The sequence below is a fragment of the Bombina bombina genome, chromosome 6 (genome assembly GCF_027579735.1).
Source record: "Bombina bombina isolate aBomBom1 chromosome 6, aBomBom1.pri, whole genome shotgun sequence".
NCBI classification, from domain to species: domain Eukaryota; kingdom Metazoa; phylum Chordata; class Amphibia; order Anura; family Bombinatoridae; genus Bombina; species Bombina bombina.
In genome coordinates this window covers 984,740,461-985,227,960 of record NC_069504.1, presented here as the reverse complement: position 1 = coordinate 985,227,960, position 487,500 = coordinate 984,740,461, and the positions used below count along the sequence as shown (strand labels likewise).

General features: G+C 38.1%; 1 protein-coding gene across 1 annotated transcript; it reads left to right on the top strand.

The window, feature by feature from the left end:
- The first annotated feature begins 70,957 nt into the window (after positions 1–70,957).
- On the top strand, positions 70,958–440,471 carry CAMK2A (calcium/calmodulin dependent protein kinase II alpha). Its single transcript, XM_053718653.1, has 19 exons — positions 70,958–71,019; positions 105,660–105,754; positions 197,708–197,767; positions 318,635–318,689; positions 321,045–321,110; positions 321,334–321,406; positions 324,358–324,460; positions 328,336–328,419; positions 332,322–332,416; positions 348,948–349,070; positions 349,166–349,249; positions 361,971–362,013; positions 372,596–372,636; positions 407,044–407,076; positions 408,990–409,038; positions 410,906–410,981; positions 419,632–419,726; positions 422,515–422,743; positions 437,765–440,471. Exons 1-19 carry the CDS (start codon positions 70,958–70,960, stop codon positions 437,766–437,768), a joined length of 1,470 nt encoding a protein of 489 aa, XP_053574628.1. The 3' UTR covers positions 437,769–440,471.
- The last annotated feature ends 47,029 nt before the right edge of the window (positions 440,472–487,500 follow it).

Genomic DNA, 487,500 nt, shown 5'->3' with positions numbered 1-487,500 from the left:
TGGGTCCGCGGTGGAGGTCTTCAGGATGGAGCCGGTTCTCATCGGATGAAGATAGAAGATGCCGCTTGGAAGATGATGGTTGCCGGTCCGGATCTACTCTTCTTCCCGGATAGGATGAAGACTTTAGAGCCTTTTCTGGACCTCTTCAGCTGCCGGAAGATGGATCGCCAGCCCCCGCTTGGGTTGGATGAAGATTTTGGAGCCAGGACGGATCGGTGAACCTAGTATGGTGAAGACAAGGTAGGATGATCTTCAGGGGCTTAGTGTTAGGTTTATTTAAGGGGGGTTTGGGTTAGATTAGGGGTATGTGGGTGGTGGGTTGTAATGTTGGGGGGGGGTATTGTATGTTTTTTTTTACAGGCAAAAGAGCTGAATTCTTTGGGGCATGCCCCGCAAAGGGCCCTGTTCAGGGCAAGTAAGGTAAAAGAGCTTTGAACTTTAGTAATTTTGAATAGGGTAGGGCATTTTTTTATTTTGGGGGGCTTTGTTATTTTATTAGGGGGCTTAGAGTAGGTGTAATTAGTTTAAAATTGTTGTAATATTTTTCTGATGTTTGTAAATATTTTTTTATTTTTTGTAACTTAGTTCTTTTTTATTTTTTGTACTTTAGTTAGTTTATTTCATTGTAGTTATTTGTAGGTATTGTATTTAATTTATTTATTGATAGTGTAGTGTTAGGTTTAATTGTAGGTAATTGTAGGTATTTTATTTAATTAATTTATTGATAGTGTAGTGTTAGGTTTAATTGTAACTTAGGTTAGGATTTATTTTACAGGTAAATTTGTAATTATTTTAACTATTTTAGCTATTAAATAGTTCTTAACTATTTAATAGCTATTGTACCTGGTTAAAATAAATACAAAGTTACCTGTAAAATAAATATTAATCCTAAAATAGCTACAATATAATTATAATTTATGTTGTAGCTCTATTAGGATTTATTTTACAGGTAAGTATTTAGCTTTAAATAGGAATAATTTATTTAATAAGAGTTAATTAATTTCGTTAGATTAAAATTATATTTAACTTAGGGGGGTGTTAGTGTTAGGGTTAGACTTAGCTTTAGGGGTTAATACATTTATTAGAATAGCGGCGAGATTCGGTCGGCAGATTAGGGGTTAATAATTGAAGTTAGGTGTCGGTGATGTTAGGGAGGGCAGGTTAGGGGTTAATAAATATAATATAGGTGTCAGCGGTGTTAGGGGCAGCAGATTAGGGGTAAATAAGGATAACGTAGGTGGCGGTCGGCAGATTAGGGGTTAAAAAAATGTAATCAGTTGCGGCGATGTGGGGGGACCTCGGTTTAGGGGTACATAGGTAGTTTATGGGTGTTAGTGTACTTTAGAGTACAGTAGTTAAGAGCTTTATGAACCGGCGTTAGCCCAGAAAGCTCTTAACTACTGACTTTTTTCTGCGGCTGGAGTTTTGTCGTTAGATTTCTAACGCTCACTTCAGACACGACTCTAAATACCGGAGTTAGAAAAATCCCATTGAAAAGATAGGATACGCAATTTACGTAAGGGGATCTGCGGTATGGAAAAGTCGCGGCTGAAAAGTGAGCGTTAGACCCTTTTTTGAGTGACTCCAAATACCGGAGGTAGCCTAAAACCAGCGTTAGGAGCCTCTAACGCTGGTTTTCACGGCTACCGCCAAACTCCAAATCTAGGCCTATGTATCTTATCTTATCATTGGCATGCAACAATGGAAAGTATTTCTTCACAATTTTACACATCTCAAAATATTAGATTAAAAATTTGGGGATATAAGTATGTTCTGCAATAGTTTTACATTTTTGTCTTCTAGATCTAAAACAGTTGTTTGTATTCACATCTTTACATCTCTGTAGGCCTGATCAATCATTTCTTTTGTATAACCTTCTTCTAAAAACCTATTCTGAACTGTCTTCACTTCAAAAAAATAAATCATCCTCTGATGAGCAATTGCTTAAAGGGACAGTCAAGTCTATAAAAAAACTTTCATAATTTAAATAGGAAATGTAATTTTAAACAACTTTCCAATTTACTTTTATCACCAATTTTGCCTAATTCTAGGAGGTTCATATGCTAATTTCTTAGACCCTGAAGACTGCCTCTAATCTGAATGCATTTTGACCACTAGAGTGCATTAGTTCATGTGTTTCATATAGATAACATTGAGCTCATGCACGTGAAGTTACCCTGGAGTAACCACTGATTGGCTAAAAAGCAAGTCTGTCAAAAGAACTGAAATAAGGGGGCAGTCTACAAAGGCTTAAATACAAGATAATCACAGAGGTAAAAAGTGTATTTATATAACTGTGTTGGTTATGAAAAACCGGGGAATGGGTAATAAAGGGATTATCTTTATTTTCAAACAACAAAAATTCTGGTGTTGACTGTCCCTTTAAAGGGACACGCAAGTCAAAGTTAAACTTTCCTGATTCAGACAAAGCATGAAATTTTAAACAAATTTCCAATTTACTTCTATTAATAAAATGTGCACAGTCTTTTTATATTTACACTTTTTTAGTCACCAGCTCCTACTGAGCATGTGCAAGAATTCACAGAATATACGTATGTGCATTTGTGATTGGCTGATGGCTGTCACATGGTACAGAAGGAGTGGAAATAGACATAACTGAAATGTTTCAGAAACAAATCTACTAGTCATTTGAAGTTCAGACTAAATGCTATTGCATTCTTTTGATCATGAATTTGTTTATTATGTAAATCTACTGTATTTACTGGCCCTTATTCCTTGACTTGCTCTAGATAACAATACAGATCAGTAAATTTAGTTAAAGGGTCATGAAACCCATGATAACTTTCTAATTTACTTCTAGTATTTAGTTTGCTTCCTTCTCTTGTTATTCTTTGCTGAAAGGTTTATCTAGACAAGCTCAGGAGCACCAAAGAACTTAGGTTCCAGCTGCTGATTGGTGGCTGCATATATTTACCGATTGTCATTAGCTCACTCATGTGTTCAGTTAGAATCCAGTAGTGCATTGCTGCTCCTTCAACACATGATACTAATAGAATGAAACAAAATAGATAATAGAAGTAAATTAGAAAGTTATCATGGGTTTCATGTACATTTAACTGAATTTACTGATCGGTATTGTTATCTAGAGAAGAGACTTCAATTAGTGTGTCCCTCTGTCTCATGGTGTGGCTTGATAAATATGCATAACTGCCAAACGTGTGGAAGTAGGCGTCTGCTCATGGCCTTCTGGTATTTTAAGTGCTGGATTTATTCTTGTGGAAGATCACCACACTAAGATCTGGATTTGCACAGATCTTAAAGGGACATTGTACACTAGATTTTTTTCTTTACATAAATGTTTTGTAGATGATACATTTATACAGCCCATATGTTTTTGTAAAAAAATGTATAGTTTTGCTTATTTTTTTTATAACATTGTGCTTATTTTCAGACTCCTAACAAATCCCAAAGTTTTAGATGTAGACAGATGTCTATGGATTCCCGTGGCTCTTGTTTGTATAATTTGTCTTATCATATGCAGGAAAGGGGGGGGGTGTCTGCTGTTCCTTTTTCCCCAGCCCCTTTCATTGGGTGTCCCAGCCTAACCTTTCCAACAGTGCTAAACTGGGAGCTTCTAAGTGAGTTTTTAAAGTGAAGGTAAACTTGGTGAATGAAAGCCCGTTTTTTAAAAATAATATTAAAATCAGGGGCACTTTCATTCATCAAAGTTTACAAAGCAGCCATTTTGTTAAAAAAAATTACCTTTTTTTTCTTTTCACAGCTAGAGCAGCTTCCCCCACATAGAGATCCTCTCTTCACATGTCATCAAAGACTAATCCTGCTTCCTCCAATCACGGCTTTCCCCCCAGGGTAGTCATTGCCTGAGGCCATGCTGTGATTGGAGGAAGCAGGATTAGTAATAGTCAGTGCTTACGTATGAAGAGAGGATTTCCAGGAGGGGGAAGCTGCTCTTGCTGTGAAAACAAAAAAAGGTACATTTTTAATCAAAACGGCTGCTTTGTAAACTTTGATGAATGAAAGTGCCCCTGTTTTTAATAGTATTTTTAAAAACGGGCTTTCATTCACCAACGTTTACCTTCACTTTAAAAGGTTTTATACTGGAGTTTTAGAACAGACGCTGTGCATATTCTTCTTTATAGTAGTGTCTATTACATGCAGTTATTAAAAAAAAATGGTGTATACTGTCCCTTTAATGTGGTGTGGCTGCTTACTTCCACACATTAAGCAGCTAACGAAGCTGCTAAATGCCTATTAAAAAGCTATGCAAATGGACAAAATACACCTTTGTGAAACAGGTCAAATGAGGTTTCAAGTGGTCAAGGCTATGAAAGGAGTTCAATCAAAAACAGAAGCAAAAGCATATTTCATAAGTGATTTAAATACAGCAAGACAACTGCAATTCTAAGTATCAGTTTACGCAGTGCAAAGGAACATTCTAAAGTAAAATATCATCAGGGAAGTTGATTGCTGTACCTGCTGCATTAAGTGCTGTGCAGGAAGAATCTAATTAAGACTTAATTATAGTAACCTTTATACCCTCTGTTTTCAGTGTTGGTTGCTTGTGTTTGAGTATTATGTATCTTTTTTTTTTTTTTAATAATAATTTTTATTGAGGTGAAAAGTTGGCATACAAACAAAAAATTGCAGCAGTATACAATAGGAAATATAGAATTGCTTATAACACGGTACAATGCGTAAATTCTAGGATAATAAACAGTGCATATGGTCTCAATCGCGCTAAGCAAGACGCAAAACATCTTCATCTGCCACATGGATAAAAGACAAGTAATACAGTAGTTCACGGGAATGCCAAAAAAAAAGTATAGAACCTTCATATTTATCTAAGGGGCTGCTCTTGTGCCACATAACAAACAATATTGAACAGTTATAACGGAAGGTAACTCCAAGGGCAAGAGGCCCCTGTTGGACCTCATCATGAAAACCTCAAATTTTAGTATAGTTGCGCTATAGGATTGGTATAAAACACACTTAAGTAAGTAAATTTAATTTAACAAGGTGGTATAGTATTAGAAAACTGTAAATAAGACTCTGCAAAAAATAGTACTAAACAATCCTGCACAGGTTGGAGGGAAAGGTAGTACCGATAAAAATTTGTAGTGCAAAATATAATTGTAGAAAGAGGGAAATAAGGTGTGGTATTGGCAAGAAAAAACACATAATTTACTCTCCTAGAAATAGGAGGTACATTAAGGGGGGGGTGGTAAGTTACATACAGTGGTCAAATTGCGAAATAGGGGATAAATTATATATACAGAAGTGGAATAGTCAATGTTATATAACACTGTAAATTATGTGTATAGGAGAGGAAGGTAAGATGTGATATAGGCTAGATAGATCGCTCCATTCATCCTCCTAAATTAGGAAGAATATTATAAAAAAGGAATGGGTGGGAGGGGGGGAGGTGGTAGAGTGGGTATAAGAGATGTGTAAGTGTATTCATAGCGTCTGAATTAGGACAATGTCTCGAATAATAAATGGGAATAATACTAATGCAGGAGCTGCCTGCTCTAAAGACCCTATATTAAACTAAGGTACAATATTGGTTAGGAAAACCACACAGCCCACCCCTATGGAACATGAGTTATGACCCGATGGGAGGAGGTGATAGGGAAAGTATAGTAGGTAAGATAGATAAGTGAAGTGCCACAGCTAGACTGGGAGATCCACCAGAACCTGGGCTATAGAAGGCCTTCAAGGAAGGGCTATTTAAGAAATGGGTATTTTTGCCTGGCATTAGGGTTCACATAAATCATTCCCCCAGCAAGGGATTGTTAGCCAGAATGTAATAGAACAGGGCTCAATGCATCAGCAGGATGTGGTAGAATTTAGATTATTAAAGCAAACAGGATATTAGGGTGTTCTTGTCCAAATATGGTGTAACATAGTTAACTCTACTGGCTGGGTATGGGCCCTATACCCAGCACAAGTATGTCTCAACATTAGATAAATGCCCAATAGCCAGAGGGGAAAACATGCATCACTTGCTGTGAGGTTTAAATGCAACATGCTACTCTAAACATTGTGATACTAGTGGTTACTTTTGTGAACCCCAGGGGCGGGATAGTTAGTATGTTCTTAAGTTCAGCCCGACGGCTATAGATATGATTAGGTGAACAATCTATTCTTGGGTTCTGAGGCATCGTTGTCATTATTGTGGTTATCTATTAATTTAAAATATCTCTACTTTCTACAAATTATAATATACTAAATCTCTATGGTGAAACCACTAAAAACCAACACAGATAAATTGTGAAATAAACTCTATGAGGGGTCCTCCATTATTTGTCAAACAGTTTATTTAGGAATCAATATATGTTAATAGTAAGATAAATATTTACAGGTATATATATATAAATCTATTTTACAGATACAGTCCACATTTTAAGATACAGGGCAACTTTACTACACACTAACCCCAATTTGTTCAATACTGCTAAAATAATCATAGGAATGTACTTAGCCATATTTCTTGAGAGTTTCAGCCATCTTTACAGCATGCCCAGGATACAAAAGAGAGAGAGAGGCTCTGGTGTTACAGTATTTTATAACCCAATTCAAAAGGGAGTGGCTTATCAAATGCCACTCAAAAAGACCAATGGGAGTGTCTATAGTTCAGAGAGAAAGGTGTACCTGGGGGAAGGGATCCCAATAACAGCTAAGTGAATATTCCAGTGATAAAATGTCACCACAATTATCATATTGAGGAACATAAAAAAACTGGTGTGGGGCACTAACAGGACAATGTAATAGTTATAGAAAATACATGGAGCTAAACCGAGCAAGACTCCTAAACCACAGATATCTAAGCATAATTATGTTAAGGCATTGCCCTAAATGGGACACTTTGAGAATAAAACCTATTTAAACGCAAGCAGTCAAAAGTTAAACAATGATTTCTCTCCTGTGTATATTAATATAGGACATCTCACTATGTATAGAAACAAACACTCAGTATGTGTACGGTCTGAGCCTCGTGGTCTAATTCACAGAAACACAATATATATGCTAAATTGGACAGCCACTGTATGTTAGTTACGGTAGTATTAGCCCAGTTCAAAAAAAATAAATAAAAACACATTGTTATTATAAGATTTGATATTGACTGTGAAACACTATATTTAAGTAACTAACTAAAGAAAAGTGTAGAACAATGCATACAGTAATGTAGTTTGTCTAAATAACACAATACTGGAGGTTTCAGTAGTGAGCTAGGGTATCAAGACTGAGAGTGGTCTCTCCCCAGACCAACACTTCTAATCAACATAACTATAAGGAGTGTCAGTTGTCTTGTGCAGTCTCACTAGTAGGCCTAATAACCATATACTAAACCCTGCAGATAGGGTATGGGAAAGCAACGAAATCGGCAGCTGCAGCACTTGTACAGCAAGTCAATTCCAACAGTTGTAGGCAGTGCTTTCATTATTGATTACAGCCATGTTCACTAACCCACACCAGACCGACGCTCAGGCAGGTCATAGAAGCCATGTAGATCGACAGTGTTCTTAAAGGTATAGACAAGTGCATGTGGACACTGCAACATTAGGTCCGTTATAATTTCAACATGTGTAGATAGTGTTCTAAGGGTAGACCCGGTCTTTAGTGGGGATCCACTCCATATCCATATCAAAGTAAAGTATTGTATTGTTCAAGTCCATAGAGATGCCCTTGTAACCGTACCAAGTTCTCTTGTTATGGGCACTGAGATTGTGGGTAAACTAACCAATGCCTCTTCTAAGGCCATTAGATGCGCGCTGTACATGCTGCATGGAGCTCAGCACTGGCCACCAACTTGCCACATTGGTCGGGTGGTGAAGGGCCCCACGCAGTTGCGGCACACAGGTTTTAAGACCAACCAGCCCCAACTTATTATTGCAGAGTAAGCCATGCGCTTGAGAGGAGCTGTGAAGGAGGTTCTTGCAAGTGAAAGTCATGAGCGGCTCTCGCACCCAAATCCACCAATTGGTACGCTGTAGCAAATCTGCTGATATCGGATCTCCACTGTGGGGCACAGTCAATGCAAAGACATGCGGCTCATCATTACTGACCTCTTTGTCGCCAACACCCTGCATCTCTGTCTCCTGCATAGCACAAGGTAGTGAGGAGTGCCCTGGGTTAAGCATCCAAGATGGCGACTGTCGTAGATAGATTGCTCCTGCTGCGCACTCCTCCTCATAGTTAGTTAGGGCAATCGAAGCATCAGTATGGGTGGTGTAGGGCTGAATAGGCTCGATCTCTGTGACTAAAAAAACGTTGCTGTAGCGATCCAATAATTCTTTCATTTGGCTGATAAGATGCGTGGCCATGTCTTCCCGCTTTCAATATATTCGCAGTAAATAGAGACCCCAAGTGTGCTTGACACCTAAGCTGCCTCAAAAGTGGCCAAAAGATAGCTCGCCAGCTGAGTTTTCAACTTGGGGTAAAAAAATGGTAAATTAGGTAGTAAATACTTTAAAAATAGTTATATGAGTTAGGAGCTCTTGGGATGTGTGTCTTGTCTCGGTGGTAGTTTTCTCCGCCCCCCTATTATGTATCTTTGATATTTTAGATTGCGATTTCACTCCTGGTACTGACCTTTGTTCACCTGATGGTGATTTATCTTATTCCTCTGTTTTCTCTTACTGATCTAGATGTGTTTCTGTGCCTAAGTTTATGGTTATAGCTTGTTAGAAATATGCTGATAAGGTTTATTCTTGACTTATTTGTTATTATACATCTACTATTCCATTTGTACTTTACTTTTCTGTACTGGTCTGGCCTGTCTGACTACATACCCCTACTTCCCTAGTATATTATTTGTGATATTGTGGTTTTCCTGCCATCACTGTTACTTTTATCCTCACGCTATTGATGTGCTTAGTTCCAGAATTGCTGCAGCTTTCAACTAATACGGATGCCTCCTATTCTATGAGATCTGCTAATGGGGTACATGCTAAACTATTTTGTTTTGCACCACTTTATTTTAAAGTCTTTCAGATACTTATTAAAGGTATATGAAACCCAATAATTTTCTTTCATGATTCAGATAGAGCATGCAATTTTAAGCAACTTTCTAATTTACTGCTATTATCAATTTTCTTTGTTCTCTTGGTATCTTTATTTGAAAAGCAGGAATGTAAGTTAAGAAGCCGTCCCCTGTTTGGTTCAGCACCCTGGGTAGCGCGTGCTGATTGGTGGCTTCATTTAGCAACCAATCATCAAGCACTACCCAGGCGCTGAACCAAAATTGTGGCTTGCATATCTTGATCCGGATTTTCCCTGTGTTTAACCTTTTTTGCATAATCAATCACAAGGCAATTTAGTGTCAGTAATGCAAAAATTGCTAGAGATAGACTAACAGTGCATATCATTTTTGTGTTAGAACATACAAATTAAACTAGTTCACTAATATATGTGATAATGCCACTAAAAAAAAAAAACATTTGATATGAGGTACAGTTTTTATAACATTAGAAATAGATTTCCAAGTAATATAAGAGTATTGAGTAAATTCTGTAACAATCAGTTTAGTAACTGCATTACAAAAGTTTGCACACAAAATACATTTTGCAAGAATTTAAAATATGATTTGTTTTACAGTCCAGTAATACACCAGTTGAAGTATCTTTTATGTTTTTATCTTAACTTGATTGCTGTGCCCAGATTAGGGACTGATATATAAATGGGCTCCTGAACATCACTGTAGAAAATCCAGGAGAGTTGAGATTCAAATTCCCCAGAATGCACTGCAGGCTCTCTATAGTTGTAGAAAGAAAATATTTTTTAATATATAAATTGCAGGAAAAACAGGCAAGATTTATTAAACACATTACAGTTTTTTTTTTTTTACTATGGATAATAAAAGGGATATGAAACCTTACATTTTTCTTTCTAAATTCAGATAGAGCATACCATTTTAAACAACTTTCCAGTTTACTTGTATGATCAATTTTTCTTCAATTTCTTGGTTTCCTTTATTGAATGAGCAATGCACTACGGGGAGCTAGATAAACAAATCTATAAGGCAATGACAACAGGCATACATGAGCAGCCACCAATCAGAAGCTAGCTCCCAGCTCCTGAGCCTACCTAGGTATTGGTCAACAAAGGATACCAATAGAATAAAGCAAATTAGATAATAGAAGTAAATTGGAAAGTTGTTTAAAATTGTATTCTCTATCTGAATCACAAAAGAAAATGTTTTGGTTTCATGTTCCTTTAAACCTTTTATAGGTAGTTACATTTTGAGTTTAACATCCCTTTATGTAAATTATTTTATTCTAGCAGTATACTCCTTACTTCCTCATTTTAACAGTTATTTGTTATTGCAGGTATACTAATGGGTACAGGATATGTGTATATTAAGGGCTAATCAGTGAGTTTAATATACTTGCAAGTCTTCATTAAATGCCTCCGCATGGTACTTAAGCATTAACTTCATTGTGTAATGAAATATTTAAGGAATTAAGGTTCTAGCACTATGCCCATTAGACTTTTAGTAATTTAGTAGCTCTGATGCCTTTGCTATTAGGGCTGTGTTGTGAGATTTAAATGTATTTACAAGAAAAGTAACTGTTTTAATTTAAACTTGGAATGAAACTTGTATTTAATATATAGATTTGGAGATGGAGTGCGACTAATCTGAAAGTTTGTGAGTGATATGCAATTTTCAATAGAAGATAACTGTTATGTCAAGCTTGTGATCCTCAGCCACTTAGGCCATTAGATATGGGGTTCACAGGCTGTTCACTGACTACAGAGTTAAAGGGACAGTTTACTCAAAATGTTCTCCCCTTTAATTTGTTCCCAATGATCCACTTTACCTGCTGGAGTGTATTAAGTTGTTTACAAGTAGCTCCTTTACCCTTATATTGGTATTTGAAATAGTTGATTTAGTATGTGGTATCCCCACCTATTCTGAAAGTTTGTGGCCTCAGGTCCAAGCTATTGATAAGCTTTGTAAACACAGCCAGCATAAGAAATTACACTCCCAGTGGGATATAGCAGAGATAAGGTAATACAATGTTGATTTTCCATTGTTCTCTCCAAGTACTGTTGATTGTTTTTTTATGGACAGACATAAGATAAAGAAAGAGTTATATGTACACAATGTGATACAGTAATGATATCTGATTATACCTACAAGCTCAACCCATTTTATTAGGTTGTGGCTTCTAAACATAAAATCAGAGCTTTAATATACACAAATAAAGCTTAAAAAGCTAATTTTCATACATTTTGTACTCTGCCGTTGGTAAAAAAAAAAAAAGCAATTGCAAACACATTAAGCGAAAAACTATTTTACAGTATACTGTCCCTTTTAAGCTTGGTATAGCACATCATGGTTGCACTTGAAACTACCTAATTGTTGTATGTACTCAGAAAGTTTCAGCGTTGAACACAATCCAATGCATCAAGGTGAACTTTGTTGGAACATTTTTTTCTATGGTTGTTTCCAAAAGAAGTGGTCAGCTGCAGCTATCTGGCTTTTGCATTATTTGTCTGCCCTTTTCATCAAAATAAGAATTTATTTTTATTAAAATAGCTACTAAAGGCTTTTTTATGAACCAAAGATGGTCACATGCATTTTATTAAATGACATAGGATCAATAAAACAAAATAATTAAACGGAAATCAAACCAACCTTGCACTTTTCTGTAATTTGTCATTCTTTTAAAATATGGATATCTAGCGTAGTAGGGAAGCTTTTTTAATTAACCAGTAGCTAGAGACTAGTTTGACAATTATTTATTTATTGTCTATTGCAAAACATTTAGGATGAACATAGATACCATGACGGTTTGGGAATACCCCATAGACTCTTCTTTCTGTGATTTAACAGAAACTGATGGTTTGTATGGGGTGACAATTGGCCTAGATTGACTGACACACTTCATTTGCGTATTGTTTCAGGTTTATTTGATTTTTCATAACAAACATTATAGATACTGTAGCTACCTTTACCTGAGGTAATATTTACAATGGTAGTGTCAAGGGTTTTGTTTATGGTGGTGCACTGCAGAATTCCATAGCTCTGAGTAAATTGGATTAAAAAACAAATGTATCTTGTGAAAAATGTTTTACAGTTGTACAGCACAAATTTACATTGTAATCAATAGCACAGCATCAGCTGATGGGTGAGAGCCGTTTAGTAGCATGGTGTTATTAATCAGCTGATTGTTTCACCTGTGCACTGGTTCAGCTATAATGAAAACCTGGCCTGTTGGGGGTACTTGAGGACAGCAGTTGAGAAACACTGCCCTACGCCTCTTATCTCATACAATGTGTTCCACTGTGAAGGATACCGACACCCCTAAAACACCTTTCAAATATTATGGTCACGCTGAAACAAGTGTTTACTTTTAATAACATGTTTGGTCCAATGCGACCGAGATATTATAAGTAATCACGTTCAGTATAGTGCGAACTTTCTTTAAAGTTGTGAGATTGTAGCTGCTGAATAAATACAAAGTAAAAAAAAAATGTCTTCTTTTTAAGACACGATTTGCAATTTTAATGTAAACAGAAAAACTTGTGGGCTACTAGGGTCTTCAGTGTACATGAAATATTGTACAAAATAAAAAATGAATAACATGATTATTTAAATAATAAACGTAGGCCTCGATCACAATCAATATTTTTTGATTTTACACTTTTACAATGGTGTTTTCTGTTCTTTCCACCAAATATGATTTGGATTCTTGCACCTTCATGCACTCTAAGGGGTGATTTATCAAGCTGAGGCGGAGAGGGGCGTATATACTGTACGTGCCCCTGACCACTGCAGTTTGCCTCTGGCAGTCAGAATTCTCGTGGAAGAATTCAGCATTGCACACGAGCGATATTTTGCGCTCGTGTGCAATCCCACCCCCTGCCCGCGCACAGCCAATCACGCGCGGGCAGGAGCTGTCAATCTCCCTGGTCGGAAAAGACTAGGGAGATTGAATTTTGCCAAACAAGAGGTGGCGTAGAGGTTAGCAAAGCAGCGGTCTGATGACCACTGCTTGTTAAATACGATGTGCAGGTTATCATATGAGAACCTGCAGCCATAGGGGCTCAAAGGCTGGCAAAAGCCTTTGATAAATCAACCTCTTTTGTGTTTCAAAGTGGTTACACCTATATAATTGAAGTCACAAACGTATGTCCCAGTTTACAAGTTCAATAATGGGTAAGAAAGAAGTAAATAATCATGCAGATGCTTAAAGGGACATTAAACCCAAAAAAAAATATTTTGTGATTTACATAGAGCATGTGATTTTAAGCAACTTTTTCTATTTACTTCAATTATGTAATTTGCCTCATTCTCTTGGTAGCTTTTGTTGAAAAGAATACCTAGGTAGACTCAGGAGCAGCAATGCACTACTGGGAGCTAGTGGCTGATTGATGGCTGTGTGTGTATATATATATATACCTCTTGTCATTGGCTCACCAATGCATTCAGCTAGCTCCTAGTAGTACATTGCTGCTCCTTAAACAAATGATGCCAAGAGAATGTTTTTTTGATCCAAATAAGTATTAAGCATATTTTGCCCCACATGAACTGAGAGTTTTTCTGTGTGAAGAATAATTCTAGACTACCAGTTAGGCATTTTTGAGGTGTTGCTTTTCATTATGAAGAGGCAATATTATACTTCACTGGATCACGGAACTAAAAATGTTATATTTCTTTTTTATTTGCCGAGTAAACCTTGAGTAAATTTGAGCTTGACTGTATTAAGTTCCTTCTTTCCTAACCAAGGCCTAAATCACGAGCAAAGTGCAATATTTGTGCTCCACTCAGTAATACCAGCGCACGTAAATGTGCACTAGTATTACAAGATAGGCACAATGCGAATGCGACATCGCGTTCTCATTGCCTTGAAACCTTGCGCTCAGAAGAGCGCACTTCTATAGGCTCCAATGGGAGCCTTATTCTCATGCTGTGAGACACAGCAAACCACCTAGCACAGCGCAGGAGGTAATTCACGTTACGTAGCATTGGGCAGCAAATTAAAAATATATATGTATATGAATGTATACATATATATTTATGTGTTTATATGTGCATATACACATATTAACACATAAATATATATGTATATAAGCATATACATACTGTATATATATTTTGAGTACATCTCTATGTAAAGGCACTTTTCAGTGCCTTTTTTTCCTTTTCTTTAATTTATTTTTTCCAATAAGGTTTTACAAACAACTTATAAACAAAAGGTACATTTCTGGTTATTTGACAAAATTTGGTCCATTGACAAGTACAGAAAGGTATGTCTGACAATACAAGTACATTATTTAAGCAGTTTAAAAAAAAATGACTGCAGAGATTAAATATATAGTTAACGGAACTAAACAGAATAATGGTTTTGAAATATCCCTGTAGGAATTTTATCTAATAAGTAATTAGGTTATGTGTCTTGGGTTAAAGAGAACGTGTATTCCTCCCATAAGTGTTTAACAGAATAATAGAAGTCTAAGCGGTCAGTCTGTTGATAGTGGTAGTATTCGAGTGATAATAAACGTGAGATGTTGCTTTTCCAATATTTAATAGTGGAGATTGTAGGTTTTTTTTCCATAGCCTTGGAATAAGCTGTCTAGCGCTGCAGAACATAAGGTAAGCAAGTGTTTGTCTATATTTACATATTATCTTCAGCGGTTTGTTAAATAAAAAGATCAGATGGTCTAATGGCATGTCTCAAGCTAGTGTGCATTTGATTTGTACATGTAAGGCTTGCCAGAAAGGTATGAGTATTGGGCATTCCCACCATATGTGGGAGAGTGTTCCCTTATGTTGGCAACCTCTTCAACATGTGTTTGGAAATATTTTGGCCAGTTACTTGGGTTAAGGTACCACCTACATAATAGTTTCATATTTGTTTCAGTGATGTTTATAGAAGAAGGCGCTTTACCAATGTGCCTAAAGATATTAGCCCAATCTGATGGTGGGATTGCTATTTGTGTATGCCGGTAGGTTTTTAAAGTAAATTCCAAGTAGTATTTTGTATATCTGAGATAGGCTCCCTTTTGTGGGAGTGCGTATTGAGCAAATCATTTTGAAAGTAGTTAGTGGTCTGACTAAGATAGATCTAGATTTGTTGTGGCTTAGGTAGTGGATAAGTTGGAAATAGGTGTACCAATTCTGGAAAGCTGTGATATTTCTGTCTACTAGATAATTTTTTGTCATGAGTTTCCCATCTTTTAAAACTGTGTAACATGAACTTAGTGTGTGAATATTTGTGGTCAGGCTCATCTTCCTTACAAATCGCTCTTTATCTGCTGCACCTCTCTGCCAATCCCTTCACTGGCTTCCTCTTGTCTCCAGGATTAAACTCAAAATTCTTACTCTGACATACAAAGCCCTCAACTACACTGCTTCCCCCTATATATCAGACCTTGTCTCCAGATACTCTCCCCCCGTCCCGTTCACTCTGCTCATGACCTCCTACTCTCCTCCTCTCTTGTTACCTCCTCACACTCCCGTTTACAGGACTTCTCCAGACTGGCTCCCATCTTGTGGAACTTTTCTGCCTCGCTTCACAAGACTTTCCCCTAGTTTTGAAAGCTTCAAGTGCTCCCTAAAGACTCTACTGTTCAGGGATGCATACAACCTACACTAACCTTTCTTTATACCAGTTCCTCTCATCCATTGCATTCCCCTGATCCCCCTTAGCATGTAAGCCTAAGAGTCCAGCTGTTTGTAGATCACCTTCTTAAGAGCTGACTACAACAGTGCAACTCTTGGTAGGGCCCTCTACCCTATAAATGTTTTGTTGTACTCCGCATTTGTAGCTCTGCGTAATCTGTTGGCGCTCTACAAATAACCAATAATAATAATAATAACCCTCTAGGTTTGGACACTAGGTTGTCCCAGAGTGTTAAGGTGTCTAGGTGTCTTAAACTAGTTGGGGGAGTGGGTGTGCTAATTGTGGCTGTAGTCTATGTAACCAACAGTTGCCTCCTAAATTTATGCATTTTTGCCAAGTCACGCTCAAGAGTTACTCATTCCTTATTGTTTGCACTAGTCTATTATTCTCAATAATTGTGAGGCTTGCCTATAAAATAGGATGTTGGGGGCGCCCAGTCCTCCATTACATCTGTCTCTGTATAATATGTTCTTTGAGACTATGGGAATTTTTATTTCCCCATATAAAGGAGTTAGCTTCTCTTTGCAAGCTGTCTTTTTTTTTTTTTTTTTGAATTATTTTTTATTGAGGTTTGAGAAAAAAAAAAACAAAGAATATCAATCATGATAAATTGCAACAATCATATACCTATGCAAGAAAAACTTAGCAAGCGAGCTGCTACAACATAATAAATCTGTTACATCACAGGTATTCAAGGAAAAAAAAGAAAAAATACAATAGGTATACCTCGTGTTTTCTATTTTAAATTACATAAAGAAAAATTTTGAACCTTACAGTTTCCAAAATAAAATTGTAACATAGTCATTACACAAAAAAAAACTATAACCTAAATAGAGGGGGGGAAAGAAAGGGAAGGGAAGAGAAAAAAAAAGAAAAAGAAAAGAAAAAAAAAAAAAAAGAGGGGGAGGGGAATTGGAAATGCATAAAGCCTAAATAACTCTCTCGATCCCCACCCCACCCACCAGCCCACCCCCACTCCGTCCCCCCCGAGCGTCAATGACTAGTACTCCCTCATAATGCCATCAATCCATGTATGTGGGAAAACATTAAGTAACGTAAGTTCCGCAAAACTCACTGAAGAGAGAAAAGGAGAAAGTATCCTTTTTTGCAAGGAATATGGATAAGACAGAATAACTGGTGTCCATTTCCAAAGAAACTTCTTAATCCTTCTCTCCGAGACATCATGAAAATGAAATGATTCAAAGTCAATTTGATCTTGCAAAAATCTAAAAATCATAGTTAATCCAGGTATCCGCCTAGCTTTCCAATTTTTAAGAATACAATATCTAACAGTGAGAATAATAGTGTTTAAACTATTTATAGTGTACACATTAAAGGAATCTTGTGGAGGACATAAAAAGATGACATCCTCTGCAGATAAAGCGATTGATACTTTATATAATTTATTAAACCAAAATATAATCTTTAACCATAATTGTCTTACCCTAGGACATGTCCAAAACATATGAAGCAGATCAGCCCTATCATGTGAACAACGAGGGCATAAACTAATCAAAGTTGGGTAAAGTCTAGAGATTTTCCAGGGGGAGAGATAAAAATGATTAATCAGTTTCATGTGAGATTCATTCCAAGATATCGGGACTTTACATTTACGTAGAGAGTCAAAACTCTGAGAAATCTTATCATGATTTACTTATGGGATTAGTGGCAGCCAAGACATACAGATGTTATCCCTAAATACGAGACTCTGTTTGGTCAACATAATATCATACATCAGTGATATTGAGGAGTTTCCTGCCACAAATTTCCGTATAAAAAGTTTAATATCCGTCCAATCAGAGAGCGAAGAAGTGGGCCAACTTTGAGATAAAACAAAGTGACGAATTTGGAAGTAAGCAAATAGATTAGATCTAACTAGACCGTATTTATTAAAAATCATATCCGCCGTTAATAAATGGTTATTCTCATCCAGTAACTGTTTGACATAATGTAGTCCTTTATCGGACCAGTCTTTAAAAACTTTTTGATAAAGGCCAGGCAAAAAATTGGGATTATTTACGATAGGTAGCCATTCGGATAACGAATAATCTATATTTAGCATTGCGCAAAACTTTTGCCAGGCAAAAACTATGTTTCTAATAGTAATAAGACATCTGACATTCTGAGGCAGCTTCTGAACATCAATATGTAATATAGCTTTTAACACAAATGGAGCAATCAAATGATTTTCTAGCTCTTCTGATGAGACTAGATTAGTGCCAGCAATCCAATCTATTGCCGTTTTCACCATAGCAGCTAAGTTATACAATTTAATGTTAGGAAGCGCCAATCCCGCCGACCCGGCGTTTTGCATTAATCTAGCCAATGCAATTCGAGGCTTTTTACTGTTCCAAATAAATTTAGAGACTAGGGAATTAAAGAGTTTTAAATCTTTATTCAATAAGAATAGAGGCAAATTCTGGAGCGGATATAACAAACGTGGAAAAATTATTGATTTTATCAAGTTAACTCTAGCTGTGATAGAGAGTGGGAAGGCAGCCCAAACATGTAGATCGGATCCAATTTTTTGAAAGAGAGGCTCAAAATTCGCTTTATACCAAAATTTGGGATTTTTGTGCAAAACCAAACCTAGATATTTAATGGCATCAACTAATTTAAATGGAATATCGAGACCATCTAGCTGGGAAGTATTTATACACATTAGTTCACTCTTTTCCAAATTTATTTTATATCCTGAGAAGTTGCTGAAGACTTTTAATACATGTAAAATCATAGGAATTGATTCCTGGACATTGGTGAGAAAAATCAATACATCGTCTGCATAGAGCAACATTTTGAGATGCTATATACCAAATGGAATTCCTATCAGAGTATCTCTACATCGAATCGCGAGAGGTTCCAAAGCTATATTAAAAAGTAAAGGAGATAGGGGGCATCCTTGCCTAGTGCCTCTCTGTAATATTATTTTAGGGGATAGAGACCCATTGATAAGTAAGAAGGAAATTGGTTTATGATATAATCTAATAATAAATTGTGCAAATTCCCCTTTAAAGCCAAACTTCTCCATTGCCCTAAACAGATACTCCCATACAATAGAATAGAAGGCTTTGATCGCATCCAGGGAGAGTATAGCAGTCCCTTGCCATAATGGCTTCTTCCTCTCCTTGTCCACATTCCAGGCATAATCTAAAAAATTAATCAATTTGCGGGTATTCTTTACTGGATTTCTAGCTACCATAAATCCAGTCTGATCTGGATGGATGATTTTACACAAAGATAGCCTTGAAGCAATAATAGCCATTAAAATCTTATAATCTGTGTTCAAAACCGAGATCGGCCTATATGAGGCCGGATCTTCGGGATTTTTACCTTTCTTCAAGATAAGCAAGATATTGGCTGCAGAGAAATAACTAGAAATCACTTTATTAAACATATAATAGTGATTAAAAAGATTTTCTAAAGTTGGTAAGAGGAGCTCACCAAAACATTTATAAAACTCCGCTGGAAACCCATCTGGTCCAGGGGCCTTATTCATCTTTAAATGATCTATGGCTTCTCTAATTTCATCGATAGATATTAGAGCATTCATCGAAATTAAGTCCTTGCTACTTAATTGAGGCAACTTTATCATGGACCAAAAGGTATCTTGGTTAATAATATCTGTCTCTACTTCAGCGTATAATTGTTGATAATAGGCAAAAAATGCCTCCGTAATCCCCTTAGTCTCCGTGTATCTTCCCTTTTCAGTTTGAATCGCGGAAATAAAATTTTTCTTTTTTCTAACCTTAGTAAGTTTAGCTAGATATTTAGCGGAGGAGCCGTAAAATCCTTTAAATTTGAGATTTATTCTTGCTTCCTCCTCTAAAATTTTTTGTTTTAAGAAGAAATCTCTTTCCTTCCTATTATCTTGATATTTTTTCCAGTTATCCGAATTACGCCTTAAACAATATTTTCGATATGAGTTCCTAATTTTATTCATGATTTGGATTTCCCATGCTTTACTCTTTTTCTTCGCTATACTAACATATGATTGTATTTCTCCCCGCATTACAGCTTTAAAAGCTTCCCAAAAAAAATTCCGGTTTATTAACATAGCTTATATTGTCAGAATAGTATCGAAGCCAAAAAACTAAAAAAATTAACAAATTTGGGATTGGTGTGCAAATGTCGGGGAAAATAAAAACTAGGCGTTTGTATCTTATTCTTTAGCCCAGAGGGGAATGATAAAGAAATAATTGCATGTTCTGTGATAATAATATCTCCAATTCCTGTCCCTAATTTCTGGCTGGCTAGATTCTCTGAGATTAACAGTAGGTCGATTCTCGAAAAAGTGCGATGTGCTTTGGATTCGCAAGAAAATACCAATTTGTCTGGGTTTTTTAGACGCCATATATCCACTAATTTTAATTTTGCACAGAATTGTGATAGATATTTTGCGTTCTTTTCGTTGGCTAATCTATTTTTATTAGAAAGTCTATCTAGTGCCGGACATAAGGTAGCATTAAAGTCACCCCCTAGAATTAAGTTATCAGCACTAAAGGGGAATAATTTAATTTTAATTTTCTCCCAGAATTCTATAGAAAACTTATTTGGGGCATATATATTGCAGATTATAAATTTAGTATTCTTTATAGACACATGAATAATGATGTATCTTGCAGCCGAATCTATTTCTACCTTATCTATTTTATATTCTAGCTCTTTATGAAAAAGAATAGCAACCCCACATTTCCTAGCACGACCAGACGTAGAGATTACTTCCCCTACCCAATTTATCTTCAATTTAGCCGCCTCAAGCTCGTTAAGATGTGTCTCCTGAAGGAGAACAATATCTGGTTTATAGCTAGCTAGAGTTTTAATAATCAATTTGCGTTTAATGGGGGAAGATATCCCACCTATATTCCAAGATAAAATCTTAATTCCTTCCCCCATCAAAAATCCGGCTAATTAGCCATTTTACAAAGAACATACTACTCAGAACAGATCGTGAGCGCAGGACGGGGAAGGCAGGGGAGGGGCAGCGGCGGAGAGGGGCGAGAGAGAGGAAGAAAAGAAGAAGAAAGAAAAAAAAAAGGGGGGGAGATTAAAAATACAATATAACAACTTCACTGTTTCCATCAACATATAATCCTTATTATTTAGAGGGGAAAGAAAAAACTCCATATAGGACATAATTCACTTATATAGAGACTGCCACTTCTACCCTGTCTCTAAATTTTTTTTTACATCTGCCGGTTCATCAAAAGAGTATTTAGTACCTTTGTCCTCAACAATAATACGGGCTGGATATACTAGGTGGGCCTTTATCCCTTTATTTATCAGTTGAGAGCAGTATGGGGCCATTAATTTCCTTTTAGAGGAAGTCTCATACGAAAAGTCCTGGAACAACAGAATCCGATTCTTTCCAAAAATAGGAGGATCGTTTTTTTTAAATAGTTTCAGAATTTCAATTTTATCTTGGAATTTTAATAATTTAAAAATACAGATTCTGTTCCTCATGGCACCATCTGCAAGAGATTTCTTTGGGCCCAGCCTATGTGCACGTTCTACTGCCAAGGGTAACAATTCTAAGGGCATCCCTAAAATTTGTGGTAATGTAGTTGAGGTAAATTTTAATAGATCCTCATACTCTGGTGTTTCTGGGAGACCCACTATCCTAATATTGTTACGCCTAGCGATCCTCAAGGTCCTCCAGGCGTAACTGCATATTTTTGATTTTGGCATCTTGTTTCTGAATTAAGTCTTCATGAATATGAGATATATCCTCTACCTCAGAAATCCTAGTCTCGGCCTCAGTTAATCTATTTGAGAATTGCCTGACTTCAGAGGATAATGTACCTAACTCAGCAGAGATAGACCCTAATTCTTTTTTAATTACTTCAAATTGTGGAGAGAACACTTCTGTTAGCTGAGAAATTAGTGTTTGAGAATCAAAAGCCATTTTATTGGTTTCTATTGTGCTATCCAAACTGGTATCTATCACTTTACTTTTTTTATCTTTTATTTTTACAGGCATTTTGGGTGAACACGGTTTCACCTGAGTGATGAATCTATCCATAAAGGATAGAGGAAAGAAAAAAGAAACAAATCAAGTGCGCCTTTGACGTGAAAACCCACAAACTTAATAAATACAAACAAATAAAAGATTGAACTGTGAAAAGATATGACAATACCCCCTCACCCACCCTAAAGCCCTTATATTATAATTCCACAATTTTAATGTGAACAAACAATAATAGTGTTACTTACAATAATGTTAATAGTGCCTATTGTGCGTATGAGCCTGTAAATCTCTATAAACTTAACCAGTTAGTTTAACTGATCTTGAACGGCTTATCTCACTCTGTATAGCCTAACAGTGCACTCAAATTCTATGTATCACAGTTTAAACTCTGCTTCATGAGAGCCTATACATCACTTTAATACAAACTTGCACACCCTGTTTTAATTGCCTAAAACTTTTTTTTGTTAATTCTCTATCAGGGGAATGAAAGGAACAACATGTTGGTAATTAAAAATTATGCAGGTATCTATGACTACCCTTGCACCCTCTAGCTATTTAAATATAGGCCAACAAATCCACTATATCAATTTTGGTGTCTCTCTTCAAACAATAGAACTAATCAAAAATCTATTTTGACTTAATCAGAACAAAATTAAACAATCTCACATTTCAATTTTACACAGCATGTACATATTGAAAAATTATTTTTTATCCTTATCCAATTATAGTATCTGTCAAAACATCCTAAATTAATGTTTTGTCCTCTGCTTCTGTGCAGCTAAAAGCGAAAGATGAAGTTCTGCGATATGCTCTTAGCTAAGAGGGCTTTCAAAAGTATATATATCTAATAACACAAAATGATCAAGAGTAGTAGCCACAGCAGTGTAACCGGACAGGTTAACTCTAGAAATGCCCCCTTTCTTCTTATTCTTTAACAGACGATAGAGGAAAAAAGAAGAAAAATCACTGGATCTGTAATATAAGAAGGCACGGCCGCCTCTTCTCCACCCAGTGACTTCAGCAAGCTGTCAGACTGTTCAGTCCCCTTTAGCGCAACCAAGCACAGGGAGGTTTACCTTACATAGTTCGCTCAATTCCCTTCCACCTGTGTCAGCTCCGGTCTGCAGGGCCGCTCCTCTGCCCGACTCTGCTCAGTGAATACTCTGTGCAGGCTTGGAGTGTGACGTTGCGTTCTTCACACACCTCCAGATCTTATTGGTAGGTTAGGGAGACTCGAGCAGAAGGGTACTCCTGGATTGGTTCACACTCTTCTTCAGCTGTTCTCACCATTAAAACAACTCTCGAGTGAGGAGATCGGAGGTAGCCCGGAAAAATCCTTTGTACTAGCCGAGCCCTAGGAGGTGTAACTACCCCACAACGGGCTCAGTTTTCCTTCCTTTAACACGGCCCTTGTCACCGTTCAACTCCAGGCACCTTGTAAAGCCTCTGCGCCACTGCAGCGAATCCCCATTCTGGTGAATGCCGCCAATTCCAGCTGGGTTCTTAGCTGTTATTTGATAGGGAAGGTGGTAGATTCAGCGTAACAGTTTTACCAGCGTTCTTTGGGCTTTTTCCCCCCTTCCAGATTTTTATCAATATGCGAAGTTGTGGCTCGGACTAGGAGCCATTAGTAAAGTCTTATTAGGGTTTCCTGCCAGGACCAAGGTCTCTTTGTCCAACTCCCTAGGGTGCTATCGTACACCAGCAACGGGAGAGATGACCACAGGAGAACGGTGTACGCAGCTGCTCACTCTCCATGCACCACGCTAGTCTCAGCATGCGCTCCTGAGCAGCTCCTCCCACCGGAAACCCAGAGCCTGCAAGCTGTCTTTAAATGAGGATGGTAGCTAGATCAGTATTGTTTGGAAAGTGTATAGACTACGTGGCAAAATTACCATTTTTTAAGCATGTATTCTACCAAGCCAGGATAAATGTTTGTGTTTCCAGCGAAGTCCCCCGGGTTTTTAGCTATATGGATACCTACATATTTTAGTGAGGTGTGTTGTATTTCAAATTTATGTTCCTGTTGGATTTGGTTTAGGTCATGGTCTGATAGCCCTATTCCCATTAATTCAGATTTATAGGAGTTGATTTCAAAGTTAGAGAGTTTACTTTGTGTCAATTTCTGTCATTAAAGGGACTCTGAACCCAATTTTTTTTTCTTTCATGATTCAGATAGAGCATGAAATTCTAAGCAATTTTCTAATTTACTCCTATTATCAAATTTTCTTCATTCTCTTGGTATTTTTATTTGAAATGTAAGTTTAGATGCCAGCCCATTTTTGGTGAACAACCTGGGTTGTTCTTGTTGGTTGGTGGATAAATTCATCCACCAATAAAAAAAAGTGCTGTCCGGGGGCGTGTCTCTGGGCAGCACCGCCAATATCGGTAGCTCTAAGTAGATCACGGATAATCTGTCTATTATCAGTGACACAGATGACCATTTATTAGCCTTTTGTGGATATTCAGAGTTGGTAACTCAAGCTGATTCTTATGATATGCTGCACTAAGGAATCCAACCTTTGTTCACCGATCCAGAGCGTTGAGGCCTAAGGCAGACTCTTTACTGAGAGGCACTCAACATCCCACCCCCGGTACCTTGACGCTGGGTATACAGTGTTTTGACACTGCTAACTTCTACTCACCAGGCACAGCAAATGCGGAGATGCAGATCCTTAAAGAGCTGGAGAATTTACTACTATATTATCTTACCCAAATTGACGAAAGCCTTTGTAAATCTACACATGCGGTCACCCACAAGGCCCCATATGCCATATCTGTTACAACAACAAAGACTAGTGATACTGAGGAGACAACAGCTAGTTTATCTCCAAACCGCTTATCACCTGGGTTGTTCTTGTTGGTTGGTGGATAAATTCATCCACCAATAAAAAAAAGTGCTGTCCGGGGGCGTGTCTCTGGGCAGCACCGCCAATATCGGTAGCTCTAAGTAGATCACGGATAATCTGTCTATTATCAGTGACACAGATGACCATTTATTAGCCTTTTGTGGATATTCAGAGTTGGTAACTCAAGCTGATTCTTATGATATGCTGCACTAAGGAATCCAACCTTTGTTCACCGATCCAGAGCGTTGAGGCCTAAGGCAGACTCTTTACTGAGAGGCACTCAACATCCCACCCCCGGTACCTTGACGCTGGGTATACAGTGCTTTGACACTGCTAACTTCTACTCACCAGGCACAGCAAATGCGGAGATGCAGATCCTTAAAGAGCTGGAGAATTTACTACTATATCATCTTACCCAAATTGACGAAAGCCTTTGTAAATCTACACATGCGGTCACCCACAAGGCCCCATATGCCATATCTGTTACAACGACAAAGACTAGTGATACTGAGGAGACAACAGCTAGTTTATCTCCAAACCGCTTATCGCAAGGGTCATCATTAAAAATAAGCTATCCAATCTCAAATCCAATTGAAGAAAATGCGACAGAGGCAATCCTTTATGCCACTCCTGCAACCAATACAACCATAGCAGACCGTAACAGCAAAGTTCTGTCCACTAACTTACCATCAGGTAAAGGGGAAAAACCCTCAGACGTTCATACTCAGCAGGACTCCAAACGCTTCACAGTTAGAGAGAAGGTCCCGACTCCTGCAAGACCGTGAGGGAGATATGTCAGCTTCCAACTAGCGATCATGAATGCCACTAACTCCGCAGATTTTCACTTTCACGCCATTGAGAGCGGCGTTGGCTGCAACACTCCTGAGTTACTAGGAACAGCAACTGGCTTCGTGATGTGCCCCGCATCTGGTATTACGATAACAGCAATTTCTGGAGACTGCTGCCCTACTTCTCAACCCTGCCGTGGACTGGCAGGTTCGTACCGGTCGCAAGGAAAGACTGGTGTGGAGTAATATCTGGTCTCTATACTTACTATAGTCTCCCATACTGTACCCCGGTATATCATTTAACAGCAACTGCTTGGTGATGCCATGAAAACCAACGGTCAGGTTTTTGTTGCATAACACCTATGTTTAAGTTTGGGACACTTTAGCGTATAATGTATATTCATAACCCCTGAAGATGTCAGTCATCATTTTTATATTTTGTTAGAGTTCATTTTACTACGCATGTTTTACATAGACCAATGCAAGCTCTGAATTCTTATTAGCACCATCTTATATTACCTAGAGATATGTCTCATTAGGCTACTGTATGCTTAAATGCTTTTATAATAGATAGATACCACTCAGAATGTAGCCTTTAGTTAAATGTACACTCATAGGTGGGCAATCACTAGTTCCCTCTTCATGGTGAGTATAGTCTATTTGGTAAGATTATCTCTATAAGGATTTCAGGCATGATATGGTCCAATTTTATGTATGTATACACACATTGTGGCACAGATATTACACGTCTCTGGTATTACTATTTTCCTGCCTGAGAGATCCTGAATGTTTCAACTTAAACTCCCTACACACTTAGGCTCTAAAAGCCTAGCCTTGGCCCTTGCTCACTCAATCCCAGTTTACAATCTGACCTCCTCAATCAGCAGTTCTTTCATGGTCGCATTTACGCACACTAAATACTAAGATATAGTTCCCAGGCTCATATGGTTTGTCTCAAACTCTGTTTTACGTGGCTTCGCATATATTAGTAGCTTCATATAGCTCCTACATATATATATATATATATATATATAGATATATATATATATATCTATAAACGGCCTAAAAGTGACTCTTTATACCTATATCCATAAAATATAATCAAAATAGAGGATACCATAGTCGATAGATGCTCAGATGAAATTCCGTTCTGCCACAATTGATATGTATGTCATTTATCTGTCTTTGCACTCCATCTATGGAAACGTGTTAATTTTATCCTCAAGTATCAGTATCTGTAATACTGTCTCAGGCCCAAAAGTGGCTATTTCATAAGCTAGTAATCCTCTATTTTACACCACAAGTGTTACCAGGTTCAAGAGGGTCCTACAATGATTTGCGAGGATTGCATCATAGTAGTAAACACAGACACTGAGGTTCATTTATGTATGCAATATCGATGTCGCCAAATATGGCTCTCTGTATGTTTGATACTTCAATGTTGATTGTTCACTTAGCATGCCCAATCAATAGGTTTAATTTCCTTCATTATGTTGGCAATGGACATATATAAGGACTAGATGAGACATAGTTTCACCGAAATCCCTACTACTAGACCTTTTGCCTTTTTCTTTGATCACTAGATGTCTGCCTAATGTTCACTTAACTATGTTCTTAATTGAGATGACAGTATTAGTCACATGTCTGAGTTTGTTGGGGAGAGATGTATAATTTGTTTGTATGCCCCTTGACAGTTCAGACCCATAACGTTACCATAAGTTAAGTTAAGTGGAGTTTACCACTCATCTGTACTTTAAATGTTCATTCCATAATCTGGGTCCAAAAGTGGCACTGAAGTGTCATTTCCCTTACATTCCCCACCCCAATTCTACCTAGTTATCAGCGACCCAAAAGTGGCAGCCTTATTTCATTAAGGGGATATTGTTTATCAACAAGTTATAAAACCAAAAAATGAGGACTTTAATGTACACCTAACTTTTGTTATATAATATCAAATTCTAAGGATGTTTTTTGTACAATAATTATGTCATGCCTCTTTAACATCTTGCATTTTGTTTAGTTGTATCCGCATGATGCGTGTTGATGTAATTTTTATTCCTCAATAAAAAACTGATATATATAAAAAAAGTGCTGTCCAGGTACTGAACCAAAAAAGCTTAGTTGCCTTCTTTTTCAAATAAAGATAGCAAGAGATCAAAGAAAAATTGATTATAGGAGTAAATTAGAAAGTTGCTTAAAATTGCATGCTCTATCTGAATCACAAAAGAAAAAAAATTGGGTTCAGTGTCCCTTTAATGTTCTGAGGGATTTCTGTGGAGTTGTTAGGAACAGTAAAAGGTTGTCAGCATATAATGCCAGTTTGTAATCTGTCTGTCCAATTAAGAGTCCCTTAATGTCTTTGTTGCATCTGATATTAGCGGCTAATACCTCCATGGCCAATACAAACATGAGAGGGGATAATGGGCAACCCATTGCGTATTGTGAAAGAGTCTGAAAGTGAGTCATTAAGTATGTTTGCCTTTGGATCACTATAGAACGCAAATATTTTGTCTATAAATGGTTAATGGAAGCCAAAGCGTTTTAACGAGTTCTGTAGGAATCGCAAGTCTAACCTGTCAAATGCTTTTTCAGCATCTATGGCTAGGAATATTGATGGGATTTTATGCGTCTGTGCGAATTCCATTAGATTCAGAACTTTAATCAGTGCCTTTTTTTTCTTACACCTCACATCCACTAAATGTAAACCCCTTATAACTGCTTCCTTCATTTTGGGGGGCAACTTTTTTTTTAAACATTTTTTTTTGGAGGTTTTTATAAATTGACAAATAAAATGGGAACACAAGGTATTGACAGGTCAAAGCAGTTCAAGGATTATGCAATAGGCTAATGCCTTGTTTCAACAACAACTGTGCGACAATCGGAACTTGCATGTCAAGTATATACAACATTTCAAGAGATAGCAGGTAAGGGAATGTCTAACAGTAAAGTAAGACAGACACCAATGAAACCTCATTTTTCTTACTAAGTATAGAATTGAGGTAACTATAGCATAGACCACTCATGGACCAGGTAGATAGGGAATGAAATGGAGATTGGTAGTTACGTGGCGGTCACTATTGGACCATGTGTAAGGGGAGATCAGCAGGCGAGAGCTGCTTTAAAATTGGGAGAGGGAGGGGGGAGGGGGATGTGTCCGGAAAAGTTGATGATATGAGAGTTATGATCATAAAGCTTATCATGTAATGAGCCAATTGACATCTAATATGACGTGTAAAATAGATGTGAACATGGGCCAGTATTTTACCTTTCATCTGTGAAAGTATAATGGTGACTTTTATAAAAAGGGGAATGGGCATAAAGAGTTAAATAGCTTGGAGGAGTAGTGTTGTTGCCTTATAATATGAAACGTGAAGATACAGTCTAAGTAAATACCAGTGGTGGTGGCTATAACATTGACCTGGGAGTAAGAACCGCAGAGAAACCGAGGCTACATAGAATTGATATAAACATGTGCTTGTTCATACAAAACTGTTGTGTTGGGAAGACCTGCAAGGAAGATTGTACTGTACATACCTCTAGTATAAACGCAAAAATTTTAGGATAATGAAAAAGATGGTTACTCTTGGACCTCTGGCATTAATAGGATATATAAACTCAATTAGACATATAGGCAAGAGTATACACTTAGTAATCTGCTGAACTAGTTCCACATGTTGAACTGAGGAATGTATGAGGTAGGAGGGGGAACTATAGGGTTATAAAAATGACAACTGATATATAGCTATATAACAGGCTAACACCAGGCACCAAGATCAAGCTACAAGGCCATGTAATTAGATATTCGAACGTGATATCATGACCTTTCCATAAGTAATATAATAATAATAAGGGATTAGCCATATGAGCCCATCAGTAGCCCAAACATATAAACAGGTAGGAGATGCTATGTACCTGTATATTTTCAATAACAGTAGTATCAATTTCAATTTTCCTAAAATTTTAAGAGATAACATAAAATAACAAAACTTAGGGCAGGAAGCTGAATATCCTCAAGAAAATATAAATAGAGAACATTTGGGTATTGTCAGGGTTTCTTCCCTGTTTTGTTTGCCATGTGCTGCTGGCAGCCATTTTACTCACCTCTCTTGCTGACTCTGGTGCATACTGTGTGATGCTGCTCATTTCCTGCACTTCCTTTTATGGCCAGACTGGTGTACATCATCCGCGTGAGACAGGATGCAGTCTCAGAATTGTGATGTCATCACCAATTATTTAAAGGGCATCTGTTCAGTATGCTTTGCCCTTGCATTATCTCAGACCTGTTTGTGAGAGCTCCTGTGTATTACCTGGCTGTCTGACGCCCCTCCTGGTTCCTGATCCCTGGTTTGTTCCTGACTCCTTGTTCCTGATTCCAGCTTGTCTGACTACTTGCTTTGGCTCCTGACTCAGCTCGTCTGACTACCAGCTCTGGTTTTGTTATTTGACTTGTGGACTTTTTATTATTTTTTGCTATTAATAAAGGTGTGATTATTTTTGCACTTCTCATCTCAGTCTGATTCCTGGCATCCTGACATTATGCAAGCATCATGAATCCAGATGGTGCTAATAATCCACCTTTACCTACCATAATTTCCAGGATGGATGAACAGGATCACCGCTTGGATCAATTTGCACTAGCCCTGCAAACCTGACTCGCACTGCACATTTGGACCAAAGTGTCCCGCAAATTATGGCTGCTCCTGTTTCCGCTGCTGCACCTTGTCCTACCAGGAGCTCATTTCCTGCACTTCCTTTTATGGCCAGACTGGTGTATACCGTCCATGTGAGACAGGATGCAGTCTCAAAATTGTGATGTCATCACTTATTATTTAAAGGGCCTCTGTTCAGTATGCTTTGCCCTTGCATTGTCTTAGACCTGTTTGTGAGAGCTCCTGTGTATTACCTGGCTGTCTGACATCCCTCATGGTTCCTGATCCCTGGCTTGTTCCTGACTCTGTTGTTCTCCTTGTTCCTGATTCTGGCTCGTCTGACTACTCGCTTTGGCTCCTGACTCGGCTCGTCTGACTACCAGCTCTGGTTTTGATTCCTGGCTTGTTATTTGACTTGTGGACTTTTTATTATTTTTTTGCTATTAATAAAGGTATGATTATTTTTGCACTTCTCGTCTCAGTCTGATTCCTGGCATCCTGATAGGTATATCCTAACCATGACATTTGTCTCATTTCAGGACTCAGCAGTGGAGCAGTAACTTAATAAACTCCAGCTTATACTCAAAAAATTGTAAGCTAGTTAACTTTCATAACCATCATAGACCTCCAAACATATCATAATAACACTTATGAAATGATTATAGTAACCTAGTATAGCACAGACACAGATTAGCTACAGTTGTGTATTAATTATTATTATTATCGGTTATTTGTAGAGCGCCAACAGATTCCGCAGCGCTATAAACAAAAGGGGAGTACAACAAAACAATTATAGGGTAGAGGGCCCTGCCAAGAGTTGCACTGTTGTAGTCAGCTCTTAAGAAGGTGATTTACAAACAGCTGGACTTTTAGGCTTACATGCTAAGAGGTTTCAGTGGATTGCAGTGGAGGAGAGGAACTGGTATTAGGAAAGGTTAGCATAGGTTGTATGCGTCCCTGAACAGTAGAGTCTTTAGGGAGCACTTGAAGCTTTTAAAACTAGAAGAGAGTCTTGTGGAGCGAGGCAGAGAGTTCCACAAGATGGGAGCCAGTCTGGAGAAGTCCTGTAAACGGGAGTGTGATGAGGTGACAAGAGAGGAGGAGAGTAGGAGGTCATGAGCAGAGCGAAGGGGACGGGAGGGAGAGTATCTGGAGACAAGGTCTGAGATGTAGGGGGGAGCAATGCAGTTGAGGGCTTTGTATGTAAGAGTGAGAGTTTTGTGTTTGATCCTAGAGGAAAGAGGAAGCCAGTGAAGGGATTGGCAGAGAGGTGCAGCAGATGAAGAGCGACGTGTAAGGAAGATGAGTCTGGCAGAGGCATTCATTATGGATTGTAAAGGAGCTAGGCGGCAGGTGGGGAGACCAGAGAGGACAGAGTTGCAGTAATCAAGGCAGGAAAGAATGAGAGAGTGGATTAAAATCTTAGTTGTGTCTTGTGTAAGGAAGTGTCTAATTTTAGAGATGTTTTAAGGTGGAAGCGGCAGGCTGTAGCCAAGAACTGAATGTGAGGAGTGAAGGAAAGATCTGAGTCAAATGTGACCCTGAGACATCGGGCATGCGGGGTAGGGGTAATGATGGAGTTGTCGACAGTTATAGAGATATTGCTGGTGGAGATTTTGGAAGAAGGGGGGAAAATGAGGAGCTCAGTTTTGGAGAGATTTAGCTTGAGGTAGTGAGAGGACATCCAGGAAGAGATGTGAGAAAGACAGTTAGTGACACGGGTTAGCAAGGAAGGAGATAGTTCTGGTGCAGAGAAGTAGATTTGGGTGTCATCGGCATACAAATGATATTGGAAACCGTGGGATTTTATTAGGGAACCTAGTGATGACGTATAGATTGAGAAGAGAAGGGGACTGAGGACAGAGCCTTGCGGTACTCCAACAGAAAGTGGTGACGGGGCAGAGGAGGCCCCAGAGAAGGCTACACTGAAGGTACGGTTTGACAGGTAGGAAGAGAGCCACAATAGGGCTGTGTCACAGATGCCGAAGGATTGGAGGGTTTGGAGTAAAAGAGGGTGGTCGACAGTGTCAAAGGCTGCGGACAGATCAAGGAGGATAAGCAGAGAGAAGTGGCCTTTTGATTTAGCTGTAAGTAGGTCGTTGGTGACCTTAACAATAGCTGTCTCTGTGGAGTGATAGGGACGAAATCCAGATTGCAGCGGGTCAAGAAGGGAGTTTAACGTAAGGAAATGGGATAGGCGTGCATATACTAGTTTTTCGAGAAGCTTTGAAGCAAGAGGGAGGAGGGAAATTGGGCGGTAGTTAGATGGGGAGGTAGGATCAAGGGAAGGTTTTTTGAGGATAGGTGTGACCAGTGCATGTTTCATCGATGAGGGAAATGTACCAGTGCTGAGGGAGAGGTTGAAAATGTGTGTTAGTATAGGGGTAAGGGTAGCAGAGAGAGAGGGGAGCAGCTGTGAGGGGATAGGGTCAAGGGGACAGGTAGTGAGGTTAGAGCACAGTATAAGTGCTGAAACTTCGTCCTCAGTAACAGGGGAGAATGAACTAAGTTTCAGGTTATGAGGGTTGTGGTTGAGTGAGAGTATTTGAGGGGGGGAGAGAATGGAATTGTGTTGAGAGCTGATTTCATGTCTGATGGAGTCAATTTTGTTAATGAAGTGACTGGCAAAGTCTTGAGCTGACAGAGAAGTTGTATTAGGAAGTGGGGGAGGGCGGAGGAGAGTATTGAAAGTGGAGAACAGACGTTTTGAGTTTGAAAAAAGATTAGAGATAAGAGTAGAAAAGTAGTGTTGCTTGTGGAGATTAAGGATAGAGTAGTAGGAGTTCAAGATGAATTTGTAATGAAGAAAATCAGCTGAACTCCGTGATTTTCTCCAATGCCGTTCAGCAGTACGGGAACATCTGCGCAGGTACCGTGTCAGAGGAGTATGCCGGGGCTGGGGATGAGTGTGTGATTTCTTAGCAGTGGTAAGAGGGGCGAGATTGTCAAGGACAGATATAAGGGTGGAATTATAGTGGCAGATAGATTGTTCAGGGCAGGAAAAGGCAGAGAAGAATGAGAGGAGCGGTTGAAGGGAATTAGCAAGTTGTTGCTGATCTAAAGACCTAATGCTTCTGTGAAGTTTGGTGTGAGGAGTAGAAGGTGGGAGAGTTGTAGGAAGGGATGATATGTTGCAGGTAAGGAGATGGTGGTCAGAAAGAGGAAAAGGGGAGTTTGAGAAGTTTGAGAGAGTGCATTGATAGCTAAAGATCAGGTCAAGGGAGTGACCGTCTTTGTGAGTGGGAGAATCAGTCCATTGCGACAGACCGAAAGAGGAAGTGAGTTGCAGAAGTTGTTTAGCAGATGAGGCAGTGGGATTGTTAATGGGGATGTTGAAGTCGCCAAGAATGAGGACAGGGGTGTCCGAGGAAAGGAAGTAGGGTAGCCAGGCAGCCAAATGATCTAGAAATTGAGTTGCAGAGCCAGGGGGTCAGTATATGACTGCAACACGTACAGAGAGAGGGGAGAATAAGTGAATCATGTGGGTTTCGAATGAGGGAAAAGTGAGAGAAGAGAGAGGGTGTATTTGTTGAAAGGTGCAACGAGAGGAAAGTAAAATACCTACACCACCTCCTTGTCTATTACCAGACCTAGGAGTGTGGCTGAAGTGGAGACCCCCATGTCACAGAGCAGCAGTGGATACTGTGTCTAGGGGAGAGAGCCAGGTTTCTGTTAGGGCCAGAAGGTTGAGGGAGCGGGAGATGAAGAGGTCATGTATAGAAGTGAGTTTGTTGCAAACAGAGTGAGAGTTCCAGAGTGCACAGGTGAAAGGGGTAGTGGCTTTAGATGCAAGAGGAATGTGAGAAAGGTGTGCAGAGTTTTGTTTTCTGAGTCTATGGGATGGTACACATGGATGTGCACGGCTTGTCAGTTAAGTCCAAAGGAGCAATCTACTAACCCTCCCGGCTCGATGGATGTTTAGGATCAGTGGCGATCCTTATTTCTGGAGGGAGATAGCTAAAGATGAAGAATTGTTATGTTATTGTAAGTGGTTAACAATAGCCCTTTGGAAGTCAGTCAGCTATATAGTAGCCCAAACGTGTAGTACCAAAAAGTGCCCTACTAGCTTCTTACAACTTACATGTAATTCTTGCTATACACAAATATCATACTCTTATGTATGTCTATGTGACTCTTTCATACTCCTGTTTTATTAGTTGTAAAATGTATTAGAGTTTCAGGACAATTATGGTATACAGATGATAAAAAAGCAGCCATGCTACACAAACTATGATGCTTCAAAGATTATAGGCTAAAGTACCCATATATACAAGTTAACGACCAAGCCTATTTATGTGAGTTAATATATGTAGATAGACAATGGTTTGGTACTATCTGTAGAGTGTTATGCATCATAAGCTTGCAGCTTGCCCATTTAGATCCTGCATAGTGCAACACCCCACGGCTGTAGTAAGAATTAACTAAGTAGTACATCCTCAGTATTTCAAGGATCCCAGAACCCATTAATATTAGTAGGTGAAGGCAGAGAGCCTTACTATGTGCTGTGAATAAACTGCTATTCGGATACTATTAATAGAAGTTAGTAATGCTGTGCAGAGCTTAATGTGGGCGCTCAGGTATATAGCAATGATTAACATCATATTGAAAGAGGATACTGGAGTGTTACAGGAGTTTGGCTTGTGTTGCGACATGTTCAGGAAGTCACAAGAAGGAAAGTCCCAGAAGACAGAGCTGGGTATCAGAAGTGTGGAGGTATCATTATAATCGGCATCAAAGCTAGAATCTGATGCTTGCTTTTCCCTGCGACCTCCGGTAGTAAGTTCCTCTTGAGGCAACATATGACTGCCCTCCCGCCTGGGGGCCGGCTATGTCCCCCGATTTGGGAGAGGGCAAGGCACAGGAGCCCTGCTCTGACCGCTGATGCCCAAGGGTAGAGGCTTTGTGTCCCATAGTTAATCTTAGTGCCGTGGTCGCAGTGCGTTTCTGTAGATCATTGGTTGTATCAGCCTCCTCTACTATCGATGTAATTTTACCCCTACATTTATTTATTTTATTTATTTATAAAATATTTTACCAGGAAGGATACATTGAGATTTCTCTCATTTTCAAGTATGTCCTGGGATCACAAAACATTGCATTGATACAATAGGGTACAATAAAATACAAAAACAACAATAATAATACACAATATAAGCAAACATTTAACATAGAGCAGGTACAAAATATTTAATCAACCATGACAGGAGCATTCTGTTTTGAGATATGTACAGAGGGATCTCTTAAAGGATTTTAGGCTTGGGGAAGTTTTTAAAGTGTGAGGGAGGTCATTCCATAATTGTGGTGCTCTGTAGGAAAAGGAGGATCGAGCTGCTTTCTTTTTGTATTGAGGCAAGCTAAATAATGTGCTGTTATTGGATCGGAGGTTATAGGAGGTGGGAATAGCAGGGCAGAGCATTCTGCTCAGGTAGGGTGGGAGCTTCCCAGAAAGACTCTTAAAGACAAGGCAGGAAAGATGGAGGGTGCGTCTGGATTCCAGCGACAGCCAGTATAGTTCTTTTAGCATGTCACAGTGGTGGGTCCTGTAGTTACATTGTAGCACAAAGCGGCAGAACTAGTTATATAACGTATTTAGTTTATTAAGGTGAGTTTGTGGAGCAGGTGCATATACTATGTCCCCATAATCCAAGATAGGCATCAGCATTTGCTGTACAATCTTTTCCTTTACTGTAGGGCTGAGGCAAGATTTGTTTCTGTACAGGGCACCTAGTTTTGGATAAAGTTTAGAGGCAAGTTTTTCTATGTGGAGTCCAAAAGATAGATTGGGGTCTAACAACATACCTAAGTATTTAAAAGAGTGGACTGCGGTCAGCGTGCAATTGGATTTTGTTTTGATGCGAAGATGGGAATTTTGTAATTTTTGTATTTTAGGTCCCGTTCCAAAGATCATTGTGACCGTTTTGTCAGTGTTTAGGAAGAGTTTGTTTTTCGAGATCCACTTTTCTACCTCTGTGAACTGGTCTTGGAGCACTGCTTCAAGCTGCGGCAGATCTGATTTGTTTGCATAGATTACCGTGTCGTCTGCGTACATGTGTACAGTTGAGGATTTGCAGACATTAGGCAAATCATTTATAAATAATGTGAATATTAGGGGGCCGAGAATGGAACCTTGGGGAACACCACACGTGACTGGGAGAGGGAGGGAGTCACTGTTAGAGACAGAGACATATTGTGATCGATCCGATACATATGATTTAAACCAGGTTAACGGGCGATCAGCAATACCAGAGTTTTTTAGTTTGAGAAGTAGTAGGTCATGGTCCACTGTGTCAAAAGCCTTTGCAAAATCAAGGAAAATAGCTCCAGTTAGGTCTCCTTGTTCCATGCCAGTTTGGATGTCGTTGCAAACTTTTAGGAGGGCAGTTGTAGTGGAGTGATTTGGTCTGAAACCTGATTGATCAGGGGTCAGATAGTTTGAAAGTTGATAATATTCGCATAATTGCGTATGGACGCATTTTTCTAAGATTTTTGATAATACAGGGAGCAATGATATAGGACGATAGTTAGAAACCAAGGTTAACTCCCCACTTTTATGAATAGGCACTACTCTTGCAGTTTTCCAGAGTTTGGGTATGTATCCAGACACCAAGGATTCGTTAATTAGGGTTGCGACAGGCTTAGCAATTGCCGGCGCACTGAGCTTCAACAGCATTGCTGGGATTTGATCAGGTCCTGACTGGTTTTTCATTTTTAGATTATTGAGGTGTTTCTTAATGACATTGAAGGGTACAGGTCTAAAATTTAACTTTTCTATATTGGGTCTTTGCTGTTTTAGTGGGGCCTGATCCACATTTGTAGCTTCAGGACAAGTGCCATTTATTAGTTTGTCAATCAGGGTGGTGGAGCATCCTACAAAATAATTGTTAAAGGTATTTGCTACTTCTAAGGGGAGTTGCAGGTTTTGGTTATCCACAGTGACAGTGGAGGGTTGGGAGTGGATTGGTGGATTTTGTAGGTTATTTATGATTTTCCAAAACTTTCTAGGGTTATATATATTATTGTTCAGATTTTCACAGAAATATTGTGCCTTAGCCAGTTTTGTTTGTTTAGTACATATATTTCGCCATTGTCTATATACACAGTGATCATTCATAGAGCCAGTATGCTTGAACTTTGACCACAATGAATCCCGAAATTGGTACATTTGAATGAGGTCAGCTGTGATCCAATTCAAGTGTGCTCCTTTTACTCTCACCTTACGCAGCGGTGCATGTAAATTCCAAACTTGTAGGAGTTCAGACTGAAAGAATTCAACTGCAGAGTCTAGATCTGGGATTAGGTTTAATCTGTGCCAGGGGAGGTTCTTGATGTCATTTAGAAATGATTGAAGATTAAATTTTTTGAAGGACCTGGTGATTTTAACCTTGGGAGAGGATTTAGTAGCCTTTATTTTGCGCACACAGTACACTAAGCAGTGGTCACTGAAATTGTTAGGGAGAACACCTGCCTCCTGGATTCGGTTGGGAGAAGAGGAGAGAATCCAGTCGAGCAGGGTATGATTATGGCTTTTGATGTTTATGCGAGTTGGGGAGGAGATTAATTGTGTTAGCTGCAAAGATTTAAACAGCGAGCGACAACTGTTATTTTTTGGATTCAGCCAATCGATGTTAAAATCTCCAAAAACCAAAATTTCACTTTTTGGGTTTTGAGTTATGGATTCACTAAGGAGCTGTGCTATGTCCGAAATGGAATGCACAGGGGAGCTTGGTGGGCTGTAGATTCCTGCAACAATGATTAATTTACTGCACGGGATCTCAATTTTGCCAGAAAGGAAATCAAAGGTGGCAGGAGAGCTAGATTTTTGTATGGGGGTGAACTTTGTGGAGTTGTCAACATAGATTACAATGCCGCCTCCTCTCTTTGCTCTGAAAATTCTATGGCATGAATACCCAGGTATTGCAATGGCAGAGTCAGGTATTTTTGCAGTTAGCCATGATTCAGAGATAACAATGATTTTTGGCTTGTATTGTAAACACCAAGCTTGCAGTGCATCGATTTTTGGAAATAAGCTGCGTATATTACAGTGCACAAAGGAGAGGCCTATTTTAGCTGGAAAGCTAGGAATGGAATTTGCTGGGGGACCAGGGTTAGACTCTACATCATTTGCAAGGGCAAGTAGCATAAGGAATAGGAATTTGGACATAGTTTTTTTGCCATATAGTGAATGGCATACTTTATAATTTTGTGAGGTGGGGGTAGGAGTGCTATTTTTTATAACTCTCCACCAGCACTCAGCAGATAAGTTACAGCAACAGAGCAGGCCATGGTGTATGATAGAGTGAGAAAACGGTTGTCACAAATATCAGTATGGTCATATTTTGATACATGTTAGTGCTATGGAGTGTGTAGGTGAAAATAAATCAAAAATAGTAAAATATAAAAAAGAAATATATATATGTATATACACATACACACACATATATATTCACACACTATTGATGTGGGATATATAGCTATTTGTAGGGAGGGAGGGTATGTATTCTAAAGGGTTAAGTGAATGGAAGGATGTGCTGATTAGTGTATGCAGCTGTCAGTTTAGGAGAATGAAAGGTGTGTGGGAGACTATCTATAAATGGGAGAATGAACCTGGGGTGGGTGGGGTGAGGGGCGACACACTGCACTTAACGAGTCAGGCTCTGGAATCTTGCGGTCATCTTTTTTTTCAAATGCCAGTAACGAGACTTGCATTTTGTTATTGTAGTCCTCCATTGTGCAGTTAGTTATCCTTTCCAGGAAGGGTGAGGGATTTTCTGCGTGCCCGGTTACATGGGGGGAGGTGCACTGGCGAGTTGTGTCTTAGTGAACCACTAGCAAGGTCCAGTAATGTGCTTGAGGAGCTCATAAAAATGCGGAAAAGGTATCATCCATTGTAGGAGAATATTCTCTATACGTTGAGGTGGAAATCTACCTTTGGTGGTTTAGGATGGTTTAGATTACCCGGTGGATAGAGAATCTTCATAGAGGAGCTCCTAAAAGAGTGGCCCTCTTAGGCGCTGGTCTGAACACGCCCCTCGGGCAAATTTTTTTTAATAACCAAAGGTCTGAACTTGTGGGAGCATTGACCAGACACTTTTAATGACTGGTTATTTAACGTGCACCCATAAAGGGGCAAATGTGCTCCTTTATGGGCTTACGTTAAAATAGTGTTCCACTTATAATCTATCTGCAAATCTTTTCTGTTATTCTATTGAACTGAAATTGAAACACAAGCAGATATGTATTGCAAAATAGTCAGAAGAATCTAGCAGTCTTGTGTTAGTGTTTACCAGATTTGTTTAATATGAGCAAGCTGTTTACCTGACATTTGTTTTTAAACATAAAAAGCTGTAAAATGAACATATCTTGGAAATTTTGGTTATGTACATCTATAAGATTTGTATTGAGCCACAACTATTTTGTACGATAGATTCTTCTTGCAGATGCATGGCTTGCTGGGCTGGTGGGAGCAAGAAGTGTTTGGATAACTTATGGAAGAGTATACAGACCATATATTATTGTGACTTAGATACATTGATGATGTGTTTGTTATGTTAAAAGGGGAAGTACATCTATTTAGACAGTTGATTAGTAAAATAAATTGTAATTTGAGATTAACTATGAGAAGGTAAGCTTTCTTAATTTATCTATCTCTAAGGATATGTTTAAAAAAAATATCAGCCTTCTTTTGAAAGGAAACGGCTACAAATTATATTCTTAGTTACCATAGTGTGCATCACTAGCCAACTAAACAGACTATACCTTTTGGGGAATTTTTGCAGTTACGCAGAAGCTGCTCTGATATACAGACCTTTAAATTACAAGCTAAGAAACTGAGACAAAGATTGAAGGATATAAATTATCCTAATAGGACTCTTTGTAGAGTGTATCATAGAGCTTTGCATACACCTAGACTTGAATTATTACAACCAAAACAAAGACAATGTCCTAATAGACAAGGGAGATTTATAAGCACTTGTAATGATGCTCATAGCGAAATTGCAAACATTCTAAACAAACAGCTGCACATGCTACATACGTGGTTTGTGAAAGGTTGGGATTTTGGAGCTTAAGTTATTTTGTCAGCAAACTATACTTGGCTGAAGAAACTGTGCAGTGTCTAAATATTCTGGTTTTGCTTTGAATGTTTCAAGAAGTTAAAGTGGCATGTGAACAGATTTATGACATTTATATACACAGAAAGGACGTTTCTCCATTTTTGTTCCAAGAGCCAGAGACTATATATGCCAGATTCCAAATTTGTACCAGACGTTGGGAGGATCTTATGGAATACGTATTACTTACCTCATATCGATTGAGGGGCGAGTGATATTACAGGTAATAAGAAATTAAAAAGGATATTTGAAGCATATTACATCTCCCTAATAACTGTCAGTGCTATCCATTTCTTGCTCATACATACTAAATTCTGATTTTGTTAAACATATCTCTCAAAGGAAAGACAATCTCAAAGGAACTTATTCACGTGGCACCTGCAAATATTGCATGTATATGCACAATGTCACAGAAGTAAATATATTAAAGACCTTTTTAACTCCAGAATGAAAAATATTATATATTGTTTAGAATTGTAAGGATTCCATTTCAGCTTTTCCTTTCTACCTGCTTGTCACGTGACAAGTCTTGTTACTGCCCACTTCTCCTATTTAAGTATCTTCCACACCTTAAACAGGTGCTTAGTTATTTTGCTCACAAGCTGAACTCAGCCTAACAAGTGATCTCTCGTATGAGAATTGCTGCATTAAGAACCTTTCGGATTACAAAACATAAAATCACTTGTTACCTACTCAGAGGTAATATCAGAGGTTCCGCTCTAATCTGCAGCTATCCGCTGAAGGATTTTCTAGAGTTTCTACGTGCAAGATCCGTTTGCCTTAACCTTCCATACCAACTGGCTTATGCAAGACGTGCACGTCAAACAACTATAACAAGATTTACCTGAGCCTGGAACATTGGAAGATCGGTAAAACTGCTCCCATTATGGAGATCAGACACGCCTCCTTTCCTAAGAGGAACCCTAGCTTGGTATTACTACATCACCAGTAGCGTAGATTTGAAACTGTCACGCTCCAGCTAATCACCGAGTCATCTGTTTCTAGGAGCTCCGACACAAGCACAGTTCATTTAAGCTTTAACAGCGAGTCCACGCAGTTTCATTGCAGCTATTAATTCACAGCATCAACACTCTGCATTTCAATTCGGACTGTGATCTCCTAATACTTTCAGAGGTTAAATTCATTTTGGCTTTGTTACTTTGTCTCCACAAGAAAAGTTGCAATAGACTTAACTTATTCGGTAGCAACGCCTTACATATAGAAAGCAAACTATTCACTGAAGCATATTCGATCTATTTAGTGAAATAGCTCATTTGCTAAGTGATACATTTACATTATTTAACAATAGTTTGCAGTTGAGATCCACATAGTAATCTGCCTTACAAGAATGTACGTGTGAAAAAAGATATGTAGGTATTTTCTCTAAAGAGATCAGCGTGAGGTTAGGAGAACATCTTAGTAACATTAAAAATGCCAAAAAGGATCTGGAGAAAGATAAAAAGATTACATCAGTGGCAAGACATTTCTTGTAGTGCCATAATAGTCAACCGGAAATAAAGTGTTGGATACTGCAAAGAGTTATTGGGAATAAGAGCAGAGAGCGAAAATGGATCTTTTGGCTACACACTATGTCCCCCTTTAGTATGAATGAACAAATTGTATATAGTTAATTTCTATGATAATCTCTAAGGGTATGAACTATAGGAGTGTCTGATATACCAATTACTATTGGTGCTAATTTAGCAATCTTTTGGTCAATAATATGTTAAATATGTGTGGCAATTGGATCGATATTGGCTTTTTATAAACTAACGGCTAGATTACGAGTTTCGCGTTATGAGGGGTGCGGCGCTAACTTGCACGTTATTGTCACCACTCACTTCCCTACAGTGCTGGTATTACAGGTTTATAAAAACCTGGCGTTAGCAGGCAAAAAGTGAGCGAAGAGCAAAATTGAGCTTCATACCGCACTCCAATACCAGCGCTGCTGAAAGCTGCGGTGAGCTGGTTTTACGTGCTTGTGCACGATTTCCCCATAGATATCAATATGGAGAGCCGGTTGAGAAAAAGTCTAACACCAGCAAAAAAGCAACACAGCCCCATTGATTCCTATGGGGAAACAAAATTTATGTTTACACCTAACACCCTAACATGAACCCGAGTCTAAACACCTCTAATCTTACACTTATTAACGCCTAATCTGCCGCCCCGACATCGCAGACACCTACATTATACTTATTAACCCCTAATCTGCTGCTCCGGACATCGCCGCCACTATAATAAACATATTAACCGCTAAACCGCTGCACTCCTGCATCACAAACACTAATTAAATATTATTTAACCCCTAATCTGCCGCCCCTAACATCGCCGCCACCTACCTACATTTATTAACCCCTAATCTGCCTCCCCCAACGTCGCTGCCACTATACTAAATTTATTAACCCCTAAACCTAAGTCTAACCCTAACCCTAACACTCCCTAACTTAAATATAATTAAAATAAATCTAAATAAAACCTACTATCATTACCTAAATTATTCCTATTTAAAACTAAATACTAATAGTTACATTGTAGCTAGCTTAGGGTTTATTTTTATTTTACAGGCAAGTTTGTATTTATTTTATCTAGGTAGAATAGTTACTAAATAGTTATTAACTATTTACTAACTATCTAACTAAAATAAATACAAATTTACCTGTAAAATAATGTCTATCCTGAGTTACAATAGCATCTAACCTTACACTACAATTAAATAAATTACATTTCTTAAATACAATTACCTAAATTACAAAAACAAACAAACACTAAATTACACAAAATAAAAAATAAATTATCAGATATTTAAGCTAATTACACCTAATCTAATAGCCCTAGCAAAATAAAAAAGCCCCCCCCAAAATAAAAAAAAAAACCCTAGCCTAAACTTAAACTACCAATAGCCCTTAAAAGGGCCTTTTGCGGGGCATTGCCCCAAAGAAATCAGCTCTTTTTCAACTGCCCAAACCCTAATCTAAAAATAAAACCCACCCAATAAACCCTTAAAAAAACGTAACACTAACCCCCGAAGATCCACTTACAGTTTTGAAGACCGGACATCCATCCTCAACGAAGCCGGGAGAAGTCTTCATCCAAGCGACAAGAAGTCCTCAACAAAGCCGGGGGAAGTCTTCATCCAAGCCGGCAGAAGTGATTGGCTACCATGTGACGCATGGTTCTACTTACTAGGCTATGATTAGCTGTGGGTCTTTTAAAACAGTGCAAAGTTGGGCTGCCAACACCTAGAACAAAGCAGTTTCAAAAGCGTTTTAGGTGTTCACACTGCCTCCATAATGTACACATACATAGCGTTATGTTTGAATCTACATATTAAAATTATTATACAGAATTATGATATAGGATTTTAGTGGCTTGGTACTATTTTCTAGTAGATGAATCACGGGGATATCCAACATAGATAGCCCATCTGGCATAGTCTACTGTGCAATGGGGATAATCACCCAGTTTGTGCTAATCTAATATTTTTTTTATTTTGAGATATTGTCCAGTAAAGATTAAATCAAACTCCTGACATTGATACAATAGGTTCAACAGTGGAGAGCTCAGAAGTGACTAATAAAGCATACTGTTCAGCATACAAAATTATGTCTGTTGTGCACAAATAGAAATGGATATCAAATAGATCAAGCCCTTCCAGGAGAAGGCTTTCTTCTACCTCGTGTTCCAAAGCATCATGTAAAGGCAAGGATTTTATTCTAACCTCAAGATGGAGATCATTGAGACGATTCTTTCTCTTATCCAAAGAGGACAGTTCACGTCCTATATAGATCTGAAGAATGCTTTTCTTTGTATCCCTATTCACAGGGATCACCATCAGTTTCTAAGATTTGCATTCATGAACAAGCATTTTCAGTTTGTTGCTATACCGTTTGATCTGGCGGCCACTCCCAGAATATTTACAAAGGTCCTAGGGACTCTCTTATAGGTAATGAGAGCTCAGGGTGTTGTGGTTACCTGGATGATATCTTGGTACAGGCTCCATCTTTACATTTTGCAATATTTCATACCAACAAACTTTTGTTGTTTCTTGAAGAGCGAGCATGGTTGGAAAGTTCATTTTACTAGGATTACTTTTCTGCATTTGACAATTGATTCAGTCTTCATGAGATTTTCCTTGTCAGAACAGTGAAGGATAAAGTTACTCTCAGTTTGTGTAATCTTTGGTCACTTCCTTTTCTTTCTGTGGAGCTTTGTATGATTTGTCAGTGGTACAGGAATCACTCTCAGTTGGCTCAAAATATTCTTTTGTATGCTAATACAAGAAAAACGTTTTCTTGGTAGATCAACCATTGGTCTATTGTTCTGTGTGCATATTTTGTCTGTCCAAATTGGACTGTGATCTTGACACATGCTAGTCTCTTGAGTTAGGGTTTAGTCAGGGGGTCTCAGAGAGCACAGGAAGTGGTAACTTTGGGAGGTGAAGTTGCCTATAAATGTCTTGGAACTCAATGCAATTTTCAGGGCCCTACAAATGTGGTCTCTCCTGAAAATAGAGACTTATCTGCATTTCCATTCAGACAATATCCCTGCAGTGGCTTACATCAATTTTCAGGGGGAAATTCACAGTTCCCTGGTGATGAGGTAGGTTTCCTGAATTCCAACTTTGGCAGATAGCAATTCCTGTATAATACCTGCAGTTATATATTCCAGGGGTGTGCAATAGAGAAGCAGACTTTCTTAGTCGTCAATCCCTTCACCCTGAGGAATGGTCTCTTCATCTGGAAGTCTTTAGTCAGATTGCAGACCTATGGGTTCTTCCAGAAGTAGATCTGATGGCTTCAAATTTAAACAATGAATGCGGAACTGAGTTTGCAGATCTGGTGCAGATGTCCAGTTGTTCTTCATATCTTCTTCCTCTGCGTCATCACCTTCTGTCTCAAGGTACATTTTTTCATAAGCATTTTAAACTTCTAAACTTGATGGTTTGAAGATTGAACGCCTAGTTTTAAGACAGACAGGTTTTTCTGATTCTACCAGTTTGGTTCTGACCAGTAACCCTGTGACAATGAACATTTATCACAAGTTTTGGAAGATTTCTATTTCCTGGAATGTGAAACATGGGTTCAGCTGGCACTCTTTTGAATTCCTAGAATTATTTAATTTCTTCAAGATGTTTTGGAAAGGGGTTTATCTGCTAGTTATTGTATGGGTCAAATCTCTGCTCTTTCTATCTTGTTTCACAAGAAGGTTGATAAATATTAATAATTTTATCTAGGCCTTATTCATTATTAACATACAGAGAGAAGTGCTCTCACAGGAAAGAACAACCAGCTTAATACCATTATTAGTCTGTTCCTGTCATGGAGCAGGGCTGCCCTGAGTGCCGGAGAAGAACCCTATAGCAAGAAGCACACAATCCAAAGGCAAAGTACAGGCAAGGGAGATCCAAAAGGCGTAGTCAGGGTAATATAAGTTGGTCCAGACAGCAAATATCGTAAACAGAAGTCAGGCCAGGGGTCAAAACCCGGAAATCCAAGATCAGAGGAAGGGAATAAGCAAAATAACTCAGCAACAAGCCAGGGCTCAGACTGGAATTTAAACCTAACAGGGCCCAGGAACGCTCCCCATATCCAAGACAATGATAGCATCAGATACCTTGTACCCAATGAGAAGGCAGAGAGAGGCGTGTCCCAAAGATTCCCCTAGCAGATGGAAAGCACCTGTGATGCCATCCATGTGCATGCAAGCACAAGCCAAGGCGCACCTGCATGCAAACAAAACACTAGGCGCAATCACTGCCGAGGAGAAACTTGCGACGGCACCCTCCACCTTACCCACTTGTGAACAGGTAAGGAGGCATCCCTGGTACCCCTAGTTCCATGACAGAGCCCCCCACCAAGGAGCGGCCTCTGGACGCGAACCTGGGAAGGTCTGTCAGGATGTAATAGATGGAAGGCACGCACCTTGGCCGCAGCATGGAGATTGCCCACAGGTTTCCAGGAACGCTCATCGGAACCATATCCTTTCCCTTTCCAGTGGACAAGATATTCTAGATGACCTTGCCCCCTACGAGAGTCTAGAATGTCCTGGACTTCGTACTCATCATTGTTGTTTACCAGAATAGGAGGAGGAGAAGCTGCCACCCAACCTGGAAAAGGATTAGCAGGAAAGGGTTTCACCAGAGACACATAAAAGACAGGATGTATTCTATAAGAGTCAGAAAGTTTCAACTTAAAGGACCAGTCAACACAGTAGATTTGCATAATCAACAAATGCAAGATAACAAGACAATGCAATAGCACTTATTCTGAACTTCAAATGAGTAGTAGATTTTTTTTCTGACAATTTTAAAAGTTGTGTCTTTTTCCACTCCCCCTGTACCATGTGACAGCTATCAGCCAATCACAAATGCATACACACTTATTCTTGCACATGCTCAGTAGGAGCTGGTGACTGACAACATTTAAATATAAAAAGACTGTGCACATTTTATTAATGGAAGTAAATTGGAAAGTTGTTTAAAATGGCATGCTCAATCTGCATAATGAAAGTTTAATTTTGAACGAGTGTCCCTTTAACAGCGACATCATTGATTATTTGGTCAATGGAAAAAGGACCAATAAAACGAGGTCCAAGTTTCTTGGTAGGACAGGTCAAACGAAGAAGTCTGGTAGCCAACCAAACCTTGTCACTTATTTTGTATATAGGATCAGCCTGAATCTTTTGTTGCTGTTGGACTGTGGTGAGTTGTCGATGAAGGCTGCAAAGCATAGCTCTAAGGTTGCGTAATTGGTGGGAAACATCAGGCACAGGGATAAGAGAAGGAAGGTCAGGAAATTATGGAAAATGGTACCCATAATTTGCATAGAAAGGTTATTGTATGCGTATTCAGCAAGTGGTAGATGATCTACCCAGTTATCCTGCAGATAAGAGGAATAGCAACGAAGATACTGCTCGAGGATCTGATTGGTCCATTCAGTTTGCCCGTTCGTCTGAGGATGATAAGCGGAGGATAGATTACGGGTGATATGTAGACTGCAACAAAAGTGAGTCCAGAAGCGAGAGGTAAACTGAGATCCTCTACCTGAGACTATAGATGTTGGGAACCCATGAAGACAAAATATATTCTGAATGAAATGCAATCCGGTAGGTTTTGAGGTGGATTGTTTATTTTGGGCACAGACAGTACAGGAGTTGACAAAATATTGCACATCAGAAGGTAGAGAAGGCTACCAAAAGTGACGTTGGATAAGTTCAATTGTGTTCTGAATTCCTCTATGACCGCTATAGGGTTATCATGATGGTGTTGCATTATATGTAGACGATGGCTAGCAGGGATATATATACATTGTTGGTGGTAACGAAGGCCATGTGTAATGGGTAGATGAGCTGCTTCAGTAGGTACATTAGTGCTGGCTTGTCGGATCTCCTCGATGAGAGACTGGTGAGAAGCCAGAAAGTATGCTGGAATAAGGATAGTTTCTTGATGATGGTATACAGGTTCTTTTTCAGAGGCATACATACGAGTTAAAGTGTCTGCCTTCCCATTTTGAGATCCAGGACGATATGTGATGAGTAGATCAAATCGGGAAAAGAAGAGGGCCCATCTGGCTTGACAAGGTTTCAACCTTTTGGCAGTGCGGAGGTACTCCAAGTTTTTATGATCAGTATACACCACCACGGGATGTATGGTACCCTCCAATAGGTGTCTCCATTCTTCAAGAGCATTCTTAATGGCCAATAGTTCTCGTTCTCCTACATCATAATTTCTTTCCACACTGTTAAGTTTACGCGAAATGAAGGCTGCAGGATGTAGGAGGTTCTTCTCACCTGTCTTTTGAGAGAGGACCGCACCAATGGCTACCTCAGAGGCATCTGTTTCAAGAAATAATGGAGATGAAGTATTTGGTTGTGCCAGAATTGGAGCTTCAGTAAAAAGAGATTTAAGCTGAAGAAAGGCCTTTTGAGCGGCAGTATTCCAACCAAAGGTGGTGTGATTCTTGGTGAGTGCAGTAATAGAAGCACAGATAGAGAAGTTCATGATAAATTTCCGTTATAAATTGGCTAAGCCGATGAATTGTTGAACCATACGTTTGTTTTGAGGTACAGGCCACTCGAGAATGGCGTTAATCTTCTTTGGATTCATCTTCACGTATCCAGGTGAAAGAACATACCCAAGAAATTCAATGGATGAGACCTCAAACATGCTTTTCTCAAGTTTAGCATATAATTTGTGGAGTCGGAGATGCTGTAGGACAATTTTCACATGATTCTCATGTTCAGCGTGTGTTCTAGAAAATATATATCATCCAGATAAACAATCAGGAAAGTATCAAGAAAGTCTCTGAAGACAATGTTGATAAAACACTGGAATGTGGCAGGGGCGTTGCAAAGCCCAAATGGCATTACGAGATACTCGAAGTTCCCATATCTGGAATGGAATGCTGTCTTCCATTCATGCCCTTTCTTGACATGGATGAGATTGTATGCGCCTCTAAGATCAGCAGTTTTTAATTGTGATGTCATTGACGGCACGATAATCCACACAAGGAAGAAGACCACCATCTTTTTTTCCCACAAAAAAAAATGCCAGCACCCACGGGTGACGTAGAAGGGCATATGAACCCCTTGGCTAGACTTTCCTCGATATATTCCTTAGTTTCAGACTCGGAGAGCTTATAAAGTCGACCACAAGGTAGTGGGGCCCCTGGGAGTAGATTGATTGGGCAGTCATATACCCTGTGGGGTGGTAAAACATTGGCTCCTTTCTTCTCAAATGTCAGATTAATCATGGTACTTAAGGGGTAGAGACATTTTGGTAGTCGTAACCAAAAGGGTAGTTGGTTTGATATTAGGAAGTAGACAATCAGATGAACAATGAATGGACTTAATGGATAGTTGTTCGGTACTCCAGTTAATCTGTGGGTTATGTTTGCATAGCCATGTAATGCCCAAGATGACAGAAAATAATGGTGACGGAACAATATTCAAGATAACAATCTCCTGATGTCGGTTTCCAATACGGAGAACTATTGGGTATGATTCTTGGGTAGCTGGACCAATTTTTAAAGTACTACCATCCACCATATGAAGTAGTGAAGGTTGTTTCTTCTGTCGAATAGGAATGTGTAATTGGGAGGCTAGCTTGACATCAAAAAAGCAGCTGCTGGCACCAGAATCTATGATAGCAGAAAGTTCAACGACGTTCTCGTTCAACTGCAGGAAAACAGAAATAACAAGGTGAGAAGAAGAATTGTAAATGGGTAAATTAAGAGAGGAAGCTTGGGCTACTAAGATACTCGTTACAGGTCTAATGGGACAGTCTTTTTTTTTTTTTTTAAATCAATGTTTTTTTTATTAAGGTATTTAGCAATACATATTTCATAACATAGCAACATAAAAACTATCTCCACAGTTGACTAAGGGCGGTTGGCCCGAAACGTGGTCTATACGTGTTCCTTCCGTGATGGAATAAATCAGATTTTGATGCTAAATCCACAGTGCTTCTGTTCTCTTTTTTCATATCTATATTGGGGATTGCAGGTCCCTTCAGCTTGCATGGGATCACATTGGAAGTGCTGAACAGTGTTTGATTTTTTGTCCACAGTATGATGACAAACTTTTGTAGAAGAGTAATCTTAAGATTAACATATCTACTTACATAGATAGATCTCTTATGACAAATAATTGAGCTCAAGTATAACATATGTGAAGCATAAGAATAACTATACCTGGGATAAATATGATATACTATAGTGCTAATGCAACATTCATATATACATTGTAGATTTAGCATTGATACCTTAAATTTTTATTTTTATGTAGAAGGTTATCTTAGTACCTCTATCGGAATATACTGCCTAATATAATGATACTTTGAACTGACTTACGTAGAATCATAACCTATTTTCCTAACTGAGAGATACAACTCTTACTGTAAAGTACATAACCTATTGAGGTTTTTTTAGCATTAAAATATTTGTGTCATTACATAATAAATATCAACTTTACATTATAAACATATATCAAGATAAGTAAACAACTCATCGTACAGTGTATAGGGATAAAAGAAAGACCACATAAAAATTTATAAAACCTCTTTTTCTTTCTATCAATGAACCTCACTTGCTGAATGGGTTACTCTTGAATCTGTCAAAACTAATGATCTAGGCAAGAGAAATGATGATGATAAAAATAACTATGTATGAAAGGGTATAAGAGTATTATCGCAGCATTTAGTTATAACAGCAGCTATGATGCTTAGCTAACCAGCATATCGTGATAGTTAAATAAACTCAACATTAAGTTGAATAAGGCGTCTGTATGTGAGTGTCTTTTTTATATGCCAGGAGAGTTGCAGAAGCTTTAGGTAGAAGTTAGAGCCAGTAAGGTAACTTTTAAAATCTTATTGCCAACTTTTGATGGTACTAGGGAGCAATACCCAGTGTCTTAACCTAAGCTTATCTTAGCTGTCTGCTGCCTATCAATGGAAAATTTTCCAAAATATAAAAATAACATCTTAACTGTTAACAATATGGCATACAGCAAATAAGAAATAGCACATGCTAGAAGGTGTCTTCCATATTATGTCTTGTTAAATCCCTGTTGGTCCTTCCAACCTCAGATACAGATCTAATTTCCCTAAATGAGCAGATTCAATGGTCTCAGTGTAAGCCTGTAGCTTCCTACTCTAGAAATGGGAAGATAGTTTAAGTTCTAATCAGTCATGGAGATCCATCCAACAGTAATGAGAATAGGGGAATAACAACCTCACTCCATCCATACACTATGACCTTTAAAAATTATGCTCTGGATACAATGAAAATAGGAAACTGCATTCTGTAAGTATAACATAGATCTGTCTTTCTGCAAAACGACCGTGCTTAAAGTGATTGTAAAGTCAGCCTCCGGTCTAAACATCTGTGTAACATTTGTCTATAAAAAACTCTTTTTGAACAAACAAAGGGGATCCCAGAGAAGCATTTACAACCATTTATGTCATAATTGCACAAGTTGTTTGTAAATAATTTCAGTGAGAAACCTAAAGTTTGTGAAAAAAAATTGTGAAAAAGTGAATGATTTTTTTTTATTTGATCGCATTTGGCGGTGAAATGGTGGCATGAAATATACCAAAATGGGCTAGATCAATACTTTGGGATATCCTCTAAAAAAAATATATACATGTCAAGGGATATTCATGGATTCCTAAAAGATATCAGTATCCCAATGTAACTAGCGCTAATTTTGAAAAAAGTGGTTTGGAAATAGCAAAGTCCTACTTGTATTTATTGCCTTATAACTTGCAAAAAAAGCAAAGAACATGTAAACATTGGGTATTTCTAAACCCAGGACAAAATTTAGAAACTATTTAGCATGGGTGTTTTTTGGTGGTGGTAGATGTGTATCAGATTTTGGGAGTCAAACTTGAAAACAATGAAAACAATGGTATCTTTAGAAGTCCATTTAATGGCGAAAAAAAACAGTATATAATATGTGTGGGTACAGTAAATGAGTAAGAGGATAATTACAGCTAAACACAAACACCGCAAAAATTTAAAAATAGCCTTGGTCCCAAACGGTCAGAAAATGGAAAAGTGCTGTGGTTATTAAGGGGTTAAATTTGTAAAGCAGTTTTTTGGTCTTCCAGTTCCTTACATATTTTTGCAAATTCTACCATTTTGATGTGTGTTGCTTCTTGTGAAGTAGCTTTTGGTACATAAGTTCTTCAGGCAGCTTTTTCTTGGCATTTAATATTATTGTATGTATGTGTATATATATATATATATATATATATATATATATTCAAAACAAATACTACGGAAAAACCCGGTAGGTCCACCTGAGGTCATGTGTCATAAGGCCACCCCTTGCGGGCATATTCAATTATTTAGCCTATAAAGCTGCTCACTACCTATCGGCTAGATTACGAGTCTTGCGTTAGCCTTAAAAAGCAGCGTTGAGAGGTACCAACGCTGCTTTTTAACGCCTGCTGGTATTATGAGTCTGGCAGGTAGAGGTGTACCGCTCACTTTTTTTCTGCGACTTGAGCTTACCCTTACGTCATTTGCGTATCCTATCTTTTTAATGGGATTTGCATAACGCCGGTATTACGAGTCTTGGAAGAAGTGAGCGGTAGACCCTCTCCTGTCAAGACTCCTACCGCATTTAAAAGTCAGTAGTTAAGAGTTTTATGGGCTAACACCGTAACATAAAACTCTTAACTAAGGTGCTAAAATGTACACTAACACCCATAAACTACCTATTAACCCCTAAACCGAGCCCCCCCCCCCCCCCACATCGCAAACACTTAAATAAATTTCTTAACCCCTAATCTGCCGACCGGACATCGCCGCCACTTTAATAAATATAGTAACCCCTAAACTGCCGCACTCCCACCTCGCAAACACTAGTTACATTTTATTAACCCTTAATCTGCCGTCCCTAACATCGCCGACACCTACCTACATTTATTAGCCCCTAATCTGCTGCCCCCAACGTTGCCGCTACTATCTTAAATTTATTAACCCCTAAACCTAAGTCTGACCCTAACCCTAACACCCCCCTAACTTAAATATAATTTAAAGAAAACGAAATAAAATTACAATTAAATAAATTAATCCTATTTAAAACTAAATAGTTTCCTATAAAATAAACCATAAGATAGCTACAATATAACTAATAGTTACATTTGTATCTATCTTAGGGTTTATTTTTATTTTACAGGCAACTTTGTTTTTATTTTAACTATGTAGAATAGTTATTAAATAGTTATTAACTATTTAATAACTACCTACCTAAAATAAGTACAAATTTACCTGTAAAATAAATCCTAACCTAAATTACAATTACATCTAACAATACACTGTCATTAAATTAATTACCTAAACTAATCACAATTAAATACAATTAAATTAAATAAACTAAAGTACAAAAAAAAAACACTAAATTACAGAAAATAAAAAAATAATTACAAGAATTTTAAACTAATTACACCTAATCTAATCCCCCTAATAAAATAAAAAAGCCCCCCAAAATAATAAAAATCCCTACCCTATACTAAATTACAAATAGCCCTTAAAAGGGCTTTTTGCAGGGCATTGTCCCAAAGTAATCAGCTCTTATACCTGTAAAAAAAAAATACAATACCCCCCAACATTAAAACCCACCACCCACACAACCAACCCTACTCTAAAACCCACCCAATCCCCCCTTAATAAAACCTAACACTAACCCCTTGAAGAGCACCCTACTTTGAGCCGTCTTCTCCCAGCAGGGCACAAGTGGTCCTCCGTAGGGGCAGAAGTCTTCATCCGATCCGGGCAGAAAAGGTTCTCCAAACGGGCAGAAGTATTCATCCAGACGGCATCTTCTATCTCTATCTTCTATTCCGGAGAGGAGCGGGTCCATATTGAAGTCAGCCGACGCGGAGCATCCTCTTCTTCCGACGACTCCTGACGAATGAAGGTTCCTTTAAATGACGTCATCCAAGATGGCGTCCCTTGAATTCTGATTGGCTGATAGGATTCTAAGTGAGCTCTTAAGTGAGCGGTGAGAAAAAACTGCTCATTAGCAATGCACCCCACCGCAAAACTCATAATCTCGGTGTATTATTACTTGATAATTTGTTCCCAGAACCTAAGAGGAACTTACTAAGTCTTTATTTGTTACATCTGCATACCGCTTTAAGAAATATTTATCTAACGTTCTCTCTATATTCCTAATTGGGTGTTTGTTGTTTCAAGTGAATCCGTTCCTGAGTCTAACAGCTGATTGCTAGCGAACAGTTCTTATCTCCACTTGTTCTCTGTGTCACTTCCTTCCACTACAGTGCTGACGTCATCAGCTAAGGAGCGGCTCCTTTCCCCAGTACTTTCTTAATGCTAAAGCTGTCTCGCGCTGCCTCTACACGGACTAATTACCATCTTGATCTGTAAGGACATCTCCAGCTCTCTCCACTACCGAGTGCAGTTTAACACTATCAACCTGCAGGTAAAGACCATATTTATCTATTCCAAGTGTGTATTCATTTGAACATCGCTTGAAGTTGCAAACCTCATTATCTATAGATATTTCATTACTTTGGTGCCATCATTTATTATTTTACAAAGATATGTTTGTATTCATGTTTTTACAAATTCAGAGTTATTCATAACACACCATTGAATCAATTTAATAGAGCAATACAGAGATTAACATACCTGTGACTTAGTTTAGTCGCAGGGTAAAGGTTTTTATACAATTGGTATATCTATTCCCTGGTATTATTGAGTTCCAATTCAGCGGCTGAGGTGTCCACACTCTATTTTCATAGGTATACGTTCATCATACCTGACATATTATCAAGCCATCATGCAAGTGGACCCAGCTGAACTTGCTCAAGCAGTTGTAACTCTCACACAAAGAGTAGATGCACTCTGTCAGGGTTTCAGAGAAACTCAACTTGAAGTTCAGAATTTGTGCTCCTTCCTAACAGAGGACATTGCAAATAAGTTATCAACACCTGTTGCACCTCCAGAACCCCAGGTTTTACATCCTGAAATATTTTCAGGTGACAGAACTAAATTTAGAGAATTTAAAAATGCCTGCCTGCTACTCTTTTCTCTACGACCTAAAACCTACTCTAATGAGAAATAAAAGGTCTTAACAATAATCTTGTACCTAAGGGGTGAACCCCGGGCAAGGGTGAACAAGTATTTTGAAACCCAAGACCCCATATTAAATTCCTCTCAGGCCTTCTTTGGTGCGTTATCTTTATTGTATGAGGACCCTTATAGACATGTAATAGCAGAGAACACTTTAAGACATTTAAAGAAAGCAAAAAGGCCAGTCGAGGATTACATTGCAGAATTTAAGAGATGTGCAAGAGATTCTCAATGGAACAATGTTTCCTTGTGTAATCAATTCCACTTAGGTTTAACTGAAATCTTAAAAGATGAGCTAGCCAGGCTTGATACCTGACTCTTTAGCTGCATTATATGACTTGCCCATTAAATTAGATAGACGTTTTAGAGAAAGAAGGCAAGAAAAGTATATGTCAGATACCACTATAAAGAAGCAACCCAGTGTACTCATTCACTTCTTCTTCAACATGTACTGAAACCCCCATGGAGCTTGGTATTCTATGTGGACCCCTTTCCCAAGAGGAAAAGAATAGGAGGAGACTCCATAAACTTTGTATGTATTACGGATCGAAAGATCATATTCTAAAGGACAGTCCTATACTCCATAAACAGAAGTCTGGTAAGACATGTCATAATAACACCACTTTATGTACATCCTTTTCAGATAGCTCATTTATACGTCTTCCCTTATCTCTACAGTGGGACCAAAGACAACTGAACATTGACACAATCGTTGATACTGGAGCAACTGGATGTTAAATTGATACTAAACATTGTTGTCACTAATAAAATTCCTCTCACTGCAAAAGAAAAGGCCGTTTTTATTTGTGTTATTGATGGTAACCCCATTAGTATTGGACCTATCACACAAGAAACCATACCAATACTAGTAAGTACACATCAATCACACACTGAATATATGTTGTTTGATATAATTCCTTCCCCATTATATCCAGTGGTATTAGGTATGAATTGGTTACTTATACATAAACCTGAGATAGATTGGAATACCTTATCGCTACAGTTTAACTCAGATTACTGTAAAAATACTTGCTACCACACTCACAACATTTTACATGTATCTGATCCTACTGTACCTGAAGTATATTCAGACTTTGGTGATGTTTTTGATCCCAAGGAGTCTCAAGTGTTACCCCCGCATAGACATTATGATTGTCCAATTGACAATACCTGGTAGTACTGTTCCTTTTGGTCGAATATACCCTCTATCAAAGCCAGAATTAGATCACCTAAAAGAGTATATTGAAGAAAACTTAAAAAAGGGATTTATTAGACCTTTTACCTCTCCAGCAGGGGCAGGGATTTTTTTTTTTGTCCAGAATAAGGATAATTCCCTTCGTCCGATAATAGATTATCGACAATTGAACAAATGTACAAAGAAAAATCGCTACCCTTTACCACTGATACCTGAACGTATAGAAAAGCTACACGGTGCTACCATCTACACTAAGCTTGACCTTAGAGGAGCTTATAACCTGATTCATATCAGATCTGGAGATGAATGGTTGACTGCTTTTAGAACTAGGTATGGCTTGTTTGAATATCAAGTCATGCAATTTGGTTTATGTAATGTTCCCGCTACATTTCAAAATTTTATAAATGATATTTTTAGAGACATCTTTGATATATACATTGTTATATACTTAGATGATATTCTAATATTCTCTAAATCTAAAGAGGAACATATCAAGCATGTCCGAAATGTCTTATCTAGTCTACGAGCACATCATTTATTCGCCAAACTAGAAAAGTGTATATTCAACTCCACAGACATATCCTTTTTGGGATATCATATATCACCATCTGGTATCGAAATAGATAAGACTAAGGTCCAAGCTATTCAGAATTGGCCACAACCCACGACCAGAAAACAGATGCAACGTTTCCTTGGGTTTGCTAATTTTTATCGCAAATTTATTAAAAATTTTGAAGCGATCTCCAAACCCCTGACTAACCTAACTAAGAAACAACACACTTTTAAGTGGGATAATGATGCACAAAAATCATTTGATTACCTTAAGACAAGATTCACCACTGCTCTAATCTTACAATTTCCAGACCCATCTTTGCAATTTATATTGGAAGTATATGCGTCTGATTATGCCATTGGGGCAGTACTCTACAGACAAACTTCATCCAGTGGCGTATTACTCTAGAGTGCTATCTTCTACAGAGTTAAATTACTCTGTGGGGGAGAAGGAACTTCTATCTATTAAATCCTCCTTCGATCATTGGAGGCATTTACTAGAAGGAACACTGGAGCCTGTTTCGATTTTCTCCGATCACAAGAACTTGCAATATTTGCAATCTTGCAAAACACTTTTAGCTCATCAGTTCAGATGGAGCATATTCTTTTCACAATTTAATTTTGTGATTACCTATAGACCTGGGAAAAGAAACAGCAAGGCTGTTGCTTTATCTAGGTTTCCAAAAAGACCTAATATACATGAAGCTCCATCACCACTCTTACCTAAAAGTTGTTTTTTAGGGTTACTTCACATAACACCCTCAACTTTAAAGCAATTTCAGGCAAAATATAAAGATAGACCAAAACACCTCTTATATTGGAAGTATATGCGTCTGATTATGCCATTGGGGCAGTACTCTACAGACAAACTTCATCCAGTGGCGTATTACTCTAGAGTGCTATCTTCTACAGAGTTAAATTACTCTGTGGGGGAGAAGGAACTTCTATCTATTAAATCCTCCTTCGATCATTGGAGGCATTTACTAGAAGGAACACTGGAGCCTGTTTCGATTTTCTCCGATCACAAGAACTTGCAATATTTGCAATCTTGCAAAACACTTTTAGCTCATCAGTTCAGATGGAGCATATTCTTTTCACAATTTAATTTTGTGATTACCTATAGACCTGGGAAAAGAAACAGCAAGGCTGTTGCTTTATCTAGGTTTCCAAAAAGACCTAATATACATGAAGCTCCATCACCACTCTTACCTAAAAGTTGTTTTTTAGGGTTACTTCACATAACACCCTCAACTTTAAAGCAATTTCAGGCAAAATATAAAGATAGACCAAAACACCTCTTACACAAGAATTATGATGGGTTTTATACTTACATAACCTTTATATTCCCAAATCTTGTAGCGCTTCTATCCTACAGCGAGTACATGACTCCACACTAGCAGGACATTTAGGAGTAAATAAAACAATATTTTTACTTAAAAGAACATTCCGATGGCCAAGAATGTCAAAATATGTTAAAACATATGTCGCTGACTGTAAAATCTGTTCTGTGTCAAAACATTTGAAAACCAAGCCATATGGGTTACTCCTCTCTCTACCAGTACAGAGTAAACATTGGTCCAACATTTCAATAGATTACATTGTGGATTTGCCCAAATCTTCTAATAACACAACCATTGTGGTAGTGGTCGATCTATTTAGCAAGATGGCCCATTGTATTCCCTATCATTCACTTCCCACCGCAAAACAAATCAGTGACCTACTAATTAAAGATGTAATCAAATTACATGGATTGCCTAACTCTCTGGCTTCAGACAGGGGATCCCAATTCACGTCTAGGTTCTGGAACGAATGTCCAGACGTAACGTACTAACCAGTGGTTAGAACAGTATCTTCACTGTTACTGTTCCTACCAACAAGATGATTGGACATCATACTTACCTTTGGCTGAGTTCGCTTATAACACTGTGAACTCCACCAGTCAACACACTCCTTTCTTTGCTAACTACGGCTACCACCCTTCCTTTCATGTATTTTCTGACAGAAACAGCACATGTCCAGTAGTCAATGATACAATAAACTCCATAGTACAAAATTTCTCTGTAAAAAAGACAATATATTGAATGCTCAAGAGACTCACAAGTTCTACTACAATTTACGTAGAAGACCCTCTCCTTCTTATAAGGTGGGACAGAAGGTTTGGTTGGCAACAAAAAACCTATGTCTCTCAACTCCCTCAAGGAAACTTAGTCCATTGTTTATTGGACCATATCTGATCACAGCTATTAAAAATCCAAACACTGTCACATTGAACTTACCCCCCCCACCTTAAGATACATCCCACATCTCATGTCTCTTTAGTCAAACCAACGTCTGCTGCTCAGTCAACCTCCACTCTCACTCTTCAGCCTCAACCTGTTCAACCTGATCCTGAATATGAGTTTCTTCGAGTTTTGGACTCAAGACATCATAGAGGTTATTTACAGTATCTCATCAGATGGAAGGGTTACTCATCTGATGATGACTCCTGGGAGCCTACTACCAACCTGCATGCGCCTAGGTTGGTCTCAATTTTTCATTGCAGACACCCAGATCGTCCGAGACCGTAACAACCTTTGGTTGTTCTTTAGGGGGGGTATGTCATAAGGCCACCCCTTGTGGGCATATTCAATTGTTTAGCCTATAAAGCTGCTTACTACCTAACTATCATTGCTTGATAATTTGTTCCTGGAACCTAAGAGGAACTTACTAGGCCTTTATTTGTTAAATCTGCATACCGCTTTAAGAAATATTTATCTACCGTTCTCTCTATATCCCTAATTGCGTGTTTGTTGTTTCAAGTTAATCCGTTCCTGAGTCTAACAGCTGATTGCTAGCGAACAGTTCGCATCTCCACCTGTTCTCTGTGTCAGTTCCTTCCACTGTAGTGCAGACGTCATCAGCTATGGACCGATTCCTTTCCTCAGTATTCTCTGAACGCTAAAGCTGTCTCACGCTGCCTCTACATGGACTAATTACCATCTTGATCCGTAAGGACATCTCCAGCTCTCTCCACTACAGAGTGCAGTTTAACACTATCAACCTGCAGGTAAAGACCATATTTATCTATTCCAAGTGTGTATTCATTTGAACATCGCTTGAAGTTGCAAACCTCATTATCTATAGATATTTCATTACTTTGGTGCCATCATTTATTATTTTACTTTAAACAAAGATATGTATTCATGTGTTTAAGAATTCAGAGTTATTCATAACACACCATTGAATCAATTTAATAGAGCAATATCTATTCCCTGGTATTATTGAGTTCCAGTTCAGCGGGTGAGTTGCCCACACTCTATTTTCATAGGTATAAGTTCATCATACCTGACATGTGACTGTGTCAGGATTTTACCATTCTGTACCTTTAACAACTAATTATCATACTGCTATTTAAGGCTCCACCTACTGTTGAACGTTGCTTGGTAATTTGTTCAGTCACCCACTGTTCCTGAACACTTCGCACCCAGCTATTCCCTCCTGTCTAAGTTGGGATTTCCTGCTACTGATGCTAGTTCCTGTTACTCAAGTCTTGTGGTTTTGCAGCTCCACAACTTTGTTCCTGTCTCTCTCGCTGCTTGCTTCCTGCTTACTCGCATGCTGGTCCGTTGGCGTGTGACGTCACTAGGTGAAACCGCAGCCGCCACACACTCTCACTGAATCTCGGCACACGCTGTGTGCATTTCTTCTCCGGTAACTCCGCTTCTGCTCCACTCTGAGGATACTATTTGGGAAGTCGGTTTGTATATAATATCATCTGGATTACCGGTCTGTATTACCAAATTACAAATAAGGATATCTTGCCTTTCATGTCATTTGCTACTGCTTGCCTCAAATAATCAAGTAATCAAGTCTACCTGCCATACTAAGCTATGAACCAGTTTATCTCATACACTTGCTGTTACATGTACTATTCCGCTTGTGATTCACTATATTGACTTGCACAGTGACTTTTGCCGTATCTATCATTTGCCTAAATAGCACTACTCCATTTGCATTAACCTCTGATGAACTTTATGTGCTTAAACTGACTTTATCCAACGAAGCTACTCTGCACAACTCTATCTAAAGTGTGTGTGTGTGCCTGTGCAAGTTATGTAAATATTTTATATGTGTGTGATGCGAGTCTACAACTCATTTGGATGTGAATAAGCTTCTCCCTAAACTTTGGATTCTGAGTTATCCTATATTACCATACTATATTACTGTTTAGCTCATATCCAACTCCTTTTGTTATACCATCTTCACTCTGTATCCTACAGTAGTGACCCTCAGATCTATGAGCATAACAGGGTTCACACAAGTTAGATCTTAGTGAACCCGAGGTAAGGTGTGAGACTGAGTGGTCCTGCATGAACAAGGGTACTAGTTCATACTCAAACATTACATATTACCAAGCCTATAAAGATAACTAGTACTTTGTTTAATGGATATAACAGAGCTATACAATAGGGTTGGTTCCCTAGCTCAAAGTATGGATCACATGATACAGGGACTAAGGGAGATACAATTGGAGAACCAAAATATTAGAAAATTCATAAATGAGCAGCTTGCCAGTAAACCTCCTGTAGCTGAAAATTCAGCTGAACCTTTAATTAGCCCTCCTGAAAAATTCTCTGGGGAGAGAGCTTTATTCAGGGATTTTAAGAACTCTTGTACACTGATGTTTACTCTGAAACCTAAATCATATCCAACAGATAGGGTCAGGGTATTAACTGTTATCTCATTCTTACGTGGTGACGCCAGGTCTTGGGCTAATACCTATTATGAAAAGGATGATCCCATCTTAAATTCTCTCGGTGCATTTTTTTTCTGCCATGTCTCTGCTTTATGAGGATCATAATAAACAGAACACAGCAGAAACAGCTATTAGGTCCTTACGTCAAGGGAAGAGAGTCGTGGAAGAATACATCACAGATTTCAAACGTTGGGCACCAGACACTCAGTGGAACACTCCAGCCTTAAGGAATCAATACCGATTAGGTCTCAGTGAAGCAATAAAAGATGAGCTTGCACGTGGTATCATCCCTGATGATTTAGAAGCCCTCATGACACTTAGCATTGGTATAGACCGAAGATTAAGGGAAAGAAAATCTGAAAGATCCATCAGTGATGCTAGTTACAGAAAACTACCCACTTATCATGCTACACCTTCAACCTTGCCAGCAAGGTCCCTTGATGAACCTATGGATGTAGCAGTGATTCGTGCTCCTCTAAAACCAGAAGAAAAAGCTAGGCGCAAATTATTGAACCTTTGTTTATACTGTGCTGACAAAGATCACACTGTTAAGGATTGTCCAATACTTCTTCGCCAAAAGAAGGCTAAGACACCTCCTAGTTATCATATAATCAATATGGTACATGATTTCACTTCTCATTTGTCCCTTCCTCTCTCCCTACAGTGGCATCACCGGAAGATAGACGTACAGGCCGTAGTTGACTCTGGCGCATCTGGGAATTTTGTAGATATTTCTTTTGTTGTTAAAAATAAGATCCCACTAATAAAAAAGAGTGTTTCACTTGCTATACGTTTGGTTGATGGCTCACTATTCAGTTCAGGTCCAATAACACATCACACCATTCCTATTACTGTAGTAACTAAGTCTGGTCATATTGAGCAATTGTCTTTCGATGTACTTCCCACTTCAGTATATCCTATGATACTTGGTTTGAACTGGTTAATAAGACACAACCCCACTATTTCATGGTCTGAGGGGTCTGTGATATTTGATTCAGCATTTTGTAAACATTCATGTTTTACCAAACACTCTTTATACCATTTATCTGTCAATGCCCTACCTGAATGTTACAAAGAATTTAGTGACGTTTTTGATAAGGTTGAGGCAGACACACTACCACCACACAGGACGTATGATTGTCCTATTGATCTCATACCAAACAGTACCATACCTATAGGACATATATATCCTCTTTCTGAGCCAGAATTAGCTCATTTAAAAAATTATTTGGATGATAACTTAAAAAAAGGCTTCATTAGACCCTCCACATCCTCAGTTGGAGCTTCTATGTTTTTTGTTAAGAATAAGGATGGTAGTCTCCGTCCAATCATTGACTATAGGCAACTTAACAAATGTACAAAGAAAAATAGATACCCCCTGCCTCTCATTCCTGAACTAATTGAACGGTTACGTGGTGCTGTAATTTATACAAAATTGGATCTTAGAGGTGCCTACAATTTGATTAGGATGAGAGCAGGGGATGAGTGGTTAACAGCCTTCCGTACACGTTACGGCCTTTATGAATACACTGTAATGCCGTTTGGTTTATGCAATGCACCGGCGACGTTTCAGTGTTTCATAAATGATGTGTTTCATGATCTCTTATATGTATGTATTGTCATCTATCTGGACGACATTCTTATATTCTCGGAATCATACGAAAAACATGTGTCACATGTAAAGCAGGTTTTACTACGATTAAGAGCTCATCGTCTTTTTGCTAAGCTGGAAAAGTGTATATTCAATACAGATACAATTTCCTTTTTAGGATACAACATATCCCCTCTAGGTATCTCCATGGAATCTAACAAGGTGGATGCTATAACCAATTGGCCTGCTCCCCGTAATAAGAAAGAAATCCAGAGATTCTTAGGGTTCGCGAACTTTTATCGCAAATTCATTAAAGGGTTTTCACATATTGTTCAACCCTTGACTTACTTAACACGTAAACATATAAAATTTGTTTGGAATCAGTCAGCAGAAGATTCTTTCATTAGTCTGAAACAGAAATTTATTACAGCTCCGATTCTACAGTTCCCAGATCCCAGTTGTCAATACACCCTGGAGGTTGATGCTTCCGAGTATGCCCTTGGGGCAATCCTTTCTCAAAGAAAGTCTCCAACAGAACCTCTTCACCCAATATCTTACTACTCCAGAGTAATGACCTCTGCAGAAATGAATTATGGTATTGGTGATAAGGAGCTACTTGCTATCAAATCCGCCCTGGAGTTCTGGAGACATCTTTTGGAAGGAACACAACACCCTATTTTGATATATACTGACCATCGGAATCTTGAATTTCTGAAATCTAACAAAACCCTGACTTCACGTCAAGTCAGGTGGAGTCTTTTCTTTTCACGATTTGATTATATCATTACTTATAGGCCCGGCTCCAAAAATCTCAAGGCAGACTCTCTTTCTCGGAAGGATCCGAAACCTTCACATATAGAAACACCTGAATCTATCATACCTCCAGACAGAATAATCTGTTTAACTACCAGTTTTAAAACCACCCTAAAACAGCATCTTTCTCAGGACTCATCTTTGCTGCAACTTGGATTAAACAAACATCAGGACGGTTTGTACTACCATGACAATCTACTTTATATACCTGAAGCTCTTAGGGATGAGATAGTTGGTTATGCTCATGACTCACTATTAGCAGGTCATCCTGGAGTTCATAAAACATTGCATTTATTAAAGAGAGATTACTGGTGGCCCAAAATGAATGACACAGTCACTCGATATGTACAAAGTTGTCCCACATGTACCACTAAAAAACACCCACATAACCGCCCTTATGGTTACCTTCTTTCGCTTCCAATCCCAGACAGACCTTGGACAGACATCGCCATGGATTACATAGTGGACTTACCATCTTCATCAAATTTCAACACCATATTAGTGGTGGTTGATTTGTTTTCTAAAATGGCTCATTTCATCCCCCACAGGGGTCTTCCAACAGCTTCAGAAACTGCCTCTCTATTCTTAAACAACATAGTGAAACTTCATGGATTGCCTAAATCTGTCACTACGGATAGGGGGTCACAATTCACATCCAGGTTCTGGACCCAGCTATGTCGTACCCTCAACATCTGTAGAAGACTTAGCTCAGCCTATCATCCCCAGACAAATGGGCAAACGGAAATAACTAATCAGTCACTTGAGCAATATCTCCGCTGCTATTGTACTTTAGAACAAGATAATTGGCATTCACTGTTGGCCACTGCCGAATTTGCTCATAACAACTCACTACACTCCTCAATGAAAACCACACCATTTTTCATCAACTATGGGTTTCATCCATCGTATCATCCTACCTGTACGTCCGATTCTACACTTCCAATGGTAAATGATACAATCAATTCCATTGCTAATGGTTTTGCTTCTTTAAAAACAGTATTAGAAGTGGCACAAACTACCCAGAAGCATCATTATGATTTACGCAGATCTAAACCTCCAGATTATGCTGTTGGCGACAAAGTCTGGCTTAGTACAAAAAACCTACGTTTAAAGATTCCTAGTAAAAAATTAGGTGCATTGTATTTAGGTCCGTATGAGATTATTAAAGTAATCAATCCTAATGCCGTGACTCTACAATTGCCATCTACTCTGAAGATACATCCAACGTTCCATGTGTCCTTGTTAAAACCCTACTCCTTGGTCAGGGGTAACTTACAGAGTTCTTCTGTTGTTCCTCAAGTCAGTGATGATGTTGAATATGAAATCGAATCTATCTTGGACTCCAGATACCTTCATGATCAACTACAGTATTTGGTAAGATGGAAGGGTTATGCTCCTGAGGAGGATTCGTGGGAGCCATCCTCAAACTTCTCTGCCCCCCAACTCCTTTCTCTGTACCACCGGAGAAATCCTGAACGTCCTGGTCCTTGATCCGCGGAGCGGCTCCTTGAGGGGGGAGTTCTGTCAGGATTTTACCATTCTGTACCTTTAACAACTAATTATCATACTGCTATTTAAGGCTCCACCTACTGTTGAACGTTGCTTGGTAATTTGTTCAGTCACCCACTGTTCCTGAACACTTCGCACCCAGCTATTCCCTCCTGTCTAAGTTGGGATTTCCTGCTACTGATGCTAGTTCCTGTTACTCAAGTCTTGTGGTTTTGCAGCTCCACAACTTTGTTCCTGTCTCTCTCGCTGCTTGCTTCCTGCTTACTCGCATGCTGGTCCGTTGGCGTGTGACGTCACTAGGTGAAACCGCAGCCGCCACACACTCTCACTGAATCTCGGCACACGCTGTGTGCATTTCTTCTCCGGTAACTCCGCTTCTGCTCCACTCTGAGGATACTATTTGGGAAGTCGGTTTGTATATAATATCATCTGGATTACCGGTCTGTATTACCAAATTACAAATAAGGATATCTTGCCTTTCATGTCATTTGCTACTGCTTGCCTCAAATAATCAAGTAATCAAGTCTACCTGCCATACTAAGCTATGAACCAGTTTATCTCATACACTTGCTGTTACATGTACTATTCCGCTTGTGATTCACTATATTGACTTGCACAGTGACTTTTGCCGTATCTATCATTTGCCTAAATAGCACTACTCCATTTGCATTAACCTCTGATGAACTTATGTGCTTAAACTGACTTTATCCAACGAAGCTACTCTGCACAACTCTATCTAAAGTGTGTGTGTGTGCCTGTGCAAGTTATGTAAATATTTTATATGTGTGTGATGCGAGTCTACAACTCATTTGGATGTGAATAAGCTTCTCCCTAAACTTTGGATTCTGAGTTATCCTATATTACCATACTATATTACTGTTTAGCTCATATGCAACTCCTTTTGTTATACCATCTTCACTCTGTATCCTACAGTAGTGACCCTCAGATCTATGAGCATAACAGGGTTCACACAAGTTAGATCTTAGTGAACCCGAGGTAAGGTGTGAGACTGAGTGGTCCTGCATGAACAAGGGTACTAGTTCATACTCAAACATTACAGACTGCATCCACTTCCGGCTTCTATTGGCTCCGCTCCCTATGTAACGCATCAACGCCACCAGCACAGTGTTTAAAAGATGGTGAGCTGTGCAGGGATAATAACCTCTGATAAAGAAGGGACTTGAATTTTATATACTCCTTCGAAACGCGTAAGGTTTCTAAGGCTATTGGCCTGATCCAGGACTGTGTTAACTTTATGAGACTGCCACTGCACTTTGTCTTCTAACCTAATTTGTGGGAGATTGCTTGTATATACCTCATAAATATTGAGGTTAAATATTGTGTGTGTCACATATATTTTTTAGCTGATTTTATCCTTTATTAAAAAGTGTTATGCTATGACAGTCTCTTTGCTTGTACTTTTGTCTCCTATCCTGTGACAAACATTTCCCCAACTCAAGGACCTTTGATTGAAAGTTCCTGGAACAGTGGGACACAGACTAAAGGAGGCAGAGTCCTGCTGACATCACTAAACATACTCTGGGAGGGCCAGATCGATGCGCAGGTGGGTGTGAGAAGATAATCTGTTTGGGATATACCACCTTTAAACTGTGCATTATAATACTACTTATTCCTGTTTGGATACTTTTGTTTCATATTGTACTGTTTTGTGTATATACATTTTTTCCTTTTGCTTTAGGATTATTAGCGCTTTCCCTCTTCTTGTTGTTTTATTTATTTATATCTATCTATCTATTAATCAATCAATCTATCTATCATCTATATCATCCAATGTATTTGAAATAGTATTAGTCTGGTCCCACCCAGATTACTCGTGGATTTCACAGCTTGGGTATTAGATACCAGGAGTAATGGATTGTGGACAAACTTTATAAAAGAAAAGATAATTTATGCTTACCTGATAAATTCATTTCTGTCATGGTTGTCCACAAGCCCCCGCCCAATTTTTTTCTGTTGTGATTTTTTTTCTGGAGGTAGTTTGAGTATGCATTTTTCCCTTTTACCTGCTCCTTTTTATTACTCAAGTTTTCTTTTCCTACCTTCTTCTTTTCTAGCTTGACTATATGTTAGAATAGTTCCGAGTAAGGTGGGAGGGGTTTTAAGGGCTTTGCCTCCTCCTAGTGGCCAGGAGTATAATTCCTTTTATGGAACCTTACTACTATGCCAATTAAGCAATTTTCCTACTGGTTTAATTTTATCATTTATATATATATATATTCATATAGATGTATAGGTATAGATAAGCATCTAAAAATCAGACATATACAGTACAGAAGTGTTATATATTGAAAAATAAACAGAACTTTTTCTTCTATATGAAGAACATAGGAATTTAAAATATTCACAAAGCACCTTCGGGTTTAGCGCAGTTGGTCTAGTATAGTGTCGGGTTAGCACACAAGGAATAACTAATATTATTTTTTTTAGTGTGCCCCATAGAAGTCTATGGGGAGAAGAAGTTAGCGCAGTTGTGATATTCAAAGTCCTGAAGTTAGTCCGCCTGAGTCTATCGCTTGCATGCTAGCTTTTTACTTTCAATTTGTAATACACGCGCTAATCCGGCCAGACTTAAACTTGAGAGCAGATATTGGGTGAGCGAAACAAAATTTAGCACAACACTTGAGCCATAGTGTATATATTGTATATGTCTTGTCTATTTTGTAATAGATATGTGCATATATTTATATTTGGAAAAGTATTATCCTAATCCCACTTTGGCCTTCTGTGGTGCCTCCGATTTCTTTGTGGATCAATATCTATCTATTAGATCAGATTAGGAGGTCTTTTTCTGTTAAGCTTTTGTGATTATAGGTTGGCACTGGAATATATATCAAATCATCGATCCATAAAGATTACTGTGGCCTCAAAATCAAACTCAGTGTTTACTGGCATTGTAGAAGGACAGATAAAACAAAAACTTATTTCAAAATGTGTTGTTCAATCTGTATAAAGAGATTCGCCAGGTCATTCAAGACAAAATTTTCTGCTCAGAACAGTTGATCTTCAATGTCTTCTGATAGACCAAGATAAAACTAAAATATATTGGCAAATTACTTTAAAGGGACATGAAACTGTACTCCTTTAGTAAAAATAAATATGCTATATCAAAGTAAACATAAAAAGAAACAAATTGTGTAAATAAAATAACAATCAACTTGTCTTCTTGCAAAAATTAGCACTTAGATGTTCTCACTGTAGACCCTGCCCTCAGAGACATGAGAGAGCTGAGATATTAGTAACTTAAAGGGACAGTCTACATCAAATTTGTTATTGTTTAAAAAGATAGCTTTTACAACCCATTCAGACCAGCTTTGTACAAAAAAACATTGTTATATTAATATACTTAATAACATTTAAACCTCTACATTTCTGCCTGTTTCTAAGCCACTACAGACATCATCTTATCACATGCATTTTTATTAGCTTTTCACAACAAGAGACTGCTAATTCATGTGGGTTATAGAGATAACACTGTGCTCTCTCCCATGGAGTTGTGCATGACACAGAACTAATTGTCTAAATTGCAAGTCAATCACAGAGGTAAAGAGTATATAGTAAAAAGTATATTAATATAACCATGTTGGCTGTGCAAAACTGGGGAATGGGTAATAAATGGATTATCTTTTTAAACAATAACTATTTTGGAGTTGACTGTCCCCATACGTTGCATTATGCCCTTTTCTGAGCATGAGCAAAAATGACTGCCTGTTTCTATGCATTACTCTTGAAGATTTATTACTCTAGATATGCCTCCCTGTAGGGACCCCAGCCCCTTGTAGACTGTTTTATATCCCTTTAAGAAGTATACATGGGTCAGAATCCTAATTCTGCAACCTGAATAGAGTATGAAAAGTTAAGTAGTAGTGCAGTCCTTTGTGTAGTTCTGTACTATACTATTTTAATTAAAGGTAAGTTAAACACTTCACACATACACAATGTTTTTTTATACGTATACAGGTGGCCCTCGTTTTACAACAGTTCAATTTACACCGTTTCAGAATAACAACCTTTTTTTCCAGTCATGTGACTGCTATTGAAAAGCATTGAGAAGCAGTACATTTATTAAAATAGCCAGAAGGTGGAGCTGTCCGCTTGTGTTGCAGCAAAGCCAAGCAAACTGAAATTAATCAGTTTAACCAGACCTGAGCTATTGATCAGATTTCAAAGGAACAAGATCTTCCTGTCTATAAATCAGTCCAGATTGGAATGCATAGAAAGAACTGTTTGCAGAAAAATGCAAGTGAAGTCTGTGTTGTGTGATTATTTTATTAGTTTTATAATGCTGTTTAGCAAATGTTTTTGTTCATTTAACTTAGTTTAATTATATATTCTGTGTTGTGTGATTATTTTATTAGGTTTATAATGCTGTTTAGCATTTAAAGTCTTCATTTCAAAGCCTTAAAAATAATGTATTAGGTGTTACTTATGACAATTTTGAGGGGGCCTGGAACCTATCTCCCTCACTTCCCTTTGACTTACATTATAAACTGGGTTTCAAATTACAACGGTTTCAATTTACAACCATTCCTTCTGGAACCTAACCCCGGCGTACACTGAGGGCTACCTGTATATATATATATGTGTATATATATATATATATATATATATATATATATATATATATATATATATATGCAATGATACAAAATAAAGTTCTAGTTCCAAAAAAACATTAGAAATTCTAAAATTAAACTCCCTGATTTAAACATATTTTTATATTAATTATATTATGGGATGGGGAAGTTTAATTTTAGAATCCACATACTTTTTAAAGTTTTTCAAGCATATGTTCTCATATGTTCTCTGGGGGATTTTCTGGATTCCATTGGAGTTACCCAGATTGCACAGGTATTAGGAAGAAGTGATCTCAGATTTGATACCAAGTGATCTCAGATTTGATACCCTATCAAAATGCTCAACTATTACTAAGTTATAATTAGCTTAAGAAGAAAAGATTACATTTATGTTTACTTAAACATGACTAGTCCTGCAATATACTTTCCAGCTGGTTTAAAAATCTCTCACATAAGTAAAAATATATATCCCATTGTAAACTCAACGATCTAGGTGAGAAGCACAGTGATGCCTGTCTTTTGTAGGGTATGAGTTACAGTTGCCATAGTGACAACATCCTGTCTTCCTAGCAACGAATTATGGAAGCTGTTGTTACCATGGGGATGTATCAGCTAGAATAGGGTCACTGTTAATGCACAAATGGAAGATTTTATTATCTTCTTACTGTCATTTATTTGTTTGTTCTGCGCTTTTTATTGCTCTGTGATCAATTTGGTGTTCTACAATCAGGATTCTAAAAGTCAGAAGATATGTAGGGGGCAGATGTTTAGGAAGTAGTTGCCCTGGTAACAGAGTTAGGGCGTTTCAAAGGGTGGTTACCATGGAGATCTGGATGCTGACGACGGCTGGTAAGGTTGGGAGGACAGATTGGCTTCATGCTTATCTGCAGGCTTGTCAGTCAGAGCCCGTGCCATCCTAACCTTCAAGATAACAGAGAGCACAGCCATAATAAGGCAGAGAAACAGTGTGAGGAAAATTAAAAATAGGTGTGAGAGGAAGGGTATAGACAAGAAAAAGAAATAATAAAGAGAAAGATAGCTGAAAAGGGGACTGTGCTAAAAGGAGGCAGAGGAACAGTAAAGGGACAGATACATATATTAATATAAAATAGTTGAATACACAGTATATGAAGAAAGTGGGTGTGAGTAAAGGGGCAGGGAGAGAAAATCATCAGAACAGCATAGGGAACTGTGAGAGACACAGAGTGAGAAGCAAAGAAATAGGGAGTCAAACGCAATTGATAACAAAACTGACAGCCTGATATTGCAATTTAGAGAGAAGATACTTCTATTGCTGAACAGAAAGGGAAACAAATCTATTCTTTCTTCTGTGATACCATTAATCCACCAATCTCTAAGAGACTGAGGGTCATCAGAGGGTGATTTCAGCATGGCAACCATCACCTGCACACGGTTCAGCGAGGAATATCAACTCTTCGAGGAACTGGGAAAGTAAGTTATAAGGGGATAGCATATTGGGTTTTTTCTTCTTCTACTTTTTGCAGAATAAAGGGTTTTAGAATATTGATGGAGGGATAACATATGTTATGAAGGTTAATGAGCTGTTCTGGAGGTTATCGAATGCAAAATGTTATAAAAACAAATATTTATTAAATGAATGAAAATGCATCTGTGTGTAAGAAGATATTATTATTATTGAATGAGAAAATATGTTGTGTTGTCTTTATTCACAATGAATATTCCCTTTCTAAGTATAACAAGAAGATTTCTTCAGTATTACAGTAATACACATTCCAGTGCTTTACATTTTTGTTCCTATAAAGTAGAGCTTAGTTTGAGATATAACAGGGTATCATGTGTCTTTAAAAGGCTGTTTTGTGTTTTTATACTATGCATAATAATCTCTGTCAGCTTTGTAAGAGTCGGCTACCTCATGGACAAGTTGTAGAAGGTTTTAAAAGCACTAACCCATCCCATTGTCCTGTCTGTTTGTATCAGGAATTGCACTGTATCTTCATTACAAGACATCAGACAGCTAGCTGTACAGGTTGGCTTTGATTTCTGTGTCTGTATGTTTAAACACATGTGTATGTGTGTGTGTGTGTTTGTGTGTTTGTGTGTGTTTGTATCTATGTGTGTGTTTGTATCTATGTGTGTGTGTGTGTGTGTGTATGTGTTTGTATGTATGTGTGTGTGTTTATGTGAGTGTGTGTATATCATACTCACACGCAGATGTGCTAAAGTGCTGTGGTGTATGATCATTGACAGAGAATTGCTAAAAGGTGGATGTAGCCCAATAGTTGTTGGAACAAAGCATTGCAGATTTCCTGTGTTTAAATTATGTAAATCCATGTCCATCTGTTAATAGGGACATCTTTTCAGGCTTCATTTTTAGAAATTGTTGCTGTCACATGGATGTTTTCGTGTTCTGGGATTGGACTCACTTTATAACATTCAAGGACATCTTAACCCTTCTAACTGGCAGCAATTCAATAGAGCTTCAATAGAGCTTTTTAATGTGCAGTGTTTCTGGATTCCTAATGTATTACAGAAGATAGCTCTGACAGCTACACTAATGCCAGTCTAATGTGCATGCTTGTTTTAATCTAATTCTACATGTAATTGCATATGTCCAACATATGTTGGGGATTCAGACCGTCTGTGATTAGCACATGCAAAGATTTACTAATGCATTTGAAAAAAAGATGTACATTGCTCTCTGTGAAATGTATTAAATGTTTAACTCAAAATAGGATTTTATCAGAAAAGAAAAGCCAAATAAAATCAAGTAACACTGATGCAGTTTGCACAAGTACTTAGTAAGCTATTCCAACCCCAGGGCTTGTGTATACAAACCAAAGCATGCAGTTGATTGTTTACAATGATGCATATCACATATTTATGTCTAATATAATTTGTGCTGGTTATTAATTTCCTTTTCTTGATAAATTTCTATGGAAAAGAAACAATAAATATGACTAAGAAAGACAAAAACCATAAATATGTTAAAGGATTTTTAAATTAGTTGGTGAAAAATGTGGTTTAGACAGTCTGGAAAAAAATAAATAAAATGAGCTCCTGTTGCAGTAACTTAGAATTTTGCCACAAATCTGAGTACATACATCAGGTTGTGAATGTGTATAGGCTGAGTAAGTGAATGCGATATCTGATTCTCCCCTAGATAGAATGGATGCTACTCTGACATACTCCCACCCACTGCAGTGTAATGAAATCCAGCACAGAAGATTTAATGGAAGACCCCTTGCTGCTCTCCAAAGCAGCCCCTAGAGCATTAAGGCAAAACTAAAAGGATACTTTGCAGAGAAATCTGAAGAGTCTTTTGCTGCTTGATAGATTGACTACCGTTTCTAGTAAATACTGTATGCCAAATGGGTTAGAAATGGATTTATAACTCTTGACTCTTTTGTGTGGAGTTATTTTAATCTAATTTGACATGGAGTCATGGTGATGGGATTTTACATTTTATTTGGCTGGCTCAGGGGGACAGAAGAGTAGCTCTTTGTGTCATTGTCAAAAATGATACAACACTTGAATGATTTCTAACATTTTGATTAAGTGCATGTTAAATGTAAAGTAAATCTCTGTGTCTTTTTAAATTGTATTAAAATTGTATGTCCAAAGGAGCAGTCTGAAGAAAATTGAAATGTACACGACTGAATACATTTGTCTTAGCAAAAATTGTTCTTGTAAAAGGTATCCCTGTGCAGGTAGTGGAGCTTCTCCTGGGGTGCAAAAGCACCCAAATCTTTTACTTCGCAACTCTGATGGACTGTGCATGGTTGTGCAAATTGCCCCTTCATGTTGTTATCCATTCATATTTAGAAGGTATCCTCAGACTGCCTAGCCACATCACCTGGAATACCCAACTCTATCCACAGAACACCTGCAACCCCACCTCCACACACAGAATGCATGAGATGACTACCTGGTGTAATCTCCAGCTTCCTGCTCACTGCGGAGAGCTAGATGGGGTTTGCCTAAACATTTAATTTCTGGAATCACCATTGTATGACACTGCTGTACCTTCACACCAGGCCAAAACAAATTTGTGTCCCCTGTATGGCCCACCCATGTCCCAACATTCAGTGCTACCTATATAAAGAATACAACTATATATTACACTTCCTGATACCATAAACACTTCTTCATAAACTAAATACAGGATATACATTGGACGTTCTCATACCTTTACCTCTGAAATGGCAGGGCCCCCCAAGCATGGGGCTTCGTCTCGTCCCACAATGCTTAGTCACCCCCCTGAGCCATCTAGCTATATACATAGAATTCTGCAACTTTAACTCCACGCACTTTTGACTTCAATCATAAAATACCGGCAACTCCACCAATATGCTTCCCTGTCTTAGTCCTCAGCTTCCTGGCTCCTGTACGGAGCATCTGTCAGTATGCCCCATGGAGCTGCATTCAGACACCATGCCCTCTCAAAGAGTGCCTCTTGAAGAGGATTGCATCTTGATTAGACAATTTGTATCATTTCTGATGCAGTATGCACCACTGCAGTGTCTAAATGTGGGTGCAGGGGCATATGGACATATGCTCATTGCTCTGTGTCCCCTGTACACATTTAAAGCTATCACTAAAACACTGATAACTTCTATTTATTGCTGATAAAATTGTGTTGTAGAATTGTTTCTATAATGTCCCTTAAAAATGTTTTCTCTATTTATACTTATGCTGAAGGATGAGTTAAAAATGACCCATATATGCTCATTTTTACCGCCCATAGGCAAAAAATAAATAAATACTCTGACAAGCATTTTCCATCTTTACTTAAAAAGTCTGCAAAAATACAATCTCTAATATTCAGTTAAGTTTAAAGCACTCAGAATGTGAGAAAATGAGCAGAAGATTGTAAAATCACACCACATCCTAAATGAAGACGTCTCTAGGCAATTGCCTGGTTTGTTTAGTTCGAGTTTGACTTTTTGTTCCAGCTTCAGAGTATAATTTACCAACACAAAATTATTATTATTATTATTTATTATTATTTATATTCTTATTATTCAAACTGCATAAAATAAGGGTCAAGTATTTTTTTAAGACGGAGCACTTCTCTATTTTATAGTGATGGGTTTCAGTATCATATAATGATGTATTAGCTGGTTACTTGTTTGTCTTTATCCTAAAATACACATAAATAAATAAGGCTCACACTTGAGACTCAATTCCATGAAGGTTGTCTTAATAAAAAAGTTTAAAGAGACAGTGAAGTCAAAATTAAACAGATTAAATCAGATTGGCAGTGTTTCCCAGAAATAAGTGGTTTAAAATGGTATGCTCTATCTAAATCATAAAAGTTTAATTTTGACTTTACTGTAACTTTAAGGAAGATATTTCCTTAAAAGGATATTAAACAGTATGAGATTGTAATATAAATGTTTTATTATGTATGGTTAGAAAACTTTGCAATACACTTTCATTATCTATTGTGTTCCCTTTTACTTTAATTTAAAATTGTTTGTTTCCTAATTTCCACTGAGTTTCTATAAAGTAATAGGTGCTGCCATATTTAAATATTATCGCCTAGATTTAGAGTTCTGTGTTAGGGTTAAAAAGCAGTGTTAAGGGGTCCTAACTTTGCTTTTTAACGCCCGCTGGTATTTAGAGTCAGGCAGGAAAGGGTCTACCGCTCACTTTCTTTCCCCGACTCGAGGCTGCCGCAGATCCCCTTACGTCAATTGCGTATCCTATCTTTTTAATGGGATTTGCCTAACGCTGGTATTACGAGTCTTGGAAGAAGTGAGTGGTAGAGCCTCTACCAACAAGACTCCAACCGCAAAAAAAGTCTGTAGTTAAGAGGTTTATGGGCTAACGCGGGAACATAAAGCTCTTAACTACTGTGCTATAAAGTACACTTACACCCATAAACTACCTATGAACCCCTAAACCGAGGCCCCCCACATCGCAAGCCCTATAATTAAAAAATGTAACCCCTAATCTGCCACTCCGGAAACCGCCGCCACCTACATTATCCCTATGAACCCCTAATCTGCTGCCCCTAACATCAACAACACCTATATTATATTTATTAACCCCTAATCTGTCCCCCCCCAACATCGCCGACACCTACCTACACTTTTTAACCCCTAATCTGCCGCCCGGACCTCACCGCCACTATAATAAATGTATTAACCCCTAAACCACCGCACTCCCGCCTCACAAACACTATAATAAATTGTATTAACCCCTAATCTGCCCTCCCTAACATTTATTATAGTGTTTGCGAGGCTGTAGTGCGGCGGTTTAGGGGTTAATACATTTATTATAGTGGCAGCAAGGTCCGGTCGGCAGATTAGGGGTTAATAAGTTTAGGTAGGTGGCGGCGACATGGGGGGCAGATTAGGGGGTAATAAATATAATACAGGTGTCAGCGATGTAAGGGACAGCAGATTAGGGGTTCATAGCTATAATGTAGGTGGTGGCGGTGTCCGGAGCGGAAGATTAGGGGTTAATAATATAATGCAGGTGTCAGCGATAGCGGGGGTGGCAGATTAGGGGTTAATAAGTGTAAGATTAGGGGTGTTTAGACTCGGTGTTCATGTTAGGGTGTTAGGTGTAGACTTAGAGAGTGTTTCCCCATAGGAAACAATAGGGCTGCGTTAGGAGCTGAACGCTGCTTTTTTGCAGGTGTTAGGTTTTTTTTCAGCTAGCTCAGCCCCATTGTATCCTATGGGGATATCGTACACGTTTTTCCAGCTTACCGCTACCGTAGGCAACGCTGGTATTGAGGGTTGAAGTGGAGCTAAATTATGCTCAACGCTCCTTTTTCTGAGGCTAACGCAGCCATTCAGACAACTCGTAATACCAGCGTTGGCTTAAGGGTGCGCTGGAAAAAAAGCCTCATTAGCACCGCGGGTCTTTACCAACAAAACTCTAAATCTAGGAGTATGTTTCCCCAGCTGAAGACAAATAGGGAAATACATTAAACAAGTAATAAGAGACTGTCCAAACGTGGCTGAATAGAATATAGGATCATTTAAAGGGACAGTCTACTCCAAAAGATTTATTGTTTAAAAAGATAGATAATCCTTTTATTACCCATTCCCCAGTTTTGCATAACCAACACAGTTATATTAAAATACATGTTTACCTTGTATCTAAGCTAAAGACTGACTCATTATCTCATTGCTATTTCCAGACTTTTTAGCATTTTAGCTAATTAGTGCTTACTCATGAATAACTCCATGGGAGTGAGCTCATTGTTATCTTTATGGCACACATGAATTAGCAATGCCTTGCTGTGAATAGCTATACAAATGCACTAAGATAAAGGCGGCCTGCAGGGGCTTAGAAACAAGCAGAAATTTAGAGGTTTAAAGTATAATAATTTAACAAAGTTTGTGCAAAGATAGACAATAGGTAGTAAAGGCGTTATCTATCTTTTTAGAAAATAACATTTTTGGAGTTACTGTCCCTTTAAAAGGGATTCCACACAGCTTTGTTTGAACAAACAGAGATACATTTTCAATATTTAAACAACACAGGGCTCGTTTTCCATTGAGCCGTTAAAAATAGAGCCGTAAGCTACCGAAGCGGCTGAAAGCTAAAAGTAATTTACGGCTCTACTTTAGTACCAGGTTTCAATTGAATGCGGTCGCTCTTTTCGTGTAGGTGAAAGTTAGCGCTGTGTTAACTCTTCCACCCGATGCCAGATTTCTAAAACATTAATAGGTTACTATGGTAACCCGACCTTACACTACACTCAATCGCATATACGGCGCCGCATACAAGTACGGCGCCGTATATATTTTACCCGTCGCTCGCTGTTAGAATAAAATCAAACACCTAACGCATCCGCGATATCTACCTCTCAACCGTAACCGCCCCACCGGAATAACTAATGTATTAACCCCTAATCCGCCAACCCCCATACCTCAAAGTATCTATCAAAGTTATTAACCTCTAAACCGCCATCCCCCACAACGCAAACTATCTATTAAATCAATTAACCCCTAATCCGCAATGCCCCCACAACGCAAACTATCTATTTAAACTATTAACCCCTAATCCACCATTAACCCACATCGTAATTAACCTAATAAATCTATTAACCCCTAAACCACCAAACCCCACAATGCAAATAACTAATCACTAAGCCCCCTAACCTAACACCCCCTAAATTAACCACCTTACATAAATTAGGCTAAAATTACAGAAAATAAAATAGTCTAACTTTACATAAAATAAGAAACAAAATTATCATAAATAAAAAATTTAAACCTAATCAGTCAATGGAATGAGAGCTACTGAAATCCTATTGGCTGATTTGAACAGCCAATAGGATTTCAGTAGCTCTCATTCAATTGGCTGATTTGAATTTGAAGAATCAAATCAGCCAATACAAATGCAAGGGACGCCATATTTAATTGCGTACCTTACATTCACTATTCACTGTATGGCGGCGATCATACGAACAGGATCCTCCATGCTCCATGGTTCCGCGGTCACCGGTCTTCAGTTCCACAGTCGCCGGTCTTCAGTTCCGTGGTCCTGGATGAAGATAGAAGAGGTCGCCGCTTTGAAGAAGACTTTACCGCGGGACTTCAGGAACCGTGAGTACCTATCTGGGGGTTAGAGTTAGGTTTTTTTTTTGTTTTTTTTTAGATTAGGGATTTGGGCGCTGAAAAAGACCCCAATGCCCTTTTAAGTATAGTAAAAGAGCTGAATGCCCTTTTAAGAGCAATGCCCATACAAATGCCCCTTTAGGGGCAATGGGAAGTATAAGATTATTTAGTGTTAGTTTTTTTATTTTGAGGGGTTTGGTAAATGGGGAGTTTTACTGTTAGGGAGAACTTAGTTTTTTAAAGGTAAAATAGCTTTTTAACTTAGGGCAATACCCTACAAAAGGCCCTTTAAGGGCTGCATACAAGTACGGCACCGTATATTTTACCCATCGCTCGCTGTTAGAATAAAATCAAACACCTAACGCATCCGCGATATCTACCTCTCAACCGTAACCGCCCCACCGGAATAACTAATGTATTAACCCCTAATCCCCCAACCCCCATACCTCAAAGTATCTATCAAAGTTATTAACCTCTAAACCACCATCCCCCACAACGCAAACTATCTATTAAATCAATTAACCCCTAATCCGCAATGCCCCCACAACGCAAACTATCTATTTAAACTATTAACCCCTAATCCACCATTAACCCACATCGTAATTAACCTAATAAATCTATTAACCCCTAAACCACCAAACCCCACAATGCAAATAACTAATCACTAAGCCCCCTAACCTAACACCCCCTAAATTAACCCCATTATATAAATTAGGTTAAAATTACAGAAAATAAAATAGTCTAACTTTACATAAAATAAGAAACAAAATTATCATAAATAAAAAATTTAAACCTAATCAGTCAATGGAATGAGAGCTACTGAAATCCTATTGGCTGATTTGAACAGCCAATAGGATTTCAGTAGCTCTCATTCAATTGGCTGATTTGAATTTGAAGAATCAAATCAGCCAATACAAATGCAAGGGACGCCATATTTAATCGCGTACCTTACATTCACGATTCAGTGTATGGCGGCGATCGTACTAAGAGGATCCTCCATGCTCCATGGTTCAGCGGTCACCGGTCTTCAGTTCCACAGTCGCCGGTCTTCAGTTCCGTGGTCCTGGATGAAGATAGAAGAGGTTGCCGCTTTGAAGAAGACTTTACCGTGGGACTTCAGGAACCGTGAGTACCTATCTGGGGGTTAGAGTTAGGTTTTTTTTTAGATTAGGGATTTGGGCGCTGAAAAAGACCCCAATGCTCTTTTAAGTACAGTAAAAGAGCTGAATGCCCTTTTAAGAGCAATGCCCATACAAATGCCCCTTTAGGGGCAATGGGAAGTTTAAGATTATTTAGTGTTAGTTTTTTATTTTGAGGGGTTTGGTAAATGGGGAGTTTTACTGTTAGGGAGAACTTAGTTTTTTAAAGGTAAAAGAGCTTTTTAACTTAGGGCAATACCCTGCAAAAGGCCCTTTAAGGGCTATTGGTAGTTTAAGTATTAGATTAGGGGTGTTTCTATTTTTTGGGGGGGGGGTTATTTTCATAGGGATTAGGTATAATTTTTTATTTTTGATAATTTTGTTTATTATTTTACGTAATGTTAGACTTTTTTATTTTCTGTAATTTTAGCTTAATTTAACCCCTTAACGACCGAGGACGTGCAGGGTACGTCCTAAAAAAAAAGGCAGTTAACGCCTGAGGACGTACCCTGCACGTCCTCGGTGTGGAAAGCAGCTGGAAGCGATCCTGCTCGCTTCCAGCTGCTTTCCGGTTATTGCAGTGATGCCTCGTTATGGAGGCATCCTGCAATAACCTTTTGAAGCCATCTGATGCAGAGAGAGCCACTTTGTGGCCCTCTCTGCACCGGAGATTGGTGGCTCACTTCGTTGGTGGGTGGGAGCAGGACCGGGAGGCGGGTGGCGGCCCTGGATGGCCCTGGATGATGCGGAGGGGGGCAGGATCGTGGGCGGGGATGTCGGGGGCGCGCACAGATGCGCGCACTTGCATGGGGAGGCGGGGGCGGGCTCGTGCACGGGGAGGGAGCGGGTGGGAACTGCTACACTACAGAAGTGGGGAAAAAGGGGGATATTATTTACAATTTAGCAAGATCGGTATGGCTGGTGGGGTGTTAGTCTGTGGGGGGGAAGCTACACTACAGAAAAAAATAAAATAAAAATAATAAAACCCTTTTTTTTTTTTGCAAACTGGGTACTGGCAGACAGCTGCCAGTACCCAAGATGGCCCCCAATAAGGCAGGGGGGGTTAGAGAGCTGTTTTGGGGGGATCAGGGAGGTTGGGGGCTAAGGGGGGATCCTACATAGCAGCATATGTAAATATGCTCAATTTAAAAAAAAAAAAATATTCAAAGACGCCTTTTATTTTAGTACTGGCAGACTTTCTGCCAGTACTTAAGATGGCGGGGACAATTGTGGGGTGGGGGAGGGAAGGGAGCTGTTTGGGAGGGATCAGGGGGTGTGATATGTCAGGTGGGAGGCTGATCTCTACACTAAAGCTAAAATTAACCCTGCAAGCTCCCTACAAACTACCTAATTAACCCCTTCACTGCTAGCCATAATACACATGTGATGTGCAGCAGCATTTAGCGGCCTTCTAATTACCAAAAAGCAACGCCAAAGCCATGTATGTCTGCTATTTCTGAACAAAGGGGATCCCAGAGAAGCCATAATTGCACAAGCTGTTTGTAAATAATTTTAGTGAGAAACCTAAAGTTTGTGAAAAAGTTTGTGAAAAAGTGAACAATTTTTTTTATTTGATCGCTTTTGGCGGTGAAATGGTGGCATGAAATATAACAAAATGGGCCTAGATCAATACTTTGGGTTGTCTACTACACTACATTAAAACTAAAATTAACCCTACAAACTCCCTACAAGCTCCCTAATTAACCCCTTCACTGCTGGGCATAATACACGTGTGGTGCGCAGCGGCATTTAGCAGCCTTCTAATTACCAAAAAACAACACCAAAACCATACATGTCTGCTATTTCTAAAGAAAGGGGATCCCAGAGAAGCATTTACAACCATTGTGCCATAATTGCACAAGCTGTTTGTAAATAATTTCAGTGAGAAACCTAAAATTGTGAAAAATTTTATGTTTTTTTTAATTTGATTGCATTTGGCGGTGAAATGGTGGCATGAAATATACCAAAATGGGCCTAGATCAATACTTGGGGTTGTCTACTACACTACACTACAGCTAAAATTAACCCTAGAAGCTCCCTACATACGCCCTAATTAACCCATTCACTTCTGGGCATAATACACATGTGGTGCGCAGTGGCATTTACCAGCCTTCTAATTACCAAAAAGCAACGCCAAAGCCATACATGTCTGCTATTTCTAAAGAAAGGGGATCCCAGAGAAGCATTTACAACCATTTATGCCATAATTGCATAAGTTGTTTGTAAATAATTTCAGTGAGAAACCTAAAGTTTGTGAAAGAAATTGTGAAAAAGTGAACAATTTTTTTTATTTGATCGAATTTGGCGGTGAAATGGTGGTATGAAATATGCCAAAATGGGTCTAGATCAATACTTTGGGATGTCTTCTAAAAAAAATTATATACTTGTCAATGGATATTCAGGTATTCCTGACAGATATCAGGGTTCCAATGTAAGTAGCGCTAATTTTGAAAAAAAGTAGTTTGGAAATAGCAAAGTGCTACTTGTATTTATTGCCCTATAACTTGCAAAAAAAGCAAAGAACATGTAAACATTGGGTATTTCCAAACTCAGGACAAAATTTAGAAACTATTTAGCATGGTTTTTTTTTGGTGGTTGTAGATGTGTAACATATTTTGGGGGTCAAAGTTAGAAAAAGTGTGTTTTTTTCCATTTTTTCATAATATTTTGTATTTTTTTATAGCAAATTATAAGATATGATGACAATAATGGTATATTTTGAAAGTCCATTTAATGGCGAGAAAAATGATATATAATATGTGTGGGTACAGTAAATGAGTAAGAGGAAAATTACAGCTAAACACAAACACCGCAAAAATGTAAAAATAGCCTTGGTCCCAAACGGACATAAAATGGAAAAGTGCTGTGGTCATTAAGGGGTTAAACTTAGTATTCTTTATTTTTTAAGTAATGTTAGCTTTTTTCTTCTAATTGAAATTTAGGATTATTTTAATTTATGTAATGGGGTTAATTTAGGGGGTGTTAGGTTAGGATTAGTTATTTGCGTTGTGGGGTTTGTCAGTTTAGGGGTTAATAGATGTATTAGGTTAATTGTGATGTGGGTTAATGGCAGATTAGGGGTTAATAGATTTAATTGTTTGCGTTGTGGGGGCATTGCGGATTAGGGGTTATTAGATTTAATAGTTTGCATTGGGGGGCATGGCGGTTTAGAGGTTAATACATATATTATAAGTTGCAATGTGGGGGGATGGCGGATAGAGGGTCTTTAAAGCGTCGGGTTAGATTTCAATGGGAAAAAGCACTCAAAGAGCACCTTTTTCCTGTTTTACACCTAGTTCAGCTGGGTGTAATTTTTGTTAGTGTATCGGCAGCCTCCAATAGTGTATTTACGGTTTGCACGGGCATTGGAAACCGGGTATTATTTAAAGATTAGTGGCTTCCCATACTTTGTATGGGACACAATAATGTTTTTGGGAGCTGGAGTCCGGTTGCCTGAAATTGGGTTATAACGGGCCGTTGGAAGCAGTAGATAAACAATATTGCTTCAGACAGCATATTTATCAGTTTGCGAGTGAACGCAAACGGAATTACGGCTCAATGGAAACGAGCTCTAAGATAATTGCAAAAATCCATCTACATATTATTCTAAGGCTATTCTATGCTTTCAATACATTTTTGGGCCCCATTTTATGAAGCCTTGATTGACAAGGATCACAGAAAGCAGGCAGCAATACACTGCCCATATTTAACATTGCACAAGTGTGTGCTTGTGCAATGACACCCCCTGCTTACGCTAGCCAAATGGCGCGCAAGTAGGGGCTGTCAATCACCCAGGGTGAATGTCTGATGACTGCTGCTTCCTAACTATCGGCTGAAGGCTCGCTCATGCAAACCTGCAGCAAAGGGCCTCCAAAGCTGCATAGGCAACTTGATAATTGGAGCCCTTTATGTCTACATGTATTTACTGTTTAGCTTCCCTTTGCAATTTCTTGTCACAAGCTGTTTTTACAAAAAACATTAGAACACAAAGTAGCGCAACTCTCTCCCCAGAAATGTAAAAATTCAGTCAAACATGCACATACAGGGAGTGCAGAATTATTAGGCAAATGAGTATTTTGACCACATCATCCTCTTTATGCATGTTGTCTTACTCCAAGCTGTATAGGCTGGAAAGCCTACTACCAATTAAGCATATTAGGTGATGTGCATCTCTGTAATGAGAAGGGGTGTGGTCTAATGACATCAACACCCTATATCAGGTGTGCATAATTATTAGGCAACTTCCTTTCCTTTGGCAAAATGGGTCAAAAGAAGGACTTGACAGGCTCAGAAAAGTCAAAAATAGTGAGATATCTTGCAGAGGGATGCAGCACTCTTAAAATTGCAAAGCTTCTGAAGCGTGATCATCGAACAATCAAGCGTTTCATTCAAAATAGTCAACAGGGTCGCAAGAAGCGTGTGGAAAAACCAAGGCGCAAAATAACTGCCCATGAACTGAGAAAAGTCAAGCGTGCATCTGCCAAGATGCCTCTTGCCACCAGTTTGGCCATATTTCAGAGCTGCAACATCACTGGAGTGCCCAAAAGCACAAGGTGTGCAATACTCAGAGACATGGCCAAGGTAAGAAAGGCTAAAAGACGACCACCACTGAACAAGACACACAAGCTGAAACGTCAAGACTGGGCCAAGAAATATCTCAAGACTGATTTGTCTAAGGTTTTATGGACTGATGAAATGAGAGTGAGTCTTGATGGGCCAGATGGATGGGCCCGTGGCTGGATTGGTAAAGGGCAGAGAGCTCCAGTCTGACTCAGACGCCAGCAAGGTGGAGGTGGAGTACTGGTTTGGGCTGGTATCATCAAAGATGAGCTTGTGGGGCCTTTTCGGGTTGAGGATGGAGTCAAGCTCAACTCCCAGTCCTACTACCAGTTTCTGGAAGACACCTTCTTCAAGCAGTGGTACAGGAAGAAGTCTGCATCCTTCAAGAAAAACATGATTTTCATGCAGGACAATGCTCCATCACATGCGTCCAAGTACTCCACAGCGTGGCTGGCAAGAAAGGGTATAAAAGAAGAAAATCTAATGACATGGCCTCCTTGTTCACCTGATCTGAACCCCATTGAGAACCTGTGGTCCATCATCAAATGTGAGATTTACAAGGAGGGAAAACAGTACACCTCTCTGAACAGTGTCTGGGAGGCTGTGGTTGCTGCTGCACGCAATGTTGATGGTGAACAGATCAAAACACTGACAGAATCCATGGATGGCAGGCTTTTGAGTGTCCTTGCAAAGAAAGGTGGCTATATTGGTCACTGATTTGTTTTTGTTTTGTTTTTGAATGTCAGAAATGTATATTTGTGAATGTTGAGATGTTATATTGGTTTCACTGGTAAAAATAAATAATTGAAATGGGTATATATTTGTTTTTTGTTAAGTTGCCTAATACTTATGCACAGTAATAGTCACCTGCACACACAGATATCCCCCTAAAATAGCTATAACTAAAAACAAACTAAAAACTACTTCCAAAACTATTCAGCTTTGATATTAATGAGTTTTTTGGGTTCATTGAGGACATGGTTGTTGTTCAATAATAAAATTAATCTTCAAAAATACAACTTGCCTAATAATTCTGCACTCCCTGTATATAATACACAAAAATCCAAAAAGAAATTCCATAGTAGGGTGCATAGGATACTATGAATGTCCGTGATCAATAAATCTAAAGATTTTCCCAGAGTGCAAAACACACAAATGTACCACGATAATGTGTGAACCAGATAGGCCAGTGATAAATACAGAGCAAGTTAAAAAAATACTGATAGTAATCAGGACTAGGAGTGGTTTTATACAAATTACCCAATCCCTCCTAAGGTGAAACTATATACCTAAATTATATAAAGTAAATATTAAGAAGGAAAGAAACACTATTTGGTTCACTAAAAAGCCATCAGGGCCTTTGAAAAAGCATTGGCGGAACGTACATCAGGCATCAGAGTTGTTGCAACTTTTGCTACATGATACCTGAGTCTGTAATTTTTAGAGTATAATTAAGACTATTTTTCTAGTAGACAAAGCACGGGAATACCCAGCCTATTTAAATAATTATACAGGAACACTGCGACAGTATAGATAAAGCCCTTGTGGCTACCTATATAGATAGGGATCTTTTTAATGTCGTAGTGCACTGTGTAATGGGAATTATTACCCATTTTTGTGCTAGTCTAATTTGTATCTACACTCCATTCCTATTATTGTTATAATAGATAATTACACACTTTGGGGGCACTACATCTATTTATGTTTTTAAATTATTTTAATTGTTGTTCACCTTTTTAATGACTTACAAGTTATGTTTTATATTTAGCTCTCCACATCCCCCACCTTTTGTTATTGTATACACCTACCCTGATGGCTTTTTAGTGTGCTAAATAGTGTTTCTTTCCATAAATACAGAGCACTCAGAGGGCATCACCAAACAGTATTCCTGGGTGCTTTTGCGGCACATTGATTTTCTCAAATAGTTATGAACATCATAAAGCGACTGTAGGGCAGCTACTTCATAAAAAGTCACTGATATACCTGTACTTGTAAAAAAGCTGAAAGAAAAAAGCAGAAGCGCACCTACGACTCACGTTAAAAGTAAAATGTTTTGCATTCACACTCACAAGATCAAAATTAAAACAGTCATGTAAAAGTGTGCACCAAGGAGCAAACTCCTGTATACCGTCTATTGTCCCGGGCTTGAGCAAGGTCCTGTGGATAGGTTCTCAGCTGTTATAGTCTGCTTGTGCTAGGTCCTCTCGTAGTAGGATCCCCAAAATGGCAAGGAAACAAACTGATGTCGGCACATCAGTGCTACACAGTGAGACACAACAGAGCTTTTTCAAGAGGATACTCTTGAAAAAGCTCTGCTGTGTTTGAGAGAAACGCTTTGAGGTCTTTTGTCCCCACCCAGCCGCCATATGATTTTTTGGTTACCAGATGGGTTGGGAAAAAATACCTCAATGTGTTTCTAGTGTGCACTTAATTGCCAATGCAATGACATCACATTGGCAATTAAGACATATATTAAGACATCACATTGGCAATAAAGACATATATTGCAATATATAAAACAGTTATATTATGCAGCCTATATTCCTTTAAAAAAATATAACGAAGACATTTAAATACACATTCCAATAACATTTATGTATAAAAGAAATTGTGTTTGTATTTAAATGATAACAGGATGAAAACAAAACAACTGTATCACTTTTTATAGTGTGAGAATTGTTTTCCATAATGTAATCTGGAGATGAAATTGTGTGTCACAATATAAAACTGGGGGAACAAAAAGCTTCCCAGTACATCTGTAATATGCCTTTATTGCTCAGGTTCTCTTCAGGAAATGAATAGTAATATATGTGTGTATATGTATAGGTGTACATAATGAAAACAGAGAGAAGCGCACTCTCGGGAACGAACAACCAACTCAATAACTTGTTAGCTTGGCGATTCACCACCTGGGGGTAGCTTCTTTTTAGCTCAGTAACGCTTTTCACAGAGCAGTCTGATCCCATCTATTAAGGTCAGTCCAACACCGAAATACCAGGCAATACTGCACTTAATGAGGAGTACAGAAACCACAGATAATAATTTTGGCCTTCATTGGGCCTCATCAGTGAGGTGCAGCCATCTTCCTCTAGGCACACTGAGCAAGGAGTCCATGTTTGGTTGCCCCTTTTTCCCTTAGGGAAAGATAATGCACACAGAGAGAAGTGCACTCTCAGGAATGTACAACCAGCTCAATAACTGTTTATTTTTTTCTATGGCAATTCACCAATTGGGTGCAGCTTCTTTTTAGCCCAGTAAAGCTTTTCATAGAGTAGAATGTTCCATTAGTATATCAGTCTTATCCCGCCTATTAATGTCAGTCCAGCACCGAAATACCAGGCATATCTGCTATGAACAAGGATCACGGCAACCCCAGACGATCTTATGTATAGGTGTGTGTATAGGCCCCCATGAGTGAGTTTTCTTCCCATTGGAAGACTTGAACCAGATGAATTACAGGACATTAAAGTGTTTTATAAGGCTCTATCTTTCTATTTTGTTAAAGATATTCTGCATCTGCAGTCACTAGTTGTGAACAAAAAATACAGCTCTGAAAACAGAAAATATATTTGATTGTTTTTTGGTTCCGGTTGTCAAGATCTATGAAAAACAAGATTTTATCACATTTTGTAATCATAATGGAATTTCAAAATCAATATTTTCTTGATGTGATATTACAAAATATTCAGAAACATTGTCATGATTTAACAGAAAACGAGGTAGCACAAATCACCCAATGCAAGTACAAATATAACTACAATTATAATAAACTAAATGTAGAGTGAAATAATAAATATGCACATATTGGTAATCATCCAACTGATAATTTAATAATGTCCCTAATGTTTAAATCATACAAATAACCAGTCTGACTGATAATCCAATAATGCCTTAAATTTTTATATCATCAAAACAATTAGTCTAATGTATAATAAACTAGAGTAAATCTTGGATATAAAATCTCTAAGGGCTTAATCCTTAATGAGCAACACAGCTCAGAACAAAAAAAAAAAAAAAAAAAGTGTTACAATTAAACAAGATATCATATTTCAGGATTGTGTGTTCATTTATATATCAGTAATCTTTAGATAAAATATCACAAATAAATAATGACTGTGAAAAATATATCAGAATCAAGGCTTTCATAATTAGTACCCCAAAAATTCTAAGAGATTATTTTCTGTTTTATATTTTGTTTTTATTAAATAAACTTTATATATTATTTATAATTGATTTTCTGTAAAAGGGAGGTATTCTTATTTAGTGAATTTAAACGTATAGGGAAATTTAATGTAATATAGTTTAAATGTATTAAATTATTAAACCCAGAGCTATACAATGGGTATCTCAACCCTTATAAGGGAGTAGCATGCAGACCCTTGAAGTCAATTATTTAATGTATTGGAAAGGAGAGAGAGGGTAGAGACTCAATAAGTAACTACACAAAGACAGGGATTTCAGCACACACTTTTACATTTATTTATTCACAACAATTGTGATAAATGCAGTATATATCCTTTTTGTGCTAATACGTAGTGAAAAAAACACAAGTAAGTAAAAAAATGACAAAAGAACTATAGTTAATACAAGACTCACTCAGAGAGGAGCAGCTCCATATAGTTATGGTTAATAAAGAAAATTGGCAACACCTCCACTAGAGGGTGGCTTCGCAGCCTGGGCGAAAAATTACCACCATAGTGACCCTTGAGGATCTATGCCTGTATTCTACACTTTCTATATATACTAATTTCCTTAAGAGACATAGTAATTTGTATATACAAGAGTGGCAGGTAAATCAGCACACACAAAAGGAATCCCTGCAACACCTCCACCAAAGGGTAGCTTCGCTACACTAGCAAAAAATTGGCTACCATAGTGATCCTTGAGGATCTATGCAGAGATTTATATACACATGAGTTTGCAAAGTACAAAATAGAAATTCAATGGTAGCGTAAATTATACGGGGTATGCACAACACCTATTTCTTTCATGTAAATGGCAAGAGTCCATAAGCTAGTGACGTATGGGATATACAATCCTACCAGGAGGGGCAAAGTTTCCCAAACCTCAAAATGCCTACAAATACACCCCTCACCACACCCACAATTCAGTTTTACAAACTTTGCCTCCTATGGAGGTGTTGAAGTAAGTTTGTGCTAAGATTTCTACGTTGATATGCGCTTCTCAGCATTTTGAAGCCTGATTCCTCTCAGAGTGCAGTGAATGTCAGAGGGATGTGAAGGGAGTATCACCTATTGAATGCAATGGTTTTCCTAACGGGGATCTATTTCATAGGTTCTCTGCTATCGGTCATAGAGATTCATCTCCTACCTCCCTTTTCAGATCGACGATATACTCTCATATTCCATTAGCTCTACTGATAACTGTTTCAGTACTGGTTTGGCTATCTGCTATATGTGGATGGGTGTCTTTTGGTAAGTATGTTTTCAGCTATGGTTGGCACTTTGTATAAAGTTCTAAATATATGTATTGTACTTATATTTGCCATGATTCAGATTTCAGTATATTTCCTTTTTTTTTGCAGACTGTCAGTTTCATATCTGGGAAATGCATTTTTATGAAAAAATTATTTCTTACCTGGGGTTTAGTCTTTTTCAAATTGACTTTTATTTTAAGAAAAGAATTGCAGGCTGTATTAGGCTCGCAAGGGCGCAAAAATGCCAAAATTTATTGCGTCATTCTTGGCGCAATATTTTTTTGGCACGAAAGTTACGTTCGTTGACGCAAATTCGTCATTTCCAGGCGTCTTAGTTGTCGCTGAGTCCTTCATGAGGTTGCGTCATTTATGACGCCAGTGTTCGTTTCCGGACGTTTTTGGCGGCAAAATTTTTTTTTTCTGTTTGTTGTGCGTCATACTTGGCGCCAAATATTTTCATTATTTAAGACCCCATTCCTTTTGCCTCTGGCCTTTTTTCTATGTCAGAGGGCTATGCTGTTTGCATTTTTTTCCCATTCCTGAAACTGTCATATAAGGAAATTGATAATTTTTCTTTATATGTTGTTTTTTCTCTTACATTTCGCAAGATGTCTCAATCTGATTCTGTCTCAGAATCTACTGCTGGAATCCTGCTGCCTGATATTGGTTCTACCAAAGCTAAGTGCATTTGTTGTAAACTTGTGGAGGCTTTACCTCCAGCTGTGGTTTGTAATAGTTGTCATGATAAACTTTTACATGCAGATAATGTTTCCATCAGTAGTAGTTCATTACCTGTTGCTGGTCCATCAACATCTAATGCTCAGGATATTCCTGTAAATTTAAGAGAATTTATTTCTGATTCCATTAAGAATGCTTTGTCTGCCATTCCGCCTTCTAATAAACGTAAAAGGTCTTTTAAAACTTCTCATAGAGTTGATGAAATTTCAAATGACCGACAACATACTGATTTATCTATCTCTGATGATCCTGCCTCAAACATTGACACTGACAAATCCTCTTATTTATTTAAAATGGAGTATATTCATTCTTTATTAAAAGAAGTGTTGATTACATTAGATATGGAGGAGACTAGTCCGCTTGATATTAAAACTATTAAACGTTTAAATACTGTTTCTAAACCTCCTGTAGTTATTCCAGAGGTTTTTCCAGTTCCTGATGCTATTTCAGATATGATTTCTAAGGAATGGAATAGGCTGGGTACTTCTTTTATTCCTTCTTCAAGGTTTAAAGAATTATATCCTTTGCCAACTGATAGATTGGAGTTTTGGGAATAGATCCCCAAAGTTGATGGTACTATCTCTACTCTTGCTAAACGTACTACTATTCCTACGGAAGATAGTACTTCTTTTAAAGATCCTTTAGATAGAAAACTTGAATCTTATCTAAGGAAGGCTTATTTATGTTCAGGTCATCTTCTTAGGCCTGCTATTTCCTTGACTGATGTTGCAGCTGCTTCAACTTTTTGGTTGGAAACAAGTATCGGATCATAATGTGTCTAGCATTGTTAAATTATTTCAACATGCTAATAATTTCATTTGTGATGCCATTTTTGATATCATCAAAATTGATGTTAGATATATGTCTTTAGCTGTTTGAGCTAGAAGAGCTTTATGGCTTAAATCTTGGAATGCTGATATTACTTCTAAATCAACATTGCTATCTCTTTCTTTCCAAGGTAATACATTATTTGGTTCTCAGTTGGATTCTATAATTTCAACTGTCACTGGGGGGAAGGGAGCTTTTTGCCTCAGGATAAAAAGTCTAAGGGTAAATTTAAAGCTTCTAACCGTTTTCGTTCCTTTCGACTTAATAAAGAACAGAAATCTAATCCTTCCCCTAAGGAATCTGTTTCCAATTGGAAGCCTTCCTCAATCTGGAATAAATCCAAGCCATTTAAAAGATCAAAGCCAGCCCCCAAGTCCGCATGAAGGTGCGGCCCTCATTCCAGCTCAGATGGTAGGGGGCAGATTAAAATTTTTCAAAGATGTTTGGATCAATTCAGTCCAAAATCATTGGATTCAGAGCATTGTCTCTCAGGGGTACAGAATAGGTTTCAGAGTAAGACCGCCTGTGAGAAGATTTTTTATCTCACGCATTTCAGTGAACCCAGAGAAAGCTTGGGCTTTCCTGAAGTGTGTTTCAGACCTGGAGTTATCAGGGGTAATCATGCCAGTTCTGTTTCAGGAACAGGGTCTGGGGTTTTATTCAAACCTATTCATTGTCCCAAAGAAAGAAAATTCATTCAGACCAGTTCTGGATTTAAAGATTTTGAATCGTTATGTAAGAGTACCAACATTCAAAATGGTGACTATAAGGACTATTCTGCCTTTTGTTCAGCAAGGGTATTATATGTCCACAATAGACTTACAGGATGCATATCTTCATATTCCGATTCATCCAGATCACTATCAGTTCCTGAGATTCTCTTTTCAAGACAAGCATTACCAATTTGTTGCTCTTCCTTTTGGCCTAGCGACAGCTCCAAGAATCTTTTCAAAGGTTCTCGGTGCCCTACTCTCTGTAATCAGAGAGCGGGTTATTGCAGTGTTTCCTTATTTGGACGATATCTTGGTAATAGCTCAGTCTTACGTTCTGCAGAATCTCAAACTAATCAACTAGTGTTGTGTCTTTAAAGACATGGTTGCAGGATCAATTTACCAAAAAGTTATTTGATTCCTCAGTCAAGGGTAACCTTTTTAGGTTTCCAGATAGATTCAGTGTCCATGACTTTTTCTCTGACAGACAAGAGACGTTTAAAATTGGTTTCAGCCTGTCGGAACCTTCAGTCTCAGTCATTCCCTTCAGTAGCTATGTGCATGGAAGTTTTAGGTCTCATGACTGCAGCATCGGATGCGATCCCCTTTGCTCGTTTTCATATGAAACCTCTCCAGCTTTGTATGCTGAATTAATGATGCAGGGATTATACAAGGATATCACAATTAATATTCTTAAATCCCAATACTTGACTTTCTCTGAATTGGTGGTTAGATCACCATTGTATAATTCTAGGGGCCTCTTTTGTTCGTCCAACCTGGACTGTGATCACAAGAGATGCAAGTCTTTCAGGTTGGGGATCTGTTTGGGGATCTCTGACAGCACGTGGAGTTTGGAAATCTCAAGAGGCGAGATTACCAATCAATGTTTTGGAACTCTGTGCGATTCTCAGAGCTCTTCCGTTTTATCCTCTATTGAAGAGAGAACCGTTCATTTGTTTCCAGACAGACAATGTCACAACTGTGGCATATGTCAATCATCAGGGTGGGACTCACAGCCCTCAAGCTATGAAAGAAGTATCCCGGATACTTGTTTGGGCAGAATCCAGCTCCTGTCTAATTTCTGTGGTTCATATCCCAGGTATAGACAATTGGGAAGCGAATTATCTCAGTCGTCAAACTTTACATCCGGGAGAGTGGTCTCTTCACCCAGATGTGTTTTCTCAAATTGTTCAGATGTGGGGGCTTCCAGAAATAGATCTGATGGCATCTCATCTAAACAAGAAACTTCCCAGGTACCTGTCCAGGTCCAGGGATCCTCAGGCGGAAGCAGTGGATGCATTGACACTTCCTTGGTGTTATCAACCTGCTTATATTTTCCCACCTCTAGTTCTTCTTCCAAGAGTGATCTACAAAAACATCATGGAGCAATCATTTGTGCTGCTGGTGGCTCCAGCATGGCCTCACAGGTTTTGGTATGCAGATCTTGTTCGGATGTCCAGTTGCCAACCTTGGCCACTTCCATTAAGGCTAGACCTTCTGTCTCAAGGTCCGTTTTTCCATCAGGATCTCAAATCATTAAATTTGAAGGTATGGAAATTGAACGCTTAGTGCTTAGTCATAGAGGTTTCTCTGACTCAGTGATTAATACTATGTTACAGGCTCATAAATCTGTTTCTAGAAAGATTTATTATCGAGTTTGGAAGACTTACATTTCATGGTGTTCTTCTCATACATTTTCTTGACATTCTTTTAGACTTCCTAGAATTTTACAGTTTCTTCAGGATGGTTTGGATAAGGGTTTGTCTGCAGGTTCCTTGAAAGGTCAAATCTCTGCTCTTTCTGTTTTGTTCCACAGAAAAAATTGCTAAACTTCCTGATATTTACTGTTTTGTACAGGCTTTGGTTCATATCGAGCCTGTCATTAAATCAGTCTCTCCTCCTTGGAGTCTTAATTTGATTTTGAAGGCATTATAGGCTCTTCCATTTGAGCCTATGCATTCTTCGGATATTAAATTGCTTTCTTGGAAAGTGTTGTTCCTTTTGGCAATCTCTTCTGCTAGACGAGTTTCTGAATTATCTGCTCTTTCTTGTGAATCTCCTTTTCTGATTTTTCATAAGGACTTCATTTGAATTCTTACCTAAAGTTGTGAGTTCTAACAACATTAGTAGAGAAATTGTTGTCCCTTCTTTGCGTCCTAATCCTAAGAATCCTTTGGAGAGATCTTTATATTCTTTGGATGTGGTGAGAGCTCTGAAATATTATGCTGAAGCTACTAAAGATTTCAGGAAGACTTCTAGTCTATTTGTTATCTTTTCTGGTTCCAGGAAAGGTCAGAAGGCTTCTACCGTTTCTTTGGCTTCTTGGTTAAAGCTTTTGATTCATCAAGCTTATTTGGGGTTGGGTAAAACCCTGCCTCAGAGAATTACAGCTCATTCTACTAGGTCAGTTTCTACTTCCTGGGCTTTTAAGAATGAAGCTTCAGTTGATCAGATTTGCAAAGTAGCAACTTGGTCTTCTTTGCATACATTTACTAAATTCTACCATTTTTATGTTTTTGCCTCTTCGGAAGCAGTTTTTGGTAGAAAAGTTCTTCAGGCAGCTGTTTCAGTTTGATTCTTCTGCTTATGATTTAATTTTTTTCTTTTCTATTATGAGACTAAAGTTATGATTTGGGTTGTGGATTAATTTTTTTCAGCGTATGGTTGTTTTTATTTGTTATCTCTCCCTCTCTAGTGACTCTTGAGTGGAGTTCCACATCTTGGGTATTGCTATCCCATCCACTTGCTCATGGACTCTTGCCAATTACATGAAAGAAAACATAATTTATGTAAGAACTTACCTGATAAATTAATTTCTTTCATATTGGCAAGAGTCCATGAGGCCCACCCTTTTTTATGGTGGTTAGGATTTTTTTTATATAAAGCACAATTATTTCCAAATTCCTTTGTTGATGCTTTTTACTCCTTTCTTTATCACCCCACTTCTTGGCTATTCATTAAACTGAATTGTGGGTGTGGTGAGGGGTGTATTTGTAGGCATTTTGAGGTTTGGGAAATGGTATATCCCATACGTCACTAGCCCATGGACTCTTGCCAATATAAAAGAAATTAATTTATCAGGTAAGTTCTTACATAAATTATGTTTTCAGAGAGGACACCACTATAATTCAATAGTTTGGGGTGTCATGAAACTAACTAGGTAGTTAGGATCTATGTGTACTCCTTATTTAATTATTTAATTTATTTATTTTTTGGGGGGGGGTTATTGACAAAATCTGACAGAATGATATTCTGTGATTGGGAGTTGTATTTCCCTCTTGGTTAGTCCACAACAGAAGATATGTACTTGTCCAGCCTTCCTATAAAAATATGCTTGCAGGCTTTGCTGTACAGCACAGTGGTGGTTCTAAGAGGGCAGCAAGGTGTTCAAAGTACCCCCCAATCTTCTGTTTGCACCCTAATTAGGCTGAGGATGAGGGCAAAAATGTATAAATTACTATTCTTTTAAACAGGCCACATCCCACAACAACTACCCTGGAGCATTTATCTCTGCCTTGAACCTTCCCCTTGCCACTTGTACCTATGCCTCCATCTATCCTGTCCCTACCTGTGTAGAACCTGTGACTGCACCCAGGAGATTTTTCTTTCCATAACAAGGTTTCTGGAACCGTCTCTGGTACAGCAGCATTGTGATGACCATCTTGGAAATCCTACCACAGATTATGAAGGCAAATCCATGCACTTTCCTTAAACTGCGAGGCCTTTCCTGCCGGGGAGAACACAGAGGGGCTAGACATGATTCAGGTGAAGTCCAGGTTAACCTCTAGCAATGTCACTAATGAATGCTATGTAGAGCCAGAAATTGTGGAAGCCTGGTTCTTTCACTTTGGCTACTTGCCGTTACAGCTGGTATCTCTTCGACCTATGAGGATCAATCCTTCTCCACAGAACCAATTACAGACTGATGATGGTTACACCACCCATCCGAGAGTGATGTCACACGCTCTGAAAGCGCCGCACACTCTGAGCAGGCTGTTTGAAACAGAGGAGCAAGACGCCTAAGCTAAGGGATTACATTGTTGCAACAGTTCTAAAGGCTTGTTACTTTCGACCAGGTGAGCAGCAGGAATTGCTGCGGTCATCTCCCTCACTCACCTATGACTCTCTCAGTGATTCAGTCATCCTGACATTCTAGTACAGTGATACATCGATCTTGATTTGCTGGGTATAAGAGACAGGGATTATATGTTACTAGCCTTTGTTATTGTATTCAAATGCACTTAACACTGCTGACAATTTAGTTCACCTATGTCTATTTGCCTTGTCTGCTAGATAGGTTGTGTTATTAGACTCAGTTCAATGAAGCATACATATGCTTAGGAAGTTAGTATCTTTACCTTGCTGTTTATTACCATAGGGATTGTGTTTTTCTATGTATGTTTAGTGTTCACTTTAGATGGCTTGGCTTAGCTATTAAGTGTGGTTCGGCATAATAAATATAGTTTTATTTTCACTTGATATTTCCTGTGTGCCTTTTTATTTTCCCTTGCTTTTTCAGAACATCAATATATGTCCTGAATTACATTCTTCCTGTTTGCCTTTTTTCAAAAGTTAAAAATGTTGATGTCCTCGCTGTAAAATAAAGAATTAGAGCTGCTGTATTTTTCAGAGCTATGAATATTCCTAAGGAGTTCTTTCTTCATCAGATGCATCTTAAAAATCTTAACACAAGTTAAGTATAGTCACTACCATTGCCTTGGTGCTAAGTGCTCCAGCCCTAAAGACATATTACCTGCCTCTGTATAACTAGAGTTTGCAAAGAAGGGAGATCTGTTGACTCAAAAATGGTTGCTGGAAAAACTTGTTTTTATTGTAGTGATCCAAAACAAGTCAAAGTAAATCAAAGTACATAGGGTCACAGTAAGGAACGCCTGATGCGTTTCGCGCATGCGTAGATGCGCTTCTTCGGAGCCTCCGAAGAAGCGCATCTACGCATGCGCGAAACGCGTCAGGCGTTCCTTACTGTGACCCTATGTACTTTGATTTACTTTGACTTGTTTTGGATCACTACAATAAAAACAAGTTTTTCCAGCAACCATTTTTGAGTCAACAGATCTCCCTTCTTTGCAAACTTTACTTATATGGCGGTGGGATATACCGCATACTGACCTGTTGCTCTCTCAGCCGAAACCGATGTTGATTTCCGGGTTTGTTTCTACTACACTACCCACAGTGCACCTAGCGACGTCACGGGGTGTGCATGAGAATACCACGCTACCAGAGCCGGATCTCCAAGCACGCCAAGAAGGACCCACAAGCTGCACCCCCACGGAAGGGTTTCAACACCAGTCCAAGGAGAAGTACAGCAGTGCGCCCAGGCACCCCACCAAGTCTTGTGGAGGGTAAGAGTTTTTCCGGACATTTCTACAGTGACTCCACAGTTTCATAGGCTATGCACCTTACACCCGTGTCATCTAGGTTGAAGCGGTATATACACAGTTACCTGACAAGCTTGAAAATGAAAACCAGAAATTGACATTTGAGATTCATATGTACTGCATATTGACCGTAGTCCCTTATAGCACGGACTTTATGGACTGATTCCCTGGATGCATTAGGGTGCTATATTTATACTGTTCATAACACCCTTTGGGAATACATTTTCTGAACACTTGCTTTGTTCTTTGATATTGTTTGTCTGTATAACTAGGTAGCACTGCTAAAATCCAAAATCTCCTTTACTACGGAAAATAGAAAGCAAAGAACAAAGACTATGTTTTGGGCATAAAGTCCTTAGTCATGTCTCGAAACGTACCTTTGTAATTTGCTTTCTATTTTCCCCATTAAATACAATTGTTGATTTTAGCAGTGCTGTCTGGTTTGTCTTTTTTTGGTTATTGTGGGTCTATGCAGTGACTTAGGCTTGTACACAGACGCACAAGTGCTGGTTGCTTTCTTTGATTTTTTTTTTAACCTGCCTCTGTATTCCAGCATATATATGCGGTGACTTTAAGTGCTCCAGTCCCAAACACATATCACCTGCCTCTGTTTGCCAGCACATGCTTTAAGTGTACCTACATATTTGATTTAAAGGGACACTGAACCCAAATTTTTTCTTTTGTGATTCAGATAGAGCATGCATTTTTAAGCAACTTTCTAATTGACTACTATTATCAAATTGTCTTCATTCTCTTGGTATCTTTATTTGAAAAGCAAGAATGTAAGTTTAGATGCCAGCCCATTTTTGGTGAACAAACTGGGTTGTTCTTGCCGATTGGTGGATAAATTCACCCACCAATAAACAAGTGTTTTCCATGGTTTGGAACCAAAAACATATAGCTTAGATGCTATTTTTTCAAATAAAGAAAGCAAGAGAACAAAGAAAAATTGATAATATGAGTAAATTAGAAAGTTTCTTAAAATTGCATGCTCTATCTGAATCACCAAAGAACTTTTGTTGCTTTCGTTTGATACCCTCTATAACACAAAACTTGTAATCTAGGTGAATGTTAAAATTTGTTAGAGCATTTTATTTATGCAATACTGCTTGCTTATCTGTATAACTCCTGTAAAATGGTTAAACACATAGTTAAAGTCAGATTCAGAACAGCAATTCACAATTGGGAGCTAACTGAACACATCTGGCAAGACAATGACAAGAAACAAATGTGTGTAACCACCAATCCCCAGCTAGTTCCCAGTAGCACCTAGATGCTGCTGAAGAAATGAACATAATCTTTTCAACAAAAGATACCTAGAGAACAAATACATTTAAGAACAGAAGTGCATTTAGCTACTTATAATCACATGAAATCATGTATCCTATTTAATTTTGACTTTCATGTCCTTTTAAGAATCAGATCTTTGATCTTAAAAGTACCAGGATTTACATTATCATTGTTCCCAATGATGTAAAATTAGTGACCTAATGTTTCAACATAATCTAAGATCTTATAAACATTGTACAAATAAACACTGTAATGCTGCAGGGTTTTTTTTTACCTTTTATTTTCTAGATATTTTATTTGTTTAACACACAGTCCATATAATAGTGAGTGCTGGATTTCACAAGCATCAAGGCTATACAGTAACTAATGTGTAATTGACCTCTATATTTAACACAGGTCCTGTAGCTTCGGCAGTTCATTATAATTTAATTCATCAGGAACTGGGCTGATAACTTAAAAAGGGCACCTTGAAGACACTATTCAAATAATTTAAATGTCATAATGTGCCATTTATCACATTAGACTTCACAGAGGGCAAAAGCTTTTAGAAGGTGCAACAGAAAATTATAATTCTTTGTAAAGGTGTACAAAGCCAAAAATTATGCAAATGTGTTCAAAAGGTTTATTCCTTTCATGGTTACCAAGGTAACATCAGAAATGTTTAATTATAAAACACTTTCATTTCCAAGAATATGATCATACACACTTGCACATACTGTGCATGCTTTTTTGTTGTATTTTACTTTCTGTGCTAGTATTGTTTGGTACAATATTATATTCTAGTTTATTCATGTAGATAAGTTTTATAGAATATGTGAAAAGCAATGTATTATTTTTTTGTCATTATCTAGATTACAGCTTGTCTTCTTTGATTATTGTTAACCACTGAGAATGAAATGGTAGGACTTGCAGCAACAGAGGCACAGATTAATGTAATGATTCTTGGTTTATCTACCCCTTAATCCCAGTGACATCACTTGTAAAATATAAGTTTTTGTGTTTTGTTTTTTGCTTAAAAAGACTCAATAGATTATGCTGGACACGTTATGATTAACTGTATATCGAAGACAGGGTATATAACACAGAATTTTAGATGGTAGGGATCATATTGCAAATATTGCAAAGTTGTTTTTTTTACTTGGAAGAAGTACTTATTCAGCAGGTTACATTGTCTAATGAGAAATCCATCTCTACTAAAGGGCATTGCAAGGATGACAACTAGAAGCTGGACTTCATAAGAATGCCAGGTAGCCTTAAGGAGAACAATCAAGTCATGTCAGACTACCTTTCTATGAATTACATATCTACACACAGCCAGCGTCTCTCTTTGTCAGTCACTGATCATTGGTTATAGCTATTCTTGTGTGACTGCAAGCTGTATATCTGCTAGGCTAGATAACTGCTAGCTGTATGTGCTATTATGCATATTTGAACTGCTCTCAGTATATGTGATTTGAAGATAATAGATATAAGGGATAGTGGTTATAACCAAGGGAGCACCAAGACTCTATCCCCATATATTTTTGGAACCTTAAAGCATCCTTGGTCCGTCCCATTTTATGATTAGTACCTACCGCCTAACATTTTCTGGGACTCAGAGGCTTGGAGTAAAGGAAGTCTCAGCAGCAAGCTTGAGGTTTGAAGTAAGCTTGTAGTGTAACTTAGGAGTGTGGCAGAAGAGTGGGTGCACCTGGGTGTGTGGTTGGGCAAATTGAGTACAGAGGGCTAGATTACAAGAGGAGCGCTAATTTATAACATGCCCGTAAATGGGCAAATTTGCCCGTTTATGGGCGTGAAATAAATAGCCAGTCATTACATTAGCTTGCCATAGCTGTTAGCGCTCCAAAAAATAACCATAGATTAGATCTCTGTTTAATTTTAAAAATGTGCCACCAAACTTGTGTGAGGTTCTATAATATTTTTTTTTTTTTTTTAAATGCACAAAGCAGTTTTTAAGGGTTAAAGTGAGCGGGTCAGGGGTGTTAAAAAAAAAACGGCACTGAACGTGCCTTTACATTGCAGTCTATGGGGACTGTGTTATCCCTGTAAATATATATGTACAGTATATGCTTATATACATATATTTTAATGTGTTAATTTGTGCATATACACATATTAACACATAAATATTTATGTATATATTAATATACATGTATATCTACATGTGCTGCTCATCACTGCACAACTTACCCCAGCATGAGAATGAGACTCCCATTGAAGCCTATGTGAGTGCAAAGCTTTCATGCAATGTGAACGCAGGCAGGCCCATTTATCAAAGGGCTTGCGGACCTGAGCCGACACTGCGGATCAGGTCCGCAAGACCTCGCTAAATGCGGAGAGCAATACGCTCTCCACATTTAACATTGCACCAGCAGCTCACAAGAGCTGCTGGTGCAACGCCGCCCCCTGCTGACTCGCGGCCAATCGGCCGCCAGCAGGGAGCTGTCAATCAACCCGATCGTATTCGATCGGGTTGATGTCCGGCGATTCCTGTCCGCCTGTTCAGAGCAGGCGGACAGGGTTATGGAGCAGCGGTCTTTAGACCGCTGCTTCATAAGTTGTGTTTCTGGCGAGTCTGAAGACTCGCCAGAAACACGGCCCTTCAAGCTCCATACGGAGCTTGATAAATGGGCCTGTAGGTCTCGTACGCATTGGACCAAACTTGTAATACCAGTGCACATTTGTGTGCGCCTGTATTAGTGAGTGGAGCATGAATATCGTGCTCACAAAAACAAAATTTTGAGCTCCACTTGTAATCTGGCCTACAGTCAGTGGGCATGTTGTTGTGGATGTGTGGTGTTTCTGGATGCATTTAAATTGACCCATTCTAAAAGATGTTGTAAATACTAAATTCTATGGAGATGTTGATCAGAATAATAATGAAAACCTGCTGGGGGCCAGAGAGGACCTAAATGTATTGTATGTTATGCAAGTACCTTTTTTATAATTTTTTAAGAAGATGCCACCTTTGTTGCTTCTACTGTTACAGTCCACAAACCGTATATCTTTAATGATAGCAAAATGCTTTGTGATTTCCTGGGCACTGGATTATCTGCAGCCCCCGTATGTTTCCCCAGAAAATTTAGCTCAGATTTTCCTTATATTTTGCCCACAAGAGGTAGCCAGGCAAGGCATACAGGGGCCTGAACATTTAAAGCTTTCCGCTCAGGTGAGATGATATAAAATGATTCTCCAGCACTGCGAGATCCTTAGTAAAATTCTTAAAAGGCAGATTTTTCTATATTTCTCCAGAAGTGTTCTCTGTATTTCTGTACAGGAAAGAGACAAGCCCAGTGCAATATAGCACTGCATGACATGACATTTCAGCTGCATTTATACTTTGTGCTTTGTATTTCATATTACTTTACATATCTGATTACATGTTATTGCATTTAAATGTTGTATTTTCTATTTTACATTTTATTTTGTAAACAGCAGTGTATTTAGTACTAATGAGGGAAGGACACTTATAGCACTCTCAGCCTGGACTCTTGTGGAGAGATACTAAGGACAAAAAAAATATATATATATAACTTTTATTGGTATAAAACTAAAATTAGGGACCCAGTGTGAAAACACATTAAAAACAACTAAAGATCTGATGACATAATTCCTGTAATAGAAATAATATTGCCTTTGAGATATATTGTTTTGTAGACAGGAATACGTGTTGTGCGGTTACTATATATATAAGGCCACCAACTTCTAAAGTTCAATAGAATGAATACCAAATTCGGCAATAGATTAAATAGGGGCAATGGTATCTACTATCACTAGCACTTTATTAGTAATCAAGGGATAGAGATATGAACAGGTGTTAATATTTTCCCATGTAGTATGTTATGCTTAGACACATGATGGGTATATTCTGGTAACAGAAGTGTAGCCACACTTATATAAATAAAGACAATGCTATCAAGAAAACAGTCTGTATACTCAGTTATTACAATATTGTAACATTTGATTATGTTTTATCTGCCAAATGGCAACAATTTCCACTGGCTCTGTAGCTGATTAATTTGCACCCCTTGTTTGTGGCATGTGACCACTTTGTTACAAGAAAACGCCACCCTTGTAAGCGTATTGGGTTATATAAACTTATAGAGCACAGAATAGCAACTTATAGCTGTCATTTGTATCCAAATCTCCTTTTCCCCAAAGGGCTATGCCTGACTTTGGATACATTTTACATTGTTATGCTGAAAAATGATTATATGGTAGCATTGGCTGTTGTACTTTTAGGTTATAGGTTTGTAGTAGAATTATCTCTATGAACTGGTTTACACAGATTCTATAAATAAAAAAGTGTCTTACAGTCATTTTACCCTAGCATGTCTACCTAAGTTGGTAGATATCTAAATCTCAATTGAGAATAAAGTATAAGTAGTTGTCTGTATTTATCATCACGCAGAAACAGATGCATTGGGGCCGGTTGACGGTTTGTTAAATCGGCCCCTTTCTGTGTAACTTTAACAATTTAGGATCATACAATGTACATTTATAGGTATTTTTTAGAAATTCCCAGAGAGCTTAATTTATTTATCTGGGCCCAATAAGCAATAATGTTACAGTTTAGAGATAAATTAAAGTCCAGACTTCACAGAAGCTGAACTCACTAAATTCTATAAGAAAAAGGGCAGAACCTGGAAGTCCCAGAGAGATGAGTTCCATATAAAATAATAAAGCTCTCTGGGATACAGAATTTCACTGGGGAGAGAGAAGGTAACCGGAGAACACATAGGGTTGAAATAAAGGCTCAGTTTGCAATCAATCAATTAATAAATTACAAATGAAACTAAAATGTTTTCAATACATTTTAACTTGGTTTTGTCTATAGTTTTATATATAATCCTTTTTTGACAGTTAAGTAAGTGTATTGTGAAATTATGAAACCTGCATCACCCGTAAATTCACCTCGCACATCGGGTGAATCACATAACACATGCCGCCATATGATGTACTGGCATAAGTAGGCCAAACTGGCGAGGTTCAGAAATATGTGCAACTACAGATTTCTGGCGTTCCCAGTAATTTACACCAGTATATTGCATGCGTAAGTTAAAAATAAAGAGGTTTTTTTGTTGAATTCACACATAAAAATCGAAACTGAAAGAAATTAATAAACCGACACGGAAACTGATGACCTAAAAATAGAGTTAAATATATCCATTCTGTGTGCGTAAGTCCATGCACTGCCTTTGTGATACCGACTGTCAAAGCCAGCTCTATGTTAGTCTATGGGAGTAAAAAATGTGAACCCCGTGAAAAATCTACGCACGTAACTTGTCTGCTGCGCCGGGTTTGTGATCACGCAATTTGAGAAAAAATGGCAACGCTGGTTTTTGTGCACGTTGCCAAGTATGTGATTGAGGTTCAGGTTGTTAAAAATGCTTACAGCAATTCACAAGACTTGTGAGAGAGCTTCAGACATACCCTGGGAATTATTCTGTTTAGCCTAGGGAACTCATCTGACTTTAGCACTTTCTGAAGCTCTGTTTTATTTTACAATAGAGAAAATACAAACTGCAATGTAATTTGTAAAAGATACACAGAAATATACAAAGTAAGATCTTAATTTATGAAAGTAAAACAGAAACTTTCATAAGATGATGAGAATGTGTAAAATCACTGCTGGATCTAAATCTAAATATAATAACATATTTAATAGAAAGTGAAAAACTTAAATGTAATAATACTGAAATGACAGAGTCTAAAGTTGAAAGTAATATAAAATACAAAGCATAAAGTGGAAGTATAAAAAAACTCTCATATCCTACAGTTCTATATTGCATGTTGGATACAGAAATTAGAGAGATCTCTCAGTGCTAGAGAGTTTTGCCCTTTATCTTTGTGCATTCAATGAGTTAAGCCCCTGTGAAGTCTGCACTACAATTTCTCTCCAAGCAGCAGAATCTTTGATCATCAGGTCCTAGGTAAGAAGGAATAACTGGTTTGTTAAAAAAAAATCCAGTCATATAGTTTAAAAATATTAATATAATATTATATTATTGCATGTAATTAAATGACCTTAGACATGTATCCTTTTATATTCTCTAGGATATGTAGATTTAATTAGCATTTTCTTTTCTATTTATGGTGACAAGTTTAATATTTTATGTGGCCACAGATATTTAATAGATCTTGATGTAATAAAACCTTCATGTCCCTATATTAAACAATTAAAAACTTTAGTTGTTCTCAGTATGCCTATTTATATATGATTAGTTCAAAAGTAATTTATTGTATTGCTTTAAACACTGTTTTGTCATATTATCTAGGTATTTTTAGTAATGGTATTAGTTTTGGTCTATATTTTTGACACACTATATATCATTATATTCCCAGAAGTAATGTAATGTTATATAATTGCAATCTCTGGGTAGTATCCTGTATTTGACTCATTAAATTATGTTTGTAGAGAGAGTGCAATAGTATAACTGGACCTTGAAAGCGCTTAAGGGTTAACCTCTTGTAGGGAATGGGATATGATTTTTTTAATAAGCATGTGAATGGGAACAGTGTTGCATATGATAGTCCGTGCTTATTTACTAGTATTAGTTGCCTGCAAAGCATTGTCACTGCCGCTCTTCTTCCTGTCCTGTTTTCCTTTCCTTCTTCTTGCCCCTTTGTGCTTTGCATTGCAGGCTTTGTGCAGGTGGTGGCTCTACGTTAGTCAACTTCCTTAGGTCTACACTTGTCACCTATAGCAGAGATCTGGTTGGTTAGTTGATCCTGCCCTTGTAAAGCCTTACATTTAAGTTTGTATTCCAACTTTTTTCTGTAAGGCTTGTTATACACTGGTCTATTAAGAGCTCCATGTATCCTCTTTTCTCTAGCAGTCGGTCATGGCCCAGTGAGATAACAGGGTCTGTACAGGCCATTGGAAGGCCCAGTCTTGCTATGATCTCTCACTGGTCTGTACTCAACTGCCTGTGCTGCCTCTGAGATGAGGGTAGCTATGGAATTGCTCTGCAGTGTTGTCCATATATAAGTTCACAAACATTTAGAATTGTAGAATTGTCATTATCACATTTAATAGCCAATAAACTAATCTGTGTCTTGGGAAATCTCTCCAGTTCTATATTTGTGCTGGGGGGGGGGGTGATGGTCTGAGGGTAGGGGGCTGCCCTGGTTAGTATGGTTGGCTCAACCTTTAAGGGTTTATAAACTTTACATTGAATGATCACACGACTTTGATTATATTATGATATTAATTTAATTTATTTCTGCTGATGTATTATGGAGCAGTGTTCTTTTAATTATTTTTTATTTTTCTCAGAGTAGTCTAGTGGAGCTGTAGATATACAATATCTAAAACATTCAGAAATACAGGTGTTATTATTTCCTGTGAACATAGAGAGACATTCATAGAACTCTTCTTGCAGTAGATCTAATAAATATTGACCATTCATTTTGTTACTTTCTAGGGGAGCTTTCTCCATTGTCCGCAGATGCGTCAAAGTTTTATCTGGTCAAGAATATGCAGCAAAAATCATTAATACTAAGAAGCTATCTGCTAGAGGTGAGTGTGTGTTAAGAAACCTTTCTCCAGCTCACAGATGAGTTCAGACATCACACTGATCACCACCAGGAATAACTAAAAGTGAAAAAAATTAAAGGGGACAAAAAGTAAATCAGCCTATCAAATGTGTATGAGAGTAAGATATATAATGTGGAATTCTATTTATTCAGTTAATGGTGGAAATTCTAACAAGCAGCTCTGTCATGTCGCACTTATTTGTAATAAATCCCAGGAAATCAAGTAATCAATCTAACTGTTGGGCTCACTAGGGAGATAATATGTATGAAAGTAATTTGTAATACAATGTTAAATAACCAGAGGGTGTAATAGTTATAAAGAGCAACTCCTGTCTGTAGGTTTTTATATTTCGATAAAATGTGCATAATTTGGAGCACAGAATAAATGTTGGGATTTGAAGTGATTCTCTCTAATAACCAGTAAATGTGTAATGATTGCATATTCCTTATATGTCACAAATTGTCCTAATTACAAAATTTATGTTGCCCTTCTTCCCTTCCCATAGATATGTCATAGAGAAACATGGTGCTTCACACACCTCTGCTCAAAATTCCTTTCCTCTATCCAGAACAACCAAATCTCACAGGGCATTCAGACCCTACATTTTACACAATGTACCAGGCACATTATTTTAATCAATTTTTTGGCGGTATAGGTTTGGGTGGGATATTATGGGCTAGATTACAAGTGGAGCACTAATTTATCATGCCCCCGTAAATGGGCAAATCTGCCCATTTAAGGGTGTACAATAAATAGCCAACCATAACAAGTGCTCATGGTAGCATATAGTGTTTTAAAAATTAACTTAATTTTAAAAATATCCCCCAATTGCCCTTAAAATAAAGTGTTTGCTTCCTTATTCTTTAATTTTTTTTAGCATCTTTTAAAAAACAAAAAAAACAAAAAACGTTATAAGAGGTTAAAGTGTGCGGGTGTGGGGTGTTGAAAAGTGCCTTTACATAGCGGTCTATGGGGACTGTAGCTGAGCTAGATTCTTAGCCATGTCCGATGGCATGAGAACAAGGCTCCCATTTGAGCTTATGGAAGCACGCTCTTGTGAGTGCAAAGTGAACGTGAATCACTTGTAATACTGATGCAATATATACTGTACATATATATGTGTCAGGTTTTGTATAAGAGTTATTCCCTGTAAGTAAGAGAAGGATGTTAAGGACCACAACTGCAGCTTTGTTTTGTTGTGAAGTGAATCTTTGATTCTGTAACAGTTTGTGGACGCAGCAAAATGTACAGCATCAGCAGATTCACCACACGTTAATGTGAGGTCCAGTTGAACAACAGCTGAGACTTGTGAGCATCCAGCTCTACTCAGAATTGTTCTTCTGTTTCCTTTAAATGACAATTGTAGCAATTGCTAAATATAGCGAGTTTGGGGGAGTGGCTGTGTGAATATTGAGTTTTGATAACAAAGATTAGATGGTTAACAATTGAACTGAATAAGTTTCCCTAGAAATCAGCAGTAAGCGGTTAACAAAAGTTTGTAAGATAAGTGTGACGAAGGCAATCTAATCACACAAAACTTTTAGTAAAAAATTGGGAAGTGTCCATCGGAACTTACCGATACTAATTCAGTAGATAAGGTATTCAGTGAAGAAGTGTTGCTTTTACTCAGTGTCCTCTGAGAGTAATATTACCTAGGTAGCTTGTACAAGTTGCTCTCACACGGATTTCCGGTTGTAGGCTGCGCATACGTTGGCGGGTGACGTCACCGCTAGTACGTTCGGTTGCTCGCAACAGCTGTGGGACTGTAGCGGTCGAAATTAGGATTTCCTAGGATTAGGTAACAATGTGTTTGGAAGCTAGGTACAAAATAACCAAGCAATGTGTTTGAGGGTTTGTGTAAAATTATACGATTCTGAATAGGAGGAGCCAAGACTCAGTGTGAAAGAATTTAATATCCAAAGGATAAGATAGAGAAGTAAGTCACTGGAACAGTCATGACAATATGTAACATTTGCTGCCCATCACTGTGTGACTTACTACCTTGGCTGCACTAGGTTCTCAGCTGTGTCTAAAGGCATGAGAACAAGGCTCCCATTGGAGCCTAGAAATGTGCGCTTTCGTGAGCGCAAAGCTTCCCTATAATGCGAGTGCTTCACTTGTAATACTGATATACTGGTATTACGGAGTGGAACGCAAATCTTATAATCTGGCCTTAAATGAGAAAGAAGACAAAATATTATTTAAAATGTCACCTGGTTAAATGAGCACCAGTCATCAATCACAGGTTTCTAATGTAGATATTTTGATATTGATATTAAAAATAATACTTTCAGAATAGCATAAATAAAGTTATAGCAGTACCTGCTTATTAAAAAGGGATAAACATTGCCTTGTTCTTAGAGTAACAACATTAATTTTTAGTTTATGCTCCTTCTTTCAAAATGCATCAATTTATCCCCAATCACCAAGAAACCGTGTTCTTATTAAACCCTTGTTAGAGGAATATTGCCTCCTGCCCTAATTATATATGTGTCATTGTTTTTTTCTGAGGGGGGGGGGGGGTTCTGCATGAGAAATGCAACATTTCCTACTTCTTTAAAATGTACTTATCCATTAAGAAAAGTTGTAATGATCCATTAGTGCTACAAGCTAACTAGTTAGAGATTTATCAGGACAGTGATGTGTGTCCTAACAAGTAGACATACTGTTTTGCATTTCAGCTTCAGTGAAATGCAGTAACAAATAGAACAGCACACTAACACGTAGGGGCATTTCTTGTTGTACCTCTATGTACATTTAATTTTTCAACACCCCCCTCTTCTCCTGCTGAAAATAGTATGTGATACCTATGGTTCCAGTGCTGCTATGTGCATCAATAGCAGAAGTGAACTGATAGGGAGAGTAGGAGAGTAGGATCGAACATGACAGCGTAGGTGTGACAACAGCTCTTCATACCTGTCACATTGCTTGGGATGTTTGACAGCAAGTGCATCAGTAAGCTAAATCTACTTCCTCTATTTTAACCCTTTGGCTCTTAGTCAAAAATATGTCAGATCTAGTTTTACACATCAATTTTAAAATGCTGCCATAGGACTGGTGTTACATCCTTGTCTAGAAGCCAAAGAGTTAAGATATTACAAATAGGGTTAAAGGAAGCCCTCTAATATTTCCAGTACACCAGGGACATTTTACAGCACTGAAGTGTTTCAGGCTACTTTTTCATTCCTGCTCTCTTATGAATTTATGAGATAATGGTTACATTTAGTTTCTCCAACAACATTTTAAATTTTTCTATTGTGGCAACATTTCAAGTAATGTTCGAGACAGGGCTGTGATATGATATGTAGAAATGTGTTGTAGCTTTCTCTGGATTCTCATATGAAATAATTCTAATTCCATAACTTCTCATCAACATCGAGTGGCCACACTGATGGGACTGATGAACAAGGTTATAACAAATCTGTTCATTTCAGTACTATCTTAAAGGGAGTAATTTCAAATAGATCACTTGTCTGCAAGTTTTAAATTAATTTGGTCTATTTCTCTAGACTTTAGCAGAGTTCCACTGCTGGAGCTTATTGCCTGAGCCATTGGGGGGTAGTTATCAAGCCGTCAACCTCAAATACGCTGGAATTCCGCAGCGTATTTGTGGCGAGGCTGATTCGCCTTAGTTATCAAAGGCTCGAGACCGGCAAAAGTAGAATTTTGTGACGTAAACTTCGATCCGCCGGACTCAGTCCGACACAGATCGATTCTTACGTCACTCCAGATGTTCCGCACACAATCTCACTACTTTTGCTAGTTATCAAATGACTAGCAGGTACGCTCGGCACTTTTCCGGCCCAGCGTACCTGGTTTTCAACCCGCCACCCCTGGAGGAGGCGGATCCCATAGGAATCAATGGGAGTCTGACCATAGCGAAAGTACAAGTTCGCTGCTGACAGACATCCCATTGATTTCTATGGGAGCTGTCTGCACCTAACACCCTAACATGTACCCCGAGTCTAAACACCCCTAATCCTTCCCCCCTACACCTAATCCTCCCCCCCCTACATGGAATCAGCCAATCAGATTGAGCTCGCATTCTATTGGCTGATCGGAACAGCCAATAGAATGCAAGCTCAATCTGATTGGCTGATTCTATCAGCCAATCAGATTTTTCCTATCTTAATTCCGATTGGCTGATAGAATCCTATCAGCCAATCGGAATTGAGGGGACGCCATCTTGGATGACGTCCCTTAAAGGAGCCTTCATTCGTCGTAGTCCGTCGGTGAAGAAGGAGGTTCCGCGTCGGCGGAAGGAAGATTCAAGACTCGGCTTGGAAGATGACATCGCCCGGATAGAAGACCTCTTCAGCGCCTCTTGGAAGATGACATCGCCCGGATCGAAGACTTCTTCAGCGCCGCCTGGATGATGACTTCATCGGATGGAAGATTTCTTCAGCGCCGCTTGGAGGATTAACTTCTTCCGCTCCGGATGTCCACTTTGGTTCCATCGCTGCTCGGCTGAGTGAAGACGACTCAAGGTAGGATGATCTTCAGGGCATTAGTGTTAGGTTTTTGTAAGGGGGGTTTGGGTTAGATTAGGGGTATGTGGGTGGTGGGTTTTAATGTTGGGGGGGGGTTGTATTTTTCTTTTACAGGCAAAAGAGCTGAACTTTTTGGGGCATGCCCCCACAAATGGCCCTTTTAAGGGCTGGTAAGGTAAAAGAGCTTTGAACTTTATTTAATTTAGAATAGGGTAGGGCATTTTTTTATTTTGGGGGGGTTTGTTATTTTATTAGGGGGCTTAGATTAGGTGTAAGTAGCTTAAAATAGTTGAAATATTTTTAAAATGTTTGTAACTTATTTTTTTATTTTTTGTAACTTAGCTTTTTTTATTTTTTGTACTTTAGTTAGTTTATGTAATTGTATTTAATTGTAGTTATTTGTAGGTAGTTTATTTAATTAATTTAATGATAGTGTAGTATTAGGTTTAATTGTAACTTAGGTTAGGATTTATTTTACAGGTAATTTTGTATTTCTTTTAGCTAGGTAGTTATTAAATAGTTAATAACTATTTAATAACTATTCTAACTAGCTAAAATAAATACAAAGTTACCTGTAAAATAAATATAAATCCTAAGATAGCTACAATATAATTATTATTTATATTGTAGCTATATTAGGGTTTATTTTACAGGTAAGTATTTAGTTTTAAATAGGAATAATTTATTAAAGTATAGTGTAGTGTTAGGTGTAATTATAACTTAGGTTAGGATTTATTTTACAGGTACATTTCAGTTTATTTTAGCTAGGTAGCTATTAAATAGTTAATAACTATTTAATAGCTATTGTACCTAGTTAAAATAAATTGAAAGTTGCCTGTAAAATAAAAATAAATCATAAGATAGCTACAATATAATTATTATTTATATTGTAGCTATATTAGGGTTTATTTTAAAGGTAAGTATTTAGTTTTAAATAGGATTAATTTAGTTAATAATAGAAATATTATTTAGATTTATTTAATTAATATTTAAGTTAGGGGGGCGTTAGGGTTAGGGTTAGACTTAGGTTTAGGGGTTAATCATTTTATTACAGTGGCGGCGGTGTAGTGGGGGGCAGGATAAGGGTTAATAAATTTATTATAGGTGGCGATGGTGTAGGGGGGGCAGGATAGGGGTTAATAGGTTTAATATAGGTTGCGGCGGGTTCAGGGAGCAGCGGTTTAGGGGTTAAACTATTTATTTAGTTGCGGCGAGGTGCGGGATCAGCAGGATAGGGGTTAATAACTTTACTATAGAGGGCGACGGTGTAGGGGGGGCAGGATAGGGGTTACTAGGTATAATGTAGGTGGCAGCGGTGTCCGGGAGCGGCGGTTTAGGGGTTAATACATTTATAAGAGTTGCAGCAGGGTCTAGGAGCGGCAGTTTAGGGGTTAATACATTTATAAGAGTTGTGGCAGGGTCTAGGAGCGGCGGTTTAGGGGTTAATACATTTATAAGAGTTGCGACAGGGTCTAGGAGCGGCGGTTTAGGGGTTAGTAACTTTATTTAGTTGCGGGGGGCTCTGGGGGCGCCGGTATAGGGGGTAGAACAGTGTAGTTTAGTGTGAGTGCTTAGTGACAGGCTAGCAATAAAGCTGGGAAAAAGCCGAAGAGCAGTGAGATCGGATGAGTGATAACTCTCACAGTCCGCTGCTCATTGCCCCGCGGCTTTTTGACAGATTTATTTGATAACTTAGGCGAACGTATTCAAGGTCCGCGGCGGCGAAGGTAGGCGAGCTTAGGCGGGCCTATTGGGCCGGTGAAGGCAGAAAAGTAGACGGCTTGATAACTACCCCCCATAATCTTCAACTGGTGTATGTTCCTAAAAGTTAGTTGCTTCTGGTGATAAACTAAAGGGAAATGCACATCCACAGTGCACTGCCTTTGGAGATAATGGTTCCGGGGATACAGCCTTTGATTATCTTTATCTCATGAAGCCTAATTAAAGGGGCACTCAACACCAGTTTTTTTTTTTTTAAAAGATAGATAATCCCTTCATTGCCTATTCCCAAGTTTTACATAACCAACACAGTTCTATTAATACATGTTTTACCTCTGTAATTACCTTGTATATATGCCTCTGCAAACTGCTCCCTTATTTCAGTTCATTTGACAGATTTGCATTTTAGCCAATCAGTACTGACTCCTAGGTAACTTCACGTGCGTGATCTTAATGTTATCTATACACACATTAACTAATGCCCTCTAGTGGTGAAAAACTGTAAAAATGCATTCAGATTAGAGGCAGCCTTCAAGGTCTAAGAAATTAGCATATGAGCCTACCTAGGTTTAACTTTAAATTAAGAATACCAAGAGAACAAAGCAAAATTGGTGATAAAAGTAAATTGGAAAGTTGTTTAAAATAATATGCCCTATTTGAATCATTAAAGTTTAGTTTGGACTTGACTGTCCCCTTAAAAAAGAAAAAAACTGCAGAAGCAGGTGCCAGTTTAGATGTGCAGATATAGGGTACATTTGATTTAAAATATGAAAAAATTAAGGAATATTTTAAATGACTTTAGACAATGCAGAGCTCAAAGAGGACTGCAAGTAATGTATTCACTACGTAGCACTGGCACACCAAATAATATATCATTATTTTATTGCCAAGTGCCAAACAGCAGTGATTTTTTTTTTGTTTAATTCCTTATTCGTCATGCCCTGCCACAAGCAGGGTCACATGCTGTCATTTGTTGCAAACTCTTTGATGTTATCAGCATGCTGGAAGCAATGCGTTTACTCTCAATTCCCTTTGAATCAGTTTGAAACACAAAGTTGCATTTATCATTTATAAAGAAAACTATTTAGTAGCTTTTAGTATCTTTATTTATACCTAGAAAATGAGAAGTTGAACATTTTGTATAATAAAAGAGTAGCAAATAACAAGATATTTGAAGAAAAGAATAAGAAAAATCTGCATGTTTATGTAACTCATATTGCTGTATACATGATCACTGACTAAGGAGGAAAACTGTTGATGTTGTATTGGGTAACAAATACATGTTTTAACAAGCATGAAAAAAATATGTCTCACTCAGCACTGTTTAATAAATGTTAGAGATGTGCATCCATGCTTCAGACAAATGAAAATTAGTTTAAATTTTGCTGATTTGTTAAGTTGTCCAATATATGAATAGCCAAATACATTATTGGATGGAACCAACGAAGACTGAATAATTTCTTGGCAAAATGTATTATTTCCCTCATTTGTGCCATTTGATGCCAATAAAAGGTGCAGGAAGGGAGTGAATGAGTTATATTCTTTAGTTAATCTGCTCCTTTGTTTGTAATGATGTACACATGGTTTGTCCATTCATGTGTCCATCATACCTCATCCAATCCTGACATAGTACTAATGACTGTTGATAGGGAAAGCCAGTTAGGCTCTAAATGTTGGATTTTAGTCTTTCAGGCTTGTCTGATCAAGCCTTAAAGGGACAGTCTACACCAGAATTGTTATTGTTTTAAAATATAGATAATCCCTTTATTACCCATTCCCTAGTTGTGCATAACCAACACAGTTATATAAATACACTTTTTACCTCTGTGATTATCTTGTATCTAAGCCTCTGCAAACTGCCCCCTTATTTCAGTTATTTTGACAGACATGCATTTTAGCCAATCAAGTGCTGGCTCATTGGAGCTCCACGTGCGTGAGCACAGTGTTATCTATATGACACACATGAACTAACACCCTCTAGTGGTTAAAAACTGTCAAAATGCCCTGAGAGGAGAGGCGGCCTTCAAGGGTTTAGAAATTAGCATATGAACTGCCTAGGTTTAGCTTTCAACTAAGAATACCAAGAGAACAAAGAAAAATTGGTGATAAAAGTAAATTGGAAAATTGTTTAAAATGACATGCCCTATCTGAATCATGAAAGTTTATTTTGGACTAGACTGTCCCTTTAAAATAGTATGAGGTGGTGGGAGACTAGAGGAGGCTCAGACACTTTTAATGAATTTGACTTGAGCTATTGGAATATGCAGTTGTGTGACTTCTGTGCCACTCTGAGGTAGTCATTGAATCAAATTTACTTAGAGAGTTGGATTTTCTGTTAACATTAAATGATACAGTAGGTTCTGGTAATTTATTCTTATAGTGTAAGATTTTTGTTAAACTTAGCTGTCTATATTTTTATTTCCATTGGAAATAACTGTAATGAGTATGAATCCAATGTTTGTTTAAAATAAATTCCCACATGGACAAATTTTGAATAATATGAAAATATTAAAAAAAAAACAATTTTTTTTGTCTAATAAATGTAATATAATTTGAAATATTTTCCATTTTTAAAAAAGGAACAGTATAAATAATAAATAAGCATTTTTTTTAAATGATATATGTATAAATGTCAGAACAACAACAAAAAAATAATAGCACTATTTAAGAAATGTACATGATTTAAAAAAAAGTCTAAGAAATTGGTACATTCAAACTATTGTTCTGCTAAAATTTCCTGGAAAAGAAAATTGTCAGTAACCGTATTTCTGGCTTACAATTGTTTTTGATTGTACTGCAGTTTTCCATGATCCCCACTGTTTCATTGCCTACCATTCCCTTAATGCAATTACCCTATCATTTTGTCCAAAAAAAAGAAAATAAAATGGTTTTGAATACAATACTTCAAACAAAGCAATGCTGGAAATGACCATTGTACTGAGGTCATGGAATGAATCGCTGTCAAAATGCATTGTATGATTTCTTCCTTTCTCAGTATTTATATACTTTGACATGCCAGAGATGTGAACATTGAGTTGTATCTCATTTCCACAATAGATATGAGCCATCTCAAAATGTTTCTTACAACTGAAGGAGGTCAATGCACATCAACATATGTCTCAGAGCTACGAGGAACAAAAGTTAAAATATCTACTATTACAGTACATTTTTCCACATTAAGCTTAGTTGACTAAGAACATAAACAATAATGCAACAAATAAAAATAATGCCAATCAAAATAGGTATTTGCAGCTGTAAATGTCTTATGTTTCAATGGCAAAATCATTGTATAACTAAAGGGATGAAGTATGTTCTTGTTGTTTATTACTGTAGGCATGTGGAAATGTATAATAATTTTAAATAATTTGTCAGTATATGGCCGGGTTATAATACAATATATTTTTAATAATTATTCTTTAGAAAAATAATGCAAATTCTTTATATTAGGTAAAATTTATAGACACATTGAATTATATTTATAGAAAACCAGATATGAATCAAACTATACAATGTTATAATATTCTTTACAAAGCAAACCAAATATACCTCTAGAATTAACCTTGTTCACAATTGTATTGCATTAAAATACCACAATGAAATATCACCGTATGGGTCAGTAACTTACAGACAAATATACTTAAACTATTTAACCCACAAATGATTCTATACAACGTAAACAGTCAGTTTATATGCCAATTTATCTAAGGTGAAATAAATTCTTAATTATCTACAATTAAGAAAAATTCTAATATATATATATATATATATATATATTTTTTTTTTTCAAAGATAAATTACACACCATAGATATTTACTTACAATAATGGGCCTGACTAAGAAATATGCAACACAAAATATATTTATCTAGCAAATAAATGAATTACTTAGCATACAAAAGGGACTAGTTAAGACTACACAGGACTATGAATGCAAGCTAAAATACAAAATGCCCTTTTAAATCTACTAACTGCAATTAGTTATGGTTACCAAATACCTTTGATTTAAATATTCTATATATATTTATCAATCGTGTATATTTCCCCAAAAATAACCAAATTGATATTTCAGCTTCCAATATTTCTTGTTTTACCTCATATGAAATAAAGGTATTTGCAATGTGGATAAGTAAAAGTAGCCCAATTTGCTAAAAGTGACTGTGTACCAACGCAGCAAGTTATCAGTCCAGAGTTCATCAAAAAGTTAGCCAGCCTCTTTTCTCCTCTTGCATTCAGCTTATATTATCTTAATCATTGGTGAAACGATATGATAGGCCCTTCGGAAGCTTGTCTGTGATTCGTCCTTGGATCTAAACATCTTATTGGTCACCTGGGAGACGCCTCCCTGACTGGCTCTGCATGTTTTCTAATAGACTATTTATTTGGCTGTCATACCATTTCCAATACTCAAGCGTATATTTCACCAAAAATAAACAAATCAATATTTCAGCTTCCAATATTTCTTGTTTCACCTCATATGAAATAAAGGTATTTGCAATGTGGATAAGAAAAAGTTGTCATACCAGTTCCAATCACCTAGGGGGCAGCAGACAACCAACAAATACAGTCTCACCATCAATCACTGCTAATGCAAATATCTCCCTATATAGTGATTATTTAACATACTATAACTTTTTGCATTAATCACTTACAATTTTAATTATAGATGGGATAGTATAATGTAATTTTTCTGATTATTCCAATACCAACTACAAGCATATTTCTAGCGATCATATTATTATTATTATTATTATCTTAAAATCAATTTAAAGAACATATTACGCAATTTATGGGACAACCACATATGTATTTGTTAGATGCCTGAAAAAATATATAGAATAGGTTATTTATATTTTTCATTTAGCAGATATTCACATTTAATATTATACGAACAGACAATTTCATATCAATTTATTTTTATCTATTATTTAATAGTCTGGGACACATATTTAATGTTTGAAAACTATATATACGATTTGTCTAAACTTCGGATGCTTAAGACTTCTATGATTCCAAAAAAAAAAACACATAGTTTAAAGGACCAGTCAACACTGTACATTTGCATAATCAACAAATGCACGACTTCAAATGAGTAATAGACTTTGTTAAATAATTTGCAAAGTTATGTCTATTTCCACTCCCCCTGTATCATGTGACAGCCATCAGCCAATCACAAATGCATATACATATATGCTGTGAATTCTTGCACATGCTCAGTAGGAGTTGGTGACTCAAAAAGTGTAAATATAAAAAGTCTGTGCACATTTTGTTAATGGAAGTGAATTGGAAAGTTGTTTAAAATTGCATGCTGTATCTGAATCATGAAGTTTAATTTTGACTTGAGTGTCCCTTTAAGACACGTTGAAATCTGGATTCCTATATTTTCAGCTTCCAATATTACCCTTCTTAGGTATAGACAATCTCCCAGACCTCTATGTTCACATTCAATATGTGTCTGAATATACATGTTCATTTGAGTATCTCAAACTCACATAAATACCTGGCACAATTCCTTTTGCAAGATTAATTTTTTTATGTCATACAGAGAATTGAAATGCTAATTTGTCTGGGGCTGCATATTGGAATCTCTGCAGGGGACAATTCACACCCAGATGATATCAGCCATCTCCTCAGCCAGAAACTGTTTTTTTCCTAAATCTAATCAAGCTTCAAACGAAATCCAGTGAGCCTTGGTGTTAAATTATCACATGTCTGTTGGCATATGCTTTTCTCAAATCAGAAAGTATATTGAGAAATTTCAAAGGGATTCTGAGCATATTTTCCACCAAAACACAGACTATTGACTCCATCAACCCAGAGGTTCCAGTGATCTAGGTAATGAGACAGATGCTCTCTTTTGAACTCTTAAATGCTATGTTAATCAGGAGAAATTTTTCATGTCTGATCTCAGATGTGGAATACATAGAATGTATTCAGTCATAAAATGAGCATGCTCAAACTTACTATTTGAGAGATTCCATACTTATTTTATCTTATTATATATATATATATATATATATATATATTGCCCACTGACATCTACAGATACCCTGACATAATTTCCCCTTCAAATTTTAAATACATGTAGGAAACATGTATTTGAATTGGCTTAAAGTCAGCGGTACTTGGTGAATGTGCTGACAGTATGCATTATAGACAGCCTTCTATGAAGAGAGTCCATTATTTTTAAGCCCTTATGCTCATTAGTTAGGTATCTTTAAACTACAATATGTCTAATGTATTTGGGGATATGATATTTCATTCTCCCTCTATGACTTGTAGTTGGGATCTAGGATGGCACGCTCAATTAAGGAAGAAATTTCTTCTCCTTGACCTGATCTCTTCCAAAGTTATAAAGATAAACCTTATCATTTATTTCATATACCTTTTTGGACGTTTTGAGATCATAATAGGTTTTAGTGGCAGTTGCGGCTTTCTCTAAGTTCCTTTGAGCAAATGCAAAGGCATATTGCAGGTGCTTTCTTAGGTTCTCCACATATTGATGTGTATTGGCAGCGTTTATCAAGTTTTGGTTTGATGTACGGTACAGCAGATGCTGAGGTAGAACCATTTCTCTACCAGTCATCAATTCAAAAGGTGACATCTTGGTAGCACTACTTGGAGTTGCTCTTAATTCCATTAGGACTAGAGGTAGTTTTACATCCCAGTCTTTACCCGTTTCACTCACAAACTTTTTGAGGATTTTCAAAATGGACTGGTTGTAATGCTCTACACCACCGTTTGAGGCAGCTCTATATGCAATATGGAGCTTCCTTTTGACCCCTAGTATTTTCCACATTTTAATCATAACTTCGCTAGTGAAGTGGGTTCCCCGATTGGATTCGATTCTTTGGGGCAAACCAAATCTGGAAAACACGTGTTTGATGAGCAATGCTGCGCATGTTTCAGCACTATTGTTAGGTGCACTGATGCACACTACCCATTTGGTGAACAGACATATCACTGTCAACATGTATTTGTTACCTCTAGATGACCTTGTTACTAGACTAATAAAATCAATTTGTATATCTGACCATGGCATTACCATCCCCCTTTTCTGCAATGGCGCTCTATGCATTGGTGCAGTGGGTTGGAACTGTGGACAGATTAAACAACCTTGATAGAAGTTTGAACATCTTTCAACATGTGCGGCCAAAAGGCGTTATCATGCAATATTTTATACGTGAGTTTGGCACCACGATGACCAGATGTGGGGGCATCATGGGCATGTTGAAGCATTAGACCTCTGAACTTGGTGGGTACCACCCATTGCTGGATGCCAGTTTTGGAGGTTCTAATTAACAACCCATCCTGTAACTTGAATTGTGATCTGGACTCCATTAAGATTCTAAGATCTTCCTTGCCAATACAATCATCTTTTGAGATGGGGTTGCTTTCAGGATCTTTTATGTGTTTATAGAAGATGCCTACAATGGGGTCGTCTTTTTGACTAGTGATCAGGTCCTCACTAGGAGAATACTGACTCCATTGTACCAAGTTAAGCTCACTATGTTGTTTAGCCTGGTTTCTGGTAATGGCTTCTACCTGAATTGCACCCATTAAGTGGTCGATATTAAGGAGTTCTCCAGTTATGGCTCCTTGTTTGGCTAATGAATCTGCAAGATCATTGCCTTCCTTATCAGGACCTAGAATTCTGGAATGACCCTTGGTCTTTTTCCAGTGTATGGTTAAATCATTGGACACAACCAGATTATCAATCTCGCAGAACAAATTGCCATGTTTGACAGGTTTGTTGTTAGTTTTCTGCATGCCATTTCTTTTCCAAGTTGGCAGGTATTCAACAAAACTGTCGCGCACATAATTTGAGTCAGTAATGATCACAAATTCACAAATATTATGTTCAATAGCCATTTCAATGGTTTTTAGAACAGCAGTGAGTTCTGCAACTTGACTGGATCTTAGTCCAATGTTGAAACCTATAGATATATTTGGGAATCCATTTGCCCCAGTTATACCAATGCCAGCGACTAATCTGCGCTCATTTTCAATAGTGGCATGGTAAGAACAACCATCAACATATACCCAAGGTAATGTTTGACACTGGTCCTCATTATACATTTTATATGGGGAAACTAGCAATTGTTCCTCCAGGAAATCATCTTCTAATAATTCTTCCCCTTGATCCTTAGCAGTACAGTCATGGAGTCCAGCAAGCCCTTGTGCAGCTGGATTCCTTTTTGTTTTGTTTATAGCGGATTTCTAAAGGCCAGCCTTGTAAGGAAAGAGTCCAAGCTGTTAAGCGACTATTAGACAAATTCCCATCTCTTATTCTCTCACTTTGCAGATACAGCAAAGGCTGGTGGGCCATGTCTACAATAATTTTCTCGCCCTGTATATAGCTGCAGACATTTTGTAGAGCCCATACAGTAGATAAGAGGGTTTTTTCGCAATCGCTAAATTTTATTTCTACTGGGGATAGAGTTTTGCCCGCATAAGCAATGACATTGCTTAAATTATCATGCTTTTGGTATAAAACAGCACTCATGCTTATATCTGTGTAACCTGTTTCTAGGTAGAAAGGTTTACCACCTTCAGGGTATGCTAAGCAAGGTGCTTGAGTGAGTTTTCTCTTCAGCTCTCTTATGGCATTGGCTGTCTCTTGAGCCTCTCTCCAGTGCCATTTCACATCCTTCTTTAGAAGAAGTAGCAGTTGTTTAGCTAATTCTGCATAATTATCACTAAATTTGCAAGAATAATTTGTCATACCCAGGAATGATCTCAATTCCTTTAAGTTAGATGGGTTTGTAGAATTTATTATATCTTCCACCTTTTTCTTCTGAGAATTAAGCCCTTCAGAAGTTACTTCATGTCCCAAGAAGTTTACACAAGAGCGGCACCATTGAGCTTCATGTAGGGATAATTTGACACCTGCCCTTTTAAGTTGGCTGAGGACGTGTTTAAGCTCTGTGATGTGTGGTTTTCAAAGTCTGTGCTTTTGATTAAAACATCATCAACATAAGATAATGTCCCCCTTTCCAGTGCATCAGGCATAGCCTTATGCATGAATACAGCAAATTCATGTCCTGAATTTATGTATCCAAATGGGAGTCTCTGGAATGCATACTGGACCTTTTGGAATGAGAATGCCAGCTTATACTGGTCCTCCTCATGTACCTTTATGGTCCAATATCCCTGTGCACAATCAATGGCAGTGAATATTTTGGATCCCTGCATCTGCGCTAGGCACTGGTCAATATATGGCACAGGCCAGCCAGACATGTACACTCGCTTGTTTAGCTGTCTTAAATCAGCACACAAATGCCATTGTCCATTGGGCTTGAGAACACCTAGAATAGGATTGTTATAAGAGCTATGCACCTGACTGATAATACCTCTTTCTTCCAAGTTCCTTATGATTTCTGCAAGAGAATCATATGAGGCTAAATGAAGTCTGTATTGTTTAACAAAGACAGGTGGTGCATTGGGATCTGTTTGGATTCTTGCAATGTGCAAGTCTGTAGCCCCACAGTCATAAGAATCCCTAGCAAAAAAATCATTGTACTCCATCAGGAGTTCTCATAGCTGTTGGCGTTCATCATCACTGGAACAGCCATTAGCTAAAGATATTTTCTCTTCGACTATTTGCTGAAATCCTGGAAAGATTTCAGGCTGTCCTATCTCATAGGCCTTTTCCAACCTAGAGGTGAGGTCCCCTTGATTATAATTTATATTGCCCCCATGGCTCTGGGTATTGGGGTATTCTTGCTCTTTGATCGGCTGATCAAATACTAGAGAGGCTTCTTCAATTTTACAAATAGACCCTCTGGCATAGATGCAAAGGATTGTTCTATTAATTGTTCTTCATTTAAGTATTCTTCAGGTATTAGCCCAATTACATTATTCTGGAATCCAAAAGTGTAATAACTTAATTTCAGTGCATATCCTATGGTAGTTCCCTTGGAAAAGGTTTTATCCTGTGGGGTCATGTTATGCACAATAACATGTATTGGAATAGTTCCAATATTTACCAAAGGAGTATGGGCCATTGTTATTCCCAGATTTTGTATTCTATGGGAGAGGCAAATTAGTGTTTCAGAAGTTTTTAATTTCTGACCTCTTTTTACCTGTAAGGGTAAGAGGAATTTATCAGCCCCAGCAGGGATTATAACATCGTTAGACACCTGCATATCTACAGCATATGGCAATTGCTGATTTGATTTCAGGGCTGCGTTTTCATCCTGAAATACTTCAGGGTCCCCCTTTAACCTGCTTCAGAGGCAAGAGTTAGTCAAATCTATTTGTATGGCATATCTATGTAAGAGATCATTGCCAATGTATATTTGATTATGGGGAGTGTTTAAAACTAAAAACAGGTGCTTCGCTGATTTATTACCTATGGAGATAGATAATAAGCATTTAGCTGTGACATTATAGCTTTCAGACCTGTCATCCAGGCCGTGGACGCAGTGGTCTTGGGGAGAAAGATATTTAATCACCTTAGCTTCCGCTACTTGCGCTAATAAGCCTTCGCTTATATAGCTAGCTTCTTGTTTTAAGTTCAATTTAGCATATTTGGTTTTACCAAGGTCATGCACTTGCATAGGGATAAGTAGGTCATACTTAACTCCCTCAATCCCTGCGAGGTATTGAGTGTGGCCTCCCCCTTTAAGGGATTTAGGGTCCCCCTTGTGGAGAGATATGGTTAGTACATTGCCGTCTAGAGAAATATTTGCTATCTTTCCAGGCGAAATTTTTAAAATATTACCATCAGAGCCACTTAAAGGAGTCTGATCATCTATTTGTAGGATAGTGATTTCAGGTATAGAGTCATTCCTGAAATGAATCTCCACAGCATCTGGCTTCTCTTCCTCCACGTGACAGTTATGTCAGGTGCAAGATATATCGGATCGCTCATAATTAATAGGCCTTTTTACTTGTGACCAAATTACATTATTTATGCAATCAATTATGGTGCTTAATCGCTTCAGGAGATCACTACCAATTATTAAATTATCAGTTGGCAGATCCACTATAATGACGGGGTGTCTTATGACCCTGTTCCCCAGTTTAAATTTTAACCATGCCGTACCATAGACTTTTAAAGAGTCACCACCAACACCTATTAGTGAACCATCAAATTCTTTTATTTTAGGTTTGTGGGGTGTTAGCTCATTTAGCTGTGTGTAGTACCTGTGGGATAAAATAGTTGCCTGAGATCCAGTATCAATTAATCCCATGATAGGGTTGGAAACTGAATCCTGGAGCTCAGCTAATACATAATATCTCCTTGCAGTTTCTACTATTTCACACATAAAATTGGCATTATCATACATCTGTGGGCTTCGCCACGTGTTACCTGAATCTGCCACGCTACCTGATGCAGGAGAATTTTCATGCTCACCAGTCCATCCCTTTGTAATAGGATCGATTGGGTTCCTGTGTACTGCATCTGTGGAAATAAGGTTAAGAGGATGCTGCAAAGGAAGGGATTGGTTAAAGCTTTCAGGCCGAGGTTGCTCGTCATCACAGCTAAATCGTCCGTTTCCGGTCTGTAGGGAGAGAATATGATTAGTACCATTATTGACATTTATCATTCCATTTGGTATATCTCTCCCCCCTCTCTCAGGTAATACTGCAGTATTTATGATTGTGCCTGTGGCCCACTGCTGGCCACTGGCTGTACCCCTAAAAAAGGATTGTTAGGTTGCTGAGCCGTAAAAGCTTGACTCATATTAGTAAATAGTGTACATAGTTGACTAACTTGTGTGCTGAGTTGGCCCACTTGAATGGACAAGCTATCTTTACCAATGGACCGATTTTTTTGATGTCCCATGGTATTGATTTCTGGATTCTTGGGATCCCTCAGAATAATAGCTATTGCTCCTATTTTGATGTGGCTGTCTTTGGGGTTCAACTTGTTCAAGGTTAGTATTTTGGGAAGCACTATTTACTTGGGGTGTATGGTTACCCTGAGAGTATTTTCGTCACTTTTGGTATTTATTTTTATGGGGATACCAATTATTTTGTGGGCGTTCATCTCTTTGGGAATAATTAGTTACCTGGGTATGCCCACCATCTTGAGCATAATCTCTCTGCACCTCAGCCCATGTTGGGGGAGGGGCAGAGTTAAAACTTTGTTGGGATGGCTTGTTTTCTCGGGCCACCTCCTCATAGGTTTTCTTTTTAGACTCCATATTGAGGGGGCTAGCTGACACCCTAGTTTCTACCACAATTTTGGTACTGGGCTTTGGTTCCCTTTTAACCCCCTGTTCACTGAATTGCTGAATAGAGTATAACTTTGTACTCTTCTTGATCAGACAGTCCAACGAGCAGTGCTCATCAAAATCTCTAGCTAAATTAAGTTTGATGGGTGCGGGCAATGCTTAGAAAAATAAATTCACAAATTCTGAGCATTCAAATATGGGATAATCTTCAGTCATACTGTACGCACTTTTCAGTACAGAAAGGAATTCTATAGGGCTTTGATTCGCACAACAATTTAAACCGCATACAGCTATTTTAGCTGCAGTCTTAGTGCAATATTGCCCGAATTCTTTTCTGCACTGTCATTTTGTCTCATTCCAGGAATGAATATTCATATCCTTTAGTGAAGCAAAGAATTTGTGATATTTACCTTCAAATACCCAGGGCAAAAAGTCAATTTTTGACTGCTCACTTGTGACATTCATTATGGAGAAAGCGTTTTCATAGGTCTCTAAAATGGTCAAGTATAGAATTGGTTCCCTTGTTGGAGAACTTTGGTACTGCATAACTTAAAAATGTAATTATTTTAGGGGTGTCATGTACCATATTAGACGTATCTCGGGCTTTCCTAGGAGTCTTAATTTTGGGGCTGGAGCATCTCTTATCTGCCCTAAATTCACTATGGGGAGACCCCCTACGTACATTCGTACTACGTGGGCTATTTGGGTAGCTAGCTCCACCCTCTTACTCACTACTAGGGATGCCCTCCCCCTCCTCAGGTGAGTTATAGCAGTTCCCTGAATTTATATCATGAGGTGACTGTCTATTTGGGAAATTTACTTCTGACCCAATAGGGGTTCTTTGTCTAAATTCTTCCCTAAATTTCTGTAGTTCAGTCCTAATGTAATCTTTAAGAGATTTAGGATTATCTACATTATCCTCATTGCTAATAGAGGGGTTTTCATTATAACGATACAGCCTTTTTAAACCACTTAATTATCTCTGGCTTTGTGCGAGTTCCTTATGCAAATCTTCTATCTGAGCAACTAAACTCTGGTTATATTTTTGTAAACTCATCAATTTTATTCTGGATTCATTCTGCCTCTTCCTCATCTAACCTTAATGAATCATTTTCACCCCTCAGTTGCTCAAATTGTGAATTTTGTACTTCTATTTTATTGCACATTTCAGTGTTCACATAGAGGAGCAGGCCCCAAGTTTTGAAAATTATTTCATCCTGTTTTCCCTGCTTCAGAGGTTGGCCCAATTTTAACAGCCCTTGAAATATTTTGCTTTCGCCACACAATATATTATCTGCAATATTTTTGGCCTTAGTCTTTAGCATCTTAATGTAAGCGCCTAATTCGCCCTTAATATTTAATTTATTTTTAAGGTAAGTAATGGCTTCTGCTTTAAACGTTTTTGCCTGACTAACGGGCGATTTTGGGGAACATATTTCAACAATGTATAGAATTAATTGATTCACTTCTAGTAACATACATTATTATATTGGCTTAGTATCTAGTTATATAAAAACCACTAATACAATTTTGACCAATAAGAAAAATAAAATATTTTCAAAATATTAATATTAATTTTGAAATATGAAAAATTAAAACATTTTAATCAATTTTTCCCAAAAATGTTTTTTTCTTTTTTTAATCTCTATTTACTACGAGTATATTATATCAATTTGATAAATACTAATAAAATCTCAGCTGTGTGCCTCCAAATAATATGTCAGTATATGGCTGGGTTATAATACAATATATTAAATAATTATTCTTTAAAACAAACCCACAATAAAATGCATATACAAAACAATAAAAGTAATGTAAATTCCTAAATTCTTTATATTAGTTAAAATTTATAGACACATTTAATTATATTTATAGAAAACCAGATATGAATCAAACTATACAAGTTTAAAACTGTTATAATATTCTTTACAAAGCAAACAAAATATACCTCTAGAATTAACCTTGTTCACAATGAAATTGCATTAATATACCACAATGAAAAATCAGAGTATGGGTCACTAACTTCCAGACAAATATACTTAAACTATTTAACCCACAAATGATTCTATACAACCCTAATTAAAATTCCAGAAGTGTTATATATTCTTATTGTAAACAGTCAGTTTATATGCCAATTTATCTAAGGTGAAATAATTTCTTAATTATCTACAATTAAGAAAAATTCTAATATATATATATATGCAAAGATAAAAAAGATGCAAAGATAAATTACACACCAGAGAGATGTACTTACAATAATGGACCTGACTAAAAAATATGCAACATAAAGGATATTTATCTAGCAAATAAATGAATTACTTAGCATACAAGAGTGACAAGTTAAGACTACACAGGACTATGAATGCAAGCTAAAATACAAAATACCCTTTTAAATCTACTAACTGCAATTAGTTATGGTTAACAAATACCTTTTGATTTAAATATTATATATATATATATATATATATATATATATATATATATATATATATATATATATCAATCGCGTATACTTCACCAAAAATAACCAAATCGATATTTCAGCTTCCAATATTTCTTGTTTCACCTCATATGAAATAAAGGTATTTGCAATGTGGATAAGAAAAAGTAGCCCAATTTGCTTAAAGTGACTGTGTCCCAAATGCAGCAAGTTATCAGCCCAGAGTTCAACAAAAAGTCAGCCAGCCTCTTTTCTCCTCTTGCATTCAGCTTATATTATCTTAATCATTTGTGAAACGATATGATAGGCCCTTCGGAAGCTTGTTTGTGATTCTTCCTTGGATCTGCACATCTCATTGGTCACCTGGGAGATGCCTCCCTGACTGGCTCTGCATGTGATCTAATAAACAATTTATTTGGCTGTCATACCAGTTCCAATCCCCTAGGGGGCAGAAGACAACCAGCAAATAGAGTCTCACCATCAGTCACTGCTAATCCAAATATCTCTCTATATAATAATTATTTAACATACTGTAACTTTTTGCATGAATTACTTACAATTTTAATTATAGATAGGATGGAATAATGTCATTTTTCTGATTATTCCAATACCAAATACAAGCATGTTTCTAGCGATCATATTATTATTATTATTATTATTATCTTAAAATCCATTTAAAGTTGTATTTGATTATTCTCTTATATTCAGATAAAAACACAGCATATTTCACATTCAGTACACCTCTTTCTGCATGCGTAAAACATATTACGCAATTTATGGGACAACCACATATGTATTTGTTAGATGCCTGAAAAAATAAAATTGATAGGTTATTTATATTTTTCATTTAGCAGACATTCACATTTGATATTATATGAACAGACAATGTCATATCAATTTATTCATATCTATTATTTAATAGTCCGGGCACATATTTAATGTTTGAAAACTATATATATGATTTGTCCAAACTTTGGATCCTTAAGACTTCTATGACTCCAAAAAACACCCTCACATAGGTTAAGACACGTTGAAATCTGGATTCCTAGATTTTCAGCTTCCAATATTACCCTTCTTAGGTATAGACAATCTCCCAGACCTCCATGTTCACATTCAATATATGTCTGAATATACATGTTCATTTGAGTATCTCAAACTCACATGAAAACCAATTCCTTTTGCAAGATTCATATATTTATGTCATACAGAGACTTGAAATTCTAATTTGTCTGGGGCTGCATATTGGAAACTCCGCAGGGGACAATTCACACCCAGGTAATATGAGCCATCTCCTCAGCCAGAAACTGTTTTTTCCTGAATCCAATCAAGTTTCAAACGAAATCCAGTGAGCCATGGTGTTAAATTATCACATGTCTGTTGGCATATGCTTCTCTCAGATCAGAAAGTATATTGAGAAATTTTAAAGGGCTTCTGAGTATATTTTCCACCAAAACACAGATTATTGTCTCCATCAACCCAGGGGTTCCTGTGATCTATGTAATGAGACAGATGCTCTCTTTTGAACTCTTAAATGCTATGTTAATCAGGAGAAGTATTTCATGTCTGATCTCAGATGTGGAATACATAGAATGTATTCAGTGAAAAAATGAGCATGCTCAAATTTTCTATTTGATTGATTTCATACTTATTGTATCTTATTATATATATACACACACACACACACACACATATATATATATATATATATATATATATATCCCACTGACATCTACAGATACCCTGAAAAATTTATAGTAATTATTTTTTAATTTTTAATATATTTGCAGAGCCATGTGGTAGATTTAACAAATGGCGAGCGGACATGTTTTGCTGTAGCGAATCATGTCCGCCCAACATCGCTAAATGCTGACAGCATATGCTGTCGGCATTTATCATTGTATCATTGTACAAGCATTTTTGATAAAATTCTTGTGCAATGCTGCCCCCTTCACATTCGTGGCCAGTCATCCGCTAGCAGGGGGTTTCAATCATCCAGGCTTACGCGGAATGAGCAGCATACACTGCTAAATAAATTGTCCCCATAGCATTATTGCTAGGGGAATTAGTACAACTAGGCAAGTATCCCCACTTGCTTATCCCCAGAAGTACTCTGTATATATTATTACCAAAGCTTCATAGGATTCAAGGTAAGCTATGAAAATTAGATACAATATCTTAAGCATTTTGCTTCTGGTACTGTTTTAAAACACAGCAATCCCAAAAGCAGAAATCCCAATAAGGGAATTGCTTTGTTTAAACACAGTATTAGAAGCAAAATTCTTAAAATATTGTATATCTAATTGGAATATGTTACTCATAATCCTCTGATGCATTGGTAACAATTTATACAGAGTACTTCTGTGGATAAGCAAGCACAAGATGTGCTAATTGCCTATGCAATAATTCTATGGCTCTTACTTGGCTACTAGTAGTTACTATGTAGAGTATATACTGTATTACAAATAAAAACAGAAGCATGTACAAAGGGAAGAGTGGGTGTGGCTTGGACTATCTGGGGGTGGGCTCCAGACAGATCAAGGCTGCAGATGATATCATGGTTTGGTGGACTTAAAAAATAATTTTTGCTATTTTATAGAGAATTGAAATAGAGAAGGGAGGGACAGTGGGATTTAAGTATCAGCTCTGAATTATCCAGCAAAATGAAGGACCATTAGGATTCTTCCATTTATATGTATTTTTGCACTGGAATATAGAGTTCTCAAAACCTTCAATTATATAGAAAATATGAACTGTTATTGATTGGTTGTTGTCAAAGAATACTTGTCACAAAATCTCTAAGGATTTAATTCTAGGGATTACTAAGAGGCCATAATATAGTATTTTTTTTCTATTCATGACCACATTATAGGGACTTGAAACCAAATGTTTTATTTCATGATTTAGATAGAGCAAGTAATTTTAAACAACTCTCTAATTTATTTTTATAATCTAAATTGTTATGTTCTCTTTGTATACTTTAAAAAAAAAAAGTATAGCTAGGTAGGCTCAGAAGCTGCTGATTGGGGGCTGCACATATATGCATCCTGTCATTGGTTTTAAATTAACTCCCAGTAGTGCATTGCTGTTCCTTCAATAAAGTATACCAAGAGAAGGAAGTAAATTAGATAATAAAAGTACATTGGAAAGTTGTTTAAAATTGTATACTCTATCTGAATCGTGAAAGAAAATTTTTGTGTTTCATCCCTTTAAGAAAAAAAAGTAGAGAAAACATTATTTTTGAAAAGACATGACACTTTTCAAACTATATAATACAAACTAGGCCCGTCCTCTCTGAATTAATAAGAGAAAGCTACAGTCAATTCTATACTCCTAAACACTAATTAATGGCAATATTTTCTTTTTACTGCTTATAGATCACTTTCAAGAAACATCCTTTAGGGTATATATATCTAGGGATAAACTAGATTAAAACCTAACTATAGTAATATATGCTACACTAAAATTATAACTTTAAAGATAATAAATCGATTATATTTGATGTAGGTATAGTATGCTGTATATTGTGTATACTGTCATATATAGTATATTCCAACTTGAAATGTAAACTATATGAATTGTGTTACTGAGCAATTAAATAATTAGTGGACACGCAGGGGAGCACTCAAAGAGGAAAAAGCTTATAAGGTAGTTGGAAAAACTATAGACCAACTATAGCTTGCCACCTAAGAACCAAACACCGGTACAATAGGCTTAAAGTAGGCATAACCTCACAACAATTAATTACTAAATAAAGGTGTAGGTTCAAAAGTGGCAAACATAAACAAAAACAAAAGCGTTTAGCATTTGACAAAGCCGTTTAGCGGCGAAATGCGCATCAGGCGTTATTCCTGAGTTGGCAACACGTTAATTGTTAGTTCTAAATATAGCTCTAAATTTTGGTTCACTTTATGGTCCGAATTTGAATCTTTATCTATAACACGTATTGCTGCAGATTACTACTCCTTAGAGCCTGCACCTTTATTAGTGTTAAATTATGAGGTTATACCTCTTATTTAAGTTAATATATATTTTTTTTCTGGTGCTTAGTTCCCAGGGGGTTCCACATTCTGCAGCCACTTTTGTTTTTGTTTATGTTTGCTACTTTTAAACCTACACCTTTATTTAGTAATTAATTGTTGTGAGGTTATGCCTCTACTTTAAGCCAATTGTACCGGTGTTTGGTTCTTAGGTGGCAAGCTATAGTTGGTCTATAGTTTTTCCAACTACCTTATAAGATACCATACTAATTACATTTATTTGATTTACTACGTGGTTGCTGACTCATATCCACTCAGATTTTAATCTAAGTACTAATGCACTTCATTTACACGATTATATTTAACAAGATTATTAAAAGTTATGTTTTATTTATTTTCCTGTTAGGGTCTCCCTCTTCCTGCTCTCATTTATATTATTAGTTTTTTCCTCTTTGAGTGCTCCCCTGTGCGTCCACTTTCTTTTTCCCTTTCTACATATTTACATAACGGACAGGAGCACCCCCACATAATTTGTTGTATGATCTATATATAATAAAATGTACCATATACCGGGTATATTTCATATAGTATTTGATCATTAGTGGGGCACTAATGGATATCTTCCCTTAATACTTTCATTTTCAACCGCAATTAAATAATTAGTTTATATGTTCTCACTCATCAACATATATACTCCAGCCCATCCCCTAAGATCCAACAATGATCTACTCCTTGCCTCTTATACCATCACCTCCTCCCATGCTAGACTACAGGACTTCTCTCGTCTGGCACCAACCCTCTGGAACGCACTTCCTCTAGCTGTCAGACTTTCCCCCAACCTCTCCTCCTTTAAACGGTCCCTAAAGACCTTCTTGTTCAGGGAAGCCTATCACCAAATCAGTAACTAATAAATTCCACTTGCCTAATAGTTCCCTCATCTAACTCCACACTAACATCATTCCCACTTTTGCAGTCACCATCTCCCGTCTCTCACCCGCCTACCCATTTAGATTGTAAGTTCCCACGGGAACAGGGCTCCCAATTCCCCCTGTATTTGTTTGTTACATTTTGTCTGGTGTCTCATATAGTACTGTCCTTTTATCTTTGTTACCCATGAAAAGCGCTGCAGAATCTGTTAGCGCTTTATAAATAAAGAATTATATATATATATATATATATATATATATATATATATATATATATTTATTTAAACAATCGAGAACTAATCTCAAATGTATATTATAAAAAAGGTAAAAAGTAAGCAAAACTGTGTGTAGTGATTATATAAATTAGATATAATAATAATACTAATAATAATTATTCTTATTATTATAATTAGTATATACTGTAATAAATGCCAAATACCAATACTCAGTGGCGGCTGGTGAATTTTTAGGATGGTGGTGCACAAGACCCCGCCCCTATGAGAAAGCCATGCCCCTTTGAAAAGACATGCCCCTTTTAAAAAGCCACACCCCCTTTAAAAGCCACACCCCTTTGAGAAAGTCACACCCCTCAAATGGCCCCACCCATTTGAACCAGCAGTGTTTTGACCATCGTCTTGTTGAAATATCCAGCCCCTGGGGTAACTTCAACTAAAGTTTGTGACTGATTCCTCAACATTATTCTCAACATTATTCTCAAGTATCTGCTGATATTGAGTGGAATCCATGAGACCCTCAACAAGAATCCCAGTACAGGTCTTTGGAGGTGGTCTGTGGGCTGTTTTTGACTGTTCTCACCATCTTTTGCCTCTCCGATATTTTACTTGGCCTGCCACTTCTGGCTTCACAAGCTTTAAAGAAAGCTTCAGGTTTTTTTTACACAGACAGTGTGCACTGCGCAGGGGCTGTGCAGGGAGGCTATGCAATAACACATCTGACAGCCCTGCACTCTGTTTTATCCTGCTTCAGGGGATTTTATTCAGTACACACAGGAAGAGGCGTAACTAGAAACCTCAGTGCAAGAATCCACGAATGGCCCCCCTCCTCCCCCCCTACAGAAAAATGTGCTTTTTATACATTTAATTTTTCTCTTTTTTTTGTGTGTGTGTGTATGTATATATATATATATATATATATATATATATATGTGTGTATATATATATATATATATATATATACAGGGAGTGCAGAATTATTAGGCAAGTTGTATTTTTGAGGATTAATTTTATTATTGAACAACAACCATGTTCTCAATGAACCCAAAAAACTCATTAATATCAAAGCTGAATAGTTTTGGAAGTAGTTTTTAGTTTGTTTTTAGTTATAGCTATTTTAGGGGGATATCTGTGTGTGCAGGTGACTATTACTGTGCATAATTATTAGGCAACTTAACAAAAAACAAATATATACCCATTTCAATTATTTATTTTTACCAGTGAAACCAATATAACATCTCAACATTCACAAATATACATTTCTGACATTCAAAAACAAAACAAAAACAAATCAGTGACCAATATAGCCACCTTTCTTTGCAAGGACACTCAAAAGCCTGCCATCCATGGATTCTGTCAGTGTTTTGATCTGTTCACCATCAACATTGCGTGCAGCAGCAACCACAGCCTCCCAGACACTGTTCAGATAGGTGTACTGGTTTCCCTCCTTGTAAATCTCACATTTGATGATGGACCACAGGTTCTCAATGGGGTTCATTTCAGGTGAACAAGGAGGCCATGTCATTAGATTTTCTTCTTTTATACCCTTTCTTGCCAGCCACACTGTGGAGTACTTGGACGCGTGTGATGGAGCATTGTCCTGTATGAAAATCATGTTTTTCTTGAAGGATGCAGACTTCTTCCTGTACCACTGCTTGAAGAAGGTGTCTTCCAGAAACTGGGATTAGGACTGGGAGTTGAGCTTGACTCCATCCTCAACCCGAAAAGGCCCCACAAGCTCATCTTTGATGATACCAGCCCAAACCAGTACTCCACCTCCACCTTGCTGGCGTCTGAGTCGGACTGGAGCTCTCTGCCCTTTACCAATCCAGCCACGGGCCCATCCATCTGGCCCATCAAGACTCACTCTCATTTCATCAGTCCATAAAACCTTAGAAAATTCAGTCTTGAGATATTTCTTGGCCCAGTCTTGACGTTTCAGCTTGTGTGTCTTGTTCAGTGGTGGTCATCTTTTAGCCTTTCTTACCTTGGCAATGTCTTTGAGTATTGCACACCTTGTGCTTTTGGGCACTCCAGTGATGTTGCAGCTCTGAAATATGGCCAAACTGGTGGCAAGTGGCATCTTGGCAGCTGCACGCTTGACTTTTCTCAGTTCATGGGCAGTTATTTTGCGCCTTGGTTTTTCCACACGCTTCTTGCGACCCTGTTGACTATTTTGAATGAAACGCTTGATTGTTCGATGATCACGCTTCAGAAGCTTTGCAATTTTAAGAGTGCTGCATCCCTCTGCAATATATCTCACTATTTTTGACTTTTCTGAGCCTGTCAAGTCCTTCTTTTGACCCATTTTGCCAAAGGAAAGGAAGTTGCCTAATAATTATGCACACCTGATATAGGGTGTTGATGTCATTAGACCACACCCCTTCTCATTACAGAGATGCACATCACCTAATATGCTTAATTGGTAGTAGGCTTTCGAGCCTATACAGCTTGGAGTAAGACAACATGCATAAAGAGGATGATGTGGTCAAAATACTCATTTGCCTAATAATTCTGCACTCCCTGTATATATATATATATATATATATATATATATATATATATATATATATATATATATATATATAAACACATATATATATACATGTTTTTTTTTATTTAGGTCCTTTGAGAAATTTAAAAGCAATTGTTGAGAATCTTGTTAACAAAGTCTGTGCACAGTGACAACATAGCAATTTAAAAAAGACAACAAAAGTTTAATGTGCAACTGCAAGGAAGGGAGCTTCTTTACAAAAGCACAATGACCTACTGCTCTAAGTTCCAGTGACAGTAAAGCCTGGTCTGAAAGCTGCATTAGGACTCATTGGAAGAAGAGCAATTAAGACTTTTTAAAATTGCTTAAATGCAGTCTTACCAGTAACGCTGGGCAATGTGACTGCTTGGTTGGTGTCTTGTCATCTGCAGCTCTGTCTTCAGGTTCTGCCTGCAACACAGCTCCTAAGCTCCTTCTTTCCCGCTGAGCAGGAAATGTTTCAGAGCGTTGCCATGGTAACCCCCGGCAACGCTCTGATTTTAAAAAGGGTAAGGAGGAGTAGGAGACATCAAATAAAGGAGAGGGGGGGGGGGCGCGGGGGGGGGGGGGTCGTGGGGGGGGCGCAGGGGGTGTTTAAGAAAAAAAATTTGAATAAAAAAAAAAAAGTTAAAAAAAAAATGAATAATGTGCTGAAGCAGGGGCCCCCCTAATGGGGGACCTCCCTGGGGCCCGGTCGCAACTGATAGTTCCACCCCTGCACACAGGCACAGACGTGAGTCTAGAAATAGTAAGTCAGTGCTGTGTAACTTCTGCAATTCAATAACAGCACAGGTCAGCTCAGTATGGCATTGGCTAGAACGCCTGTTGATCATGGTGCAGCCTATCAGAGCACAGGCTGAACTTGGCTTGAACATGTCCCTCCCCACTCGCACAGTTCAGCTTGTGCGATCAGGCATCAATATAGAATCGCTTTGAGGCTGGCCCAGATGCCTGCAGTGAACATAGACATCACTGACAGGCATGATATAGGGCTCTATCGCACGTGCAATTTATTTAAAAAAAAACATCAGAATTTTATTTTTGGGGGTTAAAAATAAAATATAATTTTTCCAATAGGGGGCTATTGGAAAAATTATATTTTATTCAGCATAATTTTTTTTTTTCTCAGCATCTGACAGGGGGGCACGTGCTCAAGTGCACAAATGGAGGAGCCTCCACTGCCAATACTGAACTTTTCTTATAATTCCAAAGATATTTTGTATGTTATGTATAAGAACATGACTTTATAACTAGTTATAGGCAAGGAATTATTAATGTATTGCTTCATGTTTAATTAATTTAGTTTGATGATTTAAAAAAAAATAAAAAAAAATAAAAAAAAAAAATTATGTGATTATTTTTCTTAGCTCTTTTAAATATTTGTACTTGGAACCTATGTTCAGAAATGGCAATTTTTATTCCTTCACTGCCAAAACTTAAATGGATATTTTCTGGTGAACTGCTTGTGCAATGCCGCCCCTTCAGATTTGTGGCCAATCGGCCGCTAGCAGGGGGTGTCAATCAGCCCGATCATATAGGATCACGCGGATTGATGTCCGCAGCCTCAGAGCAGGCCAACAAGTCTACTTCATAACTACTGTTTCCGCCTAAAGACTTGCACGGAAACAGGTGCATCAAGCTCCATTCCATTATTTTTTTTCTTTTGATATTTTATGTAAAGTTGGAAGATGCATTTATCTTTTTTGTCGGAGAAAGTACATGCTTTTCTTTCTTCGCTCTTTTGATAATTAACTGTTTTTATTTTATTAAAATGCAAAGTACACTACTTTTTGAGCTAAAGATTTATGCATCCTTGTGTTTCTTGTTTTCATTACAGGTTAAAGGTACATTAAACACCTCAAGATATTAATAACAATTGTTTAATTACATGTAGTAAAACAGCTTTGGAATATACTTTAATTATTTATTTTGTTCTCCTTTCCTGCAATTTAATTCTTGTGGGCTTTCCAATTCATGTAAAACATGGAAGCAAAGACATAGCTATATTCTACATAGTCATTGGTTGCACACTCTAGTAAGCCATTTATAACCATTCCTCATTGGCCTCAGCAGAAAAGAAAACCTACCCACTGCTTTGTGGACATTGGGGTCTATTTATCAAGGGCCGAATGGCCCCTGTTCCCCTTGTTTTCGCACAAGCCTTAAGGCTCGCTGGAAACAGGAGTTAAGAAGCAGTGGTCTTAAGACCACTGCTCCTAAACTCATACACCGCCTCTGAAGCGGCGTATAGCAATCCGCCCGATCATGTACAGTCGGGCTGATTGATACCTCCTTCTAGCGGCCGATTGGCCACGAATCTGCAGGGGGCAGTATTGCACCAGCAGTTCACAAGAACTGCTGGTGCAATGATAAATGACGACAGAGTATGCTGTTGGCATTTATCGATGTGTGGCAGACATGGTTCGCTATAGTTTGTCCGCATATATATAAATAGACCCATTAACTGTACCATTATTTTTTCAATATTTAAACAACTAATATAATTTTTAAAAATACATGTGCAAATTATTCTCAGGCTAATCTTTACTCTGAATACATTATTCAAGCAATGATTTATTTAGGGATAGATTACAAGTGGAGCACAAATTTATTGTGCGCCAGTAAACGGAAAAATGTGCCTGTTTACGGGCCCTGGATAAATAACCAGCCATTACAATTTTAATGCAGAAAATTAACCAGAGATCAGATCTCTGGTTAATTTTAAAAATGTCCCTCAGTTGCCCCCAAAATACAGTGTAGTGCATTTATTAATAATATTTTTTTTTGCATTTTAATGCCCCTTTTAGACAGATATAGCCAGGAAACTACTGCAAAGAGGCTTTTGGATGTATCAGTTAAAGGGATATTAAACACTTTGAGATGATATATAAAACAAAATCTGCAATATACTTTCAATATTTATTTCAATATACTATCAATTGTATTTAACTTACATTTTAATTTACTTCTATTTTCGAATGTGCTTTATTCTCTTGGTATCCATTATTGAAAAATAATACACACATATTCTACATTAGTGGGGCTAGCTGCTGATTGGTGCCTGCATACATTTGTCTCTTGTGATTGGCTAACTAGATGTTGCTTCAGTGAATGATTACAAGGGAATGAAGCAAATTTGATAATAGAAGTAAAGAGAAAAGTTGTTTAAAATTGTATGCTTTATCCAAATTATGAAAGAAAATGTTGGAGTTTCCTGTCCCTTTAAATAGCCAGCTTTTATTGTTGATGGCATAACTGACAAGGCTCCAAGCCATCCCATTTAGAAGGAGTGAAATGTGTTCTTTCTGGCAAGTGATTTCATTTGGGTACGCCCACAGCTTGTGGTGTTCTATTGGTTCTCTCCTATTGTGTACTGAGGAGGAGTGACTAGGCAATGGGCTTTGCCTTAGTTTAGCGTTGAGCCCTAGAGGCTGTCCTGAACCCCAGCAGTTGGAATAGAGGCTTATATCTACTACCGCACATTGGCTTATTTGATTGATCAACTAGCAACATGTACTGTATCTCTTCGGAGGGTCTATCACGTAAGCCAGTTTGTGTACAACTGTCATCTTGAGGTCCCTGACAGTGATACTGTCTCCCTCTAATTTTGGCCATTACACATTGGTGAGTGTTTCAATACAATAAGAGCCCGATGTGTGGCATAAACTATATATAGGGGCCAAATTATCATTGTGCAAGTGGACATTATCCGATATTGCGGATCATGTCCACTGCACAACGATAAATGCTGACAACATACGCTCTCGCATTTATCATTGCACCAGCAGTTCTTGTGAACTGCTGGTGCAATCCCACCCTCCTGCAGATTCGTGGCCAATCAGCCGCTAGCAGGAGGTGTCAATCAACCCAATCATATTTCTATTAAATTTAATGTGGGAGCAATAAATTGTGCTTCACTCGTAATCTAGTCCACCATGAGTACTGCTTTTTTTCTGAGCAACTTGGCACCCAAGCATTGTAGGATGTTTACCAGACAATTATTGATACTTTGTTTATGTTAATGAGTTTTGAGAAGATTTGAGCCAACATTCTAAAATAGAAAACATATACTGTTGAACTATATACAGTATTAAGTTTGTGTTTTCAAATTCTGATTGCAAGTGTTGCCAGTGCTTAACACTATTGGCAGCATCAAAAGCATTTGTTGTATCTCCAGTTTGCATCTGCATTTAGTTTACATACACATGCATTTGTTTAATATTAATACTCTAACTGCTTCGGTATGATATTTTTTTGGATGAAATCCAAATAATACTCTTTCTTTATATTAGAAGATACAGGATACAAAGCAGGCTTTTTCTGTAGAGAATCATGCACATGTATTTTGCAGTTAAAGGTTAATAGAAAAATAAAATAAAAACAAAAAATAGTGCAACCAATTCTCCCCCCCCCCCCCCGCATAAAAAAGAAGATAAATAGTACTCAATGTGAAGTGAGAAAGGGATTTATGTTATACCTAAGGAGACAAGGCTTATCTAGAAGATCAGTCTAATACCACCAACCCATGTGTCCTTGGTCCGGGGGAACTAGCATACACGACTCCGGAGGGTCGGGGCTCCACTCTGGAGTCCTTGCTGCTGCAGACAAGCCCAGTTCCTGTGACGGAAAATAGGGGAAAGCTCCCTCAACAAACACGCCGCGGGGTTGCGGCCTCTTCGCTCCAGTGACCAGAGACTTACCTACCAATCCCGGAGATGGATCAAGACCTCCCACTGACATTTGGGGTGGACAACCTTGTCACTCAGGGAGATTCTCCCGCGGACCTCAAGCTGATCATCAGCCCCTTGCAGAAGAGGGCCCTGTAGTGTCGTCATACCCTGAAGTGGTGCGAACAACCACCATCTTAGGCCCATTACCCTAATGGACACAGCAATACATGTCGGTGACATCTGGGCTTCAGACAACTGCCTATACTCCTGCTAATTGACTCCTCGGCTGAAGAGGTAAGGACAGTGAGCTTCCTGGGACTTAGTCAGGTGACCCCACACCACACTGGATAGACGCTGCAGTAATTGAGAAGCCTGGGCAGCAGAATACTTCACCCACTACTAGCCCTCAGACCCCTATCTGGCCACATAAGTTATACGAGGTTGGAGGGAGCACCCAGTGTGTAAATTCCCTGGAGAACATAAAAGATTGCAACACACCATAGGAAGCGGTGACAGAGGCTGCAAAATAAATAAATAAATAAAAGTAACTGCTATAAGGCGCACAGACCCGCCATCCTAGTTCTCCCTCCAGGGCTATAGCAAATCTGTGCAACCGGAGCCTAATTCTGTTTCACTGACCTGTCGACTGCCAATAAAGCCTCTCACTGGACTGTAGATCAGTTTGCCTGCGGAGGGTCGGATTTGGGCTGCACTGCCTTTTTTCCTTTAAGTGTCCTACCTCCCTATTGAGCCACGTGGCCCTGATATGCTGAGTGGTTTCTACAAATTTTGAGGCTAAATACAAATCCACTAATTTCTTAAACCACATGGTGTAAGACTTCCAAGGCAGGTTTATCCCACTTGCTGCAGGTTTGCACGGATAGCATTCAGTGTCACATCACTTCTGTAAAAGTTGCAGACCTTTGTTCTTTCCCCTGCGCTGATCTTATTTTCCCATCACTAGAGGCCTAAGTGAGGTTCCATCATATCACCACCCATACTCCCTGCCTTTTGTGGAGATACGGGAACAGAGGCTCATTCCAAGCCCATATTGTCTCTAAATGTACATAAACTTTTAAGGCAGTTCCTACTTTACTTGTTTACACCTACATCAGCTAAAATTATTTGCCTTGGACTTTTTGCACTTCTGCGTCATTTTCATTGTCTTTGGGGCCCTTTCCCAAAGTGGAGTGTTTATTTTTCGTCCTTTACTATTTTATTTAAACCTGCTTATATGTCTGCTTCACAGTTTTGCTGAAAAGATATCTTGTGAATTCCATCCATTGGGGGGCCCCCTTAAGCTTCTCCCTTTCCGGCTCAGCTTGTCTGAGCTGGTCACTTACCCTTGCCATTCCCCTTCCTTTGGGTCATATCCCTAATTCCCTGAGGTGAGAGGGGGCCTCCTAGATCTTGCTGAGTGACTATCTTTGACATGCTGATAAGTGATTTGAAGACTTGGTATTGAATACGTGAGTCTGGTTTCCACTGTATCAACCCACTCACTAAGACTGATTTCACTGACCCTAAAGTAACTTTCATAATTGCTGATTTATGTAAGCTTTTCATTGTCTGTGGGTGTGCCTTCTTAGGGAGGTTATTCTTGTAACTATTCCTGAACTTTTCTTCTCTCTCCTCCCCCCCTTCCCGCCTGGGTCTAGGTGGGTCGCCTCCCCTGTCCTTTTCCCCCTCCTACTTGGTTGTATCCTAACTTTCCCTGAGGAAAGAGACAGGTCATTTAAGTGACCTTGATTAGTATTTCCTTCTGCTCCCTCCTTTCCTACATAGCCTCAGTGTCTCTATAGTACGGAACTCTTGTCATATTTTCCATTGTTACTCTGTATTTTAGCCTGTGGTGTTCCCCTGGCTCTTGCCCCTTTTTCGAGGTACTTCCTGACAGAAGCTAACTCTATAGGAATGTGAATTTGAAATGTTGATTGACTTGATGGGGGGGGTAGTGGTCAGGGGAAACCGCCCAGCCCTACTCCGAATATTAATGTATACTATTATGAGACTTTGTTATTGTTCTGTCGACCAGTGGGGTAATTATAATCCTACTCTACTCCCAGATATACCCTTTCTGTTAGCCAACTTCATTCCTTTGCTTATCGGTTGTGTTAGACAATGCCTCAAAATTCCAGAAGACACTCAAAAACCCCGGGCCCTGTTAAAAAAACAGTACTCGATCACTTTACCCAGCCACCTAAAGGACCAGGAGATGAGTATAGCGATGGTTTTAGTGACTCAAAATCAGTTGGAGATGGCTCCCAACCCGACACCCTAGTGTCTGCCCACTCACAGCACTTCATCACAGAGGCGACCCTTAAAAAAATGTTCACTCGTCATACTAGCTCTATCACTAGAGAAATCCAGAGAAGTCATGCCGAACTCCGGAAAGATATCTTGGAGATTGGCGATAGGGTGAACTCTCTAGAGAGGAAACAAGATGGCATTGCTACAGACCAGACAAACCTCCTGGCATACTCAGAAGCATTGTCTGAACAACTGAATCAACTTGAGTTTAAACTCGCAGATGTTGAGGTTCGAGCTCGAAGGAACAACGTCCGCTTTCGAGGGGTACCCGAAGATGTCCAACCTGCTGATCTACAGAAATTCTTGACAGATCTTTTCCATGAAATGTTAGGCCCAGCTGAAGGTATGACCTCCACCATGGAGAGGGCACATAGGTATCATGTGCTGCTCAAATTTTTTTTCAATTTTAAGGTAGATATTCTCAGAAAATGAGGTTTTGTAGCTTTTCATATGGTTTCCAGCACATATGATCTTAATGTGTGGAAGCTCAGAGACTTAAGCAGTTCATGTGGTTAATTATATTCACTGTATTCACTTGTTATGAATGAGAGAATGTCCAAGTGCATAAGCACAACAAGGAGTGAACAAAATAAGGAGTTTTGAATATTGTGTCAAATAATAAAACAAAGAAGCAGATTATACTTATAATGCAGCAAGCAGGTTAATTAAGCGTTACACTCATGCAGTTAATCATTCCATTCAGCAAACTCACGTATTTGCGGTGTTGTAGCCTTTAGCAAGTGTAAGTAGAGCAGGATAACAGGTAAGTATGTTAATACAACTGATTCAGAAAAGTTATACCAGAGGTAAATGTTTCTGTTAGTGCCTATCGCAAGTAGTGAGAAGGGAGCTGTGCAAGTGTTCCACAATACATACACGGCAGATTGAGTTGAAAGGAGTTATGCTGTGGCGGAACAGCTGAGGATGACGTCACCGGAACTACGCTGTGAACCCGACACTGCTGTGGTTAAAGCTTGTGCACTAGAACAAAATCCAGAAGGTAGTTAAGTTGTCAGTTTTAGGTTGCAGTATTTAGCCATATGAGAGCTGGGTCCAAGTAGGTAACAATTAATGAGAAAGTCACTCGGCTGTGAGGTAGGCTTGTTAAAGAAACCTTAGGAGGGAAATCAAGTAGGTACAAAGTTTATCAGCATTCAGAATCTAATAATCAAGCACTAAACAGGTGTTCTGATTACACCTTTATAGGGGAATGCTCAGTGGGCAGGTCTAATCAACTTAAAGACACAGTGAATCATGACAATAGGGTCTTACATTCGAGATTATTCTCGCAGGAGAAACCAAGGGACTTGGTTGTCTGTTTCCACAGCTTTCTGTATAAAGAAAAACTTATACAGGCTGCTTTTCTAAAACCACAGTTGTCAGATAGATTCAAAGATGCTCAGCTACTACTTGATCTGTCCGCACACACCCTCCAGCACAGACGTTATTTTCAGCCGGTCACACTGGCTCTTCGAAAGGCAGGTATTAAGTACAGGTGGGGGTATCCAACCAAATTGATCATCAATAATGACAACCAGACACATACAGTGTCCACCTTATCCCATGGGACCACTCTCCTCACACAGTGGGGACTCATGACAGAGGATTTACGTGGCCCTCCTCCTGTTTAGTCGAAACTGAGGGTAACCACTCCTGAATGGTCTGGCAAGGACCAAAGGCAGAAAAGGCTGAATTAATCCTTAGTTCTGGACTCTTAGAATGTTGCTGCCAAGACGATGCTCCCAAACCTCGTTCAAATAGCATGGGTTTATCCTTACACTGTTTGTTATTATGGTTAGTAAGTTGCGGAGCAGGGTTGGTGTTTTATAAGTTAAGATAAAATGACTCTCTCGATGGAGGGTAAATGTTGTTATTATTTATGCCTATTTATGTTTATTGTTGAGTTTCTCCACTGATTGACTTATCCCACGACTCTCTCTTATGATGTTACCTCATTCTCTGAGGAGCGGGGCTGGGGATTCTTGGCTCCTACACACTCTGTTCTGTTCTTAGCTCCTCCCCCAAGTATAGGGTAGCCCATGCCAGGGTTCCACCCAGGTGGACTATTTCCACCTCAAATTCTCCATACATTGCTTCTAACTGAGAACTGGACGTCCCCCCCCTTGCTTCACTTCTTGCCTCCCCCCTCACCTCTTACCTTGTATTTTCCACAGTAAATAGGTCAATATGGCTTTGGCCCAAACTCCCCTCTCCCCCAGACCTGTAAGCTCAAGCCACAGTACAACACCTAACAGGTTTAGAATCCTTACACAGAACACTAAGGGCCTCAATTCCCCCTTCAAACGAAGCCTATTAGCTCACACTCTCAGGTTCCAAAACCCAGACTGTGTGTTCCTTCAGGAGACCCACTGGCAGTCAAATGTCCCAAACAGATTCCATTCCCTGCTCCTTGCATCCGCAACTATCACCTCTTCTCATGCTAGACTGCAGGACTTCTGTCGTGCAGCACCTACCCTCTGGAACACTCTCCCTTATGCTGTCAGGCTTTGCCCTAATCTGTCTTCCTTTAAATGTTCCCTGAAGACTTTTCTGTTCAGGGAAGCCTACTACTCAACTCAATAATACATGAACTTCACTTACCTAACATTTCCCTCATCTAACTCTGTATTAACATCTTTCCAAATCTTGCAGTCCTCACCTCCTGTTTCTCAGCTTCCTACCCTTCTAGGATTGTAGATTCTAGATTGTAAGTTCCCATGGGAATAGGGCCCTCAATCCCTCCTGTATATGTTTGTAAATTTTGTCCTGTCTTTTACAAGTCTTGTATTGTTTTATTTAAATAATCTGTATCCATGGACAGCGCTGCGGAATATGTTGGCGCTTCATAAATAAAGTATAATAATAATAATTCCCATACTTACATGACAATCGAAGACTCCACATTTATTACGAAAGCTAGAGGAATGGCCATACTGATACACAATAGGGTGGCTTTTGAGTGGCTGCAGGTAATCAAGGACTCCCAGGCCAGATAGTTTCTGTATACTTACCCAACTCCCGTCAACCTACATGCCTTTGAAAAATCCTGCAGTTAGTAGATTGATACAGACAGGGTAGATTCCTTATAGCTGGAGATTTCAACATGACTTGGGATACTAAAAAGGATCGCAAAGCCATGACCCCATGCAAGAAAAGCCCTCAAGCTAACCTCCTCTCCACACACTTTAGAGCCATTATGTCACAATATGGATACTTTGACATCTGGAGATCCCTACATATGAAAGATAGGGACTACAATCAATACTCTCACTCCCATAAAAACCTACTCCAGGTTAACTCCAGCTCTAACATCTCCCTCTGTTCCTGGTCAGACCACGACTTAGTGATGGCAGATTTAAAGCTCACAGATGGCCTTCAAATTAAACCCACATGGTGTTTACCACGCCATATCCTTTCGGATATCCCGATATCCAGAGAGGAACTGAGACGTGACATAACCGACCTCATTAGACTAAATGATAATGCTCAGACCACGGACGACATTCTCTGGGGCACTATTAAAGCAGATGTCAGAGGCTACATTATTCACAGACAGGCCCATTTGAGATAGATCAAATCATTCCAACCCTAATTGTATCACTATATACAGCTGAGAGCTGGCTCTGAGGCCTTGGCTCTGAAATTCAAAGTGGCTCTGAATTATAAGTGGCCGAGTTAAGAAATGGAGTTAAATCCATAATGCTATCATATAGAATGCTCTACTAAGAACATGAAGCATTTTTCTAACTATTCATCATCTCATCTCTCCACAGGTATGCATTTCCTTCTCTGTATTTCATGCCCTGGTTGTTATCCCACGTCCCTTTAATGTTTTTTCAATATACTGGTATGCATTTCCTTCTCTGTATTTCATGCCCTGGTTGTTATCCCACATCCCTTTAATGTTTTTTCAATATACTGGTATGCATTTCCTTCTCTGTATTTCATGCCCTGGTTGTTATCCCACGTCCCTTTAATGTTTTTTCAATATACTGGTATGCATTTCCTTCTCTGTATTTCATGCCCTGGTTGTTATCCCACGTCCCTTTAATGTTTTTTCAATATACTGGTATGCATTTCCTTCTCTGTATTTCATGCCCTGGTTGTTATCCCACGTCCCTTTAATGTTTTTTCAATATACTGGTATGCATTTCCTTCTCTGTATTTCATGCCCTGGTTGTTATCCCACGTCCCTTTAATGTTTTTTCAATATACTGGTATGCATTTCCTTCTCTGTATTTCATGCCCTGGTTGTTATCCCACGTCCCTTTAATGTTTTTTCAATATACTGGTATGCATTTCCTTCTCTGTATTTCATGCCCTGGTTGTTATCCCACGTCCCTTTAATGTTTTTTCAATATACTGGTATGCATTTCCTTCTCTGTATTTCATGCCCTGGTTGTTATCCCACGTCCCTTTAATGTTTTTTCAATATACTGGTATGCATTTCCTTCTCTGTATTTCATGCCCTGGTTGTTATCCCACGTCCCTTTAATGTTTTTTCAATATACTGGTATGCATTTCCTTCTCTGTATTTCATGCCCTGGTTGTTATCCCACGTCCCTTTAATGTTTTTTCAATATACTGGTATGCATTTCCTTCTCTGTATTTCATGCCCTGGTTGTTATCCCACGTCCCTTTAATGTTTTTTCAATATACTGGTATGCATTTCCTTCTCTGTATTTCATGCCCTGGTTGTTATCCCACGTCCCTTTAATGTTTTTTCAATATACTGGTATGCATTTCCTTCTCTGTATTTCATGCCCTGGTTGTAATGCATTTTCTCTGATGTCTGAATTTATGACTTTTTCTGTATAATTGTTATCAGCTCCATTGTATAATTTCTGTGTGCATCCCCCAGCCATTTGCTCACCCCCCCCCCCATCTAATTTACAAGTGTGTAACGCCAGTCTTCTTAACTAGTCTACTTGTAATCACAGCTGCCTTGAATCAAATCATTCCAACCCTAATTGTATCACTATATACAGCTGAGAGCTGGCTCTGAGGCCTTGGCTCTGAAATTCAAAGTGGCCGAGTTAAGAAATGGAGTTTAGAAACTGGAGGGGAAACTGCAGACCTCACTAACAGGTAATCCTTACTAACTGTACACCTGCACAATGCTCTCTATGTCCTTTCTGATCTTTCTGTCTGCCATCTTCCTAAAACTCACTGCATGCCCTTATAACATCAATAATCCCCACACTATCCTTATCTCTCCCTCCCTCCTCTCATCCCCTATGCTGTCCTCTCATGAACTACTCTGTTTCCTTAGCAATACTTCCCCATCTTACTCTCCTGTGTCTAGTCATACGCGTTCCTACAAGTCTCACTCTCACCTTCTGTCACTCTCACTGCTACTACTGCTTGCTTGTGGTGACATCTCTCCTAACCCTGGCCCTGCAGCAATCACCACACTCATACACTCTCGCTCAGTACCCCACAATACAAACTCAAGGTCACGCAATCCCAACAATCTCATCTCCATTAACCCACAGCGCTTATCCCCTCTCTTTTCTTGTGCCCTCTGGAATGCACGCTCTGTCTGTAACAAACTTACAACTGTTCACGACCTGTTTGTTTCTAACGCTTTCAATCTTCTAGCAATTACTGAAACCTGGCTTTCTTCCTCTGACACTGCTTCCATCGCTGCTCTAACGCACGGCGGTCTCCACTTTAGCCACACACCTAGGCCAGGTGAGAGACATGGTGGCGGTGTTGGAATCTTACTGTCCCCTTCCTGCTCCTATCAGCACCTCCATCCTCATCCATCTCTCTCCTTCTCCTCCTTTGAAGTCCATTGCATCCGTATTTTCTCCCCCCTCTCCCTCAAGGTGGCAGTTATCTATCGCCCCCCTGGACCAACCTCCCAATTCCTCGACAACTTTGCTGCCTGGCTTTCTCACTTTCTCTCTACAAATACACCTGCTCTAATCTTAGGGGACTTCAACATCCCCATTGATAACCCATCTACCCCTGCTGCCTCTAAACTTCTCTCACTCACAAATTCCTTTAGTCTTTCACAATCCACCCTATTCCCTACTCACCGAGACGGACACTCTCTTGATCTGATATTCTCCTACCTCTGCGCCCCTTCTGATGTCACCTGTCGCCCATTTCCCATCTCAGACCACCATCTGCTCACCTATAATCTCAATGTACAGGCTAAACCTATTTCTACCCCTCGCCTCCGCACCTGTAGAAACCTGCACACTGTGGATCCTCTACAACTTTCTAACCTTATTCAAAAACACCTTCCCCACACTTCCATGGTATCCTGCCCTGACCTTGCTACAGACCACTATAACAATACTCTTTCCTCTGCACTCGACACCCTTGCTCCTCCACAAATACGCAAAACCCCACGTCGTCAGCTCCAGCCCTGGCACTCTCAGCAAACACGTTATCTACAAAAATGCTCCCGTGCTGCTGAACGTGCCTGGAGGAAATCCCGCTCTGAACACGATTTCCTACACTATAAGTTCATTCTTTATTCTTACTCCTCTGCCCTTCACTTAGCCAAGCAAAACTACTTCTCTTCTCTCATATCTTCTCACTCCTCAAACCCTAAACGTCTCTTCTCCACTTTCAACACTCTCCTCTATCCACCTGCACCACCCCCCTCATCTGACTTTAGTGCTCAAGACTTGGCAGATTACTTTTTCAACAAAACACTTACCATCAGAAGCAACATCCCACCACAAGACTGCAACCTTTCAACTGCACCCCCGGTCACCCCCTCCAACACTCTCAGTACCTTCCCCCCAACCACTGAGAATGAAGTGAGTTCCCTAATATCTTCCTCACACCTCACTACATGCCCCCTTGACCCTATCCCTTCACATCTAATACCCTCTCTGTCCTCTACCCTCACCCCAGCTCTTACTCACATATTCAACCGATCCCTTACTACTGGTTCATTTTCATCATCATTCAAACATGCAAAGGTCACCCCCATCCTCAAAAAACCCTCCCTCGACCCCAATTCTCCTGCAAACTACCGCCCCATATCACTACTTCCGCTAGCTTCTAAAGTCCTAGAAAAACTAGTTTTCGATCGCCTAACACACTTCCTATCCTCCAACTCACTACTTGACCCCCTGCAATCTGGCTTCCGTCCCCAACACTCAACTGAGACTGCCCTCACCAAGGTTACGAACGATCTTCTTTCTGCTAAAAACAATGGCCACTATTCTATACTTATCTTACTTGACCTGTCTGCTGCCTTTGACACTGTTGACCATCCCCTCCTCTTACGGACTCTCAGCTCCCTTGGACTCTGTGACATTGCCCTCTCCTGGATCCACTCTTATCTCTCTAATAGATCCTTTTCTGTCTCATTTGCTGGTGACTCATCCTCTCCACTGCCTCTGTCTGTTGGAGTACCTCAAGGCTCTGTTCTAGGCCCTCTACTCTTCTCTATTTATACTTCCTCGTTGGGTCAACTTATTAGTAGCTATGGCTTCAACTATCACCTCTATGCTGATGATACTCAGATCTACCTATCCACCCCTGCACTCTCTCCGTCTGTCCTTTCCCACATCAGCAGCTGCTTATCTGGCATTTCTTCCTGGATGGCCTCTCACCACCTAAAAATCAACATGTCTAAGACTGAGCTTCTTCTAATCCCCCCAACTAATTCTACCCCAGTCTCTAACTTTACTATCACTGTCGGTGACACCACTATCTCCCCATCACCCCAAGTCCGCTGCCTTGGAGTTACACTCGACTCCAATCTGTCCTTCATACCCCACATCCAATCGCTCTCTTCATCCTGTCGCAACCACCTACGCAATATCTCCAAAATCCGTCCCTTTCTGAGCGCTGAAACTACTAAACAGCTAATCCATTCCCTAGTAATTTCCCGGCTTGACTACTGTAACAACCTACTAACTGGCCTTCCTCTCTCCCGCCTCTCCCCCCTTCAATCCATCCTAAATGCCTCTGCTAGGCTAATCCACCTCTCCCGACGCTCTGTATCTGCCGCACCCCTCTGTGAGTCCCTTCACTGGCTCCCCGTTCACAGCAGAATTAAATTCAAAATTCTCACTTTGACCTACAAAGCCCTTACCAATGCAGCCCCCCCATACCTGTCCTCACTCATCAACAAATATACTCCAGCCCGTCCCCTAAGATCCAACAACGATCTACTCCTTGCCTCTTCTACCATCACCTCCTCTCATGCTAGACTACAGGACTTCTCTCGTGCGGCACCAACCCTCTGGAACGCACTTCCTCGTGCTGTCAGACTTTCCCCCAACCTCTCCTCCTTTAAACGCTCCCTAAAGACCTTCTTGTTCAGGGAAGCCTATAACCAAATCAGTAACTAATGAATTCCACTTGCCTAATAGTTGCCCTCATCTAACTTCACACTAACATCACTCCCACCTTTGCAGTCCCCACCTCCTGTTTCTCACCCTCCTACCCATTTAGATTGTAAGTTCCCACGGGAACAGGGCTCCCAATTCCTCCTGTATTTGTTTGTTAAATTTTGTCTGGTGTCTCATATTGTACTGTCCTTTTATCTTTGTTACCTATGAACAGCGCTGCGGAATCTGTTGGCGCTTTATAAATAAAGAATAATAATAATAATAATAATAATAATAATAGCTTGCTGGACTAACTCTTGCCCAGGCACACAGCCGACTTAGAACCCTAGAGTCTGACAACCGTATCAGCATTACAGACGAAAAATCTGCGCAGATTGCCACTATTCGTGCACACATAAATCAACTTGAACTGCGCAGCACCCAACATAATCTTGCAAAGCTTAAACAATTATTTTATCACAAAGGAAACAAGGACACTATGCTGGCTAAGAAACTGTGACATCGACATAGCGTGTCCCGCATCTATCAACTTCAACACAACAACAAAAAGATCAGGTTACCCTCTTCAATAGGTGACTGTTTCGCAGAGTATTATTCTAAATTATATAATATTGAGGAGGAGGGAAATACCCGACCTGCCCCGACACATGTAGTTAAACAATTCCTTGACTCATTAAACCTCCCGACACTTACACCCAAACAGCAGGATTTCCTTATCACCCCCTTCACTTTAATGAAGCTTAAACAAACGATCAAGAATTTAAAGCCCTTTAAGGCCCCTGGGCCAGACGGATTCCCTGCCCAATTCTATAAGACCTGGAAGCTTCCATTGTCACGATCCCTAAACCAAACAAGGACCCTTCCTTGTGTTCCAATTACAAGCCAATTTCCCTGATCAACACGGACGTCAAAATCTACTCCAAACTTCTGGCCAATCGTATATATAAACTTTTACCCAGTTTAATTAACCAGGATTAAGTTGGTTTGTTTATAACCATGAAGGCACAGACAATACCAGATGCCTCATTAATATCGCTTGTGAATCAACTAGAATGAACAAGCCCTTCTCGGTTATCTCCTTAGATGCCAAGAAGGCCTTTGACCGTGTCAGATGGGCCTATCTTTGGGAGACTCTTAAGGCTTTCAAGTTTCCCTCTGACACCTGTTATTCCATTCAAGCACTTTACTCCACACCGACAGCTAGGGTTAAGGGTCTGGGGTTCCATACCACCCCATTCCAGATCCTAAATGGCACCAGGCAGGGATGCCCTTTATCTCCATTGCTGTTCAAACTGGCGGTGCAACCCTTGGCAGAACGGATAGATTACATCCTAAACCTAAAGAATAGATTAAATTTTAAGTGGTCGAGTGATCAGGTCACCCACCTGGGAGTCAGGATATCTAACAGTATAACGCAAAGATAATTACCTTCCACTTTTAGCTGAGATGCGGCAACTCAAACATAAATGGGACTTTAAGTCTATTTCTTGGCTGGGGCGTATAACCTCTCTTTAAATGTCCTTCTTGCCAAAACTCACGTACTTGTTTCGGTGCCTCACTTTTAGAGTTCCCATGAACCTTTTATTACAATTTCAAAGCAAATTCACAAAATTCATTTGGCAGGGAAAGACCCCCAGGATTTCACACAAAACCCTCCAGTTCCCCATTCAGTTAGGAGGACTGGCCTCCCCCTCCATTATTAAGTATTATGAAGGGGCAATGCTCACTCACATATCCCAATGGGGAGTACTACAGACCTGGGACAGATGGGGAGAGATTGAACAAGCTTCTTTACCCTTTAACATTTTACTTAGAGACCTGATCTGGACCCCCTCTCATAGTCGCAGAACTCTGGGCATTGCTAGTAATCTTAGAATGCCTTTCTGTTTGGGACAAGATTCATCACCGTAGTCTGATAGCACCCCATCCTTCCCCGATTACTTCTGTTGCAGGCCTTCTTACAGGCCTTCCAGAAACTCATCCAAATACCTGGGCTCGTTTGGTTGTCAAGCGAGTTTCCAACTTTTGGTCCACGGCCCACCACAATGGTTTTATTGAATTGGACCAATTAGAACCACATACTGCTTGTCCCACATTCCTCTGCTTTGAGCTCATTAGAATTAAAAGCTTCCTCACTAATTGGGGATTTTGTCCCAATCTCTCCCATGAACTTACCACATGGGAGTCCGTCTGGCACAGGGGCCACAAGCTAATTAGACCGCTATCACTACACTACAACCTAATCAACTGAACCATTCCACCTGACCTAGTGCCACACCTATTTAGGTGGGAGACCCTCCTTCACATATGCATTCCAGTAAACACCTGGCAACGGGCCCTTACTCTGACTAAGAAAACTCTACATTGTATAACAATGTTCGAAACATATTACAATCTCACTGGTACCTAGTTCCCACACGATTGTCAAACATTTTTCCGGGGACTTCCCCCTTGTGTTGGTGGGGCTGCGGCCTTCCTGGAGATATGATGCACATATGGTGGGAGTGCCCAAAAATTAAACCCCTATGGAACCTGTGTTTCAGTACCCTCTCTGCCCTCGAGATTAGAATAGCTAGAGACCCAGCCACAGCTTTTCTCCATCTCCATCTCCATCTCCATCTCCATTTACATACCCTTTCAAAGCAACACAGTCTGTTATGTATTTATCTACTGTCCTCCATCAAAACCAATATTGCCATGTCCTGGAAAAAAAGTGCTCCCCCCAAAGTGGATGGAGATTACAAATACCATGGCCTATATTTACACTATGGAAAAAGATATATATCATTCACTAAATAAATCAGACCTCTTTGAATTGGCCTGGAGTGATTGGAGAGACAGGTACGACACACTGTGACAACCATCGGTTATGATACAAGACACACTCCCTAAAACATAACTAGATAATTGACAGCTCCTGCCCTCATGCCTCTCTGTATGGAATGTATGGTGACAACTACAATTCCCCTCTCCCACCCCTTGCCCTTCTCTTTCTCTCTCTCTCTCCCTCCCCCTTCCCTCCCATAGACGACTGAAACTTTTATGTAATGTATTGGTTATACATATGTTTTCATGGACCGAAATGTTAAATTCCAAGTTTCCTTCCCTAATCGTGGAAGGATCTTTATTTTCAATATCAATGTTCTGTTAAACGTGTTAACCAGACGTGTTTGTCCGACTTTTTTACTTTGTGACTTTGTGTATGGGCCCTGTGCGACTCCATTTGCTATTTGTTACTTTTAAATTCAAATAAAAATTACTTTAAAAAAAAAAAAAAGATAAACAAAAGCGCATCTGCGTGAAACAGTGAAATATTTTTTTTTTTAATTCTTTATTTATGTAAAAGACATACAGTGAGTAAACATATTACAGAAATATAAATTGAAGTTCGGAATTCTCCTGCTTACAAACCATTGATTCAACTTTACAGATTAAATTACATTCACATGGTTGTTGGGTTCTGGAAAGTCAATTATAAACATTTTGTACTCACTCATGTCTTTCATTTTATATCATAAATACTTTAACTCTAAATCCAGATCCCCAGGGTGCCCTCTATCCCCACCTGGGGTTTTAAGTTTGGGTTAGCTTAGCTTAGTTACTAGAAGTATCAAAGTTAAGTTGCCATTCTCCTCTCAGTTGGGCATTAAGGATGTACTCTGCGTTTCTAAGTGGGTATAGTATTTGGGTTAGTTGGGCTTCATAGAGTATGAGAAAATATGGTTCCCATTTTGTCATACAGTGGTTGGTTCTCCCTTGCAAGTCTCCCAGTGTGTCTGCTTGTTCATATAGCATTTGTTGATGTATCTTTCTTTTCAGCTGAGCAAGAGTAGGAGAGTCGCCTCTCAACTAGTATTTAAGAATAGTTTTTATGGCCTGTAGTAGGACATTATGCACAAATCTCATGGTTTCTTTGTTCAGATTTTGAAAATTAAGGAATATTATCGCCTGAGGTGTAAGGGTAAGGGTTGTGTTACTTATACTGTTTAGCCAGTGGTTTGTCATTCCCCAAAGTTTGTACAATTTAGGACAAGTTCACATCATATGCAGTATATCTGCTGCTGGTTTTGCACATTTCAGGCAATTTCCTTTAGATTCAGTATCCCAGTTTCTGTACAGTTTCGGTGTTATTTATGCCAATTCCAATAGTTTGGTGTGTGCCTCCCTAATATCAGTAGAGAGTGTTGCCCTCCTTACTTTCTGAATACTCTCTTTAACCATGTTTGTTTGAATTTCAGTGTTGAATATGGCTGTCCATTTCTCACTAATGTGTTTTAGGGTATTACTCACAACAACTTATATATCGGAGATATTGATTTAATTCCAGGGGTGTAAAGGTTGCATAGTTGATAGACACCATTATTACTGTCAGGCAGGTCCCCTATCTTTTGCATAGTTTGTATATAGTGTTTCACCTGCAAGTATGCAAAGTGATGCTTACGCGGGATGACGTACTGTGTCTGTAGGTGTGCAAAGGTACAGATTGTTCGTCCGTTTCCTTCTAGGAGTTTAGTGACTGTGTCTATGCCTAATCTGTGCCATTCCTTAAAAGTCTGTGTAGTTAGTCCCGGTATGAAATTAGGGTTTCCATGTAACGGAAGGAATTTGGTGAATTTGTGATTTATTTTTAACTTGTGACATATTTTTCTCCATGCATAGAGGGGTTGTTGCATTTGGGGAATGCTAGTAGTTTGTCTGCTTTTGTTGCTTTTAGATGTGGTAGCATTGCTAATGACCATGGTTCAACTACTTGCTGCTCTAGGTTTGGAATTGTGAAATTATCTTTGCCCAGTAGCCAATCCAAGACATATTTTGCTTGGGTTGCCCAACTATAGAACTCTAAGGCCTAGTGTTAGAGTTGGGCGGTAGCCGTCAAAACCAGCGTTAGAGGCTCCTAACGCTGGTTTTGGGCTACCGCCGGTATTTGGAGTCAGTCAGGAAAGGGTCTAACGCTCACTTTCCAGCCGCGACTTTTCCATACCGCAGATCTCCTTACGTCAATTGCGTATCCTATCTTTTCAATGGGATCTTTCTAACTCCGGTATTTAGAGTCGTGTCTGAAGTGAGCGTTAGAAATCTAACGACAAAACTCCAGCCGCAGAAAAAAGTCAGTAGTTAAGAGCTTTCTGGGCTAACGCCGGTTTATAAAGCTCTTAACTACTGTGCTCTAAAGTACACTAACACCCATAAACTACCTATGTAACCCTAAACCGAGGTCCCCCCCACATCGCCGCCACTCGATTACATTTTTTTAACCCCTAATCTGCCGACCGCCACCTACGTTATACTTATGTACCCCTAATCTGCTGCCCCTAACACCGCCGACCCCTATATTATATTTATTAACCCCTAACCTGCCCCCCACAACGTCGCCGCCAGCTACCTACAATAAATAACCCCTAATCTGACGACCGCAAAGCGCCGCCACCTACATTATCCTTATGTACCCCTAATCTGCTACCCCTAACACCGCCGACCCCTATATTATATTTATTAACCCCTAATCTGCCCCCCTCAACGTCACCTCCACCTGCCTACACTTATTAACCCCTAATCTGCAGAGCGGATCTCAACGCTACTATAATAAAGTTATTAACCCCTAATCCGCCTCACTCCCGCCTCAATAACCCTATAATAAATAGTATTAACCCCTAATCTGCCCTCCCTAAAATCTAACGAAATAAATTAACTCTTATTAAATAAATTATTCCTATTTAAAGCTAAATACTTACCTGTAAAATAAACCCTAATATAGCTACAATATAAATTATAATTATATTATAGCTATTTTAGGATTTATATTTATTTTACAGGTAACTTTGTATTTATTTTAACCAGGTACAATAGCTAAAATAGTTAAAATAATTACAAAATGACCTGTAAAATAAATCCTAACCTAAGTTACAATTAAACCTAACACTACACTATCAATAAATAAATTAAATAAAATACCTCCAATTACCTACAATTAAACCTAACACTACACTATCAATACATTAATTAAATACAATACCTACAAATAACTACAATTAAATAAACTAACTAAAGTACAAAAAATAAAAAAGAACTAAGTTACAAAAAATAAAAAAATATTTACAAACATTAGAAAAATATTACAACAATTTTAAACTAATTACACCTACTCTAAGCCCCCTAATAAAATAACAAAGACCCCCAAAATAAAAAAATGCCCTACCCTATTCTAAATTAAAAAAGTTCATAGCTCTTTTACCTTACTAGCCCTTAAAAGGACCTTTTGTGGGGCATGCCCCAAAGAATTCAGCTCTTTTGCCTGTAAAAAAAACATACAATATCCCCCCAACATTACAACCCACCACCCACATACCCCTAATCTAACCCAAACCCCCCCCTTAAATAAACCTAACACTACCCCCCTGAAGATCTTCCTACCTTATCTTCACCTCGCCGGGTAATCACACCGATCCGTCCTGGCTCCGAAATCTTCATCCAAGCCCAAGGGGGGGGCTGGCGATCCATAATCCGGCGGCTGAAGAGGTCCAGAAGAGGCTCCAAAGTCTTCATCCTATCCGGGAAGAAGAGGCGATCCAGACCGGCAACCATCTTGATCCAAGCGGCATCTTCTATCTTCATCCGATGAGGAACGGCTCCATCATGAAGACCTCCAGCACGGATCAATCTTCTTCCGACGACGTCCAACTGAAGAATGACGGTTCCTTTAAGGGACGTCATCCAAGATGGCGTCCCTCGAATTCCGATTGGCTGATAGGATTCTATCAGCCAATCGGAATTAAGGTAGGAAAATTCTGATTGGCTGATGGAATCAGCCAATCAGAATCAAGTTCAATCCGATTGGCTGATCCGATCAGCCAATCAGATTGAACTTGATTCTGATTGGCTGATTCCACCAGCCAATCAGAATTTTCCTACCTTAATTCCGATTGGCTGATAGAATCCTATCAGCCAATCGGAATTCGAGGGACGCCATCTTGGATGACGTCCCTTAAAGGAACCGTCATTCGTCGGGAAGTCGACGGAAGAAGATGAGTCCGCGGTGGAGGTCTTCACGATGGAGCCGTTCCTCATTGGATGAAGATAGAAGATGCCGCTTGGATCAAGATGGTTGCCGGTCTGGATCGCCTCTTCTTCCCGGATAGGATGAAGACTTTGGAGCCTCTTCTGGACCTCTTCAGCCGCCGGATTATGGATCGCCAGCCCCCCCTTGGGCTTGGATGAAGATTTCGGAGCCAGGACGGATCGGTGTGATTACCCGGTGAGATGAAGATAAGGTAGGAAGATCTTCAGGGGGGTAGTGTTAGGTTTATTTAAGGGGGGTTTGGGTTAGATTAGGGGTATGTGGGTGGTGGGTTGTAAATGTTGGGGGGGGGGTATTGTATGTTTTTTTTACAGGCAAAAGAGCTGAATTCTTTGGGGCATGCCCCACAAAATGTCCTTTTAGGGGCTGGTAAGGTAAAAGAGCTTTGAACTTTTTTAATTTAGAATAGGGTAGGGCATTTTTTTATTTTGGGGGTCTTTGTTATTTTATTAGGGGGCTTAGAGTAGGTGTAATTAGTTTAAAATTGTTGTAATATTTTTCTAATGTTTGTAAATATTTTTTTATTTTTTGTAACTTAGTTCTTTTTTATTTTTTGTACTTTAGTTAGTTTATTTAATTGTAGTTATTTGTAGGTATTGTATTTAATTAATGTATTGACAGTGTAGTGTTAGGTTTAATTGTAGGTAATTGGAGGTATTTTATTTAATTTATTTATTGATAGTGTAGTTTTAGGTTTAATTGTAACTTAGGTTAGGATTTATTTTACAGGTAATTTTGTAATTATTTTAACTATTTTAGTTATTAAATAGTTCTTAACTATTTAATAGCTATTGTACCTGGTTAAAATAAATACAAAGTTACCTGTAAAATAAATATAAATCCTAAAATAGCTATAATATAATTATAATTTATATTGTAGCTATATTAGGGTTTATTTTACAGGTAAGTATTTAGCTTTAAATAGGAATAATTTATTTAATAAGAGTTAATTTATTTTTTTAGATTTAAATTATATTTAATTTAGGGGGGTGCTAGTGTTAGGGTTAGACTTAGCTTTAGGGGTTAATCCATTTATTACAGTAGCAGCGAGATTTGGTCGGCAGATTAGGGGTTAATAATTGAAGCTAGGTGTCGGTGATGTTAGGGAGGGCAGATTCGGGGTTAATACTATTTATTATAGGGTTATTGAGGCGGGAGTGAGGCGGATTAGGGGTTAATAACTTTATTATAATAGCGGTGCAGTCCGGTCGGCAGATTAGGGGTTAATAAGTGTAGGCAGGTGGAGGCGATGTTGTGGGGGGCAGATTAGGGGTTAATAAATATAATATAGGGGTCGGCGGTGTTAGGGGCAGCAGATTAGGGGTACATAGGGATAATGTAAGTAGCGGCGGTTTACGGAGCTGCAGATTAGGGGTTAATAATAATATGCAGGGGTCAGCGATAGCGGGGGCGGCAGATTAGGGGTTAATAAGTTTAAGGTTAGGGGTGTTTAGAATCGGGGTTCATGTTAGAGTGTTAGGTGCAGACGTAGGAAGTGTTTCCCCATAGAAAACAATGGGGCTGCGTTAGGAGCTGAACGCGGCTTTTTTGCAGGTGTTAGGTTTTTTTTCAGCTCAAACAGCCCCATTGTTTTCTATGGGGATATCGTGCACGAGCACGTTTTTGAAGCTGGCCGCTTCCATAAGCACCGCTGGTATCTAGAGTTGCAGTGGCGTTAAATTATGCTCTACGCTCCCTTTTTGGAGCCTAACGCACTGAAAACCCAGCCATTCTGTGAACTCTAAATACCAGCGGTATTTAAAAGGTGCGTGGGAAAAAAAGCATGCGTAGCTAACGCACCCCTTTGGCCGCAGAACTCTAAATCTAGGCGTAAATTTGGTACTGCTAAACCTCCTGACTCAATGGAGCTCATCATTCTATTTGACTTGATTCTGTGTTTTTTGTTGGCCCAAAGGAGAGTATTAGTGTGTGCCAGTATTTCAGATCCACTTTACATAAGGTTTGAGGTATCATTTGGAGAAGGTATAGGAGTTTTGGGAATAGGATCATTTTAACCAAACCTATTCTGCCCGATATAGTGAGAGGGAGCCTTGCCCAATGGGATGTTAGATCTTGCATCTCTCATTTCAGTGGTGTGTAATTGACATCGTACCATTTATTAGGGTCTACAGAAAGTTTGATTCCTAGATATTTAAAAGAATTAGCGACTATTTTAAAGTTGTACTTTAAGTCTGATGCTTTTGTATGTGGAGTTAGCCAAATTATTTCTGTTTTATCGGTGTTAACTGTGTAACCTGAAATTTGGCCAAATTCAGCTATGATGTTCATGATTTTTGGTAGATTTTATTCTGTGTTGTGTATATACAGGACCATGTCATCCACAGGAATATGTGTATTGTCTGTCTTCCCAGTGTAAGTCCCTCTGTTTCTGTTCTGATTTTGATGGCCAGGGGTTCTAGGGCAAGGTCAACACAGGAGTGGGGAAAGTGGGCGCCCCTGTCTTGTAACTCTTTCCAAGGCAAAGGGCTGGGATGGGACTCCATTAATTAGGTTCACGGATTGTGGTGACAAGTATATAGATTGGAGTGCTTCTAAGAAGCTGCCTGTGATCCCGAATTGTTTGAGGGTGAGAAATAGATGATTCTAGAGCACTTTGTCGAAGGCTTTTTCAGCATCTACTAATAGAACACAGGCCTCCCTACCGTCTCGTGTTTTTCCTGATTCTCTATGGTGCCAATAATGGTTTAAAATAAATTGTAGGGTTTGAATGTTCGTGACCGCTGTTCTACCCTTAAAAAATCCTGTTTGGTGTTTGTGAATCAAACAGGGGAGTACAAGAGCTAATCTGTTGGCAAGGATTTTTGTAAAGATTTTATAATCGGAATTCATTAATGATATTGGGTGGTACGATGCTGACTCTAGGGGATCTCTACCTGGTTTTGGGATTTGGCAAATATTGGCTTCTGTGAATCTTTGGAATAGTTTAATATCTCCTGTCATAATAGCATTAAATAGGCTCGTAAGCTTATCTGTCACCTCGTTTTTTTTAATATTTTATAAAACTCACTCGGGAGTCCATCGGGTCCCGGGGCTTTTTCAAGAGGGAGATCTCCTATAACTTTGAGTATCTCTTGTGACTCTATTGGGGCAGTTAGTGTTTGTTGTTGTTCCAGTGTCAGGGATGGTACTTTATTGGAGCGCCAGAATACAGAACTATCTGTAGGTTCTATATCCTGTATTTTGTATAGTTCTGAAAAATACTGTTGAAATGTTTGTTGAACTCCAGCAGTGTCAGTACAGACTCCACTGTTATTTTTGATAGCCGTTATTATATTGGTGTTTTTAGTTAATTTGGTGAGTCTGGCTAATAGCCTTCCCGCTTTGTTGCCATGTCGGTAAAACCTAGCATGGGACACTATCAAATCCCTGGCTGTGTTCTGTGTCAAGTAGGTATCTCTGTGTGTTTTATTATGTTTGTATTTGTTTCTATTATAGTCTGTGGGATTGCGTAGATATTTTTCTTTTTTCTTTTTATTGTGTATGAGGTTATGACCCCCTGAGAACTGCTTTACTAGTTTTCCAAAATAGTAGGGGCTTGTTGGTGTGTTGTTTATTTAGTGACTTGTAAATGAACCATTCTCCTATCAAATGCTTTTTAAGGTTGATGTCATGAAATAGATATTTAGGGAAGGACCAGGAGTTGTAAAAGGTTCTTACTGGGCCTAACGTAATTTTGATTGTAATCAGGGCATGGTCCGAAATGACTGGGTTTTCAATTTTGCGCTGTGATTTTGGGATTCAAAGTGTGAGAAGTGAGGAAGAGATCAATGCGTGATAAGGTGTCCTTGGCAGGAGTAATACAGGTATAGTCCCTAGCTTCTGGGTTTCTATCTCTCCAGATGTCTGCTACAGAGAGAGCATTGCTGAATTTAGTTAGTATTAGAGATTCTTGTTTTGTATTAGGGCTTTTACTATGTTTAGCATGCAGTAGGTTAAGGTTTCTGTATCTATCTGACAGTGTTTGTGGTGCTATGTTGAAGTCCCCCCTAATATCAGTGGGGCATCCGCCATGCATAAGAGGCGTGTTCTAAGGGAGCTCCAGACCTCACTTTTGTGCGTATGTGGCCCGTATATTCCGCCTAGGATCAGAGGGCATTCATTTAGCATTAGTTTAAGTAGTACATAACGACCCTCCGAGTCCAGAATGGTTTGAATTACTTTCTATTTAAGATTTTTCCTAAAGAGAAAGACGACGCCCTCTTGCTTTCATAATGGGTGTAAATTACCTCCCCTACCCAACTTTGCTTTAATTTTTGGTGTTCACTGGGTTTTAGATGGGTTTCCTCTAGTATGGCAATATCAGCCTTTTTTGAGTTAAGGTATTTCAATATGGTTTTCCTCTTTATGGGTGATGTGATTCCCCCCATGTTCCAGGATATGATACGTGTCCCCATGCTAGATTTGGTGTATGGTAACCAAGTATGCTAGTATATACGTATGCCAGGTGGAATGTAGGTGTTTTGGTTAGCCTATGCAAGGTCTCTATGTTTTGTGTTGAGACGAATCAGTACTTACGGTTAGGCACCCTGGGGTTTCCACAAATGAAATGAGTAGACAATTTGGTTATTCGTGAACAAATTCCTAGTAATGTAGAAACAGTGTAACACAGTTAGAATGAACAATTCAAAATAGTGCAATACAATAACAATAAATGCGTATCAACTTTAATAACAGTGCAAGAAGATCCCATCCCCCCTCCCCCCCTTTTTAAAAAGGATATATTAATGTCATTGTGTCAAGACACAATGAACTTTAGAAAAAGAACAAGTACTTCAGCCTTCTGAGTATATAAATATCTGTGGTTGGTCTATGACCAGGGCAGGATATAGCAAGTCAATTATTGCTTTCAGCATTCAAGAGTCCATTTCTTCAATTTGATCCTCAACTCTCTGGCTGTTGCTCCGTAGATTCTGTGTTCGTAGATAGACTTGAAGGTGTTTGGTTGAGTCAAAGAATTTTGATCCTTGCAAAGTTTGAATCTTTAATCTTGCTGGGTACATAAGCGGTACCGATTCCCCTCTCTCCAAGAGCTCTTTACAGTATAGCGAGAATTATCTATGCTTCTTGGCCACTTCAGCTGAGTAGTCCTGGAACAAGTGAATCCTTTTCCCCTCATACATCAACTCCAGCGCCTGTCTGTATGCTTCAATAGTATGGCTTTATCTTTGAAATTTAGGTACTTGATCATAATTTGTCTAGACCTCTGTTGTAAGGTTCCCATTCTGTGGGCCCTCTCCACCACACAAGGAATATGTGTCTCAAATGCGTGTAGCAGACTTGGTAAGATTTTTTCCGCAAAGTCTATCAAGGCAGAGCCTTGAACTGATTCAGGTAGGCCAACCACTCTAATGTTGTTTCTCCTGGATCTGTTTTCCAGGTCGTCTAGCTTGTCTTGGAGAACTTTGTTTTGCCTCTGTAATTGAACAATGTTGGCGGTTGATTCCCTTTGTTGTGTCAGTGTCCGCTACCTTTTGTTCAACTGTTGTTAGTCTTGTAGAGAAGATTTTGAATACAGATCTTAAAGCATCATTGTGTAGTATTTTTGCATGCAGATATCATGCGCTTAGGCGCAGGTTCTGATGAGAGGGTAGATTATTGATATCCTGCAGTTTCAGTAAAATTGCTATTGCATTTAGGTTAAGCTGAAGAATGAAACCTGGGGGGGGGGGGGCTAGAGGAGGACCCCATGTTCCTCACACCATCATTATTTGCACCACTCGACTTGACTGGATATTACTTAGCTTTGTTTATATGTGATTGTCCCAGTATTTTATGATGATTAAAGGACCTTTAACAGGAATAAACAAGAGGTATATAGGTGTTGACACGAAGCAGGTCTTGAACTGTTGTACAACACCGCTATGTATCCTCTCACTCCTGCCACGTGCTGCAGAATATGCAGTTTTCTCAATTTTTTTCTTCACAGGGCCTAATTGCTGATGACCTGTACTATCTAGTGTTAGGGATGATTAAAGTCTCCCCCCTCTGTTTTCCAGTCCTAAGATCTGATCTCGTTATCTTTGCAGGTTACAGGCGAGGGGCCTTGCTTTATGCGGGTCACGTGGAGTGTGGGGAGGCCTAGTGTGGGCCTGCGGTATTCAGTCAGTCTTATGGTGGTGTTCCCTGCATTGATTTAGCCCAGCCTGTTTTTTTTTCCCTTCCAAGTTTCACCTCCCCAGTTAGTTCTTATCCCTCCGGCTCTGCTTCATGGTGAATTCAGAGCTGCGACCGAGATTGTGGGCCGCACTGCAGCTCTTGTATGCGCTGGCTTTGCAGTGGGGGAGGCGAAGTTCTGACTCCTCACTTTGTGGTCTCTGGGTGTGGATTATACCTTCCCACCAAAGATTTTGAGTGTGGGCTATCACAAAATACCACAGGATGATATCAGTAAAATATTTTTTACTTAAATGCCCCCCTAAGGTGGACAGACACTTACAAAATAAAAGGTGACATCAAACATGTAAAAAAGTGATCAGGAGTCGAACTCCTGTGTACCGTCTGAGGTCCAAAGTCGATGCGGGATCCGGTAAGTCTGTATCCTACTACAAATCGAGTCCTCTCATTTGATGTCACCTTTTATCTTGTGAGTGTCTGTCCGCCTTAAGGGGCCATTTATGTAATAAATTATTTTAATGTTTCATGTGAGTCTCAGGTGCGCTTCTGTTTATCTTTTTCAGTTACAGAGTAATAGAGTAATTTTGTATATACATGCATAATATAAATTAGAAGTCTAGCACTGCGTCGCAAAATATTTTCAAATGTTTTATGAGCATTTAAAACTATTTTGTTAACAAATTTTGCTTTCTCGGAGCATTCCAAATATATACCCCTCAAAAGCCTCTATATCATATTTATCATGACTATAATGATCCCATTTGTTCCAGGGATATCTGTAAATGAGTTCTGTACTGGTTATGCTATTACTGTGTTGTATGTAGCAAGATCAGGGATCGGAATTCTGCAGGGGGCAATCCAGTTTCTCTGGAAGTTGTGTTACAAATTACAAATTAAATTACAAAAAAAATTGGAAAAATTAAGTACATCACATATTTATAAGCATAATTAAAGATTTATGCATTTATTTTAAATGTAATGTCCCATTAAAATATTTTTATTTAAGACTAACTGGAGGTTCAGTGAGATTTCCAGGGGTTGGACGTAAGCTGGGTATTTAAACATCTGAATGGATAAGGAGGGCATATTTTTTCCTGTAGCAAGAGAGTTATGAGGTAGTTGTTGTCGTAGCTGTGGTGGGGTGCTTGCCCTGGATATAGTAGGTTAGGAAATTTTATATGGTAGTGGGCACTTCCTATCAAGATTAGCAGGGGGCATACCTAGAGATTCTGAGGAGGAACATTTTTGGTAAAGTACTTGCCGTGGTCTTATATATTGCAGGTGGTTTGTTAGTGTTAGTTTGTTTAATGTTTAATTAACTTATGGATGGATACTTAAAATATCTCAGTCTGAAACCTGTGAGCTAAACATTGCTGAACAAAACTAATGTAACAGCTTTAAAAAATACTACTCTAGAGACAAATCAACTGTTAATGACTATGGGCTTGATTACAATTGGCGCGCTTATGTTAGCGTAGGACGCAATAAGCAATATTACAACCTTGCTGAGAAGTGCACATATTGCAAGTTGAAAGTAAATGGTTGTGTTCGATTGTAAACAAAAATTGTGCTCAATGGATTAGCATAGAGTAAGAGTGAAAAGAAAATGTTCACCAAACACATAAAAAACACATTCCTATATATATAAAGGAAGGGGTTATTAACCAGAGAGAATTTGATTTCCTATTTGTGAAGTTCCCAAAAACTGCCACCTTTTACAGCCTGCCAAAATTTCATAAGAACAAGTTGCCACCTCCAGGTCGCCCCATTATATCGGGCAGAGGCTCATTAACTGAGAAAATTTCACAATATGTGCACTTTTGCCTTAGACCAAACTTATTAAATCTCCACTCATACATAAAAGACACATTAGATGTACTGAAAAAACTCAATGACATAACTGTCACCACAAATACCCTATTGGTTGCGATAGATGTCGAAGCGCTTTATTCAAGTATTCCCCATGATAAAGGGGTAGAGGCAATCAAATATTTTCTAATTCAGAGAGGTTCAGATTATGACAAGCACACTAATTTTGTTTTGGAACTTCTATCTTTTATTTTAAAACACAACTATTTTCTTTTTGATAACAAATGTTATCAACAGAACTTAGGAACTGCAATGGGGACTTGTGCCCCTACATTTGCTTGCCTCTACCTAGGTAAATGGGAGTTTGAACATATACTGAATAGCGCAGAAATAAATGACTCTATCTCTCTATGGCTGAGATTCATCGATGACGTGTTCCTCTTATGGGAGGACACTGAGATGGAACTCATAGAATTCATGCAAAAGTTAAATAACAATGAATGGAACTTAAAATTCACTTACAGTTATAGTAAGAATGAGATTACCTTTTTAGACTTACGAATTATTAACGATAATAACTGTCTAAAAACAGCTACATTTTGCAAAGATACTGCAGGGAATGCCCTATTGTCATTTGACAGTCATCATCCAAAAAAACTTATACAGAATATACCCTATGGTCAATTTCTGAGACACAAAAGAAATTGCTCAGATAGTGACCAATTTAAGATTGAGGCTAAGGCTTTAAATAAGAGATTCAAAGCAAGAGGTTATACACAACAATGTTTAAGGAAAGCCTTCAACAAGACTAAGAATAAAAATAGGGAAGACCTGCTATATGAAAAATTGGAAGATAAATCAAACAAATCACTAGTTCGATTTATAGGGACTTACAACCAAAAATGGCAAGAAATTCGTTCAATCCTAAGCAAACATTGGCATATATTATGGATTGATAAATCAATTGGGAAATTTGTAGGTGACTCTCCATTAATGACCCCAAAAAGAGCACCAAATTTAAAAGATTTTCTGGTTCAGAGCCACTTCGAAAATAAAAACACAGGAAATTGGTTAACTAACAAGAAAAATGGCAATTTTAAATGTTCCCATTGTTCAGTTTGCAACAATATGCTTACAGGCAAGAACTTTTGTGACAGATTTGGTTCCTTCCATACGGTGAAGGGACATATAACCTGTAAAAGTGAAGGAGTCATCTATATGGTCTCCTGCAGTTGTCCCCGGTACTATATAGGTAAAACCTATAGGGAGCTCAAAGAAAGAATAAAAGAACATAAAAGGGACATTAAAAATAAATGCACTAAAACTAGCAGTGTGGCTCGTCACTTTGCCGAATTTCATGACAGTAATAAAAAACTTTAAAAATTCAGAGGTTTAGAAATGGTGGATCTGAAGGGCAGAGGAGGCAACTTAGATCAGATCTTACTATGCAAAGAGAGTAAATGGATCTTTAATCTTAAAAGTCTAAAACCAGAGGGTTTAAATGAAGAATTAAATTTTGGTTCTTTTTTAGGAGACTGAAGTATAAACATAGGAAAATTAATCTGGTAATAATTTAAGTATCTATGATCACAATGTAGAATAACTCAAAGAAGTAAGTTTGTGCCACATTACAAAAGTGTATTTGAATTTGTCAATGACTCCGCGGTATATGAACTAATAACATTAGAGTTTCAACTAATGAAGTGTGTTATTTTACTATTATTATTTTCTGTTTAAAATAGCAAAGCAATGTAAATAGTTATTTTTGTTTAATATTTCACCTGAATGGCTTAGTCACACTGATAAACAAAGTTTTTTGAAGGCGGAGCATACTGTTTAAATTCTATGGAATATATATATATATATATATATATATATACACAGTATATAAAATAAAAAGAACATTTTCTTCCATGTGAAGAACATTGGAATGTAAAGAATTCATAACTACCTTTGGCTTTAGCTCAGTAAGTATAATGCGGTATCGGGCTAGCATGTGAGCAATAAGTATTAGTTGTTTTGTTTTTTTAAAGCATGCCCCATTGAACAGAGAAGAAGCTAATGTAGTTGCAATGTCTGAAGTCGCACTAACCAACCCGCATTAAAAGTTAGCATGTGAGAAAAAGTAAAAGTTATCTTGCCACTTGTAATCTAGCCCAATATGTATTGATGTTTAAATAAAAGCAAGGTTTGTTGAGTAGTGAATGTGTTCTTGGGTATAACATTTAGAAATTACTGCACATAATGAAGACTGATATCCTCCAGTTAAAGAGCTAGTATAATCTTATATACATATCATAGATTAGATTTATCTAAAAGTTAATTATCAGTTGTGGGAACAATTAGCTATAGAGAAGCAAATATTAGCTGTATGGCTGCTATGCCGTGTTACACTCATTATACAAACATGTTACCTTTTCAGCATTGTTTTTACTTTTGTTGTTTGAAAATGTAGGTAAGGGGGCTGGTGGTTAGGACTGAGCATTATGCAACTTGAATATAATAAATCCAACCAATAGAAGTATCTTTAGAAATATGTAAATATGTAAATATATATATATAAATCATACAGACATGAAACTAATGAAGCTACCAGGTTCTAAAGCTTCAAGTATTTTTTTTTTTACAGTAAAACCCAAGATTTCAAATGGGTTTATTAGGACACACTGAGCGATCTAATTGCTAATTGATCATTTTCTATTATGATTGATCACCATGGTGTAAAGGGATAATATATAGGGTGCAACCATTAGTGTACTTGGAAGAATACACCTAGAAATTTGCATAAAATGTTTTCCATGCTCATTATTCAGCTTGTAAACCTATTTCCTCTATCTTGTGTTGTTATTTTTAGCTTAGCAACAAGCTCTGACAGTTTATTATAATACAGGTAAAGGGGTAAAGAAACCATAGAGTGACTAATCCTGTAATGGAAATTTAAGAACACTTAATGGCTATTTTATTTCCAGCTGGTAGACTTTTTCCCACCACAATTACACAACTATAAATGTTATTTGTTTGTGTTTGGGTATAAAGAGGATGAAAGATGTAGGGGTGGCGCTGGCGCTGTTGTTACCAATGTACTGCCTGTTATGTGTGTAAAGAATTGGGCAGCGTATTTGTTCACTGCTGCTGCACAAGCTGTTCCTGCTGTAGATGAGTGCAGGGTTTGGCATTTCCCTGCCAAATAACATGTGTATCCTACCAGCTGTCAAGGTAATTTTTGTTGATTTGGCACCAACCTCGGGAACTTTTTATAGCTTGATTTATATTTTAAGTTTGAGTTACTGTTGTGTGAAAAAAGCATCAGAGCACAGTTATTTTGAATATAGTATTAAGGTTATTTATGGAAATTTGAATTAATCTCTCTGCATACAAGAAAAAAATAACATTGGGGTTATATAGGGCTAAAACACATTACATAGTAATGAGCTGCAACCCTTTTTTTTTTGTTTTGCCTTCCATTGTATCTGAAGAACTGCCAAACATTTAGATTTTATATAGATACAATATAACTGGGAAATCTGGTTAGACGCACGTAAACTATTAGCAACATGCATTAAAAAAATGAGATGAACAGCGAAAGAGCAATAGTGATTATTATTATCGGTTATTTGTAGAGCGCCAACAGATTCCGCAGCGCAATAGTGATATATGATTGTCTAATGAGTTTTTTTTTAACATATGAATTAACTGAGCACAAACGCTTTTAATAACAGTCACCTAGATCACAAGTTGTGCGCTAAACCCGGTGAATAAAATAACGCTAACAATTTAGCGGTACAGTACTCTCCATAGTGCTGCCATTACAAGTTTGTGCAATATGGTGTGTTAAGCTGCATACCGCACAAAAGCCAAGTCCTGACTTGACTTGCTTGTGCATGTTTTCCCCCATAGACATCAATGGAGAAAAAGTGTTAGAAAAAAACTAACATCTGTGATTGCATTCCCCATTGATGTCTATGGAGACAAGAACGTTTTGTTTAAATCTAACACCCTAACATAAACCCATAGGGGTCAATTTATTAAGGTGCGAGCAGACATTATACAATGTAGCGATGGTGCAATGCCCCTCCTGCAGATTCATGGCCAAATCGGCTGCTATCAACCTGATCGTATTCGATCGGGTTAATTTCTGTCCACCACCTCAGAGCAGGCCAGTGGCGTAGCGTGGGGGGGGCAACAGGGGCGGTTGCCCCGGGCGCATAATTCTGGGGGGCGCTTTCAGCCTCAACTTAGCAAAGGGAAGAAGGGAGGCTAAAAATTCTGACAGGCCCCCAGCTGTGTTCTGCGACCCGTCAGGAATGTGGTGATGCCGCGACTAAGGTAAGGTGTCAGGACCAGACTTACTTATAGCCCTGTTTTTGCCTGATACTAGCAACACGCAAAATGCAGCTTAATTACGGTTCTATTATTACCCAACAAGTAAGTTCCCTTCCAACAAAGGACCCAGAGCCATAATGCCATGCATTGCCTGGGGCACTTTTTAAGGATCTCTAAGCAGAGGTGGGGGGAGGAATCCTTAAAAAGTGCAATAAATCTCTTTCAAACCCGTGGCACTGGTGGCAGCATGGCTGGGCTCTGCCTTTCTGTTAACCCCAGTTACCTAGTTAGTAGGATGGTGGGGTGATCAGAGACCATACTTTCATGTTTGACCGGATTCTGATTACAACTTACGCCATCTTGTCCTTGCACAAAAAAAAGTATATTTGTGACAGTTGACAAAAATGAGACCTTGTTTCCTGTATTTGATTTTTCCCCTCCATGATCTTCCTAGGGCAGAAGTAGATTTAGGGATTTGTGTGCTGTCTGGCACCAGGATTGTGCTGCTCACCAGGCATTTCAATGTGTTTGTCTCCTATCAAAGAAGTCCTATGAATTCACCATCTTGAATCTATATCTAGAGGTGTGGACTTTTACCGATTTTTAGTGTTTGGGTGCTCATTGCCTTTTTCATTTACATTAAATCCACTCTTACTGCATTTAAAGTAAAAAAAAAATAACTATAATTTGTGTTAGTAAATAAATTTAACAGCACCCCCCTACATACCATACACCCTCCCCCCATATATGTATGTAATGCTGGGTTGTCTATCCCATGCCCCTTTTATATTGATTACTTACAATTGTTATATTTATTAAGGTAGAATATATACCCCACTTTTATATGTCATTGGCACCCAAAAGACAGTCTGCCCAGCAGGGACAACCTTATGTAACAGCTGCCAACCTGTGTGTCCCCTTTTCCTCTTTTTAACGACTTACCAAAAACCTATTGCACCACATATACAATATGGGTTGCTGAAATGTGGGGGTGGGTCTGCAGTATTTGTACCATGAAGTTTTACAGCTCAGGACATGTCACCACCAGATGGGGGTTAAGGGGGCTTTCCCCATATGTAAAACGAGAATAAATCTTAAAATTTAATATTGTATATATTTGCCCAGCTCTGGAGAGCTGCAGACAGGGTTTGATCACAGGGGGATAGCACATAATGCGTGCAGGTTTCACCCACTGCCTCTTGTATTGCCAATATATTATTTTCATGGCTTTATTTGTAAGGCGCTACTGATTAGCAGCTGCTTATGACAAGGGACATATTTTGGGGATATGGGTATCATCAGCAATAACTGTTAGTTATCCAGTAAAGATGGTTAAGGGAGCATTTTGTGGGAGAGGAGACAGTGTCCCTTGCTTTATGTGATCTACCAGGCTTGGGTCTTTGCTTGGTTTGTCCTAAATGTAAGAAGAAGCAGCATATCTAAAATGGGGTTGGGGGGCGCAATACTTGCCTTGCCCTGGGCGCTGACAACCCACGCTACGCCACTGGAGCAGGCAGACAGGTTACGGAGCAGCGGTCAGTATGGAGCTTGATAAATTGACCCCCCTAGTCTAAATACCCATAATCCGCCGCCCCCGACATCGCCAACACTAAATAAAGATATTAACCCCTCATCTGCCTCCCACCCGCATTGTTAACACCTAAATAAAGCTATTAACCCATAATCCGCAACCCCCCGCATCGCAAATACTAAACTAAACCTATTAACCCCTAAACTACCGACCCCCCCCCCACATTGTGACAAACTAAATTGAACTATTAACCCCTGCTAACTTTAAATTTGTTACAATATAACTACCTTCAAATAAATAAAAACTTACCAGTGAAATAAAAAAAACTAAGCCTAAACTATAAATAAACCTAACATTACTATTTTTAAAATAAAATATATACCAAAAATAAAAAACCTAAATTATAAAATTAAAAAATCATAACACTATGAAAAAAAACACAAAAAATAACATTACAAAAAATAAGTCTAAAAATACGAAAAATAAAAAAAATTCTAAGATTACAAAAAATAATAAACTAATTTATCCAAAATAAAAAAAACTAATCTAATTCCCCTATAAAAACAAAAAAGCCACTCCAAAATAAAAACATCCCCTAATCTAACAATAAAACTACCAATAGTCCTCTTTTACTTAAAAAAAATACTAAGTACCCCCTAAAAGTAAAACCCCCCACCCAGCCAACCTCCCAAAATAAAAAAGACCTTACTCTAAAAAAAAACTAAGATACCCATTGCCCCTAAAGGGAAATTTGTATGGGCATTGCCCTTAAAAGGGCAATTAGCTCTTCCATGCCCATTAAAAAACAAAAAAAGCCTGAATGAAAAAAAAAATACATCCAAAAAAATATATTAAAAAAAACCCTAACTAACCCTGAAATAGGTACTCACCATTCCTGAAGTCCGGCAGTGAAGGTCTTCTTCCAGGCGGAGCCATCTTCATCCAGCCCGGGGCCATCTTCTTTCTTCATCCCGGTGATGTAGAGAAAATGCGGTGCGGAACAGAGCTGGAACGGTGGCCATGCACGCATCCAGCGTGGAGGATCCTCTTCGAACAGTCAAAAGGATTTAAGCAGCTCTCATCCAATTGGCTGATTTGAATATTTCAGTCAATAGGAATGCAAGGTACCCCAATATAAAATGGGTACCTTGCATTTAATCTTCAGTGTGCGGTGGAAGATCGCATGAAAAGGACACTTCACTTCCACACCACAGGGATGAAGATGGTGCTGCCCTGGAATAAGATCTTCGCAGGAATGGTGAGTACATGTTTTGGTGTTAGTGTTTTTTGTTTTTTTGGAGGGGGGGGGTTAAGATTTGGGCTTTTTTATTTTTTAATGGGAACTAAACAGCTGATTGACCTTATAAGGTCCCATACGAATGTCCCTTTAGTTTTTTTTTTTAGAGTTAGGGTTGGGGGTTTGTAGTGTTAGGGTGTAATTTGTATTTTTTATGTAAAAGGGCTGTTAAACTTAGGGCAATGCCCTACAAAAAGTCCTTTAAAGGGCTATTGGTAGTTTAGTGTAAGATTGGGGTGTGTTTTTATTTTGGGGTGGCTTTTTTATAGTTGTATTAGATTAGGTTTAATTTTTTTATTTTGGTTTATTTCCTTTATTAATTTCTGTAATCTTAGATTTTTTTTTATTTTTCATAATTTTAGAGTTGTTTTTTTTTGTAATGTTAGGTCTTTATTTTATTTCTTAGTGTTAGGATTTTATAATTTTGTAATTTAGGTTTTTTATTTTTGGTATATTTAATTTTATTTAAATAGTAATGTTAGTTTTGTTTATAGTTTAAGCTTAGTTTTTTTTTATTTCACAGGTAAGTTTTTATTTATTTTAAGGTAGTTATAGTGTAAGTTTAATTTAAAGTTAGCGGGTGTTAGATTTAGAGGTTAACAGTTTAGTGTGTTGCGATGTGGGGGTTTGGTGGTTTAGGGGTTAATAGGTTTATTTTAGTAGTAACAATGTGGGGGGGGGCGGTGGTTTAGGGGATAATAGGTTTATTTATAGAGTCGCAAAGTAGGGTGTCAGCGATTTTTGAGTTAATAGGTTTATTTAATGTTAGCAATTCAGGTGTGCGACAGGTTAGGGGTTAATCGGTTTATTTAGTGTTAGTGATGAGGGTGGGTGACGGATTAGGGATTAATAGGTTTATTATAGTATTTTCTATGCAGAGGGGTGGCAGTTTAGGGGTTAACAGGTAGTTTATGGGTGTTAGTGTACAGTACTTTGTAACATTTTTGTTATGAGTTTTGTGAAACTTTTTTTTTTCGCTAAATCCATAACTACTGGACTTTGATTGAGGAATGGATCATTACGGTATAAGCTATAAAGCTAGCGGAATAGCCTGACCGCACAACCTGTAAGATGGATGAGCTGAATATTCCACACTCAAAACCCATTTTTTGAGTGCAGAATGGATTGTTGCGGTAAAGGCTAAAACGCTACCGGTATAGCTGTACCGCCACAACTTGTAATACAGGTGAGCTGAATATTCCGCTCGCAAAGGCCAATTTTCAGCGATATAGCCATACCACACAATAGGGATTTGAGGTGTAGGGGGAAATTTATTGAACTCCAAAGTTCCCAGCTAGAGAGAGAGTGTGTGTTTGTGTGTGTGTGTGTTTGTGTATGCAAGAGTGTGTGTGAGAGTGTGTGTGTGAGTGTGTGCGAGTGTGTGTGTATGTTTTCAAATGTCTTGGCCTTGTAAGAGTAAAAAACAAACACTGTATTCCCTCCAATTCTTTAAGTCCAATGTGAAGTAACCCATATTTCTGTAGACTGGCTTTATGTATGCTATTAGCCGGAGAATTAAAGAGATGCAAGTCTGTTGAGTCGATAACCCTGCAATAAAGTTAATTTGGCTTGTGATGTCAAGCAGCAGAATTACTGTATAGAACTGTAATTAGATATTCACAAAACAACTGTTAGGGTGGGATGTATAAATAATATAGCTGGTGCCATTGAAACAGTTACATGTAGCTAAATGAAGAAATCCTCTGCCTCCTTTTAGCAGTGTACATATTAAGCACCACTTTTATGAGATGTGTAATCTCACATTGGTGCTATAGCAAATATTATCATTTTTGCAAGTACTGCAACCTAGATTCCACTCCTACTGCTAAATGCATAAGTTAATATTTTTCCATCATGGCACAATTCATAGATAATTTAACCAGTACTCCAATCCCTTCTGTACTCAATTAATTGATGTCATAAGCTCAATTGACAGACAATATTTATATCTATTGTAACATCTGGATTGTCCAACTTAAAATACAAGAGGCTTCAGAGGTGGCAAGATCAATCACTCTGACATTTGATTGTTAAAGTTGATTGACATTCCCTGCTCTAGCGCAATTGGCAGGGCTGGATTTATAATAAGGCAGAGTAGGCACGTGCCTAAAGGCACCCTCAATAGAGGGCATCTGTCTCTGCCTATTATAAATACTGGTCAGCTCACGACCTTAACTAAGAGCTCTCTTCCATTGAGCCGTTAAAAATGGAGCCATAAGCTACCAAAGCGGCCGACAGTTAATAGTAATTTACGACTACATTTTAGTACCAGGTTTCCATTGAAATTGTTTCCGCTTTGCGTACAGTCGCTCTTTTCGTGTAAGCTAGCGTTGTGTTAACGCTTCCACCCGATGCCATTTTTCTAAAACATTAATAGGTTACTATGGTTACCCAACCTTACACTACACTCAATCGCATATACAGCGCCTCATACAAGTGCGGCGCGTATTTGTTCCATGTTGCTCGCTGTTAAAATCAAACACCTAATGCATGCACAATATCTACCTCTCAACCGCAAACCCCCACCACAAAAACTAATACATGTATTAACCCCTAATCTGCCAACCCCCATATTGCAAAGTATCTATTAAAGTTATTAACATCTAAACTGCCATGCCCCCAAAACGCAATCTATCATTCTACCTATTTAAACTATTAACCCCTAATCCGCCATGCACCCACATCACATTCTACCTATTTAAACTATTAACCCCTAATCCACCATGACCCCACATTGCATTCCACCTATTAACCCCTAATCCGCCATGCCCCCACATCGCATTCCACCTATTTAAAATATTAACCCCTAATCCGCTATTCCCCCACAACTCAAATAACTAATCACTAAGCCCCCTAACCTAACACTCCCTAAATTAACCCCCATTACATACATTTAAAAAATCCTAAATTACATTTAAAATAAAAAATCCTAACAGTAATTTAAAAATGAAACCTAAGGTTAAATTACAATAATTAAATCTAAAATTACAAAAAATAAAAAAGTCTAAAACTACAGAAAAAATAAACCAAATTATCAAAAATAAAAAAAAATAAACCTAATCTAATACCACAATAAAAATAAAAGCCCCCGCAAAATAAAAACTCCCCCTAATCTAAGACTAAACTACCAATATCCCTTAAAAGTGCCTTTGTAGGGCATTGCCCTAAAGCAATAAGCTCTTTTACCTAAAAATAAAAATTAACCCCTAACAGTAAACCCCCCCAAAATAATAAAAATCTAACACTTAAAAAAAACTAAGCTACCCATTGCCCTTAAAAGGGCATTTGTATGGGCATTGCCCTTAAAAGGGCATTTAGCTCTTTTGTGCCCATTAAAATAACAAAGTCCTAATCTAAAAAAAAACAAACACCCAAAAAAATAAAAATAAAACCTAAGTCTAACCCCCAAATAGGTACTCACCATTTCTGAAGTCCGATGGAGAAGGTCTTCTTCCAGGCGGCGATATCTTCATCCTGCGGGGTGACCTCTTCTATCTTCATCCAGGACCAAGGTGACGCGGAGTGGAGGTGACCGTGGAGCCATCCAGCGTGGTGCATCCTCTTTATACGATCACCGCTGCACACTGAAGATTGAATGAGAGCTACTGAAATCCTATTGGCTGTTAATTTTTATTTTTAGGTAAAAGAGCTGATTGCTTTAGGGAAATGCCCTACAAAAGGCCCTTTTAAGGGCTATTGGTAGTTTAATCTTAGATTAGGGTGTGTTTTTATTTTGGGGGGCTTTTTTATTTTTATAGGGGTATTAGATTAGATTTTTTTTTATAATTTGGTTTATTTTTTTTTTTTATAATTTAGTTTATTTATTTCTGTAATTTTAGACTTTTTTATTTTTTGTAATTTTAGATTTTTTTATTGTAATTTAATATTGGCTTTCATTTTTAAATTAATGTTAGGATTTTTTATTTTAATTGTAATTTAGGATTTTTTTATTTTAATTGTAATTTAGGATTTTTTAAATTTATGTAATGGGGGTTTATTTAGGGGGTGTTAGGTTAGGGGGCTTAGTGATTAGTTGTTATTTGCATTGTGGGGGCATGGCGGATTAAGGGTTATTAGTTTAAATAGGTAGAAAGCGTTGTGGGGTCATGGAGGATTAAGGGTTAATAGTTTAAATAGGTAGAATGCGATATGGGGGCATGGCGGATTAGGTTTAATAGTTTAAATAGGTAGAAGGCGTTGTGGGGTCATGGAGGATTAAGGGTTAATAGTTTAAATAGGTAGAATGCAATGTGGGGGCATGGCGGATTAGGGGTTAAGAGTTTAAATAGGTAAAATGCGATGTGGGGGCATGGTGGATTAGGGTTTAATAGTTTAAATAGGTAGAATGCGATGTGGGGGCATGGCGGATTAGGGGTTAATAGCTTAAATAGGTAAAATGCGATGAGGGGGCATGGTGGATTAGGGTTTAATAGTTTTAATAGCTAGATTGTGTTGTAGGGGCGTGGCAGTTTAGTGGCTAATACATTTATTATAAGTTGCGATGTGGGTGGGCTTTTTGTTAATGACCAAAGATTTAGCAGTCAGAATATTTTTCTGTCGGAAGATGGCACTCGTCACTAAACTATAATAGACAAATATCTATTTTGTAAATATGTTCTGAAAAACAAGTCAGTATCTCTAGTTAACCGTTAATCAAGGTCAAACCCCACTAATGTTTATAGACTAAGGAACCATGTATGAAAAACTTGGGACATTTCTGTATATTTATACGAATAATATAATGATAGGAATCATGCAGCTATGTTGGGAACCTTGAATATCATAATAACTAAATATGAATTATTTTGTTAAAGTACAAAAACTTTACTATGCAAATATATACTGACAAGCAACACTAGTTAATAGCTACATATGAATAATAATATACTGTATATGTGTATGTGTACCTGAATATATAAGTAAATACATATGATTAATTTTACACCTATATAATAAAGCACAGACACTTGTGCTTAATATGAATGATCAAAATGGTGAATTTTTTTCAGATAATTGTCCTGACCTGACAAACATGAAGTGTCATTTTACAAAATATTTATTTTAAATATCTATTACAGTTATGGCAAATTATAAATCTCAAAAGGAGGGGAATTTATTTATTTGTTGCTAAACAAATACTCTTTTGCCAGATGGCCCTGGATACCCAATAAGCTTTTTTTTGGAGCTGTCTAATAATGGGGAAAAGCAGTGAAGCATTTGGGTCTGTTAAAAAAAGAGAGAATTAATGAGTCTTGGACATCTACTTAATGAACTGATTGTGATGGCTCAGAACTTGAAAATGCCCTATCGGAGCATGACAATATACACTGTAAGACATTCAGCTGGTTTGGAATATAGGCTTTGTCTGTAACAGCTGTTAGCTTTTCTCGTGTTTGCCATTCATTATAATGAGAGGTGTAAACATATTGTACTGTGCCCAATACACTTCTTCCTCTCTCTTTTTCCCCTATCTGTTCTTTTTTTCTTTGTATCTCCTGATCTTTCTTCCAATACTCTCTGTCACATCATTTTCTTTTTGCAGCTTCTGCTCATTTCCTGCCACCTATCCTTTTCTTCATTTCTTACCCTCTATCTTACACAGGTCCTGATGATTAAAAACTCGCCGGCATGGAGAGGAATCTCGCAAAATCTTTGGGGGCTTTTTTGAGCATTAATTTGTAATGCAATTGTCTATTCTTCATATGCATAAACTTGCATAGTAAGATCAACAGCTCTCAAGTTAAAGTTTTTCTTTCTAAAGTTCCGAGGGACCTCACAGTAATGACAAGACTTCTTAGATAATCCCTGCATGGGGGAGAGCCTTAGATCATCAGGCCCTTAGTCACACACATACAAACATACACACAAAGACACACAGAAACACACACACACATACAGACATACACACAGAGACACACGGATACACACACACACACAGATACACACACAAAGACACATAGAAATACACACACACATACATACAGACATTAACACAAAGATACACAGAATTACACACACACATACAAGCATACACACAGAGACACACAGATACACACACACAGACACATAGAAACACACACACACACACATACAGACATTAACACAAAGACACACAGAATTACACACACACATACAGGCATACACACAGAGACCCACAGATACACACACAAAGACAAACAGAAGCACACAAACACATACAGACATACACACAGAAACACACACACACACATACAGACATGCACACAGATATACACAAACACATACACACACAGATACACACACACAGAAACACAGATACACATACATACACTTACACACACACAAAGACACACAGATACACACACACACAAACACACAGATACACATACATACACTCACACACACAAAGACACACAGATACATATACACACAAGCACACACACACACACAGACACACACACACAGATACACGCAGATACACTCACATACATACAAGCACACATACAGATACACACACAAAGACACACAGACACACACACACAAAGACACACAGATACACATACACACAAGCACACACACAGATACACACACAAAGACACACAGATACACATACACACAAGCACACACACACACAGATGCACACACACAAAGACACACAGATACACACACAAAGACACAGATACCCATATACACACTCACACACACAAAGACACACAGATAAACATAACACACACACACAAGCACACACAGATACACACATATATGAAGATGCTTCCCCTGTTCTTTTCTTTATTTCTCACCCTCTGTCTCCCATAGAAACACACACCATGGAATACAATATGGTTCATTCACCCACTCCAACATAACAGTATAATGCAACTTATAGACTAAATTTATTTCCAGTCCTATAGATAATTGATTTTTTTTTAGGTTGTGTAAATTTGATATGCTCTAGAATTATATGCTTTAGAGATGATTCATTTTATATGTAAGGCTTATTTTAATGCCTCCTTTTCCATACTGCCTATAAGAACGGAAGACTTGTCACAGCTGACAAATATTTCTTTGACGAACTATGAGTTCAAATGTTTTTCTAACACTCTCCATCTTATGACTTGGTGCTGCTGTTGATCGATCAATTCTTCCTTCTTCCTATTAAAAGCAAAGTTATAATACTGGTGTCTTGTCAGTCATATCATTTGTTGTTTTGACAGCAGTCTTATAATACCTGCTTCTAATGACAGATAACCCAGCTCTAATTTGCAGGGGTGGGGGCTTAGTGATGTGCTTAGTGCTGCAGAATATAAAATTCAGATTGTTTTACTACAGAAGGTAGGAGACTAACATACCTCTGTTTCTATATAATAGGTTAATATTACATAAAGAAAGAAGTTAAAGGGATATAAAAACCTAAACATTTATTTTGTGATTCCAACAGAGCAAACCCTTTTTTTTTAAAAAGTTTCCAATTTACTTCTATGATCAAATTTGCTTCTTTCCATGATATTCTTTGTTGAACAGATACCTAGGTAGGCAATCCGGGGCACTACATGGCAGAAAAGAGTGCTGTAATCTAGTGTACTTACAAATGGATAACATTCTTGCAAAACTGCTGCCACATTGTGCTCCAGAAATGGGCCGGCTCCTAAGCTTACGTCCCTGCTTTTTAACAAAGGATACCAAGAGAACAAATAAACATTGATAATAGAAGTGGATTATAAAGTTGTTTAAATGTACATGCTCTATCTTAATCGTGAAGGGCATTTTTTTGGTTTCATATCCCTTTAATAAAAATGCGACAAGATGAAAACTTTCTTATTGCACTACTGCTTGCACAGAACAACTTGTTTAACCCCCACAAATGGGTTAAAGGGACATTTTATGATGCCTCCCAGATGCCTTCCAGGCTGAGAGATCTTTGTAGTGTAAGAGGGACTATGCTGTTCTGTATGCCGAGGTGCTGTATGTGGCAGAGTTGCGGGTGTACAAGTTGGGTCTGATATGGGCATAATTGGGTGGATCAGGGTAGGAGATGAGGTGAGCAGTGAGTGGAATCTGGGCAGTCTCTGGTTCCAGTTTGAAAACTGTGAGATTTGCCCTGAAGGAAACACTGCAACTGCAAGGCAGACTGGGAAAATCCAACAATATGTGGGACATTTGAGAGCTCTTTTTTACTCAACTATTGTATTTATTTTGCTTCATTTAAAGGAGGGTATTTCAAAATGCATTTCAGTTTTTTTTTAATTCGTGTTCCTGTCTTTAAAAAAAATGAATCAATGTCATACATGTAGAGGTGTGTCCTCCTCCACCAGTTGTGTCTTTCTTAGCCGGTGGGGATTAGTAGGAAGTATAAAACCAATACTGTAGTGTTATTTTCAATTTCAATTTAAAGGGACACTCAATCAAAATTAAACTTTCATTATTCAGATAGAGCATGCTATTTTAAACCACTTTCCAATGTACTTCAAGTAACAAAATGTGCACAGTCTTTTTATATTTAAACGTTTTGAGTCACCAGCTCCTACTGAGCATGTGCAAGAATAAGTGTGTATGCATTTGTGAATAGCTGATGGCTGTCACATGGTATGTGTATGCATTTGTGATTGGCTGATGGCTGTCACATGGTACAGAGGGGAGTGGAAAAAGACAAAACTTTTAAAATTGTCAGAAAAAAAATCTACTAATAATTTGAAGTTTAGACTAAGTGCTATTGCATTGTCTTGTTATCTTGCATTTGTTGATTATGCAAATCTACTATGTTGACTGGTCCTTTAAGGACAGTAATCACCTTGAGATTTTTATATAAAAGCTTTATGCATATAGGAACAACTTTGCATCTTAATTTTTTTTAATCCTTTTAATTTAATGTGGCTCTGAAATAGAGGATTTTTTAATTCTCAGAACTTGAAATACACTATATTATCAAGGCTAACCTTGCTACATATATTTACGTAATTGGCTTTTGCTGATAACAACTGCAAAACAATGTACTTTACTAACATAATTACTGCAGCAAGTTTCACTGTCAGCAGACTAAAGTCCACATTGGCTTCTCCAAATATGGTAGAAGTGGGTGGGGTTTGGCTATTAAGAAAATATCAGTCATTTTTTTAATATATATTATATATATATATATATATATATATATATATATATATATATATATATATATATACAGGTGGCCCTCGTTTTACAACGGTTCAATTTACACCGTTTCAGAATAACAACCTTTTTTTCCAGTCATGTGACTGCTATTGAAAAGCATTGAGTGCATTTATTAAAATAGCCTGTAGGTGGAGCTGTCCGCTTGTGTTGCAGCAAAGACAAGCAAGCTGAAATGAATCAGTTTAACCAGACCTGAGCTATCGAGCAGATTTCAAAGGAACAAGATCTTCCTGTCTATAAATCAGTACAGATTGGAATGCATAGAAAGAACTGTTTGCAGAAAAATGAAAGTGAAGTCTGTGTTGTGTGATTAATTTATTAGGTTTATAATGCTGTTTAGCATTTAAAGTCTTCATTTCAAAGCTTTAAAAATAATGTATTAGATGTTACTTATGACAATTTTGAGAGGGGCCTGGAACCTATCTCCCTCACTACCCATTAACTTACATTATTAACTGGGTTTCAATTTACAACGGTTTCGATTTACAACCATTCCTTCTGGAACCTAACCCCGGCGTAAACTGAGGGCTACCTGTATATATATATATATATATATATATATATATATATATATATATATATATATATATATATATATATATATATATATATATAGTATATTCATATTTAATTTGTGCTGTTTTAATATTGATAGGTTATTTTTAGTTCTGTGTCCCTTTACATAAAAACATAGATTTTGACGGCAGATAAGAACCATAGGCCCAACAAGGTTGCCCAATATTTCTTAAAATTATAAACTTATCTAGTGTGTAGTATAGCCTTATGCTTATCCTAGGCATTCATAAAGTCGCCCACAGTGTTTGTCATTACCATCTCTTATTGTTCCCTGTAAAACATATATTTCTTACTTTTTACCTCACAGAACCTTAACACTAACTCTATATGCATCTTCTCTTTGCTTTATCTACTCTTCCATACAAATCTAGAGGGTTTTAACAATGTTACTGTGGGTGTAACTCAGGGGATAAATACACTGTTAGGGCAATTTGAAGATTCAGGTGCTGCTAATGTAGTCCCTAAAGACACAAAACAGATGCCTTTTATTGCTTTAACTAGTTATCTATGCTAATGCAACCGCTCCACATTTCTTGATGAAGAATCCCTTGGGTTTTGAAAGCGTTATACTTATGAAACGTGATCAGTTGCTCTTTTAAAATATATCATCTACCAAAAACCAGTTCATATTTATTTTTTTCAAAGGGGTATCAGATGAATTATACCTCAGTTGATTAATCACATCTGATTAACTGTATATCTAATTAATAAATTAATCTTATCAGTTGGCATGAAGACTTGGATTTTTTTATATCAAATAATTATTACTTTTACAAAAGTTAGCTACTGCTTAAGTCTATTTGACCTCTTGTGGTTTAAATGGGATTATTATTATTACAAAGTAAAGACATAAAACAGTAGATAATTAGATCCCAAAATAGTAGGTTTGCAGGGTGGCTATACCTGGATCCATTAAGTGTGTGTCTGGATTTGTTAATACTTTGATACTGGAACTGTGATTAACCACCTCACAGACTTTGCAGAGGCAGTCCCCACTGAACGCAATAATATTATGTTTTCATTCTGTACTTTAAGCTTCCAGAGAGCTTCTTTACATAGAAAGAAATGGGTCTCTATGGAAATCAGCATATCACATTGCAGAATTTGGTATTAATGAAAACTCTGTTTGAAGTGAATATAAATTAAAATTTTATGTTGTAAGCAAAGTTTAAGGGGATATTAAACTCAATATGTAATTACCTGCAAAAAGTTTAAAGGGACATGAAAGACAAAAAAAATATTTCCCAATTCAGATAGAGCATGCAATCCTAAACAACTTTCCAACTTACTTGTATTATCAAATTTGCTTTGTTCTCTTGGTATTGTTTGTCGAGGGATCAGCAATGCATTACTGGGAGTTAGCTGAACACATCAGGTAAGCCAATTAAAAGAGGCATATATGTGCAGCTCCCAGTAATGCATTGCTGCTCCTAAGCGTACCTAGGTATTCTTTTCAACAAAGGATACCAAGAGAACAATGTAGACACTAGAGGTACATTTCAAAGTTGATCAAAATTAAATGCTTTATCTGAATCATGAAATAAACATTTTGAGTCCATTTAATTATAAATAGTGAAAACAACTTTACCATATGCTTTTATGATTTGTTTTGTCTGCTTTTCCTGTAATTTAACTCTAAAAATTGTGGTTCCTCCACTAGCCACGGAAAAGGCTTTACTGGTGGTGCTGGGTAGACGTTAGTTGGACGTTTACTCTCAAAGAAATTCAGGAGAACTTTCTTCAGCTGCAGAAACTGAGTATCTTACAGCTGCAGGATTTCTTTATCCCACGAGGTAGTTGCCATCTTAAATCTCATCTCCCTGCGGAGGGTTATTCCACAGAGCCGTGCAATCTTTTGTTCTGTACATAAAGATCGTCTATGACTAGTGTAAACTATTACATCTGTTGCAGAGTGAGCCAAATTGCTCAATATCCCAGTTACCTGGGGTGTATTTTTCAGCAGCTCATAGCCCGCAAACTATATATAGCTACATACTGTGACTGATCAGTATAGGCTAAGGACACGGTCTTAAGACGCTCTCCCAGATTCCTGAAGGTCTATGCTGCTCTCACACATGGTGGTCTTCACTTTAGCCACGCATCTAGGCCAGGTGAGAGACATGGTGGCGGTGTTGACATCTTACTCTCCCACTCCTGCTCCTATCAGTACCTATCTCCATTTCCATCTCTCACCTTTTCTTCCTTTAAAGTCCACTGCATTTGCTTGTTCTCCCCCCTCTCTCTCAGAGTGGCAGTTATCTATTGCCCCCTGGACCAACCTCCCAATTCCTTGAAAACTTTTATGCCTGTCTTCCTCACTTTCTCTCAAATATACAAATACACCTACTCTAATTCTGGATGACTTTAACATCCCCATTGACAATCCATCTACCCCTTCGACCTCTCACAATCCACCCTATTTCCTACCCACCATTATTGACACTCTATTGATCTGGTTCTCTCCAATCTTTGCTCTCTCTCTGATGTTGCCTGTCGCCCATTTCTCAGACCACCATATGCTCACCTTTAATCTTAATACACAGGCAAAACCTACTTCTCCCCCTAGCCCCCGCACCTGTAGAAATCTGCACACTGTGGACCCTCCCCAACTCTCCAACCTTATTCAAATATGCTGCCCCCACACTTCCACGATATCTTGCCCTGACCTTGCTAGAACCCCCTATAACAATACTCTCTCCTCTGCACTTGACACTCACGCTCCTCCCCAAATTCGCAAAGCCCCACATAGTCAGCTCCAGCCCTGGCACTCCCAGCAAACACGCCACTTACAAAACTGCTAACACGCTGCTGAACGTGCCTGGAGGAAATCCCGCTCTGAACCTGATTTCATGCACTATAAGTTCATTCTTTACTCTTACATCTCTGCCCTTCACTTAGCTAAGCATACCTACTTCTCTTATATCCACTCACTCCTCAAACCCTAAAATACTCTTCTCCATTTTCACCTCTCTCCTCTAACCACCTGCACCACCACCCTCATTTGCATTCAGTGCTCAAGAACTAGCTGACTACATTTTCAATAAAACACCATCCAAAGAAACATCCCAACACAAGCCTGTAATCTCCCAACCTCACTCTCAATCACCCCCTCTGCACCCTCCTCCCAACCACTGAGAGTGAAGTGGGTTCCCTATTGTCTTCCTCACACCTCACTACCTGCCCACTTGACCCTATTCCTTTACATCTTATACCTACTCTGTCTCCCACCCTCACTCCAGCTCTTACTCACATATTCAACCTATCCCTTTCTCCCGGCTCATTCCCTGCCTCCTCCAACTCATTGCTCGACCCCCTGCAATCTGGCTTCCGTCCGCAACACTCAACTGAGACTGCCCTCACCAAGGTTACTAATGATCTCCTTTCTGCTAAAAACAAATGCTACTACTCTATACTTATCTTACTTGACCTCTCTGCTGCCTTTGACACTGTTGACCATCCCCTTCTCCTACGGACTCTCAGCTCTCTTGGGCTCTGTGACACTGCCCTCTCCTGGATTCACTCTTATCTCTATAACAGATCCTTCTGTGTCACTTTTGCTGGTGACTCCTCCTCTCTTTTGCCTCTGTCTGTTGGAGTACCTCAAGGCTCTGTCCTGGGTCCTCTACTCTTCTCTATTTACACTTCTTCACTGGGTAAACTTATCAACAGCTTTGGCTTCAACCATCACCTCTTTGCTGATGATACCCAGATCTACCTATCCACCCCTGCACTCTCTCCTTCTGTTAATTCTCACATCAGAGACTGCTTATCTGTTTCCTCCTGGATGGCCTCTCACCACCTAAAAATATACATGACTTCTCTTGTGCGGCACCAACCCTCTGAAACGCACTTCCTCGAGCAGTCAGACTTTCTCCTAACCTCTCCTGCTTTAAACATTCCCTAAAGACCTTTTTGTTCAAGGAAGCTTATCACCCGACTCAGTAACACATGAATTTCACTTACCTAACAGTTGCCCTCATCTAGCTCCTAACTAATATAATTCTCACCTCTGCAGTCCCCACCTTCTGTTTCCCATCCTCCTACCCATCTAGATTGTAAGTTCCCACGGGAACAGCGCCCTCAGTTCCCCCTGTATTTGTCTGTAAAATGTTGTCTTTTATTGCATTATTTCACCGTTGTACTTTTTTTTTACCCACGGACAGCACTGTGGAACCTGTTAGCGCTTTATAAATAAAGAATAATAATAATAATAATAGATATATCGTCTATATAATCACAATTAACATATAGAGAGCCCTAAAAACTATAAAAGATCTATATTAGAGCCGGGAGCTCTTCCATGATACATCCTGCAGGGTCAACGCTTTGCTCCGCCCCCCCCCCCAATTTCTTTATTCTCTTGATATAATTTGTTTAAAAGCATATCTAAATAGGTTCAGTAGATTCTTAATGGTGGCTGCACATAGATGCCTTGTGTGATTGGCTCACACATGTGCATTACTATTTATTCAAAAAATTAGATAATAGAAGCAAATTGGATTGTTGTATAAAATTGTATTCTCTATCTGAATCATGCAAGAAAAAATGTGGGTTTCATGTCCCTTTTAAATTATTTTTTTTATAGGTCCCCTGACCTGCAGCTATTGTTGTATGTCTATGCCTCAATCCTTTACAAAAATTGCATTAAAAAAGTGTCACTGCTTATTGTGCATATACAGTGCCATTCCCTTATGTTGGAGGCCATATTTGTAAATGACTTCAACATCACTTGCTTGGGAGGGCATAAGTACTATAGTCAAGGAGATACAATCACTGATCAATGTTCATTTATAGTTAACAATGTATACAATAGGGTGGAGTTGAGGAGACTCCTGCTAGAGTTTAGGGGAAGGGATACTGTGTGACCAGAATATTTTTTATACTTGTAATTCCAATATTAGAGTTCTTTATTGGATCCCTTTTTGGGTGTCTATCTTCAGTTTGTGTACATACACTATTAACTGTGATACAATCTAGTTACTGTGTGACCTACCAGCTTCCCTTCCCCAGTCAGCCACTGATAGACTAGTGTTTTTGTGGAAGGAAGCATGCAACTCTATTGATATGTTAAAATACCCATTTGAATCTATCCCATAGTGGGCACAACAGAGGATATAATATATAAAAAAAACAAAATAAGAAGGTTTTCAAGTGGTATATGCACATTTAGATAAATCAACACATAGTTGTCTACCACTAATCTATGGCTAATGGTTTTTCAGATTCTCAATAAAAACCCTATTTCTCCTATGGGGCTGAAAAGTTCTCAGTAATCACCACCCATTTTTTAATTACTTTTCCACATCTTTTCAAGTCCAGTTATGTCTTTTCAAATTTAACACCTCTGGGCACTTGCTAAGGGCATTTTGGACATATTTACAACTATTTCACGGGTATTTACAAACAAACTATTATCTTGCACATGCACAAAACACATTGCAATGGCTACAGGAGACATGTGGTTTATTAACATACATGATCTTGATTAATTAAAGCTCCTTTCATCTCTATTGGGGAGGCTGTATACATTGGACGGGGCACACATTTAAATATGTTTAAGTAAATTTATACATATACACACACACATATATATATATATATATATATATATATATATATATATATATATATATATACAGTATATATATATGTACAACAGGCCAGCACTCACGGTTTCTTCATACATCTACCCAGGGTGCTTCCACGATATAGATATAATATGCCAAAGAAGGATGCACTCGCCAGGAATTTTTTCTTGTTACCATTTAATGTAACATTTCGGGGTATCACCCCTTCGTCAGACATACAAAATAACAAACATTCCTGGCGGGTGCATCCTTCTTTGGCATGTTATATCTATATCTACATATATATAAATACTGTATATATATATATATATATATATATATATATATATATAGACACACAGGTGCGTGATATCCTGTACAGCTACGGGGATAGGAATAGTCACTTCAGGATCCCAACATCTACGAATGGCATGTTTTTTAAATTTCATTTTCATATTCGATTGTAATACACATTTGCACTATCATGATTATCATTCATACTGTTGTGTTTTAAATCAGGTTTTAAAAAGGGATCACTCAATCTGGACTTTCATAGAAACCTATTGTAATCCATTTCCACCACTGCTAAACCATCTGAGTGCATATTTTATGTTGTCAGGAGGGGCAGACTGTGCACCTTTTTTTCTATTGCTATATGGTTGTTTTTAAACTTTCACAAGTATTGTTTTTAACAGTATTTACATCTATTGTTTATTGAAGTACCATTTCCATTTTGTCATCAACTGAAAACAAAATGGTGTAGTGATGTCGCAAATAATTCCCGGCGAACATAGCATGTTCGCATTCGCCGCAAAGGGCGAACATATGCGATGTTCGGTCCGCCCCCTATTCATCATCATTGAGTAAACTTTGACCCTGTACCTCAAAGTCAGCAGACACATTCCAGCCAATCAGAAGCAGACCCTCCCTCTCAGACCCTCCCACCTCCTGGACAGCATCCATTTTAGATTCATTCGGAAGCTGCATTCTTAGTGAGAGGAGGGACAGTGTAGCTGCTGCTGATTTAATAGGGAAATCGATAGCTAGGCTAGTGTTTTCAGTGTCCACTACAGTCCTGAAGGACTCATCTGATCTTTGCTGTAAGGACAGCACCCCAAAAAGCCCTTTTTAGGGCTAGAACATCAGTCTGCTTTTTTTTTTTTTTTTCCTGTGTAATCTAATTGCAGTTGCCTGCCTGCCAGCGTGTGTGTCAGGCTCACATCGTATACTGTGCCCACTTGCCCAGTGCCACCACTCATATCTGGTGTAACAGTAGTGTACATTTAAAAAAAACAACACTTTTTTGACTGTGAAATAATAGCAGTCAGTTTCCTTCACACGTGTGTGTTTCAGGGCCTGCCAGGGCACAGTGTCACACCAGTGCAACTCATATCTGGTGTAACAGTAGTGTACATTTAAAAAAAAAAAAACACTTTTTTGACTTTGAAATAATAGCAGTCAGTTTCCTTCACACATGTGCATTTCAGGGCCTGCCAGGGCACAGTGTCACACCAGTGCAACTCATATCTGGTGTAACAGTAGTGTACATTAACCCCTTAATGACCACAGCACTTTTCCATTTTCTGTCCGTTTGGGACCAGGGCTATTTTTACATTTCTGCGGTGTTTGTGTTTAGCTGTAATTTTCCTCTTACTCGTTTACTGTACCCACACATATTATATACCGTTTTTCTCGCCATTAAATGGACTTTCTAACGATTCCATTATTTTTATCATATCCTATAATTTACTATAAAAATTTTTATAAAATATGAGGAAAAAATGGAAAAAAACACACTTTTTCTAACTTTGACTCCCAAAATCTGTTACTCATCTACAACCACCAAAAAACACCCATGCTAAATAGTTTCTAAATTTTGTCCTGAGTTTAGAAATACCCAATGTTTACATATTCTTTGCTTTTTTTGCAAGTTATAGGGCCATAAATACAAGTAGCACTTTGCTATTTCTAAACCATTTTTTTTTTTCAAAATTAGCGCTAGTTACATTGGAACACTGATATCTGTGAGGAATCCCTGAATAGCCATTGACATGTATATATTTATTTTTAGAAGACATCCCAAAGTATTGATCTAGGCCCATTTTGGTATATTTCATGCCACCATTTCACCACTAAATGCGATCAAATAAAAAAAATTGTTCACTTTTTCACAAATTTTTTCACAAACTTTAGGTTTCTCACTGAAATTATTTACAAACAACTTGTGCAATTATGGCATAAATGGTTGTACATGTTTCTCTGGGATCCCCTTTGTTCAGAAATAGCAGACATATATGGCTTTGACGTTGCTTTTTGATAATTAGAAGGCCGCTAAATGCCACTGCGCACCACATGTGTATTATGTCCAGCAGTGAAGGGGTTAATTAGGGAGCATGTAGGGAGCTTTTTGGGGTAATTTTAGCTTTAGTGTAGTGTAGTAGACAACCCAAAGTATTGATCTAGGCCCATCTTGGTATATTTAATGCCACCATTTCACCGCCAAATGCGATCAAATAAAAAAAAAACCGTTACATTTTTCCAAATTTTAGGTTTCTCATTGAAATCATTTACAAACATTTTGTGCAATTATGGCACAAATGGTTGTAAATGCTTCTCTGGGATCCCCTTTTTTCAGAAATAGCAGACATATATGGCTTTGGCATTGATTTTTGGTAATTAGAAGGCCACTAAATGCCGCTGCACACCACACGTGTATTATGCTCAGCAGTGCAGGGGTTAATTAGGGAGCTTGTAGGGAGCTTGTAGGGTTAATTTTAGCTTTAGCGTAGTGTAGTAGACAACCCCAAGTATTGATCTAGGCCCATTTTGGTATATTTAATGCCACCATTTCACCGCCAAATGCGATCAAATTAAAAAGTCAACTTTTTCAAAAACTTTAGGTTTCTCACTGAAATTATTTACAAACAGCTTGTGCAATTATGGCACAAATGGTTGTAAATCCTTCTCTGGGATCCCCTTTGTTCAGAAATAGCAGACATATATGGCTTTGGCGTTGCTTTTTGGTAGTTAGAAGGCCACTAAATGCAACTGGGCACAACACATGAATTATGCCCAGCAGTGAAGGGATTAATTAGGTAGCTTGTAGGGAGCTTGCAGGGTTAATTTTAGCTTTAGTGTAGAGATCAGCTTCCCACCGGACACATCAGACCCCCTGATCCCTCCCAAAGAGCTCTCTTCCCTCCCCCACCCCACAATTGTCCCGCCATCTTAAGTACTGGCAGAAAGTCTGCCAGTTCTAAAATAAAAGGTATCTTTTTTTTTATATATATATATTTTTTAGCATATTTACATATGCTGTTGTGTAGGATCCCCCCCTTAGCCCCCAACCTCCCTGATCCCCCCAAAACAGCTTCCTAACCCTCCCCCTCTGCCTTATTGGGGCCATATTGGGTACTGGCAGCTGTCTGCCTGTACCCAGTTTGCAAATAAAATGATTTTTTTTAATTTTTATTTCATTTTTCTGTAGTGTAGCTTCCCCCTCCCCAATACCAATCCCCCACCCGCTCCCAGATCACTTAGATTTCCAAGTACTAAATATTTTGCACCCCTTTCTCCCACTTATAAAAACATTTTTTTCTGTAGTGTAGCGGTTCCCACCCGCTCCCTCCCCGTGCACGCACCCGCCCGCCTCCTCCCATGCACGCGCGCGCGCCCCCGGCGATCCCGCCCCCCTCTCTGACAAGGACCGCATCGATGGCCGCCCACCCGCCTCCCACTTCAGCTCCCACCCACCAACGAATGCGGCCATCGATGCCCGGTGCAGAGAGGGCCACAGAGTGGCTCTCTCTGCACCGGAGGGGTAAAATTTGTTATTGCAGGATGCCTCGATATCGAGGCATCCTGCAATAACTGGAAAGCAGCTGGAAGCGATCAGGATCGCTTCCAGCTGCTTTCCAAACCGAGGACGTACGCCATACGTCCTCAGGCATTAACTGTATTTTTTCTGAGGACGTATGGCGTACGTCCTCGGTCGTTAAGGGGTTAAAAAAAAAAACTAGAAATTTGACTGTGAAATAATAGCAGTCAGTTTCCTTTACACGTGTGCATTTCAGGGCCTGCCAGGGCACAGTGTCACACCAGTGCAACTCATATCCGGTGTAACAGTAGTGTACATTAAAAAAAAATCTAGAAATTTGACTGTGAAATAATAGCAGTCAGTTTCCTTCACACGTGTGCGTTTCAGGGCCTGCCAGGGCACAGTGTCACACCAGTGCAACTCATATCTGGTGTAACAGTAATGTACATTAAAAAAAAAAAAAAACAGAAATTTGACTGTGAAATAATAGCAGTCAGTTTCCTTCACACGTGTGCGTTTCAGGGCCTGTGAGGGCACAGTGTCACACCAGTGCAACTCATATCTGGTGTAACAGTAGTGTACATTAAAAAAAAAAATAGAAATTTGACTGTGAAATAATAGCACGCGTTTCAAGGCCCGCCAGGGCACAGTGTCACACCAGTGCAACTCATATCAGGTGTAACAGTAGTGTACATAAAAAAAAAAACTAGAAATTTGACTGTGAAATAATAGCAGTCAGTTTCCTTCACACGTGTGCATTTCAGGGCCTGCCAGGGCACAGTGTCACCCCAGTGCAACTCATATCTGGTGTAACAGTAGTGTACATTAAAAATTAAATAGAAATTTGACTATGAAATAATAACAGTCAGTTTCCTTCACGCGTGTGCGTTTCAGGGCCTGCCAGGGCACAGTGTCACACCAGTGCAACTCATATCCGGTGTAACAGTAGTGTACATTAAAAAAAAAAAAACTAGAAATTTGACTGTGAAATAATAGCAGTCAGTTTCCTTCACACGTGTGCGTTTCAGGGCCTGCCAGGGCACAGTGTCACACCAGTGCAACTCATATCTGGTGTAACAGTAGTGTACATTTAAAAAAAAAAACACTTTTTTGACTGTGAAATAATAGCAGTCAGTTTCCTTCACACGTGTGCATTTCAGGGCCTGCCAGGGCACAGTGTCACACCAGTGCAACTCATATCTGGTGTTACAGTAGTGTACATTAAAAAATAAAAAAATAGAAATTTGACTGTGAAATAATAGCAGTCAGTTTCCTTCACACGTGTGCATTTCAGGGCCTGCCAGGGCACAGTGTCACACCAGTGCAACTCATATCTGGTGTAACAGTAGTGTACATTTAAAAAAAAAAACACTTTTTTGACTGTGAAATAATAGCAGTCAATTTCCTTCACACGTGTGCATTTCAGGGCCTGCCAGGGCACAGTGTCACACCAGTGCAACTCATATATGGTGTAACAGTAGTGTACATTAAAAAATAAAAAAATAGAAATTTGACTGTGAAATAATAGCAGTCAGTTTCCTTCACACGTGTGCGTTTCAGGGCCTGTGAGGGCACAGTGTCACACCAGTGCAACTCATATCTGGTGTAACAGTAGTGTACATAAAAAAAAAAACTAGAAATTTGACTGTGAAATAATAGCAGTCAGTTTCCTTTACACGTGTGCATTTCAGGGCCTGCCAGGGCACAGTGTCACACCAGTGCAACTCATATCTGGTGTAACAGTAGTGTACATTAAAAATTAAATAGAAATTTGACTGTGAAATAATAGCAGTCAGTTTCCTTCACGCGTGTGTGTTTCAGGGCCTGCCAGGGCACAGTGTCACACCAGTGCAACTCATATCCGGTGTAACAGTAGTGTACATTAAAAAAAAACCTAGAAATTTGACTGTGAAATAATAGCAGTCAGTTTCCTTCACACGTGTGCGTTTCAGGGCCTGCCAGGGCACAGTGTCACACCAGTGCAACTCATATCTGGTGTAACAGTAGTGTACATTTAAAAAAAAAAAACACTTTTTTGACTGTGAAATAATAGCAGTCAATTTCCTTCACACGTGTGCATTTCAGGGCCTGCCAGGGCACAGTGTCACACCAGTGCAACTCATATCTGGTGTAACAGTAGTGTACATTAAAAAATAAAAAAATAGAAATTTGACTGTGAAATAATAGCAGTCAGTTTCCTTCACACGTGTGCATTTCAGGGCCTGCCAGGGCACAGTGTCACACCAGTGCAACTCATATCTGGTGTAACAGTAGTGTACATTTAAAAAACAACAACATTTTTTTGACTGTGAAATAATAGCAGTCAGTTTCCTTCACACGTGTGCGTTTCAGGGCCTGTGAGGGCACAGTGTCACACCAGTGCAACTCATATCTGGTGTAACAGTAGTGCACATTAAAAAAAAAATAGAAATTTGACTGTGAAATAATAGCACGCGTTTCAGGGCCTGCCAGGGCACAGTGTCACACCAGTGCAACTCATATCTGGTGTAACAGTAGTGTACATAAAAAAAAAACTAGAAATTTGACTGTGAAATAATAGCAGTCAGTTTCCTTTACATGTGTGCATTTCAGGGCCTGCCAGGGCACAGTGTCACACCAGTGCAACTCATATCTGGTGTAACAGTAGTGTACATTAAAAATTAAATAGAAATTTCACTGTGAAATAATAGCAGTCAGTTTCCTTCACGCGTGTGCGTTTCAGGGCTTGCCAGGGCACAGTGTCACACCAGTGCAACTCATATCTGGTGTAACAGTAGTGTACATTAAAATAAAAACTAGAAATTTGACTGTGAAATAATAGCAGTCAGTTTCCTTCACACGTGTGCGTTTCAGGGCCTGCCAGGGCACAGTGTCACACCAGTGCAACTCATATCTGGTGTAACAGTAGTGTACATTTAAAAAAAATAATACAATTTAGACTGTAATAGATTGAATAGCAGTTAGTTGTCTGCAAGCGTGTGTGTCAGACCTACAGCGTCTACTCTGCCAACTTCTGCCAGTGCACAGTGCCACTCATATCTGTTGTCACAGTAGCTTGCACGCATAGTACCACTAATGGAAAAAAAAATGACAGGCAGAGGCAGGCCACCCCGCAAGGGCCGTTGTGGTCGTTGTGCTGTGATTCCCTTTGGCCCTAGAATAATGCCCAGTGTTCAGAGGCCACGTACCCTGAACTCGAAAAGTTCTGAGGACATAGTTGACTGTCTAACACAGGACACCTAATCTTCTACAGCTTCCGCTCGGAACCTTGATGCACCATCCTCCTCCAGCACCACAGCCGCTTCACTTGATCTGTCAGAGGAGTTATTTACACATCAGTTGGAAGAAATGAGTGATGCGCAACCATTATTGCCAGAGGATGTAGATAACAGGGATATGTCTCAGTCAGGCAGCATTACACACATGGACGTGTGAGGATGATGATGTTGTTCCCGCTGCTGCTTCCTTTGCTGAGTTGTCAGAAACAAGTGAAGTGGTTGATGATGACGATGCGTCCGTGGATATCATGTGGGTGCCCGCTAGAAGAGAAGAAGAACAGGGGGAAAGTTCAGATGGGGAGACAGAGAGGAGGACGAGACGAGTTGGAAGCAGGGGGAGGTTGTCGCAAGGAGCTAGTGGCACAGTCAGACAGCATGTATCGGCACCCGGGGTCAGCCAGACAGCATGCCAATCAACGCATGCTGTTGCCACCACCAGAATGCCGTCATTGCAGAGTTCAGGTCCAACCTTGTGCAAATGGGGAGTTTGCGGTTGTGCTAATGTACTGTTTGTGGTTGTTTGCTGTGCGTTAAACGGGGAGTTTGGTCTGTCACTGTGAAGCGGGCGTAATCCTTACACTACCTGATCTATACAACATCATACCTGATGTTTTAAAGCACGTTATTCCAAACAATTTAGGAATGTTAGGTGATTTATGCCCTTTATGGATTAAAACCAGACTCTGCATCAACTATGTAATTTTCCATGGGAGTTTTGCCATGGATCCCCCTCCGGCATGCCACAGTCCAGGTGTTAGTCCCCTTGAAACAACTTTTCCATCACTATTGTGGCCAGAAAGAGTCCCTGTGGGTTTTAAAATTCGCCTGCCTATTGAAGTCTATGGCGGTTCACCCGGTTCGCGAACATTTGCGGAAGTTTGCGTTCGCCGTTCGCGAACTGAAAATTTTAGGTACGCGACATCACTAGTGACTACGGGTTTCTATGCAAATTACATAATATCTTCTTTTACTAGATTTTAAAATTCTTTAAACTGTAAATCCTGAACCAGCTGCCTTCCTACATTGTATCTGCCTAGAAGACCCTTAAATGAAATTGCGCCTTCATGACCAGGTTTTATAGGGGACGTACCTCTATGCACATGTCCAAACTCGTTCACGAGAGTGAACTTTCATAGTGCTTGCATCCACATTATTGAACTTGTAAACTGGAATGAGCATTAATTTGTGACAATATCTATAGCTACAGTATATCTATCCATCTATCTAATTCTATATTATCTATCTATCTATCTATCTATATATCATCTATATATCTCTATCTTTCTATCTATCATCTATCTATCTCTATATCTATATATCTATCTATAATCTATGTATATATCATCTCTCTCTTTCTCTGTCTGTCTATCTATCTATCAGCTATTTCTATGTCTATCTATTGATCTCTATATCTATCTATCATCTATCTATCCATCTATACTAGAAATTGGGAGGATAAGTAAAAAAATAAAAAAAAAAATAAGGATTTTTGTCTGTCTTTGGAGACAAGTGGACTAGTCACTTATTCCCCAACTGCTAAACTATGTGTGTGGTTTAGTTCTTCATTGATTTCTTCTTGATTTATAATTCAAGTGACAACTGCATGTACGGATATGGTGTAAAGCCATTATGAATAAACTTACTAGAACAAAGAAATGCAATGTCACACTTTCTGTGCATAATATTTTTTCACCAACGCCTTATGTGGTGTTAACAGAGTCAGCTGGAATTATAACACAGAGTGTCTGATTCATTAAAGATTAATTAGGATAACACATGTGAATCCAGCTGTGATTCTTAGATTTTCCTCATGCACCTTGGGTGCATTATTGCATGTGTAAAAGGTGGGCAATGATAATGCAAGATATTTGCAGTCATTGCCCGTGCTCTTAATTTGATGCGACTGAAGCATTGTGCAGAACAATTATTGGTGATTGTGTGTATAATGGAGTGAGCAGCTGATAAATGACATTTTGACAGAGTATTTTACAGGTGATTAAAGGAAAATGAGTCTTACTGTCTCAAGTTTACATTGGGGAGAGTAGACATGGCTCAGATGTCACTGAATTTTCATTGAGTGAGGGAAAGGTGAATCTGGGAACTTTTCATGCAGAATATTTCTGGCAATGCTGCTGTTCACGCTGTACAGCCTTATAAAGTGGATAATTGCTTAAGACAGTAGTGATGGGAGAAGATGGTGTCTTTGCTACCTACACTATTTTCAGCTTGTTAAGATAATTAGCAAGATTTAAAAAGCTATGTCATGTGAGTTTGTCCATATTTTACAATAATACGCACCCCTATGGGTCAACCCAAACACGTATTTTCATACTTAATCAAATGAAATCCAACAAATCGATGAAACCCATGATTCAAACCTGTAGATACGTATTTTAAACCAATAGAAAACTCAGTGCTTTATTTAACAGCCATGTAAAACTTGTATCTCTGTGTGAAAAACGTGAAAATGTTCAGCTGTGCACTTTGTTGCTGGTTGCTCTTATGACGGATAGATACATTTTCTGTGTGTGCCACTTTCTTGCCTCTATAGTGTTAATTTTTTACCATGGATTTTTCCAGCAAGAGTTTATTTGTAGTGTGGAAAAAGCGGCATGTCCATATTGTTTCTGTAACAATGAATGCATCTGGGGAAGATTTATGTATTTGACAACATATGTGTGCTGCATTTGCTGAGACATAAGATTTTAAACAGCAGAGGTCGTATATCACACGTATTTCACATATATTTGCCACTATACAAGATTTTCAATAGAGCTGTATATAGGATGGAATAAGATGTTGGATATTTATGAATCTATCCTGTATATGTAGTAAAATTGCCATGACTGCCTTATGTGTTAGTAATAATTACATTACAAATACCTTACAATTTAACATGTGTCATTTTAGTAAATATTCAAATAGTTATTTGGAAAAATATGGGATTATTCTGCTTCATTCGAAATTGAGCTACATTTTTTTATTTTATTTATTAGCATGTAAACTGAGTGTGTTTAAACTAGTTAACTTTGGAAACTCATGCAAAAAGCTAAGAAATGGAACAGCTCAAAAACGGTCTTCAAAATTAAACTTTCTTGATTTGGATAGAGCATGCAATAAAAAAAAATGCTGTTAAATTAGAAAAGTAAAATTTTTTTTTGAAAATGTGGTTATAAAGTCGGGTTGGAATACTGATGAAGTTAATATGGTGAAATATATATGGAAAAAAAAAACATAGTGAAACTGAAAATGGTTGTAGATGTGCCACTGGGTGCTGAACAGTTCTATTAAATGTTTAATTTTGTTGTATCCCCTTCACAATACTTGAATCCATGGTGTGAAAGGAACAGAGTGGATTCATTGGTGAGGGAGATGATTGGAAAACAAGTATATGAGTAGTTAAAATGAGAATTGGCTTCAAGCTTTGAAGGAAATGATAAGAGAATTGGAGGGGGAAGCTTGTAACCTCAATGCTACTTGTTGCCCAACTTTGTGTTAAAATGATACATTAATAGTTGCTTTTTTGTATTCTTTTGTTTTTGAAACTTTATTTCTAATTGTTTTGTTTTTTTCTCAGATCACCAAAAGCTGGAACGTGAAGCTCGTATCTGTCGTCTCCTGAAGCATCCAAATATAGGTCAGTTTCTGTAAATGTTTAAAGGTACAATACTGTTTTCATGTAAAGTGCCTTAGAACAGATGTCTACAAAACAATTCCAAAGACTAGGCCTTCTTATGCAGTCTAATGACTAAATATTAGGGACAGGCAAAAATTAAAGGGATAGAAAGGTCGAAAATGAAATGTACAAGGGTGCATTATAATTATAAATAGAAGCATTTTTATAATATACTTCCATTTGCAAAAATGATTATAGTAAAAGTTATTAATATTTTTCAATAGCATACACAAATATTCTTTGAGGGCCTGTGCACCAGCATTCAAGCTCAGATAGCTGTCAGTGTTGTGTGTTGTGTCTGTGAAGACTTCATTTGTTTCATACAAGCCACTGCAGACTCTGTGAGAAGGTGTGGTGTTTGAAGTCCTCACAGAATATGTGCGTATGCCATTGATAAACAGTAAAAGTTTTACTAGAATCATTTTTGGTAAGGGAAGTATATTGGAAGAAATGCTTCTATTTAAAATTAAAATGTGTACCATTCTATCCCTTTAAAAATGACTCTTTAATAGCAGAACAAATGGTCCCATGGACATTCATTTTGTACTTGAGAATGCCCCCATAGGGGCCTATCTATCATGCTCTGAAAGGAGCTTGATGGCCCATGTTTCTGGCGAGTCTGAAGACACAAAGACCGCTGCTCCATAACCTTGTCCGCCTGCTCTGAGCAGGCGGACAGGAGTCGCCAGAAATCAACCTGATTGAGTATGATCGGGTTGATTGACACCCCCCTGCTGGTGGCCGATTGGCTGCGAGCCTGGTGCAATGCTGGTGCAATGCTGAATACGGAGAGTATATTGCTCTCTGCATTCAGTGAGGTCTTGCGGACCTGATCCGCAGTGTTGGATCAGGTCCGCAAGACCTTTCTTAAATAGGGGCCATAGAATGGAAGGTTGCAACTTTCCATGTTTTCATGTTTATTGATGGAAACTGGTTTTGAATATAATATTTGATTAAAAATAATCTAAATAAATAAATGCTTTATATCTCTGTTTTGATTATACTTTTCCTTGGATTATATGTAAACTGTAAAATACTTGCATTGAATAACTAATTTCCACACAGGTTTATAACAATCAACTTTGGAATGTTACATTTTGATTGCTTAAAATCTGTTCCATCTCCTCAATTTGATAGCAGAGTCTTGCATTAAAATATAGTTTTCATCCTTATGGTTAAAATATAGACAATCAGGCTTTCCGAGATTACCTTGTTGCTTATAAGCAACTGCACTAGGCAAACCAAGCTAGCCAAAACCCTCTATTTTTCAGACCATCTTAGCAGCAATCTATCCTGCACTGTCAGATAAAATTGCAAAAATTGTACCTTTAGGAGTACAACAGCTTGTCACTGGGTCAGTACCCTCAAAGGTACACCCGCTGTACCCTTTAACATGGGTACAAATTGGTACTCGTGTAGATTGTACCTTTCCAAGGCAAATATGTACCTTTGGTGACTAGATTGGACCTCAGTGCTATGGTACCATATCGTACCTTTAAAAAATTGTGCAAATATGGCCTTTTAAGGGTACTGCCCCATTGACAAGCCCTTTGTACTTCATGATGGCAATTTTATACTCAACACAGCATATTACAAATGTGGTTCCATTAAATTTATTATATAAAATTCAAATATGCATTGATTTAAGGTGTACTTTTTCAGACAGTATTACAATAGCCAAACTGCAGGTTTAAAAAAGTTTGGATACTGTAACCAAATAGAAAATCCAAAGAATGCTACAGAACCACCTGAAAGAACCAGACTAAACAACCAGTTCCAAAAAGAGCTACTCAACATGTTTTATATCACTCTGTGCTAGATTTTAAAAACACCCCATTTAATTTAGGGTGACATGCCACATAAAACATAAATATATAGAAAACATATAGAAAACAACATAATAATAAAATAGAAGGGGGATTCAGGGGAGGGATAAACAATAAAACTCACAACCATACATTGAATTGTCACTCTATGCAAAATATATGCAAATGCATCTATTTCCCCAGTACACATTTTGGTGATGAACCTTCTACCAATAGATGGAGCTGTGTTACACATGTCAAGGAACTTTCAACCAATAGATGGTGTTATGGTGTGTTACAATGTCCATGTATGTGACTGGGGAATGGTTACAATTTTATTTTATTTTTTTTAAAAACTGGTTCTTAAACAGTTCCTGTTTATTTTATAGAGTTTAAAACAAAAAAAAAATGTCATTGTAATTTTAGTTAATACATTTGCTTTATGTTTAAGAGTTAACATATTGATGCTCTAAATATAAACATTAAAATGTTAAGTGCTTGCTATTTAGAACCAGCAACACAGTATCATTGAATATATGGGTTATAAAGTATTTTATTTTTTTTTGCTTTGCCCACTTTTTGCATATTACCAAGAACAATTGAACATAATTATTTTCCTGTACAACATGTATGTTGCATTCATTTTAGGTAACTGCCAGTTATGTGAATATGAATAATTGAGGTGTACAAATGATATGGACTTGCAGGGTTTGGCAGCCTTGATCCACCCATCACCCTCAACCTTTTAGTCAAACAAGTGATTGCACATTTTTGGGTGGATTAAATGGTACAGACGTGGACCCTTTGAAAGTTGGAAACATATTTGTACCTTAATTACCACTAAATGGTACATATTAGTTCTTTAAGGTGTAATTATGATCCATTCAGAGTACAACCACAGGAGTTGTACCCTAAGTGTTCCCAAAACGGATCCCAACCGTACCCTTTTTTCTGACAGTGTGGCCAACTTCGGGAGTGTGATCAAAAACCTCTATAACTATATACTGTACATGTTATATCCTCAAAAAGTAGTTCAGGCTTTGTGGGGATAGCACATGATGAGGCAGGTAGATAGCTGGCTATCTGAACTTCTCTTATGAAGCGCATGTGCCCATGCGCGAAACGCGTTAGATAGGAGCTTACCCTGTGTCCTATTGAAGCCTGCTCCTAATAAACTCTGTTAATCCACTCTAAGACTCAGCTTTCCTTTTTCCTCGTTTTATCTGAACATGCCCTATGACTCAGATCTTAGGCTTATGTGAGAAGCATGCAAATCTTTAGACAATCTGGATGTGAAAAGTCAATACACTTAATAAACCCCAATTAATAAACTCTATTTCTTCCATGCAGCCCATTCGGATAGGGGAACTCTTAAAAACACCATCTGGGTTTTGTGTAATGTCCCCTCAATAGTATTTGCTATGCGGGGGGGGGGGGGGGGGCTTTAATTCTCCATTTTGGTTTCCGACATCTGTGTTAGGAAGAATTAACTAGTCAGATTTTTAGGATGCTTTGGGTGAGAGCAGGTTAATGACCATGATTACTGGTCAGCTGATTATTTCACCTGTGCTCTAATTCAGATATCCGTAAAATCTGGCCTTTTTGTGTGCTTTGAGGGCTGGAATTGAGAAACACTCCAATCTAACTTTACTTTTAAGGAATGGGACTATATCAAAAGTTCTTACTCATAGCAAAGATCTAGCTGTGATACAAATATGCTTATACAAAACACATTTAGAGAAATGTTTGTCCTATAGAAATCATACAATTGTCTTGTGATTTATTGGTATGCACTTATGCAATGTCTACCTTCTTCATAGCTATCATAGGCCCAGATTATAAGTCGCACGGTATGGAATGGTCACCTACTTGATATTACAAGTCATGTGGTATGGCTTTCCCGCGAGCGATATGGCCTTTACCACAATGATGCATTCGACATTCAAAGACCTGTAGTTATCTGGTTTGCAAAACAAAAAGGTTTCACAAAACACATAAAAAATATATTACATCCTGATTCGAGGCCTAGACGCTGGGAAAACCTGGAAATTAAGCAGATCTCTGACCTCTATAGAGGAGACCTTCTCATGTTACCACCAGAAAATTTTCCGACGGATGACTTCCCTAGGGATTTGCAATTTGAATATCTGAGAGTGACCTCTTTACTTCTCTCCTGGGGATTTACCAAATTGGGACCACGGACTCTCACATTATGGGAGAGGCGCTGGATGGCGGGCAGATCTATCAAGGGATCGCTGTCCTTTCATTATAAGCTTTTCCTAGACTCTCCCCAATTTGTTAAACCAGGGGCCATGAAGGACTGGGAGAGGGACCTAGGGATGGTGCATCGGGATGCAGTTTGGCAACGAGCCCTCCGAGATATAAAAGTGTCAGTCCACTTCTCGAACCTTTTCAAACTATTCATAAAATTAACTCTGCGTTGGCATTGGGTCCCAACTAGGTTACATAGGGTGTTCCCCCTTAGAAGTGCAGATTGTTGGAGTGGGTACCCATCTCCATGTGTGGTGGGATTGCCCCAAATTGAGTGCTTTTTGGACCTCTGTTGCGTATTTGCTTCGCCACCTTCAGTTGATACAACATCTAACCGGAGATGTTGCGCTCTTTCACCTAGGGCTCCACACACTCCAAAAACCCTCTAGAATCTTGTGTGTCATTATTTTACTAACGGCCAAACTAATCATAGCCAGACACTGGGCTAGGGACTCTCCTTTAACTTTGACTCCGGTTCTAGAAACACTAAACTACCTGCAAAAGATGGAAGAATATTCCCTGAGAGCGGAGGCACGCTCTGATTTTTACTACTCAGTCTGGTGCCCATGGGATGAGTTCCAGAGATCTAACCCATAATTGGAAGCTAGACACTCCAACACCCATAGCATGTACACAACCCCGGGGTGAAAAGGTAGTTCCTCTAAAGCCACGCAACAGACCCCTACTTAAGCCCCCTTTATCTACTCACCTTTCCCCTCACCCTTCTCCCCCCTTGCCCACTTCTTCCTTCCCATACCTTACCTCCCCCTCCCTTTTATTTTCCTTTTTTTTTTTTTTTTTTTTTTCTTCCTCCTTCCTCTCTCTATCCCCCCCCACTCCCTCTTTCATAATTGATGGTTCATGGAGATGCTCCTCGGACCCTACAACTGGTAAAATTTATTATGTGTTTACATTATAAGCAAAAATATATATATTTTCCCCTTCTTTTTCTTCTGCGACTTCTTAATTTCACAAACAATATACCATTGTACATTTGGAAACATTTGTCTTGTTTCCCTGTGTATACCTGATAATTCTATTTGTACATTTTGAAATGTAAACTTGTTCTCAAATATACTCTTTATTCTCTTTTTACGATAATTGTTATGATGTTCGACCACTGATTGTACACTGTGCCTTAAATTTTCTCTTGGAGATCTTGATCCCATAGTTGGATCTACTATGCATAGAGGTCAATGCTAATTTAATATTAACAAAAGGAGGTGATTGAGACTGTTCACGCATATCAGCCTGTTGTTTATAGTATTGTGTTTAATCTCTCACTACTATGTTAGTCCTGAATGTAACTGTAACACATTATTGGTTGACTGATATGTATTGTTTGTGATATTGTTTATCACCTCAATAAAAATAAATATTAAAAATATATATATATATATATATATATATATATATATATATATATTACAAAGTACACCAACACCAATAAACTACGCTATTAACCCCTAAGCCGCCATCCCCCACATCGCAAATAATAAATAAAGCTTGTTAACCCCTAAACCGCCAAGCCCAGCATCGCAAATAATAAATAAACATATTAACCCCTAAACCACCACCCCTGCATCACAACTACCTAAATTAAATTAATAACCCCTAAACCACCATACTCCCACATCGCAACTAATAAATAAAGCTATTAACCCCTAAACCACCTTTCCCCCACATCGCCAACACTAAATAAAGCTAATAAGTCCTAAACGGCCATCCCCCACAATGCAAATACCTAAATTAAATTATAAACTCCTAAAACTAACACCTCCTAACTTTAACAAAATAAAAATACATCCAAATTAAAGTTACAATATACTAACTAACTTAAAATAAATAAAAACTTACTTGTGAAACAAAATTAAAACCTAAGCTCAAGCTAAAGAGAAAAATTAACATTACTAAAAATAATAAAATCTAACATTAGCAAATAAAAAATTAAAAAAACTACTATTACAAAAAAATAAACACTAAAATAAAAAAAAATAAAAAAGCTACCATTAAAAAAAAATATCAAACAATGGCCCAGATAACGAGTTTTGCATTAGAGGCTGTGCGATGCTAATGAGCAGTTTTCTCTCACCGCTGACTTACCTGCAGCACTGGTATTACGAGTTTTCAGAAACCCGTAGTTAAAAGACAAGAAGTGAGCGTTGAGCAAAATTTTGCTCCTTACCGCACTTCAATACCAGCGCTGCTTAAGTCAGCGGTGAGCTGGTCGTACGTGCTCGTGCACGATTTCCCCATAGGAATCAACGGGGAGAGCCGGCTGAGAAAAAGCCTAACACCTGCAAAAAAGCAGCGTAAAACTCACTAACGCAACCCCATTGATTCCTATTGGGAAATAAAATTTATGTCTACACCTAACACCCTAACATGAACCCAGAGTCTAAACACCCCTTATCAACTTATTAACCCCTAATCTGCCGCCCCCAACATCGCAACACCTAAATTATAATTATTAACCCCTAATCTGCCGCTCCGGACACCCCCGCCACCTATATTATACTTATTAACCCATAATCTGCTGCCCCCACTATCGCAGACACCTACATTATATTTATTAACCCCTACTCTGCCGCCCCCAATGTCGCCGCCACCTACCTACACTTATTAACCCCTAATCTGCCGCCCCCCAATGTCGCCGCCACTATATTAAAGTTATTAACCCATAAACCTAAGTCTAACCCTAAACCTAACACCCCCTAGCTTAAATATAATTTAAATAAATCGAAATAAATATTCCTATCATTAACTAAATTATTCCTATTTAAAACTAAATACTTACCTGTGAAATAAACCCTAAGCTAGCTACAATATAACTAATAGTTACATTGTATCTAGCTTAGGTTTTATCTTTATTTCACAGCTACGTTTGTATTTATTTTAACTAAGTAGAATAGTTACTAGTTATTAACTATTTAATAAACTACCTAGCTAAAATAAAGACAAATTGACCTGTAAAATAAAACCTAACACTACACTATAATTAAATTAATTCCTTAAATTAAATGCAATTAAATACAATTAAATAAAATTAGCTAAAGTACAAAAAAAACACACTAAATTACAGAAAATAATAAACAAATTAATAAAAATTAAACAAATAAAAGATTTTTAAACTAATTACACATAATCTAATCCCTCTAACAAAATAAAAAAGCCCCCCAAAATAAAAAAAAAAGCCCTACCCTACACTAAATTACAAATAGCCCTTAAACTGGCCTTTTGTGGAGCATTGCCCCAAAGTAATCATCTCTTTTACCTGTAAAAAAATTACAAATCCCCCCCCAACATTAAAACCCACCACACACACAACCAACCAACCCTACTCTAAAACCCCCCTAATGCCCCCTTAAAAAAACCTAACACTAACCCCTTGAAGATCACCTTACCGGAAGAAGTCTTCATCCAACCGTGCCGAAGTCCTCAATGAAGCCGGGAGAAATCTTCATCCAAGCCAGGCGAAGTGGCCCTCCAGACGGGCAGAAGACTTCATCCAGACTAAATTACAGAGAATAATAAACAAATTACAATATTTTTAAACTAATTACACATAATCTAATCCCCCTAACAAAATAAAAAAGCCCCCCAAAATAAAAAAGCCCTACCCTACACTAAATTACAAATAGCCCTTAAAAGGGCCTTTTGCGGGGCATTGCCCCAAAGTAATCAGCTCTTTTACCTGTAAAAAAATTACAAATCCCCCCCAACATTAAAATCCACCACCCACACAACCAACCCTACTCTAAAACCCACCCAATGCCCCCTTAAAAAACCCTAACACTAGCCCCTTGAAGATCACCTTACCAGGAGAAGTCTTCAATCAACCGTGCCGAAGTCCTCAACGAAGCCGGGAGAAGTCTTCATCCAAGCCAGGCGAAGTGGTCCTCCAGACGGGCAGAAGACTTCATCCAGGCGGCATCTTCTATCTTCATCCATCCGGCACGGAGCGGGTCCATCTTCAAGACATCCGATGCAGAGCATCCTCTTCATCCGACGGATAACACTGAATGAAGGTTCCTTTAAATGACGTCATCCAAGATGGCGCCCCTTCAATTCCGATTGGCTGATAGAATTCTATCAGCCAATCGGAATTAAAGTAGAAAAAATCCTATTGGCTGATGCAATCAACCAATAGGATTGATCTGGCATTCTACTGGCTGATTGGAACAACCAATAGAATGCCAGCTCAATCCTATTTGCTGTTTGGATCAGCCAATAAGATTGAACTTCAATCCTATTGGCTGATTGCATCAGCCAATATTAATTTTTCTACCTTAATTCCAATTGGCTGATAGAATTCTATCAGCCAATCGGAATTGAAGGGACACCATCTTTGATGATGTCATTTAAAGGAACCTTCATTCAGTGTTAGCCGTCGGATGAAGAGGATGCTCTGCGTCGGATGTCTTGAAGATGGAACCGCTCTGCGCCGGATGGATGAAGATAGAAGATGCCGTCAGGATGAAGACTTCTGCCCGTCTGGAGGACCACTTCGCCCGGCTTGGATGAAGACTTCTCCTGGCTTCGTTGAGGACTTTGGCCCGGTTGGATGAAGACTTCTCCCGGTAAGGTAATCTTCAAGGGGTTAGTGTTAGGTTTTTTTAAGGGGGTATTGGGTGGGTTTTAGAGTAGGTTTGGTTGTGTGGGTGGTGGGTTTTAATGTTGGGGGGATTTGTTTGGGGCAATGCCCCGCAAAAGGCCCTTTTAAGGGCTATTTGTAATTTAGTGTAGAGTAGGGCTTTTTTATTTTGGGGGGGCTTTTTTATTTTGCTAGTGGGATTAGATTATGTGTAATTAGTTTAAAAATATTGTAATTTGTTTATTATTTTCTGTAATTTAGTGGGGGTTTTTTGTACTTTAGCTAATTTAATTTAATTGTATTTAATTGTATTTAATTTAGGGAATTAATTAAAATTATAGTGTAGTGTTAGGTGTTAGTGTAACTTAGGTTAGGTTTTATTTTACAGGTCAATTTGTATTTATTTTAGCTAGGTAGCTATTAAATAGTTAATAACGATTTAGTAACTATTCTACCTAGTTAAAATAAATACAAACCTGCCTGTAAAATAAAAATAAACCCTAAGCTAGCTACAATGTAACTATTAGTTATATTGTAGCTAGCTTAGGGTTTATTTTGTAGATAAGTATTTAGTTTTAAATAGGAATAATTTAGTTAATGATAGTAATTTTTATTTAGATTTCTTTTAATTATATTTAAGTTAGGGGGTGTTAGGGTTAAGGTTAGACTTAGATTTAGGGGTTAATAACTTTAGTATAGTGGCGGCAATGTTGGGGGTGGCAAATTAGGGGTTAATAAATGTAGGTAGGTGTCGGCGATGTTAGGGACGGCAGATTAGGGGTTAATAATATTTAACTAATGTTTGCGAGGTGGGAGTGCGGCGTTTTAGGGGTTAATATATTTATTATAGTGACGGCGATGTCCGGTTAGGCAGATTAGGGGTTAAAACATTTTTTTTATTGTTTGCGATGCAGGAGGGCCTCGGTTTAGGGGTTAATAGGTAGTTTATAAGTGTTAGTGTACTTTTTAGCACTTTAGTTAAGAGTTTTATGCTACAGCGCTTAAGTGCAAAACTCTTAACTACTGACTTTAAAATGCGGTAGCAGTCTTGACAGGAGAGGGTCTACCGCTCACTTTTTGGCAGACTCGTAATACCGGCGCTATGCAAGTCCCATTGAAAAAAGAGGATACGCAATTTACGTAAGTGGATTTGTGGTTTTTCCAAGTCTGGCCAAAAAAGTGAGCGGTGAGCCAGTACCTTCAAGACTCGTAATACCAGCGGGCATTAAAAAGCAGCGTTAGGACCGGCTAACGCTGCTTTTTAAGATTACCGCAAAACTCGTAATCTAGGTGAATATTATCCAAGATAATAAAACAGTAGATATTGTATGCAATATTCTACATTTTAAAAAAGTTCTATTAATTTATCTTTACAGAGAAAGAATTCCCAAAAATTGTTTTTATAAATTGTATAAAATCCCAGTCAATGAGCAGCAAAATTATATAAATCGAACAGTTGCTATTAACATTTCAGAAACTTTCTTTGAATGGATCTCTTATGATACATTAAAAAAAACACTTAAAAGGTATCTGTACGACATATTCAGTAGCTATTTATGACATGTGTTTGCTAATAAAATTTTCAGCCACTCTGTTTCAATGCAGCTCTTAATGATACATTTAAAACATTTAAAGGGACATACAACCCAAAATTCAGATACAGCATACAATTTTAATCAACTTTCCAATTTATGTCTATTATCAAATGTTCTTAATTTTCTTGCTATCCTTTGTTGAAAAGCAGAAAGGTCAATTCAGGAGTGTGCACGTGTCTGCAGTACTTTATGATAGTAGGTTTGCACTAATGTTATACATTAGGAAGAGCACTAGGTGGCAACACTTTTTTCTTTCACATAGTTTTCCAGACATGGCCATGCTACCTATCTAGATATCTCTTCAACAAGTAATAACAAGAGAATTAAGCATATTTGATGATAGAAGTAAATTGGGTATATATATAATACACTATATTAATTATTAATTTATTTTTTCTTATATCTAATATTTCAATAACATGCCTTGAGAATACTAGTTTTCATGTCTACCCTGACCACGTTAAGATCTAAATCACGAAACACAGTGTGCAAAACGCATTTCTTTCATGTAATTGGCAAGAGTCCATGAGCTAGTGTCGTATGGGATATATAATCCTACCAGGAGGGGCAAAGTTTCCCAAGCCTCAAAATGCCTATAAATACACCCCTCACCACACCCACAATTCAGTTTTTACAAACTTTGCCTCCTATGGAGGTGATGAAGTAAGTTTGTGCTTGATTTTCTATGTTGATATGCACTTCTCAGCATTTTGAAGCCTGGTTCCTCTCAGAGTACAGTGAATGTCAGAGGGATGTGAAGGGAGTATCACCTATTGAATTCTATAGTTTTCCTTGTGGGGAATCTTTGTTATCGGTCGTAGAGATTCATCTCCTACCTTCCTTTTCAGATCGACGATATACTCTCATATTCCATTACCTCTACTGATAACCGTTTCAGTACTGGTTTGGATATCTGCTATATGTGGATGGGTGTCTTTCGGTAAGTATGTTTTTATTACTTAAAACACTCTCAGCTATGGTTTGGCACTTTATGGCCTAGATTTGGAGTTTGGCGGTAGCCGTGAAAACCAGCGTTAGAGGCTCCTAACGCTGGTTTTAGGCTACCTCCGGTATTTGGAGTCAGTCAAAAAAGGGTCTAACGCTCACTTTTCAGCCGCGACTTTTCCATACCGCAGATCCCCTTACGTCAATTGTGTATCCTATCTTTTCAATGGGATTTTTCTAACTCCGGTATTTAGAGTCGTGTCTGAAGTGAGCGTTAGAATTCTAACGACAAAACTCCAGTCGCAGAAAAAAGTCAGTAGTTAAGAGCTTTCTGGGCTAACGCCGGTTCATAAAGCTCTTAACTACTGTACTCTAAAGTACACTAACACCCATAAACTACCTATGTACCCCTAAACCGAGGCCCCCCACATCGCCGCCACTCGATTTAATTTTTTTAACCCCTAATCTGCCGACCGCCACCTACGTTATCCTTATGTACCCCTAATCTGCTGCCCCTAACACCGCCGACCCCTATATTATATTTATTAACCCCTAACCTGCCCCCCACAACGTCGCAGCCAGCTACCTACAATAATTAACCCCTAATCTGCCGACCGCAAAGAGCCGCCACCTACATTATAGCTATGTACCCCTAATCTGCTGCCCCTAACACCGCCGACCCCTATATTATATTTATTAACCCCTAATCTGCCCCCCACAACGTCGCCTCCACCTGCCTACACTTATTAACCCCTAATCTGCCGAGCGGACCGCACCGCTATCATAATAAAGTTATTAACCCCTAATCCGCCTCACTAACCCTATAATAAATAGTATTAACCCCTAATCTGCCCTCCCTAACATCGCCGACACCTAACTTCAAACATTAACCCCTAATCTGCCTACTGGAGCTCACCGCTATTCTAATAAATCTATTAACCCCTAAAGCTAAGTCTAACCCTAACACTAACACCCCCCTAAGTTAAATATAATTTAAATCTAACGAAATAAATGAACTCTTATTAAATAAATTATTCCTATTTAAAGCTAAATACTTACCTGTAAAATAAATCCTAATATAGCTACAATATAAATTATAATTATATTATAGCTATTTTAGGATTAATAATTATTTTACAGGTAACTATGTATTTATTTTAACCAGGTACAATAGCTATTAAATAGTTAAGAACTATTTAATAGCTAAAATAGTTAAAATAATTACAAAATTACCTGTAAAATAAATCCTAACCTAAGTTACAATTAAACCTAACACTATACTATCATTAAATTAATTAAATAAAATACCTACAATTACCTACAATTAAACCTAACACTACACTATCAATACATTAATTAAATACAATACCTACAAATAACTACAATGAAATATACTAACTAAAGTACAAAAAATAAAAAAGAACTAAGTTACAAAAAATAAAAAAATATTTACAAACATAAGAAAAATCTTACAACAATTTTAAACTAATTACACCTACTCTAAACCCCCTAATAAAATAACAAATCCCCCCAAAATAAAAAATGCCTTACCCTATTCTAAATTACTAAAGTTCAAAGCTCTTTTACCTTACCAGCCCTGAACAGGGCCCTTTGCGGGGCATGCCCCAAAGAATTCAGCTCTTTTGCCTGTAAAAAAAAATACAATACCCCCCCCCAACATTACAACCCACCACCCACATACCCCTAATCTAACCCAAACACCCCTTAAATAAACCTAACACTAAGCCCCTGAAGATCATCCTACCTTGTCTTCACCATACCAGGTTCACCGATCGGTCCTGGCTCCAAAATCTTCATCCAACCCAAGCGGGGGCTGGCGATCCATCATCCGGTGGCTGAAGAGGTCCAGAAGAGGCTCCAAAGTCTTCATCCTATCCGGGAAGAAGAGTAGATCTGGACCAGCAACCATCATCTTCCAAGCGGCATCTTCTATCTTCATCCGATGAGGACCGGCTCCATCCTGAAGACCTCCACCGCGGACCCATCTTCATCCGGCGGCGTCCAACTGAAGAATGACGGTTCCTTTAAGGGACGTCATCCAAGATGGCGTCCCTCGAATTCCGATCGGAACAGCCAATAGAATGTGAGCTCAATCTGATTGGCTGATTGGATCAGCCAATCGGATTGAACTTGATTCTGATTGGCTGATTCCATCAGCCAATCAGAATATTCCTACCTTAATTCCGATTGGCTGATAGAATCCTATCAGCCAATCGGAATTCGAGGGACGCCATCTTGGATGACGTCCCTTAAAGGAACCGTCATTCTTCAGTTGGACGTCGCCGGATGAAGATGGGTCCGCGATGGAGGTCTTCAGGATGGAGCCGGTCCTCATCGGATGAAGATAGAAGATGCCACTTGGAAGATGATGGTTGCCGGTCCGGATCTACTCTTCTTCCCGGATAGGATGAAGACTTTGGAGCCTCTTCTGGACCTCTTCAGCCGCCGGATGATGGATCGCCAGCCCCCGCTTGGGTTGGATGAAGATTTTGGAGCCAGGACCGATCGGTGAACCTGGTATGGTAAAGACAAGGTAGGATGATCTTCAGGGGCTTAGTGTTAGGTTTATTTAAGGGGGGTTTGGGTTAGATTAGGGGTATGTGGGTGGTGGGTTGTAATGTTGGGGGGGTATTGTATGTTTTTTTTTACAGGCAAAAGAGCTGAATTCTTTGGGGCATGCCCCGCAAAGGGCCCTGTTCAGGGCTGGTAAGGTAAAAGAGCTTTGAACTTTAGTAATTTAGAATAGGGTAGGGCATTTTTTATTTTGGGGGACTTTGTTATTTTATTAGGGGGCTTAGACTAGGTGTAATTAATTTAAAATTGTTGTAAGATTTTCCTTATGTTTGTAAATATTTTTTTATTTTTTGTAACTTAGTTCTTTTTTATTTTTTGTACTTTAGTTAGTTTATTTAATTGTAGTTATTTGTAGATATTGTATTTAATTAATGTATTGATAGTGTAGTGGTTTAATTGTAGGTAATTGTAGATATTTTATTTAATAAATTTAATGATAGTGTAGTGTTAGGTTTAATTGTAACTTAGGTTAGGATTTATTTTACAGGTAATTTTGTTATTATTTTAACTAGGTAACTATTAAATAGTTCTTAACTATTTAATAGCTATTGTACCTGGTTAAAATAATTACAAAGTTACCTGTAAAATAAATATTAATCCTAAAATAGCTATAATATAATTATAATTTATATTGTAGCTATATTAGGATTTATTTTACAGGTAAGTATTTAGCTTTAAATAGGAATAATTTATTTAATAAGAGATAATTAATTTCGTTAGATTAAAATTATATTTAATTTAGGGGGGTGTTAGTGTTAGGGTTAGACTTAGTTTTAAGGGTTAATACATTTATTAGAATAGCGGTGAGCTCCAGTCGGCAGATTAGGGGTTAATAATTGAAGTTAGGTGTCGGCGATGTTAGGGAGGGCAGATTAGGGGTTAATACTATTTATTATAGGGTTAGTGAGGCGGATTAGGGGTTAATAACTTTATTATAGTAGCGCTCAGGTCCGGGCGGCAGATTAGGGGTTAATAAGTGTAGGCAGGTGGAGGCGACGTTGTGGGGGGCAGATTAGGGGTTAATAAATATAATATAGGGGTCGGCGGTGTTAGGGGCAGCAGATTAGGGGTACATAGGGATAATGTAAGTAGCGGTGGTTTACGGAGCGGCAGATTAGGGGTTAATAATAATATGCAGGGGTCAGCGATAGCGGGGGTGACAGATTAGGGATTAATAAGTGTAAGGTTAGGGGTGTTTAGACTCGGGGTACATGTTAGAGTGTTAGGTGCAGACGTAGGAAGTGTTTCCACATAGCAAACAATGGGGCTGCGTTAGGAGCTGAACGCGGCTTTTTTGCAGGTGTTAGGTTTTTTTTCAGCTCAAACAGCCCCATTGTGTCCTATGGGGGAATCGTGCATGAGCACGTTTTTGAGGCTGGCCGCGTCCGTAAGCAACTCTGGTATCGAGAGTTGCATTTGCGTTAAATATGCTCTACGCTCCTTTTTTGGAGCCTAACGCTGACATTATATGGACTCTCAATACCAGAGTTATTTTAAAGGTGCGGCCAGAAAAAAGCCAGACGGCTAGATTTAGAGTTTTGTCGGTAACGACCCGCGTAGCTAACGCTGGCTTTTTTTCTGGCCGCTCATTTAAAATAACTCTGGTATTGAGAGTCCATATAATGTCAGCGTTAGGCTCCAAAAAAGGAGCGTAGAGCATATTAAACGCAAATGCAACTCTTGATACCAGAGTTGCTTACGGACGCGGCCAGCCTCAAAAACGTGCTTGTGCACGATTCCCCCATAGGAAACAATGGGGCTGTTTGAGCTGAAAAAAAACCTAACACCTGCAAAAAAGCCGCGTTCAGCTCCTAACACTCTAACATGTACCCCGAGTCTAAACACCCCTAACCTTACACTTATTAACCCCTATTGTGCCGCCCCCGCTATCGCTGACCCCTGTATATTATTTTTAACCCCTAATCTGCCACTCCGTAAACCGCCGCTACTTACATTATCCCTATGTACCCCTAATCTGCTGCCCTAACACCGCCGACCCCTATATTATATTTATTAACCCCTAATCTGCCCCCCACAACGTCGCCTCCACCTGCCTACACTTATTAACCCCTAATCTGCCGACCGGACCGCACCGCTATTATAATAAAGTTATTAACCCCTAATCCGCCTCACTAACCCTATAATAAATAGTATTAACCCATAATCTGCCCTCCCTAACATCGCCAACAAATAACGTCAAACATTAACCCCTAATCTGCCGACTGGAGCTCACCGCTATTCTAATAAATGTATTAACCCCTAAAGCTAAGTCTAACCCTAACCCTAACACCCCCCTAAGTTAAATATAATTTAAATCTAACGAAATTAATTAACTCTTCTTAAATAAATTATTCCTATTTAAAGCTAAATACTTACCTGTAAAATAAATCCTAATATAGCTACAATATAAATTATAATGATATTATAGCTATTTTAGGATTTATATTTATTTTACAGGTAACTTTGTATTTATTTTAACCAGGTACAATAGCTATTAAATAGTTAAGAACTATTTAATAGCTAAAATAGTTAAAATAATTACAAATTTACCTGTAAAATAAATCCTAACCTAAGTTACAATTAAACCTAACACTAGACTATCAATAAATTAATTAAATAAAATATACCTACAATTACCTACAATTAAACCTAACACTCCACTATCAATACATTAATTAAATACAATATCTACAAATAAATACAATGAAATAAACTAACTAAAGTACAAAAAATAAAAAAGAACTAAGTTAGAAAAAATAAAAAAATATTTACAAACATTAGAAATATATTACAACAATTTTAAACTAATTACACCTACTCTAAGCCCCCTAATAAAATAACAAAGCCCCCCAAAATAAAAGAATGCCCTACCCTATTCTAAATTACTAAAGTTCAAAGCTCTTTTACCTTACCAGCCCTGAACAGGGCCCTTTGCGGGGCATGCCCCAAGAAGTTCAGCTCTTTTGCCTGTAAAAGAAAACATATAATACCCCCCCCAACATTACAACCCACCACCCACATACCCCTAATCTAACCCAACCCCCCCTTAAATAAACCTAACACTAAGCCCCTGAAGATCTCCCTACCTTGAGTCGTCTTCACCCAGCCGAGCCAAATTCTTCATCCAAGCGGAGCAAGAAGAGGTCCTCCATCCGGTAGAAGTCTTCATCCAAGCGGGGCAGAAGAGGTCTTCCATTCGATTGAAGTCTTCATCCAAGCGGGATCTTCTATCGTCATCCATCCGGAGCGGAGCAACAGCATCCTGAAGACCTCCAATGTGGAACATCCATCCTGGCCGACGACTGAACGACGAATGACGGTTCCTTTAAATGACGTCATCCAAGATGGCGTCCCTCGAATTCCGATTGGCTGATAGGATTCTATCAGCCAATCGGAATTAAGGTAGGAATATTCTGATTGGCTGATGGAATCAGTTAATCAGAATCAAGTTCAATCCGATTGGCTGATCCAATCAGCCAATCAGATTGAGCTTGCATTCTATTGGCTGATCGGAACAGCCTTAATTCCGATTGGCTGATAGAATCCTATCAGCCAATCGGAATTCGAGGGACGCCATCTTGGATGACGTCATTTAAAGGAACCGTCATTCGTCGTCTAGTCGTCGGAGAAGAAGGATGGATCCACGATGGAGGTCTTCAAGATGGAGCCGGTCCTCATCGGATGAAGATAGAAGATGCCGCTTTAAAGAAGATGGTTGCCGGTCCGGATCTACTCTTCTTCCCGGATAGGATGAAGACTTTGGACCCTCTTCTGGTCTTCTTCAGCCGTCGTATGATGGATGTCTAGCCCCCGCTTGGGCTTGGATGAAGATTTTGGAGCCAGGACGGATCGGTGATACCTGGTTAGGTGAAGATAAGGTAGGAGGATCTTCAGGGGCTTAGTGTTAGGTTTATTTAAGGGGGGTTTGGGTTAGATTAGGGGTATGTGGGTGGTGGGTTGTAATGTTGGGGGGCTTGGGTATTGTATGTTTTTTTTTACAGGCAAAAGAGCTGAACTTCTTGGGGCATGCCCCGCAAAGGGCCCTGTTCAGGGCTGGTAAGGTAAAAGAGCTTTGAACTTTAGTAATTTAGAATAGGGTAGGGCATTCTTTTATTTTGGGGGGCTTTGTTATTTTATTAGGGGGCTTAGAGTAGGTGTAATTAGTTTAAAATTGTTGTAATATATTTCTAATGTTTGTAAATATTTTTTTATTTTTTGTAACTTAGTTCTTTTTTATTTTTTGTACTTTAGTTAGTTTATTTCATTGTATTTATTTGTAGATATTGTATTTAATTAATGTATTGACAGTGTAGTGTTAGGTTTAATTGTAGGTAATTGTAGGTATTTTATTTAATTAATTTATTGATAGTCTAGTGTTAGGTTTAATTGTAACTTAGGTTAGGATTTATTTTACAGGTAAATTTGTAATTATTTTAACTATTTTAGCTATTAAATAGTTCTTAACTATTTAATAGCTATTGTACCTGGTTAAAATAAATACAAAGTTACCTGTAAAATAAATATAAATCCTAAAATAGCTATAATATCATTATAATTTATATTGGAGCTATATTAGGATTTATTTTACAGGTAAGTATTTAGCTTTAAATAGGAATAATTTATTTAAGAAGAGTTAATTAATTTCGTTAGATTAAAATTATATTTAATTTAGGGGGGTGTTAGTGTTAGGGTTAGACTTAGCTTTAGGGGTTAATACATTTATTAGAATAGCGGTGAGCTCCAGTCGGCAGATTAGGGGTTAATAATTGAAGTTAGGTGTCGGCGATGTTAGGGAGGGCAGATTAGGGGTTAATACTATTTATTATAGAGTTAGTGAGGCAGATTAGGGGTTAATAACTTTATTATAGTAGTGCTCAGGTCCGCTCGGCAGATTAGGGGTTAATAAGTGTAGGCAGGTGGAGGCGAAGTTGAGGGGGGCAGATTAGGGGTTAATAAATATAATATAGGGGTCGGCGGTGTTAGGGGCAGCAGATTAGGGGTATATAGAAATAATGTAGGTGGCGGCTCTTTGCGGTCGGCAGATTAGGGGTTAATTATTGTAGGTAGCTGGCTGCGACGTTGTGGGGGGCAGGTTAGGGGTTAATAAATATAATATAGGGGTCGGCGGTGTTAGGGGCAGCAGATTAGGGGTACATAAGGATAACGTAGGTGGCGGTCGGCAGATTAGGGGTTAAAAAATGTAATCGAGTGGCGGCGATGTGGGGGGGCCTCAGTTTAGGGGTACATAGGTAGTTTATGGGTGTTAGTGTACTTTAGAGTACAGTAGTTAAGAGCTTTATGAACCGGCGTTAGCCCAGAAAGCTCTTAACTACTGACTTTTTTCTGCGGCTGGAGTTTTGTCGTTAGAATTCTAACGCTCACTTCAGACACGACTCTAAATACCGGAGTTAGAAAAATCCCATTGAAAAGATAGGATACACAATTGACGTAAGGGGATCTGCGGTATGGAAAAGTTGCGGCTGAAAAGTGAGCGTTAGACCCTTTTTTGACTGACTCCAAATACCGGAGGTAGCCTAAAACCAGCGTTAGGAGCCTAACTCCAAATCTAGGCCAGCGTTAGCTACGCGGGTCCTTACTGACAAAACTCTAAATCTAGCCGTATGTATTTATATAAACTTCTAAATATATGTATTGCACTTATATTTGCCATGAGACAGGTTTATGTATATTTCCTTTTGCAGACTATCAGTTTCATATTTGGGAAAAACATATTTAGGAAAATATTTTTCTTACCTGGGGTATAGTCTTTTTTTCAAATTGACTGCTTTTTCATTAAATTTTCGCGGGCAAAATTAGGCTTGCGAGGTCGCAAAATGCCAATGTTCATTGTGTCATTTTTGTCGCTAGAAATTTTTGGCGCGAAGGTACGTCCGCTGAGGCAAATTCGTCATTTCCGGGATCTTAGTTGACGCTGAGTTTCCATGCACAAGGTTGCGTCTGCAGTGATGCGAGTGTGTCATTTCTGGATGTTGTTAGCGCCAAAAAAAATCATTTTGCGTTGTGCGTCATACTTGGCGCCAAATAATTTCATTATTTTAAACCCCATTCCTATATGCCACTTGCCTTTTTCTATGTCAGAGGGCTATGCTGTTGGCATTTTTTCCCATTCCCGAAACTGCCATATAAGGAAATTGATATTTTTTCTTTATATGTTGTTTTTTCTCTTACATTTGCAAGATGTCTCAATATGATCCTGTCTCAGAAACCACTGTTGGAACCCTGCTGCCTGATAACAGTTCTACCAAAGCTAAGTGTATATGTTGTAAATTTGTGGAGATTAGATTATATCTCCAGCTGTGGTATGTAATAGTTGTCATGATAAACTTTTACATGCAGAGAATGTATCCATCAGTAATAGTACAATGCCTGTTGTTCCTTCAACATCTAATGTACATGATATCCCTGTGAATATAAAAGATTTTAATGCTGATGCAATTCAGAAGGCTTTGTCTGCTATCCCGCCTTCTAATAAATGTAAAAGGTTTTTTAAAACTTCTCATAAAGTTGATGAAATTTCAAATGAACGACAACATACTGAATTATCCTCCTCCACTGAGGATCTATCTGATTCAGAAGATCTCAGATATTGACACTGACAAATCTACTTATTTATTTAAAATGGAGTATATTTGTTCCTTGTCATAAGAGGGAGGTGTTGATTACACTGAATATTGAGGAAACTAGTCCTCTTGATATTAAAACTAGTAAACATTTAAATTCTGTTTATAAACCTCCTGTGGTTACTCCAGAGGTTTTTCCAGTTCCTGATGCTATTTCTGATATGATTAGGAATAGAATAGGAATGGAATATGCCTAGTACTTCTTTTAACCCTTCTTCAAGGTTTAAAAAATTGTATCCTTTGCCAGCAGTTAGATTGGAGTTTTGGGAAAAGATTCCCAAAGTTGATGGGGCTATTTCTACTCTTGTCAAATGTACTACTATTCCTATGGAAGATAGTATTTCCTTTAAGGACCCTTTAGATAGGAAACTTGAATCTTATCTAAGGAAAGCTTATTTATATTCTGGCTATCTTCTTAGGTCTGCCATTTCTAAAGCTGATGTTGCAGCTGCATCAAATGTTTGGTTGGAAAGTTTAGCGCAACAGGAAATGGATCCTGATTTGTCTAGAATTGTTCGCTTGCTTCAACATGCTAATCATTTTATCTGTGATGCCATTTTTGATATCATCAAAATTGATGGTAAATCTATGTATTTAGCTATTTTAGCCAGAAGAGCTTTGTGGCTCAAATATTGGAATGCTGACATTTTATCTAAGTCTAGATTACTATCTCTTATGTCCACAATAGACTTACAGGATGCATATCTTCATATTTCGATTCATCCAGACCACTATCAGTTTCTGAGAGTCTCTTTTCTAGACAAGCATTACTAATTTTTCGCTCTTCCATTTGGCCTAGCGACAGCTCCAAGATTCTTTTCAAAGGTATTCAGTGCCCTACTCTCTGTAATCAGATAATGGGGTATTGCAGTGTTTCCTTATTTGGATGATATCTTGGTACTAGCTTAGTCTTTACATTCTGCAGACTCTCACACAAATCAACTAGTGTTGTTTCTTCAAAGACATGGTTGGAGGATCAATTTACCTAACAGTTCTTTGATTCCTCAGACAAGGGTCACCTTTTTTAGGTTTCTAGATATATTTAGTGTCCATGACTCTAAAAGACAAGAGACAATTAAAATTGGTTTCAGCATGTCGGAACCTTCAGTCTTAATCATTCACTTCAGTAGCTATGTGCATGGAAGTTTTAGGTCTCATGACTGCAGCATCGGACGCAATCCCCTTTGCTCGTTTTCATATGAGACCTCTCCAGCTTTGTATGCTCAACCAATGGTGCAGGGATTATACAAAGCTATCACAATTAATATTCTTAAATCCCAATGTTTGACTCTCTCTGACTTGGTTGTTAGATCACCATTGTATAGTTCAAGGGGCCTCTTTTGTTCATCCAACCTTGACTGTGATCACAACAGATGCAAGTATTTCAGGTTGGGGAACTGTCTGGGGATATCTGACAGCACAAGGGGTTTTAAAATCTCAAGAGGCGAGGTTACCAATCAATATTTTAGAACTATGTGCTATTTTCAGGGCTCTTCAGGTTTGGCCTCTGTTGAAGAGAGAACGGTTCATTTGTTTTCAGACAACTGTGGCATATGTCAATCATCAGGGTGGGACTCAAAGTCCCCAAGCTATGAAAGAAGTTTCTCGGATACTTGCTTGGGCAGACTCCAGCTCCTGTCTAATTTCTGCGGTTCATATCCCAAGGTGTAGACAATTGGGAAGGGGATTATCTCAGCCGTCAGACTTTACATCCGGGAGAGTGGTCACTCCATCCAGATGTGTTTTCTCAGATTGTTCAGATGCGGGTCTTCCAGAAATAGATCTGAGGGCTTCACATCCAAACAAGAAACTTCCCAGGTACCTGTCCAGTTCCAGGGATCCTCAGGCAGAGGCGGTGGATGCGTTAGCAGTTCCTTGGTGTTACCAACCTGCTTATATTTTCCCACCTCTAGTTCTTCCAAGAGTGATCTCCAAGATCATCATGGAACAATCGTTTGTGTTGCTGGTAGCTCCAGCATGGCCTCACAGGTTTTGGTATGTGGAGCTTGTTCGGATGTCCAGTTGCCAACCTTGGCCACTCCCTGTAAGACCAGACCTTCTGTCTCAAGGTCCATTTTTCCATCAAGATCTCAAATCATTAAATTTGAAAGTATGGAAATTGAACGCCTAGTGCTTAGTCATAGAGGTTTCTCTGACTCAGTGATTAATACTATGTTACAGGCTCATAAATCTGTTTCTAGTAAGATTTATTATTCAGTTTGGAAGACTTATATTTTATGGTGTTCTTCTCATAAATTCTCCTGGCATTCTTTTAGAATTCCTAGAATTATACAGTTTCTTCAGGGTGGTTTTGATAAGGGTTTGTCTGCAAGTTCCTTGAAGGGACAAATCTCTGTTCTTTCTGTTTTATTTCACAGAAAGATTGCTAAGCTTCCTGATATTCACTGTTTTGTTCAGGCTTTGGTCCATATCAAGCCTGTCATTAAATCAATCTCTCCTCCTTGGAGTCTTAATTTGGTTTTGAAGGCTTTACAGGCTCCTCCATTTGAGCCTATGCATTCTTTGGACATTAAACTACTTGGAAAGTGTTGTTCCTTTTGGTCATCTCTTCTGCTAGAAGAGTTTCCAAATTATCTGCTCTTTCTTGTGAATCTCCTCTTTTGATTTTCCATCAGGATAAGGCAGTTATGCAGACTTCATTTAAATTTTCACCTAAGGTTGTGAATTCTAACAACATTAATAGGGAAATTGTTGTCCCCTCTTTGTGTTCTAATCCTAAGAATTCTTTGGAGAGATCCTTACATTCTTTGGATGTCGTAAGAGCTTTGAAATATTATGTTGAAGCTAGTAAAGATTTGAGGAAGACTTCTAGTCTATTTGTTATCTTTTCTGGTTCTAGGAAAGGTCAGAAGGCTTCTGCCATTTCTTTGGCATCTTGGTTAAAGCTTTTGATTCATCAGGCTTATTTGGAGTCGGGTCAGGCCCCGCCTCAGAGAATTACAGCTTATTATACTAGATCAGTCTCCACTTTGTGGGCTTTTAAGAATGAAGCTTCAGTTGATCAGATGTGCAAAGCAGCAACTTGGTCTTCTTTGCATACATTTACTAAATTCTACCGTTTTTATGTATTTGCTTCTTCGGAAGCAGTTTTTGGTAGAAAAGTTTTTCATGCAGTAGTTTTAGTTTGATTCCTCTGCTTATGTTTAAGTTTTTTCTTTTTATTTATGAGAGTAAACTTATATTTTAGGTTGTGGATTAATTTTTACAGCGGAAAATGGCTGTTATTATTTTTATCCCTCCCTCTCTAGTGACTCTTCTGTGGAGTTCCACATCTTGGGTATTACTATTCCATACGTCAATAACTCATGGACTCTTGCCAATTACATGAAAGAAAAAATTAATTTCTTTCATATTGGAAAGAGTCCATGAGACCCACCGTTTTTATGGTGGCTAAGATATTTTGTATAAAGCACAATTATTTCCAAATTCCTTTTTTGATGCTTTTTACTCCTTTCTTTATCACCCCACTATTTGGCTATTCATTAAACTGAATTGTGGGTGTGGTAAGTGGTGTATTTATAGGCATTTTGAGGTTTGGGAAACTTTTCCCCTCCAGGTAGGATTGTATATATGATACGTCACTAGCTCATGGACTCTTGCCAATATGAAAGACATTAATTTATCAGGTAAGTTCTTACATAAATTATGTTATTTTACATTCTTCACATAGAAAATAACGTACTTGTTATTATTTAATATACATTTATACATATATATCTGATACTGTTTGTGTAAAATACATATCTATACCTATATATCTATAAGAATAGATATACAGTTATAGGTACTGTATATACAGATATACAAATAGAAATATGTATTTACAATAAAAAGGACATTATCCTTTAAGTGAAGAACATTTGAATGATAAATATGTACAGTAAATATACAGTAAACTACATAGATACATATGTATACATATGTATGTACACTGGAGCTCTTTGCAGTCAAATACCTGAAAACATGGAAAAGCATTTTTGGGGCTATTAATATTTAATAATGTGTTTAACTGTGTATGAAGTGTAAATATTTTACATTTCAATGTTCCTCAAATAGGGAAATATGTTCTATGTATTTTTAAAAAGATATTCCTATATATCTGTATATATTTATACATAGATAGATAGATAGATAGATATAGATATATATTTTACCATTATTTAAGGATAAGTAGAACATTCTTATAGATGTAGAGCAATGGGATATACATTTCATGTCAGTTTGAGCGCACTTGGTTAAACGAGATCTGGTTAGCATGCAAGTATGGTTGTTTTTTTTTCAGTGTTTGCGCATCATTGAAGTCTTTGGGGGAATGTGTTAACGCATTCATGATATTCTAAGTTCAACTTTTTGCACTCGTTGGGTTAGCGCTCATGCACAAGCTTTTTACATTCAACTCATAATATGAGCTGTTTATGCTTGAGTGCTCCACTCGTAATCTAGCCCATAGTAAGTTAACATAGATGGCATATGATAAAACACAATTTTACTTTTTTGAGACTCAATTAAAATTGTATGTAGTAGCTCCCAATGTTAATGGATATCATGTTCTATAAACCTTGGTTGCTACAAATTAGTCTGTAGACTGTAGATTGATACGTAAAAGTTCCTCAGCAACATCAATATGATTTAAGAAAAATCATTTTGACACTCTCATTAAATTGCTTGTAGTCGATCCAAATTTTTGTATGTTAATTAATAATTACAGAATACTCAGCTGTAACAGGATCCATGCTTCTCATTAACTAGAAATTGCATTAAGGTTGTTTTCTCGGTCGTTTAACAAAAGAACATTAAAACAGTTATTTGCCTAAATTAGAATCCCCAGGTGCTGTAATGTGCAATTGGGCACTGTATATAAAATAACTGCAGTCTAAATTAGCTATCACAATTAGCTTCTATGCATAAGGAGTAGTTGGAATTCAGTATTTATTCATTCTTCAGTTCTTTTCTACCAATATATAAGTAATGACGAGGGAACTAGTACCATAGTATTAGGGTCACTTTGTCATTGTAGGAGCTATAACAAAGATAAACAAGAAGGTGCAAAGTACGGAGGAATTAAATTAATCAATACAATGTACTTTAAGTATTTTATACAGCATTTATTGCAAGGAAGAGTGTTCATATTATGCTTTGTAAAAGTTTCAGGTTATTCAATATGTCTCCTTCGGTTGACCCATCCTGGAGTGTTGAACAGAATTGTGTTGGATTCTGTAACGTGATAAGCTTAGGCAATAACGCTACTTTTCTGCTTAAGGTCTTTAAGATCAACACAAGTACCTTGTAAAAGTTTAACTAAGCACAGTAAACATGAGTATAGATATTATTTGATCTGCTATTGATAGTGTTCTCTAGCTTCCAGTAGAGGTGGATCAGCCCTCACATGTTGCAAGCGGCGTATGAACTTTGGAAGTTCTCAAGTTCTTAGCAAAAGTTATTACTGTTTATGGAGCTGCAAGAACATAAATGTCCTATTTGTTTCATTATTATGTGTGGCTCCTGCAAACAGTTAATAGCAGCTCTATAAGTGCTTGTTACTATTGTAAAATAGCTTTTAGATAGACAAAACACAACAGAGATTATAACAAAAAGACTCTTCTTTATGTTAACATCTCACCACTATAAAGTTGAAATCTCACTTCCCCCACAACATTTAATTGTATCTGCCACTCACCTAGCCCCCTAAATTGCATTTAAGCCTAAATATGACCCTATTTCAGTGCAATTATACCAGTGACCCGTGTTCCATCTAAGGTCACATTTTGTGAGTGGCTCAGCAGTAAAATAGTTAATTAGGGAGGCTCACCCTGCAGTTAGCAAACACTACACAATGTAGACTGCAAGGTATAGCTCACTTATTAACTGTTTCACTGCTGGGCCGCTCACAAGACCTGGCCTAAGAGGGAACACTGGTTGTGACCCTGTGCTGTGATCACACTATTAACCCAATGTATGACCCACTCAGTCCCCCGTAAGCTCTCTGACTACATGATCCTCTCCAACTGTAAACCCTACTCTGCATGAGTCAGAAATACCTTGCACCAAATCTAACCCCACCCTGTGTATTCCCAATTGATCATTGCCCTAATTTGCAATCCCTTCCTCCAACGCCTCACTCTTCTCCAAAAGCCTAGCCCCATAAATTAGAATAAAACACCTTAATTTGAATAAAAAACATTAAGCCTTACTTTACTTATAGTAGAATAATCTCCATTCTTCAGCCTCGTTCAGATAGTGACAGGTCTTAATCTCCTTACCCCTCACAAGTTATATTATTTTTAGGGGTTCATCTGATAGTTTTTAAAAAAAAAATAGATATAGAGATAATGCTAAATGTGGCTTGCAGTAGGGAATGGTCATGGTGACAGATTTGCTGGATGTTTTGGATTGAATGTATTTGGTAATGAGTTGGTGAATCATGCAGAATCAGCATGTTGCTGTATGGCAATATTAAGGATACATAAAACTGTTTCAGTGCTGATCCCTGGGCTGCTAAAACATCATCCAGAGTTTACATACAACACACACACGATTCCAATTGCAGTGGGGTCTGTATATTTATATTCCTTGCCATCAACTGAAGCCATAGATTCAGTAGATCATCACATATTTTATCTTATTGTGAAAAAAAAGCATCTGACAGTCTGAGATTAGGATTCCTTTGGAGCTGTCTTTAAGATAGACAAGTAGCTGCACCACATTGCTGACAATATAGGCTGATCCAATATAGATCTAAGCATGGTGAACTTTGCAAGAAGCAGTCAATTATAGTCCCACTAATTAGAAATGATTTAGGAGCTATTCCTCAGACAGCTAAAGACTAAGGATAAAGAAAACAGTGGTACCATCTACAGAGGCTGCAGTGACAGTGCAGCCATGATCTTAATGATTCTGGACTCTGAGATATGTGAATGATAGCAAAGTAAAATAAAACCCTTTTCTGGTTGCCAGAGATTGTGTCCGTAGGATGATATAAAATATTGATGTTGGTAAAGAAGGATGAAACATATTGTTACGTATTGTGATTATGAAGAATAATAATTAATATCAGTATAAAATTATTGTTTTTTTATGTTGGAGTTTTGGTGGATTTTTTTTTTTAACTGTTATGGGGGACTTAGTATTTTTTAGAAGTAAAAGAGCTGTTTAACTTAGGGCAATACCCTACAAAAGGCCCTTATAAGGGCTATTGGTAGTTTAGTATTAGATCAGGGGTTGTTTTTATTTGGGGGGGGGGATTTTTATTTTTATAGGGGTATTAGTTTAGGTTTAATTTTGTTATTTTAGATAGTTTTGTTTATATTTTTGTAACTTTAGAGTGTTTTTTTTTTTTTAGATAGACTGCCCTCTGGGCAGGCTTATTGCCTAGTGTATATATAAGTGCATTGGAGCCCTTTGCAGTTAAGTAGATGAAAACATGTTAAAGCAAATTTATGCAATATCCATATGTAATAAAGGTTTTAACTATGTATTTACTGTAAATATGTCTCAATATTTATAAATAGATATTCCTCTCTCTCTCTCTCTAAATATATATATATATATATATATATATATCTACTGTATATATAATCATGTATGTATATATATATATATACAGTATGTATATATATATATATATATATATATATATATATATATATATATAAAAGTAAACAGATAGAGTCCAGCACTGTACCCATAGGTATTATTACAAACAGTGTGTTCGTCACTGTGGACTATCAGCAAATCTCCAATATGTACAGTCCTTGCATAGAATATGACAGCACCACAGCACAATGATTTCTTTAAAGGTAAATTATTTCTTTATTCGGATATCAAAACCTTAAAAAAGCGACATTTCGGACCTACATGGTCCTTAATCATGCATAGTTAAAAACAATGAAACACACATTTAAAAAGGGTATCAGGGCCAATCAGGTTTCACCTTCTAATGCTAATCAGATTAACTCATACCTGTCCAGGTCTCTGAAAAACATTTTTTCCTTTTGTTAGTGACCTCTAGTGGCACCAAGATACATGTCACATAACTTCTACACTAATCTATAAAAACAAATACAAATCATAATCCCTATTCAGACCATGAGGGTGTAATGCATTTAGACACTTAATCCACCAAACCTCTTTTTGTCTCAGTTTCAATTCCCTGTTACCCCCTCTCCTATGTATGGGGATGTGATCTATAACTTGAAATCGGAGCTGACTAACTGTATGCCCCATCTGAGTAAAGTGTACAGATACTGGTAAGGATATGTCCTTTGATTTGATTGATGTTTTGTGTTGACTGAACCTACCCCTGGCGGCCTGGGTGGTCTCGCCAATGTAACATAATCCACATGGGCACTTCAGAAGGTAAATTACATGATTGGTTTGACATGTATATAGACCATTAATAGTGTATTGTTTCCTTTTAACATTTTGTGCTAGGAATTTTCCTTTTATGATTGAGTTGCATTGAGCACAATGTAGACATGGGTAACAGCCCTTATTAGGTTTGGTCAAATAATTAGTATTAGATGATTTAATAGTGCCCACATCTGCTTTGACCAAATTGTCCCTAAGATTTCTCACCCGTCTATATGATGGCATAGGAGGTAATTTAAAGGATTCCACTTCTGGATTGTATTTTGACAATAAGTGCCTGTGTTTTCTCACTGCTTTAAAAATGTCCTTACTTCTGTCACTGTATTCCTGTGTTCAATCTAATGCCTTGTTTATATACAGTAGTGTCTAGAAAATTAACCTCCTGTGTGGAATATGTCAGTGTGAACCTGATACCTGTCATAGAGGCATTCATATCCTCCACAAACTGTAATAAGGACTCCAATGAGCCCCCCATATGCCAAAAATATCATCAATGTATCTTAGCCAAAGCTTACAACAGCTAATGAATGACTGATTGTTATAAACAAATTAGTTCTCAAAGCCACTCATAAAAAAATTGGCATATGAGGGGGCTACATTGGAGCCCATAGCTGTATCTCTTTTTTGCATATAATATGTGTCTTGAAACAGAAACTAATTGCAATATAATACAAGTCTTAGCATATCATCAATAAAGTCCACCTGTAATGAATTATATACTTTGCCATTATTCAAAAAACTTTTTACAGTTGTCAGACCAGCCTCATGAGGAATAGAGGTATATAAATTTACCACATCTAAAGAAAAAATCAGCCATGTTTCTTATATTTCAACCTCTGCTAATTTTACCAAAAATTAATTTGTATCTTTAATGAAAGATTTCTTCTGTTTAACCATAGGGAAGAGGATTTTGTCCATTGGAAAACACAGATTCTGTACAGGCCACAATTGGTCGCCCTGGTGGAAAGGACACATTTTTATGGACCTTTGGCAGTGTGTAGAAAACAGGTGTAATTGGATGTTTTTTAAACAGAAAATCATAAACTTGCTTTGAAATGGTGTTATATTCTAGTGTTCTATCTAAAATTACTTTCAGCTCTTTTTGTATCTCTAAAAGGGGATTATGATCTAACATTTCGTATACCCCCCATCCGAGAGTTGCTGTAGAATTTCCTGAATGTAATATTTGGTGTCTAATATCACTATTGCTCCGCCTTTATCGGCATTTTTTATAGTGATATCTTTATTATTTTTCAAAGATAATATAGCCTCATGTTCCTCTTCGGTTAAATTATGATGTTTTGTATGTGAATTAAGATTCATTTTTTTCATTAAAGTGGTAACATCCTGTTGAACAAATTTTACAACGGTTTCTACACCTGAATTACTGGTTGGTGGTATAAATGAAGATTTTTTATATAAATTCAAGGCTTTCAAATCAAAAGATTTAGTTTGCAGTGCCCCTTCATTTATTACATTTTGTTCACCCATGTTAACAATATTGCTACCACCATACATTGCTTTCAATCTTAACATTCTAAAGAACTTATACAGGTCTTTATCGACTTCAAACTCATCACAGTCTTTTGCGGGACAAATAGAAAGTCCTTTCATCAAGAGACTATGTTCCGTCTCAGACAACCTGTATTCAGAGATATCAATGACCAAATGTTCCTCATCAGGTATAGGGGGATTAGAATTAGGCAGTTCATTTACCTTTACTTCCTTATACCCTGCCGATATCTCCCTCCTCGTTGTTGTCTCGGCATCTGCCGATATTGGTTCCAGGAGCTCCGCCTATTCATCCGCTGTTCTTTGGGGTCGGCGGTGTTTCCGCCCTCCCCTCCGGTGTCTCCTTCCGAACCAGAGTCTAAAAAACTCTCTCCAGAAGAGGAGCCTTCACCCATTCTGTCCTGGTTAGTAGTTGCTCTCTGCGGTCTCCCCCAATGCGGTCCATCACGTAACTCACGCAATCTTGACGTGTAGTCATGTGACCTGTTATACACCCGATGATTGGTGCAATCCAGCTCATCTCTCACAAACTTTGATCTTTTTCTCTCTTCAAGATCTAAACGTTACTGTGCTAGCAATGTATCAACTTCATCTTTGGTGGTTTTCAGCATTTCCAGGGTATATTTTATTTCCATCCCCCACTCTACTTCCAGTACTAATCCTTTCTGCTTATCAATTTCTAACTGCAGACATTCCACAGTGAGTACAATCAAATCGAAGGAGCATTTATTAAGTATGCTCTCTTTATATAATTCGTGGTTAGCCAGTATGGTTGGTCTTAATTTCACCTGGACAGGTATGAGATAATCTAATTAGCATTAGAAGGTGAAACCTGATTGGCCCTGATACCCTTTTTAAATGTGTGTTTCATTGCTTTTAGCTATGCATGATTAAGGACCATGTAGGTCAGAAACGTCGCTTTTTTAAGGTTTTGATATCCGAATAAAGAAATAATTCACCTTTAAGAAAATTGTTGTGCTGTGGTGCTGTCATATTTTATGCATGGACTATATATAAAATTGTGGTTTTCATATTTTCATGTTGGGTTAGCGCACATGAGAAAATGTGATTGCGTTTGCTTGTGAGCAGGGTGTAAGATTTATTTTATACTTTTGCTCCATTGACTTCTATGAAGAATCCGTTATTGCGTATATATAAGTTCGATATTTTACACACATCGGGTTAGCATGAAAGCAAAAACAGTTTACTTTCAACTCATAATACGAGAGCAACCTGATGCGCGCATAAAGTTTACTTCTAGCGCAGTTAACGCTCAAGCAGGATCATTAAATAGCGCTACATTTGTAATCTGGCCCTTAGTGTTTAATGCCACTTTTAGGAAGTACTGCAATTAAAAATTCATTTGCTTTAGAGCATAAACATTTTTTTTTTTTGCCATTCAACGTTATAATTAAAGTTTGTGTGTTTGCTTTTAGTGCTAATGTTTAATGATCATATCTTATGAAAATATCACATTAACTATGAAAAAGTAGATTAAAATATTTTTTTCTTTCACGGCACAAAAATAGTTTGATTAAATATTCTTGAAAACATAAAACTACTGGAGGGTTTAATTTTATCTTCTAGAACAGAATTAATTTGTTAAATAACATTGATAAAATAAATGTGTACAAAATAAGGATGACTGTTCAGATACTCAAAATAGTGTCTCACGCATGATATTTATGTTCAAACTGACACTTAATAACTGCCAGGAATTCATAAATGTTTCATATGATTTTGAGCAGCTTGTCAGAATCAATCTGTCTTCCTACAGCTACATGCAAGGACCTCTCTGTATATGGGATAGGATAACTGCGTCTTGCAGTGGTGTTTCCATGGCAACTGAATTCAGAGACATACAGCAAAGCTAGTGTTCAGCACATACATGCACACATAATTCTAATAGCCAAATCATATACAGGGAGTGCAGAATTATTAGGCAAGTTGTATTTTTGAGGATTAATTTTATTATTGAACAACAACCATGTTCTCAATGAACCCAAAAAACTCATTAATATCAAAGCTGAATAGTTTTGGAAGTAGTTTTTAGTTTGTTTTTAGTTATAGCTATTTTAGGTGGATATCTGTGTGTGCAGGTGACTATTACTGTGCATAATTATTAGGCAACTTAACAAAAAACAAATATATACCCATTTCAATTATTTATTTTTACCAGTGAAACCATTATAACATCTCAACATTCACAAATATACATTTCTGACATTCAAAAACAAAACAAAAACAAATCAGTGACCAATATAGCCACCTTTCTTTGCAAGGACACTCAAAAGCCTGCCATCCATGGATTCTGTCAGTGTTTTGATCTGTTCACCATCAACATTGCGTGCAGCAGCAACCACAGCCTCCCAGACACTGTTCAGGGATGTGTACTGTTTTCCCTCCTTGTAAATCTCACATTTGATGATGGACCACAGGTTCTCAATGGGGTTCAGATCAGGTGAACAAGGAGGCCATGTCATTAGATTTTCTTCCTTTATACCCTTTCTTGCCAGCCATGCTGTGGAGTACTTGGACACGTGTGATGGAGCATTGTCCTGCATGAAAATCATGTCTTTCTTGAAGGATGCAGACTTCTTCCTGTATCACTGCTTGAAGAAGGTGTCTTCCAGAAACTGGCAGTAGGACTGGGAGTTGAGCTTGACTCCATCCTCAACCCGAAAAGGCCCCACAAGCTGATCTTTGATGATACCAGCCCAAACCAGTACTCCACCTCCACTTTGCTGGCGTCTGAGTCGGACTGGAGCTCTCTGCCCTTTACCAATCCAGCCACGGGCCCATCCATCTAGCCCATCAAGACTCACTCTCATTTCATCAGTCCATAAAACCTTAGAAAAATCAGTCTTGAGATATTTCTTGGCCCAGTCTTGACGTTTCAGCTTGTGTGTCTTGTTCAGTGGTGGTCGTCTTTCAGCCTTTCTTACCTTGGCCATGTCTCTGAGTATTGCACACCTTGTGCTTTTGGGCACTCCAGTGATGTTGCAGCTCTGAAATATGGCCAAACTGGTGGCAAGTGGCATCTTGGCAGCTGCACGCTTGACTTTTCTCAGTTCATGGGCAGTTATTTTGCGCCTTGGTTTTTCCACACGCTTCTTGCGACCCTGTTGACTATTTTGAATGAAACGCTTGATTGTTTGATGATCACGCTCCAGAAGCTTTGCAATTTTAAGAGTGCTGCATCCCTCTGCAAGATATCTCACTATTTTTGCCTTTTCTGAGCCTGTCAAGTCCTTCTTTTGACCCATTTTGCCAAAGGAAAGGAAGTTGCCTAATAATTATGCACACCTGATATAGGGTGTTGATGTCATTAGACCACACCCCTTCTCATTACAGAGATGCACATCACCTAATATGCTTAATTGGTAGTAGGCTTTCGAGCCTATACAGCTTGGAGTAAGACAACATGCATAAAGAGGATGATGTGGTCAAAATACTCATTTGCCTAATAATTCTGCACTCCCTGTTATTGATTGAACAATACAATGATCACATTGATTCATTATTGTGATGGTTAACAAAAGTCCACAAATTTCAAGTGGCCAGTGGGCTGGAAGAACATTTCTCTTTTGGTTGAAGAAATTAATTAAGTTGTTGCATCATTTGTACACAATGATGTCATCACTAGCACACAAACGTATATGTACTCAAATACAAATGTATATGAAGGGACAATAACTATCTCAAAGTATCCTCTGTTTGGTTGTTCATTTAAAAATAATCATCAACATCAAAGCCTGATTTTCAGACACATTCCCACACAACCACTCTGCTTCCCTACAGATGAACAACCAACTGAACTGATCTCTCTTTTTCTGATCTAGCTGTGTCTTGCTGATAAAGTGTAACTCACTATTATGCACACTGTCTGATGGCAATGGTGCCACTTCTTCCACCAGATAGTGGGTTGATTAATCTATAAGTAATTTAAAAAATTAGTTTTACCTTGTTTGATTCAAAAAGTATCTGTATTAGATTTTGCATTTGTGCCAACCTTTCTTCTCTTTGTACCACTCTTTGTCCAACATTGACACCATACTCTCTAACCTTTTGCCGTGCTAAATCCTTTTTGAACTAATCCCTCACTCCTTCTGACCTATCCTATCTCCTTACATACAATGACCTCTAACCAAGTATATTATCTTACCCTTTTGCTTGAATCTTTCATGAAGGTGCCATTAACCATTTCCATCCTTTCCCATCTGATTTGGCAGCTACCCCCAAACAATAATGGGACATTCAATAATTGGTTAAAATTCTCTTTACAGTGCAACAAATGCTGACCTAGAATACAATTGTATGTGACCATGTGGGACTGATAATATCAGCTCCTACATTCTAAAGTGATTCAGCTGTATAGAACAACATTAGAAATAGAGCTATTCATCTTACTGAAGATTTCTCTGGATTCTTATTGAATTTAGGCCATTGTTCTGACCTACAGCAAATTAATATCTACTACTTTTATCAGTTTGTTTAATCTGGGACAAAGATGTCTGAGAAAAACAATCTGATGTTATAATATGCAAAGCAATAATTCTTACTTTGTCTTTGGTCCTATTTTAATCTTGGTATCCTTCTGTATGTTACTCATTGTTTGCTACTGAACATTACTGTATTTATGGATAAGATGCTATTACATATAATGTTACATTGTGTGTAACTACATTGGAGGTATCATTTCCCCTCTGTCTTCTCTGTGTCTGAAAAAAATGTGTCTATCTATCGAAGCACAAATCACTTACAGAAACCTAAAAGTCAATTCATTTCTGTTGTTATTTGGCTCCAGAAATATATTTGAAATAAGTTGCCTTATCTTTGTATTACAAATGTTATTGTTTTGCTGTATAAAGGGACATTCCATTGTAATCTAATCTGGACTCTGTAGCTCCAAAACAGCTTGCAAAGCAACCTTACAAAACATACACATTTTTTAAGAGTGCAAGGTGCTGATGTAAGAGCCTTATGGTACATATACACTATGCATTTGCTTGCCTGTCAATCAAGAGCATGTACAGAACATATGCACCAATCAGAGGATGTATAAATAGAATGAAAAAAGGCTTACCAGCCTTATTTTTTTTTGTGCTAAAGAGTATATACTACAAACTATTCTGGGGCTATGGAGCTTTTATAAATCTATAAAAGAACAGGACAATAAACATTACATTTACATGATTCAGACAATGCATGCAATTTTAAGAGACCTTTCAATTTACTTAGTATCCTTAGAAGAAAAGCATACCGAGGTAGGCTCAGGACCAGCAGTGCACTACTTGGAGCTAACTAGTGCTTGGTGGCTAGTTACATATATCTCTTGTTATTGGCTCACCCCATGTGTTCAGCGAGATTCCAGCTCTGGAACTGACATTAAACATGCGTTAAAGGGACAGTCTACACCAGAATTGTTATTGTTTAAAAATATAGATAATGCCTTTATTACACACATGGAACTAGTACTGTCTAACTGTGAAAAACTTTCAAAATGCCCTGAGCTAAAAGGTGGTTTTTAACGGTTTAGAAATCAGTTTGAGGCTACCTAGGTTTAGCTTTTCAAAATTACCACCAAGGGAACAAAACAAATTTAGTGTTAAAAGGCAATTGGAAAGTTGTGTAAATTTTCATGCCCTATCTGAATTATGAAAGTTTAATTTTGACTAGACTGTCCCTTTAAGCCCCTTTGCAGAACATGCAGGGGTTGTACTATTTTATCAGGTTGATGTATTATACTGGGGCAAAAAATAACCCCACAAACTGAATTTTATGTATATTAAATTTGCCATTATTAATAAGCTGCATATAAAAGGTTCTAGAAGATGAATATTAGAAATCATAGGTTGTTAGTCACTTATGAGACAAACTTCTTTTCTGTTCAACAAGAACATGAGCTAAGAAATACATTTTCTGTAATATGATTGTGCAGCTTTGAGAGAAAGACTCGTATTTAATATGCTTAGAGATCGATTTTCTCTCTTGGCAGCAATTTAAGTGTCATTCATTTAAATTAAGCTAATCTCTCCTCCAGTTTTGGCAAGACATCTGCACAGCATTTTGACTAGGTGAAGGGCATTAATGCATTTGTTTTTATGGTTACACATGTATGGAACACTTGTAAAAGTTTATGGTTTTTATTGCTGTATTTTTGTGACTTTCAAATTCATGCTGTAATTGGTTCTAGTAAACTAATTTTTGACCTTTGTAATGTGAGCAACAGTTGTACAGCGATATTAATGTAATTCTCCATAAAGGGCCAGATTACAAGGGGAGCGTTAACTGTGCTAGAAGTAAACTGTTTTTGCCAACCTAACGAGCGTAAAAAGCTGAACTTATGATATTGCATGTGTGATAATGTATTCCCTCATAGAAGTTAATTGAGCAAAAAAATGGAAAAAACTAAACTAACATCCTACACCAGCGCAAACACAATTGCATTCTCTCAAGTGCTCTAACCGACATGAAAATATGACTATTTCACATTTCAATGTTCTTCACATAAAAGAATATGTTCTATTTATTTATAAATACATATTTCTATATATGTATCTGATGGTATTTTGGTACAATATATATCTATACTATAGGTATATATATATATATATAGGAATATCTATTTAGAAATACATAGAATATATTGTGCTATGTTCAGAACATTGGAATGTGAAATATTTACAGTAAATACATACTAAAGCACTTAATTAAATAGGAATATTGTATAAATATGTGTTTACATCTTTTCATCTACTTGACTCTAAAGGGCTCCAAAGCACTGATATATATGTCTTGCGTGTGATAATAAGTATTTCTTTTTTATGTGTATATATTATATGTTTCTGTACATATATGCACATATAAATACATACATACATAAGTACACACATATAAACACACACACACATATATACTGTATATACAAACAAATGTATCTTTAGACATGTATATGTATCTCAACGTTAACCTTTGCCTGCCTTTTTTTCTAATACCTGAGATCTCATATCTTTGATCCCATATAACTTTTTTGTGCAAATGTTTTTTGAATAATTTTATTAGATAGTGTTATTATAAGTGTAACAGACACGGATGGGTATAGCGCTAGACCAAAAAAACCTACTAAGCCTCACTAAAGGTAATTGTCTCCTCCCTTATTATAAGTGTAACTGTAATTTGTAATGTATTTTTGATGTGTTTTGTGACACTTTTTTGTTTTGCAAAACAGTTGACCAGAGTTCTGAGATCAAGCTAACCCAACGCGCGTTAACTTCAATAGCGCTAAATCGATCGCGTTTACTTTCAACTTGCAATACAAGCGAAAAACCAGATGTATGCTTATGGGTAATTGTTAGCCCTCCTCTAGTAATCTAGCCCAAAATGTTTAACTGTAAATTTATTTTTTTAAAAAAAGCTGCTGAAGTGCCAAATTTTCCCATATAATAAATAAAAAAATTCTTGGCACTTACCTAAATGTTCATCTGTCCAGATACAATCAGCCCCACTGCACACCAGATACAATCAGCCACACTGTACATCAGATACAATCAGCCCAACCTTACACCAGATTCAACCAGCCCCACCATACACTAGATACAATCAGCCCAACCTTACACCAGATCCAATCAGCCCCACTATACACCAGATACAATCAGCCCCACTGTACACCAGATACAATCAGCCCCACTGTACACCAGATACAATCAGCCCCACCTTACAACAGATACAACCAGCCCCACCTTACACTATATACAATCAGCCCAACCTTACACCAGATTCAATCAGCCCAACTGTACACCAGAAACAATCAGCCCCACCATACACCAGATACAATCAGCCCGACCTTACACCAGATGCAATCAGACCCACCATACACCGGATTCAATCGGCCCCACTGTACACCAGATACAATCAGCTCCACCTTAAACCAGATACAATCAGCCCCACCATACACCAGATTCAATCGGCCCCACTGTACACCAGATACAATCAGCCCCACTGTACACAAGATAAAATCAGCCCCATCATACACCAGATTCAATCGGCCCTACTGTACACCAGATACAATCAGCCCCACCTTACACCAGATACAACCAGACCCATTGTACACCAGATACAATCAGACCCACCTTAGACCAGATACAATCAGCCCTAGCTTATACCAGATACAATCAGACCCACCTTACGCCAGATACAATCAGCCGCACTTTACACAAGATACAATTAGCCCCACCTTACACCAGATACAATCAGCCCCACTGTACATCAGACACACTCAGACCCACTGTACACAAGACACAATCAGCCCCACTGTACACCAGATACAATCAGCCCAACCTTACACCAGATACAATCAGCCCTAGCTTACATCAGATACAATCAGCCCCACCTTACACCAGATACAATCAGCCCCACCTTACACCAGATACAATCAGCCCCAGCTTACATCAGATACAATCAGCCATACCTTACACCAGATACAATCAGCCCCGCAATACACCAGATACAATCAGCCTCACATTACACCAGATACAATCAGCCCCAGCTTTGCTGTCTCCCTTCACTTAATTTCATAAGAGCAGTAGAGAAGACAATACAGATTCACTGGTTATTTGCAGGGCAGCAAAGGAGACAACCATCAACGTTGTTGCTCCCACATCTGCCCTTGTCCCTATAAAAACCCAGGTGCAGTACAGCAATTGCGTGTGGATATTAGTCGTGTGAAATAAAAAAAAAAAATTTAATACCGTAGAACCTGCACAAGCCCTGTCAAAGCCGATGCACCTACCACACCCACCTAAATGTTTATTAAAATTACTTTAAAACAAAGTAAAAATGTATCTTTATTTTTTACTTATAAGTACTGCACATATCTTCAGAAACTAGCAGTTTGCATAGCTTTTTTAATCATTATTCATTATATAACTATTGCTTGTTTTGTTTGTTTTTTAACTAGAGACACTTTGAATACTCCCCGCATCAAAGCATGCCAAATTATTATTTTACACCTATTTCAACAAATATTCATTTTAGCCTCAGACCATTCCTAAAATGATCTATTTTTATCTGTGACAAATAAGTGTAAAATTAGTAGGAGTTCATTTGCTAAGGTACAATAGTGGCAAGGACATTCTGATGTAAAAATTTAAAACAATATTCTCTAGCGAAGAAAATGTTATTTTTAACCAAATCATCCCTTTTCAATAGGTTTGATTATAGCAACACATAGTTAAAGTCACATATCTGGAATGCTCCCATGACATTCCTGAGCAGGACACAGCTGGTGAATTGTGGGAATGTACACAAGCTAATACTGGCTGGCTAACCAGCTGTGGTCCTAGGAGTGTCCATGCATTGCTTATGGATTTATTTCTTTAAAGGGACAAGAAAAACAGTTTTTTTTTTCATTCATCATTCAGATAGAGCGTACAGTTTAAACAACTTTCAGATTGACTTCCATTATCAAATTTGCTTCATTCTCTTGGTATCCTTCATAGAAGAGCAGAAATGCATTACTGAGAGTTAGCTGGACACATAGGGGCATATTTATAAAGCTCCGTATGGAGCTTGAGGCCCCTTGTTTCTGACGAACCTTCAGGCTCGCCGGAAACAATAGTTATGAAGCAGCGGTCTAAAGACCGCTGCTCCAAAACTTGTCTGCCTGCCCTGAAGCGACGGACAGAAATCAACCCGATCGGGTTGATTGACACCCCCTCCTAGCGGACAATTGGCCGCAAATTTGCAGGGGGCGGCATTGCACCAGCAGTTCTCAAGAACTGCTGGTGTAAAGATAAATGTCGAAAGCGTATGCTGTCTGCATTTATCGCTGTGCAGTGATATGCAGTGGACATGATACGCTACTTTGTATCATGTCCGCTCGCACAGTGATAAATATACCCCATAGGGTGAGCTAATGACAATGTGCAGCCATCAATCAGCAGCTATTTCCCAGTAGTGCATTGCTCCTGCTGAGCCTAACTAGGTATGCTTTTTAACAAAGAATACCAATAGAACAAAGCAAACTAGATAATAAAAGTAAAATGGAAAGTTGTTTAAAATTGCACACTCTATCTGAATTATGAAAGTTTTATTTTGACTTTAATGTCCCTTTAATATTCATTACAACTGACAATCACCTGCAATACTAGCTACGTGTAAGTTCTCCTCAGGGGAGGGATGCTCTAATAAAGCCTCTCTTATGGTAGAGAATAAAATCCATCATTTGAATGAGAGTTACTTGCTACCCATGGATTTAGTTGATCAGCTTGAGAAATGGCGCTCCTTTGCTCCACTGGAGACCAGATAGATTGTCTGTTGAAGCAGAGAAGGTTATTACAGTCCAATCTCTCCTCTGCTTTTCTTAGAGGTGATTTAGATCCCTTATTGGAGAGTGAAAAATATCAAGAAAGGTTAACTCTCTTATGTGTTATATATAAGGAGCGTCAAAAAGAAGGCTAAATTATGATATGAAATATCATTTAAAATTGTGAAGACAAAGGGCTAGATTACGAGTGGCCCAATATTGTTTGTGTGCAAGGGTTATCAGTTTTTTCGACCATTTGCACACAAGTTAAATTATGCTTGAAGTTGAAAGTAATTGCGAATGTGTGAGCGCAATCGCAATTTATGCTAGATTATCGTGACCTCAGAGCTCTGCTTAACTATATAAATATATATGTATGTATATATATATATATATATATATATATATATAGTGCATTTTATCCTGTTGCAGTCAAGTAGATGAAAACATGAAATAATTATATTTAATAAAGTGTGTAATTATGTATTTACTGTAAATATTATACATTCCAATGTTCTGCACATAGCAGAATATGTTGTAAGTATTTTAAATAGATATTCCTATATATCTCTACCTATATAGGGCTAGATTATAAATGGAGCGCAAATCTTTGCGCAGAGCAATAAGGGGTTTATCGCAAGGGTTTGCGCTAGTCGGGCTTACCACTCGTATTACGTGTTGAAAGTAAACGTGAGAATGCTAGAATGATTACCGCAACTTCAGAGCACTGTTTAACTGTTTGCAAAAATACAAAATGGAGGAAAGGAATACAAAATAAATAAAAAATCCAAAAAACATAGGTATACCCAAAGAAAAAGTAAAAAATGTTATATATGATTCAATTAGTGTGACATAGTCTAAAAATATAAATGTAATCCTATGCCAAAAAAGTACCTCCTCACATTCCCGTCTACAAGATTTCTCCAGACTGGCTCCCATCTTATGGAACTCTCTGCCTTGCTCCACAAGAATCTCCCCTAGTTTTAAAAGCTTCAAGGGCTCCCTGAAGACACTACTATTCAGGGACGCTTACAACCTACACTAACCTTCCTATCTCCACTGCTATCCCCTAAAACCCCATAACATGTAAGCCTATGAGCCCAGCTGTTTGTAGTTCACCTTCATAATAGCTAACTGCAACATGAGTGCAACTCTCGGCAGGACCCTCTCTCCCTATTTGATCCCTGTAATCGTTTTTTATATACCACCTATGTTCATAGTGCTGCGGAACCTGTTGGTGCTCTACAAATACCTGATAATAATAATAATAATAATAGCGCAATCAGGATTTATGCTACAATTCTTACTGCAAACTCTGAACTGTTTTGCTAAGCTAAAAAGTTGCACAAAACAGTTAAAAAATACATTACAAAGTACTGTTACACTCATGATAACACTGTCTAATAAAAAATAATCAAAAAATATTGCACAAAAAAGCTATAAGGGCTACAAGACATGAGATCTCGGGTGTGGACCAAGGCTATTTTTAAATTTTTGCAGGGTTTGTGTTTAGCTGTAATTTTCCTCTTACTCATTTACTGTACCCACACATATTATATACTGTTTTTCTAGCCATTAAATGAACTTTCAAAAGATACCATTATTTTCATCATATCTTATAATGTACTATAAACAAATTATAAAATATGAGGAAAAATTGGAAAAAAACACACACTTTTTCTAGCTTTGACCCCCAAAATCTGTTACACATCTACAACCACCAAAAAACACCCATGCTAAATAGTTTCTAATTTTTGTCCTGAGTTTAGAAATACCCAATGTTTACATGTTCTTTGCTGTTTTTGCAAGTTATAGGGCCATAAATACAAGTAGCACTTTGCTATTTCCAAACCACTTTTTTTTTTCAAATTAGCGCTAGTTACATTGGAACACTAATATCTTTCAGGAATCCCTGAATATCCATTGACATGTATATATATTTTTTTAGAAGACATCCCAAAGTATTGATCTAGGCCCATTTTGGTATATTTCATGCCACCATTTCACCGGCAAATGCGATCAAATAAAAAAAAAAATTTCACTTTTTCACAAATTTTTTCACAAACTTTAGGCTTCTCACTGAAATTATTTATAAACAACGTATGCAATTATGGAATAAATGGTTGTAAATGCTTCTCTGGGATCCCCTTTGTTCAGAAATAGCAGACATATATGGCTTTGGCTTTGCTTTTTGGTAATAAGAAGGCTGCTAAATGCCAATGCGCACCACAAGTGTATTATGCCCAGCAGTGAAGGGGTTAATTAGGGAGCTTCTATGGTTAATTTTAGCTTTAGTGTAGTGTAGTAGAGAACCCCAAGTATTGATCTAGGCCCATTTTGGTATATTTCGTGCCACCATTTCACCGCCAAATGCCGTCAAATTTAAAAAAACGTAAATTTTTTCACAATTTTAGGTTTCTCACTGAAATTATTTACAAATAGCTTGTGCAATTATGGCACAAATGGTTGTAAATGCTTCTCTGGGATTCCCTTTGTTCAGAAATAGCAGACATATATGACTTTTTCGTTGCTTTTTGGTAATTAGAAGGCTGCTAAATGCTGCTGCGCATCACACATGTATTATGGCTAGCAGTGAAGGGGTTAATTAGGGAGCTTGCAGGGTTAATTTTAGCTTTAGTGTAGAGATCAGCCTCCCACCTGACACATCACACCCCCTGATCCCTCCCAAACAGCTTCCTTCCTTCCCCCACCCCACAATTGTCCCCGCCATCTGCATTATCTTTTTTTTTTTTTTTTTTTAGCATATTTACATAAGCTGCTGTGTAGAATCCCCCCTTAGCCCCCAACCTCCCTGATACCCCCACAAACAGCTCTCTAACCCTCCCCCTCTGCCTTATTGGGGGCCGTCTTGGGTACTGGCAGCTGTCTGCCAGTACCCAGTTTGCAGAAAAAATGTCTTTTTTTATTATTTTTCTCCCGTTTTTTTTCTGTAGTGTAGCTTCCCCCTCCACAGAGCAACCCAACACCCTTTTTCCCCACTATTCACTTAAAATTTTCTGTAATGTAGCGGTTCCCACCCGCTCCCTCCCTGTACACGCACCCGCCCCGACCTCCCCGTGTACGTGCGTGCGCCCATGCGCGCCCCCGGTCATCCCCTCTCTCTCTCCTCCTCTCTTTTGCTCTCTATCTCCCACTCTCTTTTGCTCTCTCTCTCCCCCTCTCTTTTACTTTCTCTCTCTCCCCCCTCTCTTTTGCTCTCTCTTTCTCCCCCCTCTCTTTTGCTCTCTCTCTCTCCCCCCTCTCTTTTGCTCTCTCCCTCTCTCTCTCACTCTCTTTTATTTTGTCTCTCCCCCTCTTTTTGTTCTCTCTCATCCCCTTTCATTTGCGCTCTCTCCCCATCTGTTTTGCAATCTCTCTGTCCCCACTATCATTTGCTCTCTCTCTCCCCTCTCATTTGCTCTCTCTCTCCCCTCTCTTTTGCTCTCTATTCCCTCTCTTTTGCTCTCTCTTCCCTCTCTTTTGCTCTCTTTCTCTCCCCCTCTCTTTTGCTCTCTCTCTCCCCCCTCTCATTTGCGCTCTCTCCCCTCTCTTTTGCTCTCTCTCTCCCCCTCTCTTTTGCTCTCTCTCTCCCCCTCTCTTTTGCTCTCTCTCTCCCCCTCTCTTTTGCACTCTCTCTCCCCCTCTCTTTTGCACTCTCTCTCCCCCTCTCTTTTGCACTCTCTCTCCCCCTCTCTTTTGCACTCTCTCTCCCCCTCTCTTTTGCTCTCTCTCTCCCCCTCTCTTTTGCTCTCTCTCTCCCCCTCTCTTTTGCACTCTCTCTCCCCCTCTCTTTTGCACTCTCTCTCCCCCTCTCTTTTGCACTCTCTCTCCCCCTCTCTTTTGCTCTCTCTCTCCCCCCTCTCCTTTGCTCTCTCTCCCCTCTTTTGCTTTCTCTCCCCCCTCTCCTTTGCTCTCTCTCCCCTCTTTTGCTCTATCCCCCCTTTTGCTCTCTCCCCCCCTCTCCTTTGCTCTCTCTCCCCCCCTCTCCTTTGCTCTCTCTCCCCCCTCTCTTGCTCTCTCCCCCCCTCTTTTGCTCTCTCTCCCCCCACTTTTGCTCTCTATCCCCCTTCTCCTTTGCTCTCTCTCCCCTCTTTTGCTCTCCCCCCCCTCTTTTGCTCTCTCTCCCCTCTCCTTTGCTCTCTCTCCCCTCTTTTGCTCTCTCCCCCCCTCTTTTGCTCTCTCCCCCCTCTTTTGCTCTCCCCCCCCCTCTTTTGCTCTCTCTCCCCCCTCTTCTTTGCTTTCTCCCCCCCTCTCCTTTGCTCTCTCTCCCCCCTCTCCTTTGCTCTCTCCCCCCCTCTTTTGCTCTCTCTCCCCCCCTCTTTTGCTCTATCTCCCCTATTTTGCTCTCTCTCCCCTCTCATTTGCTCTCTCTCCCCTCTTTTGCTCTCTCCCCCCTCTTTTGCTCTCTCCCCCCCTCTTTTGCTCTCTCCCCCCTCTTTTGCTCTCTCTCCCCCCTCTTCTTTGCTTTCTCTCCCCCCTCTCCTTTGCTCTCTCTCCCCCCTCTCCTTTGCTCTCTCTCCCCCTCTCCTTTGCTCTCTCTTCCTTCTTTTGCTCTCTCCCCCCTCTTTTGCTCTCTCTCCCCCCTCTTTTGCTCTCTCTCCCCCTCCTCTTTTGCTCTCTCCCCCTCCTCTTTTGCTCTCTCCCCCCTCTTCTTTGATCTCTCTCCCCCCCTCTCCTTTGCTCTCTCTCCCCCTCTCCTTTGCTCTCTCCCCCCTCTTTTGCTCTCTCCCCCCCCCTCTTTTGCTCTCTCTCCCCCCTCTCCTTTGCTCTCTCTCCCCTCTTTTGCTCTCTCTCCCCCCTATTTTGCTCTCTCTCTCCCCCTCTTTTGCTCTTTCCCCCTCTTTTGCTCTCTCTCCCCCTCTTTTGCTCTCTCTCCCCCCTCTTTTGCTCTCTCTCCCCCCTCTTTTGCTCTTTCTCCCCCCTCTTTTGCTCTTTCTCCCCCATCTTTTGCACTTTCTCTTGGACACGCCCACTCCGCCTGACCATGCCCCCATTAAAGACGCTCCCGGCCCGGCCATGCCCCCATCACTCACGCACGCACGCTCACTCCCGCACGGCCACGCCCCCATCACGGCACACCCGTCTGGCCACACCCCCCACCACAGCTGCTTCGGACCACTATCTCTGCTGCTTAAGTCTCTACTTTGCATGACAGCTTCGGACAAACATACTTGGCCTTTTATTATATAGGATATATATGTATGTATATATCTATACCTGTATATAGGTATAAATATATATTTGTTTTAAAAACCATCAGATATATGCAGAGGCGTAACTAGAAGCCTCAGGACCTGGATGTTAGAATCAATGAAAGGTCCCCAGTACACACACACACACATACATACACAGTATATATATATATATATATATATATATATATATTGTATATATATATATATGTATATATATATATATATATATATATATATATATATATATATATATATATATATATATATATATATATATATATACACAGGTAGCCCTCAGTTTACATCAGGGTTAGGTTCCAGAAGGAATAGTTGTAAATCAAAACTTTTGTAAATTGAAAACCAGTTTATAATGTAAGTCAATGGGAAGTGAGGGAGTTAGGTTCCAGGCCCCTCTCAAAATTGTCATAAGTAACACCTAATACATTATTTTTAAAACTTTGAAATGAAGACTTTAAATGCTAAACAGCATTATAAACCTAATAAAATAATCACACAACACAGAATATATAATTAAACTAAGTTAAAAGAACAAAAACATTTGCTAAACAGCATTATAAACCTAATAAAATAATCACACAACACAGACTTTACTTGCAATTTTTTGCAAACAGTTTTTTCTATGCATTCCAATCTGGACTGATTTATAGACAGGAAGATATTGTTCCTTTGAAAGCTGCTCGATAGCTCAGGTCTAGCAAGCTATACTAATTAATTCCAGCCTGCTTGTGTGCTTGGCTTGCATATCTTTGCTGCAACACAAGCGGACAGCTCCACCTACTGGCTATTTTAATCAATGCACTGCTTCTCAATGCTTTTCAATAGCAGTCACATGACTAAACCGAGGGCCACCTGGGTATATATATATATATATATATATATATATATATATATAATCAATGTAAATATTTGCATAGGAAATTATTACATCTAGGCAAGTATCCCCAGAAATTCTTAATATACAATGTTTCCAATGCACAAGAGAATTGTGGGTAAGATATGCAAATTAGATATGCAAATTCTCAGTTTTTTTGCTTCAAAAATACTGTTTTGACACAGCGATCCTTTTAAACAGGCTTATGACAGCAAACCAGAACTCACTCACTAGACAAGCCTGTTTCGTTCTTTTTGGAGCTCATCAGTAGGAGATAGATTTCTGGTTGCTGCATTGGTAAAGCTATTTTCATGGTTAAACCAAAATTCATTAAAATTATGGGGGGAGATAAAAAACTGAAATTAAAATCCTCCATGTCTCAAAATTAAATCAATGTAAATATTTGCATAGGAAATTAGTACATCTAGGCAAGTATCCCCGCCTGCTTTTCCCCAGAAATTCTTAATATACAATGTTTCCAATGCACAAGAGAATTTCAAAAAGAACAAAACAGGCTTGTCTAGTGAGTGATTTCTGGTTTGCTGTCATAATCCTGTTTAAAAGGATCGCTGTGTCAAAACAGTATTTTTGAAGCAAAAAAACTGAGAATTTGTATATCTTACCCACAATTCTCTTGTGCATTGGAAACATTGTATATTAAGAATTTCTGGGGAAAAGCAAGCGGGGATACTTGCCTAGATGTACTAATTTCCTATGCAAATATTTACATTGATTTAATTTTGAGACATAGAGGATTTTAATTTCAGTTTTTTATCTCCCCCCATAATTTTAATGAATTTTGGTTTAACCATGAAAATAGCTTTACCAATGCAGCAACCAGAAATCTATCTCCTACTGATGAGTTCCAAAAAGAACGAAACAGGTTTGTCTAGTGAGTGATTTCTGGTTTGCTGTCATAATCCTGTTTAAAAGGATCGCTGTGTCAAAACAGTATTTTTGAAGCAAAAAAACTGAGAATTTGCATATCTCTTACCCACAATTCTCTTGTGCATTGGAAAAATTGTATATTAAGAATTTCTGGGGAAAAGCAAGCGGGGATACTTGCCTAGATGTACTAATTTCTTATGCAAATATTTATTTTGATTTATATTTGAGACATGGAGGATTTTAATTTCAGTTTTTTATCTCCCCCCATAATTTTAATGAATTTTTATATATATACATATATATACACACAAACTGAAAAAAAAAATTGTTTGAAAAAAAAAAAAATCTGGAGAAAAAATATTGCATGCTTCACATTTTTTAAATCAATATAATATACATATAAAATAATACAATAGATTTATATGTAACTATTGGTCAAATCACCAGCATTGCACATTCCCTAATAAAATCTAAAATTCCTCATACTGGAAGATATTTTATTTTAGATTTTAAAACCTGATTTTGCAAAAATGTATAAAACAAGAGGTATTTGTTATTCTGCAATATATATATATATATATATATATATATATATATATATATATATATATATATATATATATATATATATATATATATACTATATTATACACACAAACACATGTACACCCACAGAAACACATTCATACACACTTGCACAAGCACTCACACATACACACAAACACACATGCGCACACACGCACTTACTCAAGCATACATATACACACATACATACACATAGATGCACGCACACACGCACAAACATTCACACACACAGACACCCATGCACACCTACATGCACACACAGTCACACAAGCACAGAACAAACACATAAACACACATGAACTAATAGTTAAATATATGCATTAAAGCACAGTAGCATGATTATGGAAACATAGCAATAGCACTGTTCATAATAAACATGAAATAACAGGATTTAGTTTGCAAAATTAATAATGGACACTTTTTTAAATCAAAGTTCAAACAAACACTCCGGCGAATAGTTCCCGGCTAACATAGCATGTTCGCATTCGCCGCGGCGGGCATCCGCCCCCTATTCGTCATCATTGAGTAAACTTTGACCCTTTACCTCACAGTCAGCAGACACATAACAGCCAATCAGCGGCAGACACTCCCTCCCAGACCCTCCCACCTCCTGGACAGCATTCATTTTAGATTCATTTGGAAGCTGTATTCTTAGTGAAGGGAGGGACAGTGTAGCTGCTGCTGATTTAATAGGGATATCGATAGCTAGGCTAGTGTATTCAGTGTCCACTACAGTTCTGAAGGACTCATCTGATCTCTGCTGTAAGGACAGCACCCCAAAAAGCCCTTTTTAGGGCTAGAACATCAGTATGCTTTTTTTTCCCTGTGTAATCTAATTGCAGTTGCCTGCCTACCAGCGTGTGTGTCAGGCTTACAGCGTATACTGTGCCCACTTGCCCAGTGCCACCACTCATATCTGGTGTAACAGTAGTGTACATTTAAAAAAAAAAAAACACTTTTTTGACTGTGAAATAATAGCAGACAGCTGCCAGTACCCAAGATGGCCGCCAATAAAACAGATGGGGAGGGTTAAAGAGCTGTTTTGGGGGGGATCAGGGAGGTTGGGGGCTAAGGGGGGATGCTACACCATAGCATATGTAAATATGCTAAAAAAAAATAACAAATGTAAAAACCTTTTATTTTAGTACTGGCAGACTTTCTGCCAGTACTTAAGTTGGCGGGGACAATTGTGGGGTGGGGGAGGGAAGAGAGCTGTTTGGGAGGGATCAGGGGGTCTGATGTGTCAGGTGGGAGGCTGATCTCTACACTAAAGCTAAAATTAACCCTGCAAGCTCCCTACAAACTATCTAATTAACCCCTTCACTGCTAACCATAATACACATGAGATGCGCAACAGCATTTAGTGGCCTTCTAATTACCAGAAAGCAACGCCAAAGTCATATATGTCTGCTATTTCTGAACAAAAGGGATCCCAGAGAAGCATTTACAACCATTTGTGCGATAATTGCACAAGCTGTTTGTAAATGATTTCAGTGAGAAACCTAAAATTGTGAAAAATTTAAAGTTTTTTTTTAATTTGATCGCATTTGGCGGTGAAATGGTGGCATGAAATATACCAAAATGGGCCTAGATCAATACTTTAGGTTGTCTACACTACACTTAAGCTAAATTTAACTCTACAAGCTCCCTACATGCTCCCTAATTAACCCCTTCACTGCTAGGCATAAAACACGTGTGGTGCGCAGTAGCATTTAGCAGCCTTCTAATTACCAAAAAGCAACGCCAAAGCCATATAAGTCTGCTATTGCTGAACAAAGGGGATCCCAGAGAAGCATTTACAACCATGTATGCCATAATTGCATAAGTTGTTTGTAAATAATTTCTGTGAGAAACCTAAGGTTTGTGAAAAAGTGAACAATTTTTTTTTATTTGATCGCATTTGGCGGTGAAATGGTGGCATGAAATATACCAAAATGGGCCTAGATCAATACTTTGGGATGTCTTCTAAAAAAAATATATACATGTCAAGGGATATTCAGGTATTCCTGACAGATATCAGGGTTCCAATGTAACTAGCGCTCATTTTGAAAAAAAGTGGTTTTGAAATAGCAAAGTGCTTCTTGTATTTACTTCCCTATAACTTGCAAAAAAAGCAAAGAACATGTTAACATTGGGTATTTCTAAACTCAAGACAAAATTTAGAAACTATTTAGCATGGTTGTTTTTTGGTGGTTGTAGATGTGTAGCAGATTTTGGGTGTCAAAGTTAGAAAAAGTGTGTTTTTTTCCATTTTTTCCTCATATTTTATAATATTTTTAATAATAAATTATAAGATGTGATAAAAATAATTGTATCTTTAGAAAGTCCATTTAGTGGCGAGAAAAATGGTATATAATATGTGTGGGTACAGTAAATGAGTAAGAGGAAAATTACAGCTAAACACAAACACCGCAGAAATGTAAAAATAGCCCTGGTCCTTAAGGGAAATAAATTGAAAAATGGCCTTGGTCCTTAAGGGGTTAAAAAAAAAAACTAGAAATTTGACTGTGAAATAATAGCAGTCAGTGGAAGGGGGCGGCATCGTGGGCGGGGATGTCCAAATGACAGGCAGAGGCAGGCCACCCCGCAGGGGCCATCGTGGTCGTGATGCTGTGATTCCCTTTGGCCCTAGAATAATGCCCAGTGTTCAGAGGCCACGTACCCTGAACTCGAAAAGTTCTGAGGACATAGTTGACTGGCTAACACAGGACACCCAATCTTCTACAGCTTCCGCTCGGAACCTTGACGCACCATCCTCCTCCAGCTTAGCTTCGGGCACCTCTCAAGTTACCACTCGCCCGCCTGCCGCCACCACCAACACTAGTACCACAGCCGCTTCACTTGATCTGTCAGAGGAGTTATTTACACATCAGTTGGAAGAAATGAGTGATGCGCAACCATTATTGCCAGAGGATGTAGAAAACAGGGATATGTCTCAGTCAGGCAGCATTACACACATGGACGTACGGTGTGATGATGATGATGTTGTACCCGCTGTGAGAGTTTGGTCTGTCACTGTGAAGCAGGCGTAACCCTTACACTACCTGATCGATACAACATCATACCTGATGTTTTAAAGCATTTTATTCTAAACAATTTAGGAATGTTAGGTGATTTATGCCCTTTATGGATTAAAACCAGACTCTGCATCAACTATGTAATTTTCCATGGGAGTTTTGCCATGGATCCCCCTCTGGCACGCCACAGTCCAGGTGTTAGTCCCCTTGAAACAACTTTTCCATCACTATTGTGGCCAGAAAGAGTCCCTGTGGGTTTTAAAATTCGCTTGCCCATTGAAGTCAATGGCGGTTCGCCGGTTCGTGAACTTTTGCGGAAGTTTGCGTTTGCCGTTCGCGAACCCAAATTGTTATGTTCGCGACATCACTACTCCTATTATGTCATTAGTGTTGTGCAAGGCTGTTTGAGGTCACTTTTATTCTCTTTATAACAATCATGTTGCTTACACATGTGTGGCTTTCAGAATCAAATTCACAAAAATGGCATAAATGACACATCAAACCAGGATTGGGCTCTCATAATTAGGGAACATTAGCAGACACTCAGGGTACTAACTGACTACTGGGTGTATACAGTGTTATGAGGTCTGTGTCCCCATGTGTACCCAGACATGCACCAATAGGCCCACTCTAGCCTAGGAAACCAGCACAAGCTGGTTCTGAGGTGAGGCCCAGGCTAGTACCTGCACACATGGCCTGGTGACGGTGGTGCATTGTTCAGAAACAAGTGCTTATCTCAGCATGGTACCAGAGTGGAGAGGCACCGGGGAGCTTGACTGGGACCCTTTTCTTCCTGTGCCGGCATACACAGACAAAGCCACATGGAGACAAAGTGATCACTTCAGAAGTTCCAGGGTGTCTCCACAAATGGTATCCAGGCTGTAGGTACTGCAGGGCAGGGGGTGTTGTGTTCTGTGGTTAGGGATGGGGGCGTGAGAGATGCCTGTTGTGGATCATTGCACTGCAGAGTGAGGGAGCGGTATTCAGGGCTGTGAATGACCGTGAGGGGTCTTCCTTAGAATGTCTTTTGAGAGATGTCAAGGGACAATAGTGCGAGGTTACGGCCCATGTAAGGTAGAGGGGTTCCAGCACCTGCTACAGGCTCAGCTTTAGTGAACTTTACCAGTTTAGACTCTAGATAAAAGATTAACGAAAACTGACCTTACTGCACACTCAGTGACTTCAGCCGGGACAGTCACCAGCGCAGCACTATGCCCCAGGGCAGAGCAGTTCACCAGGCAGGATGCAGCTGTGCGGCTCCCCCCGCGGTACATGTACAGTTTCTCGGGCAGGACTGGCATGCGGCGCACGGGCGCAGGGCGGGCAGGGGAGGAGCCTAGGAGCAAAGAAGTACTAAGTAAGCCGGGCTGGGCAGCGCGCGCGCGGGCTCAAGGGGCAGCTGCATTGGGCCCCACAACAAAGACTGTGTGGCCCCTGGCCCAAAGCAGCTGCCCCTTGAGCCCGCAAGTGCTGCCCACAACAGTTTCGCACTTTCCCTGCTTGCTTAGTACTTTGCATAGTAGGAGCGGAAGGGGCAGGGCCATTATCACACACATCTCCTGGGTGGCAGGCCCATCAAGTGTGGGAGACCTCCAAGGCCCGGTCGCAGCCGTGAACGTTTAGACTGTGGTAGTTTCATCCCTGGATATACTGTATGTAGAAATATTTATTTATGAATAATTAGAACATTTTCTGTTATGTAAAGAACAATGGAAAATAAAATATTTTTCAACTTTGTTTGCTCCATTGACTTCTATCCAGAAAAGTAAGTAAGGGAACAGCACAATTTGTTTTTCACGAATAAATTGCTGAAAAGAATTTTGGAGTGCTGAGGATTCTTCTCTTATTCGAGTCCATTGACTTCTATGGGGGAATGCAAAAACGTGATCGTGAATTTCAATTTTTTACTTTAAGAGCGATTTAGAATACTGCTAGCGTAAAATACGGTTTTTGAAACATGTAATATGAACGCAACACAACTTGCGCAAAAGCTTAACTCCAGCAGAGTTTTCGTGATTGCGAAAAAGAAATATAACGCGCCACTTATCTAGCCTATAGTTTGTATGGAGCTCATTGAAAATCACTAAAATCAAAGTGAAATCAATTAATGCAAAAGCATAAAAACTATTTTAGCGCAGTGGTGTGAAGTGAAGTGGAAATGAATGAATTAACATTAGAATTTATTGTTTGTTGCAAACAAAGCATAACTATTCTGCTCTATAGGAATATGGAGATAAACAATGCAAAACCAAGCTATCCTTGGCTGTATGAAATTGTAATCATTTGCTCTATATGCAGCTAATGAGACTCTTTTTTTAGTCCCAGGGTATCCACAAAATCTTCCTCTCTTTCCCATGCATCAATCTTGTACTTTGCTTCCTGAGAATATTCAAAAAGCTGTCATTTTCTGTTCTGTTTGAATAATTAGTTAGTGAGATGACACAAGAGGGAATAAAAGAAGGTGGGAGCTTAAAGCTGTGGGGGAAGGGGATAAAAAGATTTATAAAGATTTGTAAAATAAGCTATTGCTTAGGGCTCCGCTAAACTCCAGGTCACCAATTAATGTGTTTAATAGAAGCCAGAGAGATGACATTAATATATAATTGGCATTATCCACAAAGCGCACACATTTCACAGCAGTAGGGAAGTTTTGCTTTGGGGAGGAGTGAAGGGACACATTGTAACACTTCTTTAGAAACTGCAGATTCTATTGCAAACATCCGCTCTACCTATTAGAGGCAAGGGATACTGAAGAGATATCTTAAAGATAGATGCTTTTATTGCAGACATATTGGTAATGTTGCACACACATGCATGCACTTACCCACATACGCACACACTATTATATAATTAAAGAGAGAACAGAGAGACTCATAAAAAGATAGATAAACAGACAGACAGACAAATAGATAGATAGATAGATAGATAGATAGATAGATAGATAGATTTTTAATTCTCAGAACTTAAAATGCAACCTGTTAATTCCTCAAGGCTAAACCTTCTAGATTTTTTACCTAATTGGTTTTCACTGATAAATGGAGAACAATGTATTTCATAGCAACATTATGGGCTCCATGTACGAAGCAGCGAGAGCTGCTCCGGAGCCCTTGCGGGGCAGGTTTGCATATGCGAGCCTGCTTACTGCAATGTAAGAAGCAGTGGTCATTAGACCACTGCTTCTTACACCCTACGCCACCTCTGAGGTGGCGAGGGAAAATCACAGAGAGCTTGCTCGCTTATTGTGATTGACAGCCCCTTCAGTCGTGCGACTGAAGGGGCGGGCATTACACACTGCAATGAGTGTGTAATGATACATATGGGCCAGAGGATGAACAGATCCGCTGCCCGTATGTAGCGAAGGTGGGCGGATAGCTTCGCAAGTTGAGAAGCTGTCCGCCCACCTCTTAGTACATGGGGTCCTATAACTATGGCTAGCCTTGTTGTCTACAAACTCAAGCTCATATTGGCTCATTCAAATAAGGCAAATGGTGGGTGGAGTTTGGCTATCGAAAAATAAATGCAGTAAACAATATGTTAATTTGTTTTAAAATCATTAAGACTTGGCTGATAAGTTATTCTATAGCAGCACAACAGAGATGTCTTGTAATTACAGGGTGTTTCCTGTATGTTTAAGTATATTCAAATAATATTACACACATGAACAACAATAATAACATTAATTATAGCAACTTAACAATGGAAATGTTGAATAGCCCAAAACAAAACTTATATACCATACAGATACAAAAACTCTACCTTGGAGAATCTATACAAATTATACAAATACACAAAATCATTATGTGGGCCTGGCATTTATCGAAATGACTTATAATTCAACAGGTTAATATAATTTCCTTAAAAAAAAATATCTGAATAAATCATTAATCTGATATCCATCAAACTGTTGCCCAAAGAAGGATATAATTAATTATAGCAGTGAACCAATGATCATATTTTTAGTCATTATCTTTCCATCATCCGGAACCCTTATTAACTTAAAATCTGCTTCTGGCTTTCCTGATAAACCACTGGGATGCTGTACGGTGATTAATTGGGGTTCACTACTTGATAAAGATTAAGAGGTAATTATGTCATAATCTTGGCTGAAATAGGGGAATCGAGTTGTGCAAATTCTACAAAAAAACATTATGACCTAGATTACAAGTGGAATATCTGGTGCGGACAATATTCTCGAGCACAACAAGGCTTTAGCGCACTTGTCCTACTGCACGGATTATCATGCAAGCAAAAGATAGAACAGAGTTTTATAGTGTGCTCCTTAGAAGTCTATGGAGAAAAGGACTGTGCGACTATGTTATCAAATCTCCAAATGTCAGCGTGCCCGAGGCTTTTCTTTGAGCAATAACTTTTTACTTTCAAATTGAATTTTAAATAGTGCCAATGTTTTTTGTGCTGCAATTGTAACTTGAGCCTATATATTTTAAGAGCAATGACAACTTTAATAAATTAATTAATAAATAAATAGAAAATTAGTACCTGATCTATCTGCAATATTGAATAAGGGTCACCAAACCCACACTATACAAACAAACCATAACTTTTAATATTAATATTATTATTATTATTATTATTATTATCATTTATTTTTATAGCGCCGCCAAATTCCGTAGCGCTGGTTACAATGATAGGGGTATACAATGACAACATTTTTGTTAAAAATACAAAACATAAAACTAAACAAATCTGGTACAGGAGGAAGAGGGCCCTGCTCCGGAGAGCTCACAGTCTACAGGTTTAGGGTGCAGAGACATAAGGTTGGGGTAGCTTGTTACATCAGTTGTAGTTGCAGTAGTGAGTCAGGCAGTTCATGTATTAGTTTGGTTCGGATGAGGGATGGAGGAGAGATGGTACGCCTCTCTGAATAGGTGGGTTTTCAAGGAGCGTCTAAAGCTATACAAGGTTGGAGACAGTCTTATGGAGTGGGGTAGAGAGTTCCAGAGGACAGGAGCAGCATGTGTGAAGTCTTGGAGGCTAGAGTGGGACGTAGAGATAACAGGAGTGGAGAGGCGTAGGTCAGAGGTTGATCGAAGAGGACGGGATGGGGAATATTTCACGATAAGAGAGGAAATATAGTTGGGAGTTAGACTGTTAAGTGCTTTGTAAGTTAGGGTTAATAATTTAAACTGTATTCTGGAGTGTATGGGGAGCCAGTGTAGAGACTGGCAGAGCGGAGTCGCTGATGTAGATCGGCGACTTAGGTGGATGAGTCTAGCTGAAGCATTCATAATAGATTGGAGGGAGGAGAGGCGGTGTTTTGGAAGGCCATTTAGGAGTAGGTTGCAGTAATCAATGCGTGACAAAATGAGGGAATGAATAAGTATTTTTGTCGTTTTTTGAGTAAGGAAGGGACAAATTCTGGAAATGTTGCGTAGGTGTGAACGGCAGGATTTGGTAAGCGCTTGTATATGTGGGTTGAATGTGAGCTTTGAGTCTAATGTGACCCTAAGACAGCGAACCTTGGGTGAGGTGTTGAGAATAGAGTCTCCAACTGTCAGAGAAATGTCAGGTGTTGGATGTCTCAAAGAGGGGGGAATAAGCAGCTCAGTTTTGGACAGATTGAGTTGGAGGTAGTGTGAAGACATCCAAGAGTAAATTGCAGAGAGGCAGTTTGAAATCTGGTTGAGTAAAGAGGGAGAGATATCAGGATAGATTTGGGTATCATCAGCATATAAGTGGTACTGGAATCCAAAGGAGGCTATAAATTTTCCAAGGAGGATGTATAGAGAGAGAAAAGCAAGGGACCCAAGACAGAGCCTTGCGGTACTCCAACTGAGAGAGGCATAGGATTGCAAGATATGTTGTTAAAGGAAACTGAAAACGAGTGGTTTAAGAGATATGAGGCAAACCAGGATCGGATGCCAAATGAATGTAGTATTTTTAGGAGGAGAGGATGGACGACTGTGTCAAAAGCAGCAGATAGGTCAAGAAGAATTAGTAAGGAGTAGTGGCCTTTTGTTTTAGCTGATAACAGGTCATTTGTTACTTTAGCAATAGCAGTTTCTGTTGAGTGTTTAGGGCGGAAACCAGATTGTAGTGAATCAAGTAAAGAGTTAGTTGTAAGAAATTGAGTTAGCCAATTGTAGACCAGTCGTTCCAATAATTTTGAAGCAAAGGGAAGTAAGGAGACCGGTCGATAGTTAGAAGGGGTGGAGGGGTCAAGCGAGGGCTTTTTTAGGATTGGTATGATTGACACGTGCTTGAATGAATAAAATATTCCAAAAAATACTTTGATTACCAATAAATAAAGAAATGCTACACAGCCTGATATGCAAATCCCCTTTACTAATCGTCAGCTCATATATACGCTAACGACTGAGCTTATGGAGTTAGTATCATAGACATACTGCTACATACAATTGACCAAATACAGTATTCAGAAATCACTGAAACAAAATGTTCCCTATAAATACCTATGGGTGATTATAAATGTTTACAAAGGAATGCTGTATAAGTTGGTCACTATCTAAACTCATGGTGATAAGTTGAATAATTATTAAAACTGTTTGGGTCTGTGCTTCTGGTGACTAAAAATAATTTTATAATCATTCATAAATGAATAATCCCCATAATATTTTCCATTAAACTGGGGCGGCAGTGTGAAAACCTGGGGGTTAGAAGATAAATAACTTATAATTAAAGGGATACTAAACCCAAATGTTTTCTTTAATGATTCAGATAGAGCATGCAATTTTAAGCAACTTTCTAGTTTACTCCTTTTATCAATTTATCTTCGTTCTCTTGCTATCTTTATTTTAAAAGCAGGAATGTAAAGCTTAGGAGCTGGCCCATTTTTTGTTCAGAACCTGGGTTATGCTTGCTTATTGGCTTGCTAAATGTAGCCACCAATATGCAAGCGCAATCCAGGGTGCTGAACTTAAAATGGGCCGACTCCTAAGCTTTACATTCCTGCTTTTTAAATAAAGATAGCAAGAGAATGAAAAAAAAATTGATAATAGGAGTAAGTTAGAAATTTGCTTAAAATGGCATGCTCTATCTGAATCATGAAAGAAAAAAAATGTGGGTTTAGTGTCCCTTTTTTGTCATCCAGGTACACTTGATAATTTGAAGGTATAGAAAACTTTAAAGAAAAACCATCTAAAGATAGATAAAGACAAATAGAAATAATATGTTGGTAATTGATTTATTCAAATAAATAACCCTATGGGGTCAATTTATTATAGTGCGAGCAGACATGATACGATGTTGGCATTTATCATTGCACCAGCAGTTCTTGTGAACTGCTGGTGTAATGCCGCCCCCTGCAGATTCGCGGACAATCGGCCGCTAGAAGGGGGTGTCAATCAACCCGATCATATTCAATCGGGTTGCTATCTGTCCGCCACCTCAGAGCAGATGGACAAGTAATGGAGCAGCGGTCTTTAGGGGCATACGGGGCATCAAGCTCCATACGGAGATTGATGATAAATTGACCCCTATAAGTGCTAAGCCTGAACTTGTATTTAAACATTACAATTCCCCATAAGAGTAAAAAAGTGGATAAAAGGTCATAGTTCTGAATCATATAGGACACTTAATCATCTCTGGGGGATTGGAAAAGAACACTTTTGCAGACTGATATAAAAGGAAAAGTAGTCCAAATAAATAAAGTTAATTACATTACGTTTCACTACATATGAGAATTAGATTTTGAGCTTAATGTGAGAATTTAGCCTTCTGTTTGTGCAAAGAAATGTCTGCAAATATATTTCCCTTTGACTCAGATACACCTCAGTTATGACACAGTTAGAATATTCTTTGCAGCTGTTCCTAACAACTGCCTCGGTTTGCACTCCCTGGAGAAGTAGGTCACATTAGTATAATCTCTCTAGAGACGCAAGTTTAAAAACTAGATTGTATCGCTGCATTGCCTGTCAGTTGTAGGAACCAGAAACTAGTAAGAAGTACTAACAATGACAGCTTGACAAGACAATTAGCACTAGAACCTAGCTATGGATTCAGCTTGACACTTGTCTCTAATAGTTGCAATAAGCAGCAAAGTAGAGATAGTCACACAAATAAATATATGCGGTTTTCAACAAAATTATTACTTTAGGTATGTTACCAACATCAGCTTATGCAAACAAGTGCGAGTTACCATAGGTGATGCTACAAAATAAATATAGGTGCAAACCCCGTTATTCAAACGGCTTGAGACCGGAAAAAGGTTTGGCTTTTGAAATAGTTTGGATTTTGGAATATTTTATATTTGTATCTGTAAAATGGGACAGAGTAGACGAAAATACCTTATGTCATTTTGGCAATATTCAATACAGCTTGTATATTTGCGGGTGTTTGCGCTCATTCAGGGTTATCACTCGTGTTGTGAGTTGAAAGTAAACGAAATTGCTTGAGAGTAATCGGAATCTAAAGTGAAAGTCAACCATAGCGTTTTTGAAATGCTAGGGTTGACTGTTGAAACAAATAAAGGGCTGCTGTAGCAGCTAAGAACGGCGAACGGATGAAACGAATAAAGGCACTTTCTGCATGAAGTATCTTATACTCCATGAATGAAAATGCCCTTTATTTGTTTCAACAGTCAACCCTAGCATTTCAAAAACGCTATGATTGGCTTTCACTTTAAGCTAGAATGATTACATCAGCGCTCTGATTAACTATTTTGTGAAACAAATAGTTCCATAAAACACATAAAAAATACAGTACAAAGTATAGTTACACTCATAATAACACTTATAAGGGTCCAAAGATATGATGTGTTAGGTGTTAGGAAAAAAGACTGTAAACGGCTTCAACATGAAACTACATACATTTACTACATACATGTCTATTTATGTGTACATATGTATTTATGTTTGCGTTTATATGTATTTACAGACATATACACATAAAAACATATGTACACATATATAGACATATTTATAAGTGAAAGTAGATGAAAATATATAAAAGCATTTTTATGCAATATTCATTTTTATTTATGCAATATATAAAAGCAACAAATACTCAGCGCTACTCCTCTATTAGAAACTCTCTATCTATGGGTAAATATATTTATGCAATAGGCACAAGTTATATAAATATAACAAATTATATAAAAATCAAAGGACAAGCGATAGTAACAATCAGTTGTTAAGCGGTATATCCACTATAGGAGGAAATAGGTCCCAGTGAGGCTTCCGTACCTAACAAACCATACAGGGTGCGGTAGAGCCGAGAGTTACCTCTCCTCAAGACAATCATTTGGTCTAAATTTGGTTTGGACTGCAAACTATAACAAACTAAATCCATCTGTGGAGTCTCTGGATACCTTGGATACGGACGGAACTACACATACAGTGATATCTTGTGAGTTTTTAATTTTGTGTTAGGGGCATATTAAAAGGTGTTTTTAACGCTGCACAGAGATCCGGTTTCTTGCGCTTCTCTTTTTCTTGTCCTTGTTTATTTATGCAATATTCATATTTAATAAAGTGTTATAGTATACATTTACTGTAAATATTTGATATTCCAATGTTCTGCACGTAACAGAATAAGTATTTATAGATATTCCTAAATAAATCTATATATATATTTATAGCCAAAAAGGAAAGAAGTGTCCAGGCTGAGTAAAAATAAAACGTCCTTTATTCAAATTCCACTTGGGATAAAAACAAATGCATGGGGGTCCAGCACAAACAAAGTGAACAAATACTCAGCTAGCATGTTTCACCGTTAGCTGAGTATTTGTTCACTTTGTTTGTGCTGGACCCCCATGCATTTGTTTTTATCCCAAGTGGAATTTGAATAAAGGAAGTTTTATTTTTACTCAGCCTGGACACTTCCTTCCTTTTTGGCTTTATTTACCAGCATTTCCCCAGCTTGAGGAGAAGCTAGCCTCTTTTCCACTCCCCCTTCTGCCCTCGGATGAGTGTTTTTTTCCCCCAGCGTTATTCACCTGGAGCCTCCTGGCAGGCATAAGGATCCTATTGGCTGAGGCGCTTTGAGCGCACCATGTGACCGGAACCAGTCGGGTCTCAGAGTTAGGATCTACACAGGACGCCGAAAGTTAGCTGCAGAGAAGTAAACACGGACACTGCTTCTGTACTGGCCGGAACGCAGCCTCAAGTTTGTCTGGAGCGGTGAGTTATTACAGCTATAAACTGCTTTAGTGCTACTGAACTCTGACCGTGTACCACCGCATATTACCTGAACGACGAAAGAGATATATACTTCACTGTTTGTTTGTATAAGGACACTTTGAGTACTAAGTGGATTGAGTGGAATCGAAAACCTTTATGGAGGCTTATTATTATTATTATTATTGTTAAAGTGCAATTTTACCATTCCCTTTGTATTTTTTATATATATTTATACATATATATATATATAAAATCATCTAAATATATATAGATATAAATATATATTGTACCAAAAAACATCAGATATATGTAGAACTATGTATTTATGAATAAATAGAACATATTCTGCTATGTGAAGAACATTGGAAAATGAAATATCAATATTTTCATATCGGAGTAGCACACATGAGAATATGCGGTTGGGTTTGCACGAGAGAAGGGTGTTAGGTATTTCCTCCACTTTTTTTTACTTCTATGGGGGAATGCATAGACATGCACGCAATATTCTAATTTCAGCTTTTTGCAATTGTCGTTTTTTTTTCCAAATAAAATAAATGGATAAATAAAATAATTCCACTGTCTCTAAGTAGCATAGGTTTATTTAAAGGAAAAATAATGAAATATAGTATTGGAGCCTTTTGGGCCCAGAGTATGGTTTAAGAAGTCTGTAATACAATTCGCTTGAAAAACAAAATAACTCCTAATGACCTAATTTACCTCCAAGACTGACAAAATCAAGAACATGCCTAATAAATAACGACAGCACAGAGAAAGAGGTGTGATACATTTCTTATCAATAAAGGGTCAAAAGTAAAATTCTTGAATGAAAAGTCATTCTATGGGAGGACTGCATACATTGAGGAACTGCTTCATAGAGGGTAGTAGGTTCATTGGGGTAGATTTAACAACTGCCGGGCGGACTTGATTTGCTGTAGCAAATCATTCCCTCCCGACATCGCTAAATATCAGCATTTAACATTGCACAAGCATTTCTTGTGAAATGCTTGTGCAATGCCACCCCCTCCACATTTGCAGCCTATTGGCTGCTAGCAGAGGGTGTCAATCATCCCGATCGTATCGGATAGGGATGATTGCAGTGGTGGCGGACAAGTTAGGAGCAGCTGTCTTATGCCCGCTGCTTCTTAACTTATGTTTCTGATGAGCCGGAACTTTGGGCATAGAAAGAAGCATCATCAGCTGCTTGTTAAATCTACCCTATGGAGTGGTTTTGCAGCAGGGTAAAGAGAAGATATAATAATAATAATAATAATAATATTCTTAAAAAGATCCATAAGAAATTATTCCGTCTCCAAGGCTTTCTTTTTTCTAAATTATTTATATGCATTGACTATGGGTGGATGAGAAATTGCAAGACATATTTTAAAAAGCCTTGTGAGTTTGAGATTAAATTACTGGCTTGAAGGTCTCCTCTTATCTCAGTGCATTTTGACAGTTTTTCACAGCTAGACAGCATTAATTCATGTGTGCCATATAGATAAATAACTCCACAGGAGTGAGCACAATGTTATTTGTTCTAACAAAGGGACAGTTCTGAATGCTTTTAACACTTTATTTTGTATGCATATCATTTATAGTGCAGTATTTTATTTAAAGGGACATTAAGCTTATGGGTACTCAGCGAGTTATTAGTCTTCCTCCTGTACCTGCATCTCTCTTTAAACATGCTCTCCTATTTAAACCTATCACAGAAGCCACATGATAAAACTCTGCATCTCTACACTGGATGCCGCCATCTTTTTACACACACATTGTTTTTTCTGTGGCAGAAGCTGTGTGCTTCCACAGATTAGCGATGTACCTTCCAATTTGAATTCGCTCACGCAATAGAAAGTATAAACTTTACATTTTGCCAATTTTTTTTAAAAAAAAGGTTTAAAAGATACATAAAAATCTCTCAGAAATAATATAGTGAAATGCATCAGTAAAATGTTACAGCTCTCTTTATCAGCACTTTAAAAGGGTTAAAATAAGAGAATAGTGGTAAAAATAGCTGTAGGCACAAAAGGGAAAACAATAGCAATATGATTATTAACCGTAGTGGTACTCAGCAGTTTAAGGTCCCTTTAAAAGTTAATATATATATATATATATATATATAATACATATATAAAATAAGCTTAATGGGACAAAAACTTAAAGGGACAGTCAAGTCAAAATTAAACTTTCATTATTCAGATAGGGGTGCCGATTTATTATAATGCGAGCGGACATGATCCGCTGTAGCAGATCATGTTCGCCCGACATCGCTAAATGCTGACAGCATACTCTGTCGGCATTTAACATTCCACAAGCATTTCTAGTGAAATGCTTGTGCAATTACGCCAACTGCAGATTCACGGTCCAATTGTCCGCTAGTAGGGGGTGTAAATAATCCAGATTGTATCTGATCAGGATGATTGCTGTCCGCGACCTCAGAGGTCGCAGATAAGTTAAGGTGCAGTGGTCTTAAGACTGCTGCTTCTTCTTAACTTGTGTTTCAGGCGAGCCCGATGGCTCGCGCAGAAACTGCAGCATTCGCAGCATGTTAAATCGGCCCGAAGGTATCACATTTTAAACAGCTTTCCAGTTTACTTTTATCATGAAATTTGCTTTGTTCTCTTGGTATTCTTTGTTGAAAGCTAAACCAAGGTAGGCTCATATGCTAATTTATAAGCCCTTGAAGGCCGCTTCTTATCTCAGTGCACTTTAATAGTTTTTTGCTGCTAGACAGCACTAGTTAATGTGTGCTATATAGATAACATTGTGTTCACTCCTGTGTCATATAGATACCATTGTGCTCACCCACTGATTGGCTAAAAAGCAAGCTTGTCAAAATTATTGAAATAAGGGGGTAGTTTGCAGAGGCTTAGATACAAGGTAATCACAGAGGTAAGAAGTATTTTAATATAACTGTTGGTTATGCAAAACTGGGGAATGGGTAATAAAGGGATTTTCTATTTTTTTAAACAAAATTCTGTAGTAGACTGTCGATTTATTAGTATAGCACAGAACTACAGGAAGAACTCTACTAATTGTGCACCATCGGCTTAGCAATCGCTCTGCTTAGCACACCCTCTGAATTTTACTGCATGCCCTTGTAGAAGTATATCATGTAAGGGATTTAGCACACATGACATGCAGGTGTTAGTGCACCCTAAACTAGCAATAAAAAATTACTTTTGTAACATGTGTACACATGCATACACATGTATACATACACGCATACTAATATTTACACATATGGGGTACGTGCAGCAAAATCAAAGCCACTTCTGGACTGAATATTGCTTTTGCCCTGGAAATGAGCTTCAAATAGCAGCAAATCAAACCTATATTTTGCTGATTAGAGTTAATAAGCTAGAAACAGCTGTTTCTTTCATGTAATTAGCAAGAGTCCATGAGCTAGTGACGTATGGGATATACATTCCTACCAGGAGGGGCAAAGTTTCCCAATCCTCAAAATGCCTATAAATACACCCCTCACCACACCCACAAATCAGTTTTACAAACTTTGCCTCCTATGGAGGTGGTGAAGTAAGTTTGTGCTAGATTCTACGTTGATATGCGCTCCTCAGCAGGTTGGAGCCCGGTTTTCCTCTCAGCGTGCAGTGAATGTCAGAGGGATGTGAGGAGAGTAATTGCCTATTTGAATTCAATGATCTCCTTCTACGGGGTCTATTTCATAGGTTCTCTGTTATCGGTCATAGAGATTCATCTCTTACCTCCCTTTTCAGATCGACGATATACTCTTATATATACCTTTACCTCTACTGATTCACGTTTCAGTACTGGTTTGGCTTTCTACTACATGTAGATGAGTGTCCTGGGGTAAGTAAGTCTTATTTTCTGTGACACTCTAAGCTATGGTTGGGCACTTTTATATAAAGTTCTAAATATATGTATTCAAACATTTATTTGCCTTGACTCAGAATGTTCAATGTTCCTTATTTCAGACAGTCAGTTTCATATTTGGGATAATGCATATGAATCAATCAATTTTTTTCTTACCTTAAAATTTGACTTTTTTCCCTGTGGGCTGTTAGGCTCGCGGGGGCTGAAAATGCTTAATTTTATTGCGTCATTCTTGGCGCGGACTTTTTTGGCGCAAAATTTTTTTTCTGTTTCCGGCGTCATACGTGTCGCCGGAAGTTGTGTCATTTTTGACGTTGTTTGCGCCAAAAGTGTCGGCGTTCCGGATGTGGCGTCATTTTTGGCGCCAAAAGCATTTAGGCGCCAAATAATGTGGGCGTCTTTTTTGGCGCTAAAAAATATGGGCGTCACTATTGTCTCCACATTATTTAAGTCTCATTATTTATTGCTTCTGGTTGCTAGAAGCTTGTTCACTGGCATTTTTTCCCATTCCTGAAACTGTCATTTAAGGAATTTGATCAATTTTGCTGTATATGTTGTTTTTTCTATTACATATTGCAAGATGTCCCAGATTGACACTGAGTCAGAAGATACTTCTGGAAAAACGCTGCCTGGTACTGGATCGACCAAAGTTAAGTGTATCTGCTGTAAACTTGTGGTATCTGTTCCTCCAGCTGTTGTTTGTAATGAATGTCATGACAAACTTGTTAATGCAGATAATATTTCCTTTACTAATGTTACATTACCTGTTGCTGTTCCGTCAACATCTAATTCTCAGAGTGTTCCTGTTAACATAAGAGATTTTGTTTCTAAATCCATTAAGAACGCCATGTCTGTTATTCCTCCTTCTAGTAAACGTAAAAGGTCTTTTAAAACTTCTCATTTTTCAAATGAATTTTTAAATGAACATCATCATTCTGATTCTGATAATGGTTCCTCTGGTTCAGAGGATTCTGTCTCAGAGGTTGATGCTGATAAATCTTCATATTTATTCAAAATGGAATTTATCCGTTCTTTACTTAAAGAAGTCTTAATTGCATTAGAAATAGAGGATTCTGGTCCTCTTGATACTAAATCTAAACGTTTAAATAAGGTTTTTAAATCTCCTGTAGTTATTCCAGAAGTTTTTCCTGTCCCTGATGCTATTTCTGAAGTAATCTCCAGGGAATGGAATAATTTGGGTGATTCATTTACTCCTTCTAAAAGTTTTAAGCAATTATATCCTGTGCCAGCTGACAGATTAGAGTTTTGGGACAAAATCCCTAAAGTTGATGGGGCTATCTCTACTCTTGCTAAACGTACTACTATTCCTACGGCAGATAGTACTTCCTTTAAGGATCCTTTAGATAGAAAGATTGAATCCTTTCTAAGAAAAGCTTACTTATGTTCAGGTAATCTTCTTAGACCAGCTATATCTTTAGCGGATGTTGCTGCAGCTTCAACTTTTTGGTTAGAAGCTTTAGCGCAACAAGTAACAGATCATAATTCTCATAGCATTGTTAATCTTCTTTGTGATGCCATCTTTGATATCATTAGAGTTGATGTCAGGTATATGTCTCTAGCTATTTTAGCTAGAAGAGCTTTATGGCTTAAAACTTGGAATGCTGATATGTCTTCTAAGTCAACTTTGCTTTCCCTTTCTTTCCAGGGTAATAAATTATTTGGTTCTCAGTTGGATTCTATTATCTCAACTGTTACTGGAGGGAAAGGAACTTTTTTACCCCAGGATAAAAAATCTAAAGGTAAATTTAGGTCTAATAATCGTTTTCGTTCCTTTCGTCACAATAAGGAACAAAAGCCTGATCCTTCACCCATAGGAGCGGTATCAGTTTGGAAACCATCTCCAGTCTGGAATAAATCCAAGCCTTTTAGAAAACCAAAGCCAGCTCCCAAGTCCACATGAAGGTACGGCCCTCATTCCAGCCCAGCTGGTAGGGGGCAGATTACGTTTTTTCAAAGAAATTTGGATCAATTCAATTCACAATCTTTGGATTCAGAACATTGTTTCAGAAGGGTACAGAATTGGCTTCAAAATAAGGCCTCCTGCAAAGAGATTTTTTCTATCCCGTGTCCCAGTAAATCCAGCGAAAGCTCAAGCATTTCTGAAATGTGTTTCAGATCTAGAGTTGGCTGGAGTAATTATGCCAGTTCCAGTTCTGGAACAGGGGCTGGGGTTTTATTCAAATCTCTTCATTGTAACCAAAGAAGGAGAATTCCTTCAGACCAGTTCTGGATCTAAAAATATTGAATCGTTATGTAAGGATAGCAACATTCAAAATGGTAACTATAAGGACTATCCTGCCTTTTGTTCAGCAAGGGCATTATATGTCCACAATAGATTTACAGGATGCATATCTGCATATTCTGATTCATCCAGATCACTATCAGTTTCTGAGATTCTCTTTCTTAGACAAGCATTACCAGTTTGTGGCTCTGCCGTTTGGCCTAGCAACAGCTCCAAGAATTTTTACAAAGGTTCTCGGTGCCCTTCTGTCTGTAATCAGAGAACAGGGTATTGTGGTATTTCCTTATTTGGACGATACCTTGGTACTTGCTCAGTCTTCACATTTAGCAGAATCTCATACGAATTGACTTGTGTTGTTTCTTCAAGATCATGGTTGGAGGATCAATTTACCGAAAAGTTAATTGATTCCTCAGACAAGGGTAACCTTTTTAGGTTTCCAGATAGATTCAGTGTCCATGACTCTGTCTCTGACAGACAAGAGACGTCTAAAATTGATCTCAGCTTGTCGAAATCTTCAATCTCAATCATTCCCTTCGGTAGCCTTATGCATGGAAATTCTAGGTCTTATGACTGCTGCATCGGAAGCGATCCCCTTTGCTCATTTTCACATGCGACCTCTTCAGCTCTGTATGCTGAACCAGTGGTGCAGGGATTACACAAAGATATCTCAATTAATATCTTTAAAACCGATTGTATGACACTCTCTGATGTGGTGGACAGATCACCATCGTTTAGTTCAGGGGGCTTCTTTTGTTCTTCCGACCTGGACTGTAATTTCAACAGATGCAAGTCTGACAGGTTGGGGAGCTGTTTGGGGGTCTCTGACAGCACAAGGGGTTTGGGAATCTCAGGAGGTGAGATTACCAATCAATATTTTGGAACGTGCAATTTTCAGAGCTCTTCAGTCATGGCCTCTTCTAAAGAGAGAATCGTTCATTTGTTTTCAGACAGACAATGTCACAACTGTGGCATACATCAATCATCAAGAAGGGACTCACAGTACTCTGGCTATGAAAGAAGTATCTTGAATACTGGTATGGGCGGAATCCAGCTCCTGTCTAGTTTCTGTGGTTCATATCCCAGGTATAGACAATTGGGAAGCGGATTATCTCAGTCGCCAAACGTTACATCCGGGCGAATGGTCTCTTCACCCAGAGGTATTTCTTCAGATTGTTCAAATGTGGGGACTTCCAGAAATAGATCTGATGGCTTCTCATCTAAACAAGAAACTTCCCAGGTATCTGTCCAGATCCAGGGATCCTCAGGCGGAAGCAGTGGATGCATTGTCACTTCCTTGGAAGTATCATCCTGCCTATATCTTTCCGCCTCTAGTTCTTCTTCCAAGAGTAATCTCCAAGATTCTGAAGGAATGCTCGTTTGTTCTGCTGGTGGCTCCAGCATGGCCTCACAGGTTTTGGTATGCGGATCTTGTCCGGATGGCCTCTTGCCAACCGTGGACTCTTCCGTTAAGACCAGACCTTCTGTCACAAGGTCCTTTTTTCCATCAGGATCTCAAATCCTTAAATTTAAAGGTATGGAGATTGAACGCTTGATTCTTAGTCAAAGAGGTTTCTCTGACTCTGTGATTAATACTATGTTACAGGCTCCTAAATCTGTATCTAGGAAGATATATTATAGAGTCTGGAAGACTTACATTTCTTGGTGTCTTTCTCATCATTTTTCCTGGCATTCTTTTAGAATTCTGAGAATTTTACAGTTTCTTCAGGATGGTTTGGATAAAGGTTTGTCTGCAAGTTCCTTGAAAGGACAAATCTCTGCTCTTTCTGTTCTTTTTCACAGAAAGATTGCTAATCATCCTGATATTCATTGTTTTGTACAAGCTTTGGTTCGTATAAAACCTGTCATTAAGTCAATTTCTCCTCCTTGGAGTTTGAATTTGGTTCTGGGGGCTCTTCAAGCTCCTCCGTTTGAACCTATGCATTCATTGGACATTAAATTACTTTCTTGGAAAGTTTTGTTTCTTTTGGCCATCTCTTCTGCTAGAAGAGTTTCTGAATTATCTGCTCTTTCTTGTGAGTCTCCTTTTCTGATTTTTCATCAGGATAAGGCGGTGTTGCAAACTTCTTTTAAATTTTTACCTAAGGTTGTGAATTCTAACAACATTAGTAGAGAAATTGTGGTTCCTTCATTATGTCCTAATCCAGAATTCTAAGGAGAAATCATTGCATTCTTTGGATGTAGTTAGAGCTTTGAAATATTATGTTGAAGCTACTAAGAATTTCCGAAAGACTTCTAGTCTATTTGTTATCTTTTCCGGTTCTAGGAAAGGTCAGAAGGCCTCTGCCATTTCTTTGTCATCTTGGTTTAAATCTTTAATTCATCATGCCTATGTCGAGTCGGGTAAAACTCCGCCTCAGAGGATTACAGCTCATTCTACTAGGTCAGTTTCTACTTCCTGGGCGTTTAGGAATGAAGCTTCGGTTGATCAGATTTGTAAAGCAGCAACTTGGTCTTCTTTGCATACTTTTACTAAATTCTACCATTTTGATGTGTTTTCTTCTTCTGAAGCAGTTTTTGGTAGAAAAGTACTTCAGGCAGCTGTTTCAGTTTGATTCTTCTGCTTATAATTTCAGTTTTTTTCATTATAAGATTTAAACTTTATTTTGGGTGTGGATTATTTTCAGCGGAATTGGCTGTCTTTATTTTATCCCTCCCTCTCTAGTGACTCTTGCGTGGAAGATCCACATCTTGGGTAGTCATTATCCCATACGTCACTAGCTCATGGACTCTTGCTAATTACATGAAAGAAAACATAATTTATGTAAGAACTTACCTGATAAATTAATTTCTTTCATATTAGCAAGAGTCCATGAGGCCCACCCTTTTTGTGGTGGTTATGATTTTTTTGTATAAAGCACAATTATTCCAATTCCTTATTTTTTATGCTTTTGCACTTTTTTCTTATCACCCCACTTCTTGGCTATGCGTTAAACTGATTTGTGGTTGTGGTGAGGGGTGTATTTATAGGCATTTTGAGGTTTGGGAAACTTTGCCCCTCCTGGTAGGAATGTATATCCCATACGTCACTAGCTCATGGACTCTTGCTAATATGAAAGAAATTAATTTATCAGGTAAGTTCTTACATAAATTATGTTTTTTGTTTTGTTTGTACTGCACCTACCCCATAAGGGGATCACTGTTGGTAAAGACTGTACTAGAAGCAAAATGCATGAGCTACTGTACATCTAATTTGAATATATTACCCAGTACCCTTTGGTGCATTGTTAACAATGTATACAGAGTACTTCTGGGGAAAAACAAGGGAGGATACTTGCCTAGATGTGCTAATTCCCTATGCAATAATTCTATGGCTCTTATTTTATGAAATGAAGGATTATAATCTCACAATTTTATTTTTACCATATCTTAAATGAATATTACTTTTGCCCTGGAAATGAGCAGCAAATCAATATTCTGCTAATGAGAGTTAATAAGCTTGAAAAAGCTGACCAGCAGTGGTTTTGTTTTTGCTGCACCTATCCCATAAAGGGTATCACTGTGATTAAACAAAGTAATATTGTGTATCTATTTTGTATATCTTACCCAAAATCCTCTGATCCATTTGTAACAATGTATACAAAGCACTTCTGGGATAAAGCAAGCAGGGATACTTGCCTAAATGTCCTTAATCGTGATTAAGGATCTAATGTAGGTCCAAAACATTGCTTTTCTTTTGTACTTTGAACCATATGTACCAATAAAGGTCCCTTTTAAGATTGCAATTGGGCTAGAGTACTCCTTTTTTCATATGTATGCTGTAAGGTTTTGACTGGCCCTTAACTCCATGCCCTCCTTAAAATTATTTGGTGCTGTTCACAATCTCAAGTTTGTGTCATATATTTATTTATTTATTTTATTTATTTATAAAATATTTTACCAGGAAGGATACATTGAGATTTTTCTCGTTTTCAAGTATGTCCTGGGACCACAAAACATTGCATTGATACAATAGTGTGCAATAAAATACAAAAACAATAATAATACACAATATATGCAAACATTTAACGTAGAACTGGTAGGACATTTAATCAACCATGACAGGCACATTCTGTTTTGAGATATGTAGAGAGGGATCTCTTAAAGCATATTAGGCTTGGGGAAGTTTTTAAAGTGTGAGGGAGGTCATTCCATAAGTTTATTAAGATGAGTTTGCGGTGCAGGTGCATATACTACGTCCCCATAATCCATGATAAGCATCAACATTTGCTGTACAATCTTTTCCTTAACTGTAGGGCTGAGGCAGGATTTGTTTCTGTACAGGGCACCTAGTTTTGGATAAAGTTTAGATGCAAGTTTTTCTATGTGGAGGCCAAAAGATAGATTGGGGTCTAATAACATACCCAAGTATTTAAAAGAGTGGACTGTGGTCAGCGTGCAATTGGATTTTGTTTTGATGCGAAGATGGGAATTTTGTAATTTGTGTAATTTACGTCCCGTTCCAAAGATCATTGTGACAGTTTTGACAGTGTTTAGGAAGAGTTTGTTTTTTGAGATCCACTTTTCTACCTCTGTGAACTGGTCTTGCAGCACTGCTTCAAGCTGTGACAGATCGGAATTGTTTGCATAGATTACTGTGTCATCTGCGTACATGTGTACAGTTGATGATTTGCAGACATTATGTAGATCATTTATAAATAATGTGAATAGTAGGGGGCCGAGAATGGAACCTTGGGGTACACCACACGTGACTGGGAGAGGGAGGGAGTCGCTGTCAGAAATGGAGACATATTGTGATCGATCCGATACATATGATCGAAACCAGGTTAACGGACGATCAGCAATACCAGAGATTTTTTAGTTTGAGCAGTAGTATGTCGTGGTCCACTGTGTCAAAGGCCTTTGCAAAATCAAGGAAAATAGTTCCAGTTAGGTCTCCTTGTTCCATGCCAATTTGTATGTCGTTGCAAACTTTTAGGAGGGCAGTTGTAGTGGAGTGATTTGGGCGAAAACCTGATTGATCAAGGGTCAGATAGTTAGATTGTTGGTAATACTCACATAATTGCGTAAGGATGCATTTTTCTAAGATTTTTGACAATACTGGGTGCAAAGATATAGGGCGATAATTAGAAACCAAGGTTAACTCCCCACTTTTATGGATAGGCACTACTCTTGCAGTTTTCCAAAGTTTGGGTATGTATCCAGACACCAAGGATTCGTTAATTAGGGTTGTGACCGGTTTAGCAATTGCCGGCGCACTGAGCTTCAACAGCATTGCTGGGATTTGATCAGGTCCAGACTGGTTTTTCATTTTTAAATTATTAAGGTGTTTCTTAACGACATTGATGGGTACAGGTCTAAAATTGAACTTCTCTATATTGGGTCTTTGCTGATTTAGTGGGGCCTGATCCACATTTGTAGTTTCAGGATGTGTGTCATTTATTAGTTTGTCAATCAGGGTGGTGGAGCATCCGACAAAATAACTATTAAAGGCATTTGCTACTTCTAAGGGGAGTTGCAGAGTATGGTTGTCCACAGTGACAGTGGGGGGTTGGGAGTGGATTGGAAGATTTTGTAAGTTATTTATGAGTTTCCAAATCTTTCTAGGGTTTAATATGTTATTGTTCAGATTTTCACAGAAATATTGGGCCTTGGCCAATTTTGCTTGTTTAGAGCATATATTTCGCCATTTTCTATATACACAGTGATCGTTCATAGAGCCTGTATGTTTGAATTTTGACCACAATGAATCCCGAAACTGGAACATTTGAATGAGGTCAGCTGTGATCCAATTCAGGTGTGCTCCTTTTACTCTCACCTTACGCAGCGGGGCATGTAAATTCCAAACTTGTAGGAGTTCAGACTGAAAGAATTCAACTGCAGAGTCTAGATCAGGGATTACGTTTAATCTGTGCCAGGGTAGGTTCTGGATGTCACTTAGAAAAGATTGAAGATTAAATTTTTTGAAGAATCTGGTGATTTTAACCTTGGGAGAAGATTTAGTTGCCTTTATTTTGCGCATGCAGTACACTAAGCAGTGATCACTGAAATTGTTAGGGAGAACACCTGCCTCCTGGATTCGGTCGGGAGAAGTGGAGAGAATCCAGTCGAGCAGGGTGTGATTATGGCTTTTGATGTTTATGCGAGTTGGTGAGGAGATTAATTGCGTTAGCTGCAAAGATTTAAACAGCGAGCGACAACTATTATTTTTTGGCTTCAGCCAATCAATATTAAAATCTCCAAAAACCAAAATTTCACTTTTTGGGTTTTGAGTTATGGTTTCACTAAGGAGATATGCTATGTCAGAAATGGAATGCACAGGGGAGCTAGGTGGGCGGTATATTCCTGCAACAATGATTTATTTACTGCAGGGGATCTCAATTTTGCCAGAAAGGAAATCAAAGGTGGCAGAAGAGCTATATTTTTGTAAGGGGGTGTACTTTATGGAAATGTCAGCATAAATTACAATGCCGCCTCCTCTCTTTGCTATATCATTTCTATGGCATGAATACCCATGTATTGCAATGTCAGAGTCAGGTATTTTTGCGGTTAGCCACGATTCAGAGCCACGATTCAGAGATCACAATGATTTTGGGCTTGTAATGTGAACACCAAGCTTGCAGTGCATCGATTATATATATATATATATATATATATATATATATATATATATATATATATATATATCTACACGTTGATTGGAGTAGCCGTGTTAGTCCAGAGATTTAGATATCAAAATAAAAAGCATATTAAAATAAAGTATTACACACACATATTATATCAAAATAACATATATATATCAAAATAACAAGAGTATTGCATTGAGCAATGATACTTTTTTTATTGGACTAACTATAAATTTATAAGTTGACAAGCTTTCGGAAGAGTTCCTTCCTTTATCAAGTCTGAAGTATTGCTTCAGACTTGATAAAGGAAGGAACTCTTCCGAAAGCTTGTCAACTTATAAATGTATAGTTAGTCCAATAATAAAGTATCATTGCTCAATGCAATACTCTTGTTATTTTGATATATATATGTTATTTTGATATAATATGTGTGTGTATGTGTGTAATACTTTATTTTAATATGCTTTGTGATAATTCTATTCTAGACCAAACACTTTAAATCAGGTCTGAAGATGCAGTAACTTTTTAGCACTATTTTGTGTTGCACTGGAACAAATACAATAGCTCATAACTTCTAAGGCTAAAGGGATGTCAGCCACACTAAATATTCTCTAATAATTTTGTTTTACCATGGATTTATAATACCAGATTACGCTCTAATCTTAGCGCACCCTGTGCTATCAATAACGCTCCACTTAATCTGGGCCATTTTTGCACAAAAAAAGCGCAAGCTAAACCTTTTCCCCTAATGGGAATATTTTTTTGCAACTCTTGCATATTACACAGAAGTTTATATAAAGCACATTATAGGCACATCGACTCTCTTCCTTGTGGTGTTTCAAATTAGAAGTTTGTGACTGAAGCTCACAGAGATAAAAATGATTGACTCAAACTCACAAAAATAGATGGTATAAACCCAGTGTCATGCAAAAAACTAATACAAAATGCCCTTTGCTACATACACTCTATAGTCTCCAGGGAACATCAAGAGCTCAATTGTTCTGCAAAATAATTCAATTCTTTCACGCATTAAACCATATTTATGTGGAAACCATTATTGTTCATTGAATTCCTACTTCTAATCAAACGCATGGGGGTTTCTATTTAAATAAAAAGCACAGGAAGAAACATTTTCTAAACATAATGTTTTGTACAATCCCCCATGGAAAGAAAATAATACGATAAAAAGCAATATTGTTAGTTTCTTATTGGAATATGAACAAATGCCCTTGAAATGAGTCCTTAAAATGCAAAGTATTGTGGGAAATGAATAAGGCATTGATTTTTCAGTTTTATTAGAATTTTTATTCAAGTATTCTATTTTATATAACTTATTACAGTGTGTGACGTTCATGTTTAGTCATTTTCAAAGTGATAATCTTTAAATTCAACAAATAGAATGATAACAACACCAGTTAGAAGCTGGAATAACATTTTTTTATTATTTCAACACAAAAAAATGCTGCATTAAAGCAAGTCTTTGTAGTAACCCGACTAGCGCAAAAATCTGAATTTACGTATTTCCCCATAGAAGTCAATGGAGGAAAAAATACAAACACCATGACATATTCTCATTAGAGCAAACCCGCCATGTAATTATGAAGATTTCATCTTCCAATGTTCTTTAACATGTTTGTTTGTGATATGTACATACCCGAGCGCATACTGTAATATGTGCAAACATGATCGCATACTGTAATGTGCGCAAACATGATCGCATACTGTAATATACGCATACACAACATGAAAATATTAAAAATATGTATACATATACAGTGAGGGAAAAAATTATTTGATCCCCTGCTGATTTTGTACGTTTGCCCACTGACAAAGAAATGATCAGTCTATAATTTTAATGGTCGGTGAGAGACAGAATAACAACAACAAAATCCAGAAAAACGCATTTCAAAAAAGTAATAAATTGATTTGCATTTTAATGAGTGAAATAAGTATTTGATACCCTATTAATCAGCAAGATGTCTGGCCCCCAGTTGTCTTTTATACAAATAGCAAGCTGAGTTTAGGATGACTCTCTTGAAGGGAGTGCTCCTAATCTCAGATTGTTACCTGTATAAAAGACACCTGTCCACAGAAGCAATAAATCAATCAGATTCCAAACTCTCCACCATGGTTAAGACCAAAGAGCTGTCCAAGGATGTCAGGGACATGATTGTAGTCCTACATAAGGCTGGAATAGGCTACAAGACCATCGCCAAGCAGCTTAGTAAGAAGGTGACAACAGTTGGTGCGATTATTCGCAAATGGAAGAAACACAAAATAACTGTCAATCTCCCTCGGTCTGGGGCTCCATGCAAGATCTCACCTTGTGGATTTTCAATGATCATGAGAATGGTGAGGAATCAGACCAGAACTACATGGTATGATCTTGTCAATGATCTCAAAACCGCTGGGACCATAGCCATCAAGAAAACAATTAGTAACACACTACGCTGTGAAGGACTGAAATCCTGCAGCACCCTTAAGGTCCCCCTGCTCAAGAAAGCACATGTACAGGTCCATCTAAAGTTTGGCAATGAACACCTGAATGATTCAGAGGAAAACTGGGTGAAAGTGTTGTGGTCAGATGAGACCAAAATCAAGCTCTTTGGCATCAACTCAACTCACCATGTTTGGAGGAGGAGGAATGCTGCCTATGACCCCAAGAACACAATCTTCACCATCAAACATGGAGGTGGAAATATTATGCTTTGGGGGTGTTTTCTGCTAAGGGTACAGGACAACTTCACTGCATCAAAGGGATGATGGGCAGGCCCATGTACCGTCAAATCTTGAGTGAGAACCTACTTCCCTTAGCCAGGGCGACGAAAATGGGTTGTGGGTGGGTATTCCAGCATAACAATGACCCAAAACAGATGGCCAAGACAACAAAGGAGTGGCTCAAGAAGAAGCACATTAAGGTCCTGGAGTTGCCTAGCCAGTCTCCAGACCTTAATCCCATAGAAAATCTGTGGAGGGAGCTGAGGGTTCGAGTTGCCAAATGTCAGCCTTGAAACCTTAATGTCTTGGAGAGGATAAATAATGATATGGTCATTAGACCATTGCTAAAACAATAAATCTAATTGTGGCCTAAGACTTTTGCACTGTACTGTATATAAAAGAATATTTATTTATAAATACATAGAACATATTCCCTTATGTGAAGAACATTGGGATATGAAATATTTACAGTAAATACACAGTATAACACTTTATTAAATATGAATATTACATAAAAATGCTTTTACATGTTTTCTTTTATTTAACTGAAAATGACTCCAGTGCACATACAGTATATATATATATATATATATATATATATATATATATATATATATATATATATATATATGTGTGTGTGTATTTATGTGTTTATATATCTGTAAATAGATATGTACTTATATAAATACATATATACATATGTACACACATACTGTATATCTTAGAGATGTATATGTATCTCTATGTTAAAGCCCTTTGCCTGCCTTTTTTTCTAATAACTAAGACCTCATATTTTGGAGCCCTTATAACTTTTTTGTGCATTTTTTAAAAAATATTTTTGATTCAATTGTGTTATTATGAGTGTAACTGTACTTTTTGATGTATTTTCGATGTTTTTTGTGACACTTTTTTGTTTTGTGAAACAGTTAACCAAAGCTCTGAGGACACGTTAATCATTCTAGGGTAAATTGTGAATGTGTTCAAGTGATTGCATTTACTTTTAACTTGTAAAACAAGCGGTAAATCCGACGTGCTTAAAAACCTGCAATAAACCCCTTTTTGCTCCACTCATAATCTGGCCCATAACCAGATTTATTTTAAGGTCTATGGTCTAAATACTGTTGAAAGCTAACTATGTACCACAGAATATACTTTATTTGTCTTGGTTAATGGTCTAAAATATAAAACTTACGAAGAGAGACTATATGATCTAAGTTTATATAGTTTAGTGGAGAGAAGGGAAAGAGGTGAAATGATAGAAACCATCAGATATATGAAGGGATTTAATAAAGTGGAAGCTAAAAGCATTTTCCACAAGAAAAGAATATCAAAACAACAACAATCTTAAAGGGACAGTACACATCAAATTTCATATAACTGCATTTAATAGACACTACTATAAAGAAGAATATGAAGAGATACTGATATGAAAATCCAGTATAAACTTACTTAGAAGCTTCCAATTTAGCACTGTTGATGAGGATAGGCGTAGACACCCATTAAAAGGGGCTGAGAAAGCAGGAAAAGCAAACACTCCCCCTTCCTTGCATATGAAAATACAGATTACAGAAACAATAGCAGCAGGAATAGGAATCAATAGACCTGGGTCTACATCTGATACTTTGGGGCTTGGTTAGGAGTCTGAAGAACAGCACAATGTTATTAAAAATAAGCAAAACTATACATTTTTACAAAAACACCCCCAGGTGGGCTATATAATGGATTATTTACAAAACATTAATGCACAAAACAATCTAATGTATGGTGTCCATTTGAGTTAGAGAGTAACAGGTTTAGTTAAATGTAGTAAAGAAGTAAATTCGGCTGAGACCTCAGCTATTTTCGTTATTTGTTTATCTAGCTAATAATGAATCTTGAATATTTGCACATGCCAAATTAGTTCTGAAGATCCATGGTTGAAATTGATTTTAAACATGAATTCATTGCTTAATATGTTTTACTTTATTTCTTTAATGACTATAAGGCATTTCAGCAGTAGACAGATGTAGTCTGAACTATAGCTGGATCCTTTTAGTTAAATTAGTTTTAATATATGCATATTGTGAAGCTTTGCAGACACAATAATGAAAGAAATTCAATATGGCTAGCATAGACACTAATGAATTAAATTAGATGGGCTGCAATTGAGATATATTATTCTAGTGAACACCTGCAACACTATTCATACTAAATCCAAAAATAATAATAATCATGATTTGGATAGAGCATGCATTTTTAAGCAACTTTCTAATTTACTCCTATTATTTTTTTTCTTCAGTCTCTTGCTATCTTTATTTAAAAAGTAGGAGGAATGTGAAGATTAGGAGCTGGCACATATTTGGTTCATAACCTGGGTTACGCTTGCCTATTGGTGACAAACCAACCAATAGGCAAATATAAACCATGTTCTGAACCAAAAAGGCTGGCTCTTAAGCTTTGCATTGCTGCTTTTTAAATAAAGATAGTAAGTGAAAGAAGACAAATTGATAATAGGAGTAGATAAGGAAGTTGCTTAAAATTGCATTCTCTATCTGAATCGTGAAAGATCGGCCCCAATTTCCTAGGCATAAAATGTAGAAAAGGAACTAGTAATACAGAATACTGTATTGTGGTGTTTGTGAAAGTCAGTTGATGGCATTTATTTGCTTTATTTTTTATTATTTTTTGTTGGGGAGGAATAGAGTTGCCACCTTTTCTTGAAAAAAATATTATATAGCATAAATTAGAAACTAAAGCTGCTAGGACTGATTTGTAATGATCATTGATTTATAATTAGATTTAACACACAAGAAGTTTCACAATGATAACATATTTATTTCTATATGTATCTTTAATTTCAATTTTGGCCTGAACCTTAGAAATACCACCATGTTAGTAAAATACAGACTGGGTGGCAACCCTTTCAGCAAAAAGTCTAAAAATCCCAGCTTCAGTACAGGAGAAAGATCCAGCAGTGAAGAGGTTACATTTTGCTTTTTTTTTTTTTTTTTTTATTCAGCAGAAAGCTATTCTGCTAAAATACTAAAGCAAGTGAGTGCAATTTCATGTTAGTGAAAGCTAAATGCAAAATTATGCATTTAGGGCAGAAAAACCTCAAGCTGGGATATAACCTCTATAGTGATTCTGCTGAATGTAATTGTAAAGGTAAAAGACTTTAAATTATTTCTGCAGATGATTTAACAATGATTAAAGGGACACAAAACACTAAAAAAAATCAAGATGAGATTATATATGCATAGTAAAGATTAGCCTGAGAATAATGTGCAAAATGTATTTTTTAAAACATATTAGTTGTTTAAATATTGAAGAAATAAATGTAAACTTTTACGGCTATATTACGAGTTGTGTGTTAGGGTTAAAAAGCAGCGTTGAGAGGTGCCAACGCTGCTTTTTAACACCTGCTGGTAAATCCACTTACGTCAATTGTGTATCCTATTTTTTCAATGGGACTTGCATAGCGCCTGTATTACGAGTCTGCTAAAAAGTGAGCGGTAGACCCTCTCCTGTCAAGACTGATACCGCATTTTAAAGTCAGTAGTTAAGAGTTTTACAATACAAAGCCGTAGCATAAAACTCTTAACTAAAGTGCTAAAAAGTACACTAACACCCATAAACTACCTATTAACCCCTAAACTGAGGCCCTCCCACATCGCAAACACTAAAATAAATATTTTAACCCCTAATCTGCCAAACCGGACATCGCAGCCACTATAATAAACATATTAACCTCTAAACCACTGCACTCCCGCCTCACAAACACTATTTAAATATTATTAACCCCTAATCTGCCTGCCCTAACATCGCCAACACCTACCTACATTAACCCCAATCTTCCGCCCCCAACGTTGCCGCCAATATATTAAATGTATTAACCCCTAAGCCTAAGTCTAACCCTAAACCTAACCCCCCCCTAACTTAAATATAATTTAAATAAATCTAAATAAAATTAATACAATTCAATAAATTATTCCTATTTAAAACTAAATACTTACCTATAAAATAAACCCTAAGATAGCTACAATATAACTAATAGTTACATTGTATCTAGCTTAGGGTTTATTTTTATTTTACAGGCAACTTTGTATTTATTTTAACTATGTAGAATAGTTATTAAATAGTTATTAACTATTTAATAACTACCTAGTTAAAATAAAGACAAATTTACCTGTAAAATAAAATTTAACCTATGTTACAATAACACCTAACACTACACTATAATTAAATAAATTCCCTAAACAAAATACAATTAATTACAATTTTAAAAAATTATCTAAATTACGGGAAAAAAACACTAAATTACAGAAAATAATAAAAGAATTACAAGATTTTTAAACTAATTACACCTACTCTAATCCCCCTAACAAAATAAAAAAGCCCCCCAAAATAAAAAAAGCCCTACCCTACACTAAATTACAAATAGCCCTTAAAAGGGCCTTTTGCGGGGCATTGCCCCAAAGTAATCAGCTCTTTTACCTGTAAAAACAAATACAAATACCCCCCCCCCAACATTAAAACCCACCACCCACACAACCAACCCTACTCTAAAACCCACCCAATCCCCCCTTCAAAAAACCTAACATTAACCCCTTGAAGATCACCCTACCGTGAGATGTCTTCACGCAACCAGGCAGAAGTGGTCCTCCAGATGGCAGAAGTCTTCATCCAAGCCAGGCAGAAGAGGTCCTCCAGACGGGCAGAAGTCTTCATCCAGACGGCATCTTCTATCTTCATCCATCCGGCGCGGAGCAGGTACATCTTCAAGACATCCGACATGGAGCATCCTCTTCAAATGACGGCCGACTGAAGAATGAAGGTTCCTTTAAATGATGTCATCCAAGATGGCGTCCCTTCAATTCCAAATTCTATCAGCCAATCGGAATTAAGGTAGAAAAAATCCTATTGGCTGTTGCAATCAGCCAATAAGATTGAAGTTCAATCCTAGCGGCTGATCCAATCAGCCAATAGGATTGAGCTTGCATTCTATTGGCTGATTCGATCGGCCAATAGAATGCAAGCTCAATCCTATTGGCTGATTGCATCATCTAATAGGATTTTTTCTACCTTAATTCCGATTGGCGATTGAAGATAGAAGATGCCATCTGGATGAAGACTTCTGCCCGGTTGGGTGAAGACGTCTCACAGTAGGGTGATCTTCATGGGGTTAGTGTTAGGTTTTTTTAAGGGGGATTTGGTGGGTTTTAGAGTTTAGAGGGTTGGTTGTGTGGGTGGTGGGTTTTAATGTTGGGGGGGAATTGTAATTTTTTTTACAGGTAAAAGAGCTGATTACTTTGGGACAATGCCCCGCAAAAGGTCCTTTTAAGGGCTATTTGTAATTTAGTGTAAGGTAGGGCTTTTTTATTTGTTTTTTTTTTTATTTTGTTAGGGGGATTAGAGTAGGTGTAATTAATTTAAAAATCTTGTAATTATTTAATTATTTTCTGTAATTTACTGTTGTTGTTTTTTTGTACTTTCGATAATTTTTTTAAATTGTAATTAATTGTATTTAGTTTAGGGAATTTATTTAATTATAGTGTAGTGTTAGGTGTTATTGTAACAGGTAAATTTGTCTTTATTTTAACTAGGTAGTTATTAAATAGTTAATAACTATTTAATAACTATTCTACCTAGCTAAAATAAATATAAAGTTGCCTGTAAAATAAAAATAAACCCTAAGCTAACTACCATGTAACTATTAGTTATATTGTAGATAGCTTAGGGTTTATTTTATAGGTAAGTTTTTAGTTTTAAATAGAAGTAATTTAGTTAATGATAGTAATTTTATTTAGATTTCTTAAAATTATATTTAAGTTAGGGGGTGTTAGTGTTAGGGTTAGACTTAGGTTTAGGGGCTAATAACTTTAATATAGTGGCGGCGACGTTGGGGGTGGCAGATTAGGGGTTAATAAATGTAGTTAGGTTGCGGCAACATTGGGGGCGGCAGATTAGGGGTTAATAATATAATGTAGGTGTCTGCGATGTCGGGAGCGGCAGATTAGGGGTTAATAAGTGTAAGATTAGGGGTGTTTAGACTCGGGGTTCATGTTAGGGTGTTAGGTGTAGACATAAAAAGTATTTTCCCATAGGAATCAATGGGGCTGCGTTAATAGCTTTACGCTGCTTTTTTGCAGGTGTTAGGTTTTTTATTTCAGCCGGCTCTCCCCCATTGATTCCTATGGGGAAATCGTGCACAAGCACGTTTAGCCAGCTCACAGCTACCATAAGCAGCGCTGGTATTGAGGTGAGATGTGGAGCAAAATTTTGCTCTTCGCTTACTTTTTTGCGGTTAACGCCGGGTTTGTAAAAACCCGTAATACCAGCGTTGTCTGCAAGTGAGCAGTGAGTTTAAACTGCTTGTTAGCACCGCACCCCTGTTAACACAAAATTGTAATCTAGGTGTTAGTTTCTATATAGCACTAATCTCTACATTACCCAGAGACAAGGAGGTGAGGTGGTAGCTCACTGTTGTTTTCTAAGCAGGATGTGGGCGGAGTCAGGATGTTACCTGAGGCAATCCCTTAAAATGCGGACATTTGCATTGGCCAGAGATGATGCAGGGGAAAAAGTGTGCAGACCTTCAGACCCATAACTATTCATCAGTATCCAAGACTGTTAAGAGGTCTACTAGAGAAATGATTTGCCGCCATGTTGTAGCTAAATTTTTCTATGTTTAAAGGTATGTTCTTCTTATCTGATTTTCCATACTGACTACATTTCAGTAAAAGTAGTATAGCTCCCCAAAAACCAGACTGGAAACATTATTTGCATAGGAAAAGGGGAAATGTTATAGTTTAATACACAAGCCTCTCTTAGAATATGTGTACCATTGTTGAGACCGTAGGGTAGATTTATCAAGCATCAATCTATCACCAAAGTTTCCGGCTCGCTTTAAACTTAAGTTAAGAAGCAGCGGTCATCCGCCATCGATCAGATAAGATCTGGATGATTGACCCCCTCCTGCTAGCGGTCGATTCTCCGCGAATGTGCAGGGGCGACATTGCACAAGCATTTCACCAGAAATGCTTGTGCAATGTTAAATGCTGACAGCGTATGTTGTCGGCATTTAGCGATGCAGGGCGGACATGTTTTGCTATACCGAATCATGTCCATCCGGGGTTTGATAAATATACCCCTGTATATCTGGTAACAGATACCACAAACTTATCATGGAAGCCTTCATGAACTTAATATATAGAGAGAATAATTTAGATGTTATGGAAACATTCAAATATGTTCAGTGGAGGAGTGGCAAGGTGGGTGGGCAGATTTCCTCTTCGGCTGCTTCTATATTCCCATAGTTCACTACACTGAAGACTGAGCCGAACAAGCACATATTTAGATATGTCTATGTATATATAAATAAGTTATAGCCCTTTGCCGTCCTTTATCTGTAAAACACTTTATACCATATATCTTTGAGCCCTTAAAACTTTTTTAATATTTTTTTAACAAATTTATCAGATTGTATTTATATGAGTGTAACTGTACTTTTAAGTGTAGTTATGTCGTGTTTAATTCAACTTTTTTCTTCCCCTACCGGTTAAGCGAGTTCTTAAATCGCGCTAACCTGACGAGCGGTAAACTTGAAAGCACTCGAGTGAACGCATTTGCTTTCTATTGTGAAAAAAGCAACATTTGTTGCACCACTCGTAGTCTAGCCTGTAGCAATGTCAGTTGTTTGATTAGCGTGTCAGCCAATGAATGTGTAAGTTTCACCTTGGTTCTTGTTTGATCTTGGTCCCACTAAGGAAAATATATACAGTAGCACCTGACTGCATTTTTTTTATTTAACCCCTTAATGACAGAGGACGTACCAGGTACGTCATAGAAAAAACTTCCCTTAATGACAGTTGACGTACCTGGTATGTCCTCTGTTGTCTGAAGTGCTGGAAGCGCACGCAAAATATACAGCCCACTTAAAAAAAAAAGATCGATCTAGATGCAGTGGCATCTCTGTTCTTTAATAAGGGATCTGGGAGGGGGAGGGATGAAGATTATTTAGGGGGGCCAGCTACACTACAGAAAACAAATATTTTATATTTAAAAAGTTAAAAAAACTATTTTGGGGGGCAAATTGGGTACTGGCAGACAGCTGCCAGTACCCAAGATAGCGGCAAATAGACAGAGGGGGAGGGTTAGAAAGATGTATGGGGGGATCAGGGAGGTTGTGGGGTAAGGGGGGATCTATCACTGCAGACTGTATGCCAAAAAATAAAAATATATATTTTTATTTCAGTACTGGCAGACATTGGTGACAATTGTGAGGTGGGGAGGGAAGAGAGCTGTTTGAGGGGGGTCAGGGGGGATCAGGGGGTGGGATGTGTCAGGTGGGAGGCTGATCTCTACACTAAAACTAAAAATTAAAACCACAAGCTACCTAATTAACCCCTTAACTGCTGGGCATATTACAAGTGTGGTGCACAGCAGTATTTAACGGTCTTATTATTACCAAAAAGCAACACCAAAGCCATATATGTCTGCTATTTCTGAACAAAGGGGATCCCAGAGAAGCATTTACAACCATTTGTGCCATAATTGCACAAGCTGTTTGTAAATAATTTCAGTGAGAAACCTAAAATTGTGAAAAATGTAAGTTTTTTTTTTTATTTGATCGTATTTGGCGGTGAAATGGTGGCATGAAATATACCAAAATGGGCCTATATCAATAATTTGGGTTGTCTACTACACTACACTAAAGCTAAAATTAAACCTAAAAGCTCCCTACAAGCTCCCTAATTAACCCCTTCACGGCTGGGCATAATACACATGTGGTGTGCAGCGGCATTTAGCGGCCTTCTAATTACCAAAAAGCAACGCCAAATCCATATAGGTCTGCTATTTCTGAACAAAGGGGATCCCAGAGAAGTATTTACAACCATTTATGCCATAATTGCACAAGTTGTTTGTAAATAAATTCAGCGAGAAACCTAAAGTTTGTGAAAAAAATTGTGAAAAAGTCAACAATTTTTTTTATTTGATTGCATTTGGCGGTGAAATGGTGGCATGAAATATACCAAAATGGGTCTAGATCAATGCTTTGGGTTGTCTTCTAAATATAAATATATACATGTCAAGGGATATTCAGGGATTCCTGAAAGATATTAGTGTTCCAATGTAACTAGCGCTAATTTTGAAAAAAGTGGTTTGGAAATAGCAAAGTGCTTCTTGTATTTATGGCCCTATAACTTGCAAAAAAAGCAAAGATCATGTAAATATTGGGTATTTCTAAACTCAGGACAAAATTTAGAAACTATTTAGCATGGGTGTTTTTTGGTGGTTGTAGATGTGTAACAGATTTTGGGGGTCAAAGTTAGAAAAAGTGTGTTTGTTTCCATTTTTTCATCATATTTTATATTTTTTTATAGTAAATTATAAGATATGATGAAAATAATGGTATCTTTAGAAAGTCCATTTAGTGGCGAGAAAAACGGTATATAATATGTGTGGGTACAGTAAATGAGTAAGAGGAAAATTACAGCTAAACACAAACACTGCAGAAATGTAAAAATAGCCATTGTCATTAAGGGTAAGAAAATTGAAAAATGGTCCGGTCATTAAGGGGTTAAAAGGAAATTAAACCCAAAATGTTTCTTTCATGATTCAGATAGGACATACAGTTCTAAACAACTTTTCCAATTTAATTAGTTTATTACATTTGCTTTGTTCACTTAATATTGTTTGTTGAAGGAGCAACAATGCACTATTTAGAGCTAGCTAAGCCAATAAAAAGAGGGATATATCTGCAGCCATGAATCACCAGTTAGCTCCCAGTAATGCATTACTGCTCCTGACCCTACCTAGGTATTCTTTTTAACAAAGGATACAAAGAGAATAAATCATGCAAATAAGATAACATAGTTAAACTGGAAAGTTATAAAAAATTGAATGTTCTATCTGAATCATTAAAGAAATAAGACATTCTTCAGAGGAAATGATGTGAACGTTGCGAATATAGCGAAAAATAAGATTTTTATTTCTGTGCACATTTAGTCTCAAATAGTTTATGCAACATGTCTAATTGTAAATTCTATTTGAAATGCACTGATCATCTACTGTGCAATCCAAAGATTTTAAAGAAAATATTGAGCTGTTATTTGATGTCCATAAATTGTCTAGTTTGGCCTTCATTTGTTTAATAGCAATTATTTAGAAAATTAGAAATGTGCACCTTTGAAAATGGTCAACAAACTGCATTGCTTGTTCTTATAGTGTTGTTAGCATTTATTAAACCTAGAAGACAAACTCGCTCAGAGAGCAGCTGTTTAGTATAAAAATGTGCACAGCGGCACTGCCATCTAGCATTCATATTCCGCATTTCACAGTCTGCAAGTATTTTTTTTTTTTTTTAATTGTCCTGATAATATATAATAATATTAATATAGGCACATAGGGATCTCCAGAAATTCTTTCAAGGTGGGGACAAAAAACTAAATTGTCCCAAATATAATTATATCAATTGGGGTGGGCAAATGAGCTGGAAGTGTAATTCATTTGGTATGAATGAATAGTTTTGTGGACATTCAAATGTTGATGAGAAGGAAAATCCATTATAATTCAGTAATTGAATGTTACTTTTGTTTTGGAATGTTTATAATTAAATTGAAAATCTACATTCGAAAATTTCGAACGTAACATTCGATTTAACAAATATTATTCAGAAGCTCAATAGTTCATGTGGTAGGGAATTTAACAAATGAATATATAATTGATACATAATAGATACAAATATATCAATATTTCCATTTTGAATGTTACATAATGTGAATAATACATTTAAAGAGAGCATTAGAAATACTATTATAAATTTATACAGCCAGATTTATACAGCCAGAGTTTTGCGTTAGGAGCTATGCGGTGCTAACGAGCAGTTTTTTCTCACCGCTCACTTACCTACAGCGCTGGTATTACGGGTTTTTACAAACCCAGCGTTAAAAGGCAAGAAATGAGCGTAGAGCAAAATTGTGCTCCATACCGCACTCCAATACCAGCGCTGCTTAAGTCAGCGGTGAGCTGGTCGTACGTGCACAATTTCCACATAGACATCAATGGGGAGAGCCAGCTGAGAAAAAGTCTAACACCTGCAAAAAAGCAGCGTAATGCTCTTAAAGGGACAGTCTAGGCCAAAATAAACTTTTATCACCAATTTTGCTTTGTTCTCTTGGTATTCTTAGTTGAAAGCTTAACCTAGGAGGTTCATATGCTAATTTCTTAGACCTTGAAGCCCACCTCTTTCAGATTGCATTTTAAGAGTTTTTCACCACTACAGGGTGTTAGTTCACGTATTTCATATAGATAACACTGTGCTCGTGCACGAGAAGTTATCTGGGAGCAGGCACTGATTGGCTAGACTGCAAGTCTGTCAAAAGAACTTAAAAAAGCGGCAGTTTGCAGAGGCTTAGATACAAGATAATCACCAAGGTTAAAAGTATATTAATATAACTGTGTTGGTTATGCAAAACTGGGAAATGGGTAATAAAGGGATTATCTATCTTTTAAACAATAAAAATTCTGGTGTAGACTGTCCCTTTAACGCAGCCCCATTGATTCCTATGGGGAAATACTTTTTATATCGGCCCTAACATGAACCCCTAATCTTACACTTATTAACTCGTAATCTGCCGCCCCGACATCGCAGCCACCTACATTATTCTTATTAACCTCTAATCTGCTGCTCCAGACACCGCCGCTACCTACATTATACTTATTAACCCCTAATATGCTGCCCCCAACATCGCCACCACCTACATTATATTTATTAACCCCTAAACTGCCGCCTCCAATGTCGCTGCAACCTACCTACACTTATTAACCCCTAATCTGCCGCCCCAACGTCGCTACCACTATATTATATTTATTAACCCCTAAACCTACGTTTAACCCTAACACCCCCTAACTTAAATATAATTTAAATAAATCTAAATAAAATGACTATCATAAACTACATTATTCCTATTTAAAACTAAATACTTACCTATAAAATAAACCCTAAGCTAGCTACAATATAACTAATAGCCCCCCAAAATAAAAAAACCCTAGCCTAAACTACTAATAGTAGAAGGAAGTATTTCAGCACCCTGACCCGTTTGCACGTTACCCAGAGACCACTGCCCAGGTCTCCAAAAAATCCATATAAAGAAGCAAGCGGGTAACAGCAAATTCAATTTAATTTATTATAATAAGACAAAAAAGGTGACGTTTCGGGACCTTAATCCCTTAATCATACCATACCTCTTACAAACAAACAAGTGGTTTATATATAGGTGTACCACAAGGTGGTGCTAGAGAGCCATTAACCCATTAGTGGTTGGAATTACTGTTTCACTATCAGTATATCTAAATTCAATTGTAAATTCCTCTTGAAAATTCTAAAATAAATAATATGCAGATGTAATACTTTAACAATTACCACAATTATGTTTAGCATAATCTTGAAAATTCTAAAATAAATAATATGCAGGTGTAATACTTTAACAATTACCACAATTATTATAATGTTTAACATAATCTGAAACCACCAATGTTATATAAATACAGAAAGATCCCAATCTTTGTTCATTCCTTTAGGTTCACGACATTCCAGCTCATAAATCCAGTAAGCCTCTCTTTGTTTAAGGAGATTTTCCCTATTACCTCCTCGTCTTGGACTGACAATACTATCTATGATTTGAAATTTTAATTGACTAATAGAGTGGCCTATGCTAAACATAATTGTGGTAATTGTTAAAGTATTACATCTGCATATTATTTATTTTAGAATTTTCAAGAGGAATTTACAATTGAATTTAGATATACTGATAGTGAAACAGTAATTCCAACCACTAATGGGTTAATGGCTCTCTAGCACCACCTTGTGGTACACCTGTATATAAACCACTTGTTTGTTTGTAAGAGGTATGGTATGATTAAGGGATTAAGGTCCCGAAACGTCACCTTTTTTGTCTTATTATAATAAATTAAGCTAAACTACTAATAGCCCTTAAAAGGGCCTTTTGTGGGGCATTGCGCAATATAATTCTATCAGCCAATCGGAATTAAGGTAGAAAAAATCCTATTGGCTGATCCAATCAGCCAATAGGACCTGTTAACGCTGCTTTTTTACCTTAACGCAAAACTCGTAATCTAGCCGATAGATTTTTAGTTTTTTAATTTGAATATTGCATAATTCGAATCGAATATTACATTTAAAGAAAGCATTAGAAATATTATTACATTAAACGAATGTTGTACAAATATTCAAAATTTAAAAAAAACAAACCAATATGTTAAAATTTGTTTCATTTTTCGAATGTTGCAAAGCATTCAACCATCCCTAATATCAATGTACTGTAGATTAATACATGAAATCTATTTAAAGTTTTAACACCCAATTCATTGTTTATCTATAAAGCAAGTATCTAGCTAAATAAGAGTTTGGTATTTTACAACAAACATATGACCCATTATCTAGCATGTCATCTGAGCATAATTTGAAGAAAATAGACTCAAGTCCTTATAATATAAGACCCCCAAAGGTTTATTTAATTTAGTTTTAGTAAAGAGGGTAGTGGAGTGTACATTTTTAACTCAATGTCTGTTGTATTAAATATGCAACGTTTTTTTAACCATATGACCTCTAGTGGCTCATATCATATCATATCAATCATATCATATCATATCAATCATATCATATCATATCATATCATATAATATCAATCATATCATATCATATCATATCAATCATATCATATCAATCATATCATATCAATCATATCATATCATATCATATCATATCAATCATATCAATCATATCATATCATATCAATCATATCATATCAATCATATCAATCATATCATATCAATCATATCATATCATATCAATCATATCATATATCATATCAATCATATCATATCATATCAATCATATCATATCATATCAATCATATCATATCAATCATATCATATCATATCATATCAATCATATCATATCATATCATATCAATCATATCATATCATATCAATCATATCATATCATATCATATCAATCATATCAATCATATCATATCATATCAATCATATCATATCATATCATATCAATCATATCAATCATATCATATCATATCAATCATATCATATCATATCAATCATATCATATCATATCAAGAGATGTCTCTTATATTTAACAATAGAAAGCTTGGATATGTAGAGATATTTGCTCCACATTATTGACAACATTTCAAAGTAAATTAACATTGGAAACTTTCAAATTCAAATTTAGGGCCAGATTTAGAGCCGATTGAGCGTTAATAGCGCTAGATGTAAGCTTTTTACGCCCGTCAGGTTGAGATTGTATTATAAAATATCCTTTGCACGTTCACATATTCCAACATTGAAGTAAATGTAGGCAAAAAAGGCGGGGGGGGGGGGAACACTCTTGCATAAATCCAATCGCATATTCTCATGTGCGCTAACCCGACATGAAAATATGAATATTTCCCATACCAATGTTCTTACAAGAATATCTTCTATTTATTCTTAAGTACATATTTCTACATATATCTGATGGTATTTTTGTACTCCACTTGTAATCTGGCCCTTAGTGTATAAATGAGTTTACTATTGGACCCTCCAGCTTTAATGTACATGTTGCCACAAAAGAAACAAGCACAATTTATATATAACACTGATGGACCTAAAAGATAAGCTTGAAAGACCATATTTACACAACAAATTATGTATTCACAGTCAAAACAATAACATTTCACTGCTAATATGCATCAATATGTACTGTTTTTCAATTACTTCAAGGGTATTTAGTAATATCAATCTATAGAGAATAAGTTTGTAAACTAGACCTAAACTGACCAAAATATAATAAACAAGACATAAAACCAAGAAAACCATAAGTTGCAGCTATGGGTCTCAACATTTATCCAGTCACACATATAGGGTAATGGCTGTATAATAAATCAAAATCCCACTATTGCACAGCAAGTGCTTAAAGGGACATAAAATAATTTGGGATATAGACAAAATAATATAATATGTACTTTAATTACTTTACCTGCAAATTTATACTGCAGTACCTGGCCACTAGCCCTTTCTTTTAAGTTTCTGAATTGTACAGATCTACTCCCCTCCCCCCATACACTCACACACACACATTTCCTTCTATGGCTGTATCTATATCTATTGTTGTTTTGGTAGAATGAAAAGGTGAACAGGGATTATCTGCTGGAGCAAGCCTAGAAGCTGTGAACTAAGTTGAAATGCAATGCCTGTGTCTAAACACTGATGGGGGGGGTGGAAGTTGGTTTAGCTATGAAATTAATTTTGCTGATTTTTTAAAATTATTTTAAAATACTTGCCAGAAATTATTAAACATTTTTTTATGCAATTTTTAATTAATTAGCCTTTTTTAGGATATGCACATATCTCAACCTGTTTTATGTCCCTTTAACAACCAGAGTAAAAAATAAATACATAAACATACACCCTCAAGGAAGACAAAGAAAATGTATATTCAAATAGCTGTTGGAAACTTCAATGGAAATGTATTGGAGCTGAGGCTGTAATGCAATAAGAGGAAGTGATTTGAAGAGTGGGGCTGTTTAACAAGACGGAAGCAAGTTTTAGGCAACTAAAATAATAATCTCTTCAAAAGGCCACAAAAAAGAATTCACTTGATAGCAGGGTAAATTAGCTAGACTCAAGGGCATTCTATAGAATATTACAACTAAACTAGCCTTAATGATTACATAAGTGCAATTGTAAGAAAGTAACACATATGCCATTAATTCCACTCTGAGCAGAGTAAACATAATATCTAGCTGCCTATAATAGGGCTTGACATTGTAGCCTTAGGATCACATCTAAATGTTCATGTATAGTTATTAGTTAGAAATAGGTTCATTAGCACAGACCTTAGATGCATAAGAACTATACCTCCAGGGTTTCATAATTGCTATTAAAAATGAGGCAATCATAAGTGACAACAGCAAAGATAAGGAAAAGTGAATCATCTTTTTATTTACCATCACTTTAAAGGGACAGTAAAGTCAAAATTAAACTTTCAAGATTAAGATAGAGCATGCAATTTTAAACAACATTCCAAATTACTTATGTTATCAAATTTGCTTCATTCTCTTGGTATCTTTTATTGAAGAGTAAAACTAGGTAGGCTCATAAGAGCTCAGGAGTGTTCGTGTGTCTTTAGTTCTCTATGGCAGCAGTGTTTTGCAACATTATTTGTAGCTTTGTTTTACAATGTTGCAAAGCACTGCTGCCATAGAGTACTAAAGACACGTGCACACTCCTGAGCTCTTACAAGCCTACCAAGTTTTACTCTTCAATAAAAGATATCAAGAGGACAAAGCAAATTTGATAACAGAAGTAAAATGGAAAGTTGGTTAAAACTCCATGCTCTGTCTGAATCATTAAATATTAATTTTGCCTTTACTGTCTCTTTAAATAAGTGGCCTCATGAATATATATGGATTTATGTTTGGCTAAGATAGAGGCACAGTTTTTACTTACAAATGTAGTACTCTTTACCAGGTGCCTTACAGGTTTAAGACTGACATTTTCACATGAACCATATGAAATCACAACATACAATGACCACATGTTACACAAATATTGATGTTTATCAGTTTCTTGGGTGAAATGTGTTTGGGGTAAGGCAATAGGGAAGGGAGGATGTGTTAAATATCTCTTCACCAGGATTCAATTGTTTATAGTTAGGTTCTTATATTTTAAAAATAATAAACATAATAAAAATGTTATAGAATTCATACATGTAACATGCGACACAAGTAATATGTATAGAAATAGCAATTAAAAAAAGAGAAAATGTAAGTAATAACCACAAGGTATGGATGGCGTGTTTAAGCACATGTAAATAATATTTATTGATAAGAGACATGAACTTCGGTAAATTAGCAATATTAAGGGCTAGATTACGAGTGGAGTGCTAAGAGTTACGCTCGAGCGATAAGGGGTTTATCGCGGGTGTCTGCACGTGTTGGGTTTGGCTCGTATTTCAAGTTAAAATTAAACGAGATCGCTTGACTGCAATTGAAGTTAAAGAGCGCCAGGTTAGCGTGACAGAGCTCTGGTTAACTGTTTCATGAAACAAAAAAGTATCACAGAACACATCAAAAATACATTACAAAGTACAATTACACTCATAATAACACTAGCTAATAAATTATTTTAAAAAAAATATTGCACAAAGTGTAAGATCTCAGGTGTAAAAAAAAAAGCTGCAAAGGGCTTTAACATAGAGTTACATACATACATACACATGTATATATATACAGGGAGTGCAGAATTATTAGGCAAGTTGTATTTTTGAGGATTAATTTTATTATTGAACAACAACCATGTTCTCAATGAACCCAAAAAACTCATTAATATCAAAGCTGAATATTTTTGGAAGTAGTTTTTAGTTTGTTTTTAGTTTTAGCTATTTTAGGGGGATATCTGTGTGTGCAGGTGACTATTACTGTGCATAATTTTTAGGCAACTTAACAAAAAACAAATATATACCCATTTCAATTATTTATTTTTACCAGTGAAACCAATATAACATCTCAACATTCACAAATATACATTTCTGACATTCAAAAACAAAACAAAAACAAATCAGTGACCAATATAGCCACCTTTCTTTGCAAGGACACTCAAAAGCCTGCCATCCATGGATTCTGTCAGTGTTTTGATCTGTTCACCATCAACATTGTGTGCAGCAGCAACCACAGCCTCCCAGACACTGTTCAGAGAGGTGTACTGTTTTCACTCCTTGTAAATCTCACATTTGATGATGGACCACAGGTTCTCAATGGGGTTCAGATCAGGTGAACAAGGAGGCCATGTCATTAGATTTTCTTCTTTTATACCCTTTCTTGCCAGCCACGCTGTGGAGTACTTGGACGCGTGTGATGGAGCATTGTCCTGCATGAAAATCATGTTTTTCTTGAAGGATGCAGACTTTTTCCTGTACCACTGCTTGAAGAAGGTGTCTTCCAGAAACTGGCAGTAGGACTGGGAGTTGAGCTTGACTCCATCCTCAACCCGAAAAGGCCCCACAAGCTCATCTTTGATGATACCAGCCCAAACAAGTACTCCACCTCCACCTTGCTGGCGTCTGAGTCGGACTGGAGCTCTCTGCCCTTTACCAATCCAGCCACGGGCTCATCCATCTGGCCCATCAAGACTCACTCTCATTTCATCAGTCCATAAAACCTTAGAAAAATCAGTCTTGAGATATTTCTTGGCCCAGTCTTGATGTTTCAGCTTGTGTGTCTTGTTCAGTGGTGGTCGTCTTTCAGCCTTTCTTACCTTGGCCATGTCTCTGAGTATTGCACACCTTGTGCTTTTGGGCACTCCAGTGATGTTGCAGCTCTGAAATATGGCCAAACTGGTGGCAAGTGGCATCTTGGCAGCTGCAGGCTTGACTTTTCTCAGTTCATGGGCAGTTATTTTGCGCCTTGGTTTTTCCACACGCTTCTTGCGACCCTGTTGACTATTTTGAATGAAACGCTTGATTGTTCGATGATCACGCTTCAGAAGCTTTGCAATTTTAAGAGTGCTGCATCCCTCTGCAAGATATCTCACTATTTTTTACTTTTCTGAGCCTGTCAAGTCCTTCTTTTGACCCATTTTGCCAAAGGAAAGGAAGTTGCCTAATAATTATGCACACCTGATATAGGGTGTTGGTGTCATTAGACCACACCCCTTCTCATTACAGAGATGCACATTACCTAATATGCTTAATTGGTAGTAGGCTTTCGTTCGAGCCTATACAGCTTGGAGTAAGACAACATGCATAAAGAGGATGATGTGTTCAAAATACTCATTTGCCTAATAATTCTGCACTCCCTGTATATATATATATATATATATATATATATATATATATATATATATATATATATATATATATATATGTGTGTGTATGTTTACAGACATATATACACACATAAATACATATATATATATATATATATATATATATATATATACCTATATACCTGTGTGTATATATATATATATATATATATATACACATACACACACACATACAATTGCATTGGAACCCTTTGCAGTTAAGCAGAAGAAAACATAATTAAAATATTTATTCAATATTCATATTTAATAAAGGTTTTAACTATGTGTTACTATAAATATTTTACATTCCAATGTTCTGCACATAGCACATGTATTTCTAAATAGATAATCCTATATATATCTTATGCCAAAATACCGTCAGATATATGTAGAAATATGTATTTATGAATAAATAGAACATATTATTCTATGTGAATGACATTGAAAAGTGAATATTCATATTTACATGCCGGGTTAGCACACTTGAGAATGTGCAATGGATTTAACCTGCGAGTAGAGTGTTAGGTTTTATTTCCAATTTTTTTGCTCTATTTACTTTTATGGGGCAATAGATTATTGAGAGCACAATATTGTACGCTTGGCTTTTTACGCTTGCCGGGTTAGCCCGCAAGCGAAAAAACTGTTTACTTTCAACTTGTAATACAAGTGCAACCAGACGCTCGCAAAAAGCTTACTTCTAGCGCAGTTAAACGTTCGAGCGGGAACATTAACGCTTCACTTGTAATCTGGCCCAAAATGATTAACCACTTAATGTAGAATATGGTAATAGTAAGATAAGGTTATTGTACGAATAACCCACAATGAGAAAATATTTAAAAATATATATGGGAGGTAATAAAAAGTAAAGGGACATAAAGAATTTTGAGATTGTAATATAAAATGTTTAATTATGACTAGTAATTGTTTTTCTGTACACTTTGCCCCCTTTTCCACTCTCTGAAAATTGTGGGCTTGCCAATTCAGAGAATTGTAAGTGCACACTTAAGATTTCACAAGCCTAACTCTAACAGAGATGATGCGGTAAGGAACTGCAAAACAACACGTTCTGCTAATAAATTGACAGTGGCAAGTCTTGTCTACTCAAGTCTGTATTATTATTCTTTATTTATAAAGCGCCAACAGATTTCGCAGTGCTGCCCATGGTTACAAGGATAAAAGTACAATGGAGAAAAAATACAATAAGAGACAAAATTTTACAGACAAATACAGGAGGAACTGAGGGCCCTATTCCTGTGGGAACTTACAATCTAGATGGGTAGGAGGATGGGAAACAGGAGGTGGGGACTGCAAAGGTGAGAATTATATTAGTAAGGAGATATATGAAGGCAACTGTTAGGTAAGTGAAGTTAATTTGTTAATGAGTCAGGTGATAAGCTTCCGTGAAAAAAAAGGTCTTTAGGGAATGTTTAAAGAAGGAGAGGTTAGGGGAAAGTCTGACAGCTTGAGGAAGTGCGTTCCAGGGGGTTGATGCCGCACAAGAGAAGTCCTGTAGACTAGCATGAGAGGAGGTGATGGTAGAGGACGCAAGAAGCAGGTCATTGTTGGATATTAGGGGGCAAGCTGGAGTATATTTGTTGATGAGTGAGGACAGATAGGGTGGGGCAGCATTGGTGAGGGCTTTGTAGGTCAGGGTGAATATTCATATTTTCATGTCGGGCTAGCACACTTGAGAATGTGCAATGGATTTTACCCGCAAGTAGGGTGTTAGGTTTTATTTCCAATTTTTTTTGCTCTATTTACTTTTATGGGGCAATAGATTATTGAGCGCACAATATTGTACACTTGGCTTTTTACGCTTGCCGGGTTAGCCCGCAAGCGAAAAAACTGTTTACTTTCAACTTGTAATGCAAGTGCAACCAGACGCTCGCAAAATGCTTACTTCTAGCGCAGTTAAACGTTCGAGCGGGAACATTAAATAACGCTTCACTTGTAATCTGGCCCAAAATGATTAACCACTTAATGTAGAATATGGTAATAGTAAGATAAGGTTATTGTACGAATAACCCACAATGAGAAAATATTTAAAAATATATATGGGAGGTAATAAAAAGTAAAGGGACATAAAGAATTTTGAGATTGTAATATAAAATGTTTAATTATGACTAGTAATTGTTTTTCCGTACACTTTGCCCCCTTTTCCACTCTCTGAAAATTGTGGGCTTGCCAATTCAGAGAATTGTAAGTGCACACTTAAGATTTCACAAGCCTAACTCTAACAGAGATGATGCGGTAAGGAACTGCAAAACAACACGTTCTGCTAATAAATTGACAGTGGCAAGTCTTGTCTACTCAAGTCTGTATTATTATTCTTTATTTATAAAGCGCCAACAGATTTTGCAGTGCTGCCCATGGTTACAAGGATAAAAGTACAACGGAGAAAAAATACAATAAGAGGCAAAATTTTACAGACAAATACAGGAGGAACTGAGGGCCCTATTCCTGTGGGAACTTACAATCTAGATGGGTAGGAGGATGGGAAACAGGAGGTGGGGACTGCAAAGGTGAGAATTATATTAGTAAGGAGATATATGAAGGCAACTGTTAGGTAAGTGAAATTAATTTGTTAATGAGTCAGGTGATAAGCTTCCGTGAAAAAAAAGGTCTTTAGGGAATGTTTAAAGAAGGAGAGGTTAGGGGAAAGTCTGACAGCTTGAGGAAGTGCGTTCCAGGGGGTTGATGCCGCACAAGAGAAGTCCTGTAGACTAGCATGAGAGGAGGTGATGGTAGAGGACGCAAGAAGCAGGTCATTGTTGGATATTAGGGGGCAAGCTGGAGTATATTTGTTGATGAGTGAGGACAGATAGGGTGGGGCAGCATTGGTGAGGGCTTTGTAGGTCAGGGTGAGAATTTTGAATTTAATTCTGCTGTGAATGGGGAGCCAGTGAAGGGACTCACATAGAGGGGCAGCAGAAACAGAGCGTCGAGAGAGGGGGATTAGCCTTGCAGATGCATTTAGGGTGGATTGAACGGGCGAGAGGTGGGAGAGAGGGAGGACAGATAGTAAGTTATTACTGTAGTCAAGTCGGGAAATTACCAGGGAGTGGATTAGCTGTTTAGTAGTTTCAGAACTCAGAAACTGACACATTTTGGAGATATTCCGTAGGTGGTTGCGGCAGGATGAAGAGAGCAATTGGATGTGGGGAATGAAGGACAGATTTGAATCAAGTATGACTCTGAGGCAGCAGACTTGGGGTGATGGGGAGATAGTGGTTCTGCCAACAGTGATGGAGAAATTAGAAACTGCAGTAGAGTTAGAGGGGGAGGATTAAAAGTAGTTCGGTCTTGGACATGTTTATTTTTAGGTGGTGAGAGGCCATCCAGGAGGAAATGCCAGACAAGCATTTGCTGATGTGAGAATTGACAGAAGGAGAGTTTACCCAGTGAAGAAGTGTAAATAGAGAAGATTAGAGGACCCAGGACAGAGCCTTGAGGTACTCCAACAGACAGAGGCAATGGAGAGGAGGAGTCACCAGCAAAAGAGATGGAGAAGGATCTGTTAGAGAGATAAGAGTGAATCCAGTAGAGGGCAGTGTCACAGAGCCCAAAAGAGCTGGGAGTCTGTAGGAGAAGGGGATGGTCAACAGTGTCAAAGGCAGCAGAGAGTTCAAGTAAGATGAGTATAGAGTAGTAGCCTTTGTTTTTAGCAGAAAGGAGATCATAAGTAACCATGATGAGGGCAGTCTCATTTGAGTGTTGGGGATGGAAGCCAGATTTCAGGGGTTTGAGCAATGAGTTGGAGGACAGGAAGTGGGTTAGGCGATCAAAATCTAGTTTTTCAAGGATTTTTTAAGCTAGCGGGAGCAGTGATATGGGGGCGGTAGTTTGCAGGAGTGTTAGGGTCAAGGGAGGTTTTTTTGAGGATGGGGGTGACCTTTGCATGTTTGAAGGAGGCAGGGAATGAGCCGCTAGAAAGGGAGACAGAGAAGGTATTAGATGTGAAGGAATAGGGTTAAGTGGGCAGGTAGTGAGGTGTGAGAAAGACAATAGGGAAGCCACTTCACTCTTAGTGGTTGGGAGGAGGGTGCAGAGAGTGGCCGTGGGGGTGACTGGGAGCAAAGTTGAGAGATTGCAGGCTTGTGTTGGGATGTTTCTTTATATGGTAAGTGTTTTATTGAAAAGGTAGTCAGACAGGTCTTGGGTACTGAATGCAGATGAGGGGGGTGGTGCAGGTGGGTAGAGTAGGGATTTAAAAATGGAGAAGAGTCTTTTAGGGTTTGAGGAGTGAGTGGATATAAGAGAAGAGAAGTAGGTTTGCTTAGCTAGGTAAATGGCAGAGGTGTAAGAGTGAAGAATGAACTTATATTGCATGAAATCAGGTTCAGAGCAGGATTTCCTCCAGGCACGTTCAGCAGTGCGGGAGCATTTTTGCAGGTGGCATGTTTGCTTGGAGTGCCAGAGCTGGAGATGATGATGTGGGGCTTTGCGAAGTTGGGGCGGAGCGAGAGTGTCAAGTGCAGAGGAGAGGATAGTGTTATAGTGGGTTATAGCAAGGTCAGGGCAGGATATCGTGGAAGTGTGGGGTAGGCGTAATTGAATAAGGTTGGGGAGGGTTTACAGTGTCCAGATTTCTACAGTTGCAGAAGTGAGGGGGGGGAGTAGGTTTAGTCTGTATATTAAGATTAAAGGTGAGCAGGTGGTGGACTGAGATGGGAAAAGGGTGACAGGCAACATCAGAGAGAGAGCAGAGATAGGAGAATACTAGATCCGTTGCGGTGGGTAGGGAATAGGGTGGATTGGGAGAGGACAAAGGCGTTAGTGAGTGAGAGAAGGTTAGAGGCAGCAAGGGCAGATGAGTTGTCAATGGGGATGTTGAAGTGACCCAGAATTAGAGTAGGTGTATTTGTAGAGCGAAAGTAAGGAAGTCGGGCAGAAAAGTTGTCAAGGAATTGGGAGGTTGGTCCAGGGGGGCTATAGATAACTGCCACTCTGACAGAGAGGGGGAGAACAGGCGAATTCAGTGGACTTCAAAGGAAGAAAAGGAGAGAGATGGAAATGGAGATAGGTACTGATAGGAGCAGGAGGTGGAGAGTAAGATGCCAACACCGCCACCATGTCTCTCACCTGGCCTAGGTGTGTGGAAACCACCATGTGTGAGAGCAGCAATGGAAGCAGTGTCAGAGGAAGATAGCCAGGTTTCAATAATTGCTAAAAGGTTGAAAGTGTTGGAAACAAACAGGTTGTGAACAGGTCGTGAAGGCAGTTGAAAAAGGGTTAATATATAAAAAAAAGTTTTCACACCCAACCTGCATGTTAACTTATTGCAAGACTACAGAGAAATCCAGTAGTTACCTTGGGCTTTATAACCCTTTATGCTGCAACACATTGCAGTACTCACAATAAAAGTTATAATTGTTTATTCTAGAGTTAAAAAAGCACACAGAGCTGAGCAGAATGCATTATTTCCCTTTTCATCTTGTATCAATATTTTATTGCAAGTCTGCCTTTGTGGTAAAAGAACAAAAATCTTAATACATCATTAAAGAAAATCAGATATCAATAGATGCTTATAACAAAGCTAAACTGACTTCTTGTAATACCATAGCCTTCAGTCTGAGAGATAATTGGTATTTTTAGAAATTGATTTATTGTTAGCATTGCATACATGGTTTTACAGTATGACCAATAAGGTTTCTGCTACAGTTCTCTGTGGGAAGGTTTGACCTACTTTTGCAGTAGTGCTGCATGTCAAGAGAAAAGAATTGCCTTTACATATACTAGGTCTCCCAAATGGAATGAATGCTCTAGTGTGTGTAAAATAAATCAATGTGTCTTCATTATGACCCGACATTGATTTTCTCCTCGAAGTCTGTCCCCATGAGCACCATTTGAAATAGACTGATCACAGCCAGCTGTTTAAAGCATCTACAGAAAAAAAAGAACCATGATCACATATCCTGTAAACATCTGAAATTCTTTATTTAAAGGGAAACTAAACACATTTTTTTTATTTCATGATTTGGATAGCGCATGCATTTTTAAGAAGCTTTCTAATTTACTTCTATTATCAATTTTTCTCTTGTTATCTTTATTTGAAAAAGCAGGAATAAAAGCTTTGGAGCCGGCCCATTTTAGGTTGAGAACCTGGGTTGCACTTGCTGATTGAATGGCTAATTGCAGGCACAACTCGGCAAGCCCTATCCAGGGGGGTACTGAACAAAAAATAGGCCGGCTCCAAAGCTTTCATTCCTGCCTTTTCAAATAAAGATAGCAAGAGAACGAAGAAAAATTGATAATAGGAGTAAATTAGAAAGTTGCTTAAAATTGCATGCTCTATCAGAATCATGAAAGAACAAAAATTGGGTTTACCATCCCTTTAATTTGAATGTTCAATTGTATCAAGTGAAGTTTGCCATGGATTATGTAAGACCTTTATAAGCATTGACTGCAAGCCCAATTGGCAAATTCTCCTACACCCATTTTGTTATATTTTATAACAGATGCATTTGTGGTTTTCTAATGAATTTAAAATATACCCAGTCCTTGTTGGACACCACACAGCTTTATAGCTATAAAGTGTATAGATATAGGTAGTTTTTGGTTTGAATAGCAGTCTGTTCATGAAGAAAATGGCTTAAATGCACCTAATTATATAACAGAAGTTAAAGGACAGTTACACACTGCAGGCCACTCCCAAAACTGACATAATATCATATGTTAACATTTCTGAAATACATGCTATAAATGTAAAAACTTTACTCTGTTCAAATATAAAACTATTAAATAAATAAGTGTTCCCACTGTAAATAAACTTAAAATATACATTTTACGCCTGCCAAAACAGTAAAGGCCCAATTATCAAAAGCTTGTGAACATGAGTGATATGATGCAAAGATCTTGTGTTTTTACTTTAGCATTACATATATTATTAAATTACATTTGTACACATATTACAAGTTGAAAGTAAAAGTTACTGTGTGAGTGAAAGACTCAGGCACGCTAGCACACCACTCGTAATCAAGTAATACTATATTGTGTGTGTATATATATATATACAGTATATGTATATGTATAAGTGATGAGCATATGAATTTCAAGTATTTCTATTCAAAATGCATTAAAACATGAAAAATGAACAAAAATGATATTGTAAGTTTCAAGGTATTTGACTGGGAATTGCTGAAAAGTGTGTGTGTATATATATATATATATATATATATATATATATATATATATATATATATATATATATATATATATATATATATATACCGGCCTGCTTAAAATATATTTTAATAGGTCACAGATATGGAACCCTGAGGCCCAGATATATAAACTAGAGCAGCTCCAACAGATATAAATCAGCACACACACACACAACAAAAAGTACACATTTGAAAACACTCTCTGTAGATGCAAAACAGAAAAAAAATGTGTTCTAGGTCTTGTTAAACAAAGCTATCGAGCCAGATTAATTCACCAGAGGAGAAACTATTAAATTCTGAGCTTGATGTGGCCCTTGAGGTTAGATTATGACATCTCTGTCTTCTATGCATTACTTTATACATACAAAATCACAGTCTATTTTTATTGCACATTAAGGCTAATAGATGGTTCTTCCTGCAGTATTTTGTTCTAATTGGTTTAAATGTACTTTTCTAGCATAAACAAAACGTATTTTACCCCAGATTTAAAAAAAAATGGCTATAGATACAGCTTTGACCCTCATGTACTAAAAGGCATGCAGACAGGGTTCTTAACTTGAGAACTTGCCTGCACACCTTTGTGGCCTAGAAGCAGTGGACCCTGTTTGTCTACTTCCCGCATTACACACTGACCAGTTTGTAATGTCACTTACTTAAAGGGACAGTCTAGTATAAATTAAACTTTCATTATTCAGATAGGACTTTTAATTTTAATCAACTTTCCAATTTACTTATATTATCAAATTTGCTTTTATCTCTTGATATTCTTAGTTTAAACTAAACATAGGTAGGCTCATATGCTAATTTCTAAACCTTTGAGGGCTGCCTCTTATCACAAGCTTTTTAAATCTCTTTTCAACACAAAGAGACAGAAAGTACACGTGGGCCATATAGATAACACTGTGTTCAGGCACAGAAAGTTATTTAAGATTTAGCACAAAACAATGCTAAATTTAAGACAATAGATAATAAACAGTCACAGTCATGTGATCAGGGGTCTGGAAGAAGGTTCCTAGATGCAAGGTAATCACAGAGGTAAAAAGTATATTAATATAATCATATTGGCTGTGCAAAACTGGGGAATGGGTAATAAAGGGATTATGTATATTTTAAAACAATAACAATTCTATTGTAGACTGTCCCTTTAAAACTGTACCAGACCTCCCAACTGTGATTAACTGTAAGGATTATATTTAACTGGGTTTAGTTTAGGATGTGGCTGAAATAAAATTCCTATTGAGGGCATTACAAGTGGCGTGCTATTTAACACTTTCACTTGCATGCAAACACTGCCACAAGTAAACTTTTAACACACGCAGGTCACAAGTTGAAAGTAAAATGTTTGCACGCCTGCGAAACAACGCACAATAACTGTTGGACTTTGTATATCACGACCATGCTAACTTCTTCTCCTCATAGACTTCATTGGAGAGTGCAAATAAATATATTATTATTTAAAAATACATAAAACTTTATCCCCTATGTGAAGAACATTGGAATGTAAAATATTAACACTAAAAACACACTAAGACAGATGATAAAATATTAATATTGATTAACAATGATTTTTTTTATTGTTTTGATGTATTTGACTGGAAAGGGCTCCAATGTGTATGTGTGTATATATATTTGTGTGTGTGTGTGATATATGTATATGCATATATACATACATAAATACACATGTATACATATATATACATATATATATATATATATATATACATACTTACACATATTTATACACATACATGTGTGTGTGTGTATATATATATATATATATATATACACATAGTATATATATTGGCAAACACCTTGTCATATGTTATATACCTTTGAACCCTTATAACATTTTTTTATTAATATTTGTGTTTATTTTTTATTACATAGTGTATATATAGGTATACATGTATTTTTAAATGTATTTATGTTGTGTTTAGTGCAACTTTTTGCCTTAACCCTTTACTCAAGTTTTTCAATTATGCTAACCCTGCAAGCTCAAATAAATGTTATCAGAGTTTCAGAGCTCTAAAGTCCGTTGTTAGCTTTGAATTGTTGTCTTGGCAAAAGAACTAAAATGCATGTCAAGTTCTACATTGGTAACTGTATTTCCTAATCAGCATAGTACTCTGTGGGCTGATTTTAGTTCTACGCATTGTGTGTAGTACGTATGAAGGAGGAATTACACTACAATTAATGTATCGAAAGCTAATTACTAGGAACAAAGTATGCAATTGGCTGACAGTGGACAGAAATAGAACAGTATTCCCTCGTTGTTAAATGCCTCCAAATGTGTAATTACCTTGTCGCCATAGGGAGTCTCCCTCCTACTTTATCCTCCCCTCACAGTGTGGAGTTTTCCTCAATTGTGTGGGTTCTTGCAGCAAGCTTAGCTAAGACTGTATTTTGGAGGCTATTAAGCAATCTCCTTATGTACCATGAAAAGTAAAAACAATAAAATTATATATATATATATATATATATATATATATATACACACACACACAAATACACTAGAGATGTGTATTAGTTTTTTCACAAATGTACATTTGTGATGAAAATCTAATATTTGTTTTCGTTTTAACGAAATAAATATCCAAATGAATGCACCAAAGAAAATTAAAGACATTAAAAAAAATTGTCAGTATTCATTTGTTTTCTTATATTCATACATTTTGTTTTAACGAAAACAAATGTAAATGTTTAACTAAAATTCAATTTTAGTTTCCTTTTAAACTAAACAAATACTTATTAGTGCAGCCAATGAATATTCAGACAAATCCAAAACATCTTGCCTGCACAAGTCTAATTTACACTACTCTACTTGTATACATGATGGAGCTGTGTTCTCTGAACAACCACTTGTAAATCTGTTTTTTTTTCATTGTGTTAAATTCTTACGCGGTTTATAGAATCCTTATTTTTATCATTGTAATATAAAGGGAATACCTTAGTGCTGGCTCAACCATGGGACCAAATGTGTCCAATGGGCCCAGGCAGCACTTAACAAGGATCAGCACTGAGACATAAAACTGTCAGACCCAGACCCCTCCTGTCCTCTTTGTCCGTGGTTAAAGTACCAGGCTCCCAGCAGCAAACCTCATTATGCACAAAGACACAGAACCAGTCAGGGGTGACATCTCTTCCCTAACTTGTTGCATGCTGGTAGGTAGGCAGGCTTAGTAAGATAAGCGGCCAGGCTAGTATGATGATATGCTAGTCAGTAATGTTACTACGTGGGGCGTCACTGCATTCTCGGACCCAGGCAGCACAATAACTTGAGCTAGCCCTGGAATACCTTATAAATAGTTAATTAAAAAAAGAAAACTTAAAAGTCAATTATGTTAAAGGGACATTAAACACTTAATAAATGCTAGATAGAATGATACATTCAAAGAAAAGATTAGTCTGATAAGAACATGTAGATGTATTTTTTAAAGTTTCATTAGCTGTCTAAATATTGACAAAATAAGTGCAAAGTTTTAGTGTCTATACAACAGTAGTAGCTGTCATGTTGTAACTTAGGTTACTTTATTTACTGTGGCCAATGAGGGACAGTTATAAATAGGTCACTAGAGTGTGCTGCCAATGGCTGTGTGTCACTTCTATTTCTAACAGGAACTGAAAAGCTCCCAAGTTCAGAGTTTTTTATATATAATATGTGATTTGTCATTTTATGTTAACATTTTAAAGTGTTTAATGTTCCTTTAAGTAAATATTTGGTATAACATTTCTATTATAAAAGAGCATCAACGGCTCTGCACTTTAGAGAGATTATCTAATAAGGGCGCATCAGCACTGTAAGGTCCTTCTAAGAATTTTAGAAAGGGACATTTAAGTTTAAGAGCTGTTTGTCTAGCTATGCAGGAGAGACACATACATTTCAATATAATGCTCAAAATAAGCCCCCAAAGCTGGAGAGTTTTTTATCATTAGGCCGTAAGTGTGATGTTAATCCAAAACTATACTTCCTCTTACAGGGTTGCAATTAGCCTGCATATAGTTTTAATCTTCTTATCTATTAAGACTTTGCCTATAAGATATGCCTTTCAATGTTTTACATCGATTTGTTTTAGTTTATTCAAATGTATTATCACTGCTTCAAACTGTGTAATGCTCCAGATTATGGTATTTTTTTGTAATTACAAATATTGATTATTGGAATCTAATAATTTGATGCTTACACTAACTGAGTAATACCATACAAGGTTATCATGTTTTATATGAAGCCTCCTCTATTTTTTTTACAAGTAGAAATTTATAAAATGAAATTAAGAGTAATTTAATTACAATTAATTGTTATACACTATAAGAAAAAAACAATATCTTAGGCTGTTGGCATCTCTTATAGACTACAGAACTCAATGCCACGACACAGTTATGGGCATTTCTCACTAATGTCATCATTTTTTTGATGTGGGAAGACTTATATCATTTTTTGTTTACTGTTGTTTAATATAGTTCTCTATTCTTACTACTCGGAAAAAAAGCTCAGTGAGACATCTAATTACAGTTTCACATTCTTGATTTCTACTAAATTCAGCATCCATCTTTTAAATGTAAGATCTGTAAAGTATGGTCAAGTAACATCAACTTATTGAATCTTAAAGTAAATGTTTTAGCACAGAAATATAATTTTTGGAAGTACTGTGATGCTGCAGTATTTTCACTAATTTCTTGATCTGCATATGGGTTATCATGTGCTATGGTTACATTATGTATTTATATATTGAATTAAAGGGACAGTCTAGTCCAAATAAACTTTCATGATTCAGATAGAGAATGTCATTTTAAACAATTTTTCAATTTACTTTTATCACCAATTTTGTTTTGTTCTCTTGTTGAAAGCTAAACCTAGGAGGTTCATATTCAAATTTCTAAGCCCTTGAAGGCTGCCTCTTTTCTCAGGAAATTTTGACAGTTTTTTACCACTAGAGGGTGTTAGTTCATGTGTTTCATATAGATAACACTGTGCTCACGCACGTGGAGTTCCAGTGAGTCAGCTCTGATTGGCTAAAATGGATGTCTGTCAAAAGAACTGAAATAAGGGGGCAGTTTGCAGAGACTTAGATAGAAGGTAATCACAGAGGTAAAAAGTGTATTTATATAACTGTGTTGGTTATGCAAAATTAGGGAATGGGTAATAAAAGGATTATCTATCTTTTTAAACAATAAAAATTCTGGTGTAGACTGTCCCTTTAATGGGCTTATCAATGTTTTATATGTACATAAAAAAATGAGGGTCAAGACAAGGTTAAATATATGTCCCGCTGCAGAATCTGTTGGTGCTTTATAAATAAACAATAATAATAATAATAAATATATAGGTAAAAGAGCATATAAACTTCAGCGTTAAAGCTTACTTGGAGAAGGGAAGACATTGAGGCCAGGGCCGGACCTCAAATAAAAAGCAGCCCTGGAAAATTTGGAGACCAGCCCTTTTTTCCGGCATGGAAAAAAATCACGCAAAAACTTTGATATTTTTGTTTAGACCTTGTAGTTTCTGTTTCACATAAAAAATGCTACATAGAAACATAAACAATTTTCAAGATAAAATATCAGGCCCTAAGTAGTGGACAGGGCCGCCATTAGGGGGTGACAGGGGTGACTCCTGTCAGGGGCCCAATGGGCCAGGGGGGCCCCATGAGGCAAGAACTAAAAAAAAAAAAAAAATGTTGTAATTTTTTTTTTAAATTTTGGCAGCCACCAGTGGGTACTACAGCAGAGTACTAATTGAGCATATGAAATGTTATTACAAGGATTAAAGTATTAGCATTTGAGAGGATTTCTGAGTGTGCACTAAACCCCTACGCACAGTGTGAGACAGACTTGGCACTTTGTTTGTACAGTGTGTGCCTGAGTCAGACAGCAGATCACTTTCATTTGCAGAGAGGGTAGGACTTATTTAGCAAATGTTTTTTATTTCTTTGTGCAATTTCGGATTGTAACTTCAGTGTGGTAGTAATTGTATGGTGGGGCCAGGGGTCTATAAAAACAATTTCTTTAGCAGCAGTGAATTTATGATTATTTGACAATGCTGTCGAAATTCTATATTTAAAACCATGCAGAAATATTTCCTCCTCAATGCACAAATGGTAGGTGCCCTTTTGGAAGATTTGCATATATATATATATATATATATATATATATATATATATATATATATATATATATATATAGGCAAGATGAGTCAGTTGCACTCTCACAAACAATTTTCCAAGGGCCAGGGTGCTGGAGTAGGTAAAATGTAGTAGAGGAGAAAACAGCACTCTCTGGACTTAAACTTAAACAAATAGTTTAATAGGTAACGTTTCGGGGAATGCTCCCCTTCATCGTCTGATGAAGGGGAGCATTCCCCGAAACGTTACCTATTAAACTATTTGTTTAAGTTTAAGTCCAGAGAGTGCTGTTTTCTCCTCTACTATATATATATATATATATATATATATATATATTACATTCCAGTTTACTGCCACTTTATGCAAGGACTTTCAAGAGCAAGGAGGCATTTTATATAAGATTTTTACATCTGCATAAAATGATATACTCTCAGACTAAGATTGCTCAGTGTTTGAAATGAGACAGGTTAACTTAAAACTGTTCAGTTTACACTACAGCTGACTTAATTTTGAAATACATACCAACAAGCCTAAATCCTGCAATTAACCAGATCTAATGGTATGAGTACCACAGCTTATGGTTCCACCAAGACCATATAGAGTACAGCATTTTCAAAATCCATAAGTACAGCTTACAGATGGGAACATTTGCACACTATATTTGAAGTGGTGCTTTTGGTTGGGGAAAATGGGGAAAAAACAAACATGTGTCAACCTTTTAAAAGTACTTTTCTTCATCTTGCCATCTACCCAGATCATTAATGTACAATTTTGAATTCACAGACTTATTTTTGTTTGCACATTTACAAATATGATTCTTTAAAAAGTGATCTATTAATTTCTGCATTTTTTTTATCATGCATGTCACACAATGTTGATTTAGGGGATGCAAGGTGCATCAATGTTTCCTCCTGTGAGTGTTTTTTTGGGTGTCTGTCTTTATGTCTTTGTGCTTTGGTTTGTGTCTCTATGAGTGTGTATGTATTTTTTTCTGTGGGTCTCTCTGTGAGAGTGGGTGTGTATGTCTTTGTGAATTTTCTTTGGATGTCTGTGAGGGTTTGTGCATATGTCTTTGAGCTTTTTCTATGGGTGTCTCTGTGAGGGTGTGTGTATGTTTGTCTTTGTGTATTTTCTCTGGATGCCTCTGTGAGGGTGGGTGTGTATGTCTGTGTTTTCTGTGGATGTCTCTGTGAGGGTGTGTGTGTGTATGTATGTATGTCTGTGTTTTCTGTGGATGTCTCTGTGAGGGTGTGTGTTTTCTGTGGGTGTCTGTGAGGGTGTGTATATGTCTTTGTGTGTTTTCTGTGGATGTCTCAGTGAGGGTGTGTTTATAGATATCTTTTTGTGTTTTATGTGGTTGTCTTTCTGTGTGTGTATGTCTTTGTGTGTTTTCTGTGAGTTTCTCTGTGTGTGTGTGTGTGTCTATGTGTGTTTTCTGAGGCTGTCTCTATCGGTGTTTCCTTGGGTGTATGTGCAAGTTTGAGTTTGTGTGTGTGTGTGTCAATTGTCTGTTCCTTTTTAGGACATTTTGACCTTACTACTGATTATTCACATTTTTCTACAGACTTTGAGACTAATAAGACCTTTCCGGAAGTCCCCAATCCATCATTTAACCTTTAAATTATTGTTTAGGCAGTTTAGGGCCCTTCCTTTCAGCCATTGCATGCTGTTGTCATCATTTAGTTGGCATCTTCCTTTACAAAAAGATAATCAGAGCTCCATATTTTGTTCTCTAAATCTCCTTTTTTTTTTTTACAAAACTTTAGTCTACCTCATTACTTGTCAGGTCAATGTAAACAAATTGCTGAGTGTCTGTTTGGGTGTCTGTGTCTGAGTGTGTTTCTTTGCGTGTCTACTAGAGTGTCTATATGTGAATCCTTATGTGTGAGTGGGAGTGTGTGTTTCAGTGTATGAGTGTGTCTGTGTGTTTGTATTTTACTACCTTTACAACATTTCCAAGTTTAAATAACTTGGTCAAAAATTGCGCATGTCAAGGGGGGGGGGGGACCCTGATCAATGGTTGTCAGGGGCTCCAAAATTCCTAGTGGCGGCCCTGGTAGTGGACTTTGGTATACAGACAGCGATAATATAAAGCAACGTGTGTTTGTACAGAAAGTGATAAAATAATAAAATCTGGTTTCACTGAAAGCTCAGCCCATTTTCATGGGTTGTGGATTCAAAGGAGAAAACACTATTTCATATACAAAAATAAACCTATAGAAGCAATTTCTCATAAACTTTATACTCTATAGCTGGTATAACAAATCATTGGAAACATGTTAAGTACAATGTCCTTTGATGTCGACATGGGACTGGTGACTAGCAGCTGTCCTGAAAAATGACTACATTACATCAGATTAATAGAGTTAAAGTTTGGCAATTACCAGTATAAAATATTTATATATTGTGCATAGTGTTCTGCTCTTCAGATGTATCAGTGACAAGAATGATGTGTATTGATTTGAAATATGTATTGAAATCAACAACCCAAGATACCTAGCATGGAGTTATGTTAAATGTTTATTACATGTTATATCTTCACAAGGTGCTTTCTTGTGTTTGCTATTTATATACTGTACATTAAAGTGATTTTTCATTTTCATTGTATAGTTATATGTGTGTGTTTTATTGTTTGAAAAATGTAGTAACATCAACTTGGAGCAAATGACTGTATAGTTCTCTTATTATGTAATCTTATTTGTTATAAGAATGATTTGTACTCAATAATCTGAGTGAAATATCTCTGTGAAATATCTGGAATTTGTTTCTGTTTTTTAAACAATATCAGAACAGTAATAATGTCCATAGGGAGACATAAAGGTAGATAGATAGATAGAAAGATAGATAGGTAGATAGAAAGATAGATAGATATGTAGATAGATAGATAGATAGATAGATAGATAGATAGATAGATAGGTGGGTAGATCGTCAGACAGACAGACAGACAGGTAGATACATAGATTATAGATAGTGTGACAGGGTGAGAGAAGGAGTGTATATTAGCAGGAGATTGGAAAGGTCACTTTTTCCCCTCTAACAAACAGCCAGATTACGAGTTTTGAGCGCTATAGGGAAATTAACGACCGCAACATGTTTGGTGTTATTTCACCTCCCTATAGCGCTGCTATTACAAATTTTAAAAAAAGCAGGCATGTGCGGGCGTTATGGTTGTGTTGAGCTCCATACCGCACCGAAATCAAGTGCTGCTTTGATGTGCACGATTTCCCCATAGACATCAATGGGGAGAGCCAGCAAAAAAAATGCCTTACACCTGCGATCGCGGAATGAAAAGCCCTATAACGCAGCCCCATTGATGTCTATGGGAAAAGAAAAAGTAGTGTTAAAACCTAACATAAACCCCACGTCTAAACACCCCTAATCTGCTGCCCCTGACATCGCCGCCACCTACATTACAGTTATTAACCCCTAATCTGCTGCCCCTAACATCGCCGCCACCTGCATTAGTTATTAACCCCTAATCTGCTACCCCTAACACCGCCGCCACCTACATTACAGTTATTAACCCCTAATCTGCCGCCCCTAACATCGCCACCACCTACATTACAGTTAACTCCTAATCTGTCACCCCTAACATCGCTGCCACCTACCTACACTTATTAACCCCTAATCTGCCGCCCCCAATGTCGCCGCCACTATACTAAAGTTATTAACCCCTAAACCTAACCCTAACGTAACCCTAAGCCTAAGTCTAACCCTAACACCCCCTAACTTTAATATAATTAAAATAAATCTAAATAAACCTTACAATTATTAACTAAATATTTCCTATTTAAAACTAAATACATACCTGTAAAATAAAACCTAAGCTAGCTACAATATAACTAATAGTTACATTGTAGCTATCTTAGGTTTTATTTTTATTTCACAGGTAAGTTTGTATTTATTTTAACTAGGTAGACTAGTTATTAAATAGTTAATTACTATTTACTAGCTACCTAGTTAAAATAAATACAAAGTTACCTGTAAAATAAAACCTAACCTGCTTTACACTAAAACCTAACATTACAATAAAATGAAATAAATTAAATTAATAAAATACAATTGTTGTACAATACAATTGGCTGATTGGAACATCCAATAGAATGAGAGCTCAATCCTATTGGCTGATTGCAACAGCCAATAGGATGAAAGCTTAATCCTATTGGCTGATTGCAACAACCAATAGGATTTTTTCCCCTTTAATTTCTATTGGCTGATAGAAATCTTTCAGCCAATAGGAATGTAAGGGACGCCATCTTGGATGATGTCACTTAAAGGTAACCTTCAGTTTACGGCGATGACCGTAAGAAGAGGATGCTCCGTGCTGGATGTCTTGAAGATGGATCTGCTCCGCGCTGGATGGATGAAGATAGAAGATGCCGTCTGGATGAAGACTTCTTGCCACTTGAATGAGGACTTTGCAGGCTGGATCAAGACTTCTTGCCGCTTGGATGAGGACTTCACCGGCTGGATGAGGATGGATTTCCGGACTTCGATAACTGTAAGTAGATCGTTGGGGGTTAGTGTTAGGTTTTTTTAAGGGTTTTTTGGGTGGTTTTTTTTTTTTTTAGGTTAGGGTTTTGGGCAATTCTTAAAAGAGCTAAATTCCATTTTAAAGGCAATGCCCATCCAAATGCCCTTTTCAGGGCAATGTTTAGCTTTGGTTTATTTAGATAGGTTTTTATTTGGGGGTTTTGGTTGGGTGGGTGGTGGGTTTTACTGTTGGGGGGTTGTTTGTATTTTTTATTGCAATGTAAAAGAGGTGGTATCTTTGGGGCAATGCCCCGCAAAAGGCCCTTTTAAGGGCCATTGGCAGTTTAGTGTAGGCTAGGGGTTTTTTTTATTTTGGGGGGCTTTTTTATTTTGATATGGCTATTAAATTAGGAGTAATTCGTTTTTATTTTTGATAATTTTGTTTTTTAATTTTTTGTAATTTAGTGTTTTTTTTTTTTAAGTTAGTAAATTGTATTTTATTAATTTAATTTATTTCATTTTATTGTAATGTTAGGTTTTAGTTTAAGGCAGGTTAGGTTTTTTTCACAGGTAAGTTTGTATTTATTTTATTTATAATAACTATTTATCTATTTAACTATTAACTATTTAATAACTAGTCTACCTAGTTAAAATAAATACAAACTTACCTGTGAAATAAAAAAAAATTAGTTATAATAACTATTAGTTATTTTGTAGCTAGCTTAGGTTTTTTTTTTACAGGTATTTAGTTATAAATAGGAATTATTTAGTTAATAATTGTAAGGTTTATTTAAATTTATTTTAATTATATTTAAGTTTGGGGGTGTTAGGTTTAGGGTTACGTTAGGGTTAGACTTAGGGTTAGGGTTACGTTAGGGTTAGGATTAGGGGTTAATATATTTACGTAGAGTTAGTGATGTGGGAGGTCAGAGGTTTAGGGGTTAATAATCTATTTTAGTATATTTTGTTGTGGGGGGCTTGCGGTTTAGTGGTTAATAGGTTTATTATAGCAACGGTGTGGACTGACGGCAATTAGGGGTTAATAATATTTAAATAGTGTTTGCGATGCGGGAGGGCGGCGGTTTAGGGGTTAATAGGTTTATTATAGTGGCAACTATGTCGGGGAGCGGCAGAAAATGGGTCAATAAATTTTAATAGTGGTGGCGAGGTACGGAGCGGCAGATTAGGGGTTAATAAGTTTGATATAGTGTTTGTGATGCAGGAGGGCCTCGGTTTAGGGGTTAATAGGTAGTTTATGGGTGTTAGTTTACTTTTTAACACTTTAGTTATGAGTTTTATGGTACGGATTTGTAACGTAAAACTCATAACTGCTGACTTTCAGATGGCGGACGGATCTTGTCGGTACAGGGTGTACCGCTCACTTTTTAGCCTCCCAGGAAAACTCGCAATACTGGCGCTATGGAAGTCCCATTGAAAAAGGACTTTTTAAAAAGTGCGGTGCTGACGTTGCATGACGGCCAAAAAGGTGTGCGGTACACCTATACTGACAAGACTTGTAATAGTGGTGTTAGGGAAAAAGCAGCATTATGGAACATAACGATGCTATTTGACTCATAACGCTAAACTCGTAATCTAGTTGAATGTGTTAATTTGTTAGTAGCTCCCCACAGCTGATTCTGGTTAAATCAGTTGGATCCTTTATAAGCAGTTCTGTAGAGGCAATCAGGGTCTCATTGTGCAGGCTACTCCAGAGAGGGAGGAACTGAGACATTGCTGTATGTCTGAATTTATAGCTGGCAGAAACAAGAGACTGGTGAGCAAACATTGTTCTATTCTGCTTATTTTGATTTATTTTGTTAACTGGGACCAGCTTAGCTTCCCAGTACTGGTTAGTAAGGAAATATTGAATGTATAGTTAGTCTCCTAAAAAGGAGTAGTTTGTTTTATGTTTGATTTAAAGGGGAAGTACACCCCATGTTTAAAACTGCTGATAAAAATAAAACAGCCTAAACAACTATATTTCGTGCTGAAGTGACTATTCCTGCAAGGGCTTTGCCACAGTGGTGTCAGAAGTGGGATTGTTAATGCCTGCTTTACTACTCTGGAAGCCTTAAAGGTACAGACCCACATAAATATGGATTTTGTTTTACAGGCCCTGTTGCAGGCTGCATGTATACAACAAGAAACTAATCGTCAGGCTGCTGCATCAGTTGCAGCTCAGCAAGAGTGTAACAGACTTTTAGCTTTACAAATTAGGATGCTGGCTGAGGCCCAAAAACAGGATCATGCCATGCTTTATGATGTTGTGCAGCGTATTACTGCTCAGGAAGCACCTGCACAAGCAGAAGGTGTGAATAGGATACGGGCAAGTGACTGCTTACAGAAAATGAAGTCAGAGGATGATGTGGAGGCATATTTGGTGGCATTTGAATGCACAGCTACCCAGGAAGCCTTGCCACAATAGCAATTGGCAGGAATCATTGCTCCTTTTCTCCTCGGTGAAGCCCAAAAGGCTTATTATGATTTGAAAGAAGAGGCTGCTAGATACTATACATGACTAAAAGCTGAAATTCTTCGCCAGAATGGGTGAAACATGTACAGTGAAAGCCCAGCATTTCTATAACTGGCATTTCAACATGGCAAAAGTTTCCAGGTCCCAGATGTTTGACTTAATACATCTGGCATGAAAATGGCTTAGACCAGCGGCCCAAAGTCCTGCACAAATAGTTGAAATGCTAGTACTGGACAGATTCTTGTGAGAATTGCCCCGTGGCCTCCGTGAGTGGGTAGGACAAGGAAACCCCAGTACATATGATTCTATGGTGGCTCAAGTAGAAAGATACCTTGCTGCCCGGGACCTTGAGAAAGCCTGTTCTATGCCATCTAAATTTGTTTCAGAATCTCTGAGACAACAAAACACTTTTAGGACCCAGAGGCCAGGAAACAGAAAGGGCGAGACTGAAGCTGAACCAGCAGATTGCTATCAGATAAACCACACTTTGCCAAGAGTGGATCATTTGGGGAGGAACCCTGTTAACCTGCTTTGAGTGTGGTGCCAAAGGACATGTCATGGCAGGATGCCCAAACCTACCAGAACCAATGCAATGTGCTCTAGGAGAAGAACCAGTGGACTTTTGTGGACTTATTTGCCTAGAAAACATGGGAGAAAGCATACACACCTTCCGGGTGTCAGTATGCTTTAATAAAGGAGATACAGATGCTTTGGTGAACCCTGGCAGTGCCTTAACTCTAGTGTCAGGAGATTTAGTAGAACACTCACAGTTGCAAAAAAATAAGACAATAGGGGTACTGTGTATTCATAGGTGCACCATTACTTATCCTACTGCTGTTATCAGTGTCTCTGTACTTGGGAAATTAATACAAATAACTGCTGTAGTAGTACCTAGGCTGCCTTATCGCTTGGTTATAGGAAGAAACTTTCCAGAGTTTCACACCCTAATACAGTCTCAAGTTACTGCTAAACAAGGAGAGTCAGAGCTTAAAGCAGGGGATAGGAGTCTACATAAAGTTTTCCCTTTTATTCACCCTGATTTGTATGCATCCAATCCCAAAAGGAATACATCTAGAAAAGAGCACAGAAGAGTAAATACAGATTTAATAATGCCCTTAATGAAGCTTTGTTAAATGAGCAGGGAACACGTAGTAAGAAAGGTGTGGCCACTCAGTGCACAGAATCTGAAGTAGATCAGGGAAGTGAAATTACTGAAAATGTTCGCTGTGAACTAGACATCATTATCAGTAGCTTTGGGAGAGAACAAGCTAATGATCCCTTGCTACACCATGCAAGGAGCAGGGTAGTAGAGGTTAATGGAGCACCTGTAGAAGGTCAAACAAAAAGTGTATACCCCTATTTTATGGTTAAAAATTACCTTCTGTACCGATTGATATCAGAAGAAGGTCAAGAGATAGAACAGCTAGTTGTGCTCTTCTCTCATACTAGGAAGGTGTTAGATTTTGCCCATTCACACCTTTTGGGTGGACTTCTGGGGTTAGAGAAAATTTAGGAAAGGGTCCTGAGGAGGTTCTTTTGGCCAGGGGTTTACAAAGAAATAAAGAGATATTGTGCTTCCTGTCCAGAGTGCCAACTGTCATCCTCAAAACCCAAGTTAAGGGCTCCACTTATACCCCTCCCAATTATTGAAGAATTGGTATGGACTTGGAAGGCCCATTAGAGAAATCAGCTCATGGTCACCAATACGTTCTTGTTATTGTCGATTATGCAACTCGATACCCTGAGGCCATTCTGCTACAAAAGGCTAATGCTAAAAATATAGCAAAAGAATTGGTACAAGTATTTTCACGAGTTGGGATCCCAAAGGAAATTTTAACTGACCAAGGTACTCCTTTTGTTTCCCATCTCATGAAAGAGTTATGCCAATTATTCAAAATACAGGCTTTGAAAACCTTGGTATATCACCCACAGACAGATGTTCTAGTAGAGAGATTTAACTGCACACTTAAAGGGACAGTCAAGTCCAAAAAAACTTTCAATTTTCAAATAGGGTATGTCATTTTAAACAACTTTCCAATTTACTTTTATCAACAATTTTGCTTTGTTCTCTTGGTATTCTAGCTGAAAGCAAACCTAGGAAGGCACATATGATAATTTCTAAGCCCTTGAAGGCCGCCTCTATTTTATTAACTTTTCACAGCAGGGGAGAGCAAGCTCATGTAGGCCATATAGATAGCATTGTGATCACGCTCGTGGCTAGTGGCAGACACTGCACTAATTGGCTAAAATGCAAGTCAATAGATAATAACTAAAATTCATGTGATTAGGGGCGGTCAGAAGATGCTTAGATACAAGTTAGTCACAGAACTAAAAAGTGTATTAATATAACAGTGTTGGTTTTGCAAAACTGGGAAATGGGTAATAAAGAGATTGACTGTCCCTTTAAGGGGATGTTAAGGAAAGATGTTAGTAGAGATGGGAAGGATTGGGATCAACTGCTTCCTTACTTATTGTTTGCAGTCCGTGAAATTTCCCAGAGCTCAACTGGTTTTTCTCCTTTTGAACTTCTGTATGATCGACATCCGAGAGGTATGTTGGACATACTAAAGGAAACTTGGGAGGAACAGGGAGTACCAGGTACTAATGTGGTGCAGTATATAGAAAAAATGCAGGAGCGAATGGCTCATGTTTTTCCCCTGGTTCGCCAATATATGAGAAAAGCTCACAATGCTCAATTTTTATTATGATAAGAGTACTACTGTAATGCAATTTAAACAGGGTGACAGGGTAATGGTTTTGGTTCCTACAGCTGAGAGTAAGCTTTTGTCTCGTTTGCAGGGACCTTATGAAATTATAGAAAAGGTAAGCCCTGTGAATTATAAAGTTAGTCAGCCTGACCATTGCAGGAAAGAGCAAATATTCCACATAAATCTTCTTAAGCCATGGAGGGATAGAGAAGCATTACTAGCACAGTTAGATAATACCGGGGCTGAGCCTCAAGTCTCAGAACAAGTAGTAACTATTTCCCTAGAGCTAAGACCTGAACAAGTTAAGGAAGTTAAGGAAATGGTGGAGAGAAATAATTTTTTTTCTCGCCTATGCCAGGCAGAACACAAGAAATTGTCCATGATATTATTACTGAGCCTGGAGTAACCCTTAAATTAAAACCATACAAGATTCCTGAGGCAAAAAGGAAGGCTGTACGAGCAGAGGATAGGAAAATGCTTGAATTAGATGTGATAGAAGAATCACCTAGTAAGTGGTCTAGCCCAATTGTTTTGGTACCTAAACAAGATGGTTCTATCCGATTTTGTAATGATTTTAGGAAATTAAATGAAGTGTCAAAGTTTGATGCCTACCCAATGCCATGGGTTGATGAACTGGTAGAGAGGCTAGCTAAGGACAGATTTCTTTCCACATTGGATTTAACAAAAGGGTATTGGCAAATACCCCTCACTAAGCATGCCTGAGAGAAAACTGCCTTTGTAACCCTAGATTTTTTTTCAATATAAGGTGATGCCCTTTGGTCTCCATGGAACTCCAGCCACTTTTCAGAGGCTCATGGATAAATTATTAAGACCACATGTGCCCTATGCCGCTGCATACTTGGAAGATGTCATAATCCATAGCACAGACTGGGACTCTCATTTGCAGAAAGTAGAGGCAGTAGTAGACACCCTTAGGAAAGCTGGATTAACTGCCTACACCTCCAAATGTTTTCTTGGATTGGCAGAGGCTAAGTATTTAGGTTATGTAGGAAGGGGGTTAGTGAAACTCCAATTGAGCAAGGTAGGAGCTATACAGATTTGGCCCAGGCATCTTAGGAAGAAGCAGGTTAGAGCCTTCTTGGGAATTGTCAGCTACTATTGCAGGTTCATACCCCATTTTGTGACCAGAGCTGCTCCTCTAGCAGACCTCATTAAAGCCAGAAGTCCAGACACAGTGAGGTGGGACAGAAAGGCAGAGTAGGCCTTTATAGACCGTTGTTCAACATTGTGTGATCAACCCGTCCTCATGGCACCTGACTTTGATTAGGAGTTTTTCTTACAGACAGATGCCTCTGAGGTTGGTTGGGGTGCTGTACTGTCACAGTACATAGACGAGGAAGAACATCCAGTGGTATATCTAAACAGGACATTGTTGCCTCGAGAACAGCGCTATGCTGTTAAAGAAAAAGAGTGCTTAGCTATTAAGACTCTAAAGTATTATTTACTGGGAAGGCGCTTCACCCTTGTCATTGACCATGCTCCGTTAACATGGATGCAAACCAACAAAGATAGAAACTCACGAGTCACTAGATGGTTTATGTCCTTGCAACCATTTACTTTTGTAGTGAAGCACAGAGCTAGTTTGCTCCATGGTAATGCTGATGCACTGTCTTGTGTGCATGGGCTTCTTGCAGCAGTCGCTTCACACACTGGTGTTGCGCTGAGGAGGGGGATGTGTGACAGGGTGAGAGAAGGAGTGTATATTAGCAGGAGATTGGAAAGGTCACTTTTTCCCCTCTAACAAAGTGTTACTTTGTTAGTAGCTCACCACAGCTGATTCTGGTTAAATCAGTTGGATCCTTTATAAGCAGTTCTGTAGAGGCAATCAGGGTCTCATTGTGCAGGCTACTCCAGAGAGGGAGGAACTGAGACATTGCTGTATGTCTGAATTTATAGCTGGCAGAATCAAGAGACTGGTGAGCAAACATTGTTCTATTCTGCTTATTTGATTTGTTTTGTTAACTGGGACCAGCTTAGCTGCCCAGTATTGCTTAGTAAGGAAATATTGAATGTATAGTTAGTCTCCTAAAAAGGAGTAGGATTTTGTTTGTTTTATGTTTGATTTAAAGGGGAAGTACACCCCATGTTTAAAACTGCTGATAAAACATAAAACAGCCTAAACAACTATATTTCGTGCTGAAGTGACTATTCCTGCAAATACAAATAAATATGTTTTTCACTATTTGTAATATGTATAACAGATTTAAACTGGATAAGTCAAGAGTTCAGTGATTCACTGATAACCAATACCTTTGCTGTTTCCCCAGTGAGGCTGCATGACAGTATTTCTGAAGAAGGACATCATTACCTGGTATTTGATCTGTAAGTATTTAACCGCTTTGCTTTTGTCAACTTTCATGTTCTTTATTGACCTGTTTTTTTTTTGTTTTGTTTTTTAAATAATTTTTATTGAGGTAATATGGCAAACATAAATATATTCTCAGAAAGAAACATCATGGCAACATGGCCATTTGATATACATCAGATTTTACATGTTGAATAGAACAAGCATGCCCTCACATCTGCATATTCTAAGCAAATCCGAACCCAAAGGTACAGTATCTAGCCATGTATATTACCCCATTTTACATAAGTACATAATCAAACGGACAAGTAACATGTGTTTAGACAAACAGCTCAATATAAGCCTAATTTCGATGACCAATTCTTGACATATACGGGCTTATACTTGTCCATATTATATTTAGCATAACTTATAACTAAGCAACATGACACATGAAAATAATCAGATAGAAATCTAAGTTAAGTGTCACCTGGGATGAACTTACTTCTCAACTATAACTGGTACGAGAGCTTATGATGTATAGTTATGAACAAACCATCTCCAGGTGAATCTATAACACAGATAGATATTGAATAAATGGTTTCTAAATCTGTAGAAGGTTTCCCCAACCATTAGTCCAATAGATCGAGGGACCCTAAATATTTTGGGAGAAACATCAGGGCATATCTATATAGAAGATACTAATTGCAAACCTAACCTATTTACAGAGACCTCCAATTAGAGAGGTAACTTATAAACTTTATACTAAGACTATGTTGCTTCGTCTAAACATGTTTATCCTAGCAATAACGTAGTCATTTTACACATGTAACCCCACAGGAAATATTTCCCAGAAAACATTTAAAATTTTTGAAACTATATAGATTGCACACTTTCTTTTATGATAGCATAGCCCCTCATAATGCATAGTTTAATCTGTGGGAGGTTTCCCTGACCACTAGACGAATGGATCAAGAAGCCCTATATATTACTGAGCGTGCTCATCCCAGCAGTAACATAGTAGTTTCACACATGCATCCCCACATTAAATAATACATAGAAGGCATTCATAAACCTGTAAATACTGAACAACAATACTTATTAGCTAGTAAAGTGGTAGTAGGAGGAGGTGTAATCAATCTCACATAAGGGGCAACATGAATGGCAATAGCTCTCAGCAAATATAGGCTGCAAGAACAGGCATCAGGCTTTTGGGCCTTCATAGCGTTTTTTACACAATGTATAAAGCAAAGGGCATAACCGCCATACTAGCAAACCAGCAGACCTGTGAATAATCAGTGATTACAGCTCAGAGCCGTTAATACAGTCCCAAGTCTCAACTGTTCCCTGCTACCTCTCCACAGCCAGTAGGATGCATTAACTTAGACCAGTCATTGACCTGTTTTACATCACTCATTATTAAAAAATAAAAATGTCTGGAATCTTTCATCAGAGGACCAATGTAATTTGCTGACTGTAGAAAGATTGTCAAAGCTTTGTTTTTCACTTCTGAAACTACTGGAGAAAATAATGCAACAGGAAACTGTTATTACTTTCTCTGATGCCCTGCAGAATTTTTTGGTAACTTTGGTATTATCTGAAATAACCTGCAAAAACTTTCATCAGATGCAGGCTGGATTTAAGGCAGGGCGAAAGGGGCACCCGCCCATGCTTTATATAGTGTTGACAGGAGTGGGCCATACAATGGCAGGGCATACATGGGGTGGGGAATAAGGGGGCAGGTCTGATGTACCCCAAAAATGTGTCTTGCCCAGGGCCTCACAAATACTAACGGGGCCCTGTCTTGAATACAGCAAAATCAAATTAATTAAAGGGACGTGATACTCATATGCTAAATCACTTGAAATTGATGCAGCATAACTGTAAAAAGCTGACATGAAAATATCACCTGAACATCTCTATGTAAAAAGGGAGGATATTTTACCTCCAAATTTATTCAGCTCACTGAAATATCATGAGATTTCATAGTAAACTTTCTTAAACTGAATAGGAAAATAACATGACTCTGCCTGCCCAAGCCAGATGCACACTACCTTGCAAGTCCTGGGACTAGCATTCTGATTGGCTGCTTAAAAGTCTCTTTCCAGTGGGGTATGAATACTTAGGACATTTTGAGGTAAATATCTTCCTTTTTTATATTAGAGATATTCAGGTGATATTTTCTAATCAGCTTTTTACAGTAATGCTGCATTACAGTTGTGCTTCAACATTTGGCTATCATGTCCCTTTAATTACATTCCACTTTAAGTTTTGTATTGTAAAGGAATCATGTTGTCTTGTTCATTTATAGATTCCACATATTTGTTTGTAATATTTCTATTTATGAATCATGGAATGTATATTTAATGTAAAAACATTGTGTTTCTTTCTAGGGTTACGGGAGGAGAGCTATTTGAGGATATCGTTGCCAGGGAATATTACAGTGAGGCAGATGCAAGGTCAGTGCATTTTATAATAACCAAAGGCCAAATATAAGAACATTAGAACTTTCATTCTTGAAACTGTAGCCCTATTGAGCCATGAAAATATCTGTTTTATAATATGAATGCCAAGTCTAATTCTATTTTTTACTCATACCTCTTAGTATAGCTCTTTGTAATACAGTGCATGTTTATTCCTCTCATTGAATATACATGTGAGTCTTATCTCTTGCTATTACAGTCACTGCATTCAGCAGATTCTTGAGGCAGTTCTGCATTGTCACCAAATGGGAGTTGTGCACAGAGACCTGAAGGTGAGCACTGGAAAGGCTACAGAGACATAAGGAATAAATCTAATTAACCTACTAGTGGTGGATATCAGTAGTTAAAGGGGCCATATGTTGCATTTAACCTTTTTGTCTCGCTAGAAACAGTATTAAAGGGAGAGTAAACACCCTGTAATTACAAGATATTTATGTTATGTTGCTATAAAAATAACATCAGCCAGGTCTTCACGTTTTTATAAAACAAATTAACATAATTTTGACTGCAGTTATTTTCCACTTGCCGAACACCGCCCACCATTTGCCTTATTTGTAGGAACAAACCTGAGCTTTAGTCTGCAGACAACAAGGCTAAGTCATGAAGTTAGTATAAAATGAATTGTTCTGCAGTTGTAAGCTGTCAAAGCCAATTAGGGACATATATGTAGTAGGGTTAGCCTTGAAAAGTCAGCAGGGTGCCTTCCAAGTGCTGGGGATTATAAAATGTTCTATTTTCAGAACTAAATTACATGAAAAGGGGACAAAGCAAATAATGAAAATATATTGCAAAGTCGTTTTGTTATGCATAACTAAACATTTTATATACAAATCTCAAAGTGTTTAACACTGTGAGGCCTATTTAACAACGGTCTTGCGGACCTGATCCAACAGTGCGGATCAGGTCCGCAAGACCTCGCTGAATGTGGAGAACAATATGCTTTCCGTATTCAGCATTGCAACGCCGCCCCTCTGCAGACTCTCGGCCAATGGGCCGCCAGCAGGGAGGTGTCAATCAACCTGACCGTCTTTAGACCGCTGCTTCATAACTGCTGTTTCTGGCGAGTCTTCAGACTCGCCAGAAACATGGGCCCACAAGCTCCATACGGAGCTTGATAAATGGGCCTCTATATGTAAACCAGTCCCTAGCAATGTTTGACCATAGACTCACCATCCACTAAAGAGTAATGTTAAGAGATAGGAGGTTATTGCAGGCCCTGACTATACATTGTGCCTCTGGGTTGTGATTTAGCCCCGTGTTTCCATGTGTGTTCATTTGCATAATTTACAAATAAAAATGACATGGAGATAGAGGCCATAAACATTTTGAATAGTACAAGACTTTTCAGAAATCTTGCAATTAATTAACTTACTAGTTAAGTGGGAAGACTTTGCTGATATTTTGATTAAATGGCCCCACATACTTACTTGCATCATTTGAAGAAACAAATATGGATTTGTTACTGGAGTACACAGAGCCACTGTCATTTTGTTAGCAAAACTCACATTGTTTTGTTTTTATCTTACGACCAGTGTTCACTCTAAGGTCAGTTTTTTGTGCGGCCCAGCAGTGAAACAGTTAAAGTGATGGTAAATCCTAGCATTGTGTGAAACGCTAGGATTTACCATTGGAACTAATAAAGGGGATTTTCAGTCATGAAGTATAAAATACTTCATGCTGAAAGTTCCTTTATTTGTTGGAAGGATTTGCCGCACTGAGCTGCTCAGGCAGCCCACAGCAAAACGCTATTTGACGTTTCCACCTCTTAGGCAACAGCCATGCGGGCTATCTGGCTTAGTGCCCACTGGAACTCACGTCTATTTGCTGAGAGGTGAAAAAATCACCTCAAAGCAAAATAGCGTTCTGCCATGGGCTGCCTGAGCTAGGGTTGCCACCTGTCCCTTAAAATACAGATCACTTATAAGTTACACATGCTTCAGGGTGTGCAGAGAGGAATATGAGTAGTGCTGTCCAGAAACACAATACATGTTCCTCCCTGCACACCCTGCAGCATGTGTAACTCATAAGTGTCCAGGAAAACATGGCTGAGGTGGCAACCCTAGCCTGAGCAGCTCAGTACTGAGAACACTTCCAACAAATAAAGGACCTTTCAGCATGACTGAAAAGCCCCTTTATTTGTTCCAGTGGTAAATCCTAGCGTTTCACAAAAGCTAGGATTTACAATCACTTTAATTAGCAAACACTACACTATGCAAACTGCAAAGTGTGGTTTCCTTAACTGTTTCACTGCTGGGCCGCTCACAACACTGGCCTTAGAGGGAACACTGCTAATGACCTCTGTTGAGGTAATTGTATTTTAAGCCTGCAGTGTTCACTTTTAGTTCTCAGAATTGGAAAACTCTACAGGGTTCAAAGTAGGCAAAACAAATAATAAAAATATATTGTATTTTTTAATACTGCATAAAATGAAACCTTTTATATCACAATCTCAAAGTTTTTTTTTTTTACTGCACAAAATGAAACATTTTATATTACAATCACACAGTAGTTGAGAAACAACACACTAAATGCTAGGGAACCCAAAGCAACATACTGCAAATGGGGAGGATTTGGAGGTAATGGAAGTTAGGGGCTGGCAATGGAACTAACGGTAAGGTGACTAAGAGTTGAGGTCTGATGTGGCTATTAGGTGAGAGAGAGAAGTTGTAGGGACATGTGTCTGATCTGACATATATATGTAGCTAAAATAAAGGCTGCAGAGACTAGTCCAATTTGATGTATTATTATTATTATTATTTTAGTATTTGTTTTTATTTTCATACTTTATACAAAAGATAAGTCTAGCACACATTGTCACTCACAAAGCTCATAAAAGGTTACATTCCTCTGTTAAGTTATTTAGGATTTAGGATTCCATATACAGTAACATTATTCTGATAGATACATGAAAATTAATTATTACATTACTGTATATAGCTTGTATGGAACTGTGGTTTGTATATGTTAAGGAGCCACTTAGAGACATTATGCAGTGATTCATACTGATGTTTTGTTGGGGTACAAGACATGTTTTATAGATAATATTAATGTGGGGTGAATATGTATTAACCCTTCTTATTTATTTTTAATTCCTTTTTAGAGTCTTTTATTTAGTTGGATAGCAGTGCAGATAAAGTAACAACACATTCATACAAGAGATATGCATAGAAAGCTGTATTTTTGTCATTATCTCATTTTCTACGCTGTTATCAATTATGCACAGCCAGAGAATCTACTGTTGGCTTCTAAATTGAAGGGAGCGGCTGTCAAACTGGCAGATTTTGGACTGGCCATTGAGGTGGAAGGTGAACAGCAGGCATGGTTTGGTAAGTCTCTTTAATAACAATGTCAGTTCATGACAGATATTAATACTGAAGGAATATCATTTTAGTTCTGAATCAGGGAAGCCAGTTATTAAACTGTGAGGTGCCCTACTACAGTAATTCTACATGTCAGAGAAATAGTAATTAAATAGAAATAGATTTTTAACTAACTTCTAATTCTGTAGTTCTGCAGTATTATCCTTTAGGCACCATCTTTTAAGCCAGGGCTACTTTTCACAAATGTGAGTGAGCTTGTATCTGCTCATATACACTACTCAATAGCAGGTTATAAATAAGAGTTTTACAGAATGGGATTTAAAGGGACGTTTTTAACACTTCTTGCATTTTGTGTAAAAATTGTGATTGTTTCACACTCCCTAGTGAAGCCAAAAAGCAAATTCTGTAACCTGCAACTGCTGCAAATAAAAAAGGCAATTTGCAGCATTTTGAAAATCTATGTTACAGATTTTAGCCTCTATAGGGATTGAGTGAAATACATCATTTTTAGAGGTGTTTAATGTCTCTTTATATGCACAACATTTAAATCAGTTAACTACTAATCTTAAAAAGACACTGTAGTGTTTTCTATGATTTTTTCTTTTCTTTTCTTTAAAAGAATGTTTCTGTATTGAATAAACTTGCAGAGGTGTGCTCATTTTAATCAAATAGTGCTCTGGGAGTTGCATTTATCAGCCAGTAAGCTTTAGCAGGGGGTGTACAACTGCTGTTTTTTTTTTTCTTTTGGTGGGAAGGATTAAAATCTCTAAAACAGATAGTTCAAGCGCACTAGTTTGTTTATGATAAATCTGCTGTTTCATTTCAATTTAAACAGCTTTACTTATCTTTTTTTTTCTGGCAAAATATTCAGTATATTGAGATGGCTTTATATAATAATGCATGAAAGAAAATTTTGAGTAAAATATGTCTTTATAAATTTGATATTGCACAGACAACAAGTATTCATGTAGAAATAACTAATATTGCGGTGCGCTAATTAGCGTGCGTATTACAAGTTGAAAGTAAAGTACGAGTGGATAGTTGAATTTTTTTTTGCACCAAACACAACATAAATACATTAGAATAAAGTGTTAAACTCATAGTTACACTATCTGACAAAAATTATTTATATAAATATTAATACAATACAAGGGTTAAAATGTATATGGTATATTATACACACACACACACATATATATATATATATATATATATATATATATATATATATATATATATATATATTTATATATATAGTCTAAATATGTGCATATATGTGCATTCATATATATGTGTTTATAGCACTCACATATACACATGCATATATATATATATATATATATATATATATATATATATATATATATATATATATATATATATATATATATATATATATATATATATATATATACAGTGGATATAAAAAGTCTACAAACCCCTGTTAAAATGTCAGGTTTCTGTGATGTAAAACAATGAGACAAAGATAAATCATTTCAGAACTTTTTCCATCTTTAATGTGACCTATAAACTGTACAACTCAATTGAAAAACAAACTGAAATCTTTTAGGTAAAGGGAAATAAAAATAAATAAAAATAATATGGTTGCATAAGTGTGAACCCCCTTTTATAACTGGGGATGTAGCTGTGTTCAGAATTAAGCAATCACATTCAAAATCATGTTAAATAGGAGTCAGTACACACCTGTCATCATTTAAAGTGCTTCTGATTAACCCCAAATAAAGTTCAGCTGTTCTAGTAGGTCTTTCCTGACATTTTGTTAGTCGCATCCTACAGAAAAAGCCATGATCTGCAGAGAGCTTCTAAAGCATCAGAGGGATCTCATTGTTAAAAGGTATCAGTCAGGAGAAGGGTGCAAAAGAATTTCCAAGGCATTAGATATACCATGAAACACAGTGAAGACAGTCATCATCAAGTAAAGAAAATATGGTGCAACAGTGACATTACCAAGAACTGGATGTCCCTTCAAAATTGATGAAAAGACAAGAAGAAAATTGGTCTGGGAGGCTGCCAAGAGGCCTACAGCAACATTAAAGGAGCTGCAGGAATATCTGGCAAGTACTGGCTGTTTTGTACATGTGATAATAATCGCCCATATTCTTCATATGTCTGGGCTATGGGGTAGAGTGGCAAGACGGAAGCCTTTTCTTACAAAAAAAACATCCAAGCCTGGCTAAATTTTGCAAAAGCACATCTGACGTTTCCCAAAAGCATGTTGCAAAAGGTGTTCTGGTCTGATGTAACCAAAGTTGAACTTTTTGGCCATAATTCCAAAAAATATGTTTGGCACAAAAACAACACTGCATATCACCAAAAGAACACCATACCCACAGTGAAGCATGGTGGTGTCAGCATCATGCTTTGGGGCTGTTTTTCTTCAGCTGGAACTGGGGCCTTAGTCAAGGTAGAGGGAATAATGAACAGTTCCAAATACCAGACAATATTGGCACAAAACCTTCAGGCTTCTGCTAGAAAGCTGAACATGAAGAGGAACTTCATCTTTCAGCATGACAACGACCCAAAGCATACATCCAAATCAACAAAGGAATGGCTTCACCAGAAGAAGATTAATGTTTTGGGATGGCCCAGCCAGAGCACAGCCTGAATCCAATTCAAAATCTGTGCGGTGATCTGAAGAGGGCTGTGCACAGGAGATGCCCTCGCATTCTGACAGATTTAGAGTGTTTTTGCAAAGAAGAGTGGGCAAGTCTTGCCAAGTCAATATGTGCCATGCTGAAAAACTCATACCCAAAAAGACTGAGTGCTGTAATAAAACCAAAAGGTGCTTCAATAAAGTATTAGTTAAAGGGTGTTCACACTTATGCAAACATATTATTTTATTTTTTTATTTTTATTTTCCTTTACCTAAAAGATTTCAGTTTGTTTTTCAATTGAGTTGTACAGTTTATAGGTCACATTAAAGGTGGAAAAAGTTCTGAAAGGATTTATCTTTGCCTCATTTTTTACATAACAGAAACCTGACATTTTAACAGGGGTGTGTAGACTTTAATTTGCACAAGTATTACAAGTTGAAAGTAAATACGTACTACAAGTTGAAAGTAAAGTACGAGTGAATAGTTGAATTTTTTTTTGCACCAAACACAACATAAATACATTAGAATAAAGTGCTAAACTCATAGTTACACTATCTGATAAAAATTATTTATATAAATATTAATATAATTTTTATAAGGGTTAAAAGGTATATGATATATATATATATATATATATATATATATATATATATATATATATATGTCTAAATATGTGCATATATGTGCATCCGTATATATGTGTTTATATATGTTTATATTTATATACACATGTAAGCACATATATACACATATAAACTCACATATACACACACACACACACACACATATATATATATATATATATATATATATATATATATATATATATATATATATATATACTGTATATACACACACATCCCACTGTTCTTCACATAGTAGAAAATGTTCTTAGTATTTTCAAATATATATATATATATACACCTGTATATATTAATATAGATATATAGGTATAGACATCTATGTAAATATTTTTTTAAAAAAATCATATATATGTATATTTAAAAATAAAAAATAAATTCTTCTAGGTAAAAAACATTGTAATGTAAAATATGCATAACTACCTTCGGCTTTAGCGCTGTAGGTCTAACACTGTCAGGTGAAAAGAGTTTGATTTATTTTTTAAAGCTCGCTCCATTGAAGCCTATCTATCTATCTAGTAAATAATACATTTTTCAAATCAACATAACATAACATTTAAAGCTATACTGAATATGTGTGTAAGCTATGGGCATTCATTGACCATCCTCTGTTTTTCCTCCACAGGGTTTGCAGGCACACCAGGTTACCTCTCTCCTGAAGTTCTTAGGAAAGATCCCTATGGAAAGGCAGTTGATCTCTGGGCCTGTGGTAATTTCTTAAGATATTTCGATTTTCTTGACATAAAATGTGATTTTAGATTTTGGTAGATGGCTATGCTAATTGGATCAGGTTGCTATTTTGTGGTTTAATTGTTAAATAAAATATTAAACAAATTAATTTTCATTATTATTAGTTTTGTAATACTATGGCACCATTTATCAAGCTGCGGAAGTAGCTTTGGTGCCACAGTGTTTCTGGCTTGCGCAAATAAGTCTGTAATGCTAATTAAAGGGACAGTCTACTCCAGAATTGTTTTTGTTTAAAAAGATAGATAATCCCTTTATTACTAGTTTTGCATATCCAACACGGTTATATTAACATACTTTTTACCTCTATGATAACCTTGTATCTAAGCCTCTGCAGACTGCCCTCTTATTGTAGTTATTTTGACAGACATGCATTTTAGCCAGCCAGTGCCCTCTCATAAGTAACTCCACGGGCGTGAGCACAATGGTATCTACATGGCACACATGAACTAATGCCCTCTAGGTGTGAGAATCTGTCAAATGCATTAAGATAAGAGGCATCCTTCAAGGACTAAGAAATTAGCATATGAGCCTTCCTAGGTTAAGCTTTCTACTAAGAATACCAAAAGAAGAAAGCAAATTTGATAATAAAAGTAAATTGGAAAGTTGTTTAAAATGACATGCCCTATCTGAATCATGAACATTTCATTTGACTAGTGTGTTCCCTTTAAGCTGCAGTTGTCTTAATAATGCTGCTACTTAACGTCTCTGAAACCTAAAATGTGACTGTGTGAAATTATCCTGATCTAATCCAATCTGGATGATTGACAGTCCCTGCTCACTTATGATTGGTTGCACGCTAGCATGGGGTGGCATTGCAGAAGCAGTATATGCTGCCCGTTTACAGCAAGGCCAGGGTGACAGCTTCACAGCAGCAAACTCTTGTCAGTCCAGCCATTAATAAATAGAGCCCTATGTGTCAATACAATTTCTCTACCTGAGCTATATCACTAAACTTCATGATTCACCTGGATCCCAATAGATATCAGCATCAACATAAAGAAGCCAAGTGAAAATATAAACTGAAATCATAGTAACAAGCTTCACAGAAAGGGCTAGCTTAAATTCAGGTAGGATTTCAAAATAGCTAGTTTCTCTCTGAGGTGTAGTGGGAAAATGTTTACATATTGTTACATCTAAAACAGTAAACACTATAGATATTTCTCAAAATATTCAGATTTTAATGGAAAAATATAAATATATGTGAAACAAATAACAGTGGTCATTTTTAGGGATATTTGTGTGGAGTAATTGACCTGAGGTGAATTTGACTTTAAGGGGTAGAAAGGTCTAAATTGAAATGTGCATGGGCACTTTTAAACTTTTAATAGGAACAATTTTGCCATATACTTACATTAGCAAAAATGCTTCTAGTAAAAGTTATTTTGCTATTCATGTACACATATGCTAGATGTGACAGAGGATCAGGATGCTGGTGCATGGAGCACTCACAGCATATGTGCATATGCCCCTAAACAATTTAAAAACCTTTACTAGAAGCATTTTTGCTAATGGAAGTATATTGCAATAAATGGATTTATTTAAAATGTAAATGCACCCATACACATTTCAATTCTAACATTTTTGTCTCATTAATTTAGTTTAGAGGGTGCTCTGTAGTTGTTTCGTTCAAAGGGAGAACACTAGTGGATCAATTGGGCAATTGATCTGATAATAAAGCTGATATTTGAGCCACCTGAATATTTGTTCCAGCATGTTTGATTCCTTAATGGGACATTAAATGGCTCTTTTATTTGTGTCAAATGTATGCTTTTTCACAAATAACTAATGATCAAAAAGCAAAATCAGTAACCCATATGTTCAAAATACTGCATTATTTGCAAATTGCCTAAACCAGCTTGATTTGCGGGTTAGAACATTTGCTTTTTACCCTCTCTAGGGACTGTGGGACAAGCACAATCTTTACACAAAAACAAGAGGTGTGTAAAAGGACACTTTAAAAAAAAGTTTCTAATTTACTTCTATTATCAAGAAGCAGTCATGTTATTCTTTGTTGAAGAGATATCTAGATAGCTAGCGTGGGTGAGGCATTACTAACTGGAGTAGGAGAATGAGAAATGTGACATAAAGCAATGAAAAACGTCATATATATTCAGTGATCTCCTTATTTAGGGGCATATTGTGAGACAATAAAGATAAACCAAAAGGTAGACAAATATTATCAAAACCCCTTGGTTACTAGAGAGGTGTACAATACAATGCAATCAAGTGTTGCATCCATTTCTGGCAGTCATAGGGAATAATGCATTTAGAGTTTACAGAATTCCTTGCAGACGGTTCTGGTAGTCCCGGGGTTACACAAGATTGGAATCCACGTGGATGCATTTCCGTTGTGAATAGAAGCATGTTTGTAATATACATGTATTAGCAAAAATGCTTCTAATTAAAGCTATAGATGTTTCAAATGTGTATTTAAGGATGCACCAGCACTTGCTCAGAGAGCCTAAGGTGCTTCTACCATCTGGTAATGACAGTGATATATAGAGGCAAAGGAAAGAGGTGGTGGGACAAGAGAACAGAATGCTTTAACCAGGACCACATCCCACAAAACACAGGACAGTTGAGAGATCAGAAGTTGTCAGGAAGGCGTAAGCACTGTGTGGAGGGGATATTGGAGATAAGTGTTTTGTTAAAGGGACAGTCAAGTCCAAAATAAACTTTCATATTCAGATATGGCATGTCATTTTAAACAACTTTTCAATTCACTTTTATCACCAATTTTGCTTTGTTCTCTAGGTATTTTTGTTGAAAGCCAAGTCTAGGAGGTTCATATGCTAATTTCTTAGACGTTAAAGGCCGCCTCTAATCTGAATGCATTTTGACAGTTTTTCTCCAGTAGAGGGTGTTAGTTCATGTGTGTCATATAGATAACATTGTGCTCATGCACGTGGAGTTACCTAGGAGTTAGCACTGATTGGCTAAAATGCAAGTATCTCAAAAGAACTGAAATAAGGGGCAGTTTGCAGAGGATTAGATACAAGGTAATCACAGAGGTAAAAGGTCTATTAATATAAACGTGTTGGTTATGCAAAACTAGGGAATGGGTAATAAAGGGATTATCTATCTTTTAAAACAATAAAAATTCTGGTGTAGACTGTCCCTTTAAGTAGGAATACCAACTCAGTGCTAACTGGGTCAAGAAAAGCCATCCAGCTATGCAACATAACTTTATATTACATTGTAGTATCTAATCTTATTTTAAAGCTTTATTAATTGTACAATACAAAAAAAAAAAGGAACACATTTGTCACATGAATTAACTGTAACACAATTAGGAACAATTAATGCAATGCCAATAAAATCTTACAATCTGAAGACAACTGAAAACTGCCACCAGGTCTAGGGAAATGTGAATTTCAATTCCATTTCTTGGTAACTGTTATTTGTTAGTGGCAATATTTGCAAATCATTGAGAATATTATATTTTGCCTCACTACCATTCTGTCTGCTCAAGCACACTAGTAGTATTGCATAGTGCTTTCGATTTTGTTCCTGCTCTTTAGAGCATTAATAAATGTTGTAACCTTATGATTATAGTTTGAAATTTAAATTCTCTGCATGTGCTTAGCTTGAAATATCCATATTTACTGTGTTTCCTGAACAGACTAGAGAGCCAGCACACTCATTTTTTTGTATTGACGTTTCAGTGATTATATTTCAATCACACAGTCATTTAAGCAAAGAGAGATCAGCTTTGTTTTATTTTATAAAGGAGATTAATTTCATATGAAGTACACCTCATTTTAATAACAAGCTCATCTTTATGGTGGATTAGTCCTTGCATAGAGACTGCAACTTTTCATGTCTGAATCTCTTTAATTATTTTTTTCTTTTTTTTGCCAGGTGTTATCCTTTATATTTTGCTTGTTGGCTACCCACCATTCTGGGATGAAGATCAGCACAGACTATACCAGCAGATCAAGGCTGGTGCTTATGATGTAAGTCAATCAAAAGTAAACCCTTCTGTAATGAAACACCATTAAAGGGATATGAAACTCATTTTGTTTGCCTTTCATGATTCAGATTGAGCATGAAGTTTTAAACAACTTTCTAATCTAATTCTATTAACTTCAATTTCTTGGTATATCTTGTTAAAAAAGCAAAGATTTAAGCTCAGTACCGTGCACATGTATGGATCACTATATGGCAGCAGTTTTACAAGAATGTTATCTCTATGCAAGAGCACTAAATAGCAGCACTATTTCCTGCTATATAGTGCTCCAGAGACCACACACATTTTATGAGAGGTTAAATGGAATCTTTTTAAAAATTGTATGCTCTGTCTGAATCACAAAATTATTTTTTGGGCTTTGATATCCTTTCAATACTCAATGAAGAATTTATTATGTATTTTTAAGTTTCTTTTTTTTTTTTTTTAAACAAGCTTTATTGATCATAAATTCCAGATGTACAATAAAAAGAAACAGTTTGCATAACCAACAGACTGGTATTGTCATTGTCTACATTTTGATGGTAAAACAGTTCTTATAGTAAGATACCATTTATTATTGTACAGTAAATAAACAGCAGGATCTCAGACTGGAAAGTCAAAGTGAGTCCATGTATATCAATGTACGTGCAATCCTGCTTAGAGCTTGACATTTTTTTTGGCAAATACAAGCTTAACCAAGTATAAACCTTAAACCATGTGTTGAGTTAAGAAGAAGGTATGAGAGTGGATAGGGTAAAAGAGAAGAGGGAGGGAAAAAAAATAAAAATAATAATATTAACGCTCCCTAGAGTGGGAGGCCAGAATGGGACCAGTCCGTAGTTTGATTGGAAATTGTTTGGAATAGGCTTTTCCTATTATAGAAGAATACCTTTCCAGATAGCCATCATCATTTCGAGGGTGACAATTTGATTGATTTTGAGATAGTAAAATCTCTCCAGAAGTAATAAATCACTTACCGAGGAATACTATTCTTCCATGTTTGGTACGCTATTTGATTTCCACTTTTTTGGAAGTTTTTTAGCTCCCGTGAGCATTGTCAAGAGAAGGCCTCTTTTATATGACTCTCTGATTCTCGGTAGGTGGAGAAAGAATATTGTTTCTGGGGTGTTTCGTATTATAATATATAGTTTATCAGATATGAGGCATATCACCTCCGACCAAAAACTCTGGAGTCTCGGGCAAGACCACCAAATATGGAGGAGTGTGCCAACCTTTCCACAACCTCTCCAGCATAATGGGCTTGCCAATGGGAAGTAACTATGGAGTCTTGCCGGAGTAAAGTACCATCTGCTTAGTAATTTAAGCTGAATTTCATGTACGTTAGCTGATATTGAGGAGCGCTTTACTAAAATAAATTATCTAAGCCAGGCCTCCTGGTCTATATCATTATTGAGATCTCTGTTTCCGGCTATGGTGTATGTTGAAAGGGGTGTATCTGAAGGGAGGAGTAGAAGCTTATATATTAAGGAGATAAGTCGTCTTGGTGGTAGTGTCATTTTGCATAGGTGTTTAAATGGGGTAAGGTACCTAGTGAAGTTGTCTTAATGAGCATGATGCATCAGAAAGTTTATTAGCTGGTTATATATAATCCATTAGGAGAATAATTCTCCATGTGTTTCTATCATGTGCTGTTGAGAGCACAGTCTCCCATTTTCAATGGCAAAGTGTAATGTACCCGTTCTAAGGCTATACGGTTTACCGACACGTGTTCCCAATTTGTTATATGGCAGCTCAGGGTTTTCTATAATGGGAAGCAGTGGCGATTGTTTAGGTGAGATATGCGTACTAGTGGCCAATATTTTGTCCCATCCGTCTAATATTTCTAGTGACATATGGTATTTGTTAAGTAATTTGGGGCGCATCAATGATGAGATCCATGCTATGTACCAACATTATTCAGCTTAAATATTTTACCATCCATATGAACCCATGCTTTATGCGTGGTGCTGTGGGACAATTCTACCAAATGCTGTAACAGTATAGCTCACCTATAGGTTGCCAAGTCTGGGAATCCCAACCCTCCTTTGTCTCGGGGGAGATACATTGATCTTTTGGGGACCCTTGGTCTTGTGCCTGTCCAAACAAATTGTTCTATAGCTTTTTGTAATTGAGGCAGAAAATCTCTTGGTAGGGAAATTGGAATGGTCTGCAAAATGTATAAAATGCGTGGGAGAATATAAATTTTTCACTACCCCACTTTTTCCCAGCCATGAGGGTGTTTTATTCTTTCTTGATGAGAGATCTCTAACTATTTCCTCTTTAAGCCTTAGAAAATAGTTTGCAGTAAGATAAATACCCAGATATTTTAAATTGCGAACTGGCAATGGTGACCCTGTGGTTTATCTGTAGATGTTGTATGTGCTTGTGTGGGTCACTGACATTTAAAAGATCAGATTTTGTGAGGTTGAGATGAAAGTTAGATAGTGTTCCATATGTTTTTATTTCATTAAGGAGTTCTGGAACAGATGTTTCTATATTTGTAAGAGTGTAAAGTATGTCGTCTGCGTAAAGCGCTTGTTTGTGCTCCGTGTCTCCTATTCTGATCCCAGTAATTTTAGTGTTATTCCTAAATTTGTGTGCTAAGGCTTCTATTGCTAGGGCAAATAGTAGGGGAGACAGGGGCACCCCTGCCTAGTGCCATTTGTGATCTTAAAGTATCCAATAGTGTTCAATTTACTCTGACTCACGTGTTAAGGGTAGAATATAAAGCAAATGTCATATTCAAAAAAGAATCGCCAAAGTTCATAGCCTTCATCACTTGACACAGGAAAAGCCAGTCTACACGGTCAAAGGCCTTCTCCGCATCTGTCGAAAAGAGCGCTATAGGCACGCCTTCAACCCTGGGGTAATTAATCAATTGTTAAACCTTCAAAGTGTCATCCCAAGCTTCTCTGCCTGGGAAAAAACCACCTGGTCAGTTGATATGAGGTTTGGGAGATATTTGTTTAGGCGTTTTGCTAAAACCTTAGCTAGGATTTTGATATCAGTACTTACAATAATGATATCTGTCTAAAATTTTCTGTGGCAGTAGAGGGTTTGCCATGTTTAGGGATAAGTGTAATATGTGCTTCAAGCATGGTTTTAACAAGATGAGGATGTTCACTCAAACTATTAAAAAGTTGAAGCATTATAGGAGCTAAAGAGTTAAGAAATGTTTTATAATATCTTGGGGTGAGCTCATCCAGGCCAGGACTTTAACAGTTCTGTAAATCTTTTTTTTTTTTTAAATCAAATTTTTATTGAGGTAAACAATTATAGGTACAGAAATGTTATAAAATCAGAGGAAGTCACATGTGTGGACACAAAAACAACAAAAACGTGCAAACAAGATTAAAGAGAACAAGCAGGTAGCCCATGCTTTACCGGCATGTAGGATAAGCAGTGTTATTTGAATGGTGTACCACACATATGGCATAGACAAACTTGTTTTCTTGTACTTTGAAATTCTGTATGTGGAACATTATACCTAATTTTCCATAAATTATTTTATGTATGGTAAACTGGTAGTGATATTGTGAAGCATGTGTGTGTTGAGTTAGTATAGAGTGAAGTGGAAGTCAATAAGGAGCTAAAGCGTAACAAAGGGTAAGACGTCTCAAACATTGTAAGGTAGATAGTGACACTCAATGAGTGAAGGATAAAGGGTTTGCGAAATAATGAGCACACCTGCACATGGATATAGGCGATAAGTAGGTAATTATTATGCCTTAAGCGCTTATTTGAAACTAAAGGGGTATATCAGTAGGCAAGAGCTGCTTTAAGTTTGAAAGAGGGGGTTGGGAGGAAGAGGTTGGATAAGTGATGTAGCCTGTAATGACACATTTATTACGAAGGTGGGGATCAGGTCTAATTACATTTTAAGGTCTGGTTGTGTGACAGTAAGTTATGGATAATGGGAAAGAGAATATTATGGTGTGGGCAATAAATGTTATTAACTAGGGAGCATATGAATATGTGGCCTTATAAGTGATATAAATGAGGGAGGAGTAGTACGGATCGTAAGAAGAGGTTGGTTAATATGAGAACCACAAACTATGTGTGAGAAATATGCGAGAGGTAGTAAAGGTTTGACCCTTAGTTTAAAGTAAACTAGGGCTTCAATATAACTCCTAATCTGTTGCATTAAATAGCCTCATGGAATATTCTAGTGAGTTCTCAATAGTCAGAATAAGGTATATGTGACCAGTACTGCGGGGGTGCATACTAATGAATGTTACAGTAAGGTCAGCTGACAGTTCTAAAACTAGGTAAGTTAAAGGAGCTCAATCCCCGAGATTACAGATGCAGTAAATAATAGTTTATAAATAAGGCGGGCCCATCAGAATTAAGATATCCATATACCATTCCAATGTAATACGTGCTCATTCATGGACCTGTATATAAATACTAAGTTGAATGATTACAAGCATAAACTATGAGGAGTTTAAGTGGTAGATCTATAAAATCTGCGAATATATACCTAAGACAACTAAGGATTTGCAAAGATGCAGATACACACACACTCTCTTGTATGATTGTACTGGTGTGAATGTAGAACTTTAGGGCACACTTATATACACATGGAGAGCCTGGGCTCTATGGAACTATTTGAAACTAAGGCTTGGGTGTGATTCCCAACCGGTTACAGTAATTAGCCTCCTGAAATATTCTAGAGAGTTCTGGATAGCCAGAATAAGGTATATGTGACCGGTACTATGGGGTGTATCCTGATGAATGTAACAGTAAAATCAGCTGACAGTGCTAAACGTAGATAAATTAAAGGGAGCGCAGCATCCCGCATTACCAGCACACTAAAAAATAATATATAAGTAAGACAGGCCAGTCAGCATTAAGATAGTCATAAAACATTCTAAGGAAATACATGCTCATACATGGATCATTTGATAATGACTTAGTTAGACAATTACAAGCATAAACTATGAGGAGTTTAAGTGGTATACCTATAAAATCTGCATATATATACATAAGACAGCTAAGGATTTGCAACAATGCAGATACACAGACACTCTCTTGTATGGCTGAAGCTTCTCTCAGGTCTATAAGGGGATATGACTATGCTGGTGTGAATACAGAGCTAATGTTATAAAGGGAATATTGGGATGTCCAAAACAATTAGTTCACATACTTCAGGCCCTAAGGCCATCATCCAGGGTATTAACCATATTAGCAGCTAATAGCTAGGTATGAATACTCAAACTGAACAAAGTCTAAATGTTGAAAATCGAGTAGTGGCCTGTTGCAGCTTCGGGGGAACAATTCGGACCCTGCCCGGAGTTTGTTAGGCAGTCACCCTACTCCAGATCTTAGGGTCAAAGAACATTGCAAGAGGTCCTGGGTCAGTTTGAAATCCGAGATCCGTCGAGAGCAGCCAAAGTGCAAGTAGGACAAATGCCACCTAGGCCCGTCGTCAGGATGTAGCTGAACATCAGGCTCCTGTGAGAAGAGCATTAGGAGAGATAGCTGAGGCTTATGGTGCAAAACTCCAAACGCTTGTGCATCTAGTATATCCTGGGTCCTCATCACTAGTATAGCAGAATCTGTGGGATGTGTAAGTTGTAAGGCTTCTGTTTCTGCTGCTCTTTGGGTGCATTCTCACCCTCACCATTCTGAATGCTGCTTAACAGGGCTGTGCTTGGTTTTATCCGGGGTGAGTGCTGGGGCCCTGCAGCATTGCACCCTGTAAGTGGACCATCAATGTCGCCATTAGTGCGGGGAGTGTCGGTGGGAGATCTCAGGATGGCGACACAGCTTTCATGATGTTGGTCTAGGTGGGAGCATAGATCCTTCAGAAGAGATATAGCCAGCTCCATCGTATTAGGAGACAAGTCTCGTGCCATACCAGGCTGTGATATTAGTATAGTAATCCACCTCGTGGTTGTGTCGTCCAATGTAGACTAAGTATGTAAGCCGATTTTTAGCTCTTGGGGCCCCTGGAGCTTCAGATAGATCATCTGGATGTTAAAAAGCTATTATCACCCCTTATGAGGCATATAGAGTTGGAAAGTAGTTGATAATCCATAACTTAGCTCCGGAGCTCCATCAAGATATGTCCTGCCATTACAGGAGTTAGCTCCTCCTCCGTTCGGTAGATATTTAATCGCTTGTGTCAGTTCTTCCAATGAGATAGGCGTGTCTAGACTATCCGCATCTGCTTTATCTAGTTGGGGTAGGCCTAGCATAGTAAGATAGTCTTCTGTGACTTGTTGTTTTGAGGGCATATTTTCTGATTGTGCGTTGGTTTTGTAATGTTGTATAATGCACTATAATAAGAATGGAAACAATTTGTTTGTTGCACTTTAGTATTGTGCCATCTGTAGACTTGATGTGATGTATGTATGATTTAAGTTGCTTTCTATGAAAAGATCTAGCTAGTAATCTCCCAGGTTTGTTGCCCGCTTCATGATATTGTTGCTTTATTGTCAATGCTCTACATTGGTAAGCCTCCATTTAGTGTTGCTTAGGTTCTACTCTAGTTTGTGTTAGTGCTTTTCTGGTCTCTGTGTCAAGGGATTCTGTTTGTGTTTATCCTCTAAGGTTGAGATAGTATTTAGGAGTCATGAGTGTTTCTCTTTATATTGTTTGAGTAATCTTGCATTATGTTTTCAAAACTCAATGTGCAATACACATTTATGAGCTTCCTATGTATTTGACAAGGAGGTAAAACTGGAATCATTGTGTGAAAGGTATTCTGTGAGGGATTTCTGTAACTTGGTCCTAATGAGAGGTTTATATATAGAATCATCTAGTCTACAAATATATGTCGCAGGCGATATGTCTGGCCATTGCACTGTGCAAGTGACTGGAGCGTGGTCCGACCATGTAATTGAACCAATACCGCATGTACTAATCATATCTAATCCCGTAGTATCTGAAAAATATAATCAATTTGCGAATATATGTTGTGTGGGGGAGAGTAATAAGTGAAGTCCTTACAGGCTGGGTATAGTGCCCTCCAAACATCATGTAACATGAGGTCAGAGAGAGCTGTCTTAACAAACTTAGTTGTTCTGCCAGGAATGCTGGCCGAGCCAGTAAAGGTCTCAAATTACGGTTGTAGAGGGAGGTTGAGGTCACTTGCAAGAAACACAGGGACCTTCCCTTGATCCAATATTACCTTGGCAATGTGCTTAATAAACTGATGCTGGGCAAGATTTGGTATGTACACTTGCCAATGTTATTGGATGACCATAAAGAGTACCTGTTAAAACAAGGTAACGGCCCTCTGAGTATTTTTCAATGTATGTTAGTTTTAGGGGGACTGAATGATGTATTAGAACTCCCACTCCACATTTTTTTGGAAGTATTCCGTGGTGTATTGCGCATTGTGCCATTTTGGCTCCTTACCTCTTCAAAAGTGTGTTTCCTGGAAGAATATTATATGGCCATGTACATTTTTAAGTTCCCGAAAAACTGTAGATCTCTTACCTGGGTTGTTGAGACCCTTTGCGTTAATAGTGGTAAGTGTGAGGCAGTGTGTTCGGAACTTGCTGGACTGGTGATCCATTCTGGAGGAGAAGAAAAAAAAAGGGGGGGGTGAAAGAAAAGGATACGGAAGTAAGGTGTGAGAAAAAATAAAGGGAAAAAAGGTTTAGTTAAAATAAGACAGAAGGTATTAGGGTAAATGGAGTATAGCAAAGAGAGATGCCTGATACACAAGGCAAATAACCAATAAAACGATAATTAATTGGAAATTCCTGGAAATAGAATATATGAAATTCTGTCTAGGTATGGAATAGCCGTATTACAATTAACGAAATTCAACAGGGGTGGTAACCCTTAGGCAGGTATAGCATGACAAAAAAAATAATAATTCCATAAGTAGGGCAGTAGGTTAGGATTGGCATATGGGAGAGGGAGTATAAGAGGGGAAGGAAAAGTTAGAAAAAAAAGGGGGATAATGATGTACCTGAGTCATGGTGTCCCCAAGGTCAGATCCATGGTATTGTTAGTGTTTGAGATCTCCTGTCAAATACCCTGAGTATGTATTCAAGTATGTCTCTAAAGTAGTAAAGCTCATGAAGGGCTTTTAAAGTTAAAAGCTTAGAGCGAAGTTTAATGTGACGTGCATTGTAGATTACACGTGTTTTTATAGTTGTTAAAATGATCTTATTTGGGAAGGCCTGATTTGGTTTATGTGGGTAGTGCAATTACAGCAAAATAGAGTAAATAGAGGAAGTGGACTGCAATAAGTTTGCACAATTATCAAGGTGGGAGCATGAGTTAAAACAGACTATTACATTTTTGTTGTTGTGTGTTTTTGTGTGTTCTTTAGCCCCTAACTTCCTGGACTGATGTGTGAAAAGACAGCAAGACAGATAAAAGAAAGCTTGACCATGTTTGTATTTTTAGATGCTTGTGCAATGATTAGCATTTATCAATGTCTGGCAGACATGACCCGCTACAGCGGATCATGTTTGCCCGAACATGATAAATCGTCCCCAAGGGGTGCAAAGTATACAAAGCTTTGTATTAATTAGCAGGAATTCACAAACATCTCTCAACATTCTTTTGCAAAATCTAATATTAGCCTTATTAGTTGATTCAATTTAGCAATTCCAATATTTGGCCAACATTTTAATATTTCTTTATATATTAAAAGAGTAAAGCTTTCTACTTTAAGTGTGTTTTTTTTTTCTTCTTAAAGGACCATTAAATGCAGTAGAATTGCATAATTAGCAAGTGCATAATTAGAAGACAATGCAGCAACACTTATTATTATTATTATTATTATTATTATCGGTTATTTGTAGAGGGCCGACAGATTCCGCAGCGCTAACCTACTCAAATTTCAAATAAGCAGAAGATTTTTTTAATGCAAATTTATTTTTTCTCCCATCTGTACCATGTGACAGACATCAGCCAATCACAGACTGGTATACGTATACCCTGTGAGCCTTTGCACATGTTTAGTAGGCACTTTCCCCAGAAAGTGTGTATATAAAAAGACTGCACAAAACTTGATAATGGAAGTAAATTGAAAAGTGACTTAAAACTGCCTGCTCTATCTGAATCATAAAACTTTATTGTGACTTTAATGACCCTTTTAAGCTGGAAAAGGGTTTTGTTATATGAACATTATGTATCATAGATTTACCATGATTGAGAAAACATTCTACCATGGGTCATATTTTAAATTAGTAAATCTTTTAACAGCAAAAATATCACAATCATTATACAACGTCAATTAAACAAGGGGAAAATGTATTGAAAATGATAAGAAATATGGGAATACCATACTTTTTTAATTTCGATCTGGCACTGAGTTCCAGGAGCCTGGCGAGTTTTTACTGGCCCTCCAGCGTTTACCACATCTCCTTGACAAAATATGTATTGTCATGTAAAATGTAGATTATTTAAAGTATTTTAGATATCTTAAAAGGGATTTAATAGTGCTTGCTATTATTTCATACATAAATATATATATAAAAATATGTTTATGTTTAAAATAATATAAAGCATCATTATATACCTTTTATTCTAAAGATATATTCAATGCTTTAAACAATATGCATTTTACATGACTATGCATATCATTTAAACATTGACCCCAAAACTGTCATAACCTAAAACTCACTGTATATGCTAAGGCCCTACACATAAGTATTCAATATTTAAAATGATGCATTGTTCTGTAGAATGTATATTGTTTAAATATTTGGATATAAATTAAAATTTAATTCATGTAATGTTGCTTGTTGTGTTTAAAATTTTATATTATATTAAAGACAATATTATTAAAATTAGAGTTCTACATAACTGCATTCCTATTATGTAAAATATAATTTAATGCTACTGACTTTTATAACATAAATATATATTAACATCATATATATCTATGTTATACCTAATAAACACAACAAGCTAATATAAATACATTTTAATGTATATGCAATACTTAAAACATAATGCAATATACATTCATAACAGTTTAAATATTGAATATCAATGCAAGGCCTGACAACATTATATTTATAATGATTAAAATAAAATGCATGGTCATGTATTATTTATATTAGTTTAAGTATTGAATATATAAATTAAAATATAGATAGTCTTGCTTGATGAGTTTATTATATCAAATATAAATATATTTTTAAAATAGATATTTATGTTATAAAAGACAGTTGCATTATCATTCTAGTATTACATAGCTGCATGACTGTTATGTAATAATACAATTTTGTAACATAAATATACATTTTAATATATATATTTGTGTGTGCAATTTAAAACATAACAAGAAAATATAAATACATATTAATTTATATACAATAGTTAAAAGAATATGCATCATACATAAGAATGCATAATATTTTAAAAATTATAGATAAATGCACTATTACCCCTAAACTGTACTAACCTAATCACCTAATCAACCCCCGTACAGGTATGGGGGTGGTTAAGAGATTACGGTCTACTAAATGGTAACCATCAATAATCACCTAATCAACCCCCATACAGGTATGGGGGTGGTTAGAAGATTAAAGCCTACTAAATGGTAACCATTAATAATCACCTAATCAACCCCCATATGGGTATGGGGGTGGTTAGGAGATTAAAGTCTACTAAATGGTAACCATCAATCACCTAATCATCCCTCATACAGGTATGGGGGGTGGTTAGGAGATTAAGGCCTACTTAATGGTAATCATGAATAATCACCTAATCAACCTCCATACAGGTATGGGGGGTGGTTAGGAGATTATAGCCTAAACCACCACCTCCCAACACAAACTAGAACTACACTAATACCTAACCCCCATCTTCACGGCGGTGGAGACGGACTTCGGCGGCTTCTTCCACCGCCTCCGCTCCTCAATCTGCTTCCATGTCAGGGTCTTCTTCAGCTTGGCTCCAGGGGCCCATCTTCACAAAGGCGCACTTCGGCGACCTCTTCGGCCACCTCCGCTCTTCTTTTCTACAACTCTCTTCCTTGAGCCCTGCTTTTCATGTGGTTGCTGCTACACACTGAAATTCCGGAAGTGCAGAACGTCTATATATAGGGATACAGCTTAGTCCTGATTGGCTGATTTTAAATCAGTCAATCCCTATTGGCATCGCTGACCAATGGCATGTAAAGTAAATGCCTCTTGGCTATGCTGCTATGTCGGGAGCTTAGAATACTTCGACAGGGTCGCTCGACATAGCAGCAGATCCTTTGGAATATTTTGCCGCCTCGTAGCACTTTTAATCATTGAGGCGAGAGAGAAAGAGAGACTAAAATGTTTACATTTATTTATTTAATAAACAAATATAATATATATATATATATATATATATATATATATTAATTTTTAAATTTTAATTAATTTTAATTTTTAAATACATCTACATTTTGTTCTTAGGCTTATATTTGCGTTGATTACTTCATTATATCTAACATATATTTTGCTATTCATCTTTCTTTAGACATTAATAAAATTTCATAACAGGTCTTCAGTTAATAATTTGGGGTAATTTTAAAATTAATATAGTTAAATATTCTAACATTTTGTTTAAATTATAAAGGAACATTCCTTGATTTTATTGATGAATATGGTTATTAGATTAAAAGTATAAATTTTGCAGTATTAACTTTTTTTTAAACTAAAAAAATTATTATCTGCTAGATTACGAGTTTTGAGCGCTATAGGGAAATTGAAGACCACCACAAAAGCTGCGTTATTTCACCTCCCTATAGCGCTGCTATTACAATTTTCCAAAAAGCAGGCTTGTGCGGGTGATACGGTGGCGTTGAGCTTCATACTGCACCTAAATACAAGCGCTGCTTTGACGTGCTCGTGCATGATTTCCCCATAGACATCAATGGGGAGAGTCAGCAAAAAAAAGCCTAAAACCTGCGATTGCGGAAACAAAAGCTCTGTAATGCAGCCCCATTGATGTCTATGGGGAAATAAAAATACAGTTTAAACCTAACACCCTAACATAAACCCTGAGTCTAAACACCCCTAATCTTTTGCCCCCGACATTGCTGCCACCTGGCTACAGTTATTAACCCCTAATCTGCTGCCCCTAACATCGCCGCCACCTACATAAATTTATTAACCCCTAATCTGCCGCACCCAATATAGCCGCCACTATACTAAAGTTATTAACTCCTATACCTCTGGCCTCCAACATCACTAACACTAAATAAATATATTAACCCCTAACCCTAAGCATATCCCTACCCTAACATAACCTTAACCCTAAGTCTAACCCTAACACCTCCAAACTTAAATATAATTAAAATAAATCTAAATACACCTTACAATTATTACCTAAATAATACCTATTTAAAACTAAATACTTACCTGTAAAATAAAACCTAAGCTAGCTACAATATAACTAATAGTTACATTGTAACTAGCTTAGGTTTTATTTTTATTTCACAAATAAGTTTGTATTTATTTTAACTAGGTAGACTAGTTATTAACTATTTACTAGCTACCTAGGTAAAATAAATACAACGTTACCTGTAAAATAAAACCTAACCTGCCTTACACTAAAAACTAACATTACAATAAAATAAATTAAATTAATCAAATACAATTTTCTAAATTATAAAATAAATAAACACTAAATTACAAAAAATAAAAAAGGAAATTATCAAAAATAAAAACAAATTACTCCTAATCTAATAGCCCTATCAAAATACCCCCCCCCCAAATAAAAAAACCCTAGCCTACACTAAACTGCCAATGGCCCTTAAAAGGGCCATTTGTGGGGCATTGCCCCAAAGAAATCAGCTCTTTTACCTGTAAAAAAAAATACAAACACCCCTCAACAGTAAAACCCACCACCCACCCACCCAAACCCCCCAAAAAAATAAATAAACCTAAGCTAACCTATGTTACAGAAGAAAAGAAAAGACGACGGCACTACTAGTGCTGTGTTCCTAATGATATTTATATCTCATATATATTGATAGAGATGATCAGAATATAATCAGGTGCTGTACACTAAAAGAAACAGACTAAGAAATACCAATTGCTGGAAGCAATTGAAAGAGTGTACTTACATAGCACTCAACAGCACTGGTTATACACTAGCTGGATACCATAGGTAAAGAAGCCCATGAAAGGCAGGTTTAAAACTTAACTTTTAATAACTTTGTTAAAAAATAAATTCTAAAAAATATCAGTCAGTGTGATCGAGAACGAAGGTGATTTAAAGGGGGGATGGTACCTCCCAAATCACAATATATATGGTATAAAGACCCCTGTATGGTCTCCTTGAGTTATGCCCTTGGTTGAAAGGGAGTAATACAAGTGCACCGCCTTATTCAGTTGATTAGGGTGTATGTCACTATCACAAAAAGATTACCCCTACTGTTACTCTTAATCTGAGTCCTGGGGTATCTGAGGTAATATCACACCTTCAAAAATAAATTATATGGTACAGTTGCCTTAGGAGATGTGAGTTTAAAAGAATTTTTATAAATCAATTGTTCAGTACCTGAATTAGTTGAATACTCCTATTGTTTACCTATCGGTTAAAGGGACACTGAACCCAAAATTTTTCTTTCGTGATTCAGATAGAGCATGCAATTTTAAGCAACTTTCTAATTTACTCCTATTATCAATGTTTCTTCTTTCTCTTGCTATCTTTATATGAAAAAGAAGGCATCTAAGCTTTTTTCTTGGTTCAGTACTCTGGACAGCAGTTTTTGATTGGTGGATGAATTTATCCACCAATCAGCAAGGACAACCTAGGTTGTTCATCAAAAATGGGCCGGCATCTAAACTTACATTCTTGCATTTCAAATAAAGATACCAAGAGAATAAAGCTCATTTGATAATAGGAGTAAATTAGAAAGTTGCTTAAAATGTCATGCTCTATCTGAATCACAAAAGAAAAAATTTGGGTACAGTGTCCCTTTAATAATTGCCAGTAAGGTTCAACACAAATTGTCCTCACATTTCTCTAAAATGACACAGTGTACTGGTATTGTTTGGATTCTTTAATAGATTGTACTGAAAATACTGTTACAATACCACGTGATTGTAGTATCAATTCAGCTTTTTATCATCCAATCAGATAATTAAGCTGCCAAGGATGTGTTGGATCTTAAAGTACCCTCACTGTTACAACAAATTCACATAGTATTAGGGTGAACCACCTGAAAGATAATGTAATTCACAGGAGTGAGATAATTGAATGGATCCAGTTAAATAACAATTCAATTTTGCATTATTTGTAGAAAATACCTCTCAGGTTCATAGACTCTAATATAAAGTTCTGTTCAAATGATTAAAACCATCAAAATGTACTAAAGGGACATGAAATTGTTTTTTTTATCTTTCACAATTCAAACAGAGCATACAATTTTAAACAAGGTTCCATTTTAATTATGTTATCAAATTTGCTTCATTTCCTTGTAAACCTTTGTTAAAGGAGTAGCACTGCACTGCTGGGAGCTAGCTCAACACATCTGGTGAGCCAATGACAGGCGACATATATTTGCAGCCACCAATCAGCAGCTAGCTCCCAGTAGTACATTGTTGCTCCAGAACCTACTTTGGTATGCTTTCTGACAAAGGATACCAAGATAAGTAAGTAAATGTGATAACATAAGTACTGTGATGTGACTGTGTTGTTTATAGTTGCATGCTCAATCTGAATCATGAAAGTTTAATTTTTAACTTTACTGTCCCTTTAAATGAATGCCATTGTGCCAACTGCTAGGCACGCACCCCAGGCCGATTCTTGACTGCGTCATAAGGGAAGCTGCAGGACACCATATAAGGTAGACCGTTCCATGCCGCCCTAATGGCGTTAAAGCCCAGAGCTGTTAGGATGGCATGGAACATCCTAACAGCATGAAGGGGTTAAATTAAAAACACTTTCAAACAACAAATGCATTGATCTCAGTTGTATTATCATAATCTAAAGGTAACTTTTACCCTCATCCTTGGGCCAGTGGGGGTGCTTCTGCATAGCTTGCTCCTCCTTATACCTGAAACCACCTCTGAGCAGTAGAGTACAAGTACTCAATTGTGCATAATGTACTTCCTGATAGTTTCACTTGAAATTTAAATACCCTTTGCTCAACTTTTTGTACAGCAAATGTTTTTCAATATAACCCACCACCACCAAAAACAAAACAAAAAAATCTTGGAAAAGCCATACTATACACACAAACATCTGATGGAATGGACCCCACTGAAAATACCTTCCTTTATTTCAAATATGTTATCCCTCAATCAAACAGTATATTCTAATGCCTGTTCCAGCTTTAAGTGGTAAAATATTCAGAGTGCTTTTCATTCCATATTTAAGATTAGCCTGCCATTACTAATAATAAGCACTATAGTAAAGCTGAGATGAGTTTACAAAGCAGGAGTCTTTCATGATTACATTTAAAGCAAATTTAAGAGAAAAACAGCAGGGTGGAAGCACTGGTTATTTGAAAAAACAATTTTCTCTAAATATACTTTTGTTTTTCTATCATACTAAATTGCCTTGGAATTGAAATAATACATTCTCATGTTTGCAATCATATTCGCTATAGCACTTTTATTTATATAAATCATTATGGTATTTTCTTTCATGATTTGTATAGAACATACCGTTTTAAACAACTTTCCAATTTACTTCTAATCACAAATTAGCTTAATTAAAGGTTGATAGGAGAATGTTTCAGGTCCATTTTGTCAGTAATGGCTATATTATCCGTTCTACTGTTTGGACCCTATGAATGCATTGAATAAATGTTATACTTTTTACTTCTTTGAATAAATATAAATTATTTATGTAGCAATTTAATGATTAATTGTCTATGAATTTACAGTTGCTTTCTAGCTGGGAAGAGTAGAGAAAGCATATTACTTTGTATGCAACAATGAAACAATGTTAGACTTGACTGTAAAACTATTGTCAGTATTTTTAACACTGCTGAAAGCCACTAATGAGTTCCACCAAATAAGACTCTATCTGTATCTTGCAATTAACTCTAAGGAGCAGGGTACTCTGCATTACATTGTTATCTGTCTGGCTACGCTTAAAGGGACAGTAAAGTCATAATTATACATTCATGATTTAGACAGAGCATACAATTTTAAAGAATTTTCCAATGTACTTCTATTATTTAATTTGCTTCCTTCTCTTGTTCTCCTTTGCTGGAAGGTTTATCTAGGTGAGTTTAGGAGCATCAAAGAACCTAGGTTCTAGCTGCTGATTGGTGGCTGCATATATATATATATATATATATATATATATATATATATATATACCCCAATTGTCATTGGCTAGACCCATGTGTTCAATTAGAAACCAGTAGTGCATTGCTACTCCTTCAACAAAGAATACCAAGAGAATAAAGCTAATTTGATAATAGCAGTAAACTGGAAAGTTGTTTAAAATTGTATGTTCTACCTAAATTTTGAAAAAATAATGTTGGGATTCATTTCTCTTTACATATACTCTAGTTCTAAAAAATATTGATTCTGACCTACCAGTATATATAACACTTCTCTCTTTTGCCTTTACCTTTAAAATAGTAGATCACACAAGTTATTTCTCTTCTTTCCCATCAGTTCCCTTCACCTGAGTGGGACACAGTGACCCCAGAAGCTAAAGATCTCATTAATAAGATGTTGACTATTAACCCTTCCAAGCGAATCACTGCAGCAGAAGCCCTGAAGCACCCATGGATCTCAGTGAGATTTTTCATTTCCTATTATCATTATCATAGTCCATTCTTATTCCACTCTTCTGCGCATGCTTTTTATTTCCGCATATTTCTTTTTTTCAGCACCGCTCCACAGTGGCTTCCTGTATGCATAGACAGGAGACGGTTGACTGCCTGAAGAAGTTTAACGCCAGAAGGAAGTTAAAGGTAAGGTTGAGGGGGATTTACTCTAAGCACTGTAAAAGGTATATTCATTCTTACTGTTGCAATTGAGATTGCCCATTATAATATTTCATATACTTTAGACTTCTTGAATTAAATAATAATGGGGAGCAATGCAGAAAGTATCATTATTTTATATGAAATGCTTCTAATAGAATGACCTTTAAATCCAGTGATATCAAGAGAACAAAACAAATTAGATAATAGAAGAAAATGCAGCCACTAGCGAGCGCTACCCAGGTTCTGACCCAAAAATGGGCTGGCTCCTAAGCTTACATTCCTGTATAAAGATACAAAGAGAACACAGAAAAATTGATAATAGGAGTAAATTAGAAAGTTGCTTAAAATGGCATGCGCTATCTGAATCGCGAAAGAAAAAAATTGGGTTTCATATCCTTTTAAACTCTAAATTGAATTCCCCATAAATAATGAATTCAATTACTTAATTAATGAAAAAGATACATTGCAATATATATATATATATATATATATATATATATATATATATATATACACACACATTTAAAATATATTTATTTATATATATATATATATTTATATATATATATATATATATATATATATATATAGTATATTTATTTATTTTTTGTTACGTTTGGTGTAAAATACCTTGCTATTGCTGTAAACATTTTACTTGTCCCGCGGTACCTAGAGAAGCTAGGAGTCAAATTCTGCAATCTATGACCTAGATTTGGAGTTTGGCGCCCTCAACATCGCCTCCACCTGCCTACACTTATTAACCCCTAATCTGCCGACCGCAAAGCGCCGCCACCTACGTTATCCTTATGTACCCCTAATCTGCTGCCCCTAACACCGCCGACCCCTATATTATATTTATTAACCCCTAATCTGCCCCCCACAACGTCGCCTACACTTATTAACCCCTAATCTGCCGAGCGGACCTGAGCGCTACTATAATAAAGTTATTAACCCCTAATCCGCATCACTAACCCTATAATAAATAGTATTAACCCCTAATTTGCCCTCCCTAACATCGCAGACACCTAACTTCGGAACAGCCAATAGAATGCGAGCTCAATCTGATTGGCTGATTGGATCAGCCAATCGGATTGAACTTGATTCTGATTGGCTGATTCCATCAGCCAATCAGAATATTCCTACCTTAATTCCGATTGGCTGATAGAATCCTATCAGCCAATCGGAATTCGAGGGACGCCATCTTGGATGACGTCCCTTAAAGGAACCGTCATTCTTCAGTTGGACGTCGGCGGAAGAAGATGGGTCCGCGGTGGAGGTCTTCAGGATGGAGCTGGTCGTCATCGGATGAAGATAGAAGATGCCGCTTGGATCAAGATGGTTGCCGGTCCGGATCGCCTCTTCTTCCCGGATAGGATGAAGACTTTGGACCCTCTTCTGGACTTCTTCAGTGGATGTCTAGCCCCCGCTTGGGTTGGATGAAGATATCGGAGCCAGGACCGATCGGTGATACCCGGTAAGGTGAAGACAAGGTAGGAAGATCTTCAGGGGCTTAGTGTTAGGTTTATTTAAGGGGGGGTTTGGGTTAGATTAGGGGTATGTGGGTGGTGGGTTGTAATGTTGGGGGGGGGGGGTATTGTATGTTTTTTTTTACAGGCAAAAGAGCTGAACTTCTTGGGGCATGCCCCGCAAAGGGCCCTGTTCAGGGCTGGTAAGGTAAAAGAGCTTTTAACTTTAGTCATTTAGAATAGGGTAGGGCATTTTTTATTTTGGGGGGCTTTGTTGTTTTATTAGGGGGCTTAGAGTAGGTGTAATTAGTTTAAAATTGTTGTAATATTTTTCTTATATTTGTAAATATTTTTTTATTTTTTGTAACTTAGTTCTTTTTTATTTTTTGTACTTTAGCTAGTTTATTTCATTGTATTTATTTGTAGGAATTGTATTTAATTAATTTATTGATAGTGTAGTGTTAGGTTAATTGTAGGTAATTGTAGGTAGTTTATTTAATTAATTTATTGATAGTGTAGTGTTAGGTTTAATTGTAACTTAGGTTAGTATTTATTTTACAGGTAATTTTGTAATTATTTTAACTATTTTAGCTATTAAATAGTTCTTAACTATTTAATAGCTATTGTACCTGGTTAAAATAAATACAAAGTTACCTGTAAAATAAATATTAATCCTAAAATAGCTATAATATAATTATAATTTATATTGTAGCTATATTAGGATTTATTTTACAGGTAAGTATTTATCTTTAAATAGGAATAATTTATTTAATAAGAGTTAATTAATTTCGTTAAATATAATACAGGGGTCGGCGGTGTTAGGGGCAGCAGATTAGGGGTACATAAGGATAACGTAGGTGGCGGCTCTTTGCGGTCGGCAGATTAGGGGTTAATTATTGTAGGTAGCTGGCTGCGACGTTGTGGGGGGCAGATTAGGGGTTAATAAATATAATATAGAGGTCGGCGGTGTTAGGGGCAGCAGATTAGGGGTACATAGGGATAATGTAAGTAGCGGCGGTTTATGGAGCGGCAGATTAGGGGTTAAAAATAAAATGCAGGTGTCAGCGATATCGGGGGCGGCAGATTAGGGGTTAATAAGTGTAAGGTTAGGGGTGTTTAGACTCGGGGTACATGTTAGAGTGTTAGGTGCAGACGTAGGAATTGTTTCCCCATAGCAAACAATGGGGCTGCGTTAAGAGCTGAACGCGGCTTTTTTGCAGGTGTTTTTTTTCAGCTCAAACAGCCCCATTGTTTTGGGAATCGTGCACGAGCACGTTTTTGAGGCTGTCCGCGTCCGTAAGCAACTCTGGTATTGAGAGTTGAAGCTGCGTTAAAAATGCTCTACGCTCCTTTTTTGGAGCCTAACGCAGCCTTTATGTGGACTCTCAATACCAGAGTTATTTTTATGGTGCGGCCAGAAAAAAGCGGGCGTTAGTTTTTCGGGTCGTTACCGACAAAACTCCAAATCTAGCCGTATGTATGCTACAAATAACTAGCTAAATACTACACAATCATCTTAAAGCACGTAGGGGTTGCGGGCAGGGGGTAGGCCATACCGTGACAGTCCTACAGATTGCTAGACAGGGACAGTAGGGAGATATGGAAATAAAATGTCCTGTAGAATAACATTCTGTATACTATCATACCTTCAAATAGATATGGGTGAAATGTTGGTTTCGGCATTCGTTTGCTAAATGAATGCTAAACATGGCCGCAGGCAGCGACATTCAGTTATTTTCAGTGCCAGATTTACTGTATCCATGTGAAAGAGCAACACACAAGCATCTGTGCAAATCCAGATGTTTGTGTGGCAGTTTCACATTGACATCTGGTGTTGAAAACGGTCGACTGCTGCTGTTTGGTGCTATTTTCAGCATTCATGTAGCAGACGAATGCTGAATCCGAAAATTCGCCCCCTCGCCCCCTTGCCTACCATCAAAACTGTTACACAAAACTCATAACAAAACTGTTACAAAGTAAACTAACACCCATAAACTACATATTAACCCCTATTCTGAAGCCCTCCCGCATCGCAAACACTAATTTAAATTTATTAACACCTAATCTGCCGCTCCCGACATCGCCGCCACTAATAAAAGTTATGAACCCCTATTCCGCCACTCCCCGACATTGTCACCACTATAATAAAGTTATTAACCCCTATTCCCCCATACCCCAACATCGCCCACGCTATAATAAAGATATTAACCCCTATTTTGCCGCTCCCCATCACCGCCAATAAATAAAGTTATTAACCCCTAAACCTCTGGCCTCCCACATCACCGCCACTAAATAAACATATTAACCCCTAAACCGCCAGCCCCCACATTGCAAAAAACTAAATTAAACTATTAACCACTAAACCAAACAAACCGCTAACTTTAAATTAAAATTACAATATCCCTATTTTAAAAGAAATAAAAACTTACCTGTGAAATTAAAAAAACACTAAGTTTATACTATAAATTAACCTAACATAACTATTATACTAAAATTAAAATAACTATAAATTAAATAAACTAAATTATACGTTAAAAAAAATCTAACACTACTAAAAAAAATGAATTCTAAAATTACAAACAATAACAAACATTAAATTATGTAAAATAACAAAGGAAATTATTGAAAGTAAAAACAATTACACCTAATCTAATAGCCCTATAAAAATAAAAAAGCCCCCCCAAAATAAAAAACCCTAGCCACAATAAACTACCAATAGACATTAAAATTGCCTTTAGTAGGGCATTGCTCTAAAGAAATCAGCTCTTTTCCCTGTAACCCCCAACCATAAAACCCACCAGCCAACCAACCCCCCAAAATAAAAAACCTAAATCTAACAAAAACCTAAGCTACCCATTGCCCTGAAAAGAGCATTTGCATGGGCATTGCCCTTAAAAGGGCATTTAGCTCTTTTCCATTGCCCTTAAAAGGCCATTTTGCTCTTTTAAGAAAGCCCAAACCCTAATCTAAAAAAATAAAAACACCCAAAAAAGTTAAAAAAAAACTAACCCCCAACAATCCACTTACAGATTTTGAAGTCCAGACATCCAGGCGTCGAGAAGTCTTCATCCAGGTGGCATCTTTTATCTTTATCCCTGCGGCGTCTTCTATTTTCATCCCGGCGGCATGGAGCGGGTCCATCCTTTAAGATATTAAGCGCAGAGCGTCCTCTTCAAACGGTTGCGCTGTACACTGAATTTTCAATGCAAGGGAGCCTTTTCAAAATGGCGTCCCTTGCATTTCTATTGGCTGATTTGATTTTTTAAAATTCAAATCAGCCAATAGGATGAGAGCTACTGAAATCCTATTGGATTTTCAAGTCAGCCAATAGGATGAGAGCTACTGAAATTATATTGGCTGATTTGAATAGCCAATATAATTTCAGTAGCTCTTATCCTATTGGCTGATTTGAAAAGCCAATAGGATTTCATTAGCTCTCATCCTATTGGCTGATTTGAATTTTAAAAATCAAATCAGCCAATAGGAATGCAAGGGACGCCATCTTGAATTGCGTACCTTGCATTGAAGATTTAGTTTACGGCGGCGACCATATGAAGAGGACGCTCCGCTCCATATGTCTTGAAGGGTGGACTCACTCCGCGCTGCAGGGATGAAGATAGAAGACGCCGCCAGGATGAAAATAGAAGATGCCGCCTGGATGAAGATAGAAGACGCCACCTGGATGGATGAAGACCTCGCTGCCTGGATGAAGACTTCTCGCCGTCTGGATGTCCAGAATTCAAAAACTGTAAGTGGATCATCGGGGGTTAGTGTTAGGTTTTATTTAAACTTTTTTTGGGTGTGTTTTTTTTTTAGATTAGGGTTTCGGCTTTCTAAAAAGAGCTAAATGCCCTTTTAAGGGCAATGCAAAAGAGCTAAATGCCCTTTTAAGGGCAATGCCCATACAAATGCCCTTTTCAGGGCAATGGGTAGCTTAGGTTTTTGTGAGTTAGTTTTTTTTATTTTGGGGGTTGGTTGGGTGGTGGGTTTTACTGTTGGGGGGGTCTTTGTATTTTTTTTTACAGGGAAAAGCGCTAAAAGCTATTGGTAGTTTATTGTAGGCTAGGTTTTTTTATTTTGGGGGGCTTTTTTATTTTTATAGTGCTATTAGATTATGTGTAATTGTTTTTATTTTTGATGATTTAGTTTGTTGTTTTTTGTAATTTAGTGTTTGTTATTTTTTGTAATTTAAAGTTATTTTTTGTAATTTAGTATTTTTTATAATTTTAGATTTGAATTTTTTTAGTAGTGTTGGATTTTTTTTTAATGTGTCATTTAGTTTATTTAATTTGTAGTTATTTTAATTTTATTATAATAGTTATGTTAGGTTAATTGTTAGTTTAAACTTAGGTTTTTTTAATTTCACAGGTAAATTTTTATTTCTTTTAAGATAGGGATATTGTAATTTTAATTTAAAGTTAGGGAGTTGTTAGGTTTAGGGATTAATAGTTTAATTTACTTATTTGCGATGTTGGGGGCTGGCAGTTTAGGGGTTAATAGGTTTGTTTAGTGGAGGTGATGTGGGAGGCCAGAGGTTTAGGGGTTAATAACTTTATTCAGTGGCGGCGATGTCGGGGAGCGGCGGAATAGGGGTTAATATCTTTATTATAGTGTCAGCGATGTTGGGGTATGGGGGAATAGGGCTTAATAACTTTATTATAGTGGTGGTGATTTTGGGGAGCGGTGGAATAGGGGTTAATAACTTTATTTAGGTGTCGGCGATGTCTGGGGCAGCAGATTAGGGGTGTTAAGACTTGGGGTTTATGTCAGGGTGTTAGGTTTAAGCTTAACTTTTTTTCCCCATAGATATCAATGGGGTTGCATTACGGCAATCGCCATTCCGCGCTTCAGGTGTTTTTTTTTCTAACCTGCTCTCTCCATTGATGTCTATGGGGAAAGCGCGCACTAGCACATCAACGCAGCCCTTGGATTTTGTGCGTTATGGAGCTCATCGCCACCATATTGCACGCATAAGGCAGCTTTTTAAAAACTTGTAATGGCAGCGCTATGGGGTGAAAATTGCGATTGTTTTGTACCCTCTATAGCGCAAAACTTGTAATCTAGGTGTGTTTTAGTCTAAGACACCCTTTTAATAAAGAATGAACAGATGAAGCTGTTTTATGAAACTGCCTGGAATACCCATGGAACTGGAGAGACTACAGAGACATTTTAATTCTACTGAATCTATGGATGCATGTAGGATACCCAGATACCCCATGCAATACCAAAAAATAAATCTACTCACTCTTTTCTGACCTTAGCACATTTTAGAAAGCAATTGTAACCTTAAAAGGCATTTACAATTCTGAAGTGTAGCAAACAGGGAAGAATGATATTGTTGGCATTTCAGCAGCAGGCTGCATCTGTAATATGTTTTACAAAATGAAATCTCAGGTAGTCATAGCAACCTAGTTAAAAACAGAACAAGAACAATAGCAAAGAAAAGCCAGTGAGCTTCTATAACTATGACCAGTTTTACTCTAACATATATTTTAATAGTGCACTTTCATATGAATGACAAATTATATTATGTCTAATGTCTCTTTAATCAGGGGCAGAATTTTTATTTTCTAGGCCCCCCTGACCCCTAAATCCCCCCTCCCACTGCCTGGCCTGCATGGGAGCGGCTTTGCATGATGCGCTGTGTGCACAGGTTGTTCAGCGACCTCCCTCTGCTCCCTGCCGCTGGTGCCCAGCAGGTAATGCAGATTTCTGCCACTGCCTTTAATAACATAAAAGTATCTCACAAAATAAGAAAGTGGTAGTATTAATAATATATAAAAATGTAAGTATTATTTAATTTACAATTTAATTTGAATGATTCTTCAAGTATTATTAATAGCAGATAAGAATTAATAACTTGTCTTGTCTTTAACCGACATCTAAGGAGTTAACAAACCAAACTCTATCTTTTACCAAAATCTTAAACCCCCACACAATTTTGTATTTTGCAATGTTTACAGCTAAATTCTAAGGGGTAGATTTACAGAGCAGCGGATGCTGCTATCTACCCCCGTACAATCCGTCTTGCCGGAAAAGTAAGGTAAGAAGCATCTTAGAAGGAAATAAAACCTAGTGAAAAAATATTGTAGTTGCTCACCTTGCAAAGTATGGGGAGCTGGGTGTGGTTTTGTATTTAGCAGACCACTATTTAGAGTGAAGTTTATATATTCCTCTCAGGTTAATAGGAACCCGGGTATGACTAATTCTTGGGCAGGTTGAAAAAAAAGTGCTTATTTTTTATACAGTTTGTACCATTCAAATGTTCAATTGGCTAGAGATTGCCCAGAAGATGTGGGAAAATAGATGAGAAAGGAATGTAATGGGGAAAGGTTTAGGTGATCAATTGCAAACTATAAAGTAACAAGGAATCAGTCTCCAAATCAGAAAGAAATAGTAGATCCTTTACCCAAAATGTTTCTTTTGTGATACAGATAGAGCATACAATTTTAAACAACTTTCTAATTTACTTCTATTAATTATTAACATAATCTCTTTGTTTTCTTGGTATCCTTTGTTGAAAAGCAGGAAGGTAAGCTCAGGAGCGTGCACATATGGGAGCAGTTTTACAACAATGATATACATTAGGAAGAACACTAGATGGCAGCACTATTTCCTGTCATATAATGCTTCAGGCACATGCACGCTACCTATCTAGACATCTCTTCAACAAACAATAACATGAGAACTAAGCAAATTTGAAAATAGAAGTACATTGGAAACTTTTTTTTAAAATTGTCTTTTCTATCTGAATAATAAAAGAAAAATGTTGGTTTTATGTCCCTTTAAGAGCAATAGTTCTTGAATATGATGTATTGTGAAATGGAGGGAGAAGTATTTCACTGAGACTATGTGATCCCTTATGTCATTATGTCATCTTATCAGTTGTTATTTTTCTCAGCTAAGAAGGGAGCCAAGTGAAACTTTTAAAATTGCACAATCTAGGGTATCCCATAGTCTACTATGATCTTGAAGCAATCCACAACCTGCAAGGGAAAGACCTGTTCTTTAGTTCAGTTTGCACTCACCAGCCCTTACATTAAACTAAGAGACCTATTGCATCATCAAGTACTAATTTAAATAATTCAAAATATTCTCAAAGGCGACTAGGATCCAAAAGATCTGCTACTCAGGGAATACCCTGCATGCTCCCCGAGACATTGGTAAGGCCTTTATGTCTTATTACAGCGAGCTATATAACCTAGAGACTGACACCTCCACACACAAAGCGGACTCTCACGTCATTAGTGATTTCCTATCCTCCCTCCACCTCCCAAAACTAGGGACTGATGAAGCAGACAATTTAGCCCTTCCTATAACAACCCAAGAAATTAAAGAGGCCATTTCATCCCTTAAACTACACAAAGCCCCCGGCCCCGACGGATTTACCCCTTTATTCTATAAAGCCTTTGCCCCCTTCCTCATACCGTATCTAAAAAGGCTATACTCAGAAACCTTTAAGACTGGGTCACTCCCTAATGAATACTTAGAAGCCTCTATTTTGACCATTCCCAAAGAGGGAAAGGATCCAACGCTATGTCAAAGTTACCGCCCTATCTCGCTTATAAACTTGAACATTAAGCTTTTCTCTAAAATTCTAGCTACAAGACTAGGGCTGCTATTGCCCAAACTCATCCATAGAGATCAGGTGGGCTTTGTCCTTAATCGCCAGGGTACCGACAGTACACGCCGCCTCCTTAATGTGTTTGCTGAGGTCGAGAGGACAGGGAGACCCCTTCTCACCCTGTCGTTTGATGCCGAGAAGGCGTTTGACAGGGTGCGTTGGGAGTACCTAAGAGCAGTACTAAAAACTGCTGGACTGCCAGAGATCTTCTACAAAGCCGTGGGTGCTTGGGATTTTGCTCTGAGCCCTTCCCTCTCAGAAATGGGACCAGGCAGGGATGCCCGCTATCCCCTCTTCTTTTCGTCCTGGCTATTGAACCTCTTGCTGAGGCCATCCGCATCAGTAGGGACATTAAGGGTGTGTTCATTCAGGGGACATACCAGAAACTTAGCCTATTTGTAGACTATCTCACGGTCTTCCTCACAGATCCTGACCGATCGCTCCAACATCTTCTAAACTTATTTGACCTTTTTGGTAGTATGTCGTTCTACAAGTTAAACGTGTCCAAAACAGAGGCTTACCCAATCCATATCCCCATGCCCCAATTGCAGGCCCTCCAGGCGACCCACAACTTTAAATGGAACCCTAAGGGATTACGCCACCTTGGTGTTTTCTTATCACATGACTTTAAGAGTGTGATGTCAACTAACTATAACCATTTCCTCCGAGATCTCAGACAGATGCTACAGCTTCCTAGATACAGGGAGGTTTCTTGGATGGGCAGGATATTTGCTTTCAAAATGATGATCCTACCAAAACTCACATACTTATTTAGATGCCTCCCCCTTCACCTCCCCAATGCCTATTTAGACAGTTTCCAGTCGCTCCTTAATAGATACATCTGGGCTGACGCTCACCCTAGAGTAGCAAGGAGGATCCTACAGGCCCCGATAGACAAAGGAGGTCTAGGCCTCCCCAACCTTAAAATGTATTATGAGGCTGCCATGTTAACTCACATATCTAGCTGGGGTCTCAACGAGGAATATCCTAGATGGTATGAAATAGAGCAGGCTTCTCTACCTCACAGTGTCCTCCTCCGGGACTTGGTGTGGATTCCACAGCACTTTAAACCACTCTCTCTCACCCCCAATCCTATCATTAGGCATTGCCTCAGTCTCTGGCACAAATTATGCCACTCCTCTAGAATAGCTCCCCACCCGTCACCCACTCATGGTATCAGAGGGCTCCTTAGGGGACTCCCAGATTTGAATGTACAGGTTTGGATGCCTGTCTCCATAGACACTGTCAGGGATATGTTCCTAGATGGGGTGTGGGCGACTGGACCCACTTTGGTAACACAATACTCAATCCCACGTAGACTACACTTTGAGGTCACACATCTTAGGTCATTGTTACATAGCTGGAATTTCTTTCAGTCTCCCCACGAGAACCTACACTATGGGAAACTAGGTATCAAATGGGTCTGCAGGGACATCGCTCACTGACGGTACATTACCAATGTCTACAGGACCTCCCTACACTCCAGAAGACACATAATATTCTTGCCTGGGAGAGAGAACTGGGCCAGGCTTTTGATAGTCAAGAGTGGACAAGAGCCATCACATACACTAGACAGGCAATACACAACGTCACACTTTTCGAACTACTTTACAAACTCCTGACGAGATGCCACTGGGTGCCTAGCCGCCTAAGTAGACTCCCGACTGCTGTCTCTGCAGGTGCTGGAGAGGGTGTAACCAGAGGGGAGATGACTTACATATCTGGTGGGGTTGCTCCGAGATCCAGAAACTATGGACCAAGGTCCTTGACCTGGGAGGACTACTTGCTCTCCCTATGGAGAAGGGCCCAGAGACCTATATACTTCACGTACACATTCCCAAACTTCCCAAACCACTAAAACACCTCTTTGTCTATTTATTGATGGCCACCAAACTTGCGATTGCAAGACACTGGAAACAACCTAACGCGCCCCATTTGGGGAAAGTTCTGGAGATACTCTCTACAATAAGAACGATGGAGGAGGCGGTATACTTAAACAGAGGGCTCATTGACCTACATGCGGATATTTGGTCCAAATGGGATGCACTCCCGCGACACACATTGGTTACCACCTGAACGTGTGATTAGCCCTGCTGCTGGCTTCTCCCCCCGCCCCCATTACCCCCCCCCCCCCCGCTACCCTCCTCCTACTCTCTAGTCTTCACCTTTTTCTTTTCTCTTCTTTTTCTCTTTGCTTTATTCTCCCTCCTAACCTTCTTTCTCATCCTACTTCTCTAATGTATAACCAGGTTTATATGAAGTTTGCAAACTGTGCTGCTGACTAATGGATGTTTGACACTGTTTACATTTCTCTTATCTCTCTTAATATTAGAAATGAGGTTGTTTTGTGTTAGCTAGACGTCAAGAGACGCCTGGCAGCCATTCAAGAGTAGGGTACTCAACCTACATTATGCTGTCTACTGTGTAAAATGTATGGAATCACCTAATTGTACCCTACCGAAGTTTTATTGTATTTGTTGTAATCTCAATAAAAAGATTTAAAAAAAAATAAAAAAATAATAATTCAAAATATTCTGTATAGATTGGAGGAAAGCTGGAGACTGAAAATGGGGGCTTTTTTGTTTACAGACATTCTATTAGTTTATGAAAAACAGGTAGAGAGCTTTAAGGTAACAGTTCGGGAATGCATGGAATGTGCTACAGATAATTTCAGCATTAAAGGGACACTAAACCCAATTTTTTTTCTTTCATGATTCAGATAGAGCATACAATTTTAAGCAAATTTCTAATTTACTCCTATTATCATTTTTTCTTTGTTCACTTGCTAACTTTAGTTAAAAAGCAGGAATGTAAAGCTTACAAGCTGGCCGCACCATAGATAGCTCTTGCTTATTGGTGGCTGACATTTAGCCACCAATAAGCAAGCATAACCCAGGTTCTGAACCAAAAATGTGCCGGCTTCTATAAAGATAAAGAACATAAAAAAAATTGGTAATAGGAGTAAATTAGAAAGTTGGTTAAAATTGCATGCTCTATCTTAATCATTAAAGAAATAAAATTGGTTTAGTATCCCTTTATGCTCCTTTAAATAGAGTTTAATGACATTAGATAGCCTATTCGTATTGCCTTTATTTAAACAATTACACGCCTGATCTGAGGAATTTTATGCGCAGAAAGTAAATAGGCATTGTATAGATGCCTAGAGGAACATTAAAATCGGTAATGCTCCAATTCACAATATGATACACCTCTCTATGGCAGCCAAGGAACTAAGAGTATTGTAACAAGACATTTTAGGAACCTCTTTACACAGTGTGGCTAAATCATGAGTCTATCCCTGAAAATAACTGACTGCTCTGCGCATCCAAATATTTGGCAAGGAACTACAGAATAACCCAGCATGCCTTTGTTAATACGTGTGTTTATATTGGATCAGTACCAAAATATGGAGAACTGCAGCATATTAACTCAGTGATCTATATCAGATTAATCATGAGTTTATGAACAATGTTATGAACACAGACTTTAGAGCTCAATCTTCTCCTCAGTATATTGAATTAGTTAGCTTTGTGTGATACCAATGCATGATATATGCGCTATGTTTACTTAATCTGTTTTGTTTTTGTTTTGTTTTTTGCTGTTTTTGCTCATCTAGGGGGCAATCCTAACCACAATGCTGGCGACTCGTAATTTCTCTGGTAGGTGGAACATCTTCATTATATACATTGAAATGTTGTATTCTTCCTACTGTAACATTTTTTTGTGGATGTTTGTGAGCACAATGTCATCATGTTTAAAGTGTCAAGGGCAATAAGGGGAGTTTTATGCTCTTTCTTTATATCTATATTGTGTGTGTGTCACCCTGATAGGTAAATGATTTTCATGCCATGAAAGTTCAGCAAAGCAATTAGAAGCACTAAAGAAGTACTATACTTTAACAATATTGAGAGTCACTATATCTTGCAAGAAAATATAAACAGCTATAGAGTTGCATTATTCCAATTCTATTAGTTAAGGGTATGGGCATAGCAGAAATCACATTTTACCTAGGCACCTTTACCCTCATACTAGGGACAAGGTTATAAAAGCTTTCTTTATTACAGACATTAAAGGGGCATAACGGTGGAAAAAGCTCATTCTGTAATGTGTATTATTGCAATATTGCTTGCCTATAACTATGTGCTTAACTTCTTTAAAGGGGCTAATCACACTGCTAAAGTCAGCTCCATCACAGCAATGCACTGTTTGGAGATAGCTGCACACATCTGATGAGCCAATAACAAGAGACAAATGTGTGCAGCCACCAATCACCAGCCAGATCCCACTAATGCACTCCCTACCTTGCTATGCTTTTTATTTAAGAATACCAAGAGAATCAGGTGAATTTGATAATTGAAGTAAATTAAAAAGTGATATAAAGTTGCAAGCCCAAACTGAGTCATGGAAGATTAATTTTGACATCCATGTCCCTTTAAATAATAGCTTAGTTACAACAATTTAGCAACCATATGCAAATTAAATGCCTCTAGTGCTTGGCTTGTCCCACAAACAAAATGGGTATTTAACATTAAAGGCAGCCTCCCCTTTAACTATCCCCTCTATAAATAGATCACTCCTTTCAAACCAAAACAGGAGATATCATAGTAGATGATTGAAAGAAGACAGAAGTCTATCGAGTTCAAGACAGAAATGAATCTAAGCCATTTTTAAATGTAGCTAAGGTACTGGTATTCATTACCTTCTTAGGAAATGAGTTGCTCTTACAGTAAAAAAAAACATTTACATTGCTGGAGATTAAATCCTCTTTCCTCTAGCCCTAAATTGTGACCTCCTGTCACAAACAATGTCCCCAGAATAAACAGAGCTTTTATCTTATCACCTCTCAAGCACATTTTTTATTTTTAAATTCTCCATTCCCCTTATTAGTTTTGTGGCCCTTCTCTGAACTTTTTCTAACTCTGCAATGTCTTTTTTTGAGATTGGTCCCCAGAACTGCACTCCATACTCAAGGTGAGGTCTTACCAGGGATTTATATAGTGACAGAATTATGCTTTCCTCTCTTGCATCAATGCCTCTTTTAATACATGCTAGTATCGTATTAGCCTTAGAAGCTGCTGCCCTGCATTGTGTGCCCATTTTTTACGTATTATGTATAAATATGCCCAAATCCCTTTCCTCCTTTGTTTGCTAAATCTAGTCCCATTTTAATAATAGGTTTCCTGCTTATTTTTTCTTCCAAAATGAAGAACGTTACATATCCACTTTACTATTACCAACTAGCCACAATAAACCAACAAAGCTTTGACATGCAACTAAATCACAAAAAGAGGGAGGGTGAGTAGGTGCTGTTCAGCAATAACACTCAAGCTACTTCCATTCAACTATATTTTTCAACACTTCTCCCATAATTCAGCCTACTGCACCAATTGTGACCCCTCCACAAGGCCATTGTGAAGGATACAATTTTTCTCTTTGAATAGTTTCATGCTGGGAGTTTCTCTTTAGAGAAATAATGTAATTCCCATATCAGAAATAGACAGTTCATGATAATATTTATAACAATCTGGTTCTATATTGGAGTGATGCTATATGGTTTTACTATATTTTACTTCACCAGTAGGGGGACTTAAAAGTCAGGTGTTCCCCTGCTCTTCTGGGGCCCCATTACATATGCGGCGTTGCCCGCAAAAGCCGGCGATGCCGGTTTTTACAAGATTTTGGTATTACATTTACGGCATAGCATACAAGTTACGCGCATATATATCACCCGTAGCCTGCAATTTTTACTCCCATAAGCTAACATGGGACTGCGTCGCAAATCGGTATCTTACTCCACTTTCCCTCGCCATACTAAGGCAGCCACAGCAGACTTTGTGCTGAGTATGGGAGCACCGTAACTCCTGAAACTGACTGCAAAAATAAACATTTGCATTTGCAATATCTACCTGTCAACCGCCAACCCCCACCGCAATAACTAATAAAATATATTAACCCCTATATCTGCCATCAAACCCACACCGCAACTACAAATAAAGTATTAACCCCTATATCCGCCAACCCCAACATCGCAAACAACCTAATAAAACTATTAACCCCTAATCTGCCATTAAACCACAATGCAAACTACCTATTAAAGTATTAACCCCTAAACCTCCATAGCCCACAACGCAATAAACCTATCAAAGTATTAACCCCTAAACCACCAAAGCCCCCAATGCAATAAACCTATCAAAGTACTAACCCCTAAACCGCTAAAGCCCACAACGCAAATAATTAAATTACAAAGCCCCATAACCTAACAAGCCCTAACCTAACACTCCCTAATCTAATACCCTCTAAATGAACCTAAATCACAAAATACTAAAGTTACTAACTATTAAAATAAAAAAAACTAACACTACTTTAAAAGAAAAAAAAAATAAGTATAAATTAAAGGGACAGTCTAGTCAAAATTAAAATTAGGGTGTAGACTGTCCCTTTAAGCTGCAATTACATAAAATAAAAAAATCTAAGATTTACAAAAAATAAAAAACAAAATTATGATTTTTTTTTTTTTTTACCTAATCAATATGAAAATAAAAAAGCCCCCACCAAAATAAAAACACCCCCTAATCTAATGCTAAACTACCAGTAGCCCTTAAAAGGGCTTTTTGCAGGGCATTGCCCCAAGATAAACAGCTTTTTTTACATTAAAAATACACAGTCTCCCCTAACAGTAAAAACCCCCCACCCACCAAACCCCCCCAAAATAAGAGAACCTAACACTAAAAAACCTAAACTACCCATTGCCCTGAAAAGGGAATTTGTTTGGGCATTGTCCTTAAAAGGGCATTTAGCTCTTTTACAAAGTGCCCACCCTAATCTAAATAAATAAAACCCCTCCAAAAAAAAAGTCTAACCCCCAGGTTGATACTCACCATTCCTGAAGTCTGGCAGAGAAGGTCCTGTCCCATGCGGTGAAGTCTTCTTCCAAGCAGCAACCTCTTCTTTCTTCTTCCAGGAACAATCAGGCACGGAGCGGAGGGCATAGCTGAAGACCAGCGACCCTGGAACTGGAGACCGGCGATCCTGGAACTGAAGACCGGGGACTGCGGAGCCATGGAGCATGGAGGGTCCTCTTCGTATGATCGCCGTCGTACACTGGATAGTGAATTCAAGAGACGCAATTAAAAATGGCGTCCCTTGAATTCCTATTGGCTGATTTGATTCTTCAAATTCAAATCAGCCAATGGGATGAGAGCTACTCAAATCCTATTGGCGGTTCAAATCAGCCAATAGGGTGAGAGCTATTGAAATTCTATTGGCTATTCAAATCAGCCATTTTTAATCGCGTCCCTTGAATTCACTATCCAGTGTATGGCGGCGATTGTATGAAGAGGATCCTCCACTCTCCATGGCTCCAGGGTCGACGGTCTACAGTTCCAGGGTCATTGGTCTTCAGCTTCACTCCGCTCCGCACGGATTGTTCCTGGAAGCAGAAAGAAGAGGTCACTGCTTGGAAGAAGACTTCACCGCATGGGACAGGACCTTCTCCGCCAGACTTCAGGAATGGTGAGTATCAACCTGGGGGTTAGACTTAGGTTTCTTTTTAATTTTTTGGGGGGTTTATTTATTTAGATTAGGGTGGGTACTTTGTAAAAGATCTAAATTCCCTTTTCAGGCAATGCCCAAACAAATGCCCTTTTCAGGGCAATGAGTAGTTTAGGTTTTTTTATTGTTAGGTTCTTTTATTTTGGGGGGTTTGGTGGTTGGGGGGTTTTTTTTACTGTTAGGGGGGACTTTGTGCATTTTTAATGTAGAAGAGCTGTTTATCTTGGGGCAATGCCCCGCAAAAAGCCCTTTTAAGGGCTACTGGTAGTTTAGCATTAGATTAGGGGGTGTTTTTATTTGGGGGGGGGGGCTTTTTTTAATTTTCATAGGCCTAGATTTAGAGTTCGGCGGTAGCCGTCAAAACCAGCGTTAGAGGCTCCTAACGCTGGTTTTGGCCGCCCGCTGGTATTTGGAGTCAGTCAGGAAAGGGTCTAACGCTCACTTTTCAGCCGCGACTTTTCCATACCGCAGATCCCCCTACGCCATTTGCGTAGCCTATCTTTTCAATGGGATCTTCCTAACGCTGGTATTTAGAGTCGTTTCTGCAGTGAGCGTTAGAGCTCTAACGACAAAATTCCAGCCGCCTGAAAATAGCAGGAGTTAAGAGCTTTCTGGCTAACGCCGGTTTATAAAGCTCTTAACTACTGTACCCTAAAGTACACTAACACCCATAAACTACCTATGTACCCCTAAACCGAGGTCCCCCCACATCGCCGCCACTCGATTAAAATTTTTAACCCCTAATCTGCCGACCGCCACCTACGTTATCCTTATGTACCCCTAATCTGCTGCCCCTAACCCCGCCGACCCCTATATTATATTTATTAACCCCTAACTTGCCCCACACAACGTCGCCGCAAGCTACTTAAAATAATTAACCCCTAATCTTCCGACCGCAAATCGCCGCCACCTACGTTATCCCTATGTACCCCTAATCTGATACCCCTAACATCGCCGACCCCTATATTATATTTATTAACCCCTAATCTGCCCCCCTCAACGTCGCCGACACCTAACTTCAATTATTAACCCCTAATCTGCCGACCGGAGCTCACCGCTATTCTAATAAATGTATTAACCCCTAAAGCTAAGTCTAACCCTAACACTAACACCCCCCTAAGTTAAATATAAGTTTTATCTAACGAAATTAATTAACTCTTATTAAATAACTTATTCCTATTTAAAGCTAAATACTTACCTGTAAAATAAATCCTAATATAGCTACAATATAAATTATTATTATATTATAGCTATTTTAGGATTAATATTTATTTTACAGGCAACTTTGTAATTATTTTAACCAGGTACAATAGCTATTAAATAGTTAAGAACTATTTAATAGTTACCTAGTTAAAATAATAACAAATTTACCTGTAAAATAAATCCTAACCTAAGATATAATTAAACCTAACACTACCCTATCAATAAAATAATTAAATAAACTACCTACAATTACCTACAATTAACCTAATACTACACTATCAATAAATTAATTAAACACAATTCCTACAAATAAATACAATTAAATAAACTAGCTAAAGTACAAAAAATAAAAAAGAACTAAGTTACAGAAAATAAAAAAATATTTACAAACATAATAAAAATATTACAACAATTTTAAACTAATTACACCTACTCTAAGCCCCCTAATAAAATAACAAAGCCCCCCAAAATAAAAAATTCCCTACCCTATTCTAAATTAAAAAAGTTACAAGCTCTTTTACCTTACCAGCCCTGAACAGGGCCCTTTGCGGGGCATGCCCCAGGAATTTCAGCTCTTTTGCCTGTAAAAAAAAAACATACAATACCCCCCCCCAACATTACAACCCACCACCCACATACCCCTAATCTAACCCAAACCCCCCTTAAATAAACCTAACACTAATCCCCTGAAGATCTTCCTACCTTGTCTTCACCATCCAGGTATCACCGATCCGTCCTGGCTCCAAGATCTTCATCCAACCCAAGCGGGGGTTGGCGATCCATAATCCGGTGCTCCAAAGTCTTCCTCCTATCCGGCAAGAAGAGGACATCCGGACCGGCAAACATCTTCTCCAAGCGGCATCTTCGATCTTCTTCCATCCGGTGCGGAGCGGGTCCATCTTGAAGCAGGCGACGCGGATCCATCCTCTTCTTCCGATGTCTCCCGACTAATGACGGTTCCTTTAAGGGACGTCATCCAAGATGGCGTCCCTCGAATTCCGATTGGCTGATAGGATTCTATCAGCCAATCGGAATTAAGGTAGGAATTTTCTGATTGGCTGATGGAATCAGCCAATCAGAATCAAGTTCAATCCGATTGGCCGATCCCATCAGCCAATCAGATTGAGCTCGCATTCTATTGGCTGATCGGAACAGCCAATAGAATGCGAGCTCAATCTGATTGGCTGATTGGATCGGCCAATCGGATTGAACTTGATTCTGATTGGCTGATTCCATCAGCCAATCAGAAAATTCCTACCTTAATTCCGATTGGCTGATAGAATCCTATCAGCCAATCGGAATTCGAGGGACGCCATCTTGGATGACGTCCCTTAAAGGAACCGTCATTAGTCGGGAGACATCGGAAGAAGAGGATGGATCCGCGTCGCCTGCTTCAAGATGGACCCGCTCCGCACCGGATGGAAGAAGATCGAAGATGCCGCTTGGAGAAGATGTTTGCCGGTCCGGATGTCCTCTTCTTGCCGGATAGGAGGAAGACTTTGGAGCACCGGATTATGGATCGCCAACCCCCGCTTGGGTTGGATGAAGATCTTGGAGCCAGGACGGATCGGTGATACCTGGATGGTGAAGACAAGGTAGGAAGATCTTCAGGGGATTAGTGTTCTGTTTATTTAAGGGGGGTTTGGGTTAGATTAGGGGTATGTGGGTGGTGGGTTGTAATGTTGGGGGGGGGGGTATTGTATGTTTTTTTTTACAGGCAAAAGAGCTGAAATTCTTGGGGCATGCCCCGCAAAGGGCCCTGTTCAGGGCTGGTAAGGTAAAAGAGCTTGTAACTTTTTTAATTTAGAATAGGGTAGGGAATTTTTTATTTTGGGGGGCTTTGTTATTTTATTAGGGGGCTTAGAGTAGGTGTAATTAGTTTAAAATTGTTGTAATATTTTTATTATGTTTGTAAATATTTTTTTATTTTCTGTAACTTAGTTCTTTTTTATTTTTTGTACTTTAGCTAGTTTATTTAATTGTATTTATTTGTAGGAATTGTGTTTAATTAATTTATTGATAGTGTAGTGTTAGGTTAATTGTAGGTAATTGTAGGTAGTTTATTTAATTATTTTATTGATAGGGTAGTGTTAGGTTTAATTATATCTTAGGTTAGGATTTATTTTACAGGTAAATTTGTTATTATTTTAACTAGGTAACTATTAAATAGTTCTTAACTATTTAATAGCTATTGTACCTGGTTAAAATAATTACAAAGTTGCCTGTAAAATAAATATTAATCCTAAAATAGCTATAATATAATTATAATTTATATTGTAGCTATATTAGGATTTATTTTACAGGTAAGTATTTAGCTTTAAATAGGAATCATTTATTTAATAAGAGTTAATTTATTTCGTTAGATAAAAATTATATTTAACTTAGGGGGGTGTTAGTGTTAGGGTTAGACTTAGCTTTAGGGGTTAATACATTTATTAGAATAGCGGTGAGCTCCGATCGGAAGTTTAGGGGTTAATAATTGAAGGTAGGTGTCGGCGATGTTAGGGAGGGCAGATTAGGGGTTAATACTATTTATGATAGGGTTAGTGAGGCGGATTAGGGGTTAATAAGTGTAGGTAGGTGTCGGCGACGTTGTGGGGGGCAGATTAGGGGTTAATAAATATAACATAGGGGTCGGCGATGTTAGGGCAGCAGATTAGGGGTACATAGGGATAACGTAGGTTGCGGCGGTTTACGGAGCGGCAGATTAGGGGTTAAAAATAATATACAGGAGTCAGCGATAGCGGGGGCGGCAGAATAGGGGTTAATAAGTGTAAGGTTAGGGGTGTTTAGACTCGGGGTACATGTTAGAGTGTTAGGTGCAGACGTAGGAAGTGTTTCCCCATAGGAAACAATGGGGCTGCGTTAGGAGCTGAACGCTGCTTTTTTGCAGGTGTTAGGTTTTTTTTCAGCTCAAACAGCCCCATTGTTTCCTATGGGGGAATCGTGCACGAGCACGTTTTTGAGGCCGGCCGCGTCCGTAAGCAACTCTGGTATCGAGAGTTGCATTTGCGGTAAAAATGCTCTACGCTCCTTTTTTGGAGCCTAACGCAGCATTTGTTTTAACTCTCGATACCAGAGTTAAATTTATGGTGCGGCCAGAAAAAAGCCTGCGGAGCGTTAACAGCCCTTTTACCGCCGAACTCCAAATCTAGGCCATAGGGATTAGGTATCATTTTTTAAAATTTGATAATTTTGTTTTTTATTTTCTGTAATCTTAGATTTTTTTTTATTTTATGTAATTGTAGCTTAAAGGCACAGTCTACACCAGAATTTTAATTTTGACTAGACTCTCCCTTTAATTTATACTTATTATTTTTATTTTTAAAGTAGTGTTCGATTTTATTATTTTAATAGTTTGTAACGTTAGTATTTTGTAATTTTGGTAATTTGGGTTAATTTAGGGGGTGTTAGGTTAGGAGGTGTTAGGTTAGGGGGCTTAGTAATTTAATCATTTATTTGCATTGTGGGCTTTGGTGGTTTAGGGGTTAATACTTTAATAGGTAGTTTGCGTTGTTGGTTTTGGCGGTTTAGGGGTTAATAGTTTTATTAGGTAGTTTGCAATGGGGTTGGCGGATTTAGGGTTAATACCTTAATAGGTTTATTGCGGTGTGGGTTTGATGGTGAATATAGGGGTTAATAGTTTTAATAGGCATATTGCATTGTGGGGGGGGGGTTGTCGGTTTAGGGGTTAATACTTTTATTAGTTCCGATATGGGTTTGATGTCGGATATAGGGGTTTTATGTGTCGGGCGTGTTTTTGGGAGGTGAGTTAGACTTTTACGGGAGATTTGATATTTTTTTTTTACTTTTCTGAGGTGCCGGCAGTTTCTGAAGTGTCGTAAGTCACTGGCGACTCCAGAAATTTAATTTACACACATTTCTGATCATCGCTCGTTTATCCGACTTACGGCACTTCATGAACTGCTGGCGCCGTATATGCAATAGCCCGATGTGCAAGGTGAAATTAAGGAGGACGTCACAGGTTGCAGCTCTTGCGCTGAAGCCTGCACCGTATATGTAATCTCGCCCCTCCTGCCTACAGAAAATGATTTGCTCTCACACATAGCTTGCATATCACAGTGGTAGTAATATACACGCCAGACTGTATTTTTAAGTGATTAATACATTTGAATGGAGTTTTAACCCTTTACAAATTTCACTGTTATTTAAGAGTTTTTTTTTTTTCTTCTGTTCAATGTCTTTTAAAGTTAAGATATTGTGTGGTGCCAGGCTTTTAATAGCCTGGACACATCTGAAGAAAAAGAAAACTACTGGGGCAATCAACATGATTTGAAATAGATTAAAGGGACATGAAACCAGTTTTTTCTTTCATAATTCAGAAAGAGCATGCAATTTTAAAAAAACTTTCCAATTTACTTTTATTATTTAATTTGTTTCCTTCTCTTGTTATCCTTTGCTGAAAGGTTTATCTAGGTAAGCTCAGAAGGAGCAAAGAATCTAGGTTCTAGCTGCTGATTGGTGGCTGCATATATATACCGATTGTCATTGGCTCACCAGTTACAAACCAGTAGTGAATTGCTGCTCCTTCAACAAATGATATGAAGCAAATGTGATAATATAAGTTAACTGGCAAGTTGTTTAAAATTGTATGTTCTACCTAAATCATGAAATCATTTTTTGGGGTTTCATGTCCCTTTAGGTCCAGGGATATATTAAATGACTTAGGATTAGCATATTAGCAAATATATATATTTATTTATACATACATACACACACACAAATATTAAACCATAGTCTTATTTACAGTCACTGTCTCAGTGCTCTTGGAGAGATCGGCCTGGGAATTTTCTGCGTAAATTTAAGGACTGAACCATGAGTTGAGAGAAGCTAAAGGACAACTGTTTATCATCCACTTGTGCAGCTGTCTTCATGCACTTTATGCTTCAAATGACCACAGAGTTAATGGGCTAAAATTAGAGAAGGAGCGCGAGAGAGAGAGAGGAGGTCACGCTGAAAGGGGAAAGAAAAAAAAAACCTAAAAGCCTATTATGCATTGACAGAGATGGTCAAAATATTGAAGAGAAAAAGGCAGAGTGATAAGAGATAAAGTAACAGGGGTAGATTATAAAAAGTGCTTTGCAACAGAGAGCAAAAATAGAAAAAGAGGGAAAATAGGGGAGTTTAGAACGATAACAGACAGAAGTAATCAACCAAGTGTTCCTGGCAAATGTAAAGAAAGTGGAAAACTCATAAGAAATTCTTATCCCTCAAGAGCTGGACCTAGGAACAATTTTCATTTGGATATCGGGTTTGCAAATGTTCACAACAACCTTTTGCTGAGTGAAATGTCTATCACAGTGAAGAAGTTGCCTTGTGGAGTTTTATATTGAACCCTCTTGGCTACCTTTTTTTCTTTTTCTGGTTTTGTGTCAATCACCATCATTTTCATAATGCTTCTTCTCGTCTTCTGTGTCCTGGTGGTCCCTGCACTGGGTCTTCTCACTGTCTACTTTCTCTTCCTAGGAGGAAAAAGTGGTAGCAACAAGAAAAACGATGGCGTAAAGGTAAGATCTGATCAGTCATAGATTGGTCTTAAGGAGATACACAGATTTTTTTTTTTATTAATTTAAAATTGTTTTATTACTAAATTTTCATCACAGTCAACTAACTTAAAATGAGGGAGGTTTCTATGTTCTAAAACTTGTAAGCTCTATGCAATAATGCATATTATTTATCAAATATTCTGACTATGTACTTAATTTGTTTGCATTTATAGCATGTCATTAACAATATGGGCAATGTACTGTAAAATCAGGTTTCCCTTAATGTGTTTACAATGACTTGTTATACCAATAGCAGAGCATAAAATGTGTCACAAATTGTTCCTTTAGATTGAATTTAATATATGAAATAGCTGATTTTGTTGTTTAAAACCACAACTTATAAAATGGACTGAGCTTGCAGGTTAATATCACTTTCTACACACGCAATTGATCCAAAGTACAAGAAAAAAGGAAAATTAATGTTTTATTACTTATCACTCCTACCCCCACTTGGGAGAGTACATTCTTCTGCTTGCTATGGTTGCATAGTTTTTCTAAAGCCAATACTCAAGTATTGATTTTTTTAGTATATTAAAAGTAAACAGCTATTTCCGATCCCAAAATAAAGGTAAATCAGTTATTTGTAAATAATTTAAGACATACCAGCAGGTCAGTGGAATAAAATTAAAGGGCAGAAAGTTTTACAGTACATTGTCCCTTTAACATATGTGCATAACATGAAAATTAATAGGTATTGGCATTTGTAATATGTTAACATTACATTAGCAATTGCAACTATGAGAAATATAAGTTGTTATTTTAAAATGTAATTAATATAACCATTACTATGCAATGACAGCACTAATAAACATATTGTTGATCGAAATGTGATTGTTATGCAGAAAGTTCCAAATTCCAGTAAAAATTGTCTCCTCTATTAAAAACAAATGTGACAAGATTTAAAAAAATGTCACTTAGTATTTATATAGAGATATTTTATAAACTACTGTACTAAGGTAAGTCTATATATGTATTGCACCAAAGCATATTTTATAAAGTGGGCTGAGAAACATTTGTGTTTAAAATTATCAAAATTTAGGATTTCTAGGAGATTTTATTAAATTACAAGAATCCTGCAATACAATTAATCTGCTTCTCGCAGTATAGTAGGTAAACATCAGTGAGACGTGAGGGGGGCAATGTAAAGTTATAAATTATATATTTGCTCATATTCACCCAGATTACAAATTATGCGCTAAACCGGTTGCGTAAATAATAAAAAAAAAAATAGCAGTATCACACTCTCCATAGCGCTGCCATTACAAGTTACGGAATAAACTTCTTTTGTTGAGCGTTATGGTGCAAAAACCATGGTGCGTTATGGTACAAAAATCAAGGCCTGACTAGATGTGCTCATGCACGTTTTCCCCCATAGACATCAATGTAGAGAAAGTGTTAGAAAAAAAACTAACACCTGCCATCATGGAATGGTGATCGCTATAAGGCAATCCCCATTGATGTCTATGGGGAAAAGAAAGTTATGTTAAAACCTAACACCCTAACATAAACCCCTAGTCTAAATACCCCTAATCTGCTGTCGCCGACACAAAATAAAGTTATTAACACCTAAACTGCCGCCCCCGACATCACCGGCACTAAATAAAACTATTAACCCCTAAACCACCGGCCCCCCACATTGCTACTACTATAATAAAGTTATTAACCCCTAAACCGCCGGCCACCCACATCGCTATTACTATAATAAAGTTATTAACCCCTAAACCGCCAGTCCCCCCATTGCAACACACTAAATTAAACTATTAACCCCTAAACCTAACTATCCCCTATACTTAAAATTAAATTTACAATATAACTATCTTAAAATAAATAAAAACATACCTATGAAATAAAAAAAACTAAGATTAAACTGTAAATTAACCTTACATTACTATATAAAAAAATTAACGAAAAATAAAAAACTTAAGTTACAAAATTTAAAAATCCTAACACTACAAAAAAAACAAAAAAAACATAACATTATAAAAAATAACAAACACTAAAATTACGAAAAATAAAAAAACTCTAAGATTACAAAAATAATAAACAAAATTATCCAAAATAATAAAAATTAAACCTAATCTAATAGCCCTATAAAAACAAAAATACCACCCCAAAATAAAAACACCCCCTAACCTAACAAACTACCAATAGCACTTAAAAGGGCCTTTTGTAGGGCATTGCCCTAAGTTAAACATCTCTTTTACATTAAAAAATTACAAAGTCCCCCCTAACAGTAAAACCCAACACCCAACCAACCCCCCAAAATAAAAAAAAATTAGTTTAAAAAAAACCTAAGATACCCATTGCCCCTAAAGGGGCATTTGTATGGGCATGTCTATCTTCATCCAGGGCGAAGGCGGCACATAGCGGAGGTGACCGCAGAACAGGACCGGCGACTGGAGAGCCATCCAGCGTGGAGGATCCTCTTCATGCGATCGATGCAGCACACTGAAGATTGAATGCAAGGTACCCCTTTTATATTGGGGTGCCATTGCATTCCTATTGGCTGAAGAATTCAAATCAGCCAATAGGATGAGAGCTGCTAAAATCCTAAAAATATATTTTCTCTTGTTAAGTGTATCCAGTCCACGGATCATCCATTACTTGTGGGATATTCTCCTTCCCAACAGGAAGTTGCAAGAGGATCACCCACAGCAGAGCTGCTATATAGCTCCTCCCCTCACTGCCATATCAAGTCATTCTCTTGCAACTCTCAACAAAGATGGACATAGTAAGAGGAGAGTGGTGTATTATAGTTAGTTTTTTAACTTCAATCAAAAGTTTGTTATTTTTAAATGGTACCGGAGTGTACTGTTTCATCTCAGGCAGCATTAGAAGAAGAATCTGCCTGTGATTTCTATGATCTTAGCAGAAGTAACTAAGATCCACTGCCGTTCTCACATATTCTGAGGAGTGAGGTAACTTCAGAGGGGGAATGGCGTGCAGGTTTTCCTGCAATAAGGTATGTGCAGTTAACATATTTCTAGGGATGGAATTTGCTAGAAAAATGCTGCTGATACCGGATTAATGTAAGTTAAGCCTTAAATGCAGTGATAGCGACTGGTATCAGGCTTATTAACAGAGATACATACTCTTATAAAAGTGTAATATAAAACGTTTGCTGGCATGTTAATCGTTTTTATATATGTTTGGTGACAAAACTTATTGGGGCCTAGTTTTTTCCACATGGCTGGCTTGATTTTTGCCTAGAAACAGTTTCCTGAGGCTTTCCACTGTTGTAATATGAGTGGGAGGGGCCTATTTTAGCGCTTTTCTGCGCAGCTAGAATTACAGACTGAGACACTCAGCTTCCTTCTGCATGATACAGGACATCTCTGAAGGGCTCAAAAGGCTTCAAAGTCGTGTTTGAGGAGGGTAACAACCACAGTAGACTGTGGCAGTTGTTGTGACTGTGTTTAAAAAACGTTTTTGTCATTTATTATTCCCGTTTTGGTATTAAGGGGTTAATCATCCATTTGCAAGTGGGTGCAATGCTCTGCTGACTTGTTACATACACTGTAAAAATTTCGTTAGTGTAACTGCCTTTTTTCACTATTATTTCAAATTTTGTCAAAATTTGTTTCATTTAAAGGCACAGTAACGTTTTTTATATTGCTTGTTAACTTGCTTTAAAGTGTTTTCCAAGCTTGCTAGTCTCATTGCTAGTCTGTACAAACATGTCTGAAACAGAGGATACTTGTTCATTATGTTTAAAAGCCATGGTGGAGCCCCATAGGAGAATGTGTACTAAATGTATTGATTTCACCTTAAACAGTAAAGATCAGTCTTTATCTATAAAAGAATTGTCACCAGAGGGGTCTGTCGAAGGGGAAGTTATGCCGACTAACTCTCCCCACGTGTCGGACCCTTCGCCTCCCGCTCAAGGGACGCACGCTAATATGGCGCCAAGTACATCAGGGATGCCCATAGCGATTACTTTGCAGGACATGGCTGCAATCATGAATAATACCCTGTCAGAGGTATTATCCAGATTGCCTGAATTGAGAGGCAAGCGCGATAGCTCTGGGGTTAGACGAGATACAGAGCGCGTAGATGCTGTAAGAGCCATGTCTGATACTGCGTCTCTGAATCGGGAGACCTGATTCAGAGATTTCTAATTTTAAATTTAAGCTTGAGAACCTCCGTGTATTGCTTGGGGAGGTATTAGCTGCTCTGAATGACTGTGACACAATTGCAGTGCCAGAGAAATTGTGTAGGCTGGATAAATACTATGCAGTGCCGGTGAGTACTGATGTTTTTCCAATACCTAAAAGGCTTACAGAAATTATTAGTAAGGAGTGGGATAGGCCCGGTGTGCCCTTTTCCCCACCTCCTATATTTAGAAAAATGTTTCCAATAGATGCCACTACACGGGACTTATGGCAGACAGTCCCTAAGGTGGAGGGAGCAGTTTCTACTTTAGCAAAGCGTACCACTATCCCGGTTGAGGACAGTTGTGCTTTTTCAGATCCAATGGATAAAAAATTAGAGGGTTACCTTAAGAAAATGCTTATTCAACAAGGTTTTATTTTACAGCCCCTTGCATGCATTGTGCCTGTCACTGCTGCGGCGGCATTCTGGTTTGAGGCCCTGGAAGAGGCCATCCATACAGCTCCATTGACTGAAATTGTTGACAAGCTTAGAACTCTTAAGCTAGCTTAACTCATTTGTTTCTGATGCCATTGTTCATTTGACTAAACTAACGGCTAAGAATACCGGATTCGCCATCCAGGCGCGGTGGGCGCTATAGCTCAAATCCTGGTCAGCTGATGTGACTTCAAAGTCTAAATTACTCAACATTCCTTTCAAGAGGCAGACCTTATTCGGGCCTGGTTTGAAAGAAATTATTGCTGACATTACTGGAGGTAAGGGTCATACCCTTCCTCAGGACAGGGCCAAATCAAAGGCCAAACAGTCTAATTTTCGTGCCTTTCGAAATTTCAAGGCAGGTGCAGCATCAACTTCCTCTGCTTCAAAACAAGAGGGAACTTTTGCTCAATCCAAGCAGGCCTGGAAACCTAACCAGTCCTGGAACAAGGGCAAGCAGGCCAGAAAGCCTGCTGCTGCCTCTAAGACAGCATGAAGGAGCGGCCCCCTATCCGATAACGGATCTAGTAGGGGGCAGACTCTCTCTCTTCGCCCAGGCGTGGGCAAGAGATGTTCAGGATCCCTGGGTGTTGGAGATCATATCTCAGGGATATCTTCTGGACTTCAAAGCTTCTCCTCCACAAGGGAGATTTCACCTTTCAAGATTATCTGCAAACCAGATAAAGAAAGAGGCATTCCTAAGCTGCGTACAAGATCTCCTTGTAATGGGAGTGATCCATCCAGTTCCGTGGACGGAACAAGGACAGGGGTTTTATTCAAATCTGTTTGTGGTACCCAAAAAAGAGGGAACCTTCAGACCAATTTTGGATTTAAAGATCCTAAACAAATTCCTCAGAGTTCCGTCATTCAAGATGGAAACTATTCGAACCATTTTACCCATGATCCAAGAGGGTCAGTACATGACCACAGTGGACTTAATGGATGCCTACCTTCACATTCCGATTCACAAGAATCATCATCAGTTCCTAAGGTTTGCCTTTCTAGACAGGCATTACCAATTTGTAGCTCTTCCATTCGGGTTGGCTACAGCCCCAAGAATTTTTACAAAGGTTCTGGGCTCACTTCTGGCGGTCCTAAGACCGCGAGGCATAGCGGTGGCTCCTTACCTGGACGACATCCTGATACAGGCGTTAAGCTTTCAAATTGCCAAATCTCATACAGAGATAGTTCTGGCATTCCTGAGGTCGCATGGGTGGAAAGTGAACGAAGAAAAGAGTTCTCTATCTCCTCTCACAAGGGTTTCCTTCCTAGGGACTCTAATAGATTCTGTAGAAATGAAAATTTACCTGACGGAGTCCAGGTTATCAAAACTTCTAAATGCTTGCCGTGTTCTTCACTCCATTCCGCGCCCCACGGTGGCTCAGTGCATGGAAGTAATCGGCTTAATGGTAGCGGCAATGGACATAGTGCCATTTGCGTGCCTGCATCTCAGACCGCTGCAATTATGCATGCTCAGTCAGTGGAATGGGGATTATACAGATTTGTCCCCTCTACTAAATCTGGATCAGGAAACCAGAGATTCTCTTCTCTGGTGGTTATCTTGAGTCCATCTGTCCAAGGGTATGACCTTTCGCAGACCAGATTGGACAATTGTAACAACAGATGCCAGCCTTCTAGGTTGGGGTGCAGTCTGGAACTCCCTGAAGGCTCAGGGTTCATGGACTCAGGAGGAGAAACTCCTCCCAATAAATATTCTGGAGTTAAGAGCAATAATCAATGCTCTTCTAGCTTGGCCTCAGTTAGCAACACTGAGGTTCATCAGATTTCAGTCGGACAACATCACGACTGTGGCTTACATCAACCATCAAGGGGGAACCAGGAGTTCCCTAGCGATGTCAGAAGTCTCCAAGATAATTCGCTGGGCAGAGACTCACTCTTGCCACCTGTCAGCGATCCATATCCCAGGTGTAGAGAACTGGAAGGCGGATTTTCTAAATCGTTTTCATCCGGGGGAGTGGGAACTCCATCCGGAGGTGTTTGCTCAATTGGTTCTCCGTTGGGGCAAACCAGAATTGGATCTCATGGCGTCTCGCCAGAAAGCTAAGCTTCCTTGTTACGGATCCAGGTCCAGGGACCCAGAAGCGGCACTGATAGATGCTCTAGCAGCGCCTTGGTTCTTCAACCTGGCTTATGTGTTTCCACCGTTTCCTCTGCTCCCTCGTCTGATTGCCAAAATCAAACAGGAGAGAGCATTGGTGATATTGATAGCGCCTGCGTGGCCACGCAGGACCTGGTATGCAGACCTAGTGGACATGTCATCCTTTCCACCATGGACTCTGCCTCTGAGACAATACCTTCTAATACAAGGTCCTTTCAATCATCCGAATCTACTTTCTCTGAGACTGACTGCATGGAGATTGAACGCTTGATCCTATCAAAGCGTGGCTTCTCCGAGTCAGTAATTGATACCTTAATACAGGCACGAAAGCCTGTCACCAGGAAAATTTACCACAAGATATGGCGTAAATATCTTCATTGGTGTGAATCCAAGAATTACTCATGGAGTAGGGTTAGGATTCCTAGGATATTGTCCTTCCTTCAAGAGGGTTTGGACAAAGGACTATCAGCTAGTTCTTTAAAGGGACAGATTTCTGCTCTGTCTATTCTTTTACAAAAGCGTCTGGCAGAAGTTCCAGACATTCAGGCATTTTGTCAGGCTTTAGTTAGAATTAAGCTTGTGTTTAAACCTGTTGCTCCTCCATGGAGCTTACACTTGGTTCTTAAAGTTCTTCAAGGGGTTCCGTTTGAACCCCTTCATTCTATTGATATCAAACTTCTATCATGGAAAGTTCTTTTTCTGATGGCTATTTCCTTGGCTCGAAGAGTCTCGGAGTTATCTGCCTTACATTGTGATTCTCCTTATCTGATCTTTCATTCAGATAAAGTTGTTCTGCGTACAAAACCTGGATTTTTACCTAAGGTGGTTTCTAACAAGAATATCAATCAAGAGATTGTTGTTCCATCATTATGTCCTAATCCTTCTTCAACGTAGGAACGTCTTTTGCATAATCTAGACGTAGTCCGTGCCTTGAAGTTTTACTTACAGGCTACTAAAGATTTTCGCCAAACATCTAACCTGTTTATTGTTTACTCTGGACAGAGGAGAGGTCAAAAGGCCTCGGCAACCTCTCTTTCTTTTTGGCTTCGGAGTATAATCCGTTTAGCCTATGAGACTTCTGGACAGCACCCTCCTGAAAGGATTACAGCTCATTCTACTAGAGCTGTGGCTTCCACCTGGGCCTTTAAAAATGAGGCCTCTGTTGAACAGATTTGCAAGGCTGCGACTTGGTCTTTGCTTCATACTTTTTCCAAATTTTCCAAATTTGATACATTTGCTTCTTCGGAGGCTGTTTTTGGGCGAAAGGTTCTACAGGCAGTGGTTCCTTCCGTTTAAGTTCCTGCCTTGTCCCTCCCATCATCCGTGTACTTTAGCTTTGGTATTGGTATCCCACAAGTAATGGATGATCCGTGGACTGGATACACTTAACAAGAAAAACATAATTTATGCTTACCTGATATATTTATTTATCTTGTAGTGTATCCAGTCCACGGCCCGCCCTGTCCTTTTCAGGCAGGTCTAAATTTTAATTAAACTACAGTCACCACTGCACCTTATGGTTTCTCCTTTCTCGGCTTGTTTCGGTCGAATGACTGGATATGGCAGTGAGGGGAGGAGCTATATAGCAGCTCTGCTGTGGGTGATCCTCTTGCAACTTCCTGTTGGGAGGGAGAATATCCCACAAGTAATGGATGATCCGTGGACTGGATACACTACAAGAGAAATAAATTTATCAGGTAAGCATAAATTATGTTTTCCAACATTACGTGGTCTCTTATTGGAACAAATGTTGAGACCAGGTTTATTAGGGTTTTGATTAGTAATGTCACCTTTAAAAAAACACCATATCACCTGCTGCTTCCGTATTGAATGTGGTAGCCACATATTTTGTATGGACGTTTTCAGCCGACATTATAATAGAAGACTTTGGCAGATCCCTCCATAAGGGTTTTAGACCTTTGGTTGCCTCCATTAACCAGCTATACTCAAAATTTGAATACCCACAACCATGCAACATGCACATTTAATTTCTACACACAGAAATAAACAGAGACATTAACAACAAATAAAGTGCTCCTGCGCCATTATGAATAAATAACCTATAGCAATTAGACATTTTAGAAAAATAAACTTAAAGATTAAAGGGACATTATACACTAGATTTTTCTTTGCATAAATGTTTTGTAGATGATCTATTTATATAGAATATATAGGTTTATATATATATATATATATATATATTTAAATAACATTGCACTGATTTTCAGACTCCAAAACAAGCCCCAAAGTTTTAGAAGTATACTGAAGTACATCTTCTCCAGCACACTCTTTTTTTTGTGTAGAGTCTTTTCATAGGGGGGGGGCTGCTCTTTTTGCTATAATACCACTTTCAGTGCGTATTCCAGCTAACCTTTTCAATGGAGCTAAACTGGGAGATTCTAAATAAGTTTTTAAAAGGTTTTTATACCGGATTTCTAGATCAGTATCTGTGCATATTATTCTTTATAGTGGTGTCTATTACAGGCAGTTATATGAAAATTGATAAATACGGTCCCTTTAAGACAATAGTCTGACTAGTTTCTGTCCTCTAAAGACTCATAGATATTGTTACCCCTGGGTGTTGTCTCGCTTAAAAGGAGTAGTAAAATAATAATATTGGTTAGAGAAAGAAGTAATAATCTTAACCCTTTAGTTTTTATTTGTATTATCTTTCATATAATCATCATATGAATGAATATATATATATATATATATATATATATATATATATATATATATATATATATATATATATATATATATATATATATATATATATATATATAATCCATACAAGTTGAAAAGTTTTACTTTTTCCTATTTTTAACACTGAGGGGACTAGTAAATGTTCCACTCTGTGTGTGTGTGTATATTCACACACACACAAAATAAATATGAGGATGGGATAGGAGAATGAGTGAACAGAGACATTAGTGAACTGGAAAAGGTTGTGTTTTTCTTTTTCCATCTAAACCAATTTGGTGCATTTAAGGCATATGTACAGCCAGTAACCCCATTCATAATTTGACCAGTGATTAAACCAGCTGAAAAGCTTGCTATATAATGGCTTTCAACACATAGCAAAGAAAAAGGACACCAGCGCTGCTGATAACAGACCAGATAAACTAGCAGACAAATTCAGTGTAAAATCAAATAACAAATGTGTACCACTTTATAGGCTATGGTCAAACCATAAGCAAATACTTTAACACTAAGAATAATAAAGAAACTCACAAAACAATCCAGGGAGGAGAATACCTAATAGGGAAACAGGTCAGAGGGGAACATAATGCCAGAATAGTCCACATAGAACATTCAGCTCAGCGAAACATAATACCACATACCCAGGTAAGGAGAGCAAAGTGCCAACATAGACCATAGGTTAGGGGAAAAAAATACCAGAGTATCCAGATTCAAGTCAGAGAAACATAATACCAAATAGAATATCTAGATAGGGGGACATAACTGACGACATAGGCAAAAAAAGGCTACCTTATCACAAAACCTCACCCCATTAGAGGGATCTGCTGCCATACACCACCTTCATATTTTGTCCATGTACAGATGCTATTTTTATTTCCTCTTCCCAGTCTGTATAAATCCCTTTTACTATGCACAGGGTAAAAAAATTGAAATGTATAACTTGTCAGAAGACCAAGGGATTTATGTCCCAAAATCGGACAGTACCTCTGTGTCCATAAACGTCATGAGGCTTGAGTGTGCCGTTAAATAAATGGTGTGTTACATTATAACTTATCAGTTCTTCCCACCTTTTGATATATGCGTTGGAAGTTATTATTCAGGATAGATGCAGTTTCTTTGTTTCTGCTGTATCAGCATTTTCTTCAGCATGTGTACAGTAAAGAGTGCATATGGTCATGAATCTTATTAAAACAGTCAAAGTGGATCATCCTAGTATAATTGCTTATCTACATATCTGTTTCAAATGTGCCCTTGACTGATTAGTATAGGTATTTAAATGGTACAAGACAAAGATATTTTTTAGCACATTCTATTTGTGAAAAGAAATGCACATTTGAAGAACTGCTTAGTGCTTAAAAACAAAACAAAATGAATATGAGTATAGTTTTCATTTTCTAATGCTCTCTTGCAATGAGTAAATCCATTTCAGTACCTGTGTACAAGATGTGCACACTATAAGAGTCACAGCAAAAGACTCCGCCATATGTAAAATCAGTAGCACCACCATATCTTCAAGACTATTAATAGCACAAGAGCAGAAAAAGAACAGGATATGGGGTCATAACCGCTTGGGTATGAATAAGAGTCTGTGACAAGAAACCTTGTTCTTTTTCTGCTCTTGCTCTAATGTTCTCTTGCACTTACGTTTGCCAAAAGTCCTCCACAATAATACTGGACAATTTGTTAGTGACTGGGCATGATGATATACACAGTGTACCCTCCCAACAGCTCTACCCTAGCCCTCACTCTTCATCCCACCATGCATGTTTTTCTGAGCAGTGACTTTACCCCATGGTTGCCAGTAACACATGTAAACAGACATGATTTACCCCCCCCCCTTTTCTGCTCCTCTCTCCTTTCTGCTCCATATTTGTAATGCATTGAGAGATAACAAATATGTAGCTGAAAGGAGAGAGGAGCAAGTGCCCCTGTTTTTAATAAATTTTTTAAAAACTGGGCACTTTAGCATCAAAATTGACATTCACTTTAAATACAGTGCAAGTGGAGGTTGTCGGGCTGTCCAGTAAAATCTTCACAAAAATACCAGACGCATAAATGCCCAGTTTGTAAAGTCACTGGGGCCGATTTATCATGCCCCATATGCACCTGTTTCTGCGCGATTGGGTTGATTGACACCCGCTGCAGGGGGCAGCATTACACAAGCATTTTACTAGAAATGCTTGTGCAATGATAAATGCCGACAGCGTATGCTGTCGGCATTTATCGATGTGCGGCGGACAAGATCCGCTTGCAATATGATAATTCGGCCCCAGTAACTTTAAAAATTGGGCATTTGGGGGGGCGGAGTTAACTGCCTGACTGAGTAGTCGCAGCAGAGTGCTGCTCTGGGTAGAAAAACGAATAAAACCTTGTTTTCTGTGGATATAAACTGGATAATTGGGAATTGCTACTTCTCCTAAGTCACCCTGCCTGTGGGACCGCTCAAAAGACTGACCATTATAGAAATTGTGCATTCAGCCGGAGCTGTTGCACAGACTCTGAGAGGCCTACTGCGGTGAGATTTGCACGCCATTCTAGCGCAGCCTAACATCGTACCCAACTGCAGCCAGTCTTCAGCGCCGGAGGGTCGGGGCTCCGCTCCGGAGCTGAAGAGGCACTATCCACAGTGACTCCCTTAGATCGGACCTGGGAGTGTGAAGCTGGGCAACCCGCCCCTGTACGCGATCCCGCTCGGACCCCCACAGAAGTTCCCAGAAGTTACCGGAGGGTGCTTAGTCTCATGCAGCGCCCTGGAAAAGTGTTCCGGTCGAGAGGTGGTGAGGGGCCGAGTGGGTAAGTACAGCAGTCCGCTAACTCCATTTTTGTTGCTGGGGTCCTGTGGCGCGAAAAGACGCCATCTTACCTCCCCTGAGCCCTTCTTGTGCTACTGCCGCATTAGTCCCGACCAGCTGAAATAGTACCTTGCATCTACTAATCCCCCTAGCTTTGTGCACTGAGGTGCTATATCGGGAGTTCGGGAGCTCAGACGTTATTTTAAAGACAGACCATATCTCTTGCTCCTTTGCTCCCAGTTAACCACGGACTTATTATTTCAAGGGGATAATTTAAACTGCAGTGCAGTGGATGGGCCTCAGATTTAGTAACCCTCGCAAGTTTGTGTTTTCGCCCCCCAGGCTCTAGAGCTCTGCCAGTTAAGGGGGATTCAAATCAAACAGTGATATAGGCTTTTAAGCCCTGAGACTTCCAACAACATAGGATTTGTATTATATCAAAGTCATTTTGCTTACTTCTGGAAGGCATAAAACTCAGCATCTGCCCAATCATTGAAGACTGCCCAGTTGCAACCTAGATTGCCCCAGAGGTTGCATATACCACGTAACCTGATCTCTCTCCCCCCTTTCCCGCCGGCCCACCTTGCCTGCGGGTCATACCCCTAATACCTTATCCTACATCGCCCTACAGAGGTAATACCCCAGGAGAAAGATTAGTTGTACAGAAGTATACTTTGGGCAAGCTAACAGATTTTCCTATGTTACAGTAGTGACTAGGACCCCAAGAAACGCCTATAGTTTCCCCCTTTCTACCAAGAGGCCTTAAGACGCCTTAACATGTAAGCCCACTTACCAACAGCCCACACCCCCGCCAACCCATGAGCACCTAACTAACATACCAAAGTAAGCGGATTCCCACTGAAGGAAGACAATATAACAAAGGGGAGAAAAGCAAGACAGCTTAAGTTTATGCTCAGGGGCACTGATACAGGATGTCTCAGCTTTATAAAAGAAAACAAAAATCACACAATACCCCAAAGAGAACGGTCGCTGACCATTTCCAGCATCCAAATAGGATGACACATACCAGAACTGAAGATGAGGGGTCTGACACTGGGAGCCTCTCGGATACCCACCCTGGCAAAACATTAACAAAAAGGGCCTCTCGACTAACATCAATAGAGGGTGCCCCAAACAACCTAATGGACTCTATCACAACATTACTAGCATCCCATCATGACTCCCTATCGAAGAAATTTGACAAGTCCCATGCTGACCTTAAAAAAGATATAGGCAGCATTGGGGAACGCACAGATGCACTTGAGCGCAGACAGGAAGATCTTGCAGTGGATCATACGAACCTCCTCAGCTATTCTCAATGTTTGGCCGGTCAGATAACAGACCTAGAACCAAAATTGGCGGACCGGGAGGACAGGTCACGCCGTAATAACATACGAATTAAAGGGATTCCAGAGACTGTCTCACCCCAGGACCTAGACACTTACCTGCAGGACCTATTTAAAGTGACACTGGGTCCCGACCTAGGCAATGAAACCCTTATCGACAGAGCGCATAGAGCGGTCAGACCTAGATCTGCAGACGAGGGGAAACCTCGTGATGTTATAGCCAAGCTCCACTACTACACATTCCGAGAAAAGATCCTCAGAGCTCTTGCTAGAGAAAAGTCATTACCAGACAAATATGCCGACTTGCAGATCTTCCCTGATCTTTCTCCACACACGCTTCAGCTCCGAAGGTATTACCAACCATACACAAAGATCCTTAGGGATAAGGGATTCAAATATAGATGGGGCTACCCAGTGCGTCTGTTCATCACCAAAGATAGCCAACAATATCTCGCCACAACACCGCAACAAGCCAGATAACTTTTGCAGAAATGGGAACTATTCCCGCCGGATCCAGAAGATCACGAACCGGGCCCCACCAAGAGCAATGGACTTCGGGCCGCTGCACCAACCTGGAGGCCACTTCCACAACGTCCAATATCCACTTCCAAAAGATCATTGGACACTAGAGATTCACCCCTAACAGAAGATACATAGGGAATCCGCTTACAGCCCTATGAACACAATTTGACACTTATCCAGAGACGTTGGGTTTCTCCCACGTATACCCTCCAAGAGGGGCTCAAGACCACAGATGAAGATGGGTGAGACTTTCAGATACCATACCAACTTGAATTGACTGACTTTATATTTCCATAAACTAGCGGTTTAATTGATAACTTTAATGTATACAGTAGTTTGAATACAGGTTGTCATTGTTTTTATTGCCACCCTAACCATAGAATGTTCAATACATACACCAGTAGTGTCTAATGTGATCAGACTGGACTATTCTTCAACCTAACATGGACTGAATAGAACCTTTATTACAACATTACCGGACTGTGAAATACCATGATAAGGACCCAGATTACTGACTCTACACTATACCTCCTGACCTTTTCCATGACTCCACAACTAGTGAGACCACATCACCCTCACCTCTACATATTAGTGTAACAACATTCAACTGTCAAGGGTACTAGAACCACTATCGCTTCTTCAAGACAGTAAGGCCTGAGGTAACAGCCCAATTAATGCCATACTATAAGCTCAATTTTGCTCAGTGACAGACCCAGCTCTGACTGTAGACGGAAGACCCCCTACTGCACTTGACAATGCATTAGATATCTGGGATGACCAAAACACACCGACTCTTTAACCCCGCCATGACTCACGGTCAGATACCTACACAGTCCTGATTACATGTTACCTCACACCCCTTGCCAAATACCTACTTGGTTTGAGAGTGGAGAACATCCCCCCTCTGGTTTAATTACAATTATATGTTCATGTTCATTAATGTTTGCTATGTTACAAGTTTATTTGAGTATGTTATGTTATATCCATGTTTATATCGTGAAAGCAAAGCTGCTTTCTGGGTTTGGCGGGATTATGGCTGCCTTTTGCTAATCTCCGCCCCACAAACATAGTTGTGTCCACCTGATAGACTTCAGGGGAGACACTCATTGCGAAAGTGATTTTCTTGACACTTTTTTTTTTCCTCACCACTTCCTCCTTAGAGTAATATTTAGGACATTTGATTTTTCAATCACAGCAGGCACTCCAGTTTGGTAGATTCCCGTGTCTGGCTCCTCGACAGTAAACAGTGCAACCGCCATATTTCCCACCCGGACCCTACCCTTTCCTTTACCCGCAACTGATATTAATAATGGCCCCAATTCAAATAGCTACTCTTAACGCACAAGGACTAAACTCCCCAACGAAGAGGAAACTTTTGCTTAATTATATCCATACCCACAAGGTCCATATCTTGTTTCTCCAGGAGACACATTGGTCAGGGGACTCTCACACCATTAGGTACTCACGATATTTCCCCATTTGCGAAATGGCTTCAAATACTGCAGGGAAGACCCGTGGAGTGGCAATCCTACTCAGTAGAGACTTAACCTTCACACTAGACCATGTAGAGAAAGATACTGAGGGTAGATACCTTATACTAATTTGTACGCTTAATGGCGTACAATATACCTTAGCCTCAGTATATGCACCAAACGCAAAACAGATCCCCTTCGTAAGGCGGTTCCTCGCCAGGGTTGACCAGCTTAAAAGAGGCCATCTAGTCATAGGAGGAGACTTTAATATGGTGTGGGACCCACGCAAAGACAAGAGATCTTTCCTTACCACCCACTCAGAAGAAATGTCTCGTCACTCTCCAATGCCTTCCGAAAACTTATGTTCCAACATAACCTATACGATGCATGGAGATGCTTAGCCCCTTCAAACACAGATTTCACACACTATTCTAAAGCCCACAACTCGTTCTCAAGGATCGACTATGTCATATGCGACTCCTGGTCCTTAGACAAAATGACGAATCCAACTATCCAACCATGCACATGGTCAGATCATGACATGGTCTACCTAGACTTTTCCGAATTACAGACCTTCACTACCAGACCCCCCTGGAGGCTCTCTGACCACCTACTGACTGAGAGAGAGATGCCATCCCTTCTCAGGGAGATAACTGACTTTCTAACACATAATGACACAGGAACCACAGACCTAGACATGGTCTGGGCAGCCTTTAAGGCGTTTCTGAGAGGGTACTTCATTAAGACGTTAGCCCATCACCGAAAATCAGGTAACCAATCTTTAGCCAAGCTCTATGGAGACCTCTATACTCTAGAGACCACTAACAAATCAAGCCCTGAATCCCGATTATCCCAACAGATAGGCCGCATTAGGGAAGAAATAGCCAAACGGGAAACCCTGCGAGTGCAAGACAACTTACATAGACTTAAACAGCTATACTACTACAAAGGCAATAGAGCAGACAGGCTGTTAGCCAATAAGCTCAGAAAACGCACACAGCAGAGTAGGATAGCCTCCATCACCACCCAACAGGGCCCAGTTCACTCCCCTAAAGCAATAGGAGTGGCCTTTGCAGATTATTACTCCTCCCTCTATAATATTGCGTCGACTGAGCAGATCAATGAAGCCACCCCGGACGACATTCGTCGGTTCCTGGGAGACTTGAACCTGCCTACATTAACAGATGATGCCAGAGCTGCACTAACACGGCAATTTACTCTGGAGGAAGTCAGCATGGCTATAGCCGATCTGGCCCCCCACAAAGCCCCGGGACTGGATGGATTCACGGTCACCTTCTATCAGAACCTCAGTTCTATACTTTCTCCAATTCTACTCCGTCTCTTTAATAGAGTGGCCCAGCGCGGTGAGTTCCTTCCGGAATTTCTGGAGGCCAACATCACCACAATCCATAAGGAGGGTAAGGATCCATCGCTATGCTCCAGCTACAGGCCCATCTCGCTCATTAATGTTGACGCCAAGATCTATGCCAAGATCCTCGCCAACAGACTGAATGTACATCTTCAGTCACTCATACATCTTGACCAAGTGGGCTTTGTCCTTAATAGACAAGGTTCTGATAATACTCGCCGCCTCTTGAACATATACGCAGAAGTGGCAGATTTGGGCCTGCCCATGCTCACTCTGTCACTTGACGCTGAAAAAGCGTTTGACAGAGTGAGGTGGGACTACTTAACCCAGACCATGGAGGCGTTCGGCCTACCGGATACATACATCAGAGCCGCTATGGCGCTCTATTCATGCCCCACTGCTGTGGTGAGGGGTTTGGGTTTCTGCTCCCCTACAATACGGATAGCGAACGGGACGAGGCAGGGTTGCCCCCTGTCCCCCTTACTGTTCGTACTAGCGATCGAACCCCTAGGCGCAGCCATTAGGAAATGCCCTGAAATACAGGGGCTCCAGCTCCATCACACCATCCAGAAGCTGGCTCTGTTCACGGACGACCTCACGGTCTTCCTTACGGATCCTTTGGATTCCCTCCCTCCATTATTTTGCTTACTGCAGAAATTTGGCGAACTTTCCTATTACAAAATAAATGTTAACAAAACTGAAGTGTACTCTCTTAACCTCCCCTTGGAGGAGGAACACAGCATTCGACTCCTATACCCTTTTAATTGGTCCACCAAGGGGATTAGACACCTAGGAGTGTTTCTCTCTCACTCTAAACAAATCATCATTAAAGAAAACTATGAGAAACTGCTGAAGGAGATTACATTCGAATTGACCACCAATAGATATAGTGAGATCTCGTGGTTCGGTAGAGTGGAGGCCCTCAAAATGATGGTCCTACCCAGACTCACATACGCGTTTCGATGTATCCCCATCCCAATTCCGATCTCTCTGACTCGGAAGTTCCAGACTGTCTTCAATGCCTACACCTGGCAAGATAAAAGACCTTGAGTTGCAGCCCATATACTACAAATGCCTGTAGAGAAGGGTGGAGCGGGTCTTCCTAATGTGAGGAAATACCATGAGGCAGCAATGATCACCCATGCCTCAGCGTGGGGCAATGACCTGCCGGCGACCAGATGGAGAGAGATAGAGCAGGCTTCCTTGCCGGCACTGGTGGAATTAGAGGACCTTCTATGGCTTCCGCCGCATTGGCGGACAAAAATTCATATCTCTAATGGTATAGTCAAGGGATGCCAGGAAGCCTGGTTGAAACTGAGACATAGCAGACTCATTGCCCCGCACCCCTCGCCTGCACATTCTATCCGGGGCCTCCTCCTGGGATTATCTGATATCCCCACCAGCTCGTGGTCTACCACGGGAGTGGCTTCTTTGTCTGATTTCTATGATAACAGGAGACTGAAAGCCCATACGACCATGCTAGCCCTACCTGCAGTGGCCCCGAGGTTTCACTTCACACTCCTACGCCTCCGAGCGCTTATGAAATCCTGGGGCTTCTTAGAAGATGAATTGAGGGTCCCCACACTGTGGGAACAGAGATGGAGGGCCAATCTCCAACTCTACAAACCTCTTACTGTGCATTATCAGTGCCTATTAGGGGACTCCATCCCCTCTAAAAGGATCCATATGGAGGCATGGGAAAAAGACTTGCAATTTACCTACCCATTAGAAGTATGGGAGGAAACAATCAGTATCACTAAAAAGGCTACTCACTGTGTTACTTTGTACGAGCTCTATTTCAAAATCATTACGAGATGGCATTTAGTACCCACTAAACTGCAAAGACTCTATCCCGATCACTCGCCCATGTGCTGGCGGGAATGTGGTGAACGGGGCACCCCGACCCATGTCTGGTGGTCTTGCCCAAGATTGACAGAATTGAAACACTGGGACCGGCTTTGGCGCTTCTGCATATAGGGGTAGACTCGCTCCCTAGCATTAAACGAAATTTACTTACATACATCCTCATTTCCACAAAGCTGTTGGTAGCCAGAAACTGGAAGAAAAGCCAGCCCCCCAAATGGCGGGGAGTAATAGAATGTGTGAACTACATTAGAAGCATGGAGACCTATGTCTATAGTGAACGTAAGAAATTGTCAGATTTCTGCCTTATCTGGGAACCTTGGGACACCCACATGTCTGATACAATGCACAACCAGACTGCACAACACCTGACCTTACCGACACACCCTTAGAGACCTCCCCCGACACCCTGTTAAGTGAGGAAGCCAGACACGGGACGACCAAGAGAGCCAGTGGCTGGATTATTACGGCCTCTCTTGTCTCCCACACAATGCACGCTGTGAAGCTAGACCTCATCGTTGCTCTCTCACTCGTTATGCCTACAACATCTGTTTTTTTTTATTTTGCAATAGCCCTAATGACTCTACCTACTGTCTTTAAAGCCGTCCTAGTTACATAACCACTAGATTGGGCAAATGTGTTCTGTACTGCCCAGTTTGATTCTAAAATGACGGCCTCTGTAAAAACGAGGTACGTGTTCTATCCGAGGTGTTTACACGCCTCATGCCTTAAAGTTTATGTATCATGTTATGTTATTGTTTATATTTGTTCAAATGCATAAGCTGTATGCCATTTGACTTACCTCAATAAAAACTATTTAAAAAAAAAAAAAAACTGGGCATTTATGTGTCTGGTATTTTTGTGAAGATTTTACTGGACAGCCCGACAACCTTACTTGCACTGTATTTAAAGTGAATGTCAATTTGGATGCTAAAGTGCCCGGTTTTTAAAAATTCAATTAAAAACAGGGGCACTTTAATTCATCAAAATTTACATTTCACTCCTGTTGAGAAAAAAAAACAAACTTACCTTTTAATCTTCACAGCAGCTCCAGCTTCCTCCGGTTGTTGCAAGCCATTTCTGATGTCAGAAATGATGGATAGGTCATCCTCCAATCATGGCTTCCCCCCCCCCCGGGGGAATCGGTGTCTGATTCAACACCGTGATTGGAGGAAGACGGATTCCTCATTTTCGACCCAGGAAGAGGTTTTGCGACAGGTGAAGGAAGCTGGAGCGGTAAGTTTTGTTTTTCTCAACAGGAGTGAAATGTAAATTTTGATGAATTAAAGTGCCCATGTTTTTAATAAAATTTTTAAAACCGGGCACTTTAGCATCAAAATTGACATTCACTTTAAAAATAATGTTTGAGATTAGTTATATACAAATTACAATGTTTCTGCATCTGCTGTAGAGAAAATATACATTATAAACCATTCTTATAAAAATATGCATTATAAACCATTGTTAGAAAAGGATTTGCCAACTAATTTGCAGAATGTTGATACATTTCTAAAGTGACAGTAAACCTTAAAAATGACTGCACTGTATTAAAAACACTGCATATGCAGTGTTTTCTCCAGCACCTTTTTAGCAGGTGCACCACCAGGCGGGTTTTACTGACCACCTGGCTACAATTTTAGCCAATATTAAAAATGTTTATTTTTTTATTGCACAAATTATCATTAAATACATGTATGTTAAATTATGCAATTAATTTGTGCTTTGGATAGCAAAAAAAATAGCCTTAAAATAACATGATCACATTGACGGTTGCATGATTTAATTTTTCTAGCAAGTGTTTACATTAGAACTTTGTTCCATTCTAAACACTTGCCCCCCAGCATAAAAAAAGGTTAAATGGACAGTGTATACAAATGTGCTGCAGAAACAACCTTTTGAATAGGCTGGGCTGTCACTGTCACCTCCAACTAGTTTCTGTCAGGTCCTCTTGTTTACCTAGATTTTCTGTAGTCGTTACTGAAGGCAAAATATGCTATTTCAAATGACAAAATAAAGGCAAAGCATTTAATACACTGCAGCAATAAAATTGATCACTGGGGAGCAGAATACATTTTACTATACTTATTTCTTACACATTTCTTAATTCATCAATGTAATCATAATTTCTTATAGTGCTCTATCAATAACATTGACTAATGTTACTAGACTGGGTGTAAGTGTGTATGTCCAAGGATTGACGGGTTAATGTATTCAGACAAAGCAGCTGATAAGGGTTCCTTGTATTTAAAGAGACACTGAACCCACATTTTTTCTTTTGTGATTCAGATAGAGTATGCAATTTTAAGCAGCTTTCTAATTTAATTTAATTTATTTTATCAAATTTTCTTCATTCTCTTGGTATCTTTATTTGAAATGCAAGAATGTAAGGTTAGATGCCAGCCCATTTTTGATGAATAACCTGGGTTGTTCTTGCTGATTGGTGGATAAATTCACCCACCAATAAAAAGTGCTGTCCAGTGTTCTGAACCAAAAAATAGCTTAGATGTCTTCTTTTTCAAATAAAGATAGCAAGAGAATGAAGAAAAAATGATAATAGGAGTAAATTAGAAAGTTGCTTAAAATTTCATGCTCTATCTGAATCACGAAAGAAAAAAATGTGGATTCAGTGTCCCTTTAATGCTGGTGCAGGAACATACATTCAAATGGGCTGCTATCTCTCTCCTCACTGGGGCATTATTTTCTGCTTTTGCATCTTGCTTGCATAGCTTTTCTATAGAAAAACATGCAGTATTACATTTTTCAGTATAAGGGACAGTTTCATCAGGCAAAAGCAGCTATTTCAATTGACAAAATGAAAGTAAAGGATATATTTGTAAACAATGTAATATGCTGAAGCTGGTAAAATTTATCACTGGAAACACATTTTAAAGGGAGAACATTTTATAATGCAATGTCCCTTTGAGTCTGAGGTATGGTTTGGACATAGTTTGACTGTCCTTGGGCTCCGTTTTTATTATTGGTGTGAGAATCGGATGTTACTTCTGAGGAACAATTTGGACATTATGATTGGTTCTAGGTTTCCTGTAGGGAATATGCAAATTAAATAGTTAAAAGAGGGACTGCTGGACATCCTCCAAGTGTGATTGGTGGTATGCTAGTGCATTGTTTCTCAACCACGGTCCTCAAGTACCCCCTACAGGTCAGGTTTTCATTATAGCTGAACCAGTGCACAGGTAAAATAATCATCTGATGGGTGAGAGCAGGTTAGTAACCATGGTGTTACTGATCAGCTGAGTACTTCACCTGTGCACTGGTTAATCTGTAATTAAAACCTGGCCTGTTGGGGCTATTTGAGGACCATGGTTGAGAAGCACTGTGCTGACGCACTGGTTTGTGCGGACTTGTATTATTGCGTCTGGGTTGTAAGGTTTATAAGTATAATGTAACCTAAGTCTGTAATGGTTAAAAGAGCATTAAACATATTTTTTATTTTTGCATCATAAAAAAATAAATAATGTTTGTTTTCATGTGCTGAAAAATATTCTGTTTTTATGTGTACAGGTCGTTTTACTGACTGACCTTCTATAGCACTGGGAGGGTTTTCCTTACAAGGCAATGAGTTGTTGTTGTCCCACAGAATTGTGCACTTCCTGTTCAAAATAAGATTTTTAATAACCCTTTAATTATAGAAAAACATTTTTAGCAAGTTAGACAATGTATAATACATTAATGATGTATGAAGGTCTAATTTAACTCCAGAGCAGCAATGCATAACTGGGAGCTAGCTGGTAATTGGTGAATATACACATATGCCTATTGCCATTGACTCACCAGATATATTAAAGGGTCAGTATACTGTAAAATAAATTTTCCTTTAATGTGTTTACAATTGCTTTTTTTTACTAACTGCAGAGTAAAAAAATTATGAAAATTAGCTTTTTAAGGTTTATTTGTGTATATTAAAGCTCTTATTTTGTGTTTTGAAGCCACAACCTAATAAAATGGGTTGAGCTTGTAGGTATAATCAGATCTCATTCCTATATCACATTGTGTACATATAGCTGCTTCTTTATCTTATATCTGTCCATAAAACAATCACCAGTACTTGGAGAGAACAATGGAAAATCAACATTTTATTACCTTATCTCTTCTATATCCCACTGGGAGTGTAATTTCTTCTGCTGGCTGTGTTTACAAAGCTTATCTATAGCTTGGACCTGCAGCCACAAACTTTCAGAATAGGTGGGGTTACCACATGCTAAATCAGCTATTTCAAATGCTAATATAAGGGTAAAGGAGCTACTTGTAACAATTTAATACACTCCAGCAGGTTAAGTGGATCATTGGGAGCAAATTAAAGGGGAGAAAATTTTTGAGTAAACTGTCCCTTTAATCTAGGTCTCAGTAATGCTTTGCTGCTCTGGAGATAAATTTAAAGGGTCATAAAACACATTTTTTTAATGATTCAGATAGAACATACAAATTTAAAAACCTTTTCAATGTATCTCTATTATCAAATAGACTTTGTTCTCCTAGTGTCTTTTGCTGAAATGCAGGTAGGCAGGCTCAGGAGACACTATATGGCATCAGATTTGCCAGAATGTTAAACAATGTTTTACATTTCCAAGAGCACTAGATGGCAGCAGTTTGCTGCCATGTAGTAATCCAGACACATACTATTTCACCTTTATGTCAGTCTTCTCATTGACTGTTTAAATCGTAATTATATTAACAATAAGAAGGTAACCATTTGCAAGTGAAAAAGGGACTTTGTTTCCATTGGACTAGTTACCGACTGTTGATACTATCTATTACATGCCTCAAATGTTGTCATGTAAGCATTATTAACTGTTTGATGTCTCTGTACAGGGTCCCTGTTGCTACCCCTATTCATTATTAATTTGCTCACTCCTTGTTAAGGCTATTGCATATTCCCTGGGAAATGAATTGTAGCCATTCTATTTAATTATAGTGTGCCTCTTGTAACTTCCTGTTCATATCCCAGCCACAGGGATCAGTGACCTAAAATAACCCCATAAATGAGTTGCCTGTCATCAGCTGCGCTCCTGCTGCCTAAATGTACTGCTCATCACAGAGTCACACAGGGGTGATTCACCCAACTCCCTTGTCTATAAAGGTAGGATTTATGATTACAAACAGATATTGTAATAAAGAGATAGATGAACCACCTTATGGTGTTTTCATACTCTGTCTTATGACCAAACACACTGGCTGTTGTCTCATTGCAATCATTTATAGAATGTTGCTTTATTACAGTGTATTAACCCTGTTATTTCAAACTGGAAGCCAAGGGGTTAACTAAAGCTTTAAATCATAGAGCTTTATTCACTATGGTGAATAATATTTCCAGAAAGCAAAACCCCTGCTATTCTCATTACTCAACATAATGTAAAGAGACAGCTTTCCATACTTAGCTACAGCACTTAGTGTATTCTGTTTCTCTAACTACAGCATAATTTCCCTGTGTACAGAAGTTGAGCCAGAATTGCAAGATTGCATAATAAAGTGCTTAACTCCAGTGCTCAACTACCAGGCCACATTTGCATGATATATTAAAGGATTACTTTCTGTTATAATTTTTAAGCTAAACAACTAACATATTAAAGTTAATAAACATTAATTAAAACCTACTGACCTATATTTTCTCCAAAACGAAGTTTCATAACGTTCTAAAAGTTATATCTTTTATTCGCCGATGATGTCACGTTATCCTGCCCACTATTTTCAGCACTGAGTGTTCAAAATACTTAAACCAATAACTTTGTGTTTAAAGCGCCATTTTGAAACCTAGGTATTGTAAACGGATTGGTACAGAGCAAAGGATACCCACGGAGTGGGTTTGGAAAACAATTAAATTTGCAGACAAGATTTCTGATATACGGTAGAGATATGTTAATGAAATGCTATTGATAAAAAGCGTATTTGGGGTTGGCAGTTAGTAACAGGCATAGAAAATATTTACTTACAGTGGCCCTTTAATTACAGCACATGTGAAATGATCAGCTGATCAGTAACCATGGTTACTAACCTGCTCTCACCCATCAACTGATTATTTCATATGTGCTCTAGTTAAGATATCATGAAAGTGTGGCCAGTTAGGGGTACCTGAGGAATGGAGGTGAGAAACACTGGCACAATAAATAAATATATATATATATATATATATATATACGCACACACACTAAACATTATTGTATGTAGCATCAAATTTAACTTTGTACATAGAACAACTATTTTCCATAATTTTTAAAAGGCTCCAGACTGCAGAAAACTGCTATTGATTTACAAGTGACAGAGTTTGCTTGTTGGCCTCTTTCTATGGATTATGGGACAAGAACATTTTTACACAAAAGCAAGAGGTATTTACTGTCCTTTTAAAAAGATCAGTAGTGGTCCTGTCACTGATATTCCTTTTCTCTACACACCTGTCAATAGGTCACTGTATGGTCTCCTGACTTCTATAAGCATTTTCTTTGGATGTTGCTTAAATTCTGTTGAATGTAGCTCATTAGCAGCACTAATATTACATAGCTACAGGTAACAAATGCCGCTAGAAAATTTAAAATGCAATTATTTTTAATTCATAGCGGTAACAGTTTACTTTAATCATATGCTAAAATGGCATAACCTTTTGGCTGCCAGATAGGGTTGCCACCTCAGTCATGTTTTCCTGGACACTTATGAGTTACACATGCTGCAGGGCATGCAGGGAGGAACATGAATAGTTCTGTCCAGGGTCACTATTTCTGTGCTGTCCAGCAGCACAATGCATGTTTCCCTCTGCACGCCCTGCAGCATGTGTAATTCATAAGTGTCTAGGAAAACATGGCCGAGGTGGCAACCCTACTGCCAGATGGTTAAAGAAGATGGTAAGCCCGTTTTTAATTCATAAAATAAATGTAGTTATGGGTTAAATTGGAATATACCCAAGTTTAAAGTGAAAGAAGTAAAATAATACCTGCTTAGTTAATTCAGCAACTTTATTAAAGTAGAAATAAGTTTGCAATGGCTTTTTAATTAATTGTACTTGTAGATTGATCCCTTTTGCACTGTTTTAAAATGGCGGTCGTTCCTAGTGATCACATGACTATCATTGGGGACTTTATTCCACAGGCTCCTTAGCTGAAAACTAAATATTTGCAGAAGAGTTGTTGCCACCTGCATTTATAGTACAGCACTGGAATACTGTGTACAGCATATGTGAGTAGTTTGCCATTCATTTAGTTTATTAAAGGGCCAGTAAAAATGTGCTATCATGCATACAAAAGAGCTTTAACATATTTTAAAAAAAAAAATATTCTTTTTAATGCTGTTCTTTTTTATGTTAAAGGGACAGTCTACACCAGAATTGTTATTGTTTTAAAAGATAGATAATCCCTTTTTTTACCCATTCCCTAGTTTTGCATAACCAACACAGTTATATTTATATAATTTTTACCTCTGTGATTATCTTGTATCTAAGCCTCTGCAGACTGCCCCATTATTTCAGTTCTTTTGACAGACTTGCAGTTTAACCAATCAGTGATGGCTCCCAGGTAACTTCACATGCACGAGCACAGTGTTATCTATATGAAAAACATGAACTAACACCCTCTAGTGGTGAAAAACCTGTTAAAATGCATTCTTAAGAGGCGGCCTTCAAGGTCTAAGAAATTAGCATATGAACCTCCTAGGTTAAGCTTTCAACTAAGAATACCAAGAGAACAAAGAAAAATTGGTGATAAAAGTAAATTGGAAAATTGTTTACAATTACATGTCCTATCTGTATAATGAAAGTTTTTTTTTTGACTAGACTGTCCCTTGAAAGCAGGCAGTGTATGACTGTGTTGATGTTAAAAAAACTTAAAGTGACAGTAAAGTCAAAATGAAATGTTCATGATTTGGATAGAGCATGCAATTTTAAACAGCTTTCCAATTTACTTCTTTTATCAAATTTGCTTTGGTATATTTTATTGAAGAGTAAAACGAGAGGCTCAGGAGTGTGCACATGTTTTTAGTACTCTATGGTAGCAGTGTTTTGCAACATTATTTGTAGATTTGTTATACAATGTGGCAAAACACTGCTGCCATAGAATACTAAAGACACGTGCACACTCCTGAGCTTTTATGAGCCTTCCTAGTTTTACTATTTAACAAGATACCAAGAGAACAAAACAAATTTTATAACAGACGTAAATTGGAAAGTTGTTTAAAATTGCATGCTCTATCTGAATCATGAAAGTTTTCATTTTGACTTTACTGTCATTTTAAGAAATGGCATTTTTATATGCAGCAAAGGGGGTGGGGTGGGGATTGCACACTGGCTGATAAACAAAACTTACCACTGCCTTATTGATGGATACTGACATGCCTCACAAGCATAAAACAATTTTCATATTGTTGTTTTTACATTACAATCATTAATTTCAGAGATTTACATATGAGATATATATATATATATATATATATATATATATATATATATATATATATATATATATATATATGGAAGTTTGCACCAAATAGCAATAGGCGTTAAATTGTTTTAAAACATTAAGATTTAGCTGATATACTATTCTATAGCAGCACAACAGAAATGTCTTGTAATTACAAGGTGTTTACTGTCCTTTTTAATTCAAACTGTGTACCATTTATAGAGATAATTTTACAAAGCGTTCCAAAATGTGACATCCCTTTCAGTGGAGCCTCCTTGGTTACACATCTATCTCTCTTTAGACCACTTGTTTTTAAACCTGCCCTCAGTCCTCCCCAACAGGCCAGGTTTTCAGGATTACCTTGGATGAGAGCCTGGAAAATAACCATGTTTACTAATCAGCTGATTAGTTCATCTGTGATCTAGTTCAGATAACCTCAAAATGTGGCCTATTAGAGAGGCCTGAGGACAGGTTTAAAAAACAGTGCATTAGACATTAAAGGGACACTGAACCCACATTTTTCTTTCATGATTTAGATAGAGCATGCAATTTTAAGCAACTTTCTAATTTACTCCTATTATTAATTTTTCATCATTCTCTTGCCATCTTTATTTGAAAAGCAAGAATATAAGTTTAGAAGCCGGACCATTTTTGGTTAACAACCTGGGTTGTCTTTGCTGATTGGACAGCACCAATAAACAGCTTCTGTCTAGTGTTCTGAACCAAAAATTGGCAGCCTCCTTAGCTTAGATGCCTTCTTTTTCAAATAAAGAAAGAAAAAATTTGGGTGTAGTATCTCTTTAACACCAATTCCTTCCTTCCACCATTGAAGCCTTTTTAATATGCCTTTCCTGCCAGGGAAAGGCGACATCTCCACCAATATAGGACATGTACTGTGAGTGTGTGTATATTTAAAGGGACATCAAACACTAAATAAATGCTAGTTGAATGAAGCATTTAAAGAAAGTATTAGTCTGAGAATAACATGTAGATGTGTTTTATTAGCTGTTTAAATATTGACAAAATAAGTGTAAAGTTTTAGTGTCTATAAAACAATGGGAGCTGCCATGTTGTAATTTAGTTTACGTTCTCTGCTGTGACCAATCATGGACAGTTATAAATAGGTCACTAGACTGTGTAGCCAATAGCAGTGTGGAATATAACAGTGCTCTGCACCTCCATTTCTAACAGGAACTCAAAAGCTCATAATTTCAGAATGGAATTACAGAAAATGGAGATAAAATAAATAATGAATATATATTGCAGAGATATTTTTATATATACAATTTATCATTTTCTATTACCATCTCAAAGTATTTAATGCCCCTTTAAGTTAGTGTTTGTCTATGACTGAGTAATTTTTTTCTTGTAATTTTTTAATGTGGGATATGTACATAGCTAATTTCGTACCTCTTCAAATGTGTAGGCATTGCTCATCCCCACACATGGGTGGTGTAAAAAGGGGTGATATAGGAATAGGGTTTATTCCTTTCTAGCCAGAAAGCACTGCAACTGATTTCCAAAGCAATGCATCCCAGCCCTCTCTGGCATCCAGGATTAATGGGAGTTTGCACATTGGCTGGCAATGTCACCTGTGACACTGATTTTAATCACTACATCTCTGTTATCTTGAACATAGCAGTGTAACCATTCCATGCAGCAAGCAGCTATTTGTTATTTTATAACAAGTGTTAAACAATATATGAATGCCATATGTGGGCATAATGGGTATACTGGACATGTTTGATCAATACTTTAAATATGTTAGTATTTTTTTTTTTTTTTTTTAAATCTAATGTTTTCCATCCTGACGAGATTTTATATAAAATCAAGAAGAAAGTGGCAGCAACTTATCTAATCTAAAATGGGATTTAACAGTTTTCCCACTGTAAATTGTGATACCACTAAGCGTCAAGGTTTTAAAGATAGTCTAGAGTTGCAGAACCCACTGTACAGAATGTGTTTTCAAAAACCCACAGTACAGAATAGACATGTGCATTTGGCAGTTTTTGAGCCGTATTTCTTCTTGTAAAAGTGCAACACTTTTACAAGAAGAAATCCAGATCAGAAAGAGCTGAATGCTGTGAGCAACCTCCTTCTTCAGCGTTTGGCAGTTAATGAAAATGCTGATTGCAGATGTCTAGAACAGATTGCGATTTCTAAACCTTATTCTCACTGTGAGAACAGGGTTTGTCTTTACTGCATTTTCATAACTTTAAAGGGGCAGTCTAGTCCAAAATAAACTTTCATGATTCAGATAGAGAATGTAATTTTAAACTATTTACAAATTTATTTTAGCACCAATTTTGCGTTGTTCAAATGGTATTCTTAGTTGAAAGCTAAACCTAGGAGGTTCATATGCTAATTTCTAAGTCCTTGAAGGCCACCTCTTCTCCTCTCAGGGCATTTTCACAGTTTTTCACCACTAGAGGGCATTCGTTAATGTGTGTCATATAGATTACACTGTGCTCATACACGTGGAGTTCAGGTGAGCCTGCTCTGATTGGCTAAAATGGATGTCTGTCAAAAGAACTGAAATAAGGGGGCAGTTTGCAGAGGCTTAGGTACAAGGTTATCACAGAGGTAAAAAGTGTATTTATATAACTGTTGGTTATGCAAAACTAGGGGATGGGTAATAAAGGAATTATCTAGCTTTTTAAACGATAACACATTCTGGTGTAGACTGTCCCTTTAAGAAGATCACCGTTTTACACTGAATGGTAAATACTTTACTTCTGATCAAAACAATGCTTTTGCCAAGAGAAACCCTGTTCATAAAGATAAGAATACTGTACTTTAAAATTCCAAAAATAGTAAGAGTGGAATAAAAACAAAGATATTAGGAGCATGAGTACTAAACACCATGTCTCGATGTTGTGGTCATGATTTCTATTTTTTTTTTTTTTTGCTTTTCCTGCAGCTCTCAATAGCTGTACGAGATATGTTGTATCTGTCTAGTAAATACATATGTAAATGTATGCCCCGCCCACTACTGAGGGACTATACAATAGTTCCATGCCATCAGAACAGCGCTGGACTTTAACGCTCTTAGTCAAAGAATGACCTACCTTATATGGCATACAGCAGCCTCCATCTTGTTGCTAATGAAAAATGTAACTGGGCGGCATGCTTAGCATTGAAGGCAGTCCCTCATGATGTGATCCTGGCCATGAAATCCTGTAATTGCATAGATAATGGTGTGATTCCATTTTTCAAGCAAGTGTTTACATTGGAACTAGGCTCTGATTTAAGCACTTGCCCCCCAGCATTAATGGGTAAAATGGTGTATGTGGCCATTTCAGAGTTTATTGCAAACAAGCAAAATAACATAATTATTCCAAATCATATTAGAATGCACACAAAATTTAAAGGCTAGTTTCGCATGTTCCAACACCCTTTGTGTGTGTTGAATTTGATGTGTCCATCTTGTTTTTTCTTCTTGTGATCACTGAAGCAATTGCTGTGTATGTTTCCTGGTATCTTTTTGGATCCAATCTGAATATTTCCAATACATTAGTGTTGACACTTGTAATGTGATCAGGAGCCAACCCCACCCCCCCCCCATACATGGTATTGGAAAGCTTTTAATTAACCCCATTGTTTGATATGGTTAATAGCTTCACTCTGTATCTGTCATCCAATGCAACAGTCCATGTATATCAATAGGTGTTTAGGACCATCTGTATCCGATCTAAGATCCTCATGCGAAAAGAATTATGTTTTTTACCAAAAATCCATCATTCCATTGCAAGCTTGAAATGGTTAAAAGCCTTAGGTCAGTCTACACACTGTTATGACCTCAGCACTGTTGCAAGTTAAAGGGACACTAAACCCAATTTTTTTTTTTCATGATTCAGATAGATCATGCAATTTTAAGCAACTTTCTAATTTACTCCTATTATCATTTTTTTTTATTTGTTCTCTTGCTATCTTTATTTAAAAAGCAGGAATGTGATGCATAGGAGCTGGCCCATTTTTGGTTGAGAACCTTGGTTATGCTTGCTTATTGGTGGGTAAATGTAAGCCTCCAATAAGCAAGCGCTATTCATAGTGCTGAATCTAAAATGGGCTGGCTGCTAAGATTTACATTTCTGCTTTTAAAATAAAGATAGCAAGATAATGAAGAAATATTGATATTGGGAGTAAATTAGAAAGTTACTTAAAATGTCATGCTCTATCTGAATCATGAAAGAAAATATTTGGGTTCAGTGTCCTTTTAAGACAATGTTTTAACAATCTGTTTGCTATATATACTGTAGAGGGCGGCTTAAACACAGGAGGGGGCTGCATTATGGCTAAGGGGCCTTATGATGGACAAGCTTGGTTTAAAAGAATTTATCACTTTCTCTGCTTCCTTCTGTTTTCTTAGCTCAGAAGACAGAGAGAGACCAGGTGTGTATCTATTCTGCAGTATAGGTTTATATAGTTTTCACTTTGTATTTCCTGTGCTGTAGGCTGCACCCTGGCTGGGCATAATCCCACAGGACAAGTTATTTTGTTCTCAGTTGAGCACTTTTCGTTCCTTGCTTAGTATGGGTTTGTAGGCAGACACTGAGATTTATATTACTGCCCTCTTAGTGATAATCTTTAGTAGAAATCTGCATCTGATCTGAATATTCCTTGTTGTTCACTTGAAATACTTGAACATACTTTACCGACTTAGAAGAGATTAGAAAATAATTTATAACATAAAAATGTTTGTTGTTAATTATTTACAAGACACATAAATAACTATAACATTTTATGTACCTTAAAGGGACATGATACCCAAATGTTGAAGCACATGAAAGTGATCTGACTAAAAAAGATCACCTGAACATCTCTATGTAAAAAAAGAAGATATTTTACCTCAAATTTCCTAAGTATCCACACCCCACTGTAAAGAGACTTTAAGCAGCCAGTCAGGATGCTTGTCCCAGGACTTGCAAGGGAGTGAGCATCTGATCTCACATGTACAGGCACAGTCATGTTATTTTCCTATTCAGTTAAAGTAAGTTCTATGAAATCTCATGAGATTTAAGTGAATCATCTTGAGATCACAGCAAAGGCAAAGCAGTACCTCAGCACTGCTGATGCTGATTGGCTGTTTACATAGCACTTACTCTGGTGAGCTGAAGTAATTGTGAGGTAACCTATCTTCCTTTTTTACATAGGGATGCTCAGGTGATATTGTCAGCTTTTTACAGTTATGCTGCATCAATTTCAAGTGATTTAGCATATGAGTATCATGTCCCTTTAAAGTGCCTTAGAACAATAGTTTGGGTTTATCTGTTAACTTGTAAAGCTTTCTTTGTTGTACATTGGTAGCAAATACACTAACAATGTTATTATTTTTTTTATACAAATTAGTGTAAAATGCTAATATTATACTCTATTATATATTATAGAGCAGTATAACAGTGTTTTTTACCCCCGCATTCTAAATAGATTGGGGCAGTTGGAATTAAAAATAAGCACCCAAATTAAAATTGTAACCACTCTAAGTAAATCTCCCCTTAAAAGGCATACAATAAAATATTTATTTAATATAGTGTGTGTATGTGTGTGTGTTTGTTTTAGTGGAACAAAACATACTTGTACATTTTAATTCTTTAAATAAAAAATTATTAAGATCTAGTTAGTTTATAATTTTGTTTTGTTTGCACTATTTTTGTGTGGATTTTTAATAAAATAACATTAGAGTTAACAACACTACACCATTTCTCCCTCTTTACACTACGTTATGTTGATTATTCCTTCCTTTTCTGTGTCTTGTGTTTCCATGAACTCTTTACCCATCTTCTTAAACATCTTCCCTAAATATTATCACAGCTTTCCTTTGTTCTTTCTATTGCCATTAAACAAAGGCAATGTATCTGAAAATAACTTGGGTATCTGTTTTTCATTTTATTATATTAGCATTCACTTTTTAACTGGCGAAATCTGATTAAAGGGAAATTACAGCCAAAATGGAAATCCACATGGATGTATTTCAGTTTTGATTAGAAGCATTTTTGTAATATACGTGCACCAGCATTTTAAACACCTCAATTGCTCAGAGAGCCTAAGGTGCTTGTACTATCTGGTAATGACTCAATTTGTTAATGGTTGATATGATACAAGCCCCACTGGAACTCTGTGCAGTTGCAGTATTTAAAATGCTAGTGCACTGAGAATATCTAGCTATGCTTCCCATGCAGAGAAAAATGTTAACACTAAAACAGTGATAACATTTACTAGACACATTTTTGTCAGTAGATGTATATTGCAAATATGTTTCTATTGAAAGATGTAATTCATCTATGTGCATTTACATTTTTACCGGAATGTCCTTTAACATCTATACAAATGGATACAACCTTCATTTATACACATTCATGAGCACTCCCTATGCTCAGTAAAATATATTATAAAATAAGTGTGTTGGCCCTAGTCATTGGAAGTTAGGGAATAATTCATAAACCGTGCTCTTTCTTTCTAACCAAAGTTTAAATGATTTGTAAACATTTCAAATACTTTGCTTGAGTGTCTATGTGGTGTACATCATATGTGTTCCTCTAACATCTTCATGATCACCGCTCTCATAATCTGGATAGCCATCCAACCACAGACGTTCATTTCCTCTGGTTAGATTTTTGCACTGTGCTCTCCTGATACTGAACTTTTGTCACATACATTGTTTCTGGTCTGTGCTATTGATCTTTTGTCAGGTAACCTTCCATTGAGTTGTTGATTGCATTTTAAAATCCTGTTTCACAATGTGTATTTTTCTTGTTATGACTCTGCTTTACCACTAAGTAGTCTGTTTAGCAAACTTGTCCCAGCTCACAACCAAAGCAGACTACAGCACAAGAAATACAAAGTGAAAATGACAAGACCATGATGCCTTTTTCTTTGCTAGATCTTGTGTTGATCTTTGCTATGGTTTTGTATGAGCCTCTCCACCTGGAATCTATTACATAGCTTCTACACTTCTAACATGCTTTCCTGGCTTGTCAGCTTCCTTTCAGGCATTGTGCTTCTTGTTGCTTTATACCTGTTCTGCATTATGTTCCATCTTTGCCTCTAACCTGTTATGTTTCTAGCATTGCTACTGGCTGTGTGTGTTTCTGTGCTAGCTGTGGTCAATGTGCGGTCCCTTGTGCTTTTCTCCCTTTGGTCACTGTGCTGCTGGCTGTGTGTCTCACTCTCCTTCCTATCTGTTCTCCTTGTTTTTCCAGAAACGAAAGTCCAGTTCCAGTGTCCAGTTGATGGTGAGTCTTTGTTTTGTCTTCTTCAGTGCTGGTTCCTCTGGGCCTCTCCATAATCTGCTTGGGCTAGCACAGAAATATAAAAGCACTAGTCAACCACAAACAGTGCATTCATGCATGCACTTGGATCAACAGTTAGAATGCTAGGAGAAAGGCGTTATGCATGTGATAAGGGATTTAGTAAAAGAGCAGAATTACCTTAAAGGGACAGTCTACAATATAATTTTGATTGTTTTAAAAGATAGATAATCCCTTTATTACCCATTCCCCAGTTTTGCACAACCAACACTGTTATATTAATATACTTTTTACCTATGTGATTACCTTGTATCTAAGCATCTTCTGACAGCCCCCTGATCACATGACTTATTTATTATCTATTGACTTGCATTTTAGTCAATAAGTGCTGTGTTGTGCTGACTCTTAAATAACTCCACGGGTGTGAACACAGCATTATCTATATGGCCTACATGAACTAGCAGTCTCCTGTTGTGAAAAGAAAATAAAAAAGCATGTGATAAGAGACTGTCTGTCGTGGCTTAGAAAAAGGCAGAGATTAAGAGGTTTAAATATTATAAAGTATATTAATATAACAATGTTGGTTATGCAAAGCTGGGAAATGGGTAGTAAAGGCATTATCTATGTTTTTAAACAATAACAATTTTTGTGTTGACTCTCCCTTTAACTATGTTTAATTAGGATTTAATAAGTTTTTGTTTATACTTTATTCTCTGTATTTTTTTTAAATATAAACAAAACATGCAGATCTTTACAACAGGTGCAAGGACTGCATAGAAAATAGTGTGTTTGTATCCCCCCTCCATTCAATTAAGAAGTCAGAAGTGTCCAAGTCCAGGGATCTAAACATACCAGGGTATTTGCTAGAAGAGTAAAAGCCAGTAACCTGGGCTCAATTCATATGTTTGCACCTTAACCGAAGATATCTTTAAATCCTTGACTGGACTGTACCCTTACAGGCCTATGAGACTAAAGATACCAGTCTCAATTTAACTATACAGCTTTTAAAAACTACTGTTAAACAACATGTTGTAATCAATGAGTGGATAAGATGGTGTTAATGTTACATCTTTTGGTAGAAATAATCAAAATATATGAAAATTTAGATACAATATTTGATTGACTTATCAGACGGCCATCTTGCAAATTATTCACCACAGTGGCTAATGTCCCATACAGGTTACATTTCTATCATGTTTATTAAAAATATTAAATTGAAATAAGGAAAGAAAAATAACTGTTTAAAATTCTGTGCCAGTCTGAGTAGTTGTCTCTTTGTGCACTGTGCTAAGCAAGAGGTTGTAGTGGGCAAAATAAAGAAGTAAGTCAGCCCCTTAATCATGCTTCTGTTTTGCCTACATTGGCCTTTGCTGGTCTCAGTATGGGCTCACAGAGGAATTAGCAACTGTGTTTGTTTCCATAGTTTTGTGCGCAGTCAGCATATGAAGCTGATATTGGGTTTTGTATGTGGGTGTCTATCTACACCCCAATGTTGTGCACTGATAGGAGTTGCAAATTACTTATCACACATTACCCTAACTTCATTTTCTCATCAAATAATATTCAGTAACCATCTACTTTCCTGCAAGTACTGAACTGCACAATTTATTTCTTGTCAAAACAGAAAAACAGCAAAAGGGTTAAGAGTATGGTATTTCTAAACATTCAGCCTCCTAACCATCTTTTCTTCCTGGTGTGTAGTGGCTTCAGGTGGCCAATGTAACAAATGAATGGGGCATCTGGGTGTTCAATGGGCAATGATACACAACAAGATTAAAACCAATGTTTAATAATATAAATCCTCCTTTAGGATTGACTGCTGTCCGTGGTACCAGTAACATGGCAGTGTAGATTATGTTCACTTAACTCTTCCTCTTTTTTGCTTTTTTTTAATTCAGGAATCTTCAGAGAGTACAAATACCACAATTGAGGATGAGGATACTAAAGGTAAAGTGTTCCAACGCTCTCTTTACCTTTTATGATACCAAATTAAGAAGTGAAAATGTATCCAGGGGGCTATACTCAGAGAATGAAGAAACAAAATAAATACCTGTAGTTTGTGGTATTTGTTTATTTAGATTTATTCTGTATGGCATGAAGGGAGCTCCCTTTCTTCTTATTAGCCTATAGACATTTGTCTTTTAATGCTCTGTTAAGAATTTTTTTTTTTTAAAGGGACCATCTATGACAAAAGTTTTATTGTTTAAAAAGACAGATAATCCCTATATTATCCATTCCCCAGTTTTTTACAATCAACATGGTTATATTAATGTACATTTTAACACTGTGACTAACTTGTAGCTAAGCCTTCTCATGCTGTCTCCTTATCTCAGTTCTTTTTATAAACTTGTGTTTTATACAATTTGTGCTGACTTCTGAATAACTCCATGGGAGTGAAGACGATATTATCTATGTGGCACACACGAACAAACAGTGTCTTGCTGTGAAAAGCTATAAAAATGCCCTGAGATAAAGGAGGCCTGCAGAAATTTAGAAAGTTTATGAATATATCAATATTGGTTGCATAAAGCTGGAGAATGGGTAGAAAAAACTTTATCTATATTTTTAAACAATAAAGATTTGGAGTAGACTGTCCCATTAAAGGGACACTGAACCCAATTTTTTTTTCTTTTGTGATTCAGATAGAGCATGACATATTAAGCAACTTTCTAATTTACTCCTATTATCAAATTTTCTTCATTCTCTTGCTATCTTTATTTGAAATGCAAGAATGTAAGTTTAGATGCCGGCCCATTTTTGGTGAACATCCTGTGTTGTTCTTGCTGATTGGTGGATAAGTTCATTCACCAATAAAAAAAGTGCTGTCCAGGGTTCTGAACCAAAAAACAAAAGCTTAGATGCATTCTTTTTCAAATAAAGATAGCAAGATAAGGCAGAAAAATTAATAATAGGAGTAAATTAGAAAGTTGCTTAAAATTGCATGCTCTATCTGAATTACGAAAGAAAAAAATTGGGTTCAGTGTCCCTTTAAGACTGCAATGAAGTAAACAAAGACAGTCATGCATGATGCAAGGAAACAAGTAGCTGTTTTCCAGAAAAAGTATTTGTCAATAATTGTTGATTTATGGATGTTTAAAAGTCCTTTGTGCTAGACAAGTTTGTTATATGTTAAATTATCTTAACCACTTGTTATTGCTTAAAGGGACATTGTAGTTTGAAAACAAAGCATGATATTCAATGTTGATACTTCTGATTTCCTGTTATGAGTGTAATACTACCTTATTATTGCTTTCACACACAGCTCACTATTTTTCTATACTCCCTAGCAAAATATAGAACATGTTCAGAGTTAATACTCGGCACCCTGATGTAGTTGGCTGTAATAGTACTAGCTGTGAACTGCACAGTATACTGCATATGCACACACAAAAAAAACATTTTTCTGTTATATAATAACAAAAATAAATAATTGAGCAAGAGCACCTTTTTTTTTTTGACTCTGAAAGTCTGCTCCATAGTTGATTATTATTCCTGCACAGGGTTACCTCAGCAACAAGCTAGTGTCTGCAGTAAGTATTATATTAGGTTTTTGGTTACAGTGTCCCCATGTTTTATCAGTAAATTCTATTATATATTATTTTTCCCTTTCAACTATATGGCCTGCATATGGGGGATGCATGAAAACCAGTCACATGCATTACATATATGATTGTTTGCAGTCCATTTAGGAATGGAAAGGCTAACATTTTTAATAAGAAACATTGCTTAAACACTTTGAAAAATACTGCTATGAAACACTTAGTCACAAAGCTTCATATTTGACAAGTTCTCACCATCTCCTTTCATATTACAGTAAGGAAACAAGAAATCATCAAAGTGACGGAACAGCTTATAGAGGCAATTAGTAACGGAGACTTTGAGTCTTACACGTAAGTATCACTGTTACATGATTGTGTATATTTAGCTAGCTCCTTATTTGAGAAACTGATAACTTGTAGCTTTGAGGTTGAGGGGTGCTGCAGGAATAGCACCTTTTATCATTTCCATAGAATCCCCTCTTAGACTATGTACTGTAAAATTGGTTTCTCATTCATGCGTTTACAATTACTTGTTTACCAGCTGCAGAGTTTAAAATGTATGGGAAATTGCTCCTTTAGGTGTATTGTGGATATGAAATAACAGGAAAGAATTCTTCATTAGCTTATATTTCTATGTTTATAGAAAACCCTCCTTATATCTCTAAATACACAGTGAGACCAATACTTGGGGCCTAGTGTTAATAAAAAAAAATAAAAAAAAAAAATATCCTCTCAGGTGAGCTGATCTCAAATGATCCTCCAGCACCGCGAGATCCCTAGTGAAATTTTCAAAAGGCAGATTTTGCTATACTTCAACTAGGGGTGTTCCCTGCATTTCTGTATGTGAAGTAGAGACAAGTCCAGTGCAATATAGTATTGCATGACATCAGAGTTCTGCTGCATTTACACACCTTGCTTTGTATTTTATATCACTTCAGATTAATTCTAAACTTTGCACTCTATTTTGTATTTTAATTTGTATACAACAGTGTATTTAGGATTGTGATTTTACAAATTCTTAGTATGCCTTCACAGTTTCTGAGTAACTTTAACTGTAGAATATCCTACCTTTTTTGCATCCTGCACCCTACTCCTTTTGTTTAATGTGATATCAGATCTGTGGGCGTGCCTAGCATCATAGGCAGTCCCCCATGATCCGATCTTGGCCTTGAAATCACGTGAGCACATCAACAATATTGTGATTTAATTTTTCAAGCAAGTGCTAACATTGCAACTTTGTTCCGATGTTAAACACTTGCCCCGGCATTAAGGGGTTTACAAATTAGTCTCATACTTTGTATATTTTTGTGTATCTTTTACAAATTATATTGCACTTTGCATTTTTTCTATTTAAATTAAAACTGCCAGCTTCAGTTTCCCAGACAGCTTCATTACTTTCTATGGGCCAGCTATTCAAACATTATCTAGTTTGGAAAGAAATTATAGCACAGACTTTGCAGGGACAGAACTCGAATTTCATAAGAAAAAGGGAGGAACCTGGAAGTCCCTGAGAGATGCCTTCCACATAAAATAATTAAGCTTAGGGATACAAAATCTCACATGAAAGAGAAAAGGTAAATGGAGAACCCCTGGGGCTGATATAAAGGCTTAGTATGCATTAATTACAAATTAAACTGAAATGTTTTCACTACAATTTAACTTGCTTTTTTTCTATATTTTACTATATATTACGTTACTGTTAGTTAAAATAAGTGTATTGTGAATTTTGAGCAAACTTCACCTGCATATAACAGGCAATACAAATCAATGAGAACAGCTTGTTTAAAATGCTCAGACAATTTTACAAGACTTGTGAGAGAGCTTTAGACATTTTCTGGGAACTCCCCTGTCCCTCCCACTTTCTGAAACTGTCAGTTTTAGTTTACAATGAAGCAAACACAAAGTGCAATGTAATTTTTCAACCGATATAAAGAAATATACAAAGTATGATCCTAATTTGTTAAAATAACACAGAAACTTTCAAAACATAATCTGAATTGGTAAAATCACTGCTGAATCTAAATCTAGATGTATTAAAATATAAAAGAGAAATTACAAAGCTTAGATGCAATAATACTGAAAGAACCCAATCTAAAATGTATTGTAATATAAAATAATATCAGGGCCTTAGAGAGAACAATGGAAAATTAACATTTTAGTGCCTTAATGTCCAGCCTTCCACTAGGGCATGATTTTTTTTTTTTTTTAAATGTTGTTGTTTACATAGCTTTTCTAGAACCAGTACTTCAGTATTTGAAATATTCAGTATAGGTAGGGCTATAACGGGTAAAATCATCTATTGCAAATGACAAAATCAAAGTAAAAGAACAATGTGCAAACAATTTAATTCACTTTAGCAAGTAAAATGGATCACAGTACATTGTCCCTTTTAATATAACTGATCAGTTACTGCACTGGTGGAACGCAATACATATACATTCAAATATCTCATTGTACAATAACACTAGTGCACATATTTGTTCCATATTCTTAAGAGACATTCTAATGCATTGTCATTTTTTTCCTTACTGATTCAGCAAAGGGGTTAGGCACATAGATAAATTCTTTATAGGGAGACACAAGCATTGCAGCTCTCAAAAAGAAAACATCCAGTGAAGCAGTTAGAAATAGAAATGGCATGTAGCCGTAATTCACTGGCCTTGTTTTACTAAGTAGATACAATGCTTGCAGCTCCAACAAATAACTTTACCCATGTTTTAACACCTTTGAGAGAGATAAACAGATAGGCATAGTTTCTATTTCTGTTTTAAACTGCTGTTAATAGCATCTGCATAAACTATAATGGAGGTCCTTAAAGGGACAGTAAAGTCAAAATTAAACTTTCATGATTCAGACAGAGCATGGAGTTTTAAACAACTTTTCAATTTAATTCTGTTATCAAATATGCTTTGTTCTCTTGTTATTTGTTGTTGAAGATTCAACCTAGGTACTGATAGGAGCTTAGGAGCGTGCAGGTGTCTATAGCAGTCTATGGCAGAAGTGTTTAGAGCTATGTTTAACATTGGTGGCTTAAAGGGACAGTCTAGATGCAATATTTATTCTTTATTACTTATTGTTACATGCCAGACAAGCATCAAATAATCGTTGTTTGTTACCAGCAGAAAATGGCCACCAAGCTCCGCCCACAGCTTTCTTCTTGTCCAGTTAGCTGTTTTCTTCTAAGACAGTTTAGCAGTGCACATTTAAGATTTTTCAGTTAACCATTTCAAATTACACATGCACAAATTAGCATGGTAGAGTAGGAAAACATATTTTAGAGTTGATTGTGATTGGAGAAACTTAAAGGGACATAACCAACCAACACAGTTATATTAATATACTTTTTAACTCTGTGATTACCGTGTATTTAAGCCTCTGCAGGCTGCCCCCTTATTTCACTTCTTTTGACAGACTTGCATTTTAGCCAATCGGTGTAAACTTATAAATATCTCCATGGGAGTGAGCACAATGTTATCTATATAGCACACATGAACTAGCACTGTCTAGCTGTCAAAGTGCCCTGAGATAAGAGGCAGCCTTCAATGGTTTAGAAATTAGTATATAAGCCTACCTAGGTTTAGCCTTCAACAAAGATGACCAAGTGAACAAAGCAAATTTAATGATAAAAGTACATTGAAAAGTTGTTTAAAATTGCATGCACAATTAGGCTTCTTGAAATTAGCATCTTCTGGCTCTAAGGGCATAAAGGAGAATCTTCTAAAAATCTTTTTTTCTGATCAGGCTATTCTTCTTTTTTTTTTTTTTTTTTTGTACACTCCCTTATTCTCACTTTTGCACGGCACAAAAGGGGATTTTATCCCCCTTAATTTCTCTAGGAGAGTATTTTCTCCCTCTCAAATATAATATCCCTCACTGGGTTTTTTCCACTCACTCTCAATAATTCATTCACAGATCACTTTTGTTTTTTTCACCTCCCACCTCACTATCTGGACTTTCCTTCACAGGAATTTATCAGTCACGTTATTATTTATGGACAAATATTTACACGGCACGCTAAAACTTCTTCTTTGGCCATGACAGGCAGACAGAAGGATAAAAGGAACAAATCTGTTCTTGAAACCTCATTCAATATACATCTATCTAGCTCACCTCTCTCAGCCTCCGTAGAGCAGCTAGACATTAAAGGGACAGTAAACCTTAAAAATAATGTTATATAATTCTGCACATAGTGCAGAATTATATAACATTATTTAAGTGCTATAGTTATAAATGCCTTTTTTTCCCTTTAATATGTTAAAAATATGACGCTTTTACAGACCCGCACTCTGCTGAGCGGGTCTGTTATATTTAGTCAGCGCATCGGGCCAGCTGTATAGTCACAGCCCGGCCCGACCGCGCCATAGCACTAAGTGCAGCTCACTCCAGTGACAGGAGCGAGCTGCACTTAGTCTTATGGCGCGGTCGGGCCGGGCTGTGACTATACAGCTGCCCCGATGCGCTGACTAAATATAACAGACCCGCTCAGCAGAGAGCGGGTCTGGGTCTGTAAAAGCGTCATATTTTTAACATATTAACTCATTACAGTCTCCAAAATTTCAGAAGCACTATCTCCTAAATTTGACTTGCTAAAAAAGGAAATTAAACAAGACATTCTTCCCTATCTAATGAGGTAAAACAGTTTGGCTGCAGAATATCTGAAGCTGAGCAGAGAATTTCGGATCTGGAGGATCTGACTGTTAATTACAAAGTTAATTTTGAATCCACAAACACTCTTCTGAAAATGCAAAATAAAATTGATGACCTAGAGGATAGATCAAGGAGGAACAACCTAAGGTTATATAGGGGTTCCCTAGGAAAGGCAATTTGAAGATTTAGATAAACTAATAACTGTTACATTGCCTCAGTTACTGCAGATACCGGAACCACAATCTCCCATTATCATAGAAAGAGCCCACAGGGTAGGCCCACCTGATACACATAGAATTAATACCCGGCCTAGACCTATCATCGTAAAATTTTTAAATTTTCAACACAAGGTCTTGTTACTTCAGGCCTTCCGTAAGCAGCAACCTATTTTTTTAAATGAGGCAAAAATCTTTCTTTTCCAAGATTATTCTGCAGGTACAGCCACTAAAAGGAGGGATTTAGCCCCACATTGTACAAACTTTATAAAGAAAGGTGTTCAGGCAACTTTGCTGTATCCGGCTAGGTTGAAACTTTCTATTGATGGTCATGTACATTTTTTTGAAACTGCACAAGATGCAGCCAAATTTTACATTGAATCCTTCCCCCAGAATAAAAATTGAAAGGACTTAAACAATTAAGAAAGATATAACCATTTAAGCTGACCTAAATGTGTAAAATGGTAATACATGGGCTGGGGACGGGAAGCAAGGCGGAGTCCTTCTTAGCTGCTTGTTTTGTAAGGGATTATAGGGTTAATTTCTGGGGGTTTTTTTGTTTTGTTTTTTCTCTTCCTCTGTAAAAAAAAAATGGCTGTAGGGGGTAAACTTAAAATGACCTCCTGGAACATTGGAGGTCTTACCTCTCCTATTAAACGGAAGGCAATACTCCTCCAATTAAAAAAGAATAACACAGATGTAGCTTTCCTACAAGAAACTCATCTAAAACCCGAGGAAGTCCGCAAAAAGGAAAAGCGGGGTGGCAATCCTCTTGTGAAAGAAACTCCTCTACGAAGTTATTCAAGTTGCCACAGACCAGGAGGGAAGATACGTAATGGTAAAAATTAAGATTTCAACAATATTATATACATTTTGTAATATATATGCCCCCAATGTTTTTGATCTCCCCTTTTGGGAAACACTGCAAAATAATCTTCTTTTATTTGCTGAAGGATACTTGATTCTCGGTGGCGATTTCAATATGGCCCCCCAACATCCCCTGGATAGGCTCAGACAGAACCCCGTCTCACTTAAAACTAAGAGAGATCATTTAGAATCTAAACTATTTACCAAATTGTTTCGTAGCCTGAAACTCTGTGATATTTGGAGGATCCAAAACCCTGATCTCAGGGACTTCACATGTCAATCGAAAGCTCACAAAACGCTTTCAAGAATCGACCTTTTTTTTTTTGACAGACGAGAGACTATGTAAAACGAAATTAGTTGCAGAGATCTTACCGATCACTATTTCAGACCACGCTCCGATCACCCTTGAATTTCATTTAAGCCCCCCGAGAAATAGAAATTTTGGTTTTTCTTTTCCACGGTATTTAGCAACTGATTTAAAATTTTGGCTCTTTTTCCGGCTACAAAATAAATGCTTTAAAATCAGAGCTTTGTTGGCTTAAGCACACCAGAGACTCTTGTACAACTATTCCATTTTCTATAGTTCAAGGTGCATTCAAGTACTTAGGTATATGGATTTCCCCTAACCCTAACGCCTGGTATGACTTAAACATTCTCTCGGCACTTAACAGAGCAAGAGAAGCTTTTAGGAACTGGCAAAAACTTCCTTTGTCTCTGTCAGGGCGCATTGCACTTTATAAAATGACCCTCCTCCCCAAAATTTTGTATGTGCTTCAGAACACCCCACTTATTCTGAAAACAAAGGATGTGTTATTTTTCAACTCGGCACTCTGCTCTTTTATCTGGCAGAGTAGGAAACCCAGGATCTTTCAATAAACTAATGCTCCCTATAGAGTATGGGGGACTTTCTCTGCCAGATATTCGTTTATACAATGTAGTGTTCCAGGCTAGAGTGGCGGTAGAATGGTTGAATAATACTAATTATGTAACAAGTCTTGATCTTGAAAATAACATTGCCCATCCGTATTCTTTAGTGGCCCTCCTACATTGTAACAATAACATAATCTCTCCTGACATTAAAAAAAATAAAGTCCATTTATATCCCAATTCAGATGTGGAAAAAGATATGCACTATGCTACATATCCAATTCAGAGTTTCACGTTATTTACCACTGTTAAACAACCCACAATTCCAAGCTGGGATGCAATCAGCTCTCTTTACCAAATGGGATTCCTCGGGCCTCGCGAATATCTCCCAATTACTGGATTTTCAAAATAGATGCATCAGGTCCTTTGACTCTCTTAAAGATGATTTTCATCTTCACAATAAAAACTTTTTCGCTTACCTCCAAGCACGACATTTCGCTCTTAAATTAGTAAGTAACTTCGGCTGGGACTGGTCCTTAGGCATACTTGATAATTGGCTTTTAATAGCTAAAAATGGCTTCACATCAATTTCATACATCTATCAAAAATTGATCTCTCTCAAAGGCCCAGAAATGGTAGAAAAACTGCAGCTTAAATGGACAGCATTATTAGCGAAAGACCTAGGGGTGACCCCTGAAGTTACATTATCAATTCATGCAATTTCTTGTGTTACTCTCTCCGCTACCTTGAGGGAGGCGCATGTAAAGTTATTGCACATGACGTATTTCTCTCCAGAGAAGGGAACTAAATGTTGAAGTATCACCTTTAACAAGTGCCCAAAATGCTCATACCCTTCGGCCAACCTTATCCATATGTTTTGGTATTGTCCAAAAATTAGGAACTGCTGGTCAAAATTTCAATACTGGCTCATTAACTCGGTGGGCATCTCCGCATTGATATTATCTCCTTCAAATATAGTCTTCCCTGTGGAGGACTTTGGCCTTCCCCAGGATAAACTTAAAGTAGTCACCCTAGCAATCCTGGCCATCAGATATTTAATTTTGAAGAAATGGAAATCGAGAGCAACCCCAAGTATCTTAGAGGTAAAAAACTGTCTGAAGAAACAGTGCATAATGGAACAATAAGTTACTAACCTACACAATGGCCAGGAATTGAGGAGTTTCTTTTCCAAATGGTCAGACTTCATTAAAGCCCTGCCCCCTAACGAGGTTGAACATATGATCTATCCATTCCGAAACACGGAACTGGTCCTTCTGGGAATCTGGTACCCCCCTGCAGCCAATATAATTGATAGGTTTTTTTTTTTTCCTTTTGCTTTGTTTTGTTGTTTTGTTCTGTTTTGCTTTGGCTGGTATTGAATGTTTGTTTGTTTAGTTTTACTGGTCTTTTTTTTTTTTTTCCCTGACGGATATTACGATTTATATTCTGTAAAGTAATGATAAATCTGTTTCTTATGACAGAAGAAAATACACGCTTAGTTCATATAATAGATATAAGACGAAGGGAAAAGAAGGGGGTTTAAGGGGGAAGGAAAAAGAAAAGGGGCATCAGGTGGCTAGGCTAAAAATTGTTAAGTTGAATTATTCACTGTGTGCAAAAACCAGAATTCTATTGTATATTTAAGATTTGGCTCTGTCACTTGAAGAGTTGATCTTGTTGTTTAATTTTGCTTTCTTTTCTGATTTTATGCTGTAATATAACCCCTGATGCTTAATAAAATACATAAAAATTGCATGCTCTATCTGACTCATGAAAGTTTCATTTTTGACTAGACTATCCCTTTAACTTACCAAAATATACATGCAATAGGTAAGCGGAGCTTGCTGGCCATTTTAGACTCCTAACAACTATTAATATTTAAATGTTTCATGAACTTCTTACAAGTGCATAGATGTGGGACCAATTGCAGGATGCTTCTATGGTAGGTAACAATAAGTAATTAAAATTATGTATTGGGTCTAGACTGTCCCTTTAACATGTGCACAACCCTGAGCTCACCTAGGATTACTCTTTACCAGGATACAAAGAGTACTCAGCAAAATTTATAATATAAGTAAATTTGAAAGTTGATTAAAATGTCATGCTATACACAATCAATTTAAGTTTTATTTTTTATGTACACCTCATTTTAATGTTATCACCAGTTTACACAGTTTCTATACTTCTCCCCTACATAATTATCTGGGTTGGTTTAAGCCAAATTCTTGACAGAATAAAACATTGGGTCCTGGATAATGTATGTGGGTTACTATAATATTAGCTTTAGTGCATGTTTATTTCTGCATTTTTTTCTTTGCTCTTTACTTAACTGATTTTTAGTCTTTCGCTTGAATTTTACCCACTATTTTACAATGTTGTTTAACTTTTTTTGTCTACTATTCCAGCAAGATGTGCGATCCTGGAATGACCGCCTTTGAACCTGAAGCTCTGGGAAACCTGGTTGAGGGACTGGATTTTCATCGCTTCTACTTTGAAAATTGTGAGTTGATTTCAGTCTTGAGAAATGTCACAGGTCACTGTACAAACCTATTTCTAAGCTGCTAAAATAAGTATCTCAAGCAAAGTGTGCCATTGAGATTCTGCAAATGTTTTGTAAATCACTCACCTTTTACCTTGAAGGAACAATCTAGTCAAAATTAAACTTTCATGATTCAGATAGGGCACGCAATTTTAAACAACTTTCCAATTTACTTCTATTATCTAATTTGCTCAATTCTTTAGATATCCTTTGTTGAAAAAAATAGCAATGCACATGTGTGAGCCAATCACGCAAGGCCTCTATGTGCAGCAACCAATCAGCAGCTTCTGAGCATATATAGATATGCTTTTCAGCAAGTGATATCAAGAGAATGAAGCAAATTAGATATTAGAAGTAAATTAGAAAGTTGTTTAAAATGGCACGCTCTTTCTAAATCACGAAAGAAAAAATGTGGGTTTCATGTCCCTTTAATGTCAATAACACATCTTATTAAATAGATATTTTTAAACTCTTAAAGGTCCATAATAAAAGCACTCAAATATCTTACTAATAATACCTATAGACAACTTAGAACAAGATATAAATCCTTACTTTAAACTTGGGGAAATAGTCCCTTTCATGGGCATTTTCAAATGCCTGTAAAATGGGGATTTTTTTTCCTCCGATCTATGTCAAATCAGCATACACATGCTGCAGAATCTCTGATGCAGGCCACTCTGAAAGACAGGACTATGCTACTCATGTTTCTTTGGAGTAATAGATACTGTTGTCTTTTGGGGGCAGTGCAATTAATATTCTGGTATTTTAGATAATTGTAATTGTTCCTTTTTTATTTTTAAAAAGTCCTCTGTTTTTTTCTATTTATATTTTTCTTATATTAGTAGCTCTTCTGAATCTCTTGTGAAATTTTCCTGTTATGTTTTCCTGATTAAAAAAACCTAGATTTAAGGCTTTCTCTGAATTTCTTCTGCCTCTGATAGGGGTCCACAAATGGGAATTCTTCTCCTTTACATATTTAAAACGAAGAGGCATAAGAGATTTATCTCTGTGAAGCAAGTCTTATGCATCTTTATTTTAGAGAAGATATTTTTGAAGGGGATTTGATTAAGAATCATGTTAAGTGATTATTTAATGCTAGGTCTTGGAAAATTTCTCCAGTTTCAAGCCTTTATCCAAGTTTGATTCTGTATACCCTTTAACATAGTCTCCTGCACAACCATGAGAAGGTATCTTTAAAGTGAATAAATAAATTTGCAGATTATTCAAGTACACTGTTATCATGTCTTATGGTATCTCCTTTAAGAGTCCTATAGATAAGCAAGTTGGTTCTGCTATTAAAATTATGTTTATAGATGTTGAGGTGCAGGTGCCTTGTGCTGTTTTGCACATGATTGGATTATATTAAAGTGCTAATGTATTGAACTTTTTTTTCTGAGCAGATTACAGTAAGATTTGTTGAGCTAGTTCTTTTATTTTATGTTCTAGCCTGGGTTCCTTTATTAAAAAAGATTACATGTGGCTACAGCTTGTTTCTTTTTCAAGATATTATAAGGATGACCAAGTCTAAGCTGTAGAGGATCAAGCATTTTTTTTTTTAACTGGAACTATTCAGGAACTGGTGTGTTTCCTTGCAAGTACAATGTCCCAAAAAGCTAAACAAACCATGGCCAAGGAAGACTAATTTCAAGTGAATCCTATTGAGTCTTTTCCTCAGTGGCAGACCGGGTTTAACTTTCTGCTATTGACTGAAGAGTTCCTGGGTTAAAGGGACAGTCTAGTCAAAATTAAACTTTCATGATTCAGATAGTGACATTTTTAAACAACTTTCTAATTCACTTTTATTATCAAATTTGCTTTGTTCTCTTGGTGTTCTTTTTTTAAAGCTAAACCTAGGTAGGCTCATATGCTAATTTCTAAGCCCTTGAAGGTCGACTCTTATCTCAATTAATTTGACAGTTTTTCACAAATAGAGGGCATTAGTTCATGCGTGCAATAAAGAGAACATTGTGCTCACTCCTGTGGAGTTACTTATGAGAGGGAACTGTGGCTAAAATACAAGGTAATTACAGTCGTAAACAGTGTATTACTATAACTTTGTTGGTTATGCAAAAAAATGGAATGGGTAATAAAAGGATTATCTATCTTTTTAAACAATAAAAATTCTAAAGTAGGTTGTCCCTTTAAGTGGCTCAGTCGTATTTCAAGGTTTTGAGATTCAGTACAAATTATAATTTAAATGCAGTGTAATTGATCTACCACTAGATGGCGCATAAAACCAAGGATGACTTTATTGTTCTCTACTCTGTTGCAAGTCTGTTTTTGGATTTCAAATAGGTAATAATGTGTGGAAAATATTTTTTTTAGACTTCCCTATTACAAAATTTGGAGTTCTTTCAGGATATTGTGTATAAAGGTTTGATCATCAGCCCTCTGAATATGCAGACTTGTGCATTTTTAGCATTTTAAAATTGGTCTTCACACCCTAGCTTTATTCTAGACTTTGGAAAGAATCTTAATCTTAAAAACCCAATTAATCATTGGAACCCATTACCATGATTAGTGCAGGGCAATGCAGGATTCCCCAGTATGGAATGGGTGAATTTATATGTATTCCACAAAGGAGTTGTATATTCCACACATTATAGGTAGAATCCTGCAAAATTATTTTTTGGAAATTATAGTTTTGTTATTTATATTTGTGTACCTGTATGCTAAATAAATTAGCTATATGTGTTATATGTGCATAACAGGTTGCATTGTAGTAGTAACAGTTACCTTCCTCTTTCAGTGTGGTCACGTAGTAACAAACCACTGCATACCACCATCCTGAATCCACACATCCATCTAATGGGAGAGGAATCTGCCTGTATTGCCTACATCCGAATCACACAGTACCTTGATGCTAGTGGCGTCCCTCGCACTGCGCAATCAGAGGAGACTTGTATCTGGCACCGCCGGGATGGAAAATGGCAAAATGTGCACTTTCATCGTTCAGGGGCCCCTTCTGTTCTCCCACAGTAAGAAATTTGCTAAACTACTGTTTTGGGCATTATTCATATAACCGATAATATAAAAAGTGAGATAGTGGATTTACTGCAGCTAGTGTTGCCACTTTTAGTTAATTTTAAACCTGAACACTCTTGTGCCAAGCACAGCACAGCAATAACTTTTTTGCATAGTATACACTATCTAAAATAGCACATAAACGCAAACTCCAATATAGATATTCACGCTCTCTATCTCACACACACACACACTAACATTCTCTCTCTCACTCTCTCTCACTCTCTCTCACTCTCTCTCTCTCTCTCTCACTCTCTCTCTCTCTCACTCTCACTCTCTCACTCTCTCACTCTCTCTCACTCTCTCTCTCTCACTCTCTCTCACTCTCTCACTCTCTCTCACTCTCTCTCTCTCTCACTCTCTCACTCACTCTCTCTCACTCTCTCTCTCACTCTCTCTCTCACTCAAACTAATGCTCTTTCTCACACACAAATACACTGACACATACACACAATACAAATAACTATAGACATGTGCAGTATGTTGCAAATGCACAATGTCACCTTTTTGCCCGTTGCTGTTTCCCACCAAACCATGACATTTGCATGTCCGGACCTAACTCGGCTTCAAACCCAAACACACAAATGGAAACCCGAACTGTCCGGGTCAAGTGGCAACCCTAACTGCAGCTATATAAATGAGCACACTTACTTTCTAATAACAATTCACACTATATGACTGTGGCACTATGAACTAAAAGGGACATGATAGTCAACATTTTCTGTTTCTTCTTAAAAAAAAAAAAAAAAAAATCTATTTTTTTTTTTTTAATGGATTTTTCTGTGCAAAATAGACATTTTTTTTTTCCTATTGGAGTTGTCCCTATATGCCAGTTAGGACTTAGTTGTACATAACCATTTACTTCCTGTTTAGTTTCACATTACATTTAAACAGCTTTATGTGTAACTGCTGCTCTTTCATTTACATGATATGAATTTTGAATAATATGCCCCTTTAATTGTTAATTTGTTTCCAATGACTTGTTATACCAGCTACAGAGTAAAAAATATGAGAAGTTTATCCTTTTATGGATATTTTTGTTTATGAAATAGCTATTTCAGTTAATTGAAAGCACGACCCAATGAAATGGTCTCAGCTTGAAGGGGAAGAGACTGCCTTAGCTTATCTCTCTAGATTTACACAAAATACTCTTTATCTTATCTGAATATACACAGTGAGACCAATACTTAGGGGCCAATTCTAAAAAATAGGCTGATCTAGACTGGTTTTCCCGTTCAGCAATCACAGGAGCAGCACCAATGGAATTCTATTAAAAAAGGGACTGTGAGTAGTGAGCTGTCTCCTTTAGAAATAATGAGCTCCGTGCTTTGTAAAAGTTTACAATAGAAAATGAAGAACACAGGAAGAAGTTGGCGCATGTTTAAACTTTAATATTATCTCTAATACAAATCAAATGACGATTTTGATTCAGTGTACTGTACCTTGAAATTGCTGTTATTTTTGTATGCATAGGTTTTTGTTTTCAGAGTAATTAGTGTTTTGAGTATTTTTATAAAAGCTTGCCACTTTTAATTTGCGAGAAAAAGCAGTGAAATCTGTAGACCAAAAATGTTTACAAAATTACGATGGGATTTGAGAGACAATTTCATATACGCCCATGGAACACCCATGTTCTGCCCATTTAAAAAAAAAAAAAGCAACAATTACACTTTGTAATTTGTACTTATAAGTACGAATTTCGATACATTTTGTGCACATCCAGTGTACTTAAATTACAATTCATACTATGCTTATTTTAATTCAATTTATTCCTGTGTAATTTAAATATAAATGTTATGTTTTTGTTAAAATACAATTCTTGGTGAATAATTTTGTTAAGATTAATGATACTGTTAAGAAATCTTTTTGGAGTAAAATTTCTCTTCCTAAACTATGCCCAGATTAGCTTCAAGACTTAAATCAGCCAATTTCTGTAGAAGTTTTTGCAGCCATTGAGAAATCTAAAATGAATAAAGCACAAGGGCCAGACCAGATACCAGCATAATTCTATAAAATGATGAAGGGGAACATTTCAGACACTTTTAACTAAGTTATTTAATAAATACTACACTAACAATCAGATGGATTCAATGTATTTCACTACTTCAGTCATTACTCTTATTCATAAAAAAGATAAAGACCCAGAGCAGCCTAGTGTATACCGCCCTATTTCATTACTGAATAATGATTATAAGTTATTAACTTCTATAGTTGCAGACAGACTTAAGAATTGTATGAATGTGTTAATACATACAGATCAAACCGGGTTCATGACGGGTAGAAGTGTAACTAAAAATATACTAAAGGTATTGTTAACTTTGGATTATTTCTGTAATAGGGCTAAAAATGGCCAGAAACCTCCTAAATCAGATATGGCGGTATTGACATTGGATGCGGAGAAAGCTTTTGACCCAATAGATTGGAATCACTTATTCACATCATTAACCCAGTTTGGTCTGACAGGTGGCTTTCTCAATTTTGTAAAATTATTATATAAAAATCAGTGTTCATATCTTTTAATTAATGGGGGACTGTCTCCTAAGATAATGCTGGCCAGAGGTACAAGACAGGGGTGCCCGCTTTCGCCGCTTCTCTTCAACTTATCAATTGAGCCATTAGCCATACGCCTTAGACAAGAATTAGAAGGTTCTACTATTGGGGGTAACAAATTTGTCCTCTCTTTATATGCGAACAATCTTTTATTGTTCTTGTCCAAAACTAAGTTTAGTGTACCCCTTGTTCTAGAAATAATAAATGAATTTAGCACGTTCTCAGGCTATAAGTTAATCAAAATAAATCTGAACTGTTATGGATTAATAAAAAGAAAGATAGTCTAAGAGAAGTCCCCTTCCAAATAGTAGAACAAATCAAATATCTGGGGATCTATTTATCTGATAACCCTGCTAATTGGTACTCATTAAACTATACAATTTTTTTGGGGAAGCTAAGATTATGATGGATAAATGGAAGTTACTTCCAATTTCCCTGTCAGCAAAAATTGTATTGTTGAAAGCTTTCTTATTTCCGCGTCTTTTGTACCTATTACAAATCTTCCAACTTTATTAAAAGTATAGATTTAAGAAAATTTAAGAAACTATTTACAGGGTTGTTATGGGGGAAGAGGAAAGCACATCTCTTTTTGGTTTTTGGAATTAGACCAGGATTTTGGAGGATTTGGGTTACCAAATATCAAATTCTATAATTGGGTTGCCATGGTCAAGATTGCAGCAGATTGGATAATGGAAACTAATCATTTTTCCTTCTCGGAAATAGAGGAGGAAATGATTAAACCATTCACATTAAAAGCCATTTTACACATAACTCCAAGCAAAATGCCATCAAATATTCGCAATTTGAGTGTTATTAAGAACGTGGTGATAGCCTGGCAGAAATTTTGTGGGGAACTCAAGATAAAATATGTTTTTTCTAGATATTTACCTATTCTGGGCAATCCTTAGTTTATTCCGGGTCTTAATCCTGGAATTTTTCCAAGGTTGGTATTTACGGGGATTTAAAGGGACAGTAAACCTCAAAAATAATGTTATTTAATTCTGCACATAGTGCAGAATTATATAACATTATATTAGCCTTATCTTTATAATATTCCCTTTGATTTTTTTTTAAAAATGACAGTTTTTCAGACCTGCTCTCTGTGCTCTTCTAAGCGGGTCTGTTTTTTTCACACAGCACATCAGGCCAGCTGTATAGTCACAGCCCGGGCTGACCGTGCCATTATATACAGTGCAGCTCGCTTCTGCTCTGTCTGACAGCAGGAGCGATCTGCACTGTGTATAATGGCACGGTCGGGCCAGGCTGTGACTATATAGCTGGCCCGATGCGCTGTGTGAAAAAAACAGACCCGCTCAGAAGAGCACAGTGAGCGGGTCTGAAAAACTGTCATTTTTTTAAAAAAATCAAAGGGAATATTGGGTTTTATAAAGATAAGGCTAATATAATGTTACTAGTCCTAAAGCCAGTGTACACGGGCCAATTTTTTAGGTACCGCGGTTCCAACCCTTGCTCCCTCTCTTTTCTCTCTGTCTTTGTCTTTCTCTCTTTCTCTCTTTCTCTCTTTCTCTCTTTCTCTCTTTCTCTCTTTTTCTCTTTTTCTCTCTTTCTCTCTTTCTCTCTTTCTTTCTCTCTTTCTCTTTCTTTCTCTCTTTCTTTCTCTCTTTCTTTCTCTTTCTCTTTCTCTTTCTCTTTCTCTTTCTCTTTCTCTTTCTCTTTCTCTTTCTCTTTCTTTCTCTTTCTTTCTCTTTCTCTCTCTATCTCTATCTCTTTCTCTTTCTCTTTCTCTTTCTCTTTCTCTTTCTCTTTCTCTTTCTCTCTCTTTCTCTTTCTCTCTCTCTCTCTTTTTCTCTCTCTCTCTTTTTCTCTTTCTCTCTCTTTCTCTCTCTTTCTCTTTCTCTCTCTCTCTTTTTCTCTCTTTTTTGCTCTTTTGCTCTCTCTCCCCCCTCTTGCTCTCTCTCCCCCCCTCTTGCTCTCTCTCCCCCCTCTTGCGCTCTCGCTCTCTCTCTCTTTCTCTCCCACTCTTTTGCGCTCTCTCTCCCTCTTTTGCTCTTCTGCTCGCTTTCTTTCTTTCTCTCCTTCTCTGTTTTGGTCTCTCCCACCGGCCATGCCCACCGCCCACGCCCCCTCGTCATGCCTGTCACGGCACGCACGCCGCCGGTCACGCCCCCACCAGGCAGCTTCCACAGTGCGCACTACTCTGCAGCTGAAGGCCAGATATGTTTGTCACGTGCAGTCTCTACTGCGCATGACTGCATCTGACAAACATACTTGGCCAATTATTATATAGGATATAATTCTGCACTATGTGCAGAATTATATGACATTATTTTTGAGTTTTACTGACACTTTAACTATGTCGCCCAATCACTTGACGTAGATACACAAATTATTAAGACTTTTGACCAAATTAAAGTCCATTTGATCTCCCAAAACACCACTTCTATATCTACAAATTAGACATTTTCTTCATCAAATTAGGTTAGAATCTAATAACAGTTGGGATTTAGGAATAGTTGAAAATGAGATTCACCTGTTTAGGAGTGGATGTTATTCAATTACAAACTGGTACAAAATGATCATGTTAAGAGCGGGACATTTATACTTAGAATCATCCCTTTCTAGGTGGCAAAGGCTGCTAGGAGAGTTAGAAATACATGATATACAAAAAAGTATCCAACTACTAGGTCCCAAGAATATGTTGTGGAAAGAGTCCCATAGCAAATTATTACATTTTTCCTATATTTCTCCAGTAACTCTTGCCAAATGGGACAAAAAAGGTTTAGGTAGATGCTTTCATTGTTCATTGTTTCTGGTTCTGCCCAAAAATTAGAAGGTTTTGGAATAGAGTTAATTATTGGATAAATAAATTTATTCATCATAACTTAATACTCTCTCCAAAATTTTTTTTTTTTTTTTGTTTTATTCAAGAATTCAAGATCTAAAAAAGGATCAATCTTTTATTAATACTGCCATAATGGTGGCAAGAAATGTAATACTGTTACACTGGAAGGCAGAAAAAAAACCCTAGTATTGCCAAATTTGTACAAAAAAATGTATTTACAAATGATAGTAGAACAATATCAGGTGGAGTCAAATAATGAGAAACAATTTAAAAGTTTTTTTTGAGAAATGGTTAAAATTAATTAAGTCATTTTCTCTCGCAATACAGCTTCAGAATAGATGTATCCTTTACGTAAATCTGGTGGTTTTTTTTATATATTAATTGAGGGGTATCTCCCAATTCAATGGGTTAATTGACACAAGATGGGTGAGAGAGCTGAGCAGGGACCCAATTTTTAATTTTTTTTAAACATATTATTAAAGGGGAGACAGCGATTCAAGGTGTTGTGAATCAGTGTTTATTTATAGATTATGTATTAATCCAGTGAGCGAATGTTATGATTTACACAATTATTAATGTGTTGGTTATATATATTTAGCATAGTACAAAATAGTATGATGCTAGTTGAATATTTTCAGGTTTAAGTATTTAAGCTATAAAAAAGCAAGATATGTTTTCTATTCTTATATATGCAATGCACTGGATGTGTACTAGGACTTTTTTTATTTTATTTTTATTATCTTTTGATTCTGATTATTATTTATTTATTTATTTATTTATTTTCTTCTTGTTTTTTGTTTTAAGATAAAACTATAAAACTCCAGCAATGTGATGTAATACTACAAATACATGCCTTTCTTACTTTTTCTGTTAAATCGGAATGCATTCATAATTTTTTTTTTTTTTTGTATATTTTCTGTAACTTTATTATTGTTCCGCCTAGAAAGGTGCTGATCCTGTATTTCTGACACATTGTTGGCTTTAAAATATATGGGGGAAAAAAAAAAAGATTTTTATATCCCCTTACCAATACATTTTTTTTTCCTTAGTATTTTTGTCTGAATGGTTTAATTGCTCGTTTTGTAGGATTTTTAAATTACGATTTTCATTGTGCACTTTTGTAATGTATGCATCTTTTTCCAATTTGAAAATGCAGTATACGCCGCTTAGCGAGACACCCTGTTTTTAGGGTAAACAGTTGCTTTATACAATTCCACCAGAATAAAACCCTCAGAGAACAATGGGAAAGGGCCATTTTAGTATCTCTCTGTCTAACACTCCAATGTGAGTGTTTGTTTTTTTTCTAAACCACCTTTTTAACATAGCTTTTCTATAACCAGTACTTAAAGGGACACTGAACCCAATTTTTTTTTCTTTTGTGATTCAGATATAGCATGCAATTTTCTAATTTACTCCTTTTATCATTTTTTCTTCGATCTCTTGCTATTTTTATTTGAAAAAGAAGGCATCTAAGCTATGGAGCCAGTGGGTGAATTTATCCACCAATCAGCAAGAACAACCCAGGTTGTTCACCAAAAATGGGCCAGTATCTAAACTTATATTCTTGCTTTTGAAATAAAGATACCAAGAGAATGAAGAAAATTTGGTAATAGGAGTAAATTAGAAAGTTACTTAAAACTGCATGCTCTATCTATATCACAAAAGAAAACATTTGGATTCAGTGTCTCTTTCAAGGGATATTAAAGGGAGGAAGCAAGGTAAATGAGCTACCTCTAAACACTTGAATATACTCCAGCAGGTAAAATGGATCCTTAACGACAAATTAAAAAACAAACAAAAAAAACAGTACAATGTCCCTTTAAATTTGCCTGATGGAAATATTGTCTCCCTTCTGCTGATGGTTTATACTGTATACAATCAGTCTGTTTTACAAGAGCACAAAATATCATCAGGTGTTGAGCATAAACCTATCCTTATTTTTATTTTCAAACATTCAGCAACTTGGTAGTTTTTTTTTTTTTAAATATCATTTTTATTAGGGAGGACAAAATGCACAAATAAAACAAGATTCCATGATGTTGTCATATTACAACAGGGAATAGTTGTTCATTACAATGTCAGAGAGTAGAATACAAGTTCCATGTTTAACACATTATTTACCATAACAAGATAACAGTTGAAAGTTGTATTTCAGTATATGTCAGAAAATGGGAATGGCAGTTGTGCATAAATCCTAATCCCAAACTCTTCTTTTTCCTTTTTCTTTTCAAAATACAAAACCGTAAACCTAACTAAACAGTATAACCCTAACTAACAAGTGCAAATAGTAAAACCTCTGTCAGAGGTAACTGTTACGGACCTGTCGGGGCAGGACCGCTGCAGTGCTGAGGCCTGGCTGGGGAAAAAAAAAAAGATATTGTAGTGGTAATAATAGGGGAGGAGGGTGGGGAGGGAGATAAGAATACAGGGAGGTTACGGAGTTTGACATAATATCCCCTATAGATTTTTAGTTGAGTAAGTGGTCCCAGTCTCCCCTAAGTGTGTCCTCCATGAAGGCAACTGAGTCCCTAAATGGTCTGAGAATTAGCCTCTGAACCTCCAGCTCAAAAGTGAGTATAAGTCTGCGCCATTTACGTAGGAACAGACTTAATCTATTCTGAACATCGGGTCTCACATCCATCTGTTCTATGAAAATTTGTGATTTTAGCAGATTTTTGAAACCTCTAAAAGAGGGGCCTTTGTCTGCTATCCAGTGTTGTAGTAAGTGTTTCCTAGCCACTAAAATAATTAGGCTTAGTATTGAGTCCTGTTGTTGGAGTCTCTCATCCCACAACAGAAATATTATAGTCTCAGGGAGTATGTCAATCTGTATCTGTAACCGCCTTCTCAACCAGAATTGTATCTTACCCCAGTATTGCCTAATTGGGGGGCAATCCCATATATAATGGAAAAGCCTGGGGTTAGCTGAGGCGCATTTGGTACACCTGTTCGGGCAGGATGGAACCCATTTTGCCAGCGCCCTTGGGGTGAGATAGGCCCTGTGCAAGAAACGTATTTGAGATTCTCTATACGAAGCTGACAAAGTCGCTTTCCTGTTTTTTTTCCAAGCTGTTCCCTACTTCTATCCAAGAGACCTCTCTCATACCCTCTCTAACCCAATCTGCCTGTATCGAAGACTGATGAGAAGTGGAAAGGTGGTGTAGGAGTGTATGGTAAATTTCCGAAAGCAAGAACTTACCCATGGCATATAGTGTCTGAGAAAGGCGGAAGGGAGAACCCTCCCAAAAATCTGCACCGTCTCTGATCAACGCCCCCACATAATGACGAACCTGTAAGAAGGCATAGAAATGAACTCTTGGTATATTGTAATCTCTCTGCAAAGCCCCAAATGTTTTGATTGTTTTTGTTAGCGGGTCTAGCAAGTGTTTAAGTGAAGAAAGCCCCCGCGTCTCCCAAATGCGAAAAGGCAGGGTCTCAGAGCCTGCCGGAAAGTCTGGGTTTCTCCTAATAGATAAGTAGGGAGAGGCATGACAAGTTTTACCCAGGTACTTATTTGCCAGTAACCAGGCCTTCAAGGGGTCTTTGTATGGCATGCTAAGACCCAGGGGCCACAGGGATCTTGCGTCTGCCACGTGTGGAAGGTAAGCCAAAGAGACATTACCTAGTACCGCCTGTTCTAGATTTATACGACAAAAGTGTCCAGTGCCAACCTGCCAATCCACCACCAGTCGGGTCAGTGCGGCCCAATTGTATAGCCGAAAGTCTGGGAGCGCCAGACCTCCGTGGAGAAAGGGCAAGCTAAGCTTATCTCTTGAGATCCTTGATTTTTTCCCATGCCAGATAATGCTCTCGCCGCCGAATTTAAGAATTTGATATCAGATTTGTTCAAAAGTAAGGGGAGCATGAGCAATGGATAGAGCAATCGGGGGAGTACCATCATCTTGAGTAGGGCCACCCTTCCCGACAATGAAAGTGGAGAGATCTCCAGCTGTTCATCTGAGCCTGAAGTTTCACGCAAATAGGGTTCAAATTTTTAACATATAGTCTGTTGGGGTTAGCTGAAATCCTAATACCCAGATATGTAATATCCTGGTTGGCTACCGAGAAGGGGTACCCCGCATCCAAGCCCCCTGCGCGGTTCAACCAGAGAATCTCCGATTTTTGCACATTGACTTTATAACCGGAGAACAGGCCAAATTCAGCAAGAATCTGCAGAATGTTAGGAAGGTGCGCTTGGGGGTCCTGCACGAAGAGGAGCATGTCATCTGCGTACAGAGCCAGATGCTGCGGAACACCCGCAACATCGATACCTGGAAAGGCCTGTCGAAGCTTGATGGCTAATTGCTCCAAAGCTAAATTGAAAAGGAGGGGTGACAAAGGGCACCCCTGCCTAGTACGCCTGTGCAACTGAAGGCTGGGAGAGAATATATTGTTCACTAGCACATTTGCCATTGGTGCCTGATAGAGATTTTTGATAAGGGTAAGGAAGGGACCGGTGAAGTTGGCTTGAGCCATGGTGTGGAACAGATGACCCCACTCCACACGGTCGAAGGCCTTTTCCGCATCAAGGGATAGCAGAAAGGCCTCCGGTCTATCTTCCCTGTGACCACGGGCACCCGCCCAGAAGTGTTGGACAATTTGTAAGACCCTTCGCACATTAACCGTCGATGAGCGCGCATACATGAAGCCCGTCTGGTCCTCCCTCATGAATGATACTGGGCAGAATAAACTTCAGCATCTCGGCAAACAAATTGGTAAGGATCTTATAGTCTGAATTTAATAAAGAAATCGGCCTATAAGACTCAGGTAGCAAACAATCCTTACCCGCTTTATGGATTAATGTGATAGAGGCCGATAGAAATTCTGGGGAGGGGGTTTTCTCCCCTTCGGAATAGGCTGAGAACAGGTCCACAAGGGAGGGGGCCACTTGCGGTTTGAGTAGGCGATAGAATTCAATCGGTAGGCCATCGGGACCAGGCGCCTTACCCGTTGACATGCTCATGATGGTTCTTTCTACCTCTCCTCTTGTTATAGGGGCATTCAGCGTAGCTAATTGCTCCTCCGAGAGTTTTGGGAGAGTGATGGTCTCCCAAAAGCGATCCCTCGCCTCGTTCCCCGTAGGGAGTTTGCTTGCGTACAGAGAGGAGTAGTAGGAGGCAAAAGCCTCTGCAATAGCCCCCGAATCCCTCAGGACTCTGTCCCCGACCTTAATCACCACAATATGCTTGGAGGAGGTGTTTAGTTTCACCAGAGTGGCCAAAAGTTTTCCAGATTTGTCCCCGTACCGGTAATATTTACCCCGGGTCCGTATGAGCTCCTGAGGGGCCTGGTGCGCGAGGAGTGAGTCATACTCCAGTTTGATGCCGGTGTAAGCACGGTAAGTGTTGAGAGGGGGTAGTGCAATATGCACGATAGGTCTCCGCCAACCTATCTCTCAATCCTGTAACCTTCTCCATGCATTGCCTTTTTCTGCGGGCCATAAATGCAATGATGTTGCCCGAAAGAACGGCTTTAGCCATGCTCCAAAAGAGTTCTGGCGTATTTAGGTGCTGGATATTGTTTATCCTATAGTCATCCCAACAGTGAACTAGGTAGGACTGAAATTCTTGGGACGTTACCAGATATTTTGGGAAACGCAGGGTACGTCTGTTGGGCACCTTGGGTGTAGTATCAAGGAAAAGTGCTATAGGGGCGTGATCAGAGACAATGACTTCACCGATTTTTTTTTTTTTTTTTTTTTTTGTATCTATGACCTGAGTGATCACCGAGTTTGAAATCATAAAGAGGTCAATGCGTGACATGGAGGGCGTTGCCCTCGAGACACAGGTATAGTCTCTGCCATCGGGGCTGAATTGGCACCAGACGTCTGAGACATCCAGGGCGCCCCTCAAACCCTCAAAGACTTCTCTCTCAAATTTATCTGAAACTTTGGGTAGGCTTCTCGCTGCGCATCTGCTAGGGTATCTAAGCCTATCGCAATGGGGATTGGGAGCTAGATTGAAATCTCCACCTAGAATGATGTGGGTACCCAGATAGGCCATGTGTAGGGTCGTGATGGAATCCCAGAACTTTCTGTCTCTTTGGTTCGGGGCATAGATGTTACATAAGGTGTAGGTGTTGTCTAAGATGCTAATCTGCACTACAAGGTATCTACCTTCAGGGTCTTTAAGCACATCTAAAATCTCATATTCCAATTGCTTACCGAAAAGTATAGCTAATCCTCTACTAGCTGATTTATATGAGACAAACTCAACTCTTCCCACCCAGCCAGTCTGCAATTTACTATGCTCTAAGTCTGAGAGGTGAGTCTCCTGTAAGAATACAATCTCTGCACGTTTTTTCCTAAGGTGGGTTAAAATCGACTTCCTCTTGATAGGGGAGTGGATGCCCCCTATATTCCAGGAATATAAATTAAATCTTATCTAGTGGGAATGATGTGAGTGTTAAGGGCATTTTCATGGCTAAGGGCGGTGAGGTATAGGTGGCATCGCAGACAAACACAGGGGGAGTGGGTGGAAGGAGAAAAAGGAAGAGGACTGTGGGGTCAAGAGAAAAAAAAAAACATTGTTTCAAACCTTTGCTGCGTGTGTAGAGGCTCCCGGTTCAGCCCTTTACCATGCAGATTCCCCGCCAGGCCCCATTGAACAGACATTGCAAACAGTGGTGCTGTAAAGAAATTCAAATTTGTCATCAGAACCCAATCTAATACAGCATTTATAATAAGATCAGTAAAAATTGACATGTTATGACAGATATTCTTTTCATCATGTGCACCAATAATAGGAAGCAGCCATAGAGAAGCTGCCTCAACTAAGAACTCAAAACATTTGTAACAAAATCTTGTGAAATCACAACCGGAACAGCCCTTCAAGGCTGTCCCGGGTGTGGACCCTGTGTCTGAGAGCGGGCCAAACACCCGGCCCTTCCCCAAGGGGGTTCCCAGTAGTAACGTGATTAATTGAGACAAAGTCAGTATCCAAGCCCAATCAACCATTATGCTAATTTAAGTCTGGTACAATTAGACATATTTAAACTTTTATAGCTATACTTCCCATTCAACCCTCCTCTCCCCTCAGTTGTCTCTGAGGGCTGTGTGTGGGGCTGCACGCTAAGGGCTCATATTTGTCTAAGAATTCCTGGGCAGCAGCTGGGGTCTCGAAGAATCTGGAACCCCTGGGGGTGACCAGTTTGAGCCTAGCGGGGTACAAAAGGTAGGCCTGTTTACCCTCCCTATGAAGCTGTGTGCAAAGGGGCTAGAATTCTCTGCGGCATTTCATTAGGTCCGCAGAGAAGTCCTGGAACAGTAGTAACCTTGAGTTTTCAAACATCAGCTCACCCACTTTTCTGTAGGCTCTTAAGATGGCAGTTTTGGTTTGAAAATGCAAGAATTTTATCATTATGGGGCGAGGTTGCTCCAAATTCTGACTAGGTCTATCCGGCCCTACCCTGTGCGCCCTTTCCACCCCTCCAATAAGGTCTTTGATAGATACATTTAGCAGTGATGGCAAAGTGTTTTCTATAAAGTGAATCAATTCCTGTTGTTTAACGGATTCTGGGAGACAAAGGAGACGCATGTTATTGCGCCTCGATCTATTTTCTAGATCATCTATTTTCATCTGGAGGGATGTGTTTTGTTTCTCTAAGTGTGCTATTTTACTCGATGTATTGATATTAGAGTCTTCCAGATCAGATATTCTACCCTCCGCCTCCCCCATCCTGGTTGAGACTATAACTATAATATGGCAAAATCCTGACGTCTTTGTAAACAGCCACATTTTTTTATTTTAAAAAAATTAGCATTCTTCCTTTTTAAAAAAAAAAAAACTGCAAAAAACAGTTATGAGGGGTTAGAGTTGGCAGGAGTGGGGTGTTAGAAAAAAACGGCACTGAAAAGTGCCTTTACATAGCGTTCTATGGAGACTGTGTTCCCTGTAAATATATATGTATTTGATTATATACATATATATATTTGTCTTCATATGGGTATATACACATATGAAGACATAAATATATAAGCATATAAATTTACAATCTGCTGCCCATTGCTGTGCGACTTACTCCCTTCACTGCGTCAGTTCTACAGCTGTGTCTCACGGCATTCGCCGTGAGACACAGCTGTAGAACTGACGCAGTGAATATTTTCGAATTTTATTGAAAAATTCGAAAACAAAAATTCGAAAATAGAATTTTATATAAACATTCGAAATTCGATTTGAACAAATGTATAAAAATTTTGTTTTAAATTTCACATTTTTAGAAACAGTCGCCCATCCCTAGCCTGTGGAGGCACACTCTCTTGAGAGCAACTCTCCCGTGCAATGCGAACTCGAGGTTGCGTTCACATTGCACCTAACTTGCAATACCATTGCACACATGTGTGCACTGGTATTACTAAGTGGAGCGCAAATATTGCTTTCTTGGGAACTATATTTTGCGCTCCACTTATAATCTAGCCCTATGTGTTCTTGTAAATGCATTAAACTGTAAAAAGCATTCTTGCAAAACTGCTGCCTATAATGCTCCACACATGTTAACTCTCCTGAGCCTCCCTGACTGATTTTTTAACAAATGAGACACAGAGTTAAAGGGACAGTCTAGTCCAAATGAAACTTTTATGATTCAGATAGGGCATGCAATTTTAAACAACTTTCCAAGTTACTTTTATCATCAAATTTACTTTTTCCTTTGTATTCTTTGTTGAAAGCTAAATCTATGTAGGCTCATATGCTGATTTCTAAGCCTTTGAAGGCTGCCTCTTATATACTCTTATATATCTTACAGTGCTAGTTCATGTGTGCCATATAGATATCATTGTTCTAACTCCCGTAGAGTTATTTATGAATCAGCACTGATTGGCTAAAATGCATGTCTGAAATAAAGGGGCAGTCTGCAGAGGCTTAGATACAAGGTAATCTCACAGAAGTAAAAAGTCTATTAATATAACCGTGTGGGTTATGCAAAACTGGGGAATGGGTAATAAAGGATTTTTTTTAAAAAAAAACTATTCTACAGTAGACTGTCTCTTTAAGTACATTTGATAATGGGGTGTAAAACAAATAATTAGAGGGGAAAACATTTCCAATTCACTTCTTTCTTAATCATATAAGATAAAAAGTCAACTTTTTTTCACTTCCTGTTTATGCAAAATAAAACATTTCAGATTGTACTGGTTCATTAAATTGTATAGTGTAATCAGTGATTTTGAACATTTAAAGGGACATAAAATCCCAAAAAAATTTCTTTCATGATTCAGATAGCGCATTCAATTTTAAACAACTTTTTAATTTTCTTCTATTATCAAATGTTCTTCGTTGTCTTGGTATATTTTGTGCACGTGTCAAGAGAACTATATGGCAGCAGTTTTGCAAGAATGTTATCCCTTTGCAAGGGTTCTAGATAGCACCACTATTTCCTGCCATTTTGTGCTCCAGACACCTACCTAAGTATCTCTTCAACAAAGAATACCATGGGAGCAAAGCAAATTTTGATAATAGAAATAAATTGGAAACTTTTTTTTTTTTTTTTAAATTGAATACTCTGAATCACAAAAAAACATTTTAGGGTTTTGTATTTCTTTAAATTAAATGATAGAAGAGGTGATATGAGGAAGGTATGTTAAATGTTACTTTTATTTACGTATTTCTTTATGTATTTTTTACAGCTGAAACTCCAGCGCGCAATATGGGCTTGTATCTACTCAACTGAACGAGGATACCACCTTGAGTTTTCTGCACCTACCCCCTCTACATTTATCCCTCACCCATTTGCTCAGCTAGGCCTGAGTACCTCTCTATTTATTTTACTGTTGAGGGATCAGGTGACTGAGATATCCATTGTGTGATTGTATGTACAGCTGTGAGTATGCATGTCCAGTTTGCACAACGTGTCACTCATTTAATGAGGGATCAAGGAAAGAGGGGTGTCTCTTCTCTGGACATGGTTTTATTACATGTAGGGTTCTTCATAATCCGTTTATGGATAGCACTGTTGCAACAACAAAACATACTACCATAAGAACTTTTTTTTATTTTATTATTAACTCCCAGAACTCTGGGTATTTTTTTATTTTTTTTTTACAGAGGTTGGAGCTTAAATTATACTTTCTGGTCAAAAAGAAATAACACATCTAGAAGGACCAATAGCACATTTTTCAACAATGCTTGGCAGATCCATATTCTTATAATAACTTTATTAACTATCAAACCAATAGCACAAAACTCGTTGAAGAGACTTCCCTACATTTTTTTATGTCAAGAAACTTAAATACTCAACAATTCACATTTTGGTTAACCTCATATACAACACCAGATAGATGCTCTGCATTCCATTTTCTTTCATTTGAAATCAGAGCTCTGTAAGGATGCCTTATTCACACAGTGCACCCTATGAAGTTATTTCCAAGGTTACCAGACAACAGTTGGATTTAGCTATATGTGTAATACTGTAATAAGACTTGTCCCTTGCTGTTTCTTTCAGGTGCAGTTTCCAACTGGAACTTTTAAAGAGAATGTATATTTATTTATGAGCTAAAGGTTTGATCCTATTCTGCTATGGAGATGTAAAGCAATGTATGGTGATGCTTTGCATGATTCTCCAGCAAAGAATAGGTTAACAATAAAAAAAAATAGTTTAAAAGTGCAGACAGAAAATGCAAGCTATAGTAATAATAAATATATATAAATATACATATATATATATTTTGTGGGAATAATTCTTCATTGTGTTAAGGAAGCGTATTTCTATTGCAAAGCTATAATATGCATGATTTTTATATTTATAGTATTTTTTGTTATTTATTTGCAAAATGTTCAGAGGTGTTTTTTTTTGTTTGTTTTTTTTCGGTTGGAACCAAACATAGAATCTCTCTGTTCTGTGGTTAGATGGGGTACTGCTTGCTCTTTACCGTTTTTGGAAAGTTTGATTTGTCAATATTTGTATAGTTTTACAATGACGGAATGCCGTAGGAGGACTGGGGTAATTTTGCAATATAATGGGTTTAACTTGTAGTTTTCTTCTATTGTAGTGTTCTAATTTTACAAATCAATTTAATTTGTTAATCACTTTTTTCATATAAACTTGTTGTAAAGAACTTAATAAATGTGCAGGATATTGTTATCTGCTTGAAGATGGTTTGTAAAACAGTGATTAAGTCTGCGCCAAATAAAGGTTGTAAGTAGTTTTATGTGAATAACCAGGCAAGAACTGCATAGGAGTCTTATTTCTTAGAGTCACTTTCCTAGCTGGTCAAATAATACAACTTTGCAATATACTCCCAATTATTTTATATTGTGTTCTGTCCACGTATTTGCCCAGCTCAGCCAGTTAGAAATTGTACTGAGGGATGTATAAGCAGGTGGGAAGTGTAATGTAAGGTCTGGGAATTACTATTTAATAATAATAATGTAGACATTATGAAGATCTAAGCAGATGACTTTCTTTTGTATTCTTAGCAGTTCAGAATAATTAGCCTGCAATACTAGGTATTTTCATGTTTTTAGTATATTGAATACAAGAGGCTACGCCCTACTATTTATGTGGAGGAACTTGAGTTGTATATTGAATATGTGTTTTAATGCTAAAATAATCTGTACCAGAGAGGAAAATATTTTCTATTTTAAACACAAATTAAGCATCCTATTTTATGTTTTTAAGAAGACCCTGTCTCTACTTGCACAAAAGCATACATTTTTGATGTATTGTTTTTGTTTTTTTTGAGGATGTGTGTAAAAATGAACGATTTATTAAGATTGTGTTAACTTCTTTGTTGGTGTTTGATGAATTCAACTAACCAATACTGGAGAAGATATTATTTTATAAAAATGAATTATAAATCCACCATTTCAGCTGCTACTTGATTGCTCTCCAGGTTAAATAATTGACGTGTTCTGGAGATTATCCCTGTAAGCCTTTATGTTGTTTTGGTTTTTTTTTTCCTCTTGGTTTTCTGAGTTTTTATTGCTTAATGGATTGGGAATTCTAGAATACAAGAAAGTAATATTGGTCATGAAGATGGAGGACACTTTACCTTTTTTTCCATTTAAAAGTGAAATTGACTGAAAATGAGGACACTTTTTAATGCCAGGCCAAAGGTTCAAGTTAACTTCAGTTTAAAGAAGCTGCATTGCAAGAAAACTATGTGTGCCCATTTAACAGTATGCTTGATTACCCCATGCTCACTACATCTAGTAGGTTAAGGCTTGCATGGGGTTTATGTCGCCTACCCTTGGGCTGTGCCAAATGTCTCCAAAGCTGGACAGATTTGCCTTCAGTTTGTGGGATTATTTATGACATAAGGTTGTCTACAGAATGTCTTGTTTATAGTCTTCCGATTATTGTATTTAATAAAAGATATAGTGTTTTACCTCTTATTCAGCAATTGCCCTCTCATCTGCTATAGAACAATGTGTTTCAAAGTTTTTAATAGGTGCTTTGAGAAATGTAGGTTGTAATGAAGATATAGGGGCCTATTTAACAAATGTCTGTCCGACATGAACCGATCAGCGGATCATGTCCAACAGACATCGCTGAATGCGGAGAGCAATATACTCGCCGCATTCAGCATTGCACCAGCAGCTCTTGTGAACTGCTGGTGCAACGCTGCCCACTGCAGATTTGCGGCTGGGTTGATTTCATACGATCTCTGTCCACCTCCTCAGAGCAGGCGGACAGGTTATGGAGCAGCGGTCTTTAGAAACGCGGCCCTTCGGGCTCCATACGGAGCTTGATAAATGGGTCCCATAGCAAGTGTTAAAGGTAGAAACATCCATAACAATTAATTATCCATTTTATCAAAATATCTTTTATAAGAAAAAGGTCCTTTTAAAAGGCCCCAACTAAACACCTCATTTCCTGGTTATCCCTATAAAGAAAGGAATAGTCAAACAAGAACTCTTCCTTGACGACCATCATCTCCTCAATGACCATACCCAGATGTGACAAAAAGTCTGAAACAATAGCCGATAAGGGAGAGATTCCATCTACATCACCAACAAATTAGCGTGGACCATTCTTATATTATCTTAATAAATAATCTCCTACACTCATGAAATTTCCTAACCATGTCCCCTCCTCAAAGACACATTCCTTTCTTAATTTCTGCTTTAGATCTTAGCACTAAAATATTTTTAACAAGATGTTGTTAGGGCAGCTCTGTATCATCTCATTGCCTTGCCAAGTCTCATTCGTTTACATTGTTATTCTTTACTTCCTGTACCATATACCTCTGCCATTTTACTGTATTGTATAATAATATACCCAGTACACCTTTATTTCTGGATACTTTAAGAATGGATGGGTATCCCTACTGAGACAAATCTCTTTAATTCTCATGTTATCCTATTGCTCACATTTTCAGATATTTGGAGAGATCTTTGACACTTTAATTTAAATGTAAGAATAATAGTTTTTTTTCCTCAGTAGAAATAATAATTTTTTCAGTTTTCTTGCTTCCACCTAATTATAGGGAATTTAGCTGTTTCTGCTTTTAGCCAGTACAAGACAAATGTCTGTTCAGGGCTTAAAGGGATATGAAACCCATTTTTTTTTTCATGATTCAGATAGATAGAGCATGCAATTTTAAGCAACTTTCTAATTTACCCCTATTATCAATTTTTCTTCTTTCTCTTGGTATCTTTATTTGAAAAAGCAGAAATGTAAGTTTAGAAGCCAGCCCATTTTTGGTTCAGAACCTGAACAACGCTTGCTTAATTGGTGGCTAAATGTATCCACCAATCAGCAAGCACAACCTAGGTTCTGGACAAAAAATGGGCTGGCTTCTAAGCTTACATTTCTGCTTTTTCAAATAAAGATACCAAGAGAACTAATAAAAATTGATAATAGGGGTAAATTATAAAGTTGCTTAAAATTGCATGCTCTATCTGAATCATGAAAGAAAAAAATTGGGGTTCATATCCCTTTAACCTATGATTCTAATCCAAGAAAGTTTCTTTAAAACAATAATCAGGGGTGATTCTAGATACAATTATAGGGACCTAATTTCTACCACTTTTTTCTACTTATTTCTCCTTTACATATCTCTTTTCTCTGCATATAGCACTGGTCATTACATTTTAGAAAGCTACTGACAGAAATATTCCATAGAAAGCACAATTTGAGCAATTATAAATAGCACAACTAATTTCAGAAAAATACACATAATTTGTTCTATATGACTATGCACAATACGCACATAACCAGAACCCATTATATGTAAAAGAATCCATAAACTAAATGGATACGTTTTGTTACCAAAGTTTTAATGGTTTTTCTGTAGATGCAGAAACAGAGGATGGGTATAGAAATAATTTTATCTTACCACTATTTAAGAATGAGATCTGGTAGCTATTGAATCAGATGACTCAAAGGATGACAAGCAAAGTAGCAAAGGGAAGGTGGGGGCATGTACAGAAAGTGACAACGTATTCAAATCTTTATTAGTGTTTGCAGAAACAGACCATCCGAAAAATACCATAGAATATATAGAAATCTTTTTAGAATGTTATAGATAATCTGTGCATATTTAAAGACTTTAATATGTATAGTTTGCTGGGGGGAAAGAGCATTGATATATGCAAGGAACATTCACATGCTTTACAATAGTGAATATTAATAACAAAGGAAAAACTATTTTAGCGGAAGAGAAATACAAACGTAAAGTTATACTGTAAACTAAGATGGTGAGAGAAGTGGTAGCTGGCAAGGCACTATTAGAACTTAATGTGCAGCAGGGGAACTAATGCAAGGCCAAAACCAAATAAAACTAAACACAATGGGGCCGATTTAACATGCCCCGAATGGTGCCTAATGCACCTGTTTCCGCGCGTGCCTTCAGGCTCGCCGGAAACAGGAGTTAAGAAACAGCTGCGGACATCAATCCGTCCGGGGTATGATAAATCTACCCCAATATATATATATATATATATATATATATATATATATATATATATATATATATATAGCAGATACTGCCAAATATTTATCTGCCATCAAGCTGCTTATTTCTATATCAATATAATATTAGCTTGAATTGTACCACTAATGCAATAATAAAGTAACTGGACATTTCAAGACCCTGGTTATTTAAAAATCGGGTTCCTTGTTTTAGCATATTTAGATTATGCTTATTTTTTTATATTGGAGCATACACTTGAATACTGCATATTGATTTTGTTTCTCATAAATTCAACAAACGTAATAATATAAACCATTTACATTTTTTACTTTTATTTGAACATTTTATTATAATAAGGAAACATAAAAAAGACGCTATAAAATTGCACATAACGGCATTTGATTTGTCTCCAAAAGTAGATAATCTGTTCGCCTACAATTTTGGATCCAAACATGCCAGTCCTTGATCTTTGTTTTTAAGCTAACATAGATCGATCACAATCTGTTTAATGGTGAATTCTGTAAAAAAAATAAGTAAATAAATGGGGATAGAAATTTTGTAGAAAAATAATTTGAATAAGTTTATCTAAAGAAATGTGTTGACCCCCCAATCTTAAGAATGATTTATTTTGGTCTTTTGTGTGATTTTGTTTTTCTTTTTACTATCTATACATTACAGTCGCTATTCTGTAAATACTAAGGCATGGAAGATTTTTGAGAACAAATAATTTGAGCAAACTATTTAGCTTTTGTTTGCGTATAAAGAAAATATAAACATTTCAATGATTATATTTTATTTAAGCATTTTTTTCTGTTCTTATTCATATAGAAAGTCTCAATAGCACTAGTACGAACTGGTTTATATTTTATGTGTGACTGAACTTTAGCAGGTTTTTCAATGATTTTACTTCAATTGCTACCCTTTGAAAAACATTGACCCTATAGCATTTGAGAGGTAAAAGCACAACAGTCACTCATCTCTAGACATTTGTTTTCAAAATGACTGCAAAACAGCTAAAATATAACGTTCTTTGTTTTGTCGGTATTTAAAGACCGTGAGCCGGTGTAACGTGTTGCAGAAGCATTTGTTCAGGTTTATATTTTTTTTCTATCCTGTGGCTGTTACACTGGTTAGATGGTGGTATAACCTGGCATATTTTCTGGCTGTATATTTTAATATTGATGTTTGATTTCAATAAATGGCACAAATCCTAAATAAAATTGCTTCTGTGTAGCTTTCTTTAGCACCATAAATAAAATGTTTTCAAAGTCTCTGCAGTACTGTAAGGTCCCTCAAACTATTTTAGAAAAGTAAATTTTAGCTTGAGAGAGTTTTTTTTTTTAAATTTATTTAAATGTTTTATTGGGGTTTTAAGAAAAACAATGTAAAACCCTTGTCTCAATGTACATAAAAAATTAAATAAAAGAGATGACATCCAATGGGGAATGGAAGAGTCCATGTCATGAAGTACACTTAGACTGTCAAAGGTGAAATCTCCTATTTTTTATACATTGAGGAATCTAGGAGAGGTTACATTCACAAACTTAGCAATATGTAAAGTATTTAATGTGGGCATAGTGAATCAGAATAGATGTATTACTTGCATAATGATCAGGAGCGAGGGAATCATAGGACCTGTCAAGAGGAGTGATAGGCAGAAGGGAGGAAGAAGATAAAAGGAAAAGAAAGAGGAAAAAACACCACCACCACTTTGCCACTTTGGACTTATCAATACTGTCAGGGGTTTCCCCAGGTTGTATTCTCTATTCTCCATATATCTCACTCCAGGGTGTCCATATTGCAAAATAAAGGTCATATTTGTCAATTGTCTGGAAAGAAAACTGTTACATGGTTTTAAAGTAAGCCATTAAAGAATGTACATGGATGAAGGTGTGGGAGCGTGGTTGTTTTCAGGCTCTTGCAATAGTTATTTTTGTAGCCATAAGGGGAGAGATTCTTTCTACTCTATTTGGTTTTGGAATCTTTGGGATAACCCACGAGCAGCCGCAAACCCAGAACTCCATAGGGCAGCTCCACCAAATATGTATCACTGTGCCCCTTAAAGGGATACTAAACCCATTTTTTTTTCTTTCATGATTCAGATAGAGCATGTCATTTTAAGCAACTTTATAATTTACTACTATTAACAAATTTTCTTCAATTTTTTTCTTTATTTAAAAAGCAGGAATATAAGCTTAACATTGCATCCTCTATCTGAATCATTAAAGAACATTTTTTGGTTTTGTATCCCTTTGAACCATTACCCCTCCAGCATAGGGGGACACTGAGTTTAACATACCATGAAGTGTAATAGGCACCAAGTGCCATCTTACTGTCAACTTATAGTATAGTTACTATAGTGTAGTGCAATGTAAGGCTTTCTTAGCAAAGGTAATTTTATAAGACCAAAGTTAAGTGTCCACCGCAAAATCTAGGTCTCTTTCTCAAGCTAAATATTGAGTAGGTTTGGAAGAGTATAAGGAAGAGCTAAGTGTGTTATAGTGGAAAGATAGGGATCCTTTAAAATACAAGTCATTAGTCCATCTGTTTTCCCAAGCTGTTATCTCATAGAGATCTCTTAGGAAAATCCCTCACCCTCAGTCTGCTACCTAGATGAAAATATTAAAAATACAAAGTGGGCGTTAGTAAAAATATACTCTAGGCATCAGTGAATGCCATAAACACACCCTCTTCGTACAAGTCTCTCACATAAACAGGGGAAGACTCTGACCATATCAGAAGGTGAGTCTCAGGTAGTGTAAGAAATACACTAAAAAGACTTTGTGAAGGAGAGGCGTAAGGAGAAATTCTCAGGGAGTCCAGGATGATCGGATGGATAAAATTCAAGGAATTTCAAGAGCAAGGCAAGATACGAGGTAACTATAGAAGAAGAATACTTGTATGCACTAGTGCTTGTTTCACTTCCTGCAATCTATGCATTTGAGCTTTGATGCCCCAGCCTCATACATGGGCAATCGGGCTGCTTCATGATATAATAATATGTTCGGGTATGCTAAGCCTCCATTGCAAATTGGCCTTTGTATGATTATTTTAGAGGTCCTAGATCTCTTTCCCTACCATATATAAAATGAGCTCATACCCTGTAATTTGTTGAGAATAGCTCGCAGGACAGTCAATTGGATGTATCAAAATAAGTAGGTCAGTTAGGTAGGTAGGAATGCCCTTTTAATAGCAGTAATAAGCCCTCTCCAAGAAAATTCTATGAATTCCCAGTCGCTTAGCAATTTTCTGAAATCAGGGAGATGATCACTGTAATTTTTGGAGATTACAAGGCTAAGATTAGGACATACAGTAGGTATATTCCGAGATGTTTTGGGGCCCTTGGAAGGGATAGTCTATATGGAACTTTGTCAGTTCGTCTGAAGAGATATCAATATGTAGTACCTCAGATTTACTTATATTCAGCTTGTAGAAGTTGAGTGAGCTAAATCTCGTAAGCAGGTTGAAGACCTCAGGCATAGACCTAGATGGTGAAGTCAACAATATGGTTATGTCATCTGCAAAAAGTGCAATTTTATGGTGAGAATCACTGATGCTAAATCCTGAAATATGGTCATTGATTCTAATTGCCTGTGCTAGGGGTTCTATAACTAATGCAAAGAGAATTAAAAAAAAGAGGGCATCCCTGCTATTATGAACTCTTGGGGAAAGTTAAATGCCCTAAGTACTTCCTACAAGTAGTCTCATCTGACCCTGTCAAAAGCCTTTTCTGTGTCCAGAGACAGGGACAGTAATGGGATCCCTTTTTTTTTTTGCTTCAAATAAAATATGTAGGATAAGTCTGGTGTTATCAGACGCCTCCCTTCCAGGTATAAAGCTCACTTTGAGGCCCATTTATCAAGCTCCGTACAGAGCTTGTGGGCCCGTGTTTCCGGCCAGTCTTCAGACTCACCAGAAACACCAGTTATGAAGCAGCGGTCTAAAGACCACTGCTCCATAACCCTGTCCGCCTGCTCTGAGCATGCGGACAGAGATTGCCGGAATTCAACCCGATCGAGTATGATCGGGTTGATTGTCAGGGGCGGCGTTGCACCAGCAGCTCCTGTGAGCTGCTGGTGCAATGCTGAATACGGAGAGCGTATTGCTCTCCGCATTCAGTGAGGTCTTGTGGACCTGATCCGCACTGTTAAATAGGCCTCTTTATCTCTATGAATTACGATAGAAATAACCGTAGCTAAGCAATTGGCCACAATTTTGGCATATCATTTTGTATCTATATTGATTAGTGAGAGCCTGATTTTTTTTATGTTGCTATGCAGTGTTCTGGATGGAAGGAGATATTCCTACATCACATTAATATAATGCTCAAGAAAAAAAAATATTTTTTGAGTTATTTCTATCCATGCTTGCAAGTTTTTGATCATTTGATGCTATGTTCAAGACATCTGCATTTGTTTATTTTGAGCTGTTCTGAATGCCGAAGATGGTGGCTATAAACTGTTGTCTTTATTTTACACATTAAAACATCCTATAAAATCAAGACAACAATACATTGAGCAGGGCTACTGAAAGATCTCTAGCTTTTGTAAAGAACCAGAATGGCTTTCCTCTTCCTCACAATGTTCAGACCTCTCACTGAATTGGCTGCAGGTTAAAATACTCCTACCTGTAGCTAAACCAGTAACTGATTATTGCAGGGGAGAGGAAACAGCTGCTCTGATCTTTCATTTCAATTGCAAAAAAGAAAGCTTAGCATATATTTAAATTGGGTTTTAGATATGATTAAAACAACAATTACAACTAAGTTTTTATGAAGTGTACTTTTTGGTACTTTTACATACATCTTACTAAGCATTTAACACCTATCTTGTATTATTTAGGAAGTCCAGCCCAACACTTGATTTAACAAACTGCCCATAAACTAAAATAATGAGACACATACCCTTATAGGGCTAGATTACAAATGGAGCACAAATAGGGCTAGATTACAAGTGGTGCACAAACAATCTTTTGTGTGACCTTACACAAAGAATAACTCACAATCTGGTATTAGATGTGGATGGTTAAATATTTTAACCAAAGCATCTTAACTTGGCCAATACTTTTTTAAGCACATCCTATACTCTCATTAGGCTCATATTATAAGTGGTGAGTTTAGTGTTTTACTCAATCACATATAAAATGTAGTGCTTTTTAAGACCTGAAGAATTTTTTTTTTTATCATTAATAGTATAGCACAAAACTCTTCTACTTGCACACTATCAGCTTAAAGTAACCCTCATTTTTGCGCACTATCGGCTTAATGTTTAAAAACTACCCAACATGGAATTTTTTGTGCTCCCCCATAGAAGTATATTATTTGAAGTATCCGACATGCAGATGTTAGCGTGCACTAGACCAATGTTTCTCAACCAGGGTCCTCAATTAGTACCCCCAACAATACCATAGACTACCACGCAAACTCTTTTGACGTAATATGAGCAAAAAAATAGAAGCGCAATTGATTGTGCTCAAGCAATGTTAACACACATTAGAGCTAATATTTTTTCTCTCTATTTGTAATCTATGCCATAATTGGATAATCACCAATAAGGTCCCAGTTAGTAATTATTATTATTTTTTGTAATATACCAAAAGATTCTGTAGTAGTATTCTAATAAATGCAAAAATAAATAATAAAATTAGAAGACTTTACTGACCCAAGGAAATCTTTCTCTGTGGGACAGAACACATTTCTGGAGTATGGTTGGATTTCCAATCTCTTGGTAAACCTAAATACATTGGAACTTCTTCCGGTTCATTTAACTGATCTAGACAAGGCGATTTTATAGCGATTCTTTACTTTTGCTTTACTCCTAAACAGTTAAAATACCTAGGCATTTACCTCTCAATGGATAAAGAGGCCATGTTTTCTGCCAATTATATCTCTTTGCATGTCTCAACTCAGCAATTGTTAGCTGAATGGTCTAAGAAGATGCTCTCATGGGTAGGAAGAATTCACACCATAAAAATTACAATCTTGCCTATTATTTTAAGCTCTCCCCATTCCACTTCCATACTCATTCTTAAATAATCTATAGATCTAAGTAGTCAACTGAATGCTGCAACCTAACCTTAATAAAAAAAAAAAAAAAAAAGAACTCATTGTTGGCCATATGCTGCTACACAGATAAATGGCTGAAATAATTGCAACATAGGAAAAACATAGGAAAAACTGTAAGTGAAGAAAAATGGAGAGGGGAGTATGAGCATAAGGTAAGTGGGACAACCACCCAAAGCTCAACACTTTATACTGACTGAGCACCCTTCTTATATTTTCGAACAGGATTTAAGCAGCCATTTCAAATGACCCTGCACAGTGCCTAATCGTTTACTATGATTAGTTCCTCAAAGAGTTGCAGTCCTACCTGATCCTTACACATACATAATAGTTAAGGCTTAATTTATTCAATACAAAATTCTGCCTATATGACCCTGGCAGAAAATCTCAATTTCAGATACCTGACATGATCCAGGTTCAGAGCTGAGGCCGTATAAAGAGGTGAGTGAGATCAATTAAGCAGGCTGGAATTGTTAATATTTACTATAGGTATCAGAACACACTTTGCATCATGGTCAGTTGGACACATATTGCATAATGGTAACACCCGTAAAAACACAGAAACACTTTATGGCTTGCATGACACAACAAATGGAAATAATGGGAAGCAGTAGATAATCTGCAGGAAAACGGCAGCAGGATTAAGTTCGGTTAGATCGCCGGAATTCAACCCGATCGAGTATGATCGGGTTGATTGACAGGGGCGGCGTTGCACCAGCAGCTCCTGTGGGCTGCTGGTGCAATGCTGAATACGGAGAGCGTATTGCTCTCCGCATTCAGTGAGGTCTTGAGGCCCATTTATCAAGCTCCGTACAGAGCTTGTGGGCCCGTGTTTCCGGCCAGTCTTCAGACTCACCAGAAACACCAGTTATGAAGCAGCGGTCTAAAGACCACTGCTCCATAACCCTGTCCGCCTGCTCTGAGCATGCGGACAGAGATTGCCGGAATTCAACCCGATCGAGTATGATCGGGTTGATTGTCAGGGGCGGCGTTGCACCAGCAGCTCCTGTGAGCTGCTGGTGCAATGCTGAATACGGAGAGCGTATTGCTCTCCGCATTCAGTGAGGTCTTGCGGACCTGATCCGCACTGTTAAATAGGCCTCTTTATCTCTATGAATTACGATAGAAATAACCGTAGCTAAGCAATTGGCCACAATTTTGGCATATCATTTTGTATCTATATTGATTAGTCAGAGCCTGATTTTTTTTATGTTGCTATGCAGTGTTCTGGATGGAAGGAGATATTCCTACATCACATTAATATAATGCTCAAGAAAAAAAAATATTTTTTGAGTTATTTCTATCCATGCTTGCAAGTTTTTGATCATTTGATGCTATGTTCAAGACATCTGCATTTGTTTATTTTGAGCTGTTCTGAATGCCGAAGATGGTGGCTATAAACTGTTGTCTTTATTTTACACATTAAAACATCCTATAAAATCAAGACAACAATACATTGAGCAGGGCTACTGAAAGATCTCTAGCTTTTGTAAAGAACCAGAATGGCTTCAGACCTCTCACTGAATTGGCTGCAGGTTAAAATACTCCTACCTGTAGCTAAACCAGTAACTGATTATTGCAGGGGAGAGGAAACAGCTGCTCTGATCTTTCATTTCAATTGCAAAAAAGAAAGCTTAGCATATATTTAAATTGGGTTTGAGATATGATTAAAACAACAATTACAACTAAGCTTTTATGAAGTGTACTTTTTGGTACTTTTACATACATCTTACTAAGCATTTAACACCTATCTTGTATTATTTAGGAAGTCCAGCCCAACACTTGATTTAACAAACTGCCCATAAACTAAAATAATGAGACACATACCCATATAGGGCTAGATTACAAATGGAGCACAAATAGGGCTTGATTACAAGTGGTGCACAAACAATCTATTGTGTGACCTTACACAAAGAATAACTCACAATCTGGTATTAGATGTGGATGGTTAACTATTTTAACCAAAGCATCTTAACTTGGCCAATACTTTTTAGCACATCCTATACTCTCATTAGGCTCATATTATAAGTGGTGAGTTTAGTGTTTTACTCAATCACATATAAAATGTAGTGCTTTTTAAAGGGGCAGTACACTGAAAAAATGTTTTTCCATAAATGTATTTTAAATGACTTGTTATACCAACTGCAGAGTATAAAATATTTGAGAAATTGCATTTTCAGGTTTATTTGTGTATATGAAGTAGCTGGTTTTGTGCTTTGAAACCACAGCCTATTACAATGGGTTGAGCTTCAGGTAATATCAGATCTCATTATGTTATCACTTTTATGTACACAGACTTGCTTCCTTATCTTATATTTGTCTGGAACACCAACGCTCAATACATAGAGAGAACAATGGAAAATTATAATTTTATTACTTAACTATCATGCTCCCCACTGAGGGTGTAATCTCATCTGCTGGCTGTGTTTACTTAGGCTTGTCAATAGCGTATACGCCAGTATCAAAACTTTCAGTATAGGTTGGGAAACCACAAGCTAAATCAGCTATTTCAAATGCTGAAATATGAGTAAAGGAGCTACTTGCAACCAATTTAATACACTCTAGCATGTAAAAATGATCATTGGGAATAATTTAAAGGGGAGAAAGTTTTTGGGTGAACTGTCCCTTTAAGACCTGAAGAATTTTTTTTTTTATCATTAATAGTATAGCACAAAACTCTTCTACTTGCACACTATCAGCTTAAAGTAACCCTCATTTTTGCGCACTATCGGCTTAATGTTTAAAAACTACCCAACATGGAATTTTTTGTGCTCCCCCATAGAAGTATATTATTTGAAGTATCCGACATGCAGATGTTAGCGTGCACTAGACCAATGTTTCTCAACCAGGGTCCTCAATTAGTACCCCCAACAATACCATAGACTACCACGCAAACTCTTTTGACGTAATATGAGCAAAAAAATAGTTGCTCAAGCAATGTTAACACACATTAGAGCTAATATTTTTTCTCTCTATTTGTAATCTATGCCATAATTGGATAATCACCAATAAGGTCCCAGTTAGTAATTATTATTATTTTTTGTAATATACCAAAAGATTCTGTAGTAGTATTCTAATAAATACAAAAATAAATAATAAAATTAGAAGACTTTACTGACCCAAGGAAATCTTTCTCTGTGGGACAGAACACATTTCTGGAGTATGGTTGGATTTCCAATCTCTTGGTAAACCTGAATACATTGGAACTTCTTCCGGTTCATTTAACTGATCTAGACAAGGCGATTTTATAGCGATTCTTTACTTTTGCTTTACTCCTAAACAGTTAAAATACCTAGGCATTTACCTCTCAATGGATAAAGAGGCCATGTTTTCTGCCAATTATATCTCTTTGCATGTCTCAACTCAGCAATTGTTAGCTGAATGGTCTAAGAAGATGCTCTCATGGGTAGGAAGAATTCACACCATAAAAATTACAATCTTACCTATTATTTTAAGCTCTCCCCATTCCACTTCCATACTCATTCTTAAATAATCTATAGGTCTAAGTAGTCAACTGAATGCTGCAACCTAACCTTAATAAAAAAAAACTAAAGAACTCATTGTTGGCCATATGCTGCTACACAGATAAATGGCTGAAATAATTGCAACATAGGAAAAACTGTAAGTGAAGAAAAATGGAGAGGGGAGTATGAGCATAAGGTAAGTGGGACAACCACCCAAAGCTCAACACTTTATACTGACTGAGCAACCTTCTTATATTTTCGAACAGGATTTAAGCAGCCATTTCAAATGACCCTGCACAGTGCCTAATCGTTTACTATGATTAGTTCCTCAAAGAGTTGTAGTCCTACCTGATCCTTACACATACATAATAGTTAAGGCTTAATTTATTCAATACAAAATTCTGCCTATATGACCCTGGCAGAAATTCTCAATTTCAGATACCTGACATGATCCAGGTTCAGAGCTGAGGCCGTATAAAGAGGTGAGTGAGATCAATTAAGCAGGCTGGAATTGTTAATATTTACTATAGGTATCAGAACACACTTTGCATGATGGTCAGTTGGACACATATTGCATAATGGTAACACCCGTAAAAATACAGAAACACTTTATGGCTTGCATGACACAACAAATGGAAATAATGGGAAGCAGTAGATAATCTGCAGGAAAACGGCAGCAGGATTAAGTTAGGTTAGAGCAGACAGGACAACAATGTGCAGCGCACAATACTAGGAGATAAGTGAAAGTACAATCAAGTGTCTAAGAGATTCTTTCACTGTTCTAAAATAATGTGCTGTGGACTATTGGAGGTGTAACCTCCAGTTGCTCAGGGGTTCTTACATTGATAGGGAAGGCGCATCCTCTAGTTTGGCTTGGTTGGTTTGAAGAGGCCTGAATATGCTCAGGGGTTCACTAATTATCAGTAGGGGCACAACCTTCAGTGTGGCTTATCTGGAGAGAAAAGGCATAAATATGCTAAGGAGTTTACAAATTATCGGTAGGGACACAACAACCAGTGAATGTGCTCTGGGGTATCAAATTATCAGTAGGTTCAAATTTCAAGTGCTGCCTTGCTAGCTGAATATGCTCAGGGGTTCACAAATTAGAAGTTGGCTACCAAGACCTCTTCTGGTCCTTCGGTTTCCTTGTGGCTATAATAGACAGACTAACCATGACAAAAATCTAGGACAGACTGTAATTAAAACTGCAAAACATTATCCATCAAAACAGGAGCAGTAAAAAGAAAAATTATAAGACACAAGAGGTTTGAGCAAAGACACATAAAAGCTTGGTTGCCTAGAAAGGGAAAAAGATAGCTGGGATTTTTAATTCATGTTCTCTGCTATCTATTCCCCTTAGGTCAAATATGGTCCCCTAAGGGCCTAGTTACTCGGATGCATCAAAATAGAGGAAGCTGTAGATAAAATAGGGAAGGGAGTATTAATGGCCACAATATTGATATAAATATATAATAAGTATGGGGATACAGTTCTATGGAATCTATGTTCCTTTGTTTAACCAGTAAACAAATCTAGGGGGGAGGATGGAGCCACTATTATGAAAATTCGGCCACAGGGCGGGATGTAAATATATACTCTAATAGCAAAAATTCCCCAGATTATTATCTATCAGCGATTATCTAGGGCTATGAGGGAGTTTGTAATATATATACCTATAGCCCCTAAAAGCCATATTAAACTGCTTCTTCTCATGTCTTACTAAACACCTACAGTACATAACAAGTAGTCATAAACATTATGGCTTATCCATAACTATTGCAAGTGAAGGCCCCTATATAGTAACTGGAAAGAGGAAGGGCTATAAGTATGACATAAAATCAGAGGTAGAAGTTCCACCTCCCATCTCATAATCATCAACATATTGGGTATAGTGCCAATACCAATCAGTATGTAATAAAAAGTAAGAACTCAAGCCGGACAAGGACCCATCGCTCTGTGCGAGTTACAGGCCCATTTCTTTGATAAACACGGACATTAAGTTCTACTCTAAGATTCTGGCCAATCGTCTCTCCAACCTTCTACCTTCACTAATTGACCCGGATCAGGTAGGATTTGTCCCCCTCCGAGAGGGTCCAGACAACACGAGGCGTCTTCTTAACATACTCACTTCTGCATCACGACTCGGGAGGCCACTCGCGGTCATCTCTCTCGACGCTGAGAAGGCCTTTGACCGGGTCAGATGGCAATACCTTTGGGCAGTCCTTGAGAGATTCCATTTCCCTCCCGATTTCATAGCGGCCGTTCAAGCTCTCTACTCCTCTCCTACAGCCTCTGTGAGAGGCTTGGGCTTTCACTCCTCTCACTTCTCTATCACCAATGGGACCAGGCAGGGGTGCCCCCTCTCGCCGCTCTTGTTTGCTCTTTCAATAGAACCTTTGGCTGAGCAGATTAGGTCTGACCCCCAAATCAAAGGTGTCACATTGTGGGGTACCTCGCACAAAATCGCACTCTTTGCCGACGATGTTACCCTCTTTCTGTCCCATCCTGAGCGGGGTATCCCCAGACTTCTAGATCTGCTCACCACGTTCGGGGCCCATTCTTATTACAAATTAAACCTGTCAAAAACGCAAGTATACACGCAAGGGTTCTCCAGTACACAATTAGCCCCCCTCACTGATACCTATAAATTCAATTGGACTGAACATTCTGTTCATCACCTGGGTATTAGGATCTCTAGTAGCCTCCCACAAACAATTAAAGATAACTATCTTCCCCTCCTAACCTCCCTCCACTCCCTGAGGAAGGACTGGAATCTCCAACATGTTTCCTGGTTAGGTAGGATTGCGGCGTTGAAGATGTCGTTCCTTCCCAGGCTGACGTACCTATTCCGCTGCCTTCCCATTAACTTACCGAGACACCTGCTTCTCCAATTCCAGAGTGGGTTTACTAAATTTATCTGGATGGATAAACCTCCCAGAGTTGCGCATAGAGTGCTTCAGCTCCCTAAGTCAATGGGGGGCATAGCTTCACCGTCAGTGACACGATATTACGAGGGAGCAATGCTAAGCCATGTTTCCCAATGGGGGGTTAGGTCATCGGATGCCAAATGGAAATCCATAGAACAGGCCTCACTGCCTTTCCAAATTACCTTACGGGACCTAATCTGGTCCCCCCCACATTGCCGAAGAGAGTTGGCCTTAACCAATCCTGTTGTATGTGAATGTCTCAGCTTCTGGGATAAAATACGCCACCATCCTCACGTTGCCCCACATCCTTCTCCAGTTACCTCCTTGGCGGGCCTCCTCTCGGGTCTACAAGACTCTCATCCAAATAAATGGGCCCAATTAGGTATCAATAGTATATCGGACCTTTGGTCCACGGCCCCATGTGACTCTTTTTAACATCTATCTCAAATTAGTGCAGAGGTTCAGGTCCCATCGTATTTACCCTTTGAATACCAGAGGATCAAGAGTTTTTTAAACCCAGCCTAAACCGTCCAATAACCTTATGGGAGTCCATATGGTCCAGGGGTGAGCGACTGTGCAGGCCCTTATCTATCCACTATACGATATTAGGCGGATCGCGGAACCCAGAAACCCCTAACCACCTGTCCAGTTGGGAGACGCTAATGGGTAGGTGCATGTCTTCCGAGGAGTGGGAACGGGCTTTCTCCTTGACCCAGAAAGCTATCCATTGTACAACGTTATACGAAACCTATTTTAAGCTGTTATCCCATTGGTACTATGTACCTACCAGGTTAGCAAAAATTTTCCCGAATGCGTCCCCCAATTGTTGGCGAAATTGTGGGCATAGGGGCAATGCGCTACACATTTGGTGGGAATGTCCCGCGATTCAGCCTCTTTGGCAAAAGTGCTTTTCAGTGCTACAGGATATGGGCATCAGGATTCCTAGGCTGCCTGCCTCAGCCCTTCTTCATCTAAACTTACACTCACTTCCTAAAAACCATGCGTATATTTGCATCTACCTGTTTTTGACTGTGAAATACTCTATTGCATGCTCCTGGAGGAAGGAGAGAGCCCCAAGTTGGGCGGTGATCCGCAACAATATGGCCTACATGTACACGATGGAAAAGGATGTCTTTTACAAGTTAAATAAATCGGACCTATTTGAGTTGATTTGGGCTGACTGGAAGGAGTCTTACAGCACTGACTGGAAGCCTAACGCGACCGCTCAGGACATATAGACCCCCGACTGTGTCTCCCTTTAGTCCGCCATCATTCTAGTTTTCCGGGATGCCTTACCAGGACATCCCTCCCTCTCCTTCCCTGTCTTAGCCTACCCCCCTACTCCCCCCCCTTCTCTTCCCTTTTCACCCACATTCCTCTTTCCTTCTACCTGACCCTTTTCAAGGTTTTTTAGATTCTCAACCATTATGACCCACATCCCCCCCATACCTTCAGACTTGTCTGTCATGGATCAAGACTTGACAAGTCAGACTCACACTATACAATCTATTGCAACCCAAAATATTTATTTTTCACTTTAGATGTATTCAATTCTATGTTATGTTTTTGAATGCCAAATCTTTGCATTGGAGCTGCGTCTCCTCGTCGTATGTACATATATCTTTTGATTTTCCAATAAATATTTTAAAAGATAAAAAAAAAAAAAAAAAAAAAACTTGGAAAACCTGTTTTGAAGTATTGGATTCAAATACAGGGTAGTTTTTCATTGCAGAAATAAAGTGTATTTAAACAAACAAAAAAAAAAAAAAAAAAAAAAAAGTAAGAACTCTATACTGTAATTGTTATGAGCATCATGGTTATGTAGGTCTATACACAAACACAGGATGAAAACATACATAATACATAGCAAGCGAAGACATAGGTAACTACTCAACACTTAGAAACCTGCATAGGGTAATACACAAGAATTTTTTTTTAGTAAGAAATGTAATGCACCATACTTCTATATTTTTGTAATTTCTGATGGAACTGGCCCATCTTTGGTTCAGCAACTGACTGGAGCTTGCTGATTGGTGGCTAAATGTAGCCACCAATCAGCAAACGCTACCCAGGGTGCGGAATAAAAAATGGGCCAGCTCCTAAGCCTTACATTCCTACCTTTCAAATAAAGATAGCAAGAGAACGAAGAAAAATTGATAATAGGAATAAATTAGAAAGTTGCAAAAAAATTGCATGATCTATTTGAATCATGAAAGACAAATTTTGGGTTTAGTATACCTTTAACATTCACAGACTTGAAATTGCATAAAGGAACAGTTTTTATTCCATAAACAAACAAATGCCAAATGGGGTTTTAAATCACATTCACAGATGATTGCTGAACCAAAAATTTCAGATAGAGCATGCAATTTTAAGCAACTTTCTAATTTACTCCTATTATTAAATTTTTCTTTCTTGTCTTTGGCGCATTTTTGGTTCAGCACCTGGGTAGCGCTTGTTGATTGGTGGCTAAATCTATAGTATCAAAAAGAAAGTAAAAGAGCGTCTGCAACAGTTGAAGAGAGAGAGATTGTCTTGGAAAAGAATATATTTTACAAAGCAGACTGGGAGAATCCTGCAGTTTACAAACCCACAGTAATCTGAACCACAAGAATATACAGTGACCTAGGAAAAGTTTCTAGCCTGGAGGTTTCTACCACTGACAAAAGGCATCACCTTCCCAAGAAAAGCCACTGTGAAAACATCCATCTGAGAGCAGATACACTGGATACGCCTCATAACGATTGAGGTAATATAAAGGATTTACCATACTCCGGGAAGAATCAGACATAAAGAGGCCGAGGGAATATTGACTGCAGTCAGCACCTTGAAAATCTTTACATATTCCAAGAGGAAAGCAGATTTCCATAAGAGGGATTCTATGCTGTGCGGATTACTTACCTCATATGATTGAGGTTTGTTCTTGTAAGTTTGAACTTCTGCTATACCCATTTCTACCAGTGGGGTGTTTTTCTATTTTGAACACACTTATATATGTACTTCATACTCCTTCACAAGTGTTTGGGAAAAGTATTTTCATTTCCTTGTTTGGGATCCACTTTTAACATTTATAATTTGTTGTTTTACTCATGATATTATACACTGTATAACCAGTGCTATTTGATCCCTTTGCATGTCGTCTTGTTTATATATATATATATATATATATATATATATATACATACAAATCAAAAACACTCTCCAGATCAATCCACCGAATGCCAATTGCCTGGGTGCAAAAATGTCCACAAATATTTCCACCAAAGAATGCACTCTCGGCGTCCTTGATGGACACGAGACTTCCGGCTGGGGGCGGAGCAGGCAGGTAGCAAGCAGGTAGCGTGCAGGTAGCTACCACCAGCTCTGTTTTTCTCGTCAAAGGGAATTTTACTACTCTCCAGCCACTCGTAGTGGGCCTTGTCCTAGGATGTCTTGCTAGGACCGGCTGTGGGTCTTCGGACCACGACTAGGAAGTCTCCGTGAGGCTGAATAAGCTCTTTCGCTAAGAGCACCTGTATAAGCTGTAACGGCTGGGCTAAACATCGACCGCTGTATGAACTGGTCTTAAGGTGAGACGGCGCCCTGGTAAAGCTGATACCTGGCTGAACTGTTATAGGCGGAAGCAATTCTGGAATTGGCTATTGCCGCTACATCTACAGCGGGCCCCGTCTCAAAAGAACTCTTTAACAGATTCAAGTGCTACAAGACGGATGGCTTTCTGAGAGATAAGGCTATCTAGCGAATCGCAACATTTTTGGTTTGTAAAAACCCACTCTACTAAAGTCGAAAACTTTACCTGTCCCAGGCTGTGAGATATCCTAGAGGCGGAGCTCTGCAGACGGTGCGTACACACCTCCGATCCTGGTATCGGTTCCATTGAGCTCTCAGTGCTAGTGCAGCGTGGAGGATTCCCGGCACAGCGTTCAGATTTGAGTAATCGTAACAGCAATAGAGGGCGGCATTGCAGGCCGGATTACAAGGCTCCGAATCGTCACAAGATTGCCATCGGCTGCCTAATGACAGAGTTGGGCATAGCTTCTAAGGGGTAACAGTACTGCAGAGCGGAGTGCAGTGGGACTGCTTTGGACCCTTAACTGGCTGACGACACAGAGTGGGTAAGACAGGCCATTTAGCCCTCTCTCAGGATTTCGTCTTGATAAGTGCATAAGTTTGACAGCACGAAGGTCAGGACAAGAGAGCAGGTTCTGTTGCTTTTTGTTTTCCCTATGCAGCTATGGTTATTCAGGCTTATTAGACTCTCTGCATAAACTGTTATAATATAGCAGGACTTTTGAAAACCGCTAGAGAGGACTTGGTTTGTGATTTTGCATTCTGAAAAGATGGGACTCTCATGAATCATATAGAATAAGCTGGGTGTCGTTTGATGATCATCAGAGCAGACATGGCTAAATAGATAGCAGAATATATGGTTTAAGCTAAAGTTGATGGGTTATATGGATCTGCTTAAGATATTTTTGCATTACATATTGGTTAATCTATTCTGTATGTTTAGCTTATGTGAAATGTATGCTTAACATTATCAGTGCACTTGAACTTTAAATTTAGTTCTCTGCTATACATATCTTCCTGTCCCCTTACAGCATCCCCTAGGTAACACTTGAGGGGGGAGGGGGACAACTGAACGCTCTGAGATTAATTAAATGATTAAGATTGGGAATAACATAGTAAGGAATTGGTAGAAAGGGAAGAAGAAGGGAAAGGATCTCAAACAGGTCAAGGGCGAGAAGGGGAATATCGAAGGGGGAACAACATAGGGACAGCTTAATACTTACCTCATTGTCTAGAGCTGTATTAAGACGGGCTCCACCTAATGTAGGATAAGAAACAATAAAGCAGCAGGATTCATAGATTCTACCGTGAGAAGTAGAAGATAATACTCTAGTAGTACTGAGGATTTGCCTTATTAAGGGGACCATTGTTACATAAAGTTAAGTTGTAGTTTGAAGGGTGGCTTGTAGTTATAGAGTTTTTAGTCTGAATAAGACTTAAAAAGTAGATTTTTCTTTGGGGGGGTCTTTCCCCCCCCCCTTTTTTTTTTTTTTTTTTTTTTTTTTATATACACTAAGCACAGTTGGTATAATCACTGACCTTTTTTACACTTTTTGTCTCTCACATTGATGCACACGTTTTCTTGCTTTTTATATATGTTCCTTTTTTTCTCACTTTTAGAGCTTGTAACACAAGCTCCCTCACTTAATGTTAAGTGGCTTAATTGCCACCAAGTCACAACTACACTCCATAAATACACATTAACACAGTGAATGGATAGATTTCTCACGAACCACAAAGGTTCTTCACCGAAAATGCCCCCCAAACCAAAAGATAAGCGTAGCAACACGAAAAACTCAGATAACTTATTAGACACTTCACAAGAACGAGGAGTAATTCTTCCTGGTGCTAATGACATGACAGAATTCGCCACTGAGGTAGCTAAATTGATGACCCCACAATTGGATCTGATTAAAACTGAAATTAAGACTGAGATCCATAGTTTAAAAGAAGAAATTAGGCAGTTCACGGTGAGACTTACGGAGGTAGAGACCAGGGTCTCGGAAGTGGAGGACAGAGTGGAGGTTCAAGGCTCAGATATCACGGATCAAGGGAAAATGATTTTACAATTGCAAGCGCGCCTAGAAGACCTCGAGGATAGGTCAAGGCGCAATAACTTACGCATTATTGGCCTCCCAGAATCAGTGCAATATCAAGACTTGCTACACTTTGTCTCTGTCTCCCTCCCGCAGGCGCTGATTATCCCCCCGCCGACTTCACCTTTCCTGATCGAGAGAGTGCATAGATTAGGCCCACTTAGAGATAGCAACACTCTTTCTAAAGCCAGACCGATTATTTTTAAATTTGTGAATTATCAGGACAAGCTTTTATTTTTGAAACACTATAGAAAAATGAGCCCATTACACATTGACAATAACAAAATCTTGATTTTTCAAGATTTTTCAGCAGAGACTAGCGCTAAAAGAAAAATAATGTCCCCCTTTTTTTCTAGATTCTTTGAAGCAGATTGCAATGTTAGGCTGGTGTATCCGGCTAAACTACTAATTACCAAGGCAGGTAGTTCCTACACAGCAAATAACAGCCTAGTTTGGCTTGGTTGGTTTGAAGAGGCCTGAATATGCTCAGGGGTTCACTAATTATCAGTAGGGGCACAACCTTCAGTGTGGCTTATCTGGAGAGAAAAGGCATAAATATGCTAAGGAGTTTACAAATTATCGGTAGGGACACAACAACCAGTGTGGCCTTTCTAGTCAGAAGAAGACTGAATGTGCTCTGGGGTATCAAATTATCAGTAGGTTCAAATTTCAAGTGCTGCCTTGCTAGCTGAATATGCTCAGGGGTTCACAAATTAGAAGTTGGCTACCAAGACCTCTTCTGGTCCTTCGGTTTCCTTGTGGCTATAATAGACAGACTAACCATGACAAAAATCTAGGACAGACTGTAATTAAAACTGCAAAACATTATCCATCAAAACAGGAGCAGTAAAAAGAAAAATTATAAGACACAAGAGGTTTGAGCAAAGACACATAAAAGCTTGGTTGCCTAGAAAGGGAAAAAGATAGCTGGGATTTTTAATTCATGTTCTCTGCTATCTATTCCCCTTAGATAACTTATTAGACACCTCACAAGAACGAGGAGTAATTCTTCCTGGTGCTAATGACATGACAGAATTCGCCACTGAGGTAGCTAAATTGATGACCCCACAATTGGATCTGATTAAAACTGAAATTAAGACTGAGATCCATAGTTTAAAAGAAGAAATTAGGCAGTTCACGGTGAGACTTACGGAGGTAGAGACCAGGGTCTCGGAAGTGGAGGACAGAGTGGAGGTTCAAGGCTCAGATATCACGGATCAAGGGAAAATGATTTTACAATTGCAAGCGCGCCTAGAAGACCTCGAGGATAGGTCAAGGCGCAATAACTTACGCATTATTGGCCTCCCAGAATCAGTGCAATATCAAGACTTGCTACACTTTGTCTCTGTCTCCCTCCCGCAGGCGCTGATGATCCCCCCGCCGACTTCACCTTTCCTGATCGAGAGAGCGCATAGATTAGGCCCACTTAGAGATAGTAACACTCTTTCTAAAGCCAGACCGATTATTTTTAAATTTGTGAATTATCAGGACAAGCTTTTATTTTTGAAACACTATAGAAAAATGAGCCCATTACACATTGACAATAACAAAATCTTGATTTTTCAAGATTTTTCAGCAGAGACTAGCGCTAAAAGAAAAACAATGTCCCCTTTTTTTTCTAGATTCTTTGAAGCAGATTGCAATGTTAGGCTGGTGTATCCGGCTAAACTACTAATTACCAAGGCAGGTAGTTCCTACACAGCAAATAACAGCAAGGAAGCAACCGCGCTATGTAAAGAACTAGGGATCCAATGATTAGGAAAGGGAAGGATTCTTTTTGATTTTTTTTTTTTTTTTCTCTCTAGTTATTTATTACACCATACGTGTAAGGGATGACTTATGTGGGATGTTCATTAAAGTTAGTTTCATGGATGTGTTGATGGTTAGAGAAACATGGAATTATGTAGAAGGTTGTTATTTTAATTTATTTTGTTTTATAAATTTGTATGTGGGTATTGTTGCCTTTTCTCCCCCTTTTTTTTTTGTCTCGCTCTCCCTTTTCCTCTCCCTCCCTTCCTGCTCTCCCCTCTTTTCCTGGGGCCTTTGGGGGATTTTTTTTTCTTTTTTTTAAATAATTATGTCAACATCTTTTAAATTGGCCTCCTGGAATGTAGGAGGTATAAACTCCCCAATAAAACGCAAAGCAATAATCAAACATTTGGCTAAAACCCAATCAGATATTGTGTTCTTACAAGAGATTCATTTAAAGGCATCTGAAGTTTTGAAATTACAAACCAATTGGGTGGGTGAAGTAGTTGCGGCCCCCTTTAATGCCCGTAAGAGGGGAGTGGCAATTCTATTTAAGAAAAATCTAGATTATGAGATTGACTCCTCTTTCATAGATCCGGAGGGTAGATTTGTTATTTTGGAAATATCATGTAATAAGGCTCGATACGTGTTATGCAATATTTACGGTCCTAATATTATAGACAGAGAATTTTGGGACAACTTGGTGTTATATCTACAAAAATTTGTTGGACAGAATATTATTATTGCAGGGGACCTCAATTTAATAGCAGACCCCTCTTTAGACAGAGTTAAAAAAATAGGTTGCCCCTTGAGGGATAGGAAGACTCGTATCTTTCAAAAAATATGCTCACAGCTGGGCCTAATTGACATCTGGCGGCTGCAGAACCCCGATTCTAGAGCCTACAAGTGTATGTCCAAAGGTCAACAGGCATTATCCAGGATAGATTTTTTTTTGATTGCGGAGTCTTTGATTGGCCTTGATTGGGAAGCTGAGATTGGAGATATAGTGATCTCAGACCATGCGGTAATAACGTTAGAATGCAAATTATCACGGATAGGCAGAGCAGGGACTCAGTCAATTTTTTTCCCAAGATATCTGATGAACAACGTCCAATTTAATAATTGGCTGATTAACCAGTGGCAAGAATATGTCGGCTTCAACCGAGATTATGTTAATAGACCGGAGGTCTTCTGGGAAGCAGCAAAGGCTGTCTTACGTGGTAAGGTAAAGGCATATCTGTGTAAGTTGAAAAGGAAATCCAGGCAACAGGAAATTCAGCTGTCACGTCAGGTAAAAAACGCGTATAAAACTTATTTAGGTTTGCGCTCATGCGAGCACTGGAGGAGATATATAGCAGCTAAATCTTTGCGAGATGTCTTCATTAAACAGAAGACCAGGGCAGATATACAAAGACAAAAAGCCCTTTATTGTGGTCAAGCGGGTAGGTCTGCTAGATTCGTGGCAAGGCTGATTAAGCCTAGAGGTAGCGGTAAGATAACCTCTATTAGAAAAGACTCTAAGAGATATACCTGCAATACAGATATATCTAGAGTATTTTATGATTTTTTTACCGAGCTATACAGCTCGGAAGAGCAAGATATAACCATAGGAGATTTTTGGGACAAAATTAAGACTCCTAAAATATCTAAGGAGAGTTTGGCAGAAATTAATGCTCCAATTACAGTTGATGAGATCATAGAGGCTATTGCAGCTGCCAAAACTAATAAAGCAGCTGGTCCTGATTGTCTACCATTGGAACTCTATAGGATTTTACAGACACAAATTGCTCCAACATTGGTGAATTTATTTAATTACTATTTTATTGAGCATAATAAATGCTCTCCTTATTTTGCGGCGGCGGTAATATCTCTAATACCCCAAAAAAATAAGGATCCAGAGCTACCTGGGTCATATAGACCTATATCAGTTCTCAATGCGGACTACAAACTGCTTACATCGATTTTGGCAAAAAGACTAAAACCCCATCTTGGGTCAATAATACATGAGAATCAAGCCGGGTTCATGGCAGGGAGGAATCCGGCCAAAAACACCCGTAAGATCTTGACTCTAATTGATTATTTTTGGAATAAGTTTAGAACGGATAAAGACAGAGCGCAGTTAGACCAGGAAGTAGTTCGCATTATTTATTCTGCCCCAAATTCAGCTTTGCTTATCAATGGCGAACTTTCCCAACCGGTAATACTACATAGGGGCACCCGTCAAGGATGCCCCCTATCCCCTCTCCTGTTTAACATCTCATTGGAGCCTCTTGCAATCATACTTCGTCAACGTTTAGAAGGGATTCGAATAGGGGCACAAAAATTAGTATTATTGATGTATGCGGACGATATCTTATTGTGTTTAAGTAATATCAAAAAGGATCTCCCGCTTCTTTTGGAACTGGTTAACAGCTTTGGTAGTATATCGGGTTTTAGAATTAACTGGTCCAAATCGGAACTGTTATGGATAAATAAAAAAGATCATATCGTCAAACATCCTTTCAAAGAAACAGAGCAGATAACATACTTAGGGCTCACTCTAAATTCAAATCCTTCAGAGTGGTATAACCTGAATTACAATAAATGTTTTTCAGAATGTAAAAAAAAAAATGGAAGACTGGATGAAACTGCCTATCTCCTTATCAGCTAGGGCCACGCTCTTAAAAACTATTTTATTTCCCAAAATATTCTACTTCATTCAAAATATACCGCTACCTATCCATAAAAAGGACATAATAAACTATAATAAGGCATGTGCCAAATTTCTATGGCAAGGCTCTAGAGTTCGGATTTCTGTAGCACGCTTGATGAACAAGGTAGAAGCTGCCGGCTTATCACTGACGAATATATTATTTTACAGCCAGGCCGCTCGGGTTAAGATAGCAGTGGATTGGTTGACAGGACTAGAACAGGTATCCCCAGTAAGCTGGGAAACAGCATTGATCGCACCCCTACGTTTAGATGCGATACTACACTGCCCAATTACTACATTGCCAACACAAATCTTCATGATGGAAACTTTTAAAAATATAATAACTGCTTGGCAAAAGTATTGTGGGGATCTGGGTGCTTCACCCTATGTATCCAAGTATTTACCGATTACAGGGAATCCCAATTTTTCTCCAGGTATCACAGATCAGGTTTTTAGAGACTGGGCAGGCAGAGGGCTCGGTTATGTGATACAATTTCTTAATTCGGATCTAGAGATACTTACTTTCAGGGAACTGAGCAATATGTTTGGATTATCGAATAAGGAGTTTTATGCTTACCTACAGTTAAGACACTTTATTCAGGAACTAAAGATAAGTTACTACGGGATAGATTGGTCACTAGGTGAGGCACAAAGTAGTATTAATAATTTCCAAAGAGGGGATTATTCTATTGCCCCGTTTTATGCCCTTCTCATGCTTGAGCCTTCCTCAATCCAAATAGAGTACATAGTATCTCTATGGGATAAATCTCTCCCACAAATTGATGCTGAGACGGTAAAGAACGCCTTTAAGGTAATTCAGAGAAGCTGGGTGTTGACCACTTGGCGAGAAACGCAGATTAAAGTAGCCTTAAAAGTGTATTTAACGCCGGCAAAGCTATCTAGATGGTACAATTTAACGATCACCTGCTCCAGATGTAGCGCAACTAAGGCGGGCATGTTGCACTGTTTCTGGTCATGCCCCAAGATAGCTCAGTTTTGGGCTAGGGTAATATATTGGATGAAAGTTACGCTTAAAATACAATATGAGATTTCGCCATTAGAAATATTTTTTTTTGGTGAAATCTCATGATACGCCTAGAAACTATAAAATGATTAACCAGATTATATTGGTCGGACGTAATTTAATCCTTAAAACATGGAAGGCCAAGTCTGCCCCAAACATAAAATCTTTGAAGAGTGAGTTGACTTCTCAACTTATATTTAAACAATATAATTTACAGAACCCAACAGATACTCAGATCGCTAGCTTTATTAAACACTGGAAATTGTTTATTATTTCTTTTTCAGTGGAGACTCAAAAGACGTTGGTCAGGCCATTGAAAAACTCCATTTATATTCAATCTCAAGTCCTAGCAGGCCATCTCCCAAGTATTTGGTTGGAGGACAGTGTGGATATGGGACAGACTCGATTCAGTTAGGAGGCTGACACTTCAATACTAAGGAGAGACGGAGGGGGGGGGAAGAGAGAGAGAGAGTGAGTTTCCTTCCCCTTTTTCTTTTTTTTTTTTTTTTTTTTTTTTGTGTTTGTCTGATTTGGTGTTTTAGAAAATAAATGGGAAAAACTCCAACATTTATGAGCTAGTATCTACAAGCAAAGACTGTATTGTCTATATTTAAGTTAACTATAGGTAATGGGGCCCTGCGTGGCGCAAAAGGTAACATACCTGTATTATTGTTCTCTTTTTTCTTGTTTTTTGTATTTTCTTTTTTGTTGGAATAAAATAAAAAAAAAAAAAAAAAAAAAAGAATGCACTCTCAGGACTTTTTAAAAAAAACAGAAAAGTTTTAATTAATGTTTTTGCGGAGATTACCTCCCCTTCATCAGAATGACAACAGTGTATACAATCCACTCTTTTATAGTGCTAATAATCAAACAATCAACAACAGTGTACCTACCCCCCTCAGGTTAATGTGGAGCAAAATCAACTGATGCGTTTCACCGTTCCATGGAACTGGAAGTGTAATTGCGACACTTTCGGGTGTGTAAAAACATATGATCTGGTGTTGTATATACATAAAGCAATTTTGCTATATATTAATGCCTCTTAATAATATTGCCTATGACACAATGACTGAATGCTAAGTGTGGTTTAGTATCACACAGTTCAGATCATACAAGTGCCGCTGTCAGGCGTTGCAATGGTTACCAAATAACTGATCGATACACAGCTCACCTCTTATTGCTAGTGTTATCATTATACTATTGGTAGTGTACTCAGTCGGTGTCTTAGGTTAGTGAGAAAAATCGTAATCCCTAATTCCACAAATCCACATTGATATTGTTATTAAAAAAATAAGTGCATGCTTATAGTGTGCCCTTTCAAAAAATAAGTGCATGCTTATAGTGTGCCCTTTCAAAAAATAAGTACATGGGGGGCGGAGCCAGCTACCATAGTGCAAAGACGTGCAGACGCTGAGCTCCTCTACATAAAAACCTAAAACAAAGTTTATATTTATGTTGCTTTGGCAATTCTAGTATAAAACTTAGGGTAACATAAACTAGCAGCCGGCTATCATCATTTGGGGCCAGAATCTATTGATTTTGAGAGACCTGACTGAGTTTTTTACATCTGGCTGGCCACACACTAACTTGCCGCCCACAACACTGAGACTGTGTTTGCCCACGTTCTGGAGGTTTGGGGCTCCACTCCAGAACGTCAACACACCATCTCCCCCTTGCTGAACTTAGTCCGGGGAGGCTGTGAGGAGCCGAGAGAAGTCCGCGAGAACAAAAAAAAAAGTGTTGCCAGCAAGACAGACCCATCCAAGAGGACACCGGCAGAGGACACCTGCAGCTGTTGCCGTGAACCCTGCTTTGAGTGCCGCGGCTGCGGTGGTTCCTAGTCTCCGGAGGGTCGGGGCTCTGTTCCGGAGACTTGACTACACTCCTAGCAGCTCGCCAAGGAAAAGCTGCTTACCCCTGGGGCCACATTGGTAAACAGTGACTCCCGGCCTAACACCGACCGGAGCTGGACTGCTACCCTGGTTGCTGATCGGGCTCCTCTGGCCGCCCTGGACTGCTGGAGTGGGAGCCCGGAGTGAGACAGCGGAGCTGCTGGAGAGCAGGGAGACCCGACAGGTCAAGCCTCTATACCCCCCTTGTTGCGCGGCTCAGAAGCGAGGGCGCGAAAGTCAGCCATCTTGCTGAGTCCGGATCGTCTTCAGGAGTGCCGGGCAGGCGAGGTACGGTGAGTTGTGTTTTGGCCTCTGACCACCTCAGACCTCTTTCACACATACGGCTAGCCTGAGAGACTCATTAGAGGAGGGGAGAACTACAGGGAGAACAGACGCAGTTGAGGGTTTTCCCTAGTCTGTGAGTAGGCCTCACCCACGTGGGAGACTGAGGTATTGGCCTTTCAAAGTATTCCAATAAATATAAGGGTCCTTGTCAAAACGGACTAGCATTTAACTACATAGGAAGCAGGCAATGATTTTCTGCATATAGTTTTAACTTGCAGTCCCTTCATTCCCACAGCCACATTGTTTGCCCCTAACACCACAAATAATTGATAACTGGGAGATTCTGCCTGTAGTAGATAGGGACAAAGATAATCCCCTGAGGGGGCCTGGGGAGGACATTACACCTGTGGGAGCCAAATATAACAAAGCCCTGAGAAAAAGATCACAGAGAGAGCACGGGCTTGCAGGAGACACAGAACACTTGATCAGAGGACTTTGCAGCAAAGTGTCAATAATAGTTCTGCTGAGAGGAAAAAAAAAGGGGGGTCTTTCTTTTTGGTATACCAGTGCAGCCCTGTGATTCATACCCATCTTTACCATTATTCTTTTTATCATATCTGGGCCCAGGTCATTTCACCTAAGGTGAGGTGGACTCTCACACACATAACAAGTTGCGGGACTGGTTGGACTCACTTCTCAAGATTTTTTTTTTTTTTTTTTAGTCGGAGAATTTGCTTTGTGCTTGAAGCTGCTGTGTCAGCATAATTTTCTCTGAGTCCTGAGCTCGGAGTGGAGTGTAATGTTGTTTTTTTTCTATGTGCTTAACTAATCTCTTTTGATTCCCCATACAGGCTTCATGACATTGTAATATAAATAAGTACTACTGATCTGAATGTACCCCTAGGGTGCTTCTGTTTTTGCAATTCTATACTGTTTAACTGCTGAATGTCATACTGTGTGATTAGGGCCTAAATCACTGTGCTATAAGCATCACTAAGTTGAACTAAGACATAATTACTTCTTTAACATAGGCTTTGTTTTCAGGTTTCAGGAACGCCCTCTCCTCCTTTTCCCGCCAGGTTATCGCTGGCGGGTCATACCCCCCTTCCTTTTCCCCACACCGTCCTGTGGTGACAACTTCCCCAGGAGAGGGCAACATAAACATAAAGATATTTTTTGTGTATCCTAAGTAAGTCCGACTACATCATGTCAGTTTAAAAAGGGCCCCGGTTGCCCCCCCCCCTTCTCGCATACCCCAGAAAGACAAGGCAGCATCTATCTAACAATCACTACAGTGGCTGACATTAACCAAGGAAGCCCCAGCCATCATGTCGCAGCAAGCAAAGAAAAAACAAAAGAACATCTTTGGGCCTAAGAAAACCGTGATGGATCATTTCCATCCGCGGGGACAGAAGGAATCCGCCAGATCGGAGGATGAGCAATCTAACGCTTCAGACATGCCAGATGAACATGTTGATAGTAGACCCTGCATCTCCAGCACCCCAGGCCGAAGCAAGGGGGACGCCCCGACCTTACCGCTGGAGTCAATACAGCGCATGTTCGAGAACCAGAACCAGACTCTTACCAGGCGGTTTGACAAGTTAGAGAGATCATTTGAGGACCTAAGACGGGACATTTTTTCCATCAGTGAAAGAACTGATACCATTGAAAGGAAACAGGAGGACCTTATGGTAGACCACGCTAATTGGGTGGGTCAAACACAGAGCCTGACGGATCAAGTGTCCTCCCTGGAGGCGAAAGTGGCAGACCTGGAGGACAGGTCTAGGCGAAATAATGTGAGACTCAGGGGTATCCCGGAGTCAGTACTCCCACAAGATTTGGAAGACTATGCCCACCGCCTCTTTCAGTCAATTCTTGGGCCTGCTGCTGGAGATGTAAGCAGAATAGATCGAATTCACCGTACGGCGAGACCCAGAAACCTTCCTCCTGGTAAGCCCAGAGACACCATAGCCTGCCTACACTACTACTCATTCAAAGACAAATTGATGAGAGCAATGTTGCGCTCCCCACAGCTTAATGGACAATTCAGAGAGGTCTCCCTGTTCCCTGATCTGTCCTCCTACACCTTGGCTCAAAGGAGAAGTTTTGCGGAGGTCACAAAAGTCCTAAGAAATAATCAAGTGCGATATAGGTGGGGCTTCCCAACCAAACTAATAGTCACTAAAGATGGAACCCAACACATCATCCTAACTCCACAACAAGGGCAGGAGCTTATTAGGACGTGGCAATTGCCGCGGCAGGATAGGTCCCCGTCTGCCTCCCCGGGGAGGCCTCCTATAGATCAGAATCCACCTGCACGCCCGTGCAGAAGGAGCCCAGATCTAAGGGTAAATGCCCAGGAATGGAATCCGGGAAGCCCATAACCCTTGGAATGACTTTTTTTTGCGTATCTAGACCTGACTTACTTTGTGGAACTCCCAGGTGGAACTCTACCCCAATAAAAAGGCCCACACACCCAGGAGGGTTGTGAGAGTTTCTGACAAACAACTCAGGACTTGAAATCATTTTTTCTTTTTTTTCCCAATCTTGTCAAAAGTCCTGATATAAGGTTTACTTATACTTATCCATTCTATCCTGGCCCTGGGGCCCAACAGTGAATCTCAGTTGGGTAGGGGGGCTGAAGAGACGCATGGTAGTCAAATTCCACCAGTTCCACTGAATGTTCTCTTGTTTCATAAATAACGATATTTACTTTGACATCTTAAATTTAAAGGTTTCTATTCTGTTACAAACTGCTGTTTGTAATTGGCCCTTTAAATGGAAAATTGCCCTGCTTCCCTGGATTTTGGAGAAGCCTATTTGCCAGCCTCCTTCCACATGACTATGGCCCCTGGAAGATTGTGCCCCTGAGAGTATATTGACTTTTGTTGGGTGTGTGTGGCCCTTTGGGAACCGTCTGGGGACATATTGTGACTTTGGTGAACAATGCCCCCTTTAAGACTATGTCCCCAGACCTGTGAAATGACTTGTCCCTGGCTTTCTCCCACTTGGTTCAGTTTCATTGTGTGCCATTAAGAGTTAAATTTTGTTCATCTTCAAGAAACCTATTCTAAATACAAGTCTGCAGGGATTAGCTCTAATTAGGTTTAGTGATCAACTTTCCCATTGTCTAATCAGACTTCTAGTAGTGATAAGGTGGACTGCATTGTTTTATTGTATGTAAAATGTTATCTGCTGAAGTAATGTTGTGGCCTGTCAAAGGGAGTGTCTCGCTATCTAATATCAAATGTGTGATGGGGGATTTTATGCCTCCCCCTGAGAGTGTCCTGTTTGCATGTAACCTCAATAAAAAGCAGGCTGTGTGCTCCAGCACTTCAGACCTATGTTGACCCTCTAACTTGAAGCTTTGACTCATGTTTGTAGGATACAGCTTATATCACTACAGGGATTGCTATGTTTTTCATACTCCCTTAGCTACAGGGATTGCTACAGAAGGAAGAGGTTCACCTACTGGAGCCTGGTCGTAGGTCCAGGGCGCAGAGCAGACGGCGAGATACCAGCCCAGCAGCGGTGGTTCATAGAGTCTGCATTACTTATGGTGGCTACGCAGCAGTTAGAGTGTCTACGGTGCTGCTGCTCCTTTGGTGAGCGCTAGGAGCATCCTTTTCTATGGTCCAACTTCCAGCCAGCCTGGAGGCAACCGTAACATTTGGCGGCAGCGGTGGGATCGCGTCCTAGCGCAAGGAGCAGCACCACAACAGCACTGGTATCGTAAGAGAGTAATTGAGGGCAACGCTAGCCACTGCGCAGCGTCCCTACCTACAGCAGCATGGAGCTGACAAGACACTGGTCAGAACCCTGTGAAGAGCACCTCAACCTAATCCGTCGCTATGAGGGCGCTGATTTCGTTCCAGAGGTAAAGAGGCGGCTAGTCCGATATGGTCCAGACCCTGCACAGGAGGTAGTCAGTCGCCTCATCCAGGAATTGGCTACTGAGAACGAAGCGGCACGAGCCTTTGAGCGCCAACTGTGGAGTTTGAGGGTATGGACACCTGGTCTCTCTCCCCAGCCGCAGCATGTTCCACAGGGAGAGGAGAGCAGCGACCTCCCTCCCCAGCGGCAGTATACTGTGCAGAGGGAAGAGACAACCGGTCTCCTTCCCCAACCCCAACCAGAGATACCAGAGGCAGCAGGCCTCATAGACTGGTCCTGGGAGGACCCCCAGCAGGCAGGTGGAGATGGGACCGCAGTCTCTCTACCGGCCCTACAGGGATGCTGGGCAGGCGGCCCAGATCCCCAGCGACAGACCCAGATACAGGGAGGGGAGAGCATCGACCTCCCTCCCCAGCCGGAGTGTGCCTTCCAGGGAGAGGAGACAACCGGTCTCTCTCCCCAGCCGCAGCATGTTCCACAGGAAGCGGAGAGCATCGACCTCCCTTCCCAACGGCCGCCGGAGTATCAGGAGGAGGAGGTAAGCCAATCTCCCCCTCCCCAGCTAACTCCTAACTTGGGCCCAGGGTTAACAGTGGAGATGTTAACCCCCACTGACCCCCACGTTCCCTTTGCCACCGGGCAGGACTATGCCCCAATTCCCCCAGCAGAAGAGCTGGCATCAGGACAGAGCACTGCTGGCCTCTGCCCTACAGACCTTGTCCTTGTTACAGGACTGGCCTGCAAACCCCTCACCCCAGCAGAAGCGCTGGCACCAGGGCAGAGTGCCGTTGGCCTCTGCCCCCCAAGTACCATCAGCTATTTGCCCAGCTGCGCCAGGAAGGCCGAGGATGCTACACTTTCATCCTACAACCTGGAACTTACAGGCCAGTACTACGTATTGTGGGGGGGCTACTTTGCTGCTAACGATTATTTGTGGGTGGGTTGCGAGACTAACTTAGGCACTGACGACCGGCAGAAGGTCAGGTGCCTGGTTAGTCTCCCTCCAAAAGGGGAGATATGTTACAAACTGCTGTTTGTAACTGGCCCTTTAAATGGAAAATTGCCCTGCTTCCCTGGATTTTGGAGAAGCCTATTTGCCAGCCTCCTTCCACATGACTATGGCCCCTGGAAGATTGTGCCCCTGAGAGTATATTGACTTTTGTTGGGTGTGTGTGGTCCTTTGGGAACCGTCTGGGGACATATTGTAACTTTGGTGAACAATGCCCCCTTTAAGACTATGTCCCCAGACCTGTGAAATGACTTGTCCCTGGCTTTCTCCCACTTGGTTCAGTTTCATTGTGTGCCATTAAGAGTTAAATTTTGTTCATCTTCAAGAAACCTATTCTAAATACAAGTCTGCTGGGATTAGCTCTAATTAGGTTTAGTGATCAACTTTCCCATTGTCTAATCAGACTTCTAGTAGTGATAAGGTGGACTGCATTGTTTTATTGTGTGTAAAATGTTATCTGCTGAAGTAATGTTGTGGCCTGTCAAAGGGAGTGTCTCTCTATCTAATATCAAATGTGTGATGGGGGATTTTATGCCTCCCCCTGAGAGTGTCCTGTTTGCATGTAACCTCAATAAAAAGCAGTCTGTGTGCTCCAGCACTTCAGACCTATGTTGACCCTCTAACTTGAAGCTTTGACTCATGTTTGTAGGATACAGCTTATATCACTACAGGGATTGCTATGTTTTTCATACTCCCTTAGCTACAGGGATTGCTACAGAAGGAAGAGGTTCACCTACTGGAGCCTGGTCGTAGGTCCAGGGCGCAGAGCAGACGGCGAGATACCAGCCCAGCAGCGGTGGTTCATAGAGTCTGCATTACTTATGGTGGCTACGCAGCAGTTATAGAGTCTACGGTGCTGCTGCTCCTTTGGTGAGCGCTAGGAGCATCCTTTTCTACGGTCCAACTTCCAGCCAGCCTGGAGGCAACCGTAACATATTCCTTAAGGCCCATAGGGGCTTTATTTGGTCACTGTTTATCATTCGTTTGTTTATAATATTGTTGATGTTGTCTTGTTGCCTTAATTCTCTAATTACAGGTTTGGGGGGGGCTGTGGGTCTGTCGCTGGCTCCGCCCCCTCTTTCATCTCTTCCATATTTCATCCCATTTCTCACGCTACATCTTCCATCTTCTACCCTTCATTCTTCATCTTCCACTTCTCATTCTCCATCTTCCAATCCTTATCTGACACTTCTCATTCTTTACCTCTTATCTTTAAACACTCATTTCGCACCTCCAATCGTACTTCGCATCCTTTCTCCTCCTACCTTACTTCCTCCTGCCCTGCTTCCCTCTCTCATCTCTCGTCCTTTCACCCTCCGCCTCCCAACTTTCATCTCCCATCCCTTGCCTTTAACCTCGTGTCACATCTCATCTCATCTTGCTTTCTACGCCCCTTCCTCATCATCACCACCCCACCCCGTCTACCCCTGTCCCATCATCCCCCATCCCATTGCTCTTACCCTCTACATTCTATACTATTTGTTCTCGCTACTCCCTAACTCAAGAAACATAGGATACATTTGCGGATAGGGGATATTTGTCCCTCCGCATACCCCTGGCGGAGTAGAGAGCTCCCTGCCATTCCAGGGCGGCAGAGCGTCTAGACTGAATTGACCTCATTTTTTTTTTTTTTTTTTCTCCTTGCCCTAGGGCCCCTCCTTCAATTAAGAGACATGAAACTATGCACTCTAAATACCAGAGGCCTGAACTCCCCGACTAAACGGAGTTTATTAGTTAAATTCCTGAAATGCCACCACATTGATATAGCTCTCCTTCAGGAGACTCATTGGACAGAGGATATAGCCGCCAGATTTAAATCAAAATACTACCCAGTTAACATTACATCTACATTCCACAAGAAAGCAAGGGGGGTGACGATTCTGATAGGGGACCGAGTGGCCTATGACCCTATATATACGGAATGTGATGAGGCAGGGAGGTATGTAATCTGTGTATGTCGCCTTGACTGTGCCCAGTATACGTTAGTGGCTGCATACCTGCCCAACATTAATCAAGCTAGTTTTCTTAGAAAACTCCTACAAAGAGTAGATAAAGTGAAACAGGGCCACACCCTTTTCTCTGGGGATTTCAATATGATCTGGGACCCAGAAAAAGACAGGAGGGGGAGTACCGGGCTGACGGGGGATAGGAATAGAGATTACACCTCTCAAAAATTTAGGGAGATGAATGCCCAAAACGATCTTCACGATGTTTGGAGAGCTCTTCATCCTGACTCCTGTGACCACACTTATTACTCAGCTCCCCACTCGTCTTTTACCAGGCTGGACTATTTTTTCTGTGACCCTTGGACATTGAGGAGAGCACAAAGGTCTGTCATACTGCCATGCACATGGTCTGATCATGACGCGGTTATGGTCACCTTAGATACGAAAGGTCACTATGGAGGACCTAAAAGATGGCGCATGCCGGACCATCTCTTTCAAGATATCTCCATGCCTGGCTGGTCCAGAGAAACCACTGAATTTCTGAGGATCAATAACACCGGGGAAACCTCGGTGTCAATAGTCTGGTTGGCACTGAAGGCCTATATGAGAGGACTCCTTATAAAAAAAGAATCGCAGCAGAGAAAGCGGAAAAAAGAGTCCCTGGCACAGCTATACTGCAAGCTGGGAGTGCTCAGGAAAAGAGTCGAAACCAGCACTTCCCCCTTAGACACAATTAGGTGGCAAGAGGTCAAGACACAAATCCAAAAATTGGAGCTAGAGCAAACGCAAAGGACTCTTAAATGGTTGAAGCTGAAATTCTATCACAGTGGAAATAAGGCCGACCGCATGCTTGCGAACAAACTTCGCCAAAAAAACAATGGCAAATAGAATCTCTTATATACAAGCAGAGAAAGGGAGGGGTTATTCCCCTAGAGATATAGGCGAAGCCTTTGTGAAATACTATAGTGGGCTTTACCAGATACCCTCTTCGGAGAGGAGGCTGTCTCTCCCTAGGGACGATATTGTGAGCTTTCTGCATACTCTCAATTTACCTAAGGTCCCTAGAGAAGCTGAGGAGCCCTTATCGGCTCCTATCACTATCTCTGAGGTGACCCAGGCCATAAAAGGGTTAAAACTCCATAAGGCCCCGGGCCAGATGGCTTCTCATCTATCTTCTATAAGAAACTCTCGGTGGAGATTAGCCCCATCCTGCTATCTGTCTTTAACTCAGCCTTCCAGAGTGGGTGCTTTCCCAGAGAGTACTTGGAAGAGGAGATTGTGACCATCCCAAAACCAGGTAAAGACCCGAGCAGATGCAAAAGTTACCGACCTATATCCTTGATAAATGTGGATATAAAACTCTACTCGAAAATCCTGGCCAATTGGCTAGCCAAAATACTTCCCTCACTGATCCATCTGGATCAAGTGGGGTTTGTCCGAGGTCGTCAGGGCTTGGACAACACGCGCCGCCTGCTGGACATCTTTGCTGAATCCAGGTCTCTGGGGCTCCCACTCGTTACCTTGTCATTAGACGCTGAGAAAGCATTTGACAGGGTGCAGTGGGAATACATGGAGGAAGTCTTGAGGGCCTTTGGGCTCCTTTGGGCTCCCGGCTCACCTAATCTGTGCCATTATGGCGTTGTACTCGGGCCCTTCGGCTAGAATTAGGGGAAAGGGGTTCTGCTCAGAACCTTTTGAGATTCAAAATGGGACCAGACAGGGGTGCCCACTGTCTCCGTTGCTCTTTGTACTGACCATTGAGCCTCTGGCATCCATGATTAGACAGGCTAGCGACGTACAGGGTTTGTTGATTCACGATACCATGCAGAAGCTCGCGCTTTTCGCAGATGACCTCACCTTGTTCCTCACGGAGCCTGAGACCTCGCTGCCGGCAGTGTTTGAATGTCTACGGATATTTGGTGAGATATCATACTATAGACTTAATTACACCAAGACGGAAGCACTGGCGATAGAACTTCCAGCGGAGCAGTTTTTGTGGCTCAAAGAGACTTACCCATTTACTTGGTCCACAACAAAATTAAAACACCTAGGAGTTATCCTCTCCCCAGACCTGAAGACAGTAATTCGGGCAAACTATGACCCTCTGCTGAGAGAATTTGATACTCTCACTGCAAAATGGGCTAAGTACGAGATATCATGGATGGGGAGAATACAGTCGGTAAAAATGTCGCTTTTACCTAAGGTCACGTACCTTTTTAGATGCATACCGTTGATAGTTCCGCAATATATCCTCAATCGCTTTCAAGCAATTATCAACAGGTTTATCTGGCAGGGCAAACCTTCACGGATAGCCATGCACCAACTGCAGCGGCCAATTCTCCACGGAGGGTTGGCGGCTCCCAACGTATGTAAATACTACAAAGCGGCCATGCTCTCACATGTGACGGCATGGGGGGCCCCGCCCGAGGACACCAGATGGGGACAACTTGAGCAGGCTATACTCCCCTCAGGCCTATTGCTAGAAGACCTTATATGGGTCCCTCAGCATACGGATGTACTTGCGGGTGTTGATAATCCTATCATTAAAGCAGGTATTAAAATTTGGAAGGAACTTCACGGTCTGGCTCAGGTTGCACCTCACCCATATCCAGTGCATTCAGTTGGAGCTTTGTTATCCTGTCTGCCGGAGTCGCACGCACAACTGTGGTCTGGCTGGGGCATTAAATATGTTAGAGATCTCTATATGCCTCGAGGCTTGGCGACCCGGGCCCCAGACCTGCCAGACATAGACATCCCCAAAAAATGTCATTTCGAATACTTCAGGCTTATATCTCTAATGGTATCCTGGAAATTTCAGAAGGGCAAACCCAGAGACTTGACCCAATGGGAAAAAAGGTGGCTCGCAGGCAAGCCTCTTCGAAAAGCTCTGACAATACATTATCAACTCCTGTTGGATTCCGAGGGATTCACAAAAACTTTCCGCATTCTAGAATGGGAGAGAGACATGAGAAGGGAGCACAAGGAATTAGAGTGGCAGCAGGCAGTTCAAAATACTAGGGCAGCAATCCACTGTGTCACACTGTATGAATTATACATAAAATTGGTCCTACGATGGCATAGAGTACCAGTTAGCTTAAATAAGATGTTCCCGCAGACCTCGGACAGATGCTGGAGGGGATGTGGCCAAAGAGGCTCTCATCTTCACATTTGGTGGAGTTGTACGGGAGTACGGGGAATATGGGACCAAGTGTCGACATTGTTGGATCACTTGGGCTTACTACGCAGACTGACACCTGACACTGCCCTGTTCCATTTGGGTTTAGGGGGGCTTACTCAGCCTGCGAAGATGCTATGTGTAGTTATTCTCTTAGCCACGAAATTAGCAATAGCAAGATGCTGGTTAGGAAAGGCTCAGGTCACACTTAATACGATACATGATATCATTAAATACATCCGTTCTATGGAAGAATTCTCCTTAGGATCTGTGGGCAAGGTAGGGTTACATGAACAGGTTTGGGCACTTTGGGACATTGGGAGGAAATAGAGGATAACCTTTAGGCCGTAACTCTCAGGAGGAGAGGTTAGGGAGAGCATAGAAGGGAATAGTTACATACATGGACAAGACTGGTGCCCTGGCAACCCCTTTCCCCACCCCTCCCCCCTCCTCTTTTTTTTTTTTCTCTCCCCCCCCCTTCTCTCTCTTCTTCCCTTTTTCCCTCTTTACCCCTACCCCCCTCTCTACGCTTTGACGCCCTGTCGCCCTGCTAAGTTGCTACTATATGATGAACAACCAGGATATAACTTGCCCGGGGCTGTTCAATCCATAACCCTGTAATATTATACCCCGTCTCAGCTAATGCTTGTGGAGGGGGCCGGTCCCGGGAGAGGTCCAAGTAGACTCCTAGTTAATTTCTTTTTGTTTATCTTACTTTAGTTCAAAATGTTGTTTCTGAACTGTTTATTGACAGTGATCCTGAAGAATTTTGTGATTCACTATTTGATGATTACATACACTCTAATCTTGCACCCAGATCCAACTATAATCCCCCCACTACATGTCCAAATATTACTCTTTTTCAGAATTTAGTATTGGAAGATTTTGGAGCAATGAATAATCAGATTACTAAACACAATCTGAATGTGTTTGAACATAAAGCTCTTTCCAATCTTGCCAAAAACAAAGATTTAGTCATAAGACAGGCGGACAAGGGGGGAGGGATAGTTCTACAAGATATGCCAGATTATATTGCAGAAGCGAATAAGATTCTGTTAGATCCATGTTATTACAGGGAACTTACCTTTAACCCCACTTTGACATATATGGCTAGACTTACTAAATTAATAGATAAAGGCTTTTCAGAAGGGATTCTAAATAAAAAAGAGAGAGATTATTTGGCGCCTACATCCCCTAATTTGGCTTACTATTACCACCTCCCGAAAATACACAAAGACCCAATTTGTCCACCAGGGAGACCCATTATTTCGGGTATTGGAAATTTAACTTGCAATCTATCTGAATATGTAGACACCTATCTTAAAAAACCAGTTATTGGCCTAGCATCCTATATTAAAGATACCCCAGATCTCATATCCAAGATCTCTAAAATTGAAAAAGCAGGGCGTGATCTAATTTGGTGTACATGTGATGTATCCTCCCTATATTCAAATATAAGTCATGATCTGGGTTTTGATGCAATAGATGAATTTTTAAAAAGGGATCAATTTTTACCTTCCAATCAAAGACAATTTTTATTGGAGGCTATATCTTTCGTGTTAAAACACAACTATTTTGTATATCAGGAAAGGTTTTTTCTACAGATCAAGGGAACGGCCATGGGCACCAGGTTTGCCCCTAGTTTTGCTAATTTGTTTATGGGGTTATTCGAGGAGGAATACATCTACAAATCCCCTATGGGGGCAAACCTGGTGTTCTATGGCCGTTTCATTGATGACCTGTTATTAATATGGAATGGTACAGAGGAATCTGCACAGGAATTTATTTCATCTTTAAATAATAACAATATGGGTCTAAAATTTACATCCAATATCAATAGAAATACCAAAGAATTTCTGGATCTAGTTTTAAGCTGGGATAATAGTGGACGAGTGACCACAAAAACATTTTTTAAATCAGTGGACACAAATAGCTATTTAAACTATAAAAGCAATCACTATAAAGCTTGGGTGAAAAATATACCTTATAACCAATTTTCTAGGGTTCGAAGAAACTGTACATCTTTAAACACTTTTGATGATCAGGCTGATATCCTAAGGTCGAGATTTCTAGAAAAAGGATACCCCAGAGATCTGGTAGAAGAAGGATATAGAAAAGCTAGGATTAAAGATAGAGATGAGTTTTTTAATTTTAAAAAAAAGAATGAAAGCACTGAAAATAAAAATATTGGAGATGAAAAATCTTGCAATGTAGAGTCCAAGCCTAATAATTTGAGATTTATAACTAAATTCACCAGTAACCACAATAAAATTAAACATATTTTATGCAAACACTGGTATATTTTACGCAATGATTGTATTCTTAAAAATATTCTGGATGAGGTCCCCATATGCACTTTTAAGAGAGCTCCAACTCTAAAAAATAAATTAGCTCCGAGTAAGGTGGTAATGAACAAATACACTAAAGGGAGAAATATAAAAACAATTAAGGATAACTGGCCTATTGGAAAAAGGGTTTTTTTCAAATGCAATCGACCAAATTGTGGCCTTTGCAGTTATACATCAGGAAGTAGGTTAAAATTTCAATCTTTTTCCACAAAGGAAGAATTTGAGATAAATTCTAGATTTACTTGTGACTCTAGTTATGTGGTATATCTCCTTGAATGCCAATGTGGGATTCAATATATCGGGAGGTCCTCAAGACCCCTAAAGAAAAGATGGGGGGAGCACAACAGAAACATAAAGAATGGGATTATGAACCATAGTGTCCCACGACATAGTATAAATTGTCATGATGGACAAACAGATATCTTTAATATTTTTCCTTTGGAATTCATTGCTCCTAAATGGGGTAGAAATAGGCTGATCCACCTTAGACAGAGAGAGACATTTTGGATCTGGAAACTTAAGACTCTTACACCACATGGCTTAAATGAAAATATAGACATGGCCGCTTTTAATTGATTTTAACATTAGTGAACTTGACAGCTGATTTCAACACTACATATAAATATAGAATTACACTGGACTTGTTAGTGAGGCATTCTTCATTGACAAGAACACTTGTAGTTATCATATGTACTAGATTTGAGATATATATATATATATATATATATATATATATATATATATATATATATATATATATTGTCTAGTATACGAAATTAATCAAGATTTTTTGCAACAATAAATATACACTTTTTTTTCATTTTTTATCATTACTTTTATTAGATATATATTGGTTGTTTATTTTAGGTTTATATTATTTATTTATCTTATATATGGTTTATATATTGAGATCTGTTTATACATTGTTTAATGAGGACATGGAGAATCTATGTTGTCAACCAAATGGAAATGCATGTTACAACAAATTGATATTAATTCAGAGCATGTATTTAGATATCTGTATACATGAAATATAGAGAATTGATTATATCCACTATTTGTAAATGCATGAACAACTATCTGTTGTCCAGTCTAAATAACTTCGAAAAATATTTTGAATAATTACCAGTCCAGGCAATACTTAGACAATATAACGTAGTCAACGACACGCATGATGTGTTTATTTATACCTTTTAAACCCCATAAATTGACATCGGGTATAAACTTTTCTTTGCACATACGGCTAGAATAAAGGCATGACAAACCAAGCCCCTTGATAGGAACCTATCATCTTTCAGTCGGTTTTTCGAAGGTACTGATTGGTTAACGGACCTAAAGTTGCTCACGCATGCGCCCTTTGTCGGGGTAGACACCGACATGGGCTATAAAACTTTGCTACTTTGTATCTAAATATACACCTGAGGAAGCGGTCTTAGTAACCGGGAAACGCGTTGTGTACAATTGTTTTTAATAAACACTTTTTTATTATACTAGTAGCACGCCATTTTTGGCATTTTATTTACCGGCCATTTATGCACTGATATCTATACGAAGCTGAAGGTGAATCCTAAGGTGCTTTGTTGGAGCCATTGTGACCTGTACAATCTAGCCCAGAGGAATACCGGTGAACGCAGTGATCTGGACAGCTGATAAGTGTCCAAGAGGTCTTTGTGGCACTTCTCAAGTGCCCCATATCTTGTGAGTACATTTCAATATTTGCGCTATTGGTAGTGATCACACTGATACACACTATTGTGGCACTTTTGTGTTTTTTGTCTTACACAGCATAATATTGAAGCATTATTGGTAAAAAAAAACAGCTAGCTGGACGGCTGCAAACAGTTCAGAAGGCATTTGTGGCACTTCTCAAGTGCTGGAAATTTTGTAAGTAAGATTCTTTTGGGGGCTTGGCCTGCTGAAGTTCAAACGATACACACCATTTGGCGCCTCTTCTCTTTTTCTTTTTAACAGAACCTGTGACTGCCAACATCGATCTGGAATGAGTCTGCTGCCTGGAGATTTGCGAAATATCTCTAAAAGTGTGGACTATCTTTGTTAAAACTTAATAAGAGATAGTCATATCATTGTAGTATATTATATATTTTTTCTTTTTCTATCAATTTATATATATATAGGTTGTTACGACGTATATACACTACATATTGCTTTGTTACATATCATAGTAATTAGTGATAGTATACACAGTTATCACATTGTTGCAGTGCACATCACATCAACACTAGCAATATACTTGCAGCTAGTATTAGAGGGCGCCTCTGATTTTATTTTGTATAAGCCTTCAGGTATTAAGCACCACTGTTGGACTTTAGGCTCACAGTGGGTAGCTCTGATGCACTTAATATTTACTGTCTGTTGAAAATGAGGTTATGTAAAAAGAGGTATTCTTCATGGCTATGCAACATCCTTTTTGGATGGAACTTAAGGTCTTTACATATTGATATGGACATGTCTGTTATACTGGTCTTCTAATTTTGCCTTCAATTGTATGTCATACAGGCATGTTGCCATGATATTCTCATGTAAATGTACTGTTGCATATGTGAATTTACCTCAATAAAAAAGTATTTAAAAAAAATAAATAAATAAGTACATGCTTATAGTGTGGCCTATCAAAAAATAAGTGCAAGCTTATAGTGTGTCCTATCAAAAAAATAGTGTACCAATTGTATCAAATTCACAATACTGGGCTTCGAAAGCTCCTCAAATTTATAGTCATATTCACCCCTTGTACTACTGTCAATCATGGGCAAAGGGAACTCATGGTTATAATTGTGCAAAAGCTACAAAAATAACTATAGCTTATTGCTGTCATATATACAATTTTCTCTTAGCTTCTTAGAGCAAACAATCCAATCACTTAAAAACAAATGTTACAAATGCATTGTTACAACATATACTTCTCTATCCTAGCTGCTACAATGTATGCTTAGAAACATGTTGTTTTATCAAGCATTCATAATGGTTAGGATTAGGGCAAGGAGGACAATTCTAGTTGACACTTATAGTAACATGACATAGATATACAGTATATATATATATATATATATATATATATATATATATATATATATATATATATATATATATATATATATATATATATATATATATATGAAAGAGTATGAGACAAGACAAGCGCCCAGGGGCACACTTCGTGTAATACGTTCAGATCATTTACTTATAATATAGCAGTGGGAAAAATCCGCTCTCACCTGGTTCAACCTCAACTTATGAGGTATGCAAAAAACACTTCTGTTAGTGTACTCTCAGCTCTTGTAGTCCTCCTGCGTGTCCTCAGGTCTCCAGTAAATCCGTGGAGTCTGCAGCGTATCCCTGGAACTCTGCAACCTTTATTTAAAGGGGACCCAAAAATAACTATGTATGTAATGACACAGGCAAAGTAAATATGTGCCACAAGCTGTGTGTTTTTTGCATACCTCATAAGTTGAGGTTGAACCAGGTGAGAGCGGATTTTTCCCACTGCTATATTATAAGTAAATGATCTGAACGTATTACACGAAGTGTGCCCCTGGGCATTTGTCTTGTCTCATACTCTTTCAGATTTCTAAGAGGAACCTCGGCCCGCGGGGGATCATTCTTCTTCTCTCAGACGAGCAGCCTACTTCTCCATAGCACACAGGAACCAGTATTGTGGATATTAATGAACAATACATATCCATAGACTTGCCACATTTGACTGAATGAGACTGTTTTCTGTTTAACCTGCAAGTGTCTTGTGTACACATATATTTTCCAGTAGTGGATGGGAAGATATATTATGATTAACAGCATACACCTCTAGCGCTGATCTCTATAATCTCTATTATATATATATATATATATATATATATATATATATATATATATATATATATATATATATATATATATATAAATATATAGTAACGTGACATAGATATATACATATACAGTATACATAGACATTAGAGTCATGTTCTCCTGTATATGCAGGATATACAATCCTATTCTCTCTCTCTTAATTTAGGCCATTAGACCCCAATCTTCTTACTTCAAAATAGCACAACAGGGCATATGGATGTCTGTAACATTGAGTGGACTAGTAACTTGTTCCCTCTGGGCAGTTAGCTTTTAACCCCTGACTAGAAAACCATATTGATATCCCCCCCTGTGTATATATATATGTGTGTGTGTGTGTGTGAGACATATCCTTCCCTCCAGCTCAGACTTATGGGAATTAATGGCATTCATCAATAAAACACCATGTGCATTACCCTGAGCCTAACCGGCCCTATGCTCCATAAGGACTGGCTAAGGAACTACCTGGTCACCCTGACATGTTTCTCTTTATTTTGCCTCATCCAAGTCAAAGGTGCATGATTGGTGATCATTTTAAATTTTCTTCCTAGCAGATAATATTTTAAGGTTTCTAGTGCCCATTTAATGTTTAGACATTCTCAACTACAGAATACCTCTGTTCATGCTAATTCAATTTCCTACTTAAGTACATGATGTGATGTTCTTCACCCTATGCACTTTAGATAGTGATGCTCCTATACCTACATCCGATGCATAAGTCTGTAATACAAATTCTTTTGTGAAATTTTTGGACTTGACTGTCCCTTTAATAACGTGTTTTTTCTCTATTTTTTAAAACAAACTCCCTAACTTCTGCTTTAGATAAGGTTTTTGTGATATGTTATTCAGGTTCATTCTTAATTGCTTTGTGAGTAGGTTTGTTTTGCACGATCATTACAACCTCTCTCTCTCTACCCTTGGTTTAAGTAGCCTCCTGCCTGGTTGTCTTTAAAATTTACCTAATTGACTTTCTCAATAATAGCATATGGACCTTGTTAGCTTGCAAATAACTTGCATTCAACTGTAGGGATCAGTTCAAGAACTCTGTCCCCAGGTTGGAAGTCCCTTAGCCTTGCATTTCTACTGTAACTGGCTTCCTAAACCTTTTGTGCTTTTTCTATATTTTCCCTCACTATTGACATTATGGCTTCCATTCGCTTTTGCATTTGTGCAGTGTTCTTGCTAGCATGTTTTTTTAGCGATAGCTAATGTACCTCTGGGATGTCTACCATTTAATAACTCAAAACACAAAAGCCCTGTGAAAGTTTAAGGCACTTCTCTTATAGAGAACATGATGTATGCCAACAGACAATCCCAATCCTTTCTATCTTTGTCTATCATTTACGCAACATAGCCTTCAGTGTTTTATTAAACCTCTCAACCAGCAAGCCAGTTTGGGGTCATGTATTGGGGTTCTAATCTGCTTAATTCTTTCAGAAAATTTGTCATAAAAGGGGTCTGTAGAAATCTCTTTTGGTATTGCAACCTTGCTAAACATCCTCATATTCATCATGAACTCCTTTGCAATATTCTTAGAAGAGGTATTTTGTTAAGGTACTTCTTCAAGAGACTGGGTTGCATGATCTTAGAATAACTAAGATGTATTGGTGCCCCTAGCAGATTTAGGTAACGGCCCTGCTAAATCCATCTCAATCCCCTCAAATGGAATTTCTATAATAGGTAGAGGTACTAGTGGGTTATGAAACCCTTAAATTGAGCTTTTTGCTGACATTCTGGACAGGATTTACAAAACCTCTCTATTGCAGAAAAAATACCTGGCCAATAAAACTTTGGAAGTACTCAATCCCTGGTTTTCTCAATTCCAAGGGCCTCCCTAATACGTTACTATGAGCAAGCTTTAGGACAATATTTCAGTTGGATTTAGGAACCAACAACTGCTCCATCTCATCAACACCTTTTTCTACTCTATAAAGCAAATCATGCTTCCCTTTTAAATAGTAAAAACAAAAAGGTTTATTAGGATCTGTGATAGTTCCTTCTATCATCTGTACATTTTCCCTTGCAGCTGTGAAACAGAAAGTCATACATTTCTGGGGGTTCTGCCGCTTCCTAAACATACTAGAGGTAACTCTTTTTCACTGTCTGACTCCAAATCAGCATTAGAGAAATGAAAAATGTTATTTATTTCCAGTACCTTCTGTCTTTCCCTTGGGTACATTTCCTGACATTCTGGGGACTTTTCCCATGTTTGGTGAAAGTAAGGGAATTATCTGCCAAACATAGGGCAAAACATGTGTTGCACCTACACAACATTTTACCACTCCAATATTTGTAGTATGTTCTACTGTAGCTGTGGGGTATGAGTGAGTAACACCATGTACACATATAATCTCAAGCAATTGCACTGTATCTAAATTTTCAGGTTTGAGCAAAATACTTTTTTTTCCCCAAAGTAGCCAGAATCAAGCAGTGCTTGTATACTCTTACCTTCAGCCTTCACAGTTCTTCAATGGTTTGTAAAAATTGCATTAGTTACCAAAGACTGCTTAGTACAAG

Coding starts and splice junctions, on each gene's coding strand:
- CAMK2A (XM_053718653.1), top strand. CDS start 70,958: ATGGCAACCATCACCTGCACACGGTTCAGCGAGGAATATCAACTCTTC. Junction 321,111..321,333: donor TACAGTGAGGCAGATGCAAG/GTCAGTGCATTT, acceptor TTGCTATTACAG/TCACTGCATTCAGCAGATTC. Junction 410,982..419,631: donor GGAGACTTTGAGTCTTACAC/GTAAGTATCACT, acceptor CTACTATTCCAG/CAAGATGTGCGATCCTGGAA.